The 576,716-nt window shown below is 46.4% G+C and overlaps 5 protein-coding genes across 13 annotated transcripts; 1 reads left to right on the top strand and 4 right to left on the bottom strand.

The window, feature by feature from the left end:
• The first annotated feature begins 191,712 nt into the window (after window positions 1-191,712).
• On the top strand, window positions 191,713-218,694 carry MEX3C (mex-3 RNA binding family member C). The gene is made up of 2 exons (XM_090037800.1): window positions 191,713-192,339; window positions 215,531-218,694. The coding sequence occupies exons 1-2, from the start codon at window positions 191,841-191,843 to the stop codon at window positions 216,754-216,756; spliced, it is 1,725 nt and encodes a 574-aa protein (XP_089893926.1). The 5' UTR covers window positions 191,713-191,840; the 3' UTR covers window positions 216,757-218,694.
• Window positions 218,695-271,481: 52,787 nt separating this feature from the next.
• Window positions 271,482-310,730, bottom strand: SMAD4 (SMAD family member 4). Of its 3 annotated transcripts, XM_090037798.1 has the most exons (13): window positions 310,522-310,730; window positions 303,001-303,384; window positions 292,864-293,230; window positions 291,467-291,641; window positions 291,019-291,048; window positions 289,168-289,383; window positions 287,436-287,555; window positions 287,206-287,307; window positions 281,658-281,708; window positions 279,471-279,672; window positions 278,269-278,437; window positions 276,653-276,791; window positions 271,482-275,079 (listed from the first exon to the last, which is right to left on the bottom strand). In XM_090037798.1, exons 3-13 carry the CDS (start codon window positions 293,110-293,112, stop codon window positions 274,868-274,870), a joined length of 1,665 nt encoding a protein of 554 aa, XP_089893924.1. In that variant the 5' UTR covers window positions 293,113-293,230; window positions 303,001-303,384; window positions 310,522-310,730; the 3' UTR covers window positions 271,482-274,867. The 3 variants fall into 3 exon arrangements, with proteins under 3 accessions (XP_089893924.1, XP_089893923.1, XP_089893925.1); XM_090037797.1 differs by lacking the exon at window positions 303,001-303,384; XM_090037799.1 differs by lacking the exon at window positions 303,001-303,384 and having other exon boundaries at window positions 279,471-279,654; window positions 310,522-310,729.
• Window positions 310,731-326,659: 15,929 nt separating this feature from the next.
• On the bottom strand, window positions 326,660-333,781 carry ELAC1 (elaC ribonuclease Z 1). Of its 2 annotated transcripts, XM_090037796.1 has the most exons (5): window positions 333,482-333,781; window positions 331,562-331,722; window positions 330,817-330,995; window positions 329,060-329,527; window positions 326,660-327,890 (listed from the first exon to the last, which is right to left on the bottom strand). In XM_090037796.1, exons 3-5 carry the CDS (start codon window positions 330,971-330,973, stop codon window positions 327,421-327,423), a joined length of 1,095 nt encoding a protein of 364 aa, XP_089893922.1. In that variant the 5' UTR covers window positions 330,974-330,995; window positions 331,562-331,722; window positions 333,482-333,781; the 3' UTR covers window positions 326,660-327,420. The 2 variants fall into 2 exon arrangements, with proteins under 2 accessions (XP_089893922.1, XP_089893921.1); XM_090037795.1 differs by lacking the exon at window positions 331,562-331,722.
• Window positions 333,782-339,253: 5,472 nt separating this feature from the next.
• Window positions 339,254-388,732, bottom strand: ME2 (malic enzyme 2). Of its 3 annotated transcripts, none has more exons than XM_090037792.1 (16): window positions 388,583-388,732; window positions 380,924-381,045; window positions 362,600-362,733; window positions 360,433-360,582; window positions 359,615-359,690; window positions 358,343-358,504; window positions 354,889-354,992; window positions 354,436-354,545; window positions 354,224-354,321; window positions 353,606-353,719; window positions 353,399-353,513; window positions 352,076-352,218; window positions 348,148-348,250; window positions 347,447-347,517; window positions 346,112-346,210; window positions 339,254-344,788 (listed from the first exon to the last, which is right to left on the bottom strand). In XM_090037792.1, exons 2-16 carry the CDS (start codon window positions 381,029-381,031, stop codon window positions 344,624-344,626), a joined length of 1,752 nt encoding a protein of 583 aa, XP_089893918.1. In that variant the 5' UTR covers window positions 381,032-381,045; window positions 388,583-388,732; the 3' UTR covers window positions 339,254-344,623. The 3 variants fall into 3 exon arrangements, with proteins under 3 accessions (XP_089893918.1, XP_089893919.1, XP_089893920.1); XM_090037793.1 differs by having other exon boundaries at window positions 388,616-388,713; XM_090037794.1 differs by lacking the exon at window positions 358,343-358,504.
• Window positions 388,733-424,694: 35,962 nt separating this feature from the next.
• MAPK4 (mitogen-activated protein kinase 4) lies at window positions 424,695-566,775 on the bottom strand. Of its 4 annotated transcripts, none has more exons than XM_090037787.1 (6): window positions 566,679-566,775; window positions 500,206-501,694; window positions 446,956-447,100; window positions 432,938-433,099; window positions 430,231-430,432; window positions 424,695-428,530 (listed from the first exon to the last, which is right to left on the bottom strand). In XM_090037787.1, exons 2-6 carry the CDS (start codon window positions 500,749-500,751, stop codon window positions 427,843-427,845), a joined length of 1,743 nt encoding a protein of 580 aa, XP_089893913.1. In that variant the 5' UTR covers window positions 500,752-501,694; window positions 566,679-566,775; the 3' UTR covers window positions 424,695-427,842. The 4 variants fall into 4 exon arrangements, with proteins under 4 accessions (XP_089893913.1, XP_089893914.1, XP_089893915.1 ...); XM_090037788.1 differs by having other exon boundaries at window positions 566,700-566,759; XM_090037789.1 differs by lacking the exon at window positions 566,679-566,775 and adding an exon at window positions 522,489-523,128.
• Between the last annotated feature and the right edge of the window lie 9,941 nt (window positions 566,776-576,716).

Here is a 576,716-nt window from a genome sequence, read left to right as displayed (position 1 = left end):
GACTTTGCAAAATTTCACCGGCTGTTTTGTTTTGACGCTGTTTCTACGCATTTCAAGCTCAAAACAGAGAAATGAAAATGAAACAAAGGCCTTCTAAACAACCTCGAAACAAAACAAGGGCAGTGAAAACATTTTGAAAGTTTCAAAACGTTTCAAGTTTCAAAGCTGGGTTTGCTTGCAGCTAACGAGAAACTAAGGAGAGGGAGGGGAAAGAGTAGGGAAGGACTGCTCTAATATTGACTGTGTAGCTGCCCAGTGACTGGGACCTTTTCCTCAGGTCCCTTCCAATCCCCGTGCTCTGGGGGAGGGACAGAAAAGCAGCATAAAAAGTATTGTCTGAACTGAGCTTTCTCTGTGCCTTCACACTTAACATGTGACCCAAGTTTTGCTCTAAACAGTTTGAGGTGCAGTTTCCCAGAAACCCCTGCACCTATCTCCTTGAAACCTGGCAGGTGTCATGCCCTCAGAAGGAGCTACAGTCTCTGCAAACTTAATCCAAATCGGACATGAAATGACAAAGTTATAAGCAGTTTTGTGCTTCCCCATTATAGCCTATGGGTGAAACGTCCAAACAGCAAAACAGTTTCGATGAAACAAAATGGAACCGTGCTTTCAAAATGAAACAAAACTCTAAATGAAACACTGTCCCATCAAAACAGAAGTCAAAACAAAATGGTGCTGTTTTGCACAGCCCTAGCACATCTGTCCAGTCAAGAAAGAAAAACATAACCTACCATGCAATTGGCTAAACAACTGCAATTAACCAACTGTGCTCAAATAATGAATAGATACAGAAAGATGATTGTCATTCAAGCAGGTCTAGAAAGCACTTAATATCTGTTCAGGAACAGCTCGTGGAAATGTATTTCATTATCACCTTCAGTGATTCTTGTGGGAGATCAGGTGGTCAAGGGCTGCACCTACAGAGCCCTGCGCAGTCATTACTGAACATTACTGCATGCTACTGCGAAGCCATTACTGCACGTTTATTTAGTACTAGCACTATTTTATACAAGTACTAAATAAAAGTGCCATAACTCAAGTTACCGCGCAGTAGCACCAGTGAACGCCTTTTTTGTAATGCTACTGTGCAGCAGCTTAATACTAATGTTCAGTAGCATCGCATCATTGTTTTTGCCATAGTATCGGGCTTCTGTGCAGTCAGTATCTCATGCAGATGTGCCCGAGGAGTACTTTCAGGAGTTACGCAGCATTCTGTGTGTTCAAGCATGAAAACAGTGGTCTTCAAGTTTGAGACCCATGAAAATGGCACCGGGCACTGCAAGCAGCTCACAAACTTTCCCTTCACCTCCATGCACTTTGATGTAGATCCTTAGTTGTAACTGGTCCTTTCTTCAGAAAAGGAAAGTAACTCCAGATACAAAAATGGTGGCAGCTGATACTAGCTCAGGAAACAGTTACGTGCCAGTTTCTTTGCTACCCATTCTAAAGACATATTTCTGTTCTAAATTGCTAGCCGCTGTGGTTTCTTTAGACTCATTTTGCTAGCTGACCATGTCTTCTTGTTCTGTTTTGTTTAAAGTTTCCAATTATTCTCCAGCTTCCCATGCATCCTCATAAGAACTGTTGCCTGAAATTGGATGGTTTCACCATGCTCATTATCAGCGATTTATTTGCGTGGGGAAAAGCCAAGGAAATTGCTCCCTATCTACCCCTATTCCCCAAATTATCCATTTGCCAAGTGTGAATGTCCAGCCAGGGAATACATTTTCATCCTGTGCTACATATTTCCTATGGTCTACATGATCATTTGGTAAATATATAGCAGATACATTACTTTGGTCTGTACAGCATGCTGGAGTTTCTCTCCTTTTGGGGAATTTCACAAATAAGAGCATGCTCACCATGGCTCACCAATTTCAGTCAGTTTGCTGTACATCCATTTGCTAAATTACTGATCAGAAAATGAAAACGTTAGCGTGTGCGCTCAGTGTGCAGGTGCTTGCAAAGTTCAGTTATAGCAAAACTAAATTCTTCTGGAACTTTACTTCTCTGCTTAAATTCATTCAAAGAGAGGAAACTGTATGCAGCTATTTTTAATGATTACTTGGATGTTTTACCCATGGAGCCGGGTTGTTACCACTACTGTAGGATTCACTCAAGATTCAGAAAGCTTTTGAGTGGCAGCCACCCTCAGAACTAACTCCTCCACTGAACCCCGCTGTTATAGTTTCCCTTGAATCAATTAATATACAACCTGCTGCTCTCATTTCCTTTAGGTTGGGAGCAGGCTTTAGACATAATTAATTTTCAAGGGAAACATGCAGTTATGGCAAAATCATTGTTATATAAGGAAATCTGATATGAAACTGTTTAAGTCTTTGGCTAAGTGTGCTATAAATATCCCTCTTAAATTACACGTTCCAGTCTCGTATCTCAAAAGCTTGATTGCTCAGGTTGGCTTGTTGATGACAGTACTGTTCCTAAGTGGTTAGAAAAGTTAGCTCTTGAGGAAATGACAACTACTCTTCTGGAAATGATCAGGTTCACCATACATCTCTCCTAAACAATAAATTCCTTACCAGGCCCACACCAATGCTTAAAACACTTTTGCAATCCTAAATTTCTCCTTATTATCTAATAAGCCCAGCTAGGGCTGGGGAGCTGGGTTCTTAAGATCCCTTTCCAAGTCAAATGAGAGATGAAGAAGGATATCGTGATGAAAACATTGGACTAGGATAAAAGAAATCTGCAATCTGTTTCAAGCCCTACCACAGCTTCTCATGTAACCTTAAATAGGTCACCTTTTCTCTCTCTGAACAGTTGATCTGCACCTGTAAAATTATGGCCTCATATACATGTTATGTTTCTATTGGGAGAATCACTTTTTTTCAGGTGTCAACCTGGAAGATGACACCTGTGAGAGAAACAGAAGAGCGCAGAATGTGCCTTTCCTATCTGCACACAGAGATGCCAAAACAAAAACGGCTACATTTACCCTCCAATGTCTATCCCCAACTCCAGCCAATATCAGCTGGAGCCCTGCATGCACACTTCAGGGCAGAGGAAGCTCCCTAGGATTACAGACACAGCAGGCACAGTTAGTTACAGATATGTAGCAGCACATTCATGACCAAGACTATAAACAAGTCTGTCAACTATAACAAATGTGTATACATTCAGATTACTAATATAGCTGGGACTTCGCCTTTCTGTGTGCCTGTAAAGCAGCATGCATACCTCTGCAGCTATCCATTATAAATGAAGAAGTTGCAGCCCTCATTCAAGCTGCACAAAGAAACAAGCCTGGAAAACATTCAGCTCCTGAAGCTCAGGCTGCCACCACTTCCACTAGCTCAGCAGATGCTAATGCAGGTTAGTCTCCAGGGAAAAGGACCTAAGAAAATATCAGGTCCTTAGGATCGTAGGAAAGTAGGGCTGTAGGGGACCTCACAAGATCATCTAATCTAGCCCTTGTTCAAGGCAGGATCATCCCTGACTAAACCAGGCCATCCAAATGTCCATCTAGCCTGCTCTTGAAAATGGCCAGGGATGGAGATTGCATAACTTCTCTAGATAAACTATTCCAATGCTTGACTGCCTTGATAGTCAGAAAGTTCATCCTAATCTCCAACGTAAGTTTCTTCTGCTGCAGTTTGAGGCCATTGCTCCTAGCCCTGTCCCCTACAGCCACAGAGAAAAGGCTACTTCTATCCTCTTTGCAACTGCCCTTCAGATATTTGAAGACTGTTCGTTCTTAAAGGGCTCCTCTTCTTCTGAAGGTGAGCGCTTCCACCTCACGGCCTGTATTCTGCACACCGAAGGAGTCTCCTCAGCTATGAAAGCACCAAGAGGCCATCTGTAGGGCTCCATATGCTCTCCTCCTTGACATCTTAGCACCTGACCTTTCAAGATACTGTCCTCTCATCACTCCTCCTACCTCTCTGATTGTTTCCTTGGTATCTCCTTTGATGGGTCCTCCTCTCTCACTGTCTGTGCCTGGTTCACCAGGACTTTGTCATTGTCCCTTTGCTGATTTCAGTGTATACCCCATCTCTGGACAGTCTCTTCTACTTACACAGCTCCAGCTATCATCTCTATGCCGATAATTCACAAATCTCTCTCCATCACTGGCTTGTCTCTTCCCATCCAATCCCACATCTCAGCCCATCTCCTTGACATTTCCTCTTGGACATCTTGTTGTTAGCTTAAGTTTGACACAGCCAAAATTGAACTATTTATCCTGCCTCCTAGAAATCTTCTTCACTTCCCCATTTCTCTTTCACGGTCAATAACCCTGGAACCCCTCCCTCCCCTCTGCCAGTTGTTCAGGCTCAAACAATATGCTCACACTATGAAAATACCAGGTCTTATTATTATTTCTGTATCACTGCCATGATTAGGATTGGAATAACAGGGGGTCAAGTATAATTTACTTTCACAGAGCTATTAAGGTGAAAATAGGCAGCAGGTACCCTATGCGCCACTTCATTCTCACCTGGATCCACCAGGCCCTTATTGAAAATAGTGGTAATTCAGAGTCCAGCACCTTCTGCTAACATTAACCCACAAATGTGAACATTAAATTAAAAAAAAATGGATGGAGGCAGATCTCCAACTGACACATTTTACACACAACTCAGCTGACTTCACCATCTACCCACAGCATTTTATTCTTGAACCATTGATCTAAATCACAGCAGGATCAGCTCACATCTCCAGGCTTCCCAAGCCAGGTCCCATCCATAGATGACCACAGGCATCACAGTATCACAGTGTTGCAAAGCCTAATTTTAAGGCATGTTGGTACCAAGTGGAATTGCCAGCTCCCAGCAGGGTGCCCGGCTTCCCAGAACAAAGGTGGAGGCAGGCACGTACCCCAGAACGGTATTCACAGGAGCCTCCAAGTTGAGCAGTGAGCTGCCTAAGCTAACCAATAGGAAATGATGGGGCAAACTAAGCCCCATCCCTCAGAGTTCATGGCTGTAAACTTGCGCCTAGAATTAAGCAGCCAAACCCAGGTAGCTTTTTCCTATGAAGCAGCTGCACACCTCCAACCCTGATTTTCCCAGTTATTGAGTAATTAGGGAATTCACCTTATACAGCCCCACCATACCTCCTTGACTTGTAATGGTGACCTAAACCCATCTGGATTTGTTCTTCTTTCTCTAGTAAGCTATTGAGTAAGGCAAAATGAGTGACTTTGTAGCCCAGTGGTAACTGCACTTATCTGCATTGTAGAAAACTCAAGTTCAAGTCCCTCCTTCAGTGAATGTTTAATTATTTATACAAAGTAAAACATCTCTAATAAGAAAGACTGAGACGCACTCACTGCAGAATAGCTCTCAGCCTCAGGTATAAGGCATGCAGAAAAGCCAGATTCATGTCCCAGCTCTAAATCAGGTGGAGTCAGAGCTGAGTCCTCCATATCTCAGCAGAATGTTTCAACCATTGGATAAGATAGGAAGTCACATGCACTCCTGAAAAATCACAAACTGTCTATTCCCAGCAGTGAGGCCTGATTTGGGAGGAGTGCTCTCAGAATATGCTGTACCAGGGCCTGCAGGTGAGACAGAAGAGAGACCACTCATTGGAGTATCCCACCCAGCAGTTTCAGAAGCAGAGTGGTCATTCATATACCCAGCAGTACTTTGGGCGCTGGGTTTGAGAATCCCAGTGGCACTTCAGTGTTGGATTTAGTCATCTGAAGGGGCAGTTACCTTCCTCCCTCAAAAGAAGAAGTCAGGTAAAATATCAAAAAAGGTCACTTGAAACTAGGAAAGTAACTCCAGATTTGTAGTGGACAAACCCAAATCAGACTCTGGCCCAATAATATTTGGGAGAAAAGTAGAGTTTTGCCTCAGATGTTAGAAATCACCATTTGACTGAGACTAAAAACAACATTTTAATGACTGCACAACTGTATTTGTTTCTTTTCTTAATCTCCTAACATTCCCACTGTTTGCTCTTCTTTGTTCCTCTAATACTGCAAGATTAAAAATGTTGCTTGTATGGCGATATGAGCTATGTGAACCATTTGAGACTATGTACATTATTTACACTTGTTAGTAATGCTTCCTGTTTCAGTCGCAAATTTGGGATCATATTTGACCCAAGCCAGATTATGGTTTTTACTAGTGGAAAGAAAAACTGGCAGCAGGTATGCTTTAAGGAATTTCAACTCTCTGTAGTTTCTAGAGTAGAACATATTTTTGGAAGGCTTTGGCTGATACAATGAGCATTAATTGAATAATTGTTAACTCTCCTCCAAGGGCCATCTGCTGAAGACCAGGCTATCTAATTCCTAACTGGAAACCTGTACAACAGCTCCATCTAGCAGCACAGTCAATAAATGCTAACTGGCTGGATTTATTGTTTGCAGAAGGGCCCAGCATGAAGACAAGATACTTTCTGGGTGCAGTTGACACAAGTTCATTATAGGTGCTATACTTCAACCATAGCTGTACAAGCTTGCTGTACAGTATGACAAAGCATCATTTTACATCTCAGTTTTCAGACTGAAACCATCTAATCCATATACTCAAAAGCCATCTAAACATCTGACCTGTAACATTTTATCATAATTCTGCAAAAAGAAAGTAGCTTCTGTCTCTCACAAATAATATCCATCACGACTAGTGAAATGGTGCAACTGATAACATTGCTATAGAATAGCAGTAAGTATTTGCCTGTGGCATAAACTTTCTACAGATGGAACACCATTTTTAAGAAATGAACTTGGATCAGTAAAAGACGGAGTATGGGATAGCCTGGGGAACAACAGATTACCTAAAGGGAAAAACAAAAATAAAAAACCAAGCAAACAAAAAAACTCCTCCTTTCTTACTTACTTTCATCTTCTGTATGAGGTAAGAGAGGCATTTTTAGGAAGCTTAGGCCAGAGTTTTGTTTTTTTAAATGGTCCTTTGAGAACTCCCAGTTTTCGTTTGGTAATTACTTTTCTGAGAAGGAAGGTTATTTTTACTCCCACACACCTAATCGAAGATGAATGGAGTCTGGTAGATTTCTACCATAGTGTAAAGAAAAATCCAGTTACACAATGGACCAGACAATTAGCAAGATGGCAGGACTGTGCCCATGGTGAAAGCTTACTGTCAGGGGGCAGGGTCCTAAGAGCGGCCGTGATCTCTCCTAGCACCCCCTACCGTGCCAAGTCGGTGTCAATGCACCCTCATTCTCGCCCGCCACATCTTTGAGTGTTCTGGGAGGCTGCCTTTTTGACCCCTTTGACACGGTACCCCTGATTTATCCTGGTCTGTGCCCCGTCTCAGCTGACTCCGTGCACTAAAGCCTTAATGGCTACGCGTGGCTCCTACCACTCCTGATACCACGCCCCAAGCCTCGCAGATGTCCCAGATGTTGTCTAGTCAATCCCTTACCGTGCCCTCATGGCAGCCCCTTGCTTGCCTTGCTATAGCCTGCGCCCTCACAGACACCCTCTGGGCTCGTCTCAGTTGCCTTTGTCCCCCGCGGACGCCCTCCCTGGGGCTTCGCCCCTGTGTGCCCTCCCTGGGGCTTCACCCACACTAGGGCCTTTCTCCACGCTTGGGGTTCAGATGGCCGTAGCCGTGCCTGGCCCCCAATGACTGTGCCCCTTCTCAGGGCTGGAGTCAGTGCACCCCTAAATGCTGTGCCCTCTCTGGCACCGGGGTCCCCACACCACTGTGGAGCCCCTGTGAGGCCTCCTCCAACCCCTATTAGGCTCACCCGGTCCTCTGGTGTAACAACAAACAACCAAAAGCATTAACACAAGCCCATCAGCTTCAACTCAGAACTAAGCCTCCTGGCTAAACGCAAACCTCTAAGCCACCTGACTAATCATCAATCAAACCTTACCAGGGCTTTCTCCACCCAGTCCTCAAACAGAAGCTGTTCAGGCCATCAAGCTTCTCTAGGCTGCCTACTCTAGCAGAGCTCCTTCCCCCTTGGATGTTAGTGGGGAACTGCCCTCTAGGCCTCAGCCTAGGCTGTTTATATAGGCCAGGCCCTGCCCCCTTCTGGTCAGCTAACCAAACTGCGGTCACCCCAGCAACCGGCACCTGTACCTTTCCCTAGGAGCAGGGCACTGAAGTGCCCTGCGACACTCACCTTCATAGTTTCCTCTAGTCCTGAACCCAACTGGCATCGAATTCTTCAGCCAGATGCATTTTCCCATGCCTTTCCACCATAAGACCATGAGGAGCAGCTTCATTGACTGAGAACACCCAGTCACTTGGGGAAGACATGGGCAACCACACACTTGGGAGGCGAAAAAATACCCCACTATACCTTTCCTGACATGACCAGAACTATTCTGTCTTTGTTCCCCTCCATGATGGGACATGGAAGGGAACATGTTGCTGAGGCAGAGGTAGCACCAGGGGGATAGTTATTAATTAGGACTGTGCAAAATTTCACCAGCCATTTTTTTCCGACACTGTTTCGACCAATTCTGAAGTTGAAACAGCAAAATCAGAACAAAACAAAGGCAGTCCAAATACCCTCGAAACAAAACAAGGCTGGTCGAAACATTTCAAAAGCTGAAACATTTCGACCATAGGTTGGGGATGGGAAGTCAGTCCAGCTGGGCTGACTTCCCATCCCAAGTGCAAGATCTGGCAGGGGAAAGAAGGCAGCCTAGCTGTGCCCCCTGCTAGATCGTGCCGAGGCTGGGACGCAGCCCACCTGGGCTGCCTCCCAGTGCCGCATGCCAGACCGCACCAGCACCAGGAAGCAGCCCAGCTTGGCTGCCTCCCACCTCCAAACCGATCTAGCACAGATGACTGAGAAGCAGCCCAGCTGGGCTGCCTTCTGCCCCTGGTGTGATGTAGTGCTGGGGATGGGAAGTCAGTCCAGATGGCCTGAATTTCCATCCACAGCAAAACTTGAAATGGCATCAAAACAGCCTTTCTGTTTTGACAGAATGTAACAGAACAGCTGTTTCGACTCAAAATGAAATTCGAGAAACACTGTTCCCACGAACCAGCAAAATGCAAGGCGAAATGGAACAGTGCCGTTTTGCACAGCCCTATCATTAATGTGTGTTGTGAATCATCAGAAGCAGGCAGTTTTGCACAGCAAGCTCCTTTTCTACTCCTTGTAACTCTTTGTGTCATTTAAAATGCTCCTCTGGGCCTTTTCACAAACTTCAGTACTATGTGGTTAAACACAAGCAGTAAGTATATGTTAAAATTGTTGGGGCCAGGGCCAGTGAGCTCCTCACCCAGCACTCAACCACTCAGTAGAAGCAGGTAAACCTTTTAAGTAGCCTGACGGGCCTTCTTAACTCCCTCTTCTGACTATTGCAAAACTCTGATGTGTTGGGTCTACTATTACCAGAAGCTCCTCTAGTCACTGTTTAGACAGCCCAACTCACCGCCCGTATTTCCCAGGTCATTGTTGCTAGTGTAACTCCTCCACTCCATACAGAAGGGCTGAACAAAAAAAGCACCTTGATTTTAGCAAACACTTTCTCTGGAGTCTAAAACAAGACAAAGAAAAGGAGGAGGGACCAGCTGTACTTTGTATATCCCACATGCACTTTATTCTATTCATCCCCTCACTGAACTATAGAAACACAAACTTGGTCACTCTTTTTTTTCTGAAATATCCCCCTGAAAAGAAATTGCCACAAACATTCACAAATGAGGCACTGCTTTCTCCCAAAGTGAAGGAAAAGTTACATCTTCCAGATGACGTCTTTGCTTCACTTGGTTTCTCTTCCTGACTGAGGGGAGGAAAGGAAGACTTATATTTTCATTTAAATTTCACATAAAAATGTGAAAAGTGTTATAATATAACCCTTTTTAATTCCTTTTCTACTGTGCATGCCTCTAGTCATAAGATACAAGCATGTTAAACATTTTATAGATTTTTAAAGGCTAAAAGACACTGTTACTATCATATCTTGTAAAACACAGACATTTAAATTACACCCAGTGATTCCCATATTATAACCCTAAATTCTAGCTGAGCAACAGCATATCCTAGAAAGCTTTCAAGTCTTAATTTAAAGACATTAAATGATGAAGAATCCTTCACATTCTTTGAAAAAATGTTCCACCTTCCAGTGAACCCAGTGGTAAAAAAAAAGCTTTCTACCATCTTTGTAGTCTGAATTTATCTGGCTTAATTTTTTAGCTATTCCATCTTTTTACTCACCTTTGTCTGTTGACGAGCCCTCTACCATCAGAAATCTTACCTCTATGTACAGAGAGTGATCAAATTGCCTCTTAACCTTCAAAAAAATGAATATATTTCAGTCTCTCTAAGAAAAATGCCTCCAGAGCTCAGATCATTCTTGTAAGTCTTTTTTGAACCCTTTCCAATGTGTTGACATCCTTTTGGAAGTGTGGACACTAAAACTGAAAGCACTATTCCGGTAATGTCTTGCTAATTCACTATTGATTGATCTGCACAGGTTACATGAAGTTCCCTCTAATGAAGACATATGCTGTTAATGAATAGGGTACCAATTCAGCATAATAATAGAGCTAGTTGGAAAACAGAATTTCTATTCCCTGGGAAATTGTAATGGTTCAAAACCAATGTTATTGTTAATCAAAAAGAGATGACAGATCCTTAAAATTTTGTCTTAAAACGTCTCTTCAGACATGTTTACTATTTTCCATAACAAAACATTCCAGAAATCAAGTATTTAATTTTGGCTCATTGAAATTTCTCAAAAATTATTTCATTCCAAGTTATTTCAGCATTAAGATACATTTCCCTAGCACACGTGGATTTCCACATGGGGAATGAGGTTGTGGTACCCATTTATCCCAAAGCAACAAGATCCCTGGTCAGAGTACATCACATAAAATGCAGAGATAAGTGACATCAATGATAACTCCGTCTTTTTGTTGTATTATAAGAGATGGCGTCTCAACCCTGTTGTCCTATATGGACTAGACATTTTGAAGGACTACTTCTCCCATAATGCAATGCAAAAACCTAACAATGCATTACATCATGTGATTTAACTCTGGAGCATTATAAGAAGTACATTCAAAAATACTGTCTTGTGGAACAAGAGATGAAAGAACTTCTATCAGGCCATTAGCCTGTGCAAATGGAAAGTAACTTAAAGTTGCAGGGGGAAGACTCAAGCAAAGCTTTTCAGGTTAACGTCAAAAAACTGAAATACTTTGTTTCAGTTTAACTGACAGCAAATTTTAAAAGCTGGCAAAATTTAAATTTCCCAAGAGAATTTAAAAACTTTGTGGAAACTGCCTTGTCAAAGAGACAAACATTTGGATGAAGCCCAAACCACAAGGAGCTGGAGGAGGGTGTCTTCCAGTTCTAGTTACAGAGATTTCTTCTGCAAGTAACACTTCTTACCAGGTTTGGCTGCCTCCACGGTACCCTGTTCACCAGTCCTCAAATAAATCCCAAGAGGATTCTCGTCATTTGGGATGCCCTACGTAAGGAAAGACTGAAGGGGAGAGAGAGTACATTGCTCCCTGTGAATATCTCACATGTACCCTATTCATGGGGAATATTCAGAACAGATATGAAGCATGCCGGGCTGTATTAACACTTGTGAAGAACTTCTTCCCTCCCTGAAGCGTGGGATAAAATTGCTGCCAAGAATAGCCCAAGATGTCTCTTCTCAGCAGTATAAAATTAGCTTGCACTAAGCTCTGTGCCACCACTGCTACGCTACATCCAATCGCTAGTTTAAATGACTCTAAATGGAAGGCAGAAGAATAGCAAAATGCCAGGAGGCTTGGAGCATATCAGGTACTCCACGCAGACTGCACCAACTTTGACAATTGTCCTCTGCTGTTTCTACAGGCGAACTCCACCCCGTCCATAAATGAATTGAGGGACATGTCACAGTTACCATTTCTCCTGGCTCCCTCCCATAGACTTTCCCACATACTCTTGCTCAACCTCCTACATTAATAGAGTGCTTTTATGTAACAATCCATGTAGCTCAGTAGCAGCTGAAGTAATATTTGTGCATTTATTTGTCCATTCATCTGTCTTTTCTTTGCACTTGCCATAAAATCCATTCTAACATCACTTTAACTTGGGAGACAGCACAAACAGGATTAAATGCTTTCAATAAGGCTCTAATCCAGCTGTGATCCCCTTAAACAGTTAACTCCATGGAAACCTTGTCTGGGGGCTACACCTGTTCCCTGGGAATGGAAGAGATGTACACTATAACATGTCAAGCTGAACAGTGATTTTCATTTGCTAACCTTATCTACTATAAATAAAACATTTCTCAGAAACCTGCTCTGACAAGAAGCCTTCCTGCTGCCTGCTGTCAGAAACTGCTCCATTAGATATGGTAAGAAATGCTGCAGATAGTTATTGAGTGAAATATTACGGCTGGATTTTTAAAATGGGGCTGCATACCTTCAAGACCATTAACAATGTCTTCAGATCTGCAAGGTCAGTTAATAAAGGCAATCCCATCTCATGCTTTGGAGGGTATACACTGATCACCTGTAGGTCAAGAAGGACTTCTGTCTCCCCATCACCACCCCCGCCTACCTTGCATCGCAGGTGGCTAGCTGCATTATGGATAGATGGACTTATCTTTCATAAATCATCAGAAATTGCCTATTACTGGAAGCCAGATGTGCTAAGTGTCCTAAGTTGTGCAGCTGAGTTTTTTTCAAGCCACCTATCGTCCATTATTGATAACAGGTGATGTGTGCTTAGGACATTGTAACCTCTTCTGCTAAGCCTACCGAAAGTAGGAGGTAACTGCTGATGACACAAGCTGCCTACACCAACTTTTCTTTAAGAACAATTAATGTGTTTGGAGAAGGGCTGAGGAGATCCATTCTGTAAGTCATCCCATTTTGATTTTACACTGTCCAGCCAGGTGCTTCCTACTTTTCTATTAGAACTGACTAGAGACTGATAAAGAGAAAAAGGATTCTTCGAAGTAATTATTTGGGAGGCAATGATGAATATGTCAAATAAATTATATGGTAAAGAGCCTACAACTACCTCTTCTTTCTCAGGGCTAGAGTGTAGCTTTACCATGCATCCTGTCAGTGGCCTCGCAGCTGTACTCTCCTACTCAAAAGTCAGGAAGCAGACACAGTCTGAAATAGCTTTTGCCTTGTGCCAGGGGAATAGTAAGAGAGACCCAGACCTTTTCCTGGTGACACTTACTTCCTTTTGGGGCACCCTCACAACCAGGAGAGGAGATCTCAGAGCCGGGAAACATGGGAAGCCCACACAAGGGGCAGAAGAGCTTCTTGCACCCCTCATTCTGCACAGCCCCCCAAGAGAGCTCGCAGAACTGAGTTGTGTCTAGCTTGACAGCCGGCTGTCTGGCCTCCAAACCATTTTCCTTGATAGCTGCCCTTATAGAGCTCAGAGCACATCATTGGCGCTTGACAAGTAACTATTATTCCCTAAGAAAAGGCTTCTCAAAGAACGAAGGAGCCACATCACCTAGAACAAATACCACTCATCTCAGTGTTGCTCCTGAGATCTTCAGAGAAGAGACAGAAACTATCTAAATGTGTCCAAAGACTATCATGCTGTGGACATTACTATCATAGAAACAGCTAACAAGAACGTTCAGTGCACAAAGTTTCCATCAATTTGCAAAGGTGATTAGGCACTGAAGCATACTGAGCAGGGCACCAGGTGCAAACTATGATAACAGTAATTAAGTAAATGCCATGTATGGGTCTGCAGAGGTGTTGGACAGCTATGGTTTTAATTGTACTGTGCTTGTCCTACATAGTCTGTCTTTACCTATCTTCTGCTCTCAGTTCTCCTTTTTTTTTTAATTCCCTCTCCTTACTGGTCTCCCTCCCTTGTAAAACTTAGGGCAACAGGGGAAAAAGCAAAGTGCTCAGCAATGCTGTGCCTCCTCTTATTCCCCTTACACATCTTGAAATTCTCAGGTCCTCAAGTATCCAGCAGCCAAATTTCAAAGGCTTGTTTGGTTATTTCCAGGGTCTGGAAAACCAAAGAGTGACTTAAACACCCACTAGAGCTAGAACAAGGAGCCCCTGATTCCAGTGCCTAAGCTAGCTCAGCTATCTCTGTGCTGTGTTGTACCATACAGACATGCCCAACTCCTCTTGTGGATCTAGCCCCAAGGATGGCTTACCATTAAAATACTATCTTAGGACTTGCTAGACACAGATTCAGTAAGCTGTTTCTCCATAGTTGCCTACATGACCTTGGATGAGTATCTTAGTTTTTAATTATAGGTATCTAGGCACTTTTGACAGTCCCAGCCTGTATGCCTCAGCTCCCCATCACTAAACAGAATAATACTTCCCTATTTCAAAGACACATCGCAAAGCTTAATATGTGACCCTGAGACAATGAGCTACTATTCTAACAGGACGATAAGTACTCTCAAGCAGATATGAAGTGTCACCTCACACTCTGTAACAGCAGGGGAGCAGAGCTGGGTTGGCACTGCAAGAAAATTGCTGAATACTACACACAGGTCTTGTTACACTGAGAGAGGGAGAGCAGGAAAGGGAAATGGGCAGAGACCAACAACCATCCTTTCCCCTTTCTTGTGTCAGAGTCTGCTCATGCATTACAGTACAACTGGTATTGACATTTCAGTTTGCTTGCATTTCATGCTACAGAGACACATTTAAACTACAGTAGATAAGGCTGTATTAGCACTTCCATTAAAAGCTCTCCCTGTCCATCCCCATTTTTGTATGGGTGAAAGGTTTATAATTTGGCTGTAAAATATTTGCTCTAAAATAAAGACTGGCATGTTGGGACCCATACACTTACTGTGAAAAAATATATATTTGTAAATATATTTCTATCATAGATTTCATAGTTTTCATAGACATTAGGGCTGGAAGGGACCTTGGAAGTTCACCGAGTCCAGCCCCCCACCCACAGGGCAGGAAGTCAGCTGGGGTCATAGGATCCCAGCAAGATAAGCATACAATTTGCTCTTGAAGGTGTTCAATGTAGGTGCTTGAACCACTTCCGGTGGCAGACTGTTCCAGACCTTGGGGGCTCAGACAGTAAAGAAATTCTTCCTTATGTCCAGCCTGAAATGTTCTTGTAGTAGTTTTATGACCATTTTGACCTCGTCATCCCTTGGGGCGCTCTGGTGAACAAACGTTCCCCCAGATACTGGCGGTCACCCCTGATAAGCTTATAGGTGGCCATCAGATCACCCCCGAGCCTGCGCTTTTCCAGGCTAAAGAGTCCCATGGCTCTCAGCCTGTCATCGTATGGTCTGCTTTCCTGACCTCTGATTATGCACGTGGCTCTTCTCTGCACTATCTCAAGCTTCTCCACATCCTTTTTGAATTGTGGGGCCCAAAACTGGATGCAGTACTCCAGCTGCGGCCTCACCAAGGCCGAGTACAAGGGGAGAATGACGTCCCGGGATTTGCTCGAGAAGCATCTATGGATGCAAGCCAGCGTTTTGGTCGCTTTACTAGCTGCAGAATCGCATTGCAGGCTCATGTTCATCTTGCGGTCAATCATGACCCCCAAGTCTCTTTCTTCCATAGTGCTAGCCAGCGTAGCACTGCCGAGCCTATAAGGGTGCTGCAGGCTTTTCTTCCCAAGGTGGAGAACCTTGCATTTTTCAGTGTTAAACACCATCAGGTTCTCGTTTGCCTATTTGCTGAGCCGGTCCAGGTCAGCCCGGATCACTCGCCTGTCTTCGGATGTGGATGCTGTCCCGGGGCAAGGGGAGGACATGGACCCCGAAGGGTTAAGGAGGGACTCTGGGGGACAATACACCCCAGGGAAAACGAAAAGAAAGGGAGAAAGAGCAAAAATGCCCTCCCTGCTGCAGGAACCGCGGTGGGACTGGAAGTAGCAGTGGGACCTGCGCGGCTCGTTAGCCGTGGTTTTTTTAAAATGAAAGCAGCTGGGGAGAAGGGGGAGGAGAGCCGGCATGGAAGTATAAGAAGGGGAGACAGCAAGACGGAAAGGGAGGAGAGGTGGAGAAAGAGCAAAGAGAGAGGATCTCCTGGACTCACTGAGGAGGAGGAGGAACCAGGGAACACTGCCCACAGGATAGGAAAAGGTCCGGAGCCGCTTCCATGTAAAGACGCTGCCGCTGGACTGAGGAGGACAAAAGTATCCAGGCTGCATATTACCCTAGAGCTGCGAAGAGTGCCAACAGGAGGGACCTTGTCAACAGAGACTGGGGCCAGCAAATCGTCCAGAAAAGAGGTAGACAATCAAGGGGCCAGTTAAGACCCTCATGTCCTGGACGGAGGACCCGGGAGAGCCCGTCGAAGGAAGGTTTCTTTTCTGAGGGACGCCATGGGTGGACACGCATTGGGTACACTAAGGGTAGGGGATAGGTAGCACTAAAGGGGGCAGCCGGTGAAGGGAGAGCACGCTATTACTAGACGCCCCAGGATAGTATCAAGGGATTATTGAGAGGTGAAAGACGATTTTGGTGCCAGCCTCTTTTCCTTTTATTTTGTTAATTGTTGTTTGCCCGGGACGCCAGGGTAAAAGTGGGGCAAAGGGCTACCAAGGGCTCAGGAGCTAAAGGGCCTAGTTTTATTTAGCGTTCAACCCAGATTCAAGCAGGAGCCAGAAAGACTTCACGCATAGAGAGGGTCAGCTGCCGACAACAACATAAGCACGCCGCCAGGGCTGGGTATAGGGCGAGGTACAGGGGAGGTTGGAGCCTCGCAAAGAACATCACGCCTCAGCCTGGGACAACCAAACCCAGACAGTTAGACCCCTCCACCACTGATAAGATCATCAAAGTCGTGGCAGGCGGGATTAGGAGGGGATAAGACTGTCCGAGGTGAAAGACCGTGGCCCCATACCTGGACGGAGCGGAAAAGCACTATCAAAATTCAGAGCCGGGAGGCAAGGGACCAGGTGATCAAGGCCCAGCGGGTGCAGATGCTTTACCCCAGAGTTTAGTGTCATCAGCAAACTTGGCCATTCCACTTCTGACACCAATGTCCACATCATTAATCAAGATGTTGAACAATATGGGTCCAAGGACAGAGCCTTGGTCACAGGACACCATGATGATTGACTTGCATCAATTACAACCCTCTGGGTCTGACCACGGAGCCAATTTCCCAGCCAGCAGATCGTGGTGGACCCAAGTTGTGGTCTTTTTTTTTTCCCCCTTAGTGCAAGGGTTGGTAACTTTTGCTGTGAGGCCAGAGCTCCCAACCAAGACCACTGCTCCCCTCCCAGAGAGGTCAAACCACCTGCACTTATTCTCAGTGTAGATACCTAACCCCTTTGCAGTGAGGATTAGTGTAGGCATGACAGTGCAGTAGGGAAAGCAGGAATAGAGAGGAGAGTGCTGCAGACAGGCAGCTTGGTGCCCTTGCATGCTACCTAATGCCCTATGGTGTGCCAGGCTGAGTCGCACTGAGTGCATCTACACACACAATTAATGTGACTGAATATCCTCCAGCTCAATTTGAGCCAAAATATACTAATCTTGACCTCACTGTGTATATGTGTCCAAGCACAATAATATACTGCACTGCCAGATACCACTTGTAACTGGTGGTACTGTCCGTCAGCACAGTAAATTAGTCTTGATCTACATGAGACACTTTAGTGCGCAGCAGGCTAATTTGCTGCACTCTAATTACTGCACATGTGTAGGCGGTGACAATTTACTGTGCAGCCAATTAGCCTGCTGCATACTAAAAGGTCTCATGTAGATGCACCTACTTTCTCAGGCCAGATCTTGCCTATAGGCCATAGTTTGCTGGCCCCTGCCTTAGTGCATCAGAAGACACACCATAACCACTTTTCCAGGTGCCTCTTTCCATTTATTTGTGATGCTTGTATTTCAACATCTGATTCCACTTTTGTATCCAGCAACAAAATTTAGGTTCTTGACTTCTGGAGGCTATAACAGCAGTTGAACAGCTAAGATACTGAGGTGTAAGCAGCAAGAGGGAGAGAGAGGGAGAGAGAGAGAGTGGGCAGGATGGTGAGAAAAACTAGGTCAGATCAGTGTCCTGGTATCTTGCTGCTGACTGGTCAGAACGGCACACAGCAAATATAGGAGCAAGAAAAACCATAATGCAACATTTTGAATTATGTGGTCCATAGGGGATGTTTCTTCTTAGCCCCAGGCAGGTAATGACTGACTTACAGCCTGGGGGTGAGGTTTTACAAATTAATATTCAGCCTTTGTAACCCTGCTCCAACAGAATCCTGCTACGTTCCTGGACACCATGTGAACTAAAAACACTTTCTATGTACTTTGGGGCAACCCTTTTTGTACTTTGTGTCAATATTTGGGCATAAAGGGCATTTATATATGTGCTTTAATTAAAGCGCATCTCTGAGGGCATTTATACGTATGCTGGGGTGTGGGGGGGACTTTAATTAGAGAGGCTCCAAGAGCATCTCATGCTCTGTTTGGGAAATCTCTTAAAGAGACTTCCTTCCTAGGGGAATCTGTGATATTTCCTTCTCCCACCTGGGCTATCTTCCCTACCATACTGAGTAGGTTCAGGTCCGCTGTTGAAGTCAACAGGAGCTTTTCCCCAATCAAACTTTATTGGGAGTTGGACTCCATTGTAGTTTAGTGACTGACAAACTAGCCTGACTTTCCTTCTGGCTGGCAAACCATGAAAACTAAACTTGCTAAATATTAGAAGGAATAGAAATAAATCAGCTGATATTAGAGTATGTTTTCATTAATGATTCATATGAAAATAGGTTTCACATTACTGGAGCAGGATTTCAAGTTTGAAGGAGCTTTAACCTTTGTACTAGCTGTTGGGGGCATCCCAGTTCTTGCTATTTAATTTATTAATACCTGACAGAGAGAAACCAAAACGCTTGGGCTTCTAGAGAGTCTTCCAGATAATGGCAAGACTCTGTCTGCTTTGCATCAATACTGACGTTCCTGCGAGCTCTATTATTCTGTAGCATGATGCAAACTATACTGGTACACTTCCTCCTCCCAACTCGTGCTATCCATCTATCTGCAAAGTCCTTTGGGATAATAGCCACTGTATACATGTAAGATATATTACTCAGGAACAAAAATGAAGTCATGGTGTCAGGTAAAAATTATCCATATTTTTCCTCAGCATAAGGATAGAACCACTGAGTTCTCTACTTTGCCATATTAAAATGTCACCACCCATTAAATTTCACCTAGATATCCCTATACATTTAAATTTCAATCCCTTTTAATCAGACCAAAATATTTCAGTCCACAGGTAACTGAACTGAATTCTTGTGCACCACAAGAAAGAGCTGTCACTAGTGTCAAGGTCGTGTCAATGCCAAGGAATTGGTTATTCGAGACACTCCCAGATGAATAGGTGATCTATACTCCATGCTGCAAAGTAAAGCAACGGGTCCCTAACATACCTGATAATAAGACCCAAGGAAACAGTCCTTCCTGACCAGTAATCTGGCATCAGTTTGACTCCAAATCATGTGTGAAAGTCATACTTTCTAGGAATCAAAGAGAGAAGATTCTCCATACTGGACATTTATGCATGTACTCTGTGAGAGGTGAGGGGAAGAGGGTGCTTTAATTAGAGTGGCTCTGAGAGCCGCTCTAATTAAAGCACCCAGAGCATCCCATATATCGGCATCCCCACGCTGAAAAATGGCAGCAGGGGCACTTTCACTAAAGCTCGTTCAACAAGCTTTAGTGAAAGCACCCCCACCACTATTCTTCAGCGCAGGGCCACTGATACACGAGACTCGGGAGGTGGCCAGAGCATGGTTAAGTACCACACTCCAGCAGACTCAATTAATTGAATCTGCTCCAACATGCTGTAATTTACAGCAAGTCGGAGCAGCCTCGCTACATGTTTATAGGCACCCACTATGTCTGATGACAAGTCCATCCTGTTTCTAATTCTGGCTCCTTCAGAAAAAGGCACAATTCTGCTGCCCAGTTGTGCAGCGGAGGGAAGAATTCCTTCATGAGACCTTCAGGCAACCAGCCAAAGCCCTGAAGGATTGCTTTAGTGATTGTCTTAAAACAATGCTACAATTTTTGAGCATATTGAGGGCAATGCAGAACTTTCTTCTCACCCCTGAGCCCAGGAAGGAAAAATAAAGGAGAAAAAAAAGAAAAATAGGGAAAGTAATAGATTTTTAGACCAAAAAATGACTGCTGTTATCATCCAGTCCACTCCCACACCCACAGACAGGGGCATTATCGGAGGTATCACAGCTCATCATTATGGGCATTTATAGATGTGCTCTGGGAGGCGGCAGGGGGTGCTTTAATTAGCACAGCTCCAAGAGCCGTGCTAATTAAAAGCTCCCAGAGTGTCACGTGTATCAGTGTCCCCGTGCTGAAAAGTGGGGGTGGGGTGCTGTGAACTAAAGCTTGTCGAACAACCTTTAGTTTAAAGCACCCCGCTGCCATAGCTCAGTGCAGGGATGCTGATACACATGATGCTGGAGTCTGCTGGAGCGGATCTGTTAGAGCCTGCTGGAATTACAGTGGGTCAGAGCAGCTCCCCTGCACATGTATAGGAAGGAGCCCAAAGATTCAAAGCATTAGTCATTTCTGCCCTGGTAAGATATTGCAGTGATTATCATCACTGCTAGGAACACTACAGCATATTTAAATGATGCTCTGCATGACTTCATCTTCCGGCCAGCTAAATACAAGTACCACCCTGCAACAAAGTAAAAAGCTCCGGACCACCACATGTGTAGACCCTGCCGGGCTGGCTCGGGCACAAGGGTGCTTCACAAGGTTGCCTGCCAGCTGGCCCCACACTGAAGCTTCCTCGTGTCCCAGCCAGCCCCTCTGCAGCACTTTGAGCTGGGGGGAGCAGCCCCACGCTGGCAGACTGACCCCTGGAGCCCCCTGCCAGCTGGGGTTGCTCTGACCTGGCTCCACAAGCTGCACCTGAATAAACTGTGGAGCTTATTGCTCCACCGTTAATTGCTCCCAGGCACACAATTCAAAAGGTGCCTGGGAGCAATAAACTCCAGAGCAATAAACTCCACAGTTTATTCAAGTGCTGTATTTGCACATGTAGATGCACCCCCAGTGACCAAAACAGCTCTCAACCGTCTTTTTAATAGAATGAACGTGTGGAACTCCTTAAGGCTCACATCATAATTCTCATTTTCCAGCCCCTTGATCACTGTTGATGGCTCTGCTCTGAACTTTTCCCACTATTCGCACCTCCGCCTGGAAAGGCAAACATTAAAACAGGACACAGTATTCTAGTTGCAGTCTTGCCAATGCCGTAAAAACAGCTCAAGTTTCTTCCCTAACTCTATGCCCATTTTCATTTATCTAAGGATCCCATCCGCCTTTTTTCAACACAGCAAAACAGGGTCCTATGCGTATTGCCTGCATTCTTGGTTCCCAACTACATTATCTTGTATTTGCCTGTACATGACCATTAAAACAGGCAAGTGACATCACTCTAAGAATAACCTCTACCTCTTCCTCATTATTTAATCCCCCAATCTGTGGACTATTACCTGGAGAAGGCATTTAGCTAGAGAAGTTGTGGCATCTCCATCCTTGGAAACTTTCAAGACCAGGTTAGGCAGATACTTGGCTAGGGTGATTTCATCAAGGACAGTTCTGCCTTGAGCAAGGGGCTGAATTAGCTGACTTCATGAGATCCCTTCCAGCCCTACTTAAGTATGACTCTATGATCTTCATATTTTACCAGAAATTATTTTATAATATCTAGTAGATCACTAGTGCAACTATGAAACGGTGATGAATCCAAAGCAATCCCTGGCAGACCCTGCCAGCAACAGCCACACTCACTTCGGCCTCTCCAGTAACAACTACATTTTGAGATCTGTCAGCGAGCCAGTTTTTAATTCATTTACTATGCGCCCCATTAGTATCATGTGAAATTTTGATTAAGAGCTCACATTATATGGAACCAAGTCAAATGCCCTGGAGAAATCCAAGAATACTGTATCAATATGATTGTGTCTCTCACCTAGACCTGTAATCTTGTCAAAAAGACAAAAAATGTTAAAGACATGTCCTCACCACAAAAGCCATACCTAATACCTTTAGTTTTGTTTCTAGCGTCTAATATTGTTTACTGATTGCCAAATTAACTATGGCATCATCTTACCTAAAATAAAAATAAAGCTAACCATTCCATAGTCCAATGGTTTACCTCTTCTACCCCTCTTAAATTTTGGAACAGTATTGGTAGGCTTTCAAGGGCTAGTTTGGTTTTAAAAAAATATTCCCTCCTCTTTCCCAGTTCAAAGAGATCCTCAGACATTTCCTTGAAAGCTCCCAAATGTTATCGGACCTATTGATTATAAAAGGTTCAATTTTAGCAATGTTGCCTCACATATTCTTGTTACAGATGCTTCATTGCAAAAACAGAACAGAAATATCTATCGAACACCTCTATCCATTTTCTCTATGCATTATTTACAATACTACAGTCTGGAACTAGCCATAGGCCTATTCCTCCTTTAGCAAAGTAGTGGTGGTTGTTATATTTAAAACATTCCTTATCATCAGTAACCCTGATGGCCATGGACGTTCCACTGAGTGCCTAGGGGGTTACATACATATTTAAACTCAGAACATTTATCACTAGGAACCTATCAAAATCATGATTTCATGGAAACCACAAAATTCAGCATTGCCCACAAAATCCATGAAAAAAAACTTACAGAAAATAAAATGCTAGCTCCCCAGAGTGAGCCAGCAGTCGTCATGGCACTGGGCCCCAATCACACAGCCCTCTGGGGGAGCCCAAGATGGTTGCTGCCCCCAGCACTCACTGCTGATTGGCTGAGAGCTAGCTGTCGTGTGGCCCCACCCCTCTCCACCAATTGGTGGTGAGAGCTAGAGCAGCATGACAGACACCCCCTTCAGCCAATCAGCCATGAGGGGTAAAGCCATATGATAGCTAACCCTCACAACCAATCACTGGTGAGGGGTGGGGCAACTGGGGTCCCTGGGCCAATCACAGGCCTTGGGACCCCACCACAATCAACCCATGAAATGGTGGCCAGCCCACAATCTCCCTGCAAAATTGGCTGGCTGCCTCCTCAAATTGCGTAGACCTCTATTTGTCACCAATTACTCCTCCTTCCACCCATCGTTTGCACATTGATTTTGCACATGTGCACTTATTGTTACCACAGACTTGTCTTCTTTTAATCTGCTCCTTAACTTCTTCATATCTGTGGGACTGCAGCTTTTAGGGGATCCAGTGAAACATCCTTCAACAATTCCCAATTTAAATTTGTGTCCCCATTCATTTATACCAACTATTGCTTCAGACCAGCGATGCTCAGCCAGGCTGTCATGGTACCCTGGGTTTCCATGAGATACTTCTAAGGGTGATGTGGGGTACTGTGCAATATTAGTGCTGCTAGCTGTGAAAACATCTACATAATTCACAAGATAAACCCAGAGGTTTCAAATAGGAATGCACAGTGCCAAAAACATACTGACCTGTTGTGGCCTTTGAGTTGCTTGCAAGAGAAAAATGGCTCAGATTATTTTTCTGTAATCACAAAGTGAGTGAAAGTTAGGAGGGCATTTTCCAAGGGGACTTGAGTCTATAAAGGTTGAGAACCACTGATTTAGACATTGGAAAAACTTGCTCTTTTAAAGTTCCAAATGTTCATGTTCTTAGTGCAATATCCTTAAAAACAGGGCCACCCAGTTTCTAAGGGCCAGGAAACAGAGGCCACATGACCATCAGGCCATACTACCAGGTCCTTTACCCATGGTGGCTATGGGACCCCACCCTCTGCTACTCTGCCTGCCACACCAAGGTGTCCCACCATTGCATTATGTGCCAGGCACCTCCTCCCCCACCATACACCAGGTTACCCCCCAATTGCTACCCCCTCTTACACATACACCCACACCTACTGCTGCACCAGACAACCCAACCACCCTTAGCTTCCCCACTGCACTGTACCACTCAGGAACCCCAGGCTGTGGGCTACCCCAGCACTGAAGGCTGCATAGCACTGCACCACCCTGCCCCAGAGACAGGGGCGGGGCAGAAGCAGGGATAGAGGCAGGAATGGGACACCAGAGGGAGAGGAAGCCTAGAGCCCCCACTTCCTGGTTCAACTGAAGCAATCAGGTGGGAGACCTGGGGCCACAATGTTATGGAGGATTTTCCAAAGACATCGCTGATGGTAACATTACAAAGCTTTCAGTGTTTCCAATATGTCACCTAAGTTTCACACCCATACAACAGGGTAGGGATGACAGTCTGGTAGGTGAGAAGTTTGGCTTGGTTCTTGATGTCATGATCATTGAAGACGTGATTTCAGAGACATCCAAAAGCAGCACCAACAGGTTTTATCCAGTGCTGAATACAGTTGGTTATGTTTACTCTTTGAGAAAACTGGTAACCAGGAAGGGAAATGCTTAGCATTCTCCAAGGACTGCCTCTAATTGTAATATGTGGAAGAACTGCTTGTTGGTTTGGGGTAGGTTGGTAAAGTGCCATCATTTTTGTGAAGCTGACATTGAGTCCACTTCTCACTGATGATAGCTTTCCATCTTGAGTCAGCATACAGTATCACACAGATGGATTAAACTGTCCAGGGCCTGCTTAATGTAGTTTCCAGTACCCTGGGAGTCAGTCCTGAGTGATTTGTTGACCCTCCCCTCAGTCCAAGGTGCCTTCTGCTCTCTCACCTGCCATTGTCAAGGCCCCTGATCAATTAGGCCTGGTTGGGCAAAGCATTGATCCATCATGCCTGCCCCTGATCCCTGGCTAAAGACAGTACCTAGTTTTATGTGGATATAAGCAACTGGATTGGTTACTGCAAGTGCCACTCTTCCTTTTAAACATACCTGTGGCCTCGGGCCACAAACATGTCTTGACACCACTTCAGTCTGCTCTGGCAAGTCTCACATTCACTGATCTTCCTGGTTCTCCTGGCTCTTGACTTGGCTTTGGTTTTTCCTCACCCTGACCTCAGATCTCCCCTGGAACCAAGCACCAGTTCTCTGACCCCTGATCTGATCTGATCTCAACTCCCTCCTCGGATTACACCTCTCAGCTCCCCTGGAACTTGGTCCTCATGTTCTCAGCCCTTCCGGCCAAGATCCTGACCTGACACTTTGGTAATCTGTGCTCCTATCTTGATGGCCTCCCAGTGGCCTACTGCAGGCCCAGGTGCCTATGTCCCAGCCAAACCCTTGGAGCCATGACTTGAAGGTACTGAAATTAGGGAACAGACCCTCAGTCATAGAATCACAGAAATTTAGGGTTGGAAAAGACCTCAGGAGATCATCTAGTCCAACCCCCTGCTCAAAGCAGGCCCATCTCCAACTAAACCATCGCAGCCAAGGCTTTGTCTAGCTGGTTTTGAAAACCTCCACGGAAGAAGCTTCCACCACCTCTCTGGGTAACCTGTTCCAGTGTTTTACTATCCTCCTAGTGAGAAAATTCTTCCTAATATCAAACCTAAACTTCCCTTGCTACAACTCGAGACCATTGCTCCTTGTTCTGTTATCTGCCACCACTGAGAACAGTCCAGCTCCATCCTCTTTCAAACCCCACTTCAGGTAGCTGAAGGATGCTATTAAGTCCCTTCTTAATCTCCTCTTCTCTAGATTAAATAAGCCCAGTTCCCTCAGTCTTTCCTTGTGAGTCATGTCCCCCAGCCCCCTTACCATTGTTGTCTACCTCCACTGGACTCTCTCCAATTTGTCCATATCGTTTCTGTAATGGGGTGCCCAAAACTGAACACAGTACTCCACAACTCACCAGTACCAAATAGAAGGGAATAATCACTTCCCTTGACCTACTGGCAATGCTCTTGCTAAGGTAACCTGGTATGCCATTAGCCTTCTTGGCAAAAAGGGCACACTGTTGGCTCATATTCAGCTTAACTGTAATCCCCCAGCAGAGCTGCTGCCCAGCCAGTCAGCCCCCAGCCTGTACTGTACTGGAACACGGGATTGTTCCATCCTCAGTGCAGGACTTTGCACTTGTCCTTGTTGAACCTCATGAGATTTATTTTGACCCAATCCTCCAATTTGTTTAAATCACTCTGAATCCTAGCCCTTCCCTCCAGCATATCTACTACTCCCCTCAGGTTGGTGTCATCTGCAAACTTGCTGAGGGTGAGTCACATAGGAGAAGATCAATCTTAAGTGCCTCTTTCTGTATGCACAGCTCTGGGTCCCCTTTTCTTAGCTCTGTATTGTCCCACAAGCTTTCTGCCTCCAATCAGCAGTCCAGTGGGGTAACTTCTGCCCAGTTTGGCTCCCTGAGTAGGCCAGAACAAAACATCTTGGGTGAGACTGGGATGAAGCACGTGAAATGCGTGGACTCCATGAAAAAAGTACCAGCTGTTTTACACTTTGGTTCATCTCATGCACAGCATGTTAGGCGTTAGTACATGATGGGCCTAATATCACTCCCAGCCTTTTACAAAAAGTTTAAAGCACTCTTAACTAAACTAGCTATTCCATCACTCAGGAGACTGGCTCCTCTCTACTAAAGTAGAGGCAGAAATATAAGAAATCTATTCAAGCCTGAAAAATCTATGCAGCAGGAGCCAATCACACATGAAGCATCATGTCGTGTTTTGACTCCCCATCCTGAATGATTAGGTACCAGCTTACAGCTGTATCATCTCTCATAGTAAGTTTCCCAGTATTAAATAAAATCCAACCTTCTCTCTATGCCCATATAAAATATACATACCAGTAATGTTACCTTACCCCACTGATCACCTGCAGCATTTCCCAATTTCTTTCTTCTCTTGCTTGACAACCTAGGTTTCCTAAAATACTCTTTTAATATGCATAACCTCCAGCTCCATTCCCAGATTTCTCAAGTTCTCCAGTATCTGTGTAACAGTGTTTAAGGTTGTGCCCACATAGCTTGCTGTCAAAAGAGTCTCTCCTGCCAGTCCCAAGTATCTGCTTATTCCCACAGCAATGTCTCTCATCATTTTAGCGTGCAGTCCCCAGTGAGAGCTGTCTGTCTTTGGCCAGCTGTGAATGTGCTCTGGAAGTCCATTTGGTTTTAGATGGGCACTAATTCTCTGTTTCGTCCTCTCTCTGTAGGTCATGTCTACCAGGTAGAACTTGCAGCTTGCTCTCTTCAGGAGTCGTTCAGCACATGGCAGCAATTCAGTAGTTCCAGCTCTGAAGATGCAAACTTACACTGGGATATTGCTGTTAGCTGATTGTTTTGCTAAAGGGGAAGAAAAAGAATGAGAAAATAAAACCACTTTCCTTTTCCTGCACAGAAAGTCCTTTCTGTGAAGAAAGTCTATTCTGAAAAACTTAGTCTGCCTATACTAAATTGTACAGATCAAATGCTCGACACATCAGGGAGCTACAAGGATTCACATCAAGTGAGGCTCTTTCCCCACATGGCCATTCCCCTAAATGAGGGTTTCTTTCAGCCAGGGCCTGTAAAATATCATTATTCTTTACATCATTCCTCTCATTATCCATCATTTTTATGGGAAGCGGGGAGCAAATGGATTTTTTTTTGCCTGGGCTAGTAATTTCCAGGAAGAAGTTGCAATGCCTCATTAACCATGATGAGAATCCCAATTCTTCTCTCAGACTTAAACCAGCATAATAGAGTAAATCCAATGGACTCAGTGGAGGTGCTTTCACGTAAGCCAATAGGAACGGAGATTGGAGCCTAAGGCTATCGTGTTATTGGAAAACAAGTGTTAGAAAGTATTTGTTATGATCACATTTGCACTAATGTAAATCAGAAACAGCTCCGATGAAGTCAATGGGCCGGTTTCTCCATTGCATAGTAGCTTATGTATTAATTTAGACACATACAAGGAGAGTATGAAATGTTAACTCCTCACCGGCACAGCTGTAAATGACTACATAAGATGTAAGGCAGAAAAGAATCAATCAGGTACAAATGAAACAGCAATTTGTGAGAGTTCAGAATTAAGTACACGCTCCAGTCTTTTTCATGTTACCTTTAATGTTAAGAAGCTGTTACAACCAGGGGAAACTTTATACCGAGGATAAAATCATCAGAATGCTGCAGTGTCATTAGGTCTGTACAAGATACCACCTTTATTACATTTTGGAGCTTTTCCTCGTCCAGGCCTTCATTTAAACATAATATGCTTGTCAGGTGCAGATGGAGCTAAGTGAGGATCTGAGCCCTAAATGGTGTAGGGTTTGTCTACGTCATCACCAGGAGACAAAAATCCTGTGATGTTTTCATCATGTGCTTTGTGACGGGGTCTCTCTGCCAGTAAGTAACCTGACTGCAGTTGCCACAAATGTGCTTAGCTCAATTCTGACTTCATTCAGACGCAAAGTAGGAGCAACTCATCTGAGGGTGATGAGCTCACACTGGTATAATTTTTTTTAAAAAGTCCATTGTGTACACCTCCATGTCACCCTTATTAGAAGCCACTTCCCTGAAATAGCAAATTTTGTGGGCCCCTTGAGTGAATGCTTGCCACCAGCTTCTCTTTGATATGATGATGTAACTACAATTTCCCAGGGTGAAACAAGCATTCATAATGTCAAGCTTGTGCACTTCTTGTTACATTGTAGGAGTCTGGAGAAAGATTTTTGAATTATTTTACTAGCTAGAAAAATATGTTGCCTATTTAGGATGAGCAAACAAGATGATATTGCAGGCGATCATATATTGGATTTCAACTGCAGAACCTTCCTTTTTGTATTATTTGTTGTACATGATACAGGACTTTTAATGTAAAAAAAAAAAGTGTATAAGAACTGACAGAAACAGATAAACACATTATTTTCCTTGTTGTACTGATAAATTTAGAACTGGACATTGAGGCACTGATCACCTACAGCTCGTACCACCCTCGCATGGAAGTATAGGGCTCTGCATCTCTGAAAGTCAGGTGCCGATCATCTTGGGACCCAATTTAATATTGTACATTTGGACCGGGTGAGACACACAAAGCCTGCCTGGTTGTAAGTATATGAAATGTTCTTCCTGCAGGAGTATTAATCTGAATTGATATTTTTGTTAGAAACGATTAGTCATTCACTCGGTTTAACTGTTTCTCCCATTGAAGACATCTCTTCCTACTCTTACTTAGGCAGATCTATTGGACTGTTGTTACAATCTTTAGTTTGGGCATTTATCACATTCCTTATCTCCTGGGTGATACTTTGCTTGCCCTGCCTTGGGAAGAAAAAAGTCAATGTTTTTCTCTTTTCTCCCTAAATATGCCATCCATCTATGACCAAACCAAATTCTCTGACTCTCCCTCCCATCAGCTTCTTCCTTGCCAGTGGATACAGTCAACAGGCATGCAGTCACTGGGAGGAGCAGGCAGGCTTGATCTCTCACAGCAGACCCTCGAGGGAGAAGAGGACCCTACACTCACCCAGCGGTGAGGGTCAGCAGTCTGGGTGCCTGGAATTCAGCTCTCCAGCTCATCCCAGAGGACTATACCACAGAAGACTATCAAAAGTTTTAGGAGAAAAAAAAAGCAGTCAGTCACACAGGAGCCAGGAAGCAGACCTCAGGCCCTTCAAGGAGCCCCTGACTGGCCATATCCACTTCCCCTTCAAGCAAATCATTCATGAGAGTTTAAAAAATAACTGCTCAGCATCTGACCCACTTTCCCCTCAAGATCTCAGATAAACAGGAGTCATCTGAGCAAAGCCTTTCTGCAAACTGAGACCCCTTCTTGGTCTGCATGTAGGCCTGATAGTCACCTCAGGCATGAGGGAGCTAGGAGAGCAGCTGATTAACGCTCACTTGCCTACCCTATTTGCATACCCCATCATAAGGAAACAAAAATCCTATGATGTTTTCATCACCCACTTTGTAACAGGGTCCCCAACCAACTCTTGAGGGTGGGGAGGTACTGAGATTATACTGTGAGGGTGCATCTACATGTGCGCTTCACTCTGGCATGAGCTAGTACTGTCAGAGACAGTAGTACCTTACAGCAGAGTGCTTTACTGCACCAGAATGCATGTGTAGACGCTGACCAAGTGCATTAATTTCACCCAGTCAGCCCAGCCAGCTGGAGGCCTGCGCCCCAGCTCAAATTGCTGCTGTTCTGGGTGCACATTTAGATGCTGCACCCAGAAGGAATTGACTCCAGCACAAACCACTCCAGAGCTGATTATGTCACATTAATCGCATGTGTAGACGTACCCACTGTGGAGTGAAGTACGAGGCAGAGAGCACTGGGAGTGAAGAATGGCAGGGCAAGACACTGAGCCCTGCACTCCTAACTTCACAGTCATATGCTTACAGGCACTATCATGAACATACACATACATTTGTGGTATAGCTATAAGAAAACTGTAAGGTAAGGTGTTCAGAAGACTGTGGAGCCACCAGCACTGCTAATGCCAGATATTTAAAAAAGAATCAAATGATTGGTTTAAAAACACTAAAATATAGTTTCATAGTTTCCAGGGTTAGAAGGGACCTGAACAGATCATCAAGTCCAACCCCCTGCCCTGGGCAGAAACTAGTGCTGGGATCATAATACCCCAGCCAGATATTTATCCAACCTCCTCTTGAAGACCCCCAAGGTAGTGGGGAGCACCACTGTCCTTGGGAGCCCATTCCAGAGCCTGGCAGCCCTAACCATAAAGCAATGCCTCCTGATATCAAGCCTGAACCTGCTCTCAATCAATTTGTGGCCATTATTCCTTGTTTTCCCAGGTGGTGCCCAGGGAAACAGAGCCTCACCTATTTTCTGCTGGTCCCCATATATTTTTAATGATACATTTAAGGATTTTTTTATATATATTCCTTCCTCTCTGGGGGCATTAGGATACACTGGAAACACATTTTCATGCTTTCTTCCATATGAGAACTATAAACTATAGAGAGTTAAATTTTCATGCATTCACATAACTCCACAAATTGCAGGACAATTACTGCAAGACTCGTGATAAAATCAGGAGGGTTGGCTTCCTACCTCAACCAGCTTCCAGGTCAAAAAAAAAGAAGCAATTAACTTTATTGCTAACTTGTTCTGTCCACCTCAGGGTTGCACTGATGACACGAACCTAGAAGAATATAGAAAAACAGATGCTTCCACAAGCATCTGTCCAGATGGTTAACACTGTCCTGTCTAATTTTAGGCTGACTGAAACAACACTAGGTACTGCTGATGTCGAATGAAGACAAATAGAGCTTCATGAACTCCTTAGACAGGAAAAGGCTACGTTCTCCAACCAGTTAAATATAATTATATATTTATATTGCATGTATTAAAAATCCTCCTTCACCTCCCTAAAAATTGCACCCCATTTAAAAGCTATTACCAATATAATTCACATGTAAGGTGCTTATTACCCATAATTACCTTTTTCTTTCACTCTCACTGTGATAAAGAAGATAGCTAAATCATCCCTCCAGCAACTGCTTGCCCTAGCTATTTTGTTACTTGCTTGTGTTGTGTACATACAGCTATAGGTTTATGGATAAAAAAACCCAAACAGCTTTTTCAGTTACTTTCAAGTAATATGATCCTCAAACCCAAGATAAATCAATTGCATCCATGGTGCTGGGGTTTGTCACATGCACTTAAGCAATTCCAAGTGGTTTTTCTTTACTGTAGAGTTTGCTAAAGAAATGTGAATTGTCTTAGGAGCAGGCGTTGAAGAGAGGTTTACCTTACCAAGCCTATGCTGTTTGTGAAACACAATTACAGTCACTAGAGAGGCTTTTCTCCCTGGTCTCCTTTTGAACTACAACTCCTGAGGGTGTCATGACGCCTCATGCAGAAAGATTCAGCTTGTGATTCTGCCCTTCTCTTCACCCTACTGCTCCGAGGGCCATCACTCAAGAGGACAAGATTTCAATCCTTCACCTACTTGGACTTCCAGAGGGTAAGAGCTACAACAATTATTGACAGGAAAAACAACAGAAGAGTCTCCATCCCATAATACCAATGCTTTCTTGTCTTGTGCTACTTTCAGCTCCTCCCTTGTGCCTTCACTGGTAGCTGATGGTCAGATTCAGAGCTGAAACAATTACGGTTGGTATGCACATAACCTACCTGACAAAAGCCACAAAAGCAAAACTGGAAATTAAGCTACTTAAAAGCAGCCACTTCCACCTCCTTCCCACAGATACAAGTACTAAACACTGCACCCTACTATCTTAGCTTGGCCCCCAGCCTCAAAGGATAATATTGACTTAAAATACTCATTGGAATGACTCACTCTCACACAGGATCCTCATCAGGTATTCAGTTTTGTTATCCTAACTTAGTGATTTTGTCTATTGCCAGATGCTTGGCCTTGACACATATGGCCCCACATCATGATAATATCCAGGCATCTCCCAGGATTTGTCTTTAGTGCATTTATCTTCGGAACAGCTTGTGAAACAAATGGAAAACTGAGGCACAGAGAGACTAAGTGAACTGCCTATGATCACACTGGAAGTCTGTAGTCAAGCAGGGAAGCCACGTCTCCAGAGCTCCAAGTGCCCAATATTAGTCCAAGCATCCACAACCATAATTGTTGAGAGGAGACAGTGTGTTAAAGGGATGAGCTCAGAGGAAGTGTCTTGGGATTGGAAACAAAACTCAGTGACAAAGGTGCAGAAGGCTGATGTCCTGAGAGGGCACAATGACATTGATGGCATGTGGCTAGCAAGGTCTAGCTATTGTGGAAAATGGAAGAGAGCCACAGAGGGCATGGATTTTGGGGTGGCATAAACCCATTTCATTGTTTTTTGTGTCATGCCTGTTATATATGAGGCAAACTTTAATTGTTTGCTTCATTCTCTGTTATCTCATATTTAAATGTTTCACATTACCTCTAGTTTTGGCCACAGTGAAATAAAAGCTGCACCTATACACTATTTGGAGGCAGCTGTGGAGAACTTAGTGTTATGCTTACCATCATAGTGGCTTACCTTCAGGACTGAGGCCTCTTAAACCCTTTCAGTTTCTCAGACTTTTTTATTATGATTAGCAGCCCTTGTCAGTTTGGCATTGTTGCACAGTCAGGTTCTGGGGTTAACAATTCAAATTTCCCTCCACATCCAGTTCACCATTCCAAGCAATTGTCCTACCTTGTCCTTATCTCATGGGACAGACATGTAGGTGATGTCCTTGTGTCTCTGGGATCTTCCTGTACTATCTGATGCATTAATTTTTCATTGACAGAATTTACATGTGCTTGTGTGGTTTAGCTCAATATCTCTGCTGTTTCCAAAGCCGTTCAGAACCTACTGGGTTTTTTTTATTCTTTTCCACCAAATCATAGTGTTGTCTACGTAGACCTTACTACCATGAAAGCCAAACACAACTGAAGTTGCAGTTTGTGTGAGACAGGCTCACGACCACACACTGCCAATGGCGTGCCCTGCCCTTTTGGTTATGTCACACCAGGGTCTACTTGCCCTCCGGGACTTGTTGTTTTATGGAATTTTACCTCTGGAGGTGTTGTTCGATGCTGTCCCTAAGACCCCAGGTGACTCTGTTGGCACTTCTTTTGTGGGGCTCCTTCCCCCTACGCCTCACCCCTTTTCACTCAGGTATTATGGATTGGTCTCAATGGTGTTCTGACGTGATGGTGATGCTGTCCCCTCCTACACTGAGGTCCAGTACTGCAGCTGCCTGCAGTGATATAGCTACAGCCTGGTAAACTAGCAAAATCACAAGAGAACGATATTTAACCAAAAACAGCTTGAACGATGTGGTGGGCTGGCCAATGATACCCACCATGCCTAGCACTTCCCTTCAGAATGTGGGACCTCTCAGTGCAAAGTGTACCCTTTCCCCATGTGCTCTCACATTGCAGATGCCACCTTATCGGGCCTGTGTCTTGGACCAGCTACCACATGGCCACATATTGTTATGCCCTGAGGAGCATTACGCAGTGCTTTATGAGATGCTCACAGCTCCACCAGCTCTCCACCAGGACACTTTAGGTCCACAGACACTCGGTCAGGATGCATGAGGTTGGAGGGTTCCTGGGCAGAGTCCTCTTCTCAATGGGTCTTGACAGACCCACCAGGCTGCCCTTTCCCAGCTACAAACTGATCTGTGTGCTCCTATGGGGGTCATCACAGGCGCTGGCAAGTGGTGTCAGGTCCAGGCCCCTTGGCCCATCAGCTGCTACAATCAGGCTGCCACCTGGTTCAATTCCGAGTGCTGGCCAGGTGATCTGGGCATCTTTGGACTTTTTGGGGGGGTGCTGTGCCCCAAAGAGAGCCTCTGGCTTCCTGCCAGCAGTTCACTGCACACCTGGGTCCTCCCTGGATGCATCAGCAGCGGGACGAGTAGGCACTGCCTCACCAAATGTGCTCACCCTGCAGGGATGTGCCGGCCCCCTACCGGCCAGGGGGGAAGCATCCGGTTCTGCTGCTGGTGCTCCTTCATCTTCCTTGTCCCCCCCTCTGTCCACTCCCCGCTTGGCTCCTGGGTTCCTGTTACTCCCAGAGTCTTCAGGCAATGGACCAACCAACAGGGCTCCTTCCAGCTGCATGGTGCCAGCCAACTTGCTTGCAGACTAGGCCACCTGGACGCTGGTGCTGTGGTGAGTTGGGCATGAGACTGCCACACTGAAAAATGTGCCTCCCAAATGTGTTGTTGAACATGTCCAGTGCCATGTTTGGTTTTTCTAATGGCACCTGCCAGAACCCTGCTCAAGCATTCAGTGAGGAAAAATAGGTGGCACCCACCATCTGTCCAAAAATTTCTCTGCTGGGCCGTCATGAAGAACATTCCCCTTTTTACATATTTATTTAATACTTTTAGGTATACGTATAAGGAAAATTGTTAAGATATTTTATGGGAGAAAACCTCAGTATAGTCCTCTCCTGGTTCCTTGATTTATTCAGATTCCCAGAGAAATTTGTCTCTCGAGCTCTTCTTTTAACCTCTACCATAGATGTTGGAATAGGATAATGGGACTCTTTCAGCTCTACTCCGTACTCTTTTGAGAGTCCCCATAGCTCTAGAAGCCACCTAACATTTTTCCTCAGTTGTTTTTGTCCCCTGCCTCTCCAATAAGTGCACATCACTGACATGTTTTCAACCCAAGAACAGGTATTTTCCCTCTTGTTAAAATTAGAAATGATGCCCTTCAGACTTTTGGCTTATGGCTTTCATTATACAGTACATCCTATTATCCAAATGGCTGGATTTTTAAGTTTGGGATGGTCATTGTCAACAATGACAATGAAGTTTGGGATGGTTTTATATTATGCATCATGAGTTAGCATCTCTAATTCCTCTCAAGATACTGCAGTTTCACTTCTCTGAACAAATGCAGCTGATTTTTTGATTTTTTCCTGAAGTAGTTTGGATAACTGAGAATGTACTTGTATCACGGTTTCTGGCACCTCATTGGCTTGTGCACCTATGTCCAACAAAATTAGTAAGTGTCCAGCTTGCTCAGCTGATAGTCTTTGTTGCGATGATGCCTTACTGTTATAAAGAAGTCCTTTGAGTTAACAGTGTTTCTGGTATGCCCATGTTGCATGCATTCTGCTGGCATTTGCAAATTTTATGGAGTGATCTACTCCATTGCAATTCTTGCAGCTTCTCTGCAAATACTAAACCTGTCCTGGCTTGTGTTATTTGGCAGAGCATGCATGGCTCCACGTGCTATTTTTTGCAGATATCAGCTTGGGGTTTACTTTGTATCTTTTAGCCTTGAGCCAAAGTATTTTGCAATCCCCATGCATCCAGTTGTCAATACTTCATAGATTTCATTCTGGATTAGATGACTTCCATTACTTGGCAAGTTCTAACAGTTTTGTCAAGGGTTAATTTGGGGTCTTCAAGTAGTTTCAGTGCTTTACCAAGTACCAAATACATTTGTTCTCTTACCTGAGAACAGGTAATTTTGTGTTCAGTTTCTTTGGATTTTTTTGGATTTTCGATTTGAAAATACATTTTTGTATGTTTCATTTGTATATGGAGTACAGTACTCCTCAAATTTCAAAGCTAGCTTCCTAATTAGCTTCCTCTGCCTGAGTTAAGTAAAGACTATCAAATACATCAAGTGCTTCAGAACAACTCATTGTGCTTGCAGATACAGAGTGAAACATTTTCAAACCCTCTCTAATATCCACTACATCTCTGGAGAGTTTCAGCACTGATGGGGCTTTTTATTGCTTCATTCTTCTACTTTGGATCTTCGTTTTAGACCTGATACGGTATGTTTTTCACCAATCGTTCGGAGCCAAGGAGTCTGACAGAGCTCTACTTCATTCCTTGCCTAAGTTTTAACTAAGTATTGGACAACATGCATCTTTGAAGAACACAATTGCCCATTGCAAGTGTCTCATGCCAGAGCCTCTTAACAGTTTCAAAAGCCACCCAGAAGGAGCTCAAGCACTTTGTGGAACCAGGGCCCTAATCTTCTATGATCTGGTTCAGTTCTCCTTTGTAATTAATGTCACCAAAATGGTCTCCATACAGTTCTCAAAGATTTCTACAGGAAAAGTTCCCTTTTAAGATCTATGTATAAACCATTGTTCATTTCAAACCATTTGGAGGGAAACAGAAAAGATTTATGTGTTTATACAAACTAGTCAACAACTTTATGTGTACAGTATGTTTTCATTTTAACAATCTGTAGTACAGAAGCAGCTATTTAAATGAAACAGTAAATAATTCCCTGTGTAATATGCATTTCCATTAAATATGTCTGCATCGCACACGCAGTTTAAGTCACAGTGAACATTTCTGTGTGCCTACTACATTTCCATTAAACATTTCTGTAAAGTAGACATATTTTGAAGAGGGTTTGGGGGGTTTTTTCCATAAAAGCTGTATAAGCATTTTTAACAAATTATGGTTTGAGATTGAGCATATTTACTACATCTATGATACTGTTGACTTCTATTGCAAGAAATACAGTGCCCAATTATCTGCTGATGTAAATTTGCGAAACTCCATTAGAACCCATGGAGCTGCACCAGTGCGCAACAGAAAACCTGGCTCACTCTCTGAAATACTGATCTGAGTTAATCTGCTATAAAAGCTCTACTAACATGAAGTTATTTTCAGTCTCCACAAATATTTATAAGTGGGTCAGTTGTATGCTGCAGTGTAGCATTTTTTAAGACAGCAACTGAGCCTTCAGCTGGAGAATTCAGACTTGAGAAACTGGAATGCTGGAAAATGTTAAAGGTGGAATTCCATGATTTTTCCACAAACGAAGCTTTTGGTGTACTGTTGATAAGGTCATTTCTTTAGTTGTGAGGCTGTGCAATACAGGAGCAATACAGATGACACTTGCTTCCATTTCCAAACATGTTGTCCACTTTCTCCTGCCAACCTGAGCCCTCCTTAGGAAAGACACATTATCTTTCTTAAGGCACAACTCAGCCCTGCCTCTAGGCAAAGTTTGTTAGTAAAAATTCAGTCATCTGTAGATCTCTGAGAGCAAGGCGTTTCACAAACCACCTCCCTGAAGTAAGAGCAGTAAAGGATGAGCCCTTCTGCTCTTTTCTTTGAGACTGTATCCCAGAATCCCACTCTCAGGAGCTGCTCTAATTAAAGTACCTGCAGCATTGCATGTATTCAGCATCCCATGCTTCAAAATGGTGGAAGGGGTGCTTTAACTAAAGCTTGTACAACAAGCTTTAGCTAAAATGCCTCCACTGCCATTTTGAAGCACGGGAACACTGAATGCATGAGATGTCAAAGCTGCTGGAACATGCTAATTAACACAATCCAGCAGACTCAATTAACTGAGTCTGCACTGATGTGCTATGATTACAGCAGTTCAGAGCAGGCATCCTGCATGTCTACAGGCACCCCCATGGTTGACTTGAGTCACATCTCCATAAAGTTTGTGAATTGAGCAATGCTCCATTGAAAAAAACAGCTTATTATAGTGCTTACAGGCAGTGGGGCATGGCACCAACCAAGCAGTGACAAGCCTGAGCCTACACTTGCCTCCTCACACCTGGCTAATCTCCTTACTCCATACAACACCCTTCAAAAGATATCATGGTACCCCGGGTGCCCTGGCACCCTGGTTGAGAGTCACTGCTCTATCTAGATACTCAGGAGTTAGCCAGTCACTAGGGCTGTGCGAAGCTTCAGTCCCCGATTCAGTTCAGCAGAGATTTGGCCCAATTTGGTGGTCAGATCTCCAAATCCAAATCAGAGGACCCTTTAATCTCTCTGAATTGAACTGGAACTCTCCAAATCAATTCGAAGAGATTCAGAAAGATTTGGCGATTCACACATAGACACAGCTATAAATGCAGTGCGGGGGGGGGGAGCTGCACAGAAGTACTTCTGGTCCACTTCCGGGTTCACAACCGAGCACATGGAGGGCCCCCCGCACTCCTGTGGGACACCCCATCCACCCTACCATCGCAGCATTCACAAGCTGCGCTGGTACCTCCAGATATGGAGAAAAAACATTTAAAGCTGTGTCTGTGTCCGCATCACTGATTCTCCGAATCAGCATTGAATCTTTGGATCTGGATTCAGCCAAATCGTATTGGGGACAGTGATCTGAATCAACAGACTGAATTACTGTCCCTGATTCAGGCCAAATGCAAATCAAATAGGACCCGCTTCGCACAGCCCTACCAGTCACCTCTTGATACCTGTACTTAAGTCCTGGATCTCCAGTCCTCCACACTTCCCACACCACTCGCAGTTTAGGGCTTCTCCAAGGGGAGTCCCCCACAGTCTCCTGAAAATCCTCCCTCTGACAAGCTCTGACCTGCTTCAGGACCTCTCTCCCGAATCAGTTTCCCTGTTTTAGGCTTCCCCTTGCTCTCACCAGGTTGTTTCTGCCCTTGGAAGAGGTCCCTATAGAAGCCTTTAACTCAGCAGGGTTTTCTGCTCTGCCACCTCTCCACCAGACTGCTTGCTCTCTCTCAGGTCTCACACAGCTATTTCTAGACAATTGTCACCTGCATCCTTCTGTTTCTACCCCTTCCCAAACTATATCATTTCTATTAGACCCTACTGGGAGGCACCTAACTTGTCCGAGGTGAACTGGACCCAGGCCCTCTTACTGTGGGGGAGGGCACTTACCCAATGACACAGGAAAGACCCTGTGCTTAGTTACAGGACTGGGACCTTTGTATATGAGCAGCTTTGTGTTCCTCTTACTGTGACCCTCATCCCCTGCAATTTGTCATGTCTCAGCCCTATTTAGTGCCTGTTCTGAGTGCCTCTCCAGTGATTTAAACATGCTTTGGATTGGACTGTAGGCCCTGTAAACACCTGCATACAACCTGCCTACCACGGGTCTGATGTTGAGTGGGTTGTAGGGATGCCATAATACAAATAATGTATAATAGCTATTATTATTATGTATGAAAATATCTATCATGAAATCCTTAGAGGATTCCAAAGCTGTAGTTATCTATGGTTTATTTGCCTTTTTTGTTATACCTTGTAGAGTTGATCCAAGCTCTCCTCTGTTTATGTGGCTTGTAATTTTTTTTTACGAACTGCCAGGGATGTCTTAAGCATAAAATAGGTATCCTTTGTTGCTTTCCAACCTTAAATAAATAATAAATAATTTCTTTCTCCTTCACCTCTCTCTCTCTCTCTGATCCAGCTGGACTCATTGATGCCTTATCGGAAGGGAACAAAAATAGGAATGAACCACATTTTCACAACATATTCCAAAATATTTCTAAATAGCTTCTTTTTCCCTGTCAAAATATGTAGACTTCACACCTGGATGGTGCAAAGGCTACCTCGTCATTTATTGGGGGTGTGCTGTCTCTCTTTCAGGTTTTATGATTATTATTATTTGGAGAATTTCAGCTAAAATAGTTCAGCTGTTTTCAAAAAATGAAGAGCAGAAAAAAATTATTTTTCAAGGTTGAAGATATGGCCTTTGGCTTTGAACTGTTCCGGTGCTGGCATACTCTGATATTTTATTTCTGGGCTCTGCTTTTTGCCATTGTTACAACCAAGTTACAAGCTTTTGAAGCGGTTATGATTTGCACATGTTCATTAAAGATTTGCTAGTGCTCTCCAACTCATTTTCAAAAGGTCTGTCCTCACTGAGGATGCTCGAGCCTCTAGGTTCCTCCTGCTGACCAAGCAGTATATGCAAAATCCCTACTCAGTAAATGAGCGGTCCCTAATATTAATCTGACTGCACGTAACAACTCCATAGAGGGAATAAGCATACTCCATCCCCTCACAGTGTCATGCTGGGTCATGGGTTGCCAGGTCTAGGGGGTCACCCAAGGTCAGAAGAAGCAACCAGGATCCAAGGGGAGCATGTGGAGTCCAAGTGTAGGGGAGCCAAGAAGCCAGAAGACCTGTCTGGGGAACTGAGTCAGAGATCGGGCACAGCACAGAGTCAGGAGGTCAGCCAGGTCAGTTATCCAGAAGATCAACCCAGAGCTAGGTTAGGGAGCCAAAGGACCAGGCCAAACTTAGGGTCAGTGGGCAAGCCAGGTCAAGTAGTTAGAGAAGTCATCAAAGAGCCAGTAGAGGCACAAGCCAGGGTGAGGCAGCCTGGATACAAGTTGGAGCTTTGTTGTCTGGATACATCCTCTTCCTGGGCATGGGTTTTTATAGGAAGGGGTAAAGGGTCAGCCGACCCTGGCTGGCCACTCCAATTGCAGAGAGTGGGCAGGTGGCTAGGCCCAGATATTAGGTTCTGACCACCTATGTCCATCCAGACTATAACTTCATATTCCAAGGGAACAAGATTCCTGACAACTGGGCTTTAAATAATGGTGCAGAGGAGATTCACAGTGTAGAGATCACTGGATCATTTTTGGTCATGCAACTTCAGTACAGATTGTGAAAAGCTACAATCCTTGAGTTACAAAAACATACACTGAACATGAAATGATTAAAAAGAAAATACTGAAGAAGACTACAGTATAAGAAATGTTCATAGAGCCAAAGTTTGCTCAGCTTACTCATATGAAAAATCCCCATGATCCAAATTTGGTATTTACTTACATAGAAATCTAGAGAAGTCCTGCTGATTTCAGTGGACTTGTTTAGGATTTGCAGTGATGTAACTATGAGCAGAAGTATTATGACTTGTGTTCCAACAGTGTGAGAGGGACAGCAAAAGATGCATAAAAACACTGTGCTCCAGTGAGATTAGTCTAAAATACAGAGCAGCAAAGATGCACTGGGAAACTTTTTGTTTTTATCCAAGTTTTTTGAGTGAAAAATTTGTAATTTCATATAATTATTCTTAACTACTTCTTATACCATTGTGGAATTCTGTCCAAATCCATCCAATAGAAATATTCATATGGATATTATTCATACAAGTTATAATTCACATTACTCACATAATTTGCTATCCATATGAGTGATCTAAAGGTGCTTTGCACCCAAAAACTTGTAAAACACCTCCTCCAACTGTACCATTGGTCCAATAAAAGATATCACAAAAATACACTTGCCTCTCATACATTTCCTGGACCACCACAACTACAGAAATGTTTCAACCCTACTACATGTGAATTATGCAAGCAAGGTTTAGTTTATGTTCCCAGGAAACCTTAACGTGACACATTATACAACTGGTACATTATCACTGTTGTGCGATGAAGATTCAAAGGTAAAAGAAAAAAGAAAACGTGTACAGTGCAACTTATATATATTTGCAGTTGTACATATGAAACAAGGGTCTGAATTTGCTTTCTGATTTATTTGAAAATGGCAGCAGTAGTAGTTTGTCAGCATTTTGAAAACACTTGAAAAGTAAATGTGCTAATACTCTCTTGGTAAAAGAACTTCTCTGGGCTGAAATGGAAAAATCAGCTAAGGATCAGTTTCGTCACTAAATCATTTATAAGCTAGCCTTTGGAAAAGTGAAAGCAGTCCACAAGGTAAACAGGTAAAACATGACTGGTCTCAGATTTAGTGGCAATAACACTGCAATCCAGCATGGGTTCTGTGAACCTTTTGAACTTTGACCAAGGTTTGTGCCAACCTGAGCTGATTTATGTTTTTATGTTGAAAGCATGAAGAACTCCTGCTCCACCATGGTTTCCTCACACGGGCAGGTGAACCACAGCAAAAGACAAAAACAGATGTGCTATGCTGTCTAGCCTTGAAATGTTTTTCTTAGCCCATGGCTCAAGATCAATGTTGGGACATGCTGGTAAAAATGTATGAAGCTTGCCTTGCTGCTGCTCTGTAGGTAAAATGAGAGATTCATTCAGCAGTGCTCCACAGACCCTAAATCCACCTGATTTTTAAAGCCGAAGTTTATTGCTACATGCAAATTAGCTGCAACTATGCAAGTTAAGTACATTGCATAATTTGCAGCAAATGTTGTATGCGGAGCTGCATAAAAAGTGGGAGCTATTTGCAACGCCTGATAATTGTATTTTAATGGCAGCTATTCAGTTCACCAAGAATCTGAAGATTCAGCAGAAATAGAGCTGTCCAAACTGAGCTATCCTGTATTTTATACCAGAAGCTAAGAGGATAAATACCTCAACATATAGTCCAGGGACAAGGCTGAAGCTCTGTGGGAGCTGATGTTCCTGCTAAGATGCATCTGTATTCTAGAAAAAGAGCAAACTTACTTATCTGCATCTACCGCTGGATCAGATTATATCTGGGATTGGTCTGAAATGTGACTCTGTCTAAAAAGAACTGAAGATGTGCCTATATTAAGGCAGCTGATCTAAGCATTTTCCATACTATAACTCATATAACAACAGGACAAGGTTGTAGGAACCTCTTGTGATCTAGCCATAAATGAAGGGAAACTTCCCCTAGGAAATTCAACTAGTACAGAATACCACTGACTTCCAGAAGCACATCAGACCTGGCCGCCACCCTGTGTGTTGGCTTCTCATAGAAGAGAAAATCAAATAAAGGCCTTTGCCCTTGTCTTCAAGATATTCAAGGTCCTGGGCCTAGGACACCTATGAGGTTTGTCACCACCTCTCCAAGTTCATTGCCTGAAGTTCACCAGTGAAACTGCTCTGGGCTCGGGACCAGCATGCGCTTAAACTCCATCAGGCCTGAGAGCAGGTGCTAGATAGAAAACAGGGTCACCTGCTCTCATCTCTGCTCACCAGGCAAACTTCACTTCTGGAGCACAACAATGGGCATGGGGGGATGATTATACTCAGCCTCTTGCTCCCTGGAACATGCTGCCACCTCAGTATAAAATGAGCCCTGAAACATCACCCTAACACACCAGATTGGGGACCATAGAGTTTGGAAAGAAAAAAAGACTAGAACGAAGGGGTTGTTTGGGGTTTGTTGACTTTTAGTTTTATTCTACATATTTCTACAAATGAATATACTGCTCTGTCATGACATTAGAAAAGACAGATGAAAGAAATGCATTGGTACATGGAGCAAGACATTGGGGAGATCTGCGGAGGTTCATCTGAAAGAGAGCCAGTCTTTGTGGCCCCTGAAGAAACCCTACCCCCTACACAGGTGAGTTGCCCTTCTATGGTAGAAAATGTCTTTCATGTGCAGTTGCTGGCTAGGGGCAAGGACAAATGACAGCAAATTCACAGGAGATGGGGTCTTACAATGTCACTGCTAAATCATGGTACCTGCTCATGTCGTTATCTCCCAGTAAGTGCAAAGCAAACTGAGGCAGCTTACTCTTGTGTGAAACATGGCTAAGTTTCCTGGGTTGGCTTTCCCTTATCTAAGGGTAATTGTTGTTTGGTTCATATTTTATGCAGGCTGATTCATTTCTATCTACTTACTGGTGAAGCTCTTTGGAAGAAAAATAAGCAGGGTTTCCTCTGTATTTTTATAACCTGGGAAGTTATCATTAAGAGCCCCATTTGCTGCTATTTGACTAATAGTGTGGATTGGGGCTGCATGCTCACAGAACTAATTTCACAATAATTTCAAATGGAAGGAAACTTAGGGGAGCCATGAATTTACTCCTTAATGGCTATATTTACATAAATACAATCAATTGCAAATTGATTATATCATAACAGTGACAATTTTCTAATAAAAAGGTGAAGGATTCAAAATGATTACTGGTCTGCTATAAAAAAGACAGGAAGTTTTAATGAGTTGCTCCTTACATTCTTTTATGATTTCACCACTTGTCATATGCTGGCAAGCAAATTATTATCGCATTGCAGTATCTCCTGGATATGTTACAAAAATCTGATCAATGCCTATTATTTTTAGCTATTGTTTTCTGCGAATATGCATTAGGACATGTTAACCTGATCTCTTATTTCTCTTCTAAAGAAAGGATCAGGAAAAATATGAAAATGTGCTTTGTTTGTTTTTTCAGCCTTTGCCAACCCAGCCAAGGCAAGGTAAGCAGAGAATTTGTGAAGTGAGGGGGAACAGAGAAATTGGAAAGTGATGAGAGAAGAGAAAGAGGAAGAAGAAGGCAAATAACAAAGAAGAAAAGGGTTTAAAATAAAACATATATAAAGGGGAAACAGGCACTGAAAAAGTTAAAGGGTTAGGCTCAGGCCCCTCTGCCAATTAGGGGCCATGCTCTTCTTGACCTGCTGCTCACAAACAGGTTCGGGCTCATGAAAAAATGGGAGACAAATAGAGGAAGGATCTCTTACCTAAATATGTTATAAAGAATTTGTAAAAAATGACAAAAATGCACAGTTCATACAATACATTTGACTTCCCATGATCCTGGACCAGTTTGTAAACTTATGATGGATATTGTTGTTGGGTAGGGGACATCAAGAAATCATAGAATCATAAAATAATAGAAAATTAAGGTCCAACACCCTGCTCAAAGCAGGACTGGCCACAACTAGATCATCCCAACCAAGATTTTGTCTGCCTGGATCTTAAAAACCTCCAAGGATGGAGCTTTCACCACCTCTCTGGGTAACTTGTTCCAATGCTTCACTAGTGAGACATTTTTTCCTAATATCTAACCTAAACTTACTTTGTTGCAATTTGAGCCCATTCCTCCTTGTTCTGTCATCTGCCACCACTGAGAACAGTCCAGCTCCATCCTCTTTGGACCTCCCTTTCAGATAGTTGAAGGCTGCTATTAGCCCCCACCCCACCCTTGTTCTTTTCTACAAACTAAGTCAGTCTAGTACCTGCATCCTTTACTCAGAAATCCTGTACTCCAGCCCTCTAACCATTTTTGTTCCCCTCTGCTGCACTCTCTCCATTTTGTGCACATCCTTTCTGTAGTGGGGGCCCAAAACTGAACACAGGACTCCAGATGTGGCCTCCCCAGTGCTGATTAGAGGGGAATAATCACTTCCCTTGATCTGCTGGCAACACTTCTGCTAATGCAGCCCAATATGCTGTTAACCTTCTTTGCAACAAGGGCCCATTGTTGGTTCATATTCAGCTTCTTGTCCACTGTAACCCCTAGGTCCTTTTTCTGCAGGGAGCTGCTTATCCAGTCAGTCCCCAGCCTGCACTGGCACCTAGGATTTTTCCATCCTAAGTGCAGGACTTTGCACTTCTCCTTATTGAATCTCATGAGGTTTCTTTTGGTCCCATCCTCCAATTTGTCTAGGTCACTTTGAATCCTAGCCCTATTCTCCAGCATATTTACTTCTCCACCCAGCTTAGTGTCATCTGCAGACTTGTTAAGGATGCACTCTATCCCATCTTCTGGAAATCTTCTAAGTTTTAGGGTTTCTTTTGCATACGCTCCTCAATGGGGAATGAAGTTCATTTGAGGCCTGATGGTTTAAGCACATATTTATTCATAATTCAAGAGATGTTACTCAATTGTTATTAGTCACTTAACATATTTAACTCAAATAGGTGATGATCCTAATTATATGATGACCCCCCCCCATAGTTCGATTCTATATATGGAAAATTTATGAATTTGTTATAATTTTCCAGGTTTAGAATCTAATTATTGGAGGTTTGCCTTGAATTTGTCCCCTTCCCACTGTTACAGCAGAAAAATTAAATTGGGGGTGATGAGAGAGGACAAAGAGGAGGAAGAAGGCAGGTAGCAAAGGAGAAAAGGTTTTAAAATAAAATTTAAACAAAGGGGAACCAGGCTCTGAAAAAGATGGAGGGTTAGGCTCAGGCCCCTTTGCCAGCTAGGGGCCATGCTTCTCACCAACGGGGACGCATTGGTGGGGAATGTAGTAATGGATGGTAACGTGGGCAGCAGTGACCAGGAGATGATTGAGTTCGGGATCCTGAGTAAAGGTAGGATGGACAGCAGCAGAGAAAGGACCCTGGATTTCAGAAAAGCAGACTCCAGCTCGCTCCAGGAACTCATGGACAGGATCCCCTGGGAAGCCAGTCTGAAGGGGAGAAGGAGTCCAGGAGGGTTGGCTGTACTTCAAAGAAGCCTTACTGAGAGTGCAGGAACAAACCATCTTGATGCACAGGAAGACTAGCAAGTATGGCAAAAGACCGGCTTGGCTTAGCAGGGAACTCTTCAGTAAACTAAGTCACAAAAAGGAAGGTTATAAGAAGTGGAAACTTGGACAAAAGAGTTGGCAGTGTGGGGGACTGCACTTAATGGTCACTGCTATATATCTTATTCAGATGGACTGCACTGACCTATTCTTGTGATAGGTTCCCATCATTTTTGGCACTAGCAAAGAGCACTGGAGCTTGCTCTGGCCTCTCCAAGTGCTGGCGTGGTACTGCAGTAGGTGCAGGCCCAGTACTCATTCCCTCCTGGGAGAGCAACAGCTGTTTCAGTTTTTTTTAAAGGTCACAAAAAAAAAGGTCGGTCCCAACAGCATGTTTGCCCAATGTGGGCCATGTGTTTTGTAGTCATGCTCAGTGTTGGCTACATTTAATCTTAATGGTCACTGCTATATATCGTATTCAGATGGACTGCACTGACCTATTCATCATTAGTTGCCATTCCTTAGCACAATGCAGTTGACTGCAGTTAAACAGCAGACAATGTATTTAATGAGGTATCCTGGTATATGATTATAAGATGAGGGGCTTTTTCCCTCCTGCCAACTGGGGAAAAGGCCTTGACTTGTATTTGAGTAAATACAGTAAGCCATATTTTACAATTCCTAATCTCTAACTGGAAGAGCACGTACTCCTGGTATGAACAGTAACAGCAACCGATGGGATTCCACAGTTGATTCCTACCAATGTCCACCAGCAGCAAATTTCAATCAGTTCGGTATTTTCCAAAAGCATACCCAAAAGGGATGGCAATGCAGAGGAAATGAATTAATTTAAAATTCTTTTAAATACTGACAAAATGTTGCTCTCATTCCTTTCCCAGATCCGTTCTATGAAAGCTGAAGGCATTACAGATCAGTTATAAATAAAGAAGCAACAGATTGGTGCTGACTGCCAAAACTATCTATGGATTGCAACTTGCTAGGATTTATGATAAAATCCCTTGGTTTTAAGTGCCACTCTGCCATCTTCTGTTTGATTTATTTAGTTCTTGTGCTTACTTCTGGTTCTTCTCAGTAACAAGGTTTCCTCATTGCACTTGACCAAATTCAGTTTTCTTGGTTGCCTGTTACAGTAATTGTGCAAGGGCAGGAGAACAAACATTTTCCTTTGTAAAAATCTCTCATTCTGTTACTAGAATTAAGAATGTGTCAGAACTCTGTAACAGCAAGCGGACTGAACATACCATCAATCTTCTTGTAGCTACCATGCTTTCTAAATGCCTACTGATTTAATTCATAACTTAATTTGCTAGGGTCCAAATATGCGATGCAGTATATCACAACGCTCCAAAGGTGGGTCATTTCAAAAGGGAAAAAAACACAAAAACCTTAAATGCTGTGAGATTCTTTCTAAGGTAATAACTCTTTTTTAAAATAGCAGGTTCATTATCCTTTCACAAAAAAATAATTTTCAGTAATAATAGAGTCAGCTATTGCTATAAGACAAAAATTGATGTGAGATAGAGGTGACTGAGGAAATAAAATGAGTTTCAACCCACAAAATAAAGGGTGTTTGTGAGCCCTGACTTGGTATCTTCTTGCTGAAAAAACACAGATCCTATTTTGTTTAGGTATGCCCCTTTTCGCAGACAAATTTGGTGCAGATCAATTCTGTAACCACTAACCAGCATACAGCTGGAATTCCAGTTGATGTCAATGAGATTCATGTCCATGGAGCCGCAAACATATGGCAAACACACAGCAACTGAATGAACCTAGATGTTAGGTGGTATTGTTTCAAACCTAATGCTAGTGCTTTAAATAATAAATCACTTTATTCAGGGTGTTCTTTGCAAACAAGATAACATAGTCTTTCTATCCCACATTCTTTGATCACATGCTTTTTTGCTATCTAGCAAACCACAGGCAATGAAAGTGCTTCTCACATGCAGTGTGGTGGCAAGAGCAAGAATACAATGCTTTTAATCAGTCTGCTTGTACTAAAGAAAACCTATAAATAGCTAGCTTGGACTTCCAATATTGCCTTAGGTTAGTCACCCGTTGTAGGGCATGGCATGTCTTATGCACCCATGACAAGGCACTGGTAATTAAATGAACGTGAAACTATTAATGCATCATATGTTAAAATACAGTCTGGATTATTTCAGATAAAAGAACTGAGACCCTAGGAACTCATTGTGAACACTGCATGAAGGTTCTGATTCCCTTTCAAAATACTGCCGTATTTATAAATCTCATTTTCAAATGGGTTTCATTTGGGGGGTCATACTCTGTTTGATACACTCAGTGCACAAAACAGAAAGTATGGATGTCCAGTGCAGTGGAGGATCTGGAGACATTGTGTGCCTTGACTGGGCAGCAGAGATGCAGTTCTTATTATCCATAAACCAGAAGAGAAGTATGTTTTGAAATGTCCGTATTTCTACCCTTAGCCTGATTGCTGTGCCCATACATTATCTTACATGTAGTTTATACAGCACCAAATGAATTCAGGAATCTGCACAAGAACAAGCAAGCCACAGAGAAAAAGATTACAGCTCTTCTCCCTAAATTGCTTGAGGTGCTGCACAAGAAATCAAAATGCAATTGTAATACCCTTATAATAAAATATTATGCTGGGGTGTCTGGCTAACACAGTCCTTGAAGGGATGGACTATTTCCTGCCTTCCCCAAATTGTGTTACTATGATCAATCAGATTACCCTCTAGAGAATGCAACCCAGTAGCATTAATAACATTCAGCACTGATAGGGAGCTTTGTTTTCCAAGCTCTGTGTACCCATAACATATCTGTTTCCCCTCATGATAATTGCTGTTATCACCAAGGGAAACAAAGGAAGGAATTGCTTGCTTGGACCTTCCTCCTTGTTTTTGGGAGAAGCTGCCTTAGTCACTTTTGAGAAGATTGCACCTCTTCCAAACACACTTGGGGATTGTACCCCTCCTTCCAACTATGGACACTATGATCATATTGCTATGCACATGAGGGCTTCTGCAAAAAGTGAACGAGAAACATTAGAATTCACCCATGTGGAATGAATAAAAATAACGTTACGTTAAATAAAAAGCATATGCCCTGCAAGCCACCTGTTGCCAGTGAGATGTAGCCCAATGAATTGTATTACGCTGGTCTCCTGTTCCAAATATATTTTATATGGAGCAATTATGCACATAATTATGCCCAGCCAGGAGGGTTGTATACATATTCTAGTGACTTTTTGCACATAGCAACATTTATTACAGTAATCCCTTTAATTAGAGTCCACTACATTTTAAGGATTCTAAACAAGGATCATTTCTGTTACCTTTCTTTACAGGACCTTACACATTTGGGTCTGACTTTTAATTTGGGTGCCTATCTACTACCCTAACGATCAGCTAGCACCACACTGTAGTGTGGTAGGCAAGATCTATGGCACAGGCAATAAGTGACTTGACTGATACCATTGATAGAGTCATAAGATCTAGTATGAGAATGTAAAAGTCCCTTTCTCTTGGGTCTCCTCTTAATTCACTAGTCGGCAATGCCTTTATACAGTTTACGGCTATGTCTCACCTTTGTGCTCTGTGGAGGGGTAGGCATTTGCCTTGGAGCAAACAGTAGTAGCCTGAGTACTACTTTCAGACACAGCTAGAAACTGTTTCTGGGGCTTTCCTCACTCAGAAGAGCCTTTTGCCTTGTGTTTCATGGGAGTCCACTTGGGAGAAGGGGGCAAGCAATGAGTGGAACAGGAGTAACGTGTGATCTTTCGAAAAAGTCAGCAACAAACACACAGCCCTAGAAAATTTAGATCGATCTCTACAAGGGAAAAAAGTGAACCACTTTCTTGCATAAAACAGATATCAGCCATTGCATTTCTAGGTCTGCCAAAATCAGCCTCAGACTTCATGGACCATAAATCATAGCTCTGGGCATCTGCTGTTTGCAGCTGGAATGGTGGGAGAGTCCTTTGCCCTCGGTCCCTTTTTTTTTTAAAATGATTCCTTTTTCCTGTGGCTACCATGCACCAAGAGCACCATGGCCAAGAATTCCCTGGAAATTTTCAAGCGCAGCTGAGACAGACACTTGGCTGGGGTGGCCTAGCCCACCCCTCCTGCCTTGAGTGGAGGGGTGGACTAGATGACCTCATAAAGTCCCTTCCAGGCTTACTTTCCTATGCTCCTATAGTCCTGCTGCATTGTGACTTGCTGAGTTTTTAAACTGTAACTCCTGTAGCAAGCTGAGTTGTCCAAAACCCAGCACTTCTGCTTATCAGGCCTTCTCACAACAATTCCCTAGATTTAGTCAGCAAAGCCCCTGACCTTGTCTTCAAGATACAACTTGGAATTAACTTAACATTTCAAAGTGAAACATAGTAAAAACCTAGGAGTTTTGCTTCCTTCATGTCAAAACCCTACAAAACCATGAATTTCACATAGGTAAGTGTCTACTCAGTTTGCAATTCCGCAGATTTCACAGAAACCCCCAAATCCAGGACTGTCTGTGAAATCAACTTTAAAAAAAAAACCTTTATAAAAATAAAAAACTTAACCAAGACAAAAACTTAATAAAAATCAACTTAAAAAAAAAACCAATAAAAAACACTTAATAAAACTTGTGGCCCACCTGTGGGGGGAAAGGAGCCGGCTGGCAGGGCACCACAAAGGGCAGCAAATGAGATGGCAGCTGCCCCCTCATCCGTCCTACCCCTGCCGGGACTTCTCCACCAATCAGCACCGAGGGGTGGGGCCACACAAAGGGAAGCCAGCAAAATGGCAGCTGCCCCTAGTCCTTCCTCCCCTACCAGGGCCTCTCCACCAATCAGCACCGAAGGGCGGGGCCATGAGATCACATCCAGGAAGCATTCCCAGAATTTGCTATTTATGTCATGACCGACTTGTGAAAAAAAAATTTGTTTCGCCACGATTAAAGTAGACCCCTATGCATAACTAACAGGAAAATACAAAAATAACTCAAAACCAAGTCCGTGTCCTTTGGAAAAATATGTCCAAAGGGGCACACTTCAGGATGAATATTGAAATCAGGTGATTTTGTGGGATCTGGGTTTCCTTATGAAGGTTTTCCAGAGTTCGGTTAATAAATAAAACTTTGAGTTAACTGCTACGTGTCAGTCGGGTAAGTTAGAAGTCTCTTCAGAAGGGACATGCCCAATATGGAGTGTAATCAGACTGAACTCATTAGAGTGTAGCCGAATTGTCATGACAATCACTAAGAGGCAATTTCCAATCCCAAGAATCCAATTGCACATCAGTTTTAATCCATCAGTATGACAAGCCTGTTATACGCTGAGTTAGAGCGGTGCCAAGGGCTGGCTTCTGCTTGGATCCACTGACGAGCTTTGAAAACCTTGAAAAGTCTCTCCCTCTATCTATCAGTGTAACTTTAAGTACAAGAAAACTTCCAGAGTTGCCTTTCCTTAGTACTTTAACAACATCTCATTTTTCCCCCAGGTTTTCTGAGTAAAGCATCAATATCCCTGCACAGTCCAACATATCCCTCTAACTGATACTGAAAAAGGAATGAGAAAAGCAGCCGTTTCCCAAGCAGTCACTGTGCTGTGGTGATTTCCTTTAAAAAAGACATTGAATGTGTTTCAGGTTCATTTAGGTGCCAGATCAAACCCTTAGGATTCTGGAGCTGTCTCTGCATACACCTGGACAGCTGCATGGCGCACTCCATGGGGCAACATCTTAAAATCATATGGAGGATGAAGCTATTGCAGTTTGCAGAAGTTTGTTTGCTGAGCAGGACATCTCAGTGGGAGCACTGGAGATCTGTATTGGCAGCCCGTTGCTTTCTGGATGGAGTTTAGGGTATTGATTATGATCTAAGAAGCTCTAAATGATTAGTTTTCCTGCAGGATCACCAATGCCAAACTGAAATGAGTAAGATATTAGGAGCACCCAACCTGGATTCACCAGGATATGAAAGAGGGGTAGTAGTTGGAAGATTGTTTTCTTCAAGTCTCTAGGGCTTGCATCCTCCCAGTCTAAGATCATCTGAATTTGGTGATTTTCTCAGCCTACTTCACAATACAGCTGTTTGACTAGGGTGAGGAGAGGGATGAGGTGGCCTTTCCCAGAGAACGGAGGGGCAGGAAGAAGTGTTTGCAGATGGTTTCTTGAATTCAGTTCCACTTGAAGTTGTTATTTTAATGTTATTCCTATTGAACTGTATATAAACTGGTTTCATAGGGTATCTAATGCCCTGAAAAGGGGTCCTGATATTTATTACATTAAAATAAATGACTACCTATCCTGAAACCAGACACGTGGAAATCAGTAGTGCAAGCTTCACATTAACTGCCCTACCACTGCTCATGACTATGGAGGGAGCGCCTCTAGGGAAATGCTGGTTTTCATATCCGTTCCATACTTTTGCTCTCTGCAGAAGCTGCCAACAGCAAAAGCAATTAGTGTCAGCAGTGACGACAGCTCTGGTGATGTGGACACTTGTCCACTGAAAGCCAGACAGACACAGCTGGAGATAAATGCATCATTTTAAGAGCTTATTGTGAAGTGGGTCCTGTGTGAGCCTTCATGCATGTTGCTAATTTGCCAGCATGAGAAATGTGTTTATTTAGCATCATACCAACCTATAGCTCTAGATGCCCTAACATCATTAATAACCTAATAAAATCCTTGTGGAATGATATACTTCTTGCAAGAACAACTCCTTTGCTCTCTCTCCTCATTAGGAGAAGCATAACCTCAGTCCTCCACAAATTCCTCTAAGATGATAACTATTTCCAGAGGAGAAGGGACCATGAAATGTGAAAGCCAGTGCTGCATTCATTGTACCTGTGTGTGCATACGCTTGCGCATAAGTTCTTCAGACTTGTTAAAATATTAAGGACCGGTTTTCTAAATGATGGAGCTAGCAATGACTGTGCTGCCCATGGGCTCCTTTTGAAAAAAATGGAGTGGATTCTCCTTCGCTACACACTAAAAATGGAAAAAGTGATGGAGTGCTTGTCAAAATCACAAGCACTGAACCATAGTTTCTCTTTCTCTTTATTTTAAATTGCCAACTATAATATTTTTACCGCTCAATGATTTCTTTTTCCACATAAAATGAACGCAACTCAGAAACCAGGCACATCCATAACCATAGGCTCCTGTTCTCACCAGACATCAGAAGGATGAAAAAAAAATTCTACTTTTAGTAGGAACATAATCGCAGATTTCTAACAAATAGCACTGATAACACGGCCTTGTGAATGGCCTAGCTAACTGCCAAAACCAAGAAATGCACTGCAGCAGGGGTTAAAATGAACAAACAAATAAACATGGTGATCTAAGGTCCCATTCACTGCAAACTCAGTAGAGAATGAAATACTCGTGGTTTTATCAGCTTCCTCTTCCCTACACAGTATCGAGTTTGCCGGCTGGCCTGGATTGTCAGCACAAATCTGAGATGTAATAATTAGCCACCTGAGAGAATGGGGAAGAAGACTCTGAAATCGGCCTGAATGTATTAAAGATTGAGGAGTGAACAGACAGTCATCATCATCATCCTCATTATTATTATTAATATTATTATTATTTACATTGTGGTAACCCTTAAAAATCCCCACTGATCTTAGGGCCCCACTTTTACCCATTTTACCCATGGAAAGTGCCTGTCTTTGCCCCAAAGAGGTATAACAGAAAAAGGAAGGGCAGCTGTACTTACAGATACAGGGCACAGCAACAGCACAGGAGCTTCACCGAGGATCTCGAGACTTTATGGAAAGGCCAGGAATCCCAGTCCGCTGCCTAACCACAAACCCATGCTCCTCTGCAGGATGAGGCAGATTGAGGAAAGTCTAATTTTGTGCTGTCGTCAGTGAGAGTTTACATCTCTTAGCAGTTTACAGACCCAGCTCCAGTCCATGGCAAAACAAACCAGACGAGTTCAACTTCTTTAGAAGTTACTTCGTATAACAGAGGATGTTACAGCTTGCTTACATGGATGGCAGACCTGGGGAGAGTCTCCCAGTGGTAAATGAAGTGTTTTAGCTGTTGAGGGTAATGACTCCTCATCGACGGGCCCCTGTAGCACATCTGGACGTACTGCAGTGGGACTCTGGGAGTTGAGGGACTGCTGTGGGAACACTCATTCAGCAATGATATGATCACTCAGGAATATCATTGTACATCTTATTGTGTGGCCTTGGTGCTTTCTTTTAAGGAGCTCCCAGTCACCTGAGACTCAGCAGTTCTTGAAAATCATTTCAGGCAGCTTGGCTACATACCTTGTGTCTACAGGGCCAAAGGCTTCACTACCTGGGTACGAACAGTTTCTTTCATGGGCTCTGTAACCTTGTTAGCTGGAGCTGTTTCCAAGAACCAGCCCTGTAAAGCCTTCCCTCATGCAACTCAGACTAAAGTGTTGGATGGGCCTTACTTTCCACATTTGGACTTGCCTCCTCACAGGAGAGCTGTTGGGACCAAATGCCTGTAAAACACACCACACAAAATGCAGGATGGGCTGGTAATGAAACGAGGCATTCATTCATCACAAAGATGTTTAGCGGATGTAGTCGTCACCAAACTACCTTTTTCAATCTCATTCGGCTCTCAAATTCTGTTAATGACTAGTGTGGTGAGGGGCAAAGCCTTCCAGTCTCCTGGGAGGAATTAAAGCTCTTGTTGAGAAACCACCGGTCTAATCTGTTTGATGTACTGCTGGACAATTAGTGCTAACTCGTCCTCTTCCCTGGAGCCCAGGGTTCGACTGTGCACCTCAGGGACTGTAAAATGCTTGTTAAGTGGCCATCGAGCAGCACGGTGTAATCAATATGTTTCTGGAGAACGAAGCTGGACCCGTCTTATTCAGCTGGGTATAGTCTTCCTCCTTCTGTTCCAGCACACATGTTCATTCTCATAAACACAGACACATGCTATGCCTGAGCTCTCAGGCTCTGAGGGGGCTGCTGTGATGGATGAGCTCACCTATATTTATGAAAATCTGAATAATTAGCATTTGACAGATGCATTTGCCCATGAATCTGTTGATGCAACACAGTTTATGATGAATCCATATAAGCTCTTCACTCTCACAGTTGCACCATGAGCTAGAATTAGAGAGCCATTTGTTTTCACATCAGCTGTCTTCCCACTCAACTTCAATCCCTATCCTAAAAATAAAATGAGGTTCCTCCCTATGACACCCTTCTTCAGTTTCTTGAACTTCTTGACCCAATGGCCTTCCCTTACCCTCCTTGTACTGGGTTGGTCTAACCTTCTCAAAACAATTCACCTCTCTTGGCTGGCCCTAGTAGGCGGGAGATGTCAGAGTAGGAACGTTGCAGGATTGCATTTGGTGAACGTACTTTGTGAGCAGCACATCTACACAAAAACATTTACTGCAGAGCAGCCTAACTAGCTCCACAGTAAATGTCTCTATGTCTACATGTGCACACACAACTAATAAACACTGCTGCAGGCTAGTACTTGTATTAGTTTTTACAAGTACTAGACTGCTGTAGAGTTTTTTTTTGTGAGCAGCAGCGCATCTATAGACGCTGCCCGGCTGGCTGGGGCACGAGGGTGCTTCAATGCGAGGGGTTGCCTGCCAGCTAGCCCTACACAAAAGCACCCTCATGCTCCAGCCAGCCCATCAGCAGTGAATTGAACCCAAGCTGCTCTGACCAGGCACAATGTGCTGTGCACAAATAAACTCTGCTCTGGAGCAATATACTTCTGAGTTTTTTGCTCCTGGACACATGTGCAAAAGGTGCATCCAAGATCAAAAACCTTCAGAGCAATAAGCTCCAGAGTTTATTTGCATGCATTAATTTCACATATAGATATGCACAGCAAGGTAGAAATTGCTCCTCCCTGGAGTCCTCACTCAAGGCGTTCAATGTATTCCTGCCTCCTGGAAGCCAAAAAGAATTCTTGTCCTTCACTTACCCCGACATCCTAATAAAATGGCCAGCCTCCTGATCCATGAGAAAACTTATCAGCAGAGCTATGCTAGCACATACTGGTTTCATCCTTGGTTGGTGTGCTCATCCTTGGTTGTATGTGCTAGTACATACTGGTTTCATCCTTGGTTGGTGAGCTCACAGTGGGGACAATTATTTGGGCATGGCTACACAGAGCAATTGACCAAATAGCTCTTGCTATATATAACTATTGCTTCTCACTTTACTCTGCTTTGTGAGCTCACCGCTTATCCTGGAATAAAAATACTTTATATTTCCTGGCACAGTGTGTGTACATGGGAAGCTATTAGCTAATTCAATCAATTTCCCACTACCACTGCCCTTTTTGGTATAGCTTATGTCACTTAGAAGCTATGACAGAAAATGGCATACTTATTCCAGAATAAGGATGTCCTCATGGGGAGTTATAGTGGTATAACTACAGCAGTACAGTTATACCGGGGCAGTTCTACTGACGGATTCCTCACAGTTTCCTATGGGTTATATGCCTCAGACCTGATTCCCCACTGCTTTGCATCTTGTGCTGTCACTGACACTGATGCAGGTGCTACCAAACCTGTACGGCTGTGATTCACTGTCACTTCATCATTACATGGCATGCAAGTCAATGGGTAATGCATTAAAAGCAAAATGTAAATAAATTCAGTCCTTTATTCCTGAGGCTGGTAGGACAGATGTTGGCCAAGACAGTGCATACAGGCAGAGATTTACAATGGCAGCACATGTTCAAGTTACATACATGTCTTCCTAGTTCCTTACCTCAAGGTCAAAAGAGCTTTTGGATGCTTTTCACCTCCCCCACAAACCCCTCACTTACAGGGTGTTTGAGCTAGCCTTGGCCCAAGCTGTCTCCTACAGTCCAGAAGGGAGGCATGCTCTAGCATCCCCCAGCTTCTAGCCTGAGCCACCGCAAGCATGTGGCTGTATTTCCAGAATCAAAAGTGAATGTTTGTTTACTTGCTTCTTGGTTCAATCTATGCAGCTTTGACCAACCTGCAAAGATTGAATCCACTCAGCCTTGGGCTTTTTGACTCTCTATACTTAGCCCTAGAGCGCAGTGGGATCTATGGCTCCCTTGTAGACTGTTTTCCATGACATGAAATGCAACTGGTGGAATGTGTAAGACCTGATGGTTGCTTCATCAGCTGCTTCATTAGTTTCATACTGTCCATGGTGCCAACAGAAGTACTTGCAGAGTGGCACAGATAGGTGTCCTAGCATAGTAGCAGAAACAAAGCAACTACCCATGAACTTCAATGGAGGGATGAAGGAGCTTCTGCTAGAACACTTTCTAGGGACTGACTTTTATGTTATGGTGAACAAGACTCTCTTCAAGGATGCACAGGCTGGGCAAGTAGCTAAGACCCAGTTGCTGGACAGGAAGGGGGAGCCATGAAGCCTGGAGTATCACCTCTACCTCCTGGCCACCCAAATACCTCAGCACAGGAGCAAAGTGCTGGTCACAGGCCACTTGGGGCCAGACCATGATTAGGTGTCTGCAAAATAAAGCAGCCCAGCGCACTGTCTGTCTGTGGCAGGGCAGCAGACTGCCCAGGGAAACAGTGCACACAGCTGGCTTGGGTGTCAAGCCATGTGCTTGCCCCATGTCTCCCTGAAAACACTCCAGCACTGCTGAAAAAGAGTCCTATGGCCTATGGCACAAAGGTTTCAGCTCTCTCTCAACTTCTACTGTTAGAAGCCCAGCAGGCTGCCATCATAAAGCATACCTGTCATTCCCTTTGCTGTGTGCATGAGATAAAGGGTGCTATTCTTCCCAAATCACATGTGGGACACATATGCTGAGAGTCAAAAACCAGACAGTTGAAAGGGAAGAAAACTGGCAGCACTGGCTGGAGTTTCTTGTTCTTCTCTCACTACCTTCTGTCTGCTGGGCCAGGCTCCGGTCTGGGCAGTTCTCTGTTTGGACCAGAGGCTCCTCCTCCTCATGCAAGAGTCTTCCTCTCACCTCTTGGGGCCATGCTTGGTGTCCACATTTACCATGAAAGCAGTGGCTGCACCCCTCCAAAGAAGAGCATGTATTTCTTTATAGAAATGGCAAGTCATTGGGGCAGATCCAGATTTTTTGTTCCTTGGGATATCCCTGGATCTCTCAGGAGGAAGAAAGAGGAGTTGGATCTCCTCATCTTGTGGTAAGAGAGGGCTGTGTAAACCCAGGCAGATAGCAGAGGACATGCACCCCAAAAAACATGGGTGGGATATGATGCAGTGCCAGGCCATGGTCAGATGTTTCTGCCAAATGTACCAAAGGATGATCAACGATCTAGATGAAAGAACAGCAAGCCTACATTTTGCAGATGGCCCAGCTGGAATACAAGCACTTTGGAGAACAGGTTAAACATTCAAAATGCTCTTGACTAGTTTGAGGGTTGGTCTGAAACCAACCTGGTGAAATTCAGAAAAGACAAATGCAAAGTTTCGCATTAGGAAGGAGAAACCAACTGCTGAAGTATAAAATGACGGATTTCTGGCCAGATATCAGCACAGCAGAAAAGGATCTGGGAAATACAGTGGATCAAAGCTAAATATAAGTCAACAATATGATGCCGTCACAAAAAAAAAAACAAATTTCATTTTAGGATTACAGCAACAGGAGTGATGTAGGTCAGACATGGGAAGCAATCATTTTATTCTACACTTGTGAGGCCCTCAACTGGAGTACTACTGTGTCCAGTTTGGGAAGTCATAATGTAAAAGTGATGCTGACAAATTACAGAGTCTAAAGGGAGAGCAGCAAGAAAGACAAGGCAGTCAGAAAATATGACCTATGAGATTTGCTGGATTTTTTAGAACTAGAAATGAGAAGGTGGGGGAGAGAAAACCTTTCAATACACAAAGGTTGTTACAGAGATTTGTTCTCTATGGCCAATAGCAAAAAATCAACTTAATTTTCAGCAAAGAGAATTTGGGTCACTTTTACGTGTTAAATGTAAAACATTGGAACAGTGTAGCTGAGGACAGCTTGGGATCTCCCTCTTATTATGCAAGCAACTTTCAGGGATGATCTAGGTCTATTTGATTCTGCCTGAATGCAGGGGTTGAACTAGATTTCTTGAGGTCCCTTCCAGCCCTACACTTCCATGATCCTCATATTCAGCATCTTACAGGGTTTTTCCATTAGATGGAGAAATCAGAGATATGAGTCATGTATATTTGCAATGCAATCTTGCTTATTTACTAGAAAATGGTACACAGAGGCGTTTTCCCTAAACACAATAGAAACATGCAGCAGTAGGCAATCTCATTGCTCAGAAATTCCCAAGTCTGTCATGGCAGTGAACTCTGGGCTCAGAAATGTCCTGTCCCTTGGTTTCTAAGGCGGTACGTCCTTTCTTCTGGAACTCTGCCTCCATCAAGCACTGCCTGCAAATGGCATGCTAGCCTGTGCTTACAATCAGGGAAAACCCTGTCACCATGACACCTCTCTGAGAGCTGGTAGCCTCTTGCAGAATTCAACCTTTTTCCCCAGTGGGCTAGATGGGCAGTGCCTCATCTGTCTGTGGGCTGAATCCTGTTGGTGGTCCCAACCTGACATGGGGAGCACCATCTGGACATACAGTAGGGTGTGGGGGGCATCCCAGCCACAACCTGGGCTGGAGAGAAAGCAGGGCATGGCTTGAACCTGCAGTGGGGAAAAGAGCATGGCTTGGCCCTAAAGGAGGGGAAAGAGGGCATGACCCACCCCTGGGGGAAAGAGGGCATGGCTTGGCAAAAAACTGGCTCTATGGGGAAGAAGAGGACATGGCTTGGCCCCATGGGGAGGGGAAGGGGTATGGCCCACCCCCAAAGCAGCCTCACAGGGGGGGAAGGAGGCATGGGCCAGCTCCAATCTGGATGCATGGGAGGGGGCTTAGCCTGGCTGCAACCAGCAGTGTGGGGCTTGGAGTATGGGAACTTGCTGGGGAGAGGGTGACTATATTAATGGCCACTGCTTCCCTGCCACCAAATTTCCTGCCCCATGGAAAGTCTCATGGCCCAGATATGATGGCCCTGTGGGCTGCATTAACCTGTGAGCTGGAGGTTGAGCACCTCTGGCCTATTGCTTTAAGTAGTCAATTCTCTCCCTTTCACAATCTGCAATTGTTTTTAGTATGTAAACAGACTCAGTTTACCATGGTTAAGTGTAACAAGAGTAAGCATCTCTTGCAGCTGGGGAAATGGGTACTGGGGCTCCATTTCTTAAAGCTGCACTGGATTCTTGGAAAAGTCCACAAAGAGCCAGTAGGAGCTTCCAATCTGGTCCTCTACCCTCCTTACCAGATTGCACAACAAATTATGTGGGATGCTTAAATAAGTCAGAACACAGGTGCCCTCTGAAACACAAAGTAACTGCTTCTCTTGTAGCAGCTGAAAGGAAGCATGCCTCCTATTACCAGAGGGCTGAATCTCCCTGCACCTTACATCTGATACCTGCCTTCAGTTTCAATATGAGCAAAATCAGATGCGACAAGGATTTAGCTTCTCTCTTGTTGCTTGGCTCCTACGTACCAGCAGCATTAATCCTCCTGTGTAGCAAAACAAGCCTGTCACCCTGTCAACCCTGTGACTGTTTTCAAGCGTCATTTCATTACGTTACCTGGATATAATTAATGAGCTGGGGCTTATTCGAACATAAATATTAGGTGCTTGAGGAGTTAGGCCATATTGTAATCTCTGATGTAAGAAGGATTTTTATTGCTTCGCAGATGGCTGGTGCCATGTGGTTTGCCACTCCCTAACCTCCATATAACAGAAGTAAAATATCTGAATGGCTTTTATCCCCACTGCTTAACCAATACCTGACCAAATGGATTTGTACCTAACATAGCAGAATTCTCTATAGAAGGAGCCCGTGTACATGTGTATGCAGTTACTATATGTATACATGAGCAAGTGCGTGCACGTGTATATTTGGACATAAACGTATTATATATTGACAGCAAATATTACACAGTTCTCTCTCAGTAAGCAAGCAGATGTGGTTTAGACAATCAAAACCTCCCATGTTCTGTGCACGCAACCGGCATTTGCTGTGAATTTGATCCACTCAGTGAACTATCCACCCCTGTCGGTAAGATGGCTGAAAAAACTAAGATGAGTCAAAATCAAATCCCTCCACCCCCAAAAGCAACCCCCCCCCCAGTGTTGCAGTATAGCCTCATTTCCACTTGCTAATACACTGAATAAAAAGGGCACTATCAATTCTACATACTTTCATGAAAAAATCTGCAATTTATTGTGACCATTTTTGCATCACTGACATTAGAAAGGGAGCAATTATTTTTTCTATAAACATGCAGCATTGTAACAGCTTGCACATTTCCATTCTGACCACAGCATAAGTGGTGTCTATAACAAAGGATATAGCACCCACACCACAGCAGTCTTTGCAAGAGAAATGAAGAGACTAATTATTTCATCTGCTGTGACCAAGTAGCTGATTGGAAACAACTGAGTAGGTAATTAGCCACTTCATTTAGCCTTTCTGGAGGGCTCTGGCATGGGGTCTAGCTATTGCAGTGGTTCTCAACTTTTGTGAACTGAGCAGCACCCCATTTCAAAGACTAACTTATTATTGTACTTACCTCTGTGCAGTGGGGATGGGAGATTTGCCAGGCAGGGACTGAGCCTGTACTTGTCTCCTAATACCTGGCTTGTCTCCTCACAGCACCCTGAGTGCCAGGCACTCTGGTTGGGAATCACTGATCTATTCTCCCATCATGGGTACATTTTCATTGATAAAGAAGAGTTATTATGGTCTTGAGAGAGGATCAGTTTTAGGCATTAAAAATAGGAAATTAAGATGCTTGGATAGAAAGAAATCTGGCACATCCCACTTCTCTCCAGGATAAAAGCTTTTTTTTTCCCCTAGGCCTGTTTATGAAAGTTTCCCTGGACCCCTTCTGTTCAATCTTGGGCTATTAGGAAGGTGGGGCAAGGTGATTTCTGCTGATAATGCATCATACGAGTACTTTCTGTGGGAGCAAGCATAGATTCATTTGTACTTCTCTAGACAGAAAATCTGATTGTAAAAACCATCATAATCATATAAAGGCAGGACAGGCTACAGGACTAGTATTTTCAGGATCTGAGCTCTACTTGCAGTTTTGTCCCCTAACAAGCTGTGTAATCTATCTGCATCTCAGATTCATTTTGCCTAAAATAGAAATGTCGTACCCCAGAGGAGCTGCAACAGCTCAGTTTGTTCATTTTTGGCTTCAGGAACGCACAGGTAGAAGGCAGTGCTGAAGTGGAAAATGCAAACACCTACAAAAGCAAGTGGCTTAAAGCTTTTGTAAATATGCTGCAATGCAATGAAACTGATTTAAAAAGCTATATAAAATTTGAAAGTACCCTTACTTTTATGACTAAGCAGGACAGCAATACATTCTCTCTCTTAATCCTCGTCACCTCTGCAGTTAAAGCTGTAAAACAATTCGCTAGACAGTGTATTTTTCTTGCAAATCTGTCACTCCATGAAAACTCCAACACCACGAAGCAATGCCTTTCAGGTAAAGAAGTGTTTACAAAGCTGTGTCGTCCTCTCCTGCAATTGGCTGGATTTGTTTCAAAGCCTGTAAATGGGAATAAATAACCCTGAGCATTTCCAAAAATCTTTGGCTCCTTCATTCACCTTTTTGGTACTGATTTTATTTTTTTAAGCTGTAGTCTGTTTCCAGTTCTCCTTGGTTCCCAACATGAACTCACTTTTGGTCCCACCTTCCCCTAGTACTGGCCTGTCTTACTCTAAGAGCACCTGTGGCTAGAAGGCACTTTGCAAACTCGATCATCTCTAAAGCCTCACGTGCCTAAGGGTCCCGAGTCTCCCAGTAGCGCTCTCCTTCCACAGCGCTATTCCATTTCATTCCAACAAAGCCTTCCACTGAAATTCAGCCTTTTCCTCTCATCCTCCCTAATGCTCTCAAGTGTCATATGACCATGTGTTCAGCACATGAAATGCCTTCTCAAAAAACAGGAAGCAAACCAATTCCCACAGGAAAGGCTGCTAATTAAAGCAGTCTCTTCCTTCCCTCTCCCTGCAAAGCTTTATTAAAACACTTTGGAGCTAACTGTTCTGCTGGTGGTCAGCAGTCTCTGCCGTAGTGCCTATAGCTTTCAAAGCGCTCATCGTTTGGATGCTGCCCACTACAGCAACAGGGGACCCTCAATTCCTCTCCCACCAAGAACAATGGAAGTGGTTAGGTGCTGACTGCTTTTCAAAATCTGGTCTAAAGTCCTTAGCCCAGGCTAGGAGACGAGAAGACCCATGGTAAAATCCTGGATCTCCTGAAATCAGTGGCAAAATTCCCACTGATTTCAACTGGGCAAAGATTTTGCCCTCCAGGTAGCAATACAAGGCAGCAAGAGCTGTAATTTAGCTAGCTTGCAAGGCAGAAGGTAGGGTGGAGTTGCACCTTATAGACTGAATCAGAGGTGCAGAAGCTTTTGTAAGCCCTAGCTTACATCATCAGATGCTATGAAAGTACACTGAGGTATAGTCAGGAGGGTCTGGGAGGTCTTGTCAAGGTCTAGGGGCCTCAATAAATAATCTCCTTTACTATTACTGTTTTCAGTTGTTGCAACTAAATTCTCTCTTGGGCATTAAACAGTGTAGGATTTGAAGCAAAAGAACTGTTAAAAGTGAGGGGATATTCCTGAAGATCCTTGGGAAATAAGATCTGCAACTGGTGGATCCATGGAAACAGAAACCAAAGCTCCCAAAGTAGGGGAAATATTTTCCAAACCATAGCCCCTTCACTGTATTTTTATTCATAACAAGAATCCCTGGTTGCCTTTCTGCAGCTTCTGAGCATATGGTATTGTGACACTTGATAGTCTAGTCTCTGTAACAAAACACATCACAAAGCAGTCCTGCCTGCTATCCTCTCATTCCACTTCTTGCACTGAAGAAAGGAATCAAGCTGATTCAGGATTTCTAATGAAACCAAGTAGCAGCCACCTGCCGAAATTCGGCCGCAATTTCCTGAAGAACCTGAAGGCTACTGCCTTGACCTGTCCTCTCAGCCGGGGCCACTATTTGCATTTTCTCATCAAATATTTTACAATTATCACTGCCTGTTAAAAGTAATGAAGAAGTCAACCTACTGTGTTCAGCTGGGCAAATATAAAAGACATCTCTTGGTACTTCTGCTGGGTTTTGAAAAGAGAATGCTTTTCACTTTATACATAAATAATACATTTCATGTATTAATAAAGGAAAGTATGAGAGAAGCTACATTATGGACAATTTTGCTGAGTGTGCTAGGAGACAATGCTTAAAGTACTTAATTACACTCATTCCCATTGTAATAACCAGGCTCTGCAATTTGGTGGCTAAGGCAATCAATATTTTTTTTGAAGATTTATTAGATCCAGTAATAAAGAGAACGCTCAACCCCCCCCTCCTCCACTGTGCGCTAGTAGCATGTTAATTACTGCAAAGTCTCATTTACCAAGTAAATGATGATGAAATAAAAATGCACAGAGCCCTTTTTAATTAAAAATGTCTGTTGTCATGACACAATTCCAATATCCTTGAAGTGGGTGATTGGCTACAGATGAAAGGGCTGAGCCTGCCACCCTGAGTCAAGAGAAAGGGGAAAGTGCAAATAAGTGAACTTTCACCAAATGTTCAAATACTTTATTGTGGTCGTGCAGATACTCCTTTCAGATGAGAAGTCTGGGCAGGAGCAGAGGAAAACACATTTGACTTGGAGAATACAATAACCAAGAATCTTGTCAGTCAAAAGTTTCACAAGTTTGGGTCTTGTTAGACCTTACGTTATAAGCCAGACAAATGTTAATCAACTTAGGGTGCTTGTACACGTGATGGTCATCACAATAGACATGTAACAAAAATGTAATTTGTATGGCTTAATGGCATCACGCATTACACATGCACCAGTTTTGGGAGTTTTAAATTACTTTGCATCATTCCAAACTAAAGTATATCTGGATGTAGTTTGGTTTGCGATGATGCAAAATGCAAGGATGCAGCTGTCAGCTTGCCCCCAAGCTGTGAACAAGGCAGGCAGGCTCCATAGGAAAAAAGGATTGGGCACCCCACCACTTCTGCCTTCAGGAAGCACCTGACTGAAGGCAGAAGCTGCAAGGGGACTGATGCTTCTTTTGTTTTGGTGGAGTTTGCATGCCTCTCCCGTGGCCAGCGGGGTGTGATGCCAGCAGGCCAAGCAGCCCCTGAGCTGTGGGGGGCTCTGGTCCTTCCCTCCACAGTGGTGGCACCCCCTAGGGCCACTGGGAGGGCTGCTAGTGGGCTTGGGGCTGCCCCAGCTCAGAGGCAGCACCTAGCCAGATCCAACTCTTCCCCAAGCCTGCCAGGCACTGCTCCCTGGGTGGGCTCAGGGAATAGTTGGATAGAGCCAGGTGCTGCCTCAGCTGGAGCAACATCCAACACACTAGCAGCCTGTCCAGGTGGCCCAGCGGGGTACCGCAACCACCACAAGGACCAAGGCCCCCTGCATCTCAGGGGCCGCTCAGCTCACCAGCAGCTCACCCCCTGGCAGCGGACTGGCTCTGGCTCCAAAAAACAAACAAAACAAAAAAAGGATCGGACCCCTCACCATAACATGACAGAAAAATTGCAACAGTGGGTTTCAATTAAAAACCCACCATTTCAATTTAGGGGGCATAAAATAAAATCTTGGGGATTGAACCCCGTCACATGTACAAGCACCCGTAGTGTTGTTCAGCTTAGTGGAACAGTCGCACCTTAAGACAAAAAACCTGCTCTGACTTTCCTTCACCTGCACAGCTGGCCTTGCCACTGGTGCGCAGCCGTAGGACTAGGAGCAGGACTAAGTCACTGCTTCCACTGGGCAGAGAGCAGGCCCGCCACTGTGTCAGCTGCAGCAAAACCAGAGAGCCGGGCAAGCAGCTTCCTGGGGCTCTCTGGTCTCACTGAAATTGGCACAGTGGCTCCGCGCTGGCAGTGAGGGTGTCCGGCGAAGACCCGGCAGCCCTGCCCTCAGCACAGACCTGCCACACCCCTGCAGTACCAAGCTGCTTCCCCAGGGCTCGCTGGTCTGCTGGAGCTGCAGCAGATCTCCGCTGAGAGCAAGGCTGGGCTTAAGCCTGGCGCCCCACTCCTCCCCCATGCAGAGCCACGGTGCTGGTTTCAAAGAGACCAGAGAGCTCCAGGGCTGCAGCCCTTGTGCTCGTCCGTTCTGAGCTCTAAGGCACCTGATCCTTTTTTCTCCAGAGCTCAGGCAGCACCTGCCACCCTGCACCCCATCAGCCTGGCTGGGCACCGCTTGAGGGGCCCGATCCTTTTTTCTCCAGAGTGCAAGTGGTACCTGTTGCCCGTGCCACCACCCGTGGAAGCAGAGCCATTCTGGGCAGTGGCAGGAGGCACTGCGACTGCCAAGCACTCCAGGGCTGCAGCTCTCACTCTGCCCAACCCCATGCCCAGCCCTGCTGTTCCCTGGCATCCCCACTTGCCCTGAACCGGGGGGGCACTGCATTCTGGGGTACTAGAGGGCTTCGCCTTGGGTGGAATAGCTGTGGGAAGTGGCCACAGAGTAATGGAGCAGGAACAAAATTAGGCAGATTGGAGATAATTCTGCCCTGGAGCAGCATAACTTTAAGCCAAATCATGAGTGCTTTAAGCCACTTGAAAGGTGTTAACATGCTGCCAGTCCGGGGGTTAAGAGCTAAGAAGCCGCCTCAATTTACTGCGTAACAAGGTCCTTAGGTTCTAGAAGGAACTGGAACTTGATTTCATTGCATTTCCTAGATAGTTGCTTAATTTGTTGCTCATGTGATAGCTAAAACTTTATCACTAAAACTTTAAATGTGAGGCTACACATGTTAACCAGAAAAAGAGGGATTTTTAAAATAAAAAAAGCCCACCATGCACATGTACAATGCAGCCAATCAGAGCTGTAAGCTATCTTTTTTTGTCATTTTACCTGTAAGAACTTAAGTGCATTAATACAAGAGCGGTAGTTTTTCTCCCTCTCCCTAGGAAGGCAAAGGCATTTGTTGTCATTGGGAATGGTGTCAAACAAAGTTGAAAACTCAAACTTTTGTGCTGTTGGCCTTGCGTAGGGGTCAGGTAGTGGAACTGAACATACTTTGTTTTACAAGAGGAAACACACTCAAAAACAGCTAAAGGGATTTTGCTCAAATTTTCCCTCACCAGAAATTCCTCTTGAAGCAGAAACTAAACAAGTAGCAATGGTATATGGTCACACTTCTGCCTGAACCGTACTTCTATAAATGCATAAACAAATTATAACTTTCCAAAAATCAAAAAGAGAAATAATATTTATTAGAAATCTTAAGTATTTTTAACTCCAAGGAGGGTCACAGGCTCTCTGTTTAATTAATCAGGTCTACTAATGGCTGTATAGGATTTAATCAGGTTTGTGACAAACTCAGGGTGAGTTTGTCTCACTAAAAGGTTATGTTTGCTTCATTAAAATCTGGATTCTAGTTTTGTCCTTGATGTGTTCTTGCTCCAGTTTCTTTCATCAGCTCTGTCTTCAAGATGGTTACAGAACATTGCCCATAAAGGATGCTGAGAACTAGGTACTTAAAAAAAAGTCAACAATTACATAGCCATTTCAAGCCCCATTCTCTCTCTGTATGTTAAGTGTAAAACCTGAAAAAGTACCCACTTGACAGTCATCTACAGCCAGTTTCTCTCAACGGCTGGTGAAGAATCATGTAATGTTGTGATTCTCCTTCTTCTCAACAGTGTCGTGATAATCAGCAGTAATCTAAAAATATGCCAGGTATGGATTGCTGTTTGTGGAGCAGCTATAAAATGCTACTGAAGCAGGAAACACAGAAGACCCTAAAATAGAGTCCTACTAGCTCTCATGCACTTTTCAAGATCAAAGTATAGCTTACAGCCCCAGTACCTTATTTTTAATACAACACTGTATCCTAGAGGAAAATGGGCAGCAGCAGGAGAGAAATGCTCAACAGAAGCAAATTGCTGCAGTGTATTTAAAGTGTGTGGAGCTAAGACATTTTATACAACCAAGGTCTTCCCCAGAGACTCTGCGAAGAGAGTACTGGGATCTGCAGTGGTTGGCATTTTTCTAAGTGACACAGCCAAGATTGTGCCCTCCTGTGGGAGGTATTCTGACTGCCTGGGCATTGGGGGCAGGCTAGGGCACTATATATCACATCTTTGCACCCTCAGTCTTGCAAATAAGCAAGCCTAGCCCACAGTGTCATGGGAAAAATAGCCCTATTACTGAGAGGAGGAAAATTAATTGCCTAGTTGGTCTTGGTTGACCCTGTTTTACTGTGTGTTAGTCTTTTGCTTTTGTCTGTACATCAAGTAATTCCAGTGATTACACATTCATTGCTCCTACTGCAGGACAATCCTTTGGGTTCTGTTGGTGTAAGTGATCAACAGAAGTAAATACTGCTCCAGACTGGGGGGCAGGGGGAGATGAGTGGGGACGGGAGTTTCATAGTTTCTTAGTAGCTGGGGTCAGGAGGGACCTGAACGGATCATCTAGCCTGATCCCCTGCTACAGGCAGGAATGAATGCTGGGTTCACAAGACCCCAGACAAGTGATCATCCAACCCCCTCTTGAATTTGCCCAAGGTAGGGGCGAGGACCACTTCCCTAGGAAGCTGGTTCCAGATTCTGGCCACCCTGATCGTAAAATATTGCCTCCTGATCTCTAACCTCAACCTATTCACCATCAGCTTATTACCATTGTTCCTCGTCACCCCAGGTGGTGCTGGGGAGAAAAGGGCTCTACCTATTTGCTGTTGATCTCCCCTGAAGAGTTTGTAGGCAGCCACCAGGTCCCCCCTCCGCCTCCTCTTGTCAAGGGCTGAACAGGTTCAGGTCCCTCAGTCTCTCCTCGTAGGGCCTGCGCTGCTGCCCTCTCACCAAAAGGGTGGCCCTCCTCTGAACCCTCTCCAGGCTGGCCACATCACTCTTGAAGTGTGGCAGCCTGTACTGGATGCAGTACTCCAACTGCAGCCTGACCAGAGTTGCATAGAGGGGGAGTTATCACCTCTCTGGACCAGCTTGAGATGCATCTTTGGATGTGTGACAAGGTATGGCTGGCCTTGCTGGCTGCGGTCTGGCATTGGCGGCTCATGTTCATCTTGGAGTCAATGATGACTCCAAGATCCCTTTCTGCCTCTGCTTTCAAGGAGGGAACTCCCCAGCCTGTGTGTATGCTGTGGGTTCCTTCTCCCAAGGTGCAGCACCTGGCATTTGTCTATTGTGAACCCCGTCCTATTCTTGTCTGCCCACTTTTGTAGTCTGTCTAAATCTATTTGCAGCCTCTCTCTCCCGCCAAGTGTGTCTACCTCACCCCACATCTTAGTGTCATCAGCAAACTTGGACAGCGTGTTTTCCACCCCCTCGTCCAAATCTCTGATGAAGATGTTAAACAGTGCAGGCCCAAGGACTGAGCCCTGAGGTACCCCACTGCTCACATCTCACCAGGTTGAGTACAACCCATCCACCACTACTCTCTGGGTGCGCCCCATCAGCTAATTTTTTACCCATCCAACTGTGCAGGCATCAATGCCACAGTCGCTTAATTTATTGATGAGGATGGGGTGAGAGACAGTGTCAAAGGCCTTCTTAAAGTCTAGAAAGACTATGTCCATGGTGACACCATCATCCAAGGATTTAGTTGGGTCCTCCTTCCTCCCTTTCTTGAATGGGACCACATTAGCCAGTTTCCAATCCCCCAGCACCTGGCCAGATGACCACAAATGCTCATACAGCCGGGCCAAGGGCTCTGAGATGATCCCTGCCAGCTCCCTCAACACCCTTGGGTGGAGGGCATCTGGACCTTCAGGTTTAAAAATGTCTAGCCCTTCCAGAAGATCCGTAACTACATCTGCACTGACTGAAGGCCTGACAGAGCTATCCCCAAGATTGTCCCTACCTTTGGTAGGTGGGATGTCCTAGTCTGTGTTCAAGAAAACAGAGGCAAAGAAACTATTAAAAATATCAGCTTTCTCATCTGGCGTAGCCATAAAATTATTGTTTGCATCTTGCAGGGGCCCTACATTTCCTGGTGCCCTCTTCTTGAAAAAAGACTTTTTGTTGTCCTTAATCCTGGACTCCATCTCTACCTTGGCCTTCCTAATAGCCCTCCTACACTCATGGGCCGAGGAGGAGTACTCCTCCTTGATGATAGCTCCTCCCTTCCATTGGTTGTATGCCCCCCTTTTAGTCCTCAGGCATTGCTGAATGGCCTTGCTGAGCCATGGGAGTTTCTGAGCACTTTTACCCCCCTTGCTTCTCTCAGGGACTGTTATCCTTTTGGCCTGGAGGATTGCCCCCTTAAGATACGACCATCCCTTGTTGACTCCCTACCTTCTGGGCCCTCAGTGCCTCCCCCACTAGTCTCCTAATCTCATTGAAGCTGGCCCTTCTGAAATCAAGGGCTTTACCCTTGGTGTAAGCCCTTGACACCATGTTGGATAGTGAAATCCAGCAGGTGATGATCGCTATTGCCCAGGTGGTCAAGGACCTGCAGTCCCCTCACCAGGTCATCTGCCATGGCCAGGATCAGATCCAGCAAGGCATTAACCCTAGTGGGGCTGTGCACTTCCTGGATAAGGTGAAGGTCCTGTAATACAGCCTAGAACCTATGCAAGCAGTCAGACCTGGCTGTCTGCTTCTCCCAGCAAATGTCTGGGTAGTTTAGGTCACCCATGACAATAACATCCCTTGACCTAACCACCTCCATAAGCTGACCGGAGAAGTCCCAGCCCAGCTCTTCCCCCTGGTTGGGTGATCTGTAGTAGACACCCACTGTAAGGTCCCTTTCGCCATGCCCCCCTTGTAGTTTGACCCATAGTGTCTCTGCCCGACCCTCCTCTAACCCGAAGCAAATCCTTGATGATGTGAGGTGCTCTTTGACATAGAGCACAACCCCCCCACCTTTCCTCTCTGTCCTGTCTCTTCTATATAGGGTGTATCCCTGAATGCCCACTGCCCAGTCGTAGGTTGGGTCCCACTAGGTTTCTGAGCCCTACTAAGTCTGGGTTCTTACTCGCAATCAGGAGGCACAGTTCCTCCTGCTTACTCCCCATACTACGAGCACCAGTGTAGAGGCACTAATGCTCATAGTATGGGGAGTAGTTGAGGGCGAGTATTTCATATACAAAAAGATATCATTATGCAGAAAAAAAAAAAAAGCAGCAGCAGCAGCAAACACTTCTACTGAAAATAACAAATTTGAGTCCTCCCACATATCCCTTTAATTGGAACCCAGTGTTCCTATTGACATTGTTGGGCCTTTTTGCAAGATAAAGGCCCTAAACAGGTCCCCACTTTCCATTTCCAATTAGTATTCATAATAATTTGTAAACAATGATGTTTTGTACTGAGCAGTATGTAAAGGAGTCTCCATAGTGGACTAGGACCCAAGTGTAGTAGACAATGCACAAAGCACAGAATCTAAATGTGGCCTGTGCTCCAACAAACTTCGGTCTCAGTGGAACGCAAGGAGACAGAGAGGGAGAAGAAGGAAACTTTAATATACTCCTGGGCAGCATGACAGGCAGTTGTCTCAGTAGAAAACTGCCTGACCATTAGCTAGTGTCTTGTAGGCACCACACCATGACAGTGTTTTAAGGGGAATTTTGAAGGGTAGCAAGGTCTTCTCACAGATATTTATACCCCATGAAATACATGCTTAAAAACCCTGAAAGTCTATGTCTACATAGCACAATACAGCGCACTGAAAGAACCTAAGAACTACCATACCAAGTTGGACCACATATCCATCAAGCCCACGATGCTGTCTCACAGAGACCTGATGAAAAGTGTCTTCCATTCAAAAGCTTGTCTAACTTTATGCTGACTACCGAGTTGGGCCAATAAAAGAGGTCATCCTAACAAATCCTTGCCTCACATCATTTCTGGACCATCATGGCTACAACATCACTCTGACACTACCATATCTCACAAGGACACAGAGCAGTTGCTCAGGGGAAGAGGATATATTCAGGGCCCATTCAAACTGCTCTGCCTCCTGCCCTTCTTCCCTTACAGCTTTCAGCATTGAGAGAATACTACATAGACACAGTCGAGCCAGTCCTCAGTGAGCTGGCATAGGTACTAGAGGTGGTAAAATTGGAGTAGCACAGAGCTGCTCATGAGCTAATTCTCCTGGATGAGGATCTCACAGGATCATGGCCAGCCTAGTTCCAGTACACAAGCTGGTTCATTCACACAGGCACTTGAACCAGCTCTGCTGTGCTGCATTATGTGTCCTAGGCGTGAGCAGAGTTCAGACAGAAGCCCTCTAAACATCAGCATAATTCATTACCCTACAAACCATACACTACAGGGAAATCCATTTGAAATTGCAGGCATTGCTGAACTGTCATTACTTGAGCTCACTTTTTTACCCTGACTGTCAGCAAAGAATTATAAATGCCTTAGCTGTGGGTGATGTGAATGCCTGTGTGGAGAGGACAGGTACCTGACTAATATACCATATTTTCTGCCAAACCACACACACACACTTTCCCCAAAAATCAGCCCTCCAAAATTGGGGTGCCTGTCAGGGAGGCTGACTTTTCTTTGGTAGAACAGAAGCATGGAGGAATAGAAACAGAAACACTGCTGAGAGATAGCTGGCATGCTTTCCCTCTGCCAGCCTCAGGCAGGGAAGGTACAGAGTTCACCTGTCAGAGTCAGAACTATAGTGTTAACTCCCTCAGACACAGCCCCTGCGGTCAGGATCCCCTGCTCTCAGCATTCAGGCATGAAGATCTTATAAGTGTGCTATAGGCAGGGCCATGTATTAAATGTCTCAAAAAGCTTGCAATGGCCCACTTTTTGGAGAATCCCACTGTAACAGGAGTGCCGCTTTCGGAGCCTCGCTGGGCGTACGGCTCCGGCTTCCTGCAATGGGCTGATCGCCCGCCTACTCTCTCCTGCCACGTCTTGATCTTGCTCATAATTGATGAATGGTTCAAATTAGCGGGAAGCTGCCCGTTTTTGTGCACCCCAATGACAGGGGGCGCCGTCTGCGGCTCCTTTTCCTCCCCTGCACCGCAGACCGAGCCTCGCAGATGGTGCTGGTGTGATCTCTCTAGGGCCATGGTATTAGGTCCCAGCCCTTTGCTTGCCTTCGGGGCTCCTCGACACCCCTTCTCACTCTCAGGGCCCCTCACTGCCCCCTCACTCTGACCTCCTCACTGCCACTCAACGCCGGGGCTCTTCGCTGCCCGCTAACTCAGCGGTTCCTCGCACCCCCTAGTCGGGGCTCTACACTGACCCCTACCTCTGGGGCTGGGCCAACATACCCCCAAACAAAGCTGTGCCCTCTTCAGCACCACTCGCTGTGCCCTCTGGGCACCAGGAACCCCCAGATTATTGGGGAGCTCCCGTGAGGCCTCCTCATGCCCCTACAGCCTCACCCGGTCCTCCGGTTGAACAAAACACAAACACAAAGCCCCCGGACTATAACATAAAAACTAGACCATTCTGGTCTGAAAAATTAGAAACCTCTCCTTACCAGAGAGAGAGAGAGAGAGAGAGTGCTCATCCACCCCCAGCAGGGACCAGGGTGTTCCAACCATCCGAGCTCTCCCCTTGCCCAGGCCAAGTTCCTCCTCCTTCGGCTACTGGAGAGGAACTGCCCTCCTGGCCTTCTGCCTGGGCTTAAGAAGGGCTAAGCTCCGCCGCTTCCTGGCTCTAGGCTTCCCTGGTTGCTAGGGCAACCAGCACCTGCACAGTCCTGGTGACTGGCAGCTGTGCTTCCCCTGTCCTGCCACTAGGGGTCTCTCCTGACACCCACCCACAGCCCATTTTCCATACTCAGCTGGACTAGATGATAAGACCTGCCTGCTGTTACATGGTCATGAGTGTATTCAGCAAGCTGATCTGGAATATTTCTTTGAGACTACAAGGTTTTTCCATTGGAAAATTCCATTGCATTGAAATCAAAACCTTTTGCATTAAAGGGCAGTTTCAACGAATTTCTTGACTTGAATTTTTTATATAAGCTGGGTGTGCCCTATTCTCATTAGGATGGGATGGGTAGGCAGGCGGGGTGCTGTGAGAGGGATGCCAGAATTTGTAGCAGATCCCTCTTTCCTCTATAGATTTAGCCCAAGCCCAAAGTTCTTAACTATAGACAATTTATTGAGTTATAATATGCATAAACATAAAACTAAATATCATATACATATATTTATACAGTGACCACTAACCAAGGTCAAACCCTATATAACACTATTTACAACTTCACAATACAACATTTCAAATACAAAATATAAGGCGCAAACATGAACTATCTTAATTACATCTATTCCTTAATACAGTCCCTGACCCATGGCAAGAGACAGTCCTCCTTCCAGTGGGGTCCCTTGGGGGGGTGTCCAGGAAGCACCAGGGGCCCCTCCCCCTTAGGGCGTCGACTAAGCCAGCTGACTTCCTGCCCTTGGGGCGGAGGGCTGGACTCAATGATCTTCCGAGGTCCTATCCAGCCCTAATGTCTATGTAATCTATGAAATCTAGGCGAGGGGCTGCTCACCCAGCCCCTTCTCTGGGTTTGCCCACCCCAAACAGCTTTTCCCTGTGGGACCCAAGGGCCCAATGACTCATGCTCCCTCAGGTGGTGGTGGTCAGGGTGCAGCTCGAGGGGTCTCCTCTGCTGGAGCACTTCTCCAGGCCTCTCCCGTGCTGCTGGGCTCCTCCACACCCTGTGCCCCGCTCTGGGCACCAAGGGCTTAGCTCTTCTCAGCTGCTGAACTACCGCTGCTGGCTCCTGAGTGCTGGGCCTCACGCTGCAGCTCTACTATTTCCCCGTGCCCAGGCTCGGCACTGAGGGCTCTCTTACAAGAGGCCAGGCCCTTCAGGCTCCGACCAGGCATCCTTACACCAGGTGGCTAGCCCCAAGCAGCCTCCGCTGCTCCCTGACTCCCAAGGCTCGGGCCCGTGTGCCGCCCTGCGTACTGTGGGACCTGGCCACTTGCCGGGAGATGGGGCCTGAGCTGCCTCACTGCAGCCCCCAAGGCCTTTGCCCCATGCACTGCCCTGTGCAGTGTGGCCCGCTGGCCCTGCCGGGGTTGCAGGCTTGAGGCACCACTTGCGGCTGCCAAAGCCTGGGCTCCGTGCACCAAACCGTGCACTCTGATGGGCCCGAGCAGTCTCACATGGCTCCCAGGGACGGGTCTCCACACACCGTCCCTGCGTGCCATTGACAGCCCAAGCAGTCTTGCACCGCTCCCAAGGCTGCTCCTCCAGTGGCAGCTTCAGGAGCCTTGGGCCTATTGCCTGCTGCGGGAGAGCACCCCAGCTTTTCTTGGTTCTGCTCTTCCTGAGTCCCGCACTGCATCGGCCCTTGTGCTGGGCACGCAGCTCCTTTTATACACTCCAGACCCTGCCCCTGAAGTCTTCCGGACCGGACAGTTTGCAGTCTTCAAGCAGGTCTGGGGGAGTTCTTCTCCCCCTCCCCTCAGGAAAGGGGCGTGTCTTTGTTTCTCCTGCTGCCTCCTGATTGGTAGATGGGCCCCACCAATCAAAACCGCAGGATCTCAAGCCTGGGACTCAACCCAACCTCTGAAAGGTGAGCCTGCTACGTTTATAAAAGGATTCAAAATTGTCAGAATGCAACATTTTGGCATTATTCTAAACAAAATAACGTGCTGGTTTGAAACGTGAGCTAATTAAAAGTGGACCATATCCAAAGAAAGTATTCTAAAATGATCTATATTAAATGTTCCAATCTGGGGTGGAGAGAATTTGAAAACCTGAAAAATTCTCACAAGAATGGAAAACAGTTTCCCATCAATTTCTAACCTTTGCCATCAATATTCTCTCTATCCTGATGCCAAGAAGTCTATCATGTTTCTCAGGCATTACTTACTGAGCGTAAGCGATAGGAATTTTCAGAACAGCTGATCACCTGAACACCCAGAACCAGAGAGAACTTTAGTTCGGATTTATGGATCAAAAACTGAGCGTTCAGACATCAGTCAAGCCAAGGGAGAGCGTCAGCAGCGCTGCAAATGACACGGAGTTTCTTGAAGAGTAGAAATAGGTATGGTATAACTAAACGGGAAGGTGGGAGGAAAGAAGACTTAAGGAGGGACCAAAATCTCTGCAAAAGAGAGAGAGAGAGGCAGGATGGATAGAAAAAATATTTCAAAGCAGAAAATACTGAAGCAGTACTGGAAAAGGGCAACCGTCTCCCTGAACACTGACTCAAAGGCAGAATATTTTGGAGTAAAAAAGCTTTGCCTCTTTTACAATAGACAGGAGTTCAATGCTGTTTGAGGAAAGCAAACGTGTTGACATCAACTTTATGTATTATCTTACCAAATAGGGCTGTTACTTTCCTACAGAGAGGTCACATGATTGTAGCTGTTAAAGAAACAGACAGGAAATGCCTAGGAGTGCAGGGTTTGAAGAATAGAAAATATAGGGTTTGTTTGGGGGGGGTGTTAAGTAGTCAACTTAGCCAGCTTGCTTAGGTTCATCTATCTTACTGCTCATTGCAAACGTTGTGCAAATCTTACAATAAGCCTCACAATTTATAATCATAGGGTTTAGAGTCAGAAGGATTCATTAAATTAGTTGACTGCCTTGATATCTCTCGGAGGCCCCCGGCTTCAGCCTATGTCACTCTAATAGGTACCCATGATGTTTTTCAAATTGATTGGCCAGCATCAAAAAACACCTGTCCCTGACTGGGTCCAGCTGGTGAGGTCAGGAGGGCTATTTAAGAGGGTCTATCCAGGAAGGAAGTTGGACATTTTAGATTGCACGCCCAGAAGCATGGACCTCTGCGGCTCGCTCTCTCATACTCAGGATGCAGAAGTGAGTGACTTATTGGAAATGTAACTAGAAGCTTTATTTGATGTACTCTAGTCGCATATCAAAAGGCTGACAAGGCACCTAGATTTGCTCAAGGTTAGTTTTCTTTCTATATTTTCCTATTGGTATTCCTTCCCCACCCTATCCCTGTTTGATCAATAAATCTGTTTTAATACTCCTCGCTACGTGTGCTAAAGAGGGAAGGGAGCTAACGTGGGCTCGGCTATTTTACTTTTCTTCCATACAGGAGGCTGGTGTTGAATGCTTCAGGCTAACAGAAGCATCCCAAAATCCCAAGGTCTACAGAGCCTGGGTTCCCCAGGCGGCACAGGGCCCAGACAAAGACCTGAGTCTGGGCAGTGCCAGCTGTATCCCAGGCTTGCGGATGTGCTCCAGGAAGGGGGTCAGCCATACGTGAGGTGCTCCAGGGAAGGCACTCGGACTTTGGGTCTTGGCCGGGCGCAGTAAGGCAGGTGGCTCAGTGCAGGAGCACCCCCTAGTGGCTTGCCACATACCCTATACTTACATACTGGGCATGTCTACACATGTCCCTATGGCACCTTTGTTACTGCTCCATCATTTAGTACTTCCTTTTGGAAGCACAGTAACAGCCCGTACTGCACCATGCACATGGCGCAGCTATTTTTAGCTGCTACATTGCCATCAGAGAGAGTGCATCACTACGGCAATGTAGCTGCATTTTCACGGTTTTTGCCTGAGGACACTACATCACCATAGCCCATTGCTACAGAGACACAGTGTCACGTGTAGACACGCCCACTCTGATTAAATTACCTCCCAGTTTCTCCTTTGATACGATAAACTAATTGAGCCATCACTCTAATGGATTTTCCCTAGTCCTCAAATCACTTTTGTTGCTCATTTTTGTACCTACTTCAGTTCCTCGATATCCGTGTCTTTCCGTCTACCAATTGATCTCTCTATGGATGCCAGACTGGATGCAGCATTTGAGTACTGGTCTTACCAATGCCATACACAGTGGTAAAATCGCCTTGTAATTCTTAGCCTCTTCTCTACTCTCTATATCCAACACTGACCCACACAAACTTGTGTAGGAACTCAAGTTGAGTTGCAAAGTCATTATTGTCAGAGCAAAATTTTTGATTAAATGCTGACAACACAGAAGAGCTGAAACCGACACGCGCATTTGACTCTGTGAGTGAACAGTTCCAAGGCTCACCCAGCCCGTGCCCCCCGGGCGACCTGCGGGCCTGTCAATCATTGCTGACCTACTTTCCCCACAGACGCACGCTCAGACTGTGTCAGCTTCTGGCTGAGAGCATGCTCAGTCAGAACCTGACATGAGGTGATCGGACTAGAAATTTCTCTGCGGAGAGCATTTTGATTGGCCACTAAATTCAGATAAAAGTTCAGTGAGCCCCTCCCTCGGGGGAGAGACAGGGAGGGACCGGACCCAGTGTGAGTACAGAGACTGCTCTCAGCAGAGACTGTCTCACAACTGGGGGAGATCGCGCTAGCTGGAGACAGAGGCTGGTATTCCAGGGACTGTCTCTCAGTCAGGCTTTGGGGCCTATTGATCTCCTCCCTCGCTCGGCGTTTTGTGTCGCTTGTTGTTGCTAGTGTATTGTGGTTTTGACCTCCTGGCTTCCGACCTACCTTGGCACTGACCATCGACCACGACCCGGATCATCCCTGCTGGCTTTGACTACTTCTCGGCTTTTGACCTCGGCTTCGGATACCACCACCTCTCTTCGTTGTCCTTACTGGACTGGTGTCACGACCCCGTTCTACCCGACGTGTTACAGTTTTGTTCGTCTACTCCAATTAACGAGCTGTTGACCAGCCCTGGGACTTACGGAGTGGGCAGCCGCCCCTAGCCCTCTGGGGTTAGATAGCAAGGGCTCACTCCAGAACCCCGTGGGCCAACAGACCCCTTTGTTATTGTTCGCATTCGTTAACTGTGCCTCCACTTCAAAGTGTGAGTAAATAAACCTGTCTAATTTCGAAACCAATATGCTTCCCGTGCCGCTCAGACTCCACCGCCGCTAATCCCACCTGTTCCGTGATCCAATCACCACCCCGGCCCACCGTGACCTTGGGGCCCGATTCATTCGGTTTTGGTGTCCCTGACAATTATGATGCTTAAATCCTTTTAAGAGTCCCTGTTTCTTGAGAATACAATCCTCCATTCTACTATATACAGCCTGTATTCCTTGTTCCTGAATGTATAAATTTGGTTGTATTAAAATGTATTTTGTTTGAATGGCCCAGATAATGAAATAATTCAGCTTATCCTATATAACTCTCTTTCCCTCACTTTTAGCTACCATTCTGCCAGTCCTTCTGCCAGCCACAAATTTTACCAGCATTGGTTTTATATTTCCTTCCACATTTTTCATGAAAATGTCCTAGTGAGGTGATCCCTGAATTGGCATAGAGAATAGGTGAAAAGTCAGATTTGTTGATAATGTGTTCTTCTGGATGCTGTATCTACTTGGGAGTGATGCTGGGAATTTTATATGTGAAAATTTGTCTAATATCTATATAGTTGATCCAATAAAAGTTACTTTTATCAGCCAAACCTGTGATGTCATGAAATGATGAAATCAGGTTTGCCAGGCCTGTTCTCCATAACAACATGTTGGCTGACACTAATTATATTCCTGCCTTTTAATTCTTTATCAGTTTAATGATCCCATATAGACTTCTCCATCATTTTGCTCTTGAGTAATGACAAGCTAGACAATCTCTAGTTGCACAGGTCAGCAAGCTTTCTTTTTGAATATTAGCTTTCCTCCAACCTGCTGGAACTGTTCAGGCATTTCAGGATTAAACAGGAACATCAGATTAGGAAATCTTCTCCACAACATATTTCAATAATCTCTTAGTGTTCAGGTTTATTGGTGTTCCTCATTTAAAGATGTTTATCTTGGATGGATGCTGTCTAATGTCCTCCTTGATTACTAATGAACTAGAAAGTTCTTCATTGTCCTCATTTGATACAAGTACATTACTTCACTTGCTTCCAAATAAGACCACAAAGAATTGCTGGAAACTTCAGCCTTTTCTGCTTCATTTTTAATAATTTTACTACCTATATCTAATAAAGGGTCTACCATTGCTAAGCTTTCCTTTGTTCCTAATATATTTAATAACTCTTTGTTGCCTTTTGCCCCACCAGTCATACATTTTTTCCACTTATGTCTTTAACTTTGCTTATCAACTTTCTATATGTCCTAATTTCTAACTTTTCTTATCAACTTTCTACATTTCCTAAGTTCGCACAGGAGGGCTGAGGCCCACCCAGGGTACACAGTCCCAGCCATAGCCAGCCTACCAGAGGCATGACACAGATGGGCACGCACCACACCCTGAGGGTCCCCTCGGGCTCTGCAGAGCTCCCCCCCCCGCCCCGGCATCTCAGAGACGGCCACCCAAACAGAGCCCGTGGTCCTGGGCTCCCCGCAGATGGAGCCTCTGGCTCTCAGCTGTGGGGGCTGCCTGTCCCTTTTTCAGGCTCTGGGACCTGGGAGCATGGCTACCTCCCCTTGTGGGGTCTGCTCCCTTTTGGGGTCTCTGGCGCGCCAGCTGGAGGAGCTCCAGGCCACAGTCCAGAGACTGCGTGCCATCAGGGATTGTGAGGAGATAGGCTCCTACTGCCAGGCCCTTCTCCCCTGGGAGCTGGAGGGTAGACCACCGTCTCCCTCCAGGACAAAAGAGGACTCTGGGACCTCCCACTCTGTCCAGTCAGGGGCATGGACCAAGGTGGTCAAGGGCCCTAAGGCCCACCGCACCAAGGCCCCTGCCCCACCGGAGCTTAGCAACAGGTACGCACCTCTTGCTGCTCCAGCAGAGCCTGCGGAGTTGCCAGCTCCTGCAGGCAACACAGGCTCAACTGCAGCTACCGTCCCTGCTCTCCCCAAGACAAAACGTAAAGTGTTTGTCATGAGAGACTCCATCCTGAGGGGGCTGAGGGGGTAATCTGCCACCCTGACCCCTTAGCCTGGGAAGTCTGCTGCTTCTCAGAGGCCCGCATATGCGACATTGCAGAGAGGATCCCTAAGCTCCTCCAGCCCACAGACTGCTATCCATCCCATGCTCCTTATTCATGTGGGCACCAATGTCACGGCTCGGAGCGCTCCCAGCTGGGTCATGAGGTGCTACAGGGATTTGGGAGCAGGGCTAAAGGGTCTGGGAGTGCAGGTGGTGTTCTTGTCAATCCTCCCACTCTCGGGCTATGGGCTGAGGAGGGAGAGGAGGATCCACGTAGTCAACCAAAGACTGCAGCGCTGGTGTCATGGGGAAGGCTTTGGCTTCCATGACCACAGCCTGCTCTTTGGCAAGAGATGCAGTGAGCTGCTGGGAAGAGATGGCCTCCACCTCCCCTGGGGAGGAGGCTTTTCTCAGCCAGACTGGCTGACCTGCTCCACCGGGCTTTAAACTAAGCCCGCTGGGGGATGGGGGGACTGTTGCCACTGCTGGCCCACTGAGCAACCCTTGCAAAGCCAGCAGGCCAAGGCACTTAAGGGAGCCCACCCCTGCCCCAGCCCTGGTACAATCTGTGTGCAAGGCAAGAGCCCCCAAGGGGACACTTTCCTGCCTGTACACAAATGACAGGGGCTTGGGGAATAAGCAGGAGGAGCTCATCCTCCTGCTCAACGCAAATAATTATGATGTCATAGGATAATGGAGACCTGGTGGAACTCCACACATGACTGGACCACAGGTACATGGCTATACCCTGTACAGGAGGGATTGTGTAGATAAAAGGGGCAGGCTGTAGCTCTCTATGTTAAGGAAAGCTACGCATCCCTGCAAGCTGATATTGGCAACCAGGGTGGACGACTGGAGACCCTCTGGGTTAAAATCTGTGGGGAACATGGCACAGGGGACACAACAATGGTGGGAGTCTACTAGAGACCTCCCACCCAAAGTCCTGAGCTTGACCAGGAGTTCACCCAGGAACTGGCTGAGGCTGCATGCTCCAGGACCATGGTTGTCATGGGTGACTTCAATTACCCGGACATATTGTGGGAGGATCACTCAGCAAAATCCGAGTGGTCGCAGAGCTATCTCTCATGTGTGGATGACCTGTACCTGACTCAATAAGTCTATGGGCCAACAAGAGGCAAAGCGCTGCTCATCCTGGTACTGGCTACTGCAGATGTCCTAATCAGCAACCTAGTGATCGATGGGAAGCTGGGTGACAGTGACCGTGATCTGATCACCTTAAAGCTGAAAGTCAGTCACCAACACGGAAGTCCTTGACTTCAGGAAAGCCGACTTTGACAAGCTCAGGAGGCTTGTCAGTGAGGCCCTAAGAGACCATGTCCCCAAGGAGAGGGGAGTTCAAGAAGAGTGGTTGCTCCTCAAGGGAGTGATCCTCAATGCACAAGCTAAGTCGATTCCATCTTGGAGGAAAGGCAGCAAGAGGGCACAGCAGCCCCCCTGGCTCTCCAGGGACCTAGCAGACCTCCTGAGGCTAAAAAGAAAGGCCTACAAAGGATGAAGGATGGGATTCACCTCCAAGGAAAATTATTCTGCACTGGTCCAGTCCTACGGGGAGCAAACCAGAAAAGCCAAGGCTGCAACTAAGCTATGGGGCGGCACTAAGCTATGGGGCGAAGTGGACACGCCGGAGGGCAAGGAGCAGCTGCAAGCAGACCTGGACAGGTTAGACAAGTGGGCAGAAAACAACAGAATGCAGTTCAACAAGGAGAAATGCAAAGTGCTGCATCTAGGGAGGAAAAATGTCCAGCATACCTACAGCCTAGGAAATGACCTGCTGGGTGGCACGGAAGTGGAAAGGGATCTTGGAGTCCTAGTGGACTCCAAGATGAACATGAGTCGGCAGTGTGACGAAACCATCAGAAAAGCCAATGGCACTTTATCGTGCATCAGCAGATGCATGACAAATAGGTCCAAGGAGGTGATACTTCCCCTCTATCGGGCACTGGTCAGACCGCAGCTGGAGTACTGCGTGCAATTCTGGGCGCCGCACTTCACGAAGGATGTGGATAATCTGGAGAGGGTCCAGAGAAGGGCCACTCGTATGTTTAAGGGCCTGCAGGCCAAGCCCTACGAGGAGAGATTAGAGAAACTGGACCTTTTCAGCCTCCGCAAGAGAAGGTTGAGAGGCGACCTGGTGGCTGCCTATAAGTTCGTCAGGGGGGCACAGAAGGGAATTGGTGAGAAGGCCAATGTGGTGCCGATCTTCAAGAAAGGGAGGAAAGTAGATCCAGCTAACTATAGGCCCATCAGCCTGACTTCTATCCTGGGGAAGGTCTTAAAAAAGATTATTAAAGAGGCCATCCTTAATGGACTGGCTGACGCCAACATCCTAAGGGATAGCCAGCACAGGTTTGTTGTGGGTAGGTCTTGCTTGACCAATCTCATTTCTTTCAACGACCAGATAACCTATCACCTGGACAAGGGAGAAAAGATTGATGTCATATATCTTCACTTCAAAAAAGCCTTCAATCTGGTATCCCATGATCACCTCTTGGCGAAACTGGCCAGTTGTGGCCTTGGGTCCACCACAATCTGCTGGCTGGGAAATTGGCTCCATGGTCAGACCCAGAGGGTTGTGATTGATGGCAGTCACTCATCGTGGTGCCCTGTGACCAGTGGAGTCCCCCAAGGCTCTGTCCTTGGACCCATATTGTTCAACATCATCATTAATGATGTGGACATTGGAGTCAGGAGCGGACTGGCCAAGTTCGCCGATGACACCAAACTTTGGGGCAAAGCATCCACACTAGAAGACAGGCAGGTGATCCAGTCTGACCTGGACAGGCTCAGCAAATGGGCAGATGAGAACCTGATGGTGTTTAACACTGAAAAATGCAAGGTTCTCCACCTTGGGAGGAAAAACCTGCACCATCCTTATAGGCTCGGCAGTACTACGCTGGCTAGCACTACAGAAGAAACAGACTTCAGGGTTATCATTGACCACAAGATGAACATGAGCCAGCAATGCGGTGCTGCGGCTAGTAAAGTGACCAAAACGCTGGCTTGCATCCATAGATGTTTCTCAAGCAAATCCCGGGACGTCATTCTCCCCTTGTACTTGGCCTTGGTGAGACTGTAGCTGGAGTACTGTGTCCAGTTTGGGGCTCCACAATTCAAAAAGGATGTAGAGAAACTTGAGAGAATCCAGAGAAGAGCCACCCACATGATCAGAGGTCAGGAAAACAGACCTTACGACGACAGGCTGAGAGCTATGGGGCTCTTTAGCCTGGAAAAGCGCAGGCTCAGGGGTGATCTGACGGCCACCTATAAGTTTATCAGGGGTGACCGCCAGTATCTGGGGGAACGTGTGTTCACCAGAGCGCCCCAAGGGATGACGAGGTCAAAATGGTCATAAAACTACTACAAGACCATTTCAGGCTGGACATAGGAAGAATTTCTTTACTGTCCAAGCCCCCAAGGTCTGGAACAGCCTGCCATTGGAGGTGGTTCAAGCACCTACATTGAACACCTTCAGGAGTAAATTGGATGCTTATCTTGCTGGGATCCTATGACCCCAGCTGACTTCCTGTCCTTTGGGCAGGGGGCTGGACTCGATGATCTCCCGAGGTCCCTTCCAGCCCTGATGTCTATGAAATCTATTAAATAACCAACATTAATTGCTGTATATTTCCCTCCCTTTCCATCAGTTATATGACATTTCCTTAACGCCAGCATTTGCTCTCGGCTGAAATAAGATGGTCTTCTAAAAAAGTATTCACTTCCTTGATTGTAGAATGATGGCTTTTTGGTCATCTGCTAAACTCTACTTAAAGACCTCCCCATTCTTGTTCACATTTTTCTATCAAAAACTTTTCCCTTTGGGAAATGTGTCTCTTAAATTTCCCCAGTATAGTGCAGTTTGCTTTCTTGAAGCAAAAATGATATGTATAGTAATACTGTAATATAGTCAGTTTAATTAGGCTGTGGCTACTGGTAGGTCCCTAGGGAAAAATTAACTTCCAGCCCAGTGACTGACTCATCCTTATCCATCATAATGTTCAACATCTTCATCTGTTCAACATCTTCATCACTGACTTGGACAAGGGAGTAAAAAGCACCCTGTTCAAATTTGCTGATGGCGCTAAGATGTGGGGGGATGTGGGCACGTTAGAAGGAAGGAATAGGACAATCAGACCTAGACAGGTTGCAGGGGTGGGCAGACGAGAATAGGATGGGATTCAACACTGACAAGTGCAAGGTGCTGCACCTGGGGAGGAAGAACCACCATCATACCTACAGGCTGGGGAACTCCGTTCTCACCAATACAGAGGCAGAAAAGGATCTTGGAGTCATCATTGATGCCAAGATGAATGTGGGCCAGCAGCGTGGGGATGCAGTCAGGAAGGCCAACTGTACCTTGTCATGTATCCACAGATGCATCTCGAGCAGGTCCAAGGAGGTGATCCTCCCCCTCTGTGTGACACTGGTCAGGCCACAGCTGGAGTACTGCGTCCAGTTCTGGGCGCCGCACTTCAGGAGGGATGTGGACAACATGGAGAGGGTCCAGAGGAGGCTACCTGCATGATCAGGGGCAGCAGGGCAGGCCCTATGAGGAGAGGCTACAGGACCTGAACCTGTTCAGCCTCCACAAGAGAAGGCTGAGGGAGGATCTAGCGGCCTGTTACAAACTAGTCAGAGGGGACCAGCAGGCATTGGGGGTCACTGTTCCCCCGAGCACCGCCAGGAGTGACCAGGAATAACGGTCACAAGCTGGCAGAGGGTAAATTCAGATTAGATATCAGGAGGCGCTACTTCACTGTCAGGGCGGCTAGGGTCTGGAACCAACTTCCAAGCAAAGTGGTGCAGGCCCCTACCCTGGGGGTCTTTAAGAGGAGGTTAGATGAACACATTGCTGGGGTCGTTTGACCCCAGTACTCTTTTCTGCCATGGCAGGGGGTCGGACTTGATGATCTGCTCAGGTCCCTTCTGACCCTACTAACTATGAAACTATAATGAAGTCTAAAATAAACTGAGCCTGTGTTGGGGATGAAATATTTTGAACTGAGAAACTGGTATTGTCCACAATTTTTAGAAATGAATATTTTAATATGGACTTCATAAGACCTCCTGCATGTGTCCCATACTAACATAGGGCTTATGGTTATTTTGAGAGGGAAAGTGGAGAATTCTCTGTATTACAGGCAGGTGCTTAAGAACAACAGTATTATTCCCCCTTGTAGAACTGAGAAAACAAGGCACAGACTATCACTGCATAAATCTGTCGCAAAGCTCAGGATAGAATTCACTGTCCTCTACTACAAGTGCAGAAATGAGAAGCAGTCAGGGTGTATGCAGCTCTAACCCATGTCACCCCTTGTGTATGTTTTGACAGGAGAAGGTATCGGTTTAAAAGTCAACAGATGTTGTTTATACATAGAAACCAGGAGCAGGAATTCAGATTTCCTTTCCGTATGTTGCTTCCTGAAGAATCAGGTGGAAGTACCAGCCCAGTGGGATGTCAGAAGATGCACTTTCTATCCCTAGCTCTACCACCAACTTGCAAGTACTCAACAACCCTGATAATTAGACTTTAATTATCCAGTAAGGAGCTGGATTTAAGAACTGACCATATTTTAAAATGTTGGCATTGGTCTCCTCTTGTCTTCACATGTTCTCTATGGAAAAATGTATTATAAGGCTACATTTTGGAGACAAGATCGATCAGGCTTCCCTGATCCGTGACTTTGTGTTCAGCTAAGGGATCCACCACTATCATCATGAGCCATCTTCTCTTCTCTCCAAGGTCTAGTAGAAACTTCTTCACTTGTTCTGGAATCTGTGCGAAAGGGATTAGGGTAGGATGCACTTTTCCTAAGCAATAGGGACCTTACCTAATCCCTGGCTGCATTATTATTTCTGTATAATCATCCTCTCCTGGATTCTCATGATCTATGAGGATTGCTATGCCTAGTGGATAACTGAAAAACCCTCGGTTCTCCCAAACAGTCCTTTCCTGAAGCTTTTCACATGGGGGAGAAGAAAAAGGAACTAGAATACTTTACATGTGCAGGCATCTAAAAAGTGCAAGGCAAAAAACATCAGAGAGATGCTAAGATAACTACCCTCTCTCTGCTTTCTGCAAGCGAGAATTACTCTTTGCAGATAATAAATGTGAGGCATTATCAGAGACTGAGATGTTGGAACAAATTGATCATTTAAATTGCAGTCACTGGGACCAGATGGTATTCATCCAAGAGCTTTGAAGGTACTAAAGAATTAAATGGCTGAGCTGACAAAAACTCTGTAATCTCTCATTAAAATTAGAAACTATACCAAAGTACTGGAGAAGAGCCAATGTTTCAATTTGTCTTGCCCCCAAAGATGTTCCTCTGAGTACAGAAGAGGGACCAGCTTATAGACCTTCTCTTCCAGCTCCCACAGAGGCCCCTGATGTGAGCTTTTTCCCATAGCCAACATCACTTCCAGGACTAGAGTTTCTCTTCCATGCTACTGTGGCACAATTTAACTGTAAAAGCATCAACTCCCAATATCAAAGGAAATCCACCTGCTCATCTACTAGAAATAGGATGCATCTATACAAGACGCTGGCTATGCGGTAGCCAAATATTACTGCGCAGTAGTGTGTCACAGCACAAGCAATGCAAACACACTGCTCTGCATAGTATTAGGCTACTGCACAGTAGCATCACTTAAAAGACATTCACCAGCGCTACTGCACAGTAACTCCGGTTACTATGTATTTATTTAGTACCTATACAAGTACTAAATAAACACACAGTAACCACTGCACAGTAGCATTTCATGTGGATGCACCCATGGTAGGTAATCCAGTTCCTAAAAGAAGGAAAGCTGTATGGAGCTACTAAAGGGGTGAGGAGAGAGGGAAATAATTTATTGAAGAGTGGGAGGGAATAAATATAGAATTCAGATGACGATGGAGAGAGGGAGTGGCAATGAATCTGCGAAAGGAAGAACATCCCTTCCAACATCCTTTTGGTGGACAACTGCACTAACCAGGAACAAAAGTCCTCACAGCTCAGTGACAGCATCAGCTGAGTGCACAAAATCAGTCACAAAAGCAAATAAGAATAATGTACTCTTGAATATCAAGTCCTAATTCTGGTTGTCCCAATCAGCAGAAAAGGTGCTCAGGAAAGCAGTTGAAACAACTGGATGTATATAGAAAGGCTTCCATATGAGGAAAACTGAGCTGAGTGAAGAAGCAAATAAAAAGTGATGATGCTTGAGGTACTTAACATAGTGAATGAGTTGGATAAGATCAGTTGATTGCCCGTTTGTTTTCTTGTGCTGCAAGGACAAGGACATCTAATGAGTTTAAAAGGCAGCACATTTATAAGGGACAAAAGGAAACTATTTTTTAAACACTGTGTAATTAACCTGTGGGAGTCGCTGCCATGTGAGATTACTGAGGCAAAGAGCAAAGCAGGATTTAAGAAAGGATTCAAAATTTATATGTACAACAGCTACTTTGGATATGAACCCTTACGCTTCAGTGTGCAGGCCAACTGCTAAATACCAGGAGTTGGGAAGAAATTTCCCCCGGGGGCATATTTGCTCACTGTGGGGTAGATTTACACCTTCCCCTGAAACTTTGAATCTCAAGCACACTCTGAGATAAAACACAAGGCAAAGAGACATACTGCATATGATGTAGTATAGCTGTTTCCAAGGTCCTATATGATATTGCCTATGTGTGTGGCATACAAAAGTATAAGGGCATTGGTAATGATAGGAAAAGATTGATTAGAAGAAAAGTTACCTTTGATGCATGCCTTTTACTTACTACATGGCCTGTTAGCTTGACTGAGCAGATCATGGCATGTGGAAAGATCCTACAGGAATTGATCATTTTAAAATCTTAGTGAGGATATTCAGTCTTTCATCTGACTTAAAGCTTTTCTAGGTGAAGAGCCCAATCCTACAAATACATATGATTAACTGTACTCCTCTAAGTAGTCCCATTGAAGTCAGCAAGAATACTGCTGTGACCAAAATTACTCTCCTGAATAGGTGTTCACTAGATAAGAGTCCTACATGTGCACATATGTTGTTATTCCAATTCAGTAATTCATCCCTACTCAGCAAAGCCCTTAGGCCTGTGCTTAAATCCTGTTGAGCTCAGTGAGATGTAAGTATGAGTCTGAGACAAGAATTTAAATCATATTTAGGCAAAAGTAGAGGCACCCACTGAAAATCCCACTAGGTACCTATCTGCATGTTAAGACATTAAAATACCTTTAAAAATCTGACCCCTACATGTTTTATTTTAAGCATGTGCCAGTCAGAGGTGGATTAACATTTACTGGGGCCCTGGGCTAACACAAATTGGAGGCCTGCTCCCCAGGCAGAAGCTGGACTCCAGTGCAGGGGAGGGGTTCCTTCCCCTCCTGGCACTGCTGCAGGTCTCCATGCCTTGTGGAGGGAGGGCTGGGTGAACCCAGCCAGGTTGGGGGTGGGGTGAGACATGCCCACCTCCCTCCTGCTCCCCACCCCTGTCACCTCCACCACAGCCAGAGTGGAGCCCAGGAAGGAGAGAACAGATGTGGGCTACCTACTGTGGGCTCAAGGCTCTCCCTCTCTCCCCTGCCCGCCGGCCCCCACGTCCCCTGGATGAGCCACCCATGGCTCCATCCCACTCCCTGCCCTGGCCCTGGGGTGCCATTCACTGCCCCAGTTGGGCAGCGCCCCCAGCCCCTGCCCCGTCCCCACTCCCTCCCTCAATCTGCCCCCCACCACCCCTTTCCTCCAGCCCACCCCCACATTAGATTTGCCTTCAGGGAGCTGCCCACCTGTGCTCCTGGCCACATGTGGCCGTGCACATGCACAGGGGTAGGACTGGGAGGGAGGGGGACTTGGTGGGCTATAGCCACCCCAAAATTCACCTAAGGCCCCCTGCAGCCATCCCTCCCAGTGCCACAACCCCTGTCCCTGCCCGCCGCCTAACGAGATGCAGTGCTCCTGGCCTAGCCCAGCCTAGGCCCAGCCCCCACTGACGCCAATTAGTGGAGGGGCCCCATTTGCAACTTGCTTCTCATTCGCAGGGAAGCAAAAGCCATAGTGTGATGGGGGACCATCCCATGGCCAGTCACAGTATTGGCCCACCCACCTGTCTAGGGCAGTCCGCCCTAGTTTGCCCACCACACTTTGGAATATTAATACTGGATGTAAAATATGGGAGGCTGCCCATTTAATCACTGCCACTATTACTGCCCAAACCCCATTCCTGGGCTGCACTTGGCCTCCGGCCCAGACTCAGTGTCAGGTGTCCAGAGACTTACTTTGACCTCATGCCCCCTCACTGGGGCCTCAACTCATGCCCCCTCCCCCCCCATGGGGCCTCAACTCCTGAATGCACTCTGGGCTTCCTTCCTCTCATTAGTCTCCTAGCCCTTCTCTCTCTACCCCATGTCTGGGGTCACTACTCTGCCCCCTCACTGGGGCCGTGGGGCCGCAGGTGTCTGTCGGTGTGCCTGGACCTCACTCTTAGCCTATGGCCCACTCAGGCCTCAGGCATCTGTTGACATACCTGGGCTTCACTCTACTTCAAGCCTCTCACTAGGCCACAGGCCCTCCTGGCACCTGTGCTCTTGCCCAAGCCTTACTCTCAGGCTTTGGGTCTCAGTCCCTCTTGGCCTCCATGTTGTTGCCCAAACCTGTTGCTTTTCTGTCACGGTGTGCTTCCTTAGCCTTTCCTCTCCACAGGGTCACCCACGAGGCAGCAGGGGCTGAGGCTTTCCAGCACCCCATATTCACCATTCACTAGGGAGGCACAGATGTGGCATATTTCCTAAGGACTGCCCCACCACTGGCAGCCCCACCACACCACCCTCCCCAAGCAGGGTTTAGTTTTAGGTCATTCCCCAGGACCAAAGCAGGCCTACCTGCCCTGGTATTTCTTCACCCCTATGGGCTTCTGGGTGTCCTCCCTGGGCTGTACTGCAGCCTCCATCTAATAACTGCACTCCTACTCTGGCCCATCTCTCTCTGACCCCTTATCAGATGCCTCCCACCCAGAGGCTGTATTTCAGCCTCCTTCATAGCAGCCCACATGCTGGTTGACCCCTACCCTTGTTCAGCTGTGATGTCACCCTGTGAAGAGGAGACCTTCAGCTTCTTCTAGGCTCTGGCCCTGCCTCCAGGCCATCTGGGGTGCCAGATGGCTCTCTGAAGCCCTGGCCTGCCCCTTGTGGTGGGCTCAATTGCCCTTCAGCCTTTCAACCCTTGCCCCCTTGCATTGACCAGTCAAGGGGTCAGAAAGTCAGCCTGACAGCTGCTGACCTCCCTACTTCAGAGGGTCCCCCCTGCCCCTCCTACAGTTGTCACCCCAAGCCAGGCTGGCCTACAGCCCCAGAGATCTTGCATGAGGTTCATCACTCAGAAGGGCTCTTCTGAGCCCCTGGCCTTGCCCCTGCCAGTTCTAATAAAGAGTCTTCTCCCCAGGGCTTGAGACTACACTGGGTCCCTAGGAACTTCCTCCATCCCCATAGCTGTCCATAACGTGGACCTCCATAATGTTCCTGGGAGCAGCAGATCTCTGGCTGGCGATATTACTCCAGCAGCATCCCAACCGCAACTGCTTGCTCTGCCCCGCAGGGCCTGCTCTTATGCTGAGGCTCCACAGCCCTGCTCCAATCAGGCAGCCTGCTGGCTGTCACATGACTGCCTGATTGGCGCTGTTTGTCTCCCTACTGCTGATTGGTTGAGCGGCCCTGGTGGCCCTGCTGCTTGTTGCTGACCGGTGGGGAGACAAAAAAAAAATGTCATCATGTTTAAAATCACAGCTTTCACTTCCCTGTGGATGAGGAGTGAGCCACAAGTGGGGCCCCTGATTGTCGGGGACCCCGGGCCTCGGCCCTCCTGGTCCATGCGTTAATCCACCTATGTCATGCATAAATGCTTTGCTGAGCTAAATTTAGCATGACAGTCACAGGATATGGCAGCCTTTGAAGCCATACACTTTTTTGTTATGATGAAAACAGTAAGCAAAATATCCAGGAGGAAGCTCTGGACTTATGGTAGATTGTTTTTGACTGGTGCCATGAAAAAGCTGTCAGGCAGAAAAAAATATTTTGCACGAATGCCAATCTTACCATCTGCAGTACAGTGCATGCACTTCACTACCAGTGCTCAAAGCTATGGAAATGACACATGGCAGGTGTTTCTAGACAACAAAATGCAATAATAATGAAACATTTAAAGGTGTCACCCTATGAAGTTAGTAGGCTTATTTAAAATACGATGTGTTTTCTTCACTGTAATTAGTGGAAAGGGAATACACAATACATCAAGTGTCAGATAACTGGTATGAGTGCTGTACTCCAATTATTTATGTTCTGTACTGCAAATCAAAATTCAATAACCTTTTTTAATTTATGTATTTATTGATGCGATTTATATGCCACCCTCCCCAGCAAAGGCTTAGGATAGCTCACAGCAAGAGAAACAGAACAACTTAAAAAGGCAGTGAGAATAAATAAAACAAAATAGCAAAATAAAATAAACCAGAGACCTAAATACAACATCTCAGACTAGTTTCGGGTGCTAAATGCCTGCCTAAACAGAAAGGACTCACAGCTCTTGCAAAAGATGTCCAGGCTTGGGCTCCAGCAGGCCTCAAGAGGGAGAGAGATCCAGAGCTAAGGGGTAACTGCTCAGTGAGAATGACTTCCCACTCATTTTTGCCAAGCATACTTTTTAAAGGATGTTTTAGGAGTGTCATGCTCTCTCTGTAACACCAATAATAGTATCTCAGATCACTGTTTTGCATAATGAAATCAGTCAGCAAAGCTATTTAAATAATTTTCACTATATATATTATTGAAATAATTGTGTTTTTTATATATATATATCCCAAACTAATGAAGCCATTGGGATTAAAAATATTTCCTTGTACTTGAAGGAGGACTTAGGCCAAAGCAGTCCTTTTCACTCTCGATCATATTCAGAAGCCGTTGTCTTCATAGAAATGACAATCCACCCACAAAGGCTAGTGGTAGATTTGGCGTTATTCTTTTAAAGCAGGGAATGGCAACCTTTTACTAATGTAAATACAGCCTCCTCTGAAAGACGTGGCAAGTGACAATTTAGAGTGACTTCAGTGAGCAGAGATGGCAGTGTGGGGAGAGGCAGCAGCCCTCTGCATGGAGCCACAGCTGGGATTGCATGAAGCCTTCCTCGAGAGCCAGCTGCAAAGGGATTAGACAGCCAGTAGCAAAATGCAGAACACAGAAACCAGCCCAGACCCGACACCTAGATTGCAATGGGGACCCTCGTGCCACTGACCAAATCACAGAACAGATCCTCCTCTTTACCAGCTGGATCCAGACCACAGGCCATTGGCTGTCTACCCACACTTCAAAGCACACAATCTTGAGCCATGAAACACAAGGCGAAAATCCTGTTGACTTGAACAAGAGCAGGACTGGGCCCAGAAGGAGCAAGAGCCCTACATTTTTATGCTTAGCAGGAGGAGGTCAGTCATCTGTCACTGCTGCAGAACAAAGGCATGCTATGGAAAGAAACTTAGATAAAAAGCATGAAGGATTATGTGCTCAGTAAACTGAGATGAAAGATTAAGTAGGAAAAAAGAATTACTTGTGCGAAGGCCTGTTGGGACCTGCACCTCAGAACGCCCCTCATCCTGACTGTGTGGTTTTAACCCGCTGCATTCAGCAGGACCAAGCCTTTTCCCTCTCTCCTTCACATACATGAATTTCATTCCTCCCTTTGAATTATTTTTCCTTTGATTAAGATCATTAAAGATGTAGGAAAGGAAGATGGTTGTGCTTTGATTATCATTCAATGAAAGGATTCTTGTGCCAAGTCTGGTCACACTCCCTTGCATCTTAGTTTTTGGGTCAGAATTTATCAGTCCCATTTAAACCGTGCATAGAGTTGTCAATTAAAATCAATGTTTATTAAAATCTTCAGAAGAGGCAGGCGTGAAAGGCAATCTCTGCCGGGTTGTACCTCCAGCTAATAAAGGAATTGTGTGGTTCTGACCTTAGCTCTCATTACCGGACTGTTTTGAATTCTTGGCTAAATGACCATTTATTTTCCCGAGGGCTAAGTGATGCTTTAGCCAACTAAGTGATAGAAAGTTGGCATCAGTTGAAAGTGAGTAGACTGAATTTGGAAGACAAGTTCTTCTATTTATCAGTAACCAAAATGTTATGAGCCTGTGACTTTAAGTCAGAAATTTTATGAGATTAGACTCTTTTACAAAAGGTTTGTCTACACATAGCTGTACAGCAACGTGCTATGGCAGCGTGCTTTAGTACTTCCTTTTGAAAGTAACCGCCCATACTGCGCCATGCACATGGCGAATGGTTAGATTTTGCCGCTATATTGCCATAGTGGCATGCTAAAATCGGGGAGTGCGCCACTACACTGACATAGCTGCCGATCATGTGTAGACTTATGTGATCGCTATGTAGCCACAGCAGGCCATATGGCAACGTAGTACACTCAGATTTTCAGCTGGTTATCATCAAAATGGTAAGCTGATTCTATTATTTATAATCCTCGAACCAGTGAACAGAAACGGTACCACTTGAGCTCCCCAGCCAATTGATATGAACACTATTCAAACTTTAAAAAAAAAACTTCTGATAAGGAATTTACAGGCCATAAATTATTTGCTGAAAATATTTGGCAATTAAAACTTCAAGCAATCAATATGTTTTCAAAACCAAAAGCTGTTTCTGAAGAGGCAGAGAATGAGGTAAAATGAAGTGACTCAATTAGTAATTCACGGTAAATTATTTGTTCAGCTCTGCTCCAGTACTACACTGCAAGATAGGTTTAATAAAACTGCACCCTCAAAATTTCTTTTGGTGAGTATTCTTTTTCTTTTCAAGTGTAAATCCTCACCCAATGAAAGAGAATATTTTATTTCCCCTGCAGAGGAGTAACGCAAATGAACTAATGAGCCACATTTCATAGTAAATCTCCAAAGCAAGGAGAGGCACTAAAGTAACAAAACTGAAATTGGAAAAGAATTCCAAAAGGTGGCTTGAGGGCAAATCTGTTTGAGAGATGATCTGCTTTGGAGCTTTATATTGTATTCCATTCATCTTAAAAAGGAAGTGTTCTATGTATTAAGTAGCTGTCTACCGATTACTCATCAGACATGAAAATGAATTTTATTATTATTTGACCAAGTCCCCAAATGATTAATAATGTCAAATAAATTACCTGCAATTTTTCTCCATCTATAGTTATATGCAACAGCTCACTTGTTTTGAACAGACTAACTTTTCTGATCTGCATCATTCTTGTGTTCTGCATTAAACCAAGGAAGTTAGGAAGCTGACCTCGTGTAAGAACTCCAGTGACGAACAGCCGAGAAAGAATATCATGGTCCACAGGGGAAACACTGGATATGAACTTTCAACAAAGCATATAGCTTATTTGTTGGTGTATAGGTTGAGTTTGGAAGCCCAGTTTTTAACTCTTAAAATTCAACCTCGAATTATACACTCTATCACCATCCCCTGCAAGCAGTGCCAGGCTCAGTGCTTGGCTGGCATGGCCCAAGCAGCACTGCTTGCGTGGGATGGGGGCACACCAGCCAAGCACCGAGCCTGGCCCTGTCTGCTGTGAGTAGCGCTGCTGAGCACTGAGAGGTGAGGGGGAATTGTGGGGGAAAAGATATGCACAGTGAGAGAGGAGCGGGGAAAGGGACGGCCGGCGCTGGGCTCAGCGCTCAATTGGTGTGGCCAGGCTAGGTGGTCGGCAATGCTGCTCGCATGGGATGGGGGTGTGCCAGCCAAGTGCTGAGCCCAGCACTGCTCTCAGGGTATGGGGACAGCGACAGGGATGGGGCCCGGGTCGGGCTTGGCTGGCACAGCCTCACCCCCTGTGAGCAGCACCGGGATCAGTGCTCAGCTGGTGCAACCCAGGCAGCACTGCTCACAGGGGATGGGGCTGTGCCAGCCAAGCACCGAGCCCAGCCCTGTCCCTGTGAGTGGCACTGCAGTACATGTCCACTCCTGCGTGCCTAGCTTACAGTGAGGGCACGCAGTGGCCAGTAAAAGTTGACCCCATATTTCTGATCCAAAAAGTTAGGTCAACTTATATACCAGATCTACAAAATTCCTAACTTTTTGGATCAGAAAAATGGGGTTGATTTCTACACCGTGTTGACCTATACACCATGAAATACAGTACTTGTTTCAGAGCGCTGAGTTGAGCACTTCAGAGAGAGTAGCAGATGCAGCAATTAGATCATGTGGTGTAGATGTAAAATGAACTTCCTGTAAGAATGCAAGATGAGTTATCAAAGTAAACCTTATCCTGCTTCTATCCTAGTTCTGTCAAACCATTTCTTTAGAGCAAACTATGCATTAGAAGATTTGGCACATTAAAACTCTACCAAATTGACCTGCACTTCAAGATCTTCAGCTAGGATCAAATCTTATCAAGGGGTATACCTCCTGGAAGGCCCCGTGACAACTATACACAATTATCACCACGTATCTGAATGCCTGTATTCTTCACCGCAGTTAATAGCACAGCTTGAGATTGTGTGTGGACAGGGCCTTACAGAAGCCAAATTGCTTCCTTCCCCCCAGGATAGCCACATGTAAACCTCATGTTTCTGTCACAATGGGAACATACTAGCATCGAAGTGGCATCAAATCAGTTGTACTCCTAACATTTTAACTACCGTAGTTACTCAAATCTAAGACAAACCTGAATTTAGGACAACTCCCTCATTGTTATTCTCTACGTGGAAAATTACAAGTTTGTTTTCATATTCCATGTCTACCTTCTAGTTATTGGATGGGCCGTCCTAAATTTCATCCCTCCCACTGCTGCCATGGGAAACATAGTAACAGGAAAAGCAGTAGCTGGTGAGCAGGCAACATGCCCCATGCCCCTTGCCCCCATCCCCTATGTGAGGGAGTGGCGGCTAGGGGCGGCCGTGAGCTCCCTAGCGCCGCCTACCGTCACGTTAGGGTGACGTAGCACCCTCAGAACCTCGCCCGCCACGACTTTGATGGTAAAATATATAATGTGGAGGCTGCCAGTTTCCCTAATGGATGGTCTAGTTGTTCATCCCTATTCCAGACGGGGTATCTATGCGCTTCCTGCCTTAAGGACAACGCGTGCCTCCAAGCCTCCCCCTCAGCACGCCCCAAGCCTCGCAGCTGTTCCGGGGGACGCTTGTATGGTCCCTCGCCCCTCGGGTGCCCTTGTTCTCACTCCCGGGCACCGGGGCTCTTCGCCCACCTGGCGCCTCCTTGGGTCGGGCCCCAATCTCTCGCCCGTTCCCCGCGCCCTGGGCCTGTCACGCTGGCGCCCAGCTACCTGCTGGCGCCTCCTGGGTCGGCTCGCCAGCGCCGCTCACTACCGGCGCCCCCTGGGCCGGGTCCTAGCCGGCGCCTGGCTAATCGCCGGCTCTGTCTTAAGTCTGGAGCGCTCTCGCCGCCCTAGCCTCGGCGCCCTTGGGCCAGCACGCTCCCTCTGCCCGGATCTCGGCTCTATCACCGCCCTCGTCTCGGCGCCCTCGGGCCGGCTCACTCCCGCCGCCCTCGTCTCGGCGCCCTCGGGCCGGCTCACTCCCGCCGCCCTCGTCTCGGCGCCCTCGGGCCGGCTCACTCCCGCCGCCCTCGTCTCGGCGCCCTCGGGCCGGCTCACTCCCGCCGCCCTCGTCTCGGCGCCCTCGGGCCGGCTCACTCCCGCCGCCCTCGTCTCGGCGCCCTCGGGCCGGCTCACTCCCGCCGCCCTCGTCTCGGCGCCCTCGGGCCGGCTCACTCCCGCCGCCCTCGTCTCGGCGCCCTCGGGCCGGCTCACTCGGCTGCTCCCACTGCGCTAGCCTTAGGTCTATCGCCGCCCTAGTCTCGGCGCCCTCGGGCCGGCGCTATAACCGCCCTAGTCTCGGCGCCCTTGGGTGGCTAGCCAGGCCTGGCTATTTGGCCCCTCTCTGGGGCCTCGCCCCTCAGGGGCCTCTACCGCGCTCCCTGCGCTTCGCCCCTGTGGGCTTCCTACTCTGGGGCCAACACGCCACGCGCCCTGTCTTTGCCCCGCTCCGGGGCCTTGCCCTCCCTAGGGCTGACTCCGTGCCTCTTGCGCTCTGTCCCTGCCCCGCTCCGGGGCTAAACACTGCCCTTATGGGCCGGGGTCTGTAACCCCGCACACCACGCCTCCCTGGCGCCCTATAATGCCCAGCAGCACCGACACTAGTGCCCCTGGCACTGTGCCTCAACTGGGCACTGGGAACCCCCAAGCTGTTGGGGAGCTCCCCTGAGGCCTCCTCGCTCCCCTACAGCCTCACCCGGTCCTCCGGTTAAACTGTGACTTAATACTCAAGCCATCTGGCTATAACATAAGCAAAGGCTCCACACGCCTAATAACTCCAAGCCCCACCAGGGCCCGCAATCCTACCTCCAGTCAGGGCGATGCTGTTCCCTGCATCATTGCAGCCGGTTAGCGCGATGAAATAGCAGCCACTAACCCAGGCCGCTCAGCTCAGCCACAGAGCTCCTGCTCCTGCAGCAGCCCGAAGGGAACTGTGTGTCTAGCTCCGGCCTCAGCTAGTTATAAAGGCCTGGCCCTGCCCTCTTCCGGCCATGTGACCGCCTGGTTGCCCTGGCAACCAGGCACCTGAGCTGCCTGGGTGATTGGCAGCTCTGCCAATCACCCTCTCAATCACGGAGCACCTCTGTGACTCCGTGACACCCTAGTACTTGCCCCTACTGCCCATCTCCCTCCCCCCCAGTGCCTCCTTGTCCCTCATGCCACTTGCTCCCCTTTTGTGCCTGGTCCCCTCCCCCTTATCTTTGCAGCCGTTTGTGCTCTGCCTCTGTTGGGGGCATGCAGCACCCACTGTGCCAGGCAGTAGCAGTAGTTCGGACTTCTTCCTCCAGCCCCGGTTGGAGTTGGAGCCACAGCAGCTCCCCCCCAATTCTGAGTGCCCCTTCCCTGCAGCCCTGCCCTGTGCTCCTCTCATTCCGTGCTCCACTGTCCCATGCCTTAGGTGTCCCTTTCCCCGCACTTCTTCCCCTGCACCCTTTCCCTGCACTCCCCTCACTCCATGCATTCCTTCACCTGTGTTCCCCCTACCACCATTTCACAAAGCTGCATGCCCTTTCCCGTATGCTCCCCACTGCACTGCACATCCCCCGCCCTGTGCCCCTTCTCCACATTCACTCTGCACCAAACACCCACTCCCCGTGTTCCCCCCTGTACTATGTACCCTTTCCGCACACAGGGGAAAGGGTGCATGGTGCAGGGGGGAGCACAGGGAAAGGGCGCACAGTGCAGCGGTAACACGGGTAAAGAGATGCATGGAGCAAGGGGAACACAGGGGAAAGGGTGCAAGTGAAGAGGCGCACTTTCCCTGCTCCCCTCTCACTCTGCATATCCTTTCCTGCACAATCCCCCCTCACCTCGTCCCCATGAGTCACTCTGGAGCCGCAGCAGCCTAGCCTATACTCTAATACAGGGGTGGGCAATTATTTTGGGCAGAGGGCCACTTACTGAGTTTTGGCAAGCCATCAAGGGCTGCATGACAGGCAGCCAGGGGCAGAGAAATATTAATTTTCTAAATTTTGGGTGGCCCCGTGGGCTGGATAAAATGGCCTAGCAGGCCACATCTGGCCCTCAGGCTGCATTTTGCCCACCCCCTCTCTAATATAATATGAGAGGGTTTTTCCGCCCATGCTGAATAGCTGGGGTGAGGAGGGGCTCGTCTCATATTCGAGTAAATACAGTACATGCTTCCATTCAAGTATCTTCTTCTTCATTTGGGGGAAAATACAGCATATGCTAGGCCAGACACACGATGATTTCCATACCAACTCAGACCTGGGGTCAGAGCTTATTCCACCAATTAGGTGTTCAAGCGCAATCTGATTCCACTCCACTTCAGTCCATGGAATTCAAATGAGGTTCTGCTTTTGTCACCGTCCTTCCTCTGGGCATTAATAGTAAGCTACAAAAAAATGGCAAGGGGAAGGAACACCCACCCATCTTCTGCATGAATGGTATTTCCGGGCTATTCAAGCAGGGTGGAATAGGATCATACTTACATGCCTAAGTACTAGTTATGCACTTAATAGGTGGAACAGGATCTCACCCCAATTGTCCATGTAGTTCAGTGCCTTGCCTCTGGCAGTGGCCACTACTTCAGACATCCTACAGTAATCAAATATGTCATAAACTGGCCACAGGGGAAATTTATTTCTAACCCCTGCCACTTTGTGGTTGTCTTATGCCTTGAAGTGTGATGGTTTATCATCCCAAAATATATATATTTTATCCAATCTAAGGTAAATGTTCTCATTATCCAGAGGAGTGTCTAATCCTTTTTCTTAGTCACTCAATCATAATAAGGTTGAGATGTGGTGGTTTTACCCTGTCTTCCTACATGGTTACAGTAACAATAAATCATTTTTGTGTAAACAGGAAAGCAATATCAGCTGATGAAGAAACATGAATTAAGTGTCTTGAAATATTTACACTTTGTTCCTTAAATATACCGAGCATTTTAATACTATTCACAGTCGTTTGATTTATACTATTTGAAATGGTGTTTGGCTAGATGGTCATTAGTCTCAAATAACCCCAGTGAGTCCTCCCTCCAGAGTTATGCTCTTTTAAATAGTGAAATCTGGTAAATTCATCCCTTCAAAGGAACCAGTATTGATGACCGATTATCCAGGTATGCCTTATAATCAGCAGTTTGCCATTTTCAACTTGTCATGAGATATATTTAGACGTCTTATCAAGGCACAATAAAGAATGATTTTTGACACTGTCAAATGAAGAAAAAAATACATTACAAAAATTCCAGGTGCAGGTTGTACCGGCTGACTCACTGTATTAGAATTGTATGTATTTACATATATAATCATACGCATGCTTAACATATGAATTGTTACTGGAAAAACTGAGTGTGTTTGTTAAACCATGGCTTGGCCAGGTGCATCAAATATTTCACAGGAGTTTGCAACCAGCCCTTAAGTGTGGGACCCAGCACACCAAAGTGTGATGCTTTACGTATGATGCTTTCAATTCACCTTTAGCTAGTTCTCATATGGCTTCCTCTTTCTTGCTCAATGTACTGCTTTGAGGGGCCTCACTGAGTGTTGTCACTCCTAACGTTGTGCCTTGAGCTGTGATCAGGCCTTCTACTGCCTGCCACGTGACTTAAAGAGGCCACTCGCACGACAGCTTTATTTAAATTCACAATGCATTCGCAGACTGCCTTACGGTTTAGTAAGCAAACCAGTCTGTGTCTTTTTAACCTGACAAATAATTGGGAGTAGCATGAATGTGCATTTGGAAATGATGTGTTATGTTTTAACCAGCAGTAAATTGGCCAGAGATTTTTGTTTACAAATCAGTAGGTCTCTAGTGGAGATTACATCCCAAAGCACAAGATTAGACACTTATCCCTGTATCTGTCTGGCTGCCTGTAGTGATGCAATATAGATTCTGACTTACACTGACTGTAGAGATTCAGGAGAGGGGAGGAAGGTGGCACGCAGCTGAAAAGCAGGTCTCCTTGGGTTTGCTGAACCCTCCAATTTTGTCTCCAGTCTAGACCCCTTGTTAACACACGGCTTACTCTAACAAACGTTCTGTTATTGGTTTATTGGGACTTCTCTGACATTGCAAGTGAATGAAACCAAGACTTGGGACTCCAAATGGACCAGTTTTTCTGTGGTCTGGGCAGGTGTGGGTCAATAAGATTTAGGTCCCTAGGAAAATAATGGTGTTTGAAAATGAAGCATGTATTTGGGATTTTTGTTGGACTAGGCCAGTGCTCAGCAGGACTGAGCCCCTAAGTACTCTTGGCAGGTGCTCTCCAGCCACCATTACGGGATGCCCCTGAACAGGAAGAGCCTCAGCAAATGTCTCTAAGGCAGGAGTGTCAAACTCACGGGCCCTTCCCATCCCCCCGGCTGGATCGGGCTCTGCCTCCGGCAGCAGGGCAAGCATCTGTTAACTGTTAATTGCTCACCTTGCTGCTGCCAAAGTGAGACCCCCACAGGGCTCCATACTGCCGAATTTGTTGGAAGACCCGACCCCGGCTCACCGCACCCCCACATTCCCAGCATTTCCAGGAGTCCCTGGGCTATATGTTTGACACCTGCTCTAATGGGCACGGACACACATACTTTTGTAGCAGCTTTAAAAGGAGAAATGAAGCTGTTGCTTGGGACAGCACAGCTGTACCTGTTATAAGGGAGAGCCAGAGCAGCTTTGCTATGCTTGCATCTACATAATAACAGTTATAGCACAATAGCTACTACACAATCTGGGGTGGTAGCTCCCTTTTACCTTCTGGAGCTGTTACAAGTGTACACTTGTTCATACCCTATATATATTGAGCTAGAAGAGGCAAAGATACCAGTTGCAGAAGGCTTCATGCGGTTTCACTCACTGTAATGCTTGTCTCCCTGCGAGTGATTTGGTGATGACTCTTTCTGTGCAAGCCGCTTTCCAATAATGAATTAAACAAGTGTAGAGAGATGGTGAAGATTATGAACAAAGGTAGTAAAAAGGTGCTCTAATAAGCCTTTGGTTGTGCTTTAACAGTGCCCTGGATCTTTTAACATCCTTAAATATTGTTTAGGGATGGAAAATGAGAATAAAATACTGTAGAACTGTGATTCTAATATATAGCCCTCTAACTACTATACCATAAACAAAAGCTTAAATAACCTTATCAAGTGGAAATATAGCTAGCTGTGTAATACTGCTTGGTTAGTAAAGAGTACCCTAGATAACAGCTTCCTTTCCAGGCAGACCTAAGTGAATATATTCCATGATGTACGGTACTGGACGTTTGCAAACCATTCTTGTATAATTATAATGTGAATTCTTGAGGCACCATCACAAAATAATCTGCCCTGCAGGCATACCTGAGCACTCACCTGCTATATCATAAAGTATACCTGATGAATTGACTCCATGTGACTCATGCTGTAATTAATGCATGTTCTACAAATAGATATGATTATTACATAAATCGCTCTCTCACACACAGGAAGCTAGGACTAAAATCCAGGCCTTTCAGCTCCAAACATATAACTTGAACAGAAAAAGAGAGTTCCCTCTTCTACTAGGGATAGTAAATCCTTTATTGTTCCTAATAGCAGCCATTGGAAAACACCATTACACAAAGCCAGTATGTTATGACATCCCTTCCCTGGACTTACTAGTTATGAAAGGTGCCAAGGCTGTCCCTGGTACAATCCAACAAATAATGAACAGAAACCTGCACTGAACGGCATGGCCTGGGGAGAGATGCCTCAGACAGGGAAGGGTGGATGTGGTAGGGAGGCTCCCTCAGGAAAAGGCTGTAACAGCACACAGACTGAGTCTCCCGTGTTCCTGATTTTTGTTAAAATGGTAAGAGTGTGGGGTGGAGTGGCATAGCTATACCCCACTTTTGGCACTTGCTTTAGGGACTTTGAAAAGGCCCCAGAGGCTCCCTGGCGCAGTCTGCCCACACTGGTGAGGGTAGAGGAGGCTGGGAGCAGGGGGTGCTGCCACCCCTGTAGTGCACCCCACTTTGGGAAACCCTGGATCCACCCCACTGCATTTTCACAGTAATTTTGAAAGGCCAAGAAAAGGAAAGTGGAGAAAGAACTGAAGTTGATACAAAGGTCCACGCCTGGGAGGTAAGGGAATTATCCTCCATGAAGAAAAGGAGGTGTAGTGGGATCATGTTGGGGGGAAGTGCTTGGTGTTTTATGCTAAGCACTTAACATTAGGTCTTAGGTCATACAAGGATCCCAAAGCACTTCACAAAAGTGTCTCCATTTTAGGAAGTGAAGGATAGGAGTTCTCTGATTTGTCCAAAGTCACACAGCAATGGGTCATGCAGAAGGGACTGTGCCATTTTCTCAAGTCTTGTGATTTGTAATAGGGTTTTCCTCCCCACCAAAATCCCAGATGTTGGAATTGGGGCTTTAGAGGAGAATGTCAGCTTGCATTGAAAAGAATAGGAATGTTTCTAGTCCTCACCGTTTCTTATTAATTTTGCTAAACCCTTTCCTTTTAATGTTGAGTTATTAAAAATTATAGTACGTTACTTTTAAATAGAAAACCTCAGGAAACAACCCCAACTCAGAGGCTGAGGCAGGGAAGATCTGGGATGGAGCCTGGGGAGGAGAAGTGGGTAGATGAAGGAGGAAGAGAGCAGTGCTGCTTACCATCGATAGTGTCATTACTTTCTCCAGAAGAGTTGGCAAGATCGCGGTCCAATAAGGAAGTGATAAAAACTTCAGAGAAGGGGGAAAGGCAAAGAGTTGCTAGGGCTTATAGGCATAAGAGCTGATTAGGCAGGAGACGGGAAACATTTTGGCAAGCAAGCTAAAAGAAAAGGGAAAAAAAATGTGTCACAGAGGAGGCCCACATGCTCCCTTGACTTTCTAAGATGGTTCAGGAACAGAAACAAGGAAAGCAGCAGGGCGGGAAATGGTGAGGAGCACAAAATGGAAAGAAGGAGAAGCATAGCAGTGAAGGTCAAACTGAACAGAGTCAGTGTAAACAATGAAGAGCAGTGTGGTAAGGGCATGTCATCTCTGCAGCTCCACAGCCCATAAGAGTGTCTTATCTTTGGAATAAATCGATAATTCCCCTTCCACAAAAGTCCTCTAAATAGCATCCTTCTCTGGGATGGACACACCGGCTGAAGTAACAACCTGCTTTTCTCCACTAGTGAAGAGCTTCCACCATTGGTATTTACCTCTCATGGCAGTATCAGTAGAAACCACATTTTCATGGGTGCTATAAGAAGGCACAAGGTGGGGATGTCAAAAAGATTAAAAATAAAAACACTTAGTTAAAGATCAGAATAAAAGCAGTCCTCCTTAAAAGGTCCTGCTGTTAACCAGCAGTTTACTCCAAAGCAAGCTGAGCATCAATACCCAAGCAAGTAAGTACATGCAAGCTCTTAAGCTTATTATCTTTCCAGCAGGCTTTTCCTTTCTTCCCTGGTCTTGAGCAATACATTAGGACATTCAGAAGAGATCTGACCTTTGGTCAGATAGGTGTGCTGTTATTAAGAGGCCAGAAAGGCGTGCTTTTATTATGAGGTTATGATCTCCAGCCTTGACTATTGCAATGTGTTTTAGCTGGGATTGAATCTACAGACAATAAAGCCATTGGGTTCAGAAGGCAACAACTCAGCAGACTCAAGACAAAGTGCTAAGCTGGTGTTCTTCTCTTGTATTCTAGTTCCTACACTGGTACTGGCTGCCTACCAAATATTGCTTCAAGTTCGACCTATTCCACCCCCAATCCATAGGAATTTTGCTGTTTGTGTCAGTAAAGCCAGAATTTCACCCTTACCTTGATATTTAACACTCATATTCAAGAGGCACATCCTCTCCTTGAAGACATCCTAAGACAGCTGCAGTTCCCAGGGACTATGAAAACAGACATAACAATGCAGCCAGGTGCCTGGGGCAGCTGCCCTGGTCACCCCACCCTAGTTACACCACTGTATGAAAATATCCCAAGGAGCTGTTAACCAAATTAGAGACAGCCAAAGACCAAGAACTAGACCAAGGATGTCAAATGTGCAGCCCGTGGACCAGATGTGGCCTGTGGTGCTGCTCCACGTGACAGGCCAGGGAATTTGGAGGCATGGCTAGCAGGGACAGGACCTACTGAGGAATCTGGGGACACACTGGGTCATGGCACGAGTTTGAGACCCCTAATCTAGACTGTTTCTTGTACTATGTGTCAGGAAATAACATAAGATAAAAGGACTCGGTGCTTGTAAATGAAACTGGCTCCTTATTAAAGAAGGGGAGCTGTTCACAGAGATATTGCAGCTAGCATTCAAGCCAAATGAAAAAAGACTGGCTTCCTGCTACTTCCTACAACCTGGGCTCCTCCTGCCACGTTCTGTGCACAGGTTCGTATCAGCAGAGGGTCTGGGCCAGAGCTGCTTCAGGGGTCAATGCACAGGTCAGGAATCAAAGACAACCAAGACCTTGGGTAGCTTCAGAGCAAAGGGTAAAACCTACCTCCTGGCCCTCACCTCTGCAGATCACCAGAGATATCCACATATTAGCCATGTAGCCCCCCACCTGGCAGCGAGGGAGAGAGAAATGGAAGCACAGGGTAAGCCAAGCTCCTGTCCCAGAGACAAAAAAAGAAGCCACAAAGCCTGGATCTTTTGCCAGATCGCTGAGATGAATGGTAGTGAAAGATAATAGGGTTATATAGTGTTACCAGGCATCTTCACACTTTCAACGAACTTTAGTTAACAGCCCTGCCAGCATTTTGAAGCACAGGGACGCTAATACACATGATGTGAAGGCTGCTAGGGCATGCTAATTTGCATGCTCCAGATGACTTGATTAATTATACTAATTAGCATACATTGGAGCAGACATCCGGCACGTGTATAGGTGCCCACCAAGATTACCCTGGGATTGGGGTAATACGGGATAATGGGGATGAGAGCAACTTCTTCCAGGACTGTCTACACTCACATTAATCCTTGTTTATGAAAATGGGTTCAACTAAAACTCTGTCTTGAACACCCATAAGTTTTAGGAGCTGGGACTTTTTGAACCATATTTCCTAGTTAATCTCTATTCTTAATGGACTGAATTCTAGACTTTCCCTGTATCTGAATGCTGTGACTCGGTCCCGTTTCATCTGAGGCCAAGGGCCGTAGTCCTTACCATGGCTCCCTAGAATATGGTTGCCTCTTTTTCTCTCCAGATCTTGTATTGCGGGATTCATGATACTTAAGGCTGCCTTTATAGGTGAACAGTTACAAAAATAGAGCGCCAGTGAAAGGTAAGAAAACGTTTCTAGATGAGTTGTTTTTTAATGTGAGGTTTGCATAGTATTGTCTGTACATTTTTTCTGCCTAAACATGAGGTCCCTTCCAGCCTTTCTTCTCTATGATACGATATGAAACCATAGTCTGACTGATCTGAATTATAAAAAGAAACAAATAACAATAATTGCTGTGAACCTTCATTCCCACAAGAGGGTGCCATTCCCGATTTCTGCTTCTGGGTGCTAAGGCAATTGGAATAATATATCAATAAATAAAGTTCTCATTAAAGCTGTGGCAAAGACCTGTGCAACTGATATGTGGCTTCCCCCACCCCCCATTCAGACGTAACATAGACATCCGAAGCCTGTACCCATAAAGCCTCTATGCTTATGACACCAACTTGTATCGTTGCTCTGTTTGATATTATATCCATGTATTGAAAGTTGCCTGACTGACCTTTGAAAAACAAATGCACAATGTCTTTGAGCCTTTTGTCGAGAAGGAAGTACCATCAAAAAGAAGTCTGCTTGTTTTCTTCACTCCTGCCTGAGAATGCAAGTTTAAGCAGCATTATTAAGAGGGAGTCTTTAAAAATGTTTTTCTCGGCTTTGTGTGCTACATTTTTGAAGGTGTAAAGCCAAAAAAAAGCTTTATGCAGGAAGACAATTTAATTATTGCATGTATCTGTATGTGTATCTATTCATACTTGATGAAAAGCACTTTAGTGTGTGGGTGTTGATTTTAAGCAGAGAGAATGCAGAATTAAATTTATACAGAGTGATAAGGTTATATTGCACAATTACAGAACAACTTTGAATCCCTTCCCTAGAGACAGGACAATCACAATTTTGGATAGGATTTCACCAATGGCTGCACTGCGCTCGCTTTTTCATTTAATACAAATCCTTAACACATTGTATTTGCAATGCTCTTGGCAAACATTGACAAATTGATTTTAAAAGATAACTCAGAATCCTCCCCTCGTCCTTGTCTATGGGCACTTCCTGCCCTGCAGTGCATGTATGTTGGTTTTTATAGGCACTAGGGCTGGATCCAGACATGCAGGCACGTGTGGTTGGTGGTGCTGCAAATCTCTTTGCAGTGCCACAGACAGCATGAGTTGCCCGTAATCAGTGCAGCGCGGGGGCAAAATCTGTTACCAGACAGTTTTACACGTTCTTTTGGACACGGTGCTGGGTGCTTTAATTAGCAAGCTGTGCTACTTAAAACGCCCATGCATCACATGTATCAGCATCCGTGATGGCAGTGCGGCACTTTGAACTAAAGTTCAACGAATGCATTTTAGTTTGAAGTGCCCCGCTGCCAGTTTTTCAGCATGGGGGTGCTGATACACGTGACGCGGGAGGGTGCCAGGGCGCATCAACTTCTGTGCTCCAGCAGACTCGATTAATCAAGTGCTAGATTTCCAGCATGTTGGAGCAGGCTCCCTGCACGTCTATAGGAGCCTCCGAGCTGAGGCACACCGCACCCCAACCAGCCAGACCAGCTGACTTGGGGGCAGTGTGCCTCAGCACAGGGGCTGCACGTGCCTCAGCGTGGGGGCTTTGCAATGGAGCCCCCACACCAAGGCACGTGGAGACAGGGGAGCAGCCAGCCCAAAGCTGCCTACTCCCCCATCTTGAGGCACACTGCACCCCAGCCAAGCGGGTACAGGGGCTCTGCAATGGGCAAAGATAAAGGAGCATCTCCACGTGCCACTCATCAGCTGGCTGGAGCACACGGTGCCACAGTGTAAGGGATGGCTAGCCCCTGCTGAGACACCCTGTCCCCCAGCCAGTGTCCCTCCCCCGCCCCGTATGTGGATGTGACGGCTGGCTGGTAGTGACTTAGCCCAGGGGTTTTCAAAGGGCAAAAGATGATTGGAGGACTTGGGATTCCCTTTCCTCACCAATCAGGCCCCAGAGACTCACCTTCCGTGTCCCCTGATTGGCCCCTTGGGTCACCTGGAGAGGGATAAAAGGGGCAGCGCGGCTGATTCAGGGGAGACCAGTGAGGGACCACAAGGAAGGAGCTTCAAGGAGCTGGGCCAGCGGGGCGGGAGCAGTTGCACCAGAAGCACCTGAAGGAGTGGGACCCGCAGGCAGCAGTTGGACCCTCAGCAGCGCAGCATGCAACCGGCAGGAGAGGCTCCCCCTGGGCCCCAGGATCCCCTACAAGAGGCTGCAGCCAGCAGAAGAGGCTCCCCAGCTCCAGCAAGGATCTGAGCAGCGACCCGAGCGGTTCCCAGCTCTGCTTCCAGCTCCTCCAATAAAAGCCCAGGTAGGTCAATGTGAGGCTGGGGCTCCTAGAAGGTCAAGACCCCCTAGCAGCCTTGAGCAGTGCTAGCACTGGTGGCTGTGTGATAGCATTTCTGCTGACTGTGTAGGACATCTGAGTTCAAATCCTAGTTGGGGTGAGTGAAGTAGCAGGGAGAAACTCTTGTTGCAGTGGAAAGGAGTCATTGTGTTTTCCCTCTTTCCCCCTCTCCAGGTACCTAGGCCCTATATTCCTTGTTATTTGACAATTTGTATTTTGTGCCTTTTACATTTCACCAGCCAGTATTGTTTGTTCTGCTGTTTGTGTTTTATATGTTGTTAACTCTGTCTTTTGTCAGTGATTTTAAGTGCCTAACCTTTGAATCCTCCGCCCCCGGGGTGTTGTAGTGTCCCCTGTTATGTTCCCAGTACTGTTCTCTCATTAAAAGGTATATGGTGAAGGCCCCATTGGTGGTCTGGCTCTGCTCTATAGGGGGAGGAGAGTCCCTCCACCTCCCACAGCGCTTGTGCACCTGCTTTGATCCCTTAAATTGGAGAAGAGGTACCTCTTGGAGTACCGCCCAAGTTACATGAAGGAGTGGGACAAAGTGTCCTGTTGCAAAGCACACAGGCAGGGGTGTGCATGGGGGAGCAAAGTAGCAGCACAAATTTATGCTGCAACTATTTGTGCTCCTATAAAGACACGCCCCTGCTCATGTGGACCCATGAGCCAAACTAAGAGATGGTGGTTAAGAAAGCCGGGTTCAGCTTTGAACTCTGCTATTTCTTAGTTGTGAGATTTGATTTATACCAAACTCTTCAAAAGTAGCCTTTGCTTTGTGGACTCCTCTGAACAAAACTGGTGACTGCTTCTGAACATTAGGGCTTTAAGCTCTATGTTCTTCAGTTACTCTGCCTATGGTGAGGAGTTTGATACATTTGTTCATCCACCTTTCAGAATCAGTTAAAATCAGTCTAAAATGCCAAGTGCAAAGAATAAAAAGCAAAAGTTTTCCAAGATGTGGATCCTTGTGTCACTGAATTAGAAGGATCAGTCAAGGATTGAATTTGTAAAGTTAAAAACTGCTCATTAGAAAAAAAAAAGTTACTGCATTTAATAAGCAAACTTTGTAATAACTTCTGAATCTTCCTCAAGACATTATTATTCCTGATATACCCTTTCATAGATGTTGTTAATATATGGAAAGGATATCATTCTCTTTTAAAATATCCAGGATATTAGAGTAACTTCTTTAAAAAAAAATTTCTTTTTAATTAATTATTTTTGCTGCAGTCAGACCTACCAGGTCCCATGCAGGATTGAGCTTCCATTAGCATTGTGTATAACCACGTATCAGTAAGAAAATCCTTGCTCCACAATGTTCACACAAAACAAGAGATAAGTGGATACAACTAGCTGAAGAGGAAGTACATGGAAACAAAGAGGTGCTTATGAATGGCATAATAAACAGTAGATACAGTACAGCAGCTGCCTAAACATTGCTGTTGATATCCTAGAAGAAGGCATTGTGGAAGGACATGAAGCAATTCTGAACATGTTTGGGGGTTCCCTCTACCCATCAGACACTGTAATGAAGGGACTTGTGAGAAAATCTGGTGTGGCCACTCCAGATTGGCTTCACCCTCAAAATGGAAGTGGGAATCCACAGCCCAATAGCAAAGGCTGTCATTCATATGATGTTTTATAGGACTTTTCCATACAGCTTTACTTTCTCATATAACACTATGTTATACAGCTGTCCCACAGCTGGATCAAGATTTGGGACGAGGGTACTTTCCAGGTGCCCCTTTGTGTACGTATGTCTGGAGGGTTGGGCCGAGCACAGAGTCAGAGGGCAAGCCAGGTTGGGGAGCCAGGAGGACATCAAGCCAGTTGGGTTATGGAAGAGGCTGGGTTAGCAAGTTAAAGTGTCAGGTAGAGCATGGAGGCCAAGGGCCACCCAGCTCAGGTAGCCAGGGGGTCAGACAGAGAACGGGTAGAGGCAGGAGCCAAGCAAAACAGTGAAGCAGCTTGGGTACACGATGAGCACTACTACCCAGACACTTCTTTGTCCACATCAGGGATCAGAAGGGGTAAAGGGGGAGATGACCCTGGCCAGGCACCCCAGTGGTAGGGAGTGGGTGGGTGGCTGGGCTCAGATGGAGGGGTCTGGCCACCTGTGTCCAGCCTGGGTGCACAGCCAGAGAGGTGGCAGCTGGCATGAGCAGCTGTGCCAGGTAGGCCAAGGCCCCATGTTTGAAGCCTGACGCATAGTGGCCTTGTGTTGAATTAGTGTATGCAAGTCAGTGATTGACACCTTGAGGAAGATTCATAAAATGAGTGGTTCACATTTAAGGCTTGACGGGCAAGCCAATTTAAAGCCAGATTAGTTGAGTAATCCATGGATATATTAGTGTAACGACAACCTCCGTACACTTGCTTTTAACTGTTCAGGTTTCCTGAGCTGAAATACACCGTATGTTGGTTTTTTTAATGGCCTTAGTATTTTTTGTTGTTACACATTTGTGACAGTTGTATATAGTAGGCAAGTTGGTTCCCATGACAGAGGGAACTAAATATTGCAAGAGATAGTTGCTTTGTGTAAATGGTACAATGAATCCTGAATATTGTTGTCAGAGCTGTTTAAAAAAGTATTACAAATTTCACATGAAAATGTTGTTTGAAAGCTTTTCAACCTGACAATCTCTTCAAGCTGAGAACTTTTCATCTTAAAGTCCCTGTTTCCCAAAGCAGATAAGCAGCTTTCCCTTTCTTAGAGGGAGCATAAGTGGTACTTTATGCTACTCTTGGTGTTTCCTGGATTTTAAACAGCTTCTGAGCAGTGTAGCAGTTCAAGGACACGGACTTATATAGGAGCTCTGAGCATAGGACTAGGAACGAGGGACACAATTTCCAATTGTGATTCCAGATACTTTGGCATTTCTTAAATTAAAATGCTGAGGCTCAGCAGTGAAAATCATACAGTAACTATGAGCTGTATTGATCAAGTCCGCAAGAGTATTCATACACTCCCCAAATGGAAAGCTTGCATGGTGCAGTGGGCTCTGTGTGAAAACTGGAAAATATTATCTGGGTATACTCACACTGGTAGTTTGAAAGTCTCATCAGAAACCTAATTCAGCAGAAAGCTAAATCAGTAAAAATGTAGGAAATACCAAGGCTCACCATGTTGACAACTAAATCTATGTGAACTAGGAGAATTTTTTTAGCCAATAGTAAATTTTCCAAACACTGAAGTTTCAGGGTGACTGACATAAATCTGGGTCAAATTCAGTTAATAGATTTGACCCAAAAAAAGGGGAGGGGGGAATGGAAAATGGCAAAACTTTTTGATTCAACCTTTTCTATGTGAAACAATTTTACTTTTCCTTTCAAAATGTTATTTTTGCTTCAAAACTGACCTACTTTTCATATTAAAAAGGGTTTTTCAAATGGCAAAAAAACTTCTAAAGGAACATTTCATTTTGCTTTGAATGAAATATTTCACCCAACCCAAAATCAGTGTGTGTGTCGTTGTGTGTCCCCCCACCTCCATCGTTTTCGGTTTGACTACCAATTACAAAAATCCCATTATTACCACAGCTCTGTAGTGATTTACCTGCTTTTCCTGAATATTCACTTACCAAATTTGCATACTGAGAAACCCAAGAAAATTGCGATAAGGCACAGACAAGAATATAAAATCACTGGGTTTAGAGGACTGTCAAGGGGAACCAAAACAGTGAAGCAAGGGACTGAATTGCTTTTTTAAAAATGCAAATTAGTAGGTGGTGGAACAGAATCAAGGGAGGGGAAAAACCCACCAGATGAAAGAATAGAGAGAAAAAAGTCCTAAAGAGCTGACACTACCTCTACACAGATGATGAAAGACTGAGCCCGCAACAGATTTCCCGGGTAAAGTCTCAGGAGAATGTTTTTTTTCATGAGTCCCACATAAGAGAGCACTTTGTTGTAAAGCAGAAACCTCCCACAGCAGAGAAAGCCCCCCCTGCACAATGTGCCCTTCACACAGAGTGACAAAAAACAGAGCAAGGCATTGAGCCTTAACTGAAACAAACAGCCAAAAAGTGCCCCAATTTCATACAGAAAGTGTTATGAGTGGGCAGGGGGGGAAAAATCGCCATTTATACCTCATAGCAAAGTAAACTTCACTTGAGCTGCTCAGGTGCATGCAGGGGTTGAGATGATTCCCCTGGCCTCTGCCTGATACGATGTGACACTATTCACAGCCATTTGTGCAGCTTGCAACAATATCACCAGGATGCTGTGGTCAAGATTTTCCAGCCTAGGTTCCACTTAAATCTACATATAAGCAGCTAGATATCAATAGCCTGATTTTCAGAGGACAGTTTTGGACGCTCAGCCTCTCTAAAAAGTCAGGCCATTTCGTTTTAGGTACCACCAGTTGGAGAATGTAGGTGACTTGATGTAGCTCACAGGGGTGGTTTGTTTCAGAATGAAAAAGGAGGACCCAAGTATCCTGATTTCCAGCCAGGGGCTTTAAGACACAAGATCATCTCTCTTCATTGGAGCAAGGGTGTCCATCATGGAGGACAGTCCAGTTGTCCTCTATCCTCTATTGATACAAAAACCTGACACCTTTATGTCCTCTATTTTTCACTTGAAGAGAAAAAAAGAGGACATAAAGGTGTCATGTTTCGTATCAATAGAGGACAGAGTAGCAGAAAACCAGAACGTCCTCTATGATAGCCACCCTATTGGAGCAGATGTGCATGGAAGTGGTCAGTCCAAAACACCTCAGGATCCTGGGATTTATTCTGTAAGAGCTCTTTATCTCATTCTGATTATGTTTCCACCTTTCACTGTTAAGATAATAATATCAGACTCAGTATGTGGCCCAGGAGCAGGAGCAGTGATGAATAGTCATCTGAAAGGAGAGCTGGAACAAAGGGTATGAAGCTGTGGGAGTCACTCCAGGCATTGTCAGAAGAGTGGAAAAATGGTGAATGAAATAAAGCAAAGAACAGGAGGAAGAACATAGAAATACAAAGAAAATATGAAAAATATATTTAGGCCAAGAGTATGGCTGGCCTTTGCATGGTGGTTGTTCACGAAGAAAAAGAGGCAGATGGTAAAGCAGAGGCCAGGGCCCTAAAAGGACCAGGAAGATGATGAAACCATGGTCTTCCATGTTGGCTAGTGAATCTGGCTGGCCATGAAACATGTCAAGGGTTTCCTGAAGCACAAGCTCTTCCATAAATCCTAGGGGTGCAGCAGTTTCATATCATGCAGTTCTCTAGGCTATGTAATAAGGCTGTGCGAAGCTTCGGTCCCTGATTTGATTCAGCAAAGATTCGGCCCGATTTGGTGGCCAAATCTCTGAATCGGAATCAAATCAAATATTCTTTGGACCATATTCTAAGACAAATAAAATATCCAAAACAAGCAACCACAAACTGATTAAATTTAATTAGCTTTAATTACCAAAGACTGAGCACTGTCTGACAGATAGGGGACTGTTCAAAAGCAAGGCCTTGTTTGAAATGTTTAAGAGAGAATGAAAAGTAGGAAATTACAACGTAAAATTAGGAATAAACAATCAATTTTATTAATAAAACCAGTTAAAGTAAAAGCCTCCTAGATACAACTAAAACAGAGATGGAGGGATTGATTATAAAGTTATTAGGGTAATGCTATTTGCCTTACTAAAGTAGACCTCATTCAGAGCTAAAAGGAAGCACCTCTCTCTGTGGGTCCTTAACCAGTCACACATGCCACATATCTCTTGTATCAGTATAAATCCTATGGCCAAAAGCTTGAGCAGAAAGAAATTTCTACTCCTACTGTTCACCAGAAGGGGAAAATACTCCTGTAGTGTGTGATATTTGCATAGATAACATTAACCAACCCACAATTCCTTTATTCATACTTAGGAACCCACAATAAATGTTCATGACCATGGATTTTGGTGGGAACCCTGCTGAGGTACTAAGGAGATTTTTTTGTTTTTCATCTGTTTGTGAAAATGTTATGGAGGCATCTGAACTCTCAGGTCTGTGGGCCTGAGACTTGCATGTAGGATGTTGAGCCAGTAGAAAATAATATCAAATACGGATCTTGATAGATAAGGATATTGGGCTTCGGTATTTTGGATTTGAAATGAACAGGCTATTGGATTTGGACTAACACATAATCACTTCCCTTGACCTGCTGGCAACACTCCTGTTAGTGCACCCCAGTAACCCCCAGGTCCTTTTCTGCAAAGCTGCTGCCCAGCCAAACAACCCCCAGCCTGTACTGGTGCATGGGACTGCTCCATCCCAAGTGCAGGACTTTACACTTTTCCTTGTTGAACCTCATGAGATTTCTTTTGGCCCAATCCTCCAATTTGTCTAGGTCCCTCTGAATCCTAGCCCAGCCCTCCAGCATATCTACTAGTCCCCACAGAGGTGAGCTCTGTTCTTGGTTCTTTTCTGTGGACAGTTTGTTGAGAGATGCTACAAAATCAGGATTTTACAATAAAGGCAGAAATACATTTGAGCTAACTGGGCTTGTTGAGAATTTGCCCATCAAGTATTTTTTATAAATTGAATCAATAGGGTGGTTAGGTGATGGTGCCTCCTAGCAGGGCCAGTCAAGTAACTGTCTCAAGACTGGACTATTGCTACTTGCTGACCTGAACTATTAGTCAGGTTTGGTGGGTGGGTGAGAAGGTACACAAAGGAAAGAATTACCTGTCCAATGGTATCGCTGGTGAAGGGAGTCAGATGGGATATTATCTAAACTAAAACTTGCCAGAAGGGGAAGAGGTATTTTATTCTTTATAAACGTGTGTGCTATTGCCTTGTTTTCCCAAATCTGTACATCTGTTTCCTTCCCCCTCCTATAACTTTCTTGTTTGCACTCAGGGCCTGGGCATTAGGGCTGTGCAAAATGTCACCCACCGTTTCATTTCGACGCTTTTTCAACTCATTTTGAGGTCAAAACAGCAAAATCAAAACGAAAAAAAGGGCCTCAAAACAAAACAAGGCTAGTCGAAATGTTTTGAAAGTTGAAATGTTTCAACCATAGCGCTGGGGATGGAAGTCAGTCCAGCTGGGCTGACATCCCATCCCCAGTGCTAGATCAGGCAGGGACAGGGAGTCAACCCAACGGGGCTGAGTTCCCATCCCGGGCGCTAGATCAGGCAGGGGTAGGGAGTCAGCCCATCTGGTACTAGATCAGGGTGGGGACAGGAAGTCAGCCCAGGCCTGTCCCTGGCTGATCTAGTGAAACGTCGAAACAGAGTCGAAACCACCTCACTGTTTTGACAAAGCAAAAACGGAACAGCTGTTTCAAATCAAAATGAAATTTGATACAAAACGCTGTTCCATTGAAACCTTGAAACTCAAGGCAAAGCAGAACAGTGCCATTTCACACAGCCCTACTGGGCATGTGAAAAAGTTACCAAAAGATAAACAGGCCTTACAGATTTACTGTGGATTGACCACTCCACAGTAAGTGCCTGTCATGAAAGTTAAGCCATGCAATCTTGGCTAATACATGCTGGGCAAGTCTACATGAGACACTGTGTGTAGCTCATTACTACTGCACAGTAGTGTTGCCAGGCACAAACCATGACATGACACTACTGCACAGTAGTAACAAGCTACTGCACAGTAAGCATCACTAGCCAACCGTGCTGGGACGCTACTGTGCAGTAATACTGGTTACTTCACAGTCATTTAGTACATTTGGTTATGCAAGTACTAAATGACTGCTCAGTAACAACTGTGCCATGGGTGCCTCATATAGACACGCCCTTTGAGAATTAAGCTACTGAGGTTAGTTTCTGTTTGCTGTGGGTCATTTACCATGGAGCAGCTGATATGCAGTAAACTCCTGTCCCCTGGTTTGTGACAGCAGCACCATGCCCCCCGTCTCCAAATAGGTAAGTTATTGCTGCTAGGAGCATCCACAGCTATTCACAGTTCCTGAGTGGGACCTTTAGTCAGTTCAGTCACTGGATTCTTTCCTAATAAGCTGTCAGGTGATTTCAGTGGCCGTTACAACTAACATTCAGGAATTCAGTCGCCACAAGTGTTGCTACAGTACATTTAATTTCCAATATCAATGCATCCTTTATCCCCCTTTACACTCCCCCTCCCACAACTTTATTCCCTCAGCAATGGCTGACTGAATAGTACACTTTCCACCAGGGGCTGCTTCACTGGGGTGGACAGCACTGCCTTTTGACAGTCTGTCTGAGCACCCAATTTCCTAAACACTGCATGGAGTGAGACCGTGAACCAAGGGATTTGTCGCTGCACTGGTGCAGTGCCCAGCTGGAACATGGTGAACAGACTTGGGGCTAAAGCCACAAAATTGTAGGTGTCCAGCCAACTAGCAGAATCCTCGTAAGTTAAGATGATCATAGCTGGAGGACCAGGCTCCCTATGCAATGACTTGGGGGGAGTTAGGGGGCTCACAGCAGATAGCATACAGTGCAGGGAGCCAGCTGAGCTACCCATGGGGAAATGCCAAGGAAAGGGGCAGGGCCTAGGCACCATCCTTACAATGGCTATTTCTGGGCTGGAGGGACACTCGAGTTCTCAGCTGTGATCCCTCTCTTGGTGTCATGCACATAAGCCAGGTTGCCTCTCCTCACAAAGGCCGGATCCAGACCTGCAGGCACATGTGGTTTCTGGCACTGAAAACCTTTTTATGGCACAACAAACCACACACCCAGCACATGAAAATATGCCTTACACTGTAAATTTGCAGTGCGGGGGCAAAATTTGCTAGAAAATCCCAGCAACCAAACAAAAAAGCCATGAAAAAAAGTGGCATGGCACAAGTGACAGTAGTGTGCACCACCAGACACAGAGACTCAGTCCTCCAGCAAGGCACTCTGGCTGGCCTTTTGTTCCACCCCAGCTCCTCCAGCATGCCAGGAGCCAGGAGCAGCAGGGAAAGAGCAATTTGCTCAAAGCGGGGCATTTTGCTGCACACCAAAGCACACACACAGAAGCGTGCACAGCAGCAAAAAGTAGCAGCACAAATTTGTGCCACTACTATTTTTGGCACCGCAAGCGTACGCCCTTGCATGCGGGGATGCACCTAAAGATGAGCACAATGTACCCATCTGCAGTGCCACACACCACACATGCAGGTGGTCCCCACACTGCTGCTTTGCAGCACAGGGAGATCCTGGGGTCAAAAAAAACCCACACCAAAAAAAGTGGGGCAGTGCACATGGAGGCAATGCATACCACCCAAAACCAGAGCCCAGCCAACCAGAGCTACACTGGCCCCTAGGCAGGCTTCCTGCCACAGCTGCAGCCCTGGGAGGCCCCCTGAATCCTAGGTAAGGCTGCTGGGGTCAGCACAGTTACTCCCCTAACTCACCTGGGGTAACCAGAGTGTGCCTGGCACAGGCATTCCCAGGACAAGGTATGCCACTGCTGCTTGTCCCCAGGGAAACAACATCTTTGCTCATCTGGACACACCGAAAGAGGGCAAGCCCTTCCCACATACACATAGTAGCCTTTGGATTCAGTGGGAGACCTGCTTCCAAACTTCTTTTCTGCCTGATCTGGAGAAGAGACTGGCCTAAAACAAATTTCCATCAGTGACTGTTTTTAAGTGCAAGTCCGACAAATGTTTTTCTAGGATCATCTTGCCTTGAGCTTGGGGTAGGATTGGATCCTGAAGTCACTTTCAGCCTTAAATTTCTGTGATTCTGAATGTGCCAGCTAGGTCCTTTCATGGATCTGTCCCCTGATGCTCCTTGCCCCAGGACAATAGGGATAGAACAGTCCCATTGCAGCCACCTTGGAAAGTAGCTGCAGCACAGAAAAGATTTTCTGCCTTCAGTGAGGGTGCATCATGCAACAGTGCATGACACTAGCTTATGCCTTGCAAGACTAATTTACCTTTTAATCTCCAGCTTTCAGTTATCTGATGTACCTCAGCAGATCTTACAGTGGTGCTGCTTAACAGCTTCCTAACTGTTCACAGAGTGGCCACAGTATGTGATTTGCTCGACCAGCACATTTCAAAGTCATACATCCACCCGGGAAGCACAAAAAATTACTTTGCCAAGGTAGCTGCATAAATTGTAGAACCACTTAAAAACACAGCTGTCAAAAATGTAGGAAATACGACATGTTGTCAAACACTGGGTCAGAGACACGGTACTAAAGCTAGAAAAAATACACTCATTAGAAAGAAAAACACAGCCTGCCAAAACTGCAAATGAAATAAAATGGGCAAAAATCTGCAGATGTAAACACAGCAAATTAGAAAAGTGGAAAGGGAAAAAATGAATAGGAGAAGCTGTACAGAAAGGAGCACATAACTGGGAGTGAAGGACTGAGCTATGATCCTGTCCTAGCCACTGAGCAGCCATTGGCAGTCAGTTAACCTCTCTGATCTATCCAAAAATGGAGACAATAGAACTTACTTGCCGACATCCGGTTTACAGGTGTGGTGAGGATTAGCTAAGGCTTTGAAATAATAAATTGCTAATGCTATAGCTATTAATGAACCCATGAGTGTGTATGTGTACCACTGCTGTCAGCTACATGAAATCAGAGGTGCTGTGTTGTTCTCACATAGGCTTTCTGCAGTTGCAGGGGATTCTCCTTTACTTTGCTTGACAAGGACTTTGCTGGGATGCAGGAGAAGGGAAGTTCTGTTTCTATCTCAGCTGAGAAGTTCCAAGCAGCCATGGTACGCGCCACCGCCACCGCCAGGCAGACAGAGATGATGACAGATTTGTTACACATTAATTAGAATAAAGTAATAAAAGTAGGATTCTGGTTGGTATTGTCCAAAAGTGGAAATTGCTTAGTTATCTAGAGTGACCAGCTGCTCTTTAACTACTAGGGGTATGTACAGACATTCAGGAAGGTTAGGGGCGATCAAGTTAAAAATGGCCACTCAATCTAAGGTAAGTCAGGATGGAGGGGGCTAGTGGAAGGGGTTGAGGGATCAGGGGGGCAAGCAAGCTCTGAAGGGGAATTTGGGGGGGTTAGAGGGGTCTGTGGGGGAACTGGAGGGGCTAATGTGGTTTGCTAGGGAGGCTTGGGGAATCAGGGGAGCAAGCTGAGTCCACAGGGGGTTGGTGGGGGTCCAGGAGGCTTTGGTGGGATGAAGAAGGCAGCAGGGTCCTCCAAGGGGGCTTAGGAAGATGGCAGGGCTCTCTCCACCTCTCCCCACAAGAGTGGAGCTATTTTTTAGCACACATACCCCCCCGGCAAACCAACCCTCCCTCATCCCATCCACCCCTCCTTCACCCTGACCTACTTCCTTGGCTACTAGCACCGGCAAACAGTGGTAAAATTAGGACTGGGGCAAATTGCAGGATGGGGAATAGCTAGGCTTGGCGGGGTTGGCTGGTCCCCTGGAGGGAGGGGGTTGTATGTCTGGGGGTAGGGCGAGAGGCTGAAGGGCTAAAAATAGCCCAGCTCTGGGGGGCAGGACAAAAAGCACTGCCCCAGGGCTGGGCCAGCAGCTGGGCTCTCCCAGCTCTGGGGCTTTGCTGGGAACCATACAGAAGTTCAGTTAAATCAGTCTCGCACGGCCCAGTCCAAGTTAGACTGCCTCGGAGGTATACATAACTTAGATCAGGTTGGACCAATCTAAACTTCACTAACTTCATATGATTGCACTTAGATCCACCTAAATAATGATCTAAGTGTAAGGTCCACACCTGGGTGAACTAGGTTAGATCAGGTGGCCATTTTTAATGTGATCTAACCTTCTCCTATCCCGCCCTGTATGTACCCTAGTGGTGATCTCTCAAGTTGAGATTTGGTGAAGAACTGGGAAGGGAAGAAGCATGCACTAATGATACAACCAAAGCTACCCAGTAAATGGACAATTTCCTTTCCTAGTACTTTCAGTTCTCATGAGCTTTAAAATCAGCAGGAAAAATACCTTTAAATGTAGTATTTTACCTGGCCACCTGGAAACAGGCTCACAAAGTAACCTAAGATAAATATATGAAATGGTTCTCAAGAGAAACTGCTGTTTGGAGTGGGGGGTGGGGGGAAGATTAGTGTTTTCTATAGCACCATTAATCCTCTGGGGATCTTAAAGCACTTCAGAAAGCAACAAGATACAGGCATTGTTCATGTATTCAGAAGTGCTCAGGTGCTACAGCGATGGCCACCGCAGAAATACATGTAACAGTGAAAGAGCCTATGTAAACGTAACCCAGTTGTATGAGATGCTGAGCAGCCAAGGAGCCTCTGGTCTGTATAGGATCAATGATCAAGCATTATGAGCATATAATAACTCACAAAGTCACAGGCCAGATCCTGACCTCAGTTACACAAGAGCAAATCCACTTTAATGCCACTCAGTTTAATGGAGTAACTCCACGTTTACATCTGTGTACATTTGACCTGGAGTTATTAAAATTGAATTGCTTCTGAACTGAACATGGGAGTTAGGGGTACAGCCTTTGAATCAGAACTTCCTAGACCTCAAATTCTGAAGGCTGGAAGTGGGGAAAAAACAGGGAAAAATCCCTGGTCATATTCTGCTCACTCATCCTTTCAGCATCAATTTTCAGCCAGTGTGTGACACAGGACCCTGGCATGGTGGACTTACGGTCTGACCCAGTCGATGGCAGTTCTCATGTTCCGAGAAAAGGAATATTGAATGGGACAATGTCACTCTCCCCTATGGTCTTCCAGAAAGAATCACAGCATTTTAACTTCTAGCAAGGACCTGACTTCATCATCATCATCCTACTGAGTTTATATAACACCCTTCCACTGCAGATTTCTCCGCATTTATAAAAGAAGAGAGAGATTATTTCGTCACATTATAGTTAAAGAAACTGAATCACAGAGCCGTCAAGTGATTTGCTTAAAAGCACTGAGCAGGCCAATGGCAGGAACAGAGCTCAGATGATATGAGCCCAAGTTCAGTGCACTAATCGAGGAGTCCATGGCACCGCTGGGGAGCCAGGTGCTGGGGGAAGCAACACTGACACCGGCACAGCTCCCAGCTGCTTGGCCCCATCATGATGCAAGCACAGTGCTGATGATGTGCCATCAGAGCCACCCAGCCCGTATTGAACCAGAGCCAGATTGCTCCAGCCCATAGCTTATTAAAGGTTGCCAGCTACTACACTAACCAGTATGCCCCACTGCCACCTCTGCAACATCTCCACTGGAATAGCCTCTCTCATGCATTTTGTATTGCAGAGGAAATTCAGCTGCAATGTTAAATAATAGATAGAGGCAGAAAGAAAAAGAAATAAAGGCAAAGTGGTAAAAAGTGCTCTTTCAGCTAAGATCTGAAATGAACTGGAAAGTCAACAAAGCAGAGCAATGGAGGCATGACTGAGAGTGGCTAAACTGTGACGAGATGCAGAGGTCAATATCTGAGAAAGGGAGGGAGTAGAATAATGAGTTACACAGAAAGGATGGATCAAGCCAGTTATGGTCATGCTTTATAAATTGAAACTCTATGCAAGCCTGTGGAGGGTATCGGAAATAAAGGAGGAATGTTAAAATGGATAACGAAGTGTCAGGAGAAGCAGCTGAGTTAGCTAAGGATAGGGGTGATAGGCTTAGCCTCCTAAGGGACGTTACTTCGAAAACTTCAACAGTGGACAGGAGTCTTAGCTGTTGAAGTTTTAGAAGCACCTGTTTGGTACTAAAATACTTGCATGTAAGGCCCAGTCCTTGCAGCTCCCTTGGTTTGAACCCACCAGATGAATATGCCCTGGGGTATGTTGCTGCTTTGAAGGAATGCATGGCAGAGCACAGGCTGGAAGAGGAAGGGGCTTGCTTGTTCCTCTGACTTATGTCACAACTTGGCTTCCTCTCCACCTGCCAGACCCCATCCTTTCTATCCAGACTAGCACCAACCAAAAACTATATAAGCCTTAATAAATCAGCAAAGATCTCAGTGAAATCCCTTTAGGTTATCCAGCTGCCTCTTTTAGTTTTTTCCCTCCCTTCTTTTGATATCAAAAGCTAAGACTAGTTGCTTTCTCTGTTTTAATTCTAATCCATTCTTCTCTGCTGGCAACTGCAAAATTAATATTTTCTGTCCTGGTTATGAGACTTAACATTCGTTATCAGCAGTTAGCTTATGCCTGAATTATTGCACCTGCTGCTAACAAAAAAAGAGATTTAGTAGGATTTACATGGTGAACAAATGAAAAAAATTGTTAAAGGTGAGGAGGGGGCAGTGAAAAACCACAGCCTGCCTCTCCTCTCTATTTGCATGATTTATCCTTCTCATTTTAGCTCTGAATGAGATTTTTCATTCTAACATGGGAAACAGCTGTTTACTGGAAATAGGGCAAGACAAGAAATATTCCACATGTAAAGTTCTTCTAGCACTGGGAAGAGGGAGGAAGAAAACTTCCACTGCTGTACAATGTCCATGCAGGCACTTGAGGCCTGATCTGTATTAGGTCTTGTGCCTGCATTTTAAAATACAGAAAGCAAAGCTACAAGCTGTTTAACAACCATTTTAACAAAGTCTGCTGACATTGTAGTCTATGGTAGAGACCCACAGGAGCAGGAAACTTCTAGGACATGCCATCAAGGTAGCAGGAGGAAACAAAATAAATTTGTGTTGTGGGTGGAATTGGGCAGATAAAACCTCAGCTTGCAGGAATTTGCCATAACGACTTCATTAACTTACTTTGACCTAATAGCGTAAGAGAAATTCTTGCATTGGGGCTCAGAATTGGTAAGTTAAAAATCTGCCTCTTCTACAGGGTTAAGTGAGATTTATGTCATTGCAGAAGAAACAGACTAAAATGCAAGAAAAAATGCAGAAGCAGATGTGCCCCAGAAGGAGAGAGACAAGTGGGATTAAATACATTGGGGGCTGGACTCAATGATCTCCCGAGGTCCCTTCCAGCCCTAATGTCTATGAAATATAGGAGCCCAGCACAGGCCTATGTAGCTGCATCGCAGCTCAGATCCTGTACTTCAGGATCCAATTATGAAGCTGAGGGCTCCACCCTCACACCCTGGAAAGCCAGTAACTGCAGATCCCCCACAATCCAGGGGAGCAAAGCTTGTTACAGCATCATTCAGTAACACGTTTGAGTATGTGCATGCATGCCATTAACGTCAGCTGTTTGTTAAGGATGAGCTCCTGAAGTGGGGGCAACAGGTGGGATTAAAATTTTTATTTGACCTCAGAAGACCTTTATCTTCTATAGGGCGTAGATGTCTTTGCAAAATGTCTTTGCACCCAGCTCTCACCTCTGCAGCAGGATGCTGGGGACCTAAAGTCCCTTTCTCCCCCGCCCTCCTCCACTATTCATGTGAAATGATTGCACTGCGTGTGTAGCCGATCCCACCTTACTAACCCTGCCCTAGTTCTGGAAGCCAGCCCTCTGCACTCGGAGATGACTGATTTCTGTGCAACTCAATCAAGTTCAGCGTGGGCAGAAGTATAACAAAGATATGACACAGAGGAGTGCCGATAAGAGTGTTCCCATTATTGGTTGCAGTCACTTGATGAAGTCAGGGTTAAAATGGAAAAAAAAAAAAGGTTAACACTCAGTCTGATGACAGGGAGCAGTATTCACATACTCCGGTGGTAAGCAGCTGGTTATACTGAGCTAACTGCCTGCCATGCTGATTCATATTGTCTCACTGTTTCAGTTACCTCTGTCTGTCTACATTTACCTGTTATTTCTTGTCTTACAATAGTTTGTAAAATCTCTGGAGTTCTGTGGAGCACCCTGCACCATGTGGTCTCAGCCTGTGCCTGGGGCACTTGCCTGCTACTGCAATATATAAAAAAAAAGTAAGTGGAATCTGCAAAATAGATTCTGGTGCCCTAGGTGATTCAGTTTTATGATACAAATATGACTGGACTGTATTTAAACCATGCTATCAAACCTTACAATGGAACAAAGTAAGCAATAGCTGCTAAATTCTCCATTGTTTCATGATGGTATTTGAAAGCCCAGCAAATATTTTATTTTCAGATCAAGTTTTAGAAAGGAAAAGACAAAGGGAGATGCTGCTCAGGCTAGTTAGGATTGAGATCCTTAGATCACTGGTTTTAAAAATGGGCAAAATAGCAGCTGTAATAGCCATTAAAAGCAAAGTGTATTACTATTTATAACAGGCTGGATAAATGTATGAAAAGAATTCCAGCCTGTCTAGAAGGATGACCCCAAATGTCTATGAATGGGACTCAGCAGACCTGGTTTTACTATATTCTATCGTGATATCCCATGTTGCCGTGGAGATTTGCATTAAACTGACATCAGGACCATGACATTAGCCCAGCAGAGATGTATTGTGTCCTGCTAAAGACGGACTGTTAAGGGAACTAAAATTGGATGGTATCACAACTGCTCTTTTGCACGATGATTTGAAAGCAGAAGTTTAGAAGGGAAGCGTAGCAGTGTCATTGCTTGGTTGAAGGTCAATGTGCATGTGAAAAAGACACTGGGAAAAAAATGTTCAGAGTTCATTCCTGAGGAAAGCATTACTCGGATATTGCCAAGGTCAATTCTTGGTATATCTACCAAGTACATGCCACCCACACAAGCTAAACTTGCCAAAGAAGCTGATATGAGGAAGGGAAAAATTGCTCCCAGACAGAGAATATCATCAACTAATTCTTGTGACTCTTATTTTGTACTTTTTTGATGGAGGGCAAAAGGAGCAAGTGCCAGGAGGGTCCCAGGATCACAGAGTGGGGACCTCAAAGCAGAGGAGAAAGATGAGAGTGGAATAAGGGCACTGTTATCTTTACACACCATGAAAGCCTGCTGGGGTTGCTCCTGTCAGCACTGCGGGATGGCTTCCTCGCTCTGCAAATGTACATGGTGCTCTAGGGTCACTGAAGTTTTAAAAGCATCTCCTCCTGCAACTTCTAGGCTGCTGGAGTCTTTGAAATGCCAGGCACTTCCCAAAGAGAAGGCAGGCACAGTCCCTATACTTAGGAGCACATGGACAACTTAGACCTAGTTTTACCCTTCCAAGTTCCAGATTTGCAGTCGCTGCCCCTCACGCACACACTGACAGCAGGAGGAGGGAGGCACAAATGCCTGGCAACTGAAGTGTTGGCTTACATTGAGGTCAATATTTTCAAGATGGGCCCTTGCTTTTGGATGCCCCTTGTGAAATGGGCCTAGGTGTCAAATACCCCCAGCTCCAAGTGATATCAAATGGAAATGCGAATGCTCACTCCTTTGAGGCCCCACATCCTCATTCAGGCACCCAGCATCTAAGCTACGAGTGGCTGTGCCTGTTCCATCCACACACATTTCATATAGCTCTAGCATTAATACATCTAGTTCTTAGCATTTTTTATCAGGGTGTCTCATACCAAGGAATACTTTTTACTCACCCATGTTTTACAGAAGGCAGAAAGAGAGGTGCAGAAACTAAAATCACCCCATAAAGCTTGGAACAGAACAGTAGTGAATTAAGTCTGATCTGGTAGGACTATCTACTAGACCACACTACCTCCTGCTACAGACACTATTTAATGGCTAAATTTATCAAATGCAGCTCAATCCTGCATACGGCAAGAGCAGAGTGCTGTGGGAAGTTGCACAACAAAGAGCAATGAGCTGGACAGGCGTACCTGGGAAGCTCTGCTCTCTCATAGGTGTAGAAAGCAAGCAGTCAGCGCCTTGACTTACCAACACATTGACTGAATAGTGCTGAGAAGGACATCTGGGCAGAGTGGATCTCTGTATCACCCACAGCTGGCTGTCTCGCATGAAGACAGTGATTTTCAAACTGTGTTTTGCACACCCCTGCAGTTCAGTGATGGGTCATCTCAGGGGTTCTGCAAAGAGACTGGGGGTGATGGCAGAGCAGGCTTGGAGGTAGTGCACTGCTATTGCCAGTCTGGGTCACCTGGCCTAGCATAGGGTGTAGGGGTCCATGACAGAAGGCATGCCATAAAGTCATGAACCCTTTCAGGAAGTTTGAAATTGCACTAAGATATGCATAGGGCCTGAAAAAAATGTACTTCTACTTACGTATTAGGGACATATGTTCAGATTGTCAATGAAACGCTATAAAAAGATTTACCTGTTCCCCCATTCATGCACCCAAATGCCAGATTGAAGGCTCACAGAGGATTTTGTGAGAGAAGATAGTACAAGCCAAGATTTCTTGGGTGCTAACAGGCCTCTTAAAAGGTTTACCTCCTTAAAAAAGAAAACCCATCAAGGACATGACATTAGCCCAGAAGAGTTGTACTGTGTCCTGGAAATGCAAAAGAAGGATTCTTTGTATTTTTAATGAACTTTCTTCCTCCGTTATAGGTGGGAAAGAACGGGCACATGTTGCCTTTTTAATACAATGATCTAATAATTAAGTTAACAGTCTACCTGGACACCTCACCTCAACAATACATTGTCCACAAGTTCTCAAAGACTAGCACTGATGCCTCCTCTACAGACAAAGAAATAAAGGCACACAGATTTGTGACCTGCTAAATTTCATACAGCAAGTCAACAGCTGGACCTAAAAGATGAACCCAGATTTCTTGCCTTCCTCTCCTCTTATGTGGTCAAAAAATCTAAAACATCCATGCTCTTTTAGTAAAATGGCATTAGCATATTAAATGCAAGTACTTAATTACAATAGTGGTTTTTACCGGGAACCTTATAGCCTAATAGCACATGACAATAACTGCTGCTTAATTGGGCTAATAAGTAAAATTTCACATGCCATGGATTCACTTTAGCACTACAAAAGGGTTTGTGGGAATTATGCATTTTTAGTAAGTGCGACATGCTGAACTTCAGGCTGTTATTAAGGAAGTGAACAGACAAAGATCAAAAGCAATAACAATAAAATACAGTCCATATCCCTCTTATTCTTGTATGCAAATTCAGTGTAGTAGTTTAAATAACATTTAGAGCTTTGTTTTCAGCGTGCCTTCTTCCTTTGAGATGCTCTGCTGATTGGTAGGATGTCTCATGTCAGGATACTGCCACAGCACATTCTTTAATGGAGTGGCTCCTGCTGTGCGTCATGGAGAAATCACAACAGCAAAATATATTGGGTGAGAAGCCAGGCATCTGATTGGACATGTGGCTGTGAACATTTTACTGTTGTGATGACAGATAAATGAGGCTGGAGGTGACGGTGTGGATTCCTTAGTGTGGGGAAAGGGCAGAGTTGTTTTAGTGTAAAATGGGGCTCATAAAAAAGACATCCTTAGCAGCAAATTGTGTAGGTCTCATGCATAGCAGGAAGAGGTGTGGGTTGAGGCAGGCCAGGCTGTTGTTATCAGTGTGTCAGGCAGGCTATAATTCAGTTCTGATAACTCTGGAAGTTACTAGAATTACTGCTCTGAAGAAGAAAACCCGCACAACTGTCCCTAGTAAGTCACAGCTAGCTGCACCAGGCTTGTATTTGGATTGCTGGCAAAATGCACTCAGCTAGAGACAGAAGGGAAGCCATGACTCAAAACGATGAAGGTTCACCAGAAAATGAAGCATCTGTTTTTGTACTGCTGTGCCAGCATGAACAGTGACCCTTGGCTACTAACCTAGGAGCCAGAATCCCGTCTCCAATTCATGGTATGGATTTGCTAAAGAATGGAAGATGCCAGCACACCAGCTGCTCACATGGCTGTGCTAGACTGTCACTGAAAGATCCGGCTTCTTCAGATACCAAAGGTTATTAATTGTGGGACCGATTCAGGCTGGACATAAGGAAGAATTTCTTTACTGTCCGAGCCCCCAAGGTTTGGAACAGACTGCCACCGGAGGTGGTTCAAGCACCTACACTGAACACCTTCAAGACACATTTGGATGTTTATCTCGCTGGGATCCTATGATCCCTGCTGACTTCCTGCCCCTGGGGCAGGGGGCTGGACTCGATGATCCTCCGGGGTGCCTTCCAGCCCAAATGTCTATGAAATCTATATGATACAGGGATCCTGAAGCACATGAATGAAACAAAGAATAAAATAAAACATGCAGCCAAGAAGCCACTGAGTTTTAGAGGAACGCCTGTGCAGTGCAACCTTGCCTTGAAAGGAACTGCTGCAATCAGTAACACTGCTAAAGAAAAAAAAAACCTGCTTGTGCTGACACTGCAGTTAGAGCTTATGACAGTTAAATCCCAGGCAATGGCTCTACCTGCTGAAGAACCACAAAATAGCATGTGCTTCTGCCTCCCATTTTACTTGGAGAAGAGAGATTTGATAGTCAGGGAGGCAGGAAGGAATCTCATTGCAAAGAGACCATTCCCATCTCTTTTTCTGAAGATCACTTAAGCCAGCTATTTAGTACTGGGGGTATTCCTACTTGCACAAAATATACTGCGTATAAGTCTACATTTTACTGCAGAGTTCAGTCGAGTTATTCACACCCAAATTTGTCCCTCTGAAATTAACTTAGAGCAAAATGAGAATGGTTACACCCTAATAACAGTTGAGCTACACACAGTGATTGGACCTCAGCACGTGTGTTTGTGGGCTTGTCTTCACTGCAGTTCACTGAAGTTCTCAATCAAGTGGCACCTCAACTCAACTCCCATACCACAGGCAAGCACCTCTTGCCTAGGTGTCATGGTATCTTACACCTAAGCTAGCTGACCTATGCTGGGACGTAGGCTAAAGCCTGAGTACAACGGACAGGATAGTAACCCACCCACTTTGCAGCGTGGAACCAAGTAGTGTTATATGCAGTAGTCATCGTGGATGGTTAGCATTATATCACCACTCAGCCCCTCAGCTGTATGGAAAATGATCACCATACAGACATGAATTTGAAAGGTGCTCAGGATTAAGCTTTCTCCAAGGGATGTGTCAACACAAGCTTATTTGTGTGTTCACTGCAGAAGCTCGTTGTAGATTTTTAAGAGAGAATGGATGTGTTCAGAACGGAGGCAAAACAGTTCCTGCAAGAGAGACAGGTTTCCTTAGGACAAGCAAGACACTTGAGTCTGCTTTGAAAAACCCTTCACTAGCATGTAACTAAACCGTCTGAATGATTTAAGGAAAGTACTATATATATATATATATACATTACTCTGAGATGATTGTGTTGAACAGAAATCAGTTATGTTCAGTGTGGGCAGAAGTATAACAAAGATGTGTCACAAAGGAATGCTGATAAGAGTGCTCCATATATATATGAGGCTGTCCTTAGGAACATAAGAATTTGAACATAATATAAAACAACAGATCTGTCCTTAGGAACATAAGACTAGAGGGGACCCCTTGGGCCATAGAATCCAGAGCCCTACCATCATAGGCAACTGCATTATATAGTCCCTTCAAAAAATTATTAAGTCCCATCTTAAACCTGGTTATGATCTTTGCTGCTAAGTTGAAGCCTGTCCCAGAACCTTATACTCTGATGGTCAGAAACTTTCCTTTCATTTCTTCATGGGCTGGTCATATCCATTTGTTCATGGGCCAGCATTGTCCTAAACTGAAATCATTCCAGATAAAGTCTCTGCAGTCTCTGAAGTCTCTGATGCCTGTGGCAGTGCACTTGCAGTACCTGCCACTTTAAGGGTGCAGCCAGCAGGTGCATTTGAAAAACACTGACTGCCTATATAAAGGGTGCAGTTTGCTGCTGGCAGCTGGGCAGAGACATCATTTGGCTGAGCGGCAGGGAACATCTAGCAGGTAGGAGCTGGAGGCTCTTGGTCCTGGGAGTGACCTAAAACTGGAAATGGGTGGCCTGGTGGGGCTCCTGGTGGTGCCAGACTCCCCAGGAAATGCCAGGTCAGTCACCACCCCAGTGAAAGGCGAGGAGGGGCACTTTAACCCGCACTTCAGGAGGGATGTGGACAACATGGAGAGGGTCCAGAGGAGGGCTACCCGCATGATCAGGGAGCAGCAGGGCAGGCCCTATGAGGACAGGCTATGGGACCTGAACCTGTTCAGCCTCCACAAGAGAAGGCTGAGGGGGGATCTAGTGGCCTGTTACAAACTAGTCGGGGGGACCAGCAGGCATTGGGGGAGTCCCTGTTCCCCCGAGCACTGCCAGGAGTGACCAGGAATATCGGTCACAAGCTGGCAGAGGGTAGATTCAGGCTAGACATCAGGAGGCATGACTTCACTGTCAGGGCGGCTAGGATCTGGAACCAACTTCCAAGAGAAGTGGTGCAGGCTCCTACCCTGGGGGTCTTTAAGAGGAGGCTAGACAAACACCTTGCCGGGGTTATTTGACCCCAGTACTCTTTCCTGCCATGGCAGGGCTTGGGCTAGATGATCTGCTCAGGTCTCTTCCAACCATACAAACTATGAAACCCCAGCCCCCATCTTTGGATGGGCTTTGGAGGCAGGAGTGGGACCAGACATGGCTGTGGCCACCTGAGCCCATGGGGGAGGTATAAGACCCCAGGGAGTGAGTGTGGGGGGCCAAGCACAGCAAACAAAGTGTCACCTGAGCCTACAGAGGTGGTCAACCCCGAGGCCCTGAGAGAGGGTGGTGTAGAGAAAAGGGTGGAGTTGTGTGGCCTCGCACAGAGAAGGATTGAACAGGAATAAGCCTGAAGGACTGTGCATGAGAGGGGCTGAGCAGGGCTAAACCAGGACTAAGCCTGAAGGGCAGTCCCAGGGGTGCTTTGAGTAGGGCCGAACTGGGAGTAAGCCTGAAGAGCAGTGCAAGAGCCAGCCCCATGAGCAATTGATTGGGAAGATGATGCAAAGACCCCCAGGGTGGGACATGGTGTAGAGGCCCTAGAGTGGGCATAGTAGGAACCCCAGGAGAGGGGAGCAGGCCAAGGTATGTCTTTGGATGCCTGAGACCATACTTGGGTCAGAGGCCAAGTAGGGGGCTCGGCCAGAGCATGAAGGACGAGTCCTGACCCTAGTAAGTCCGCCACTGCTGGGAGGCCGAGTGTGGGACGAAAGTAAGACCAGTAGTTCAGCACAATGACCTGCTGCTCCAGAGGGGAAGTAAGAGTCCCCATAAGACCCTGGAGCACCAGTCGTGGTGTGGGTTAAGGACATCATGGATGCCATCTACAAGCCATGGGCTGCGGTGCACAAGAGGCTGGAGCCACAGATAGCACCCCCTGGCATCAGGGCATGTCATGGGCAGTCTCCCACATTTACCATCCGTTTATGGGAACAGTAAAGTCGTGACAAGTAAGACAGGGCAAACTGCTCCATAGAGACAGGTGGGCGGGCCGGCATGGGACCCGGCCTCTAGCTCGCATCGTCACAATGCCATTACTATTCCTTTACTTCTATTGCAAGTGTACACCCTGATACAGCCTTGGATTATGTTTGCTTTTCTCATGGCCATATTACATAGGTGTTTCACAGCCATTCTCTGATCGGCTAGTACACCCATGGCCTTCTCCTCCTCCATCACAGCTAATGGGCAAATTCCCAGCTTACAGCAGGGTTGGAATGTTCTTGTAGACATGATAGCTCAGGAATCTTTAAGGCAAGGATTTCTTAAATCTTTTATTGCACCAACTACAATTTTTTATTTGGGGCATTAAGCGCCCTTCCTGGGGTCTAAGAAGAAAGCATAAATAACTTGAGCTAAATGGCAGGGAGCAGGCTCCACATAAATGCGCTAGGGTGAACTACCAGTTCACAGCCACAGTCCATCCCTCCAAGTGAACTGTTTCCATTTACATGGAGTCTTCTTGCTATTTAGCTCAGCCTGTGTCTGCCTCTCAGAAAGGACATTTGATGCCCAAAAGCAAAAATTACAGTTGGTCCAATAAAAGATATCATAAAAAACCCTTGCCAGTTGATAGCAGAAATCCTTATTAGCTCTAGGGTGCAACTCTGACATTTCATCTTGTCTCTACTGCTCCACACCTCAAGGTCATTCTGTTCTTCCTGTAGCTTCCCAACTTTGTGACATCAGTAAGCCTCCTTAAACACAGTCCTATTTTTTGGATCAAAATCATTAAAGATTATATTTTAAAAGATTAGTTCCAAGACCTATACTGGAAGAACTTGACTTGTAACCTTCCTCTGGTGTCACAGTCACCCTTTCAGCACTAGCCATTGTCAACTCCCTTTCAGCCAGTTCCTTACTGAGCCCATCTACATGTGCATTTACTGCACAGTAAGCAGTTTTAGGCCAGCACCTACACATGCAGCCATTAAAGCACAGTAACACTGTGTGTGGACTGATATGGGACTGAAGTTAGTCCCAAGTCAGTCCACAGACACAGTGTTACTGCACAGTAAGCCATCTGCACATGCATTACTGCTCAGTAACAAATTGGACATAAATTTGACACCTGCATGATGCAGGTGTCAAGTTTATGCCCAAGTTGGCATAAATCACCATAGTTACTGCGCAGTATGGGCATCCACATTTAGACATGCACCTGTACTGAGCAGTAATTTTCAGTTACTGTGCAATAACTTAAATTACTGCACAGTAAATGTACACATGCAGATGTGCCCACTGAAGAGGAGCCCTCTGTCCCAAACTTAAGACAAAGGAAGCTCCCTTTGTTGGAGAGGGCCCTGAAATAAAGATTGAGCATGCATATCGCTTCTCAATAGAATCGCTTTATTGGAAAGCTAAACACAAATTTAACTAGCATTTAGAAGGCAATGGAAATGCTCAAAAAAAAAACCCCAAACCTCTCCACACACACAGACCTAAGTGTATGGGTGCAGGCCAGACCCCAGGATCTGTCAGCTGTTGCTAGTTGTTATGTGTCCCCAAAAACTTAGGTGGATTATTCCCCAACAACTCAGATCTATTATTCCCCAAACTACTCATGTTTATACCCACAGATATACAATCATTAATGACATTTATACTTTGATTGGATATATTTGTTTTGCTGAATTTTTGGAACTGGCCTGAACCAGTTCTCCTGTAGATGGGACAAATGTCAATTAGTTGGGATTTTGATCCGGCAAAAATTACACTTCTGGAAGGAAGGATTCCTTATCTGCTTCATTCACCAGAATGGAATGGTAAGTGTCACCAGTTCATTTTGGTTAATTTATCTATGATTTTCAGTGACAAAGCTGCTCTATTTTTACAACTCAGTAAATCTAAAATTACACCTAATACTTTTGATTGCATCACTTATTCCTACTAACATGTATAAGCTATCTAATAGTATGTTTGAATTATTAGTTTAAGGCCTTGTACTCTGTTTAATCTGTTTTTCTTTGCTGACTAAGCTAATTATCTGCAGCAGCTCAAGTTGTGGTCACTCAGAAGCAGACTTTGGGACCTTCTGCTTTTGGCCATGCTTCTGCAGCTTAACAGAATTTCTATTATTCAGTTAAACATTTGTAGCAACATACAGCTCCAATCTTTGGAGCATATACGCAAGATGGATACTCTTGCCAAGGCCTCTAATGTGTTCCTTGCACTTAGTGACCCTATGCTCCTTAAACAAATCCCCATCGTCTGTTTAACTAATAATTTTGCAAGCTACACCATACTAATGTTTAGCTGATGCATTGTTCCAACATTTTGCTAAAGCTTACCAAGCACATTCAGCATGAGGAAGACACCCAACTTGGAACATTTCAACTTGGCAAAGGTGAGGCTTTAAAATGAGAACAAAGGGCAACTTCCACTAGAGCAGTGGTCACCAACCTGGGGATCATGATCAACCGGTCAATCCCCAGATCTCTTTAGGTCAGTCCTGGGCTGGTGGGGAGAGCTTGGTTTGCGCACATGCACACACCCACTACCCTCAACCCTGGCAGGTCAATCTGTAGGAGAGTGAAGGGGCAGGGGCCAGATCGAGGTCCCCACAGTGAAGGACTGACCTACGGCTCAGCCAGGAGCAGGGGAAGGTAAGAGAGGCCCCAACCCCACTGGGTGATGGGAGGATTGGAGCCCCAGAGGAGCTTCTCCAGGGGCACAGGGAGCTCCCTCCCCATCTCTGTGGGGGCAGAGGTGGCAGAGGCGGTTGCTGCTGCACCTCGAGCCCCAGTGCAGCTGTCCATGTGTGGCTCAGCAGTGGGGACTTCTGTGGTGTCCAACTGGGTCTGAGACTCTCCACTATCCAGGGGTCCATGGGGGGGCTTCTGCCACTGGGTACAGCCTGGTGGGGACCCCAGGGGCCCATGCCTCCCCACCTGTGCTCTGGGACAAAGCAGTTGCTGCTACGGGCTGCCTGCTGTGCCTGGAGCACATGAGGGGAGGGGACACAGGCCCCCGGAGCACAGGTTGGGGCGCATGGGCCCCCCAAGGCCTCCACCAGGCTGTGCCCAGAAGCAGGCACCACCCCCATGTGCCCCAGGTGGTGAAGAGTCCCAGACCGGGCCAGGCCAGGGCCTGGCCCCAGTTCTCTGCTGCCACTGGGCTGAGGGTGGGGCAGGTAGGGGGAGGACATGGTAGATCCTGGGGTACCCTTTACTTCCAAAAAGTGATCTTCACCATAACAAGGTTGGAGACCACTGCACTAGAGGTTCTGCCTTTAATGAATAAGCAAGCTGTAAACTGTCAAGGCTATGACAAAAACTACTTTCCTCTCACTTACCATTATCTTTCAAGCCATCTCTTCCCCCAAGTCACAGAAACAGAGGAGACTTGCAGTATACCCTCTTGGTCATGAAATTTGAGGTAAAATTAAAGCAATTCTAGTGCTTAACTTAGAGCCTTGTAGAAGCTCTCCATGAGGAGAAAGTCTGCATACAAACCAAAATTTTTCCAGAGGGAGGAAGTTACCTGTAGCAATATAATGTCCTCTGCCCATGTGGGAAGACCTCTTCCTACTGTATTCCCAGAGAACAGGCTGGGGGGTTGCAGTTTTGGTCTTCAGAAGTTAGGGATAAATTGTTGTGTATTATTTCCACATAACAAAGCCAAACAACCTTCAAAGGAAATTGCCCAAATGAGAGTAGGTACTGGATATTACGGCTGTGCAAAATTTCACCAGCTGTTTTGTTTCAACTGGTTTCAAGCTTGAAACAGCGAAATCAAAATGAAATGAAAAGTCTTCAAAACAACCTTGAAACGAAATGAAGGCAATCGAAAAGGTTTGAAATGTTTTGAGTTTCAAACCTGGGCTTGCTTGCAGCTAAAGAGAAACTAAGGAGAGGGAGGGGGAAGAGGGAAGGACTGCTCTGATATTGACTGTGTAGCTGCTCAGTGACTGTGCTCCTTCCCTGAGGTCCCTTACAATCCCAGTGCTCTGGGGGAGGGAAGGAAAAACACCATAAAAAAGGCAGCATTGTTTGAACTGAGCTTTCTCTGTGCCTTCACACTTACAAGTGACACAAGTTTTGCTCTGAACAATTTGAGGTGCAGAAACCTCTGCACCTATCTCCTTGAAAGCTGGCAGGCTTCATGGCCTCAGCAGGGGCTACCATCCCTGCAGTTTTCACCCCGCTTTGCCTTAACACACACGCAGTCACACACATGGGAGACTGGTGCCACCTTAGTCAGGGAGGGGCACATGCCTGCCCAGCAACCAGTCAGCAATTGGGGGGGCATGGCCAATCCCGCTGACCAAGGGGTAGGGTCTCCCTGCAGCTGATCGTGAGACAGCCAATCGCTGCAGCTGATTGCTGTGACCGCTTCCAGAAGTGGCTGCAGCCGCTTCTGGGAGTGCCACAGCACTCCACTTCCTGGCCTGCCCATTGCCTAAGCAGCGAGCATGGCCAGTCAGGCAGTGCACCAGCACTCTCAGGGGGTACACATGCACCCCCTACACATCGCCACTGGTCACAAGTCTTGAGTTTTGCTTGTCAGCAGCTTGAGGTGTAGTTTCCCAGAAACCCCTACACCTATCTCCTTGAAATCTGGCAGGCTTTGTGGCCTCATCAGGGATTACCAACCCTGAAAGTTTCATCCAAATCAGGAAAGAAATTACAAAGTTATAGACAGTTTCATGCTGACCCATTATAGCCTATGGGCAAAACAGCGAAACAGCATCAAAACAGCGAAACAGTTTCTAGGAAACTAAACAGAACAGAGGTTTCAAAATGAAACTGAACTCAAAACGGAAGTTGAAATGAAATGGTGCTGTTTTACACAGCACTACTGTATATGTCAGGAGACTGGTAGCTGGATACCATCCCTTTCAGCTTGCATCAATAGCGATTTTATTGTTGAAGGATTTTGGCAAAGATAAAATGAAATTGGTGGCCTCGGATCAATTCTTAGCAGACAAGTAGCCACAGAAGAAAAACAAAAACTTACTGATCTCAGAAACAAAATTAACCTCTTCAGGGATGGAGGGAAGATGTTTGGACATTCATATTGCTGCTCTGAGCACAGATGAAGGACCTCCTTTTTTAGAGCTATCAATCTTATCCCGACCATTAAACATTAAAGATAAAACTTACTAAAATGCACAAATGCATAAGCCAGAATTTTAACTACACTCCTTGCAAAAGTATCTCTGAGAAAAAGTCTGTTGCATAAAAACAGCTTAGTATCAGTCATTTCAAAGCTTCAGCGGAGCTTGCAAAAGGCTATTAAGATCCCAGTAGTTAAAGATGGGAAGTGTTCATAACATCACACCCATCCCTGTGCAAGGACAGAACATAGTTCCTCAGAGTTGATTCTGTACTTGATCTTCAGCAAAAGACAGATCAATCCAAGGTCCCAGACTGAACATTGTTTCTTTCTGATGCTTTCTTTTTTTCCATGCGGATACTTTCATAAGCCATGAAAAGAGAATGAAAAGGACATGCAAGGTCATTCTATAAATGAAAGGCAGAAGCCTCGTGTGACTAGAGTTTCATCTGCATTATTAAAATCTTCCACTGGGGGAAACCCAGTTACAGCTACATATTAACTTGGTCAGGCACACCTCAGTTACAAGGGTTTCCCTTCATGGAAGGATTTGATATGCATGTATTCCCACTTTAAACAGAGAAAAAATATATAGCCTTTGACCCTAGCTCAGCAGAGGGGTTTTGCACTGGTATACCTACTTCAATAGTTTCAAGAAAAGGTAAACCAGATTGGTGGAAGGTCTAGGGTTTTGCTGGCACGATTTATTGCCATCAGATACTGCAATGAGCTTAGAGCAACACCAGAGCAAATTCAACCCTGTGTAGACAGGACCCTTTGTACTTCATAAGTTTTTGACCTCAGAGATGTTAGCATTTCCCATGGGCTTCAAATACTTCTGTGATTTTTCCAGTTGTCAAAAAAAGAAAAAAAAAAGAAAAGGATTGGGAAAGCTTATAAAAGCAAATGCAAACTGATAAGAAGAGTGATATGGGATTCTCAGGAGTATCTAGATATAAAGCAGGCTTGACCCTCGAGAATAAAAAGTGCAGAAATCAGTTCTGCCTTCAAATAGCAGAACTATTCTATGCTTTCCTATTCTAACTTGAGGTAAAATGTCATGATACCCAGGTAACAGTGGTCCTTTTAAACCTCCTTTGAGAGAAGAGACAATACTATTGGACTATACTCTTCTACAGTAAAACAAAAGCTGTAGAGCAGCGGTTCTCAAACTTTTTTTTACATGGACCACTTGAAAATTGCTAAGGGTCTCAGCAGACCATTTAATAAACTATTTTTTGTTCTACAAATCAAAGCACACAGCTCATATTTTAATATCAGTAGTCTTACCTTACAAGTACAGGTATTCTCGATTGTTCCACAACCTTTCTGTAGACCACCTGAATGGAGCTCGTGGACCAGCGGTGGTTCACAGACCACAGTTTGAGAACCTTTTCTGTAGAGTATAAATAATGTTGTCAAATTTGGGGGACCATATCCTAAAGAAGTGGTGCTTAACCTACGACTCATGCGTGAGATTCAGCCCCAAAGTGACTGGATCTGACCTGCAGTATGTGGGATTAATGACAAGCATCTCAGCCTGGTGTGTCTCCTTCCTTGCCCTGCACCATCCCATTGATCCCTTCTGAAGCCCTCCCTGCTCTCCAGCTGTCCCCTTTCCACTCTTTCTCTTCCCCCTTCTCTGACATTGGCAGCCGCTTTCTTTCCCTACTGGAGAAAAGTGGTGGACCACAGTGCAGCCAGGTCACAAGCACCCAGCCCGCTGCTCTAAAAGACTGAGCTCTACTGTCCTAAAGATTTATGCCAACCCATGCTCGCTGAGGATGTGGCCAATACTGTTTTATATGTATACACCCTACTCTGGCTCCTTGGCATACCCTCCCATTTTACCTTTCCTGCCACACCTTGATTTAACTAACAATATATAAGGAGGTTGCCCCAGGGCCCTAAAGTGAGCCTCAGTCCCTCTGTATCTATTGTATCCTGTGCCCAGCTGGCATCTGTCTTGCTTCTCTGAGTTGTGCCCCCCTGGCCCTATCCATGCCTTAAAGCACCAGCTGCCTTAGGGGCAATAATCATGGCCTCCATCCTCCCCTGTAGCCATGTCCATGCCTCATAGATGTTATTCTGACAATGTTCTGGACCTCCCTGGAGGGGTCTCTACCTTTTTAGCTTTAGCCCATTGTTATTCTGGCTGCAGGCCTCCAACCATGGCCAGCTCTCTCAGCCTCAGCCCTCTGTATCCCAGTCTCAGGCTCCAAGCCCCTGGACCCAGTCTCAGTCTCCAGGTCACTGTCAAGTTTCATTCGAGCTTCCTGGCATCCCTGAACCAGGCTAGGCTGCTTGTTGTCTGACCCATTCCCCCCGGCATCCCTGGCCCAGGGCAAGGCTGTTCCCAGGTTAACACAGCCCCCCTGGCATCCCTGGCCCAGAGCAAGGCTGCTCATAGCCTAACCCAGCCTCCTGGCACCCCTGGCCCAGGCAAGACTACTTACACTTCTCCAGTCCCTGGCCTGCAGGGCTGCTTCCCCCAGCCTCTAAAACAGTTTTTGGCCTTAGTTGCACGCAGCCCACCAGATCCTAAACCCTAGAAGAGCTCTATACTGCTTGCCCCTCAGGCACTCCTGTGGCCTCCCTTTTAGCTACACTCAGTCCTCCGGTCTCAAACTTAACTACAACTCAATACAAACACAAGCACCTCCTTCCAAACGAAAAGACTCCCTTACTTTGGGTCCATGTCACCCTGCAAGCCATACGTCCCTTTGAGCTCTCACCTCCCAGCTCTCATGGGTGGCTTGGGTGCCTGCCATGCTATCTCCTGCAACTCCTCTCTCCCAGGAGATCTGCTCCCTGTAGCATACAGGTCTAGACTGCCCTCTTCACTCCAAATACTGGGCTTATATGCCTCTAAGCACTACCCCTTCTGGTCAGGCGGCTCCCCAGCCTCCCACAGGTCTTTTTCCTTTGCTTAATGGCAGCCCACCTGCTGCTGCAGCCCCACACCGTAAGCGAAAGCCCCTGTGCTTCCTACTTCAAGTGACAGAAGCCTCTGGCTCCCCATCACAGACCCCTTAGCCAAACTCCACTAGGGCGATGATGAAGGCTAACAGGCAGGCTACATTACAGCTAAGGCCTGTAATGTAGCCTGCCTTAGGTCAGACTTTGAACCAGAGTCCACAGCACAAAACTGCCTCTTAAGCATTGACTAAACCAAATACCCTGAATTATGGGAAGGTTCAGATTTGGGTACAGATTTCCAGCACCTAGTAGCAGGAGAGCTCATATTGGATTGGGCCCATGCTAGAGTTTAGGGCTCTGTTCTTTTGGGGTGAATGAAGTCACCCAAGCCAGGTCAACAGGGTTAAACTGTTGTTAACCCATGTGAGAGCAGAGCAAGGCCCAGGAAGTTTATCCCTGACTTCTTGATCCAGAATTCAAACCAAGGCTTTATGAATGGTGCCACCGTGAGTTACAACTCTCTTTGACAGCAACAAAGTTAAAGAGCCGTCTCAAACAAGGTTACAAGAGGCTTGGAGTGGAAATTACACTTCATAATAGGAACATTCTGCCTCCCTTTTCGAAATGTAATTTGGGGAGAATGAGAGGATTGTTTTCATTTTAGAAGATAAATGAAATGATAAGTACATGAAAATCACTGCCTCTGCTAGTTTGTATTGGTGGTGGGTTGTTTTTAGAAGATGAAGCTTTTCTCCCATCCTAGAAATGTAATTACATAAGGAAGATTTATGTTTCATACTCTGATATCCAGGAGCCATTCCAAAGAGACGTTTATAGATCACAACACAACTATAGTAATCATGCGGGGAAGCTAATGACACCCAACAGAGTTCTGCAAATACATTTCAGTGAGGTGTCCAAAAACTGGAGGGAGAAATTAATCTTCCAGCAGAACTATTTAAGACTTCTAATCTGTTGAGAAAGGAATTATAGGCTTGATACTATGCAAAGCTGTGGTAATTATACTAACAAATTATAAGTACATTTATCTGCTCTAAAATGTGTTCATCAAAGTCATCTGGCTGGTTTTATCCATGTGCAGCTTATAGGTAGGAAAAAATGAATCTCACCTGTTAACCTCCTTGTGCTTTAACGTACCGTTCTCTAACAGCAAGCATCGGACACGAGATCGCGCTCTTAGGTCACGCGGTTTTCAGCACTTGCCTCAGGAGCACTCTGCACCAGTTTGACTTATGATCCCTGTAGGAGGAGCACGTAACTTGCCATCAATCTATCCTGATGCCTGAAGCTGGCAACAGAAATTTCCCCTAAATGCAAAACTCTACCATGTCCAGCATAAAATATGCCTGTGCAAAGCCGCATGAATAAATGCACGAGTCTGGTTATAAATGGTAAAGGTCAAAGTCTTATTTTTCTTCTTCACCTTTATCCAATATATTGCAAAACTGGCATATCATTACTCAAAGAGAGGAGTCAGAGAAAAGGGAGGAAATTATATCTTCTTTTACCTCTGTGCAAAGTCAATTCTTACGCTGGGAATGTATTTTGAAAACAACTGAGAATGGCTGTTCAGCTCTCACTGGTGCCGGCTTTATCTGAGGGCTGGCATTTCATTTCCTTGCATCCCTGCAAAGCACCTGAAGAGCTCCAGGCCTTCAGGGAAGCTTGTTTCTCCATAGCCACATACAGCAGGTGGAAACCCTGATCCAGCAAAGCACTCAAGTAGCTGCTCAACTTTGGTTTCTGTGGTAATATTCACTTGCCTGAAGTTGAATCATGAGCTAAATGCTTTGCTGGTGGTGGGCCTGAGGCTAGATCCACAACAGAGGCTTAGGTTCAGGGCTTCCGGGCATAACTTTTAGGCACCATGATGCATAGAGGAATCCACGAACCTGAGATAGGGTCACAGATGCCCTTTATAATGCACTGAGAGTTAGGTGCCTAAAATGGGAGCCAGCACACAGAGTGTGTGAGCAGAAGTATGTCTTCTCCAAACCAGGCAGAAGACGAGGTATCTGAGCCTCCATCTCCCACACCCCAAGTCACCTGTAATCACTCGGCCCCCGGGAAACGTTGTACCGCCCTACTACTGGTTTTGAATCGGGTGGCCATGCAGGAGGTAGTTTACGGCTGTGACTCTAAAATGGAAGGAGGCAATTTCCTCCAGCCTGGAGGTGTGTGCCGAGATCCTGAAGCTTTCCTGGCATTTTCCATGAAGCAGTCCCTCTCTCACTGTGCTGGGTCTGTGTATTCTGGGGGTATCCTGAGGTGGACCGGTCACGAGTCCAGCTGTTGACGCCGTGCACACAAATATTCATAGGAGCAGACTCAGCAGAACAGATGTTCACATCAGAATACCTGCTAGACCATGGATGTCAAAGATATGGCCCACAACCTGTGGAGCTATTTCATGAGGCCCACAGATTTCCTGGAGGAGGGGTAGGCAAGCAGAGGTGGGGCCTGCCACTGCCAGTGCCACTGAAATTCAGGGTACAAAGCCCTCTGAAGACACATGTCAGTGGCAGAGGGACAAGCAATGGCTGTGTTAACCCCTGCACTGCCACTGCTACCACTCAGCATGCCACTAGAAGTAGGTCTGGATCCAGCCCATGAGGAGCCCTGTGGTTCAGATCTGATCTAGGGGGCTTGACAAGTTTGGCATCCCTCCTATAGACCAAGTGTTTGTATACTCGCCTGGCAAGTGGGAGCACTGATTTCAAAATGAGAAAATTTACTCTCCAAAGAAACTTTCTGGTAAATTTAGGTCCCCTAAAGTGGCAGTTTGGCACCCTGCCCCTTTGTGGAGCTAGCCCTGAGGCTCCCCAGATTCTTCTTGTGGAGCTTCAGGCAGAGCAGGGTGATGCTCACGTTCTCATGTCACTTGGACAGGCTTGGGCCAGGGTGCTCTGTCACGTTAGACCTGGTTGGAACGGTTTCAAAGCACCGATTATCCTAATTTGCCAAGTCATCAAGACCCAAACATTGCATGGGACCGTGCTGATTTTGATAAAGTTCTACCAGACATCTGCCAGGTTTCTTACAGTGCCTCATATGCCAACACCAAATGGGTTTCCAACCAGTCCACCCACCCACCTCCTCAGCAACCTGCCTACAAGGTTGGCAAAAATCGTGCGAGCCTCAGGAGTCTGCTCCCAGGCTCAGGGCCCCTTAGCAACCTTGTTTCCCAAGGTCTCCAGCTCCAGGGCAACCTGCCCTAGAGTCAGAGGTCCCAGCAGAGCCAGGCTGAGAACACCAATTTCATTTTGCAAAGGATTTCAAAGTTTTGGGGGCTGGCTGGAAACTTGGACAAAAACAAATTTAGACATTCCCCATGAAAGGAAAGTAATCGTCCTCCACCCAGCTTTGCATCAGTTACTCAATGCTACTGAGTCACAGTGGATTATAAAGATGGCAACACTTCTGAAGCCAAGACAGTGCAGCACAGCTGTTTCATGGCTCTGTAAAACACAATGCTTTAAGGAAAGTCATTTTCTAGAAGTCCCTCTCATCCCAAGAAGGTCTGTCAACACCAAGAGGTTCAGATTGTGAACCTCACTCCTAAATCGATCCGCCTTCTCTAACAATTCCTGCAACAACAAAAGGAAGTCTCTTAAATTACTAACTTGTAAACTGGTTTGACCCACTGATGCCAATTGTAGTGAAGGCAGACAAGTGCAAGGACAGCTCATTGCTTGCCTGCTTGCAGTTCGGGCTCCATTACAGGGAGTTTTAATTGAAGAGGAATCGGAACTGATGGACAATAAAAGGAGGACTCCACACACAAAGCATCAGGCCCTTCTGGACTATTGCATCCCCTTTCATTTAAGCTGCCAGGCCAAGTCACCAGCCAGTAGCAGGCATGACACTTCCATTGGTGTCAGTACTTTGCCTTCCTTTACAGCGCTCAAACACACTATCAGTCAAAACAGGTTCTGCCACCCGGCCCCTCCTAACATGTCTGCTCCCAAGGGTTTCAGCCGATACCTATACAGCAGATATCCCAGCCAAGTTTTGCACCTAGCAGGTATGGCAAGCCCACTTCCTTAATCTACCTCCTCCAGAAGTTTCCTACCTCCCTACGGCTATTCTTCCAATTCAAGGTTTCCCTTTTGCACCCCAGCAGGCTTGGCTCTGAGTCATAATCTTCTACCACATGAACCCAAGAGTCATCTGGGAAAACATTTTGAGCCTGGGAAAAGACACACTGAGTCCCAACCTCCTTAAAGGGACAGCTCATCCCGTGACAAGCAAGGCTCTTACAAAAGCTGAAGGGAGCCCTTAGGCCAAGCATTAGAGACAGTATGACACGCATGAACATGTTGAGCAACATCTGTGATGCCCTAGCCCCAATTTCTTGGTAGGCTGCCAAGCTCAGGAGCTGGAATTGCAGCACTCCTGCTAGAGGAGCTGACAGGCTTTCACTGTCAACACACACTTCTCATTACACCTGCAGGCGCACACACAAACATTTAACATTTACATTGTGGAGGTTGTGCCAAAAGTCACCAACTAACTACCTTTTACGCAGATTGTTAATACTAAGAGCAGGCCCTTCACATGCAACATGCATCTTGGGCTTTGATCCTTACAGATGTGTAATGTTATTCCCCCACAAAGTCCTATCGACTTATCTGGAATGAGTCCAGGGAGTAAAGTTAACATGTGTGTCAATGCTTGGAGGGGCGTGGGGGCAAAGCGGAGAAGGGGTCACACTAGGGCTCCAGAAACACGAATTCCCACCTTGTTGTCCACTTGTCCCAAAGCCTGCCCTCAGTCAGCCCAGCTGTGAATGGGCACATGGTCATTTTTAGGCAGTGAAAGATAGTCAGACATGATGCTGGCCACATTGCTCTCTTGCATACTGTTGGCTAAAGAAACTAGCATGCCTAAACCACACTGGCCCAATGGGCTTCTACACTCAGATGGACTTTACTTTCCCTGTAAATACTTGCATTATTTTAAGCTCCACTTTCAGTCTCTGTGCAGGAACAGATTTACTTTGACCATTTCAGTGTTATGTACACATCAGCCACTGGCAGCACACTCACCCCTTCTGATTTAGGATTACCTAGAGCAGTGATAGCAACCAGTCGCTGTGGGCTGGAATGACACGGCCCTAGTCAGGGGCACATGCTAGGACCTAGCTTCTACTGCTTGTCTGCATTGCAGCATGAAGAGAGTGCCTACAGACGAAGCCACCCACTGCCAGATGTCACCAAAGCCCCACATCTGTGGGCTAGATCCAGTTGTTCTGCGGGCCGCACTTGTCCCATGGCCTGTAGGTTGCCTAGAGAATGGACTTTTTCCATCAGGATGGGTAGGTTTGGGGCTTTCAAGTCAAATATTGTGTCATCTCTGACTCCAGCAAATACCACCTTACTGACCTATCCATGTACAGGTTTCCCTCACTTCATGCAGATTTTGCATGTGTGAATTTGCTCTTATACAATGACCCTTTTTATACCAAAAATTCATTATATGCAAGGTAAATTTGTTCTTATGTGATCAGTGTGGTGGAAGCCTGCAATCAGCTACTTTGTGCGGTGCATTGTGGGAGTGACGCACAACAAAATGCAGTCTCGTGTGTGGATCTTTGCTCTTCGCTTGTCTGTAACACGTGTTTCTGTAGTTGCCATCATCATTATGGTAACATTCACCACCACCCTGTGCTTATGTGTACTGTCTGCTATTGGTGAGTACCAAAATTGTCTTGTAAAAGTGGTAGAAATGGGTCTGGAGTGTCAGTACAGTCGAGGTCTTGGAACGTATCCCTAGTTGTTACATTGTAAAGTGGGTTCCCTTTATGCAAATTCGAGTTATGCACCGTTTTTCAGGAACGCATGTACAGCATAGAGCAAGGGAAACCTGTATTTAAGGAGATGCAGATTTCATACAGCCTCTGCATTCATTTTCTTCTGGCAATGATGAAAGGATAATATGTGCAACCATAAGTCAATGCTAATTAATTTGGTCTAAAGAAACTTTGTGGTACAGTGGTAAATGGTCTTTGAAACCTCATCCCTCCCTTATGAGGCCTCCAGTGTACTTGAAAGTATACATCTGCTGTATATTTCATGCCATTTATAAATCAATATTTATTTATGACTAGTATTTCATTACTAAGATTATGACATTAACTCTTCTGGGAGTAGCTCCTGCGCATGAAATGGTATTGTGAAACTATACTGTACACAGGGCCCTGCTTATGTTTATTACATTTGCTGTAACAGTAGGATCAGATTCTCAGAGTTGTGATATCCCTCTACTCACTAGAGACCTGCAAAGATAAATACACCAAGAAAAGTCCTGTTCTTATATTTGGCTCTCTCTCCCTGGACTATATAAAGGTAAATTGTGGGATTGGAGAATTGCCTTGGTGTCTTCTCTAACTGAACTCTACCCCTGAGTGCCATTGCTGGTTCAGACGCAAGCCTCTGTTTTTCAGTATTTTATACCCCCTGAGCTGACAAGAGATACCTCAATCTATATTAACTGAGAAGAATGCAAGGTACAACTGTGTATATAATTACACCTTACTGCAAACCAGAGAAAGAGAAGGCCAAGGGAGACATCACAAAGCACCATTTAGTTCAGTAAATCATCAAGCGTCCACAATATACAGTATTATAGTGATGAGATCTTTTCTTCCTAGAAAACCTTTAAACCTATTAGTCATAGAATCACAGAATCATAGAAAATGAAGGTTGGAAGGGACCTTAGGAGGTCACATCTAGTCCAACCCCTGCTCAAAGCAGAACCATCCCCAACTAGATCATCCCAGCCAAGGTATTGTCTAGCCAGGTCTCAAAAACCTCCAAGGATGGACAGTCCACAACCTCTCTGGGTAACCTGTTCCAGTGTTTTACTACCCCACTAGTGAGAAAATTCTTCCTAGTATCTAACCTAAACCTCCCCTGCTGCAACTTAAGACTGTTGCTCCTTGCTCTGTCATCTGTCACCACTGAGAACAGTCCAGCTCCATCTCTTTTGAACCCCGCTTCAGGTAGTTGAAGGCTGCTATTAAGTCTCCTTTCAGTCTCCTTTTCTATAGACTAAATGAGCTCAGTTCCCTCAGCCTCTCCTCATAAGTTATGTCCCCCAGCCCTCTCACCATTTTGTTGTCCTCCGGTGGACCCTCTTCAATTTGTCCACATCCTTTCTGTAATGGGGGCCCAAAACTGAACAGAGTACTCCAGATGTGGCCTCACCACTGCTGAACAGAGGAATAACCACTTCCCTTGACCTACTGGCAACGCTCTTGCTAATGCAGCCCAGTATCCCATTAGCCTTCTTGGCAACAAGGACACACTGTTGACTCATATTCAGCTTATTGTCCACTATAACCCCCAGGTCCTTTTCTGCAGAGCTGCTGCCCAGCCAGTCAGCCCCAGCCTGCACTGATGCATGGGATTGTTCTATCCTAAGTGCAGGACTTTGCACTTGTCCTTGTTGAACCTCATGCAATTTCTTTTGGGCCAATCCTCCAATTTGCCTAGGTCACTCTGAATCCTAGTCCTACCCTCCAGTGTAGCTACTACCCCCACTCTCCCAGTTTGGTGTCATCTGCAAACTTGCTTAGGGTACACTCTATGCCATCTTCCAAGTCATAGATGAAGACATTGAACAAAACCAGCCCCAGGACTTGCCCCTGGGGCACTTCACTTGATACTGGCTGACAACTAGACATTGGGGCATTGACTACTACCCTCTGAACCCAATGCTCCAGCCAGTTTTCTGTCCATCTCACAGTCCATTCATCCAGCCCATACTTCCTTAGCTTACCTGCGATAATGTTTCATAGATTTCATAGACATTAGGGCTGGAAGGGACCTCGGGAGATCATTCAGTCCAGCCCCCTGCCCAAAGGGCAGGAAGTCAGCTGGGGTCATAGGATCCCAGCAAGATAAGCATCCAATTTACTCTTGAGGGTGTTCAATGTAGGCGCTTGAACCACCTCCACTGGCAGACTGTTCCAGACCTTGGGGGCTCGGACAGTAAAGAAATTCTTCCTTATGTCCAGCCTGAAATGGTCTTGCAGGAGTTTGTGACCTTTCGACCTCGTCATCCCTTGGGGCGCTCTGGTGAACAGACGTTCCCCCAGATCCTGGTGGTCACCCCGATAAACTTATAGGTGGCCATCAGATCACCCCTGAGCCTGCACTTTTCCAGGCTAAAGAGTCCCATGGCTCTCAGCCTGTCATCATAAGATCTGTTTTCCTGACCTCTGATCATGCGCGTGGCTCTCCTCTGGACTCTCTCAAGCTTCTCCACATCCTTTTTGAATTGTGGAGCCCAAAACTGGACGCAGTACTCCAGCTGTGGCCTCACCAAGGCCGAGTACAAGGGGAGAATGACGTCCCAGGATTTGCTCGAGAAGCATCTATGGATGCACGCCAGCATTTTGGTCGCTTTCCTAGCCACAGCATCGCATTGCAGGCTCATGTTCATCTTGTGGTCAATGATGACCCCCAAGTCTTTTTCTTCTGTAGTGCTAACCAACGTAGCACTGCAGAGCCTATAAGGATGGTGCAGGTTTTTCCTCCCAAGGTGGAGAACCTTGCATTTTCGGTGTTAAACACCATGAGGTTCTCGTCTGCCCATTTGCTGAGCTTGTCCAGGCGTGGATGCTTTGCCCCAAAGTTTGGTGTCATCGGCGAACTTGGCCAGTCCACTCCTAACTCCAATGTCCACATCGTTAATGAAGATGTTGAACAGGATGGGTCCCAGGACAGAGCCTTGAGGGACCCCACTGGTTACAGGGCACCATGATGAGTGACTGCCATCAATCATAACCCTCTGGGTCCAACCACAAAGCCAATTTCCCAGCCAGCGGATAGTGGGAAACTGTATCAAAATCCTTCCTAAAATCAAGGCACACCATATCTACCAGTCTCCACCCCATATCCACAGAGCTAGTCATCATAGCAGGCAATCAGGTTGGTCAGGCATGACTTGCCCCTAGCGAATCGGATCACTGTCCTAATTCAATTCAGCCAAATCTGAATCTGAAGATTTGATTCTGATTCGGCGAATCAGCAATTCGGCCATAGACACAGCTTTATATGTTTTTTCTATGTACCTCGAGATACCAGGTGCAGCTCGTGAGCTCCGAGATGGTGGGGCAGATGAAGCATCCCACGGGAGCGTTGCGGGGGATCTCCAAGTACTTCTGGACCCAGAAATGGACCAGAAGTACTTGAAGAGTACTCAGAGGTCTCCTCCAGCATCAAATCGATGAGGGAGGATGCTTCAGAGCCTTGCCACCTCCTCCTGTAGTTCTGTTGCCTGTTCCCTGAGACACCGCCAGGATGCACTGCTCACACCGCAGGCACTCAGTATATACTGCCTACTTATTTTTTATCTGTAGGTTTCCTCCTTACCAGCTGGAAAGCATCATTATCATCATTTTGCAGTTGGGAGAATTAAAGCACAGGGAAGGAAAGTATGACTTCTATAAGGTTATCCAGAAGGACAAAATAAAGAACCCAGGTCTTCCAAGTCCCAGCCTCAGCAGCATCCATTAAGTCATGCTAAGCATTTTATTAAGCTGCTTCCTAGACATCTTGGTATGTAAGTGTGCTGGGGCTTTCTGTGTGACAAGGGATTTACTATGAGGATAAGTGAAAAGGAGATTTTTGGACTTTTGTTCTTTTTTTTTTTACATAGGCACTTTGTGAGAATTATAAACAAGTGAGGGATGGAATAATTTAATCTCACAGGGCCTTGGCCAGTCTTTTCTCCATAACCTACCGTTGGTCTGGCAGTTCACATAAGTAACAAGTAAAATTAACTATTCGGCTCCTACATTTCGTTCTCTATAACCCTGAACTCTTCTCAGATAAACTGGGGCTTGCTCTTTTACTAACAGCATGTGATACATTTCCTTGAATAAGAACCTGCTTCCTCTTAAATCCAGCATGGGTTATCAGCTGGCATTGAATCCTGTACCTCCAACTCCAGAGACAAAGCTAATTGAGTCAAGGAATAATGCCACTGACTGACAGCTGTAGCAGTGTTTTCTCCAGCCATTTGAAGACCATCATACTCTCCCAACTTGACATAGTTTTGCACATGTCAAATAGAAGGCAAATTAACTCCACGTGTATTCAAATTAATTGTTATGTGGCAATAGGCCCAATAGAGATCAAATAACTATCATCACTTATTTCACTTACAAACTTCAATCAACTGTTCCATATGTCATAGAGCTAATAATATTTTCATATGAGATGGATTATAGCATCTTAATCCTTCCTGCTTCACCAGCACATGCCATTAGAATTATTACCAAGCTGCTTTACCTCAAAGGGAACAGATAGGAAGAGATACAAAAATTCAGTCTGTTAACCCAGGAAAAAATTTTTATCTTCAGGGTAGCTGCAGAACCAGTTGGATTTCCCTGTATTGCAAAGGGATTGGCAGTGCTTGAGATACTCTTGATATCAGGAATAAACTTTGAAAAGTTAATAGTTTCCTTGAGAAAAAAACCTCTAGGTTTGGAGCAGCTCTTTGAAAGGAGCTGCCAAAGAGTACTATGCCTGTAAAAGCTGGCATACATGTCTGTTTTGCAATATATATTGTTATTTCAAGTGAGCTACTGAACATAAGCTGTTACAAGGTCAGATATCTTCACTGTCTCTCTCTCAAAACTGCTTCTGCAAAAATATCTGCCAGACTCCTCTAGGGGATGCCTGTGTGAGCTGACCATTTCCCAGTGTACATTTGATCTGTTTCCACACTCCGAGATTATAATTTCCCCTGTGTCTGGAGCCCCTGGTGAGATAAAGTACAGTGGGACTTTTGTGATCTTTGTTTACAGATGTAGGTTGCTGACAGGTAATTGCTGAGTATCCAAGGACGTGTCATGAAATGATGTCTAACTTTAATGTGAAATCATTATCACTTCAAATGAGAGTAGTCAGGACACATCTCTCCCTCAGTTACTTTGTTTAGAGCCTATTATGCAGGTGCTAGGGTAATAAATTAAGGTTATGACACAGCTCCTACAGCAAGGGAGAGGGGATATTAGAGAGAACTGTTATATCCCAGGTGATATGCTAAAGCTGTAGCTCTGCAGGTGGATGCCCTCAGGGGGGATGTATAAAGGGACTTCTTTCCTTCACTCTGTAATCAGAGAACATGCATGCCTGGGTAAGGAGTGCCAAGGCAGCCATGCTGGACTCTGTCCACAGGGCCCGGCACATCTCTCCAGCCCGCAAACCCTGGCACCTAGTTGACAGTGGCCTACTCAGTTCTCACCGGCTATTGAGAAGCCTCGAACACTGAGGACCTGGAATTAGCTATGTAACTGCAGACCACTAATTGTAGATCTTGAGGGTCTTTAAGAGGAGGCTAGACACACTCCTCCCTGACCAGGGCAAGGGGTCAGACTCGATGATCTGCTAAGGTCCCTTCTGACCTGAGCATCTATGAATCTACAAATCTGCCTTAGGAGTCCTTGGCCCGTAGGGAAGACCAGAGTGTCTTTGGGTGTTTTTACACATGCTTCAGGGATGGTGGTGGGGGGGTGCTTTAATTAGAGCAGCTCCAAAGGGCTGCAGCTATGTGAAGACTAGTGAAGGAGTGGCTGCTGGGAGTCAAAAACCCCAGCCAGCAGAACCAGAAAGGAGGTGTAGAAAAGCACCTGAACAGAAAACTACTGGCTTATGAGGAGGGCAGGCCTCTGTGGAAAGGCTGGAGCCAAAATGGACTCCTCCCAGTCTCCGGGACAACACGGTGGGGGGGGTTGTTAACTTCCTTTATCTATTAAAAGACTCTGAGATGCCCCGAGGAGCAAAAGACAGCCTGTTTGAAATGCCCTTGGGTATCACTGAGTATAACAGGGTTCAACACCAGGGGAACCCCCTCAGCCCTCCTCCCGTCTGCCTCTCTTTGGGCAATCTCCCCTTCTCCTCGCCTGCCACACCTCAGTGAAATGCATCTCTCAGAAAGGGAGGATGCCCAAGTCAGATCCCCTCATGAGTGCCAATGTCCTGCTGATGGCCTTAAAGGCTCATTACGTGGCTATCACTGCCCTTCACAGGTGATATTCATTTCAGTGACACATACCCTCCCGGGCCACGGGCACCCAACCCCAGTCCTCACCACTTCCAGGCTACAGGTGCCCAACTGCAGTCCTCATGCTATGGGCGCCCAACCCCAGTCCTAACCCCACCTGGGCTATGGGCACCTAACCCCAATCCTCATCACTCCTGAGCTATGGGCATCCAACCCCAGTCCTAACCCCACCTGGGCTATGGGCGCCCAATCCCAATCCTCATGCCTCTTGGGCTATGGGCGCCCAACCCCAGTCTTCACCATTCCTGAGTGAAAGGCTCCCAATCCCAGTCCTCACACCTCCTGGGTTATGGGCGCCCAACAGCAGTCCTCACCCCTCCTGGGCTATGGGCACCCAACCCCAGTCCTCATCCCTCCTGAACTATGGACACCCAATCCCAGCCTCACTGCTCCTGAGCTACAGGCTCCCAACCCCAGTCCTCACCCCTCCTGGGCTACAGGCACCCAACACCAGCCCTCACCCCTCCTGGGTTATGGGTGCCCAACCCCAGTCCTCAACCCTCCTGGGTTATGGGTGCCGAACCCCAGTCCTCACCCCTCCTGGACTACGGGCTCCCAACTCCAGGCTTCACCCCTCCTGGGCTACAGGCTCCCAACCCCAGTCCTCACCTCTCCTGGGCTATGGGTGCCCAACCCCAGTCCTCACTGCTCCTGAGCTACAGGCTCCCAGTCCTTGTCCTCACCCCTCCCAGGCTACAGGCGCCCAACCCCAGTCCTCATCCCTCCTGGGCTATGGGTGCCCAACCCTAGTCCTCACCTCTCTTGAGCTACAGGCTCCCAACCCCAGTCCTCAGGCATTGGGTTTATATGCATCACACCCATCCCCCTTCTGTTCAGGTGACTCTCACTTGCAGGCTGCGTCTCATACAACCTCTTCGCCTCTGAAAATGCCAAGCATGCTAAACACCCTGCCACACTGGGGTTTGCTGAGAAACACTCAGGGAGCAAAAGCCTAGTTGAAGAGGCCTTGGGGCAGCAAACCACTACAGTGTCCTCTGCTCTGGCTGATTCAACAGGGAAAGAAATTACATGGGGACTCACCAAAATATTTATGGAGAGGTTTCAGACTGCAGTAAAGAAATTTATACACATACCACTAAACCTTGTAAGATACTCCACAACAAGCACTCGCTGGGATTGATCAAATTTTCCAGAGTTAACTGAAGCATCACTGACTAATTTGTTGAATGGTTTCCATGCCTCTTAGCTAGATTTTGCAAAGCACTTTGTCCATATTAGTCAATGAGATACCGACCTGTTTCTATATCTGGGAATACCATGAACACCTCTGGTACTATACATATGAATAAACAACCTGCCAAGGAAAACTTCCACCTGTGTGGCCCTAGGCAAATCCCTAGATCTCTCTAGCCAGTGACTCTCCAGGAAGTATAAGCCTGAAAGAAGTGGTTCCCACATTTTCCATGGTAACTTCACCCCTAACGGAGGCAAGAGTGACAGGGAAAATATATGTCAGGAGAGGGGATGGGGTTTACCACAAGGTCCCTTGATGATAGACACCTTTTTTCACTTGAATCATCTAAGATGTCCCAGTGCAGCTTAACTTCACACCAGCCTGGACCAAAAAGGTTAGATATGTGGGGAGCCAGAGGAAAAGCAAGGGCAACATTGGACCCCTGCTAAACCAGATAGGACAACTGACAACCGATGCCCAGGATAAAGCCAACTTGCTAAATGGGTACTTTGCATCAGTTTTTCACTCAAGGGATGCCCCTGCCCATTACAGGATGGGAATGCCTGGGTGAGGGTGATTCCTTACCCTCCATTAATGCTGACCTCGTGAAGGAACACGTTGAGAGGCTGGACACCTTCAAGTCAGCCAGCCCTGACAGTTTACACCCCAGGGTACTCCAGGAGCTAGCAAGCATCATAGCCTAGCCCCTGGCATGTTTCTTCAAGAACTCCTGGTGCTCTGGTGAAGTGCCCAAAGATTGGAAGAAGACCAATGTGGTGCCGATCTTCAAGAAAAGGAGGAAAGTAGATCTGGCAAATTACAGGCCCATCAGCCTGACTTCTATCCCAGGAAAGGTCTTAGAAAAGATTATCAAAGAGACCATTCTTAACAGACTGGCTGATGGCAGCATCCTGAGGGATAGCCAGCATGGGTTTGATGCGGGTAGGTCTTGCTTGACCAATCTTATTTCCTTTTACAACCAGGTAACCTATCACCTGGACAAGGGAGAAGAGATTGATGTCATATATCTTAACTTTAAAAAAGCCTTTGATCTGGTATCCCATTATCACCTCTTAGCAAAACTGGCAAACTGCAGCCTCGGCTTCACCATGATCTGCTGGCTGCGGAATTGGCTCCATGGTCAGACCCAGAGGGTGGTGGTTGACAGAAGTCAATCATCGTGGTGCCCTGTGACCAGTGGGGTCCCCCAAGGCTCTGTCTTTGGGCCAACACATTCAACATCTTCATTAATGATGTGGACATTGGTATCAGAAGCGGACTGGCCAAGTTCGCCAATGACACCAAACTTTGCAGTAAAGTGTCCACACTTGAGGACAGGTGGGTGATCCAGGCTGATCTTGACAGGGTCAGGAAATGGGCGGACGAGAACCTGATGGTGTTGAACACCGAAAAATGCAAGGTTCTCAACCTTGGGAAGAAAAACCTGCAGCATCCTTATAGGCTAGGCAGTGCTACGCTGGTTAGCACTACAGATGAAAGGGACTTGGGGGTCATGGTTGACCACAAGAGGAACATGAGCCTTCAGTGTGATGTTGCGGCTAGTAAAGTGACCAAAACACTGGCTTGCATCTATAGATGCTTCTCAAGAAAAACCCAGGACATCATTCTCCCCTTTTACTCGGCCTTGGTGAGGCCGCAGCTGGAGTACTGCGTCCAGTTTTGGGCTCCACAATTCAAGAAGGATGTGGAGAAGCTTGAGAGGTGCAGAGGAGAGCCACGTGCATTATCAGAGGTCAGGAAAACAGACCTTATGATGAGAGGCTGAGAGCCATGGGACTGTTCAGCCTAGAAAACCACAGGCTCAGGGGTGATCTGGTGGCCACCTATAAGTTTATCATGGGTGCTCACCAGGATCTGGGGGAATGTCTGTTCACCAGAGCACCCCAAGGGATGACAAGGTCACAAACTCCTCCAGGACTGTTTCAGGCTGGACACAAGGAAGAACTTCTTTACTGTCCGAGCCCCCAAGGTCTGGAACAGTCTGCCAGCGGAGGTGGTTCAAGCACCTACTTTGAACACCTTCAGGAGAAATTTGGATGCTTATCTTGCTGGGATCCTATGATCCCAACTGACTTCCTGTCCAGGGGCAGGGGACTAGACTCAATGAACTTCTGAGGTCCCTTCCAGCCCTCATGTCTATGAAATCTATGAAAAAGTCACTGGCTCCTTGGCTCCTGGACTGAGTTCTGGTTTTGTGCAGGGCAACTCTGTAAAGTGTAAAGTGGCAGTCATGGCAGCTCCTTTTTACTTCAAGCAGAAGCCTCTCCCCCCTCATAGGGCACAAGTTGCTCCCAGTCTCAGCTGTTGTCTCCAGGCATTGCCATGATATAAATATGGCACAGCAATAATGAGAGCAGTTTGCTAAAATAGAAGCTTTGCTGTGGAGGAGATGGGAGATGAGGAACCAAATATCCTACCCTAAAACTCATCCTAAGAAAATGGCCAATCCAGCAAATGAGGGGCCTGAACCACTGAACTTTATGAGAACTGCTCTAAATAAGAGAAAGATGCAGCTTCTACTGATGTCTGTTGTCCTCAGAAGGGCAGGGCTCAGGGTCTTGAGGAAGTGAAATCCCTCTGTAAAGCAGAGTAGGTAAAATCTCAGAACCACTCACAGGCTGAAAGCTCCTAAAATAAGGGGCTAATCTCCAGTGAGTGGGAAGTGCAAAATTAATATAGCGCCCTAAAAAAGAATATTTATAACAACCTAGTGTTCTTCCCTAGCTTTTCCTTCCTGCATATCTCAGCAAGTGGCATAAGGCCATCTCTGCTGTTGTTGTTTAGTTACAATAGAAACAAATATTAGATTCTCTTGAGTTTAAAATATAGGCCTAAACCTCTAGTGGTTACATTTGTATTGCTCCTCAGGTACAGCAGAAGACAGGTGCAAAACGAAAACCAAAGCAAAAAACCAAGCCCAGCACGAAACAGTTCTAGACGGAGCAGCATAGCTGCTGGGATACAACCAGGATGTCTCCTGAAAAAATAGTGACCTCCTTATCTGATACTAAAGCCTCCTGTCCAGCCCAAGGGCTTCAAAAGGAAAGTCTTCATAATTCCTAGTTTTTTTCCCATCCTATAGTATTTTCAAGAGATTTATAGACCTTTTACAGGATGTTGTGTTTTTTTGTGGGGGGAGAGAGAAAAACCCTAAAGTACGAATATTAGATTCTTTAGGTTTCGGGATATTTTCTATGCAGCCCTATTATATTTTCACAGATCTCCACTGGTTTCCGCCCTATTAGGAGCTGCAACAGTTTCCCCAAAGAATGGTCAGAAACAAAAAAAGTGGGGAATTAAATAAGCCATCAGTGCTGCTGTAATGGTTTTATCAATGCTAGCTAATTATTTAGGGCTACATGCTGGCTGGAGAATATAAAGTCAGTCCAGCCGCATATCCCTGTTATCCTTCTCCCAGGGACATCTGTTCATGCCAGTTGCCACTTGCTCAGTATGCCCTGGATTTCTCAGAATAATTTCACAGTGTTGCTGCTGTGTTTTTAGAGATCTGTATATAGCAAGCATGGCCAGCTCCTAGAAGCTGTTCCAGGAGAGGAAATGAGAACTGGGAGAGCCATGTAGAAACACAAACCCAGCAATAGCCATGTGAAATAAGGCAGTTACCTTCCCCATCAGATGCTCAGCAGTAACTAGCAACTCCTATGATAAGCAACCATGCTGAGCTTCAGAGAACTGCCCCCCACCCTTGTAGCCGTAGCTAAGAAGACTGAAAACAAAGCAGGCTGGTGTCTAACAACCCCTGCTGAGGGACACAAGACGGATAATAGCATTTGTTTCTCGTATCTGAACTATATACCACAGCTAACCATTTCCCAGGAATGATTATGTGATGATCAGGCTGCATATTCATATAGCTTCACAAGTCCATTTACATTCATGCATAAAGGTAATAGAAGACTGTAGGATATGGCTTTGGGTTGGGGATTTTCTATCCATAATTGTTGAGAATGAGGTTCAGACCCAACCTTACACAGTGAATATTGGGTGTTGTTTGAGGTTAGGATTTTGGAGCCAATTGCATAATCTGCCTTCTCCACAAACTAGAAAACACTGGACAATTACTTTAGTATCAGTTATATGTCAAGAATATATAACACTTTGTGTTCTGTACCATTTGCCATCCACCCAAAGCCCTCAAAGGGCCTATAATATACAAATGAATTAAGCATCTTAACACCTCTTTACAGCTGTGAAAGTTAAAGCCATGACAGTATAAGTGAATTCTCCACATTCACACAAATCCTGTGACAGAGCCCAGAATAGATTCCAGATCACCTGATTTTTGGTCCTGGTCCTGGATCTAAGTTACAAGTTCACTCTGTCTCTCGATACATAACCAGTCAACTCGCACATTTAACCACATGAGTTCTTGCTTGCATATACATGAGATTGGAGGTTTTTCATAGCAGGGACCTTGACATACAATTTGAATGTTAAACAAATACTAACTGCGAATGTAGTTACTAACATTTAACCCTTAAATAACACTTTGTACCTGATGCTGTCCAAGAAATAGTCAAGGGAAGGTAAGTCTCATTATGCCCAGTTCAGAAACGGGGAAGCTGAGGCCCAGAGAAGTGAATGCCTTAGTTACTTTCATAAAACAAGTCTGTTTAGAATCAAAAAGAGAACCCAGATCTCCTCCCAGATTATCTAGCACATTATCCCATCAAGTAGGCTGCTTCAACAGTAAATGATCACCATATTTCTGGTCCTGAAGTTTCCCCAGGAGTATGTTGAGATCTGATTGAACAGGATCTGAAGTACCAAATGGAGTTACTCTCTTTCAATCTGATGGTTATGCCCCGTGTTTCCTGTATTTGTGGTCAGACTCAGTCCTGCATTTCTACTTATTTATTGCTACCAGTGTGTTAAAGACACAGGATACAGATACAGATCTAGATTAAGGTACGGCATTATAGACCCATGCTTGGGACCCCAGGTTCTGGAATCGTGTGAATCTTGATTTGCCTTGAAAAGACAAAACAGGGTGTTTCTAGCCATCCGGGGAAAAGCTTGCAAGCCTCAACCATGTCAAGCAAATGCACCGATGTCTGCCAGATTCTGGTATGATAGCTCCGGGCAGAATGAACTGCCCCACGCATCAAAATGGGGTGTTAACTCCAAGACTCAGTGCTCTTCAGAGCTTCCCGAGCAATACCCAAGCAAAAGGCCTTATGCACTCTGCCTGGATCTCCCCAGCTGCTGCCCCTGCCTCGCCAAAGGTGGGGGGATTTCTGCTGCCCTTGTAGGACTGGAAGGTCATTGCAGCAGTTCTCCTTGTCTGTTAGTGTCACCTGCCAATTCCATCACAAATGTAGGGAGGACTAAAGTTGTTTGAAGAAAACTACTCAATGCCCTGTGCTGCGACGTTCTAGGACATAGGATTCCTTTAATCCAGCAATACTATAGTCAAATAAATTAGCATTTGTTTGTCACAGACCATGCAGCTATTTCAGTCGCTTGTATATATTACCCTGCAACATCTCACTCGAATACATCTTTATCTTGCTTCTAAGTGCAGACTGGAACTTGTCTTTTGAAAGTGCCAATTAAGTGTCAATGCAATTGACTTCTAGCAGCTAGCCATTCATTAGATGTTTTCCAATTAACCTTTCTACCTCCCCGATATTAGAGGATAAATTTATAATTAGGCATGAATATACATGTTGTGCTAAACGAAGTTAGCAATGCTTTAGCTAAGTATCATTAAGCTCCTAATCCATTTATTACCTCCCAATCACGGCCCAACATATGCTATCTACAAAGGAACATGGTTTTACTGGGTTAGACGCCAATGATCCAGGTTGCTCCTGGCCTCCACTTTGAAATCAAAAGCAAATTTTAAATAAGTGTTATATGAAGCCAGAAAGGTATGTGTGCTTGCCAGCCCAGGGGCTTCTAAAAATGCTGATATTTATTTCAGGTTGATAATGTCTTGTCTTTTTTCCTGGCCCTCCTACTTAGGAGGGGACACTGTTTAACTGTATGGTTCAAACTAGTATATATAAAACTGCACCTTAGTAAATGAGGGGACATATAGAATATAGAGAATGGGGCTAAGGAACTCTAGTGTTGTCATGGAAACAGTGTGTGCATTTGAACAAGAAACAAACATTTTTATCAATGCAAAAAAAATTGTGTTAAATCAGAGATGCCAATTAAATCCATCCTTGGGTGTTAGAACGTTAAAATAAAGGTTTGCTTCAATTTTCTGCTTTTGCTCTTAAAAAAAAATTGTTACATAAGAGTCATTTGTACTTCCCTTGAAGTCAAAGTTTGTGAGAGCAAGATTAGATTTAAATGCCCATGATTTCCATCTACTGGGTTGAAAACAGTAACATGGCACTTGCTGTTAGGTACTTTCCACCTCTAGCCACTCTGGAATAAGAAGAAACATCCCAATATGCTGACCATTATCTAACTGCTTTGGCAGTTGTTAGAGAAGAACAGCAACTGGACATTACTCTTCAGCAGAGAAGTTCTTTTTCAGGAGAGTGTGGGAAGTATAGAAATATTTTTCTGCACCAAGTTATCTGCAAGCAGGCATCATTGTACCTTATTTCTGGCCATGTCTTCTCAGTCACAAGAAAAGATGGAGAGTTTGATTCTCCACTACCTTTCTTTGTAGCAAAAATGACAATTTTTTTACACTACCTCAGAACAGGGCTTACATTCCCTTTAGATTTGAAAAGTCTCCAGATCTAGTAGTTGAAAGTAACAGATCCAGACTTTCTTTCCCAGACCTGAGGAAGGACATTTTGTTCCTGAAAGCTTCTCTGCCATCTCTCCCAGCTATATAGCTAGTCCCATAAAAGAGATGACTAAACAAACCCTGCTTATCACATATTTCTTGGACCATCACAGCTACAATAACACTCCAACCCTAAATAATTCTGGATACTGAAACACACCGCAATACTGCAACCCCAGCCAGCATCAGTTGACAGTAGCCATCTATCAGCATTGAAAAGTTTGATTGATAGCAATCCACTGCATTCACAAATATGAGTGGGAGGGAAGAAGAAATCTTGTGCCATGGTTGTGTCAAGTTGATAAACTCTTCAAGCCATCTGTAACTGTAAAAACAAGGCACCATGTCCACGAGCAAATCAGGCAGGTGGCAGATTTGGGATGGAAGCTGGCCATCAGTGGGCTATGGTGCAATGGCTTCTCTGCATTAGCTTTCCAAGAGCAGATCACTGATCCCTACCCTGAAAAAAAAAATTAATTCCTTGGCACCGGCTCCCCTCCTGCACATCCCATTGCTTACTCTAAGGGCCTGAGCCAAAAATATCTGTTTCCTGGACATCAGGAGCTTGTCTGGACATCTGACTTGGCCTAGTTACTTCATAGCGGTTGTTTTTCCTAGTTGGTAGGACAAACTCTCCTTTCCACATTGTTTGGCCACCTCTTGCACCACATCCCTCTCATGCCCTCCCCCTCCCCCCCCCCTTTCAAATAAGCAGACTGGACTTTGTTAAACACCATCAGAGCTGGTACTACTGTAACTATAGCCCAAAATATACATTTACCAAGAAACAAGCTATGCCAGTGCTACATAAGACACTGCATTTGAAGATTTAAGAAACTACTTATAGGGATTCCTCCTGAGCAAATAGTCCTACCACTGGAATTTGACTGGAGGGGTGCTCCTTGGGATCAGGCAGGTAGTAAGGGACTGACTAGCCTATTTGTTTCTTGCTACTTCTTTGGGTGTCCTGGTGTTTAACTGACCTGACCTGACCACATACACAAGGCAGAGGCAGCTAATACCGAAAGGAGAGGGCACATCTGGCCAGGTGTGTTCTGTGCTCCAGGGAGCAGGAGAGGAAGCAATTAAGGGAATGGTCTATGTGTTCAGTGGAGAGGAAGGAGATGGCAGTAGGGTGGCCAGGCAACATTCAAACATCCCAGGCTGCCTCCCCAAATCAAACAATTAGCTTAAAAACCCAAAGGTCTGAAAAATTATAAATGTGAGGCTTTTCTAAACTTGTTTTCTATTTTTGAGGCTTTAAGGCACATGCTTTATTTTGCTTTTTTCCCCTGAAATCCAGAAGGTTTAGAAACATGCATTTATTTTTTTAAAAATTGAGGAAAGCTGTGATTGTCCATTAATCCCAGGACTCCAGGAGCTGGAACATAAGGGAAAACAAAAACTCTCGTGTGACCCATAATAAAAGTTGTGAACATTGGCAGTACTGAATATGTCCACAGGGGAAAAGAAAGAGACAGCATCATCAAGAGGACGAAGAGAAAAAGGTACCAGATGGCATGCAAGCATGAGCAGAAGAGCAGAGGGGAAGAGAGGAACAGAACAGATGGGAGGGGGGAGAGGAAATGAAACACAAAAGTATACAGCATGTTTGATTTTTTCCCCCCCAATGAGAAGCCAATATTGCATTGAAGGCCATTGACACTGCAGCTCATTAAAGGCCATTGTACCTCTAACACTACTAGTCCATGTAAGCAACTATTATAGGTGCCATCTGGACATCATGAAAGTGAGATTGGGAGAAAAGGCTATGGGTAAGCAGCCCCTCTCTTAAGGTGATGGGGTAGAAAAAGAAAAGGGCCGTGATAAAAAACAAAAGGTCCAAAGCCATCCAAAGTTGGTGCTGCATGTTTCCGGTGCGAAATGGGCATTTTAGAGATGAGTGAAATGGTCAGGTTCCTGTTTCAGCTGGCAAAGCACTCTGGGTGCTGTATATATTACTCTTACACTACTATATATTACTAGCATTTTATGAATGTCAAACTACTTCTAGCCACCCCAAGATCCCTGATTCTCTTGCATTATTTAAATATTCCAGCCCCATTCTCTTCTCCATTGCTAGCAGGTGTATTAATGCCAAGCCCAAAAAACCCTTTTGTTGCTTTAGGGTGCCATGTGGAAAATAAATTAAGTCTTATGTACATTGGCTTTTCATAACGGGTGTACACTGTGTGCCAGTATAACATCAGTCCAGCATGCAGCGGTGCTGTTTATTTGAAATGCATTTGTTTTAAATCTACCTGAACACCTCTCTGCCTTTCGCCCCTGTTACACTCACGCGTTCCAGAGGGGCCGCAGATTTAACCCTCCAGCTGGGAGGGATGAGAGCAGATGCTCCAACCGAACATAAAAAGGAGCTTTGACTTGTGTGTCATGGTGTGTGATGGGTGTAGCTGCCTCTGGGCTGGCATCACACAGCGGATGTTCTCGCAGCTGCGAGGACAGCATAACAATGAGACAAGGTCCCAAGCGTTGTGCTGAATATTTCTGACACGAGGAGTTTTATGCTTCAGATCGCCAGACAACAACATGCCTGTAATCCACGGCACAGAGTGAATTGCATAAACTTAAATTCCTGGCATGACTCGGCTGCCTTACAAACTCCATTGCCCTGTGAGCTGAAACAATTAGGATACTGTTTATTCATAAGATTAAAACTGCTGAGGTGTAAAATGGCAGCTGTAGCATCAAGCACAAGGCTCTGTTTCACCACCCCTCAGACAAAGAGGCTCTCGTCTGGGGCTGCAGCGATGCTTTCCTGCTCACGTGAAATGAGGGAGTTGCCCATTTTCTTCAGACACACAAGGCCAAATCCCTTATTCCACAGCCAATTGTCCACCCTCCACCTGTGCCACTGTCTTGGAGGCAGCTTTCTCTTTTAAATCCCCACCAAAAGCCCCAGTCCTTATGCAACCAGATGATTAAGGGGCTGGGGGGGGGGTTGTTTTATGAAGGAGGATTATAAGAATTAAATATGCGTAGCCTGTAGCTGGCAGATGTATAACACAGAGCAGATGAAATTGTATTGATCTGTGCTGATCCAGGTCTTTATATTCATGGCCACCCATCGAAGACCTCCAGTCTAGCAAGCAAGCATTAGTTTGATTGGCCACATGACTGTGCCTGTTCAAGTTTACTTGGGCCAAAAGAAGTAAAGCACTTGGATGCTTCACAGAGGTGAAAGAGCTAGGGAAATGCCCATAAATAAATTCAATAGCCTATGTTACAGACTTGTTAGCTTCCAGAGAGTTTAAAGCCAGAAGGGTATGTTTCATGCATAAATTGAACCTAATACTTTAGTTAGACCAAAGTATTTCCAGCCTCAGGCAACTCAATTGTGCCACAGGCAAACATATGGGAGGCCAAAGTGCTACCAGTGCCTGAAGACACCACAAAAGGAAGGAATTCATTCCTTGAGACATATCAGGCAATCCTTTTTCCATGATGCAGAGGAAAAAGAAAAAACCCCAAGGTCCCTGCTAACCTGACTTAGGGAAAAGACCTCCCTGACCCCAGATCTGGTGATCAATTTGGCCCTGAGCATATAACACACACCAGCCAAGAACCTAAGGAAAGGAAATCTTTTGTACCTTCTTAGAGCAGTGGTCCACCATGTCCACTATCCCATCTCCAGCTATATCAAACCTTTAGAGGGAAGTCCTAAAATACAAAATAAGCAAAGGAAATCGAGACTGCAGCTGGCCAATTCTGCACTGGGGAGGAAAATTTCCTTTCTGAACTTCGTAGGTTACTGGCAAGAGCCCAAAGCCTCACACTTGATTATAGCAACTGTCAGAGTAGGTGATCACAGTAGTCCCATCTGACCTCAAAGTGTAAAATGTAGTAAGCAACAGCTGCTTGTGTGCTAAGTGAAGTCAAGACAACATCATGGCCCCGTGATGTCTGCCAGAGTAAGGGCACTTTGGGCATCTTTATACATGCTCCTGGGGTGGGGGGAGCACTTTAATTACAGCAGCTCCAACAGCCTCTCTAATTAAAGCACACGCAGCGTCTCATGTACCAGCATTTCACGCTTCAAAATGGCGATGGGGGGTGCTTTAAGTAAAGCTCATTGAACCAGCTTTAGTTAAAGTGGCCCCACTGCCATTTTGAAATGCAGGGGTGCTGAATACACAAGACGTAGAGGCTGCTGGAGCACGGTAATTAGCACACTCCAGTAGACTCAATTAATCGAGTCTAATCGAGTCTGCTCCAGTAGACACAATTAATCAAGGCTGCTCCGATGTGTCATAAGTACAATACATCAGAGCAGCATCCCCGCCCGTTTACAGGCACCCTTTCTGTGCAGGTAATGGAGCTTGTGCATGTTTGCCCACTCCTCGTGAAAGCTGTCACTCTTTAAGTGCTATAACGTTTTCCCTTCCTGAGTATATGTGAGTTGGGTTGCAAAAAGTTTCAAAATTAGTTGCCTTATGTGCCTGGCAAACTACATGAATATCCCTGGACCACCACCACACCAGTGTTTGTTAAATTACTCACAGTATGATGGACTGGAACTAAACTCAAGAAAAAATCTTCTTTTGCAATCCCTGACAGTCAAGAATGATTGTCTTCCATGATTGTCTTATCTGTGGGTCCAAAGACGGCTGACAAGGACAGTTCAGGACTGACAGACTCTGTTGCAACTCAGACATGCATTTCTGTATGGGGTGGGCACTGGGATATGGCTGCTCCTTTAAGGGATCTAGCAGCCTGCAAGGTTGCTTGCAGGTGGTGCAGGGGTCTAATGGCAGACTCTCCTGACCAGAAGAAGGCTCAGGCTGGAGCCATATAAGCCCAGAGCTTGAGCTGCTCGGGTAGTCTCTCCCTGGCAGCCACAAGGTGAAGAGCTCCGGGAGCAGGGCTCCTGACGGGACTGCGGCGCTGCATGTGGATCCCCACTGAGGCTTGGGGAGCAAACTAGGATATAGCCCAGGGCTATCCTAGCTAAGACATGGGAGAAAATTTTCCCTCTTAAAAGGAGCAGAGGGCTGCTTCCCCATTTTCGTGTTTATATTATAGCCCAAGGGCTTATTGTTTGTGTTGTGATTTGGAACAGTTGGTTTGGGTTGGGACTATAAATGGCAGTATATGGAAGTCCCACTAATGCCCGTTGGGCACACAATCGCCTTGAGCCCTGCCAGGGGCAGGCTCAAGGCCCAAGTGAGGACTGAGCCCAGAGCAAGGGTTGATCCCAGAGTAGACAGAGTATGAAGCCACACAGGGGCCAGGGGCCCAGTGCCCAAAAGGGGCAAAGCCACACAGGGGCCAGGGGGCCAGTGCCCAAAATGCTAGACCAGAGGTGGTGCCTCAAAGCCAACACAGTGGGTTTGGGCTAGAAGGCCTAGATGAGAAGAAAGGGGTGATGGCCAAGGAGGCTGAGGCCCCAACAGGAGAACAACATTACAGTAATGCCTGCAAGGCTTAGGGCATGATGAAGGGGAGGAATGGAGCCATACAATTAGCCCTTGAGGCTGTAAGTGCTCTGCAGGACCCAGTCTAGAGAGGCCCGTTGAGGGGCCCAGGCATATAGTGAGGCCAAGTAAGGTGGTTGGGAAGAGTGTAGGAAAGACCAGTAGGGTGCCAAGGAAGCCCAGTGGGGGTCCAGTTAGACTGGGGCCCACGTGAAGGTCCATGGTCAGCCTCCCTTTTAATTTTATTATTCCATCAAGGTGTGGTGGATGAGAGGGAAGAGAAGGCAGCCTAGGGGCAGAGCTGGGCACAGTTGCAGAGCCAACAGGGGGTATCACGGCTACCCCTGGGACCCTGACATGCTACAAAGGGCTCTGGATTCTTGATTCAGTCCACAACATGTTGTTTCTGCCAGTCCTGCTTTACCATCTCCTGTTATCATCATAAGGTTTCCAAATATTAAGCTCCTTGCAGCAGACTCTTCCTCCGTTTGGGACTGTCCTGGGCAAGAATCTCCCATGAGTTGATGTTGATGTTGCATTTTTTCAAGTTGGTCTTGAGGACACCCTTGAAGCACTTTCTCTGCCCTTCTCTTGAGTATACACCTTGACTGAACTTGGAAAATAAAGCTTGCTTCTGGAGTCAAACATCCAGATGTCGTAGCCAGCCCAGCAAAGTTGATGTCAGATTCTCAGGGTGTTTGTGTGTGAAAGGACACTGATGTTGGTGCATCTATCTTCCCACTGGATTCAAAGGCTCTTCTGCAGACAGCACTGACGGTACTTCTCCAGTGACTTGAGATGTCTCCTGTCTCAGCTCCATACAGTAAGGTAGGGATCACAACTGATTGATAAACCACGAACTTGATTTTGGATCTGATGTTGCAATCTTAGAACCCCTCAGGCATCATTCTCCAGAGCCTCACCATGAATCTGAATTACTGGAGCTAGGGACTTCTAATTAAAAGCTTATTGATGGAGGACCATAGTCTTCTGAATTATAAATGTCAGTCCCATTTTCTTCGGTAAGGATGTCAACAATTGCCTGAAGCTCTGCTTCTAAGTGTGTAGCATCATCTAAGCAGCTTCTGAGTGAGCAGACTACAGCATCATCAGCATAATGGAGCTCAGTGATTGAGGTTGGGGTAGTCTTGGTTTTGGCTTATAGTCGGCTGAGATTAAATGGTTTACCATCCATTCAATAATTTAGCTCCAGTCTTGACTGGAAGCTTGTTGTTGGTCAGGTATAGCATCTCAATAAGGAATATCAAGAAGAGTATTGGACTGATGATGCAGTCTTGCTTCACTCCCATCTTAACCTCAGAGAGATCTGTGATAGATCCCTTACCGCGAACCACTGTTTGCATACCATCATGGAGCAGGCAAAAATAGTGATGAATTCTCGTGGGCCTCTGTACTTCAGAAGGGATCTCCAAAGCACTTCTTGGTTGACAGAGTTGAAGGCTTTTGTGAAGTCAGAGAGGACCATGTAGAGAGATTTATGCTGTTCCCAGATTTTTTCCTGCAGCTGGCAAGCTGTGAAGATCATGTCAGTTGTGCACCTTGATTCCCCAAACCCACACTAAGGTTCTGAGAGGAACTGTTCAGCAAGTGGAAGGAGACAGTTCAAGAGCATTCTCACAATGATCTTTCCTGAGGTAGACAGCTCCAGGTGTCTTCATCTGCTTGATGGCTTTCCTCACCTCATCAAGGGTTGGAGGGATTCGGAGATCACCTCTGACTGCGTGTTGCAGGGTGGAGTTGGGAACACTCACATCAACAACAGAGTCTCAGCTGAGAAGGTCCTCAAGATGCTCCTTCCAATGGGCATTGATGGGTCCTGTTTCCTTAATCAGGTCTCCTCTATCCTTAAGTCTCAAAGGGAACATTGAATCTCCTTCACCTTGTCTTCTCACCATCTGTTCTTCATATCACAGGTCTTTCTTTGGACCTCTACATTGGCTTGTTGGAGATTCAATTTCTTTTGTTTGGAGCTGCTGTCATTCTGCCAAGCACAAAAGGCCTTGCACTTGTGGGTGATCAACTTTTGGATCTCCCAGTCATTCTCATCAAACCAGTCCTGATGTTTGCTACTAGAGAATCCAAGTGTCTCTTCACAGGTGCTGATGATGGTGGCTGTGAAGGCACCCAAAGTGCTGCCATTGTTGTTGATTGGAATTCATCTATTTTCCTTGAGGCACTGGTAGAAGAAGTCTCGCCTGAATAGGCTCCTTGACTCCTTTGACGCTGATCTTCTGTCGGCATTGCTTCCGCTGCAGCTGTCATTTGGGAGCCATTTTGAGTGAAAAACTGAGTGGGTTAGTTGGTGATTGGTCCAACAGTCATCAGCTCCCAGCATGGTGTGTGTGATGTGGATATCTTTGTGATCCCAGGCATGAACAATGCCATAGTCAATCAGGTTCCAAGGCTTAGATAGTGGGTGTTGCTATGATGTCTTCTGCCTGTTTTTCTGGTAGACTGTAGTGTTGGTGATGGTAAGTCCATGTTCCATGCATTTAGTCAAGAGAAGGATGCTATTGGAGTTGACGTTTCCTGCTTCTTCCTTGCCAATGGTTCCATTCCAGAGGTTTGAGTCCCTTCTGACTCTGGCATTGAAATCACTGAGAAGAATAAGTCTGTCTCCCTCTGCAATGTCAGAAAGAACTTGGTCAAGGTCGGCATAGAATTCCTCCTTGGTTTCATCAGTGAGGTCAAGAGTTGGGGTACACGTGCTGATGACAGTGGGGTATTGGCTCCTCAACAGTTTAAGTAGGAGAGTCATGAGACACTCATTAATTCTGACAGGAAACTCATTGAGTTGGTTTATGAGATCATTCTTGACAGCAAAACCAACTCCATGAAGCCAGTGTTTTCCTTCCTGTTTACCTTCCAGAAGAAGACATAGCTGCCTCCATATTCTTTGAGCTGCCTGTCTTCCGCTTGCTGGGTTTCGCTCAGGGTAGTGATGTCAATGTTGTGTCGCCTGAGTTCTCAAGCCACAATGGCAGTGTTTCCATCATCACTAGCTGGTCACCAAAGGGCTTGAAAAATGTGTTTGTTTTCATGGAAAATGCCTGTGCATTATTTCTTTTATCATGAAGAAGGTGCTGCACATAAGCTTCCAAACAGTTCTCAACAGAATGGGACATTAATCTAATGGGAAGGAGACAAAGACAATTAAAGAGCTAGTTCCACAACCACCTTCATCCACCTTCACAGCCATTGAGATTCTAACATCTTCTTCCACTTGCTCCACCACTGAGGACTTGTAGACCCAAGGCTGGGGGTGGGTAGGGTTATTATACTGCTGACCTAGACCTGCCATGTCACAGCACTGTCAAAGGATATATGTGGCTTTTCAGCAGGGAAAGCATTGCCATCTGCTATCCTTATCACATTTTGGTGGTCTGCTGCTGCTTGGTCTGCAACTGCTTATTTCACATCTAACCTTCCCTGAAAGTCATTCCTCTATCCCAGTGGTTCCCAATATTGGGCTCATGACCCCATTTGGGGTCACACTGATAAAAAATGGGGTCACACTCTCCCAGGGAGGGATACATGGGAGGGGGAGGGCACATGCCACCCAGATATGTGCACAGGGCAGGGGTGAATGTGGGCTGCCTACTGCTGGCTTGGGGCTCCCTACCCTGCTGCCCTCCCCCTAGGGCCTCTGCAGCAGAGCAGGGTGGGGAGGCTCAGTGCCACTGCCAGGAGCCCCACACTGACTGTGCTGCCATGGCAAGGTGCCCCCTACCCTGAATAGCAACAGCGGGGGCACAACTCCAAGCCACTGCTGCTGGGTGGGCAGACGGTGCTTTTCCATGGCAGTGTGGCTGGTGTGGGGCTCCCAGCAGCAGCATCAAGCCTCCATGCCCTCCTGCACTAGGTCCCATGCTCTGGGGCACAAAAGCCCCAGGGGGATGCCCCAAGGCAGGAGGGAGGGAGAAAGGCAGGGAGCCCCAAGCCCATAGCCGGCAGCCTACATCCTCCTGTGCCCCACTCCCCACCATGGGCTCCAGTCTGGCCATGCCACCTGCAGGGAGAGGGGGCAGGAGGGGAGCCGGTCTCCTTGCTCCACTTTGGCTGCAGCAGCCACTACCTCCCATGGGTGGCACCCAGGGCTCAAGCACTGCTGAGGAAAGGAGAGCAAGAAAGTGTGGGCCCTGGCTCAGGTCCCATAGCCCTGGCAACTGGGGGCCCCCACTAGCTGGGCTGGGGGTGGCAGGGCACTGCGGGTCGCGTGTGAAGGGCACCAACAAGGCTGGTGTGGAGGGCTGGGGGTGGGAAATGAGGGGCACTGGCAGGGCCAGGGGGCTGTGGATGGGGAGTGAGGGGCACCTGAGGGGGTGGGGGGCAGTGGGTTGGGAGTGAGGGGCCATGCTGAGGAAATGGGGTCATAAATGGGGTCATGCTGAGGAAAAGTTTGGGAAGCACTACTCTGTCTGCTACCTGTGGACCTACTGGATAGCAGTGCAGCTCTGTCACCAGTCAGGAGGACATTTTAGACGATCAGGAAAATATTCCTAATGGTGAGATATGTTAGTCTGTTACAATCTATCAAGAAAGACAGGTAATAGACACGTAACAGTTTGAGCCTCTTAAAAACAATATAAAGCACTAAAAATGCACTGTAAAAAAGGGCTAATCCAAATATTTCCACTTAAATTGCTTTTGAGATGAGTATTAACAAAAAGGTCTGCTTCCTGAAGAAAAAGTCATTTTTCATTGACATATTTTGGCCAAAAAATGAAGTTTGGCTGAAAACCAACTTTTTCTGGCTTTCAGCCAAGTCTTTTGCGGGGTTTTTTGGCAGAAATCTTTTGATTTTTTAGTTTTTAGCCAAACGCCTAAACATTTCCATGAAAAATTTAGATGAAAATAAAATATTTTTTGTTTGCTTTTTTGCATCAAAAATTTCCCTAGTGAAAGAAGACTGGACTGACCCTAGTAGGGACCAATAATGCATTGGCAAAGCAATATGACCTTTTTCTATCTTTAAGTTCTGTGAAGCTAAAATATACTTTTGGCTGGTATTCAACATGCAACAAGGACATATAGTGAGCTTGGTCTTGGTCTAGAGCTGGGTGCCAGTGAATTCTGTACAGTAAATTCTTAAGGTTTTATATAGCTGGGACACTAGCATTTCATTCCTAGCTCTGGTCCCAATTTTTTAAATACGCATCTCTGTGGCACCCAGGCACCATCAGGTACATAGCTAGTCTTAGTAATAGTCCTGCCTCTTCAAGGTTGAGGAAGGACTAGACTGTGCAGTCTTCTGGAGATTGGTGGCATAAAGCAGTTCCAGATCTGTCATCAGGATCAGACAGTGAGAGAAGAGGAATTAAAAGAAGCAATGAGGCCTGAACTATTTATACCTCTAACGATAAGGTATTGTGGCTCTCCCAAATATCTGCCAAGCATTTTACACCATGCTTTCAGACTTGAGAAGGAGTAAATGCTGTTCATACCAAGATCAACCCTATAATGGCCACCTACTTGTGATATTTGTTGGAATTGTGAACAGCTGTTCACTTCTAATATGCCAATGAATCTTTTTATTTGCTATTCACAAACATTTCCATGAATTAATATCTGTTCACATGACTGTCAGGATAATGGCTGCTTTGTAAATAAATACCTGCATTTGCTGCCAGCCAAGGTATTTCCTATTTGCTTTGCTTACTTATCTAAGAATGCTTCTATCCCTTGATTGGATAACAGATTCTATCCCATGTGACTTAGGTCTCACACTGTGTAATCAACCTTTAGAAATCACACACAATCCAGAGATTGATATTTGTTCATATAAAAATAGTTCATCAAATGCACAACTATGAATACATTAGCAAAAAAAAAATATCAAAGTCTATTTGTCGCTAGTAGGTAAATAGAAGAGAGGGTTATGTTCATCAAAAAAATTGTTCACAATATTTTGGTCAGCTCCAAACCCATTGTGAACATTTGCACCTTGCTTCCCAACTCCAATTTATTATTAATAAGGGTGATGGCAGATTATGAATTATGACATGATTTGTCAGCTCCCTAAGTAGTCTGTATTGCATCAGGAGGCTGTGTGTAAACACAGCTGACCGATTGCTCCTTCACACTTGACTTCTTTGTTCAGGCACCCTCCAGGCAAGGAAGACCCATGGCAGAGAACAATACACAAGGGAAAGTGTTGCACTGTTTATGTTCTAATCATGAAAAGACCAAGTGTAGTATTGAAAATAATGTTGATGCAGTTCAGCTGCAACAGGCTCAGGAAAAAGGCTCTGAAGCAAAGAGAACGTGGCAGCTCTTTCTTGTTCCAGCGAATTGTTGCTGATTGTTTGTAGCATAAACACCTCTTAAATGTTCCATGCTGTAAGGAACATGCCATGATGTTTGTCTGAATGCTCCAAAAGCCAAATTACAGTGCTTTTTACAAAGCAGAAACATTGCTGCATGTCAAATGATTATATCAAATTTTTTTAAGCTGACATATAAGATGTTAAGAATATTGTATCTGTGTTTTCCTGTGAAATGCCAAAAAGCCAAACTATAATGTTCAACGGCTTTTTTTTTTCCCTAACAGAGTTTAGGTACTTGTGATCTACAAAAGGAAATCGTCAGGTCGAAGGGTATGGCAATACGATGCTAATTCACTGAAAACCATCTGGCTTCTTGGCACACTCCCAACAGAAACACCATAGAAGAGTAATACAGCCACCAGACAAGTAAGTAGGTACATATGGAAAAGTATTTGGCCAAATTCTATTCACATTAGCCCTAACCAATAGTCAAATGACTCCCCTAAAATGGAAGGGGCTGGTCTGGTTTTACATCAGTGTATTGGTAATCAGGTGGTCCAGTAATGGTCCCTCATTGCTAAAGGGGAAACCCTGTCCATGGCATATCTAGATGTTCTTGTCTTGGGCTCTGAACAAGTGAAGAAGCCTTCACAAAACTTCCCCACTCCTTCCACACACCACCTAACCACCAGAGATATCTGCTTTCAGTAAGTGAGACCCCAGCCTCTGGATTTCTAATTTTTGTGGTTGAAAGGAATAGCATTTAGCCCTTTTGCCAGGCTGTGAAACAAGTCTTTGGAGTTCCTTCTGTCTTTATAGTTTTGAGCTGACAAAGACATTGGAGAGGGGAAGAACAAACATAGTTCCAGACCCCTTCTTCTTGGGAAGAAGAAGAAAAATTCCTCAACTTGATTCCCACCAAAATTCCAATCAGCTCCTGAGGCCGGCCTTCATAACCCACTTCTAATTTTTTTGAACAAGCGCCTTCATGCTTTCTCCCACACTACCCTCATGCTTGAGAGGAGCTCTCCAAAAACAACCAGAAAGTCATTTCAGTTTTCTCTTTCAACTTTTTCCTCAAAACTCTCTTTTGCTCTGATACCTACAAAAATTATTGTTCATTTTTGACACTCATTGTGCTTCTCTGTCCGGCCTCCACCCAATAAGGACCATAATTTTGTTGATGGACAGGAATCATCATTTTGTTCTGTAAAGTACCCAGGTCCATGGGATCTAATCCATAACTAAAGTTATTGGGCACTGCTATCAGATAAGTAAAACAATAATTTATGAATAGCAAAAACAAAAAGAAACAAATTGGCTTCTAGTGAACTTGTTTGTATTTCCAAGTCCTTTATCAGCATGGGCACCTGTACACCCACAGGGTTAAATCCTCATTAAATTAAATATAAACAGGTTTATAAAATTTAAACCTGTTTATTTTGGAGTGTCACATCAGTGTTTGCACACACTAGGCTTTCTAACAAATTAAGCTTTGGAGTGTCACATCAGTGTTTGCATGCACTTGGTTTCCGAACGAATTAAACCCAGCTCCTGGCTGGTGCCGCAGGACAGCAGGATGGTCCAGCACTGCCCACCCCCATCCTCTCCCCCGGTCCCAGACTCCCCATCCTGTGCTTGCCCTGTCCAGCTGTGGGAGCACAGAGCTGGCAAATGGCACAAGAAAAAGAAAAAAGCAAAAGCAATTCATAAGGGTGAGCTACAAAAAAGTTGGTGGACAAAAAGTTCTGGTGGACAAAAAGGCTCATTACACGTCTTTGAGTGCCTTTGTGTTTACATGCAACGAATCCATGGATGTGATGCTTTAATTTGTGGTGAGCCAAACTAAACTACATCCAAGAAGCTTTATTTTAATGCACGAGAAAGACTTTTAAAGCATCCATAAAACCCACCCATGCAAATAGCCACACCATTGCAGCACAAGAAAGGGCAAAAATACATGTACAAAGATCTTCTTTCACTGGATTCTTCAACCATATCTAGCAGGTCCCTAATGTTTTAGAAAGACTAACAAGTCCAAAATGTTTCCTTGATCTCCTAGTTAAATATTGCCCTTCATGATGTGAAGCTCCAAGTCTTTCTGGTGCAGTTGCCTTCCTGCCCACTTTGGGACCTAGGTGAATGGTAAAACTAGTAACTGCACTGCAACTCATGGGGAGTGTCTACACGTGGTCGTTTAATGTGGATTAGCCCAATTTAACCCACTAGGGGCTCGTATCTACATGTGCATGCCCTTAATGCAGCCTAAAAATGGTGATTTTAGGTTATGTGAACCTAATTTGATACCTACCCAAACCAAGTATCATGTCAGACCAACCTGATTGCCTTTTATGATCAGGTCAAAAAGGCAATGCATGCAGGTGTCGCCGTGGACACGGTCTTTCTAGACTTCAGCAAGGCCTTTGACACTGTCTCCCATCCCATCCTTATTAAAAAACTAGGCGAATGTGGCGTTGATGCCTGCACAGTCAGATGGATTGCAGATTGGCTCAAGGGTCATACTCAGAGGGTGGTGGTGGACGGGTCATATTCAACCTGGGGGGAAATGGGCAGGGCTCGGTCCTGGGGCCTGCGCTGTTCAGTTTCTTCATCAGCGATTTGGACGGCGGGGTGAAATGCAACCTGTTTAAATTTGCTGATGATACCAAAATTTGGGGTGAGGTGAGCACGCTAGTAGGGAGGGAAAGATTGCAGCAAGATCTGGATAGGTTACAGGAGTGGGCTGACATAAACAGGATGCTTTTCAATACTGACAAGTGCAGGGTGCTGCACTTAGGCAGTAGTAACCAGCAGCACACTTATAGAATGGGAAACTCCCTCCTTGAGAGCACAGAGGCAGAAAGGGATCTTGGAGTCATTATTGACTCCAAGATGAACATGGGTCGACAATGCGAGGTCACGGTTGGCAGGGCTAACCGGACCTTGTCGTGCATCCACAGGTGCATCTCAAGTAGAGCCAGGGAGGTGATCCTCCCCCTCTATGCGATGCTGGTCAGGCCACAGCTGGAGTACTGCGTCCAGTTCTGCGTGCCCCATTTCAGGAGGGATGTGGACAACATTGAAAGAGTCCAGAGGAGGCCACCTGCATGATCCAGGGACAACAGGGCAGACCCTACAATGAAAGACTGCGGGACCTAAACCTGTTCAGCCTTCACAAGAGAAGGCTGAGGGGGGATCTGGTGACTGTCTATAAACTCATTAGGGGGGACCAGAAGGGTTTAGGGGAGACACTTTTTCCCCTAGTGTCCCCTGGCATGACAAGGAACAATGGACACAAATTATTAGAGAGTAGGTTTAGATTAGACATCCGCAAGAACTACTTCACAGTTAGGGCGGCTAGGAGCTGGAACCAACTTCCTACCCTGGGGATCTTTAAGAATAGGCTTGATGACTACCTGACTGGACTCATTTGGGTCCAGTCTTTTCTCCCATCCTGGCAGGGGGTCGGACTTGAAAATCTACAAGGTCCCTTCCGACCCTACTTCTATGATTCTATGATTCTATGAAATTTAAGTGGAATTAGTTAATGCAGATTAACACATGTATAGACATGTTGATGCACATTAACATGGGGGCTTTAGTCCTGGATCTGCCCAGCCACTAGGAGGCTGGATGGAGCCTAGCCCCAGAGCTCCTGGCTGGCTGGCTCTCCTCCTCCATGCCTGGGCTGGTCTCTGGCAGCCCCTAGCTGCAGGCTATAAAAGCCTCCAGCCACTTTGTGCCTTGGGGCACCCTAAACAGGGAGCCCAAGGAAGCCAATCTACTTGCAGCAGCCCCCCAGGTCCCATGTGCCCCCCTAGACAGCCTCTGCCCATCCTGTCCCTTACCTGGAGCTGCTCCTTGGCCACAGGTGAGTATTGCAAAGAGCTTCAGCCTGTTGCATCCCTTGTCCAACCCTGAGATTCCCCCCCAGGCTGCTGGCCCTGCTGTCTATGGCAGCAGGGCCAGCACCTGCTCCTCACCCCGAGCTCTCTCTCTTTGCAGACCCTGTGAAGAAGTACCTCTGACATGTAGCTCCCTATCTCTGGCTGCGCCCCTGTCCTGGGTGCTACTGGCAGCCCTCCAGGGCCAGCATACCAGGGACACCTAGGCAAGGGCCCTGAGAACCAGCTCAGGAACTATGTCAGGCACGTCCTCCCTGTCCATCCCCAACCTTACCCACATGCCCTCACCAATCCCTCTCACCCAGGCCCCCAGCTGGAGCCACAGGGAGGTGCATGGCCTCATGGCACTCTGGGATGAGGCCAATGTCCAGAGGCAGTACGTGTGGGGCGGGCATGGGAACATCCACATTTATGAGGCCATCTCAGCTGAGATGCATGCATGAGACCACTCCCAGACAGTGAAGCAGTGCCATGTGAAGGCCAAGGCCTTGCAGGCATAGTGAGTGGCCATGACCAACTTCCATTGTTGGTCCAGTCATGCCCATAAGACCATGCCCTTCATGCGGGAGCTGACCCACATTCTGGCAACCTGGGAGGCAGGCTGTACCCCTGTGAATGCCACCAGCAGGGACAACCCAGCCTCACTCACATCCTGCCCTGATGCCTCCAGTGATGCATCACTGGAGGAGGGCCCCTCGGACCTTCAGCACCCTACCCCACCCACCTCCCCAGCTGCTGCATCCACTCACAGATCAAGGAGCCCTGCCCAGCAGCTGCCTTACCCTTGGCCCAGCCTCACAGCCTGCCACGAGGAGTGGCTGGCCACACCAACAGCGGCTGCAAGCTTCTCCCAAGAGAGGGCCCAAGCTGAGCACTGGCCTGCCACACACTATGGACCATGGACACTGGGCACAACCAGTCACTCTTGCTGACAGAGAGGTCCATGCTGAGCCACCAGCCTTGTGTATCCCTGGACACATGGTAAGTCCTGCACTGGGGGAGGGCCATCTCTGTCCCTGCCCCTGCCCCTGCCCCTGCCCCTGCCCCTGGCCCCAGCCCCAGCCCATCCACACTTCCCAGGCACAAGGTTTCTGCTCCACAGCATGCAGGCAGGTGAGACACAGTTCAGAACTTTATTGAGCAGCCTGTGTCCCCACAGATGGGCAGACACAGGCCTCTCACACACTGAGGAAGGCATAAATGCTGGCAGCAATGTTCGCCTTGGCAGCAGGGGGCAGGGATGTAGCACTGAGTCAGGTAGCCCTCTAGGTGGCATCACAAATTGAGGGGCAGCCTGGGCTTGCCCCCTGCACTGTCATAGCTCAGGGTCCCGAACCAGGAGCGCAGGTGTGCCCAGGGCACCAGCAAGATCAGCAACAGCAGTATGTAGTGGCTCAGGCAGACCTCCACCTGCACAAACATCTCATCATGCACCACTGGGGCACACGCAGCAGGGGTACACTCAGAGCGCCGCAGCAACGTGGTGGGGCCAGCCCCTGGGTGCCCACCCAGAGACCCCCCCTGTGGGGAGCGTGGAATTGCAGCTAGCCCCTTGCCCCAGTTGTCCAGGAGCCCCCACACCCTGAGCCCAGGTGCCATGGGCTGGGTGGCAGTGCAGCACAGCGGTTGGCCTGCACAGAGAGGGAGGGGCAGAGTCTGGAGCTGTGGCAGCAGGTGCTGTCAGCAGTCTGGCCTGGCCCACCCAGGCCAGACTGCTGGCAGAAGAGGTAGGCTACCTGCCACCAGCACCCACCAGCCCACCAGCCACAGGGGAGCAAGTGGAGATGGGAGGCTTGGTCAGTGGTGACTTGGGCCCAGGCCTGCCTGGCCAGCTTACCATGTTCCCTGATCACCCATGCACAGCCAACCCCTAATCTGAGGCTGGGCAGCACAGGGCCTCTGATGCAGAGCATCTTATCTCTGTGATGTTGCAAACTCTCACAAAAGGTCTCTTGCCTCTGCAAGGCCAATATCTGGACATGGGGGAAAGGCTGCAGGGCTGTAGAAGTGCCACCTCAGGGTCACCACCACCCACTGCTGGAGCCCCCCAGATTTGACAGTTGCACCAGCAGTGCACCAGAGACTGGAACCTCCTGCTCCAGCAGCTGGTGGTGCTCATGGAGAACTGGGTGGCATGGCAGCAGACATGGCAGCAGGCATGGAAGGTGTGGGAGATGGCCTGATGGGAGGTTGACATTGCCTGGGAGACTGCCCAGCAGGAGACACAGGACCAGGTGCAGTGGGTGCACTGGGCACATGTGGAGCCCCTGGAGCAGCACAGCTGCACCCAAGTCCAGGCCCCCTATGCCTGGTGCCCTCTGCTGCCTCCCACCTGCAGGAGCCCCTGGCACTCACTGCAGCCCCCAGACCCACAGGCAAACTGTCCATGGCCAGGGCGCTGGCTGCCTGCCACTGAGCTCTGCGCCCTGGGTGCCCCCACCCCCATACTCCTTACTCTAGGACTCAGGTAGAGACTCAGCCTCTTTTCAGTTTTGGAGGAGGGTTTTTTATTGTTGGTGGGTAAGCAGGGTGGCGGAGGGGCTCCGTGTGTTGAGGAGGGGAGGGAGAGGGAGCTTTGTTGGTTGAAGGGGAAGAGGAGAGGGATGGGATATGTGAGGGAAATAAAAATTTTCGTTGCAAACATGCATATCCTGAGAGTGGTGCTGGGGGTGGGCAGGGGGCAGGGCATGTGTGGGCAGCAGGACAGGCAGGTGTCGGCGGAGATGGCCAGGCACACCTCCATGTCCTCACACTCCAGATGGGGCCAGAGCTGAGGCAGCAGGTCTTCAAAGGTGCCCCCGCGTCATCCATAACTTGTCAACCCACTGGTCATCATCCCATTCCTGCAGCACAATGTGCTGCCACCAGTGCTGGCTGGTACAGCGGCCCTGGAGGCAGCAGGGTTAGTGGGACAGGAAGGTAATGGCAGTCCTGGTGGGGGTGTCCTGGAGCCTATGGTCGCCGTAGCTGGCAGCAGCAGCTGTGCAGTGACAGGGGCCCAAGAAGCCATTTACCAGTCATGCAGCAGGTGGGCAGAGTGGGTGGGGGAGTCAGGCAGTACCTGGTGCCTAAGCAGGCAAGCAGGATGCCTGCGGCAACCCTGACGAGTGGAGGAGCCAGTCCCTGGGTGCCAGGGCCAGCAGCCAGGACAGGCAGGGCTGGAAAGCACAGCGGTGGCAGGGGCAGAGCAGGCATGTGCTGCCTGTGTCTGTGCCATGTTGCTGCTCTGGCACAGGAAGCATCAGCAGAAAGGTCACTGTGTGGAGCGTGTGCTTTTAAGATGGCTGCCACATGTTGGCAGCTGGCTGTGGTTTTTGCATGGCTGCCAAGTGGTGGCAGCCATATGTCTGGAGGCTGGAGCTCCCCTCAGTGGCCACAGGAGCACATGGTAGGTCTGGGCTGACCTAGGACTAAAGTTAGTCCCCAGTCCCACTACATGTAGACACCTGCTGACACCCAATTAATCCACATTAGTTTAATGCGCATTAAATTTAAGCTCACTTAAAATCATGTTCATAGATTCATGTAGATTGTAAGACTGGAGGGGACTTTGGAAGATCATCGAGTCCAGCCCCCTGCACCAGGCAGGAAAGACAACTGGGGGTCAGGTGACCCCAGGGAGCTGACCGTCTAGTCTCCTCTTGAAGATTTCGCTGACTGTGAAGTTTTTCCTAATGTTGAGCCTGAATCGATCTTCCAGGAGTTTGTGGCCATTACTCCTGGTTTTTCCCTTGGGTGCCCTGGTGAACAGTTGCTCACCGAGCCCGTGATGTACTCCCCTAATATAGCAGGAAGCTGCTACCAGGTCCCCTCGCAGCCTTCTTCTCCTCAGGCTGAAGAGTCCCAGATCCCTCAGCCTTTCCTTGGACAGCTTGCTGCACTCTGATCATACGGGTGGCTCGTCTTTGGACTCTCTCAAGCTTGTCCACACCCTTGTTAATGTGCGGTGCCCAGAGCTGGATGCAGTACTCCAGCTGGGTTCTCACCAGTGCTGAGTAGAGAGGAAGAATCACCTCCTTGCTTTTGCCGGAGATGCATCGATTGATGCATGCCAGAGTGTTATTTGCAGTACTGGCTAAAACATCATACTGCTGGCTCATATTCATATTGTCGTCTATTATTACCCCCAAGTCCCTTTTGTTCGTGGTGCTAGTCAGTTTGGTGCCGCCAAGCCTGTGGGTGTGTTGGGGGTTGCTCGTCCGGAGGTGGAGCACTTCGCATTTCTCGAAGTTGAACTTCTTTTGCTTCTGACTCACCTAACTTGCCAGCCTGTCTACATCTGCCTGTAACTGTAGCCTATCTTCAAGTGTGAACACGCTTCCCCATAACTTGGTGGCGTCCGCGAACTTGGCCAGTGAGCTCTTCACCCCCACATCCAAATTGTTGATAAAGATGTTGAAAAGTACTGGACCAAGTACCAAGCCCTGCAGGACACTGCTGCCCACTTCTTGCCAGAATAACACAGATCTGTTCAGTATGACTGTCTGGGTCTTATCCTTCAACCAGTTTCTCACCCACCTGACTGTCTTGGAGTTAAACCCTCAATGCTGTGTAGACATGTCCAGGGATTCATCTGACGCATTGGTTCTTAACTACTCTCAGTCCCTTTAAGAGAGAACAGACCGTTGTAAAGTTCTGGAGTTGGCTGGTGGAGGATAAACTTGAGTAGCTGGGAGGGAGGAGGGAAAAAAATCTAAAGAAGTGAAGGAAATTAAATCTGAAGAGAAAACATTAGGAGGAATCAGGGAAACGAATGTGTGAAGAACAGTGTCAGGAAAAGCATGTCAGGTAAGTAAAAAATATGGAAAAAGAAAAAGACTAGGAAATCCACCTGTAAAGGTGAGTACATTCCTGGATTGCATCCCTGAGTGTAGGATGGCCTTGTGTTGATACCTGACAAAGGAAAGTTTATCTTACCCCAGTAAGTATGAGTCCCACACAGCTCTCGGAGAGGCAGCTGTCATCCATGCTCCATCCGTCACAGCCACATCTTGGCTTCTTTAGAGAAAGTATGGACCCAGGTCGAGAGTAGATTAGCTCAGTGGAGACCAACCTTTTTGGCAAGCATGCAGCAGGTTAGCTCCGCACCCTCCCCAAGTCTCAGTCTGATCCCGTTTCCCTGCTTGTTCTGTTGCTCTGCTTTCTGCCCCATCTGCCCCTTTCTTGATCTCCCACATGCCCCACTCAGAGGCTGCCTGTCCCACTTACAGCATGCGTGCTGCAACTTGGGCACCCAGCACGAGCTGGTGCTGAAAACAGTGAAAGGGCAAATGGGGGGATTCATCAAGGAAATAAGAATGCTTGTGAGGACATCTTGGATATTCATCCCAAGGAAAGCAAAATCTTGAAGTAGGATTACTATAAACCATTTGTCTGAGGAGAGCATGTGGACACTATGTGGCTGAACACCTGAGAAACTGCTCACAGAAACCAATTGAAACTACCTTTGTGTGACAGACTACATTAAAGAATGGGAGCAAGAGCAATTCCAAAGCCTTTATCCAGGCCAGTAGCCATAGTAGAAGTGGCCGCAGGATTTTAGATGGTGGATTCTTGATTTTGAGAGTCCCCTAATGGAAAGGATGTAATTGTTGAGTAAGGCAGAGAAAGGAGCAGTGATTAGAAAGGAAATATATTAAGGAGATCACAGAGCACACAGGCTCTGAACTGGTGCCAGAGCAAGTCTTTGTGTTCTACCTTTTCTTCTCTCTTCAATTTGCACTTGCTTTACCCAGCTTCCTATTAATTTATTTGAACATAAAACAGAGCCTCAAGATGTAGGATCTAATAGTTATGCATAGAGCAAATTGAAATATTTGTTATAGAGATTGTGGGCACCTATACACATGCTCCCCGGTGGAGGGAGGGGCAGGGCATTTTAATTAGAGTGGCTCTGAAGCATTCTGATTCGACTGCTCCAGCAGACTTGATTAATTGGAGCCGATTAATCTGATTAATGCTAATCAGAACATGTCAGAGCACATGTAAAAGTGCCCTAAGTGATTTTAAGGCCAGAAGGGAGCAATAGATTATCCAGTCTGACCTCTTGTAAAACACAGGTCATAGTTTTACCTAATTTCCCCTGCACCGAGCCCTATAACTTGTATGTAACTACAGAATATCTTATAGAAAATCATCCAGTCTTGATTTCAAGGTATTAGAAGATAATCCTACCCCGTCCCTTTGTAGTTTATTCACCTTCACTCTTAAAAAATATTTACCAGAAAAAAAAAATATATATATATATAGACCAGCTCTAGTTAGAGGATTCTGCAAACTATGATCCAAAGATGAAGTCTGTGAAAAGCTGCTAAGCATTTATGTCATCTGAGATCATGTTTGAGACTAAGAAATACATGTATTTAAATTCACAGAGAAAAGATATATGATGATACTACTACAACAGAACAAAAACATGAATGTGACTGGAAAGTTATCAGAATGGGATTGTTCTTCTTGCTGCCCACTCTTCATACAGCAAGCTAGGGGTTTTGATAACATCTTTTTACCAGGCGCAGACTAGAAAGTTAGAATCAGATGGCTACCTGCCATTCAGGAGTGGGGCAGTTCAGCAGAGGTTTAGTGAATTTTGAAGAGAGGGTAGGGACAAGAGCAGGATGACTTTCCTTTCACATGTGTTTGAAACTATGACACACCTGAAAAGGGAAAAGGTAGGAACAGACACAGAAGGGAGTAAGAAGTGTATGAGAAGAAGAGTAGAGAAAGGGGTCTTAATACGACTGGAAGACGAAAGGAAGCAGAGCACTGAATTAGGGAGGATGTGAGAGTAGAAAAGAGTGAGAAACCTGCCTGAATGGACAAGTGCGTTTCTGTTTATTGTATCTCTGCTCTGAAGAAAGTCTTTAGCACTTGCATGACTGCTGGCCTGTCTTCGCTCCACATTTAGAGGCCCGAATTTCTTTTTAGGCCTTCTACGGCAGGGAGCCTATACCACTGGAAATAAGGATGGCCAGTCTGTGGGCCTTAACCTCCAAGGAGTCAGCATTGACCAGATTGGGGCAGGATTGAGTGCGGTAGATGGGGGGCTGCTCTGCATCCTCTTCTTCCCAAACTCACAAGAAAAAACAGCTCAGAACAATCTGCAGTTTGACGCAAACAGAACTGCCAACTTCTGTCCACATGTTTGAAGCCACCTTTGCTATTTTCCCCTTTCCCCCATGAAGCCAGAGGAAACACCACAAGGTTCCCCTTTCGTTGTCTTTCCTTTCCTAGGTAGGTTTTCCCTCGCAAAGGAAAATCCAGGATAAGTAGTCCTTATTTCTCCATTTCATAAATGCTTGTAGGGTTGTAATGAGGCAATCCCAATTCAGGGATCCAGAGATAGAGATATCAATACAGACAATTTTATGTGCCCTGTTGCAGGGACTTCATGTTACAACCATAGCCATCAGAACAAGAGACTCCAGGTCATTCAAGGCTAGGTACATTGGCAAATCTCATAATCCCATGCTTGTAAATACTTGTGACTGACTACATCAGGCATTTGGCAAAATATTGAGTGCTCCCTTCTAACTCAGACTGGTCTCCACTTGTAAAAAATCACAACGGGCTCTTTGATCTATGAGGGTATTATTAATCCGGCTGCCTTCCATAAATGGTCCTCAATAGAGTATAGCTTCAAGCTCTGCAAAGGTCACAGAGTGTGGTCCAAGCAAAGATATGCCTTTGGTGTTTTTGCTCCTGAATCAGGACTCATCTCCATAAATGCCCAGATGGAGTATCTCCCATGAAACATCAGACTCACTTTGAAAACACCCTGCTTGGTTTCCATCTCGGTAATAACAACATGCATAGTATCAAGGCCAAAGGAAGTACATCATTAATAATCACAAGTCAACATTTTCTTAAGCAGGATTCATTAAAATGCTATAGGATATTTTACGCAGGTGGGAGCGGGTGCCTTTCTCAAGTGACTCTGCACAGGCACACAGTCCGTATGATACTTCGGGTCCATATGCATTAGAGAAATCAAGCATCAGGGAGATCACATGGATCAGTACGAGCTTTCTCCCCTAGGGTTATTTCCCAGAACTGTTTAGCCCACCCCCTGAAAACTCTCTCCCAGAGTGCTACATTGAGCTCCCAGGTAGCAAGCAAATTAGTGGAATTTAGTTTTAGTAATCAGCTACAGCTGCAAAGGAATCCAACAAGCCAGGAAAATTGTGTTGATCTGCTTCTTGCTGAGGGACTTTTGCAGGAGGAAAGAGATTTAGATGGGGAAGTAAGAGGAGCTACCTGGTATGGTACAGCATTGGCAACCCGTTGTGGGTGCATGCGGGTACACGTGCACCCCTAGGGATTGGCGGTGCACCCCCTGCAAAAAGCACCGCCGACACGGCCAGTGGGGCCTGCAGGTGGTCACTGCTGGCCCCTTTACTCACCACTGACACCTCTGGTGGCATCTGTGGGCAGTCCCTGATTGCCACTGGTTGCCACCAATGCTGCCACTGGCACCTGTGGGTGGCTGGCAACAGCTGTTCAGCACTCGCCACCCCCCTCCAACCCCCCCCCCCCCCGCCGCCACCACTGACAGCGCTGTGGCTGCCTGTGGGAGATCGCTGCTGACAGCACCGCCACTGCCTGCAGGAGCTTGCTGCGCCCCCCCAGCCTCCAGGGGCACCCAGCATTCATGGGGTACAGGCTTTTCATCTAGGTCCCTCTCATCTGTTATAAGTCACTAATGTCAGTATTTACCTACATTTCTAGGAAATGTTTTTAGTAAAAGAATTGTATTAAAAAAAAGTAAATATAGTTCTTGCCCTTTTACTTGGCAGTGGACTTAAATAACTTAATATTGGTAGTTAATGTCAGTATTTAAGATATTTATTATAGTAAACATATGGAATGCTGGCTTCAGTGCATCTATTCACCGTATGCTAAACTGATACATTCCTAAAGGTCATCGCAATTTAGTGCTCATTAAAGGTGCTAGGCTGACAAGACTGAAAATTGAAATTCTCACTCTACAGTACAGGTGCACACGTCAGCGGCAGCAAATCCTTCCCTATGTCGACATTCCAGCGTGCCTCATCTCTGACCCAGAAAGCTGACAGGATAATTCAGTCTTTGGTCTCTACTAAAACCGACACCCAAGGCTAGACCCCTTGTTAAAGAAGCAATGTATGCATGAACGGCGTGTGTCCCCAGCAGCTGGCAGGGCACGGCTGTGCCAGTGGCGGCAGCAGCCCAGAGGCTGTGAGCAGGGAGCTCCTGCAGACGCCACCGGCAGCGCCAGCGGCGACCAGGGGTGATCATGGACCGCCTGCAGGCACCACCGACAGTGTTGGCAGTGCCTTTTTGCAGGGTGTGTGCCGCCACATGCAGGGGGTGCATATGCACCCCCTACATATTGCCCCTGAATATATGTGGTGCAGGCACAGAACTGCAAAAACTGGAATACACTATTTCAAACCGCTGCCTAAATCTCCCCTCTCCAGGTTCCACTGGAGAGTCTCTCCAGTCCACTTCCTCCTCTTGCATGGAATTGAAACCATTCTTGCTAAAAAGTCTGCCAATCTCTTCCTAGCCAAACTCAGAATCAGTACTCCACCTTTCTTCTCCTCTACTCAACAGCCACATTTGACACAATCAGCTATGATCCTCTTTCCTTGGCTTCTGAAATGCCTTACTTACCTGTGTAACACATACACGCTTGGGGCTGTTTGTGGGCAAGTGTATTTTGGTTTTATTTTGCTGTATATTTTATTTCCTCTAGGACTGGAGACCCACCACCCATCCCCCCTTACTGTGTCGTTTCAAGGCAGAAGGACCTACGCTGTCTAGCAGCTCTCTGCAGCGCAGTGGACCCATGGAGAAGCTCTTTGGACGCTCTGGTGTGGGCCGCCCTTTCCAGCCCATTGCTATAGGGGTACAAGCCCCCAGAACTGCCATTTGGGGAGTCCCAAACCCCAGACAGCCTGGGCACGGGTAATTCCCCCCGCCCCACAAGACTTTGTTTTGTAGCCTGAAGTGTTTTAAAATTATAGTTAGTGTTTACTTTTGTTTTTCTTTATGCTTTGTAATAAAATTTGTTTTTTGTGTTTACCCTGCAAGGAAGGGTGGTTGGTTTTGTTGGACACCCTAGTGATTTAGCTACTGTTTCCCAAGTAGACTGGGTGGGGGCTCAAGCCAAGGTAAAATATATTTAGTATCCCTGAAATTCAGCCTGGCCCTTGTTGCTGCTGACAGGGGCTCAGCAGAAGAGTTGCACCTGGTTCTTCTCTTAATCACTCTTTCAGTGTGACCTGTGTAGGATCTCATCCCTTCTCTTAGGAGGGGAGGGAGTCCTACATGGCTCTATCTTGGTCTTTTCCCCTCTCCCTCTCTGCCTTGCCTCTGAATAGTCTTATTCATAAACAAAAAAATCAACATCTCTCTGTAGATGGCTCACATCTATGTCTCTACCACAGACTCATCTTCTTCCGTCCAACTCAAGCTCTTGGCACATCTTTCTGCCATGTCCTCATGGATGTCTATTTTTCAACTCAAGGTCCATAAATTAAAACAGAAATCTTCATCTAATGACCTACCCCCATTGCAGCAGGAACAAATCCATTTGGAAAAGAACTTAGTGGGGGGGTAAGGAATAAGGGTCAAGTTAGGGACAGGCTTGCACTCAGCACAGGTTTACTGTACACTGAGAGGTGGATGTGCCAGCCCTGAATTTTACAGAGGTAGTTGTTAGTGATTCACACAGAGGGAGTCAGGTTTAAAAGCTAAAAAGACAAACAGATTTATTGAACGGACAATGGGGAAATTTACAGGGATAAGGGACGACAACAACAATAACAACACCACCACAATAATAATGATTTAACAAACACGAACAAAGGAAACACACAAATAGTTTATACTTTGCCAATATCAAAATGATGAACAGTGGGTGCATCTACAAGACGCTAGTGCATAGTTGTTACTGTGCATGTATTTAGCACTTGTATTAGCAAGTACTAAATGCAAAGTAACTGCAGTTACTGCACAGTAGCACCGGCAAACATCTTTTAGATGACGCTACTGCTTAGTAGCCTAATAATACTGCACAGTACCATATTAACACTGTCCATGCTGTGACGTGCTACTATGCTGTGTTTTTCAGCTACTGTGCTGTCAGCATTTCATGTAGATGCTCCCAGTAAGTGGAATCAAAGCCAAAGAAGCCAGTCCCAGTCAGGTGTAATCAAGAAGCAATTCAGGGAAACCAATACGGGAGATCAGGCTGTAGCAGACAGTGTCTCACTCCTACACAGGATGAGCTACCAGCCTCCCTAATGCTCGTGATCTACCTCCATTCACAGGCCGAATCAACTACCCCAATAACACAGCACACCCTCGAGATTCACACCGTTCCCAGACAACCCCTCACAAAGGCCTCACACTTATCCACACCCTCACACACAGATCTTCACATTCACAGACAAATCCTCTCACCCACTAACACACACCAAAACACCAGTCCACACACACACACACCCCAGCACCAGAGTTCTAGGCTTTTGGGGTGTTTATACACGTGCTCCAAGAGCTGCTCTAATTAAAGTGCCTAAAGCATCATGTGTATTAGCAACCCTGCACTGGAAAATGGTGGCAGGGAAGCTTGAACAAGCTTTAATTAAGGTACCTCTACTGACATTTTTCAATGCGGGGACACTGACACGTGTGACACTAGACTGCAGTAATTATCGCACTCCAGCAGATTTGATTAATCAAGTCTGCTTTGATGCATTGCAATTACAACTCATCAGAAAAGCCTCAATGTACATGTATGGGCACCCTTATATTCCACATTCACCCCTTTCAACAGCCAATCCTCTGAGGCAAAGGTCCTGTCACTGACTGTCAATGATGTCAAAACCAATCATATCATTTGGACCCCTCTCTCACAAGATATATTTATCTGTCAATCACACCCTGTTGCTCACCTTTACCTTAGAACAGACCCACAACCTTCCCACCACAGATGCTGTCTCAGCTGCACATGCCCAAGCTGGGAAATGGGCCAGCAGGCCAGGAGTCGATTCCTTCTGCAGTCTTCTAGGAGGTACAATAATTGCCCATTTCTGCAGTTAACATGACAACATAAATTAACCACACAAACACTGGAAGACAACTTCCTTCTCCAACATCACCAGTCTCCTCTCTAAGCATCAAGATGTTGATTTGTGTATCAAGCTGGCCCATGATACCAGCTTCCATCTCCCACTTGTTAAATTTTCAAAAAAGCTCCTTTGCACTTTCTCCCACGTTCTTCATATTTTGAAGGAACTCCCAGCAAACATCCACAAAGCCCTTTTGATGTTCTCTTGCAAATCCCTCCTTGAAGTTCTCCTTTGCTGTGATGCCTTAGGTTGTGAGCTCTTTGGGACACAGTGTGCTGTGTTCTGTCTAGTCCCCATCCATGACGAGAGCTCACACGTGACACAAGAATAGAAAAAATAATAAAAAATAGTAATAACTGAATTGAAATTAATTTATGTCATACAATTAAAAATCTAAAAATGCACATTTCCTGATTACATGTCAGATTCTGTCTGATGTTCCTTCATTGCCTCCCATGAGCATTATATAAAACTAATAGGGACACACAAAATGTTCCCATCCAGAGTCTTGAAAAATATACAAGCACATCTATTTGCATACATATCCAGTATGTGTCCTGAGACATTTGGGCAGCTACAGAGCTTTACTGGGGCCATGATGAATGCAAGCTCAGATTTCTGTTTTTGTCTGGGCTTCTCAATGGTCTAGATCTAATCTATATTGGATTAATAGTTGATCCAAGAGTGAAATCCCCATCACTTCAGCTCAAGAGGTTAGAACTCAAAGGGTAAATCTTTCCAATGGTGAACAATAAGGAGATCATGCACCGGCTCCTAAACTGAGTTTTGTAAGAATATAATCAAAGTCCATGGGATTTGACACCAGGTACAGAAATCCACCCCATGCTAAATAGCTTGCAGAACAGGAGGCCAGTTTTCCAGACATGCTATCCAAAAATAAAAATGCCTTGATAATGCTATGCAAAACTGCATCTCTGTTTTATATCCTGTGTCATACTACCTATTCTTAGTCAGTCTGTAAAATGTTCTGATTAATAAACTGAAATCCAGATACGATAGGTGTAACCATTCCCAAAGGAGGATATAGACTCTTAGCCTAAAATCTGCCACTTGATTCAGCAAGCATTTCTCCTGAAAGAGAAGACCCTTAGTATTTGATTTTACCATGACTAAAATCAGGCAACTAATGAAATTAAAGGCATTTACATGTGAAGTAATTAAGAAGGATTAAAATCCTCCTGCACTGCTTTCTCTAAATGTACCGTGCAGATTGTGCTAGGTTCCCCAACCCAGGCCTGTGTCACACTGTACTCTTATACTTTTGTATTCTGTATGTCTTGTTATCATTGTTTCAACTGAATAATACGTTTATTTGGGAGAGGAGGGGGAGGATGAGTGTGTTCAGAGGACAGCCATAGCTCCTCTGAGAAGGAAGAACAAACAGCCTTGAGAGTGACATTAAGGGAGTGGGGAGTATTCCCCTGGGTGTGAGGCAGGGGAGTGGAAGTGGGTAGGCATGGGAGGGAATATAAGAAGAATTGTTTTTTCTTTTACGGAGGCAGTGAGTAGGGGTTGAGAAATAAGAGTGGGCTGGGAAGGGAGGCACCCTCCTAGGTCAGAGGCAGGGGAGTAGGAGCAGGTGGGATGAGGTGGATTGTTTTTGAATGTGCCTCATTATGTTATTTTAATGTTTTATTCTGTTTTCATAAGTTATTTTCTCTTTTACTGTAGGCAGCTCCAAGTCTTCCTTGGGAAAGGCAGCTTATAAATCTAATTAATAAATAAATACTCCATTTATCTGCATACCAGATGAGTACATAATTCATAATATGCCTATCCCATAATATAATGTCTATGGCTTACACAAACACTGGTTATCTGTCTGTCATTTAAGTGCACAAGCCACTCAAGTGTATAGCATCTTTCAGCTCTGCTGACTACATTGTGACGTAACTGTACTTCAGTTAACTGTACAGAAACTGTGAAGGGCAAGGAGCCGTCAAAGGGCTCCTGTTAGATGCCTTGAAAATAGATGCCCTTTTTCTTCAAGTCTTCTACTAGGAGGACACCGTCGATCCTTCTGGATCATGGTGTAAGTGTAAGAGGTCACCCAGACCTTTGATGCACACGCCTAGGCAGCAGCATGGATAAGTGGAGGCTGCCCAGATCGTCCATCCCCACCTTAGACCGCTGAGACAGAATCCAAAAGCCAGACTGAGTCCCTGTGTTCGGTGCTTTTTAGAGGCCTTGAAAATGATGGGCGCTAACCAGACTCAGGGCTGCTAATACTACAGCACTGAGAGCCTGTGTACTTAATGACATTGTCTCCTTAAGCTCATGTAAGTGCATATTCTGGATAAGTCATAGCTTACTTCAGGCCCAGAGCTATACACTTAAACAGAATACATGGCTCATCTCTTAAGGGAACTACCTGAACCCTTGGCACAAGTGTGGGAGATTCAGATAAACCCTTTAGGGCTGTATCAAACCAGTGAGTCAGTCTGGACTGTTCATGCCCCAATTTCCTGATTCTCTGGTCAGTAACTGCATTGTGTTCAATCAACAGCCACAGCAAATTTAATAACCGGCTGCATTTTTCCCCTCTACCACATAATTTGACTTTTGGGGTGGATTAACCAAGACCACTGGACAGAGCAAATAGCACTGCCTATACTGGGGGGAAAAACATGACAAATTCTCACCCCGCAGCACCCTGGGGTGCCTTGAGACCCTTTCAGGGGTGCCACAAAATGTTCGATGTACAAAGACAATTCACAAGAAAAACCCAGAGGTTTCAAGCAGGAATCCTCAGCTGTGATCCTCAGGCTTTTGCAACAGAAAAACTGCTGTGTTGTTTTTCTACGGTCAAAAAGAAGAGTGAAAACTATGAGCTGGCACTTTTCACGGGGACCCTCCAGTTGAGGACGGTTGAAGACTCTTTTCATTGTCAATAATCCTGCAATTCAAAGATGATCGGTGCCATGGTTCGTTGGTGGGTTTTGAGATGACCTCAGAGTCCAGTTCTCTGAGCCACAGACCCATCCACAGATGTCGCAGGCCCTTCTGCAGATACAGGAACTGCACGGTCTTGACAAGGTGGAAATCCGAGCCCAGCGGCAACAGACAACCCTAGACAACAGGACGCCTCCCTCTGGCTGCAGCTTTCTTCCGCCTGTACAGCCATTGAGACCCTGACATCGTCTTCTGCCAGATCCGCCACCAAGGACTCGGAGTTAGAGCCTGGCTTGGGGTTTAACTGGGTTTGGACCTCGGTTTGTCCGGAAAATCCCGTCAGGCCTGTTCGCCGGGGGTGCCGGGAGCGCAGGACACCAGGCAACAGAACTGAGGGTCTTTGGGACACACAAGCCGCCGCGCCGCCACAAGGTCTGGGTGCAGGGAGAGGTGGAAACCCGCCATGCGAGCACAGGCGTTAGTGCTGAATGAGACCTTCCCACACCTGCAATCACCTTCCCCGATGATGGGGCCCGCTAGGGGCACGTCACTGATTCCCTGGGCGTAACAGGGACAGGAACGAGGGTCGTAGGTCTATAAGGAGTGCGCCAGAGGGGGGACACCAAGCAGAGGGCACTCGAACGAGTCCAGGGACCCGGGGGCACTGCCCAGTGAAACTGCCTGCAGACAGGATCACGCCGGGGCCAGGAGCGTGGCCCGGTGCCACATGGGGCTTTTAACGTCTCAATGGGAAACATGGGCCCAGGCCGCCCGCCAAAGAAACTACACGCCCTTCAGGAACCGGGGCCGGTGATGACGTGTTACCGACTCCTCAGGACTAATAATGAAAACAAAAAGAAGGCCGGAGCGGAGGTCGGAGGTCAGTAACTCCCGCGGCAAGCGGAGCCGTGGGCGGGGCGGGGCCCGGCCCGGGGCCACCTGAGGCCGGGGGGCGGGGCGCGGATGGGGGCGTCACAAAGCGTTGGTCCCGCCCCCCCGGCACCGGCTGCGGCGGCCAATGGCGCGTGGCGGAGGGGGCGGGGCGGCGGCTGGCGCTGGCAGCGGCGATGGAACAAAGGAGGCGGCGCTGAGGCGCGGGCCGCGCGCGCTGCCGGCCATGGAGGAGGCGCTGCCCCGCTAGGCCCCGCCAGGCCGGCCCGGCCAGGCCATGCCGAGCGGCGCCGCCGCCGACCCGGAGCAGCCGCCGCCGCCGCTGCTGCTGCTGCCGCCGCCCGACGCCCTGCTGCTGCGGCAGCGCCTGGCCGGCCTGGGCCTGCGCGACGCGGCGGGCGGCGGCGGCGGGCTGGAGCTGGAGGGGGCGGAGGAGGAGGAGCCGGCGGCGGCGGCGGCCGAGGAGGAGGACGAGGAGGAGGACGAGGCGGCGGCGGCGCGGCTGCTGCTGCTCCCCGCCGCGTCCTCCTCGGCGCCGCCGGCGCTGCTGGGCCCCACGCTGCTGCCGGCCGACGCGCGGTACGGCCCGGACGAGCCCCCGGGCATGATGGCGGCGATGCTGGCCCACGCCTACGGCGGCGGCGGCGGGCTGGGCGCGGGCGCGGCGGGCCTGGGCGGCGAGCAGGCGGCGCTGCTGCGGAGGAAGAGCGTCAACACCACGGAGTGCGTCCCCGTGCCCAGCTCCGAGCATGTGGCCGAGATCGTGGGCCGCCAGGGTGAGTCCGGCCCCCGGCGCGCGGCTGGGCCCGAGCCGCTGTCAGCCGCGGCGCGAAGGGAAGCCTCCTTCCTCCCTCTTTCCTTCCAGCCAGCGGGGTAAACTCCAGCTCCTCTCCCTCGTGTCTGGGGAGACCCTGCGGGGGGGACGGGGATGGCTCGAGCCCATTCGTGACCCGGCGGCCTCTGGAAGGAAGGAAACACCGGCTTGTTTCCCCGTCTTGGTGGGGCCGAGCGGCTGGGCGGTGGGCTTCATCCTCCGTGTCCGCGTGTTTTGGCTGGTCAGCGTCTTCGTGTAGGGGCGGGCGAGGGGCTGCTTCTGCCGCGAGCCCACCGAGGAGGGGAGGATTTATTTCCCTTGTTCATGGGCTGGCTTGCCGTAAGGGTTTGTTGCTCTCCCACCCGAGGTGTTGCTTCCTGTTGAGTTGTTTTTTTGTTTTGTTTTTTTTTGTTCAGGGTCTTAGCAGATGACCCAAAAAACTAGAGCTCTTGGTTCCAAATTGATACCTTTTTATTAGACCAATGGGGAAACTGCAAGACAAATGTCCTTTTCTGCAAGCTTTTGGGATCCAAGTCCCTTTGTCAGGCTCTGGGAAAAGTATAGATGGCCAAAAGTCCCCAGAAGTAGGAAATAAACTTTGCTTTTGCATAGAGGGTGCTGAAGATGGAAGGCTGTCTTGTCTCCACTCTGGTTTGGGGTTTTGTGTGTTTAAAAAAAAAAAAAAAAAAATCATGCTTTCGCAGTAAAACCATGCCTGTGACATCATGAATTAATTATTGGCACTTTCTTGTGGTGCTATGATGAAAGAAAAAGATCAGTCACTGATGACATGCTTTCATACACAGATGTTTCTGCTAAGTGGAAAGGGTTGCTTTAATTTAAAATCTCTCGAGTGTTTAGGATGTGATGGTCAAAACTGGCACTCCGTCATTATAAGTTACAGTAAGTGACCTGAAGTGCTCATCACTCTCAATTCCTTGTGTTATTCTCTCAATTCCTTACATTAACTCGTGCAAAAGCAAGTTAACATAAGGGTGTAGGGTCAGGGCAGATGGTGAGTTAGGACCATAGACAACATAGCATTTCTTCAAAACAAGACAATGCTAATTTTATTTTTATTTTATTTTTTTTTTTTAAACCAACAAAGATCAAACAAGGTACATGCTGTATGCAGCTCCTTTGTGTGGCTTATTTTGTCCCCATCTTTTCTCTATTTAGATTATAAACTGTTGGGAACAAAGATAAATGGCTGAAGTGTCCATTCACCCAGATGAAGTTCTAAACTGTTTACAGACTGCCTGGCAGCGCACCCCTTGATTCCCATTTGCAATAGGGAGCTATTTACTTGGGAACTAAACCCCCTTCTGTAAGTGGTGTCCTTGAGAACAGTAAATCACTTATGTTTAAAAGAGGAAATTTTTTTCCAAGAATCAGATTCGAGTGACTAAAGACTTGTTCACATGTCATGGAACAACTTAATTGCAAAGTATAGTTGTATTCTTTGTTTAAAAATACATAGAAATTAGATGCTGAAGATGCATTAGACTATGTAGTCAATTCTTCACCAGTTCAGGGTTGTTCCTGTAGCATATTCTTCAGTACTTTTGAGTCATTTAAAAATGAGACAATGGAGTTTGCATGAAAGTAAGTTCATTGTTCCTGAAGAGCTCATCTGCTCTTTCTGCTTTTATTCTTTGTCTGATGTCATACTGTTTGGTTTGTGATAAAATATTTAGTTGCTGTGGAGCGGCTCATGTCATAAAGAGAATTATGGCCTCAGAAGAGGAATAAGCAGGACCAGAGAAAACTCAGTAATAAAAATCCTGTGTTCTGTTACTTGGAATTGCTTTGCTTCTCTTAAGGAGGCTCTGCAAATCGCCTTTAAAGGAAGAGTATATTTAGAGAGCTAAAAAATGTTTTTATAGAAGTGTATAGTTACAAAAAAAGTTCAGGACTTCTTAGAAATACCTATTGGTGTCCTAAGATCTCTGTACACTCGCTAGGGCTGGCTACTTGAGTGCTCTCCACCATGTGTTACACTGGAGAATCTGGATGTTGTAATGCCTGCCTGCCTGCCTCGCCTTCCATGTAAACACTTCAAAGGTGTAAACATGATGTCAGCAATAGTGCAACTGCATGTATCCAGAGCAAGAATCACCATGGTTGCATTTGGCACTGGCCACTCCAGCATTGTTGTAAGCAGAAAAGCGAGGGTGTTGCAACTGCAGCTGTTGCATCCTGAACGTCTGGTTGCTTTTTTTTTTGTTTGTTTGTTTGTTTTGAACTAATGCAGTTTTGTATATCTTCCCTGTTTTACAAAACACTCTTCTTAATACAAGAACTATTTTGATTCCCATACTTGTGCATGTCTTATGACATACAAAAAAGGACCCAAAATGCTTCTGACTGTGTGTGACCTCTGAAGTATCATGAGCATCAAATCTGATGTGTTTAGTTTCTGAAGAATTGTGGTCTAAAGAGCTTGTGTATTGTGAGGCTGAGCCCTTAACTGCAGGAGTAAAGGTGACTGGAATTCAGCAAAGATGTTCTTTATCCAGGATCAGTTTTAATGCTGGGGGAAACTTCCAGGCATCACTGACTGCTGCAAGGCAGCACAAAAAAGAACACGCTAACTCTTCCCAAACTTGGGTTATCTTTAGCCTCAAAAAATGACTTTATGCAAGAATTTTTTTATGTTGATGTTTTTCTGAGGGGTGTGCATGCATGTATTCAATAGGTTTATGCTTACCTGGATGTGCTGCTTGGAAGTTGCTACTGTGCTGTTTTCTTGTGTAGATAAGGTTCCATTGCTGATTGCTGTTTCAGGGATGTAACACTTTACTTCTCAGATATAATCTTTCCCTGCTGGAAACGTTCACATCACGTTGCTTATAGCAGGATGAGCCATCTGCTTAAATGAGCCTACTTTTTTTTTTTTTTCTTTTTTTAAATTGTGTGTGTGTGAATGACTTTTTCTGAACTAGAAGCTCTTGTTGATACTAGATCTCAGATATTCTCTGTCCTGTCTTGCCTTTGCTTCCATTCTGATTTCTGAATGTTCTCTGTAAAATAGCACAAATTTTATTCTTTGTCATATTTTAAAAGTCTCAAAGGTAAACAGCATAGGAAGGAGTGGTCAGGCATGTGAATAGGAGACCAGAGAATGGGATTCTGTTTATGACACTGTACAGAGAGCCCAAAGGTCCCATCTATCTGAGCACACTTTGCATTTTCCTGCAGAGGCCTTTTGATCACTGGCAGCAAGGAGGATCAGTCTTAATTACTGACTTGCTGGCTGGGTTGACAAAAGCAACTGGTCTAAGATCTTGTAATTAGTTCAGCTACAGCCATCAAAACTGTCAGGCCTTGCAGACCATCTTCACTAGAGGGCTGAGCATTGCTAATAGCAGTGGGGAATCTTGCTGCTTTTTTCTTTTTCATTAAATGGCCTAGGATACCTAGGACTGAGATGAGGTGCTGAGCTAGAAGGAGATTTCTACTTGGAATTATAAAGCAGAAGGAAGACTTGTCTCCAGTAGACTGACTGTGCCTCCTAAAATCTTTTGTTCTCTTCCAGATCTTCTCTTAAGAAGGGTTAGATGACACGGTGGCTAAAATTCTGGATGCCATTAGAGCTATATGTATGCTAGGAAGATGTCTCATGTTAAAATAAATTTGGTAAACAATCTTGTACTTTGTATGACAGGAATGGTGGTGTTTTAAAAGATGTATGTTGGCTCATTTGAGCTTTGATCCCACTGAAAAACTTCCAGGATATGGGGAGGGACAGAAGTCTTCTGTAGAAAAATCTTTCAAATCCCTGAGTGTTAACTACGATTAGCCAGTCCTCTTGTCAGCATGACTGTACTTGCCCTTGCCACAAGCAAAATTAGCTACCATGTTTTAATACCATGCACTTCCCAAATCTAGGGAAAGAGACTCCATCCTTGCTATCATTTGTACAACTGCAGTAGAGAGAAATTTGGCAGGAGGAGGGATTTAGTCAAGGTAACTCTGAAGTTAAAAGGTCCATTGAGACTCATGGAAACCTATCCTATTAAATAGCTACATCAGAACTCAAGGCAGAAGCCTGCTGGTCTCTCGGCCCTTGAGGCATGAAAGGACATTACCATTTTCTTTTCCAGTATACCCAAAAAAAGAAAATTGAACATTCTTTGCATAAAACAAACTTATAACTTGAAATGTTTTCAAAATTCTGGTAATTAGTTCAGAGTCCTATTTCTCTGGATGATGGGGTGTGGGTGTGTGCATGTGCTTCTGCCCCACCAAATATCAAGTTCCTGTTACATTCAGAACTTCATTATAGAAATGCCTCACCACGCTTGGTATACCGTGTTATTGTTGCAAATGTATATATTCCTGTTTACAGGATATGGAAGGGGTAAGACTAGCTGAATGAGTCTGATCTGTGTACTGGTGTCTAAAAATCCACAACTTATGGAAGATCTACCTCTTAGCAGCCAGCCTTGTGTGTTCATTTCGGTCATACAGATATCTCGGCCTGTATATCAGCTGGTTGCCCCACAGAATGACAAACTCAGATCTGTTTTCTAAACCTTGCTTGACTAATTTGTGTGAATGAAAACAATTCGTCTATCTGAAACGGTAGCTTCAGTTCAGGATTTCCTGCTTGTCTGTTACAAGTTACTTAATATCCTCACCAATAGCTTGTTCTAAAACTTCAAATCTTGTTTCCTTCATCCTGGTTAGATCTGGTGCATAAGACTGTTTTTGAAAAGTTGAAGCACTTTATATTCTGATAGGGTTACCATATTTCCAGTTTCAAAAAGGAGGACACTTGGGGGGGGGGCGTAATATGACTGCGGGGGGGAGCAGTGATATCCCTGTGCCCTACCACAGCCTTCCCAGTGCCCCTCACTCCTGACCTGCAGCCCCTGTTCCCCCTAGCCCTGCAAGCATCACCTGGCTGCCCTGCCCCTGTGAGCACAGGCATCTGCGCTGCCCAGCCACACAGCTCCCTGCTGCCCCTCCCCAGCTCTCCTTTCCCCTGCTAGAGGACCAAATGGCTCCCCTGCCTTGCTGAAGCTGGGGAAAAATTCAATGCTAAGCAAAGCAAAATCCCAAATCCCAGACACTTGTTGATATTTTAAAAAGCCACCTGGATGGAGATGGGAGGACCCAAAAAGAGGACATGTCTGGCAAAACCCAGACATATGGTAACTGTGTTTTCTGAGATTGACAGTATTCATGCTGCTGAAGTTATGGTTTTTGGCAAACTTCTGAACCATTCCTAAAGTGTAAGGAACTGACAAACAGGTGGTCTGGCCTAGTGGTTAAACCCCTGGGGAAGGGCAAGAGCCAAACCACAGGCCCTGACAGGGGCAGGAATCGGGGACCAAGTTACTGGATCCAGTAAGAAATCTAGAGACAGAGCCCCAAAACATAGACTGAGTCAAGTTTTGGGAGTTAGATGCTGAGATACCAAGGGAATTGGCAGTTGGGTCTCATGGTAGAGGTGATATCTTTCAGTAGACCAACAAGATTTTTGCAAAAATCTTGCTTTAATTGCAAGTGTTTGGGCACAGACATCCTCCAAGGGGGCATTCGGGGGCAGGGTCAGATTTACCTGCCAAGTCAAGGTTTGCATCTAAGGGGAAATCAGAAAGCCAGATTCCAGGAGCAGAGCCAGGCCAGGGGGGCAGGAACCAGGAAACCAGGAGTACCAGATCAGAGGCTTGCCAAAGCAGACCTTCAGCAAGAAGTGTCGACTGACTTGGAGTCTGTTGCTACAGCTAGAACTAAATGGGTAAGTTGCTGTCCCAGTAGCCCATCAAGAGGCTGGGCCAGTGGCCAGCTGGAGTTGTTAGTTGGGTCAGGGCTGCCAGTCCAAGCCCCAGGCAGGTGTGGCCCACTAGGTAATTGGGTCAGGCTGGGCTGCCTGTTTGGACCCCTCACAGAAGTTGTTTGATGGACTATACAGTTTGCCAGAGGGATTTACAGCTTATGCTGTGTAGAGACCCAACTGAAATTGCAAAGTTTTTCACAGGGCTACAAGGGCTCCCTAAATGTTGCAGATCCCATTGAGGATTTACATGCTGCCTTTATTTGGCTTGTGGTGTTTTGTGTCCTTCCCACCTAATTTACAGAAATCTTTGGCCTTTTTATATTCAGTCTGTCAAGTACTAGGTAACTTTCATGTATCTGAACACCAGAGTTAAATACCCGGACACAATGAGAGGGTAGTTAGGGAAAGCCAGAACTTAAACATGAAACTGGAGATTCAAGATTAATATTTCTTGCCTTTTAACATTTCCTTCTATTGTCTCTTAAGACACAGTTTAAAAGACTTTTTCTCTTAAATTGCTGATGTGGGTTGATGCACGCTCCCAGACTGCATTGGACCAATGGCTTCTGCTTGTTAAGCCAGTAGAACCAGAGAGGTGGTGTTCCCATCTCTGCCCTTCGTATATACCACAGAAGAGCTGCTAGATGCTGCAGTCTTAAAGGATCATCAGGATCTCCAGTTGTTATAAAATATTCTAAAGAAAGAACCAATTTCTGGTTACAGGGGGGAAAAAAGAGACTAAAGGGTCAGAAAAATCACCCCAAAGCTTCATTTTAAGTTTCAGGCACTTTGAAGGAGTTCCAGCTTTTCTCAAATATCTGGATAGACATGATGCTTAATTCTGTTCTTGTTTTTCCAAACGCACAACCACATGTACCCATAGACTTTCTTGAGACACATCTGCTCGAATACTCTAGATCCCTGACAGTGATGGTTTGACCCATGGCTGGAGGTCCACATGCAGCCCTATATTCCCCTTGGGGGGATTAGCTGAAGTTGTGTTATTTTACTTTAATTATCAAGTGACAATCTATTGTGTTTTGTATTTAAAACTCATAGGCTGGCAGTCTTTGACACGTGGGCTTCTGCTACGTAGCCTTTGTACAGGTCCTAGGCCAGGGGTGAGCAAAATGCGGCCCGCTGGGCCGCATGGGGCCCCTAAAAAGTTTAGTGAATTAATATTGATCTGCCCCGGCTGCCTGTCATGCGGCCCTCAATGGCTTACGAAAACTCAGTGAGCAGCCCTCTACCCAAAATAATTGCCTGTCCCTGTCCTAGGCAATGACCCAGCTGTCTTTTGCATATCATTTGCATACCATGATAATCAGTACAAGATGCTGGCTTTCACCTTTCCTAATGGAGAGGATTTGTTCACCAAGCTATTCTCGTCTTAGGTGTAGGGAAGTTCTTCCATAGTTGCTGGAAGAGTGTTTTCTATCGGACTTGTAGATTGTTTCAGTCTGTGAGTTTTAATATATTAATAACTTAATATGGACTTGTACCTACTCCAAATAACCTTTTAGAGGAGCTAGCATGTACTCTTGGGCGAAGGCATGTCTTCTGGAAGAGCCATACAGGGACATTTTCACAAACTGTCCTCTCATCTCAGTGAGTGCTGGAAGCTCATGGAGCAGATGGTTGCCTACGTAGATGATGCATCTTTAATAAAAACTCATCTCAAGATAGTAAGCTTGATTACCAGCAAAAATCACTCCACAGATGCATAGACTGTTCCTCTGCTTGTCTTCAAGCTGCTATTAAATGTTCATAGTGAGTTCATTTTAGTACTCCCTTACATCTGTAATGATTACAATAATTAAGATCTTGGTTCACCAGAAGCTGACAGTTGAGGGATGTCAGTGTGTGGGAGACCAAATTCCTCTTCACCTGTTGTGGAACTGAAAGTTGTGAAGTAGGCTCTGAAATTTCTTGTGGCTTGATCAATACTGCATTGTTCAAATGTTAATCACTGGACAGCGCTACAGCTGTATATTAAATCAACAACAAAAAAGAGATACTCCCTGGAAGCCTAGGAAGAAAGGTTGATGTTGAGACATTTTTAATGAGGTCCTCTCTCTACCCTGTCTTCCATCCTGGTTCAGAGTTGTTGCTTGCCGTCTAAATCATGAGATGCACTTAATGGTTAATTAATTTAATTGTTGTATGAAATACCAAAAAAATCTGCTTCAGTCTAGCAAACTATCTACACTCAGTTTTACACTTGCAAAAAGGAAAAAACATTTTCTTGTGAATACGTATCATAGGGTTGGAAGGGGCCTCAGGGCTTGTTTAGTCCAATCCCCATGTGATTGTAGGACTAGCTGTTTCTAAACCATATAGGCAGATGCCCGTGTATCCTATTCTTGAATATCCCTATGGGGAAGAGATTCAAAAATCTTCCTGGGCAGCTTGTTCCATTGTCTTCCTGTGATCCTTACAGTTGCACAGTTTTTCCTGATAGTTTTATCTAAATCTACTTTTACTACGGTTTAAACCCAGCTATTGCAGGTCCACATGAGGCAAGGAAGGGATACATTGCTTCTCCACATTGCTTATGGCAGCCTTTCAAGTGCAGGAAATTCAGCTTTCCAATACCCTTTAATCTCCTTTTCTCCGAACTTTCTTCCTTCAGCCTTGATTCAGACAGCTTGGGTTTGTCACTTAGCTTTGCATCCTCTCCAGTTTCTCTACATCCTTTTTCAAATACAGTAGCCTAAACCAGATGTAGCAGGAGTTGGCAACACTTTCTGGTTGGGAGCTGAAATGACCGATGTCAGCTTTGAGTATGTGGGGCACGAGGACCCAGCCACCTCTGCCAGAGCCCAGGCTGCCTGATGGCAGCCTGGTGCAGGGAGAAACCCCATACTGCCAAAGCCCAGGTCAGCTGAGTCTAATTGCAAAGTGATGTATGGAGAGCCCCTCCCCCTGCCACTGAATGCTACCAAAGCCTCAACTCCACAAGCCAGGCCTGGCTCGAGGGACTGTAGGGTGCTGACCCATGGGATACTTTACTGAACTGAGCCTAACCGGTGCCAAGCACAGTGGAGTTGTAGCAGTTTTTTTCCTTGCTTCTCCTAATGCAACCTAAAATTGCATTTGCTCTTTTGCAACAGCATTACACTGCTGACTCATGTTGGGATTGTGATCCACTGTAATGCCCGGCTCCTTCTCAGAAGTGTTACTGCCAAGGCAATTATCCCCCATTCCGTACTTGTGTATTTTGGTTGGGGTTTGTTTCCTCCTTATGTGCATCTGATGTTTATCTTTGAATTTCTTTTTGTCATCTCTATCCAAGTTCTCCAATTTAACAAGATCCCTTTGATTTTAATCCTATCCTCCAATACACTTGTTAGCCCTTCCAGTTCTGGGTTGCCTGCAAAGTTTGATCAACATACACACTGTATACATCAGTCATTAAAAGATGTCAAACATCCATGGACTCAGAAAAGACCCTTTGCAACCTGCGTCTCTTGCCACTCAACTCCTTGAATAATTGACTGCTTGTTTGTAGTTATTCACCTATGTATCAACCTAATGGAATCTGTGGCCCACACAATCCAGCGTATTTAAGAGAATGGCATGTGGGACTGTTTAAAATCTTTTACGAGGAGTGTCTAGGTGCTCAGTTCCCTTCATAATATCCCCAACAATAAAAAAGGTTAAAACTATTCCCGTTTTACAAACAAGAAACTGAGTCATAAGATAAAGGACTTGCTTGAAGTCACGCAGGAAGTCTGGCACAGCAGAGAAGTTGGACTTCATGTCCTTGCTTAGTGTCTGCATAACCCACCTCTCTCTGAACTGAACCAGTATTTCTTTGGGTTTTTTTGCCTAAGCTTGTTCTCATTTGGAAAAATGAACTTTCATTCTCTAGACACCAGGAGGTTATTTAAACATATCATTGGTGTTCTTAAAACTATTTAATATTTAGTTTTTGTTCTCTTATCTGCCATACATTTTATGCTTAAATATTTTGCATGGTGCCTTCAGAAATTCATCTTAAGAATCGTAGGAGGTGTGATCCTACATGACGCTGAATGCTCTTAGCTCTGAAACCAGTAAGCATGTAAGCCCTTTTATCCATTACTTGTGCTGCTAGCCTTCAACTGAGGTCAGGATTCCCTGTCCATGGGTGCTGTACATGCATAAGAAAAAGCCTATCTATACCTGGGCATCAGATCTTTAAAAAAAAAAAAAAAAAAAATTAGCAAAAAAAAATAATTGGATAAGAACTGTTTTGCAGGATGTATTTTTGGCTCATAGCTGAATGGTCACATGTGGTAAACACAACATAGCTGCTTTGCATTCGTAAGTACTGAAAGATAGAGCCATAGCAAAAGAGTAGGCATTCATTCTTTATAGAAGAAATGAGTAAGCATGGCTAAATTATAATGTAAGTGTTGTAAATAGCTATGTATAAAATGACTCATGGGGAAATGTTCCACAGTTCAGTGCGGGGATTTGGTAACTGCAGTGTAACTAAATGTTTTTGATTGCAGTGGAAACTTAATGAGGGGGTCAGGAAGAGGTAAGGAAGAACATCTTCATTATACACTCATTTCAATTTTTTTAGAACGAAAGCCTTAACTTGCCTTCTCTCCCTTGGAATAACCCTCCAGAGTCTGTGGGTAGAGCTACGCTTTCCTAAATGTACCATTCAAGACTTTACTCCATGTTGCATCACTCGCTATTAAGGAGTAATCATATTTTTAAGTTCCAGCTAAAGTTGAGGCATTTCCTGTGAGAATCAGTTTTCTGGTGTATATAAACTAGGCTTTCCCCGTTCCTTTGAAAAGTAAGCAAAGCCTCCCTTCTTGCCATTCTTTGCAGTAGAGATCTCTACATTTTGATTCTGTGCATTTGGAAATCAACTCATTGAGAACCTAGTGTGTAGTTCACAATTGGCTCACTGAAAGAAAAACTTTTAAAGCGGTGTCTGTGTCCAAATCACCAATTCTCCGAATTGGCATCGAATCTTCAGATCTTGATTCAGCCGAATTGAATTGGGGACAGTGATCCGAATCAACTAATCAAATCACTGTCCCTGATTTTAGCTGAATCCCAATTGACTAGGGACTGCTTTGCACACCCCTAGTAGCTACCTAACCAGAAATTAGGGATGTGAAGAGTTAAACATTTAACCAACCAGTACATTTATACTGGTAATACATTACCTCGGTTAACGGTTCACATGGGACACAGTCCAGCGGGGAAGCAGTGCGGTGCCTCAGGAACAGGAAGGGGGCAGGAGGGAGGAGTGAGGGGAAAGGGGACAGTCTGCTCCCTCCCAGTGTGTTGGCAGGGGACACCAGGCTGGGAAAGCCCCTCATCTGCTGCTGCCCTCTGGCTTCACAGGGGCTGTGTTGTCTGGCTGGGCTTACCACCTCTTTCTCCTCCTTTTCTTTCCCTCCATCAAAAGCCCTGGCAGCAGCTGTCTGAGCTCCTGCACTGCTCCCAGCAGGCTGCAGCCCCTCCCCTGTGGCAGTACCATCCTGGGGCTCCACACCCCTTGGCTGGGGAGAGATGTGTTATCAGTTAACAGTTTAACCCCCTTTAATTATACTGGTTAAACGGATATTTTTTTTAACAATATTCAGATCTCTGCCAGGAGTCTAAGCTTGCCAGTAGACAGAACCAGATAGTGTAAAAGGGAAACTTGGATAAGCTAACAAGGCAGGCAGAGAGCCACTCCGTCAAGTGTAAGAGGAAAGTTGACAGTCCAAGTCTTGTTCTCCTTTTGTCTTGTGACTGTCTGATGCTTTTTACCAGTGATGTACACATTTACTGTGGGAAACTCAATTTCAGGATCTTGAGTTGACAGTGCAATCCAGTCAAGACACGAGAGACTGGTATTCGAGTCACAACTGGATCTTATCCTGTTCTTTGGGAGGATGCCAGTCTATCTGCCAGTAAAACGAACAGACATGTTTCACTCCTTCACCATGGGTCAAGGAGTGAGTGGATGAAAATTGATGACTTTATTCATTGTTACTTTTTTTTAAAACCTAAATGAAATTAGCAACCTATATCAACATTTAATATTTACTATAATCTAATAACGTGACTTACAATTAAAACGTCACTGAAATACATGTGTTTTGCTACCACCTGAGTCAAACCACTAAATGTTGGCAATCACTGGCAGACCACTGGAACCAGAATCGGTTGAAGTGCAAAACCAGCTTTTTAACAGCAATTTCCTCTTCTGCAAACAGAACATCTTATTTTTCACTACTTCTGTAGTGACTAACTTCATTGGAAGCTGAAAAACTGGGTGTTAAAAGCATTCTCTTGCAGTCTCTGAAGAGAAATGAGGTGTGGAAAGGATGAGATCTGTTTAGTTCTAAAATACTGAAGGACAGTGACCAGGAACGGGAACCAAATTAGTGAATTGAATTAACTAAACAAGTTTATCTTCAAAATTGCTTTTGCATGTAAAGCTGGTTTACTGAACTCTTATAGTGCTTCTTTTATGCACTTCAGGTTCATTTCCATCCACGTGTCGCTTTCATCAAATAAACAAGTAGAAAAGCTTATTACAATGTATGTCCATTCATAACTTTCTAACATAATGAATGGAACAGCTAGGAATCTAAATGTGTATTAAGTTGTACAAGTGCTAACCAAGAAGAGATGCAATGAACTTCCTCAGACAAAAAAGGGCGGGGAAGGGGGAGGCTTCAATTTTGTACCAAGCAATAGGAATTAATCTTCCTGTAGGAAAATAAAGCATAAAATGGAACAAGACCCTAAAACTGATAGCTTCAATCTTGTGGATTTCTACTGGGTGATCTAGGTTCAGTCTACCCTGGTCTGGGAAACATGATCACTGTAACTGGGTCTGGGCATCTCGACTGTACTCCCAAGGGCACATCCTTGAGCTGACCCTTTGCTGGCAGTGAGATCCCTGCTGTCTCCTAGCATCCATCTGGTTCTGAGAGCCCCAGTTATGCCCTTCAGGGAACAATGACCCTGTAAAGCAAGAGCACAAAACTTTAGCAAGAATTTCTTTTATAAATTTTATTCTTAAAACGCCAAACTTGGAGGCTTGTGGAAAACTGAATGAATACAGCTCTTGTGTCTTCCTCACCTCTGTGGGCACATCTGAATGAGTGTTTACATGCGGTTGTGGCATCTCAAAAATGTTTTGAGGTGCCACAAGCAGCACGCATGCAACTGTTTGCTGCACTGCAAATTTGTAGCACAGTGCCAAAATTGGACACTGGGAAATCCCAGTATCACAAAGCAGCCACAAAAAAAGTCTGGCGCATGTTTCTGGAACGTGCTGGAGCAGCTGGAGGCTGGGTCCTTCAGGGAGACGCTCTGCTGCTGACCAGAGCATCTCCACTGCTTTAAGTTTCCCCTGCTCCTCCAGCATATTGGGAACTGGGAGAAGCAGGAAAACGGCAGTTTCCATGAAGCGGGGTATTTTGCCCAACAGCAAACCGCACGTGTAGGAGTATACTCAGTGGCAAAAAGCAGCGGCACAAATTTGTCCTGCCCCTGCATGTGGGGACATGCCCTGTGAGTCCACGAGGTGTGGCAGTCTTCTGTGCTTAGTATGCTGGCAGAGCATTCCTCTTTTAGGCTCTGGCACTTCCTACCATTACACTTCTCCATCTGGCATTTCCTGTCTTGCCCCCTGTTCCATGGCCTCGGGGCAGATGTTCATTTAACATTGGAACCCAGAGGTAACAAATCCACTGAGACCTGCATACAATAGTTGATCCTGATTACTCTGCCCCCATTTAAGTATAGTCTGTCCATAAACTACCGAGTTATTGCTACAGAAGTGACCATAAAAGTTTACATTCAAAACTGATGCAGTAATACATGGCATCTGTGAAACAAAAATGGGATTTATACATTGACAAACATATATCCCGCTCCCCCCAAACAGTCTGTGTAACTGTTTCTGAATGAAGAAATACTATTTAATGTCAGTAGTCTTGAGTAAAGGTGAAAAGGTTATAATTTTTTTTCCCCCACTTCAAATAAAATGAAGACCAAGAGTCCATTACATGTGAAATGCCTGAGCAGACCCAGAAGCTGGAGGCTGGTGTCTCTTCCATATGCTGAAGATTGATTGGGGGCTCTTGACTTTAAAGGATGCTTGTTTCCACTGGGATCATAAATCAGAATGATCTGCTAGGTGACTAGAAGGGCAGCCAATATCTGTGCAAGCTGCTCCCACTTGGACGTCTCGCAGCTCTAGGAGTAATAAGTCCTGTAACAAAATGCTGATCTCTTACATGTTAGGCAGTACATAAAATGCTTAACTTTCTAGCTGCTTGTCTGGCAGCTGTGGCCTTAGCAAGGAAAGTGAGCAGGCTGCGGGCACTGGCTGGCCCTGTCTTCTGTATGTTCCCTGCAGGAACAGAGAATCTTTAAATGGAGCCCACTTTGAATCGAAGGGTACATTCTCCTGTAGATGGAAACATCCACTTTCCAAGTCTTTTCTGCCCTTTTTTCATTTGCAGAGCCCTAAAAAATTTTGAATGGAGGTGTTGACCCGTTCGGAAATCTTGAATGAGGTGCAGACCCCTTTGAATTGTGAGTGTGGGTATTCACATACTTTTGATCATAGTCTTCTTTCACAGATGTCTGAAAACCACTGCTGTAGTACAGAAATTTGATATTAAGTGGCTAAGATCCTACTTAAATATGGTGAAACGCTCTACTTCTAGCGTTTTGTTGAGAAAATGGACTTTTTTTTCATTTTAACTGAGCCTACAAGCACTAATTCAACTTATTTTGGTAAAAAAAAACAAACCATTCCTCCTTGGAGAGAGCTTCAACATAATCACTGGAATATCTCCCCCATGAGAGAGAGTCTCACTCACAAGAATGAACATCTGTGTGCTTCTATAATGAGAGGGTCTGGGTGTGGGGGTGGCATTTGGCATTTATTTGCTGCATGACTCCTAATCATGGAGTTGGGCTGTGGGCACGCAGATTTGCAAGTGCCATGTAAATTAAGCCAGACTAGTATGTTAAGCACCTTTCTTCACAGGTCACTTGAGCTGCAGGGGCAGGACTGTTTATGGGGAAACCCTGGACTCCCTCCCAACCTGGCATTTAAAAGTACCTTGCTCCATAGAGCCCATGGGACTGAAGGGCAAAACAGGAAAGGATGCTGAGGTCTGGAGGGAGCCATAGGCTTCCTCTTCTTCCCACCCAGGAAGGAACCTTCCCCATTGCAACCTGCCTGCCTGGCATCCCATTTTTTAGCATCATATCTGGGGCTTGGTGCAGCTGCAAGGCTGAACGAACGTCTGTACTGTTCACTGTCCCAGAGAGATTTCCACCACTTATCCATACCCTCAGGTTCCTGCCCGAGGTTGTTCTGGGCAGGACTCTGCTGCCTTGACATAAGGTTGGTTCTTGGACATCCTTACGTAACATGTTGACTGATCTGTAGACGTGCCACATAGTGCTCCCTTTGTGCTCTTGCTGAGTACTAGTGTCCTGACCATGACTCTCATTTTGATACTAGTTTTGGGAGGTAATTCTGTTGTTTCTAGCTATGCCATGCTTCTGGGTTAGTAGCTGGGTTTTTTATCCCACAAATAATACTGTTCAGAGACTGGACAGGGGAGAAAGTGATCTTTGGATGGACTGCGTCTGCAGGTCCATCTTCTTTCCTACTTTTGGCAAATCAATTTGGACTTGCTTTCAGCTAGATTGACAAGGATAATTTAGATGGCTCGATCCTTATAGATTTCCAGGGGATGTTAAGCACCTCTGTAGGTATGAATCTCCTAATTTTGGGATAGGAAGAAACTGAGGGAGGCTTAGGAGCTGCAGTTTGACTACTCAGGCTGTACAAGAACAACCTTACGTGGTTGTTACTGTTGTAAATGGTTCCACATTCATGCATGTCAACATGAGTCTAGAGCGGTGACTCAACCCGGTCCCAGGGCACCCTGACTCGGTGTCTAATAGATCCTCTCAAGGGTGTGAGGAATTAAAAAAAATTCAGGTTTGTCCTGGTTTGAATGATCCCCCCCACCACCCACACTACCCAGCCTCCTTTTGCATAGATGTAAAGCACTGTAATAACATTTTTGGTTTTTGAAATTGGATGCCTCTCAGTTCACAAGTTTGAGGGCTGTCTTGGGGCCAGGGAGGGGTCCCTCCAGTCCAAAAAGTTCAAAACCACTGCTCTGGAGGCAGTGTTCTTCGTTACCACTAACACCTTTTCATGGTTGGGTTTTTGGGGTTTTTTAATGAGCCGTGTCGGCACATACTGATCTGATCACTGATATGCAGCCCCATGGTGTGGAGAGCATGCGTCTGACTGGTAAGTCTGTTGTGGGGGAAAGGGCATGGGGTGGGGATATGAGGCCCCCGTGGTGAAGGAGAGTGGGGCTGGGGCTGGGCCAGGGGCAGGCTCTGCACAGCCAGGACAGAGCTGTGAGTGGCTTGTCCATGGGGTGTGGGGGGTGGCTACCACTGCTGCATGCACCCTGGGAGGGCACGGGAGGCATGTGCCCCCGGATCTGCGTGTGGGGCAAGGGTGGGCTGCCACTGAGCTGGGGCCAGGGTGGTGCTAGGCTCTTCCCAGCAGGGGGCTGGGCTGGGCTGCGCTTGGGGGAAGGTGGCAGGAGCAGCACTGGGAGGGGGGCTACAGGGGGAGCTTCAGCCACCCCAAAAATTCACCATAGCCACTCCCTGTAACCTCCCCTCCCAGCACTGCAGCCACCTACCCAAGTGCAGCCTCGGCCCAGCCCCACCACCAGGAAGAGCCTGGCGCTGCCCCTGGCCCCGGCCCACATGCATATCTGGGGGCACACCCCCCCAGTGCTCTCCCAGGATGCATGCAGCAGTGGGAGGCCCCCCTGCACCACCCAGATGAGCCACAGCTCCATCCTGCTCCCTGGCTGAACAACCCCTGCCCCAGTCCCACTCCCTCCTGCCCTTCCTCACTGGGGGGCTTTGATCTGCACCCACCCCATGCCCTTTCTATTCCCCAACAACAGACTTACCAGCCAGACCTAGTTGCTCCCACGCTGCTGGGCTGTGCTGACTGCCTGTGCTGCGCTGTGGCTGCACTCGTGCATGTGGCACTTATCGGCCACATTATCGGGGTACCTAGGGGGTATGCATGGGTGGGTGTGTCCAGCCATACACCACTCCTGCTCAGCATTTGGCTGCCCGCTAACCCCCGCCCTCTCCGTTCCACATTCAGCCACGTGCTAACCCCCTCCACCTCTGTTCGATTGCATGCTACTCCCCTATTCCCTTCCTTCCCCCCCCCCCGGCCTCGGTCAGTGTCCGGCATCCAGGGGTAGTTAGACTAAAAAAAGTTGAAAACCCCTGGTTTAAATAATTACCTATTTGAGCACCTCTAATGATATCAGTTAAGCAGTTTAACCAATAACACTGCGCAAGTGAGACAGGTCCCCTGTGCCTTTTCCCTTTTCCCTCTTCCCTGTAGAGCTTCCTGTGAAGGGAAGCCAGGCACTGACTTACCCCTTCCCCACCTGGCAGCGGTGGCAGCAGCAGCATCTCCTTGCACCTTCCCATGCTGCAGCCCAGGTGGGGACTAGCCTCATATACTTGCTTGCTCTCCTGTCCTCATTGCCATTCGCACAGGTGTGGAAGAGTCTGCCTCATGCCGCTCAAGCCTGGCTGCCATCTGTGCCATGCTGCTGCCCCCAGCAAAGAGCTGGAGGGAAACAGGGTGGCTCTGACCTGCCAGGACCAGCCACAGCAGCATAGGGGGCTTCCCCCACACGCGCCACGGGGCAGCAGCACCAGCAAGGCATTTTCCTGGCCCACTGTAGCTGCTGGTGTATGGCTGCCCAGGTCCAGCTGCACCAGAGCAGGGGTGGGAAGGCACAGGCAGAGCCTCATGCTGTGAACAACAGGCAGGGTTTCTTTTTGATCGCTCGCTCCATCTTTACAGATTAGAGAAACGGACAGTTGATTGGTGACTTTAAGATGTACCTGCCACCTCATGCTCCTGCCATGATACAAGAATAACAAAACCATTGCAGCTTTACCCTTGCTTCATTCAGGTTTTGTGTGTACTGGGAGTTGGCTCATTTCTATTGCCACAGGAGCAGAGAGGTAACAGGTGCAGCAGACGGTTGCCAGTGCATACCACATGGCCGCAACCATCGCCTCCTGCTTTGAGGCTGTGAGGTTACTTCTGTTCAGAGCCAAGGATTGCATTTAAAAGCAGGGGCAGATCAAGGGGCAGGGGGTAGCGATGCAGACAGCCCCCTCACTTCCACTGCCATCACTGCCTCCACTGATGCAAGTGCAGAGCGAGCCCCAGAGCCCTCCTGGGCTCAGGTGGGAACAACAGCAGGGACGTGCAGACACCTGCCTCTGGCAGGGGCGGGGGACAGGGAGCAGATGCTGAAAGCAGTAGCCTTCACACTGCTGCTACTGCTGTCCCTGACTGCACAGCAGCCGTTTTTCCCTCTCATCTCCCCACCCCAGCATTTCTCAACAGCCATGAGACAGCAGCCATGCTTTGCCCTCATCCTTCTGTGATCTGAAGGGTGGTGTGCCCCTCCCCAGTGAATCTTGGATCCACCTGTGTCTGAAAGCACTGCATCGTATCAGACTTTTTCTTGTTTTAAGCTCTTGAACGTAAAAGACTTCCAGATCAAACGAGTACAGTCTCCTTGTAGCACTTAAGGAAAGAAACCAGGTTCCAGAAACACCGTGGACCAGCTTTTGTTTGCTTGAAGTGTGGTTGTTGGGTGTTCTTCTGTGTTGGTGTATAAATCATCCTTGTGTCCACAATACAAGTCAGATGCATGGCTGTTTGCTGAGTGTTGGGCAAGGCCTGGTTGATCTCTTACTTATTAAATTAAATCTAATACAATACAGTGCTTGATTTGCATGTATAACAGATGTAAGCGAACAGTAACACTCACATCTGTTACTATAGTTTCTGTCCTGTAACCTGCCCCTGAATGGCGCGTGCACACACACATATATATCTATATTAGAAGGTATCATGAAGGGAAAAGATCTTAACTTGAGTGGGTATCTGAATAGCAGCAGCTCAAGTGCAAATCGGGGTCTGTTTTCTGAGCCTCCTGCCAACCCCACACGCCTAGAATCCCATAGACTACTCCTGTGCACTGGTCCAATCCAGCATACGAGGTCTGGGGTCACGCAGCCTCATCCAGCATGGCCTGTCTGGGGCTGTGCAGCATGTGGCCTGGTCTGGCATGACTGGTCCAGGGCTGCATGGCACAGGTCTGGAAATTTGGTGCGGTAAGGAAGGAGGGGAATGAGTCATGGTGACATTAATTGCTGTGGCTCCCGGCAATTAATGCTGCTGCTGCCCCCGCTAAAGTTCTAGGACCAGTGATGATCCCTCTTTCTCTCATAATGTGTAGCCTGATTTTTTTCACTAGCTGCTTTTGTGGGAAAGGGTACAACATGTTATATGAGAGAATATTCAGGGTGAATAAAAAAAACTTCTTTAGTTTTAAAAAAATTTGGTTGTTTTTTTTTTAAGTCGAATTTTTTAAAAATTTTAAGATGCTTTTTTTAAAAAAATAAACCTATATATAGTTTTAGTTTAAGAGATGTTAAGGTTCAAAATACGTAGAATAGAGATTTTAACTTCTGATTTATACACTAATTGAGACTATTCATGTAACCTTTTCAGAAAACTTTTTAAAAATAGGTCACAACAGATGGTGGACTATATTAGGGGCCCAACCCTATGGGGTTCCCAGAGGCTTCTCTATAGATTAGTAAAGATTAAAGAACACCACTCTGTCCAGTGGGGCATAGTGGTTGGAGCTGATTTTTGGAGCTTTCTCTTTGAAGCCAGTTTGTAAATGTTTGTGGGTATTGTTCTGTCACCTTTGGGGCATTAAGGCAGTTTGAGGCTTGTGCTTTCTAAGCAGGTGCCTCATTGCTGAGAAGAGAGTTGTGCCCCTCTTTGTCAGCACAGTGTCAATACCCGGTTCTGAAAAACGACGGGCCATAAGAAAGGTTTTTTCCCTACAAATTGCATTGGGAATGAAGCTTAGTAAAAGTACACTTAGGAGTTTTTTCAGCTGACATGATTTGTGAGACACTGGGCATGCAGGCATTTGGTGTTAGCAATGGAAAATCTGTTTTGGGAGCAAGATTTACTCAAGTTGGTAATACATGGTATTCAGCAGGCTTGAAACTGCCATTTTTAATTAAAAAAATCTTCTGAATGCATTCAAAAAAAATTTGAAGGCTTTTTAAAATATTCATGTTTCATAACTCCTTCTGCAGTGAGACTCAGCCTAGACTTCAGTTATCCACTTGGAATGAAGAAAATAAAAGTAATTGATGCCCATCAGAGGCTACAACTTCAGTTTGGGATGTTTGTATAAATCGAGCTTTCCTATATTGAAAGGAGAAACATATTGGGGCTTGTGGCCAGCTGGTTAATCCCCAGAGGCAAATTCCAAGCAGCCTTGCCAATGTAAGACAGTTGTAGTGGCACCAAAACAGAGGCTAGGCTGAAGTACTAATACAGATGGGGAAAGCCCGTAACTGCAGCATTGAGGAAGAAAAGAAAATTACCCAATTTGGGGCATGTCTTATGTTCTCAGTGGTGAAAGGGAGTGGCTCTTCACATTAATTCATACAGCTTTCATAAGGTTTCTGATACCCAGCTTCTGTTCTGGTCTTCTCATCTGCTAGTGTGAGGTTATCCTACAAGGAGGACTTAAATATTAGCAGCCTCCACTTGTCCTGATCCCATTTTTCCTGCCTAAAATTTGTTTGCTTCTAAAGCAAACAAAAATCATGCCAGCTTTCATATAAGATTACTTTTAAAGACTGGCATTTCTGAAAGCTGCCTCCTGTGGTATGTCTAGAACAGCTGGTGTAAAAGCCTCCTTGAAAATGGATTTGCTGCAGATGCTTTTAAGGGGCATTGTAGCAAGAGAGAGTAGATGGCCCCTCACCAGTTTTCACCGAGCTTAGTTAGGCCTTTGCCTCTCCCTCTGTTCATTTGCCTGTCCCTGGGCTTCTGTACTTCCCTGGGATCTGTAGAGTTATGAGGGTAATAAACTCTCCCATCTGCTGTTCCAGCAGTTAAAGGCTTTTGGCTCAGGCCGCCTGTCCTTTGTGTAGGGATCCCTGGAAGGAAGAAAGTCTTCTGTTTCCTAAACTCAAAGCAGCATTAATTAGGTTGCAGCTTTACTGGTGGAAACACCTGTACAGCCTTGGGCAGACCACAACAGAGCTTCCTTGGAGAAGTAAGAGTGACGTCCCCATGGTAGCCGTGGAGAACTACAGGCTTTTTCTCTCATTTGTATTGATCACTTATGCTGACTTGGAGACAAATGAGCATGTCCACAAAGTGCTATTGACTACACAAAGTAAACCGGAAAAAGGAGCTCTTTTTCTTTTTTCACTTGTAATCATCTGAAGTGTTTCAAGAATATTAGCGATTTAGCATTTTTTTCAGACATGTTTGGGGCTTTTAAAGCAGAAATCCCATTTCTAAAATGTCACTGGTTGAAATAGTCTTTTTTGGTAAGCATTCAGTCATTGATATTAGATTTGAGCTGCTTAAACAAATTCTTGCCAGCACAAGTTAGATTAGCTATTCTCTTTTTGAGTCCATGATGTATAGCAAGTTGCTTGCGTGTGCAACATGATAAAAACAAAAAATTGCATATTCTAGGAAGGGAGTTTCCTGCCGTTATGTTCTAGTAAACTTTTTTTAAGAGTGAAGTTTTGGCTTTGCCCTATAATTCTTTATGTAAATATACTTCGAGTTTCAAGCCCACATGAGTGGGTTAAGATTATGCCACATTATATGTTATGGGAACTGACAGGCTTAGTTGAGTGGACGGTTCTTTTTCCAGCCTGTAATCAAATGCAATGATATAAAGTGCAAATTATATCAAAAGTTATTGGTGGGAAGGATTCTGGTTTTGATGTTTCAGTAAATCTCGCTTTGAGGATGTTGCAGGAACTACCTCAAGCGGTTTATTTAGTGCATGCACTTCCCTAAAGTTTCTCCCTGTTTGACTTGCCTTAACTCAACACTTCTCAGAAAAAAGAGAAGGGGGTCAGTGAAATGTTGGTTAGTGTGTGTGTGTGCTTCTTTCTCTTTGCAAGGATTTAGATGTTCAGCAAGCATCTAGAAACATGGTGGCTAACAAAGTGTACCCCAGAAGCGTGTAGAAGTATAATTTCTAAGGCACCCATAAATGTATTCAGCACCGTACACTCATGGTTGACATCTTGCACCTGATTTTTTTATTTTTTTTTTCCCTTCTCTACCAGTAGGGGAGTTATCTAAGGTTGGTTGTACACTAGCTTTTTAAAAAAAAAAAAAAAAAAAATCCTGTTTATGGGAGCTCCAGCAAGAGCCAAGGCTACAAGTGGCTGCCAGTATATTGGGCACCATTACCTAATCTTTTCAAGAGCAGGTTTATTTGACATAATAAAAGGCTATTTCCACCAGGGTGGCCAACCTGCAGCATTGGCGTCACAAGTGGCACAGATGGCCTGTGTGGGGGGCACATGGCAAACTGAGGAGGGGACAAGCAACACAGTGGCTGAAAGCAGAGCAGCAACTTAGTGGGGAAGAACAGGGCAGATCAGGTAAGGGGAAGAGATCCAAGTGGCACTTGGGCAGTTTGCAGGGCTAACAGTACAAATATTCCCACTACTGCTGTCACCAGTGCAGCTCAACCTGTTAGTAACGTGGTAGATTTGTCAAATGATGCAGAGAGGGCTAAAAAGAATCGACGTGAACACCCGAGTACCAACAGTTCACCTTTGCTCCCCACACCATAGGGGACCTAGAACCTGGTTTCAAGTAGATCCTTGGCCTACAATAAAGAAACTGAATTTCTTTTCATTTATTTTGACACCTAATAGATCACTTTTGTCAGTAGGGTTGATGTTCCATAAAATTCATTTTGTTACTTTGTCATGTGCAAACATATGGAAAATTATATTGCTTCACTTATAACTTGTGAGCATCTCTGGGGGGTATAGTTCCACATTCCTCTGTGAGAAATACTAGGAAAGTATTTTCATTAGCTTAAAAAAGGCCTCATACTGAAGGCAAGATGGCCTGGAAAGCATTGTCCTCAGTGATTTGTTGTCATGCACTCTAATGTAAGAGGGTTTTTTATAAGGATTTCATTAGTCCATTGAATGATTATGTTGCAGTATGTGCAAATGTCACCCTTTTTAGTAATCAAAGATTGAAGTGAAAATAACCAAGTTAAGTTAGTGAAAGCAACAGCCACTTAACTTATGGAGAAAAGAGGCTTCTGGTTTCACCCACAGCATAACTTTAAAATAAGGGACTTTCTAATTTTTGAAAACCACAAGAAGGAAAATCTTAATTAAGCTTCTATTTCTTTCTTCTCAACAGGCTGCAAAATAAAAGCACTAAGGGCCAAGACAAATACTTATATTAAGACCCCTGTTCGTGGAGAAGAACCCATTTTTGTTGTCACTGGACGAAAAGAGGATGTAGCCATGGCCAAAAGGGAAATTCTCTCAGCTGCTGAACACTTCTCCATGATCAGAGCATCACGCAACAAAAACGGCCCTGCCTTGGGAGGGTTACCGTGTACTCCCAACTTGCCAGGTCAAACCACAGTTCAAGTCAGGGTGCCTTACCGTGTAGTAGGGCTAGTGGTTGGACCCAAAGGAGCTACAATCAAAAGAATTCAGCAGCAAACACACACATATATAGTTACTCCCAGCAGAGACAAGGAACCTGTCTTCGAGGTTACAGGCATGCCTGAAAATGTGGATCGTGCCCGTGAAGAAATAGAAATGCATATTGCCATGCGTACTGGAAGCTACATTGAGCTGAACGAAGAGAACGATTTCCATTACAACGGTACAGATGTCAGTTTTGAAGGAGGCACACTTGGATCTGCTTGGCTTACTTCCAATCCTGTCCCTCCTAGCCGCACCAGAATGATTTCTAATTACAGAAATGACAGCTCCAGCTCCTTAGGAAGTGGCTCTACAGATTCTTATTTTGGAAGCAATAGATTGGCTGACTTCAGCCCAACAAGCCCATTCAGCACAGGAAACTTTTGGTTTGGAGAAACATTGCCACCTGTGGGTACAGAAGACCTTGCAGTTGATTCTCCTGCATATGACTCTTTACCAACACCTTCCCAAACTATCTGGACTCCTTTTGAACCAGTAAACCCACTCTCTGGCTTCGGTGGTGATCCTACTGGTAACATGAAGACTCAGCGTCGAGGAAGTCAGCCATCCACTCCTCGCCTGTCACCTACATTTCCCGAAACTCTGGAACATCCACTTGGTAGGAGATTAAGAAATGACCCACCCGGTACAGGCAACCAGGCTGGCCTTCCTATATACATCCCTGCTTTTTCTAATGGTACCAACAGCTACTCCTCTTCCAATGGTGGTTCCACATCCAGTTCACCTCCTGAGTCGAGACGAAAGCACGACTGTGTGATATGCTTTGAGAATGAAGTTATTGCTGCCCTAGTTCCATGTGGCCACAATCTCTTTTGCATGGAATGTGCCAACAAGATCTGTGAAAAAGAAACGCCATCATGTCCAGTTTGCCAGACAGCTGTTACTCAGGCAATCCAAATTCACTCTTAAATATATATAGATATTATATATGGACTTTTTAAATTCTCAAAGGCATGGGTGTAGTGGTACCCACTAGTAAACTTCCTAATGAATTCTGACTGTTGGGCTTTCTTGGGATTAGGCTAAAGTTGTTAATAAATTTATACTTTCTAAAAGGCTGCTATGGTAACACTAAACCTAGGTGGTCTCTGTCCAGTTTGGTTTAAACAGATGGCATGTTTAGCAGAGATGCATCAGGTATACGGTTAAGGCACAGTAGGGGGAAGTTTAGATCAATTGTATAACGAGGAAAACAGATGAATTTTTACAGGCTTTCTCAGTGATCTGTATCAAATGTTGATAATTTCCGTGTCCTGGAGGCAATGAACCCCATAGCCCAAGCATAGAAATACTAGTCTGCTGTGGAGGGTTTGTGGCATTACTGATGTATCAAACACGCTTCCAGTGCTGCCTTCTTTACACTGCCAGTTTTGAAAAACAGGTTTGGGGGGTTTTGTTGTTTCTGTTAGGTTTTTGGTTTTTTTGTTTTGTTTTGTTTTTTTACTTTACAACAACTTATGCCTAATTCCTCCGGCATTTGCAAATAATTTTTAAAGCATAATTTGATTTATTGGAATGGGTAAGGTTGTTGGCAGTTTTAAATGGATCACTGTTCAGTTGGGTGGGGGTGGGAAGGGAAACTGTCAAATTAACCTTTGTCTCGCCCAGTGTCATAACGTGGCATGTTCAGAGGATCAGGAACATATTGGTCTCCTTCATTGTGAATTCCTACCCACTACTTTTCTTAATGTGATGTGGAAAAGTCTGGCTGGATTAATCCCATTTCACTAAGGGCTTTGGGATGCACATACTTTGGCTAATAGCGAAGATGCTAACATTCCATTCGTTAGTCTGATCGAGCTGTTCTTAAATTACATTTTAGAGAGAATGTCATTCAAAATGTGAAGCATTTTTATGTTCAATCCATACTTGTCTTGCACATTATAAATATATATATTTTATTTTAGTAACGTAAAGGAAAAAGGGGGAGGCGTATACGTGCCCTTGTACAGTTCATGGAAGCAGCTGTGACAGTGGCCCTGCAATCAGTTTACTTCATTTCAGGACTCTTTCTAATTGCAAGGAGAAATGTCTTTTGAATATGCTTCTTACATTTCAACCTGTGGATGTCTAGCTTTTTCATCCTCAGTACGTTCCCAAATCTGTACTGGCATATTTAAAACAAAACACACACAAAAAAAACCCCACACACAAAGTGGAGTTCTAGTGAATTTTTCTAATTTTCTTTTCCTTGAAGCATTATTTTCCCAAGACAAAAAAAAAAAGCTTTTTCTCAGTATAATAAAAAATTCTATGTGTATTGAACTAGTAAATATACAGAAATTTTATTTTTTATTTCCACTTGAAGAGTTACATTTCGTATCAAAGTTTACAAATAACGGTTTTTATTTTATGATTTTCAGTATAAGAGTTGCCTTGATGGCATATTATGTAATGCAAAACTTAAATGCTAATTGCTTGTAGAATAGTTTAAATGTCAGTATTTGAAACCTAATCTTTAGCTGCAGTCTTGTAGATATGAACAAATGTTCACCAAGCATGTATTTTGTATTTTATTGCATTGTACACTGCAACTAATAAGCCAAGGAACCAACAGACGTTAGGTGCGTGTACCATTTCTATAAACCACAAACTAAGAATGACAAACTATCGATATAGTTTAGTATTTGCTAATTTTACTACACTTTTTGTTATGTATATGTAGGGAAGTTATAGGGATTATAAATTCAATTTGAGTAAAGTTTAAAAACCATATATTTTATGATAAAGGGCCTTTAACTTATGATGGCCAAAGCACTGATATTATATATTTGCTGTAAAGAGAATTATAAGAGTTTTATTTTTCTGATATTAAAAAGTTACTTAATAAAGACTTGTTTCCATTAACTTGAATGCTTTGCTGTCTTCATAGTTATCAATTCAAGCAACTTAGCTCCTTTTACTGCCCCCTTAAAATTGGGAATTGTATAACTGCTCTGTGCACATGGAGAGCATTTCAGTCTTCATCCTATAGGACAGATCACTTCTTGATCATTTTTCCCTGTTTACACATTTGTTTTATATAAAACCTTTAATGAAACAATGATGGCTTTCGAAAATTCAAAGAGTTACAGTGGTGCTTCACATCCGAGAGCACAATCAAATTTAAAATAAAATAACTTGGATGTACTTTGAAAGGCAATGGTTTCTTATGGTGGTATCTTTCTCCCAACTATATAGTTGATCCACTAAAAGCTGTCACCATAAGAAATCCTTGCCCCTCACATAATTTCTGGACCAGCATGGCTACAGCATCACTGTTGCACCAGCATACTTCCAACATATTTGCTAAGAAATGTCTTTCCTATCTTAAAAACTTGCAAATACAGCAGCAGAAGAGAACCTATCCATCATTTGTTTGAAAATGCTATTTTCTTCTTTGCAGCAGTGTCTGTTCCAAGCTAACTTCAAATTGCGTGTGTGTTGTTTGTTTGTTTTGGGGGGGGGGTTGTGTTTGGTTTTTTTTTTTCCCCCCCTATTGTCTCATCTCTTACTATTTAATCAAAAATTGTACATGATAATCGGATACCTTTTTGGTGTTAAACCAAATATGATCAGGGATACTCTTAAAGCCTGTAAGTACAGGGTACATTCACATACCTCCATATTGTAGATCAGATTCTACTACCATCCCGCATTTTTATCAATATCTTGCTCCAATTACTTTCTATTTATCCTCAGTACGTATATGGGTACCTAAGGACAACCGACAGCCAATGGTATGTCTACACAAGGCAGCACTGTGCAGTGATTCCTAACCTAGCTCTGAGCAGGTTCTTTCAAGTACTAGAAGCATTGTAACTGCATTACAGCACACTCAGCATCATTAATTGGCTGTGCTGAAAAACAGGTTTCAGAGCTAGGTAGGGCATCTAGCTTGTGCCACGTAGACCTTCCGTGAGTATATATTTGCTATTTAATGTATTTTTCCTTCCAACATCGTTCTGAGGTAGGGGGGTGCCAGCACCCCTATTTTGAAGGTGGGGAGCATGAGCCAAAGAGCGCTCTACTCGTGCCAAAGATCACTCGAGAGGTCTGTAGCAAGGTGGAGTGTTGGGTCCAGGTTTCCTTTGGAAAAACGCAGATTTTCTTCTTTAAAGGAGAAAAACACAGGAAGCCACAGGTTTCCCTTTGCCGGCTGGCAGAGTTCCAGCCTGCAAGGTGCTGCTTGGGGTTGGGAAGAGCAGGATGCAGGAGGCACCACATGCATGTATGTGCATATGCATACACGTGGCAGCCTGGCAGTGTAATAGAGCAGCTCCCACAGCTCCCTCCAGGTAAGTCTTATGGAGTGGGAGGGAGGGACACACACCTGAGATTTCTATGCCCACAGGAAGGATGCTGCATCACCAAAGTGAGGTGCCCTCTGCCTGCCTGGTGGCAGTGGTGGGCACAAGTCCATACCTCTGCTGCATCTCATCTTGGCAGCCTTGACGGTGCAGCACTTCAGTGCTGGGCCATGGAAGAAGCTCCTGCCTAGAGCTGGTCCAGCCTGGCTGCATCCCCACATCCCCATTTTGGGTGTTGAAATCTTAGGGGGCATGTGCCCCCCCCTTCTTGCACACTGGGAGCAGTGGCTCAGAAGTGAGGGGCATCAGGGTGGGGGGCCTGTGGGTTGGGAGTGAGGGGCACTGGCAGGGCCAGGGAGTTGTGGGTCAGGAGTGGGCGGCAACAGTATAGGCGGGGAAGGCATCAAGCATATCAGGGCTGCTCAGTGCCACAAATCAGCAGGGGGGGACAGCCACAGTTGGACCCATGTCCTGGTGAGTGAAGGGGGTAGAGAGAGCTCTGACTTTTTCCCTGATGCAATCAAATATTAGAATTACAGGCATACCTCGTTTTATTGCGCTTCGCAGATATTGCGTTTTTTACAAATTGAAGGTTTGTGGCAACCCTGCGTGGAGCAAGTCTATCGGCGCCATTTTTCCATCGGTTAGCATTTTTTAGCAATAAAGTATTTTTTAATTAAGGTATGTACATTTGGTTTTTTAGATATAATGCTATTGCACACTTAATAGACTACAGTATAGTGTAAACATAACTTTTATATGCACTGGGAAACAAAAAAATTCGTGTGACTCGCTTTATTGCGATATTCGCTTTATTGCGGTGGTCTGGAACTGAACCTGCAATATCTCTGAGGTATGCCTGTATAGGTATTAAGGATTTGTTTCATTATAATGAACGATTAAGGCACTGGTAGGCTTCCAAATTGCTTTAAAATGGTAAATCTTTCAATAAAACGTTGTGTTCAATAGAGATATATAGATAGATATAAAAATCAATTGAACACAATGTTTTATTGAAAGATTTATAGAGAGAGAGCAGTGTTTCATGTTAATTGCAGAAAAAGGTGGATTGGGGGGGTGATATTCAGAGAATTTGGGATTTTTTTTTGAATGGAGAAAACCAGGATCCCCGCTATTCACTGACTAATCATCCTTCTTATTTCAGTGGGTTGCTGTTCAAAACCAAGGAGGTCAAATTCTGCCCATCTTGAGGTGCTTTTATGAATTATGAATACTGAAGAAATGAATGTTGCATATCATCTGATAATATCTAACTCTATTCCAGGACCGATTCTGATATGCTCTACTCATATTCAGTAGCATCTGCTAGGTAAATTAGATATTGGAATCTAGCCCTTCAGGATTAGAAGAGTAAAGACAAATGTCCCTGTAGGAAGAAGTACCCTGTAGATATCTCCAGTTTAGGGGCCTGGCATCTGCAGAGCTCTGCTGATTTGATCACGGTGTTCCTCTTCTGCCCACTGTCTTTGTGATGCTGCAACTTGGTTTCTAGTTGGCTTTGAAATGATTGCTCTGCTATGGCAACAATAACGGGGAGCTGAATCCATGGCTTGCTGTTAAATTGTGGCCCAACATTTTTAGAACCAAACTTATTTGGAGACCATCCCCTGCTGTAATAATGGCTGTGGTTCTACCTATGTTTCCCAGTGGGGCTAGAGATGACGGTCCCTTGTGGGATGGTGTTCCCAACCAATCCATCTGCTGCACAGCGTATTAGAGGGCTGGCCTTTCAATTTTTAAAATCCGTTTCTTAGCTTTTTTTTTTTCCTAGTAGACTCCACAAAAGGAGCAAGTAAACCTTGAGTTTCCTGGATAAGGTTCTTTGGATGCATCTCATATCTTTTATTAGACCGATTTTTTTAAATAGTTGGGGGGAAAAAATTCTTAGCAACTTTCAGGTTTTCACTGCCTCATGGTGAAGGGGTTGACTTCAAAATTCAAGCGGTGTTCAGGTGCCAAACATTCACAGCTGCAACATCTGATCTAGTTTGTAAAAAGTATTTCATGTTTCTTCCTGTCTTTTTGTGGGGACAAGAGGATGGATGAGAGGATGATGGTGTGTTCACTTCTTACCAGTTTTCCAGTGCTTTGGAGTAGTTTCTTAAAAACTTGTTAAACCAAAACCTACTTTGGACACCAATGATGAGCTTCGTACCACCAGACTCAGAGCTGGATGCTCCAGAACTCAAATCCTGGCATTGTTTTTTGCTGTCTGGCTGCTTCCTCTTGTCTGTGTAACTGGGTTAATGCTGCCTGTGAGGTAAGTATTAAGTGGTTTTTCAAGAGTATGTCTATACGTTGCCAGATGTTGTGGTACTGTGACATAGCAATCTTGTGTCTACACATGATCACCAGCTACATTACCATAGCGGTGCACTCCCCGGGTATAGTGTGCAGCTACAGCGATGTAGCAGCAAAATCAAACCATGCAATGCATGCGTAGTGCAGTAACTGCCATGCTTTACTACTTCCAAAAGGCAGTACTAAAGTGTGATGCTGTAGCAACATGGCCATACAACAAAGACAAGTGCAGAGTACGCACTTCAGTTGCAAAAAATCCAGCGCACCTTCTGGCTGGGAAGTGACCCTCTCAGCAGCGCAGAAGCGGAAAGGCATCTCGGAGTCATAGTGGACTCCAAGATGAACGTGAGTTGACAAAATCATCAGCAGAGCTAACCACACTTTTATCGTGCATCAGCAGATGCTTGTCAAATGGAACCAAGGAGGTGATGTTTCCCCTCTATACAGCACTGGTCAGACCGCAGTTGGAGTACTGCATCCAGTTTTGGGCGCCGTACTTCACGAAGGATGTTGATAGACTCGAGAGGGTCTAGAGGAGGGCCACTCATATGGTTAGGGGCTTACAGCAAGGGATCCGAGATGCTCTGTTCATCAGGGCACCTCTTTGGGTAACAAGGAATAATGGTCACAAACTGACAAAGAGCAGATTTAGGCTAAATATCAGGAAAAAATTTCTTCACGGTAAGGGTGGCCAAAATTTGGAATGGGCTTTCCAGGGAAGCAGTGCTCTCCTCAACCCAGGGGTCTTTAAGAGAAGGCTGGATAGGCATGTGGCTGGGGTCATCTAACCCCAGCACTCTTTCCTGCCTAGGCAGGGGGTCGGACTCTGATCTGTTGAAGTCCCTTCCAATCCTAGCATCTATATATATGGCAATGTATAGGTGCACCCCGGATTGATTTAAAGACTAAGGTTCAGATTGAAAAAAGCGAGACCTTTAGTGCCATTCAGCCTCCCTCCACTCCCCGCTGTAGCCTTCCCCATTCACCCTGGAGGCACCTCAGTTTGTAAGCATCTCCCTGTTTTGATCTGAACTTTCTCTAAGCACCTACAGTTCTGCTGCATACGCCCCCATCTGAGCAGCTAAGCAACTGCATTGGAGCCTATAATGTAGGTAGCATCTAAATCCCCCAAGAAACTAATTCCCCTAATGTTGAAACTGTACCACTGCAGAAACAAATGCGAGATTAATAGGAAAGGTGTAGAAAGACTAGCCTGGGGCTAGAGCAGAAGTGGGCAAAATATATTCCAGGGGCCAGATCCACCAAGCCATTCTGTCCAGCCCACAGGGCCCCTAAAAAATTTAGAAAGTGTAATATTTATTTGCTTCTGGGTGCCTGTCAAAGATGACAAGAGATGGGGGCAGCAGGACCCAGGGGAAGCCGACAGCAGGACCCAGCACCAAGGCGGCCCCAGCCCTGCCCCTCCCCTCCCCTCCCCTCTCCCTAGCAGAGGCTTCTGGTCTGGGACTGTGGGCCTGTTCCTGCTTCCATGCACTGGAGAGGGAAATGCAGCCCTCAGCAGCTTACCAAAACTTGGTATGTGGCCCTCCGCCCAAAATAATTGCCCACCCCTTGTCTAGAGCCTGGCTGGGATAGGGGAAGTCCTGGGATCACATAGCTGGGATGGGGGAAGTCCTGGGATCCAGTTCCTGCTTCCTTAATTCTTTCTTTCTTATCTGCTAACTGTAAAACACATGAATAGTTCTGGTAACAGAAGCTGGGATTCTCCACTCCAAAGTGAGTGCCCCAACTCATTAGGTTACATTCAGGCTCTCTTGTACTTCTAGCCCCATGACTCTTGCATTCTTTCTGTACAGTGTTATAGGTTCAACATGAAGATGGAGGGTATCCCCCACCCTGGCTCTTCCAATACAAAATTGGATTCTACCTTGGGCATCAAGGATGCCTGAAATTCAGACTTGACTAGTACTGAAGTCCTCTACTGAGCCTAGCCCCAAGTGCTGTACAGTCTTGCCTTTTGGGAACTCTCTTAAGAATCACCAGTAGGGTCCAAAGTGAAGGTCGTCCATATGGAGTTAGATGATAATTAATCACTGGTTTGTGAACTCTGTTCTTACGAAAGCAGTACAGAGAAATCTCTGCAGGCAGGGGCTTGTCATTTAAGGCAGTGAGGGCCAACGTTTTGGCAGGTGTGCTGCAAGTTAGCCTCATGCTCTTCCTGAGTGCCACCCTGATCCCTTTCTCCTGCCCAGTCTGCTGCTCTGCTCCCTGCCCTATCTCTGCCTGCCCCTACCCCCATCTGCCATGTGAGGCTGCCCATGCCACTTGTGGCATACATGCCACAGGTTGGCCACCCCTGACTTAAGGTTCTCCTCCATTTAGCTTCAATGAAGCCGATGTTTAAGTGACTGGTTAAAAATAAAAACCTGTCAGGGCCCTTGGTGGTTATGGTAGAGGGAAACAGAAAGTGATGGGATTTCCCTTCAGACTCAAGCCAAGATTTGCTGTGCAAGGTTTCGTCTGCTGGATGTTGGGATGGTTTTAAGTAGGGCTATACCTCAGGGTGTGGCCTAATGGAAATTTAGCATCTTTAAAGTAGAATCACAAGCTTGGAAGGGACCTTGCAGGTCTCCAGTCCAACTCCCTGCACAAATAGTTAGCTCCCTGCTCCAGCTAGCTACAAATATCAAGGACAATAAAAAGTCTTTTATAGGTATGTGGGGAGCCGGAGGAAAAACAAGGGCAACACTGGACCCCTGCTAAACCAGATGGGACAACTGACAACCAATGCCCATGAAAAAGCGAACTTGCTAGATGGGTACTTCACATTTTTCACCAGTCCCATGGCACGCCCCTGCCCACTGTGGGTCAGGGAGGCCCGGGCAAGGGAGATTCCTTACCCTCCATTGAGGCTGACCTCGTGAAGGAACACCTTGAGAAGCTGGATACCTTCAAGTCAGCCGGTCCTGAGGGTTTACACCCCAGGGTACTCAAGGAGCTGGCGAGCATCATAGCCCAGCCCCTGGCACAGATCTTTGAGAGCTCCTGGCACTCTGGTGTAGTGCCCAAAGATTGGAAGAAGGCCAATGTGGTGCCTATATTCAAGAAAGGGAGGAAAGTAGACCTGGCAAACTACAGACCCATCAGCCTGACCTCTATCCTGGGGAAGGTCTTGGAAAAGATTATCAAGGAAGCCATGCTTAACAGACTAGCTGATGGCAATATCCTGAGGGATACCCAGCACGGGTTTGTTGTGGGTAGGTCTTGCTTGACCAATCTTATGTCCTTTTCTGACCAGGTGACCTATCACCTGGACAAGGGGGAAGATATTGCTGTTGTATATCTTGACTTCAAAAAAGCCTTTGATCTGGTATCCCATGATCACCTCTTGGCAAAACTGGCAAACTGCAGCCTTGACCTCACCATGATCCACTGGCTGGGGAACTGGCTCTGTGGTTGGACCCAGAGAGTGGTGGTTGACAGGAGCCAATTGTCTTGGTGCACTGTGACCAGTGTGGTCTCACAAGGCTGTGTCCTAGGGCCTATACTGTTTAACATCTTCATCAATGATGTGGACATTGGTGTCAGAAGTGGACAAGCCAAGTTCGCCGATTACCCCAGAGTTTGGTGTCAAGCATCCACACCTGAGAACGGGAGGGTGATCCAGGCAGATCTTGACAGGCTCATGAAATGGGTGGATGAGAACCTGATGGTGTTCAACACAAAAAATGCAAGGTTCTCCACCTTGGGAGGAAAAACCTGCAGCATCCTTATAGGCTCGGCAGTGCTACGCTGGCTAGCACTACAGATGAAAGGGACTTGGGGGTCATGGTTGACCACAAGATGAACATCAGCCTTCAGTGTGATGCTGCGGCTAGTAACACGAGTGAAATGCTGGCTTTTTATCCATAGATGCTTCTCAAGCAAATCCCAAGATGTCATTCTCCCCTTGTACTCGGCCTTGGTGAGGCCGCAGCTGGAGTACTGCATCCAGTTTTGGGCCCCACAATTCGAAAAGGATGTGGAGAAGCTTGAGAGAGTGCAGAGGAGAGCCACGCGCATGATCAGAGGTCAGGAAAACAGACCTTACAACAGCAGGCTGAGCCGCGGGGCTCTTTAGCCTGGAAAAGCGCAGACTCAGGGGTGATCTGATGGCCACTTGTAAGTTTATCAGGGGTGCTCATCAGGGTCTGGGGAAACATTCGTTCAGCAGAGCGCCCCAAGGGATGACAAGATGGAACGGTCACAACTCCGCCACGACCGATTCAGGCTGGACATAAGGAAGAACTTCTTCACTGTCCAAGTCCCAAGGTTTCGAATAGACTGCTGGCAGCGGTAGTTCAAGCACCCACTTTGAACACCTTCAAGGCACATTTGGATGTTTATCTTGCTGGGATCCTATGATCCCTGCTGTCTTCCTGCCCCTGGGGCAGGGGGCTGGACTGGATGATCCTCTGGGGTCCCTTCCATCCTGAATGTCTATGAAATCTATGAAATGCAACATGCATGAATTTGTGCCCCGGGAACCTGTGGTCTGTTTCAGGTGGCGTGCCACGTTCTGTGCGTTCCTGGCGTGATTGTCGTCATGCTTGAAATGAACTGCAGTGCTCAGTCCTAAATACCCCTATGGCCTGGTCTTAATCCAACAGGATCAGGCATGGTCTTTTGGCCCCATGGTGATGGACAAGAGCTTTTTTTTCTTTTGCAGATTCAGCTGCCTGGTTATTGAATAGTGGCAAATCCAAATAGGCCCCCAAGCAGCAAAACAGCATAATAACCACCTAAAGCCCTGTCCAGCAGCAGATGTTAGGAAGGGAGGTAAGCTCTTTAATATGCTCCCTTTTTTCCAACTTGCCTGGGTCCAACCCCCATGCTTTGCTCTGTATTTATGGTGCCTTGGATTCCCACCCATCTATGAGCCAGCTCCAGGACTGCTTAGCTGCCAAAACTGCTTGGAAGCTGGAGCATTCAGTCCAATATGGCCATTTCTTCTCAGACCCTAAATGTCAGTCTTCAGAAGTATTAAACGCCTTAAAGATTCAGCAGAATTAATATGGATGCCCAATCCCTGTCTAGGGGCAGGAAGTCATCCCCCAGGGCTGTTCGCTGTGCTGTGTCGTGCTGTGGCTTTTGATGGAAACTTTATTTTGGCTAACCTTCTGTTCACTTGAAAGGAGAAAAAGGAGGTTGTAAACTGATGATTTCCCTGGTCTTTGTGTATCAGTGGGTGGTGACTTAAAAGATAGTTTCTTTGGTACCAGATGGACTAGGGGATGTTTACGGATCGATGATACGGGCCCCATGTCACAGTTGGTGCCTGCTGCAGCGAACAGAAATTCTAGGTGTCCTCTCCAGTTGCTAAGGGCCATTGATGGGGAAGAGTACAGGAGGCAAAACACTAATTCATTGCCCTGCGCTAGGCTTCTTGATGGCACATGTCTCAGGGACAGGGTTTGTGTGAAAATGCTTCAAGTGCTGCTGTTTGCTAGCAAAGAGAGAAGGGCCAACAGAGAACAAAGGAGCACGTTAAAGCTTCGGGAACAGGCTCACAACTATTATCCTGATAGCTCAGAAAATGTAAGCCACTTTCTGACATAAAGAGAATAATTCCCTTTTCTGTGGGGCTCAGATAAGTGTCAAAATCACCTGATTCTTGCAGTATTTGACTGTAACACCAGGCAGTCGCAAGTAAACTTGGTCTAAAAAAACCCTTTGTTCTTCAGGGATATTTTGTCCGCATCTTTTGAAGAAGTCTGAAACTTGTATTCAACCAGCCCCTTGAAATAGGTATATCAATAAAAATGCGCTGCTAACTGCGAAGAAATAAAAGAGGTCTTTGATATCAAGGTTAAATCTGTGAAATCTGTGAAAGGTTTTTATTAGACCCGCAAATGTCAAGAAAGGTTAGAGGGAAGCGTTAAATTTGAGATCTCTTCCCACACAGCTACGCACATGGGAAGTACAGAGTACTACTGGAACGTAAGCCAACTCATAGCAGGCTACACAACGGGGGGGGAGAAAGAGGATTTGCCTCAATGTATAGAAAAATGTTGCCTTTCCTATCTAGAGCACCAGCTATCTTTAATATCCAGATAAAACGAATGGAGAAGATCCATGCACGATGGGGAACAATTAAGCTAAGCCACATTCTTATATATCTACCAAAGGAGGATGCTGCAGACTTATCATCACCTCTGCCTGCAGAGGAGGCTGTGGTTTTATAACATTTCAGAGAAGTTCACTCTTGATGCATTTTAAACAGGAAAAATTGGATAAAATAATCAGTTCATTACAAAAACCCAGGCCAGTGGGGACATTTAAAAAAAAAAGCCCTGCTGTGTAATAGCAGTAGCTGCCCAAAACAGATCCACTGCTGGTTCTGATCCCCTGTAACATGAGGAAGGGCCAGAAGCTTCCTTATTGTGAGCCGTTCAAAGTACAAAATAGTGTTGGACCGGGGCTGAATATTGGGGGAAGTCGATTCCTGTGGGGGCTTCTCTTGGGGGATGAAAGCAAGCATCAGAAGTCAGTGGTCATTGCTCAGGTCCAGGGAAGTTAAGAAGTTCATGGATTCGGTGCCATTAAGCATATAGATTCATAGATGTTAGGGGCTGGAAGGGACCTCACAAGATCATAGGGTCCAGCCCCCCTGCACTTGGGCAGGAAAGACTGCTGGGATCAAATGATCCCAGCAAAGTGGGTGTCACGGCGGTTTTTGAAGATCTCCAGGGCGGGTGACTGTGCCACCTCCGGGGGCAGCCTGTTCCAAACCCTCGCTGCTCGACTTGCAAAGAAGTTTCTCCTTATGTCCGATCTGAAGCAATCTTCCATTAGTTTGTGCCCATTGTGTCTTGTCTTCCCCTGGCGTGCCTTGGTGAGCAGATGCTCCAGGCCCTGATGTACACCCCTAATATGCTTACAGGCTGCCACCAAGTCCCCTCTGAGTCTTCTCTTCTCCAGGCTGAGCTCCAGAGGACGCTCCACATCCTCTGCGATGCAGAAGCTCAGAACAACAGCCCCATGCAAAAGGCCAGCCCCCTTTGTGTGACTAGCCACTGCTCAGCCCGAGTGCAGTGGAGCAACGAGCGGTTCACACTGATCCAGCTGACCTGGCTGTTTGCTGGGTGCAGGGTATTCAAAACTGTTCAGAGGCGGCAGGTGATTAATGCTTTGCAAAGCTCGTCGTGAATGACTTCTTTCTCAAGCCTTGTTGGTGCTAAGAGAAAGGAAACCCTTACATGGTGCTGCCCTAAGCTCTGGTCTAAGCAAAGGTGAGGAGCATGGCAAATGACAGTGTCTGCGTGCAGCACATTTTATTAGCTGCCCAGTGAAAACCGTTGCTTCATCAGCAGGTGGTGAAAGACACCGTAAACTGTGAAGGGAGGAGGATGGTGGCTGCAGAAATGAAGAAAACAGTTGTGGGGGGCTAGCGGGTTGGACAAATAAGTAAGTCCTCTGAAGAACATGGGCCAATATACCTGAGGCTTTTACCAAATAGAGCAAATAAAGTAAATAGTCTCAGAGTGAGTGTAAAAAAGCAGGTCCTTCAAGCCACCCAAGAGTCTAGAAGTGAGTCATGTCACATGGCAGTTTCAGGGTGCACATTTGTATCCGCACGCTGCGGCGTTCAAGAGCAAGAGCTGGATTGTGCGTGGAAAACCTGAGCTGAGGGCTGATCTTCAGCCAAAGAGGATTGAAACTCTGCCCCATGGCTGGGAGCAAGCTGCAGGGAAGGCGGCTAATTCAGCGTCCTCTGCGACTGCTGCAGCATCCTGTGGGGGCAGACGTACACTCGAGGTTGGAGGCTTTGGACTTCTCGGTGCCGCACTACTAAGGATGCGCACCCTCCCTCGCAGCAGCCAAAGAGCTTCTGTGAGCCTATTGCAATTAGAAGTGGGGCTTAATGCACCTTTCGTCTGCACAGTGGTTTATTGTAGGGCATTGCCTTGTTTCCTTCCAAATATTTGAACAAACTGGTATAAGTGAATCCAGCTAATTACCCAGTGCGTGTATTGTTTCAATTGTAAAGATAATGTTGCTATGTGTACTGACTTGCTTCACTTTCCAGGCAAATGATGCTACAAAAATAGGGGCAAGAGAAAAGGTGGGGTGAGGAAATCCTCTCCCCAGGTGGGATAGCATCCATGGATGCTACTTGCCCCATAAAACGTTAAGCCTCCATCAGCCTGTGAAGCTAGCCTGCATTTCTGCGTGCAAGGCAGACAAGCCAAGAGAAGCCTGGCTCCAGGCCCTACAGCTGGGTTGTTCAACCAAAATCCTTCCAAGAGCTTCACATAGTGTCTGGTGAGCTGGTTGGAAGTGGTGCCCACCGACAACCGCAGGAGGAGCCGGCCAGCAAACGCATGCGCTCCCTTGGCTGCTTTCAAACGCGGGGCTGGATAACACTCCTCAGCTAGGCTGCCACCTTTTTCCTGAGTGCTGTGTTGTGGTTGGTAACTGCGGCTACCTTGGCCCTAGATTCGTGCTCATGCCAAGAGTGAAGAAAAAGGCTACCTGGGCTGAGTTGTAGCCTGCCGTTCTCGTGAGGGACACTTGGCGGGGTCCAGGGTGAGGATGTGCTGCTGAAAATACTTTGCTGAAAACAGGACATCTAGATGCCCTTTTCGCCCCAGGGGAAGATTTCAGTCTGGGCCTGGCTGCCAGCTCCCTCATCGGTTCCCCATAGCCTTGTTTCTTTTGCCGGGGGGGTGTTAGTAGCTGGTTTAATACTGTAGTTTTGTACCAGTTCTGTTGTGAGCATTGGCAGGCAACAAGGAGGAGTAAGGTGCTGAGAGTGCTGGAGGGACAAGAGAGTTGTCCCCGGGTGGGCAGAGGAGAGAAAAAGAGTAATCCCAGGCAGGACAGAGAACTGCAGCAGCACAAAAAGGATTGCTGGTTTGGAGCTAAGCAGTCTGCTGAGTGGTTTGGGACGTCAGCGGGCTATAACACGCACAGTCTTTGATGATGAAAACACCCTCCCTCCCCGGAGCTGACCAGAAAGGGGGAAGTCCTGGAGGTGGGGGGGTAATGCATGGCCTGGGAAGCCCGGATCTCAAAGGCAGAGCCTTGCTACCTGTGAAGCCATGCCAGGTAGGTTTCGGGGTCCTGCAGGAGAAAGGTTTAAAAAAGAGGTGGATAAATGAGCTGCTTAAACTTCCCTGGGTATTTATTTTTCCACAGTCCAGAAATGTTTAAGTGCAAAAGGCACAGAATGGGTGAATTTTGCCTGTGCTATTTCGTGCATTCAAAATGTTTTAAAGGTGGCGGTGCATAATCCCATGAAGCTTGAAAACTGCTTTTCTAACTTGCTTTGGAGAAGCTCTAGCAGAAGCTCCAGCACCTTTAAAATCTTATAGGAGAAAAGCCCTCAGGTTTGGGAACGGCCATTTTTCTGTATCCCATAAAATGCCATCCAGGTTTCGTTCAGTTATAAATTTTTTGGGAAAAAAAATCACGGGTTGTTTTTTTTTTGTTTGAGCTACTCAGCAGAGACCCTGGCACTGTACCAGAAGAATAACTCAACCTGGACAACCAACATATTTGGGGTAAACTATTTCATATCTGTGAAAAGGAGTTGATGATTTCTTGTTCAAAGCAGTGTGACGATTTCTTAATATCTTTGTGGTTCAAATTCTTAGGGGATTGGCACATGGAGGTAAATAGATAATGAAGATTAAGTGACTTGCCAAAAATTATACAGCAACTCTTGACAAACCAAACCAGAACCCAGGCTTCCTCCATTCTAATCATTAAGCAGCACGGCCAAAAAAAATCCAGAAAGCTTAATACATTTTTTTGACAGGATCATATGATAAACTCCTAGCTCCTAGAGCTTGCAATTAATCTTAAACCTTGAGTAATTGTCAACACCTACCCAATTTAGTTTTGCTTTCTGTCATTCCTTATCTTAGAGTTGTCCAGTTTCAAAAGCTAACTGAAGAGCAGAGAGCATGCTCGCAGCGTTCCTACCCAGGACAGTGCAGTTCCCCGAGGTAAGCAGAGATGACCTAGTGTGGGCTTCCCTTTCAGCTGCTGTTCCAGACTTTACATCATGCCAGGGTGTGGTGTAGCTTTGGCAAGGATAATGTGCCGTGCAGAGCTGAAACCTGGGTGCCTGCGGGGGAAGCATTTTGGAGTCAGCAGTTTCGCTGGTGACTCACCCCCTACACTGCAGAAGAAGTTGCCCAAAGAAACTTTTCACTCGTCAGGCAATGCCGTATTGCAGCACCTGGAGGAGTGTCTCTCGGCTGTGAAAAATGGGTCATTAATGTCAGCTGTGCAGGGGGGGTAACAGGTGGGTCGGTGCTGACTAAGCTGTGACCGACCCACACGTCAGGGAGATAAAGGAAAATAAAGGAGAACAGTGAGGAGGAAAATGGGTCAATGGGATTTTAAGCAACAGTCTCCACAATGGGTAATAGCAGTGCGAAATCATTCCTGTATGTCATCCTTCTCCTAATTATTGCATTATCACTCAGTGTGTTTTACCCAATGGCAAGCTCCTGGCTGGAAGCAGCAGTAGTGCATCATCATCATCGTCACGTAACTTGAATTCAGGAGAGGTGGTACCCGTTCCTGGCTTAGCCCTGCCATGTGACACTGAACAAGTCCCTTCCCTTTTCTGTGCCTCTTTCTTCCTCTCCAAGAGGAAGTGGTGATACTCACATTTTTCTGCAGAACTCTTTTAAGAGATAAAATGTCTCTTTTTGGAGGGACATGTTTATGTTCTTGCCCAATCCCATTGAAATCTTAATATTCCCATTTTTCAAAGGCCTGGCCATGCAGTGTACATACTGCATCCTTCATATGGAGGAGCTGAGCAGTACACATTGGTGTGTCTGTGCTTATGACACTGCTAAGTGCAGGATAACACCCTTTGAGTTACCTGTCTCTTGCTGCCCTCCCTTTCTCCTGTTTCTCTACTGGGAGGTTATGATGACCATGTGTGATCTCCCCTTTGAAGGAGGGGAATCTATGGAGGGCCCTTCCGGTCCTGTGTTCCTGCTTTTTGCTCCAGGACCGATGAGGCTTTATATTTCCTAAGGGAGTCCAGAGCCACATTCATGGGGCGCTTTCCCCTTGTGCTGTGCCAATACACAGAGCCTTTAGAGACCAAGGACTCAGAGTAGACAGTTTGCATACCCTTATAGGAAGATGTCCATCATCATCATCATGCCTGCCAAGGCAACAGATTGAACTTGCTGCTGGCAGCTGCACTGAAACCAGAACAATGCAGCTGACCTTCAGAAACTGTTTCACCCCTTTCCATTTCTGCTGACATAAAGGTGGACGCTGCTGCTTCTGATCATCTGATCCCATTGTTTTCCCTGCCCTCTCTCTGCCCGTCCCCCTCTTCTCCATCCGATTTCAGGTTTTCTTCTCGCAAGAGTTATGAAAAGAAGTGATCTCACTGCTCTTGCTGAGAGTCATGTCAGCTCTTCAAGACTACACAGGCAAAGGATCCTGCTTCTACCTCCAAGAGGAGAAGGAGGGTCTTTGTGCTATCCTACAGCTGAGGAGACTGAACAAAAATATAGGCTTTCTCAGATTCAGGATTCTAACGTTTGCCTCTGCTGTTGCATTGCTGTACGCTCATGACCGACGAGTGGCTGTTCATACCTCCACATCACGATCCACCAGTTCACGAGAAGCACAGTGAAGCCAAGCCATTCCACGGGGCCCCTAAAAAATTTAGAAAATATATAGTTACCTGCCCCTGGCTGCCTGTCATGCGGCCCTTAATGGCTTGCCAAAACTCAGTAAGTGGCCCTCCACCCAAAATAATTGCCCGCCCCTGATGTACGAGGAGGAGGAAAAGGACGGACTGAGCAGCACTCAGCTCAGTCACTCTGACACAACGCTCAACAACCCTTTCACTGCAACCAAGACCCAACAAACTGGACAATTACTCATGAGACAAAAGCACAAATATCAGTGCCAAAAAGAACAAACACATAAATAATAATGCGACCAACATCCACATGCCGAGACTTATCGTTATGCACACATACATACAGAAATAGATACCAAACAAGGACCACACACTTGTTCACAAATCCAGAAGACACAAAGGCTTAGAAGGAGAGCGCCTCCTTGCGCCATCTAGAGCAGTAGCAGGCAAAGCCTGGCCCATGGGCTGGATTGGGCCTGTGGTGGACTCCATTTCCCAGCAGCCCCTGTCCATGTCATTGTGGCCGGTTTCCATGGACAACCCAGCAGCGGTGGGGTCATGACAGTGCAGAGCCCAGGTTTCCATGGAGACCGGCCCCAGCAGCACTGGCAGGGCGTGCGGCCGGGAGGAGCTGCTCTGAGGTTGGGGCTGGGATTGTGTGATGGTGACGGCGTGGTCCAGAGCTGGGGCAGAACTGCAGTCCACTGCCTGCATGCCCCAGCCCTGCTGTCACGGGCTCACTGCTCCTGGGGTCTCCACAGAAACCAGCCACAGCAATGCGAGCAGGGGCTACTGGGAAATGGAGTCTGGCTGCTGGCCAGATGTGCCATTTTGCTCACCTCCAATCTACAGAGTCTCCTTGCTCAATCTCCCCTCGGCCACACTTTACAATGCGAACCAAGCCTCACCACCACCAAAACCCACCAAACAACCCACGCACAAACCCCGCTCCACAAAACCCGCACAGACCTCTGCTCAGTTCCCTTTTTATCCTGACCGGTCACTCGCTCCAACCAATCAGGGCTCTCTCACACTGGTCAATCATACATTTGATACTTCTTCACTCCATCCAGTCATCTCCCAGAGTTAGGGTGGCCATCATAGAGGACAGTCCGGTTGTCCCCCATCCTCTATTGATACAAAACCTGATGCCATTATGTCCTGAAGAGAAAAATAGAGGACATAAAGGAGTCCGGTTTCGTATCAATAGACGACAAGAGTAGCAGAAAACCAGAACATCCTCTATGATGGCCACCGTACCCAGCGTACCTCAGCAGGATAGCTGCCACTCACCTCCCGTTCGCCCACCGTAGAGCTCTCAGTGCCTTGGGAGATGAATCTGCACTCTGTAGCCATATCTTGTGCTTTATGTTGGCAGGGCTAAATTTTTCTTAAATCACGCAAATCTGTGGTCATAGGAAGCCACTATAGGCCAGGCTAAATCACTGTGAAGACTCATCATGCCATGCTACCAGTTGAGAGCTCCACTGTCCATCAAGGCCACCTCTGCCAGCTCTCCAGCATCTTTGGTCTGCTTCTGAAACAGCCCATATCTGCAAGGTTGCGACCAGTGCATTCAGCTCACGATTGTGAAGTGTTATGCACTGCACAAGTCTGATGCTAGCTTTGGAGAGTAGTGCTTTAGTCTTTGTTCGACTAACATGGCTGCTGCTCCTCATCCCACCATCCTGAAGGGGAAGCTGTTTGGCAGAAAGGACAAGTAACTGCATAACCTGGTTCTTCCAGATATAGTCAGTGTGGATCCCACGGCCCACCTCCCACCTCACCTTGGACTCCTAAGCTCAAAAGGGTTTTGGGTCACAAGGGAGATGTGGGGCTGTGTTTTTGCATTGGTCCATGTGGTATCCTGGGGCAAGCTTCACCGCTACAAATCACATGAGACTGGCTTTTCTACCAGAGCAGACAGACAATATTTGACTTGTGCTAGTGCAGACAGGGCCTGCACAGATAGTGAGGTGGGTATTGCAAATGTTCTTTCCCTGTGGATAGATCCTTCTGGGCTCCATTTCGCTGGCATCCCTGCGCACACAATAATGCACCTACAGCACATACAGCTGAGGAGAGGTCAGGTCCTCCCAGTGCCTTTGTGTCTCTAGCACTGTGGTTAGGTCCTCTGCTCCCAGTCCCTTTCCCCATGCTATACACCTATCCTCACACTTGCCGCACACCTTTCTTGATGCCCATAGTGATACAAGTGGTCCGCTCTGAACTCTGGAGGGGATCTATGTCCACAGAGTCACCACTCCGGGAGACAGAGAAGCAAGCTCTGGGAAGGTCCTTAGGGCACAGAGACCCATTCCTGCAGCGCTCAAGCCCCTTTGAAGTACTTAGAAAAGATGTTCACAAGACCCAACTCGCTTCCTGTGCTATGTTCAGCCCTTCCTCAAGAAAATTCGCATTGAGGCTAAGTCTTGGCAAAACATAAGCCAGAGCCTGATTATTCCCCATGCTACTTGCATGAGCATAGAAAGGACTGATGTGGCTAGCTGATTAGCATGCTAGCATCCCTCCTACAACCTTGTTCAGGCTCCCCACGTGGCTTCCTCCACCTTGCTCCTCACTTACCTGTGGGCTTCTGTCGTGGTCCTTTCTGGAACCTAATTGAAAGCCCTGCTCACTAGGCTGGAGAGCCTACATGCAAAGATGTTCTTCACCCACTTTCTTGGGCAAACTCCATGTCTCTCAGCAGTCCTTCCTCTTGGTGCACCAGACCATGATCAAAAAAAGCAAACCCCTCCAGGTGAACCCATCTCTGCAGCTACCTGTGGATCTCTAAGTTGCCACTGATCCTTCCTGGTCTCCCACCCATGACCAGATGCAGCTGGAGCCCTATCCCCCTCATCTTTGAGGCCATGACCCTGCAGTCACATTTGATCTTTTTGGAGTCACCAACCACTACAACTTTTCTTCCTCCTAGGAAGCTTTTGTCCTCAAGTTTGCCAGCTTGGTCTCTTCCACTACTGAAGCAGGTTCCTTTTCCTCTGATGCCAGGGATTCACATCTGTCCTTCAGCTGGGGCTCAGACATGGAGCACCAAGAAGAAGCTGCCAGTTTCCCCACATCCTGGGCCCCCAGTTGTTGCTTGTTCCCTTAAGTCTTTTCTGACTGGTTCTTTTCTCCAAGCTCAGAGGTCTCCTTCAGCAGCATAGCATTTAAGTCCTGTTTCATAGATTTCATAGACATTAGGGCTGGAAGAGACCTCGGAAGATCACTGAGTCCAGCCCCCCGCCCAGAAGGCAGGAAGTCAGTTGGGGTCATAGTTTCATGGTCGGGTCAGAAGGGACCTGAGCAGATCATCAAGTCCGACCCCCTGCCATGGTAGGAAAGAGTACTGGGGTCAAACGACCCCAGTACGGTGATTGTCTAGCCTTGTCTTAAAGACCCCCCAGATAGGAGCCAGCACCACTTTGCTTAGAAGTTGGTTCCAGATCCTAGCCGCCCTGACAGTGAAGTAGCATCTCCTGATGTCTAATCTCAATCTACCCTCTGCCAGCTTGTGACCACTATTTCTAGTCACTCCTGGTAGTGCTCGGGGGAACAAGGACTTCCCCAATGCCTGCTGGTCCCCCCTGACCAGTTTGTAACAGGCCACTAGATCCGCCCTCAGCTTTCTCTTTTGGAGGCTGAACAAGTTCAGGTCCCGTAGCCTCTCCTCGTAGGGTCTGTCCTGCTGCCCCCTGACCATGCGAGTGGCCTCCCCTGGACCCTCTCCATGCTGTCCACATCCCTCTTGAAGTGTGGCGCCCAGAAATGGACACAGTACTCCAGCTGCGGCCTGACCAGTGCTGCATAGAGGGGGAGGATCACCTCCTTGGACCTCCTTGAAATGCATCTGTGGATGCATGACGAGATATGGTTGGCCTTCCTGACTGCATCCGCACACTGCCAGCCCATGTTCATCTTGGCATCAATGATGACTCCAAGATCCTTTTCTGCCTCTGCACTGACAAGAAGGGAGCTCCCCAGCCTGTAGGTATGATGCCGGTTGTTCCTCCCCAGGTGCAGCACCTTGCACTTGTCAGTGTTGAATCCCACCCTATTCTGGTCCACCCACCCCTGTAACCTGTCTAGGTCTGATTGTAGCCTATTCCTTCCTTCTAACGTGCCCACATCCCCCCACATCTTAGTGTCATCAGCAGATTTGAACAGGTGCTTTTTACCCCCTCGTCCAAGTCACTGATGAAGATGTTGAACAGCGCGGGCCCAAGGACCGAGCCCTGGGGGACCCCACTGCCCACATCCCTCCAGGTCGAAAATGACCCGTCCACCACCACTCTCTGGGTGCGGCCCTCCAGCCAGTTGGCGACCCATTTGACTGTGTAGGTGTCCACACCACAGTCCCCCGGTTTCTTAATGAGAACGGGGTGAGAGACAGTGTCAAAGGCCTTCCAAAAGTCCATCCAGAAAGGCTATGTCCACTGCTACCCCTGCATCTAAGGATTTGGTGACCTGGTCGTAGAAGGCCACCAGGCTGGTCCGACAGGACCTGCCTCTAATGAACCCGTGTTGGTTGCCCCTAAGCATAATCTCCCCTCCTGGCCCCTTGTGGACATGTGGCAGGATAATTTTCTCAAAAAGCTTACCCAGGATCGAGGTCATATAGTTTCCTGGGTCCTCCTTCCTCCCCTTTTTTGAAGATGGGAACCACATTGGCCCTCTTCCAGTCCTCTGGCACCACACCAGAGCACCACACGTGCTTGTAAAGCCATGCCAGCGGTCCCACAATGACCTCAGCTAATTCCCTCAGCACTCTGGGGTGGAGATTGTCCGGACCAGCTGATTTGAATACATCCAGTCCCTCCAGAAGTTCCCTAACTAGATCCTCCCTGATCCTTGGCCTAGGTGCACCTCCCCTGGGGCCTGATGGGGGCCCAGTTGGGGGGCTGATCTGGTCCCTGCTCAGGAAAATGGAGGCAAAGAAGTCATTAAATAGGCTGGCTTTGTCATCTGGTGTGACGACCAAATTTCCTAGCATGTCCTGCAGGGGCCCCACGTTACTCGGTACCTTCTTTTTGCCCCCTATGTATTTAAAAAAGGACTTCTTGTTGTTCTTGATCCGGGAAACTAGTCCCAGTCCCATCTCCACTTTGGCCTCCCTGACTGCCCCCCTGCAGCCCCGAGCAACCGTAGTGTAATCCTCCCTGGTGATGGCCCCTCCCTTCCATTGGGTGTACGCCTCCCTTTTAGCTAGGAGATGTTCCCGTATACTTTTGGTGAGCCACGGGGGCTTTTGTGCCCTCCTGGTCCCTTTGATCCGTGTTGGGATTACCTCCCTTTGGGCTTGGAGGATCGTCTCCTTAAGGTGCAACCACTCTTCTTGGACACCCGGCTCCCCTCCCCTCCCCTCCGGGACCTCAGTACTTCCCCAACTATTCTCCTTAGCTCACTGAAGTCCGCCGTCCTGAAATCTAGGGCTGCTGCCTTGCTTCAGGCCTTTGCCACCTTGTGTTGGATGGTGAATTCCAGCACGCGATGATTGCTGTTGCTCAGGTAGTCGAGCACCCACAGCCCCAGGTCCAACAAGGTGTCTCCCCCGAGTGGGACTGTGCACTTTCTGGGTTAGATGGAGGTCCTGCATTTGGGCTAGGAACCTACATGAGTGGTCAGACCTGGCTGACTGCTCTTCCCAGCAGATGTCTGCAAAGTTCAGATCACCCATGATGACCACATCCTTTGACCTAACTACCTCCATGAGCTGACTTAAGATTTCCTGGTCTAGCTCTTCCCCTTGGTTTGGTGGTCTGTAGTAGACCCCCACCGTTAAGTCTCTTTCCCCTCGACTGCCTTGTATTCTAACCCAGAGCACTTCCGTGTGCCCCTCGTCTGACTCTGTGCTACCTGGTGAGGATGTGTATTCCTCCTTAATGTAGAGCACCACACCCCCACCTTTGCTCCCTGCCCTGTCCCTCCTGTACAGCCTGTAGTCCTTGATATTCACCGCCCAGTCATGCTTTGGGTCCCACCACGTTTCAGTGAACCCCACTATGTCGGGGTTGGTGTCAGATACCAGGAGGGTAAGTTCCTCCTGCTTGTTCCCCATACTACGAGCGTTTATGTAGAGGTATTTGAGGCATCCTGTAGATGTGTGCACTGGCCCCCTAATCACAGCATTACCCTGGCCCCTGTCGCTTACCTGTGTATATGTTCTGCTCATCGGTCTAGGCTGGGCTGTACTTGTGAGTACTGCTTGGTTTAGCAGTCCCAGGCTTCCTCCGCCCTCCTCTTCCTCTTCCCCCAACAAGCCTAGTTTAAAGCCCACCGGAGGACATCCACCAACCTAGAAGAGAACACATGCTTACCTTTAGGGGAAAGGTGGAGCCCATCCCATCTGAGCACGTCTCTCGTCGCGATGTGCTGGTCATTGTCAGGGAAGCCAAAGCCCGCCTCAAGACACCATTCCCAAAGCCACCAGTTGGTCTCTGCGATGAACGTCTCATGCCATCTTCCATGTCCGCTTACTGGTAGGACAGAAGAGAATACCACCTGTGCAGCTATCTCCTTCGGCACGCCCCCCAGAGCGTGGTAGTCCGCCATCAGGTGATCAGGGCTTCTCTTGGCTGCATCATTATTACCTACATACATTAGGACCATGGGGTAGTAATCAGTGGGCTGGATCATGGCCTGGATCATTCGCATCACGTCATGAATCTTTGCTCCGGGTGGGCAGTAGACCTCGTGGGTCAAGGGGTTCTGGCAACAGTCCTAGGATCCCAGCAAGATAAGCATCCAATTTACTCTTGAAGGTGTTCAATGTAGGCGCTTGAACCACCTCCGCTGGCAGACTGTTCCAGACCTTGGGGGCTCGGACAGTAAAGAAATTCTTCCTTATGTCCAGCCTGAAACGGTCTTGTAGTAGTTTATGACCATTTGACCTGATCATCCCTTGGGGCGCTCTGGTGAACAAACGTTCCCCCAGATCCTGGTGGTCACCCCTGATAAACTTATAGGTGGCCATCAGATCACCCCTGAGCCTGCGCTTTTCCAGGCTAAAGAGCCCCATGGCTCTCAGTCTGTCATTGTAAGGTCTGTTTTCCTGACCCCTGATCATGCGCGTGGCTCTCCTCTGGACTCTCTCAAGCTTCTCCACGTCCTTTTTGAATTGTGGAGCCCAAAACTGGACGCAGTACTCCAGCTGCGGCCTCACCAAGGCCAAGTACAAGGGGAGAATGACGTCCCGGGATTTGCTCGAGAAGCATCTATGGATGCAAGCCAGCGTTTTGGTCACTTTCCTAGCCGCAGCATCGCATTGGAGACTCATGTTCATCTTGTGGTCAACGATGACCCCCAAGTCTCTTTCTTCCATAGTGCTAGCCAGCGTAGCACTGCCGAGCCTATAAGGATGCTGTAGGTTTTTCTTCCCAAGGTGGAGAACCTTGCATTTTTCAGTGTTAAACACCATCAGGTTCTCATCCGCCCATTTGCTGAGCCTGTCCAGGTCAGCCTGGATCATCCACCTGTCTTCTGGCGTGGATGCTTTGCCCCAAAGTTTGGTGTCATCAGCGAACTTGGCCAGTCCGTTTCTGACTCCAATGTCCACATCATTAATGAAGATGTTGAACAGTACAGGTCCAAGGACAGAGCCTTGCGGGACCTCACTGGTCACAGTTCGTATTCAGTTCCCAGGTTCCTGAGGGAATCCAGCAGGCAGCACCTCTCACAGGGGAACCGCTCCCCTACGTGGATGTCTGGGCAGGTACGTGCAGACCTCTTTCCCCGCACAGCCGGGCCAGGACCCGGGTGGAAGCTGCAGGGGCTGGAGGCCCCACGTGGACAGAGCCCTCAGACAGCGTTAGCAGGGACAACGCTTTGGATGTTTCAATGCCCCCACTCTGCTTGCAGGCTTTCTGTTGGTGCCTCCTAGGAAAAAAAACAGAAATTCTCTCTCCGTCCATTATACTGCTGGTTCTCACCAAGCCTACACAAATAAGGGCCACTGACAAACAGAAGAAGCCCCACACCAAAAATACTCCCACCCAAACTCCCCTGCTTGCTGGCTCCGTGTATGGCTAAGACTCTGGCTGTTTTAGCCTGTCTGCCTACAATAGCCTTACCTCCTGGTTAACATGTGGCAATGCCTTCCTGGCTCAACAGCGGCATGACCCACACCCAACCTGCAAAGCCCAAACCAAGCAGACACATCCTCCCAAAGCCTCTCTCCAAAGCTGCAAGGCTTCCCCCTTGTCTCCCAATGGTAGTCCCACTCCAGCTACCCTATTTTCTGGAGGTCGGGGGGTCACTGGGACATGTTTTCCAAAAGAACATTAACCAGATCTTTCCCTGGTTGGCAGCCAAAGGGGAGGGCCAGTTCATTCACCCTAGCAGAGAAGGGGGTTGACCTTCTCTTCCCAGGGTCTTGGGGTGAGGCACACTTGCTGCCTGTGCCCAGACGGGTCTGCTATGACCGGGGGAGGAGAAACTGCAGCAGCCAGTGGAGCAGAGAACAGTTTATTGTACAATTTCATTTTGGAGACGGGATCCCCTGCAGCAGCAGCATGATGATGTCAGAGGAGGGGGTGGTGGGCACTCCTGGCTGTCCCCATCTTCCCTCCAAACTTTTCCCTAACTGCTTGTCAAGATGTCACCAATGACTTGGGCTGCCACTAGCTGGACAGCTGGACACGCAGAGTTGGTAGGGCAGAGGGGATGCCTTAAGGAACAGACTCTTTGGCCACAGGGGAGCCCTGGCCACAGCTCCTGGAAACACCAGGAGCCAATGGAGAATGGGGCGCAGCTGTTATGGGGGTGGGACGTGCACCACTGGTTCCTTGTGGCTCACATTTCATCTCCTCACCTGCATCTGGCACAGCTGGATCCTTGTGCTCTCTTGGATCCTTGTGCTCGCTGATCCTTCCAGGCGCTGATCAGAGTCTCCCGCCTTTCTCCCTAAGAACCATTCCCAGTTGAATGGGAACTCACATTTCCAAGGGGATTGGGAGGCCCTGAGCTCTCAGAAAGGTGGTGTGACTCCACTGAATGATCTTTTCATTTTCATATGGCCATCCCTGTGCTTTAGTTAATTCAACCTCACTGCATCTGTATTATCACCTTTGGTTACCCAGACAGGGAGCATAAGGTTTCCATGTGGACAGGCTCTATGGTATTGTCTTGCAAATCTACAACCCTGACGTTGGAGGTTCAAGTGTCAGTATCACCATTCTCTGCTAAGTTTTGGAAATGCAAACATGGAGGGGAAGGGCAAAAAAATCTTACAAAACCAACTGGCTGGTGAGAAAGGCTGTGTGAACTTCTGCAGAAACTTCTTGCCAACTTCCTTCATCCAGCTCTGCTCTACGATCCACACGGGACAAGGGTAAGGTGTCACTTCTGGGCACCTGCGGCCACTGTATTGAAACACGAGGTGCTCTAGTGACAGGCTGCACAGGCCTTGGGTAGGAAGAGAAGTCAGAGCAATCTTAGAAGGTGATAAGAGTGAGGACCTACTGCCAACATAAGACGTACAGGTAGACTCTCCAGCCACCATAAAGAGCATCAGAACAGCCCTCTGGCACCGTTGAATTACTGTAGTCTTGAGGAGGAAAAAGCTTTATAGCTGTCTCTGTAACTGAAGTCCTGCTCATTGCACTTTGCCTTCTACAGCTTTTAAAAATCAGCAGGTCCCAGTGATCCCGCGTCTCCTGACGGCTCCAGTTGCAAGCTTGAGAGCCCAAGCTGAACTAGTTCTGACTCACGCTCCGGAGGAGGAACCTCGACATTTACTGCATCCTGATTCATAAGCATGTCCTGTCATGCCAGTGTGTCATCTTCAGTCTTGAACTTGCAAATGCCAATACAATTGTTCTTTACTTCTCACTCCAGGGTGGAGGGGAGGGGTCTGCATGCTAAGGTGAGGATATATTTCAGAAACCACGGGGGGCATGGCTAGCCTATGACTCCAGGTGACACAGCCCAGCCTCCAGACCTGTGCTGCTCGTTGGAATTAGTCCAAGGGAGAGGAGCACTTATCTGCAGGCCAGTCATAGGTTTGCAGATAAAGCCTGAGCTGACTGCCAGGAACAGATAAACACTGGAGACAGTTGGAGAGATTTTTTTAATGTGTCTGAATGGCTGAGGAGTACTGGTCTCCTGGAAAGTAAATAGGCCAGGCTCTGAAGTGTGCACACAAGTATAACAACATTGCGTGATTTCCTTCCCCACTCATGCCGCTCCTGCCTGCACATGAACATGGTTACACCAGCATCATGGTGCTTTAATCAAGTGTAGCTTTTCCTGCCCTGACCTGACTGAAGCACATTTATCTCAATATAACTGTGCCCCTAATAAAGGTTTCCTGCTGTAATTGTCCTGGGCTGCAGACTGCGAAGTCTTACATGGCTTAAGTGCTACTTAACTGTCCCCATGTAGCTGCCCAAGTGATATTTTGGGCACTGCACAGACTCCACATCCTGTTTCCAGCTGTGCAGCCCTGTTTCCCCTCTGGAATATGCTCAAAAACCTCTGCCAGGGCCACGTGCACTCGGGGGTAGAGTATGATCACCCACATAGGTGCTTAACCACACGAGTCCCCAGAAGTGTAGTAGTCAAGGGGAAAAAATGTGCCTCAGAAGCAGAAAGACCCTCTCACTTGTTAGCCCCATGGCTTGGGCAAGATCTTGCCCAGGAAGTGGGAGACCCAGTATACAGGGCCCTGCCAGAGCGTTTGAGCACCTCTCGCTGTTCAAGAAAGTGGAGCCGCCACCAGGCCGTGGGGAGGCACCCTCCAAGGTTTCTGTGATGCTGGCCTTTTGGGCAACCAGAAGTGGAGGATGGATGGAAGCAGGAGAACAGCAAGGCAGAGGGACTGCAGTTGAGTGAGAGCCAGTACCATGGAGAGGAAGGGGCCCTGCTCCTACCGCCCACGGCTGTTCTGCATCTTGCACTTAATAGTCCTTGGATAAAGTAGACAGGCAGCAGTAGGCCAGCTCATACTGGGGAGTAGTACGGTGCTGCAAAGCTTTGTTCCAGTACATAATTAGCTTCGTATACCAACTGGGATTGCTCCAACAAGACCCAGCGAGGAAACTCTCCCAAGAACATCCTTGAGCTCAGGGGTGTCAGACTCGCCTGCCCTGCCAGGTTGGATATGAACCACAGGTCTCCTCAAGGGCCAAATCCAGACCCAACAATGGTAGCGGGTGCAGGAGACCGTGGCATTGGAGAGTAAAGAAATAAATGCACCAGCGTTCATGTCCTGCAAGCAACATGCACCCCCATGGGGCTCCGTACGCTGGGTTTTGGCAGCAGGCCTCACCCCTGCTCACCCCTGTGCGCCCTGACATGACTGCAGGCCAGATCCAGCCCCCGGGCGGTATGGTTGACACCCCTGCTTTGGCTTGATGGTTAGGGCAGATCCTGCCTTCAAGCCCCTGCTCCCAGCTGGCAGAGAAGAAGTCTGGAATAAGCTTGCCAGTTCCCAACCTGTTGGACAAAACAAAGCACCACACCAGCCAAGCAGGAAAAGCCTCCTTCACTGCTGCCTCCTGGGCAGACTGGGGGGGAAAAAACCCCTCTTCCCGCTCTCAAATGCCAGGAGGTGTGCCACAGCGCTGGCACATGCTGCAACCCCTCCATTTCAGGAAGCACGGGCGTCTGCCGTAACCTGTCATTACTCCAGCCCGTTGGCAGGCTCCGATTGAACGTCCCTGAGAAAACGCGCCTGCCACCACCATCCAGCAGGAACTCTCTGAACGACCTGACCCCAGCCTCACCCAAGCCCCCATCCTGCAGGACGACTTGTAAAATAATGCCATGCCCTGACTTTGTTTGTAAGCCAAGCGGTTTGGTTGCCAGGGTCGTGATCTCATTAAGTGGTGGCTTGCGCTGAACGGTGACAAGCCTTCACAGCACTCCATGGGTATCCTCATTTCCTTGTTCGCAGTGCTTCATCATGCTGAGTGCTAGGGCAGTGGAAAATAACATTGCTGAAAATAGCTCCTGCAAATGCTCGGTGGTGTTTTTCCATTATTATAGCACAGTGGCAGCTCTGCCAGAGCTAGGGCTGGGAAACCCCTCTCTGTTTAGAGGCTTCCTCTTCTAAGTGCTCTGCAATCCATGTGTTTGGTGGATTGACTTCAGATTCAGCATGGCTCATGGAGAGGAAAGGGCCATATCTAGGGTCGTCTGATCCAGGGCATCCCAAGGTACAGCCTTCAGAAAACTAATGCAGATTTTTGCAAGGCAACCAGCCTGGTTTTTGTACAGACCAGAGGGTGGGATTATGTCCAAATGGTCTCAGTCGCTCCATGTTTAGCCCAGCTAGTGCAAAGTTAAAAATGATAGAGAAATCGCTGGACTCTCCAACTGCCGGCTGAAATCATAAAGCAGCTGGAAAGCTTTGCATTTGTATGGACAGAGCAGCGGAAAGGGTGTTGCGGCTGGCCAGGAGCAGGGGATGCTTCTCACTCAGTGTCTGACCCATATGGCCCGTGCACCAGTATGGGGCCTGGAGGGGATGTCCTCCCAGTGGGGACAGGTGGGAGGCAGAGGTGGCTGAGCAGAAGCCAGCTGGGCAGTGTCAGGTTCTTGGTAGAAATCTTCAGATAAGAAGGAAGAAGCATCTGCATCTGCTAAAGGGTAGATTTTGTTCAGGGGGGCGCAAGCCAGGAGTGGCAGAAGGGGATTTAGAGGAGATCAATTGTGCAGGCAAATATTTGTGGGACAGAAGAAGACCGTAAGTGTCAAAGGAGAAGTGGGGCTGGGGAGAGGAGCTGTGGCAAGGGAAAGGAGGCGAGTGGGGCAGTGGGGGGTGGCAGGGGATGGATGATGTCTATAACTCTGGTGTGTCTGAGCCGGTCTCCCTCCACCCCCAGGCGATCTGCCCCCTGCGCCTATGAAGAGTCTGAGCCACTCTGCCTGCCCCCCTCATGAGAGCAGGACCTGGGGGGCGATCGCTGCCCCTCGGGGTTTGTCCAAGTCCGTCCATCTGCCCCCCAGTATGAGCTGAGATCTGGGGGAGAGGAGGGGAGGGCTGTTTGAAGAGCTGGGTGTATCATCTTCTCCCCTAACCCACGAGGACCTGTGAGTGGGGGGCTCACCATCCTGGGCAGAGCCCGAGCCCAGTTGTCTGCCCCTGTGCATATGCTGGGATCTGGGGGAACCGCAGCTCCTCCAGTGGGTGTCCCGAGGCCCCAGTGCTGCCCAGTTCTCTCCACGTTGGACTGGGGGGCCTGCAGGACAGCTCGGTGGGGACTTGAGCACACAGGCCCCGTTGTGGGTTGTGTGAGAGGAAGAAATGCCGAGCTTGCACGCAAACGTCACAAAACCAGAACCCAGTGCAGCCCCTCCCCACCTCCAGCCTTTGCCTTCAGGGAAAACCGTGCGCTGGGCGATGCTGCCATCTCCCCTGGCCCATGAGCCGGTGGTAGTGAAGGAGGCGAGTGTTGCTCATGGCTGGGTCCACGTGTGTCACACTGTTGTGTACGGGTGCAGGGCAGGGAGCAGGCACCACAGCGCTCTGCAGATGGCCACAGGCGAGCAGAGATGTCGTGGCGTGCACACAGTCCCGGGAATGTGGTGCGCAAGGAGGGAGCACCAGCGTCCCTCTCTGGTTACACAGGGATCACCTCTCAGAGTACAGGCCCGCTAAGGTCCAGCGAGCCCTTGGTCTTCTCTGTCCTACCTGCTGATGAAGGCACACCGAATAAAGCTGGATGAAAATAGCTGAGCATGTGCCTCACCCCAGCCAGTCTCCTAGATGTGACTGACTTTAGAAGGGTCCTCACATCCCACGAGGCATTTCCCGAACTTGCCCGGCCTGGCTTAAAGCAGGGTGATCCTGCCTCGAGCAGCAGCGTGGACCAGACGGCCTCCTGAGCCCTCCTGCCCTGCTCGGCTGCTTCGCTAGAGGCAAACTTCAAACACCTCTTGGATGAAGGGGCTGTTCAGCGTGATTGCTTCTTGCACCCACCCCAGACTCCATAGTGCGCAGCAAGGCCCATCTCCTCACTGCCCCACGTCTGCTCTGCCTCTTCGGCCCCATCCGTGCTGTCCTAAAGCAACATGCTTGCAACAGAGCACATGCCGTTTTTATGCAGCCAGCCCTTAAACCAACTTCCCCTCCAGCCTGCTGTAGTTATGGCTACCTCAGGCTCAGGACCTCCAGCTGGCCCCTCGCTGGGATGCTGCAAAGACATTGCATTAGCTTTAAGTCTTCTAACAAGAATATTTGGCTACAGTTGTCCCACTTGTGTCCCACCTGTGCCGGTGCTCAGTGGAAGATGAAATCCCCCGTCAGCCAGAGGTCGCACAAGCCACCGAGGCAATGAGCTGGAAGTGAAAATATCCCTCTCTCCCACAGCAAAAAATGCCCGGCTGGCGGGACAGGCTGGATTACTGACAAGTGAAGGGTGGTGGTGGGTGTTTTTCTCCCACCTCATTTGCTAACCACAAGCAAAGAAATGTTGTTGCAGCTATGCTAAGCGGGGCAATGAGGCCATCTGGCGACTGCTGACCTGCACTGCAGGCAACCCTCGGGATTGCAAAAAGCAGCGGATCCACCCGAGTATTGTTCATTTGCAACCCTGCAAACAAGAGGCCGACGGCGCCTTGTGGTGCAGGAATGGTTCAGAGCCCTCTGGCAGAAGCACAAAAAGGAGGTGTGCTTCAAAACGGGCAGCGCCCACTCCTGAAGGAGAGTCCCTGGTTCTCCACCGCCGGAGACGTCAGCATGGCAGTGCCTAGCACTCGCCTAGGGCGAGTCAGGGCCCCCAGCTCCTCGTGCAGGGCAGGGAGCCGGCCGCGCAGGAGTCGGAGGCCCGAGCCCTCTCTTGCACTTAGGCGCTTAATCCTTTCCCTTCAGCTCCAGGGAGCCGTCAGCCCCTTCTTTCAAAACAAAGCAGGCAGAAGAACCAGTCTCCACTTGCCTGATAGCCAAGGACAATGGTACCCAACCTCTTCGCCCCATGGGCTGGATGAGTGCCGCCAGGCCAGTACACAGGTTGCATCTGGACCACGGGCCTAACCCGGGGCAGAGGGGGTTTGGCGAAGGCCCAATCCTGGCAAGCAGCAATGGCCCAGGGCCTGATCCCCATGCATGGCAACAGCCCACCTGGGGCCCAATCCTGGTGCATGGGAACAGCTCACCTCGGGTGCAGTCCTGGTGCCAGGGGCCAACCCAGGTTGGGCTGATCCAGCCCTGCGCGCTTGGAAATCGGACAGCAGGGGAGCAGTGGCGGTGTTCATTGCCACTGCTCCCCTGCTTCCAAATTTTCACATCTGTAGGGAGCCCCAGGGGCCAGATAACATGGCTCTGTGGGCTGGGGCTCGAACACTCGTGGCCCAGGGGTCTGGCAACTCCCTGAGCATGCAGGAGTCCTGGGTCCAGTTCCTGCCACTGCACGAGTGCCTCTGAACTCCTGATTGGCAAAGAGATCACCGCGCAGCAGCAGGTGCCAAGTATTTCGGGATGGAGAAGACCACTTGCCATTTGTCTTGTTGAAGCTGTGCCCATGTGCAGCAAAACTCCCCAGACCCATTGGCCAAGACGGAAGACACGAGCAGGGGCACGACTCTGCAACCTAGTGATTATGGCACTTGCATGTGATGGGGGACCTGGGGTCTCACCCCGACTCCACTAAGTATTTCATGTGACACAGCATAGGGAATCCTCTATGAGATCAGTGTGTGAGGAAGGCATGAAAGCAGAAGAGAGGCGACCAGGGCAACCCCCAGGACAGTCCAGGCCTGGAACAAGTTCTTATATCAGACCCTGCCTCCTGCCCTACCTGATAATCACAAATCTCCATCCAGCTCTCGGGCACAGGGTCATGGCTGCAAGTGTAAAGTAGTCTCAGCATGGTTTTACAGAGCAAAATGAGCAATTTTTACTTTTAAAAAAAACTTTCATGATCCACTAACAATATCAGCCTGTTCCCCTGCTTCTACTTACACCCTCCCCTGAATGCCGAGGCCTGGAAAAAGATCCCTTGCTCTCCATCCAGCAGACAGCAGTGGTGGTGACGTCCCTTTCTTAGAAACAGAAGAAACACCATCCTACAGTCACTGGGTTGCAGCCGGAGCCACGGCCTCATAGGCTCCTCATAGCCGGAGCCACGGCCTCAGGGCGTATGACGGAGTTCCAGGACTCCTGCGTTCCCCTCCTTCCCTCCCCAGCCAAGTTACTCAAAGCTTGCCAGCCAGCTCTGTGCAAGGCTTTTTGCTAAACGCCGTTCTACTGTTGTAGCTCTGGTGGTTGTAACACATTCAGATAGACAAAATCTAGGCAACTACCAGCATTTTGACACCTGTCTTCTCACCTGCACAGCCCGTCAGCGAGAATGGCAGTGGCCAGTGGTGCTCAGTCTGAGCGACTGCATTTGCTATTGCCGTTACCTGTGAGAAAAGTTTCCCAGTCAAAGCCTTTTTGATGAGGAGGTTGGTCAATCCTGAACTGTAAAATGTGAAAGCTGCTCATGCTCACACTCAGGTGCAGACCTGGTTGCCGGCATTCATAAGACTACAGGGCACAGGGTACACAAGGCAGGGGCCCCGAGCGTTAATGAGAATCCCTGCCCCAAACTGGGGGTTCCTAGTTTAAGGCCACTATTTTGGTTTCATTACCATATTTGCAGAAGATGAGCAGTAATATTTTCCCAGCACTGCATTCGTGCTGACTAAACCTCTGCAGTGAAATGAGCCATTTCATTTGAAGCAATCAGTATATTCTCCCGAGGGTTGTATTCCTTGATAGTGGAGTATCAACCAGCAGGTGATTAGAGCGCCTGCCTTTTTTATTATGGTGCTCTCAAGCATGGAAGCTGCTACAGACCAAGGGCATGGCATGGTAACAATTTATGCTGGGCCTTTGTAGACCTACAGCAAAAAAGGATCACCGGGCACAAATCAGCTCCTTTGTAAAGGCTACAGATAGCGACTGAGTCAGAACCATGTTGGGCCGACACGGAAACATCGCTATCGCTGCTGAGGTGCAACAGGTCTCTGACCTTTCTTGTTGGGGGCAGGCTTCACTGGCTCTCCACTTCTGGATCTCCCTGCGTAGTCACTACTGCGCACACCCCTTGCCCCCAGAAGTTACACCCCACTGCCACTGACCGTGCATCGCTATGGGCAAGAGCCGTGGTCTGCCCCTGCACCCTTTGTCATAGGGCTCCCTAAGCAGTCAGGTCACACTGCATGGCTCTGAAGCCTTCCCCAGTTTGGTCACGTGGTGAGTAGAGAGAGCTGAGACGATGCAAAATGGACTGAACCACACACGCGAGGCAGAAGACTCATGCCAGTGCAAAGACTCTCGCGGCAATGCACCCAGCACGTGCGGCCTTGCGCTGCCCAGTGGGAGAAGTGATTGCAGTAGGATCTTAGGTAGGGCTGGAAGGGACCTCACAAGGTCCTGTAGTCTAGCCCCCTGCTCAAGGCAGGATCATGACTAACTAAACCATCCCAGGCACGTGCCTGTCTAACCCACAAGTTGGCAGCCTATAGCCTGCAGGCTGGATCCAGCCCACCTGGCACATGGACCTGGGTGATGGAGGGTCAGGTGTGGGTGTTTTCTCCAAGCCACTGCAGGAAGATGCACCAGCTGTGGGTGCTTAAAGCAGCAGAGACTTTTATCTTCATTTGAAACTGAGCAAGCCAGAATGCTGCAGGCTGAACGTATGCCAACATTACAGGGACCGCTGCCTCTTTACCAACTCCGACACGGCTCTGGCAGCCAGGCCCCAGCATGTGGACTCAGCAGGAGGAGGTTTTCAGCCACCAAAGTGGCACCGGCTCCCCGCAGGTGACAGCAGCCCCCCCACTCAGAGCTATCAGGGCAGCAAGGTGTGGTTTCGTCGCACCCCCTATGCACCGTAGCTGTCTGCAGGCATGGGCACAGAGCGAAGGACCCTGAGGAGGCTTCGCACCCTGCATCCGCGCCTGGACCCCAGAGGTCCCAACCTGACTGGACTCCCTGAGAGCTGCAGTACTGATGTAGGATGCAGCTATGTTAAAAGGACATGACCAAGATGGCAAAGCCAAGGCCTGACAAGTTAGGAAGAGTCTGCAGGAAGGTGCCCAGGCACCCTATACTCTACCATCCTGTGTGGAGCATGGTCCAGTCTTTCAACTACGTGATCACATACTTTTCCCCCCCGCCCACAGGACCCACCGCTGCTTCGTTCAAGGAGCAGAACAGGCTCCTTGTGGGGGGTGACCCAGAGGGGTATGTAGCCAAACCTTCCTCTGTAGGTGCTTTGTCTGAAGTCAGAGGGTGTGGAGCAAAGGAGACAAAGGCTAGCCAAATGACACAGGCCCAGGCGGTCACACAGTTACGGTGGTCAAACCGTGCCCTAGATAACTGGAGTTTCTCCCTGCCCTGCCTCTGCCACAGAGCTCCTGCATGGCTCTGGGCAAGTCCCTTATAGCACAGGTGGTCACTAGGCAGGCTTCATTTTCTGAGTGCCCAGCTGAGCTTTCTGAGCCCTGAGTTACAGGTCTCATGTACTGAGCCCTCCCAGCCTGAATGCCACTACCCAGGGTCAGGCGGCGTGGCCAGGAACCCTGCTTGCGGGGCATGCAGATGCTCCAGTAAGATGCACTATGACAAAGCCCATCAGGGATGAATAATGCCAGTGTCCGTGGAGTTCAGATTGCGGGGGGGTGGGGGATAAAAACCAGGCCCACAAAAGGAAAACAAAAGGAAATGCTAAACAGCTGCCTCCCGGCTTGAACCCTTCCCATCCTGTGCACACCAAGAGGCAGGGGCCTGTGGAAAAAGAAAGAGCAGGCGCTTGTGTGATTAAGGACCACATATGGATGTCTGTTCCCAGCTGTTAAGGGTGAACTGAGGCATTTCTAAGCTTGCGCAGGGCATGACTTTGTGCCTAAACAATGATCTGTAACATGGACTGGGGGGCTGCCTGCAATTATCCACATTGCCACCCTCACAGTTGCGAAACCAGAGTCAAATGTAAAGAGCCACTTTGTCTTCTGCCAGTTTGCACCCGACGGGGTATTTTAATCTAGCGATAGGAAAGCGAGCATCAGACTATTAGGAACAAAAGGCCACATTTGTCCCCTGCAGCCAGGGAAGGATTTTACCCAGAGCGTTTAACTTGCCTTTTTCGCAGCAGCTGCACTAGTATTGTCTTGCTGTGGGGAGCAGCTGCCAAATGCTTCGCATTACCAACGTGCCAGGGAGCGCTTTAAAAATTAATGGGCACGAACATTTTGAGTTCAGCTCACCGAGCAATCGCAGAGAGTTGGAGGAAAAAGGCCAGAAGTCCCCAGGACGGCCCGAAGGCACCAACCTGGGCAGGTCGGAGTCACCCTTCCAGGAAGCGCTGCTGACTCGCGCTGCACCTACTCAGGGCAGGGCAGCACGTTTGAACTCCAGGTCAGCAGGGGCAGGCAGGGAGCACAGAGCGATCGGACTGAAGCAACCTTCAGCTGTGCGGTGCTCAGATTTGGTGAGGGGTTGTATCCAGCCCAGCGTATGGGAGCCCAGCTGAGTGCACACCGCATTACCCAGGCACCAGCACTGGCCACCTTCTAGCTTCAAGGCAGTTTCTAGTTTTGAAAGGTTACAGTAAGAGCCAAGAGCCTGGATTCTGTCTCTGACACCTTGGAAGACCTCACCCACCTCCCATAGCCTCTTGGGGCCTGTGTCCCCATACAGTACTCAGGCTTGGTCTGCACCTATGAGTTGTGCTGCCACGGCTGTGTTAAATAGGAGCACGTATCACCCCGCCACTGCCAGCAGAAACCTTAGTGCAGATGCTCCTCTACCAGCAAAAAACCCGCCCATGGCCGAGGGAGCGATCCCAGCCAAAGCACTTTGTTGGCAGAATAACCTGCTGTGCCCTGCCAGTAGACCTCTCCCAGGGAACCCTTCCCCATAGAAGCAAGCCCCCGGCTGCCGTGTGCCAAGGTCTCGTTCCCACTTGTAAAGCGCTCAGAGATGCTCTGGTGAATAAGCGCCTTTGCTGCACTCGGCCACACCCGGGGAAAGGCAGATTCTGCACGAGACCCAAGCACAACCCCAGCTGGGCTGTGGCAAATGTCCTGGAGTACCTATACATCAGTCATATTCCCGATGCTCCAGGGAAGCGGAGGCAGCGCCAGGCATCAAAAATGCATGAGGCAGAGTCGACCCACTTGACAAATATTATATGCTTGTTGTTGATTTGATTAAAATAATCACCGGCATTTGTTCTGGTTCTACATATGCTGCGGCACAGATGGCAACTTAATGCCTCCTTTATGTAGTGATACGAACAAGCGAGGGGGAAGGAACCAAAATCAAAGGGCTGGTTTCACCGTGGCCTGGCCTGCGTACCTGCCTCCTCAGCATCACTCAAGAGCTAACGAGCCAGCACGCAGCACACCCCCTTTTCTCCACCCAACCCCTGCACAACCAAGCAGCTCTTGCCGCCTCCTTCTCTCCGCTGCGCTTGCCAGGAGGAACACTCTGGTTGAACCGCAGGGCACATCCTTCCCTTCAGTCTGCAATCTCTGGGTTTTGCTCCAACAAGTGATTAGTGACAATTATCCTGCACTGGTTTTATGCAGCTCACAATAGCTTGCAATGCAGATACAGACCTTCATAGGGATGATTTTCATATTTAACATGCAATGCAATATAAAGAAGTGATATTAAGGCACACGGCAGACATTTATACACAGATTAAAGCCCAAGGAGGCCCTATATGTGATCTTGCCTGTAAATGAGGAGGAAAGCCAATCAAGGGAGAGAAGCTGAACCAGCACAAATGAGTTCAGAATCAGAGCCTGTAACTGAGACCTTTGCTCTCAAGCTGCAGAGCTAACAATAGCCCGGTTTTCCACAGGGGAAGAGGCAAGCACAAGAGAGAGACATGGCTTTACACTGTGTCCCACCAGTACATGGACAAGGCACTGCCTCTGGGCTTAGAAACATCATCGTCATCCAGAGGCCTCCTGTGTACTTCCAGCACTGGGGGAACTGGGCAGCGTGTCGAGGGCAGCCGCATTTCAAAGCCACCGCACTGCTAGTACAGCCGAAACGCATCGGGAGCAGGTCTGAGTCCTTGGCCTCTAAGGAACAGCCTCCTCCGGCTCTGCTGCCTCCCCCACCCCGCACGCGCCCCCTTCTGTGGCATCCACGCTTGAGGGACTCGATCCTCCAGCCCCAGACAGAACGGTAAAGAGAGCAGCCAAGAGGGATGGGGAAATTTCTCCTTCCCTTTTTCCTTCTCTCATGTTCCCCACACGCCTGTTGCATCTATCACATGCCAGCGCCAGGCATCTGGGTAGCAAGCAAAAGGAACCGGGAATTCTCCTGGGCAGGAAAAGACGGCGCCAGAGGTGGCATCTCCAAAACCTAGGAAGGTGAGTGGAAATAAAAATGTTAAAAGACCTTGTTATAACCCGTTCAGAAAGGCCGGGGGGGGGGGTCCCGATACATCAGTGCTTCCCAAACTTTTCCCCAGCATGACTCCATTCCCTTAGCATGGCCCCTCACTCCCAACCTGCAGCCCCCCACCCTGCCTGGTGCCCCTCACTCCTGACCCACAGCCCCCTGGCCCTACTAGTGCCTCTCGCTCCCAATCTGCAGCCCCCCCCAGGTGCCCCAGAGCCAGGGCCAGCAGCCTCCTGCCACCCCCTCCCCACCGCAGGCAGCAGGGCTGAGCAGAGCCCATGGGGTGGGGGCGGGGGGGTGAGATATGCACTCGGGGCTCCCTGCCCTAATGCCTTGCTCCCAGGGCCTCCACAGCCCAGCAGCCAGGTCCTGGCACGGGGGAAGCACCGCACCACCAAGGCCACCAAGCTGAGGCACCCCCTGCCCACCTGGCAGCCATGAGGGCACGACTCTGTGCCGCTGCTGCACCTGACCTCGGCAGCCACGGCAGTGCAACGCTCCCGCCTGCGCTGGGTCCTGCCCCCTGGGCCGCGGAGGCAGCTCCCGCTGGAGCTGGTCCAGCCCCACTGCAGCCCCACGCCCCGCTGAGGGTACAGACATCGCACAAGCCCAGCCACTGATTTTGTGCCACCATTTGGGGTCGTGAGCCAGTCTGGGAACTGCAGCCCCACGCCACCTCCCAACCAAGTGGAAGAGCTAGACCAGGAAATCTTAAGTCTGCCCATGGAGGTAGTTAGGTCAAAGGATGTGGTCATCGCGGGTGACCTGAACTTTGCAGACATCTGTTAGCCAGGTCTGACCGCTCACATAGGTTCCTACCCCAAACGCAGGACCTCCATCTAACCCAGGAGATGCACAGCCCCACCAGGGGAGACGCCTTGCTGGACCTGGTGCTGGCCATGGGTGATGACCTGGTGAGGGGGCTGCGGGTGCTCGACCACCTGGGCGACAGTGATCATCGCCTGCTGGGATTCACCATCCAGCACAAGATGGCAAAGGCCGGCAGCAAGGTGGCAGCCCTGGACTTCAGGAGGGCGGACTTCAATGAGCTAAGGAGAATAGTCGGGGAAGCACTGAGGTCCCGGAGGGGAGCCGGGTGTCCAAGAAGAGTGGTCATTCCTTAAGGAGACGATCCTCCAAGCCCGAAGGGAGGTAATCCCAACACGAATCAAAGGGGGAAAGAGGGCACAAAAGCCCCCGTGGCTCACCAAAAGTATACAGGAATGTCTCCTAGCTAAAAGGGAGGTGCACACCCAATGGCAGGGACGGGCCATCACCAGGGAGGACTACACCTTGGTTGCTCGGCGCTGCAGGGGGGAGGTTAGGAAGGCCAAGGTGGAGATGGGACTGGGACTAGCTTCTCGGATCAAGGACAACAAGAAGTCGTTTTTTAAATAAATAGGGGGCAAAAACAAGGTACCAGGTAAAGTGGGGCCTCTGCAAGACGCACTAAGAAATTTGGTCCTTACACCAGACAACAAAGCGAATTTATTTAACAATTTCCTTGCCTGCATTTTCCTGAGCAGGAACCAGATCAGCCCCCCACTAGGCCCCCCTCAGGTCCCAGGGGAGGCGCACCGAGGCCAAGGGTCAGTGAGGATCTAGTCAGGGAACTGGAGGGACTGGATGTATTCAAATCAGCCCGTCTGGACGATCTCCACCCCCGAGTGCTGAGGGAATTACCTGAGGTCATTGCGGGACCACTGGCACGGCTATACGAGCACTCGTGGTGCTCTGGTATGGTGCCAGAGGACTGGAAGAGGGCCAGCGTGGTTCCCATCTTCAAAAAGGGAAGGAAGGAGGACCCAGGAAACTATAGGCCAGTTAGTCTTACCTCAATCCTGGGTAAGCTTTTTGAGAGAATTATCCTGGCGCATGTCCACGAGGGGCCAGTGAGGGAGATTATGCTTAGGGGCAACCAACACGGGTTCATTAGAGGCAGGTCCTGTCAGACCAACCTGGTGGCCTTTTACGACCAGGTCACCAAATCCTTAGATGCAGGGTAGCAGTGGACATAGTCTTTCTGGACTTTTGGAAGACCTTCGACACTGTCTCTCACCCTGTTCTCATCAAGAAACTGGGGGACTGTGGTGTCGACACCCACACAGTCAAATGGGTCGCCAACTGGCTGGAGGGCCGCACCCAGAGAGTGGTGGTGGACGGGTCATTTTCGACCCGGAGGGACGTGGGCAGTGGGGTCCCCCAGGGCTCGGTCCTTGGGCCCGCGCTGTTCAACATCTTCATCAGTGACTTGGATGAGGGGGTAAAAAGCACCCTGTTCAAATCTGCTGATGACACTAAGATGTGGGGGGATGTGGGCACGCTAGAAGGGAGGAACAGGCTGCAATCGGACCTAGACAGGTTACAGGGGTGGGCAGACAAGAATAGGATAGGTTTGAGCACTGACAAGTGCAAGGTGCTGCACCTGAGGAAGAAGAACCAGCACCACACCTACAGGCTGGGGAACTCCCTTCTCGTCAGTGCAGGGGCAGAAAAGGATCTTGGAGTCATCATTGATGCCAAGATGAACATGGGCCAGCAGTGTGGGGACGCGGTCAGGAAGGCCAACCGCCCCTTGTCATGCATCCACAGATGCATCTCAGGCAGGTCCAAGGAGGTGATCCTCCCGCTCTATGCGGCACTAGTCAGGCCGCAGTTGGAGTACTGCATCCAGTTCTGGGCACCGCACTTCAGGAGGGATGGAGAGGGTCCAGAGGAGGCCACTGGTATGATCAGGGGGCAGCAGGGCAGGCCCTACGAGGAGAGGCTACAGGACCTGAACCTGTTCAGCCTCCACAAGAGAAGGCTGAGGGGGGATCTAGTGGCCTGTTACAAACTAGTCAGAGGGGACCAGCAGGCAATGGGGGAGTCCCTGTTCCACCGAGCACCACCAGGAGTGACCAGGAATAACGGTCACAAGCTGGCAGAGGGCAGATTCAGATTAGACATCAGGAGGTGTGACTTCACTGTCAAGGTAGCTAGGATTTGGAATCAACTTCCAAGAGAAGCGGTGCTGGCTCCTACCCTGGGGGTCTTTAAGACAAGGCTAGACAATCATCTTGCCGGGGTCATTTGACCCCAGTGCTCTTTCCTGCCATGGCAGGGGGTTGGACTTGATGATCTGCTTAAGTCCCTTCTGACCCGACCAACTATGAGTTGTGTTCCACCCCAACCCAATGCATAACCTCTGCTTCCTCCCCTTCACCCAATATGTGGCCTGTGCTCCTTCTTCCCAGCCCCCATGTGGCCTGTGCCCCTTCCCCTACCCCATCTAACACAAAGCCTGTGCCCTTCCCCCTCTCCCATCCCTGTACATTTACCTGCAGAGAGTTACAGGAGCTGCTCTCCATCACTGCCTGGATGCCATGTGCATGTGCACATGCAGCACATGGTGCCCCATCACCCTCCTCCTGCCCCCCTCCCCCACCAGACCCAAGCAGCCCCTGGCAGGCTAGAACTCAGCCAGCCTGCAAAGGGAAACCCATCGTTTCTTATGTTTTTCTCCTTTAAAGAGGAAAATTGATGATTTTCTTCTTTAAAAGAGAAAATCTGCATTTGTCTCCATTAAAGGAGAAAATCCATGTTTTTCTGCATTTTTTCTGCAGCAAACAGAAAACCCAGATCCTTGGGGATTGGCAATTATATGGTGGGTTGCAGCTAGATGACAGGGAAGCAGGTAATAGCCTGCTCCAGGATGAATGCGGACAGAGGAAACTTAAACCAGGATAAAACTTGCACACTTGGGCCAGGGACAGACACTGCACAGCAACCAGTTTAAATGATCAGAAACTAGTTTAAACTTGTAACAGAATATAAGTTCAATGCACATAAACCAGTTTCAAATGGCTGAAACTGGTTTAAAATAAACCTGGTTCAATGTAGTATCAGACTTAACTGATTTGGGTCAAACTGGTTTATGTGATGTCTGCCCCAGGTCTCTTCCTGGTTTAAATTAAACCATTGTCCCCCAGCATCCCAGATGCTTTGCAGCCCTGGACTGGGCCAGGCTGTGCTGTCTGCTGCAGAGAACAGGGCTGCTCCACCCCTCTCCTCCCTAGCAGGTACAGCAGGGTCTGCCTGGCTTCCCTTGCTGCCCGCTGCTCAAGCAGGGATCCCCCCCTCTCTCCTATCTCCCATAGCCTAGACCCCAGCCCCATGGGCCCTTGATGTGTGGTATGCTAGCTAATGCTGAGAGGTGTCTGTGTGTGTGTGTCTCCACTTTCATTAGGGCTTTTTGGAGCTAACCAACAGGTCAGCTGGTAATGTCCCTCCATTCCTTCATTAGAAAAAGCTGTTTACCAAGAGCTTGGACTAGTAAGAGAGGCTTTTGTTTTGTTGATGGACTGATAAACACTGTGGTTTTATCAGCCCCCTGCTGGCTTGCAGCCCTGTCAGGTTTGCAGGCAGGTTTGCAAACAGTGAGAGGGAAATTGAAAAGCTCAGAATCATCAACAGATGCATGCATTGCATGCCCCTCCCCCCCACCCCTTTGCCTTAGAGTACTAGCAGGGGCTGGCAACACTCCCACCCATTGAGCAGCAAGCAGGGTAAAAGTGCAGGGGGGCAGGGAGGGAAGAAGGGCTTAAGCCCCTCCTTAATGAGCATCCTGCTTGGGCCTGACCATACCCCCCCTCAGATCAGCACTTTGGAAGGGAAGGGAGGGCTACTCTAGCACCCTCCAACTTCTAGCCTGAGCCAGTACAGGCATGTGCCTGCATTTCTGGAATGAAAAGGGAATGTCTATCTACCTCCAAATCGGTTCAAGCTTTGCAGGTTAGACTAACCTGCAAAGATTGACTCAACTGAGGCTTAGGCTTTTTGATTGTCTGTCCCTAGCCCTGGGATCTTACTCTTGGTTTATTTTCAGGGTAATTCTCCACCAGACTAGGCAAAGTTATCCCAGTTCAGGGGTTTCTGTGTTGTTACTGTTGCTTTTCCACACCAATGTGGTGACAATTACCTGGTATAAATGTGTAATCTGTCCATCCCCTTAGAGTTACTGATAATTTAGAAAAGCTGGATCTAGACTGTAGATTTTGTATCAAAGGTTCCTAAAAGATAAGGCTAGGGGAATCTCTGTCTTCTGGGGTTTCTTTAAGGAAGCTCTTAAGGAATTCAAGAAGATCAGAGGTGCCAGCATTGTGCAAATATTCACTGAGCACAAGTAAGGTGAGGCACTAACTATAGTTTGGTTAGTCTGACATCGATTCTGGTCAGAATAATGGATAACCTCATAGAGGAGTCAATTAATTAAGCAGCAAAGAACAGAAAGATAATTAACACTAATCAGCATGGTTTTACGGAAAACAGGACTTGTAAAAAAACAATTTCATTCTTTAATGAGATTGCAGGTCTGGTGATCACAATAGCAGCACAGCTGTAATGGCCTTTTGTAAGGAATTTCCTTTCGTACTGCCTGGCATTTTGGTCAAAACAGTAGTGCTCCAGTGTATCAATAGAGGACACTTTACATGAATTAAGGACTGGCTAACAGAGATTTGAAAAAGTCAGAGGGGAATCACTACTGAATGGAGAATGGGGTTCCATTGGCATGGCTTGTTGGCCCAGTGCTTTGAACATTTGCATCAATAATCTGGAAGTAAACGGCACTGCCGTGAAAATTTACACAGAAGAAAAATCGGTGGAACAGTGAATACTGAGATGGCTAAGGCAGTCATGCTATGCAGTCTAAATCACTAGATAAGCTGCACGCATTTACGCGAAACATGTTTTGGGGCAGCCAAATGCAAAGCTGTATGTACAGTACCTTGACAGGCAGCCCGTGCTTACAGAATGGGCCCCAGGAAGCTGGAAAGCAGCAACTCTGAAAAGTATTCAGGGATAAGAGTAGACAAGCAACTCAACAGTAGCTCCTTGTGTGAAAGTCTTTGCAAGCAGGGCTAAAACAATCCCAGGATTGCATCAGCCAGAAAAGAATGATCAGGATATGGGAGGTAATTTTAACCTCTTCATACAACACAGGTGGGAGGGAGACTTTACAGCTGTTTTTGAAAGGGATGTTGAGAAACTGGAGGGGAATTGGAAACGAGCCACAAAGTGATTTGATGGTGGGTAAAAATGCCTTGCAATGAGGGACATGAAGAGCTCAGTCACTTTAGCTTATCAAAGACAAGAGCGAGAGGCTAATAGACTGTGTTGCCTCTGTCTATGGGAAACAGAATTGGTCAAATAAAAGATACCACTCAAAAGTATTCTTCCCTCTAAGAAACAACTTGATCCTTCTCAGCTCAGAAATCACTCTTGATTACCGTTTTCAATAAACATACAAGTATTTTTTTCACTTGAAGAGTGAGGGTTGGCTGCTTTGAAGAATTAGTTGCAGTTCAAGATCCACAACAGACTGGAATAAAATTAACTGAAGCGATTTCCCCACTGATCAGAATAAGTGGAAAGGCCCGGTAACGGTTTCCTAGTATGAGAGCACATCCCGTGGAACCACTCGGTGGCGGTACACGTGCTCCGACATGTTCTGATTAGCATCAGTCACGTCTGCGCCACATCCTAGCTGGAACGCTCTAGCACCGCCGCAGCGTCACTCGTACAAGCTCCTGCGGGTTTAAAAATGGCTGCTGGGGGCACATTAACTAAAATTTGTTTAATGAGTTTTAGTTAAAGAGTCCTGCAGTCATTTTTAAATGGGTGGGGACTTAATACATGTGATGCTGTGGCATTTTAATTAGAGTGGCCATCCAGGAACTGCTCTAAATAAAATGTCCCCCTACCCCCACCACCAAGCACATGTATAAGCAGCCTTAGTGACCCTCAGCCTTACTTTACCAATGCTGAGTAGTCTTATTACTCGGCATTGGTTAAGTAATCATGGGGCAGAAGTAGCAAGTAATAAGGGGCTCTTATATTTATCAGCGAGGTGCACAAGACCCAGTGCCTGGAACCTGGAGCCAGACAAATTCAAATGAGAAATTAGGCACAAGGTTTTAATAAGGAAGGTGACTGACCACCAACACAGACCGCTGCCTCTTGGTTCTTCACAACAGCATGAACTGCCTCTGAAAGATGCACTTGGTCAGAACATAAGTGACTGGGTTCAAAAGCAGGGCAACTAGGTGGAAATTAATTGCTTGAATTACACAAGAGGTCAGACTAGCTGACCTCAGGTCCCTTTTTGGCTTCCCCTCTGAATCCCTGGATAAAAACAAAGAAAAGAGAAATGTCATCAGGGAGAAGCTCACCAACTTGTCTAAAAACCAATTAACTGGAGGATGCTGTTAACAAAGATTCAATTCTGTCAAATTATGCTTACCTTTACAGGAAAAATGACCCTCTAAAACATACCAGTTGATCTATGATGATTAAACACACACCTTTTCTACCTGTGTAAGACACTTGCACAGCCCCTGCCACTGCAGCCTCATTTCTATCCTTGCTACATGCTTTTCTGAGAGAGGAAAGTCCTATCGCCCCTTTTTGAAGATGCAGCTTGCCCAAGACTGCAAGACTTCAGTGGCAGAACAGGAATTGAACCCAGGCCACCTGTGGCCGCTAGCCACCCTTTAGGTCAATGATCTGGGATAGCACAAGCATTGTAACCAATAAATACCTGTCCCGTGCAAGTTGCACTCTACGCTGTTTCTGAACGTTTCTTTCAAATTTACAGCTCGGGTACCTCAGAATCTCTGCATTTTAATAACAGCACTGCACACATCAAACAATAGCATCTTCAATCTCTTCTCTAATATCATAGGAGGTGTTACATGGTTTATTGTGGAATATCAGTAACTTTGCCCCACGCCGCTCCTGTGCCTTGTCTACCAAACACTGCTAGGAAGAGATTCTGGCCCATCTTGTTCAGCACATGCTGTTCACTTGAGAAACTCATTTGGCAAGCTCCTTGCTCAGCTTACTTAGAAACCTGCTCTTGTTTGGCAAGGATATTCAGAAGACTGGACTTGGGACTGGCCCCAAGATTTGCCCTCAATGGCACTCGGCCTTACGCATAAAGGTGCCTGATGGGTCACTGGAAGTAAACACTATTCTGCATTGGTAAAGTAAGGCAGAGGGTCACAAAAGTGCCAAGGGATTTGGTCTCTGACTAGGAACCTGTTACCAGGCCTTTCCATTTATTCTGATCAGTGGGGAAACAGCTTTGGTTCATAGATTGTAAGGGGGTGGAAGGGACCTTGCAAGATCATCAGGTCCAGCCACCTTGAACTAGGCAAGACAGACAGCCGAGGTCAGGTGAACCCAGCAAGATGACCATCCAGTCTCCTCTTGAAGATTTCCAGGTTAGGCGATTGCACTACGTCTCAAGGAAGCTTATTCCACAGTCTGTACACTCTGACTGGGAACAAGTGTTTTTCCTAATGTTAAGCCTGAATCAGTCTTACAGGACTTTGTGGCCATTACTCCTGGTTTTCCCCAAGGATGCCCTGGTGAACAGTTGTTCACCAAGCCCTTCATGTACTCCCCTGATGTAGTGGTAAGCTGCTACCAGGTCCCCTCTCAGCCTTCTTGTTTTTAGCCTAATTTGGTTAATTTTAGTTAATTTGGTTAATTTTGTTCCAGTCTATTCCAGAACTTCATGAAAATGTATCCTTCGAAGCAGCCAACCATCACTCTTCAAGTGGAAAAAATACTTGTATGCTTATTGAAAACACACCAAGAGAGTGATTTCTGAGCTGAGAAAGCTCAAGTTTTTCTTAGAGGGAAGAATTCCTCCGAGGGCCATTGTTTATTGGGCCAACTCTACGTTTGCCATAGACATAGGTAAGCGGTCAGGTATCACAATACCTGAGGCCTAAGGAAGAGTATTGTGTTACCCAAAAGCTTACCTATATCGACCACACAGCTGGTCCATTAAAAGATATCACCCACAAAAATTCTTGCCTCTCATGCATCTCCTGAAGCAACATCAATACTTCAATATTACCAATTTAAAGAAGCTTTCCTGAGAGTGCAGGAAGACTAGCAAGTATGGCAGAAGATCAGCTTGGCTTAGCAGGAAACTCTTCAGTAAACTAAAATCCCAAAAAAGAAGCTCGTAAGAAATGGAAACTTGGACAAACAACTACGGAGGAGTATAAGTGCATTGCTCAGGCATGCAGGGATGAAGTCAGGAAGGCCAAAGCATAACCGGAGGTCCAGTTAACAAAGGATGAGTAACAAGAAGGTTTCTACAAGTATGTCAGCAGCAAGAGGCAGATCAGGGAAAGTGCGGGTCCCTTACTGAATGGTGGAGGCAACCTTGTGACAGAGGATGCAGAAAAGGCTGAAGTGCTCCATGCCACCTTCTCCTCAGTCTTCACAGGCAAGGTCAGCTCCCAGACTACTGCACTGGGCAGCACAGTTTGGGGAGGAGAAGAGCAGCCAACAGTGGTGAAAGAAAAGGTTAGGGACTACAGTAAAAGCTCTGTTATCCGGCATCCCCCAGGAATGGAGGATGTCAGAAAACAAGATATGCTGGTTAATTGTGTGGCCTGGTCCACTGCTTCTCCCACTGCATCTGGGGCATCCCGCTGCCCCACCCGCCATGCCCCCAGGGCCCCGCAGGACAGGGAGGCAGGCTCCACACAGCCTGTTATTCCCCCAGGCTGTGGGAGCTTGACAGCACAGGCTGCTTTGCCGTGGGGGCTCGGAGAAACCAAAAGTGCCATGTTGGGCATTTTCAGTTTCACTTTATCTTACAAGCCAGCATGCTGGTTAATTGAGCATGCCTGCTTGCAAGATGCCAGTTAACAGAACTTTTACTGTATCTAGAAAAGCTGGACATGTACAAGTCCGTGGGGCTGGATGGGATGCACCCAAAAGGTGCTGAGGGAAGTAACTGATGAGATTGCAGAGCCACTGGCCATTGTCTTTGAAAAATCATGGAGATCAAGGGAGGTCCTGGATGATTGGAAAAGGGCAAACATAGTGCCCATATTTAAGAAAGAGAAGATGGAGGATCCAAGGAACTACAGCCCAGTCAGCCTCACCTCAGTCCCTGGAAAAATCATGGAGCAGATCCTCAAGGACTCCATTTCTAAGCACTTGAAGAAGGTGATTAGGAACAGTCAGCACAGATTCACCAAGGGCAAGTCATGCCTGACCAACCTGATTGCCTTCTGTGATGAGATGATTGGCTCTGTGGATTCAGGGAGAGCAGTGGATGTGGTGTACTTTGATTTTAGCAAGGCTTTTGATAGCATCTCCAACAACATTCTCGCAGGCAAGCTAAGGAAGTATGGACTGGATGAATGGACTCAATGGCTCAATGTTTAGTTGGCAGCTGGTATCAAGTGGAGTGCCCCAGGGGTTGATCCTGGGGCTGGTTTTGTTCAACGTCTTCATCAACCTGGAAGACGGCAGAGCGCACTCTCAGCAAGGTGGCCGATGACACCAAGCTGCAGGGAGTAGTAGCTAAACTGGAGGGTAGGCCTAGGATTCAGTTACCTAGACAAAGTGGAGGATTGGACTAAAAGAAATCCCATGAGGTTCAACAAGGACAAGTGCAAAGTCCCACACTGAGGATGGAACAACCCCATGCACCAGTACAGGCCGGGGCTGACTGGCTGAGCAGCAGCTCTGCAGAAAAGGACCTGGGGGTGACAGTGGACAATAAGCTGGAGATGAGCCAGCAGTGCGCCCTTGTTGCCAAGAAGGCTAACAGCATCCTGGGATTCATTGATAGGTGTGTTGCAAGCAGGTCAAAAGAAGTGATTATTCCCCTCTATTCAGCACTGGTGAGGCCCCATTTGGAGTACTGTGTTCAGTTTTGGGCTCCCCACTACAGAAAGAATACCACTCTGCTTCTGCTTTACCTGCTGCAGCATTGTGGGGGGACAAGCTTAAGCCAGCCCTCCAACAACTAGATTCTATCCATGGACTATTATAAGGTTTTAATTTTCCATGTGTAGAATCTATTGGGGTTTGGGGGAGAGGGTTGTCTTCAATTCAGTATCATCTCAAATCTAGGGAAATGTGGTATATGTGCTGAATATCCTAAGAGAAAAGCCATGCACCCTATGAAGGAAGGCAAAAACCCCGCAGCCTGTGCCAATGTGACCCAAGAGAAAAATGCCTTCCTGACCTCAAATTAAAGCACTGCATGATTAAGAGATCTTGTTCCTGCCACAATTTCCAGTTGACAGCTGAAGAAACGGAGGGAAAAGCAGGTCAGAGAAAGCTAGAGTGAGTGCTGATGTGCCGGGAGGAGCGGGGCAGTCCTTGCCCATTCCTCCAGCTCACGCTGCCCCGGGGCCATGTACTTGAAGAGGCTTCTGTGCACAAACAAGCAGCAAGTTCTTTCTGACACCCACATGCTTACAAAGATGCACTGTTCATTACAAGACAAGGTAGGGGGAAAAAGCAGGTAAAAGAATGGATTAAGACCTTCTGGCCACTATGCGCTCAGCCATACCTGGGCTCATGTAGCAACAGATATGAAACTGGGCAAAACTGGTCTCAAAGCTCAACTCCTAAAAGTTTTGCACATCAGCACTTTTTCCTTTTTTTACTGCTTCCTTTAGAGACCTAGGCTTTAGTTTCTCAGAGAAGACGTTTTCTATTTGTTAACTACAGGAATGGATTTCATTGACAATAAAGGGGAGTTTTATTTCTCACAAGCAGCACCAAGCATGTTATGTTCTGGAAACGTGAGATTAAAGACCCAGATTCCAACACCCGCTGATTTCAATATGCTTTGGATCATGGAGTAAGTGAATAGTTGGTTAAAGGCTGCTAAGACATCAGCCAAGCTGTAAGCATGCACTACCCCTTTAAAATTAAGTTATGCAGGTAGCTCTGAGAGACTGCCATTCCCCATGGCTCAGCCAGAAGAGCGAACTGAAGCTGGGGTGTCAACAAAAAGCCCAGATCGAAGCAATGGGATAAGGAGCCAAGGCTCAGGTTTCACTGGTGGTCCCTTCTGTGGTGAAGGAATTTAAAGGGAAATCTAATCAAGCTGAAAGAAACCTTGGCAAACATGTCAAAAAAGGACATGAGGGGGATGGAGGGGGAAAGGGATGGCCGACTTCTTGCAAAGGAGTTACCCTGGGAGGAGGCAGCAGGTGTTCAACAAAGGATGGAAACAAGAAGCCAAATGGTGACCCTTGAGGCAGTTGACAGCACAAGAGTGACAAAAGAAACAACAGAAGGGACCTTCGGAAAAAGGACCCCTCCCGCAGCCCAACAGACAGAAGGGGCAGGGGGGAAAATACTTTGTAGCAACTGCAGGCACAAGGGAGAATGAGTCACTTTCCTGGCACAGAAATAAGGCAGAGGACACCAAGAGGGGAGGGAAAGGGGCAGGAATGAATTAGGAAGTACTGTGCTATTGGCACAGTGCAATGTGGGAATACGTATAAGTTTAGCTAGTCATGGTGAGCTTGTGGACAAAGAGCATTCACAGTTGCAGTGTTGTCGTTCTTCCCTTAGGGAAGAGACGAACGGCTGCTAAGGGAACTGGGGCAGACAATTAACAGACTGGATGCAACTGTGAGGTGTCAAGTCTTCCCACGCAGGGTATGAAATGTGCCATGCATGCAGAAGCCAGATTTTTTTTTCCTTTACCAACCTGATTAGAAAACAATTTTTTTTTCCAAAAATTGCAATTGGTTCCTTTGCTTGCGAGTTCCCCAATCACCTCACATCCAGCTCCCAATGCTCAGATGCAAGGAAGGTATCACCCTTAAGCTTTTCTGCATGAATGAACTATGCAAGGTTGTTTACAACCAAGTACATGCAAAGTTGAATACATGTGAGATGCTATGAACAGTTGCAAGGTCTGTAGCAGCCCAGAAATTAAGCACTGCCTTGAATGCACTCTGGCCATCTGCTGTACAATACTTGTCAAAACAGTTCAACACTAATACTAGCATATTAGTCCATTTATTAAGGATCACAGTTCAAGTGTCAGGCCAGAAGCAGCAGAGAAGAGAATTATACCAAGCTACTGTACATTTCTGGCTTTCACCCAGTTAACAAGGACAGTCTCGTTCATCCCCCTAAGCAGCAGTTCGGGTGGCCTGGGGAAAACGGGGATGAGGTGCAATATCATTACTAAGAAACTCCACTTTGTACAAAGGATTTCGTTGTGGAGGGAAACAAGATGCTGACAATCAACAGGAGGAAACAGACCTCAGGTCAGGATGATGGACAATTTACTGGCTGGAGCAGAGAACAATAAGTCAAGGCAATACAGCCAGAAAAACATAGGAAAACTTCCAAACTGTCCTGTGCCGGAACTGCAAAATGGACCATGAACTTGCATTAACACACTGGACTGTCACCCACCAATATACCGCATCCTTCCACTTCTTTAGAGCAATGCATTTACCTTTAGAGGACCCTTCTTAAAATTGATTTGGTTACTTACTCCTAGTTAATGGAGGTCTTCCTTCAAGAGTAACAGCAAGTCTGTCTTAGTGTCCTTTATGTCACATGCTGCTGACTTGCTGCTGGTTGCTGAATAGGCCAATTTTTATTTTGAACACCAACAAACATATATTCACACTTGTCAGATTAAAATGCTTTTAAAATTCCCACTGGATTCACCATAATTACATTCGCTGTCTGCCATTTCATATTGCATGATATTCCTAGGGCTGCATGATTAGGTCCTGCACATATCTAAAAAGATGTTTTTTCCCAGTTCTTTGAATGGGGAGGCAGATGGACATCATCAAGGTGAGAGAAGAACTGCCAGTCTAGATACCATTTTGCAAAGAAGGAAACAAAGTGTAGCATTTACAGCTCAGGGACAGCCAGAGTTTTTCAAACTAAGAAAAATACGGCACTACCCCTAATTCTGATGATGCAGTTCCATGTCAACAGTGCCTCAAATCAACATAAAATATTAAAGATGTGATTTTATCCCAATGGAGATTATGCTTGTGCAGTGTCTGGTGACATAGCATTCAGGGATATAGGTAGTATCCGTGTTGGTCACAAGGCAGAGGTAGACAAAACTCTTGAGGCATAAGCAATAACTTTTATTAAACCAACTAAATAGTAGCAAAATATAGCTTGCAAAGAAAGCAATTTTTTTGCTACCATTTAGTTTAGTAAAAGATAATCGCTTCTACCACTTGTTTTGACACAGCAATGTGATTTTTATCCATTACATACATTCAGCTTGTGTCAATAATTCTGCAGGCAGCATTTTCATACATGGGCACCCATAAACAATAGCTGCACCAAACCAATTCAAGTCGGTGCATACCTTAGACCAGCCCTAAACATCTTCACACGTGGACAGCATCCCTCTCCCTGAATATTGTACACAAACAAAATCCTGTTATCATTTGCAGAGATATATTTGGTAAGCTGACAGGCTAAAGTAGCTATTTTAGTAACCATACATCACTTTTTAATGGTCAATTTTGACGGAAAATTAATCCAAAAATACATAAAATCTGCCCACTGAACAAAACAAAGAAACCAACAATTTTAATCTTTACTTTTTTTTTTTTTTTTTTTTTTAATCAAAAACACTTTGTTACAGAATTTCAGGAAAGTTAACTACAGTGTATTATCCACAAACTAGGTCTAATGAAAAACACACAATGAGCTACAAAGAACTACTGGGAATCCTGTTGACCGTTTATCAAAAAGGCAATGGCTACCAGAGTTATGGTTTACTAGGCTTTGGTGCTGAAAGAGGAAACTCCTCCAGCGAAGTGCAGGCTATGTGTACCTTTCAAGGATCAATCTAATTGTCTCGTGGCTTACAAGTGCTACCAAAAGCCATGGATAAAGGTACCAGAGCCAGAAAGCATTAGATAAATTTATTGACCTTCAAATATTGAGTCCTGGAGTCAGGAGTGAAGCAGCACTCTCACATGGACATGAGGCACAACAGCAGCCAACTCTTGGTCTTTTGTCCAAAATCCTATTCCCTCTATTAAGCATCTACATATAAACATGCAATCCTGCTCAAATCCCTGAAAAGCCTTTCAGCACATTTACTGTTGTCCAACTTAGCCTTAAAAACTATTACCACAAAAAAAACAAGAAAGAAAGAAACCCAAGGAGGAAAACCTACCTGCCTTTTGTATTAACCTTTTTCCCCCAGGAACTGAAATGCAGTGATACAGGATTGTGTTTAGACATCCCATGAGGTGGGAGGGGAAATAAGATCTGGCTCTGTATTACTGCTTTCTATTCAAACTCCTCAATGAAGCTTTCACAGCACTCAAAAACAACATTGTGATGTCCATCCAATGCACCAGGAACATGCAAACTGAGATTACTAACAGAATATAATGGAATGTTTCAGATCAGCTTCAGAAACATCTGATAAAGAGAGCAAATACTATTGCAAATCTTATTGGGGGGGGAAGAAGGAGGAAACTATGAAAAGGACAAATGATTTTTTTTTTTTTAATCCAATCTAGGCCTTGGAGATCTCAATAACAGACCGTTTACTGAAACCACAAAGGAAGGACCATATTCAGTAACATGCCAACTACCTGCTTCAGAAACCAACCTCAGTGCCTAACAATACTGCAGAAGGGATTGGATAGATATTTCCCAGGTAGCTGTCCTGAATATGGTGACATAGTTTTGAAAAAGACCTTTGTGAAAACAGAGAAACCAATTACATACACTACTGAAGAAAGCAAAATAAAATACTGCTAGCACTCTAAAACATATTTAGATTAAAAAGAGTCTACCAGAAGGATCTTGTTCATTAGCATACATTTTTTAACCATGATGAGAACAGAAAATTAAGAGCTTGGGGAAAAGTGGAAGCTTCTTGGCTTAAATGAAGTCTACAACCATGGAATAAGTAGGGCTGGTGGGACTTTCAAGAGATCATTTAGTCCCACCCGCTGGTCACGGCACAAATAGCCCTGTCCCAACCATCCCATCCAACTATTACTGCCACTGCCACTTCAAGGAAGCACCACCTAGTTATTTCTAATTAAGCTATAACCCAGTAGTGCCCAGAGGGCCTAGACTGGATCAAAGCCTTGCTTTGGGTAGCAAAGTAGAACAGCAAAGTAAAACAATCCATTCTAAAGCACCCACTGTATAACTTTCAAGAAGGTTTAAAAGAGTTCTTGATATAATTTAAACAGTGGCTGCTTAGCTACTGTAGACAGAGTGAAGCTGAAGTACTGATAAGGTACAAGAGTACGTCTTGGCTGTAGGCTGGCCCACCTCCACTACAGGACTACGTGATATTGGATGCAACATTTAGAGCTCTCTGTACCTTAGGCCTCTAGCTGAAAATACTGTTTCCCAACCTACAGTAGTGTTCGGTAGATAAATCTCCTCGTTTCTAGAAGTCATAGAGAAGTATGGCTAGACGGAACCGCTCCAGAGGTTATCTACTCCATACCCCTGCCTGAAGCAGGATCATCCCTATCCAAACGATCCTGTACAACCATAATCTAAACTCTACATAACACTAACTGAAACCATGAAACAACACAGACTTATCATCCAAAACTGCCCCAGGTCAAGCAGGGGAACCACAACAGCCAGCAATCTGCTTCTATAAAAAACTGTCAATATATACTTAAGAGGTCCTGGGTAGAGGGCCATGCCCCACCCTGCAATATGCATAGGAGGGCATTCCAGACGCTGCTCTCGAGAGAGAGAATGGGAGAATTCCTGCTTACGACAGCCCTACAAATACAGCCTAACCTCACAGTCACGGAGAAGCTGACTCTTCTGATCCTAATACATACAAAAATGAAGCAAATGCCTTCAACTAGACACAGGAATTTTTTCACTGTATTATTTGGCAGAAAAATAAGGACATGAAAGGATTTCTTTGAAGTACAAATGCACATTTTCCAAGCAATTAGACACCATGAATCTATTAAGAGCAGAGTAAGCCAATCTGACAGCTGGCTGGCCAAGAGTAGCCTATAGTTGGGCTTCACTTCACTACTTTAGCCAATAGAAGAGTTCTTCCAATGGAAGTCTAAATTTAGAGATACTATTTTTTTTCCTGGTCAAGCAAGGGTCTCTAAAGTCAAGACAGAAGTAACCCCTACCTCTGAAAAGTTCCTTGAAACACCTGAAGAAAGCCACCTTTCTTCCCCTGATGAGGAAGTTGAACAAGCCAAATCATCAGAAGACAGACAAAAAACCTAAAGAAACAGAGCTAAACTGTAGAAGTAACAGTATTCTGTACCTTATTAGAAGTGGATCATAAAACAAGACAGCACAGACTTGCTGGGAAGGGATTAAAATTATATTCTCAGCTGTCACCTGGGGCAATCATTTGACCTCGCTGTGCCTGCATTTCTTATCACCATAATGAAAATAACCATGGACCCAGACCTCTGAATGAAAAAGCACCGAGTCTTTTGCTAAGTTTCTTGCATAGACAACTTGAATAATTTTCACCTGTTCCAAGACTGCTTCTCCTCTGGACATGTTCACTGCCAAATGTGTGCTGCTTAACAGCCTCAAAAAACGCCCCCAAAATAAAAAAACCCAAAAAAACCACACAGCAGGCAGACTGAACTGATGATGCTTAAGTGCAACGTTGAATTTGCACTCTAAGCATTTCTGACCTGTTTGACTAAACTCCAGTTCTCCAAATACATGCTACAAAAATGAATTCTCAAACCATCACACCCCCACACTGAATAGCAAAGAAAGACCAACTCTTCTGGACACATTTGTTGAGATTTACTGAAAAACAAAAGCTAGAAGAGCCCCGTGGGAAAACAGAAGGGAGTGTTTGTAAAAGACCTACTGCTATTGGCTGCTGCTGATCCTGCTGGTCTTTAAGAGAAAGTGAAAGATCACTCTAGAGGAATAGGCTCAAGGTGTGAAAGAAGTCAATAAAAGCAAAACAAATACAATTTATAAACTGGGGTTTTCATGATTTTATTTATACTATTAACTATAGATAAAGCATACATATTGTGTCCATCATACAATCAATGCATTTGCAACTTCTACTTTAAATTCTCTATACAAAGTCATTGCCAACTGATACGGTCAATGATGGCATAGGGCTTAAAGTAACCAAGAGGTATAAAAACAAGTTTGCCATCTTGCCCTCAGTGGAAATGGTGCCAAAATAGAACAGGCTCAGTTTCAAAGGAATGAAGCTCAATTAAAGTCTCTGTATGGTATTTACCTTTCACTTTAAGCCCAGAGCTATGTATTATGGCAATAAAGTTGTGAAGAAAGCTGAAATTCTACTTCTGTACATTCAGTCTCTTTCTGCTAAGAGCAAGGCAGCAAACACATTTTTAAACCCTGGCTTTAAATGATTAAGCAGAACACAAGTAAAATCTCTCTTCAGGATATAAACAGTAGGGGTGCACCGATAAAGATTTTCTTGGCCGATACCGATAGCCTATTATTAACCAGGCATACTGGCCAATACCAATCTGATAACTGATTTGTAGGAATGCAGCCAGGCAGTGTGGAGAGCAGCTCCCTGCTGGTAAGTCTGTGGAGGGTAAGAGGCATGGGGGGAGAAGGGTAGATCAAGGCCACCATGGTGAAGGAGGGAGTGGGGCAAGGGCTGGGGGTGCTGCCCAGCTAGGGCAGTGAAGCTAGATCAGGGAGCAGGACAGAGCCATGGACGGCTCATCCAGGGAATCAGCATCCCAGCACTTAAAAATGGCAGCAAACAGAGGTGTTTGAACTAAAGCTCAACAAACTAGCTTTAGTTCAAGCACTGCCGCCAACATTTTTAAGTGCAGAGACGCTTTTAACCAGAGCCGAGCAAGGCAAGGGCAGATTCAGGCTGTGGCCTGAGGGCTCTCCACCCTGCTGTCTTTGCCCCGGGGACCCCACATGGGCCACGTGTCCCCTGCCCACCCAGCAATGGAAAGCACAACTCGCCACCACTGCCCAGTGGGCAGGGGACACACGGCCAGCATAGGGCTCCCAAGGGAAAGGTAGAAAGTTAGAGAGCCCTGAGCCCACAGCAAGCAACCTGCATCCACCCTGCCCACAAATCAAGGGGGGTGGGGGTACATGTCCCCCCCATGCGTCCCCTGCAGAGTGCATGCAGCAGCACGCATCCCTGCACCCCTTAGATGAGTTACCCATGGCTGTCCTGCTCCCAGCCCTGGGTCCCATTCACTACCCTGGCTGTGCAGGGCCCCCAGCCCCAGGCCCACCCCTCCCTCCCTTACTGTAGAGGCCTTGGCCTGCCCCCACCCACCACCTCTTACCTTCCACAGACTTACCTGCAAGGCACTGCTCTCCATGCTGCCCAGCTGCATTCCAGGCCATGTGCATGCATCCAGCTACGCGCATGCAAATGGCGTCCTGGTGCCCCCGCCAGAAGGCATATTATATTTATCAGTTAACGTTATCGGCTACACTGGCCAAAAAAAGCCAATAATGTTAAATTTTCCTTTTACTGGTGCCAGTCCAATATGGCACTGATATATCGGTGCACCGCTAATAAACAGAACTGTATTTTACAATTCACCAGCCTGACAATATAATGGCCCACAGCAGTGCAGCAGCAGGATCTCAGTCTAGAGGTTGTGGGTCTGCAATAGGCATGGTATGAAGTACTTCATCTAGAAGCTGGAGCGCACGGTGTAAATGGATTTCAATCCAACAGGGTGTTTCTTTGATGCTCTGCCTTGGGTAATCAGGTCCCCAACCTTTCACAAAACTCATCCTGAGTATGCATAAACGGCGAAGGTCATCTACACCGATTCCAGCAGCAGCTGACAAACCTAGATAGGAGTTTTCCACATGTGTTTATTTGCATTCAGCTCTGTCACTCCATTTTACCACGCGTTTACAGCCAATTCTACAGAGAAGTCCATTTGCCCAGCTGTTTCTTCATGTACTACTCTCTCCTCACAAGCCAGGCCAAACAATGGGTCTATATTTCTACTGTACTGTAAGTTACATGGGTTTTCCAGCTCTACTTTATGGCCCAAGTTGTTTATAAGCTTCTAAACCAGCTATTTTAAGATGACTAGCAGACCTCTTCTACCCTGTGGCCCGCCCCCCAACCTGGGGTGGGGAGATGATAAAAACTAGTGGCAGAAGCCCATTTTACAAAGGCAAACGTAGCAAAATATACTTATTTCTGTAATTTGGCAAGAATGCAGCATTCTGAAAGATACTAGTTTCTTGTGTTCAGTGAAACAACAACATGAATAAATATGGCAAGTGATCCTTTTTAAAAAGGAGGAATTAAGACTTGCTTTCTGTTGCAGAACTACATATCTTGGCCATAATATTTTGCAAGTTTTACATCATAGTTCAGCATTCCCAATCAGTGGTAAGCAACAACCTGTCAGTGGTATGCATTAACAAATTTATTATAATTACTTTATATGACAAAAATTTGCTGGTGGTACTTAAGGTTGTATAGTCTTATGTTGGTGGTACACAATCTGTCAGAGTTTGGGAACCGCTGTCGTAGCTTATAACATGCACTTACCAATAGCAAGGAAGAAGCTACATATAAATCCACAAGGGTGTGTCAAAAATTAATGGCAAGATAACTGCCCACACTATGTCCGAAACAGTGGGAAGCTACGTAGCAGTAGGGAACACTGATAGCAGCACTGCTGAACGCACCCCTCATTTACAACTATGTAGAGAAAATATGTGTTCCCCAGACAGTCTACAAATGTTGCACACAACGGCTTTATTTTGAAATTGCTGTTTGAGACACCATTGTGTTTAAGTGCTAAACATTTTGAGAGCTTATTTGTCACTGAGAAAGAAGCCTATTTCAGTATCAATTTTTTTAAAAAAAAGTTCACCCAAAGTTGGTTGGTTAAAGTGAGCAAACCTAGGTAAGGTAAGCTGTCAAGTCACAGACCTTAACACCTTTTTTGTAGGATACATTTCTTACCAAGAAGTTCCCCCTAAGCCTCAAAGACAGGCCCAGGTTCTATACCCCCTCTACCCCTCACATGACCTTTTTTCAAACTATCTGGTCAGTAACTTAGTTTCTCAGTGATGGGCCCCCTAACTTGCATTTTAAGAAGTGGAAGCTGCAACTTCAGTAGGAGGAATGTTGTTACAGAAAGCATGCATCCAGCCTGGTCTGAACTGAGCACTGCTACACTGCTTACATCAAGCATAATTTAATGCCCACTCTCACATCAAGAATTCTCATCTGACTTCACAATGAGAGCTTCATGTGCACAGCACCAACAGAAATTGGTAGCTAATTAATCTGATGCTTGGAGATGGTCTGAAATGTGAAGCAAAAGACCCACCAATACTCACGAGTTACAAAGAGGGAAAAAAGGAAGGAAAAAAGAAGAAAGACAGATTACTTACTTATAGCTGGGGCTATTCCACCCACTGATCCTGGCCCAGGGATGTTTCCTGCTACTGCAGCAGCCTGAGCAGCAGCTGCAGCTTGTGCAGTGGCAGCCTGCTGCTGCATCTGACGATGACACTGCCGCAAATCAAACACCTTAAAAAAAAAAAAAAAAAAAAGATAAGAATAATTTATATAACAAAGAACTCAAGCACTGGAAGAAAGGCTTCCTAACAGCTAATATAACTTGTTATCCCAATATCCTGTAATAGGGAGCAAAAAACAATATTTCCGTGGAGTTGCAAAGCTTTTGTTTCTGGAATACTGAAGGTAACAGGAAAAATCCTGCTAAACCTTGTTTTTACGGGCTTGGATCTAGCCATTATCAGCTATGCAAAAAGCCAAAACCATCTGTCTGCATCCAGATGGGCAACAGGAACTATCTGCAGATCCATAGATCTAATTGCTTGATCAGAGTCTAAGACTATCGTAAACTACGAAATCCAAGATTATGTTAGTAGCTAGACCCCACAACTGCAATGAGGTCTGTAAATGAAATTTCAGATTAACATGGCCTCCTTAAACTCTGAGAGCCCTTCTGTTCGTTACAGCCTTCTTGAAATAAGCCATTTTATTCCCAAGAACTTATGACAGCTGGTAGACATGGAATTAGAACACCTAGGTTTCAGCGTGAGTATATCCTGTTTTATTGTGATCTAACAAGACTTCCATCCTCATAGACTAGGGAATTATGACCACAGTAAAAGAAATTAGTGTCCTGGATTTTGGCTGGGCACCCTGCCAGCAACTGAAGCTGCATTTTAACATTGAAGACCTGAGTTTAAAAAAAAAAAAAATTTTCATACACTTCAGCAGGAAAATGTATAAATAAGTGATGCTTTTTAAAAAGCAGGTTAAAACTGAAGCTGGTTGATCATGGACATCCAAATAAACTTCTCGTAAAATTCTGGCTCCCTAATTGAAGTAATTTAAAAAATACTTTGCTATGTTTTCAGGATGGTAATGTTAAACCTTTATGTTCTCCCCAAAGTGAAAAAATAATAAACTTTTCATAATGAGTGATTTAAAAACTGCATGGCTAAGTACAGTCAAAAAGCCCAAGGATGAATCAATTCAGCTTTGCAAGTTAGCTTAAGCTACGCAGATTGAACCAATAAGCAACAGACATTCACTTTTGATTCTAGAAATGCAGTTACATGCTTGCACTAGCCCAGGCCAAGAGCTGGGGGCACTAGAGCACGGCCCCCTGCTCAGTGGGAGCAGAGAGCTTGGGCCAAGGCTAGCCTGTCAAGCTTGTGAGAAGGAGTTTGCAGGGGAGGTACAAACTGTGAGTTAACTTGAATCTGGAAGGGTTCTGGGACAGAAGTTCAATAAACCAGTTTAAATCTGATACTATATCCATCCAGGTTTATCTTAAACAAGTTCTGGCCATTTTGAAAGCAGTTTATGTACACTGAACTTCTGTTGTGTTACAGATTTGAAATAGTTTCTGTTCCTTTATACAGGTGTGTGTGTATAATTTCTGCCCTCAGCCCAAGTGTTAAAAACAGAACTTCTGCTAAGGTTTCATTTGTTTCTCTAAAGCACATCATCCCCAATAAATCAAACGAACCTTTATATATGCACTGGGGTAAATCTTGTGAACAGCATCTCCTGGCGCCCGCCCAGCTTCTCTGTCCAAGTAGTAGCTCTGAACGAAGACTGCATGGTCACTGAGGCACCTAACCCACACATCACCTTCACCTTTACATTCCAGCTGAACCCCTTTACCTATGTGCAACCTTAAAGAAGGAAAAAACTGAAATGAGTATATGGTCATGAATTGGAAACCTTACTATATATATATGAGCTACAAACAAATTAGTGGTCTCATTAATCCACTATAGCACAATCAATTCTAGACTAAAGATTTTCTTTAAAAGATGGATAATTCATTTTTTTCCAAGAAGGTTAGATTTGCTGAAGCCTTGACTGATTGTGCTCAGTAAGTTCTAAAAAACAGCACAAAGATATTTCACTTATGCATTGTACTGTAGATTTTTTTATTTTTTTTTTAAACTCTAATAGGAGTAGAGGAGAGGAAAAGCAATGCCGGTCAAGAAACATTCAAAAGAAATTGCAGCTAAGCTTATGGAAGCATTCCAAAATTATGTCTGAATAATTGCAATTTTTGGGTTTCATGTTTCAGCAAAACAAGAATCCACAGCAAGAAGAGCTCTAATAAAAGCAATCCAAGTAAATAGCTGCACATTAGAGCTGAGCTTTTTGTACACATCTCCAATACCATGCTCCCCAAAGAGCACTGTGGTCTTTCAGGGATGCCAAAATATTATTTAAGATAATTCAACTAAGAACCTGAAGTTAGAATATAAAGACCGAAATAACATTTTTGTTCTGTAGGAAGAGAATTGTAATCACAAGGACAAGAATCTAAAAGTTCCTGCAGCAAAACTTCACACATACTGTACAAATGACAAAAATCTTACCTGTTTGGCCTTGTCTGTTCTGACCAACCAGTCTACTTCTTTAGTCTCGTCTTATCCCACCCTACCCCCTTCTCAGAATAGTCGCCTATCCTGTTTTGGGCCAACCTGACAAGTTTCTCTTGAAAGCAGCTAACATCAGGAGACACGCCTGGACCACAGATGCATTTGTGCAAAAGCTGCACCCACCCGAAGTAGACATACATTGTTGCAGCTTATTAAAAGAAATCCTTTTGAAATTGCAAATGCAGCAACATGTATACCAAAAGCAACTTTTAAACAATATATGGTCCAAGAAATGACTTGAGTTTCCATAGGTTCTGTAAGATACCTTGCTCTCTCAATGGCTTCTGTTCTATGTACATTGGAAAGCTGGCCCAAGCAAAAGCGGTCTCCTCCAGAAGGGTCCACATATCCATCAACTGTAACAACTGGACAGCTTGAAGGAACCTTAAATGTCTCCCCAACCTGCACATCCATTTCAAAATAAGCAATCGAACACCAGTACTCTGGAGCTAGCGAAGATAAACAGACTGAAATAAGTCAATAAAAATCTTGCAAAACCATTAGAGACAGTGAATTAGAACTTCTGTATTGCACTTGACATTTAAGAGCTTTGGCATAAAAGTCAGTAGAAAAATTTAACTAGACACATTTGCATGCACTTTCGATTTTACATTCAGTATTTGTTAATACAAAAAGTTAAAGCAGAAGACACAAAACTCAGCAGAAATAAGACCATGGTGATTTAAGCTTACAACTGCATTCAACAATTATTCTACATACACTTTGATGTCAAAGTATTTGCATTTAATTATGCTTATATATGTGCAGTTATGATATTCTGAGGAATCTAGGTACAATTTACAAAATCCACTCTTAACAAAATATCTGCATCTTGTCTTTATGACTGCCTTCATGCTTTCTGCTCCTAAGGTAAGGAGACATGCAAGTGGCACTGCTACCCATGACTAGATTGATCATTAAAGACTATCAGGCCCTGAAGAGATCTTAACCTAGAGACAAACAGGTTAGAACTGCGAGACCTAAACCTGTTCAGCCTTCACAAGAGAAGGCTGAGGGGAGACCTGGTGACTGTCTATAAACTCACTAGGGGGGACCAGAAGGGTTTAGGGGAGACACTGTTTCCCCTAGCATCCCCTGGCATGACAAGGAACAATGGACACAAACTATTAGAGAGCAGATTTAGATTAGACATCCGCAAAAACTACTTCAGTTAGGGCGGCTAGGAGCTGGAACCAACTTCCTAGGGAAGTGGTGCTGGCTCCTACCCTGGGGATCTTTAAGAAGAGGCTTGATGACTACCTGGCTGGACTCATTCGAGTCCAGTCTTTTCTCCTGCCCAGGCGGGGAGGTCGGACTTGAAGATCTACAAGGTCCCTTCCGACCCGACTTCTATGATTCTATGAACTGCATTCTATCTGCAACCAATTTTCTCCTGTCTCAGCATATGAAAGCAATGCTGGTATCCTCGCTTTATCTAACTACTCAGGGCTAACTGCACTCAGCCAGGATGTGGGAGATCCGAGTTGAATTCTCTCATTTCTAATCTTCCAGGAAAGAGTGACCACAAGATTAGAGTCTACTCCTCAGGAAAGGACCACATTCCATATCTTCTGTTGAAGTTATGCCACTGTCCTGTGCACAACAATTCCCTGAAGAGGGAAGCTTCTGCCAAGTATTGCTCATGCATTTTACCTGATACAGTCTTTGAATTATGAACGAACAGTCCATGGAACAGAGAGCAAGACCCAGAACTTACCCCTGCCAGAGGTGCTACAATCATTGCTTGCTTTGTTCTCACTTTATCCCCACTAAATACTGAAGGTGTATGCAAAGTGGGATGGTTTCAACAGGACAGGTGGTTTTCATGCCACAACAGTTCAAATTCTAGTAGTCAGAGCAGTTTCCTGGGAGATGTGCATTTACGTCTTGTCAAAGTCAGGAACCATATCCTGACCCCTCACATCCTGGTCAAATGGTATAACCTCGAATGCATCAGATAACGGGAAGAGGGAGCAGCAGCAACAATAGTGCCATCCTCTTAGTTGTATTTTATTACAAAGTCACAGTTACCACTCTATCCCAGGGTGTGCAACAGGTGTTGTCAGAGCCCTCCTACTGAATCAAGCCCTTCAGGCAACACATGTAGAGGGAAGCCTAGTGGGGCTTACACATGAGGAAGGTTTTAATATCCAAGTGGAAAGGCGTTAGAGAGCCTCCCAAATTAGGTGGCAGCTGAGTGACCATTACAGAATTGCAGCTTTGGATCGGTGCCTAAAATCCAGTTTAGGTTCACCTTGGGTAAAGTTGTTTTTGGATTTGGACTTCCATATCGGGACCACAGACAGCACACAGGATGAAAATACTTCCTCAAAAGCACCTGTATGTTTGAAAACATGCCTGGCATGGCTTCCACAAGAGATAAGACGGCCTGAAGTTCATAAAGCTAGTTTTCTACTAGGTCCAGAAAAATTCTTTAGAAGAAGGTACTTACCAGGATGATTTGATATAGGAGGCTGGAATGCAAGTTCATTATGAACTGGCCCTTTAACACACACACAGACACAGAGGAAAAAAAAATAAAAACAGGCAGTTTATTTTACATGGCAATGCATGTTTGAATGTTATTTCTACCTGGAATAAGACTCATCTAGCAAGTAGAAAAGTTAATTTTCTCCTATTTTAAAAGACTGTATGAAAGAGCTTAGTCTGGCACAGCAGGCCAATTTAATAGTGATAAAAAGCAGGTTTTAGTACAAGTTGACTAGGCTCCTTCAACACGTCAGAGCAGAAATAGGCTTTCACAAGGGATTTAAGTATGGAGTCTTATGAAAGACAACAGGACAGGCAGCGTGGAAAAAGAATAGCTTCTGAAAAGGATAGCAAAAGACACAAAAAAAATTTTAAAAAAAAGTTGGTAATGGTAAATGGAGGAGACTGTCCAAAGTTCACAGGCCTCTCTTTTGCCTCCTTGTAATCAGCATCCAAATTCATGCATTAATATTTTTTTTCCAAAATCATCAAACTAAGTCAATACTAAAAATATGTATAGAGTACATAGAGCATCAGCATGACTTTTGAATTCCAGTACTGCAAATACAGAAGTTTAATATAGAGTAAGGACCAGGCAAAAGAAAACAGTGAAACTTGAAAACCAGATCAAAAATGTATTTTTGCTAATTATGAACAAACTGCCAAAAATTACAGAATCATAAGAAAGCAGAGCAAGAAGGGAGCTCAAAGTCATCTACTCAACTCCCTTGGTAAAGCAGGACCATTCCTATCTAGAGTATCCCAGCCAAGGGTATATCTAACCTGTTCTTGAAAGCTTCCAAGGATGGAGATGTCCTGTTCCAGTGAACGACCACATTAAGACAGGAAGTCCTCCTAATCTCCAACATAAATTGCTCCTGCTGAGACCACTGCTTCTACTCCTGTTCCCTATAACCACACAGAAAATCCCATCTCCATTCTCCCAGAATAACCCTTCAGATAGTTAAAGACCGTTATTAACCCTCCCTACCCACCCTCGCCATCTTCTCTTCACCAGACTAAATAGCCCTAGTTGTTTTTTTTGCTGCTCTGCACTGGACTCAAACTATCCACATCTTGAAGCATGGGGCCCAAACTGGACACAGTACTCCATGTGAGGTCTCACCAGTACTGAATAAAGTGGAACAATCACTTCCCTTGATCTGCCAGGTCCATTAATATAACCCAGGATGCTGCTGGCTTTTTTTGCAAGAAGAGCACACAGTTGTCTCATATTCTGCTTATAATCTACTGGAGGGCTGTCAAAGATAAGGCCCACGGAGCTCCATCATCTAGCCCACAGTGCTGCCCATGGGTCTGGAGTTGATCTACAGCCCACATGCAGCACAAGCTCACCCTGGTACCTGCACTGCATGTGATGCCCAGTCCAGGACCCATGCGACATGCACAGGATGCAACATACAGTGGAGGATGCAGGGGTGTTTCCATGGGCCTGATCTGGCCTGCAGGGCTAGCCCCACACCATTCATCCAGCCCATGGACGTGCACCATTTACCCAGCCTACAGGACCAAATAAGCCTAACCCCCCCACACCCCCCGTCTACTGGAACGCCAAGGTCCTTCTCTGGGGTACCTGAACCTAGCCAAACACTTCCCAGTCTGTACTTGTGCATCCAGTTATTCCACCCCAGGTGCAGAACTCTGCACTTGTCCTTGGTGAATCTTATCCAACAGATCCCAAAACATACGAAAAAAGTAGATTTTCAAAAAGTATTTGCTATAGCTGTCATGACAGTGAAGAAAACATAAAACATTCAAAACAAACAAAAACAACCCCTCTTTTACACAAACAAACCCCTCACAAACTTGGTACTGCTCTCAGAAACCTGGCACCTCTTCACTGCAACCAGCCCGTCAATGTTTGGTTCCAAGAACTACTATGAAAACCCAATTTCATGGTGACTTTCAACTGTTTGCCACTGAGCCTCGAGCACAGTTTTGACTTTATGTTCATCACTGAGGAGATCTGCCTGCACACACATGTGCTCACAAGCACAGCTAGCTTACTTGATACTCAAGTTTTTATTGCTGGATAGCTCTCTCAAGTATTGGTGAAGTTCATGAATCCTAACTTTGAGAACTTACTTTCAGCATGTTACACTGAAGATCAGCAAGTTTCATTTCCAATTCCTGAGGATCTTCCACAGGGACAGGGGTGGAGTCCTGAATAGTCTGCACTCTGCTTCATGGCTCTGAAAGTCAGAGAGACCCTGCCCTCATATTCACAATGGACCTTCAGCCATTTTAGCCACTCACCGTATTTTTCTCATATACTACGAAATGCCAAATAAGATGCACACCTTGTTGTGAGAAGGCTGAACAAAGAAAAATCCATGCCCCGCCAGTCACGGCTGAATCCCGAGCACTGCTGTTCAGGCAAAAGCTACCGTTTTAACCATATCGCAGCCATTGCCAAAATGACAGCAGCTTTTGGCTGGTTGACCTAAAGCTACAGCCAATTCAGGAGCAGCTCTGGATGTGGTTAAACTGTAGCACTGCAAAATGCAGAGCCTCAGCAGCCCTTACAGTATTCCTATGCTTTTCTATTCTGGTGCAAAAATTAGCCTCCTTGCTTAAACACACACCACAATTTTGGAGGGCTGGGGGTGCACGTGTTATGCAAGTAAATACAGTACCCCTCCAACCCTTTTCCACTTTCAATCCCAGAGTTCTCACTTATATCATTAAACCTCACATCGTAAGTCAAAGAATAGCTTTACAACAGCTCAGTTAGCTCGCTTCAGCATAATATAGCAGTCAATGATGAAGACCATCTTCCTCCGAGAGCCTGTTGGTTCAGATAAAAATTTGCCATTTTTACCACAACATTCTGGTCCATGCCCAGAGTTTTACCACACAGCTCCCTGATGCACAACACGAGTGGGAAAAAAACCCACAAAGCTCATGGCCTGTATTGGATACCCTGCAGTTTGCTCTTGGGTTTTGCTGCAAATTCTGCCTTTGGTCTCACCATGGAAGCCCCATAACGATGCAGCTCACTGCCCTTTTCCAGCCTACATCTAGTTCGTTGAAAGCTGTGATCATACCATTGGAAAGGGTCCTCTTCTGCAGCTGAGTCTTCCAGCAGCACTAACTCCATGAACCCATTACATTCATAGCTTGATCAACACCTCAACACACACAGCTAGCTGGTCTCCTTTCATCAGTTATTAAAAACGCAAATGCCTTTGCCTAGTCCAGCAGTTGACTGCAAATTATCAGACACATCACAGAGTCTGTAGGCTATTGTACTTAGAGAGGCTGATAATTGCAAATGCTTGCCACTTCTCTGCAGCGTTCTACATCCATTTCTTCAAGAATTTATAAGGTCTCCTAACACTGTGTTCTTTACAAACAGCCACTGCTGGCTTACAAATCAAGCCTGTGGGCTTTCCATTTGCTTCCATAAAGCCTCCATTTCTCTTGGAGCATACAGAACTTGTTTGCTTTCCTCTTCACAAACACAGTCTCTGATTTACAATTAGCACAAATATACAAGATGTGACAATTGCTTATTCAGGTATCCTGGTTTTCTCAGTTTAAAAAAAACAACAGCAACAAAAAATCGCAAATTCTCTGATTTTAAAGCTGCCCAAATTCTCCGACTGAAACCCTACCAGTGTCTCAATCACTATAATGCAATTACTTCTAAATACCTATAAATTTTGGTGTTTGATTTTAAGTTTGTATAATGGAAAAAAATCACAGCTCCCCCTGCTCCCTTTGCTCAGCAGGACAGCTGTCCTTCCCACATTGCTTTGTGGCACTGAGCAGCCCCAATATGCCAGTGCCCTACCCATGCCACTGCCTCTCACTCCCCACCCACAGCCTCCTGGGGCCTGCTGGTGCCCTTCACTCCCCATGCAAAACCCCCTGCCTTCCCAGCCCTGCTGGAGGGGGGCACTAGCTGCCAGGGCTGCAGAACCAGGGACCCAGGTTTGCATCCTCGAGCACAAGGATGCGGGCTGCCCACTGCAGGCTCAGGGCACCCCACCCTACTGCTCTCCCCACAGGGCCTCCACAGCCCAAGGTGTGGGACCCAGCACAGCAGGGCAGAGCTGGACCAGCCGCAGAAGCTCACTGCTGCCACTGAGAACTCCATACTGCCACGGTGAGGCGCACCCTGCCTGTCTGGCAGCAGCGAGGGGCACAACTCTATGCTGTCATCCCAGCTGCTGCTGGGTGGGCAGAGGCTGCTTCGCCATGACAATGCAGGGATTGAAGCACTGGCACCAAGCTTCCCCAGTCCAATGGGTCCTACCCACAGGGCTACAGAGGTCTCAGGGGGAGGGCAGAGAGCCCCAAGTCTGCAACAGCCAACTCACACCCACCCCAATGCAAAAGATCTGGGGGGCACAGGCCCCTCATGTTTCCTCCCCCCACCAAGTCTGCACAGTGGAAGGAGCCAGCCTCCCCACCCCATCATTTTTCATTTCAGCTGTGTTAGCAAGGGACAGAAAATGGACAGAAACAGAAGGGCTAACACAACAAGTGGCCCTCATCAAGAAGATGCAATACAAAACAAAAGAAAAAGAACCCTGCCCACCCCCAGTTCTCCTTCCTGCCCATGGCAGGGGGTCAGACTCGATGATCTGTCTAGGCCCCTTCTGACTCATTGATTCTATGATTCTAAGAAAGAAAGAAAGAAAGAAGCTGAGAAGCGAGAAGTATGAATACAAAGATAGAGCAGATAGAGCAGAGGGTTATATAAGAGGCCTTGGGCTGGCTCAATAGCAACTGATTTACAGTACACCGGGGCGGTGCTGAAAATCTCAAGAAAGTATTTCGGAGGAAGATGGCCGGCCAGATGACCCACCTCTGCAGTCTGTATTTAGCCCACAGGCCATGTTCGACACCCCTGCTCTAAAACAAATACAAAAGCAAAACTGGGATGGGACTAAGCGCTGGCCTGCATGCCAAATATCCTCTTGAGCTATACGGGTAGGGGAATATTCTTCAGCTGAGAAGTTACAAAAAGTTGTTAAATCAATTAGTTGGTAAGAACAAGCTTTCCTTAATGTAATCCAAGTACCTTCAGTTAAGAAAATAAAAGCTTCAGAAATAGGCAGAGAAAGAAAACGATCGGAGGTCAGGAACTTGGCCTGTTTGAAGTAGAGTCCAAGCAACTTCAGAACTTACCATGCGTTGTTTGGCAAAAGAAAGACATTACTCAATTTATAATGCCCTATAAAGAGGTTTAGAAGAGAAATACTGACAGGTTCTCTAAGTTACTGTACAGTGCCCCATAGATATATTTAAGCTTTTAATCTGCTTTCAACTACTTTATGCAACAGAAGGCTTATGAAGAAGTGTTCTTTAATTTTCAGAATAAGTTAAACACATGAATTGTAGTATTATAAAATAATTGCAATTCTGAGAGAAAACCAAGAAACTCCACTATTATTCTAAGTTATCAAGAAACAGAATAGAAATTAGACTAGAAATAAAATATAGATAGAATACAAATTAGAAAATCCACAGATACTTACAGTAATGCATAGGTTGGTGATGCTGAAGATGTCCATTCTGATGGTGAGGTATAGTAGGTGTGTAGGCTGCTGTTCGGCTTCCAGTCCAAGTTGTAGTACTATCTAAAAGAAGAAGTGACTAGTTTGCTTTAAAGGAGTTTTCCTGCCCCCATCTCATCTCTAATTGTATGCGTCTCCTGAACCTTTGGAAGCAGGTTTTCGAAAAGGTGGCACATTACATGGAAACTTACTGTGATGGTAAGTAGCTGGCTGTGCTGCAAACCCATTCTGCTGTGCTCCTGGCTGAGGCCCTGACGCGATCTGTAAGAGTCCATCACCATGACTACCTGTCAATATACTGGTAGGTTGACCTGGTGGGAAAAAAAACATACTATCCATTATAAATCTTCTACATTTCTAGCTTTAAGCACATTTGGGGAGGAAAATGCACATTCACAATTATTCAGGCTATTACAGAGTAACTGCTACAAGTTTAGGGATACATTATATTACAAGAGAAACCGAGAAAGCAAATAGCTTGTTCTTTGTATTTTTATTTATAAAATTAGCTGATAGCCTAAAGCAAGATACTCTCCAATGGGGAAACAGGTTCTTTGTTTACTCATCTCTTGTTTAGGATATTTCATTACTGCATTATACCCTATACCACCCACCTTCCCCCATGCCACTCCCACACACACATCCTCATCTTCTTTTACCTCCAACCATTTGCTTATTTTCAAGGAATTTTCCATGAAATTTGAATGGTAGTGAGGGTATTGACCTAACAGCACCAGAAAGTAAATGTATGTGGCTAAATATTAGTTTCTGCAATATATGCATCCACAGTATAACCTTTCCCATACTGCTCTGCCAATAGCCCTTAATTCTGACCTAAGAGGGCCATCTTTAGAGATGAAAACATTTTTACCCCTTCAACACATAACTGGAAGGAGCTTCCTGAGCTACTACATGCGGACACAGGGAACCAGACTCATTTATTCAAGGAATCCCCAAAAATCACCACTTCAAAACTCCCACAGAAACTAAAACCATCAACACAGGTCAAGTTCAGTGAACACTGAATTTTAGGTAATACCTGTTGGGATGAGTCTTTTCAACTCTTAACTTAAAATAAGCTACTTTATTCATCAATTATCATTTCAGTCATTGTAAAAATAGGCAAGATTTAATGTCAGAGACATAGCACTGACAAATTCTGACATCCTCCATCACTCACCCAGCCCTAAAATACCCACTGCCCTATCTTTAGCATTTTAAAGAGAAAAAGTGGGAAGTTTGAGATTTAAGGAAAAGTATTACTGCCCTGTAAACAGAATACCTTAATTTTGTCCGATATTCTAGTGAACTGGGATCGTGGCAAGAATCTGCTACAGAGTTAAAATGTGTTTAGTCAGTAAAATGAGGCTCAGGTGGGACTTTATTATAGGAATAACAAAGCACCTTTTTACAAGAAATTCTAAAGTATGTTACAGAGTTCCAAAACAGCTGCATTACAAAACTGGCCGGTACTGCTCTCCAAGCTGCTAGACTGCATATCAGCAATCAGATCGGTATCAGTCAATAAGGCTGGTTAATAATCGGCCATCAGTACCGGCTAAAAAAATCTTTATTGGTGCACCCCTACTTAGAAACACCAACAAAACTGAAGAATAAGATTAAGCCAAAGTGTACAAGACTCAAGAAGCACCCTAGACCACAGAATGTCAGCATTCTTATACCTTACAAAATTCAGGTGCAGATTTTGGAGTTGGAGCGTATGATGGGAAAAAAGTCATGGACTCCAAGTTAAATCTCACGTTAGTACCTATGACAGTGAGGTTACCCTGTGACTGAAGCCATGCTTTGCTAAAATAAGAGCAAGTTTCCAAAGCAAGGCCTGCTTTAGGTAACATCAGATCATTGGACCTTTCAAATATTTAGTTTTCAGTATTCCCAAAAACAGCTGTTATCTTATCTTACTTGTGGAAGCCACAGGAACGTTGGGGAAATTAGTGGTGCTGGTAGCACTAGACTCAGAATGCGCTAACATAGCTGGGGTGCTGTACGTCTCTGTGGTTGCCCTGTTACTTGGTGGATGCTGAATGGTTTGGACTGAATGACCTTCTGCAGTAGATAATGATGGCTGCCCCTCAAAGTCATGAACATATTCGTCTTTCACCAGCATGCTTGATGGAGCTGTGAAGAAATGAAGGTTTAAATCCTTGAGTATAAGTTCACTTTTACTACCACAAGTAAAACTGAGCAGCACCACTTTCAAACAAATTACAACACTATTAAAGCTGCTTAAGTAACCAAGCACGGTCGACATGAACAGTACTGTATTTTGGGAAATGTCCTCAGATTACAAATACGCAAGTCATCCAGTATTGGATCAGTTTAAAAAGAGGAACTGAATGACCTGCACAGAATTAGGAGCTCTCTTGCTGTTCCTGAAGTACAAATTTACTCAAAAAGCTAGACTCATCCAGAAAGCATTTAGTTTTTTTTTCCAAGGAGGAAGATGGGGCAAAATGCAAACAGGCTAACTGCCGAGCACCCAATCTTATAATAAAATTATAATCTTACCACTGCAAGTACCTAAAACACAATATGCAAGGTGCAACTCTCTCATAATAACCTTAATCCACCACTACTGCATATTAACCATTCCTCAATTTTCACTGAGCTACTTTTGTGCAACTCCCATCGTAACCAACTGGAAACGTTCACCTTAAGGTAAAAATAGAGCCCACTGCATATTTAACAGTATGAACATCAATCTAGAACTGTTTTCATGTGCAATGTGGTGTGTTACTATTACTCTAAGAACTAACTTAGAAATTACTTATTGGGCATTAAATCATCATTAAATTGTTTTAAATTGGCTTCCTTAAGAAATGAAACACACACGACGTATACTAAATTATCTTAAGTTCTCTACTTTCATTTGTGTACTTATAGTGAAACAGCAGAACACCACCACACCTTTTAATTTCTGGACTATAAAATATAGTTCAGGCCTGGTACTGAACAGATTAACTCATTTTTCAAATGACCTCTTCTAATCCTGTTGCTTGGAAACAGGACTAGAGAGCAGGGCTGAATGGAAAGTTGGAGTTAAAGCTTGTGAAGGTTAGCAATTTGACTTCAAGTGATTCAGACCCAAAAGCTTCTAGATACTTAAGTTCCCCCTCCCCAGTGTCCAAATCTCCTACCACATTTGTTTCCTTTAGAAAAAAAGAAAAAAGGAAAGTCTAGTTTTGGTGCAGTGCATCTACTGGAGGGCTCTTCCCAAATCTATACAGCTGCCAAAGCGTACATAAACTATCTGGAAATTAACTGCAAATTTTAAATGCTTTTCTCCCACAATTTACCAATTTGCTTGTATTCCACCTGGCTGCCACATGCACACTGCAGAAAAACTGTCTGAATTATTTGTGCAGGTTATTTTTTCTTTTAAGTACTGGTTTAAAACAGGAGAATATTGTTTACTCTTATATTACAGTTAGCAACTTGAGCAACTGTTTTACAAACACCAGATTTGTGGCTAACAGTTTTCCATGCTTGGTCTTAACCCAAATGAGAGAGTTTTTGAAAACTTAAAAAGCGACTGAGAGGGCAACAAAAGATAAGGTGAAACCTTTGGGTTTTTGATGTACACATCGCATCTCCCATGCAGCACTTTTGACAGTTTCCCTAAACAGAGTAAACCAACAAATCTTACTTTAATCCACTGTAACATGTAACATGTAAGCCTGCACTTTTTAAATTTAAGTCCAGTTCACCTATTACATGGAAGCCTACACCAATTATAAGCAATTAACTACTTACCAGAACTCTGCAGTGTCAGTCCTGAGAGATCTTTTAAAAAGGAAAAAAAAAAAGGCTTAAAAAATGATAAATAAAAGAATCCTTAAATAGTGATAGTTTACCAAATGATAATGCAAATGCATTCAGAATCATTTCTATAAACTAAAACATTGCAGGCTATAACTTCCCATACTGTGCTTCACCACTCCTTGCAAACCATACAATCACTCCTATGTCTTCTAAAAGAAACTGCAAATTTTACTCTTATACCTTCTATTATCAAGTTAAACTTAAGTAACTATTTCCACTAGAGAAGGTACATGAAAAAGGGTAAAAAAAAATGCCAAAGCACACTATATCTTCAACATTAAAAACTCATGTATTCTTTCAGACCTGTATTTCCTAGAACAAAGTAAAATGTATTTTTACTTCACTTCCAGTGTTCCACTTTAATCAACAGCCTACTTACCGATGCCCGGGGACACCACACGCTCATAATGGTAAGGATTCACACAGACACTGTCACATTTTAAGTCAAAAGCATACTGACAATATTTAACATGCTTGAGTTCATTTTTGTGAAGATCAGGCCACCTCCAAAGACGAGCATAGATCACATGAGGGAACCCTTTACGACCAGCCACCTAGAAAAAGTTAAAGATACAAAACTCCACTGAGAAAGTAAAAGGAAGATTTTTCTCTCGTGAATGGGAAATAAAGTTGACCAAAACTGAGCAAATACCGGTCCCAGAAGAGACTTTCCCCTATCCTCAAAATTTAAGGGAAAAAAATTGTAGGAATATATTTCTTCTCCAAAAAATAAAATAAAAAAACAAATAAAAATAAAAATCTGCATCCAATAGAAATAAATATTCCAAAAAGAAACACCAATGGGAACTGAAATTAATGTTGTGATTATTCTCAGGATAAAATACAAGCTGCATAAGAAGACACTGGAAATAAGCTATCAGCCACAACAGAAGTGGTCTGATAAAACAGAAAAATTTAGATTTCCACATGCTTGTAAATAAAAAATTATGGGGAAAACCCTAGAATTTGATCCCCAGATTAAAAATTAATGGAAAACATCTTAGCAGATGTGAAAACTGCTCTTATATGCAACATGTGGCATGCAGCCAAGCCATTTACCATATGCTTGAGAAACTGAAGCCTTTGTACAAAATAAAATAGAAGCTACAGGGGCAAGCCATGTTCCATCCTCCCTCGCCCGAATACTGCGGGACCTGTGGCTTTGGGAAGGAGGAAGATGGCACATATCAACTCTGTGGAAATAATCTGCATCATCGTATGTGTGGGCTTTACCAGTAGGGAAATAAACACCAGCATGTTATACCAGGTGGACTCAGCAAAGATGAGCTTCACATTAGTATAGGAAAACCAACCCCAACACTATGCTAACAACAACGTGGTTTTTACTAGCACTACCTTATCAATGGTCAAAGAGGGATTCTACTTCTTCATGACCCTGTCAAAGCTAAGCAAGTAGGCCATAGTGCAGATGCAGCTTAAGCCTTTCTACAAAAGTAAGAAAAATACCTTACAAAGAAATATTCTAAGCCCACTAGCCTACGCCCCTAGCAGTATAAATTATCACACTACCACTAGATCTTTCCATTGCCCAAAACCTATCAATTCCTCAAGCAAAAATGGTTCATATTTACAGGAACTAATGGAGCAAGCCCCAGAGCTCCAAACTGCCTGCATATGGATTTACAGGTCAAACTTATGCTGAGGAGCCACTACTCCTACTCTTCAGTATACCCTAAACCCAGTTCCACCTGTTTGTACTCCCATTCTACAAGCATTAGGAGAGAAAAAACCATCAGGTTTTGCATTTGGACTAACCTGAAGCCTTCCATCCAATGTTCTCTGTATTGTAACACATTTACTAGGATGAGCTCCATTTGTAGTTATAGCTGTAATCAAAGAATCCAATTCATCTTTTTTCTCCTTTAGCTTTTTAACTAAACTTTCAATTGCTCGTTTTGCAAAAGTTTCACTCTCTCCACCTTGTCGATGGCACATCAAGCTGTGAACAATGCTCAGACAAGCATCATTACTTGTTGGTGTGTTAGTAATAGACATATTGTCCATGTGTCACAGCCTTTTCTTTCAGAACAATGTCTTGAATCTTTTTTCGAGTTACACTTTTCAGGCCAGCGAACAAAAGATGATCAAAGAAAGTGTCAGGTGTGTTGTGTCTTGGGCAAACCTAGGGGGAAAAATACACCTACTTTAGAACAGTTTAATAAGGCATGAAGAGATCATAGCTTGGACGTGAAACTTGTTTTTAATCAAAGTACAGGGGAAAATGATCTAAAGCACATCAAAACCAATTTGAGGCCCTCATTGTTCTAGCACTTATACCATGACATCATGTTTGATCTTTTTAGAGATGCTTTTATACAAAAAGTGTTTATAATTCTCAACAGGGAAGTGTCATATATACAAAAAAGATGTGGGTAGACAAATTACCTTGCATGAACAAGCTTTGATTTGAAAAAAAAAAAAAAAGTTCAGCAATATTGATTTGTAATACCTCATATAAGGAAATTCAAACCAATTGCAGATTAGGAAGATCAAAACCGCAACTAAAATCTATGATGTAACAACCAAATTTTATTCTTGTTCTGCATTTGTATTTAAGCTATTTTCCAAAAGACAGATTCGTGCTTGGCTAAAATATGAGCTTCACAGTAATTCTGATATTTCTTCACTGATAACAAGCAAGATACGTTATAACTTTACACATCTGAGCAATTATCTTATTTAACATACACTTTTTCAAATTCTTAATTTCCACATTTCTGTTGGGTTAGATAACCAATACATTTCTTGTTTATTAGATTATATTGACCTATATGTGTCAAGCTGCATTTGAATTGAAATTGAGATTCAATTCAATCAACTTGATTTTTTTTAGTTATTAGTCAAAACAGAACAAACTTGAATACACTGAATACAATAAGAAAAAGCTATAGTATATCTTGCCTTGAGCATTATTTTTAATAGAGAGTATTGTATTAAGTTAATGAACTAAACCAACTTTAATCACACGTCCTTCAAAATTTTAGAACCAGTGGATCTCATGCTTTTGCACTTCCATTTTATTTATCAGTTGAAAATAAGAAAACACGCTTTTCTACATTTTAGACTCAAATGGTTTCTCAACTTTGAACAAACAAGTCACAAAACCTAGTGAACTGAATAAACTGAAGTGAACACTTTCTGCACTTTCAAGAGAGACTACCACTATTAAGTAGTGGTATAACATATCAAAAAAACCTCTGTTCTGAGGTGTTTAGCTAATGATTTCCAATAATTTAGTGATCAGGTTTAAAACACACACACACACACACTTTGGGCATTTACACACGTACCTTTGTCCCTCGACGCACTGGAGCTCCGCCGCTTTGGAGCAGACTCAATTAATCGAGTCTGCTCCGCACGTGAGTTGACATGCACTGTGCTGCGCCACGTGCAGTTGTAGAAGTGGAGAAATGCACGTCAGCATGCAAAAAATGGAGGCAGCGCACTTTTGAACTAAAGCACTGCTGAGGTGTTTTAGTTCAAAAGCACACCCCCGCCATTTTCTGTGCACCGACTCACATTTCACCACTTATACAACTGTATGCGTTGCAGCGCTGGGTGCTTTTCAAAGCGCCCGGTGCTGTGGCGTTTACACACGTGAAAAAGCCCCTTGGCACCAAGCGCTTATTGTTTGATTGCTTGTATTAAATTTCAACTACTGATTCATAGCAAGTTTAGGTCTCAAAATATTTTGTTAGTTTCATATGTTTATTTTTAAAAGAAAAATTTAAACAAAAAAATCTGATTTCAGCTGTTCATTTGGAAAGAAGTGATTTTATGTATATACAAATAGCATGTTCTGATTACAGTGTTGAAATGCTGGAATTTAGGTTTTCATCTGTTACCAGATGTTGCTAAATTTTCACTAGAAAAATTAATTGTCCAAAACTGAGGAAATATTTTATAAATGGGAAGTTATTTTAGAAAGTTAACTCTATGTATACTTGTACTCTGTGGGTCAGGCCTTCTGGTCTTTTGGGAAGCACTGCACTAAGGCAGTGGTCCTCAGCCTTTTTAGACTCCAGGAACCCCTTGTTCGGCTATTACAGTCCTTGTTAGACTTAAGGCACACTTCCATAATTATTAGCTTTTAATTTTCACTCACACTTTTTTATTTTGGAAAGATAAAGTAATTTCTCTATTGCAAACAACTCTAAGATAACAACAAGTCAGCATATTTTTGACATTGCGGATTCCTATTTGAAATCCCTAGGTTTGTCTTGTGAATTATGTTTGCGCATTTAATGGTACAAATACTGAGTGACATCCTGTAGCACCTTTGAAAGAACCTCAAGGTACTCTAGATTACCACAGCTCCCTGGTTGAGACTCACTAGTGTAAAGCCATAAAAAAAAAGTTTCTGGCCTTTCTAGTTGTTTCAAAGAAAAAAAAATCACAATTAAAAACAAAATTTAGGCTCATTAAGTATGCAAATAAATTATTTTGGCATAGAGTGTTTGCACACAGCTTAGGTGATCTTACTTGTATATCCCTTGCAACATTACTAAGGTACTTCATTTTGCCATTTAATGACCATTCTGCTACATCTAACAAGTAAACCTGTCAAACACATACGGATACCAATCCTTTCCAAAATCCTACAAGTAACCATTACAAAAACAGGCATCCTAGAAACAGACAGCCAAGTAGCTATCGTGCAATTCGTGTTTGAGAAATCAAGCTTTTGCCATATTCACATATTGCACATCCCTTCCCCACAAAAACGAGCCATGAAAAAAAAAGCTTTTTAAAGCAAGGAAGCTAATTTCTGCACTGGAACCAAAGAGATGCTGGAATGGCTGCACAGGGCTGTGTTCCTTTGGCTTAATGAAGGAGGGTTGGAGTATGCTCAGTCCAAAGCTGCTGCCAATTCAGTAGCAGACACAGAATTAAGCTGCTAGATTTGGCCAAGAAGGAAGTGGAGAGCAAGTGATGCTATTTCATGCAGCAAAAAATTCAGTCACGTCACTGGAACTGTTTTTTTTCCTTCATTCTACCTTCACAGAACAGGGTGCATGTCTTATTTGGGGGGTTGTGGTATGAAAGAAAAAGTGGCACACACCCCACATTTGACAAAACTCAATGTCAGACTTCCAGGAAACAAAAAACAAATTTGCAAATAGACATCAGCAACTCCACTGTAAACTGGTAACTCACTACTATGTTCTAGCACCTAGAAGTCTGCATCCTAGGAAAGCCAGATTAATTCTCCGCTACTGCAACTACAAATGGCAACAGAGGTGACTCGGTTATTTACACCAGGGGATCAACTATACTCGGGAGCCAGGAGCAGCGGGGAGAGGAGGGACACAGGCACATGTGTGTCTTACACACGTGTGCCCCCTTACCGGACCCAGAGCACAGGCGAGAGCAGCAGCAGCAGCTGCAGCAGCAGCAGAGGCGAACGGAGCAGCAGCGGGGGCAGCAGCAGCTGATCCCCCTAAGGTAAGTGGGGCAGAGGGACTGATGCAGCTGAGCCAGATTCGGAGGGGAAGCCCCCCGGACCCCTCTTAGCTGAGCCACGCAAACAGGTGCGTTCTGTAAGAGCACCCTGGTGTTTGCATCGGCATTCACGCCGGAGGGCAAGCAGGAAGGGCCCAGAGGCAGACTCCTGCTAGCGCGGGGCAGAGGCACCGCACTCAGCTAGAAACAGGCAGCAACTCCTACGATCATGTCGACACGGAGTGCTGCCAGGGCCCCTGCCCAGGGGGTGCAGCCTTCCCGGGCCTTGTCTGAGGCCTCCACCCAGATGGAGCCCATTGGGGGGGGCTGGCACCCCCCAACCCCCTGGCCTGCAGGAGCTGCCCAGCAAGGCCTGGGGGGGCAGGGACTGGGGACCCCCACACCTGTTCTGCAGGCGCCCGCCTTAGGGCCCTGGAGGCACAGGTGAGGGAGCTCCAGGAGGTTAGCAGGCTGAGGGGAACCCAAGAGGCAGATATTTTCTTTCCCTGCAGGGTTGTACAACCAAAGAGGATGGACCTCAAGAAGTGCCCTCCACTGCTAAGTGGCAGACAGTCACCTCCTGTGCCAGGGCTGCTCGTAACACGGCAGCACCAGTTCCTCCAGTCCAGCTGGAGAACAGGTACGAGGCCTTGGCAGCCCTGGAAGAGAGGGAGGAGAGGACGAAACCGGGCAGGAGGCAACTCCACGCTCCCCATGTCCCGTGCAGGCTGAAGGAGATATACAGGCCAGGAGGAAAAAGTGTTGCGTGATCATCATTGGCGACTCCATCCTGAGAGGTACGGAGGGCCCCATCTGTCGCCAGGACCCCTCAGCATGCGAGGTTTACTGCCTACCTGGAGCAAGGATTCAGGACGTGAAAGGGATGCTCCAACCCATAATCCAGCCCACCGATTATTACCCCATGGTCCTAGTCCATGTGGGCACTAATGATGCGGCCAGGAGATGCCCTGACCACCTGATGGAGGACTACCACGCTCTGGGGCGCGTGCTGAAGGAGATGGGCGCACAGGTGGTTTTCTCTTCTATCCTGCCAGTGAGTGGACGACGCCGATGGCATGAAACATGCATCGCAGAGACCAACTGGCGGCTACAGGAATGGTGCTTTCAGGCGGGCTTTAGATGGGATGGGCTCCACCTTTCCCCTAAAGGTAAGCATGTGTTCTCTTCTAGGTTGGCAGACCTCCTCCGGCAGGCTTTAAACTAGGCTTATCAGGGGAAGGGGAAGTTGAGGGCGGAGGAAACATCGGACTGCCAGACCAAGCAACACCACTACAGCCCAGCCTAGACCAACGAGCGAAACGAATAAACAGGTAAGCAACAGGGGCCAGGGCAATGCTGGGACTAGGCGGTCAGTACACACATCCACAGGAGGCCTCAAATGCCTCTACACAAACGCTCATAGTATGGGAAACAAGCAGGAGGAACTCACCCTCCTGCTAGCTGACACCAGCCCAGACATAGTGGGAATAACTGAAACGTGGTGGGACTCAACGCATGACTGGGCGGTAAATGTGAAGGGCTATAGGCTTTACAGGAGGGACAGGACAGGAAGGAGATAGGGGGCATGGCACGCTATATTAAGGAGGAAAACACATCCTCGTCAATTAGCAAGGAGTCAGAGGAAGGGCACTCTGAAGTGCTCTGGGTTAGAGTACAAAGCAGTCGAGGAGAAAGGGACTTAACGGTGGGGGTCTACTACAGACCTTCCAACCAGGGGGAAGAGCTTGACCAGGAATTCTTAGGTCAGCTCACAGAGGTAGTGAAGTCTAAGGATGTGGTAGTCATGGGGGACCTGAACTTCCCCGACATCTCCTGGGAAGAGCAGTCAGCCGGGTCTGACCACTCACGTAGGTTCTTAGAGTGCAGGACCTCCATCTAACCCAGAAGATGCACAGCCCCACCAGGGGAGACGCCTTGTTGGTCATAGTGCTGGCCACGGGTGATGACCTGGTGAGGGGGCTGTGGGTGCTCGACCACCTGGGCGACAGCGATCATCGCCTGCTGGAATTCACCATCCAGCACAAGGTGGCAAAGGCCTACAGCAAGGCAGCAGCCCTAGATTTCAGGAGGGCAAACTTCAACGAGCTAAGGAGGATAGTCGGGGAAGCGCTGAGGTCCCAGAGGGGAGGGGAGCCAGGTGTCCAAGGAGAGTGGTCGCTCCTTAAGAAGATGATCTTCCAAGCCCAAAGGGAGGTAATCCCAACGAGGATCAAAGGGAGCAGGAGGGCACACAAGCCTCCATGGCTCACCAAAAGCATCCGGGAATGTCTCCTTGTTAAAAGGGAAGTGTACACCCAATGGAAAGAAGGGGACATCACCAGGGATGACTATACTGCAGTCACTCGGGTATGTAGGGGGGCAGTCAGGAAGGCCAAGGCAGAGATGGAATTAGGACTAGCTTCCCAGATTAAGGACAATAAGTCCTTCTTTAAATACATAGGGGGTAAAAAGAAGGTTCCAGGTAATGTGGGGCCCCTGCAGGACACATTGGGAAATTTGGTCATCACACCAGATGACAAAGCTAACATGTTTAACGATTTCTTTGCCTCCGTCTTCCTAAATAGGGACCAGAACAGCCACCTCCCTGCTGGGCCCCAGGGGAGGCACACCTGGGCCAAGGGTTAGTGAGGAACTAGTTAGGAAACTTCTGGAGGGACTGGATGTATTCAAGTCAGCCGATCCGGACGATCTCCACCCTAGAGTTCTAAAGGAATTGGCCGAGGTCATTCCAGGACCCCTGGCATGGCTTTACGAGCACTCGTGGTGCTCTGGTGTGGTGCCGGAGGACTGAAAGAGGGCCAACGTGGTTCCCATCTTCAAAAAGGGGAAGAAGGAGGACCCAGGAAACTATAGGCCAGTTAGTCTTATCTCGATCCTAGGCAAGCTGTTTGAGAAAATTATTCTGGCACACATCCACGAGGGGCCAGCAGGGGGCTGCATGCTTAGGGGCAACCAACACGGGTTCAGTGGCAGGTCCTGTCAGACAAACCTGGTGGCCTTTTACGATCAGATCACCAAATCATTAGATGCAGGGGTAGCAGTGGACAGTCTTCCTGGACTTCCGGAAGGCCTTTGACACTGTCTCTCACCCCGTTCTCATCAAGAAACTGGGGGACTGTGGTGTCGACACCCACACAGTCAAATGGGTCGCCAACTGGCTGGAGGGTCACACCCAGAGGGTGGTGGTGGATGGGTCCTTCTCAACCTGGAAGGACGTGGGCAGCGGGGTTCCACAGGGCTCAGTCCTCGGGCCCGCACTGTTCAACATCTTCATCAGTGACTTGGACGAGGGGGTAAAAAGCACCCTGTTCAAATTTGCTGATGACACTAAGATGTGGGGGGATGTGGGCACGCTACAAGGAAGCAACAGGCTACAATCACACCTAGACAGGTTACAAGGGTGGGCAGATGAGAATAGGATGGGATTCAACACAGACAAGTGCAAAGTAATGCACCTGGGGAGGAACAACCGGCAGTTCCCCTAGAGGTTGGGGAACTCCGCTCTTGTCAGCACAGAGGCAGAAGAGGATCTTCGAGTCTTCATTGATGCCAAGATGAACATGGGCCAGCAGTGTGGGGAGGCAGTCAAGAAGGCCAACCGTACCTTGTCATGCATCCACAGATGCATCTCGAGCAGGTCCAAAGAGGTGATCCTCCCCCTCTATGCGGCACTGGTCAGGCCGCAGTTGGAGCACTGCATCCAGTTCTGGGTGCCGCACTTCAAGAGGGATGTGGACAGCATGGAGAGGGTCCAGAGGAGAGCCACCCACATGATCAGGGGACAGCAGGGCAGGCCCCATGAGGAAAGGCTACGGGACCTGAACCTGTTCAGCCTCCACAAGAGAAGGCTGAGGGGGGATCTAGTGGCCTGTTATAAACTAGTCGGGGGGGGAATCAGTAGGCATTGGGGGAGTCCCTGTTCCCCCGAGCAGTGCCAGGAGTGACCAGGAATAACAGTCACAAGCTGGCAGAGGGTAGATTTAGGCTAGATATCAGGAGGTGCTACTTCACAGTCAGGGCGGCTAGGGTCTGGAACCAACTTCCAAGAGAACCCTGAGGGTTTTTAAGAGGAGGTTAGATGAACACCTTGCTGGGGTCGTCTGACCCCAGTACTCTTTCCTCCCATGGCAGGGGGTCGGACTAGATGATCTACTGAGGCCCCTTCCAACCCTAGAAACTATGAAACTATGGCAGGGTAAAATTAAATTTAAAAAAAAATAATAAAAAGTATCCAATTCAAATTTATACTCTAGTTCCTTACTGCTGCTATCTGACAGAAAGTTGCAAGTCCTTATTTTCCAGGAGCACATAAGACCCTGGAGCAAACTACATACCATCAAACACTTAGACAGCAGACCTGAATTTATGTTAACTACCATAATTACTTATATACAAGATGAAGTTTTTTCCCCCCATTTGGCATTGGGGCAGGGAAGCCCTTTGTTTTAGAACAGCATAGAAGGAAATCTCAGTAAATCCACTATCTATTATTAAACTGCTGCCAAAAGCAGCATGCGCTCAGCAATGGAAACCAAGTATGAAGTTGATTAAATGCAGCCAATATTAAGTATCACTAGGAAACACACAGCTCACACTAGGAAAACATGCTGATAGGAAACTACCACAAAGTTAGGTTAGTGCAGCCCATTAAGCACAGTCCCTCTCACTGCCAACTCTTTTTAAAGTCATGGTGAGCCACTATACCGCATACATTTTTACTTCCTCTTCACTCACACAGCTGAGCTGTGCCTTTCTTGAGGGGGTGGAAAGCTACCTAAAATACTGCACAGTGCTGAGCTATGGGGTCACAATGGCTTGAAATGCTGTTGTCTCTGCTGGGGCCCAGCCCAACGAACTCCGTAGTAAATTATGAGTCTTTTGGCTTTGGACTAATATCATGCATAGTTTGTACTACATATAAGTAGGTGCCAAAGCACTGGTCAAAAGTGTGTTTAGGGAGTACCTGTGTGAAGACTCACAGCAGTTTAAAAAAAGGTAACATGCATCAATTCTGAATGAACTAAGTACATGGGTATGATATGCAAATTACTTTAGCCACATTTCATTTTATGTTTATAGTTTTCAAATTTGCTCCTCACTTCTTTGTGCTCAGGGTCTGACAGTAAAGAAAAGGGGAAGTTAGGGGGAGACAGAGAGCAAAGGAGCTACCTGTCCCCTGAGTTTTATTTTCCCTACTGTAGCAGTGGGAAGGGGACAAATTCAAGACAAACCTTAAATAATTAGATTCTATACTGGGAAAATTGTAACAAATTCATAAGTTTTCCATATGCAGAATCTAATTATTGGGAGGTTCTCTTATAATCAGGGTCATCTTCTACTCATGTAAATATGGTACCATCGTACATGGTACAAAGGGAAAGTTAACAGTAATACATTTTCCTTTTGATTCTAGTACAAATATGCAAGCTATAGCCTTCCTGAAACTGCAAGTTTTCCTGTTCAATATTTATTCTCTCTCCAATTCCACCTTTAATTCAGTGCTATATAGCACGCCTGATACTAATATTAGAGCATGATAAATATCTCCTCTCCTTCTCAATGGTTCATCTTTTCCAAAAATGCTTGAGCTGAAATTTCTACAAGAAAAAGAACATTTTCCAAACAAATCTAAACAATGTTTTTCACTTTTTTGAATAAAGTATAAAAGACATATTTTAAAATCCTGGGGCTTTTTTTGCACTACAATAATGAGGAGTCACTTAAAGCTAAACCTAGCATGAAAGTTATTCTTCACTGCAATTAGTTTTGGCATAAACTGGACAAACTTGTCACTGTTCTGTATTACTTAACATTTGCTTTAAATACAGTCTTCCAAAAACATATATATAAAGCATATCTACCTAGAAAAATAAAACACTGAAAAAAATTAAGAGTGACTGAAGACCACACGCATGGGGTTGTGTCCTCTGGCCTGCAGGGCTTCCCACAGGTCCAGAAATCTGGCAGCAGGGAAGAAGTGGCAGGGTTGCCATGGTTTAATCCAGAGTTGTGGCAATTACCACTCTTACCACTCAGCCACCACTAAATTTCCAGACCTGTGGAGAGCCCCACAGGCTATCCAGCCCCGTGGGCTAATACTTGAGCACCACTCGATTAGTACATTAGGGGTCCAATACCTTTTAAAAGCACCAATGCTCATCTGTGCATTTCTCAGCTTTCATATTCAGCACGCATCTCAAATTTGCTTTCATTTAAAAGAACAATGGAAAATTTGACATTACATACTTAGAAATTAAGAACTCCAGGACACAGCTCCAAAGTATCCTTGAACATGTAACTACTTATACCCACCCATCCTCCCATGCAGATAATATACAGAGAAGTGGTTCTCAACCACACTGAACTCAAGAGGCCCGTCCATAAAATTGTGAATTGAGTGGCATCCAGTTTATATATTACAATGCTTACCTCCTAATGCAGGGGTGGTGTGGAAGCCATCCAGGCAGTGACTAGCCTGAGCCTGGCTTATTTGCTTATCTCCTCACATCTCAAGGCAGCCTTCAAAAGGATCAGGCAGCACCCTAGCTAGGAATCACAGAGCTGGATTTGAATATCTGCCCCATGCACAAAGCTTTAAAACCATCCTACATAACAGTCCAAGTCTTGGTATGTGGAACTGACTTTACGGCCCATGAGCATCCATACTTCCCTGAATAACTGAGGTTCATTGAGACTGCAGTAGAAACTGTTTACGGGCAGCCCATAAGAGAGGTAGGGATGGCCTTGCAGTGTGGCTAACACCTCCTGTTCTCTCCCCAGAAACGCAACCTCAGAACTGCTGAACCTGTAACTCTGAAGGAAAGAGCAAAGCAGAGAGTATAAGAATAAAAATGGGGACAAAATAAAGATTAGCGATGGAAATGGCTTGCACACTTTAGTTGACTTCTACATTACAAAACCAAATTAACAATCAATATAAGTTAATTAGTTAGCTAAATGAAAATTCATAAACAAGCCAACCCTAAAGAAAATGTTTAGTTCCACCCTTTAAAGATCTCTCTCCTACAGAATAATGAAGTTAGATTATTTATTCAGGTAATACGAGAAAAGAAAAGAACATCTAAAACCATGTTAGAAGTGTAAGCCAGTATAAAATTCTATGTTGCAGCCAGGTTAATGATACTCTAGGAAACTAAATATGCAAAAAACTATACATTTCAAGCCTAACATTACTGGTTTTGTTTAAAAAAGAAACAAGTGCTATTAACTAGCACTTTACAAAAGATATAAATCAAAAAAAGGAACTAAAAATAAGAGCTGACGCAGAGAAAGTTACATTTGAAAAAAAACAGACAAATTAAGACGCCTAGCACTTATTTACTAGACAACCAAATAGTTAAAACAGCTACCAAACAAAGTATACCTCAAAGAACAATTTCTAGCCAGCTCTTCAAACCCCTTCCTTAAAGATTCAACCTGAACCAAAAACTCACATTTTTCTCCATTCCAATGCAATGAAATTCCAAACAGGAGGCAGCTGTTTAAAATTAACAATGCAAAGCTAGTGCCAGCCACATGCTTCTTCATTTTCATGCCTATAGATACTTCTGAGGAACAAGGTTACCTGAACAATACAGACAGAATTTGCAAGCATTAGGTTCACCTACACTGATAAATAATATTGTACAACTAAGATGGTAATATTGCCTCTTGAAACCAACACTGAGCAGCTACGCTAGGAATCATGTTTCATTTGCATCCTCATGTCTGCACAAGGCCTGTCTAGGAAAATAATGTATGCAAAATACACCTTGGAAGTTTCTCATGGTTCCCAGAAGCTTTATGGTACATCCCCCAAAACAGCAGCTATTTCAGACGTGCCACCCCAAAAAATGAGCAGGTTGAATGTAAAAAGTTCTGCTCCAGGTACCAAACACTAGTCACCAGTCAAGTGAAGAGGCCCGGGGAATAATGCAGTTTGTGCAGGTGAAATACTGCTGGAGAGCAAAGTAGGAAAATCACGCTGGACAGAGCACCCAAAAGAGCAAATACTGTGCTATGAGACCATAGTAGGAAAACTGAAATTCCAGCTGGTTCCTCGGTATGCATCATCTGCACTAGCAATTTACCATTTACACACCTGCCTGGGTTGTGTACTTAGACTCACACAACCAGGAGTACAGAAGTGGTATGAGGCATGTCTTTCAAATGCCACAGCAAATAGGTGCACTAGCACATGCACCCAAGAGATGCAATCACTTATCTACACTAGAGAATTTGGGCATGCTAAGGCCTTAGAACTGCTGAGATGTTTCAATAAAGGATGCCCCTTGATTGCCCATAGCAAAAAAGATACAGAATGACACATCTTTGCCCCTTCGGCTTCTTTTAAATTTGAAAGTGAATGAAGAGAGCTGTCTAACTCAAGCTTCTCTGCTTTTTCTATTATTATATTAGAAAAATATAGACTTAATACTTCTATGCTTTTACTGCAGGAGTCCTTAGAATAGCAGCAAACCCTTAAGGTCAAGAGTGTTACTTTTTTGTTTTGTTTTTTACAAAAGAACTTCTCTCAAGCTTTTATCAATGAACTTGAGTTGGTGTTTTACACAAAAAGCTGAATAATCAGTGTCCAAAATAACTAAAAATTCTCCCTCTTTTAGTCTCTAGTGAGATTATAACTCCCTTCAGCCCTTGAGAAAAACATGAACTTCTCATTAAAAATTTTTTTAAAAAGCCCCCAAAACAAAAACATAAGCTTTTAAGGTGTTACAGAATTTGCAAGTCATCTTTCATGTTTATTTATTCAATAAATAAAATGAATAATGCATAAGTACTCGTACTACCTTGGTTTACAAATACCACACACAACTATTAGAAATTACACTGGATAATTCAGGCATGACAAATTATTCAGGCCCAAGAGGTGGAGCTGGACAGCTCCACAATGCCAGGAGTAGCACTGGCTGCCAGTGCCACCTGCAATAGCACAATCAATTAGAGGTGCACCTCTATACATGGTATATCGACCATGTATCGGATCGGCACCGATAAAAGGAAAATTAACATCATCAGCTATCGGGATTTTTTTGCCCGGGATAGCCGATAACATCACTGATAAATGCTACTTGCATACACGCAACTGCCATGCACACAGCCAAGAGTGCAGCCAGGCAGCTTGAAGAGCAGTGTCCTCCCGGTCAGTCTGCGGGGGAAAAGGGAGTAGTGGTTGGGGAGCAGATTGAGGCCACCCCAGTGAGGGATGGGGTGGGGCAGGGGTAGGCACTGCCCAGCTGGGGTGATGAATGGGACCCCAGAACTGGGAGCAGGACAGAGCCACAGGTGCATCCAGGAAAAGACTGGCAGTGTCCCTGGCCCTTAACCCGCAGCAGGCAGCCCACCTCCACCCCATGCATAAATCCAGAGGCGGGGCACATGCCCCTGTTGCCTTCCCCAGGAGTGTGTGCAGCAGCAGGGAGCCACCCACCCTCCCCACCCCCGTACCCTCTGGACGACCCGCCCATGGCTCCATACCACTCCCGGCCCTGGGATCCCATTCACTATCATGGCCAGGCAGCACCTGCCCCTGCCCCACACCCTCCCTCACCGTGTGGGCCTCTGTCTGCCCCTTCCACTGCACAGACCTACCAGCAGGACGCTGCTTGCCAAGCTGCCAGGTTCCATTCCTGTAAATCTGTTATCTGATTGGTATCAGCCAATACGGGTGGTTAATAATAGGCTACCAGTATCGACCAAAAATATCTTTATCAGTGCACCCCTACAATCAACTGCCACAGAGGTCACTGCGCTTCTTTCCTTCAGCCAGTCACCCTTGCTACCAAGAAAAAGGAAAGGAAAGCCAGAATGCTGACAGAGGAAATAGAAAATTTGTCCATAAGCCAATGGACACTTGTCCAGGTCATCATCAATCCAATAGATTGGACAGGCTGACTGATCCTGGGCCAGACATGCATATGTCACCCTATTGATTTATACTAGGGTTTAAGCCAGCCATGGCTGCTTATGGATCAATTCAATCAAGAAACAACTCAAAGCATAGATGTGACTAACACTGAGTAATTGCCAGAAGGTTCCCATTTTATAACTATCTGTAGTATCCACAATACACTGGGCACTTTCCACATACAACTGTATGACACCTACCCTAAAATATACAGTCTTTATAAACAAACAATCCAGCCAGAAAAAGTCTCGACTAAGAGGGAAACAATAGCAAAATAAAACAATGAAGATCATACTTGGCAATGTCTTAGTATGAATAATGTGTTATTTACAATACAGATATATATTGACAGTGAAATTACCCTAAAATTACTACAACCTTGTCACTATCAGACTATTAACTCTCTAAAGTTATCAGAGCAGAAGCAAGTCTTTAGGAGATATCTGAACATAGAAAGGCAGGTGGCCTTGCAGATTAGTTCAGGAAGGACATTTTATGTAGGGGGAGGTATTGAAATCCAGGGATGTTTGTCTCTTCCACAAGCATGAGAATGTCCTTGTCGGTGGATTGGGAAAACAGACATGAACAGAGTCAAAATTGGGTAGGAACGGAGAGATGTTTTACAAAACACTTGTACAATAAGCCAACAATGTACAAAGTATACATTTGACTGAAACTAGAAAGACTTCATACATTTTCAATGCCACCTGAAGCATAGAGTTTTAACATTTGTTTGTGTCAAATTAAAGGGCTTAAATGGCAGAAAGATAAGAGTTACACTTTCCCCCACCATACACACACTGGCTCAAATGGAAGATGTCACGTTCATTTTTTTTTTACACTCAATTTCAGAACATTTCAGTGAATATGTTCACTATACATATTCCATGTACATATTCAACTTTTAAACAGTAACTAGAGTGTATGTGATAACTACTGAAGGTTTAACCCTGAAAACTTTACAACTATAAAAACTGCTACAACATTACATGAGTTCAAGGAGGAATGTGAAGATGATGATTTCAGCTTACCACCAGTACCTTTCAGTCAAATGCATGATGCTTGGAGGTACCATATTTTTTCACATACCACTCCCAAATAAGGCAAGAGGGGTTGGGAATCTGACTCAGCCAGTTGTGCTGCACCAGCTGAGGGCCTGATCCTACTGATACCGAACTGCCAGGACCATCGTCAACTATGGTGGATAGCTAACAGCATTTTAAAAAAAAATTAGCCGTGGGCTCATCCAGCTTGAAAAGAAAGACAAGGAAGTTTGGAGCTGAGCTAGCAGCACCCAAGTCAGCTGAAGTCCTGTTGAAGCCAAATTGCCTGCCTCTGCTCCAGCCAGGTGGGCCCTCAGCTGACTGGCAAGTCCCACTGGCTGCCCTCCTGGCTCAAAGAGGGACCAGATATTTCGGCTCCACAGAATCCGGTCCTCTACTTCCTGCATTTCCTCATTTAAGACACACAACCCAATTTCCAGCACCTAATTTTCTGGGAAAAGGTGAACACAACTCACAAATACAATATTCACCAGGAACAGTGTATTGGTTCTACTTAGCTTAGAGCACTGAAGGTAATCATTTGGCCATCATCCATTTGAAATCTGTTACAGAGTAAGTCAGATCAAGACAAACAAACCTGCGGGTCCAAAGTTGTGCACAACATACTTCCCCACTGCTGTACAAATTGTGACTGAAGTGTTTCTTATGCCTTTGGAGTAGAAGATTTCTTACTGTTGAAGCTTTACAAAACCTATGTTTTTTTTTTAAAATGTGATGGGTTGGGGCTCCACCAGGCCCCTGTCAAGGGCATACGTAGTCTAAGAAAGAAAATCTAGAATGCACTAGATTTACCAAGTGAAAGTAGCCACCATTGCCATAGTTTGAATAATGAAAAAAAAATTGATTCATTAGACAAGTTACCCCGTTACTTGACTGGGAAGGCTCAATCAGGAATGATCCTTCTTTGAGCAGGGAGCTAGATCAGTTTACCTCCGAGCTCCCTTCCTATAAGCCCTACCTTCCTATGGTACTGCAGAAATGTGACAAACTGCTAGATACCTTTAAACAGCAAAAACAAGAAGCAGGTAAAGAAGTGACCAACTGCATTTACAACCACACTTAAACTATTAAGCAAGCATACATCAATGTTTGACAAAATTTTTAACAACCCAGGCAGCTGACTTTAAGGGATATATCACCACTGTCTAATTGTGCTTGGTACAACTTGAGTTTTCACTAGCAAACTTAAAAAAACAGAGGCTCACAAACATGCAACAAAACATTTCACAAATTGATGCAGGTATGAGCAATCTGTCGAGTTTTCCAGCCACAAACTTTCTTTTTTTCACCTGAAGAGGGAATAAGAACCACACATACAGGCACAATCAGCACTAAATACCAAAAATGAAGAGTACTAATGCAGGATCTAACATGGATCTGTACAACAAGAACTAAAGGCAAACTAGCCATAACATTCTTTAAACATTAGCACTTTTCTTGAATTTGAATAAAGTTACATAGTCTCAGTTCTGAAACTGGGACAGAGCAAAAGTCATACTACAACAAAGAAAACTAATAAGTCACACTGAAAGAATAATTTCAGCACACTAATTTTTGGCATGCTAATACAAAATCAATAAGAGCAGTTTAGAAAAGCGTCCCGGGCAATATCAACTATCCCGGGCAAAAAAAAGCAGCAGCAATAATTAAGCTTATTTGAATTGGGACTAAAACTATATTTCACAAATGGCAAAGACCACTTTGCCTTGTGAAACGAAGAACTCTTAAGATTTAGCTGCCTACGGTGAAGTATTCAACTGTTTTTCCTCAGCTTCCACCTGTGCACTCCTACTATTTTCAACAGCATTTTCAAGTGCAGATAGGCCGTGTAAATTCAACAAAACAAATATTTCTATTGAACAAGTGCAAGGATTGTGGTAGCATTTTTTTTATACATATATATATACACACACACACACACACACCCCTTACTTTGTCACTGAAGCAATTACACTAAATCAGAAGATATCAAATGAAGAGAGCTGATGGATAAGGTCCCAGGTTCAGTTAGCCATTTTTTAGCCTGTGCTGGCTCAAAAAAAATAAGGGTTTTTTTTCCTTTTTGTTTTACCAAATCCATTTACACCACATTTTACTGAGACGGAGGATGACCAGCACTTAGAGGAAGGAGCTGCCTATGCTCTTGGTTCACCATTCAATTATGACTCCACATTAAGGATCCTGATCTAAATATTGTGGCCTTAACAGGGACCCAAAAGGTTCCCCCCCCTCCCCCGTGACCCACTGTGATGCCCCTTCAGGACAGACATTTACACCAACAAACATCAAACAAAAGCGGCAAGGGCCAAAACAGTTTCACAGAGAGCCCCTGACCCTCTGGACTTTCACTAGACTGCTTCAAAACACATGACAAGATCCAACTTTCGGGGGGAAAAAACCTTCAAGTTCAGCAGCAAAAAATCTCAGGAACCGAGGAAATAACTACAGCTAAACCAAGTCACTAAAGGAACAGTAAAAAATTTTTAAAAAAACCAACACTGTGCCCAGCCTGGATACGTCTGCACCGGTTGCATTAGCTCACATCTGCTCCTGATTGAAATCTGCAAAGGGAGAACTGTGCCGTGTTCACAATTAAAAAAAAAAAAAAAGAAGAAAAGAAAAGAAAGAAAGCAAGGAAAAAAAAAACCAAAAAACTTTCCCCTCCGGGCTGAGACCAAGCATGGAAACATCCCAGCCCTGACTCCGGGATGCAGCGGGTGGGAAAGGCCCCGCAGCGCCCACAGGGCGTCAGACTGGGGCTCTCTGCCCAAAAACATCCTCTTCGCCCCCTCCCGCCCCACCAAAAAAAAAATCCCCCCCCAATGGTCTTGTTTCCCTCACAAGGGCAAAGAAGGGGAGAACCCCCCCCAAAAAAGGGAAATGACTCCTTCATGACGTCACGAATCACTTCGCCGTGACGTCAGAGGGTCCGTTAGTGCGGATGGGGGGGCGGGGGGTTACCTGGGCCTCGAGACCCCCACTCCCCGCCCGCCCGCCCGGCGCCGCCTCCCCCGCGGCAGGGCCCGGCCCAGGCTCAGGGCGGGCGGGCGCGCCAGGCCGCGGGGAGGGGGGAGGGAGGATCCGCCGCCGCCGCCGCCGCGGGTTGTTGTTGTTGCTGCTGCCACCGCTCCACCGCCGACACGTCCAGCGCCGCCGCTCCGCGCATGCGCGACATCCGGGTCCTTCGCACGGCCGCCGGCCCCCCCCCGGTGGTGCGGACTGCGCTTGCGCAGGGGCGAGGCGTCTCCGTGGTTGTGAGTCGCTGGAGTGGTTGGTTGGTTGGGTTTTTTTTCCGTTTTGGAAGGGCGGCGTTTTATGTTTCAGGGTGCGGGGCCCTCCCTAGCGCAGTGTTCTTTGCCTGCTTGGTTAGAGGGAAGGGTAGGCAAGGGCAGGGAGAGGTAGGGAGCCTTGATGCTTTGTGGGGGCTGCAGAAAGTTTGTCCGTATGCTTTGGGGGTGTTGTGAAAAGTTTGTCACGAGGCCCACCAAGCAAGGTTGCCAGCCCTCCAGGATTGCCCTGGAGTCCCCAGGAATTAGAAAGAAATCTCCAGGAGACTGCTGATAAAAGCTAGGGTATTCATTAAAACAAATATTAAATGTTTAATCTGATGTATATAGTAGCCCAGTAGGCTTTTTAAATGTAATAGTAATGTTGCATTTGCCTTCCTGATGTGAAGTCATTACTGTCATCATTGCATAATGTGATGAAACCTCCCAGAATAGATTCAAAGAGCGCTGGTAACCCTACCACCGAGTTTATATTGGCATGCCTCAGGTGGGGAGACTGCAGGAAAGGTGGCAATTGATTCCTTGGGACAAATAATAATGAAAGTGGGGCAGGATGCTGCAGAAAGGGAGGACTCCTGGGTTTATTACACCCCCTGGGTGAGAAGCCAAGCCCACAGACAGGTGCACAGAGGCAGGGCCAGCTGCATCCCACAAGGCGGGCAAAGGCCAGCAGAGAGTTCCCCATGGTGCCCAGTGGCTGGGTCTCGTTCATGCCCCGCTGTGTGGCCAGGCCTCAGCAGCAAGAGTCACAACACCAGGCAATTTCTGGAGATTGGAAAGCCCCAGTGTCTCCTGCAGCTTTGCACCCTGGTGCCCCTTCCTCTCCCCAGTGCCCCCACCCACAGCCTGATGTTGCTTTTCCCCTGGGCCCAACCAACCTCCATCAAACGGTTTTTCAGTCAAGAAGAAGAGTACATCCCAAGTACAAACATCTCTAGGGAATGGTGGGAGTCAGACAAAACCCCTATCTATCTCTGACTTTGCATTGCAGCAGAGTAGCGCTATTATTCTGCATTTCCCCTCAAGCCCCATTAAAGCAGCTGGGGCCTTTCTGACCAGGAGATGTAGGGGCAGGTTACGTGACTAGGACCGAGTGCATGGCTCTCTGCCTGCTAGATAAACTGGAGAGACACGGATTAGGGAAACCCCAGCATAAGTCTTGCCATATAAGACAGGAAGAGCTAGTATGCAGGAAAGGGCATCCTCTGCCAGGCAAGCTGGTGGAAGCTCAGGCTCCCAGGAATTGGTGTGTCCCTTTCCTTCCGAGCTGGCTCTAGGTGGGTTGAAGTTGGTGTGAAGAAAGGGATATGAAGAAACAGATAGCTGAGACTTCATTTTTCCACCTCAGCTATTGAGTTTGCACACATGTATGCACCCTACCAGTTAGATTTAAGACAGAAATAGCAGTGGCTGGAGCAATGGATAATAGGAGCTGTCCTTGGCAATGATTTTGCTTTTTCCTCACAAATTGTTTTTCTCTTGGGCCCCGGGTGTCTACTGCCATGCTGCAGGAGACTGATGCTGCCTGGGGTTATCAGTGCATTTGCTTAGTAATCTTAGCTCAAGAGCACATCCTCTGTCCTCTCTGCAGAGCCCTGGGTTGGACCAAGGCAGTCTTCTGCTCCACCTCTCCACACCAAGCCACGTAAGGCCTTGCTTTGAACCTTGATTTTAAGATACAAGGTGCTCAACTAACACAGTTCCTAAAAAAACATGACCATGATGATAAGGTCCAAAATGAGTTTCCTATACTGAGTATTATTTTAATGATGCTGAAGTTCACAAAAAATAGTGTTAGCCACCATTCACTGAAACAAATCCCTCCTTTTCCATCTGGACCATCTTAAATTAGACATTTTAAATTTCTTCTAGCAAAGAAACTCTCACTTTTAGGGTTGATTCTGAAACATTTAAGGTTTGCCAAGATGAGGAACTTGGTCAGGATATTTCCTAAGAGCTCACTATGTCCACTAATTACACCAGGATAAAGGGGCTGGAGATAGGGGGAGATACTGCAAACTCATGTATTCCTCAATAGCAATTCTTGCCAACATGCCCTCTAGATAAATTATCCCACTGATCATAGTTGGACAACTTTTATATATAAGCCTTTCAAGGCTGGGTTTTAAAGGCTGTTTATATAGATTTTTACAATATACAGTACTCATTTTAAACCATACCTCAATCTATCTATGCATTACTCTACTTTGTCTGATTTGGGGAAAATAAACATTGTTGACAGTTGCTTAATGCAATTAGCCTTGCCCAAAGAAAGCCCCACTGCAGTCACAATTAATTAATCAAGCTAAGCAGCTCCTAAAATCGAGCTAAAGGCATCAAACTCCTTTACCTCAGTTTTAATATGAATCCCCAGCTAAAATACTAAATGGTGCCTTCAGTGGTGTCAGTTGTTGTGGTGGGTCATCCCCTTTGTTTCCCCAGTTGTGATTCAATAAGACCATCCCTTTAGGCAGTGAAGTCCAGGCGGGGTTTTGGATGATGTCTTCCACATAAACAGTAGGGCTGAGCGAAACGGCAGCGTTCTGTTTCGACCAGCTCTTCGACGTTTCGACAGAACGGTGTTTCGTTTCAACTTTTGTTTCGAGTCAAAATGGCTGTTCTGTTTCATTCTGTTGAAATGTTTGCTGTTTCAACGCTGTTTTGACATTTTGCCCGTCATATATAATGGGGAAGGTCAAAAAAGGCTATAACTTTGTTATTTCTGGCCAGATTTGGATGAAACTTGCAGGGATGGTAGCCCTTCTGAGGCCATGACGCATGCCAAGTTTCAAAGAGATAGGTGCAGGGGGCTCAGAGAAACTGCACCCCAAAATCCTGAAAGCAAAACTCATGTCATGTGCACATGTTAAGCCACAGCGGGGTCAAAACTGCTGAGGCTACGAAGCCTGTCATGTTTCAAGGGGATAGGTGCAGAGGTTTGGGGAAACTGCACCTCAAGCTGCAGACAAACAAAACTCGTGACATGGGTGACACTGTTTGTGTTAAGGTGCAGCAGGGTGAAAGCTGCAGGCCTGCTAGCCCCTGCTGAGGCCACGAAGCCTGCCAGCTATCAAGGAGGTAGGTGCAAGGGTTCTGGGTTTTGGGGCCCTGCACCTCTGGCCACAGACAGGCAAAACTCGTGCCATGGGTGCTTATGCAACTGTCTGTTTGGGAGCAGAGTGGGGGGAAACCACTGCAGGCCTGGCTGCTAGGTCCTGCTGCGGCCACAAAGCCTGCCAGCTATCAAGGAGATAGGTGCAGGGCAGTTCCGGGGCCCTGCACCCCTAGCTGCTCACAGGCAAAACTTGTGACATGGGTGCTTGTGCATGTGCTGCCTCTCATCAGGCAGCAGGACTGAAAATCTCCCATCACTTATCACCAAGACCTGAGGCTAATAATTGGCCACAGTATGAACATGAGCCAGCAATGCAATGCTGTAGCCAGCAGGGCCAACTGTACGCTGGCATGCATCAATTGATGCATCTCCAACAAAACCATTGCAAAGAAATGACTCTCCTGCTCTACTCAGCACTGGTGAGATCGTAGCTGGAGTAGTGCGTCCAGTTCTGGGCTCTGCACCTTAACAAGGACGTGGGCCTAGTTGCAGGAGGCGGCCAGGCTTCCAGATGCACACCCCGATCCTCTGCATTTCCCATGCACACTCCTGCAGAGTGTGCTGGTTGCTGGGAATCCAGAGGAAATATTGCATTTGTCTCCGTCCAAGGTCCGAGAGGTCCAGGAAACATAACTTGATTTTTTTTCATCTACCCTGGTCACTTAAATCTAAATTTAAAGTGAAGCAATGCACAGCTTTCAGAATCTGAGCCTTACCCATTTGTAAATCTGTACTGATCTATACAAGGTTGACACCATAGTTTAAGAAGAGTGGCCCATTGCTATGCATGGCCTCCATCACAATCATAGCTAAGCTCTTCAAAAACACGAATGTATCTACATTATTGCTATTTGACCTATAAGGAACTGGGCAAACAGCGTTTGTCAGCTGCATGGCATCAAGCTTAAGTTAGATCTGAAGGGTCTGGTGCTGACACCTGAACCATCAGGCTATCCTTTTCTTTCTCTCTCATTTAAGCCCAACAAAAATAAGAATGACATGGGTTTCAGAAAAAAGGAAGAGATAAATGGTCCTAAAAGAGGAACACAACATGTGTATTTGCACTCATGTATCATTATACCACAAATAAAAACAGTCTGTGTAACATCACTTTTACAAGAAAAACCACATTTTAAAAGTGTACACTCTTCCTTTCTACTGCAAAGCACAAGGTCTTAATCACTGAATTATTTCTAATGTGCATGTTTTTGTGAACCCTATGTGCATATTCTCATAATTATGATAACGAGAAGCAATGTACTTTGACAGACAGGATCTGTTGAAACTAACAATGAAACTTAAATTGATTTAGTGTATTGTCACTGCAACGCAGAATCCCCAATCCACATAATATAAACACTTCATAACCTTTTTCCCATCCCCAGAAAACAGATTTTACTGATGAAAACTGCCATATGAAAGCTATGTATGATGTTAATGATTATGTTTTCCTGCATAGATATAGTAAATAACTCATGATAATAAAATCATTTGTTAAGGTACAACTTGAAGATCATATGGCAAATTCATGGGAAGTAAAGTCTAACTAGTAGGCTATGGCTTTCAAAACGTCAATCTTTTCTTTGAAACTAATATTTCAAAGGGATAATGAAAGTACAGATTTATGGCATGAAATGGCTTCTTAGGAATGTACATTACATTGATTTAAATGTAAAGATCAGGCTCTATAAATTCATTCACAAATAAGTTTCAATTGGTAACACTGGACCAACTTCCATGTTACAGATTTCTAAGGAGATAAAAATATAAATATACAGACACGTTGCAAGTTTTCTCTACATGCTAGGTGCACACCAGTGCTTTTTTCAATAATCAGTCAAGGTTCTTTGGGTAGATGTGATATCTTTAATTAGACCAACTGAGTAGTTGGAATAAAGTTCTTTACAAACCTTCTGGCACAAGTACCCTTCTTCAGACATAGGGAGACTATCAGGTATCCGTGCAGGTATCAAATTTAGACATGAATAGTAAAAGCACATTTATGAACGTGTAGATGCTATAATGCATTTACACGTTCCAAAGGCCCAAGTCAGTCCACACATAGTGTCAATGTGCTTTAATACCTGCACATGTAGATGCCTGCCTAAACCCACTTAATGTACATTAAGCTAATCCGTGTTAGATTTCTCTCTCTCTAGGCAGTATATCCAAAGAGTATGTTGGTGACCATGGTCTTCCACAGATCTCTTCTCTTTGGGGCATGCAGAATTTCCAGTGTTAATACATTCATCCATTTAGACAGATTCGACATAAGTCAACCTCTGTCTTCCACAACCTCTCATTCCTTCAGTCTTTCCAGTTACAGCCAGACTTTCAATTTCCTCTTTCCTCATAACATGTCTGAGAAACTCCAACTGTCTCTTTCTGATGTTAATCAGCAGCTTCCTCCTGCAGCCTGCTCTTAACAATATCTTTGTTTGAAGTGTGACTTGTCCAACATACCTTCAAAAAGTGCCTTAAGAACCACATCTCAGTTGCTTCAATTCTCTTTTCCATACTTGGTGATATTGTCCACCATTCTGATGCATACACAAGGACTGGTATAACATAGCAATCCAAAACTCTTAACTTTGTTTCCCCCTGAAAATTGTAGTATTTGTCAGTATCTTTTTCATTTTCAGAAATACGTCTTTTACCATCCCCATTCTCCATTTTATTTCATGATCACATTTACCATTAAATTAAATTTAGGCACACTTACACGCACATGTAGACACACCCACTGTTGAGGATTCTGCTTCTTCACCACTCTAGTTTTGGAGTATCATCTATGTTCCCTTGTACATGGCCTGTTATGCTCATTTACACAGATGAACTTAATTCCTCTGATGAGCCCTGTAATGTTGCTACCTTTCATTTAAACATCACGCTTATTTCCTGGGGCCTTAAACTATATATTCATGCTACAGGGCTTTAAGACCTGTGAAGCACTCTGGAAAGTTAGCACTAGGAACAGCCTTGTAGCCTTGACAACTGTGAGCATTATCCCCACTTTACAGGGAGACACATGGAGGCAGGGAGATTAAGTGATCATCCAACACTACATAATGAATCCATGCAAGACCCATGACTAAACTTCAGGCATCTCAGACTTCTAGGGCACTGATCAAGAATCTAGAGTATCCACTGAAGACATTTTGCACTTGCTGTTGAATAGCATTTGGCAAATCTACACAAGCATTTAGGCCAAGAGACAAATACTGAATCCAGAAATGGCAGGGGAAGTTGTAGATATGGTGCATGTAACTAACCCATCTGAAATTTCACTAGAAAAGACTTGTGTAAAAAGTGCTATGGGATTTTTAATGACTATAACCTATATTTCTTAACACACATCTGAAAATATATGCAGTATTTCCAATCATCAAGCTGGGGCATTGGTCCAGAAGAAGGTACTACATACTGAGATATCACCATATTTCCAAGCAACTAGATGTTCCAATGAACTTGCTTGCCCTGACATCTGCTGGGCGGTCAATACAGCAGCGTGCAGGCAACCCAGGACATTTTTGGAGGGTGTTGGGGACAACTTCCTGGTGCAAGTGCTGAAATGGACAACTAGAGTCTGTGCTCTTCTTGACCTGCTGCTCACAACCAGGGAAGAATTGGTGGGGCATGTAGCAGTGGATGACAACTTGGGCAGCAGTGACCATGAGATGATTAAGTTCAGGATCCTGAGGAAAGGAAGGATGGAAACAAGCAGAGAAAGGACCCTGGACTTCCGAAAAGCAGACTAAGACTCACTCAGGAAACTCATAGGCAGGATCTCTTGGGAAGCCAGTCTGAAGGGGAGAGGAGTCCAGGAGAGCTGGCTGTACTTTAATGAAGCCTTACTGAGAGTGCAGGAACAAACCATCCCGATGTGCAGGAAGACTAGCAAGTATGGCCGATGACCAGCTTGGCTTAGCAGGGAACTCTTCAGTAAACTAAGTCTCATAAAGGAATCTTGTAAGAACTGGAAACGTGGACAAATAAATAGGGAGGAGTATAAGACTAGTGCTTGGGTATGCAGGGATGAAATCAGAAAGGCCAAAGTGCAATTGGAGTTGCAGCTAGCAAGGGACATGTAGGGTAACAAGAAGAGTTTCTAAAAGTATGTCAGCAACAAGAAGATCAAGGAAAGTATGGGTCCCTTACTGAATAGGGGGGGCAACTTTGTGACAGAGGATGCAGAAAAGGCTGAAGTGCTCAATGCCTTTTTCACCTCGGACTTCACAGATAAGTTCAGCTCCCAGATTACTGCATTTAGAAAAGCTGGATGTGTACATGTCTATGGGGCTGGATGGAATGCACCTGAGGGATGCACTCCAGTAAGGGAGTTGGCTGATGTGATTGTAGCGCCGCTGCCATCATCTTTGAAAACTCATGGTGATCAGGAGAGGTCCTGGGTGACTGGAAATGGGCAAACATAGTGCCCATATTTAAGAAAGGGAAGAAGGAGGATCCAGAGAACTACAGCCCAGTCATCCTCACCTCAGTCCCTGGAAAAATCATGGAGCAGATCCTCAAGGGGTCCCTTTCTAAGCACTTGGAGAAGAAGGTGATTAGGAACAGTCAGCATGGATTCACCACGGGCAAGTCATGCCTGACCAGCCTGATTGTCTTCTATGATGAGATGACTGGCTCTGTGTATGCAGGGAGAGCAGTGGATGTAGCATACTTTGATTTTATCAAGAATTTTGATATGGTCTCCAACAACATTCTCCCAGGAAAGCTAAGGAAGTATGGGCTGGATGAGTGATCTGTAAGGTGGATAGAAAACTGGCTGGAGCATCAGGCTCAGAGGGTAGCAGTCAATGGCTTCCGAGGTCCCTTCCAGCTCTAATGTCTAAGAAAATCTGAAAAATCATTCTTTGAATAGCTAAATGTTTCTGAGCTCTAATTTAGCCTTTCTATGATGTTTAATATGTACGCATAGATCAAAAAAAAAGCTGGATCAAAATGAAAATTAGAATCTAAGCCCACTTAGTACAGTGGAACCCAGACAGTTTGCAGCATCAGGCTCCATAGACTTTGCAAAGATGAGGTGGAGTCACATACAGCCACAGTGGTTAGCTGCATGAGACCATTATTTCCCTCCAGCTGGGTGGAGAAGCAGTGCCCTTTGAAATAAATGCCACAGGAAACAGCTACTACTCAGTCCATCCGTCACTTCTGCCTGCTGCAAGTTAAGCACATTTTGAAACACCCAGGGAGAAACGATCCAGGTTCTGTTGTAGTTATCACCTGTATTTTTAAAAAGTGTCAATGTTACAGAAACCTTTCATTTTATTTTCTCTCACCCTTCCCACACTACTTCAGCCTAGAGTTCCTTAGGCCTCTCTGTTGCTAACACTTGAAGAGATAGACAAGAACTCACAGTATACAGAAATTTTCATGGAAAGAAGTGTGCCATTTCAAATAGAAACGATTAAGCTGAGAAGTCCTGGCGTGAGATAAAGGGAACAGTATCTCCAAAAAATCCTCATTAGCCCAACAGTCTCTTGATCTGCTGGGCTGAGCTACAAATCCAGCATCATCCTCAATGATAATAATACTCACCACTTTCATTCCTTTAACTTAATATTATGAAGCCCTCATTTTTGGCTTAGTCATTCCAGCCACTATTTTTTCATGTCATATCCAAATCTCAAAGTTTAGTTGAGCAGAGTGAAGTCAGAGCAGTAGCTCCCTCCCTATTCTTCCCTTAAATAGCTCAGCTCGTCAGGGTCTGCATCAGGGCTCGGCAATGTTTTTGGCCAGAGTACCAAAAATACCCCAACCTTGACCCATGACTTGACAAGGTGCCCGACCCTCACTGCTAGCAGCGGATGCGCATGCACCTCTGGGCAGACAGCAGGTGGGAGGCCAGGTTTGAAGTGCCTCAGGCCCTTCCCCACCATGTGCCCTAGGAAGACGTGCATGAAGCTGCCACCAGCCCCCGAGCTGGGCCGGGGCTCCAGACCCCAGACATTGGTTGCAGCCTCCTGGCTGCCAGCTGACCTGGGCTCTGCTGCGAACAGCCCAGGCTCTGTGGCCAGTGGCAGCTGCCCAGAGCCCGGCAGATCAATGGCTCTGGTGCACATACTGGGGGTTGCTGACCCCTGGTCTACCTTGTCATGTGCTGCAACCCTAAACAACCTTTACAAATACGAGGCCTACTGCTATGATGTACTAAGCACTTAACACTTCTCAGGAGTTGCTCTCAACTCCCATTAATTTGCACTGGTTTTAAGGGCACTTAGCATCTTGCAGGATTAGTCCCATAATTACATCTCGTTTCCTGAAAGAGCAAATACACACCGAACAGCAGTACAGCAGCAACTGGTTAGCAAAGAAGAGTACTTATTTAAAACGATTGTTAGAGGTAATTTTATTTGGCTTGAAACTATTGAAGAAGAAATGTCAACTGCTTCTGTGAGGGCTGCTTGTGATATCTGAAGGGGAATTAGTACAGCTGGACATTTTAATCCGTGCTATGCAGTGTTCACTCACATATGGGAGAAATTGAACCTTTGTACCTGCCATGCCTGGGCTTAAAATTAGACTCCTGACATTTGAGCCATATTGGTTCTCACAGCTTCTTTCAGAGGGATTTATTTTTAACTTTGGATGCACTTGGAGATAAAAATAAAAAGGGAAGTCAGGGATCTTACGTTTCTCTACATCTTAGAAGCATTTGCAAATAAAGGAGGTTACCAAACCTTAAGTTGTAAATCTACCTAGGGATTTCTTTCTTACCACTTCATTTAGCAGCTCTCAGTTTAAACATTTTTGGGCAGCCAAGGTTGCCTTATTTTTCCCTTCCCTAATTACTTTATGATTAATGGCCCCAAATCCTTTTTATCTTACTAGCACACATAAACCATTAACATCCTTCTCATCTCATTAAAGGCCAGATTTCCAAAAGAGTTCAGCACCTTTTTCCATTGAAAACAGAAGAGAAGGCCAGACAGTTGGAAGCATAGCCCTATACATTTGAGTAATCAGAAACACTCTGGCACCATAACAGTTGCTAACAGAAATTCAGCACAGAAATATACTCTGGGATTTCATGTATGCCACTATATTTACATAATGCACACCTCTACTCTCTAGATTTATAAAGGAGAAGTGGTTTATTAAAGAGTATTTTTTGTGAACAGCCTAACTAGAATAACCTGTCAGCAAGAGAAGTAGAAAAACACTGTATAAATTATGGAAGATAGACTCAAATAATGTTTCTAGCCCTTGCTAATGTATGGGTCTCGAGCCAACCCCTTAAGCTGCCAGAATCAAAACTCCTTTTGTTCTTCACTTTTACTAGCTGAAAGCTCCCAGTTTACCCTGACATGGAAGCTGATTGATACTCACATCACATGGTTTACTAAGGAGCCTGAAGGGGCATCCCATCTGTTCTCACTAATTTGAATGAGAATTGAGAACGCTCAAGACCTCGCAGCATCAGGTCCAGCATTACTTCACTGCTTGAATCCAAAACTGTATTTACCCATAGCTACAGGACAGACAAAGCAAGGCCAGAGGTAATATTCACAGTGGAGAGAGAAGGGCTACATGAATTGTTTTCAGTCTGTAACTCTTTCTCCTAAGTTAGGGGGATTGCTAGGGTGCTGTGTCTGGTGAATTCTTTACACACCCTTGAAAAAGTGTTTTCCAAATTTGGTGCCCTAACTCTACAGACGAAGATTTTTCTGTTAGTTCCTATGATGAAGTACAGCAGGCTGGGAGTAGGATCCCTCAATTGATTTTAATCTCTGTCCAGTACAACAGAAATACTAGATCAATCCCTGGCTGGGTGATAGTGTTTAAATTCAAAGATTCTGGGCTTTCATTAAGCCTGGGGAACCTTCTCCCTTTATAAAGCACTTTCTGGCATTCAGAGCTGTGTTCCTGCTGGCTGTTGCTCTACAATTATCTCTAACTCTCTATCGTGATATGGAAAATGAATTTTAAAGTGTTTCTTTAACCCCACTGTTATGATTATGAAGGGCGTTGAAGCTCTTTCTCTAATGCTGTATTTCATGAGAGCTGCAGCAGCCCCTCTGAATGCAAAAACTGCCCCATAGCACGGATCTGTCTACAGAACGTCCTAGTGACTCCACCCATCGGTGACCTAGAGAATGAACCTGTAATAGATCCACCTGCATCTCCAACTGGCTCACTTTTGGTTCATCACCCATCCTTTTGTGTTTTTTCCTTTAAAAGGACTTGTCTACAGCCTAAATGTATGCATAGTTTAAATGTAGTAGTATTTTCTTCAATAAATTAACGTTATGCTGCCTCATTGACATGCTCACTTTTGACAAGGATTGTGTTTGAAACATTACCAGCAGTAGAGATTTACATTTTCATTTGATCTAAAACTTAACATCTCTCCTGCACTTGGCCCCCCAGGATCATTAATTTCACTAAGCATCCACACGCTGGTACCTGATGAAGAATGTCTTGTTTTCAAAAGCTTCTCTAAGGGGGAAGTTACTCATTACATGCAGACCATACTAAGGGCACTTAAAATTCAAGCATCTGCATGTTAGCTTATTAACTTATGGTAAGCATCCTCTGAGCATTTCAAATTATGCCACATTAGGCAAGGGTTAACTGGGCTATGCTCACTAGCTCACATAAGGGTAACTTCAGGCTGCTCTACGGAGGTAATACAAGCAATCTGAAGTCCTCCAGCCCTCCTGGGAGGAGCTCAGAGCCACACAGTGCCGGGACGGGGGAGAGAGGGTGGGCAGAGAGCAACCCCGTTCCAGTGCTGATTGACTCCCAGGAGCCTAGAGCTGAGCAACACCAGAACCCGGCCCCCTGCTGGTGTGAATAACCAGGAGCAAATTTGCACGAGCACTATGATGCAGTAACTACTGGGCAGTTAATCTAGTACCTGTATAATTTACTGCACAGTAGCTGTTGTGCAGTTACATGGTGATGCCTTACTGCACAGTAGATTAGTCTAGAATTGAAAGAGATTGGATGAAGTTTCAACGCAACCAATAATGAAGAACATGACTAGTTCAAGCAAATCCAAGCCACGGGCTAGTATGTAGCTACAACAAAGGCACCTCGCTTTGGTTTGCAAAACTAGATTACTGTACTGCATATCACATTCTTCACACAAAGTTTTGAACTGATTATGTTTCTTGAGTTTTGACCTGATTAAACTAATTCAGTAGCCTCTTTCATTACATTGCAAAGAGAAGTAAATGTTAAAAATAATGCTTGCTGGTATGTAATGCAAGGATCACACAAAATTTCATGCACTGACTTCTCAGACTTTGGCAAGCCTCCACCCCCCGCCAAAAAAACCAAACAAACCACACTTCTCTTACCTAACTTAGCCAATGCCCTGTCTGTTGCTGTGACTGTTACTTTCTCTGGTGCTACAAACTTTTTAAAGACATTTTTACAACACCTTGTTCACCCTCTCCTTCAGCATCATTTTGCAATGATATCATACCAACAGGTCTTCTGTTATATCTAATTCCCAAATAATTTGCTCTGACAATTTTCAATAAATGAAGGTAACATGAACATCCAGACTTTTCTCAGTTGCAATACTAAATGACCCTTCTTTTTCAATAATCTCTTCAATAATTTCTCATCTCTTCAATAACTCCATTGCACTAACTCAGATAACTTTCAATAATCTCTGAAATATCCAAAGCCCTCTGGAAATATCCAAAGGGTAGAACATCATCTACTTTTGGTACGGTCCATATTGTTGTTTTGCATGCGATTTTGTAAAATGAAAATTTAAACTGACTTGTTACAAACTCTGCAAAACTACACACTTGATTCAGTCTTTGCTGTTTGAGCTTAAGTTTCAGTTCTTCGAGTTCACTAGGAAGTGAGAAATCACTGCCAGTTGCAGGTTGCACTGACATTAATGCTTTTCAGTTGTGATTCTTTTAAATGAAGTGAGTGCAGCATCACATAGTAGACATGGGGTAGGCAAAATATGGCCTGTGGGCCACATCCAGCCCACCAAGCTATTCTATGTAACCCGCAGGGCCCCTAAAAAATTTAGAGTATTAATTATTATCTGCGCATGGCTGTCTGTCAAAAATCACAAGGCACCAGCAGCAACAGGACCCAGGGGGAGCCAGCAGCAGGACCCAGTGGCTGAGAAGCAAAGCCCACCTGGCCCCACCCCCAACTCTCCAGCCCCCAACCAGAAGCCTCTGCAGCTTCTAGCCTGGTGATCCTTTGGCTGTTCCCTGCCCTCCCTCTGTCCGAGTGGAAAGTCAGATGCAATCAGATGGAGGGAAGCAGGGAAACTGCTGCCATCAGCCTATGCTGCAGGACCCAGGCTAGCGCCATGCCATGCTATGCAGTCCTAGCCATGCAGCTGGGAACCACATGGTGCTGGCCAGGGCAGGCTGGAGCCATAGCAGTAGGCAGGGGGGCAGAAATCAGCAGCAGGCATGCGGAGTGGTAGGCAGGTAGGTGCGGGGGGTGGGGGGCAGCAGGAAGGGCCAGTGGGTGAGGGAAGTGGTGGCTGAGAAGCAGTGGTAGCAGTGGCAGACAGGCATACAGGAGGGAAAGGGAAGTAACAGGGAAGTGTTGGTGGCAGCAGATGGAAGTGTGGAGCCTGTGCCAGTGCCCTGGGGTCAGTGAGGACCCAGAGTGGGGCAGCAACAAGAGTGCGAAGCCTGGGCATGAGCACGGGGTCTGCCTGGCTGCCCTGCATGAAGCTTACACACAGTCCATGAGAGCTGCATGCGATGGAGCTGATTGCCCGGCCCCATCTCTCTCTCCCACGCCACCCACGCCCTCCCACAGCCCCCACCCCAACCACACATCCCACAGCCATCCACACCCACCCACCAAAGTAGGACTTTATTTTGAGCTATTATGCAATTGCCTCTAGACGTACTATGCAAGCAAACGTAAATCAAGACAATGATATTTTTAAATAAAATTTAAGTAAGTTATAGTAGATGTATTTACAAACTGTTACAAACTAGTCAGAGGGGACCAGCAGGCACTGGGGGAGTCCCTGTTCCCCTGAGCACTGCCAGGAGTGACCAGGAATAATGGTCAGAAGCTGGCAGAGGGTAGATTCAGGCTAGATATCAGAAGGCACTACTTCACTATCAGGGCAGCTAGGATCTGGAACTAACTTTCAAGAGAAGTCGTCCTGGCTCCTACCCTGGGGGTCTTTAAGAGGAGGCTGGATGAACACCTTGCTGAGGTTGTTTGATCCCAGTACTCTTTCCTGCCATGGCAGGGGGTTGGACTCAATGATCTGGTCAGGTCCCTTCCGACCCTACAAACTATGAAACTATTTATAGTATATGATTTGGGGGGTTTTTTTCATTTTCAAGATAGCAGCACCCTGCCTCCCAAAAGGAGTATTTCCAGAGCAAGGAGAAGGACTTCTAGTGGCAAAAGTCAGGGATTAGAGGTGGGACTTCCAGTCCCAAGCTGGTGACCAGGGGGCAGGGTACCTGTCAAGGGGGGCTGAGGGGATGGCGGGCAGCTACCATTGTGATCCTTGACAGCTGACCAAAACTCATTAAGTGGCCCTCCAGCCAAAATAATTGCCTGCCCCTGTAGTAGACAGATATTTTTCCTTCCATCACCCCCACGCCCAAAGAAAAGCTCGTTCCCCTTTTTTCACACAACATCTATATTCATCTTACTTTCTTGATCCGTCCGTGTGTTTTTGCAAACTAACATTATTTGTTTACTTCAGAGCCCTGCAACAGGTGCTCAGGATTCAACAAACATCTTCTGGGAGCAAGAGGCAGGATTCTTGAAATGTGAGCATTGCTATACATCCCAGCTGGTTTAATCTGCAACAGCAGGGGAACTATCTACATCCCTACTAGGAAATGTAGGACACGTGCTATCTATTTCTATCAGTCATGTACATGTGTTGCATTATGCATGACTGCAAGACATGCCCCATATCTGTTATAAACAACCTCTCCCCACCGTCATTTGCAGTTTGCTGCAGTCACTTGCAGCTCTAGAGCCACAGGCCTAATGTCACTGCTCTAAACCAGTGATTCTCAACCAGGGTGCTTCAAGATCCTATCAAGGGTGCCTGCTTCAGCATTGTGAGCACGGTTAGGTGTGCAAATATGATATACAAGATAAATCCAGAGAATTGCTTCATTATTTTTCTGTAGTCTTAAAACAAGTGAAAATTAAGAGCTAGCATTTTCCAGAGGGTGCCCTGAGTCTATTGAGGGGTGCCTTGAGTCTGAAAAGATTGAGACCCACTAGTCTAGATAAGTCTCATTGATAACTAAGGAGTAACTATCACTACTCTACAACAATTAATGAAGCCAAAAATATATTTGAGGGGCACTTCCTGAACAGCGTTCATGTGGGCACATCTACACAAGACATTTACTACATAGCTGAATACTTAACTGAGCAGTAAATGTCTTGGCATCTACACGTGCACCCTTATTAGGGTGCGCAAAACTAATAAAATCTGCAGCAGGGTAGTATTTGTAATTACAAATACTACCCTGCTACAGAGTTTGGGTTTTTTTTGTGAACAAAAGCACACATGTAGACATTGCCTAAGCTGGCTGGGGCACAAGGATGCTTCAGTGCAGGGGCTACACCCTCATGCCTCATCCAGCCCCACCACAGCACATGGAGCCCAATCGGAGCAGCCCTGGGCTGGCAGTTTTATCCATTAGTCATCAAAAGTTATTTACAAAACGTTGGGTACAGTTATCAATATTTTATTAGAGTTCAGCACAATATTCCCTTAACATAAAATAATTTAAACAAATTTTCACAATATTTGATACAAAAAATCCCAACAGGCTGACATTAAAATATATCTCACTTTTTTAAAAATCTTGATGTGCCTTTAAATCCATGAAAGATTGTAAACACAAGACAAAAAGACCCTTAAGGTTCCCCTTTAAGACTTAAACCAAAAATATCTGAAGTTCCAAGAAAGTGTCCCGAAGGGCTCTTGCCTAGATTTATATCTAAATTTTCTAGCTTGTTTCACTAAATGCCTGCCTAAATATTTGTATGCTTTCTTCCCAACTCTGTAAGTTTCTATATTTTTTAATGCCCTATATAACTGAAGAACAGGTTTATTTTCTTTGCTTAGGCCCTGTACAAAAATGAATGCGATCGCAAAATTATTTCACTGAAGGCAGCAAGTTTGACTAGCGATCTGCCTTCATCAGCCTTCTAGTGAGAACTGGACTACGTAGATACTTGTCAATAGTAATACTATTCTGCAAAGGTTCATTTCCCAAACTACCAGGGAAATTAAGGGCATTCAGCATCTTGCAGGATTAGGCTCTAAAATAGCAGTGCTACAGCAAATAATCCAGTGCTTACCAGACCATCTCTAAAGGTTGAGCAGTTCAACAGAGGAGCCCTAGGAACCAATTTGGAGACCTGGCATCCTACTGTACATTCAGTTAGTGCCACACTTGACTCACTGCTGCCTTGCTGCGGAGCTAGATCGTGCTATTTTTGTTTTTTCATTGGAATGTCTATTGTCATAAAATCCTCCGCTAAAGTTACTTCTTGGCCAGCTAATACTGCTTCTGCTTGTCTCTTTAATTCTGTGACATCAGTGTCTCCTTCTCCCACCAGAGCAGCCGGTTTGTATCTCTGACTGAAATGAGTCAGAACCAGATTCTTCACTTTACATAGCTTTGCAAACTCAGCTGCCATTCTTGGAGTGCTATGACCATGCTCGATGGCTTTGTCCACTTGACTGTCATCCAATGTGGCTTCATGAACCAATAGATCTGCTTCAAAGCAAAGTTTCACTGCTTCATCTCCAACAACACCTGAACAGTCACCTAAAATACATATTTTCCTTCCAGGAATAGGATCTTCCAAGACATCTGAAGGAGAAATAGTTATTCCACTTTCTAGGACAACTGTAATACCATTTTTCAGCTTCCCATATACAGGACCTGGCTGAACTCCTAGTAAGAAGAGGGAGAAGTTCATGGTTAGTTTTTGTGTTCGTGTACTAAACACTGGTCATCTTTCAGTACAGGAGCTGAAAAATTTTACACTGAGTCCACTAAAGCAGGGGTGGATAGCCAATTCTCAATCTGATTCATCTCTCCGTTGATCCAATATGTGGCATAGGCAGACTGGGGAGAATACAGGGCAGGGAGCAGAAAGCAGAGCAATACACCAGGCAGAGAGCAAAGGGCAGGGAGCAGGAAGTAGAGCAGCAGATTGGACAGTGAGCACAGGACAGGAAGCAGAAAAATCACCAAAGCAGAAGATCTGCTCCTTGCCCTATGCAGCATAGGGCAAGGAGCAGAAAGCAGAGCAGCAGACTGAGCAGGGAGGAAGGGGATCAGAGGGGCACTCTGGGAGGATGTGGGGCTAATTTGTGGCACATCTCCAAAAAAGGGCTGGCTTCCACTGCATCAAGGCATGAGTTTTTAATCAGACGATAAGGAAAACAATATTTCATTTCAGACAATATTTCACTTCATATTCTAAGTAGGTTTTATTTTAGCAGGAGGTTCTATAGAAAAGTTTTTAAATAGTAACTTTTGATACGATATTCTCTCCCAAATACACACTGTTATATCTTTCCACTATGGTCCATTCATGCTTTCTTAAACTAAGCCCTTAAACAATGTGCCGACACAGGAAAATGTTTTTTTCTCTTCTGATGATCAAAGCCATCCTCATTAGTATAACAAGTTTTAGAATAAGTTTTCCATTTTCTTCTGAAGAATAAAATGGCCCATTTCAGGCTGGATTACAGACAAATGCACATGGCTCTAATTCAGTAATCTCCCTTGGAGCAGTTTTCAGAGGAGTCTTCAGCCATTAATTAACACAATTCTATTACAAATCCTGAAAGTATATGTCAGGTTGAACACTGTATACTTTTGGATATCCCTCACCAGTGGCTTTTCAGCATCGGAAGATGAACATTGGTGGTCCAACTACCAGAATGGGTACATTAGAAATTCTAATATAGGCATATAATGGTTAAATATAAAATGCAATTATAATTCTTTTAGAACCAACATGCATGCATCTTGTGAGGACATTTAGGATATCTATAAAAATCAGTGATATTCACAAATGATCTCTTTACAATAAAATAAACCCAGCTACTTACCAAGGTCTTTTAATCTCTGTACATTGAGTTTACCGGTTCGCTGTTTTTCCTCTACTAGAAATCCAAAGGAAGGAATGCGGTGAAATAAACGGAAAGCTTTCATAACAAGCTGTTCATCATTGACCAATGTGTAGCAGTTTTCTACAGGATCCAGATAAATTGTTCTCCCTTGCACTTCTTTGGAAGATCCTCCATCTCCGTTCAGCCTGGTTAATTCTTTAAACTCTTCTGGAGGGCACTGGTCTGGTGTAGGTACTAGTTCATGAACAACATATGAAAACAGAAGCTCTGAGTGGGAGAGCTCCATAGTTCTCCAAATGAAGTCTCTCAGTCCTACAGGCCCATAAATATCAACATGTTGCTTGCTTGGGCAAGAACTACTTTGGAGACTAACTGTGCACAACAAACCAGGAAGCCCAAAAAAATGGTCGCCATGAAGGTGGGTTATGAAAATCTTTGTAATTCTACCTATTAATGGAAACAAAAAGTACAGCAGCAACTGAACAGATTTTTTCCAGCTTCAGCTTCCTGTCATTGGTCTATATTATGTTCTTTACTAACATAGTAAAATCCCATTCTCATAACAGTAGAAGGACAAATAACTACATATGCAATCAAGTGCCATTGTTTCTGCAAGCATTTTATAAGGAATTCTTACTCCTCTTTGATCAGGAAATCTCTTGCTATTTGTGAGAGCTTGAAAAAATATCCAAATTCCCCAATAAATTAGCAAAGTATTTTAAAATGCCATCTCTAGCTATGGGTAGAGCCAGCATTTATTTAAACAATGGAGGGGGAACCACTGTTGGGGAGAGAGCATGAGCTGTTGCACTGTAACTATTTCATCTTTCACGATCCTGTAGCAATATAAATGAGCAAAATTCCTGCAGATTTAACCCTGAGCGACACAGGGTTAAACAGGGGATAGTTTTTCTACGCTGCATCACTACAGGAACAGGCAGGGATAGCAGTTACATCCCACAGCTAACTATCAACCTCATGTTTTCATAACCATATGTGGGAAAGTGTCAATTAGTACAGTTCAGTGTTCTCTGTGTATACCTACATGTGGAGAAAATGCAAAAAATCACACACAAGTCCCCTCTCTCCAGCTTCTCTTCAATAAATTATGAGCTCTTTGTTTCCCTCCAAAGTATTCTCCATCCATCAATACTTTGCTGCTCTCTCTCCAATTTTTCAGCATTCTGAAATGCCAAAAAAAATCTAGTCCTGATTTCACTAATGTCACACAAATGACTTCCCTAATTACTCTTCCCATATTTATATCCAAAGATTCTGGGATGTCTTTTTTGCTACAGCTTTGAAGTGGGGGCTTTCTTGTACATTGTGAATCACTACTTTCCATTACTATGTGCATGTGGCAGAATTGTTAATAATGGCAAAAAGTGCTCAATAAATATTTGTTTGAAGATAGCTCATTCCCCATTTGCAAGTTTAGCTCCTTGTGTAACTCTACTGCTTGTATTAAAATACATTTTGTTTGAATGGGCCAGGCTTACCGACTGCTTCAGCTTGTATGCCTTTTCCTCATTATTTACCATTACAAATATCTGTGTCACACTGACTGAATCAGCAGTGATTTAATATTTACTTTCTTGGAGAACCACTGTTCCCTTTCCTAGATACAATAATGAGCAATACTTGTGTGTGTTTACATGTCCCCAGAAAATATGAGTTCAAATACAGAAGATTGTGTAAAAGCTCTCTCAGAAACCATACTTGCAAATTGCCCAGACCTGCTTTCAGATGGCTTTTCATAAACTGTGTTTGAGTTCCTTCTCCGCAGTCAAAAAGCCAACATTCTCCTTCATTACGAATGACGGTAGCTGAGGCTCCTCTTGTTGGAGATGGATATGCGGAGCCTGTTCCCAGAAAAGTGATATCCATGGACATTTTGCACCTCTCAGTATATGACCTAAAAACAAACAGATTGCACAAGCTTAGTTCTGCTGAGGAACAGAAACAAGCCATAATCCTTTAAATAAAGGGTGGCAAAATCATTTTCTTGACAAGATTAGATTCTTCTTCAATATAGTCCATGCACTGGGGTATAAATTATGGACTATATTCTATTCATGATTCACAGCAGCAACCCCACCAATGTTAAAGAATTTAGTATGGCCTTTATTTTCTAAGGGATCTTCATGTCACGTTCAGTATCAATTGAAAGAAATTCTCACCTTTCCAGTGACTCCTATTCCCGACTTCTGTTTCTCTTCTTTCCCCATCCTCATCTCATTTTTAGCTGACCCTGTTTAGACCGATGTTCCCCCAACATCTTTCTATACAGCATGGGCTTCCCTCCCCATTTATCCCTTCCCAATTCCTTCTGCTAAAACAATTAACAATAACAATGTATTTAACACTTATATTTAAGAGACCATTGGACTTCGGAGCTACCTTCCCCCCAGTTAAAATGGGCAAATAATCTCATAACCCTTCCAGACTCTGAAAAACAGGCAGAGGTTGATTTATGCTTACTTTGCATTTGGAACAATTTTTTTGCAGGGACAAAGACTAGAAATACACTTGAGTTTTAAGCAGTAGCTTTCTACAAAATCATATGAACACAGGACTGGAAGAACCTCAGATCATCATATGTAGGCCACAAACAGATGAAGCGGGTCCGGTGTTTGACACTCCTGTTTTAAAAAAGCATGCCATACAAACAGCAGGCATAAGTTAAAAGTTTTTTTCCCCTTTGTCAGAACAAAGAAGCTGAGTTATATTTCTGTATGTGATCAGCATAGCCTCTTGCATGTTCTAGTGAAAGCAGCTTGGAGACGGTTTGCTAAATACAAGTTGTATTAATACCTTCAACTGAATTACTTGCATTTTCTCAAAGCATTAAAGACTTGAGATTTGCAAATCCATTTTCAAGCACACTTCCACAGGCGTTTAAACAATGCCCTCTATATACTTGAGCAGTCTATTGGTAAAGCTCACACAGCCAAACACATTTAATTATGACAAAAATAGGTGAGCTGTTATTTCTTGAGGGCAATAACGATTCTCTTCAAGTTTAATACTCTATTTCTACATTATGGCACCAGGATCCCCTGGAGGATGGTGAAAGATAGCATGCTATCAATCTGAACCATGATTAGAGTTTGCCAGTCCTCTCCTTAAAAATAAAAGGACTGTGGCTCAAAAGGGATCAGAAGCAGAAGTTTTGCTTTGTTATATAATAATAGCTATTACACACAAGAGGCAGTCAGTGGCTGTAGGGTCAATTGGCAATTTTAGGTGGAAGTTCAAATAAACGTGAAACTATACATTACACTTTGATCATGTTAAGAGCACTTAAAATGTGAATGATCGCATACTACTACTTGTTAACAAGTGCTCAGTGCCCTTTACGCATCTTTAAATTACTCTGCTTTGGGCAAGGATTATCTTTGAGCTGTGCTACCTAGCTTCGGTTAAATTAACTTCTGGGTGTTCATGCAAGATAAAACCACCAACTGCAGTCCCTCAGTATCCCCAGAATCACTACTCCCAAGTGGACTAGCTATCATCCAGGACTCTATGGGAAGGGAGGCATGGGGAAGGGACAAGGGTGGGGACAGGCCTGGAGCAGGGAAAGGAAGGGGAAAGAGAGAAAGGGCGAGTGGGCTGCCAGGCTGCTGTTCTCTCTGCTTGCCAACCCCCAGATTGCTCTCCTGCCACCCCAATTACCCCCCATTGGCCCCCATTGCCCCGTATCACTGCCCTGATGCCCCGATCAGCCCAAGAGTGGGGGAAGTGCCCGTGGAGGTTTCCCCTCCTTGCCTGCTCCTGGGGTCCCTGCAGACCTCACCACGCTTGAGCGCCCACCGGCCCTACGACTGAAGGGGAGACGGGGCAGGCACAAGGCAGCAGTGCCAGATTTTGGCTTAACCCACTTCAGCTACAGTTTAGGGCTTCACAATATGAGCGGCCTCTAAATAAGGGGTGGGGCGGACAACTGGACAGTTTAATTCTAATATGACAAAAATATACAAATGCATGGCTCCACAGTTGTTATTCATATTGAGTTCATAAGTTTGTGCAGAAATAACAATAAGTCATCTTTGATTAGACTAACTTAAATAGTTGGACCAAGAAGTTTCTTGGATTTAAAACCCCTTGGCCAGGCTGAGGAGGGCTCTAGCGCCGCTGGGCCCGCTCTTCCCAGATGGAGGGGACAGGAACGAAGCCAAGACTGGCAGCAAGATCACTCATCCCTCCACCCGGGGAGGAAGAGCGCACACGAACCGCAGAGGCTTCCTCAGCCTGACGACGGGTTTTTCAACCCGAAAGCTAGCTAAGAAACTTGTTTCCCCGCCCCCAGCTATTTGAGTCGGTCTAATAAAAAGAGCTCGCATGCACCCGAAGAACCGCGTCAGCCCACGTCTTTAGACCAACACGGCTACCACCTACCCCCCGGCGATAATTCATCTTAAAACGCCACGAAAATCCACTTCCGGGGATTCATTTTTCTCTTCGGCGGGACGCGGCTCGGGGCCTCGGCGCGGCGGGCTGCAGACACGGGGGGGGGGGGGGGAGGGGCAGGCAATGAAATGCACTCGGGTGTATTTGGCCCTCCCCTCGCTCTCCGCCAGGGACCCGGGGGCCAAAGCAGAGCTGGGGGCGACCCTGGGGCTGAGGCGCGGTGCCTCGCGAGGCCGGCGGAGCAGCACAGGGCCCGCCCCCGCCTCGCCTCCGAGGGCCTCGGCAAGGGGCGGGCTGCGGGGCCGCGGCTCCGCCCACCCGGGGCGGGGCATCGCCCCCGCCCCCCAGGTTCCCACGTGCCGCCCCGGCCGGGACCCTCCGCGGGCACGTGTATGGTGCGAGACAGAAAGGCATGCAGAACTAACCTGGAAGTCCTGGTGCCAAAACGAGACCTTTTAGCAGCCCGAGACACGGCAAATACATAAACACATATTTTTCTGCACGCTTCCAGGCTCCAACAGCTACCAAAATACATCCCGAAACGGAAGATGCCGAATTTTAGCCGATTTTCGGATCCTAAACGGCAGTGCTGCGCTACAAGAAGCATTTCTCCGCCTGGCCCCTGGCACCGCAGGCGAAGCAGTGCTGCCTGAGCCGCCTGTGCCAGTCCCCTCTTGCCAGGCGCAGGGTCGCGTCAGAGAAGCCAGAGCTCGATTTAAGAGAAACTGCTTTTCTGCTCCCTCGCGGGAAGGATGTGGTTATGAGAGGAAGGCCGAGCAAAATGTTTCTAGCATAAAACCCCTGTGACACAGGGTGATCTTTCAGGTGTCTGCCCCAAGTAACATTCAGGACCATGCGTTTCTACACCAGTTTGTACAACCAGTGAGTTTTGGAGGTCAAGGAAGACCTAAAAGGGTATCCTGAGGCCTCAAGGAGTTTGGACCAGGAGAAGGAAACAGGTTTGGCTTATACTGTCACTCCCCATACCCATTACCACCCAGCTCTGGGCCCATAAAAACCCTACAAGCCCCCCTGCTCAGGGCCAAACTCATTGCTGTATCTGGACGCGGGAAGGATTACGCCATGGCCAGACTGGTACAGACTGGGGGGACTTTTGCCTTCCTCTGTAGCAGGGAGTGTGGCCCTCTACCGGGAATATTAACAACCTTTCGTAGCGGCAGTGCACTGGCTGCTGTGGTTCCCTCGCTTAACCCGTGGCAGGTTTGGAGGTCAGGTTGTGTCAGGATGGAGGGCAGTCACATGCAGAGTTTACATGATGGTTGTACAAAGTGGTTTGGATAGGGATGATCCTGTCTCAGGCAGGCGGTTTGACCAGACGACCTCTGGAAGTCCCTTCCTGCCCCATCTCTCTATGACATCGAGAAGGGGGGAGCCAGGGGAAGGTGCAGTGGCACCCCGCTTCTGGTCCTTTGCCCTCCTTTTGCCCATCTGTGGCCTGCCCGATTGACACCCCTGCAGCCCTGTTTTAACTCCCACTGAGAAGATCCATGCAAGAGGTAACGATTTCCTTTTCGGACCTGGTCACACAGGCACATTGAGCAGCTCATGGAGCTCTCCGTCCCTGAACTGTCTGTCCATTAAACACACAAAACTGGTTTTAAGCACTCATTTGGTGGCTCAAAATGATGCCACTCCAGCCTAAGTTTCCCTCTGCTCCATGTTACCCAGCTCACGTTGTGCCAATATGTGGCCACTCTAGGCTACATTATAGTGGGAACACCCCAGCTGCCACCTCTCCCCTGCTGGCCCGGATTGGGCCCACTGCCTCCCCCAGCACCCGTGATGGTCAGCACCCCAACACCCAATCTCCGACTCTGCCTGGAGAAGAGCAGCAGCCTGGCAGTGGAGGCTGGGCAGACAGGTTAACCCTTCCCTCTCCCGGGCCAGACAGCACAGGCAGCCACAAGGAAGGAGTGGGGTGGCGCCGGGGGAAGCCCAGATTGGGGTTGGGGCAGGGGGAATTCTCACCTTTCAGTCCTCCAGGGCCCCGAGGGCCTGAACTTGTCCCAACACAACACTTGGCTTCCTCACGCCTCAAACTTGATTTGGGCTTTCAGCTTTCCCAGCTTCAGCCCCTTGCCTCTGGCTGTGCCCCTTCAGCCTAGGTCCACCACTGCCTCAGGCCTTGGCTTCTGGGCCTCCGGTCCTGGTCTTGCCCCTACTCAGACTACGGGCCCCTGCATGGCCCCATCTTGCGCTGTCCAGCTCTGGTCCCCTAGAGCTCTCAACCCAGGCAACACTGAACTGGGCACTTCTCAGGAGCCCCTGTAGCCTCCACATCATAGTCACAACCTGGTCCGCTGTTTTAAACTTAAGCAAACAGAAATATAAGCAAACCACTTTCAACTGAAGCTTTGCCCAACTCTGGATCAATACCCCAACCCAAGCTACACACCCCACTAGCTGTCTCAGTCTAGCCCTTGCAGGCAGCTGGGGTGTCCATGAGCCTGTCTCCTGCAGCCATCATCCCGGGGAGCTCCTCTCCCTGCAGCAGACTGCGCCTTCTGCCTCAGGCCATGGGTTTATATCCCACAAACCCTGCCCCTTCCTGCCATGTGGCTTTTGAGCCACACATTTCCCATTTCATCTGCTGTGGCTGCCAGACCACCAGCTTAGGTTGCTGTATCCTCTTGGAGCAACAGGAGCTTCTGGCTCCTGTTATATTGCCCCGGCGTGAATCACAGAGAAAACTGGCTGGAAACGGCCTCCAGAGGCTATCTGGGCCAACCCCCTGGCTGAGGCAGGACCATCCCTAACCAACCCATCCCATACAAATACAAAATCTAAACTTTTCCTAAAATTGCCATCAACCCCAATGCAACACAAGGCATAACGCCCTAACCTGGCACAGGTAAAGCAGGGGGACCACCACCCAGCCTCTCTGCATGGAGGTAAGTGCTGTGAAATATAAATTAGTTTTTGAAATTAGGTGCCACTCAATTCACAAAAGTTATGGAGGGCTGCCATGAGTCCAAAAAGATTGAGAACCACTTAAATAAACACTTTAGTATATACATTAGCTTTTTCAATCTGATGCCACTCAGTTGTGAGAAGTTATAGAAGGATGCCATGAGCCCAGTGATGGACGCCTCGAGTCCAGAAAGGTTGAGAACCTTCGGTCTCTGCTGTGCCCCGCTAGGCCTTTACAAACAGCAGCAGCAGGACGCATGAGTTTAATGTCTCTTGAATAGCTCCCTCCCACGCTTTCTCATAGATCTCTGACTAATCCATGCAGAACTTCAGAATGACTTGCAAACCACTAAATCATTGCAGTTCACTATATATAGTAAAACCAGGGCCAGGATGAATGCTCTGCCAGTCCCATTTTGGAGACTTCTGATATATAGCTGTATCCTGAAATGAATAGATTATCGGCAAGCACGGTAGACAGGATAAATAAAAAACAGTGGTGCTCCTGATTTGACCAAACTTGCTGCTGTTTAAAGCTGAACAGGTTTAGATCCCTAGTATTTGGGTAGATCCCTATCAGTGAAGACATTTGAACATCCAGGCTACCGCTTTGTGATTTCAGCAGCTGATTTTAACAATTTTATATGTTTAAATAAAAACACACACAATATTTGATGTATTGAACTGAGTGACATGGCTCACTGGCTTCCCTTGCTCTATTCTTCCAATGAATTGGAGAAGGATTGGTTGTGTAAAGCATAGACATATAGGCATATAGACAAGTCTACCTGTGTTTGTCTTTCCATTCCCATCCCTGCTGTTCAGTACTGTTTCCCTTACAACGAAGGTGTCAAATGTCTAAGAGTCTGGGGCTACACACTGCACAGGGTCATACTGGCATTAACCACTGGCCCCCTGGGATGCATGCTGTACCATGCATGCATGTGCCTGCATCCCCAACTCCCTGCTGCATTGCATGTGCAGGTGCCCCAGCCTCACCATCAGCTCCCTGGTTTTAGTCTCCCCCAGCCCCACAAGTACCCTGAGTCAGTCCAGCTCACCCCATGGGGCAGGAAGTGGAAGTTGGAGAAGGGAAGGGACCTGGAGGCCATCTGGAATAACAGGAGCAGCAGCCTGCAGGTCACCAGCTAGACAGTCCTGCCTTACAACAAAGAGGTGTTGCAAGAACTCCCAGCTGTGCAGAGGACCTACGGCTGCAACCTCTGACACTCGGGATCAAAAACATACATCTAAAACTTCCCGTTAGAGTCGACTTAGCCAAAAGGCTTCTTTCTTTGGATGGTTCACCCACTTGTTTCAAGTGTTTGTCCATGCTGTTCCTCACCCCAAAACCATATTAATAATTTTAACAGGGTTGAGTATTTGACCAGTCAAATAAAGTTTGGTCAATTGACCAGTCAAATATCCATCAAAAATTGTTTAAAAATTGCCAATAAGTTAAATAAGACAAAACCCAAACATTTTCTATTCATAATCATATTTTTGTGAAACTACAACAAAAAATATTAATTCCCAATGAAATTACTATAATCTTTGACCAGTCAAAAATATGCAGTCAATTGACAATATTTGGCTGGTCAATTTACCAGCTTGCCAGCCCTATATTTTAATGCTATTTGACCCTCAGATTACAAGTCTTTTGTTTTGCATCTGAGTTTGCCATGTATCTTAATATAAAAACCAGCAAACTGGGGGGAAAAGCTGTGTGAAATCTTGTTAGTAAAGCACTATAAATAACTATGCACAATAATAAAAAGGAATACACCAAAAATACACAAACCAACCACATCTAAACTTCTATAATATGTGTATCACAAGGGCTCTCTGACAGCCCCATGAAGGAAGGCGAGAACAATGACCCATTAAAAAAAAAAATCACAAAATTCTCTTTTAATTGCTTATAAGGTTATAACCCTGCCTGCTACACCTTATGGAAGGTCCAGTGTGGTCTACTTGCAGGAGACTTTCTATGCTGCTATTTCTTTTGGGGCTGTATGAGCTGTCAAGATGACGGCCCCTTCTATGCTCAGCAAACTGAGGGGCCTGTGTCTTGTGTTAACCCTCTTTTAGCCACAGATATTGGCTCAGCGCTGTAACTTGTGCCCAAAGCAGTAGGTGAGCTGGTGGTAGTATCTTGATTTGGAAATAGCACTTTATTCACAGGACCATACATAAAGACCTACTTACAGCAAAGAAGTAACAGCCTGCTACTTCAAAGCCTTGCTAACAGCCTTTGCAAAGATTGAGAGCTTAACCTTGTGTGACAGAATACGTCCTCCTGGAAACACTGAGCGTGTCCAGGAAGTTTGGCATCCCAGGAGAGAGTTTATTGTGCCAGAAAGTTGCTGATACCACACTTCCTGGGCACTCTGTGTTCCCAGGAGGACTTGACACAGTCAGCCATACCTCCGGAAAAATCCTTTTCTCTACATTTTGCCTTCCAAAAACAATGGGTGTGTTTTATTTTGGAGGTGTGTGGTATGCAAGAAAATATGGTACTTGTAATGCTTCCCCTGCCATCACCTACCATTGCCTTAGACTACTCTTATTCACTGGTCCCTTACAAGGGAATTAAGATCCATTTTATTTTAAAACAAAACAACACATAGGAATAGTAGAAACATATTGCTCTTTCCTGCCCAGAGCAGGGGGTCGGATTCGATGATGTGTGCAGGTCCCTTCTCACCCTATAAGTCTAAGAAATCTATGAAATGCAAGAAATTCCCTCAAGCAATTTAGTCTCCACTTTAGCAGGGCTGTAAAATAAGTAGATACATTATTTTAAAATGAGCAAAATCAAACATAACGTAGGCAAAGGAAAATTTATTTTACTAAGAAAATAGAATACCAGAACACATATCTCAATACAGTTACAATATTATAAAGGAAGGGGGGGAAAAAAAACAAAACAGCTCACATTTCAATACAATTTCAGTTTCAGCTGACAAGCGACCCTCTTGGAATCAATCAAATCCTGGACAGAAAAAGGCATCCCGAAGACTCCCCTTGTCTAGACTTGTTCCCACCACCACTTCAACATGAAGGGATACTTTCATTTTCTTTGCAATGTTTACATCATATTTAAAATAGACAAAATGGCAGAATTACTATTTCCTGACAATATCTGTCCTGAAAAGAAAAACAATACTTTTTGTGTAGTTTGCAGAGTATTTTAATTTCCATTTCACATAGAAAGCAACTACATGAGGACAGATGTATCACAGTCAGTGCTCCTGTTGGAGTGCTCTTTTCCCTCCAGTGCTAACATGTGGGTTGGGCTTGACCTCTGCACAATATACAGATGCCTTTACATGCTAACAAGTCAAACCTCTGACATGAATAGAGGTTTTAAAACAAATTCCAGCTGTGGTGCACTGCCCTGAAGATACTGGATTCCCTACAAACAATCTAGTACATATCCTTCAAAAGCAGGCCCTAGCAGGCTTCATCTACACCAAATACTGAGCTTCAGGAGATGGTGGTGACAGCATAGGGCTGAGTTGTTCTGTTTTCCACCCCACACATTTGTGGGTGCTCAAATACTATGATGATAAAAATGTTATAATACCGAGATAGGTCAAAAAGGGCCATATACAGAGTTAGATGCCTCTTGAATCAGAGGCATTTTTCAGTGTTTCCCACTGAATGCTATTGCACAGGTTCCCATTAATACCCATAGCAAACTGAAAAATCAAGAAATGGAGTGGTGCCATCTGTAACTTGGCTGTTTTGTTTAGAGTCACAGAGTTGCGTGACTTACCTTTTATATATACTAGCCTGTCAGATTATTTTAACAGGAATGGTATAAGAACTGACCCTCAGACATGTCCCTGCATCATTAAAGTGGATAGAAGTAAAGTAGACACTAAATGGAGATAGACAAAAGATTTAGGCTGCTTGCAGACATTAAAACACAAACAAAATGGCGCTTTACTTAGAACTTTGTGTGCTCCCGCATCGGGCGCAGCACATGCCTAGAAGAGGCATCACATTAGTTGGACCCAGCTTGCCCAAATTTTGTACAGATTGGGCATTTTAGTGGGTTTTTTTGGTGCTTTTATCTAATAGCTGATTGTGTCAGCTTGAGATAAAGGCACCAAAGCCCCACTGAACTGCCCAATTTATACAGACACTGTGGAGCTGGGCTGAAGTAATCTGCTACTTCTTTGGGTAAAGCATGGTTTTTTGTTTGACTGGTTTTTTTAACATCTGCAAGCAGCCTCAAAGACCAAGGGCTACTTTCCCCTCCTACTGGAAAGACCTTCTGCAAAAAGGTAAAAAGGACAAAACTTGTTAGCTCTGAGCAGACAAGTTAAATAGTAATATATAGGAGAAATGTCACTTCACATAAAGCATTTTCCCAAAATATCTTTTAAAATGCATAAAACAACACAGAACTCCATTGTATGTCCCATAAAACACACATGGCAAGTTATATTTTTTATATATTTGATGCAGCATTTTAAATTGGCTTCTTACACACACCATTGTTGGCCAAGAGCAACATACACAGCAGAATATGTAACACTTTTGAACACCTCTTACCTAACCTTTATAATTCATGTAGTTAGGCCATGTCCCCTTAGCTCCTTTTTTGTTTTAAGGTTTTTGGGTTGTTTTTTTTTTTTAAAAAAAACAACAGCTCACATAGCCTTGGCTTGTAATACCAGTGTTTCTGTATTTGGTTTTCTAATGGCCTGTTCTTGCTCCTGATAATTTTTACAGGAACAGGTCTGGGACCAATGCTGAAAGAGACTCAAACCCTCCAGTTCCAAAATGTATGAATATGAAAATGTATGAATATATTTCATCCTTTTCAGCATGTTTAAAAAGGAAATGCATCTAAAGTACTACTACTTGATCCATTACTGCTGTCACAAACAGAAGACAGAAGAGTAGTACGTTACAGGCACGGTCTTAGAAATGGAGAATAGCCACAGTCCAAGTGAACAACAATACAAGTTAAACATTGCAAGGTACACAAGACATCCCAGTAACTCGGTGAGGACCCCTGGTCTTCTATTGTTGTAACCAAGTTACAAAGACACAACTGGAATCAGATTTTTGAAGCCAGATCAAATGTAGTTACAGACTCAAGTTATAGATGCTGTCTAGACAAGGCCTCAGACCCAGGAAGAAGTACTATGCTCTTGCCTATCGTTTTCAGTTGGTTCTCATTTAAGAAGTTACAAACTCATTCATAGCCAGTAAATGGCACTCTCGGTGTCTTCCGAGCATTGAGAATAGCAAGAAACCAATGCTCCAAAGTGAATGGACTATGAATTGAGAAAAAAGCAATCTTCCCCATTCTTACTGGAAGACCATGGTACTGGAAGACCATGCCAGGCAAAACAGAAAAAAAACTGGCAGTGCCAGCTATCACTGTTTCAGCCTAAGGCAAGATTTGTGCTGTGGCCAGTCAGTGACACCTTCCGAGGGCCTTATTTTCAGAGGTGTTAATCAATCAATACCTACATACTTTCAGAAGAGCCAAGCAGGTGCATTTGAATCGAGGCTTTGAATGGATCTGTGCATTTTTCTGTTGAATAGGAGAAGCAGAACCTTTCATGCTGACTGCTGCCACCGCTGACACATGGCAGTAGGGCCCTGTCTTCAAGATACAGTAGCAGGGCAACACATGGAGTGCTAAAAGTTTACATTTTCCCTGCAAGGGAGCGAGCGAATGGCTGTTGCCCATGTACATAATGCAGAGCTCTGCTTATACACAACAAAATCCTCACGCCAAGTTTTGGTGAGGTTTGAGTTTTCAGAAGGTCTAGTTTGTACTAAATAAATAAATAGATTCTGAATAAGATCATACATTTAAATACACTAAAAACCAAGCATAGCAAAAATAGATGAAAAAGTATTTTTTGTAAAAACACTGTACGGGTGTGTTGGTCTTTTTATATGTATATACATAAATCAGACACTCCAGGATCCACACCATGAGACATGGAATTTAGAGCCACCACCACACAGTATTTTGTCTCAAAGAGTCACTTTTTCCATCATTGTTTTTTCCTCTGTGCATATAATCACTTTGCTTCTTTCACCTACCTAAAGCCACTATTTTTCCTCCTCTCTTAGAAAGATTAAAAAACTAGAATGAACAATAAAAAGGACAGGGTATGCCCCTGTATCTGCAAGAAGGTATAATGACAGAAATCCCTACTATGCCTGAAGAAACATTGGCCTTATTTCATGGAAACCCATAAGCGTATGGTAAGAAACATATGTTTATCCTGGGAACAACCTGAGCACATTTACTGATGACCTTAGCCCTTGATTCTAGGTGATCAGTTCAATCAGAAGTTTTTGCCACCACTATTTATTTCTGTCATTCTTTCTTGATTTAGCAAACTCTAGTAAATCTGAGTATTCCCAAAGCAAACCCTTCACTAATGGGATGAATTTAACAAAGTCCACACACACCAGCAATAACTACAACTTGTGTCCACTAATGAAGGGAGATGGATTTTGTGACGAAAGCAGATGTGGAGAAAATGAGGAAGAACCCAACTGTAATAATGTCATCAAATTCACAGTGGCATCAATGCAATGGAAGCTAAGCTTGAATACACTTGAGAAATGGAAGACGTAAACCAGCAGTGATTTGGCCACAATCTTTGATTACTTATAAAGCCGTATGATAGAAATGAAGTCCCCATTCTATTGCCTGAACTGACAAATTAAAAAAAGAAAAGAAAAACAAATCGACCCTTTCAAGTCTATCCACCGAGAACATCTGGGAATCTACTGAGCCAGAAGCTGTAGGAAACATGCAGTCAAGTGGTTGCAAACAGGAGTTCTAGTTACTGCTCTAGTTTTATTGTCTAGAGCAGGGCTGTCCAACTGGCAGCCTGCAGGCTGCATCTGGTCCTGAGAGGTTAACCTACAGACTCTGGGCTCCTTGATCACGAGCCACCCTGCAACAGCGTTCCAGGTGCTACTGCTGCCTCCAGTCTCGGTCTCTGTGTTCTTCCTCTGCTTCTGCTTTTCTGCCCCCACCTTGGGAGTGGGGCAGGGCTGAGGAACCCCCCAGCTGGTCAGCTCAGGTAGACCTAGTGACTCCACATGGCACAAGGGCACCAGCATGTTAGAGCAGGGTCACACCCACTGTGCAATGTGGCAGCGGGAGCCACAGCACCCAGGGTACTGGCATGGTACAGCGGGAGGGGAGGGGGTCACCCACTGCATGGTGTGTGGGCAGGAGAGAGTGCAACCCATGCAGCATGTGGCTGGGGGCATTGCAGCCACTGGTCACACAGAAACTGGACAGCCCGATCTAGAAAAAACAGAGGGAAAACAAGAAAAAACAGCCTTCATTCAAAGCACTGCACATGTCTGCTTTGGAGCCTCTCCCAGTCAACATGATCACAAACACTTCACACAAAGACATGTCAGGCCCCCCAACAAACTCATTTGAAACATACACATGCAAGGAGGACAAGTTTTCAACTGGTTCAATTTCAGTATCAGCGCAAAAGGAAAAAAAAAAACCCAACAAAAATACTTTTGGACATAACTTGTGAATTCTGCTACCTTGGAAGTCTGTGCCACTGTATCTTTTTATGAAGGGTTTCTGTACACTGCTTCAGATTCAGTTTTTCCAAGACAATCCAAAGCAGGTTCAAAGAACAGCTGCTGAATGAAGGGAACTAACCTGGACTACGATGCTGTGTCCTCTAGACAAAACAAAAAAACCTGCCACTTGAATTAGCCTGGCCTTTTTCGGTTGACCGATTCTTTCTGTGATGTCGATCTTTGTGATTGGTGACAGCACGGAAAGAACAAGAAATAGAAAAATATCTTGGCAATCAGCAATGATGAGACAAATATCTCAGTGCTGTATCTTCTGGACAAAGCTAAAGTGTCATTTGTATAATACTCTAGTGTGGTGAGGGCTCCAAACAAGAAATGCAGCATTATGGTCAGAGTTTCAATTTGTTTTGGACAGCTATGCCATTCATGTGGTAAGAACCATCACCCACAGATTTGATCAGATGTGTATAGGGAAATCTAAGTCACGGTAAAAATGGGAGGGAGAAAGGGAAAAACAACAACAAAATGGAGGAAAATAAGTTACAAATCTCAGAGTCATGATCCCAAATTGGTCAGAAAGGGGTTCCCTGCAGAGGAGAGGACACCACTTGAGCAGTGACACCTTTTGGTATATCAGTGCATTTTGGGAGGCTGAGCTGGTGACTCAGGCCAGTCATACACATCTGGTATGAAAGAGTCATATTCATAGCTCCATATCTTGGATCGGATATACTGGTTCTTGTCCGCTGGCTCTGGGTAGTGGAAAGCCATGTTGTTTGCATACAAAAATTCCATAACCTGAAAAATTAAATTATTATACAGTTTGTGCTTGAATCTCTTTTAGGGCAATAAAAAGACTTACAAGAAGTTGAGAAAGCTAATGAAATCTATTAATTAAAATGGTATAGTTGAGGATAATAGATAGTTATCTTATGCGCACGCACGCACGCACGCACACACACAACGCTTCTCATTTTTTAAACTTCTCTCACAAGTATCCCTTTGATTACTATTAGAATCAGAGATTAGAGGGGAAAATCATTCTGTTCAAATTTTTCTCAGTGCATTTGCATCACACTTCTGGCAGCACTTTGCCCATAGTCAATTTTATTATTTGTCCTGAAGACATGTCGAGAGCCCCACTAGGACACGTTGTGCAAAGTGTTGCACAAATGCACTGAAAAATGTTCCTACCTCAAAGAGCTCATTTAAATACACACACACAAAACCACAGGCAAGATTAAACCAGGTTTTCAATCTTTAAAAAAAATCAGCTTCACTTAACATAAGTCTTCTTGTATGGAGAAAACACTGTTATTTATATATGCATTTTTTAAAATTACTAGATTTCCCTCTGAGAAGGTCTGTTTTAAGTTAATGCTTTGTACAGCCCCAGTGAAGCAACACAGCCAGGTACCTGGATTCACAACTATTTGTCAAATCTGGAATGGCATAAAGCAGAAGTTTGCTTCTTGCGGATTTCAAGCCCTTAGCTGCTCACATGGCCAACTGAAAAGACTGCTATACATAATAACTACAACCAAACTCCAAGCCTGAGTCTGGAAGAGACAGGATTTTAGCAGTTTTTTCCATCCATTTGGGGTTACGATATGAAAAGAATCTGAAAAGTTGGTACAATTTTCTAGCAGGTCTAAGCAATAACCTTTTAATTTTGAAGTTTAGGCGTAAGTCCTGTGCTTTGCTGTGCCAGCATTAACAAGGCAAAGAGAGAAATGGGGACAAGGACACTTTTGCTTTGGAACAAACAGGTCAGGATCTTTATCCAGTCCTAAAAACAGTGGATAAAGGAGACCTGATATGTGCATCTGCTGGTACAGTACTGCAATTAATTCCATTGCTAGTGGCTCCCTCTTGAGGGTAATAATTTCCATGAGTTCAAACATGGTTCCCTGAGCTTTATGGATAGAGCTACAATGGGTGGTTGCAGAGAGAGAAATATTCCAGTCCATTCAAACCTGTATGGAGGAAGGCCATGGCCTTCCAAGGGACCTGGGAACTGAACAAAGTCAACAAGAAAGAAGCTAAGTTCTAAGTAGTAACCAAAACCAGGCTGAAGGATAAAACATCCTTTTATTGACACTTTCTTTTCTGCCTACTTACTTTAACAGCAATGCAAATGGAAACTTCTTTGATGTTGGAAAGTGGGGGATAAAGTCTCCCTTGGGCAAGTTCTTCACTTGTTAATTGCTCAGTCAATGCCTGCATTAAAAAGAAACATTATATATTTACTCAGGTAAACAAAATGCTAAAATGAAGAATAAAAGGAAAAAGTCTGAGCCTTCCCAACAGTACCATTGACTAAAAATAGCTGGGGTAAGTCAAGCACAGTCTCAAAAACTAGCAGAGAGATGAACTCCACAGCCTGTGTCCAATAGGACAGATTATGTCTTTTAGCATTTAAGCGCAGGTCAGATATTTCTTTCTTGAAGTGCCAGTAAATATATTTGGTACAATGGAGGCACTCTACTGCACAGCTGACCCAAGCATTTGGCTATGTGACAAAGGCACACAGAATATGGTCTCTATCTGTTCACTCACCTCAAAAACACATAATTTTTTGCAACAAGAAAAAGCTACAGGAACCACCCACCATATTTCATGGTCTGTCAGGGGGTTTGAGACATTCTTTCGTTTTTCCCTTTATTCTATCTTACAGTTGTTCTCCCCTTCTTCTCCCTAAAAAGCCCCAACTACAACTTCTGACAATGTCAGCTCCCACCTAATCGATGATTTTTCCCATGAAGTGGAGCACAGAGGCTCCCAAAGCCATAGGATGGCTGATGAAAAACATGATAGTGTCAAGAGAGATGAGAAAGTTGTGCTGGAGCAGGTTGAAAAAATGCATTCTCTCATTTCCTCTTCCCTCATCAAAAATCAATTTTGGGTGGAAATTTGACTAAATAATTTTAGCCTAAAAAGAAAATATTCCTGCTTGAAAAATCACTACAGTGCTGCAGGGCAGCTGTACTCTGGGCATCTCATCTTCCCACTTTTTTCTGTGTACCAGACTCTGGATGAACTGAATCTCCCATGGTGCAGCCTAGATGACCCCTCTGGAGAGGAAAGGCAAGGTACCATGGGAGTTCCTGGACGAGGTGCATCACAGAAGAGATGATCCGGTTGGTGAGCTTAGTTCACAGAGGAGGAACGAGGATATAGGGCTATCAAGCTACACCTCCCAACCCAAGACAATGCAGCAGCTTTTGCACATGAAAGTGTTTCAGGTTTGGGGCATTTGGATGGAAAATAGATTCGCTACAGCAGCAGCAGACACTTTTTGCACAGAAAAAACCTGTTTCATCAAAGCCCAACTTTCCATTATAAAACTGTTTTGGAAGAAAATCTTTTTACCGCTCCTGCCCTAAGAGGATAGAGACATGACATCATTTGACCTCACCTTCTTAAAGCCATTATCTGCTACATATAAACACTTACTTTTGCAGCCTCCAGGAAGACCTTATCGCTAATATGCCGAACACCACTGAGGACTACTGCCAGGGCCACCCCTAAAATAACAAATAACAAAAGTTACTTTTCTTGACACTGCTGATACTACGACACCATCATTTTTAACATGCAGCCTTATCTTGCTATCAGGTGTTGCACTTTCTTTCCTGGAGTGCCAGTCTTCACACATTCTCTTAAAATATTCAGACACAAGACACATCACGGCTGTCCCAGTATTATAGTGGAACATGCAACTTCTGGGAGAGTACTGCTTGTTTTAAAAATGACCAGCTGATGCCTCTTTTGCACAAAACAAAATGGAAGAATAAATAAACTATTTTTCCCCAAAAGCAAAAATGCACATAGGTCACCTGCTGTTAGGAAGCCATGACTTCAGTAACATGTTTTGATAGGTTAAATTTCTTAAAAGAATTAAACTGAAATAGTCTCGTTGTGTGACTAACTAGACCATGTAACCATGTCCTCTTATCATGCCACATATCCCTAACACTTTCTATTTGTTTCTTCTCACTTACTATAACCTTGTCCGAACTGGGAATGTCTCTTACTTTAGTATATACAGCTCTGACCACTGTGAAACCACACTCCCAATACAGAGCACTGCAGCACTGAAAAAGAAATGCTGAAAGAGCAATCATCACGCAGATGTAGAGAATTCTAGAGACTACCTGGAAAAATATAGGCATTGTTTCCTTGGCCTGGTTTGAAGATCCTCCCATCCTTCAGAGTCACGCATTCAAATGGGCTGCCGCTAGCAAACAAACAGCGTCCCTGTTAAACAAGAGGGAATAATCACAGCTGTGTAACCAACTTGGACAAAACCTGCTTTCCAGGCTATAAAATCATTACCAATTAGAGCAGCTCAGAACACCACAGATCACAGTGCATGATTCAGGCAGCAAAAGTGCTCAAGCTCATGCCTGCTTTAAGCAGCTAATAGACCTGTTGAAAGGTATGGGAATATGCACATGTGTAAGTGCCTGACTGAGCCAAAGCCCTAGAGTTCCACTGCCCCCCAAACCAGAGGCCTCCCTTAATCACTGGGGTAACCAGCAGCATGCAAGCATTAGCAAAAAATCCTTCACAAACATCATGAAGTAAGTAGACAAGTCAAATGATGACGATTTCTACTGAATGGGAAATTTCTATTTGCTTTCAAGATGTTATTTTCTTTTTTGATAAAATATGCCTCTTTAGGAAAGCAAAGCCTTCAGTGCAGTTAACCACAAGCTTATGCTTAAAGATATTACTATTTAATGTCTTATATTGCAGTAGTGCCCAAGAGTTAGCCCTAGATCAGGGTGCAATTGTGTTAGGTGCTGCGCAAACCCAGAACTCAGTGACAGCCACTTCCACTATTGGCTTGGGATTTACATGGCAGCTTGATGGATGCAGAGAAGGAATATAATTAGCTGATGATATAATGCTGGCTGGCATGATTGGTAACTGTCTCAGTCTGTGCATAAATATTTTGCTGAACTGAGACCCCTAAAAAGAACTTATCCTCTCTTGTTATTAAACTTTTTTAATTACTATGAACTATTAAAAAGTAACCAAGAATTCTGGGTGCAAATCACTTCCTCCTCCAGTTCAAACCTCAAAATTATCTCACAGTAAATCATGAAAATAAATTAAAAATTCAACATTTAAGGTTCCAACTCAGTTTCACTTTTAAAATACATTACCATGCATGCTAAACAATTTGGCATAGACATATCCATGGTAAAGGATTTTTTGAGGGGCATATATGTGTTTGAGGCCAGGATCAAGAGGCTGTAGTTTAAAAATAAAATATTACACTCGCAGAGCACTAGAGGGCATCAAAGCATAACCATGTTCTTTCAAGGGCCATCCAGTGGGGGGAAAAAGATTGAGCAGTAAGAGTTCACTGGTGGTTCCATCATACCCTCAGAGAATAACATATAGGCACTCTCATTAGGTTTACTAGAAAGTTCAGGATTATGTCATTTTTGAAGTCATGAGACCAATGGTAATGGAAGCAGAGGACTACTAATTACAGGTCGAAGACTTTTATTTTCAGTTCCCCTTGTCATCTGACTTACTTGGGGTTTTGAAGCATTTTACTAACAGAGGAAAAGTCCTTTGTAATTATTAGAAGCTGGAAGGCAGGACTCTGTTTAAAAGTGATGATGATCTTCAGGGGTGGACCCGATGGTCTTGTGAGGTCCCTTCCAGACCTAATGTCTATGAAATCTATGAAATCTGGGGTAACCCAGTTGTATTAACTAGGTTTTAAAGAAATAATGGGCACAGTAGAAACAGGCAGGAATATTAGAAAAATGTAATTTGAAGGAGTACGGTCTCAGTTATAGCTACTCACTTCCTTTAGATATTTCACAAGCTGCATTGCACATGCATGGGAATGCTTAATTATGGGAAAACTTGAATTTTAGTCAGAATCACAGCTTTCAGTGGGCAGGGAGGAAATTAAAAACTACCCAGACCTTTTCTTGTGAAAACAGTCTTAACATGTAAAGTAGCACTTGTTGGAAATGATTACTAATACTGCAACCAACATGTTTCTGCAGCAGGAAGCACCCACAGTTCCCCACCAACAAACTTCTACAAACATGAGTCATTCAATTCTTCGAAGTACTCCACCTTTCCAAACTCCTCAGGCTGGCCCTGGGGACAGCAGCAAGTGCATGGTGTATTGCAACCAGTGTGCCATGAAGGAAAAGAATCAATTGCTTTGTAGGTCAGTTTGCAAATGATATGACTAGTTCTTCCCCTGTCTTATGCTTCCCTGTTCAACCTCTGTGTTCATACCCTTTTTGCCCTTCTTCAGCTCCTTGAATTTTGGGGTGAATCATCCACACCCAAGAACAGGATGGTAATCCAGGCCAACCTTGACAGACTTGGAAAACGGACAGATGAAAACCTGATGGCCTTCAACGCCGAAAAATGCAAGGTACTTCACCTCGGGAAGAAAAATCCACAGCATGCTTATAGGCTTGGCGGTGCTACGCTTGCTAGCACCATGGCCAAAAGGGATTTGGGGGTCATGATTGACCACAAGATGACATGAGCCACCAATGTGATACTGCAGCTGGTGAAGTAAGCAAAACTCTGGCTTGCATCCATAGATGCTTCTCTAGCAAATCCCAGGATGTCATCCTTCTGCTGTACTTGGCCGTGTTGAGGCTGCAGCTGGAGTGCTGTATCTGATTCTGGGCTCCACAGTTCAAAAAGGATGTGGAGGGGCTTAGGAGGGTCCAGAGAAGAACCACGCACATGATCAGAGGGCAGGAAAACGGGCCTTGTAATGAGTGGCTGAGAGCTATGGGACTCTTCAGCCTGGAAAAGCGCAGGTTCGGGGGGACCTGGTGGCTGCCTAGAAGTATATAAGGAATCTGGGGGAGTGCCCCATGGCTTGACAAGGTCAAATGGTCACAAAGTTCTCCAAGACTGTTTCAGACTGGACATAAGGAAGAACTTCTTTCCTGTCCGAGCCCCCAATACCTGGAACAGACTGTCACCAGAGGTGGTGCAAGCACCTACTCTGGACTCCTTTAAGAGTCAAATGGATGTTTATCTTGCTGGGATCCTGTGACCCCAGCTAACTTCCCGCCCCTGGGGCAGGGGGCTGGACTTGATGATCTTCCGAGGTCCCTTCCAGCCCTAATGTCTATGAATCTATTATATCCATATAGACACTATTTAAAAACTGTGTGGAATGTACTTAAGGATGTACTTTAATAAAGGTCACTACTGGACCTGCACTCAGATACACTGGAATAAATCAACAGTAACATCATTGAAATCAACAGAAATGCTCTGATGCTTAAATCCTGAGCAGAGATTAAAAATTAGGCCTTCTCATATTTAGCTATATGTACCATGCCCAATATCAAGTGCCAAGTATGAGCCTTGGGCTGTAAGCAACTCAAATACAAACACATTCCTTGCTCAAATGACTTAATTTAGTGTTAGGTAAAGAAGCGCCAGGTTTAATTAGCTATTTCTAGGTTGTAACTGTTTTTTGTTATGACCCTAATATAAAAAAATGTTTCTTTAAGAAGAAAACATAAGAAGTGTCAGAAAAAGAAGTCAGTTGAGGTTGACATGCACATTGCCCTCAGTACCCAATGACTACTCTTTTCAATATTGTTGCCAAACAGAAACAAGATTTAGACCTCATTATGAAGTGATCATCTGCCACAAGTAATCATTTGAAATCAAAGTTGCTTCTCAAATAATGCAAAAAACCAAAATGCATGAGAAACTGAAGACAATGGGTGCATCCACATGAGACACTTATTGCACAGAAGCCTAATAACACTGTGCAGTAGCATGCTGGTCAAAAATTGTGCTAATAGCCTTCTGCGCAGCGTTATTAGGCTACTGCACAGTAAGCATCACAAAAAAATGTGCACTGGCACTACTGCGCAGTAACTGTAGTTACTGAGCATTTAGTTAGTACTTTATTAAGCACCTACTGCACATTAATGAACATGTAGACGCACCCAATGAGAAGGAACTCCATTCTTTATCTGAAGACATATCAGCTTAAAGTATATGTTTTAGCACCCAGTAAACAGTGTTTGTGCACTGACATTTTTAATCCTTATGTACCTCTGTTAATGTATAGGCATCTTCAGCAGTGCATTCAGCTTTCACCGTAGGGTTACTCAGTGCAAATATTATAGGTCTCTCATTGATTGAACCCATTGCTTTGATCACGTCAGGAGAGAAAAGCCGACCTGCACCTGCAACACCTGGAAAAAAATAGAAAGGTACAATTAAATAATCATGTATGTAACCAGGAGGGAGAGCTGCAAGAACTTCCCATTTTCTGCGTTTATTTGTGATCTACTTTAAGATGGTCAGTCACACGCAGGGCAACAGAACAGTTTGAACAAATATACATTGCTCATTAAAATAATAGTTTCTAGAAAATACACTGTAAGACACAATCTTTGACCCCAAGAGTCTTTTCCATTTCTCATTTCAATCATTTTCTAAAACTTTAAGATTAGATTATTCAAACCTAGGAAAGACACTCAGAAGAGACAACTAGTTCTATGCCATGATTGTACTTTCAAAGCTAAGACTTTTTTGTTTATATGGAAAAAGATGGCCCTAACAAAGGACTTCACTGCTCTCATCATTTTCTCTCTCTAAAACAGCTAACTAACCTTTTGCATGTAATGAGACAAGCACAGTTCCATAAAACTGAGTGCATACCTCCCAACTCAGAGACTTCATCCTAAAGCTTTCCCCCACCTGCAAAAAGTTGTGCGCAAGGGAAAACATGGATTTAGAATAGAATCATTTGGTAGCCTTAACTGCAGTGGTAACTACTAAGGATAATAATCAACACATAAAAACATACAGACCCATTTGTGCTCACAGGGTATAATGAGCCTGCTAATGGTGCTGCCTCTAAAGTCAGTGTATCCAACCACTGAAAAAAAAATCACTCCAATGTAGGGGGAACATACTGTAACGGAGGCATCATCTCACATTGTTGCTAGTGTAGATGTGACTGGGAAAAACTGTATGGCTAAGCCTTCCCTATTCCTCACTGGTCCTCAGTGCAATAGCAGGTACTTGGGACTCTTGGCCATCAGTGCAACTCAGAGCAGTCTGACTTGTCAACCAGAAAGCTCAAGACTTGAGTGAGCATTCTGTGGGTTGCAAAATGAAACTCTCAGACATCACTAAGGATCTGAGCCTGTGTGTATTACCCATGATACGCATTGTCCCAAATACATTTCCAGACATTTTTAAACAGCCTGAACCAAATTATGTTGTTACTTATATTATCACAATCTCAAGATAACACCAGTGACTTCTGTGGGATAGCTCCATAGTTACACTGTGGCCAAACAAAAAGCATCACTTGGCAAACTGGCAGCAACATCAGATTAACAGGGTACTATACAATTCGCTCACCAATAATAGCTGAAGGCTGAAGTATATTCACTGCATCCTCAAATGTCCGTGGCACCTGATTGGGTGCTCGGTGTGTAAATGATTCTTGATTGGCATCTACCGTTTGGTCTCGGCCCTAAAGATTAAAATCAATTCTGACTGTGAGAAGGAAATGGGAAGGAATGGTAATGTGCTTTGTGTTATTCCAAAGGACAGACAGACCCTTACCTGAACTAACAAACCAAATTTATCAAACATCCATATTTTCTCATGTGCTTCCTCTGCAGAAAGGCCATTTTCCATCATAGCCATAACAATGAGGTTTGCAATTCCCAGGGCAGCCTGACAGATAAAGGACCAAATAACCGAAAATAAAAATCTGGATTTAATATGATGTTAGCAAAAAATCTTTTAGATTTAAACTGTTAACAAAAAATAGACCCACGGTGATTTTCTCTTCTTTTTCCTACCAATATCATTTCAGTCTCATCCTTGGCTACCAGCTAATCATTGCTTCATCTTAATGCACATGATACATTTCCTCCTGAATCTGGTAAAAATGGATATTTCTTTTTTTCTGTCTCTCTTCTTTCCAAAATACATTTTGGGACTAAAACCAACCCTTCATCTTGCTTTATGGGGTCAATATACTTGGCCCTTGAAAATTAGCATCTTGTCCACTTGAAGCCCAGAGTTTAAACCAAATAAGTTTTTTGTAAGCAAGTATTTTCTTTAAGTTGGTATTAGTCAGTAGGCCTCACACAGCTGACTTCAGAGGAGAGAGGCAGTATTCATGGGAGTTGTATTCTGCAGTTCCACAAACTTTTAGCTTATTGAAGAACTCACCTCTCCTGCTCCAAGAAACAAAACTTTATGCTCTGTGATTGCTTTACCAGTAACCTTCTGTGCAGCCAGCAGCCCTGCTAAAGCCACTGAGGCTGTCCCTACAAAAAAGAAATAACTATTTCAGTGGAACTGAAAAAGTTTGAAATAACTGAACATATTTTGCAGAATGTTTTTATAAACATATTAAAGGGGTCAAAAATTGAAAAATTTACCCTGAATATCATCATTGAAGGTACAATATTTCTCTCTATATTTTCTCAAAAATCGGAAAGCATTATGGTTCCCAAAGTCTTCAAACTGAATAAGCGTGTTCTGGCCATACCTGAAGAGCACAGCAAAATGTTTTATCAACTGACAAAACCACAGATGCTTTAAAAAAAACCCCACAACATCCCATATTTACACAAATCTGCTTAGAGGTGAAAGCAGTCCTGGGCTGTTCATTCTGGAAATGGTTTAATGCCATCTCTGTCCTCTGTGTGACCACACAGAGGACAACTGACATTGCTCCAAATCACACAGAAAAATCAGCGTTGGAATCAGGAACAGGGCTCATATTTCCTGAGTTACAGGCTAAAACTCCCTCCCTAAGTTACTTTTAAATGAAAGTAATCTATTACCCACTATATCAGATTAGCTTTTGCACAGTTAATTAAACAACGTACCTGTTTATAATGGCTTCCATAAATTCATCAATCAGATCGTCATAAAACTGTGAGCGGTCTCTTTTTTGATACAGACCCATATAAAATGGATCTTTTAATAATGTCTATAAAAAAAGACAGCAGCAAAATGAAACTATTGAATCCATATGCATTTCTCCAAAGTTCCAAGCAACCTAAAGCTAACATCATTTGCAATGAATTTTAGCTACACTCCCTTCTTTGAATAATTTCACTGTTTAATTTCTGTTGCCAAAAACACATCCAGACACTTGGGGGGACTGAAGCTGCCTTCTGGGAGTGTTTTCTGTGTCTAGAGGAATTTGCAATGGCCACAGACAGGAGTTGTTCCCCAGACAGGTTTGGATGCTGAGTACCTGCTAGAAACAGCTCCTCCCAGAACAGCCTCAGTGAGGCAGAAACATTTTTTCCCTTGCCAAAAAATAAAGTGAAGTTAAACTAATGAGCTGCTGTCCATAGCCACCTAAAAGAAAGGGGTCTCCTCCTTTTCCATCTACACAGCAGACAATTACTGACTCAGTCAATGAAGCTTACTGTGAGAAAAAATAGTATTAACAGAGCCTCTGGAATATCATCTATACTGTGCAAAGGACAACGACAGGCAAGAAGAGACTGTGTATAGCAAAACAAATACATGGATTACATTTCGGGAATATTTTCCACAGCTGATTGTGGATACAGTGGCAGGTTACTCAATATCTGGCAGGTGAGGAAGATTAAAGAAGAAAGCAACCATGGCCCGCCTATGATTAGAAGGCAATAGTCAACAGAGGGCAAATTTAGCACGACTGCTATCTGGGTTTGATCTGTGTTGGCTAGAGAAGTGGCAGACTCACAAGGAGATGTTTATGATAACCGAACATGAAAAGCAGTAGTGCTCGGGTCTACTGGGAGCGTTTATGAGAAAAGACTAATGGAGAAGTGAAGAATATTGAGACACTGGCTAAGGTGAAACACAGAGAAAGATGGGAGAAATCCTCTTCTCTTCTAAAAAGTGAATCTGGAATTGAAGTATTCTGGAAAGCCGCCGCAGCCTTCAAAAGCACAAGCACCTTGTAGCCCCTGCTTGTGCCTTTGAAAATCTCCTTCCAAATGATTAGGAGAGATGTTTCAGCAGCCTTAAATTCTCCTCCTTTAGAGTCATTAGCAGTTAAATATAACTTGTATCAACATTTAATTATAAATGAAGGCATAGGTGCTTTATTTGTCATTTCCTATAAAGAAACCACCTTCTTCAAAATCTAGCAGTATGAAACTAGGAAGTTTGCAGAACCTTTAGGACAAGAAAAGAGACTACTGGTAAGTTTATGTAGTGGGTAGCACAAGGAGACCCTGACCCTGCTGGGTCACGTCTCCAGGGCAGGGCTCCTGGAAGACAACGTATTTGTCACATGTTAGAGGAAAGTATTGCACCACAAACTGTAACATGCCAGCTGTCCACACATAGAAAATTATTGTAGGAATAAAGAAGTCGCTGTTCAATGCTGTTCTCTATGGCTGAACCAAGGATAATCTGGTTTAACACCTGGCATATTATGATTTGATATATAATACTCTCATATAACGTGCAATAAATATAATGACTACCAGAGGCCTCATATCACACACAAAAAGTGTTAACCTATGTTAAAGGCACATTATTATAGTTGCAAAGTCAAGCACTCAAAAATTCAAAAGTGCAATATTTCCAGTTGCCTATACAATCTTAATAAAGCCCCCTTCTCCATCTGTATAGCAATTTCGCTTTTAATTACACTGCCCTAGACTATTTTAACCGCAGACATGCTCAGTGCACAGGAGGGATGAGCCTTGCTGAAGGAGCAGCCCTTCAGTATCCTGTTCTCTCCTTGTCCAGTGCGCGGTTCCACACCTCATTTATTGCAGCTATTCAAATCCTACTCTGAAGACAGAAGTTTTCATTTCATCAGTGGGTTTTCTATTATGCTTATAACCATCATACATGAGTCCCACACAAAAGTTAATAACTTTTTTCACAATAGACGAGTAAGCTATACGGGTGTTATCTCCATGTCACGGCTGACAACCTAAGGTGCAGAGAGATTTAGGTCAAAAGAAACCAGTAATTTAGCAATCCAATTTGGGATGACTAGAGCTTGACAGCGCCCATGGACTTTAGTTACAGGTCCATGTTCTGAGAACGTCTGTAAATCAAATCAAAGGGCCTTAAATCAGGCATAAAATGAGGACACAAACTATGAAATTAGGGTTAAGTGACTTGCCCACAGCACACAGGCAATCTATGGCAGAGGCATGGGTAAAATCCAGCTGTCTAGAGCAGTGCCAACCACCTGAGCCAAGAGACTTGGTTTTGGTGGCGGGGTTTTTCATCCTGTAGTTCTCTGCCTCATTCAATCCAAACCTACCAACTTCGGCAAAGGGGGCCAGGCTTTCAATCATTACACAAGCCTGATTCATCCTGAGAGCTTCTCTGGTCTGTGCAATGAGTGGAGTCATATGGAAAAAAATAGCATGGCATCGTGCAATCAAAAGACCATTCTCTAACGCATACACACAAGCGAGCTGAATTAAGACTGCACAGAGCACTCATATTTTTCCTTAGTTTGGGAACCTGACTTTGCAACCTCTGTATTGTTCTTTTAAGGGAAAAGCTTTCTTTTGGCTTTCTAGATTTTAAAAACGAACCAGGAGAAAAAATGCCCATCCCGAGCCATCAATTTGTCATCCCCATGGATCAACAGAGCTGGAATGTTTTGATCCTCCATACAGACCCTCTCCATTCAGCTAATGGAAAAATGGCTGGGGTGGAGCTAATTAGCCTCCAGGAGGACAAATGTAAGAAGCTTAGGGGCAGATACCCAGCACAGAAATTTTCAGCCTAAATATTAATGTCTGGCAAAGTTATAACAACGGGTCTTATGAACAGGAAAAACTGAGCTATCTTAGTGACAGGTGTTGCAAACATCCCCGTCTCTTGTATATAACCACGTGCCACCAGGAAAACTACGGTACACAGCTAAAGATACGGACGGGAGACCATTATGAAGTTTAGCTGATAGCAACTGGCGATAAAAAATGGAAGAAGAGAAGTCTTTGAAAGCTGCCCTTACAGAAGCACAAATCAACATTCAAGGTAACAAAACCAGTTCTGCTCATCCAGCATCTTAAGAACAAAACCAAAAAACCCCATAAGCCTTTTTTTTCCAATGTTTTGTAGTTGACCAGTGTGAAGACAGCAGCCCAAATGTGCCGCCTGACTTTGGATAGGGAGCTGGGGTTCTCCGGTGTTACTTCTCTGCTTCAAATGTTAAGTCAGTACCGTTTAACATTACACAAAGTAATTCAGTTTCATTTTAAAACAGAGCGAGTACTCATTCAACCCAGCAACATCTTATCGTACCTGATAACACGACAAACAACTAAAGGCATTACTTTATGGCAAGAGTATCTTACTCACTGGATTATCAGTTCCAACGTCAATACACACAGGAAGGCATTTATCTGGTCGTATCCCAGCGCATGCGGTATATAAACACAGCTTTCCTACAGGAATCCCCATTCCATATACACCAAGATCTCCAAGGCCCAATATCCTCTCTCCATCGGTTACTACAACAGCCTTAAGCCATAAAAAGGATGAAGTTACTTCTTGGTAATCCCCATACATACACAACTCTTAGAGCAACATTACACAAGTATTTCCTGGCAAAGTGCGGATTTGTTTGAATAAGGACAAATCACGAATAGCTTGCAAAGGATTTATTATGTGAATTGATAATACTTAAAGCCTCATTGATTTTACCTAAGGAGAAATACATAAGATTACTTTGACAACCACAGTCTTCTCTTGCCCTTCACCTGGACTGAGTACAAGAATCACCCTGAATACTGAAAATACTGTCGTTACATAGAAGAAAACGAAAAAGAAAAGAAAAGGCTTTGCCCATATGGAGAAGCAACTGCAAAATTAACTATTTTGTTACAGATAGGACCTTTCTGCTGTATAGATGAACTAATGTCCAAAATGGCCCAAATTCAGCGTGGATAAGTATCCACAGAGGGAGCCACCACAAAATAGCTAGTCTGAGGTATCAGCCTATGTACACAAGCCTCAACACAGCTGGCAAGCCTTTTGGTACCACCATTTCAAATACACTCTGGCCTCTCACTGGACAAATCTTATACCACTTCAAAGTAACTTTAATGAATGTAGCCTTGCAGCACTCCTGCGGATCTGTCTTCCTCATCTCCATCACATAGATAGGAAAGCAGCCACAGAGGCCACCTGTTGTACTCAATCATTCAGGAAATATGTGACTTAGGGATGAAGAGTCCAGTATCCCAACCCCCAGTTCTATGCCCTATTCCTAAAACTATGGCAACTGCTGGCCACTTACAGCAACAAGGGCATGTGAAAAGACAAGTCCCAATCCCTCCCCAGACAAAAGACAAAAATCTTCATCAAAGATAGGCCAGGACAAAAGTAATCATCATGACTGGCAGAGGAATACTGCAGATGTCTAAGTAGAAACTTGGCTTTAGACAACGTCACTGCACATCCAGATGCATAGCACTGCATTTCATAAGCTCCATTTCACTGTCGTGGCCAAGCAACTGCCATGGATGCATTTGTTCGCACCTGCAGTTCTCTCAGTCAAACCATCTGTTGAAAGAAGCTGAGATGAAATAAAAAGGGAACAGAAAATAAAGATTGTTGTGGGCTTAGTACCTTGACATCATTTTCTGGCCAGTTGTCCACAATTGACCTAACATGACCTCTGTCTGAGATAGAAATAAATAATCCCCTGAAACAGAAGAATGGAAATGCTTTTTACGCTTGTTAGTACTTCCCCTTGGCAAAACTGGATTTTGAACACTACATTGTTACTGCTAATAATATATATTCATAGTAGGAGTTTACCACAAAAACATATTAAAAGATACACTGTATTATAGATACAATCAAGTCTATGTGACCCAGAGACAACTTTAGACCGAAAATATAAATGGAGTCTCACACTGTGCAATACGGCTTGGATTCTGGTACAGCCATGCAGTCAGTGCTCATCTCATCACAACTGCAAAGAAGCCCTAAGGCAAGTCTCAGTAGCTATGATATGCCCCCCATTCCCTGTAGGGGAGGATACAGAAATCAATGCAAACTTGGTGTACCACCTCCTGTGCCTCCTCCTTCCCTGCTATCTGTGTAGGGGCATAACTAGAAGAATGGGGGTGTCGTTAGCGCTCCCCGGTTTCTTGCTGCCACATCAACCTCCCATAGATGGTTTTTAAGCTGCTCCATGTTGCACTGAGGGATTGGCCCCACCTAGCTCAGATCAGAGGAGTGGAAAGGCGTACTTCCTGCTGGTTTTGCAGCACTACTGCTGAGTTGCTCTGTGTATTCCTCAGCCACAACCACAGATCTAGCCCTTCATCCACAACAGGTCAAAGTTTGCATGCAACAGTGTTGTGTCAAAACAATCTAAAATACAATTATACAAATAAAAATATCCTCAATGAATTAAAAAATCCACATATTATCCTTACTTTGGTCTCCTAAAGATATGTCCATACTGCGAGCAGGCTAGACCTACGGTGGGTGTGTATACTATTGGCATTAATCTCTCAATATCATCTTGTAACACCCTATAGAACAGCTTCTCATTTCTCTCCTGGATTCCCATTATGTAGATGTACCTGCAGTCAGGCAGGAAAACAAAAAAATGGATTAATTTTATCACCATTAATATATATTTAAAAACAAGAAATACAAAGGCTAAACCAGTCTGATGGTTTACCAGTCTAGAGTTTACTTTTTCTTTGTAGTTCAGGCATTACCTTCCTCATTCATACCTGGCCTCAAACAAATGAGGTGGGCTGGAGAATACAGAATAAAAACTATTACAAAGCCCAGATGCAAATACTGGCTTTGTTTGCATACACTGTCAACGTAAGTTAACAAATTAATGATACCCACTATGCTAGGACACAGCCCTGAGATTTCTCTATCATTGGTTATAGCTGGCTACTACAGTATAACCTCATGAATCCTGCATGCTCGGGACCAAGCACCTGCTGGAAATGTGAAAATTCTGGATTTTTGAAACCGGAACAGCAGCTGGTCCCAGGGTAGTGGGGCAGAGTAGCAGTAGCTGGTCCCGAAGCAGTGGCCGCATGTGGAGCAGCAACATGGGGTAGTGGACGGATGGTGGCAGCAGCTGTCGCATGCAAGCTTCCCCCTCCGTCGCTCTGGGACTGGCCGCCACTACTCATAAGTGGAGTGCAGTTTTAAAAGTGCTGAATTTTTGATAATTCCGGATTTCTGATATCCAGATTTATGAGGTTATACTGTATTCAAAATTTCTCAATGTGAGGCCTTATTGAAAAAAAGCCTAAAAATCAAGGAATCCCAACATTAATACTCACAAGAAAGATAATCACCTTTAACAGCACATCAGCTTTGGGAAATCATTTAATTAAGCGCCATTTATGTTCGGTTCTTGCTATTTAAAGTGATTGAAAATAAGTTTAGGATTTACGATGAAAATTGTTCTGTCCACAGTTAAGAAGAGAAAAGTAGTAATATGCTGCAAGTATCTTGTAGCCTTCCGATGTCAAGTGGCAGCCACAACTGTGTTCATATTTTATATCCTTGCAGATGTCTGATACTGAAAGCATCACAATTTTTTTAATTTAATAAAAATAAACTCTGGAATCTTTGGCTAATCTGTTAGAAGCCCAAGTTGTAAGGGATTCATTAGGGACTTATTCTGAATTACTGGTTTGCATTACTGTGGTCTGGGATGAGTCTCTAATGGAAACTATTCCATTGTTTCGTCCCAACAAGATATGCAATGCTGGTACAAATCCATATTTCTGTTATATTTCAACTGCAACAGGAACTTTCATTTGGTCCTAATGTAAATGAACGGCAATCATTCAGATTTTTCACTATCCCAAATCATTCAGATTTTTCACTAGTTCCTACAGCACGGTATCCTAATAAAAGCCAATACCAATATGAGGTAGTACCCGGTAACTCACCAAAGGCACAATCTTCGTAATCACCCAAGACCAACGGCTGCCAGTGATGACCAATATGATAAAAATAACATGCTATTCTAAATGAGAGAAACATCCCCTAAAAAATTAAAATCTCTTAATATTTTCTAGATAAACAGGTTCAAAATAAGAGAGATCATGGGATTAATCAACTCCCTCTGAAGTATTAAAACAACACTTACTTCCCTCTAGATATAAGTCAAAATATTTGATGCAATTAAAACACTTCATCTTTCCTTTCTGATTTAAATGTTCTAATTTTTTTTCTTCCTCATATTTTTCAAGGAATTTCTTCAAACTCCAAAAATGTATGTACTAGAGTTCTAAGAACCGGTCATATTATAGACTTCAAATATATGGAAAACATGCCACTAAAAACACAACAGCTATCTCCCTCAAGACACTGACCATGAAGAGGAGTAAGTCAGATTTTGATTTGCATGTATTATTTTCCATATTGCCTCATCATCATGGTGCACAACAAACACTGTTCTTAAAAAAACCCCCTATTTAGCACCACAACTCTTCAGTGTAAAATGGGAAATAATTAGAAAGCTCTCTGGATCTAAACAATCTATTTTAATGAAATGTTTTCTCCAAGTGCTTTAAGTTCTGACTACAAAAAGGTAAGAAAATTCTGTTTAATTCTTACTTTTCCAAGGGGTCACTCATTTTTGCCAAATTCTTATGGAAGCGTAAGGCTTGAATGTCTTGTGTCTCTATTTTAGGAGGTAAAAGTCCTTGGAGCCCAAGCATTTGTCGTTCCCTTAGTGTAAATGCCATACCCTGCAAGTGAGAGAAAGAAAAATGTTAGTTTATTTTTTGGTAATACAGTGTAGAGATTCTGTTTAAAATGTAATGCATCTATAACATCATTTCTGACTACTCATTTCTATAATGCCCATCTCTACAGTTTGGAGAACGTCAAACACTGATGCTCTATACCTTAGAATCATAGAAAATTAGGGTCAGAAAGGACCTCAGGAGGTCGCATCTAATCCAACCCGCTGTTCAAAGCAGGACCATCCCCACCCAGGTCATCCTCAACTTCCCTTGCTGCAACTTGAGCCTGTTGCTCCTTGTTCTGTCATCTGCCCCCACTGAGAACAGTCCAGCTCCATCCTCTTTGGAAACCCCTTTCGGGTAGCTGAAGGCTGCTATGAAATCCCCTCTCAGTCTTGTCTTCTCTAAACTAAATAAACCCAGTTCCCTCAGCCTCTCCTCAGAAGTCAGGTGCCCCAGGCCCCAAATCATTGTTGTTGCCCTCTGCTGGACTCTCTCCAATCTGTCCACATCCTTTCTGTAGTGAGGGGCCCAAAACTGGACACAGGACTCCAGATCTGGCCTCACCAGTGCTGAATAGAGGGGAATAATCATTTCCCTTGATTTGCTGGAAACACACCTACTAATGCAGCCCAGGATGCCGTTAGCCTTCTTGGCAACAAGGGTGCACTGCTGGCTCATGTTCAGCTTATTGTCCACTGTCACCCCCAGGTCCTTTTCTGCAGAGCTGCTGCCCAGACGGTCAGCCACCAGTCTGTACTGGTGCATGGGATTCTTCCGTCCTCAGTGCAGGGCTTTGCATTTGTCCTCACTGAGCCTCATGAGATTTCTTTTGGCCCAATCCTCTCATTTGTCTAAGTCACTCTGAATCCTAGCCCTACCCTCCAGTATAGCTACTACTCCCCGCAGCTTGGTGACATCTGCCACTTTGCTGCGGGTGCAGGCTGTGCTGTCTTCCGGGTTATTGATGAAGGGATTGAACAAAACCAGGCCCAGGACCAACCCCTAAGGCACTGCACTTGATACCAGCTGCCAACTAGACATCAGGACATCAATTACTCTCTAAGTCCAATGCTTCAGCCACCTCACAGTCCATTCATGCAGCCTGTACTTCCTTAGCTTGCCTGCGAGAATGTTGCTGGAGACCATATCAAAAGCCTTGCTAAAATCAAGGTACACCACCTCCACTGGGCTCCCTGAATCCACAGAGCCAGTCATCTCATCATAGAAGGCAATCAGGTTGGTCAGGCTTGACGTGCCCCTGGTGAATCCATGCTGACTGTTCCTAATCACCTTCTTCTCCTCCAAGTGCTTAGAAATGGATTCCTTGAGGATCTGCTTCATGATTTTTTCCAGAGACTGAAGTGAGGCTGACTGCTCTGTAGTTCCTTGGATCCTCCATTTTCCCTTTCTTAAATATGCGCACTATGTTGCCTTCTTCCAATCATCCAGAACCTCTCCTGATCACCATGAGTTTTCAAAGACGATGGCCAATGGCTCTGCAATCTCATCAGCCAACCTCCTCAGCACCCTCGGGTGCATCCCATCTGGCCCTGTGGACTTCTATATGTCCACCTTCTCTAAATAGTCCCTAACTTGTTCTTTTGCCACTGTTAGCTGCTCTTCTCCTCCCCAAACTGTGCTGCCTGGTACAGTAGTCTGGGAGCTGACCTTGCCTGTGAAGACTTGAGGTGAAAAAGGCATGGAGCACGTCAGCCTTTTCTGCATCCTCTGTCACAAGGTTGCCTCCCCCGTTCAATAAGGGACCTACACTTTCCCTGATCCTTGTCTTGTTACTGACATACTTGTAGCAACCCTTCTTGTTACCCTACATGTCCCTTGCTAGCTGCAACTCCAGTTGCGCTTTGGTCTTCCTGACTTCATCCCTGCATGCCCAAGCAATGCTCTTATATTCCTCCCTATTTATTTGTCCAAGTTTCCATTTCTTATAAGCTTCCTTTTTATGACTTTGTTTACTGAAGGAGTTCCCTGCTAAGCTAAGCTGGTCATCCGCCATACTTGCTAGTCTCCCTGCACATCGGGATGGTTTGTTCCTGCACTCTGAATAAGGGTTCTTTGAAGTATAGCCAGCTCTCCTGGACTCCTCTCCCCTTCAGACTTGCTTCCCAGGGGATCCTGCCCATGAGTTTCCTAAGTGAGTTGAAGTCTGCTTTTCAGAAGTCCAGGGTCCTTACTTTGCTCCTCTCCATCCTACCTTTCCTCAGCATCCTGAACTCAATCATCTCACGGTCACTGCTGCTCAAGGTGCCATCCACTACTACATTCCCCACCAACTATTCCCTGGTTGTGAGCAGCAGGTCAAGGAGAGCAAGGCCTCTAGCCTTACAACTTCCCTATGAAAAAAGAAAATTTTTTTTTTGCTTTACAATTAAGGAAACCAAGTCAAGGAAAAGCAGCTGTGCTCTTGGGCCAGCCAGTGGGAGAGACAGACACAAAACCCAGATCTCTTGACTCCCAGTCATATTAACCAATCTACATATCCTCCTCCAGACCTTGTTTCCTTCTATGAAGCTGGACAACACGTGGGTGGTGATTCCATTGAGATATGCTGCTTCTAAGGGTTAGGACATTACCTCCTTCTTGAAAGGTTTCTTTGAATGCCCGTTTGGAACATTTCCTGTGTATTTTCATTAATCTACCCAGGCAAAAAAGAGTTACTGCAATGCTCTCAGGCCTCCACTGAGATACAAACTCAAACAGAAACTTTCTTTTTTAGCTGAGGATACATCTGATCTCCTGATTTTGTTATCTCCTAAACTATTATCATTGTCTTTAAAATAAAAGACAAACTTTTAGACTTCTGTAGCAATTATAACCAAAAAAAAAAGAAAAGCTAAACACTTTCACATTCTATCAACAAACACTGGTTACTGGCCTATCAATTAAACTCAAGAACTGAATAAGTACCCTGTTTTTTAACGATTCTTTCACTCTTCAGTCCCACCGCCTATTTTGCAATCTAAATTGCTCCACTTAAGTGTATAACTGATTAAACTGACTGAAAGCCCCAATTTCAGGCACCCTGTATCAATGAGGTCCTGTCAACTTCAAGACTGCAATCAGAGGTAAAACACACTCTTGAGAAACAAGGTAATGAACCTAAATGAAGGGCAAAAGTTTAGCAAGAGTTTAGCAAGAGAGATTCATGTAGTTCATGAGCACTGTTCATCATGTTCAGAAAACCGTCTACTCCAAGTTAGTGTATAACTCAAGGCTAATTCCAGGGCCAAGGCCATGCACTTAAATGGAGAAGCCTCAGAGTATGTAGGTATAGCATACCCTTCTAGTTAGCAAAAATGAAGCAGACATTAGCTATTATGGTATTGGTACAATTGTTATGTCCATCTATACCTCCTACTATTCTAAAGTATTCTAGGAAAACACATTTTAGCTCACAGGTTATCTGTGAGCTGCTTACTTTTAAATCACGTATAGCTTGCAACTGATCAGTTAAATCACATTCTTGTTTATACAAGAGGCAGCAACCATGGATGTCACCAGCCTGTCCACTAACATCCCAGGCCATGAAGACACAGCTGCCTGCTTTAAATACTTTCAAGACCATTGACTACATTTAGACTTGCAACAGCACGCTGCACAAATCATCCACTTCATCCTCACCCACAGCAACTTCACTTTCTACAAGTGGCAATTCCTCCAAACTGCTGGCATAGCTATGGGTGCAAAGATGGCCGCTGCATATACCAACCTCTTCATAAGCCACTTGGAGGAGGACTTTTTAGAAGACTACACCACCAAACCTGCACTCTACCTGTGATAGACAGATGGCATTTTTACCATCTAGACTGAATACCTGGACTCATTTATTAACTTCCACTGCAAATTTAACAACTATCACCCCCCCAGTCAAACTGTCTCCTACACTAACTTTCTAGATACCACAATCTACAACTGAAATAACACCCTACAAACCACTATATAAAAAACTCACCAACCACCCTATTTATGTCCACAAGACCAGCAGCTGGCACATACACAACTATAATCTACAGTCAGGCCCTCAGATGCCGCCACACCTGTTCTGAGAAAAATACTTGCAACCCCCACCTTGCCAATCTGAAATCTGCCTTTATACAACAAGGGCACTCTGGCAGAAGAACAGACTGCATCTTTGAAAGACTCACTTGAATACCCAGCAGTACCCTACCACAATGCCAAAAAATCCCAAAACCCTGGGACCACACCCCCCACGATGGTTGCATACAACCCCACAATTGAACTGCTAAGAAGAATAATCTAATAATTACAGTCTACACACTAATAAAGATCATACCTTGAGAGACTTATTCCTACCCCTTCTCCTATGGCTTTCAAACAACCCCCTAACCTTGCCTAACTCATCATCAGATGCAAACTCCTTGCCATTCAACAGACATTAAATGGGACATGGCCTTGTTTTAACAATACATGCAAAACCTGTTAGCATATCTCCACTGATACAACATCAGCATCCCCTGCAATGAACCCATCATAATCCATGGATCCTACACGTGCCTAAACCTTCTCATCCAGTGCACCAAATGCCCACATGAAAACTACACAAGTGAAACTAGACTAAAACTACAAAACAGAATGAATGATCATTGGACAAAGATTAAAGACAGAGACACATGAACACATGTAGGAGAACACTTTTTTCACAGAGCAACCACTCACTTTCTGACCTCATTATGCACCAGCCCAAGAGAAACGTAGAAAACACCTTTAACAGGTGAGCCTGGGAACAACAATCCATACGCTGGACACTAAGAACCAAATGAACACTGATATTTACTTCCTGGTATGTTATAATCTACCTGACTCCAGATAATCTTTCTTCACACAACACATGATAATGACGGTCTTCCCTTTTGAAAGGTCCTGATCTTCCACTACTCAAGCTATCCTTTCGTCTGTGATTTTGCTCATCTTTTAGCCCAAAGAATTTCTCTCTTCCCCAGTTTTGCAGCCCTGCAAACTTTTAAATCTCTTGATGTGCCTGCTTTTTCCTCAGCCCTGAAGAATGCACTGAACTCAAAAATTTTCTAAGTCCATCCAAACTATGCACTTGGTCCACTAAAAGATAACACCCACAAAATTCCTTTGCTTTCAGATATTTCCTTGTTTATAACATGTCTACAACATCATCCCTACCAGTCTTGTTTATATTATCTGATTTCATCATTCAGAACTTTCAAACAAGCCCAACAAAAGATGAAGAGTGAGCAATGAAGTGAATGAATACTTGCTTGAGCGCATATACCATTCTTACTGTTGAGAGAATGCGTATTCAGATGACTACGCAATACCATATTTTCTCATGTATCACATGCCCCCAAATAAGAGACAGACTTTATTTTGGGAAGGAAAAATGAAAAAAAAAAAAGGTTTTTCCATAGTCGTGGCTGAATTCTAACTGCCAGGTGATGGCTAGAAAATGGTATTTGGGGGTTTGCTTTTGGGAATTGGCTTGTAGGTAAAGTAGATTGCATTAGAACAATGGTCAAGGGAAAAGGCAAGGAGTGAACTGGTTTCTAAAAGCCTGTTTGTGACAAAGTTTCCTTCAAGGCCCACTGAAACCAAACAATACACAGGCTGGGAAACTGAAGACATGTACCACACTGTTCCATAACATGAGATAAGGGACTCTGTCATGTTGGCCGGTACCCAACTACAAGACCCTTGTGATTTCTGGCTTTGGTAAACAGACCAAATTAGGAGGCCCAGTAAATAACCAAATTAAGGTGTGTGCATGGGATGGGTTAGTGAAACAAAGGAATATGTTGACAGGATGGAACATGGACAGTATGATGACTACAGGGAAACTAATCAACAATGCCCAGAGATGAAAAGTCATCAGAGGAAGAAAAGGATACAAAAGGAGGGATTTCAGAGTAACAATGTGTCCCCGAAGGAGGAACCCAAGGCCACCATGGCCAGAGGCACACGACCAGCCTGTCTTACCCACCCCACTGGCAGGAGTGGGATGGGCCTCGGCCTTCAATCTCTTGGCTGCTGACATCTGACATTCAAGAAAGGCCACAGAATCAGGCCTTCCCTCTGTGACAGCTCTAGGACTGGTAGATATAGAAAAGTTTTTATTATTCTTATCTCCTATCCCTGCATACCAATAAATTTGCCTATTATTGAATGGAAAGGTCATGGTCAATCTGAGAGTTTGGGTCTGCCTGGAACAAGGCATCTGGATCATAAATCCAGTGCCAACACCAACTTGGCACTACACATGGCTGTATCCTGACCAGTGCTGCTCAGTCAAAAGCTAAATTGTTAACCGTCTCATTGCCACTGGCAAATTGGCAGCAGCTGTTGGCGGCTCCGTCAAAAACTACTGACAAGTCCACAGCAGCTGTGAAAGAGTTATTACTACAGCTCTGACTCTAAAGGATGAACTCTGCCCCTTCCCTCCCTGAAGCTGGCAGGGGGCACAACCCCAGTAGATACTTTCCTCAATTTCAGCTTAGAAAATCAGCTTCCTGGCTTCAGACACACATTTGGAGTGCTGATTTTTGGGGGGGAAAAGATATGTGGTATGCAAGTAAATATAGCAATAAAAAGATCTAAATATGGTAGAAACAGACCTTCAGAATTCAAAGGATTCTTCAACCAGTTTTTTTTTTTTACCTTTACTCTCTGGAAGTGAAAATATATGCAATATGATCCTAACTGTTTAGTTAGTATTCTTTAAAAAAAATCAGCCTCTCTTAAAGCCTAAGTATAGGGCATCATTGGTATGTCTTAAGGCCTAATCCTTCAAAACCCTGCTGACACAAGATGTCTCAATTATTCCAAAGAGTTCACTTATATGGGTAAGAGATCAGAGGGTTGTTTTTAAAAATAAATAAATAAATAAAATTCAGCTTAATTACTTTAAGTTTTTCTTTTCTTCTCCCACCCCCGCCACCAAGTAACAGCTTTAAAACCCCTCCAGACATCCATGTATCTTACAAGTAAAGTAAAAGTGAACCATGGTGGAATATGTAACAGCTCTCTCCTACTTCTTTCAACTGTTCCATAAATTCATTGCTGTTTAGCAGTTCAAGTCCTATTAAAAGGGCATTCCTCAAACTCTAGATTTATCAGCAATGAAACAGGTGCAGAATCTGAAATTAAATACAGTCCATAAACAACAACATTTTCACTATATATTAGGCACTACAAAAGTAAAAGCAACATGAAAAGATTCATGACATTAAGATGCAAAAAGTACAGTCTCTTCCCCGCCAGAAGGTATCTTAAACATGGATCAATAGAACCATTTATGTCTATCCAATCTTCAAAGAATTACCTTCAATAGAGCCTTTTTTTGGTCCAGGCAACCATTTTATCCATATCTGAACAGAAAATAATCCACTAGTGAAATCTGTATTATCTCTGTCAAAAATTTTGATAAACGTTCTTTAAAGCCATCTACTTCATTTCCACTAAACCATAAATACAGGGGCATGACAGTCTCTTAAGTTCCCCCTGCAATAAAATCAGTGATCATAAGCCTTTTGAGTCTTCAATAAAACCCTCAGGGCTTGTTTGACAAATTTCATTACGTAGGAATAGCTATTCATTTTTGTTTATGGTGGCTTATCCACATTTTTTTCATCCTCGAATGTCAATGTTTCTCGAGTCACTGTAATATTCATACACTGTTTTGGGGTTGTTTTTTTTAAATGGCAATAACATTCCCTGCATGATATATTTGGACATTTCAACTCAATCCTATTCAGAGACACATTTTCCCTCCTAGGGAACCAAACACCATAGATAAACTATTTCTCCCATTGCAATGATGCCCCTTCTATTCACTCATGCTTTGCACCCTTCCTCCTCTCCAAAAATGCAGATGTGATCAAATTTCATCCACAGCAGTATTAATGAAGAGCTCCCAGGGATCCTGCTCCATTCATTACCCTGTCTGCATCTACCCATCATTTTGTTCCAGATTTGAACTACAACCTATTATGGGGCAGGGACAGTCTTTTTCGCACTTTGTGTATGGCCTCGAATGGTGGGTTCTTGCTCCAGAACTGAGGTTCTTCAGCCCTACGGTTACACAAATACAGTATTTTATTACTAGCTGCTTCCCTTCATTTCTTAATATCACTCTATCCTTGCTCTGACATCCTGCTCCACAGAGGGGATGCTCACCCTTGCTTCTTCAGGACTTCAAGAGTAGCTGACCCCCCTCTCCAAAGCATACTCAGCAGGTCACAGCTCTAGGTCTCAGGGCATCACTGTTTTTACTTGACCTCACCTCTTCCATTGCACCCTTTGCTCTCTGCCCTGACTTTCACTTAGTTGAGTGTCCTTAATCCTCTTTACAACTCAGAGATAACAGAAGATCAGAGTCCTTTCTAGAGAACATTGTCAGGGCGGGGCCTTTCTCTTCTGCTGTTCTGATGGTTGTGGTAATGCCCCTGTCTCTCCAGCTCTACTCCCATTACACGTTGTAGGAGATGTGTACATAGTAAGGATGCTAAGCTTGCTATGGGGTGCTTTGATGCTGAGCAGGAGGGCCAGAACAGATGGACGTTGATGCTCTTGGACAAATACTTGTCTCCAATGACAGAGGACTGGACTCAATGATCCAGATCGTTCCTTCCAGTTCTGTGCACTGAGGAACACACAGAGCATTACGGAGGTTGCCACAAACTAAATAAGCCAGAGCACATAAACGTTAGCATCATATCCGCCTGCTACTGCACCAAAGAGCAACCTAATCCCAGAGGGGATGATAAGACCCACACTACTTGCTGACCCTCTTCTGGTGAGGTCACATGGTCGCCTGTTCACTGTCCCTGCTCCATCAGCTCAGGAACTCTTCGGTGGATGACCTTATAGTTTCATAGTTTCATAGTAGCTAGAGTCGGAAGGGACCTAGGTAGATCATCTAGTCCGACCCCCTGCCTTAGCAGGAAAGAGCACCGGGGTCAGATGACCCCGGCAAGGTGCTCATCTAACTTCCTTTTAAAAATCCCCAGGCTAGGAGCCTGCACCACTTCCCCTGGAAGCTGGTTCCAGGCCCGAGCCGCCCTGACTGTGAAGTAGCGTCTCCTAATATCTAATCTAAACTTACCCTCCGCCAGTTTGTGACCATTATTCCTGGTCACTCCTGGCAGCGCACGGGGGAACAGGGACTCCCCCAATACCTGCTGATCCCCCCTGACCAGTTTGTAGCAGGCCACAAGGTCCCCCCTTAACCTTCTCTTGTGGAGGCTAAACAGGTTCAGGTCCCGTAGCCTCTCCTCATAAGGCCTGCCCTGCTGACCCCTGATCATACGAGTGGCCCTCCTCTGAACTCTTTCCATATTGTCCACGTCCCTCTTGAAGTGTGGCGCCCAGAACTGGACGCAGTACTCCAGCTGCGGCCTGACCAGTGCCGCATAGAGGGGGAGGATCACCTCCCTGGACCTGCTCGAGATGCATCTGTGGATGCATGACAGGGTACGGTTGGCCTTCTTGACTGCCTCCCCACACTCCCGGCCCATGTTCATCGTGGAGTCAATGACGACTCCAAGATCCTTTTCCGTCTCCGTGCTGGCAAGAGGGGAGTTCCCCAACCTGTAAGTGTGGTGCTGGTTCTTCCTCCCCATGTGCAACACCTTGCACTTATCAGTGTTAAACCCCATCCTATTCTCATCCGCCCACCGTTGCAACCTGTCAAGGTCAGCTTGTAGCCTATTGCACCCTTCTAGTGCACCCACATCCCCCCACATCTTAGTGTCATCAGCAAACTTGAACAGGGTGCTTTCTACCCCGTCATCCAAGTCACTGATGAAGATGTTGAACAGTGCGGGCCCGAGGACCGAGCCCTGCGGAGCCCCACTGCCCACGTCCTTCCAGGTCGAGAAGAACCCATCCACTACCACCCTCTGGGTGCGGCCCTCCAACCAGTTGGCGACCCATTTGACCGTGTGGGCATCGACACCACAGTCTCCCAGCTTTTTGATGAGGACAGGGTGAGAGACAGTGTCGAAAGCCTTCCGGAAGTCCAAAAAGACTACATCCACAGCAACCCCTGCGTCTAATGATTTGGTGACCTGATCGTAAAAGGCCACCAGGTTGGTCTGACAAGACCTGCCACTGATGAACCCATGTTGGTTGCCCCTGAGCATGCATTCCCCCACAAGGCCCTCCTGGATGTGTGCCAGGATAATTTTTTCAAAGAGCTTACCCGGGATTGAGGTAAGACTAACTGGCCTGTAATTTCCCGGGTCCTCTTTTTTTCCCTTTTTGAAGATAGGGACCACATTGGCCCTCTTCCAGTCCTCCGGCACCTCGCCAGAGCACCACGAGTGCTCATAGAGCTGCGCCAGGGGTCCCGCAATGACCTCGGCCAGTTCCTGTAGAACCCTAGGGTGAAGATCGTCCGGACCAGCGGACTTGAACACGTCCAGCCTCTCCAGAAGTACCCTAACTAACTCCTCGCTAACCCCTGGCCCAGGCGTCTCTCTCCCGGGGCCCGAGGGGACCCAGCAGGGAGGTGGCTGAACTGGTCCCTACTTAGGAAGACAGAGGCAAAGAAATCGTTAAATATGTTAGCTTTGTCATCTGGCGTGATGACTAAGTTGCCCATCGTGTCCTGCAGGGGCCCCACATTACCCGGGACCCTCTTTTTACCCCCTATGTATTTGAAGAAGGACTTCTTATTGTCCTTAATCCGGGAAGCTAGTCCTATCTCCAACTCTGCCTTGGCCCTCCTGACTGCCCCCCTACATCCTCGGGCGACTGTAACATAGTCCTTCTTGGTGATGACCCCATCTCTCCATTGGGTATATGCCTCCCTTTTAGCAAGGAGGCATTCCCGGATGCTCTTAGTGAGCCATGGGGGTTTATGTGCCCTCCTGCTCCCTTTGACCCTTGTTGGGATTACCTCCCTTTGGGCATGGAGGATCGTCTCCTTAAGGAGCAACCACTCACCTTCGACATCTGATTCCCTTCCCCTCTGGGTCCTCAGCGCTTCCCCAACGATCCTCCTTAGCTTGTTGAAGTCAGCCCCCCTAAAGTCTAGGGCTGTTGCCTTGCTGCAGCCCTTTGCCACCTTACGCTGGATGGTGAATTCCAGCAAGCGATGATCACTGTCTCCCAGGTGGCCCATCACCCGCAGCCCCCTCACCAGGTCATCACCCGTGGCCAGCACCAGGTCCAACAAGGCGTCTCCCCTGGTGGGACTGTGCACCTCCTGGGTTAGATGGAGGTCCTGCACTCTGGCTAAGAACCGACGTGAGCGATCAGACTTGGCTGACTGCTCCTCCCAGCAGATGTCTGGGAAGTTCAGGTCCCCCATGATGACCACATCCTTAGCTCTCACCTTACGTATGATTGCCAATTACACGCACCTAGCACGTCAGCCTTATAAACGCAGCTCGCCCCTCCATGTGAAGGTGAACAAAAGGGGGCAGATCCAGCAGGGTCACACCACTGGCTCTGCATGGAAACTCTTGGCACAGGGCCTGGCCAGAGCCCCTGCTTTCACATGGCTGCAAAGCCCAGAGGGTCAGCACAGCTGCTGCCACCACTCATCCCTCCTTTTTCCTGCTGCTGAATTCAGTGGGGAAGGGGCAGGCAAAGAGTTAACTTGCTGTGCTCCCGAACTGGGCAAAAGCAGTGGCTCTGCTAGATCAGCTGGCGAGCTCAGTGCTCACACGGAGCTGTGGCAGGAGCCTGCACTGACCCGGCAGTGAGCTCAGAGCTTTCTGTGTGTACACAGCACAGCCAAATTGCATGGGGGGCAGAGATGGGGGTTGCAGCCCTGCTCCTGGATCTGCTGCTGTGAACACACGGGTAGAATTCTGCCCAGCTGGTTTGTACAGCACCAGGAGGCAAGTGTCGTTGGGGGTTTATCTGCTTTTGTTCAGGGAGGAAGGAACGGAGACAAGCGGGGGAAAAATGGAAGAAGCCAACGGGTGAAAAACAGCAGCAGCTACTGAAATTAATGCCACAAGTAATGAGTGGATATGTGTATTTTTTACCAAAGCCAGTAAATGTTCCTGACTATTTTGTAAAATTGATATAAATTCTTGTAATTCGAGAGCCACTCAGAGCTCCTGAAACCTGTCATTGCAGAACATACCTGACTGAGCCTCCTTAATTCTCATTTTACAAATTCTGTATTTGTGGGGGAAAAAACATGAAAGCCAGCTTAATCTTCTGTGCAGAAAATATTTAACAGACTACAATAACTCTCGTTTTAATATTTCAGCACTTCCATAAAAATAGTTATTGTCTATTGAATGCTATGAAATGGTCTCATTAAAAATTTAAACAAAATACCCTGTTCAAAACAAAGTGCATTGTGTAGTGGATTTGGAAGGTTTGTTCTTTTTAATCATGCTTGTCTGCAACAATCACAAAGTTCATTATTCCACACTATTTTTGGCCACTGATGCAAATCAACAAGATTCTTCCACACAAGTGGAATATACATTTTAGGTCTTTTTTTTATATTCAACATAGAAATCGTGCAATACTCATGTGATATGTTTCTCCTGCAGTACCCTTTCTTTCCTCAGATTTGTAAATTTAACTTGGTGCTCGGAGCAAATGCTGGATTAATGCCACTATTCCGCTGTAGGGAGCCATGTGATGATCAACAGCAGCAGAACAAGCTTTTCAGAACTTCTTATCAACGTGCCTCAAACGATGACCTCGAGTGTCAGGTAATTTGGTCCCTATTCCTCTTCTGAGCTTAACCTTTGTAGTGAAGCTTGCAGCATAGATGTGAAGTGTCCTTGTAACTAGGTGTTCACTTGGAGCAATGTAGAAAGCACAAAGGCCACTTGGCAGCCAAGAACTATCCAGTTGCAGCTCATATTAATAAAGAATCTAAGCTGAATCTGAGCTAGTCAGCATTAAGTTAAGTCTCCGGCATCAAGTTTGCTGGCTTGCTTGAAACTTATTTCCAAACACAGACTGATCTGGCAAAACTGTACTTTGCAACTCATGAGCACAAACAATTATAATCCATCATCTGCTGTTTCATCTGGAGCATGCACTGTCACAAACCGACTCAAATGGAGGTATTTGTTAAATGGCTGCTCTTCTAATGGAACAAACCTGATTGATTTTATTCTCCCTGAAGTGCTCAAAGGCATTCAGTCTACAAAAAATTTCAGTAACTTGCAGCTTGGATAATTGAACTAAGTTAAATGAGGTGTAAACCTGAAGAATCCCTACTTCTTCTTGGATGGCAATTCTAACACTGTTTCAAAGACACAGAGAGAGCGTGTTACAGATTAAACAGTTCTAACTTCTTCTCACACTGAGATCCCTTCTTGAACAGATAAACCTTCAACTCACCTCAGGCTATCTTTAAAAGTTACATACCTGCAGCGTGCTTTTAATTTTGTGACTAATCTAACCACCTGCTAAATTATCTGAGCAGAAGAGAGCTGTGTCAAGTACTCATCTATAAGCACAGCCTATAACCAATGGCAGGGGGCACTAAGATCCAGCCCACACTCTGGGTCCGGCCCACAGTGCTTCCCACAGATCCAGAAATTTGGCAGCAAGACAAGTGGCAGCTGTGTTAATTGCTGCAGCTTCTGGAGCCTCGGCAACGAATGCTGCCACTACTCCCCCACTGCCAGATTTCTAGGCCCCCATGAGCCAAATGACACGGCCCCATACTCGAAATCTAGCTCACGACCAGGCCCATGATCTGTATTAGCTGGATGCTGTTAGTCCAAAGCCAGTTGCTTCCTGCGTTCTCTGACATTCTTGTGTGCCACGCCAAAATTCTTGCAGAAGATATCCCAGGGCTAAGGTTTGGAGTGCATTTCAGATCAGTATGAAAATCACTGCAGTGCACCATGTGTTCTTCTCCGCTGTTAAATTCACATTTTATTATGCTTCCTCTAAATATTTAATCACCTTGCATAATTGTTGATTAACAATGGAAACGTGTGCTGTGGAGGTTTTCTCTGAGAAAGCCAGAAGATTTAGCATCTTAATAAGCTCAGCAATGGCCCCTTGCAAAAGCAATTTCAGGATATGATTTTTTGCTGACTCTTTTGATGTTAAAGCCATGGCAGAGTCCATCAGCACGTGCTGACACTGCAGTTGTGAGCAAGAAGCTTCAGCATTAAGAATCTACCGAGATGACGGGGCAGGGTCCAGTGGGGCCCTGGAGCAGTCTTCTACTAGTAGGAAGGACAAGTGACCTAACTCACACTGACCTGGAGCTCAATACATTCATGAAGAAGGGAACATGCATTGTTGTCTGTGATAGCACGGACTGGGCTCAGGGACCCAGAAGCTCCCTTCCAGTTAAAAGTGACCAACAGCCCTGAATTTTCCAGCAAGGTCCCTAGTTTCAGGGCTGTCTCCCAGAGGACCCCCTGAACTAGGACTTTCATTCTGAATGGGAAAAAATGGCCCTGAATTGGTGTCAGGGAGAGTTCTCCTGCATCTGATGAGGCATCTCAGTGCTGTCTGGTTCTGCAGATAGCAGCTATTCTGCTTTGGGGGTGGGAGGTAGCTACAAGATGCCTCCGGACCCAGAAGCAGCACTGTTTCGCTCAGAAGGCTGTGCAGAGGCTAGCTTACCAGCCCTGTCTCTCTGAACCCAGCTGCCCTGGTAGTTCTCTCTGAACCCGAACCCAGCTACCCTGATGTGCTCTGCTGGGAGGCAGAGGCAAGCACCTAACTATGGTGTCTACAATACCTGGAACGGGAAGTGATGGGAACAACGTCCAGCTTCAGAAGTTTGTAGACCATCTGGGACCAGGCCCTCACTTTACTCCTTAATTTGGCTGCTTTACTCCCAGTTCTAGGTGTCCACATGAACAATCAATGTCCTTGTTAGAACCGTTTCTTTGTGCTTCCTCATATCAGTCTGCTTCTGGACACATTTATGGAAATGGTAAGCAATATGAGACATTAGCACAGGGGCTTCTGGTCTTCCCCCACCACAGCTGGGGCTCCTAGCCACTTCCACAATACAAATGATAAATATTTCTCACTGCCAGCAGTAAACAAATCCAGTCGGTGTAACTATATTCAAAGCCACAAACGAGCTTACAGAGCAGGTTCAGCACAGCCATTATCCCTGACATAATGAAGCCAATTAATTGTAATTCCAGTCCTTGTCACAGAGCAGTTCTGCAGAAGTCAGACATCATGGAAGAATGTAAAGGTGTATCGTTGCCAGCTCTGCACTCACAGCATGTTCTGCATTATTTAGATGCAATGGCAAGGACATTACTGATATAGCTCTTGACCTTTCCTGAGAGGCTGCACAATATCACAGTGGTTGAACCGTACACAAAGTCGGTTAATTTATGCACACCGCACCTGCAGGAGCCAGGCTCGTGGAGGGAAAGGTATGGGGAAATGTTTTTGCAAAGCAGTGAAGTGGGAAGTTTAATGCTCACAGAAGTTGGTGGCTTGGCGACATGGTCTGCAAGTGTCATTCTGACCTTGTCACCTTACCCTTAACAAGGCACGTGAAACATGCTATTATGGCCTCTCAAACCCAATCCCAGGCATGTTAATTGAGACAACCCTTTAGTAGCAAAGTAAGACTGTAATGAGGCTGTATCTACCTGCTAAACAAATCATACGAACTCAGCAGTTTGACAGCAATGTGAGCCAAACTCCACTTTTATCCAGCTACCAGGTACAATTGCATCAGTGCAATTTTTTTTCCGGTTACCTCGGCTGGTTCTCTCATCTTCCATCTAGCAGGAGTCTAGAGCTGAAAGGTTGTATCTGCTTCCAAGCTCAGCCAGTCATTTCTCTGCTGAGACTCTAACCCAGGGACTCCATTTTGGGATGTGCATCCTTGTTCTCTAACAACCACATAATATCACGCTCATTTAAAATACACACCAAACAGGCGTACAGGGTTGCTAACTCTGAATCTATTCAGGGAGGTTTCGAGAACACCAACGTGCCCACGACACGCAACACAAATGTGCCTGCATGCTTGTGTAGATCAGCTACAGATTACAATGCTTAGACTTTACATCAGGAAGGCAAATTCACATTACTATTGCATTTAAAAAACCCACTGGACTAATCCATAAATTGGATTCAACATTCAACAGTTATTTTAATGAATACCCTACCACAGGGGTTGTCAACTGGGGGTACATGTACCCCTGGGGGTACTTGAGAAGGCCCTAGGGGGTATACAGTGGTGGTGTGGAGAAGCAGGGTACTTGGGAAGCGCTTCCCAAGCACCCCTGCTTCTCCTGCTGCCGCCACCCAAGTACCATCCCACCCCACACATTTGTCAACCGGCCACTGGGGGACCCCCTTCCCCCCTGCTTGTCCAGGGGGTATAATCCAGGAGGGGTACCCACCAGAAGGGTACACTCCTTAAAAAAGGTTGAAACCCCCTGCGCTATCATTTATCTCCCAGGTGACTCTCAGCAGTCTTCTGGAGATATACATCTAATTTCTGGAGACTCCAAGGCAATCCCGGAGTGTTGGGCTGGCAACCCTGGTATCAGAGGGCTAGAACTGGTGAGGGCCAGGATTAAATATACAAAAGGCTCTTCCCCTTCCCAATCCTCCCAGTATCAATTGCCGAAGCCACTAAAAAGTTTGCTGCTACTAACAAAAGTGTGCCAGAAAATTAATGCATTGTGTGCTCCTGTGCCAAAAAGCAGCAGGCCCCAGAAAAACATTAGAAGCTACAAACAAAACGGGTGAGGGAAGCAAACGGGGAGCTATTGTTTTTCTTTCTGACCACTGCTGCATAACCAGCACTTGGAAAAAAAGCTTGTAAGTCTTGGAATCATCTCCACTGCTCTCCTAAACGTGTTTATAGTTCTAAGGTTTGAAATACCAGAGCTTGATAAATCATGTAAATTCAGGAACTCCATGTTTCTTTTCACCTTACTCCCACCCAGCCCCACTCCCACTTCAATGCTTAGTGGATTTCAGCACTCACTAACTTGCTGAGCACTAGCATTATCTCTACGGGATTTAAATAGCATCCACCTCTGTACTATCTGAGCCCCTTATCCAATTACCAGGAAGTGGTCTGAATACAGACCTAAGTTTTATCTCTCCCTCCCTGGGTAGTTTGCAATCATTCTTTTTATTCTTCCATTCTTGTGCTTCCCTCTATTTCTCGGAAAGGGCAGAGAAGCAGTTTCCATCCTCTTCAGCACTGTCTTGCACCACACAAACTCACAATGCATCACAATGGTATGGTTTGGTCCCTGTCGGGGGGCGACTGACAGCTTTGACGATCAAAACCAAGACTTAGAGTATGGACAAAAGCATTTTTTAGACATACTGGTGGTGTGTACACATTCATTAATGCATTTTTGCTACTTTGCATTAAATTTAGTACCTCTAATGTGAAGTACTAACTAAAAGTGCATTAAACTGCCCTAAATGACCATAGTGAAAGTGCATGCTTTTTTAGTGTCACATTAGGTGCGGCAGCCTAATTTTCCTGTGCATTAGCACATTAGCACGGTTTTTGCTATTCTGTTCTAATGCACGGTAAAATAGCGTACTGCACATTAAAGTTCATGTGTTGACGCACCCACTGAAAAGGGAAGGGAAATAGTGTTCAGGACCATCAGCCGCTACAATCTGTTATAGCTACGTGATCCCGTAGTGACCCAACTGAGCTAAATCACCCAAACTGTGGCCCTGAATGGAGCAGGGTTAAAGTCAGAGAGGTTTCACTGTACTGGGATTGCTACAGAATCATACAGACTTAACAGTTTACAGCAGTGTCCCCTGATAGCACTACAGTGGTCACACCTTAGAATTAGAGGTGAACACTTTTCACCACTCCACAGTGGATTCAAAACTGCTCCTATTCTATAAAAATATCGATCCCAAAATAATGGCTGCTAATTGCAATTTAAGCCAACAAAGCAAGATGGTAACCAAAAGGATGTAATTTGTAATGAACCTGTATTAAACTTTACTTAAGTAATGTTTCATGTCCCTGGAAATCAGGGATTTGCAGGCTGACAACAGCAGAAAGCAGTTGTTGCCAGCCCTAATAATTTTGTTCCCAAGACATCACACTTTAAAATCCCTACAGAATCCTCAGTCACCCATATTTTTCTTTTGACACAGAACATAACTCCCGAGCTCAGATCAGTATGATTTTCAACCCCAGATCGAAGTCCACAGGACTGTTACTAGCTGGAGATAAGATGTTTCATAAATGCAAACTACTAACCTTGTTCGTTCTCGGGTTTAACATGAGTGGCTTGCCTTTTTCCTTTGTGTGCACCCCGCGGCAGGTCAGCACACAGGGAGTGGCCACTGTTCTTAATCGGGACAACATTTCTAATATTTCACCTGCAAAGGGGAAAAGAAAAACAAATCCAAAGTAAAAAACACTCCAAAGACAATTCTGGGCCTTCCACTGGGAAATGAACACATTGATCAGTGCTTGGCTGAGAAGTCCTACACCTGTAACCCGCAGTGCCTTGGGGCAAACAGGAAGATAAAAGGAGAAAAGGAGTGTGAACAAAACATGCAAGGAAACTGGTACACGCAGTAGCTTGTATCCACTCAGTATTTTCCAAGAATTATCTCATCATCACACTGTATGCTTGGAACAGAAAACAGCAGTTGGCAAAGCACTAACCTTTATGGTGACCGGTGTGCCAGGCACCAGCGCAAACAGCAGGGAGAAGAAATTGATGTGGGGATAGGGCAGGAAAAGGAAATTTGGGCTAAATTTCAGACAAATTTCCTGCATATTAAATCTATCTGCCTTTATCAGTAGGCATGTTCAAAGCTAAGCCCTGTCCTAAGGAGGTATCATTTACTATGTTTGCATATCACCTGCCACAACAAGGCACCGACTTTGTTGGTTACTGCTGTTCTCATGGCAATGTTTAATGATAATAGCAACAGAGGCTCCGAATAAGCTCCTGGCCGGAGGAGCTTAGAGTAAAGAAAGACATGATGAAGAGTGCAGAGTCCATTATCCTCCCAATCTTGGAGCACTGGGCTTGCAAATAGCCAGCAGAAATCTGTTATACATTTATACTTTGAGTCTCCACTGCATCAGACAGACCTTCCCAGTCAAACAGAGCAAGGTTAGAGGTAACATGAACCATCAGCCTGAAGACACATGCATTTAAGCGAGGAACAGGATACCCACAAGCCCAAAACTGAATAACAGGTCGTAAAAGAGGCCTTTAGCTGGCAATTACCAGTGCTCCACAATTTTCAGACTTACCTATACATTTCAATCCTAAACAAATTTCAGTGCAAGCCCCTTTTAAAGCCTGAAATGCTAGGTTACAGAATTGGGACTTTTCAAAATTACTTACAAATGGACCTCCAAAATGACATTAGGGAGCATGCTACATTATTTAATGTTTGCAGCAGTGATTATAAATGTCTTTTAAGTTACTTAATAAGCTATCAAAATACAACATAATGAAAGGGAAGTATCAAAAATTACAGTTAAGGGTCAAAAATTTTTCTTTAAAAACTTGCAAAAGTGCCCAACAAAATGCTGGTATTTTTTATTCTATTGACAGCTGAAGGTCCATTCTACATAGATGTTGTCTATGCATGAAATGGAAAATGACCTGACATTACAATGGATCTCTCATTGGTAGACTCTGAGGATGGCTTCAAACCTATCATTAATTAAGTTCTTAAAAAATTACCTAAAATTGGACCAAATGCTGTATCTCTAACTGAATTTAAAATAACCCCCAGGCAATTAATGAACATCTGTGAACCAAAAAAACTCCCTTCCTGCTCAATTCCCTCCTTTGGTATAAGAGATATGATTCTAGGTTATGAGCATGCTACATAAAAATCAGAAGACCCTTCTTTTTTTGGTCCTGAACTCTCCTTCTCCCAGGTCTACTACTTGTTCATTTCTGCTTCATCCTTTCTGTCTTCACCTGAATTACACGCATTCACACCACTTCATTTCCTCCTGATAAACCCACCTTGAACTGAAATGTAGATCTAAAGCCTAAATGTTGCCCTTGGATAATTCCATAGAAAGCTCTCACTGGGTTCATCTACACGTGCGCTTTATTGCGGAGTTAATTAATTAGCTCCACAGTAAAGCATCACAGTCTACACATGCACCAGTATTAGGGTGTAGTAAATTAATTAACTCTGCCATAAGATAGTACTGTCAGGAACAGTATTATCCTATGGCAGAGTAATTTAGTACACAGAAAAACGCATGTAAACAGTGACAGGGGCTGGCTGGGACATGAGGGTGCTAAAGTGCAGGGGCTGCCTGCTACCTAACCCCGCACTTTAGCACACTTGTGCCCCAGCCAGCCCCTCCACTGCCCAATGCCACCACCCAAAGCCCAGAGCTGACCCCCTGGGTTCCCTGCCAGCCCAGGGCTGCTCTGCCCCAGCTCAAAGTGCTGTTGTCCGGGGCGCACATGTAGATGCTGTACTTAGAAGCAGCTGACTCCGGCTTAAACTGCACAGGAGTTTATTGCTCTGCCTTTACCTGCATGTGTAAATGCACCCAGTGAGAATGACAGATGCACCCAGGGGTGCAATTTAACCTTAACTTTTAAGAACCTAAACAATGGCTGCAACTATTTATTTGGTGTCATCTGCATACTTGATGCCACATTGAAGACATTTGTTCTTCACAAAAGCTGAACCCTCTATGGCAGTGTTTCCCAAACTTGTCCTCCGCATGACCCATTTATGGCCCCATTTCCTTAGCATGGCCCCTCACTCCCAACCCACAGCCCCCCACCCCTGTGAGCTATCCGCTGATGTTGAAATCCCATTTGGAGTTGCAACCTACAGTTAGGGAACTGCTGCTCTAAAGGTAGACCTCCGATTTGAGTCAACGACAGAATCAAGGCCTCTATAAAATATGCACGCTCAGCCAAAGGACAATCATAAGGCAGTCCAAAGTATTACAAAAGCATTTGCAGGTGGATGCTGGGAAGTTTTGTAGCAGTAAAGTGTGTTCTTTAAGAAACAGGTTCTGGCCTGAGAGGGTAATGCTTGGGTATGCAGAACAAGCGGCTCCATTTCTAGTAGAGAGATCAATGTAGAAAAAAGAAAGCGGCAGAGCTGGATGGAAATCAGACCTGCTACGTAACAGAACTGGAGTTGTGCATTTCTTAACAGAAGGAAAGAGAGAACAGAAAGCAGCTAAAAGAGGAATGAGAAACAGCCAGCCTAGAATGTGTCAGCAGCAATAGAGTGACGCTTCTTCTTTCAATAACTTGATGATCATAAGCAAGAGCCCCAAACAAGACTCCAGTATGCAGTCAGGCGTGGTACTTTTTTTTACTTATTATTGATCTCATTGTGTATCACTAACAGAGGCTGAATTCCTGCGCATACTGCCTCCTTGGTTTCTGCAGTGGAGAAGCTTATCAGGGGCAACTGGCCAGTTCAAATTAATTACTAGCACTGTACAAGTGTACTCATCTAGAAGCAAATGTTTCCATTAATGCAATTCTGAATTTGTTAAGTTTCAAAAGCTACATTTAGGAGGAAAGATTAATTTTACTTTTAAAGGTATAATTACAGTCCTAAGGGAATCATGTAGCTCACAAAGTCAATTAAAGCAAGGTCTATTTGCAGCTGTCTCGGTCATGGATTATGGCTTTAATACTTTGGAATATTTCTCAGTGAGACTGCAATTCATGTTTGATGGTTTTGCAGGCGTCCCTAGGTTTAAATGACAACTAAGCCTAACAATAGCAATGCAAGTATTTTGTTCTATGCAAGTGATACTTTATACCCAAACAATACTGTCAAATATAATCGCTAGAAGGTGTTTTGTGAATCTGTACAATCCTGAACATGGCACAAATGTGGGATGTCTCTCTTTCTCTCCCTTTTAAAATTAAATAAGGATGTTTGAGAAAATCAAGACACAAAGTAGACAGGGACTTACTAGCTGGCTTCTTCATTTTTGCGGAGACAAAGCAGGTGAAACTTATGGCAGAGGGTAGGGTCCAGGTATGAATGCATTTCCCATCAGTGTTCTACTTAAAAAATATAAAATAAAAGCTTGTATTGACCTACTTCCTTCGATCATTATCTCACTTGGAGAAAAGTGCTTTTGTTGAGTTCATGGCATTAGGTATTTTCCATTCGATTTATGGGTAGCCTTAAAGTATGTATAAGTATGTAGAAAGAGAAGGAGCCCAGAGTTAAATTATGGAAGGCGTATTCTGCATCACAGTCCACAGGGCACCATTGAGTCACTCTGACGGTGGGTTATACATTTCAATTTGTGCACCTCAGTTTTCTTGTTTTCAGTATGGGCATAATCACATTTTGGTATTTCTCAGAGGTATCACGAGGCTCACCACTGATGTTGGTAAAGTGCATTGAGATTTCCAGATTAAAAAGGCACTGCAGAATTGAAAGGTCTGTCCAGCTGTGACTTAGAAGCTACCAAAGTGGTAGTTAAGGCATTTGAGAGAAAGATGTTTTTAGATGTCTCTTTTCTTTACCACAGCATGGTGCAATCAAAGCAACGCTGAGCTTCAAATCAAGAAGAAAACTTAAACCTAAATGTACTTAGACAGAGACTGTCCCTCTGACCTCTGAGGCATGGTTATTTAAAAAAGAATTACAGACCAGCTTTAAATAAAATTCCACACCTCTCTTCACTTAATTTGATTTAAGACATAAAGTAAAGTTCTCACAATCCAACAAGAAAGTTGCACTAGATCATTAAGCCTGGCTCTACCATGCAAGGCTTGCCAAAGCTCTTATCTCACCGTGCAATGTGAAAAAGTTCTCTGACCTGACTCTGTCCTTAACGTGCTGCTCTTGTCAGGTGCTGTCTTTATTGATAACTGTATATCATGGAAGGTGCCGTACTATTTTGAACCCCAAGCCTATATAAAAGGTTAAGTGTGTGAATGAGTCTTTATCACCATGGGTAATTCCATTGACTTAAACAGGAAGGCTCACGATAGGCAAGTTAAGAGCGTACACGTGTGCAAGGTCAGAGCCCTTGCCTGCAGGATCCTGATAAAGGCCGTCGATGTTACGCTGCAACAGAGGCTCTGTTTAAATATGCTGAGAGCCGTAACCCACAGGAACCAGCACGGCTATACTTCTGAGTGTCAGAAAGATGGACACAGAGAGAGACTACAAAACCAGGCACAATCCTCTGCTTTTTCATGAGAGCCCCCTGCACTCCAGCAGCAGGGCTTTTCTGGAAGCACCTGACCAGAGCAGAGGAAGAACGAGGGCAGTGGATCGATGGGCCTTCCCGTACCTATTGCAGTAGGAGCTCTAGAGAACGCAGAACAGCACCTGGATACAGCCCACATCAAGAGGTAGCTTAAGTGGAAGTAGCACAGGGACAATACAAAACATAAGCGTGGCTGTCATTCGAGTCCAGTTCCTAGCGTACTAGGCAGGGCAGTCATACTGGCAGTCCAGGGGTCACATGCAGCTCACAAAGGGTTGATGTGCAGCCCCCATCTCCCTAGTTGTTGCAGCGGGGTTCTCTACCCCACTATCCATCAGCTCCTGCCCCACAGAGTGGGGTGGCGCAGCCCGCAGCACCGGGGGAGCCCGCAGCATGGTGCAGCAGTGTTGGGGATGGATGCCCACGTGTGTGGTACAGGGTGAGGTGCAGCATGGGAGTCCATGGCTGGCATTAGCATGGCCCCGCTGGAGCAGCTTGCATGGCATGTGTCCCCCAGCCACTTAGCAGTTGGACCACCCTGTACTACACAGCCAGAAAGAGGCTCCTTCCCAAACCAGCACATCCTGGAAACCACAAACACACAGAAGCAGATATGGTATCCAGGTTGTAGCCATATTGGTCTAGAGGCAAAAAGGAATCGGGACTCATGGTAGAGGTGATATCTTTTATTAGACCAACTAGATTTTTGAAGAAAAAAAAATTCTTTACTTGCAAGCTTTCAGACATGAACACCCTTCTTCAGGCATGGAAGAAAAAGATTGTAAAATTTCTACCCAGGACAAAAATCTAGTTGGTCTAATAAAAGTATCACTCCTACCACGAGTCCTGGTTCCAGAAGTAGATAAGCAACAGTTGAACATCTTGCTGGGGTCATTTGACCCCAGTACTCTTTCCTGCCATGGCAGGGGGTCGGACTCGATGATCTGCTCAGGTCCCTTCCGACCCTAGAAACTATGAAACAGTTGTGAAGAGTTGCTTGCACTGTTGCTGCTGAAAGAGCAATTGTTATTAGTTGTAATCAGAACATTTAACAAGCTTTCACCCAACCATAACTTCCTATTACATGCATTGACACTTTTTTTTTCTTCCTGGTGTCTCATCATATTCTTAGTTTATATGTGAAAAGCTCATTCCCTCTGGTCCGGTCCAGATAACACACATAAACATATGATGTTACTAATAGGTGTTACTGCCAGAGCGTAATGAGTTTATCAGTCCTGCATCCTTTTCTTAGCATATACACGAAGTTCAATGTACGTCTGTACTACAATTTAAAAAAAGACTGCAGTAAGATAGTGAATGTCTCATTACCAGTTTCAGACTCAGTTGGACTTTCATGCTGATTCCATATGCAGTAAATCCCAGCTCTTCACTATGTGTATTGAAGACCTGGGCCTTACAAACTCATGACAGCTCTTTGATAATATGCACATGCATATAAGATCAAATTGTCAGTAATTCCAGCGCAATTGTATTCTGAAGCAGAATTTTTTTATCATAGCTTCATCCACACATTTTACATTGCCAAGTTCTCTTGAGAATGGGTTAATGGGATTATTCAACTGCATCGGTTTTATTCAGAGAAAAGCAAAATGGTTTGATGTACGAGCTTCTAATCGTACAGCGTAACGAGACAAAGATGAAATCAGGTAAGAAGAGAACAGCATCATTTCAAACACTAATGACTGGTATTTCTTTTCCTAGGCAAAACCATGGAGAAGAGAAGCTCGCGCTACACATGAGAAGCCTAACGCATCTTACTCATGTGCCGTGTCAAGACCACCATCAATTTTGAACTTGTGCTTTTGTGACTTTACGGCTCTGCCATAAAAGTTCGCACTACCGATTCAAAGTTGCTACAACCGTGGGGGCTTGAGAAGATGCATAAGTATCTAACTCTCGAATTTTACCAGCCTGAGAGGTCTTTCCCCCCTGCCTAACTCCAAAGTCTTATTTTTATCGTTTTATCGTGACGTTTTACAAACACTTATTCTGTAATTGGTGTTATTTGTTTCGAGGATGGGGGGAGCAGAACAACAAACTCATAATCAACCCATCGTACTAGGAAAATACGTAATGTATCTCATTTCCTTTTTAAAACCAACAAAAAAAAGACTTAACTTAGGGACTCTCCATGGTCCCTACCTGTCTGAACAGCGTGCTCAGCATCACCGAGCAGCGAGAGGTACGGGAGAACACAGGCAGCTCCCATTAGCGAGGCTCCTGGTTGCATTTTGCATGGCAGTGTTTGTGCAGGAAGGGGAAAGAACAAAACCTCACGAGCAGCGTGACCAGGGAGGGGAAGCATTGCGGTGCCATGTAACAGGAGAGTCACTTGGGTCCGCGGAGGTGGCGGGGAAGAAAGTCACGCCTGGGCGGAGAGGTTTTGCAGCAGCGGGAGACAAAGGCCCTCCGTGCATCGCCCACCAGGGCGCAAGCCAGGCCTGTGGGACAGCACGGCGGGAGGGGGCAGCGGTGCCGGGTGTCTGAGGATGGAGCGGGCAGCGGAGGGGGGGCATTACAGCAGCACCTTCCTGGGTGGATGCTACCAGCAGCTCAAGCTGGAGGGTGATTCCTGACCCTGGGCATGGAAACCCACCGCCCCGCACACCCGGCTGCAGAGAAGGAAATGAGCAAGGCAACAAAGGAGGAAGCCCCCGCAGGGCCTCGGCAGCAGGGAGGGCCGCTCACCTTCACACAGCACCGCAACAGCGTGAGACCCACCTCCTCCTGCCGCTGCCCCCGCGGACCTGCCGTCTGCTCCGCCAGACACCCGACCCGTCCCGCCCGCGCCGCGCCCGGCCCAGAATGAGCCCCGCCGGCTCCGACCTGGCAGGCACCCCAGGGGGCGGGGCGCTGCTGCTGATTGACAACGCCGCTCTGCCACTGGGAGGAGGCGGGCTGCCGCCCTCGGCCAATGGCTGCTTTCCTTCCTCAAGAGTCGGCGAGGCAGCCAGGAGCCGCGGGGCAGGATGTTAATGAAGTGGGAGAGAGGGCCAATCGGCGTGCGAGGAGGAGGGACGGGGCGGACAAGGGGGCGGAGCGCTGTTCCTGAGCCTTGGAGACCAGCGTGGGGGAGGGGAGAGTGGGTCCTGGGGCTTGGGGGGAGGGGAGAGGTCAGGGGGAGAGGTCAGGGTTTAGGGGGTGCAGAGGGAAGAAGTCGGGGGGCAGGGGGAGAGGTCGGGGAGAGGCTGGGGCTAGAGGGGGCAGGGGGAGAGGTTGGGGATAGAGGGGGCAGGGGGAGGTCGGGGGCAGGAGGAGAGGTTGGGGGTAGAGGTCGGGGAGAGTTCAGGGGGTGGGGAGAGAGGTTGGGGCAGGGGGAAAGGTCAGGGGAGAGGCTGGGGCTAGAGGGGGCAGGGGGAGAGGTTGGGGTAGAGGGGGCAGGGGGAGAGGTCGGGGGCAGGGGGAGAGGTTGGCGGTAGAGGGGGCAGGGGGAGAGGTCAGGGGCAGGGGGAGAGGTTGGGGTAGAGGGGGCAGGGGGAGAGGTCGGGGGCAGGGGGAGAGGTTGGGGGGAGAGGTCAGGGGCAGGGGGAGAGGTTGGGGTAGAGGGGGCAGGGGGAGAGGTTGGGGCAGGGGGAGAGGTTGGGGGTAGAGGGGGCAGGGGGAGAGGTCAGGGGCAGGGGGAGAGGTTGGGGGTAGAGGGGGCAGGGGGAGAGGTCAGGGGCAGGGGGAGAGGTTGGGGGTAGAGGGGGCAGGGGGAGAGGTTGGGGTAGAGGGGGCAGGGGGAGAGGTCGGGGGCAGGGGGAGAGGTTGGCGGTAGAGGGGGCAGGGGGAGAGGTCAGGGGCAGGGGGAGAGGTTGGGGTAGAGGGGGCAGGGGGAGAGGTCGGGGGCAGGGGGAGAGGTTGGGGGGAGAGGTCAGGGGCAGGGGGAGAGGTTGGGGTAGAGGGGGCAGGGGGAGAGGTTGGGGCAGGGGGAGAGGTTGGGGGTAGAGGGGGCAGGGGGAGAGGTCAGGGGCAGGGGGAGAGGTTGGGGGTAGAGGGGGCAGGGGGAGAGGTCAGGGGCAGGGGGAGAGGTTGGGGGTAGAGGGGGCAGGGGGAGAGGTTGGGGTAGAGGGGGCAGGGGGAGAGGTCGGGGGAGAGGGGGCAGGGGGAGAGGTTGGGGGTAGAGGGGGCAGGGGGAGAGGTCGGGGGAGAATTCAGGGGGTGGGGAGAGAGGCCGGGGGCAGGAGGAGATGTCAGGGTGTGCGGGGAGTGGGAGTCTTGGGCAGGCTGGGGGGGTTCAGCCAATAGGACAGGGTGCCATGTGTGTGCAAAGAGGAAGAAACATTTAAGGCCAGACCCAGACACTGTCACTGGCAGCAGCAGCAAAATCTGTTCCCTCGCACACAGCAGAGATGCGGCACCAGATGCAAAGGCCAGAAACTTGGCTCTGCTTCTGGCATAAAAGTGCTGGGGCAGAAGAGCCGTCAGGAGAAGGGGTTGTGTTGTACTGACATTGAGCCGTACGGCGGGAAAGCCAAGCTTCATCCAATCGTAGGCTCATAGAGAGGTCTGGCTGGAAGGGACCCCCAGAGGCCACCTAGGCCAGCCCCCTGCCCGTCGCAGCATCATCCCTATCCAAGCCATCCCCTACAAATCCAGAATCTGAACTCTTTCTAAAAGTACCATCAACCCCAATGCAATGCAAGACATAACACACTAACCTGGCCCAGGTAAAGCAGGGGGATCGTGGCACCAAAGCCCTGATTCTCTAAAAGGTTAATACAGGCTCAAGAGGTCCTGGGCAAGAGGGCCATACCCCACCGCTACAAGGGAAAGGAGAAACCCTGACAGTCAGGACCAATCTGACCATGGGGTAATATTCCTTCCTCACCCCAAGTATGGTAATCGGTCTGACCCTGAGCCAGGAGTCTCCAGGTTTAAGTCCCAGCAGGAGCTGGCACACCCCAGTCAGTTATGTAATTGTTGGGGGATGACAGATATGTGAAAAGTTGATTTAGGTTTTGCAACTTTTATAATAATAATAAAAAAAAAACTCAGTGGCAAAATAGGCTTTAACAAGTTAATTGAGAGGCTGACAAAGCCAGCCAAAGAGCAGTGATGAGTGCTTTGCCTGCTGGCCCACCCTCAGTCACATAACCCCTCTGAGTAACTGCTGGGTGACACTATCCCCTGCTCCCATGGGCCCTGTTCCCAGCCCCTAGCACTGAGGGCAGACAGTGGCCTGGGTGGGGCACACTGTGCTGCCTGGGGCCCCTAGGACGTGATATAGAGCCCCCTGTTCAAATCTGCCCTTGGGCCAGCCCAGGTCCTAAGCTGGGGGAGCACGAGTGGGGTGGGAATGCAGGGATGGCTCTGGGTGTGTCGGGGCAGCTTGGAGGCTGGGGTACGCTGAGGGCAACCTGGAAGGAAGATGGGGCAGGAGGGAACTTGCCCTGAAGTAGGAGGTTCACTCTTCAGGGTGTCCCACTCTCCAGAACTGCAGTCCTGATCCTCTTGCCTCCCAGTCTAATCTCAGAGAGACTCACTGGAGCCACAGAAGAGAGGAGCCACCAAAAGAGAAGCTGCCAAAACTGCATCATACAGGGTGGAGGTTGTAAGACAGGGTGTTGCAGCACCCTGCCTAACCTACTTCCCATAAGGAAAGCTGGAGCCACAGCCCAAGGGCCAGCTGTAGTTGCACAAGGTGTTGATAAGGCATCTCCCATATTAAGCCTTTTCCCAACAAACCATGCTGGGCAAATGGGACTGGGAGGACTCTGAGCAGGGCAGGGCAGCAGGATGGACTGTGATGGGCAGACCCTTTCCCCTGGGTCCTGCCACAGGGCTCTCTCAGCCTGATGGAGCTCCAGGATGGGAAGGGGTCCCCCAAATTCATCACCACTGACCTTGAAGTATCATGGGGTGGGGGGTGTAGAGGAGGATGCAGAACCTGTCCATCACAAAGAGCCCGAGCACATGTACATACTCACCCAGTTGCTGATCTCAGTCAGTGGAGTTAATCTGAATTTCGCTGCAATACAATGAGAGCAGAATCTGGCTCATACTTTCTCTCTGCATTGAAGGGTTTCTTTCTGGACCTGGGAATCTTAGACTCCTGCCCGATGGGCCAACTTCAGACATTAGAGGTGACCTACCCCAAGAGCTTGTGGGTTAGGGCACTCCACTTGGAAGATGAATCACTACAGGCTGAAGAGGACTCAAACTTCCTATGTGAGTGCTCAAACCACTAGGCTACCATATAAAAGGTGGGCACTGCCCCATCACCTGCTCTTTTAGCTCCAGTTGACATGAATGAGCTGTGCCCCATTCTTTGCAAGAGCACTTGCCTTTTCTGGTATTCCCAGGTCTGGTCCCAGACAGATGGAGTCTGTCTTCCTGAGCCCATTGGTGCCTAAGCTTTGGAGAGCAGTGGGATTTCAGACATCTCTGTGCTTAGCTTTCCAGATTGATTTGTATGGCATGGCATCCTGCTCAGCCTGTGGGGTCTGAGGCTTACATTTCTGAGATGCCTAGTTCTCTTCATGCAAGGTATAGAGTCGTGGCACCTACCTCTAGGCTTCAGATTCCACTCCAGGACCTCAAAGTAAGGAATTATGCTACCTCAGTTGGTGGCACCTTAGATTTGGCCCAACATTTTTGACTCTTGGTAATCATTATATCTCTTCATCCTCTACTCTCCCTTCCCAGTCAAGTGGATTGTGGTTTCATTTATTCAAGTGCCACTGCATGTATAAAGGTGACCTGAAACACCTTTTTCATTTATACTAAGTAATTGCAGCAGAAATGACATGATAAAGACGGTAAAAACCATTTCATTAGATGCCTGATTTTTACCTCTGTCCTCTAACTCTGTTTGGACAACAATAGTGATTTTTTAACTCTCCTTTCTCCAAGAACTTCACGGCTGCTCGGATAGCATGTGGAAAATGTTGAGTAAAATAAATAAGTTAATATTTTGCTTTTGTGAGAGCTTGCTAACCTCTTTGTGTATTAGCCTATCTCAGGATCTACTTGGTTTACAGACTTAATTGAGCTTAGTGGGTTTTTTGTTTGCTTTTTTCCTCCCTTCCTGGTATTTCCAGCAGGAAAATACATTTGAGCATTTTGAAGAAGTTTGGATGGTTACTACCAGAATTTTTCCTTCTGCATGCACTGCTGTAAAAAAAAAATCCAAAAACTCAGCCAGCACACGGCCATTACCACACCTAAATTCCATGTAAGCTTTCCATACAGGAATTAGGGAGAATCTGAATAGTGTACAGACCTTGTACCAGCCCTGGCTACGGGGCTGACTTATTTATAATCAGTACTTTACAACTTTAACATACAATTAAGATGGTTCTTGTCACAGTGCTGCCCAGGAGGTGACTTCATAGACTCATAGACTGTAAGGTCATAAGGGACCTTGGCCACAAGGGACCTTGGCAGATCACTGGGTTCAGCTCCCTGAACCAGGCAGGAAAGGTAACGGGGGGTGAGGTGACCCCAGCAAGGTGACTGTCCAGTCTCCTCTTGAAGATTTCCAGGGTAGGTGATTGCACCACTTCTGGAGGGAGCTTATTGCATGGTCTGGACACCCTGACTGTGAAGAAGTTTTTCCTAATGTAGAGCCTGAATCGATCTTCCAGGAGTTTGTGGCCATTACTCCTGGTTTTCCCCTAGGGTGCCCTGGTGAACAGTTGCTCATCAAGCCCGTGATGTACTCCCCTAGTGTAACAGGAAGCTGCTACCAGGTCCCCTCGCAGCCTCCTCCTCAGGCTGAAGAGTCCCAGATCCCTCAACCTTTCCTCAGATGGCTTGCTGCACTCTGATAATACGGGTGACTCTTCCTTGGACTCTCTCAAGCTTGTCCACACCCTTGTTAACGTGCGGTGCCCAGAACTGGATGCAGTACTCCAGCTGCGGTCTCACCAGTGCTGAGTAGAGAGGAAGAATCACCTCCTTGGCTTTGCTGGAGATGCAGCGATTGATGCATGCCAGAATATTGTTTGCCCTACCAGCTACAGCATTGGACAGACAGCTCATGTTCATACTGTGGTCTATTATTACCCCCAGATCCCTTTAATTCATGGTGCTAGTGAGTTCAGTGCCACCAAGCCTGTGGGTGTGTTGGGGGTTGCTCGTCCCAAGGTGGAGCACTTTACATTTCTCGATGTTGAACTTTATCTGGTTCCAGTCTGCCCAACTTGCAGCCTGTCCAGGTCTGCCTGTACCTGTATCTTCAAGCATGACCACACTTCCCCATAACTTGGTGTCATCCGCGAACCTGGCCAGTGAGCTCTTCACCCCCACATCCAAATAATTTATAAAGATATTGAAAAGTACTGGACCAAGCACCGACCCCTGTGGGACACCACTGCCCACTTCTCACCAGAATGACACAGATCCGCTCACTATGACTCTCTGGGTCCTATCCTGCAGCCAATTTCTCACCCACCTGACTGTCTTGGAGTTAAACCCACAATCCTCCAATTTTCTCATGAGGACATCGTGGGATACTAGATCAAAGGCCTTTTGGAAGTCAAGATATACAGTGTCAACCTGTTCCCTCATGTCCAGGTGGTGAGTTACCTGGTCATAGAAGGAGATGAGGTTGGTGAAACAAGACCTGCCTGCAACAAAGCCATGCCGGCTGACATTCAGAATCTCACCTTCTGCAAGCCTATGACAGATAAACTCCTTGATGAACTTTTCTAGGATTTTCCCTAGGATGGAAGTTAGGCTGATTGGCCTATAGTTACCTGGATCCTCCCTCCTGCCCTTCTTATAGATGAAGGCCAACACTGGCCCTCTTTCAGTCTTCAGGGACTTCTCCAGAGTACCACAAGTCGTGGAAGAGTTTTGCCAGGGGTTCGTAATGACCTCGGCCAGCTCCTTCAGCACTCTTGGATAAAGATCATCCGGTCCCGCTGACTTGTATATGTCTAATTTTTTTATTGGTCATACACCAATTCTACAGCAATAGTAGGAAGACGATTATTCCTACTGTGCTCATCCTGTACTCTACCTGGCATTGTTTTCCCCATGGTCTGGTGAAATTTGAGGCAAAGTAGTCATTCAGCAGTTCAGCTTTCTCCTGGGTACCAGTAACCAGCTGTCCTGAGTTGTTGAGCAATGGCCCCACACTCCCATTTGTTTTCCTTCTGTTCCCTGTGTACCTAAAGAAGGACTTCTTGTAGTCCTTGATTCCTGTTGCTAATCTAAGTTCAGCTGCTGCTTTAGCCTTTCTTATCTGTTCCCTGCAAATGCAGGCCATCGTGGAATAGTCCTCCTTGGAGCCTGCCCCGAGCTTACAACAGCGTAGGCTCTGTTTTCCCTCTTGAACACTTTTGCCCTCCAGCATATTCAGACAACCACTAAAAATTACCTCCCAAACTGTTTTTAAATCTAGCTTAGGTCTTCTGGGTTTTAGTCCGTGCTGGGGAACCACCTGTCAGTGCATAATCATCTTGCAAAAGGACAGTTCATTCCCACACTGTGAACACTTTCACTGACTGAGGGCTTAGGCTTTTTGTTAATTTAACATTTTGGAGCCAATACCTTTGTGGCAGCTTTTCTTCTTCAGTCAGTTGTCCTAGCACCTTTCCAAACTGGACTCAGATTGTGACCTTAGAGACAAGCCATGCATCTTTATAAGGGCTCCTTGATTTGATGACTTTCCATGTTTACAATGGCCTCCTCTCAGGTCTGCTGAGCTCCTTTGTCAATTTTTAATATAATAATAATTGTAATATAGTCTTATTCGGTTGAATCTGGCATTTGGTGCTATTCAGTTTAAGGCCCTTTTCCTTGACACATGGCCCCCATGTCAGGACAGGACCAAAGTGGTAAGCAACATAAAGTTCTTGTGCTCTACGGAGATCCCGAACAGGTTTGGACCTAGAATGAAACTCTTTAACCAGAGAGTCACATGACATCTTCTCATAAGCCCTTTATTGGTTTCTTCTCTTTCCCTGTGCTTGAAGCCCAACCTTCCTCCTGGCCCCCTTCAAAGACCTTATATTGCATTTCATCATACTTATTTGCTTTGGCCTATTATCACTACACTCTCCTATAATCTTTGCTACCAGCATTGATATCCTGTATGTCCACATTGTGTTTAGGACATGTCTGCACTGCCACTCGGAGGGTGATGGCAGCCTGCCTACATAGAATAAGGCTAGCATTAATCCAGCTTGGATAACAACAGCATCGCCGATGTCATGGCACAGACTATGTAAGTGCAATGGGGACCTTGGGTAAACATGTTGGGGCAAGTCTGTGCTCAAGTCCATGCCATCATATCTTCTCTGCTATTAGAGGGGGCTGTGGGTGCTCAACCACCTGGGCGACAGCGATCATCGCCTGCTGGAATTCACCATCCAGCGCAAGGTGGCAAAGGCCTACAGCAAGGCAGCAGCCCTAGATTTCAGGACAGCGGACTTCAATGAGCTAAGGAGAATAGTCGGGGAAACGCTGAGGTCCTGGAGAGGAGGGGAGCCAGGTGTCCAAGGATAGTGGTCGCTCCTTAAGGAGATGATCCTCCAAGCCCAAAGGGAGGTAATCCCAACATGGATCACAGCGGGCAGGAGGGCACAAAAGCCCCCGTGGCTCACCAAAAGCATTGGGAACGTCTCCTAGCTAAAAGGGAGGCGTACACCCAATGGAAGGGAGGGGTCATCACCAGGGAAGACTACACTGCGGTTGCTCGGGGCTGCAGGGGGGCAGTCAGGGAGGGCAAAGCGGAGATGGGACTGGGACGAGCTTCCCAGATCAAGGACAACAAGAAGTCCTTTTTTAAATACACAGGGGGCAAAAAGAAGGTACCAAGTAACATGGGCCCCTGCAAGACACGCTAGGAAATCTGGTCATCACACCAGACGACAAAGCTAACCTATTTAACAATTTCTTTGCCTGCATTTTCCTGAGCAGGGGCTAGATCAGCCCCCCCACCAGGACCCCCTCAGGCTCCAGGGGAGGCGCACCTAGGCCGAGGGTCAGGGAGGATCTAGTCAGGGAACTGGAGGGACTGGATGTATTCAAATCAGCCCGTCTGGACGATCTCCACCCCCAAGTGCTGAGGGAATTACCTGAGGTCATTGCGGGACCCCTGGCATGGCTGTACGAGCACTCGTGGTGCTCTGGTGTGGGGCCAGAGGACTGGAAGAGGGCCAGTGTGGCTTCCATTTTCAAAAAGGGGAGGAAGGAGGACCTGGGAAACTATAGCCCAGTTAGTCTTACCTGGGTCCTAGGGAAGCTTTTTGAGAGAATTATCCTGGCGCATGTCCATGAGGGGCCAGTGAGGGAGGTTATGCTTAGGGGCAACCAACACAGGTTCATTAGTGGCAGGTCCTGTCAGACCAACCTGGTGGCCTTCTATGACCAGGTCACCAAATCCTTAGATGCAGGTGTAGCAGTGGACATAGTCTTTCTGGACTTTCGGACTGTCTTCGACACTATCTCTCACCCCGTTCTCATTAAGAAACTGGGGGACTGTGGTGTCGACACCCACACAGTCAAATGGGTCACCAACTGGCTGGAAGGCTGCACCCAGAGGGTGGTGGTGGATGGGTCATTTTTGACCTGGAGGGAGGTGGGCAGTGGAGTCCCCCAGGGCTCGGTCCTCGGGCCCGCACAGTTCAACAGCTTCATCAGCGACTTGGATGAGGGGGTAAAAAGCACCCTGTTCAAATTTGCTGATGACACTAAGATGTGGGGGGATGTGGGCACGCTAGAAGGGAGGAATAGGTTGCAATCAGACCTAGACAGGTTGCAGGGGTGGGCGGATGAAAATAGGATGGGATTCAACACTGACAAGTGCAAGGTGCTGCACCTGGGGAGGAAGAACCAGCAGCATACCTACAGGCTGGGGAACTCCCTTCTCGTCAGCGCAGAGGCAGAAAAGGATCTTGGAGTCATCATTGATGCCAGGATGAACGTGGGCCAGCAGTGTGGGGACGCGGTCAGGAAGGCCAACCGCCCCTTGTCATGCATCCACAGATGCATCTCAGGCAGGTCCAAGAAGGTGATCCTCCCCCTCTATGCAGCACTGGTCAGGCCGCAGCTGGAGTACTGCGTCCAGTTCTGGGCGCTGCACTTCAGGAGGGATGTGGACAGCATGCAGAGGGTCCAGAGGAGGCCACTGGTATGATCAGGGGACAGCAGGGCAGGCCCTACGAGGAGAGGCTATGGGACCTGAACCTGTTCAGCCTCCACAAGAGAAGGCTGAGGGGGGATCTAGTGGCCTGTTACAAACTGGTCAGGGGGAACCAGCAGGCACTGGGGGAGTCCCTGTTTCCTCGAGCACCGCCAGGAGTGACCAGGAATAACGGTCACAAGCTGGCAGAGGGTAGATTCATATTAGACATCAGGAGGTGCTACTTCACTGTCAGGGCGGCTAGGATCTGGAACCAACTTCCAAGAGAAGTGATGCTGGCTCCCACCCTGGAGGTCTTTAAGAGGAGGCTGGATGAACACCTTCCCGGGGTTGTTTGACCCCAGTGCTCTTTCCTGCCATGGCAGAGGGTTGGACTTGATGATCTGCTCAGGTCCCTTCCAACCCTAGAAACTATGAAACTATTGTATGAGCTAATTTGATTATAGGCAGCGTGAGTATGTCTAATAACCTGGAAATCTGTAACAAGTAACATCTCAGCAGAACATTTTTTCTACTCACTGGAAAGGTAGAAAGAGAAAAGATGCATCAGAGCAATGTCTGTGCAATTCTTACACCAGGAGTGCATACTAGAACAGGAAGGCGCTCCTACTGTGTGGGTAGCTTTTCCCCCCCCCGCCCCAAGCTGAACTTTGTACCAGCAGAGTTACGCTTCCACCACAAAGCAAAAACTGGTAAAAGCACAGCTTGGCTGGCAGACTTCTATCTGCACGAAGGGCACAGCAATGTTGGGCTGGGAGCACACCTTTTCACACCGCTGGCTGACAGGATTATGGCAGTAGAAGTCCGTAGCGTAGCTACAGCCTTTACACCTTTCTTTTCTTCAGTGTTAAGAAAGGCAGCTGGTACAGGGGGGAGTGACTGCCCTCTTCTGGTCATTTGCTACAAGGAAAACTGTTTTTTTTTACATTCTTTTAATCTGCTTGACTAAAGCAGAGATTACAGCTGCAAGGAATTTGGGGCCGGTTGACCACAGCGAGGTTGCATGATGGGTAGCACAGGACAGAATGCGACTCTGCACATGGTTTACTGAAGCAGCATTAAGCGGTCCAGAAGCTGACATATGCCTCTCCGGTTGCCCGATTCCACATTCAATCTATATGTAAATATAACGTGATGGCATTTGAATGGTAGAATAAGAACGTGGCTGTATACGTGGCCCAACAGCACAGCTTCATTGCAGGATACCATTGACAAAAAGAAACTTTCAACTGGGAGCAGAGAGCAAGTAAACATGAAATGGGAAGGGAGCCCCTCTCTGGTTTATTCGCCTCATTGTATTTTAAGCAAATGATCCTTTAAAGCTCAGGTACCCCTACGGTCTAATGTGCTGGGACTTTAGAGACACAAAGGAGCTCTTGCAGCCTTCGAGTGCTGAGTCTTTGGCTAGAGAGCTAGAAACAAAGCTGGGTAGACCACAAGAAGCCCTGTAACACAAAGGGGTCTCCATTATGGCTCTCTGGGACTCCAAATGGCAGGGCTCATTTGCTATCAGGAATGCATTAGCTCTTCTCTGACTACATTCACCTTCCCAGCAGCTTTCACCAACATATTTCCATTGGCTCGGGGTTCACGGCCCTTTAGTTCCCTAGAAATTCAGGTATGTTTAGTGTTCTGCATTTTCAGTTTTTTACTGAATTTCACTGGTAAATTACCAGATTTTTTTATCGCATTTATTCAGTTTTTACTGATTTACACCCCTTTTTCAGTGTAAATCAGTAAAAAAAAATGATGGAGGGGACGGTGGCAGCACCCGCACACACAGTGGGGAGTGAGGGGAGTGACGGTGGCCACGTGGAGGCTGGGAGAGGGTGGCTGGAGCCACTGCCTGGGGGCACCGGGCTCCTTGCTCAGACCCCAGGCAGGGTGGGAGGGGTTGCAGAAATCCCTCCCGGGGTGGGTGGGTCCTAGCTGCACCTGGCAGCTGCGGCTGCAGCCCTGCCTCGGGCACTGGGAGCTGCAAGACCTGCCAGGGGGCAGGCAGGAGAGCCTGGCCCCACCTCCTGCGGTGGGCTCTGCACCACTCCGCACAGGCCCACAAGGCTACAGTCATTGCCCATGTGTGTGGGGCTCCCGGTTCTGACCCCAGGGTGGGGCAGGAGGGGCCAGCGCTAGTGCTGGGGTCAAGGTCAGGTCCCCCGCCCCAGGTCTGGCCATGCACCAGCCTCCCCTTTCCCCAAGCGCCAGGGCAGCCCAACAGCAGGCTGCTGCAGTAGAGGGAAGAGGTGCAGCACAGCCCATCAGCTACTCCCGGGGCTGCAGCAGGGAGCAAAGTGTGGGGAGCTGTCGGTGGGTGCAGAGTGCAGGAGGGTGGGGGCACAGCTCTTGCTGCTACATGCCCCCTGGGAGGACTGCAGGCTGGGAGGGCTGCGTTGGGCTCTTCCTGGGGGTCACGGGCCTCCACATCTGCACACAGGACGAAAGCAGGCTGCTGTTGACGGCTGGGGCTGGTGGCGCCACTGGGCTCTTCCCAGCGCTTTGGGCAGGCAGCAGCCTGATCTTGTCCCACGTGCAGATCCAGGGGCACCCTTCCCCGGGAAGAGCCCAGTGCAGCTCCCCAGCCCACAGCCTTCTAGGGGGCATGTACCAGCAAGAGCCGTGCCCCCCCACCCCACCCTGCGCCAGTCCCCCCACTTTGCTGCCTGCTGCAGCCCTGGGAGGGGCCAACGGGCTGCACTGTGCCTCTCCCCCCACTGCTTCACTAGTCCCAGCCTTACTGCAGTCCCTCCCTCCCTCACCACTGCAGGAATGTATTATTGTTTTCCCTGATTTAAACTAATTTTTTTTCTTTTCTTCCTTTTCTCCCAATTTCAACCTGGTTTTTATGTTTGGAAGATAAACCCTGAAAAAGTCCCAGAATTTTGTTTTTTAAATAAAAACTGAAAATGTGGAACACTAGGTATGTTCCACTAGCAATTAAATCTAATTAAAGTCTCCTTTTTATCCATCTAAGGAGTGAAGAGACCTGAGCTCACACACTCTGGGGTTGAATAAAGCCAAGATCTCTGATGGTTCCTGCATGTAATAGACTCTAGGACCATGTCCTCATGAGCAGGGGCATGCAGTTGCCACAGGGAAAAAAGCAGCACAAATTCATGCCACTGCTTTTTGCCCCTGTCAGTGCATGCCCCTGCACGCTGGGTTAGCACAGGGAAAAATGCTCTGGGTGGAACAGGGGAGGCTTGGGCCAGCACCTGCACTGGCCCCAGCAGCCTTACCCAGAGTCCTGGGGGGCTCCTGGGCTGCAGCGGTGATGATGATACAGGAGCATGGAGCCTGGCCAGCAGCTGGTGCACGGCTCTGGCCAGCCAGGCTCTGGTTTGAGGCGGCACATGCTGCCACCATATATGCCACCCTGCTTTTTTTCTCCGTGTTGTTTTTTTTGATACTGGGATTCCTGGTATCTGAATTTGGCTCCGTGCTGCTCATACGCACCATGGAGACCCAAATTATGTGCGTGTGGTGCGTTTTGCAGTGCCTCAAAAGACTTTATGTGAGTATGGTGTGTTTGACAGTGCTTCAAAGCACGCGTGTGCTCATGTGGATGGTCCCCAGAAGGCAACTGGGGACAGAAAGTCTGCATGAGAGTGAAGCTTTGGGCTGTAGAAGTCACAACACTTTTCCTCTGGGTAGTCCACAAGAAGCCATGAAGATGAAGTGGGTGGTACCAGCTGGCACTGATTAGCCATGCTAAAGAGATCCTGACACAATTTATCCCAGCAATAATCTCTACCAGCAAGGCTTTGAGGAAACTGAAGCTGCCTTCCCTTACCTGGGTGGAAGTATTTCTTCCAAGGTATAGCTGGGTATGCTGTACATCAGGTTGGTACATGGCAGGTACCATTACAATGAGAGACCCTTTCCAAAGAAATGTGGGAGAGCAGAAGTGCTCTTTGTAACCGGGACTGAATTTACAGTTATGACTTAAGAGCTACTCGGTCCCAAAACACCCTGTGCCACCTGTTTCTGTTCCAGGATGACACCTAGATGTACATGCAATGCAAGATCTCCTGTGCCATTTGAATGGTGGTAACTTGAAGCCATAGGCAGGTTTCTGGCTTTTGTTGCTGGGACATTCTCTCCTTTGTGCACAGCTCAACCTGAGCTGAGGTTTAGGAAAAAAGACCCCAACTGAACAATCTTTTCCCATAAGGATGTAGCTGATTCCACCTGCATCAAAGAAAAGGTGCCAGAAGCCGTGTAGTAGGCAGTTACGAGATAATTGGCCCTCCCTAGAGAAAATCCCTCCCTACCTCTCATTAGTTAGGAGTTGGCTCATGCCCTGAAGGACATGCAGTGCTGTGCAAACTGAAGTGGTGCGTGGGCGGCAGGCCTTCTCCAGTCAACTGAGCAGGCTGGGAGAAAAGTCCACCTTAGTTCATGACAGTCACTTTCTCAGTCATTCTAGACAGCTCCCTGGCGTCGGGGCTGACAGGGAGAGCAGCTGTCAGCAGTCCTATTTGGACACTCCCTTGTTTGCTAACGACTGCAAAAGGCCCAAAGAAGGTCCACACTCAGCACTCTTCGAGCACCGACTAACTCGCACAACCCGCTGGTTATCCCTACTTCAACCCTGGGGAGACTGAAGCGGTGGGGAGTAACTCGTTAGCTACAGAGCTGGCTTACAGTTCAGGAGGTCCTGACCTCGCACCACTAAACCACATGCTTCTTTCCAGCCATGCAAAAGCCCTTGATGGCACAGGTGTCTTAAAACAGGGTTACTATGCATGTGTGGGAGTAATCAGACATCTGTCCTAGGGCTATGATGAGCCAAGGAATTCATCCAGCAGAGTCTAACGTCCAAGTATCACATTAGGGCTGTTTTGCCGCTTAGGATTCTCAACAAGCTTTATTTAGGTGCCGTCAGATTGCGAAGCCTAGCCATTTGGGTTTTGTTCAGTGCACTGATAAAGGAGGGTTAGGATGTGCAGTGTTCTAAGCCTGCATTGTACAGGGTCCATTTCTCGTCTCAGGCCAGCTCCACAGTATTTAGATACTGATTCACTGTTCCCCAGCCCCGCGAAGCACTTCCAAGAGCAGCACCGAAGCAAGCACAGAAGTAAGCCCATTCACTAGTGACACTGGCTGGCTCTGCCATTGCGGATCTGGTTCAGCAAGATGCCAAGAGCCCTCTAGGTCCTTCACATGAGAGGGGAATATTCAGCAACCCACATGCCAGCCCCACGATCTCTGCTCAGCTATGTCTCAGTTATATTGTTTAGCACTACTGTAATTTCCCCACAAGCCTTGATGTCACAGCACCAGCCATAGGCACAGTCTTGCCCTGCAGTTTGCCTGCATATCACAACTAATAAAAGGGGAAAAAATGTCATTTAATTTCTGGGCTTGTGCCCTGAATGTTGAGGCATCAATCTAAGTCCCCGAAGTGTTAGTCAAGGCATTGGAGTAAAAATACTGACTCCTTTTACATCAGCTCACCAGCAGAGGGTAGCCATTCTCCTCCTAACACCATTCACTCCTGCTTCAGCCACCCTCCATGTGTTACAGCTATTGTGTAGGTAACTAGTTAATTGTGCAATTAAACCGAGACCAGATACAGTCCAAAGTACCTATCATGACATAAAAGGGTCCAACCAGCTATAAAGTTAGCCCTCAAAAATGTCTACTAACTTAGTAGCTGGTTGGTATCCAGTTTGAATTTGCATGTGTAGCAGGGTCTCCCCGGCATCTGGGAGCCCCATTAGTTGACCAGGCTCCCAGCGGGGGAGGTGCACCACGCCCAGCCGGGGCTGGGAGTCCCACAGCTTTGGGGACTCTCACTCCCACAGTGCACAGCAGCTGTGGGAACCTGGGTCCTGGCAGCTGTGGGGCCTGGGTACGATCTTCCAGTGCTTACATATCCCCACGGCTGGAAGACAGCAGTAGCTGCCGTCTCCCAGCTGCAGGATGCCTACCACACTTCTTGCAGCTGGGAGACCGCAGTCTGGCAGCCGGCAGGACTTGCAGTCCCGGCTGTGTGAGGTGCAGTCGGGGCTGTGAGTGCCCTATTTGTTGGTTTGGGGGGCACTTGGCTTGGCAATCCTGGGCTCCCCCTGTACCTGCAATAAGGCACAATAGGATCTTATGCTGGATCTCACAATCACACCTCCTGCCATGCATGTGTGACATTGTGAGGATCACACATTAGATCAGGGGTAGCTGGGCACACGTGCAGCTCGGGGCCAGGCCATTCTATTTGCCCCACAGGGCCCCTAAAAAATTTTAAAAATTAATATTTATCTGCCCCTGGCTGTCTATCATGCAGCCCTCGATGACTTGCCAAAACTCAGTAAGCAGCCCTCCGCCCAAAATAATGCACCACTGCATTAGATCCTATCACGCTTTTACCTGCACGTGTAGAGGGGGCCTCAGAGACACAGATCAAATAATCAATTGCTCCAAAAGCAAAAGTCATTTTTTGAGTTTCTTACAGCAACACACACCATATACAGCATGAAAGTACCTTGTCACCAGATTTTTAAATGGACATCTCTGCCTGTCAGCTAGCTAAGCTGTTTGTAGTGGAACAAGCAAATAAACCCCAGTGTCTTCTGTGCAATGTTGACCTGCCCTTCCCTACTTGGAGCCAGTGCAAACAAGAAAGCTGTTGTGTATACAGCTGTTTATTTGAGAAGTGTGCATGTGTTTAAGAGAGCTTAATAAAAGACTCTTCTTTGGGTCCCTTAGACTGGAGACTCCTGCTTAAATGAGGGTGTCTTTGGGACAAGGACTTAGTTTCTGTGGAGAATATAAAAAGCCCCTAACCCAGAATGCCAATAAATACTATTATATTTATCAGAGACTCTTTTTTTTCGGGTCTTAGGAAGGCATTAACCTAAACATGCATGCACACACACACAACCTGAGCATATGTCAACTTGGAGGGTGTTTGAAATAAATATCTAAATCCAGATGCACATTTTTCAAAAAGCTCCTATCATTCTGAATTCAGCCAAAATCCAGGATCCAAATACTCGTGCAATCTGAGGTGTTCAAAAATTTGGTCTGAATTCTTGTGCGTGTTACTTCCAGTTTATATGGGATGCGTTTCCCTGAATCTCAGGTTCAAACATACTGCAAAACTCAAAGCAAAAGAGAGCAGAAAGCACCATATTTTCACCCCAATTGAGGATCAATACTTCATCATAAATTGTTGGAGGCATCATAAATTGTTGTTATTCAGCCCCCAGTTAGTTGGGTCAGAGTTTCAAGTTGGTAATGCTGCAGCAGTGAGAACACTGCATGATTAGCCAAGATTTTCAGAAATAGGGTTGTAAGTTTATAAGAGCCATTTAAGTTGACTGGCAATGCTTTTGAGTCTTGGCTAGTCTGTCCATGTGCAAATCTCCTTTGAAGATCCATGGAGCTGCTTCCATGCAGAAGGAATAGGATCAGGCTTCCAAAGTGCTCTTTGAAATGCTTTAGCTAAGATGTGACTATTAAAGGTATTACATTTTAGAGTCCTGGTGAGGTATGATAATATTGAACTGACTGACAGAGTTGTCCTCATTTACTCTTACTTACTGACACAAAGCATTTTTCATGCCGGCATTTTAGGTGGCAGTTCTGCACCAGCGCTTTGAGTGACCTCTCCTGGAATATTGTGTTTAGGCCTGTGTACCTCATTGTTCTGAAAGTACTGACAGCGGAGAGCAAAAATCCCCACAAGATAATATAGGGCTCTTGCCAAGCATGTTTCATCAGTGAATCTCACCCCACCCCTCCCAAACAAAACAAAAAAACTTAATGGAATCAGGGTCATTATCCCCATTTTACAGATGGGAAAAATGATGCACAGGGAGATGAAGTTACTTGCCTGGGGCTCAGATGTTGGTAGCAGTCAATGCTTCTGTTTGGCCAAGCTCTAAATTCCTGACCCCTTTAATAGCCCTATGGGCTGGATCCAGCCAGTGGGCTGTAAGTTTGAAATCCTGGGTTGAGGTATGTAGCACTGGGCGTGTCTACACGAGATGTTTACTGTGCAGTTGCCTAATTAGCTCTGCAGTAAACATCTCAGCATGTACACATGCAGGCCTGTTAGGCCTCAGGAAAGTAATAAATTCTGCAGCAGGACAATACTTGTAAATATAAGTACCATCTTGCTGAGTTTTTTTACTCCATAGCACAGCATGTGTAGATGCTGAGGGGGTTGTCTGGGGCATGAGGTTGCTTCAATGCAGGGCCTGCCTGCTGGTTAGCCCCATACTGGAGCACCCTCATGCCCCAGCCAGCCTCTCTGCAGCATATTGAGCCAAGCTGGAGCAGCCCTGGGCTTGCAGGCTGACCCTCAGGGCCCTTGGTCAGCTGGGGCTGCTCTGACATGGCTCAATGTGCTGTGGTCCCAGGTGCACATGTAAACACGGTGTCCATGAACAACAAACTCCGGTGCAATATGTCCATGAACAACAAATTCCGGTGCAATATGCTCCATATTAATTGCATGTGTAGATATTTATTGCGCCGCATTAATTGCATGTGTAGATGCATCCACTATGTATAAGAAATGAGAATTTAGCGTCACCCCTGGGGACTGAATTCAAAGTGAAAGCCTGTACATCTGCATGGGAAAGCTTAGCAGTGGGTAGATACTCCTATGCAAGAGGGGCTGAGCAGTGTAATGCCCGCAGAATGCCACACAATGTCCATTATGCCTGAGGACATAAACCCGCTTGCTGAACAGACCTGACAAATATCTTGCACTGTTGCCAGAAGATACCTGGGCTCCAGCAAGCCTCAAGGGGGAGGGAGTTCCAGAGCTGAGCAGCAACAACCAAAAGTGACCTCTGTATTTCTATCAAATGACCTTGGTGCACAGGTGTAACATGCAGGAGACTGCTTTCAGCTGCCCTTAGGGACTACAGTATAAGGGCCAGTCAATTTAGAGAGCAATGAAGATCATTTCAATGTTTCTGAATACAGAATAGTCGCAGTCTGAGAAGAAATTATGAGCTGTGCTGCCCCTGCCTTGTGGTGAATGAATGATGGCTTGTGAGCAAACAGCTTCACTGCTCAGGAGTTGCTAGAAAGACATTTTTGCCCCCGTTTGCTTCTATCTCTTTCACACATGACAAAGGAATTAAGGAATAATGTCAGGCAAGGACACATCATCACCAGCACTCTGCAGACACACTAAATCTCCATGTACCAGCCTCTTGTCTGCCTTCAGACAAGGCTGGACGCTCTTTTCTAGTAGAGAAAAAGAGAGAGAGAGAGAGAGAGGTGAGTGGGGGCAGCTCATCTGCCCTCCTTCCTCAGGCAAGACCTCCTTTGACACCCCAAGAAGCCAGGCCTGCAGATATAGAGTGTACTTGTACACTCGGAAAGCACAGACTTGGAGGAAGAGACACAGTCAGTCCCCAGGTGGTACAGCCTACAAGCAGGGGCCATGAACTAGGAATGGAACCACAGACCACAGGATTCAGCCTCAGACTTGGGCAACAGAGACAGCCCCTCGGCGTTTTCCCTTGTGGATAGGGAACAACAATGCTCCCTTGGCCTGTGTAAGTCACTGAGGTTTCCAGCTGGGCATGACTCTGTTAAAGGCAGATGTACCCAAACTAGTGCAGTAGCTGCCTTATTTTGCTACAGCCTTTCCAGATCAGTTAGGTGGAATAACCAAGGCAGCAATATTTTCCCCAGGTAAATACGACCTACTCTGTTCTTTTCCTTGCCTTCCAGGACTGACAGTTCCAGGAGATTAAATAGGTAAACTTTATAGCTCTTCTGAATTGCTTTTCATTGTCTTTGGGCATTATTCCAAGTTTCTAGGGCTGGCTGGAGACTTATTTTTGTACATGGCACATATGGTACAAGTGTCTGCACACTGCCCCAGCCCTGCTTAGCACATCGGCATATTTAGGGGTGAGAGGCTGCTTTCATCTCCTTGGGTAAATCAGCCTTTGGCCATTATGCTAGAACTGCCAGAGCAGGGGCTGATTGTGAATTGATGGGATTTACCTTATCAGAATACAGCCAGGAAACTGGGAACATGGCTGAAACCATCGAATGACAAGTAGATCTATTAGGTGGGTTGCAAGAATATATGAAAGGTTCACGTTCACTGGCCAGATCCGAACCAGGGAACCTGAAGCAAGGAAGTTCAAACTCCCATTACAATGTCTAGCAGGAGCATTAGGACCCACAGACCACATAAGTGCACAGGACCGAGCTGGCTGGCGTCTACGTCGCCACAAAGCTGACTAGTCGCTGGAGGCAATACCGATTCGAGGGGGATCTCTACCACAGCTCATCGATGGGTCTTGAGGTGACCTAAAGAGTCCAATCTTTGAGTCACAGACCTACCCACAAAAAAAATAATTCCTAGTAGCCCACGCCATTAGTACGGTTATCTAGTAAAGAGTAGGGGCCAGGTACGCAGGGGTCCACCAAAAGACAAACCCTGCCCCTGCCCAATTCCCTAAACCAGTGGTTCTCAAACTTTTTTGTATCAGGACCCATTTGTAAACATCACTGGACACTCCCAGCCCAATATAGAGTTATGTAGAGAACAGCCCCCTCGCTCCTGACGCTCTGCTCCCCGCCCCCTCCACCTAGCCTCCCAGTACGTAGGGCAGGGGGTTGGGGCGGGCAAGCAGCTCAAAACACTGCCAGTCTGCAAGGGAAAACCCAGCTTCTCAGGTTCGTCTCTTTCAGAGGAGAATCCATTTTAAAAGTTTGTTCACAAACCTTTCATATATTCTTGCAACCCACTTTTGGGTCATGACCCATGGGTTGAAAAATGCTGCCCTAAACTATCCAATGGCTGTAACTGTACTATCCCTGCAGGGCCTATAGCTAGATCCAAAAAAAGGACTTAGGTGCCAACACCAACACTTGCGGTTTAAGGCTCCCAGAATCCCAAACTGATCCCCACCGCACGCATCCCTGCTCCCCACCATGCAGCCGCCTCATTCTGATGGCATCTACAGCGCACCAGGCACCTTCCTCTTCAACCTGCAAGCTCCTGGAGCTTTTCTGCTCACACACAAAAGCACCGCCCCAACCCAAGCACTTAGGGTGCTTTTACATGTGCTCCAGGAATGAGGGGGTGCTTTAATCTGAGAGCTGCTCTAATTAAAGAACCTGCAGCGTCTTGTGTATCATCATCCCCACACTTCAAAATGGCGATGGGGGGCACTTTAGCTAAATCTCATCAATTGAGCATTAGTTAAAGTGCCCCCACTGCCATTCTGAAGTGCAGGGATGCTAATATGTGAGACACGGAGGCTGCAGCAGCATGCTAATTAGCACGCTCCAGCAGACTCAATGAATTACAGCGCGTCGGAGCAGCCTCCCCGCACATCTGCAGGCACCCTTCCAGTGTAGGCTCCTGCCTATCCTGGGTCAGGATCCAGACATGAGAGGCAGTGCTGCCTTGCTCTTCCTGAGGGGTCCAATACAGTAGGGAGGCTCAGAACGCACCAGGCACTGCCAGGGCCAGGCCACTCACAAAACACAGTTATTTTATGTTTGAAAATGGGGTCAAAAGAGGCAGTGGTGCCCACTTGTTAGACAAGAGCCCACAGGCGAGAGCACTGGCTCAGGCATGGGTTCTAGGTCCATCTCAACTTGAGGGGATTTAAACCCACTTCTCCCACCTCCCAGGGGGGTGCCCAAACCACCAGGCTCTCCGCTAGGCTGGGTAGGTGCTCCCTCTGCTGAGACTGTGTCACTGTGTGAGAAGTGATGCACCAAAGACAGAGCAAGCAAGATGGGGTCTGTCTCTGTAGCCTAGTGGTTAGGCCAATTGCCTGGCACTGTGGAGAGGAGTCCTGGCTTCTGAAGCCTGTTCCCACGCTATTACAACAGAGCATGTAATGGAGCAAGTATACTCATGGAGTATGTCATGGAACATGTATAAATTGTAAGCCAAGACCCCTCCCCACCCCTGCAGCTGACTTCCCCAACCACTAGGCTACAGAGTCATGCATATTCCCAGCCCCAGAGATCTTGCATTTTTTTTCATTGTAGAGCGAGCCAGCTTTAATGTGAGGGGTAGAAGGAGCTTGCACCCAGCCTGTTCCATAGCTAAGCAGTTAAGTCACTATTCCTGGATATACATGGGTTTGGATTCCTTGATGCTGAAGGAGGCCTACCACCCCTGTCTCTCACTGCTTGTGTAAGTGCACTGAACTAGAGAGATGGAGCCACTGTCAGGGAAAAATAGAGGAAGGAAGACCAAGGATGCCAGAATATGGGGGAGATGGGTAGCAAGAGCCATAGGTGAGCAAGAGCCAAGGTAGATGACAAGAATATATTGGTTGCAGATATGTGGAGCTGACAAATGAGATCCCAAAGGTGCAAGTTATGTGCTTCTGACCAAATGCTTACCCTTTTTTTTGAAGAGGGAAGATAAATTCCCCAAGGAAGGACATCATATTGCACCACACCTCTTTCTGTAGGAAAAGAAACCCTCTGGCAATTCCAACAAGGAGTCCTAATGCCAAGACCTCTCTTTTGGTCAGAATTCCCCAGTTTCCTAAAATCACCTACTCCTGGGAGGTGGTTCTAGTCACAAACAGTCCTGTAATTCATGTAAAAGGCTTACAGTGGGAGGAGAGCACAAGGTCAAGAGAAGTATGCAGAGATACTGGCACCCCAAAACATCCTGATGGTGCAATGAAAATGGACAATGAAAGGGCTTTGATTTATTATCCCTCATAGATTTCATAGACATTAGGCCTGGAGGGCACCTTGCAAGATCATCAGGTTCAGCCCCCTGCTCAAAGGGTCGACAGTCAGCAGGGGTCAAATGATCCCAGCAAGATAGGCATCCACATGTTCCTTAAAAGAGTCCAGAGTAGGTGCTTGCACCACCTCTGGGGAGAGTCTAGTCCAGGCCCTGGGTACTCAGGCAGTAAAGAAGTTTTTCCTTATGTCCAGCCTGAAATGGTCTTCCAAGAGTTTGTGACCGTTGGACCTAGTCTTCCCGTGAGGTGTCCTGGTGAACAGATGTTCTCCCAGTTCCTGGTGCACACCCATGATGTACTTATAGGCTGCCACCAAGTCACCCGTGAGCCTACGCTTTTCCAAGCTGAAGAGTCCCATGTCTCTCAGCCTCTCTTCATAAGGCCTGCTGTCTTGTCCTCTAATCATGTACATGGCTCTCCTCTGCACTCTCTCGAGCTTCTCTACATCCTTTCTGACTTGCGGAGCCCAGAACAGGACACAGTACTCCAGCTGTGGTCTCACCGAGGCTGAGTAAAGTGGGAGGATGACTTCCTGGGTCTTGTTTGAGATGCATTGGAAGATGCAGGCCAAGAGTTTTGTTTGCTTTGCTGGTTGCAGCATCACGTGGGTCGCTCATGTTCATCTTGCAGTCAATCATGAACCCCAAGTCTCTGTCAGACACAGTGCTAGTTAACAAAGCACTGCTGAGTCTATAAGTGTGATGTGGGTTCTTTCTCCCAAGGGGGAGCACTTTGCATTTCTTGGTGTTGAAAGCCATCAGGTTTTGATCCACCTACCTTGTAAGCCGGCTGAGGTCGGCCCGCATTGCCAGCCTATCCTCTAGGGTGACTGCACTTCTCCATAGTTTGGTGTCATCAGCAAACTTAGCCAGTCCGCTTGTAACACCTGAGTAAAGATCATTTATAAACACATTGAAGACTACAGGTCTGAGAGCAGAGCCCTGGGGGATGCCACCGGTTACAGCGTGCCAAGTTGATTTGGTTCCATCAACTGTCGCTCTCTGGGTCTGACCATGGAGCCAGTTCCCCAGCCATCGGCCCATGAAATTGTCTAGGATGCAATTCCCCTAGTTTTCCATCAGGACATCATGGGACACCAGCTCAAAGGCTTTCTCAAAGTCCAAGAATATAATATCCACCTCTTCTCCTTTGTCCAGGTGATGCGTCACCTGGTCATAGAAGAAAATCAGGTTGGTCAGACAAGACCTACCTGCCACAAAACTGTGTTGGCTATCTCTCAAAATTTTACCTTCTGTTAGGATGTTGGTAATGGTTTCCTTGATGATTTTTTCCCAGGATCTTTCCAGGGATCAAGGTCAAGCTAACTGGCCTGTAGTTCCCTGGATTTTCCCATCTCCCTTTCTTGAAGATAGCACTGGCACTCCTTTGCCAGTGTCATCTGCAAGGCTCATCATTAAATCTCAGTTGTTTTCTGGCAAAGCCTAGACTTTCACCCATATGACTGATTTCTGGCTCCAAACCTACAATCACAGCAAATAACAACATGTTATTGGATTAGCAACTAGAACTGAGCTCAGGTTGTAGCACCAGCTCTTGTTGATATATCCATGTCTTTGAGGTCAAGGGGGAATAATTTTAGAGCATATGGGATGGAGATCTGAGGGCTGAGCTGCCCGGACAGTCTGAGAAGAGCACCAGGGAAGTCTGTTTCTTGTCCATAGCTAATTGGCAGGAGACCCAGAATTAAGCAGATCTCCATTACTGAACACCACAAATTGAAGGGCCTGCAGTCTTACCAAATTACCACTTCTAATCGTCTCCTCCTGTGACCGCTGTGCATGGGCAGCATAATGTACGAATATGAGGCTGTCACTCAAGGTCACATTTCTCAGACTGGTTCCCTGACCGAGTGCCCCTCAATTTCTAAAGCAAACCTGGACTCACCCCCAAACTGGACTAGGCCTCAGATTATGGAGTGAGTGCTCCCCTCTGGAAGCTGAAGTAGCTGCATGCACAGAAAGAGGAGCGCCAGAAACTTTTGTGGGGGACCACAAGCATTGCTAGCTTCTTTCCCCCAGGTGATGAAAAACTTGCCACCCGGCCCAAGACTCACTCGGGGTCATGGTTTTACTCTCCAGATTTAAAGCAGAAGTAAAATGTACCAACAAAACAGTGCTTTTTCACACCCTCCACCACTCAAACCAAAACTCCCAGAGAATTTTCCCATTGCCTCTCTTCTAACGTCAAAGAAGGACACAGTCTTTCCACCAACCCCCCACTTTCAGGACTTACCATAACGCCCATGTCTCACCTATGACTCTACAGCATGTAAATCACTTGCTGGCTTTTTTTTTAATCAGTCTTTCCCTTCCCAGCTAGGTCTGATAACTGACAGGCCTGGCTGCTCTTTTACAAGGATGCATACTCCAGTCGGCAAGTCCAAAGAGGTACCCTTTCTTCAGAGGCAAAGGCAAAAGGGATTGCTTGCTGTCCTTCTCCCTCCCTCGCCTACTTAAACATTTATACCAAATCTGATTTTAATCACTAAGGAACTTTAAAGAATAGCTTTTCTCTTTACATCGACTAGGCACATGGAAACCCAACAGGAAGCTCCATTTTCAGCCCACTCTTTTGTGCCTCCATCTTGAGGCATGTGCTGTGGGCTGCACATCATGTCTGCTCCTTTTAGGAGGGCACAAGAAGCCTTTCCCAGGCACCTGCAAGGCACGAAGGCATCCTTGAAATTAGGGACCCCAGGGTGTGAGCTGTCTTGAAGATAAGCCATTGAATGCTTCAGGTGTGGATGGACACTTGACCAGGGAAGCTAAGAGGACACACAGGGAGCGCTCTCTTTTAAGAAGGCAAAGATCACTCTGCAGTAAGGAAGGAAAAGAGATGGGGGCAAGGGCCTTGGTCCCTGCTACCAGCCAAGAGACCTGGCTTGAATCGAGGAGTGTGTAGCACCATTGTCAGGGATACAGTAGCCCAGATCCCCCTTCACATACTAGCTGCCAGATTATTCAATTCCACCCCCCACAAACACCACCCCCAATACTGTACAGCATACCGGCCGCTAGAGTTGTGCTCGGGAAGCATATCTGGCATCAACTGCCCCTTTATTTAACTCCCAAAGCATGCAACATAGTGGACACTGCTGAGAGCCAGGAGGTGGCACTCCTTATCCCAACCACCTCTGCACAGGATGGTTAAATAGACTGTTTTTATATGGGGTTAACACAATATTAGGCTAGGGCTTGGACACACCGTTCATTTATACCTTGGGGTGCTTCAATGGCTGGACGATCCACCTCCAGATGCAGCCCGTGAGACGTCCCGCTGCGGCTGTGGGACCTTGGCTGTCACAGCTGCTGTGTTGGCATCAGTGGCTCAGGAGTTAATAGCACTACTACTCAAACCCCATTGCCATGGCTGCTGGAGCTTGTTGTCATCACAGCCAGGAGCCAAGGAGCTCACAGCAGTGCTACGCAACCCCCCTACCAGCTACTGCAGCAGATTTTAGTCACCAGTGACAGCCCAAAACACTAAATCCAGCAGCAGCCTTCACCCCTTCCAGCAGCAGGACGTGCATCTTCTGGTCTGCAAAGAAGCCCCGTGGTCTGGATCTGGCCTGTCAATGCATTTGAGTTTGCCGGCAGGGGCTGGTATTAACCACAGCCGGAAGCCCTGTGGACTAGCCCCAGAGTAGGGTCCAGGTACTGAGCAAATAATATGTCTGACACTCCTGAACTCATAAGTAACCCTCTGTTGGGACAGTGGCTTTTCAGTCTGGTATAACCACCATGCAGGAGAGAAGTGGAGCTGTGTTTTCCTCGGCCCAGTTAAGCCATGCTGGGCCAGTACAGTTAACAGTGGCTGTCAAATATTTTGTTGATTGTAAATCTCTAAGGGAGTCTCGCTTTCTCACATTGTCACTGTGAAGCCCACTTCGCATCATGCCCCCGGCACCTGTTGTCACTGGTGGCAGCTGCAGTGACTGGCTTGAGTTGATGGAATGAAATATTAACCGTCTCCCCATCACCTCTGCCTCTTCTGCAGTCAGCTGATTACTCCTAAATGATTTCAATTCCCACCAGGCTCTACATATAATTGGACAGGAGGCTGACAGATGAAGAGATTAACAAAAGGAAAATTCTTCTATTTCTTTTCAATCCGTGTTGAACACTGAGCTATTGTGGCATGACATCAGGAGCAGGCAAGATATGGCCCGTGGGCCAGATCCGGCCTGCCTCGTGATTCGGTCCAGCCTGTGGCTGCCCCTGTGGTGCTCTGCATGGGGCCAAGCCCCAGCTGCTTAGCCAGGCAGCCTGCGCCGAGCTCCCACCAGCACCTGCAACCTAGCCCCAGGCAGCACATGCAGCTTCCGCTGGAGTTGTCCCTGGTGTGACTGCAGCCGGTTGGGTGCTGCTCTGCTCCCTCCACCTCCAACAGTGGCTTCTGCTGCTGATCTTGCCCTGCCACGCTGTGCCGCTCCAGGCAGCTCCAGCCCCAGTGCATGGGGCTCCAGCTCCCAGCCACCTTCCACTGAAAGGCAGCCAGTAGCTGAAGCTGGAGCCCTGCATGCTGGGGCAGGAGCTGCTTGACTGAAGCTGCCCACCCACTAGCCCTGGTGGCATGGCAGGGGCAAGATCAGGAGCAGGAGCTGCCGCTGGAGACAGGGGGAGCAGAACAGCACTCGGCTGGGCCAGGCCGTGGGCACTGGTGGGAGCACAGCATGGGCTGCCCTGGCACAAGCGGGTGGGACTCGGCCCCATGCAGAGCACCACAGGGGCAGCCATGGGCCACCCCACCTGGGTGAGCTCTGATGCACATGTCACACACCCCTCCCTCCCCTCACCCCCAGCCAGCTCCTGGGACCTAGTGCCCAGGCAGCCCTGTCCCCACCCCCTGCACCCCTTCCCACACCTGTCCCCAAAGGAGCTTTCACCATCCAGGGAACCGGCCCTGTGATTCCAGCCTTGTCTGCCCCTCCTGCTCCTGAACACTACTCCCCACCCGCCTGCCTACAGACCCATAGGGAGTTTTGGTGAGTAGTTTCAAGGGGAGGGCAGGGACTCAGTCCATGACAGTTCATCAAAACTCCCCATGGGGTATGGCTCTTGGGCCCAAATAATTGCTCCTCCAATATTAGACACTAGAGAACAGCCTTAGAGGGACAATTAGAAAAACAATGGTAACAACTAAAGAAAAGACGTATAGAATTGAGCTGGTTGTTTCATCTCAGGGATGCACCTGACATCAACACTGGTAGACTCCCAGTGTGCCCAGTGAGCTGCCTACTCTATTACTGTGTTGCAATTATATAACAAGCTAAAGGAGTGAGGGTGAAAAAAGAAGGGAGTGAGCTAGTAAGTATACCTGGGCATTTCTGCTAAGATGAGAAATGGGCAAAGAAGTGATCAGGAGGTGCAGGGGTGGGACGGGGGACCTCCAGTTCTCTTGGGTAATTGGCCATTTGTGCTTATTTATGATCTGTGTTCAGCATGAAATGGCAACAGCTGATCTGTAAGGAGCATGGAGAGCCCCCAGCCTATTGCCATCATTTCAACTCCAGGCCGTCTCACCTGCATCCTGTCCTCCAGGCAGCAAGCTGGGAGGTGTTAATTGGCTGTTTATAGCTTTACCGACAAGTTGGAGGCAGTGCCAGCTGTTGTACCACTTGTGCCAAAATATGCCTGAAATGAGAGCGAAGGATCTTGGGTTTTCAAAGGTTTTATGCTTTCAGGAATAGCTTTGTAAAATGAGTTTTTAGCACAGCTGTAAAGCTTAGACTATCCCTCTATGAATCTTAAGCTATTTTCATTAGATGCAGCCCATGCTGTTACAATCCTCTTTCATGAAGCAAATGCTTTCTCATTCAGTTCCATTTCCAGCCGAGATATTATTAACCGTATGATGAAAACATCACAGCTCTAGGAAGGACCAAAAGAAATCTCCCAAGAAAATGTGTTTGTGTAAGCCTAATTCTGAAACTGGGGCAGTTTGGGTAACATTCATATGACATCTAAGGCCCCCCACTATGGCCTGGTTACTAAGGGTAAGTCAAAAGGCAGGTTTTACATTTCACTCTGAAGTCAGTAGCATAACTGAGGTGGGAAGACCAGGGCAGCAGCCCTGGGCATCATCTTTTGGGGGGGAAGTGGAAAAATAACCACCACTGCAGCAGTAGCTGACTGTGCCATCACAATCAGGACCACAGAAACAGGCGCTGCTCTACGCATTGCTGTTGCCCCAGGTGCAGAGCTGCCCAGCATCACCTCTGCCGGATGCACTTGCTCATGTTCTTCTCCTGCGGGAGTCAGTTCCACCATGGAGGGCCAATTGTCAAGAGAGCTCCATCTCCTGTGTCCATTTTTGGGTGCTTATTCTGAACAAAATGAACAGCCAAGACTTAGAAATTCACCATACATGTTTCTCTGTATAGGAAAAGAAAAAGGAAGCTAGTGACACCTGTATCTGAGCTTTCTGGGTCCTGAATCAACTTTTCCTTTGTATGTTATGCACCACCAGACTCACTGACAATGCTCCACAAATCATTGCAGTCATGAGTGTAATGAAGGTCAGCAGAGCAGAGCAGTCAGGGCTGGACTCGAAAGGAGGTAGGAGCCTAAGAATGGGATTCTGTCCATAGTATGGGGAAGTTAGGTATTAAGTCAGGAGAGGGATTTACTTCTTGTATTTAAAAAATGGAGGTGGGACCCCCATTGCCCCAGTGGTTTGTGGAGAGTGACACAACTGAAACTACTGCTACTGAAACTGCATCCAGTGACAAGGATACTGTCCTGGGATGGAAATGACCTGATTTCCATATTCTTTTTCTGATCAAGCACTGCAATTTGAAACCCCCTCCGTCCTATAATTCAAGACTCCCACATCCTTGATAAGTGGGCTGTGTGGCAGAAGGTCACCTCTGTTTCTCTCCAAAAACTCTGCTCTGTGACAATTTGGTTAGGATGGGTCCAGCAGAGGATACACACCTTACCCTATCTCGTTAGGTAACCTGAGCTGGATACATTCCTGAGGGAGGGGGGAAACCTGCTCCCTCTGCCTACGTGACTGGCACCACATACCTGGGTGAGGGGCTTGGGCTCCCTGGTGGGCTAGAGACTGCCAGTCTGCCCAGCAACTAGTGATGCATTTCAAATTGGTTGGCTGACAGCCAACAGGGGCTGGCCTCCATTGGACCAGGTAAATGAGGTCATAAGACCTATATAAGTTAAGGACTGCCCAGGAGGAGGGGGCAGCAGCCATGAGGAAGACTGAGAGAGAAGAGCTGGACCAGCTGAAACTTGATCTCTCTCTCAAAACTCATGATTAAGGAATGACCTGCCTCCAGAGGGAATCTCCACCTGCTTCTAGATGATACTTGTGCATAAGCTACCCAAGATCTAACTAGATATATAGCTTGCAGTAACTTGGATACGTGATCAAGGCTACCCCAGCCACCCTGTTTGCTCTCTAGGATTTCTCTGATACTACACAACTCCGTACCCTATTACAACCCTACTCCTTGTAACCAATAAAGTTCTCCTTTGTACCTAGCATAGGAGACTTATTGGGCATGGGTCTAGATTATACCTTGGTTTGGCTGACTAAGGGAGACCACTACTTGTGCTGCTGACTGAAGGAAGCATCCCAAGTTCTTGAAGTCAGTCAAGTACCCTTGAGGACTACTAGGCCTGTGTTTCACAGGGGGCACAGAGCCAGAATCAAGCCCATTCCTGGGTGGTGGCAGTTCTACCCCCAGGCTAGTGGGTGTGCTCCAGGAAGGGGGTTGGCCAGACATGGGGCACCCCCAGAGAGGCACTCAGAGCCTGGAAGGTGGTCAGGCACAGTGAGGTGGGTGGCTCAGTGCAGGAGCACCCCCCTACTGGCCTGCCATAGGCTGAACACTAGGCTAGTGGGTTTAAGAAGATCACTGTCCCCACCTACAGAAGCAGGTTGGCTGTGCTTTTTGAGGGGTTTGGTATACTCTGCATCTGCTGGATCAGACCCCACAGGTGAAAGAGGTACAGGAACTTCTCTTTTGTGAACCTGCAGGGTTCTGACATGAGCCCTGGCTTGGGACTTTCTCTTGTGAAGAAGTTTTGGAAGAACTGGGATTATTTATCCTGGAGAAGAGAAGTCTTAGAGGGGAATTCAATAACAGTCTTCAAATACAAAAAGATGTTATGAAGAGGCTGGTGATCAATTCTTCACCAAAACCACAGGGGACAAGTCAAGAGGAATGGGCTGCATCAGGAACAAGGGGTACAGACAAAAATAACAACATACATAGGGAGCAAAAAGAAGGTACTGGGTAATGTGGGGCCCCTGCAAGACACGCTAGGAAATCTGGTCATCATACCAGATGACAAGGCTAACCTATTTAACGACTTCTTTGCCTCCATTTTCCTGAGCAGGGACTGAATCAGCCCCCCTCAGGCCCCAGGGGAGGCACACCCAGGCCAAGGGTCAGTGAGGATCTAGTCAGGGAACTTCTGGAGGGACTGGACATATTTAAATCAGCTGGTCTGGACAATCTCCACCCCCGAGCGCTGAGGGAATTAGCTGAAGTTATTGCTGGACCCCTGGCACAGCTTTTCGAGTACTCGTGGTGCTCTGGCATGGTGCCAGAGGACTGGAAGAGGGCCAGTGTGGTTCCCATCTTCAAAAAGGGGAAGAAGGAGGACCCAGGAAACTATAGGCCAGTTAAGTCTTACCTTGATCCTGGGTAAGCTTTTTGAGAGAATTATCCTAGCACATGTGCATGAGGGGCCAGCAGGGGAGATTATGCTTAGGGACAACCAACATGGGTTCATTAGCTGCAGGTCCTGTCAGCCCAACCCAGTGGCCTTCTACGACCAGGTCACCAAATCCTTGGATGCAGGAGTAGCAGTGGACATAGTCTTCCTGGACATTGGGAAGGCCTTCGGCATGGTCTCTCACCCCGTTCTCATTAAAAAACTAGGAGACTGTGGCTTCAACACCTACACAGTCAGATGGGTCACTAGTTGGCTGGAGGGCCGCACCCAGAGGGTGGTGGTGGAAGGGTCCTATTCGACCTGGAAGGATGTGGGCAGTGGGGTCTCCCAGGGCTCGGTCCTCGGGCCTGCACTGTTCAACATCTTCATCAGTGACTTGGATGAGGGGGTAACCCTGGGGGTCTTTAAGACAAGGCTAGACAATCACCTTGCCAGGGTTGTTTGACCCATGGCAAGGGGGTCAGACTTGACGATCTGCTCAGGTCCCTTCCGACCCTACTAACTATGAAACAATCAAAGCACTATCAAAGGATACTTATATAAGCTACTATGATGCAACTGTGAGGTGGTATATGTGATTCTGCAGAGATAAGCGTAGCAAAAATTGTCCAGCTTCAGTTCTGCTTCACAGGGGGTCAGAGATCGAGTGATTTAGTTTACATGTACTACTACAGCATTGTTCACATGTAACAGCTGCTGTGCGCTCCAAATGAGCAGTTTCCCATTCACTTTTTAAGTGACTACAAAAGTATGTTTGTTCATACCCATGGGGGGATTTACAACAAGTATTGGGAAGACTTTTATAACTGTGGGAACAGTTAAGTACTGGAAGAGACTACCTAGAGAAGTCATGGAGTTGCTAGCCTTTGGAAGTTTTTAAGTGCAGGTTAGAGGAACGTCTGGGAAGGTATAGACAGGTATGATCCTGCCTTAAACAGGGGATTGCATTTGATGACATCCTGAGGTCCCTTCCACCTTCAGGTTTTCTGATTTCTATGAGCTTGTCACTTAAATGGAAGAAGGGCTGAACATCTTTCTGTTTATCTTCCTCCCACATACCTCGGATTTTAGCAGCTCTGCCTCCAAACTGCAAAAGGTTTTGGTGCTTTGAAGTTGCTCAAATGAGCTTTGTCTTAAAATAAAAAGATACAAATCATCATCAGTGGTCTAATCCATCAACTTTAATCCTTACAGCAGTGGTTCTAAAACTTTTTAGACTCTAGGCACCCTCTGATAGAGTCAAGGCACCCCTTGGAAAATGTCAGCTTTTAGGGTGTTGACAGACATGCAGCTCCCCACTGTAACTCCTATGACTTCACAGGATGAGTTACAGCATCCTCCCTGACCTAAGGGATGTTCAATGTTGGGTGTGGGGGGCTTGGGGGATCAAGCTCCAGTTTGGAGTGGCTGCATGTCTGCCCCAACCCCTCCCAGCTCCGGTGCTGTCTTCAGAATAGGAGGGAGTTTTGGTGTGGGATTTGCCCAGCCTGTGCTGGAGAATGGGGAGGTAGCTTGGAGTCCCCTCCACCTCGAGGGAGCTCCAGTCCACACCTCTACCCTCCAGCATAGGTGGGCAAACCCTGAATGAAACTCCCTCTCCCATTCTGAAGACAGCACTGATGCAGTCCAGCCCCAATCCCAGCACATGTTTACAGATGTTAAAGGTGCTCCAAAGTGGAGCACTTTCATTATCTGAACCCTCATCTAATGAGGGTTCAGGCTGTTGCAGGATCAAGCACTTCTAAAGCGCTCTGCTGTCAGGGCACAGCTATAGAGCACTTTCAAGGGGCTGATTGCACAACAAATGTAACTTCTGTCTGAGCCCTTTGTTTTCACCCTGATTTTTTGGACTACAGAGACTCCAGGCTTTGGGCTGTGGATTCCCCAAGGCAACAGGACACTGAAGAGTTAAGTGCTGCAAGGCTGGAGCTAATTTTCTATTGTGGATTTAGACCAAACAATATTTGCTGTAACACAAATATCATTTAAGAGGGAAGCAGAAGTAATTTATAATTTATGAAGACTATCCCATCCAATCAGAGACCTGAACCAATACAATTTATTTATTTATTAGATTTATATCCTGCCCTATCCAAAAGGCTCAGAGCAGTAACAAACAATAAACAAACAGCCCAAAGAGAGAATTTCCTCAACCACCACCCCAAAACCCAAGAGCTCCAACTCCCCCACCCCCTCAACTACTATTTTCCCATCTAAAAGCCCTCCAGACAATCCCAACCAGGCTTCCTAACTGCCATTGACATCCAGGAATAAGAAACCACTTTCTATTTCCCACCCTTCCTGCCCACTCACCCCCACGCCCCTTCTCACCCCAGGGGAGATCCCTCTACCCTCCCTCAATGTCCCATCCCAGCCTGCACCCTCTCATACAGAAGGGCTGTATCAGTCAACACCTCCCCCCCCTCCACACACACACACATCAAAGCACACCTACACACAATATTAAATTCAAAAGAACCTTAACAAAAAAATAAAGGAGGAAAGACCCCCTGGTTAAGTGCAAACATCGAGGGGGGTTAGATCATGTTAAAAAATGGCAGCTCAAATTAAGGTAGGCCTAGCAGGGAGGGTGTTTAGGGGATGAGGGGCCAAGCAGGCTGGAAGAGGTAAATCAGGGGTTTGCACAATCTGCAGGAGTGATCGGGGGTAGGCTGGGTCTGCAAGGGGTTACTGGAGTCCAGGAGGGTTTGGCAGGATTAGGAGGGCTCATAGGGTCTGTGGGGGAACTTGAGAAGGGGGTGGGACCAAGGGCTATTTTTAGCACCTCTGACCTTCCCAGAGAACCTATCCCCCCAATCCTCCTGTCCTTCCCACCACCATTACTTACTTCCTCAGCTCCCAGCAATGGCAAATGCTGATAAAACCAGCACCAGCAGCAGCCTGCAGGATAGAGAGCTTGGCAGGGGTGGGGGGGGCTGGCTGGTCTGCGGAGTGGGGAGTGAGGGGCAGGGACTAAAAATAGCCCAGTGCCAGGGGGGTGGGTAGGAAAAGTGCAGGCCTGGGGCTTGGGCACGCTGCTGGCCTTTCCCAGCCCAGGGGCTGCACAGGTCACTACTGAAGTTCCATGCACTCATCTACCCTAGATCAATTAAGTTTGAGGGTATATTGATCAAGGTCAATCTTAGACCAGGTTCCACCATTTGTAGACTGGCCTGCGTGCACAGAAATTCTGTACAGTTATGGGTTTAGACTGATTTTCCGTCACAGGGCATGTCTACACGTATACTTATGCGCGCCTAAACTTAATGCATCTTAGCTTAAGCTGCATCAAGGCAATTTAAGCGCAGGTCTACATGTGGATGCGCTAATGAGCAGTAAGACGCATTAAATTTAGGTGCGAATAGCTAAGTCGCATTAATGCATGTGCAGACATGCTAATGCACATTAATGTGGTGTCTATCCATTGACACACACCACATTAATGGGCATTAGCACATCTACATGTGTGCTAATGCAACTTGACAATTCGTGCTTAAATTTGATACCTGCTTCATACAGGTATCAAATTTAGGTTCACATAGCCTTAAACTGCCATTTTTAAGGTGCAATAATCATAGAATCATAGAATCAATGAGTGGGAAGGGACCTAGACAGATCATCGAGTCTGACCCCTGCCATGGGCAGGAAGGAGCACTGGGGGTGGCAGGAGTCATAAGACCCCAGCCAGGTGCCTGTCCAGTCTCCTCTTGAAGATCTCCAGGGAAGGTGAGAGCACCACCTCTCTGGGAAGCCTATTCCAGGCTCTGGCCACCCTTACACTGAAGTAGTTCTTCCTAATATCCAACCTAAACCTATCCTCCCTCAGCTTGTGGCCATTGTTCCTGGTGACTCCAAGGGGGGCCCTGGTGAACAGACTTTCCCCAAGTCCCTGCTGGTGGCCCCCGATAAGGTTGTAGGCAGCCACAAGATCCCCCCTCAGTCTCCTCTTGCGGAGACTGAAGAGATTCAGGTCCCTCAGCCTCTCCTCATAGGGCTGGCCACGGAGGCCCTCAACCATATGAGTGGCCCCCTCTGGACCCTCTCCAGGTTCTCCACGTCCTTCTTGAAGTGCGGCGCCCAGACCTGGACACAGGACTCCAGCTGCGGCCTGACTAGCACTGCATACAGGGGGAGCAAGACCTCTCTGGACCTGTTAGTGATGTCCCTGGTGATGCAGGACAGGGTGCGGTTGGCTCTGCCCATTGCTTTGTCGCATTGGCGACTCATGTTTATCCTGGAGTCAGTCCTGACTCCAAAATCCCTGTCTGCCTGTGTGCTACTGAGAGGGGCAGCCCCTAACCTATAACCATAATGCGGGTCCCTCTCCCCAAGTGCACCACCCTGCACTTGTCCTTGTTGAACCACATCCTGTTCAGATCCGCCCACTTCTCCAACCTATCCAGGTCTGCCTGGGTGCGGTCCCTGCCTGCCGGTATATTCATTTTACCCCACAGCTTGGTGTCATCAGCAAACTTGAACAGGGTGCTCTCCACACCCTCGTCCAGGTCACTAATGAAGAAGTTGAACAGCACCGGCATGCCCTTAATGTGCCTTAAAAATGGTGATTTTAGGCTAAGCCCACTTAACAGAGGCGTGTATAGATGTCCTCACTGGGGTCTAAGTGTAAGGTCTGCCCCTGGGTGAACTAAGTTAGATCAGGTGGCCATTTTTAACCTGATCTAACCACCCCCTAACCCCTGCAAATGTCTATACTTGGCTCATGTCCTCACCCTGGTCATTAATGGGTGGCACCAAAGGCTTTGTAAGGTCTGCAGGCTGTATGGGACCTTCTTCTTCCAGGTCGGTTGTCAAGACGGTGTCTTGTGACTCAGGGGTCAGTAACACAGCATGAGTGTTTAATAAAGTTAGGGCTCATTTCACAAATAATCCACAACCTGCGGGGGGGCGGGTTTCTACTCAAAAGTGGAGGAAGAACAAATCTATAGAAATCACATATGTGCAATTACTCAAATAAACTATTTGTACAAATAATACACCTAGTTGTGAACCTGCACATCATTCTGCTTCAATAACGCCTTTGTAGAACACAAAATAACCCAAAGGCAAATATCTGTGCATCAGGGATTCTTACTTCTTCTAACAGATTGTGTACCACATTGAATCAAGAAAGCTACAGAAATATTAAGGCAGAGCTAGGGATGAAAAGCTCCTTACAAAGCCTCCAGTAGTATTCATGACATTTACAGAATAAATTTAAAACCACGCTCTGTAATGTGTTTCGAACCATACCACAATAAATGGTAATAATAATAACTAAACGTTGTCAAATCAGGGAAGACTCAGACCTTAAATTTTATTATTGTTACATACAGGGAAAAAACCCTGGCTTGTGACTGGCTGAAAACAATCGTGTGACAAATTAGAGTTTTCTATTGTTTATCTGCTTACAGGTCATTAATACTGACATTTGGAAAGCTGTTAACTAATCAGATCACAAATTGAAATGCAAATCCTGAGTAGCTGCAAAGAACTCCATTAAAATAGTTATTTATGTCTTGTGATGTAAATATTCAGCTTTTATTTCTGACCCTCAACTCCATCTCCCCACTGGAAGGGGAGTTTCAAAGGACAAATGTCATTTTCATGGCCAAAGCAAAGAGATTCTCCCATTTTTCTTCACATATGAAGTAGGTTTTTGTTTCAGCGAACACGAAGATTTATTGTCCCTTGAGAAAAAATACTGACAGGTTTTCATCAATATTAACTTCTCAGGCCAGTAAACCTTGTTGCTTAGCCCAACAGTAGTAAATAATTGCTGACAGCTTCTATCTTTTAAGGTTAGTTCTCACACAGCTTGCATTATCCTACAGTCTCAGTTATACTCCTCCGCTCCCCAAATGTTCTCATCTTACTTGGGGCCTTCTGCTCCAAGCTTTGCACGTTTCCTCCTAGGCCCTGCACACTCGACTCCTGACTTCACTAGCACCGGAGGACCCTTTGCACCCCACAGGGCTGGAGGGGATGCGTGCCAGGCATCTCTCAATCTCCTGGACTGCTGGTGGGCACGCAAAAGCTGTGGGTAGGAACAAGGGCAGTGAATCATTAGTTTGCTTATTCATTCAGACCAAATGGGCCAAATTCATCTGACATACATTGGTGCAGCCACACTGCAGAAGCATCCACTTATTCCAAGTGAATGTTGCACCCCATGAGTAAAAGTGCTGAGCTTTTGTTGAGGTATATAGCTAATTTAATTTGTAACACACCTTAACTGAGCTCTTCCTGGCTCTCCTTCCCTTTCCCTTTTAGGGCATTGCATCTAGTGTAAAAGTAGGAAATCCAAACACTCAAATCTCAGAAGCAGTGCATCACCCTGCTCTTTGTCAGGAAGGATTTTACACGCCTCAGTGACTCGCTCTCCTTGCCTTCCAGATGCCTTTTTTACCTTGACTGAACAGAGGCTTCCACCTGCATCTCAACGCATTCAGCCGGCAGCCTCAACACCTAGTCTACTAAGCAACTGGAGTAACAGTATTTAAAGCAGCTTATGTTCAGTAAGTTCTCAACAATACGAACAAGCGAGCTGAGCAGGTTTTGAACACGTAGCAAAGGTTCTTCTAAAGCTAAACCTGTATCGCAATCCTAATACCACCATAATAAAAAGCTTGGTTAGTAGTATTAAATGCTGCTGTTAGTTTTTCACCTAACTCTCAAAAGATTTTCTTTCGCATCTCATAATAATTAACAGACAATTTTTTTTTTAAGGTAGAAATAATGTGCACGTGATAGCAGTGAAATAGGAAACTTGGAGTTAGCAAATACAGTCGTGTACCTTTTACAAATAAAAGTAATGTCACCATGCTAAAGAACAAAATGACACAATGACAATAAATGCACATTTCTTTTGCAGACACTTCACTATTTACATGTTTTCAATTTTTTTTAAAAAAAATTGATCAGGTTGATTAAATATAACATCTCTTTGATATACAAACGCTAGTTAGCAGATTAATTATTAAGGTGCTAGGAAGTGTGGATGAAAATAGAACTTACAGTAGATCAGCCATGTTTATATTTATTTACAAAGTTATTTTCTTGATAAAATTACCTGCCAAGGAAGCTGAAAGCAAAGAACTTTAGAGAAATCTGAGTGTTTCTTCGAATGTGATTATGGCCAATTGGGAATTTTGCTAGTATAAGAATCAGATGCTACCAGACCAAAAGTTAGGAGATGAGTTTCTCAAGCACGTTCCAGCTGTACAGTCTGCACAAAGGACCATTTTCAATAGCCAACCCATTGGTTTAAGCCAGTACTCAAATGTATCTGAAATTGTTCTAATGTGGCCCAAGACGAGCCATTTCTGTTAGGTGAATGGGTATCAAAAGTTTGCACTGATCCAGTGCTTTGGCTGCTGAAAGCACTGCTCAAGCTTTAACTCATTCAGTCTCACAGTATTTGAGCAAGTATTATTATATCTGTTCTGCAGATGGAGAACCTATAGTGGAGAAGTTACATAGCCAGCAGATGCTATAATTAAGATTATAACTCTGGATTCCCCAACTCCTACTACTCTTCTCCAGCCAAAACAACATTGCTGATATTTGCTGGTCCTGGGGGCAGTTGCTTAAGACAGGTTTCACTGTACTATCTTTTTTTTTAATCCAACAACCACAGATAAGGCATCAGTCTTGTAGGATTTCTGATCCACATGTGAATCACAGAAGGAAAGGCTTGTATATCTGAGGAACCAGATTCAAGAAATGTGCTTGTTAGTTAAAATTCTGGTTTCCAGCAGAGAAAAAAAGATTGCCCATATGTTGTTAACCAGTATTTTTCTCCCTAGAAACATTCATGCAGACACGTTTTCAAGACTGATGGCCAAAGTCTGCCAATGGATTACAAGGATGTAACAGGTTTTTTTTCTTTAAACAATTTAGGGCAAAATTTGGTCAGAGGAATAATCAGTTAAAAGGTACCCCTTGACCTTACTCCTCTATATGCAGACATTATTCAGATGATTTCATTAAAGAAATCCCCTGGTTCAGCCTATTTTCAATTTGCCAAAGAAGAAGCGTATCCAGCAATAATAAAGTCTCCTTTCACCCTTATTATTTTAGGATACTATATAAAAAAAGAAAGTTGAGTTGACCTCTGTTTGTAAACTTATAATGATGTACAGTCATCTCTGTTTTGTACATTTAAGTTCCAAACTGGTCCCAGAGATTACAAGGCAAGATTGTTAAGGCAGCATAAGAAACTCAGTATTTCATTCACACCTCTTGATTCCTTTTAATGTATTTCGAAGGCATCAAAAGGCGGTTGTGTTTTGTGCTCGCCTTTTCATAAAAAAGGCATTCAGTAAACTGTAAGAAACTGATGTTCAGTGACCAATCAAACTGTAATTACTGTTCAGCACTGGGTAGCGGATATGTTCTCAAAGCCTTACAAAATAGTTTAGCAGTGAATTTGAGACCGATTCTTTACCACCTTTCCTTTTGAAACACCTCTGTTTGCACAATCTCATTAGGATGTTCTGAAATACAAGCTCCATTGATGTCATTGAGCTTGTTGTCTGGGAGGTCCTCAGGCTTGGTGCAAAGTTTAAGTGCCCTAGAGATAAAGACATCCAAGTCAAACTGAGGGTCTGTTTCACTCTTTACCTCCTTGGGTTCTTTGTGGAGACGGTGAGGAGAAGGTGGCAGACTGCATTCTTGCATCTCTGGAAGAGGACTGGGGCACTCGAGCCCTGCTTGAGTGCTCTTCACCCACTGAGCTATCTCTAGAAAGAGGTTGGATGGTTCTTCTTCCAGTGCTAGCTCTGTCGCGGGTGTTATAGTTGCTTTTTTCCAGTGGGATAAATCTAAGATCAGCTTGGGCTCTGAGTAGTGATGGGGCTTATTGTCCCTCCACAGCAGTTTGTCCAGGTAGGAAGGTGACCCTACTTTGTAATCACATGATCTTCCATAATCTGCATCAAACACCCGGTCCATCGACGAATGTGATAGTTCTAAGAACCTCTCTGAGCTGCTTTGAGAATATTTGCGTGGATCAACTTGTGCTTCTTCGGCAAGCGAGTCCGATCCTGCTCTTGGGTCTCGTTGTACCTCATCCATGTCATGGTATTTATCATGTCGCCATTCCAAATCAGAAGAGAGACTTACTTGGTACCTATAAAAAGACACTCTTGTTAGTAACCAGCACCACCATTCCCACCCTACTGCATCTGTTAGTAGACAGACAACTGATGGCCCCAATCCTCAGTAGGAGCAGAGGCTAAGGCAGATATTAGTGCTATTACTGCTGCTATTTTCACCTTTATGTTGCTACATTTCCTTTTATCTAAAGATCTCAAAGTGCTTTACAAGTAATAATTAATCAGAGCTCAATAAATTCCCATGAAATACAAAGGTAGAGTGTTTAAATAATTTCCCAGAAACTAGAGGCAAAGCAAGAAAGAGAAACCAAATAGAGACCAATTTTTCAGTCGCTTCATGTAGCTGTTGATCTAACTGCCTTCACTTGAAACATCAGATTCTTCAACAAACATTTTCAAAAGCAACTAGTGGTCAGGTGCCTAGTTTGAAACACCTTTTAAAATACTCATTTTTCAGAGGTTGGGTGCTTTGCACTTTCAGATTCCTTTAAGATGTTCCACTTTTGGGCAACCAAAAAATCACCAGTCACTTGGGAAAACATTGGCCTTGTGCTATAATACATACAGCTTTGATATCACTTAGGTGAAAGACCTAAGTCATGGCTCCTGTTCAGCGTGTCATATCAGGAAGCATAAAAGCCAAGGGATAAAGGAGTGACAAAGTGACCTTGAGATATTGATTTGCTGCTTCAGTGACCATAAGAAGAAAGGACCTATGACAGGCAGGTTTACCCTGAAAGCATGATTAGTGGGGCTTTCAAAATTACACTTTACTTAATTTAGCCAGCTTCACCCCAGATACTTGTTCATGCAGACAAGGGGAGAGAGAGAGAGAGCAATAACTTTGAACAAGGGATTTCTTAAATTATTAGTTTTGGGTGCAGGTGCAGTGTAGTGAATCGACAAGTCTAGAGATTTAGCTCCTGTACAGCTGTGACAGGCAACAGTACTGCAGGCTTTCCAAAGCTGCCTTCTGCCAATGGACCTCACCTCTGATATGGTAGGAGCACTGAAGGGAAGTGGAATTAGGGGCCTATGGCTCACTTGAACTCTACCCTTGCCTTCTGGATAGGCCCATGGGTGTTTCCAAGGCCCCTAACATACATTACACTTAAGATGGCGATTAACCAGTTAATCGCCATGTGCCTTTGCAGCTGGGAGCCTTGATCCACTGACGGGCTCCCAGCTAGGGGAATACACCTGCAAGGCACAAGTGGTAGGGGTTCCACATTTTATACCCAAAAAACTGGAGTATGTTGCTCTGCAGATCAGCCTTTCACCCTTTGCCCTCAGCACAGAAGGCTTCAACAGACCCACAGCCTGTAGCCCCATATGAGGTTTATGCCCCTTGAAAGATGACATTAGACCTGGCCCCAAAGTGTGCTAGAATAAGTAGCACTGGGGTCAATGATAGAAAGTAGAAAAGAAGTCACTTAAAGAGAGACAAATCAGCTGAAGTCAATGACATTGATACTATCAATAAGAGCAGAAAAGAGTGCAATTAATAACATAGGTTAAGTCAAAACTGGACCTCATTGGAAATCATTGGTAGTTGAGTTAGAATGATCAGGTTAAATGAATAATAATCTCATTTGTTTTGCAGAATGTATTACTGCATCATAAAAAGAGGACACAGCAATACAGTTCAAGTCAACAGTTTTGCCCTAGAAGAGTGCATGATTGCGTCTAGCCTTGTAAGCCACAAATACTGCACCTGTCCCAGTTTGACATCTGGCTCTGGTTGGCTTCCATCAGTAAGATATCATCAATCTCATCCTCAATCCGGAATGGATGCTGTGAAACTGGTTCATCCTCTGGGCAGGAATAGGGGCTCATGTAAGGATGCTGTAGACCCATCTCTGCTGTTAATCGATCCATGGGGTTAAATGTCAGTATCTTTTCCAGAAAGTCAATAGCTGTGGATTACAGGGAAACAGGTTCATTAATTACCCAAAAGCAAAGTGGGTGTTACTAGCAGAGAAATGGTCCCATGAGTTCACAACAACACATCTGCTTGATATTAATCATCATTAAAATATGAAAGGATTCAAAGCTTAAGTCCCACGTACATCAAATGCAGAGCCACACTTGTCCTTGATGCCCATACATCAATCTTACCCCCCCTAGGAGTTATGCTCATGCATTGGAGCATTTCTGTATCAGTTAACAAAAACTGCAGAAGTGACAGAGACGGTGCTATACCCCTGAGAGCAAGTGTTATAAATAGTTAAGGCTCTGATCCACAACCAGAAGGCACAACACTGGGGTGTTGGTTCACTGCTCAAACAAGACAATGGGACGCTTTGCATTTGATTTATGGGTGATTGGAGTAGTTTGTCACCCTGTTCTGTAATTCAGTGCCTTGAAGTAGGGATAACAGCAGGACTTGCTGAATTTGGATACATTACAGGGTTCAGTTCCATGCTTTCAAACCTATTTTACAGGCACAGCTTCTTACAGATACCACAGGGACATCCAGAAACTGATTTTAAACTTTCATGTGCACTTGGGGTGGAATTACATTAAAAACGCAGTCTTTAAAGTACCTGGGCTGATTAGTACCATGAAGTTATACCACAGTTAACATCTCGAAACCTCTGTATTCCTAAAGTTGTTCTGGAAACCAAAAGCATGAGCTCCTTAAACCCACATAAATACCTATGATTAAAGAGCAGCTATGGTGCAATTAAAATATCTATAAAATTAAAATGGAAATGTCTAGGATTCTTTGTGATTTTTCCAACTCAACACTTCCTTTCACATGGGAAAGGTGAAAACATTGATCCCTATGGGGGATATCTGGTTTATTCTGAGCATTCTCATGTCTACAGAACAGTCCTGTAAATGCCAGGCAATCAAAATAGGGACATACCTTATTTTTCTGGTCAGATCTTCTTTATACTAAAATCCAGGAAGCATTCATTTACTGGACCTTTAATAATACAGTACTCCAATTCGTATGGAAATTGATCCAGCTACTTCTTTGTGCTCTAACAAGAAGGTTTTACACTTCAGAGGAAGTCAGTGGAAGGGAACGCTGATACCTGTGGCATCAGTGCTTAAATATTAACCAAGACACATTTGTCTCTCATTGGATTACTTCATTGTTTGGGTTAATTAATTATGAAGGAATCAATAGTTTCAGAAGGTCACTGGCTTCCAACAAGGACCACTGCACAACAGTACATTCATCGTTCAGGTCGTTTAAATAGGAAACTGTCAATGAACTATGTAAGCATTGCAGGTGACCTTCCTTCCCATAATAATGATCTGCTCAGTATTTCATGACTGGAGGTGACTGACCTGGACTCCGGATAACGAAAGCTGATGGGTACCACTGCTGATGCAGACAGATAATGGAGTACTGCGCAGAGTTGTGCTGGTTTACACATTCAGTTTTGCCACTTTACCCATATTAAAGCAAATTCTTCTTTGCAGAGCTGGTGCACACAGCATCAGCCACACTGACAATACAGCAGTCAGAGCAAAGCAAACAGGCAAAGGATGCTCCACACAGCAGGCTTGGCCAAGCAGGGGTTTGGGGCCAACCCAGGGAAAAGCAGAAACGCAAAGAGCATGTCACTTAATACTCAGAAGCACAGAGGCCACTGTGGCAGTCTGTGCTATGCCGATGCTCCTGAAGCTGTCCTGCCATCTCTGACCAGCCAATGCAGAAGCTGAAGCCATGGTTCCTGAAGCCCATCACTTGCAGGCCTCAGGCTCCAAGACAGAAATATGTTTTAGCCTTCACTCTGGAAGGCAATAATTGTGCTGGAAGGGGCTAAAGCGCTCCCAGGAGTCATGCCAGGCCATGAGGCCCTGAAGGCATGCTCTGCCCCACCCCACTAAAAAGACAGAGCGTTGCAGGATTCTAGCCTGTACAGGGAGGTATCTCAGACAGATGTGGGGAGACATGATTTATTTCCTAATTCTGCATGAATACATTGTTCCAAGTAGGAGAGAAGCAAGGCAATTAATGCAGCGTGGAGACAATTGCTCAGTTAATTCCTGGATCTCTGCTCCAGACCAGGCAGGTATACCTGCTGCTGACCTGTCACTGGAGGGAATGTGAAGTGCTTTGTCAGCATGTTATACATATGCAAAGCATTAAAAATCATAAGGTACTTGATCATTCCAGGGGCATTATACAGCGGTCGTACAGCACTACACCAGGGTCAAACACATCCCGAGCTAGGGCCAAACACACCCTGTCACTCCCACCAGCTGAGAGGGAATAAAGGAAATGATCAGGAATGGGGCAATAATAGAAGATGTGCAGACTTGAGCTATGAGACACAAGCTCCATCCCTCCAGACCCTCTGGAAGCCCCGTTGCAGTTGGAGCTGGATCCCTTTTGCTCCTCAGATAAGCAAACCCTCCTCACAAGCTTGGTCCCGAAGTAGAACTTAAAGCCACGGTACCTTCGCTGTTCACTTCAGGGAGCAGCTTACGCAAAGGCTTCTTCACCTCCCAGGTGCTGTTGATGAAATTGGGCATCACCTTGAGCAGCTCCTCTTTGTCCTCCTCATGGATGACGGGGATCGTCTCCAGAATAAGCTGCATCTGTTCCAGCTCGTGGCCCCCTAAGCAAGCAGAGAACAGGCTGTTTGGTACTCACCAGGTGCTTAATACAGGGACCAGGTGATGCTCCTGCTTGGCCAAATCACTCAAGGGATTTGCACATCACTAGGTCTCCACTTTCTCTCAGCAGCCCCGCAGGGTCAGTAAATACCAGGGGAGCTGGGAGACTCACTAGCAGCACTTCCCTGTGCCAGCCGCTGCTTGTTATTCCAAATGCAATTACTTCCCCCCGCCACTGCTGGTAGGATCAAGGCTATGGATCTGCTACGTGGCCCTGGACAAGGCAGTTCACCTCCGCTTGTCCTCCCACCGTCCACCTGCCTCAGACCGCAAACTCCTCAAGGCAGGGACTGCCCCTGCCCATGCATTTGTACAACACAGCCCCTCTGCACCTCTGTAATACGAAGATGGAGGAGTTTTAACTCATCCCAAATAGCCTTGTGACAACATACGCACGTCCCTGCCCTGGGCTCATTCTTCCACTTTTTATTTTAGTTATTTCACAGGCAAATTGTCTTCTGATGAACAAAGAGAAGAGAAGGAGGAGAGAAGAGGATTTGTGCCCCCCTCTGCTCTTTTATAATGTACAAAGGAAGAAGCTGAAAAGGCTTTTCGGTTGTTCTAAAGGAGGGGTTTATGGCTCTTTTTTTTTTTTACCGTAGGAAAGCCAGGATATAACAGCCTGAAATCCTAGGTTCCCCGCTGTGGGGCCCGAAAGTGGGAAAGGAGCTTCCCCAGGCCATGGCGAGAGGAACTGGCATGATAGGTCTTTAAACAATTCATTTTCCTCCCAACAGCTTGCTCAGCCCTCTCACCAGTAGCTCTGGTCACCTAGATAACACGCCTCTTTACAACTCAGGGTTCACTTTTTCACCAATATCGTCTCATTGGGAGTTTCAGGCCAGTGACAAAGGGCTGAAGGGGCAAAGAGATGGAATAGCCCTGCTAGAGAAGCAGGCTGTTTGGATCAGAGCCGAAGGGAAGCAGGACCGCAGGAGACACTAACGCTGCTCCAGCCTGTGCTCTCCCTGCTGGGTTGTTAAATAGAGGAGCTGACCCTCCACATTCAACCGTGCCCAAATAGGGCATTTAATGTCCAAGCTGGATGCTAGCTCCTATTTCTCATTCTTGAAGGGGGGGGGCCAATGATTTGGGGCAGATCTATACAGTAGAATACCCATCACCTGCATGCAGGGGGAGGGGAGGGTCACAACCCACTTAGTCCATAGCGGGTTGTCAGCTAGGCTAGGGACAGAAGTTACACATAAACTGTTTTAAGTCATGAGAAACTGGTTTAAACCGGTAACAGAACAGAAGTTCAGTGCACATAAACCAGTTTCAAAATGGCTGAAACTGGTTTAAGATACACCTGGTTGAATGTAGTATCAGACTTAACTTATTTGGGTCCAACCAGTTTATGAAACTCTGTCTCAGATACCTTCCTGGTCCAAGTTATATCCCAGTCCCCCAGCATGCTTTCCAGCCCTGGGCTGTGCTGTGCTGTGCTGTCTGCTCCAGCAAAGAAGGGTTGGGGTGGCGGGGAGGAGGAGGAGGAGGAGGCAGGGACTGCCCTCCCCCGCCCCCAAGGTAAACTCCAGCTGGGGTCTGGAGCCAGGGATGGGGGTTAAAATTCCCTTCCCCTAGTACAGAGCTGCCCTGCCCTGGTAAAAACTTACTGCTGGCTGCAACTGTGGACTACAAATCCCAGAGACACCTAGAAGCAGAAGGAGAAGGTGATAAGCAACCCTACAGAGTCCTGCTGCTGTAATTCTGGACTGCAAAACCCTGGGGGGCAGCAGGAACTCACAGCTCATGCTGGCTGTGTGTCAGAGAGCCATGCTATAGCACCTCCTGGTTTCTGGCCTGAGCCACTGCAGGCATGTGGCTGCATTTCCTGAATCAAAAGTGAATGTCTGGAAGAGCTGCTGAAAATAAAAAGTGATTTACAGCTGTATTTTTGGAGCTAGGCAAGTGGGAACTTGATAAAAATACACTTTACCCCATTCATAAGTATTTATAGAGGTGTTAAAGCTCTCACAGATTTCAAATGTAGGGCCACCTGTTCACAGCACAAGCAGGGTAAAGTGTAAGGAGCTTCTTTCCTGGGACTCCCATAAACGCAGCCTCCATGCTTCCCCAAGTGCAGGACCTGGAGGCACTGCAGGGGCTGAGGGGACTGTTTCACCCCAAAGCCCTCTGTGACTTTGCTGTAAGCTATAGTAAAGGAACTCCAGCTGGGTTTACTTTATACCCGGATGTAATCCTGTTTGTCCCCACCCTGAACTCTGTGCAGAGGTGCCAAACCTTCCCATGCCACAGGTAAACTTTGGGGGGTAGCAAGGAGTACAGGGAAGACAATCCACAGCAGCAAAAGACAACTGGCATGTCCCATCTGTTTGGATCCTAGCTGGTTGCACAATAAGTCTTTGAGCTGACAGGCTCACAGAATCTTTGTGAATTCAATGTCTCCCTTGCATTGCCTTTAAACTCACATACAAACAGGCAAGGTTACCTCCCTTGCCTCCCCCGTGGGCTGGCACACTCCATGATGGGGTGAACTCAACTCTCAGCATCACCTGGGCTACCAGGTCCCAGAGCCAGCAAGACCTGGCAGCGAGCTGGATGCCCTGCCTGCCCTCCATGACACTCTTTTCCTGATACCACTCAGAGAGCAAGTTATAAAGGCATTTAGACTTCTCTGACTGGGCTCACAGCCAATGTTGTGGCCTTACATAACCTGTGTCAAGGCAGTGGCACCACGGTGCTTTAGTGGGGATGCTGAAATATGACATCCTATGATTACCATCACTTTTTCTAAAGCAGCACCACCCATGCACTGCATGTCAGGGCCCCTGCATATTAGACCCTGCTTCAGATTGGGCTCCAGAGTCCACATTTTGGACCTAAATAAAGTGGCCTTATTTTAAAAGGCACCGAGTTCATCTCAATAGGAGTTGAGGATGTTCAGCAACCTAGAAGCTCAGGCCACCTACTTAAAAGGCACACAACAATAATCACTCCTCCTAGCAATGAAGTCAGGTCACTGCTGCCCAGCACTGCGCAGCTAGCCTCTACAGAAGTTTATAGGCATCTCTAAACTCCTTTATCTGGGAAGTTAGATGAGTCTGGGAAGAATGATCTCTACCCAGCTGGAATCACAGGGGGCTACATTACTGCCTGTCTGTGGGAACTGGGTAGGCTGCAGGCTAGAACGGTCCCCACAGAAAGTGGGCTTTATAAAGGTCACCGGTACCTCCTATGAAGGATGACAGTTCTACATCTCCGGTCAGCCTATGAAGCAGAACAGAGGTCTGCATTACTACCAGGTGGAGCATTACTACATGCTCTTTCATTTGCAGGATAAACACTTCATGGGTTTCTCTGAGAAATCACACTGTTGCCCTTGTGATCTGAAATAATTAGCTTGGCCTGCACCAGCTGCCGTGGGAGCAGGATTATCTGGCTATGTCTACACTCTGTTCCACTATTCCCAAGAACAGGTGCTGTAAAGTACACCATACCCATCCACTCTGGTTTGCCTGCACCAAACCCAGAAACGTGGCAGAGCTCCTGCAGGGGCACCTCCTCTGGCCATTCTCCAAACTGCCTTATGCAGCCTTTAAGCAGCCACAGGGGATACTTCTTGAGCCGCCTTGCTGCTGCATTCCCAGGGTTGGTGCCCATAAGTGGAGTCACCCGACGGAAACCAGTGAGTACTCGGTGCCGGGCAGAAAGCGGCAGAGGGGCAGAATGCAGCAGAGTGCATTTACCGGGATTTCTGGTATCAAATTGAGAGCCTGTGCTGCAAATATGCAGAGCAGGGAACATTTTTTGTTCTTAGTATGCCTCTTGCAGCATCTCAAACTGCTTTGAGGCACCGCAACAGGCTCATGCGCTCTCATCTGGATGAGCCCTTGGAGTTTACAGTGTGATAGCACAACATCAGTGATTATTAATTGCATTAGGGCAAGCATCCTCACCTGCCCAGATCAGCATTATAAATCACCAGTGTCTATATGTACTACTCTATTGCCATGGAAGGCAATGGCAAAATTCCCATCAACTGCAACAGAGGAAAGTAGCTAGCTGTCTTCATCTGAAGTCAGGCAGAAGGCCAGGCAGGGTTGCACCTTAGAAGCTAACCAGTTTGATAGATTTTACACCTTCCTGTTGAGCTTAGTTAAAACAAAATGCACCATAGGACAATAAGTGCAGCATATTTCTGAGAACACCAGAGAGAGTTCAGAGAAGGCGATGAGGCCAAGAAGAGAATAGCAACATTTAGGTTTAGAATCCAAATGTTGCACAGCTTGCTCGTTTTTCTGTAGGTACAGGGATCAGGTTTTGATATGCTGACATTAATAAATTAGGTTCAGTTTTACAGTAAATTACTGCAGACATCCCAGGTGGTGTTATACATACTCATCCAAGGGGTTTTTTTTATAGAGTGTAAGCAAGTTTTTGCTGAAGAAGATTTTCTGTGTTAGCATTGGCTTTGAGTTATGCAAGTTTCTGTGTAGGGGCAGGTTGTGGGTGGAAAGAGAGTTGAGAGCTACAGGAGAGGTTTGTTCTTTCTGTAGGAAAGCTGACCTGCAAAACCTGGGAATTCTGCACACATGCAACAAAGCAGCGCTAGTGGTGCTGGAAAGTAGAGACAAGGTGCAAACAGCACAATGATATGTTTCCCTTCAGTATTTCCACTTGTATTACAGTATCACGTGGAGGTGCCAGCTGAGATCAGGACCCCCTTGTTGTAGGCCCTCACCAGCAGAGAATAAAAAGCAGCCCCTGCTCTGAAGAACTTACAATCTAAACAAATGGGAGAGACAATGTGGTACAGCGAAAGGCTAGCACACCCCAGCAGACCTGGAGCCTGATGTGCTAACAGCTTCCATGTCCTTTGACCTGTGGTATTTTTGTTATGTTGTTTGCTTCTCTCTGGGCATGTCTACACAAGATGCTACATTGCTGTAGCGACGAGCTGTGGTGACGTAGCTCATTGTTATGGCGATGTAGGATCAGTGGGCACTAACGATGATGCCGCTGCTACTGTGCAGTAGGGTCGGAAACAACCTGTGCACCACTGGGACTACGCAGGACTGGTGGGTACTGCGCAGTGGAGCACATGTGTAGATGCGCCCTCTGTAAAATAACTGGCAAAGGAAGCTAGAGGGAGGGAGACAAAGAATATAGACGGGGTGTTCAATTAGAAGCTAGAGAAGACGAGGAGAAGGGAACACAGGGCATATCTACATGAGATGCTTTAAGGAGCATTAGCCTAAATTTAAGGCGCATTAGGGCGTGTGCCTTAATGCACTTTAAAATGGCAAGCTTAGGCTATTTGTGCCTGAGTTTGATACCTGCAACACACCTGTTGATACCTGTTAACATGCTTTAACTATTCGCACCTAAATTTGATACCAGCATTGCAGGTTAAAGTGCATTAATGAACGTGTAGACACATTTAAGCACATTAATGCTCTGTGTATGGACTGACTTGGGACTAACCTTAGTCAAGTCAGTCCACATACAGTGTTAATGCGTTTTAACACCTACACATGAAAACTTCTGCCTAAACCCACTTAACACGCATTAAACTAATGCACATTAAATTTAAGCATGAGTAAATGCACATGTAGATGCGCTCACAGAGAAATAAGAAGAAATAAGCCCGAGCTAGAGACATTGGTGGGTCCGGCATGATTGATGGAGGAGGGAATGGCTGACAGGCACCAGGCAAAAATGGCTTGTCCTCTATGTTAACAAACAATTAGGGATCCATGGGATGAGTCACATGGAAGTTCATATTAGATGATCATAATCATTCTTTCCAGCCTTAAAAACTTTGAAGCAACAAACCCAAAGGATGTACTTGAAGGCCTCTGCCACAAACAGGTACAAAAAGGCCTGCCAATCCCTACAGAACCCTAGTCCTCAAAGACTGAAAGACATGCAGTGCAGAAAACAAATGTAAGCAGATACTCAATTGTATCCACTACCTATTAATACAAAAGGGGCATTCTTGTAGGATGAATCCATGGAGCAGAACACTCAGAAAAATTAAAATGTAATAAAATAACACTAGCTGGTAATAGACAAGAAAGAATGGAGCAGAGAAATGGCAATAGAGTGGGGCTACATTTTTCCCTTCTGGCTTTAAACTACTGCAGTATTAATTCCTTTTATTTTTCACTCCCGGTGCCTTTAGCCTCAGCTTGCAAGTTTCACACACATGCGGGGCAGGTCCAAGAGCCCAGATCCTCAGATGCAGGGTCATTACAGGGACTTGCACTCAATTCCACCACATCTGAATTTCTCCCTAGAGTTTTTGCCCACAAGCATATTGTCTTGTTCAGTTCTGTAATGCATTTGCAGGGTCCCTCCTTTTGTACACAGGCGGGAGCTCATCTCATGATCAAAAGTATGTTTGTGTCAGCAAAGCAATAAAACGCACTCTACATTCCCCCTGGAGCTCCCCACAGGCTTGCCGGGTGGAGCACCACTGCCTCTTTGTGACCCGAAACGTGCCAATGTTTCTTTAAATATCAGATGTACTGTGTTGTTTGCTCATCTGCCTTTACTGAGAACATGTCAACTTGTTTGCTCCTCAGAGCCCAAGCTGCCCCCACCAAGAATCAAGCTGTTACTTTAAATAGTGAACATGAGACAGCCAATGGCTCAGGGTTACCAGTTTCAATTCAAACAAGGTCTGTAGTTGCCTCCATCTGACAATGGTTAGGTAGCCAAGGTGAAAGAGGAGCTGTTGGCACTGCAGCTTAACAGGCCCACAGAACACCCAGGTCAGAAGTGTCACATTTATTAGCAGTCCTCAAGGAGCGGGAATGTGCTGAGGAAAGCACGTTGGCAACATGATGAGGGGGCTGGAGAGGGTTCTTGCAGTGCTTCTTCTTATGCTTTTCCTGCTCTGTAAGGAACTGGGATTTGAATCTCCAGGGGAACCTTTCATGATAAGCCTGGCACCTTTCATGAACAACATATTGACTACAGGCCTGAACACGCACACTAACATCCACAGAGAGATCCCCATTGACTTCAGTGGCCATGCACTTGTTTTAACTGAAGATCATGAATTCAATAAATGAGTGTAAGGGGAAAGAAATGAACAAGTAAGAGTCCTCTGCAAAGATGTAATAAGGAGGACAAAGTCTGGGATGGAAGCTGAAAGGAGGACAATGTCCAAGCAGTATGCACAGAGATGGAAATCTACAAACCAGCTATAGAAATGTTATGACCAGGGCTACGGACAGATATTCAAAAAGCCTGAGCCTGAATTGATTCAATCTTTGTGGGTTACTCTAACCTGCCTAGGCTGATCCAGTTTGCAACTGTACAGACATTCCCTCTGAACAGAAGAAATGCAGGCACATGCCTGCAGTAGCTCAGGCTAGAAGCCAGGGGGTACTAGAGCACCCCTCCTTTCCTTTCCACAATGCTGAACTAAAGGGGGAATGGGCAGACCCCAGCAGGATCCTCTGATTACAGAGGGGTGTAAACCCCCACCCTGCCTGCACTGTCCCAGGCTTTTCCCCGCATGCTGCTCGAGGGGCGGAAGTATTGCCAGACCCCAGCCCTGGGCCAGCACTCAGACAAAGGGGGTGCATGCAGTGTATGCATCTGTTAATGATATGGATCTTTTCAATCTCCCTCTTCCTGTTTCTTCATACTGTCTGTAGCAAACCTGACAAGTGAGGGAAACAGCAGGGAACTGATAACAATGTTTATCAGCCCATCAACAAAAGAAAAGCCTCTCTCATTAGTTCAAGCTCTTCTTAAACAGCTTTTTCCAAGGAAGGAAGGAACAGAGGGACATTACCAGCTGACCTGTTGATTAACTCCAAAAAGCGGACACTGTTCTGTCTGCCTGTCACAGTGGAATTGGAGACACACACAGACACCTCTCAGCATTAGCTAGCATACCACATGCCAAGGGTCCATGGGGCTGGGGTCCATGCTGTGGGAGATGGGAAGGAGTGAGGGAGGGGGGATCCCTACTTGAGCAGCAAGCAGCAAGGGAGGGTGGGGGGGCAGGGGGAAGCCAGGCTGCTGCAGCTGTTTGCAAAGCCAGCTAGCATCAGAGCACAGCCTTCCCCCCACTGCTGTGCCATCCTGCAGAGGTCACTTTGTATTCACTGGGGTCAGGGTCTCACATGCCCTAACAGAAATTTCTTCTAGAGTTCTGGCTGGCCTCTGGAATTGACTGGTCTATTCCTCGATTTCTTGGGCTTGGGAAAAGCCAAATGTCACGTTCTGAAACAACTAGCCACTACCACCACAATGCAATTTGGCCCTCAGGGATCCAGTGCCTGCAGTCTCCCCCAGAGCGCTGGCTAGGGAGCAGGGGGTAGGGATAGCCCTGCTCTCTGGAGCAGAAAGCACATCACAGCCTAGGGCTGCAAAGCATCTGGGATGCTGCAGGGACTCTGGTTTAACTTAAACCAGGAAGGGGTCTGGGACAGACATTGCATAAACCGGTTTGACTCAAATCAGTTAACTCTGATACTACATTCAACCAGATTTATCTTAAACCAGTTTCAGCCACTCTGAAACTGGTTTATGTGTACTGATCTTATGTTCTATTACAGGTTTAAACCAGTTTCTGATCACTTCACCCACATTATGTGTAATGTCTGTCCCTAGCCAGGGACACTAAAAAATGTAATAAGTGTTTCATGTTGGTTGGCTGGCTGTGAATTCTGTTCTTGAGATAAAAGCAACAAATGGATGTCTCTGGTCTTAATGATGTCATAAATTGCTCAAACTTTCATTTATTGCTCCAACTTTCAACTTACACTATTCTGTTACCATCACAGTCTTTGGACCCATTTCTAACCTTCTTACTAAATTTACTCTCTTAGGCACTGATTACGAACAGAAAGAAGCTAGCCTAAGAGCTGTTATTTCCAATAATTGATTACCATTATTCATCAGATTTGTTTAAGTACACTAGATAGACCTCTAATTTAATCATATTGATTTGTTCTAAGCACTCAATTTAAGCCACATCACTGAAGCATGTACGAACAAGGTTCACCTCGCCTAATGCAATTACTAGAGGTTTACAGCTGTCTCTGTGAACAAGCCAGCCCCTGTCTTTCATGGGTTAGTTACTCAACACCATTCAGAACATGTTATGTAAACCAGAAGTGACAGTGGTCATGGATGATACAAATCGGCCCAGGCCCAGTGGAGAAGGGGTAGAGCCTCTGCTGCAGAGAGACACTTGCCTTTCTCATCCAATGGAGAGCTCTGTCAAAGCCATCTCTCTCATAGAGAGGTCCTTAGGGGCTAGGTAGAAAGGCCTGGTAGGACCTCATCTGTAGCCACGTGAGCAGGGAGAGAAGTCCAAGAGGTCAGACAAATAACGGTCTCTGGAATGGCAGATCTTAAAGATCAACAAATTGCTAATAGTGTTTTGTCTATAGGAACAGGAGACTAGAAGGGGTCTCCTGGCTCCTTGAGTCCTTGTGGTCTTTCCCATATTGTTACATTTGTTGAAAAAGGCATTCTCCAAAAAAATGTCATCCAGTTCTAATACAGAGCTGACAGCTACATTGTGTTCATGCCCATCACTAATATGGTGTAAATCAAGACACACCTCTCTGTGCTCCACATTCAGTAGCTGTAAAACAGGGATAGTAACAGGTATCCCACTGGGTAGTATGAAATCAGGCAATGGAGCTGCCTTAGAGCAGTGATTCTCAACCAAAGTGCTAGGGCACCCCAGGATGCCATGAGATCTTTTTTAGGTGCCATGGGGTACCATGCAATATTAGCACTGTTAGGTGTGCAAACTCATGTATGATTCACAAGATAAACCCAAAGGGTGCATCCACATATGCAAGCACGTGCACTTGCAGCAGCTCAAATAGAAGCAGTACAAATTTGAGCCAGGGCTTTTTGCCTCAGCGTACGTGCCTGAACATGCACTTTGGTGTGGGGCAAATTTTGCCACTTGGGGCAAAATAACCCTGCCTGGCTCCTCCCAGATCTGCAGCCAGGGGGAGCTAGAGCCCAGGGCAAGCACCTGCACTGTCCCCAGCAGGATAAAAAGCTGCCCTGTCCTGGCCCCATGAGTACAAAAATCTTCCCTGGCAAGTAGGTCAGCCCTACTTGCTCTCAGGAGCTTCTGAGGCCCAGCCAGTTGGTACCTGGGGACACTGCCCCTTGTGCCAGCTGGACTGCTGTAGCAGCCCTGAGAGTTCCCTGCACCCGTTACCCACTGCAGCAGTCTGGCAGTGGGGGCGGCTGCCTGGCTGTGACCTGCTGCGCACCTGTCAGACCCAGATGGGGACTGCATGGCCAGTAGAGGGCTGTGACTACAGCTGCCAGTGGGCTTTGACTACAGAGTTGGCCTTTGTGCAGCACTACTGCCATACGTGCCTCTGCCTGGCCATCTGGGTAGCTATTGCCCAGAAGATGTTTCCACTGTGGTGGCCTGCTTTGAACTGTCAAAGCATGTCTTCCTGGCCCCATTTGGCCAGGAGGTCAGCCACAGCCAGCTGGGTCCAAGGTGCCAGCTCTGAGCAGGCAGGGTCCTGCCACTGGCCTCCCTACAGGGATTCTGGTGTTCTCTATTGGAAAACTGAAAAACCCCTGATAAAAAAATCCCAAAGCACTCTGTTAAATACCCCGAAATCCATGATCCTCCACAACTAAAACAAAAGACCACTGTAGAGAGAGAGAGAGAGAGAGAGAGAGAAAGCGTGAGCGCAGCCAGTTGGGCAATGTTTTATTGATATATCTACAGTATTAAAGCAATCTGGAAGCCTACCAGTGTCTCTATCGTCATAATAAAGTGAATTCTAAATACCCATATGTTTTTGCTGGCCCCCAAATGCCTTCCACAGAGCCTACCAATCCCCAGCCGCCCAGACTGCTGCCCCGCCTGGCCCCATTCCCCGCCAGCTCCTGCAGCCCCCCTAATGGCTGCCCTGCCCACTCCCCCAGACTCCTCAATGGCTGCCCCACCCAGCCTCATCCCCCACTTGCACCCCCAGCCCCCTGATGGCTGCCCCCCTCACCCCCACCCTCTGGCACTTAAAAAAAAAGAAAAGAAAAAAAAAGCCTCTCCTCACCCCAGGAGCAGGGGCTCTGGGGGCTCCAGGGCCTCCTGGCAGAGCCCCGCCCTACTCAGCATGGGGCAGTGAGGGGCAGCAGGGCCTGGGCTGGGGCCTCTGGGGCTGTCACCTGCCGGTGACTGTGGGGGGTTGGTTTTTTTTACTTGCTGGGATGCTGGGACCTGAAGGGGCAGTGATGGGGGGGTTTGGACAGGTGGGGGGGATGGGGATGGGCAGGGCAGTGATGGGGAGGGGATGGGCAAGTTTGCAGCGTGGGGAACATTTTCTTGTTCCTGCACATGCCTCTTGCACCATCTCAAAGGGCTTTGAGACGCTGCAAGACGCATGTGTATGCTCGTCTGGATGTGCCCAAAGAGTTCAAATAGGAATCCATAATGTTAAAATCATTCTGGCCTCTTGTGGGCTTTCTGAGGTCTTTGCAACAAAAGAATTGCTCTATTATTGTTCTGTCCTCAAAGAAAACAAGCGACAAGCTTCTGAAATGGGGTGCCACCAGATTCATTACAGCTCTGGAGGGGACCTGGAGATCAGAATCACCGCCTTCGAGTAACACCAAGGACACACCGTTAGGCACACCCAAAGCAGACAGACAGCTTAGCTTTACTGTACCCTGTTCTACACCTCATCGTTTTCCCACCCCTGCAAAGATCTGTCATCATCACTGACCCTGTGAATGGCAGCAGAGGTGTCCCATTTCCAGGGTTTTCTCTGCACAATGTAATCATCACGGAGAAAGGTAATGCTGCTGGAGCTGCAGTCCCCCAAATCTACTATTTGAATTTCTACTATACCCTGGCAGGACATTAGAAGGGAAGGTGCTGAAAGACAGTTCTGAGGTGGGACAAAAGTACTGAGGTTCGGAGGCACAATTTGCAGAGCAGGAACTAGCCTCCGTGTGTGTGTGTGAGAAAGAGAGAGAGAGACAGCAAGAGAAGGGCAATTTTAATGATCTCTTGTCAGCAATACTGAGTATGGCATTTGAGTTTCGCAAGAGGAATACAGAAGTGGAAGCTTGGGTCCTCTGTGAAATAAAAGGCATCAAAAGATGAAGGGGAGGTTGCAGACTAAAGATTCAGGCAGCTGCAGTCCAGTGCCACATGCTAAAATATTTCCAAAGAAAGGATTGTTCTACATTATTAATGGGTCTGATGATTTATTCAGATAACTGTGCTTGGCTACTTATGAAATATGTTAAACACCCATCTTTCAAAATAATAAGAGGCAACGATAATGACAATATGGAAGGAAGATAGTTGCCTTATACTTTCAGAGTGTCCACCTCATTCTTGAATAAATCATTCTTGAATAAATCATTCAATATCCCAACTTTATCTAGTGCCTAAGGGTACAACCAGCCTCTAGCAGGTGACATAATGCAGTTTCCTACAAGAACATTTTCACAATTCAACTGGATAAAATTGTTCCCAACTGACATAATGCAGTTTCCTACAAGAACATTTTCACAATTCAACTGGATAAAATTGTTCCCAACAAGGCCAAGATTTCTTCTACATTTCTGACTGTTACGTTGTATGCTTTTCTTTGAAAATGATGTGTTTTTCTATAGCATGATGATGCTTTTGTGCTCTCTTTTCACTGCACCTGTAAATGCGTCGTTACTTTTGCATATGTAACTTCAAATTAACCAATAGCTGCAAAAGGAAATTCAAATCATGTCTGCAAGACCTGGGGACATCTTCACTGCATTGGCAAGAGCCTCCAGCCACGCAGGCCACAAGAACACAAATAGAGTTGCATGCTCAGAAGCAGGATTAGCAGGAGGCACTTTTACAATGTGCTGAAAGAACAGAAAACCAATGTGTGGTTTTTTCAGTCTTTTCTTCTGCTGCAGTAAAAAACCTGGCCTGGTTCTCATCCTACTTGCATTTCTGTTCATCAGGTTGCAACATCCTAGAAGTTAGTTTCATTACTACACAATGAAAATGCAAAACAGAGCTTGCTCTCTTCTAGACACTACAGTAAACTTGTCCAGTTAGCAAAGGGACTCGGTGTTGGACACTCCAATGCTGCAAAGTCTTAAGCACATGCTTAGCTCTATACTCTGTTCACTGCAGCCATGTGCACTGAATCTTAGGGCTGAAAGGGACATCAAGAGTCATCTAGTCTAAGCCCTACACACACTTATGCACACATATAGGTCTCTGCAGACCTCCTATATAGGAGACAGGGTTTGGGGATTCTAGGTTTTCATATCATTGAAGAAATTAGAGAAAGGACATTAAAACTAAAATTTATTTTGGCAGCTGAACTACCTAAACCAGTCAGCATGATGGGAGGTATACATTATTCCCAAAGTGAAATGTTATTGGGTAAAATTCTGCCAGGAAAAGCTTTTTTACCTACAGCAGGGAAAAGCTCTTTAAGTTACTGCCCATAATCAAATCCACTGTACATAGTGGAAACCTTCGGAGACAGTGACACATTTCCCTTCCAATAAAACAGAATTTTTTGGAGCAAACTAGCAGGTTTTCTTGGAAACCCACAAACTCAAAAGTGTTGGTGAACTCTGCAAACTGTTTGCTTTATTGCTGCAAAATGAGAGTCCTGCAAATGCAACTTGCTCTGGCAGGATGTGTTACTTCTATCACAAGATACAGGACACTTGCACTCTTATTACCTTAGTTGTTCTGTTAGAGAAGAATGTACTTTCCCATGAGATCAATCATGCACCCTGCATAAGTCTTAAAATTCCCTTAGGGAGCAGGGAGGGAAGTAGCAAAGAGGAGTTAGAAACCTACCTGCAAACAGCATCCTTCCCGTTAGCATTTCCGCCAGGATGCAGCCTGCAGCCCACATATCAATTGCTTTGGTGTAGTTGTTCGGGGAGAGAAGCAGGCGTGGAGACCGGTACCATTTTGTTACTAAGCCTTCAGAAAGATAACCCTGGAAGATTAAAAACATCCACATATAAATCACCTTGAAAGGCAGTTCATTCCACCTGCCCCTTAGCACTCAAAATACACAGTTTGGGAAGTGCTTCAGTTATCTTGTCCTGATAATTTCCCCCCAACATATCTTTTTTTTTTTCTAAAAGTACTGTGAAAAGCAGGAATGCCAAGAAAGATGATTGATACTGTAGGTAGCATCAAACTGTTCCATCCTTACTGTACCTGATTGGAAATAGTGAATTTGGTGAACCTGAAGTACCTAAAGCACAAGCATGTGTGCACACACCTGCACACATACACACACTAAATTGCAGAGTGCATGTGATTGCATTCATCATATACCTTTGACAGCTCTACCTTTCCTCTGAAAACAAAGCTTTTCCACTGAAACTATCACTAACATTGCACGTACCCTGACAGGTAGCTTTAATGACAGCTAGACAGGTGAACAACTGCATTTACTCTGGCTGTCTGGCAAGTGACTATATCCCTAGCGAACAAAAATCAAATCATTCTCTTATTCTTGCTGCTGGTTCTCCCTCTCAGTCCCTGCCTGTGTTCATTGTGCCCTTCACTGGTAGACCACAAGCTTTTTAGGATGTGGACTGACATTCAACATGAGCCAGACATTCAGAAGAGCTCAGTGCCCACAACTGGAGCTGCGTGAAGACACCCAGTACAGTGCCTGTCAAGCTCTTGAAAATCTAGAGTTGTGTATTGATATGGCATCCAATGCCATGGACTTCCAGCCTGACTCAGACCTTTCAGTGCTCTTGCAATGTAAAAACATTAAGATATGAATAGGTTTTCTTCTAGACACTTCCTATCAAGGGTGGATATTCACCCTCAGTGACACTACCTGGATGACTATGCAACTACAGTAGGAGAGCCACATGTGATTCTTGCCCCTTGCAGAATACTGGCTAAGGGCCACGTTTTCAAAAGAGCTAAAGCTCTTATTTAGATACTCAAGACCATATTTCCCTTCAATAATGCTCAGCAGCCTGCAGCTCCTCTCATGACACAGTGCCAGCCTCTCAGAGGAGCACCAGACTCAAACTCCTGAGAAGCTCTGAATATCTAGCCCCTGCCCAGATGGCCATTCTGGCCCCATTTTTACCACTTCTGAGTTCTGGCTAATTAACTATTTTCTTCGGTCAGCACCCAGTGCTTGAAGTCCTGGGTTTGACTGGCATTGGGATATGAAGGCGTGGGTGACAATACTTTGGCTCCTGGATCTTTATTCAGGCAGCCAAAGAAGTGGCTTGGTTTTAGAAAAGTCTAACACTCAACAGGTCCCCTTGACTTCTCAATCACACTCTAACCACCTGGACAGAGTACATATCAGTATGAGTACATACGAAATCTTATGAAATAGGCTGTTGTCTATGAAAGCTCATACCCCTCTGGACCAGTTAGTCTCAAAGGTATTACCTGCTCTAGGTCACTGAAGGCCACATAAGGATCTCAGCCTCTGATTCAATCAACATTATGGAAGATCCTGATGATATCTAGATACTCAAAATGTATTACCATTATTAAACCTCTTCACAATGACATGACAACAAACGCCCTAGCAGAAATGGACCCCTTCACTATTACAACTCAAATCAAGCAAGGATATGTGATCGTACCAACACATTTTTCTCTATATGTCACAGCTATTCTGCACCTCACTGCTGATAGACTTCCATCTGAAGTCAGTATCCAGTATCACGTGGACAGAAATCTCTTTAACATCAACCAGTTATGTTCCAAATCCAAGGTAACTAACACCTCCATTACACTGGCGAGTGTGTTGTGTGTGCTCACTCAATTTAAGAGCTCCAAGTCACTCGATTGCTTTGTGAACTGAATCAAATGCTTGGACTCACTATCAACTTCACAGAACCCAAGATCTTTTACCAACCCACCACAAACCAATTAGCAGCTTCTCTACATATCACAATAAGAGGGGAATCCCTGGAGAATGTTAAGCATTTCCCCTACCTGGGTAGGCAGCTTTCCCAAACATAGACAACACTAGATAAAAGCTACCAAGGCTGACTTTGGATGTCTCCAAAAGCATGTCTTCATGGCAGCCAGATGCAAAACAAACTTCTTGTCGACTAGTCTGTTGTCATTTCTACTCTGTTGTACAGATGTAAAACTTGGACAACATATTGGAAATACCTGAAATCTTTGAAATGTTACTGTTAGCAATGTCTTCAGAAAATCCTCCATATTAACTGGAAGGGCAGAAGAATGAATGCCAGCATTCGCCTCAATGGTGCCGTGATGTATGACAAGACAAACTCACCTCACTATGGAAGCAAATAGATGAGCAAGAGAAACAAAGGAAAAGAGCTGTGACCCCACATCACCAGGATCTACTCCTTCCTCCCAGAACTATTCGTCACAACCACAACTGAACATGTGGATCTCATATTTGCCACCTCAGTCATACACAGATTCACTGATGACTTCCCTAATTACTGGAAGACTGTCATCCACGTATTGAGGAACTGATGATGATGACAATAATCCTGCCTTAACTTCTGCTTATATTAAATAATAATCACTGCATTCAAGACTGCCTTTCTTGTAATCCAGTAGTATCTTCCAGATTCCTTCATTTACTCCTATTTTGGGTGCATCCCCTCTATAATAAATTACAAGCTGAGGCTTCATTTTGGAATTGCAACACTGATGATAATTCCATAATTACTTAATACAGCTGGAAACCATGATTAGCAGGACTGTTGTGTTTTAATTCAGAGTTTTCATTATAAACAACGCAGACATAGGACAAGGATGACAGTGCTCAGTTGGAGATGACAACAAATTACTGTGGTAGTGCCTAGAGAGCCCAATTCTGTATCAGTGAGTGATTTATGTTAGGTAGGTGTGTGCCACTAGATGGCACTCAGGAATACAAAACCCAAAATCTCAATCTTGTATACAGCAATGGCTACATCTTTTTACATGGAGTTTTTAACATGAGTCCATTGTATGACATACTGAATGACAACAGACTGTCCCTACATCAAGAATTTCATGATCTAAGATTTACACATGGAAGAAGGGAGTAAACAGATAAAAGGAAGACAAGTTAACAGCAGAGATGGATTTGTATATGTTGGCAGACTAACCAATGCCAAACAATGATTTGTACAAAAAATAGAGAAATTGTAATAAGAAGTACCCAAAGCTTCAATGGATTCAAAAGGGAAGAGAGTGGTAGCTTTGCAAGGTAAAATGGGTAGACATATAGGCTACAGCAGTGGTTCCCAATTTGGTGCCTGTGAGCACCGTAGCACCCGCCCCACCCCGCCAAGGTTTATTCGGGTGCGCATGCTCATTTTCACGATCAGTAAAAATAATTATTCCAACAAATAATGCTGTCACTGCTGACTGAACTCAGAACAGCAACACTTCAAAAAAAATTTCAGAGGCTGTACACAATGGCTGTCAAAAGAAGACTGAGTCAGTCTGGGAAGGGAGTCAGTCTGACTGTGGCACTTACTACTCCCTCCCCAAACGAGACTGTGCAGATGCACATATCCGGGATTCTGAAGTCTAAATTGTAATATTCATGTTAGCGCCTGCTGCTTTTTCTTTTAAATTCAAATATGCCCTTGGGCACATAAACATTGGGAACCCCTGGGCTAGAGAAAGAAGTTACACATAAACTGGTTTAAGCGATCAGAAACTGGTTTAAACCTGTAACAGAAGTTCAGTGCACATAAACCACTTCCAAAATGGCCAAAATCAGTTTAAGATAAACCTGGATGGATGTAGTATAAGAGACTTAACTGTTTTAGGTCAGACTGGTTTATGGAACTTCTGTCCCAGATCCCTTCCTGGTTCAAGTTAACTCAGTCCCCCAGCATCCCAGGATGCTTTGCAGCCCTGGGCTATACTGTCTGCTTCAGTGGAGCAGGGACTGCCTCACCCCTCTGCTCCTTAGTCTGCTTCCTGCTTCCATCTGTCAGCCCATAGGGACACGGGGGCAAGGAACAGACCCCCAAACTCTGCTCACCGGGGTCTACACAGCATGTGGGGGGAGGGAAAGCCAGTGTGGTGGGGGCTTTTCAACCCTTGTAGCCATCCTCCCTTCTCCTTTCCAGCTGCTGATTGCTATAGTGGTTGCCCCAGGAGGGAGGGAGAGTCCTCCTGGTCGGATGCCTGCCCCTGCCGTGCAGCATGGGGGCACCAGGGATCCCACTCGTTGGAGGGCTTCCCCCTACTGAAGACCAGGGTCCCCCAGCCCAGGGCAGCCCCAGGGAGCTGGGGGAGTTCTTCCCCACCCCAACCCCAGAGCTGCTTGCCTGAGCTGCTGCGAGTCTCAAGAAAGAGAAAGAAATTCTCCTGCTCCTCTGCAGCTAGTTTTGCCTCTGCTCCTGCAAGTCTGAGGCAAAGCTAGTTGCTGGGGAGTGGAAGATTTTCCCTCTGGTCCGTGGCTGCCCTGGGCTACCCCTGAGACTCCTAGGGGCTAAGGCAAGCAGCTGTGGGGTTAGGGTGGGGAAGAACTCCCTGGGCCACCCAGGCTGGGGGACAACTCCTGAGAGGAGGCTCCCCCAAGGTGGGCCAGCACCCAGACAGGGGGCTCCTCAAACCCCTGCAAAGAGACAGCAGAGGGTTGGGGACACTTGGCTGGGCTGGCAATGGCCAGCAGGCTGGAAGATATGCTTTAGCTCCTAGCTCCCTGCCTATTGGCCTGGGTCAGTGTAGGCCTCCCTCTGCCTTTCCTAACTGAAAACAAAAGGTCATTTCAGTTGGTTATCAGTTCAACCTACACAGCTTAGAGGAAGCTGCAGAGATTGAATCGATTCTTTCTCAGGCTTTTTGACGGTCTGTACCCTTAGCCCTAATGCATAAGGATGGCTAGAAAAGTGCTCCTGAAAAATGTTGATTGAGGATAAGGAGAAACCAAGTCAAAAGTGCTTTAGTGGAATGCTTTGCTGGTGGGAAATGCAGTTTGTCAAAAATTGAGATGTTTTATGAGAACATATCAATGGCAACAAAGTTTTTTGATGGGGAAGTACTAAAACAAATAAATGAAACTCTTATTTTCTTCTAACATTATAAATCATTTTATTTCACTGCTTCTTACATTAGATTGTTTTATGTTACACTACGCCTTGATATTATTCAAAATGAAATGATTCAAAATGATTGCAATGAATTGTTTAATTATTCTGATTAGAATATTTTTTTAAATATTTCCATTCCATGAAAATGTCAAAAGTTTTGAAGTTGGGTTTTTGGTTGTAGCCGTGTTGGCCAAAGGACGGAGGTAGGCAAGGTTCTTTGGGTAGACCCGAAGAACCCTGCCTGCCAAAGTTTTGATGTTTCCTTCTGATTTTGGAGCAAAGCGGATTTTAAAATACCGGGATTTTCTGCAGAAAGGAAATTCTAATTTCTGCACAACTCAAATAACAAATCAGTCTGCAATGCTGAAGATGGGGAATGGTAGTATAGGGGATAACACAATGAAGGGCCGAAGGCATAGAAGTGGCCAAATTCACCTGTTCCCTGGCCTGAAATGACTGGATTCCCATTACATTTCTATCTTTCTGAACCTACGTCCCAATGGGACAGCTGAATGTGGAGCCAGTCAGTATTCCACATGATATTTCTGTAAATAGGGAGTTGAGACTGACTGCTGGTCAAGCACTGCTGCTGAAAAGATAGTGGAGGAAGGCCTATGAGGAAGGCAAGTCAGGGGGAGAGAGCAGAAAGGGGTCCACACAACAAAGCTTGTTTTTTGTTCTGCATCAGAATGAAAAGTTGAAATTCCAACATTTTTAACAGAACAGGAACATTAAAAAATTTCCATCTTGAACCTTCCAATCACTGTTTGCTTATATCACTTAATAGGAAAACATTTTTGTTGAGGTTGAAAGGCATTTAGCTCATGCTGAAACAATACAAAATAGCAAATATAAATAAAAATACAGAGCAGGAGTCAAAACAGAACAAAGGGATAGAGTTGAAGCAAGACATTTTTTGCTTTCGAGGAATGAAATTGTTTGAAATGAGCAAGTCAGAATGATTCAGTTTCATACTTTTCTGGAAAAATTCTGATCTTGGTTAACAGTCCCATAAAGGCTTTCTGCGTCAACAAAACTACCTTTTCCAACCCAACGTGTTTATATCCTTTCAGCTTCTGACTTCTCGTCTTCTCTTCCCGAGAGCTGTTTGCACAGTGGAGGATATACTGCAGACATGCCAACAATTCCATTCTTTTTTTCATTTTTAAAAGAGTACAGAGATAGCAAGCCAGACTCTACTAGCAATAGGCCACCCCAGAGGATGCCTTACAGGGTTTCCGGTGCCGGGCACGGTATCAGTTCACATTCGTGAACCCTAAGGTGCCTCAGGTTTTCCTAACTTGCAGGGCCTATGAGCAATTTGACAGGGGTTCAAGGACTAATGTGCATGCAATGAAGCAGATTATATCTTTTGACTGTCAGGGCAGAGCTGCAGCCCCTCCACTGAGTTTAGTCCCTTCTTCTCCTTGTTGCCCTCATCCTTATTATGGAAATTCTGCCCGGCCAGAAATGCAGCAGTCCACTCTCCTACCAGAATACCATATTTTCTCGCATAAAGCACAGATTTTGCTCCCCACCCTCCCCAAACCAGCTGCTGGAAATGGGGGGGTGTGCATTATAAGCAAGGAAATATGGTAACAGCAGTTTCTGCCATTTAAGCTTCTGCCGGATTAACGTGCAAGTAACCCTGCCTGCGATCCACAGAGAGAAACAAAATGAGCAGACTCAGCTCCCTGGCTCCTGTTACTTGGTTACTTACTACAAAGAAAGAGCTTTAATTTGCTTTTCAAAAACTAGGTACATATCTTATTCCAGGCGCTGTTGTAGATAGGAAAATATGGTATTAAGATTGAGCATCCCGGTATTTTAAAGATTGTGGAGACCTGTAGGCCTTAGGGTACAGCTCCCCAGCAGACATGGTGGTAACCACAGGCTGCTTTCAATGTCCTTGAAGACTGAAATTATCCCACAGGTCAAACTTTGGCCACCTGTGATCTAAACCCTTTAAAAGGATGCCTGTGGTCTGTGCCAGGGCTTAGCTAGTAAGAAGATCCTGGAAAGAAAGCAACCTGGGAGCTATCAACTGGGGAAAGAACAGAGCAGGCTTCAGGGCATTCTGTGCACCCAGGATTGCCCGGGAAGTAGGAGAGACCCTTGCTATCAATGAAGCAGCACTAATGTCTGCTCTGAGGGAAGCTGAGGTGGGAAGAGAGACTAGAAACTGCCCTGTTTAAGCAGATAATTGTGAGACTGGAGTCTGGCAAGAAGCAAAAGGCCTGCAGCAAAAACAAACAACTCCATTAACCCAGGGAGAAGATGGAAGCAGGCCAGCATGGAGAGCCAGCCTCAGATGAAGGCAGCCTGAAGACACGCTTGGGGAATATCAACCATTAAGGATCTAAAGGATGGACTATGGCATCTTCTCCAGTCCAGCAAAACATGGCTGTTCGAGAAAAGGCTCTTGCAGAGAAGGGTGCCAAGCCAGAACCCTTGCTTGCATGCACCTCATCCTCTGATCTACATGCAATGAGTGTCAAGGACAAAGAATAAAGTTTCACTCCCAGGGCAGGTTATGCTGACCACTTGTGACCCCTAAAGCGGGTAATATTAGCATTAATTGTGAATCCCTACCTCATGCCAGCTGGGGAAGTTCTGTAGCACAATACTAGCTCACTATGGGCAGTGGGAGTAAAACTGATTGCTGTGTGAAAGAGTTGCCCCCTTGATAATCAAGATAAAGTTTAAATTCATCATTGGGGCATTTGCTTTGGAGCTGTGTGCATCACTGCAACCTGGCCTAGGGAAGAAATCCATTGACCTACAAAAGGCCGGTGTGCTATCCAGAGATTAAGAGAAGAAAACTGCAAATTGGATCCCCAGCGTGCTCTTCCCAGCTCTGCTCCTGAGCTCTTATGAAGCAAATCAATCGACTTCTCTGCCTCCCAGAAACGCCCCCATCACTGGTAAGCACTGCTACTGCCCAAGCCCCAAAAGAGCATTGCAACGCTTGTTCGTAAAGCCCTTTGAACTTTGGGTGCATTTCTCTACGTAAGTCTAAAGCAATCCACAATCCTGGTAGAAAGTGCATCGCGTGGATGTGCTCTTACACCATGCTAGGAAGCAAGCTGTACTCAGAATCAGCGAGGCCATCCTGAGCTGCGGAAAATGGTTGCTTAATGTGTGTTTATCCCTTCAACAAAAGGATCTCAAAGAGGGGAGAAGATAACATTCGCTTGCTGGGCCGAGGTTAGCAGCGAGGCCGGCTGGGGTCAGCACTTCAGCACGCTCCTGTTTATAAGAGCTGGTTTAAAAATGTTTATCGTGTGATCAGCCAATTTGAGAACAGAAAAGGTCAGCTGTACAAACACACAGCACGTCCCACGGAGCCAGGAGAAGAACGGCAGAGCTGCCGAAATGGCCGAGCAAAACACGCCGGCTTGTCTCCTCCTCCAGCTCCCGTAAGGCACCTAAGCAAGGAGCCAGGCAGTTCAAGCCAGTGCTACGCAACTGATGCAGCAGTGACCCTTTTTTTGGCTATTCCAGCTGCTCTTGTACAGGTTAAGGGCAGTGTTTAAGCCTGTTCCTGCCTCAGTGCATTCAAGAAAATAAAGTACTGGAGGTCTTCTCTGAATTATCCTTGCACATCCCTGCCATGGACAGCTGGAAGGAGAAGGTTAGGACATGAGCCTGAGACACAAGAGACCTGGGTCCAGTTTGTTGTTATAGGTTTCCTGTGTGACCTTGGCTAAGTCACTTAGGGACAGATCCCCAGAGGAACTAGCATGTGGTGGCACGCAGTGATCCTAAGTCTAACTTTTAGGCCTCATGCTCCAGAAACGGGATTTACAGACCCTGGTTACAAGCCTATGTGCCCTCTACACCGGGGAGAGGTAGGTGTGTAAGAACAGCATCCACAACAGCCAACATGCAGGGTTGTGCATGCACAGGGTCACCTCTGCTAGCCAGTGTGATGCACTATGAGGGGGGTAGGTGTGGCATCCCACCCTTATCCTTGACTTTGGGACCTGCTTGCCACCTTACCTAAAGTTAGCTGGCTGGGACCCACATCTCAAAACCCCTTCTGCATTTATGCAGCTAAGCCAGTCATTTGTGTATAGCTAGCCGGCTCACTCTGCTTTTAAAGCACAACCAGCAGAAGAACAGGTGGTGCCACTTTTTATATGACAGCTTAATCATTAGCACATTAACCCAGGTAGTAGAAGATCTGGGTTTAGCCCCTTCTCAGCCTGAGAAAGTCTCAGCATCCACCTCCTGCCTCCTAGAAGAGTGCCCCTCGCCACCAGGCTGTGGGCTGGGCAGTGACAGGGAGGCACTCTCTTCTTGAAGCTTTAAGAAGGAAGGAGGGCACTCCTGGGCCCCGCTCCCTGCTCCAGGGACTGTTTCTATATTGAGCATTAAAAAGCCACTGGATGGACGACAGACAATGTTGGGTGCTAGGACTGGTGTCCAGGCCTCTCCCTCTTCCCCCTGCCCCAGGAAGTGGTCCTTCTCACTCTCTCTCTGGCCCGATGAATCTCAAACTCCTTTCTGCACCATGACCCAGTTTCAATAGGGAGGAAGGAAGGTGTCCCCGAGTCAGACCAGGCTATAGCCTAGTGGTTAGGGCCCACTGCGGGCAATGTGGACTGTACCCCCCAGGCTGAGGAGGGCACTCAATCAGGTCTCCCACTTTCCAGATGAGTGAGCACTCTGACGACAAAAATAACATGACATTGGGCACCCCACCACTCTTTCCAGACCCTCTTCCTTTCCCTCCCCTGTGCACTTCTACAGCAAAGTGTCCGTGGCTGCTTTGAGCTGAACTCAGAGCTATCCGCATGTGGTAGATGTGTGCTCTGAGCAAAGCTCCCAGATGGAGCCACTCAAAGGACCTAACAACACAGAAACCTAGTTTGGGGATCCCAACTGGCCTTAAACAAATCAAAAGAAATGCAAAAATTTAGAACTCCAATTTCTCAGTTGGTCTCATAGAAGGTATCATTTTAGAACAAAGAGTTCTAGATTTTTGCATTTCTTTCCGTCTCAGACCAACACAGCTACCACATACATCCCTTAAATAGATCAATACACCCAGCTCAGCCAAGATGGCAGTAACTCTAGGCATGCACAGCAGCAAAACTTTAGGTGCCTAAGTAAGTTTGTTGGCAAAAATGTAGGCACCTACAGCCTTTCAGGTGTAAGCTGTAGATTGGGGTTTTGCGGACTATTTACTTGGACTCAGGTGCCCAAGTAATGATGATAATTACACTTCCCCCAACTTTCCATAGAGGGATCTACAGAAAAAAGGAAAAAATCAAGGCAGCAAATGGCATTTGTTGTTGTTGTTTAAGCTACTGCTTAGCACCCAGATCCTGTCTTCGCTTTCTTACCTCAGCCAATCAGTGGGCATCTTTCAGAGACAGGCCCTGGAGCACTGCTAACTGAACCGTTAAAACTTCAATCTCCTTTTTCATCAATTTCATTGATTGTTAAGGGCTGGAAGGGACCACAGAAGTTTACTGGGTACAGCCCCCCAGCACAAGGCAGGAAAGACTGCTGGGGTCAGGTGAGCCCAGCGAGGTGACCGTCTGATCTCCTCTTGAAGATTTCCAGGTAAGGCGATTGTACTACGTCTGGAGGAAGCTTATTCCAGTCTGTACGCTCTGACTGTGAAGAAGTTTTTCCTAATGTTAAGCCTGAAATGGTCTACCCGGAGTTTGTGGCCGTTACTCCTGGTTTTCCCCAAGGGTTCCCTGGTGAACAGTTATTCACCGAGACCTTCATGTTGCCCCGATGCTGCTACCAGGTCCCCTCTCAGCCTTCTCTTTTTTAAGCTGAAGAGGACTGAGACCCAAGTCACTTAGCCTTTCCCCATATGGCCTGCTATGCAAGTCTCTGATCATACGGGTGGCTCTTCTCTGGACTCTCTCAAGCTTGTCCACATCCTTGTTGAAGTGCAGCCCAGAACTGGATGCAGTACTCCAGCTGCGGTCTCACCAGTGCTGAGTAGAGCAGAAGAATCGTCTCCTTGGCTTTGCTGGAGATGCATCGATCGATGCATGCCAGAGTATTGTTTGCCCTACCGGCTACAGCATCACACTGGCGACTCACATTCATAGCGTGGTCTAGTATTACCCCCAGGTCCCTTTCAGTTGTGGTACAGGTCAGATTGGCACCACCAAACGTGTAAGTACGTTGGGGGTTGTTCGTCCCCAGAGGGAGAACTTTACACTTCTCAATGTTGAACTTCAACCAGTTCCAAACCGTTGAAAAGCCCCGGACCAGGCACGGACCCCCAAGGGACACTACTGGCCACTTCTCCCCAGGACGACACAGATCCGCTCATTAGAAGTTTCTGGCTCCTACCCTACAGCCAGTTTCCCGCTGAGAAGTTAAGCCCACAATCCTCTGATTTTCCTGTGAGAACATCATGGGATACCAGATCAAAGTCTTCTTGAAAGTCAAGGTGTATATATATATATATGTTGTCGACCTTCTCCCTCTTACCCAGGTGGCGAGTTGCCTGGTCGTAGAAGGAAATGAGACTGGTAAGACATGCCCTGCCCATGTTGAAGCCATGCTGGCTGTCATTCAGAATCCCCCCTTCTGCAAGCCTATCGCACATAGACTCCTTGATGAATTTTTCCAGGATTTTCCCTTGGACAGAAGTTAAACTAATTGGCCAACAGTTGCTCAGGTCCTCTCTCCTCCCCTTCTTGAAGATAGGCACAATATTGGCCCCTCCCAGTCTTCAGGGACTTGTTTTGGAGCTTCTTCTGATTTTGTTTCTGCTTTTCATCTTGTGATTTCATCACCTGTTGCATTAACCATTTTGCCACCAGAAGTAAGAAACACATGGACCCAGACATTTCTGCTATCCACTTTCCAAATTCCTGTATATTTCTCAGACTCACAGCTTCCAACCCCAAGATGAAAGCAGAACCTGGTTACCTAAATCAGCTCCAAAAGCCCCCCAAAACTTCCCAATTAAGTTGTGACCTTATCCGAGGGAAGTATCATCAACGCAACAAGGTTTTTTTCACCACACCTGTCCCAAGGATGGCAATAAATTGTTAACAAATTTTGAGCAAAGTGGGGAGGGTGAAAAAGAATTTAAATGCACCCTTGGGTCATTCCAAGCAATGTGAGAAATGTATTGATTAATTGACAAAAACAAGATTAATTGTTGAAGATAAGCATAATCCTACAGGGTGAGTCTCTCTGCCATGGAGCGGTCTTGGTGGAAATCCTTCTTCAGCACTCGGACAGGAAAGCATGTGATCTGCACAGCAGTCCCACAGGTGTGAAGAGTTACCCTTGCCAATTCCTTCCAGGTACATTTCCTATTTATGGGTGGCTGGGAAACAGATTTTAATATTCTAATCAAAGATCCCAGATTGGCTTTATTTAAACTTCTTTGTTGCACCCTGCCTCCCGAGCTGGATCAGACCAGATTCTTCTTTGTGGCTATGAAAGGTGTCACTTAACTGGGGATGCATACCTTCAGCAGCAGGATACTTCCTTACTGTCTTTCTTTTACACTCATGTGTCTCTCTCAATTTTTCTAAACCTTCTACCAACAAGCCATTCAATACTTCATGCATTTGCCATTGCAGCTTGCTGTATCTGGTTCCAGAAGATTTCGGCACTAAGATATTGGCTCCCCTTGAGATGTAGACACAGTCGCCTGGCTGTTTGTTTGGAGCCAGATAGAGGCCTACACATCACAACTGTTTCAGTTCTCTGATAGCCACATATGTCATGAATGTCATTTCAGTGCCCACAGCTGCCCCCACAAACACAAGCACAGCAACTGAATGCTGGAAAGGAGAGAACCACCAGCATTACACTGCGGTTCAAGAGCTGGCCTGGGTTCAGGCTCTGAAGATTTCTAACAGCTTCTTCTGCTCCTTCAGTCCTTCTGGTAAACTTATAACAAGTTAAATTAAAGCTACACAGCAGACAACGAGACTGAAAACTGCTTTGCACTTAAACAGTCTATGTACCTGACTGCAGACAACTGGAATTTTTTTACAGTGTAAGCAGTAGGCAATAACTCGGGAGTGACACTCTGTTGTGCAGTCAAGTGAATTATGCACTTATCCAGCAGGCAGGGGAGTTGACTTTATAGGATTTTATCTGCAGAACATATTGCTCAAATAATTTTTGTTTGTATGTCTGCACTGAAGGTTTCCATGACAAACTTTGAGCCTTCTGCCAAATACTGAAAACTGAAAAAATAATACATCCCTTATGCGAGTTGTACTTTGGGGCTTTAAGCTTCCAGTTTCCTTTTGCCTCTCTACCCAGACTACAACCTTCCTCAGGTAGGGAGAGGAGCTAGAGATAAGTATTCTTAGGCATAATGCATTTAGGGAGATGCAGTCTGGCTGGTGAGCATAGCCCATAAAGGAAAATGAAAGCACGAGGCACCTGAACAAAGCATGGCATCATTTTGAATCGGAGTATTTTTGGTTTAATTATTTTGCTGGAAACTTCAGTTTTCAGGTGTGCAATTTTTTTTCAAGGAAAACATTTACATTTTTCAGCTAAAAGTGTCATTTGGTCAAAAATTTGCCATTTTCTATCAAAAAAACAGTTCTCTTGGATGCGTTTTTTTGAGCGGGCTTGCTACTTGCGCACGTGCATGCTTGTCATTAATCACTAGGCTCCATGCTGGTACATCAGGAAAAATACTAGAACCTTCATTAAAAATTATGAGGATAAAGTATGATGTGTTAATATTTAAACCCTCAACTGAAAGGATTTCTAGGTGAAGAATTACATTTGCAATAAGTTAAAATCCAGAAGAGAGTTAGTGCACATTAGTGTAATGGATGATCCTGAAAAATGGGTCAACTACTAAAAAGCCCTATGTGGTCTCGTCATTATTCCTGGAAGCACTGGATAATACTGCCAATGATCAAGGGCACACTTGATCCATTTTTCTTCATAAAAGCAGAGAGCACTAAATATAACAGATGATGAAAGATGCCGGTGGGTTTTTTGTGTTTTCCCATAAATGCAGATTTTTGTTCTGATTTCTAAATGCACGAGTTGTCATTACTTTAATCAAGAGAATTTGCTTTTAAAAGCATATTTTAATTTCTCTCTCCCTGAGATACAAAGTAATTGAGACTGATAAGCAGAGAATTTGTGCTACTAGCTCATTTAATGCTCTTGTATTATTGGTAATTTTGCTGAATCAGATATAGCACAAAAGCCCCAACATATTATCAGATCAGAGTATTGGTTTTCAGACACTCCAATTATTCATTTCATTTGAGGCACTTTCCTTTATTGAAACATGCACTTGTTGAGTAAGCTATGGAAATGGCCAATTTGGGATGATCTGTTTTTATTTTCTCGAAATGCTCAGAAGCCATAAGTATCACAAACAAACCAAGAAATAAGAATAAAGAATCCAACATTAATCTGACTGATATTGATCCCTATACATATAGACAAAACAGGCTGTTCATTACCAAAAGCCATGCTTATTCAATTTGTGCTTCTCTCATCTCTCTCAGCCACCCACTGCCTTATGCTTCGACTGGAAGCTATGCAGGGCAAGGACATCTTTGTAACTCACAGCAATAAGGGGAAATACATGGGGGGGGGGCGGGGAAATCAACAGGCATGCATACAGTCTGATATCCACAGCAAAGCAGTAACCAAATATGAAGTTCACCCTGGGACTGCTGTGGCCTTCTCTCTTGTGAACATCTGCTATTAAACTACCAAGTAAGGATGGCTCCGAGTTTTAAACACTGGAGATATGACTCCATAAATGATGTCTGGTGAACATGGTGAGAACTGGATCACCACGGATGAGTATAATCTATTCTGAAGAAACAAGGTAGTTAAGGCAGGGGTGGGCAAGATGTGGGCCACGGGCCAGATGCAGCCCGCCAGGCCGTTCTATCCGGCCCACGAGGCCCCTACAAAATTTAGAAAATTAATATTTATCTGCGCCGGCTGCCTGTCATGCGGCCCCCGATGGCTTGCCAAAACTCAGTAAACAGCCCTCCTCCCAAAATAATTGCCCACCTCTGAGTTAAGGTAATGAGCCAAGCTCTAAAACTGAGCTTGGAAAGAAGCAACGAAGCAATGATTAAGGCAGGCACAATAATTTAAAAATATGTATGGGTTGCAAACATCAAGGAGGCAGAGGAATTAGAATCAACATGGTCCAAGGGGTCGAGAAAGGTACAGTGAGGCACAAGCTTGCCCTGGCAGCCTGGGAGACAGGATGATTCTTACCCATCTTCAGTTTCAGTGTTTTGAGTGATAATGGCTCAGGTGAGAAGCAACGGAGGAATCTTCCAAGTTAGAAACTCAGAAGGAGAAAGATCTCCTGAATCAACAGATCTAGTCTCTGCTACTGCAAGCACCCGTGTCATGTAAATTGGTCTCACTACAATTTTACTCCCTAACATCTGAGGCAGGACATTTCAAAGGTGCCACTGCAGCTGCAACAGCCTCTGTCCCTTGCGTTAATCTGCCAAAAGGTTCACTCCCAAGAAGGCTTTTCCAAGGAGAGTCCTATGCAAATAGCGATCTTCCTCTGCAGAGGTTGGTTAGTAGTAAAGACACTGCCCATCCAAGCTGATGCAGAGAGAAGTAGAAATGCTTTTACTTGTTGCCCCATGGCATACTCTAGAAATAACAGGATCCCTAGGGTACTTACTAAAAATTTTATCAGATGGTAGCTCCATCCCTCTATATGTGTGCTAGAGCAAAATGGCATCCATACTTGACATTACAATGTATTACCAATGTCTAATAGAGTGCAAAGGATCAGGCCTCTTCTCCTATGAACTTATGCATTGGAAAGTCTTCCTAAAAAATCACCAAAAGCCATTATTTTGTTTTCCTTCTTTTCTCTCCTTAAAACTCTCTTCTACCCTAGTGGTCTGCAAAGCACTCAACTGAGGCTGTGACCACTGTGCATTACCCTAACTTACCACCTTGTTCATTGTGCTTCCACCATCTGTTGCTAACAGCATCTATTTAGACAGTGAGCAAGGGCTGTGACCCAGATTCTCAAAGGTATTTAGCCACCAACTCCAATTTCAATGCGAGTTAGGTGACTAATGTCTTTGAGAATCTGAACTTGTCCCTTACTATGTTTTGAAACAACAACTAACACAATGGAGCCCTCTTTGTACTCAGAGAGTTTAAGGGCCAAAAGGCCATTACATTATCAAGTCTAAGCACATGCATGTTACAGGCCTTTATATTTCACCAGTTATGCCTGTGTCCAGATAAAGTACATCTTCCAGAAGGGCAGCTGCCCTTGATCTGAAGAGCTCTAGAGATGAAGAACCCACCATTTCCATTGGCAATTTGCTCCCGTCATTGATTGCCTTCACCACTGAAAAGTTTGTGCCTTGTTTTCAAGTTGAAGTTTGGCTGGATGGTGAAGCAAAATCATTTTAATGTACGTCTAGTCCAGTGCTTTTCAACCGGTGTGCCACGAGAGCTCCTTGGTGTGCCACAAGTATTTTGGAATAACGAGAAGAAAGTTCTCCAGCCTTCTGGTGCTAATGAATAAGCCGCACTAATGAGATATTCACAGAAGACTGGAGCATGAGTTGGCTGTTGGGGAAGAGAGAGAACCAGCTGAGCAGAAGGACATTCATCTACTGCATGTGTTGGCTGTGGGGGATGCGCTGTTCGTGAGCTTCTCAGCTTTCAGTTTATGCCATTCATTTTGCTGCGGCAAGCAGCTACAATGAGCTCATAAGTATGGGGATGGGGACTGCCTTAACAGGTGTGCCATGGCAAATTTTTATTAATGAAAGTATGCCTTGGGCTGGAAAAGGTTAGGAAACACTGGTCTAGTGAATAACAGCAGGGACCCATTCTGACTGTGGTAGACCCTAGAGACCCAATACAAATAAAGAGGAATAACAAACATAAGAGGTGCTGAGTACCACTTACATCTCCTGAATAGGTTGCTCAACACTTCTAAGGATCGCTTGGGTTAAGCTTTAGTGTGGTTAGTCTTTTTCTTGTGCCACTCATTTCCTCCATTCATCTCCACCCGTGTCTGGTACTTCTATTGTCCTCTCTCTGGGGCAGAGAGAGTCCTTCTGTTATGCACTTGTAGTGTCTAGCACAGTAAGGTCTTGGTGTGTGCCTTGGTCTCCACGGTTCTGATGAAAACAATAGACAGTTCAGGTCTATGTGGTATCTGCTTCCCCTGCCCTCCCTTTTTCATGTACGTTCTGGGTCCTTTCTGCTTTCACTGCTTTGCTGTCACATATTGGAGTTTCTGCTCCTTTCACCACCTCCGTTGAGTTTCTCACTTTTTGTCCATTCACATGGTGTTTTCCCAGAGTGTCAAGAACAGATGCAGAACAGTTCTGCTTTGGCAGGAGAGCTGCATCTGAGGTTTTGGTTCATCGCTCATTTGAACAGCTGTATTTTGGGATTCCACGCAAGAAAAGAAAACACAACCCAGCTCTGTTAGCGCTTATACAAGATACACCTTTCTTCCAAGTTTCCCCGTACCATCCTTTTTCTAAAGCACATACCGTTGACATACCGAGCCAGTGCAGCTCAAACACATTAGAACTGGTACAACTCACTCATATTAGAACTTGCACAAGTAAGTTATAGCATTGTCCAGAATAAACTGGCTCTCCCAGGGGAGATACTGCAGTAGGCACCATTGTAGCCTACTGCTTCCATAGTAACGTTATACTGAATTCTAATAAGCTGCACGGGTATGAGTTATATCATGCGTCTGCTCCTTGTTTATGCCAACATCAGGATGGGTTACACCAGTGTATACATGTCCTGTTCCCAAGCCCTAAGTTTCCACATTTCTGTCACTGTTTCTAAACAAAATGGACCTTGCCAGCAAAAAAAAAAAAATGAAGAGTAACTGAATCCAGAAGCATTGCTGAGCAGCTCCATGCCAAGGGTAGCTACGCCCCTTGACAGGTGCCCTGCCCCCTGGTCACCATTTTGGGACCCAAAGTCCCACCCCTAACCAAAAGTAGTCCTTTTGAGAGGTGGGATTTGCCATCTTGGAGCTGGGAAAAAACCAAATCACACACTAAAAATCAAACATCTACTATAACATACTTTAATTTTATTTCAAAAAATATTTTTGTCATGATTTATGTGTGTTTGCATAGCATATATAGAGGCAATTCCGTAATAGCACAAAATAAAGTCTTATTTTTGTATATTGTATGGGGAGGTATTGGTGGGTGTGGGGTTTGTGGGTGGACGGATGTGGGTATGGTGGTGTGCAAGTGGGGCCCCAACCACACGCTCCCCTGTGACACACAGTCCCCTGCCACCAGCAACAGCAGGCTACAGGACCTTGGAGCACTCATGGCCCATAGCAGGCAGAGCCCCTAGCAGGATGTGGCTCTGGTTGAGTCCTGGGAGCTGTATGTGGTGGCACAGAGCCGGCCCAGCCTGATCTGATGGCACTTGGCTCCTTGCTGGAGTGCCAGGAGTTGCAGGGAGTCATGCGCCATCGGGCAGGCCAGGCCAGCTCCATGCCTCTACGTGGGGCTCCCAGCCCCCAAGTGGGGAGCTGCACATGGAGGCACAGAGCCAGCTCGGTGAGGCCCAATGGCATGTGGCTCCCACCTGGGATGCCAGAAGCCCCACATGCTGGCATGGAGCCAGCCCAGCCCAACCGAATGGTGCACTGCTCCCAGATGGAGTGCCAGGAGCTGCACACGGGGCTGGGCAGGCTCCATGCTGCTATCGCACATATGTCCTCATGGCTCCCAGCTGCAGTGTCAGGAGCCATGGAGAGCCACACACCATTGGGCAAGGCCAGCTCCATGCCTCCATGTGGAGCTAACAGCTGGAGTACTGGGAGCCCCACAGAGGTGAAGGCACAGAGCCAGCTTTCAGAGGGGTAGCCATGGGCCAGTAATAACTGTCTTTTGCAGAGGCCCTGCAGGCTGGATAGAAGTCTTTCTAGATTTTAAGAAGTCCTTTGTCTCTCACCCCATCCTCATTAATAAATTAAGCGACTGTGGCATTGATGCCTACACAGTTGGATGGGTAAAAAAACTGGCTGATGGGGCGCACCCAGAGAGTAGTGGTGGACGGGTTGTACACAACCTGGTGAGATGTGAGCAGTGGGGTCCCCCAGGGCTCGGTCCTCGGGCCCGCACTGTTTAACATCTTCGTCAGCGACTTGGACGAGGGGGTGGAAAGCACGCTGTCCAAGTTTGCTGTTGACACTAAGATGTGTGGCGAAGTGGACACACTTGAAGGGAGAGAGAGGCTGCAAACAGATTTAGACAGACCCCAAAAGTGGGCATATGAGAATAGGATGGGGTTCAGCATAGACAAATGCAGGGTGCTGCACCTTGGGAGAAGGAATACACAGCATACATATAGGCTGGGGAGTTCCCCTCTTGAAAGCACAGAGGCAGAACGGGATCTTGGAGTCATTACTGACTCCAAGATGAACATGAGCCACCAATGCCAGACCGCAGCCAGCAAGGCCAGCCATACCTTGTCACGCATCCAAAGATGCATCTCAAACTGGTCCAGAGAGGTGATACTCCCCCTCTGTGCTGCACTGGTCAGGCTGCAGTTGGAGTACTGCGTCCAGTTCTGGGCGCCGCACTTCAGAAGGGCTGTGGCCAGCCTGGAGAGGGTTCAGAGGAGGCCACCCATTTGGCGAGAGGGCAGCATGTCAGGCCCTATGAGGAGAGACTGAGGGACCCGAACCTGTTCAGCCCTCGACAAGAGGAGGCAGAGGGGGGACCTGGTGGCTGCCGACAAACTCTTCAGCGGAGATCAACAGCAAATAGGTAGAGCCCTTTTCTCCCCAGCACCAACTGGGGTGACGAGGAACAATGGTAATAAGCTGATGAAGAATAGGTTTAGGTTAGAGATCAGAGGGCAATATTTTACAGTTAGGGTGGCCAAAATCTAGAACCAACTTCCCAGGGAAGTGGTCCTTGCCCCTACCTTGGGCAAATTCAGGAGGAGGTTGGATGATCACTTGTCTGGGGTCTTGTGAACCCAGCATTCATTCCTGCCTGTGGCAGGGTGTCAGGGCTAGATGATCCATTCAGGTCCCTCCTGACCCTAGCTACTATGAAACTATGAATGGCCTGGCAGGCCAGATCCAGCGCATGGGCCATATTTTACCCACCCTTGATGAAGAAGTAGCAACATAAGGAACTGAAATTTAATAGGGGGCTTTTCAGTCCAGAAGGTCCAAGTGTAACAAGAGCCAGCTGCTGAAAATTGCAGCCAGACACATTAACACTAGAAATAAAGTGCACATCTTTAGCAACGAGTATAATTAATCACTAGAAAAAGCCTACCAAGGGCTGTGGTAGAGCTTCCATTTTTTAATTCAAGGGTGGATTTTGTTCTGGAGGCATTCCAGTTCAGCTGCAGCTTCTGGACTCAAATAAAGAATGAATACAGGGAAATCCTGTACCTTATACCTTGCAGGAGACTGTCACAGTGATCTCTTCTGGCCTTAACATCTATACATGCTCCACTACTCTGGGTAATTAAAATGGTTACCTAGAATCTTGCTCTGCACAACAAGCCTCCTGTTCTGTGCGCAGAAAGAGCAGACATTCCCCCCCCACAGAAATCACCTAGCAAAGAAATATGTACCGACGGGCCTATGCTCACGGACAGTGCTGCATTTGGGATGGCATGTGTCTCAGTGGCCATCCCTTGGTAATTCAGTGTGACAGCTGCTATATGACATAGTCAATCCCCTTGAAAAATGCTATGAACTTTTTTCTCCCTGTATTTTTCCAGAACAATGTTCAACCCTGGAGATGCAGAAATATTATCACAGCTTTGCAAGCAGAGGTTATGCAATGCATTTACAGTTAGGGGAAACTTATGCAGAAGTTGCAATAGTCTGGGTTTACATAATGATGTCAGATCTTTGATGTACTGTGTCAAGACTTAGATAATTACAGCAAAACTGACAAGGTAGAAAAACATTTAAATCTGCACAGGTGATCAGCTGGGTAATATCCTCTTTGGTTCTCATGGACATGAATAATGAAAAGGGGCATCCAGTTCCACCAAATCTTTTTTTACCATATGCAAATAATCCCATTAATTTTACAGCAGCTACCTCAGTGAACAAGATTTTCCCTGCTTCATAAAGGTTTAGAGAATCAGACTGAATTATTCACCGCTCACGCTCACCTCTCTGTAGTATGCCCGACTTGCCCTTTGGATTTAACAACCTAATTCATGGGCAGGCAAAATACTGCCCATGGACTGGACCTGGCCCACCAGGCAATTACATCTGATCCACAGGGCCCCTCTGTAAACCTTCTGTAAGCCCTGGCCCTGAGCAGCCCTTCACATGCAGCTCCAAAAAGTCGCACACTCCAAGAACCCACTCCCCCACACACACACACCCACACCCTCTCACAGCCCCCACACATACTCCTACACCCCCTGCCATCCCACCACACCCCCACACCTTCCCACCCCTGCCACTCCAACCACATCCCCACCCTCCTCAAGACACCCCACCCACCAAACCCACACCCCAACCACCCCCTACATATAGTCCCTTACCCCTTACACACAATATACAAGAGTAAGACTGTATTTTGAGCTATTATGCAAATGAACATAAATCAAGACAGAAATATTTTGTTTACAATTAAAATAAGTTATAGCAGATGTTTGATTTTTTGTATATGATTTGTTTTTTTCCAGTTTCAAGGTGGCAACCCCCTCTTTCAAAAGGAGTAATTCCAGGGGTAGGGGAGGGACTTCCAGTGGCAAAGGTCAGGGGTTGGGATGGGACTTCTGGTCCCATGATGGCTGTCACGGAGTGGGGGCTATAAGCGGCCGTGAGCCCACTAGCGCCCCCTGCCATGTCAATTACGGTGGTCCAGCACCCTCTACTCGCCTGCCACGTCTTTGTTCTTAAGTTCAGTTATGGGAGGCTGCCTACTTCCACCTTGACACCTCGCTGGGATTATCTCCGTTCCACATGGGGTGCCCCCAACACCCGCAGCCTTATGGGCAAATGCGTGCCTCCAAACCTTCCCTTTAGCATGGCCCAAGCCTCACAGCTGTTCCTTGGACGTTGTTTGGGTCCCCTGCCCTTCGGCGCCCGCTCCGGCGCCACTCGGGCTTGTCCTGCCCTGGTGCCCCTCTCTGGCACCCCGGGCTTGTCACCCACCTGGCGCCCCTCTCCAATCTTCCCGGGCCTTTGCCCCACTTCTTGGGCTTCTCGCCCCCTCCGGGGCCTTGGGCCGCGCCTCTCGCGCCCACTGCCCCACTCTGGGGCCTGTGCCGCGCCTCTCGTGGCTGGGGCTACAACCCCACACCCCGAGCGCCTTTCTGGCACTCCTCATGCAGTGTCCACAGTGGCACTACGCACTGTGCCCCTGCTGGGCACCGGGAACCCCCAAGCTACTGGGGAGCCCCCATGAGGCCTCCTCACAACCCTACAGCCTCACCCGGTCCTCCGGTGTAACCATAACACAAACCGAGCCCAAATGGCTGTAACAGAACCAACAAAGAGCCTCCCGGTTCATAAGGCAACTTCAAGCCCCCACCAGGGCTCCTAACCTTACCTCCTTTCAGGGTTCTCTCCTCCCTAGCATCATTGCGGTCGGTCAGCACAGCAAGGCTGCAACTACCAACTCAGGCCGCTCAGCTCTGCCACAGAGCTCCTGCTCCTGTGGCTGCCAGAAGGGAACTGCTTTTCTGGCTCCGGCCTGGGCAGTTTATATAGGCCCGGCCCTGCCCCCTTCTGGTCACCTGACCTATCTGGTTGCTGCGGCAACCAGCACCTGAGCTGCCACTGGTGATTGGCAGCTCCTTAACCCTATATTAGTTACAGGACATCTCCTTGATCCTGTGACAATGGCAATCAAGGGGCAGGGCACCTGTTGAGGGGCAGGACTACCCTTGTAGACCTCGACAGCTCACCAAAACTCATTAAGCAGCCCTCCAGTCAAAATAATTGTGCACTCCTCACCTAACCTCTTCACCTAGCATCAAGGGCACTGACAGACATCCAACTCCCAGCTGTAACTCATGGCACTTCACAGAAAGCACCATGAATTACAGCACATTTACTGTTTGGTTGGGGAAGGCACAGGGGGGTTGGGAAAAAAAACACATTGTTTGGAGCGGATCCAGTGGAGAAAGGCTACATATCTGCAGCCTCTCTCTAGCCTTCCATCCCCTCCCCACCTCCCCTGAGCTCCCACCTCCAGTACCGTCTGTAGGATGGGAGGAGGAGAAGGCAGGGAAGGAAGCTGCAGGCTGGGTTTGGACAGCCTGTACTATATCAGCCCAGCCCTGCTCATGCACAGACAAACAGAAGTGAATGAAGATGCTCTGCCTTGGAGAGCCTTCATCTGTACCCTCATTAAATGGGGGCTAATCTGCCATATGGTCAGGCACTTTTAAAGTGCTCTGGAGCCATGCAGCTGTGGAGCACTTGCAAGCGGCTGGTTGCGTGACAAATGTCACTTCTGTCAGTGCCCCAAGGGTCACCTTAGAACTGTTCCCCGGCCTCAGAGGATGGGAGTGCTGGCAAGACAGGGCACAGAGATTGAAGAGGATGTTTAGAGAATGTATTAGCCAGAAGAGAGAACCATAAATGTAATACGTAATATAACGACACTGGGCTCAACTGAACAGCCCCTCCACCCCAACAGGACCTCCTGCATGTTGGTAAGTCCTTGTATGTGCAAAATAGGACAGGGCCCAGAGAAGGACACTGGCCCTCACCCCAGAATTTGCTCTGTATGAAATTCAGGATCTACATATGAGGAGACTAAGAGCTGAGGGCATGTTTGGGAGGATCTACATTTATTTCTCTCTCCCACCTATCCTGAGATCAATGTTCCCTCTAAGGAGTAGCAGTCTGTAAGTGCACCACCTCAGTCCGGCATGGGACACTTACCAAAGGGGACTGAGGACTGGGGGCCTGAGGCTGGGGCCAGGGGCCAGAGCTGGGGGCTGGGGGCCAGAGCCAAAAGCCGGGAGCTGGGGGCCAGAGGCTTGGGGCTGGAGCCGGAGCCTGGTGCAGGCTCCCCAAGGTGATGCAGGGGCGTGGAGCAGTGTCCCGGAGCTGGCAGAGCCTCACTTGGGGCAGGCAGCAGCTCCTCCCCAAGATGAAGCAAGGCAGGGATGGAGTCTGGGGCAGGGGGCTGGTGTGGGCCCCACCGGCTCCAGGGAAGTGCTCCACTCCCTGGCCCTGATGCGGGGGAGTGGAGCACTTCCTCGGAGCCGGCAGAGCCCGCACCAGGCTCCTGCCCCAGCCTCTCCTAGTGCACGGCCTTGAAAAGGCTGTGCACGGCCACACTTTTAGTTTCATAGATTTCATAGATTTCATAGACATTAGGGCTGGAAGGGACCTCGGGAGATCATCGAGTCCAGCCCCCTGCCCAAAGGGCAGGAAGTCAGCTGGGGTCATAGGATCCCAGCAAGATAAGCATCCAATTTACTCTTGAAGGTGTTCAATGTAGGCGCTTGAACCACCTCTGCTGGCAGGCTGTTCCAGACCTTGGGGGCTCGGACAGTAAAGAAATTCTTCCTTATGTCCAGCCTGAAACGGTCTTGCAGTTTGTGACCGTTCGACCTCGTCATCCCTTGGGGCGCTCTGGTGAACAGATGTTCCCCCAGATCCTGGTGGTCACCCCTGATAAACTTACAGGTGGCCATCAGATCACCCCTGAGCCTGCGCTTTTCCAGGCTAAAGAGTCCCATGGTTCTCAGCCTGTCATCGTAAGATCTGTTTTCCTGACCTAAGCCCACGTGTGCACCTTAGAGGGAACCTTGCCTGAGAGATGTTTGCTAGAATTAATACATCTGAGTACTGAGAAGGGGGAAGCAGGCATGGGTGGGAGGCAGGGCGGTATAAGGCTCTGGGGCAGTGGTCTCCAGATTTCAGCAAGGCACTTTGTCTCTGGGTGTTTGGGTGCTGAATATCATGGTTTTGGCATCCCTGAAATTCTCACTCCTCAAAACAATTCTACTAAAGCTCTGCAGGGAAAATCCTCCCTTCCCTCAGACTAGCCCACAGCTTTTCCCACAAGACAGAACAACATGGACCCCTGGGCCTTGCTTTGAAGTCGGAAGAGTTGAAAGTATGTCAGGAAACATAGGTGAAGTCCTGCCCCACTGAAGTCAGTGACAAAACCAATTTTGATCCCGACAGTTGGAGAAGTTTGCACCTTATGCCCATGAACTCACCCCCTCGTTACTGAAATGCCTCTCGTCGCACAGTAAGAGGCACAGCTTTGACTCAGAGGGAAGAGAGCTAGTTAACATGCAGCACATTTGGACAGTCTCTGAAACACATGGGCTTGGGATGGAGTGAAAAGCTGTTGAATTTTATTAACTACATCTAAAGAAAGGAAGAGTGCTGCACAGCAAGTCAGTACAGCAATAAAAATTACAGGTCATCATCTGTCCTCCCATCTCAAACTGTAGCAGCTTCTACCATTTGGTATGACCAAACGGTGATTGTTTAACCCTCTGCCTTCCCTGCTCCCTGCCCCCTGGGCACAGCCGTTCAGCAGCTTTTATTTGTGTTAGTAATGACAGGTGTCCAATGCTATTCTTGGGCCTGGAATATTGGTCCAGGAGAAGCAGGATTAGTTGACTTAAAATGTACTGAAACGTTCACATTTTGGGATGAATGATACTTTGGAGCCTTTTTAAGTTAAAGCCTCAGCTTGAAATCTAATTAATTATTTAAAAGTAGTTTTGATCCCAGATCCATCCCAAAAGCCTTTCTCCTCCCACCCTATCAAGTTTGGTAATCTTACGGTGTTGTTTTCCCCCGTGGTCCATTGTTCTATATAAGATCCATACATACAACATGGGACGGTGATTGACTATGGGTATATCTAAAGAGATATCCCAGAGTGGTTTACATCAAATCAGAAAGAGACAGTAAACATTTCATCAGACCATGCTCTAGGCAAAGGAAATTGCAAACAACTTAAGAAAGAAACCAGAAAGTTCAGAAAAACAAATCCTTCTGCTACTTTAGGTATTGGTTATAACAACAGAAGGTAAAACATGTTCGGAGAGAACAGCGTGATATTTAGATTGACTTCATGTCTTTAATTCACACACTGACAGGGAGGCATATTGCAGATAACAGTATTTTGCAGAGTGGTAAGTGAATAGATACACAATCAAAAGAGGATATGTTACACATTTACCTTTGTCCTTCTCTCCCAATTCCCACAGGCACAGTTTTGTCCTGATCATTTCATAATATATTTGGTGCTGAACTCTGTTAGGTCTATTAAAAAAACTCCCAAGTCCAGTCCCAGTTATAGGCTAACACTTTTTAGCATCTCCAAGGCTTCCCCTTACTAGTGAACAAGGCTAAAAACTTTATCTGTGTAGAAGAAGTTAATCTGAGAACATTACCTGCCAAGCTGCCCAATACCACTGCATTATTTCTTTGTACTCCCCGTCTCTATCCTGTCCTACCCAGGCTGTGATGCATAAAGTGGGTTCTTTTGACAAATCAGGAAATTGTCCAACTTGCAGGGCAGATGGTTCATCTTTCTAGCCCATCTCAACCATTGTCCAGGCCAGGCTACAAGCAGCCCTGGAACCGACTAGCTCCTGTCAATTCCAGACTGCAGATAGAGACAAGACCCAGGGAGGAACCAAGTCACCAGCTTTAATGAGGTGCCAACAGCTAAGAAGAGGCTGAGAGCAAACTCTGAGTAACAAGGAACTAAGCATTAATGATCTGTGAACAGCTGGGAACAGGCTGGTCCCACAGGAATGAGCAGGCAGGTTTAAATCCAATTAAGCTGTGCCTTTACACTGAAACCAATGGGATTTGGCAGACGGCTGTCCACCTTACCCATCGGCATTCTGAGTCGCTCATGCACGGTATTTAGACTGTGAACTCTTTAGGGCAAAGGGCCACCTTCTTTTCAGTGCTGTTACACTGCCCAACACCAAAGGGTCCTGGCCCATAAGCACCTTAAGCACCAAGAATACTCGAATTTTTTGGTATGTCTTTGTCTCAGACCAACACGGCTACCAAGTACAGCCCTGAAACATGGAAGATGCCGAATTTTAGCCGACTTGGGATTTTAAACTTCATTGCAGAACAACAAGGAAGTTTTTTTTACCTCCCTGCCTGCCATCAGACACCTCCAGGGAAGGAATTCTACCTGATCAACACATCAAAGGGCTCCTCAACACAGCTCACAAAGACACTGTCATGGACCCAGAGGGACAGACTTCCATCTTCAGCTCCCTTTATGCAAAAATGTAGTTTATTTCCTACCTATGGGGACTTACCATCTTGTACCATCTACACTTTTTCCCAGAGCCTGACGATGGGACTTTGATCCAGAAAGCTTGCAGAAAAGGACAATTTTCTTGCCATTTTTCAGTTGGTCTAATAAAAAGTATCACTTTGGAACCAAGAGTTCTAGCTTTTTTGTATGTCTTAAGCACCTAAGCACTTCAGGAATAAAAAGAATATATTGTTCTTTTCTAGTTATTGTGAATCAGGCATCCTCCCCAGCCCTTCACTGGAATTATTCCAGCCCTGTACCCGTTTATCTCGCATCAGAATCTGGCCTTCTGAGTTTAGATGGAGTACAAAGTGCCTATAAAGTAGAAGTGTTTCAGAACCCTATGACATCTGGTAGATCAGGTCCTACATCTACTGTAGTGAACTGGACTTCTGCCATTGACTCCAGTAGCAGCTGGAAAGATTCCTGGTCCTAAGAACAGCAGTGCAAAGGGGAGAGGGGAAGGGAATCTGTAGCAGGAACAAATACAAACGGTAGGAATCCTCGCGACACAGCAGCAGGTTGACTCCTCTTCAGCTATTTCTTTTCAAATGCGTTTTTAAAAAATATGACGTTTAGAAGGGGGTGCCAAACAGAATTTGCCTGATTGACAGGAACGCTGCCCCTGGCTCAGACAATAAAAACCTCACCCTGCAGGACTCAAAGAAGTGTGACATGTAGTCTCATTCCCCCGAGATTACAGAATCTGTGCATCTAATTATCTCTGCCTATTATAAACTTCAGCCAAAGGAACCAGCAGGGGGAATTAAAAAATAAAGTAAACTAAGCATAGCCCGTGTTCTTGGAAGCACTATATTTTGAAGGGGCAGGAGCTAGCAGGGGGCTGGCACATCCATCAAGTGAAAATGTGCAGTACAGGCTTTGGCGCTGTCTGAATACGGGACATACAGAGTACTTGAAGACTGCACCAACAGCACTACCAGAATACCAAATGCTGGCTGATTAGTGGACATTTTGCTCTGCTGTGACTGTTCAGTAGTGCTGGCTACTCCAAAGCTGCACAATCTCAGTAAACAACCAGAAATATAGAATAATTACAAATACCCAAAAAAGGGCAGGGAAAATAAATGTTCCATCCTGTAGCTTCCTCTGTCCCCTTTCATTTTAACACAGTCATCTGCCCCAGTTAAACAGAGGGGACACAGGCTTCCAGCCCTGTTGCCATGAGACGCTCTATTCTTTCTTCTGTTTCAAAGATTTCCCCTTGATGATCCACCTGGGAAACACTTATTACTGACTGAGCTAAGAATAATTATACCGGCCCCATTAGCAAGTACATAACAGATGAGACACTTCAACTTTAAGCCAGTAAAGACATTTTGGAAACTACAGAGATCGTTCTCTAAAAGGGCAGTTATGTCTCCACTAAATGCAGAATTCGTGCAAATGAAAGTCATAATTAAAACTTGAAAGTATTTAAGAGAAGGTTCTTGAAAGAGGCTAAAAACAGCGCCCTGTCATATCACTAACTTGGACTAGAGTAGGTCACAGGTAAACTCTACCCAAGTAGCCAAAACTTGGGGAATTTATGGGTTCCAGATCTGATTTTGTCAACACTTGTGTTAAGATCCAAAGACATTCCACACAAGTAGGCAGCAGAGTTCAGCAACTGGAAGCGACACCAAGATCATGCTTTCTTTTATCATCCTGTTAAGTAGCATGATAGGCCTTTAGCAAGGACTCTTCCAGTTAAGTAAACTAGTTTCAAATTCTCCAAGTTCAAGGCAGCCGAAGACCCATTTGGACTGTTCTTTAGTAACCGGGCATGGTTGCACACAGACAGACAGCAGAGACCACATTACACTTTCTATGCATATGAGAAGCAACATACACTTCTGTTCTGAATGACACATTTTACCACAGCTATTCTGACTGGTGCTCCTTAATGTATGGAGTATGCTAGAGTTGGCCAATCTTCACCAATGAATGTGAAACAGAAAGGACACCCCATAAACCCAAAACCTGATCACTTCCAAATGTGATAGTCACAACAGTGGCCTAGATGCAGGGGATTTCTGCAAGCAAACCAAGTTCCTCATGTTAATAGGCAGAAGATACCCAGGAGGAGGCTGTGAATTTCTTCAGCAATCCCTTGCAGTTGAGGATATTTGTCTTCCATTATTGTCTTATTTGTGTGTCCAAAGATGGCTGATGAGGCCTATCGGGAATTGACAGACTGTACTGCAGCTCAGACGTGTTTCCGTGTAGGATGGGTCGCGCTGGGTTCTTGATTTGGTCCACAACACACTGTTTTTGCCATCCCCACTTTTCCACCTCCTGTTGTCGTGAGGTTTCAAAATACCAAGATCCCTCCAGCAGACTCCTCCTCCATTTGGGGAAGTCCTGGGCGATAGTCTCCCACGAGCTGACATCAATTCGCATTTTTTTAAGCTGGTCATGAGGACATCACTGAAGTGCTTTCTCTGCCCTTCTCTTAGGCATACGCTTTGGCTGAGCTGGGAAAATACAACATGCTTTGGGAGTCTGGAGACATCCAGATGACACGGCTGGCCCAACGAAGTTGATGACGGATGATCAGTGCCTTAATATTCATAGTGTTTGCTTGCAGGAGGATACTAACATTGGTGTGTCTCTTCCCTTTGGATTCGGAGGATCTTCTGCAGGCTGGGTTGATGATCCTTCTCCAACAGCTTTAGATGTTTCCTGGACATTGTCCGTGTGTCATCCCTGTCTCAGAGCACTTAGGAGCCCTGCTCCAATGAAGAGTGGAAACTGCAAGGGAAAGAGCCCTAGCAGTGAGTGGGGAGCCCCAGCGGCTGGTTCCCAGGGCAACCAGAGGGAGCTAGTGGCCACATCTGGCAGAGGTCAGCTGACCGAAAGGGGCAGGGCCTGGCCCATATATAAAGCCCAGGGCTGAGGCCAGAAGCTCAGTTCCCTGCCAGCAGCCAAGGGGCAAGGAGCTCTCCCAGAGCAAGCAAAGGGGAGAGGCCTGTCTGCAGGACCAGCTTCCAATACTGTTAAAGGACAGAGATTCCCCGGTAGGGTTTGTCTGAGGTTATAGCCGAGCAGCTTGAATTTATGTTACAGCCCAGGGGCTTGTGTTTTGTTTTTTGTCGTATAAAACAGTGGAGGTTTGGGTGAGGCTATTAGGGGATGGAGGAGGCCTCATAGAGGACCCACAGCAGTGTGGAGACCCCGGCACCAGAGAGGGCGCAGCATTTGGGGGTGCCCCGACCACAGCACCAGAGAGGGCACAGAGCGAGACAGGCCGCGGAGAGCCCAGGGAGGACAAAGGGGCCAAATTATAACAAGGCCCAGACCGAACAATGTCAGTTCCATCTGTAAGGCTTGGGGCGTGGTAAAGGGGTGGTTGGAGCCACACATAGCCCATAAGTAACACCCATTGTAAAACGGGACCCACAAGGGGTCCAAGAGCCCCTGGGATCAGAGAGTACAGCAAGACCATGTCCAAGATGACGTACAGGCAGCCTCCCTATTATATATTTTATCATCAAGGACGTGGCGGGCGAGAATTGAGGGTGCCCTTTGGGACAACTTGGCGCAGGAAGGGGGCCTTGGGGAGATCACGGCCCTCCTACAGGACCCCGCACCATGACAGTCCCCATACAGCAAAGTGGGGATCATGTCTGCTTGACAAAACACAAGCTTGTATTTGGATTTGATGTCATGATCTTCAAACATTCATTTCTTCAGGTGTCCAAAAGCTGCACTTGCACGTTTGAGGCAACGTTGGATTTCTTCATCAATGTCAGCCTTCTGCAAAGAGATGGCTTCTGAGATATGGGAAATACTCTGCGTTCTCCAGAGTTTCACTGTGGATCTGGATTACTGGAGCTGGAGCCTGTTCATTATGACATACTGGTATAGAGACAGGGGGAAATGGAGCTGTGGAGGAACTAAACAGAACAAGACTCTCCTTTTCCTAGACTGCTCATGCAAACAACTCAGTGGTCATTCTTTCCTCTCTCAGCTCTTACTGCATCAATGACCAGGCTTTGTGGTAGCTGCATAAACAGCAGCAGAAATTAAAATCTCCTTCTCCCCCATCCACCTTCAGCTACTCCTCCCATGATATGCCAATGGTTAAAAGACATATCCCTGGCACAAAGATTTTGACCCCCGAATCTGAACAGAACCCCGCCCTTGTTCCCCTATAAGCACTCTCCTTGCTGCCTCCACACTCTGCTCTGGCACATGGCCTCCTGGTATAATAGGAGTATAAATCCTCCCCTGTGACAGTTGCAACTACAATTTGCCTGTTGTTGAGAAGGGGTAGAAGTGCTCTCAGAAGTACCATTACTCAAAGCACAAGCCACAAAACCAGCTCCAGCTTGCAAGTTGGTCAGAAAACACACCAGAAATACTTCCTCCTCTCTTCCTGAAGTGGGCACAAACAAGCATTATAAGCCCTGAGTGCTGTGTCCTCATTGTCAGGAGCAGTTGGCTGACTTCTAAAAGTTTGGCAGGAGTTCAAGGTAGCTGGACAAAGCCACAACCCCAAGAGCCCTCAGCTGGGACAGCGCAGGTTGTGAAAGGAGGGCAGGGAACTGGAACAGCCCAGCCCGTGAGAACAAGGCACCCCACCGCTCAGGGAACCGCATTCAGCACAAGCTTGTCTCATGGTGAGTGGGGTCATGACAGAAGCTGGATTGACGCACTCTGCCCCAACAGAAGACCCTCTCATCTGGCTCATTCGAGATTGTAACCTACCCCTAACCAACAGAGAAAACTCGCTGCAGCACCCTTACACTGCTGTTTGTGGCAGCTAGAGATACCTTGAGCTATTCCCTGTAGGATAATGAAAGCTCCTGCACTGCTCAGTAACGCTGCCCTCTTTAGCAGGCAACGCCAATGACAGCAAGTAATTGGTCCAACTACTCTCTCGTTGGCAAAGGCAGTGAAGTAAGGCAGAAGGAAGCTCAGCAATGTGGGCATTCATACTTGTCATTCATACTTGTAAAAGGCAGATGCAAAGCACTACTGGGTGTAGGTTTGCATAGGTGGCTGCACCAGGTACAGAACAGCGGAGTGCTTGGAATAGGAGAGCAATGGGGCAAGAACGCACCCTTCACATACCTAGGAGGCCCTGGTGAAAACCACCAGCTCCAGTAATGGCCTGTCTTTATATCAGAGGTGCCGAGTGCATGGGGGCCTGAGGGCTCTGGCCCCACTCAGGAAGAGGGCTGTCACCTGAAACGCATAAAACTTTTCCACATGTCCATCATCTTAGCACTCCCCCAACCTGCTGGTAAAAATAAGTCGGCACCTATGCTTTATATAATACCTTCCCTGAAAGTGCCTCCCATGCTTCAGTTCACTGGAACCTGGTGAAACCTAATTCAGTTCAAAGGAGTTCCCCACACTTGCTTTCCTGGCCCAGTCTATCAACCAAAGCAAAATCACCCTGGTAAAGAGAACAAGATCACCAAGCTCATCAAGTTTCAATGGTAGCAAATGGGCAGGAAAGAACCTGGGCATGCCAACTCATTGCCGCTAGGTTTAAAGTATTCATTCAGTCATAAAACACTGAGAAAGAGCAACTTGTCAACTGCTGAGCAGCTGCATATATTTTATTTTCTTCTCACTGAACTACTCCTCGTTTGGCTGAACTTCACCTATGGACGTGTGTAAACACTCCCTAACGAAAAGCCACTGGGGCTCAGGTTGTGGTGGTTCTGCCTCTCCAGCCCATGCACACTCCTGCGGGATTGCAGGCGCTCAGTGCTTCCAAGGGTCAAACCCATGAGGCCATGTGTTGGAAAATGCTGAAGAGTTTCAAAGATGTAGATGTGTATTTAGTTCCCATAATGACGGCCAGGGTTTCCAAAGTGTTCTTTAAACCACAGCTCCCATTTGGACACTTGTGGCCAGACCTTAAAAAAGAGCTCAGGATCCAAACATCTGAGGGCTTTTATACTGAAAAACCAGGCCCTTAAAAGGTCTTTACTCTTTGGATTTTCTGACCATCAAATATTTATGTGATGGGCTAAGTCAGCATTTAAGTTTAAACAACTAATACAGCAAACCAGGAAGGAAGGTTGGACATTTCCAGAAAGAAATGAGAAGCCTTGGATTCTTTCCCCAGCTTTACTGCTACTTGGTCCTGCATTTTTGAGTAGAAAGCGGTAGCCCAAACACTGAAATTCAGAACTGAAGCTGGAACCCATGAAAGAGAATAAGATGGTACAGCTAATGTCTGCTGTTTGCTCCAGCTCATTGCAGAAAAAGACTTCAGTTATTGAAATCCAGATCCCGATTTGGATTTCAAACCTTTTCTTTTACCTGAGTTTGAGGCCCTGGGATTCTGTTTTGAGTCTGATTGACCAGTAGCATGTAGGAGTGATTAGGTGGTGAGGGAAGGTGGTTGGTAAATGCTGAGAGGCAGCTCCAAGCACAGTGGCAACCTGCAAAGAATTAGAGAATCAAGGATGAACAGAGGAAGCAGAGAAAGGTTGGAAAGGCTTGAGCAAAGTGTTGAAGTAGGGGGGATGTAGGAAGCAATGGGATCAGAGAGGTAGGAGAGAGCAGTATCATAAAGATGATTATGAGAATTTGAACTGAATGTAGGAAGTAGGGAACAAGTGATCCAAGGAAGGGGTGGGGGGCAAAAGCAGGCTTGGCTCTGTTTTGGATACAGAGAAGCAGGGGTGGATCCAGAGAAGGTGCAGTGATACAGTCACCACCCCTACCCCTCTTTCAGACCACATAATGGGAGCATTTCAAGTCCCCAAATCAGGTCAGAATCTCCCCCCAACACCCAACGGCATGTACCCTCCCAGTACCAAAGCAAAGAAATTTGGTGCCCAGGGCAAGCCCGCAGCAGCAGCTTGTCCTCGCCCCACGCACTGATCTGGGGAGCACCCCCGCCATGCTTGCACAGGAGTGCACACAGCGATGGGAGCCACCCCCCGCTTGTCCCCCACCCCCCAAACAAGCTGCTCACAGCTCCATCCTGCACCTCACCCTAGCTGGGCAAAGCCCATTGGCACCCCTTCACTTTGGCATGCAGGGAGGTCTCCCTACTTGGCCCCCCCCACTTGCTACAGTACTGTACCCTCCCCACCATTCCCACCAACCACCATCTCCCACTCCCAGCCTCTCCCCACCCCCAGCAGGATGGGCAGACCATGCTCTGGAAACAGCAGCCAGGGACTTCTAAAAAGTTCCCTGATCAGGTAAGAATCTCTGCCTCCCTTCCCTGCCTGCTGCTCAGCAGCATCTCTCCTCCCCCCCTTACTGCTGCCACTGCTCTGCTTGTCTCTGGCTGCCCCAGTGGCACGGGGAGATCCAGAGCTGCCCCTGCCCTGCTCCAGCTAGGGTCCACATGAACATGGATTTAGCTGGGGACAACAGCAGCAATGGTGAAGGAGGCGTTCCCCATCCCTACAGCAGCTTCTGTGCTGGCAGGAAACATCTAGGAGGACTGGCCAGGGAGGACAGAACAGCCTCGTGCCACTGTCCCAGACTGAGTCCAGTGCCTGCACAGCCCACCTGGAGTGGGAAAGGGCATTTGGTCCCTGTAGTACCAGCCACTGCTCCACTACACCCCCATTTCCAAAATCCTGGATCTGTTCAGACAGAGAAGGATTGGGATATAAAGACTCCAAATACATGATGATAGGAGAGAGGAACAGATGAAGTTCTCATCTCATTAAACGAGCTCAGGAGATTAGTTAGAGTGGGACTGAGGGGTGTGATGGGAGTCCAGGAAGGGTGGGAGTTCCTCAAGGGACGGAGGGGTAGCATCCTAATACACACAAAGGGAGGCAAAAAAGCCAAGAAACCCTCTTGGCTGAGAAGAGAAATCCAGGAGAGCCTAGAGGGGGAAAGAGAGGCTTACAAGAATAGTCCTGCTTAGCTCGCACTTGCAGAGAGTCAGTTAGAAAGGCCAAAGCAGAAATGAAACTCAGGCTGGCAACAAAGATTACAGGTAACAAAAAGCCCTTCTTTAAGTACACAGGGAGCAAGAAGAAGGTGCAGGGTAACATAGGGCCACTACAGGATGGACTAGGGCAACTCATAACAGATGGGATGGGCAAAGCTGAGCTCTTAAATGATTTCTTTGCATCGGTGTTCCTGGACATGGATACAAACACACCTCTCAATGAGACTTTAGTCTGGCGTGAGAGAGATACCAATCCACCAGGTTAGCGCTGACCTAGTGAAGGGGCACTTGGAGGGGTTAGATGTATTTAAGGCGGCAGACCCTAATGATCTTCACCCAAAGGTACTAAAGGAATTGGCCTGTGTCATAGCAAAACCACTGGGGCAACTGTTGGAGCACTCTTGGTGCTCAGGACAGGTCCCAGAGGACTGGAAAAGGGCCAATGTGATCCCTATTTTCAAGAAGGGGAGGAAGGAGGACCCAGGTAATTATAGGCTGGTTAGCCTCACCTCTATTCTTGGTAAGACCTTAAAAAAATCATAAAGGATCACATTTGTGGGGGGGCCAGTAGGTAATACAATGCTAAGAGGCAACCTGCATGTGTTTATAGCAGGCAGATCCTGCCTGACTAACCTGGTCTCTTTTTATGACCAGGTCACAAAGTGCTTAGATACAGGAGTAGAGATAGATGTTATTTACTTGGATTTTAAAAAGGCATTTGATACAGTGTCCCACCCAATTCTTACAAATAAACTATGTAGCCGTGATGTGGATTTTTTTCAAAGTCAGATGTGTGGAAAACTGGCGTATGGGATGCACCCAGAGAGTGATGGTGGATGGGTTGGTTTCCATCTGGAGAGATGTGGGCAATGGTGCTCCCCAAGGCTCTGTCCTTGGACCAGTCCTCTTCAATATCTTCATCAGTGATTTGGATGAGGTGTAGAAAGCAGTCTGTCCAAATTTGCAGACAACACCAAACTGTGGGGTATAGTAAACACACTAGAGGGTAGGGAGTGAATAAAGGCAGATTTGGATAGACTGAGGAAGTGGGCGGATCAGAATAGGATCCAATTTAACAAAGAGAAGTGAAAAGTGCTGCACTTGGGGAGAAAGAACTGCCAGTACACCTATAGACTAGGAAGTACCGTTCTGAGTAGCACAGCAGTGGAAAAGGATTTTGGAGTCATAGTCGATGCAAAAACGAACAAGTTGCCAATGTGACAAGGTAATAAGTAAGGCTAACCGCACTCTTTCTTGCATTAGTAGGTGCATCACGAGCAGGTCTAGGGAAGTTATACTTCCCCTTTATGCAGCATTGGTAAGATCACAGCTGGAGTACTGGAAAACCCAGAAACCAGATCTGAGGCCAGATCCGCATCCAGTTTTGGGGACCACACTTCAAGAAGGATGTGGATAACCTGGAAAGGGTTCAGAGAAGGGCTACTTGCATGGTTGAGGGCCTGCAGGTAAGATCCTATGAAGACAGATTGAGGGACCTCTCCAACCTCTGCAAGAGAAGGCTGAGAGATGATCTTGTGGCTGTCTACAAGCTCATCAGGGAGGGTCCGCAGGGACCAGAGGATACTCTGTTTACCAGGGCGCCCCTCAGGGTTACTAGAAGCAACAGCCATAAAATGAAGGAAAGCAGATTTAGATTGGACATCAGAAAAAAATTCTTTACAGTGAGGGCTGCAAAAATATGGAATGGGTTTCCAAATGAGGTAGTGCTTTCCTTTACCATGGAGGTGTTTAAATGGAGATTAGACAAGCACCTGGATGGGGTCACTTGACCCCAGTGGTCTTTCTTGCCCTGAGCAGGGGATTGGATTCAATGATCTAATAGGTCCCTTCCAACTCTAGAAATCTATGAAGTTTAGAAATATTCCAGGAGGAAAAACAGCAAAGTTTAATGACTCCTGGGATCAGGAGAAGGAATGCAACAGAAAGGGTCTGGGTGACCAGAAGGAGGTAATGCCATCTGTTGTGGGAGGATAAGGGAAGGAAAGAAAATCTGGGATCCAGATGATGAACTCTGGATTAACTGCTGCTCACTATGACTAGACTCAAGGTTCTGTATCTGTTCAGAGGCATTTGTAAATATCTAAGCATCTAGGGCGAGCTTAGGGACCTGTTTATCTGAGATAGGCCTGAATTTTAAGCCATCAGAGTAAACAACTTCAAAACAATAGGATCTGGGCTCCAAATAGGAATGCTGTTTTTAAACCCATCTCTATTGTAAACTGACACTTCAAATTAGCCAGACCTATGAACAACTTTAAAAAAAGCTCAGAAAAACACTTTGTTGCTGAGCATTGGTCAAATGTTTTGAAAGAGATGGAGACTTTGGACGTAAGAACCACTTACTGCAGCTTAAAGTAGGGTAGCTGAAAAAGAAGCTAAGCATCAGGGCTAGGGACAGACATTACACGTAAACTGGTTTAAGTAATCAGAAACTGGTTTAAACTTGTAACAGAACAGACATTCAGTCTGAAAATGGCAAAACTAGTTTAAGATAAACCTGGTTGAATGTAGTATCAGACTTAAGTGATCTGAGTCAAACTGGTTTATGTAATATGTGTCCCAGACCCCTTCCTGGTTTAAGTTGAGCAGAGTCCCCCAGCATCCAGCCTTGGGCTATGCTGTCTACTCCAGAGAACAGGGCCGGCCCACCCTCTGCTCCCTAGCCAGAGCTCCAGCAGAGACTGCAGGCACAGCAGGCTTTTGCCTGCCCCCCACCCTCGCTGCTCAAGCAGGGATTCCCCCTCCCCTCCCTCCCATCACCCAAAGCATGGACCCCAGCCCCACAGACCCTAGGCATGTGGTATGCTAGCTAATGCTGAGAGGTGTGTGTGTATCTGTGTGTTTTGGGACAAGCAGACAGAACAGTGTCCACTTAGGGCTTTTTGGAGCTAATCAGCAGGTTACCTGGTAATGCCCCTCCATTTCTTCCTTGGAAAAAGCTGTTTAAGAAGAGCTTGAACTAATGAGAGAGGCTTTTGTTTTATTGATAGGCTGATAAACATTGTTATTAGCTCCCTGCTGGCTCCCTCACCTGTCAGGTTTGCAGACAGTATGAAAAAGTAGGGAGAGGAAGATTGAAAAGCTCCGTATCAACAGATGCATGCACTGCACGCACCCCCCTTTGTCTGAGCACTGGCCCAGGGCTGGGGTCTGGCAACACTTCTGCCCCTTGAGCAGTGAGTGGGGAAAAGGCTGGGACAGTGAAAGCAGGGTGCACCCTCTAATCAGAGTGTCCTGCTGGGACCTGGCCACAACCCCCACCCCTCAGCTCTGCACTACGGAAGGGAAGGGAGGGGCTGGCTTCTAGCCTGAGCCACTACAGCCATGTGCCTGCATTTCCTCAGTCCAGAGGGAATGTCTGTACAGTTCCATGCCAGTTCAACCTAGGCAGGTTAGACAAACTAACCTGCAAAGATTGAATCAACTCAGCCTCAGGTTTTTTTAATATCTGTCCCTAGCACAAGAACTTACCCGTGTTTTGCTGCGGCCACTGCCACCTCCTCTTTTGGCAGGGGGAAGCCCGCTGCTTCATGGGAGGAGGAGGAGGAGGAGGAGGTAGGCAGGGAGGAGGGACCTGCCGCACCAGAGGCTGGAGGAGGCAGCGGCAGTGAAGGGACTGTTTACATGGCCAGCCCCGAAGGGTGAGCGGGGGAGGAGAGGGGAGTAAAGACTTCCTGAAACACTTCATCATTCATGATGAGCAATTGGCTAGTAGTTTAATAATAGCCCAGGACTAAGCACAAGTTTTGTTTTTGCTGAAGCTGATCAATGATGGGTACAGACTGTTTTTTTCCCTGGCATCTTCCAGTATGGGAGAATGCTCCCTTTCCATATGTAATTACCCTAATTAAATGGTTTCTTGCTTAATTCATATAAACAAGATACACTGCCAGAAAAAGACTATTATTAAGCCTCATTTTTTAAAACTGTATTTACTGCATCAGTCTCCATCTACAGTAGTTATTATTTGCCATCTTGTTACTCAGCTGGATGGTTACCAGGGGTTTTAAATTTGAGACAGATTTGGCAAGAATAGCTTCAGTCTTTTAGACTAAGTGACTGATACATAACCTGCAGGTTCTCAAGTAGGCATATCTAAGACATCAATCTAAGCATATTCCAGAAATGACAAATCATTCAAAGATACAGGCACTCAGGATGACATTTTTCCAAGCAAAATCGTCTGTAAAGGAAGCTGAAATGAAATTCTTCATTAGCCTATAGGGATTAGGATTTAAGGGATCTTTTTAGCAATTCATTTCCTACAGATCTAGGACTAGGCTTTCATTCATTACCATGCCATATTACCATAGCACTATGTAGTCTCAACTATGATCAGGGATTCACTGTGTTAAGCACATAGTACAGGAAAGTCCTTTCCTCGACCATCTTATAATCAAACGGACAGGAGCAACAGAGGGCAAAAGGTGCAACAAAAACACCGAGAAGGTAAGTGGTCCTTCAAGCTCACCCAGGAAGTCAGAGGTATGGGTAGCAGGAGGACCCAGGTCTCCTATCTACTGTACCACTCTGCTTCTGCATTTCAAATGCTCCTCTGCTGGTCATTGGGGTCCCATTCGTTACACAGTTTGAAACACAGGAAACATCACTGACTTATTCAACACTTCACAGGAAGTTGCACTTCAAAAAAATGTGACACAGCACTCAAGGAACAGGCACTGAATTTTGTCCCCCTTGGGATGACACAATTCTCCTCCTCAGATTAGACACAACCACAGTGACACACACCTACCGTCGCTGTGCAGCTGGCTGTAGGAGGGGCGGAGGTAGGGGGTCCAGATGGGAACTCCCTCTAACACATGGAGAATGTTACACAGTTTAAGTGGCACTGTCATTGCATAGCTATGACTAGATTTAAGCATATGGGCCTCTGCCATGGTTGGCAAATACAATCCTCCCCCATCAACTGAATTTACAAATAGCCAATGTTTCCCACAGCACATTTGTGCTGGAATCTCACAGCGGTCAATCTATAATATACCGGCCTATGTTCTTTGGTTAACTCTGTTCCACAACCCCATATCGTGGACAATATCTTTAGTCCTTTCTTTTTACCTTGGTATGTTTTTCCCTACAAAAAGAATCCTATTCCTTGATTTTTTTTGGTGAGCTTTGTTTTCCTGTTGCACAGCAGGAGTTTGTTAAACAGCAAACTCTCTGCACCTGGGAAATCAGAAAGTATTAATCCAATTGCATTCTGCAAAGGTGCATCCTGCGAGTAAGCTCTGACCCTTGGCAGCAGACTAAATATCTTCCCCTGCCCCTCACAGGGCTGATTACTATTAATGCAACAGACAATTGCTTGGAAATAATAGTAATTTTGCAAGAAAAGCAGGCAAACAATTCCTGTCATTATCTGTGGTCTACACCACGAAGATGATATCCTCTAAACTGGTTACGTTCGGTGTTCCCACAGCATGGGCTGATTTAGAATGAGCTTCTTTAGAACGTACCCATCCTTAGGAAATACCTCTGGACATGTCTGCCCTAAAAGCCCATTCAGAAAGGAAGGAGCCATCTGTTGAACTGGGTGCTTAGAATAGGTAACCATTAGATTCTGCTGCTAATCCAGGACAGAGCCACAGGTCCGCGTGCAGCCTTAGCGATGGCAGAAGACAGAAAAGTCTCAAAAACAAGTCACTTCACAGCCTTTTTACAGGGCTTTTTTATTTCCAGAACCAAACTCAAAATCAAAAGAAAACCAGTCAAGCTATAGGGTAGACAACCATCCCTAGCCCACCACAGCCAAGAGGAAGATGGGACAACACGTCATTCCCCTACAGTATCGTCCTTTACACCATCTCTCTCTCTCTTCCCCCCTCCACCCCCCGCTTTTTTTTTTTTTTTTTAAATAATCCCCCCCCGATCCAAACCACATGATAAGCAGGAACCCAGTGATCCCCTACTGCCAGGGTGCATTTACACATTGTCACAGTAATTGAAATCAGCTTTTACATTACAGAAGACCCACACTCATGCACAGAAGGGTCCAGCTATTAAGAAAAACATCACCTTACTTTATCGATCTAGGTATGAGTAACTAGTAATTTTACCAGAAGCGGTTTGAGGATATTATAGTCTCTAGCAGTGCTGACAGTGTGATATTTTGCTTGCTGACGGTGTGATATTTCACTCTGCGCACAGGAAGCTGTGATCAGGTGGAGAAGGGCTGCGTGTCTTGGCAGGTCAGAGTGTGGAGGGATAGAGGGGAGAAAGCAGCAGGATCTAGCAGCCGGGTAGCTAAAATAAGTAGCACGTACTGTACGTTTTGCAACATCCCAGCAGCAATGATCACGTTTTGCAGAATAGCAGCAACTACTGCAGATGAAAAATGTTCATTACCTCTCAACCCAGCTTCAGCAATGCTGCAGAGCTCCAGCTGCATGGCAGGAGACCTGAAGCACCTCTAACTCCCATTCAAATCACTCAGCCTCTGGCACCTGTACCGGTGTTGCGCTGTCATTACATTCATGCAAGGCAAGGCAGGCAGCAGCAAAGGAGCAATTTGAGTGGCCACTGGAAGCTCCAAGCCAGGCAGTAACTAGGCAACAATCACCAGGACCCTGAGCCTTGGAACCCATCCCTGCATCCTTGAACATCCCCCCATTACTCCACACTGGGGTTTCTTTTCCCATTATAGCAGGGCAGGCTGTATGTACGGATGCCTAAGGTGCGACCGCGGCCCCCTGTACACCTCATGACCTGACTGGGTAACTCCTTCCCTTGTGTGAGGGGCACAGTTTGCTCTGCAGTCACTCTGGCAAGTCAGTCAGCATGCTGGCTTCCCACAGCGCTTTGCCTTGCCAGTCTGTTGGCACATGATCTGCGGGAGGTGTGACCATTTATACTCTGTTCCTTGCACAGACAGGCACCTCATACCTGTGCTCTCACTGAGCAGCACGATTGAGCCAACCAACCACTTGGGTTGGGGAATACCCACCTCTTAATGAAGTATGTTCCCTCTCTTGGATCCCATGCTTCAGCAGTCCCTTTTGGACTTCCCCTTCACCCACAAATTCATCAGCTCAATGGCCTGGATCATGCATGTCTTTCGCCCGATCTTCCCTAACCCAAGATTTTAAGGTCACAGAGATACAGATCAGAAAACTGCTTCTATCCAACCATTTCCTACAGCCCATTTCAAGTTCCCAAAAATTCTCCTCAGGTCAAGTTGCCTCTGCTATAGGTCAGCCCCTCAATTTTTGCACTTCTCCACCAACAACACTCTTATGATCCTCTGGAATCAGTTCAAAGGTAAGGAGCTAGGCCACTTGACACTGATCACAGGCACCAGACTATACAGGCCCCATCCACCTAGTTATAGGCTCTTATGTCCTTTAACCCTAGTGTCCGTGGCCTCCACCCCCTGAGGCAACTTTATGCCCAGCAACAGGACCAGGTTCCAGCACCATGGAATTGTTCTGGGCAGGGCCACCCCGGGGGGCCTGAATTGGGGCGACTGCTCTGGACCCTGTGCTGGGGGGGCCCACGGAGCAGGGCAGAGCAGCAGCTCCGTGTCCAGCCACTTGCTACCCACCCCCACCGCTGCTGCCGCCACTGCCAGGGCCTGTGGGATCAGAGTGAGGGCAGGACCCCGCATGGGCTGATTTGCCCTGGACCCTGCACCCTGCTCGGGTCAGCTGTGCTACTGGGGCTCTTCTGTCCCGCCTCCAGCCAGTTTCCTATAGTACAAGGCTAAGTACAGACAGTCAAAAAGCCCAGGGCTGAATCAATCCACTCTTTGCAGGTTAGTCTAAACTGCAGAGATTAAACTAAGAATCAAGTGGACAGACATTCACCTTTGATTCCAGAAATGCAGCCACATGCCTGCAGTGGCTCAGGTTAGAAGGTAGGAGGCACGAAAGCATAGCTCTCTAGCATGTAGCCAGTGTGGACTGTGTATTTGCTTCCTCTTTCTGCTGCCCACAAGGTGTCTGGGATTTGCAGTCCAGAATTACAGCAGCAGGACTCTGCAGGGTTGTTCATCACTTCTTTTTCCTGCTTCCAGGTGCCTCTGGGATTTATAGTCCACAGTCACAGCCAGCAGTAAGTTTTTAGCAAGGCAGGGCAGCTCTGTACTTGGGGGAAGGGAAGCTTAACCCCCTCCCCACCCCCGACCCCAGACCCCAGCTGGGGTTTGCCTGGGGGTAGGGGCAATTCCTGCTCCCCTCCCCAACCCTTCTGTGATGGAGCAGACAGCACAGCACAGCACAGGGACTAACCTGCAAAGATTAAATCAATTCAGGCTCCAGCTTTTGTAATGTCTGCCTCTAGCCCTTGAGGCTCCTGGACACAGGCAACATCCTGTACTTGTCTCTGGCTCATTTCCTACTAGACATAGTAAAACAACCTGCAATGCCTACTGCAGCTACACAGTCTCTCCTAAATCCTAGCCTGGACTGAAGGCTGGGGAAGGGACTGATCGGATTGCAAGAGTCACTGGAAATCTGAGTCTGTTAAAGAATAAGGCATTGTGGCTCCTCCAGTCACAGCCTCTCACAGAGGGCACGTGCCACAAAATAAAAGCGCTTTGACAGGCAAGCAATCGGAAACAAAGAGAACATGTACTATCATGAGATGAAGAGCACACAATATGGAGGGTCCCTGCTCATTAGGATGGTTTAACTGCCAAGATACTGCCAAATTAATTAAATACATATGCAGCAAAAAAAACCCCATTACATATTTTTTTAATGGCTGCATTTTTGCCCAGGTATGAAGTGATTTCAGTGCCTTAAATCATTTTGCAGGGTTCAGTAGGTGCCGCTGAAGAGAACTCTTCACAGAGAAGGCCTTGTATTTGATTTGCAGAACGTCCTCCTTTCGGATCTGGGTCAGCTCTCCCGCAATAGAAGCACCGATAGAAAATCTGGGGTCTTGCAGGGGCAGCAGCAGCCCTTATCGAGCTTCCCCGATTGTTCCATCAGCGGGGCAGCTGGTTTTGTCCCCATGGAAAAAGCAGGTGCTTCCATCACAGCACATGTCTTTGCCAGATGAGGGACAAGGTATCTTGTGCTCTACCTGCCTCCCGCACCTGGACTTCTGGGTCCCCTCTCCCCAGATAGCATCCTCCTCCACTCCAGACTGCTGCTGATCTGTCAGTTTGGGACCTCCGCCTTTACACTGTCCTGACTCAGGCTAAATCCCCAACATCTTAAATCAAAAGTCATCCTGCATAAACCTCCAGGAAGTGGCTCAAGCTGGTTGTCCCTTTGTTCAGGCTTACACTGCCTGCTCGTTGACCTCCTGAGAAACATTTGCTGGGTGCACAGTTCTATCGCAGTGCATTAAGTGGTACCCAAGGGCAGGAATGAAGGGGCACTTGACCTTGCCCCTTTAAGCTTTGATCACAGCACAGACCAGGCAGGTTTGAACTAGGTTCTCCCAGCTTCAACCACCCTGAATATTAGACAGTGATATGCTGGATTTGCTCAGCACAGCACAATGGCAATCAGCATCCCCAGGGTAATTTCAGTGAACAGCAGTCAGTCCCATTCTCCCTCGCCAAAGCACCTACAGTGCAAGCTCTCTCAGGAAACCTTTTTAAAGCTGGATTTGTGTGGCTCACCTTTGTGCTATTATCCAAGTCTCCCTGTATGGAACGCACAGTATTTGCATTATATGTAACACAGCATGGAAAATACAAAGGAGTGGGAAGCTTTATACGTGAACTGGTCCTTGACCTTCATGAAAAAATATAATTGCATCTTGGTTACATAAGAGTGAATGCTGACAATCCAGGGAAAGGTGGCAGGTCAGAGATAATGTTTGGTGAGCTTCATTCATAGCTTACCCTGTGGTCTCTCTCCCTTATAGGGTGCAGTATCAGGCATCGAGATATTCTTTGGCACACTAAAAAGCTGGACAATAACATGTTTGGCCCATTTCACGCCCTCCAGAGCAGGTGCTGTGTGTTTCTTACTATGGGGTTCTAATAGAGGATGACATTACCACGGCTTTGAAATAAGAAACCGAACTGAAGCATGAGATCCAAGAACTCCCAACCCCTGGATGGTGTTTGATATCCAACCCCGGGCTCACATCTTGAACCAGCCTCTACTGTTCCCGACAGCAAATGGAAACAATGACAAACGGCAAATGGAAATGGCAAAACTCCCTTTGACATCCCCAGGCCAGAATTTCACCCACTGCATGTACATAAACCCTGCACAGTTGGGCAGTATTTTTTACTTCTCAGTGATGGCATGTTCAGAGGCTAGAGCAGGGGTTTTCAACCTTTTTCTCAACCTTTTCCTTCCCAAGGCACCCCTAGCATGCTATAAAAACTCCATAGCCCACCTGTGCCACAACAACTGTTCTTCTGCATATCCAGTGTGTGGGGTGGGAGGCGCGGGCATAGGCAACACAGCAGAGGCACATGGGGGGCTATGTGCCCCCCCCTCGATTTTTGCACCCACAGGGGGCATGGGGCTGCAGCCTGGCCAGACCAACATGGATAGGAGCCACCTCTGTGACTCAGGAGGTGTTACCCAGCACAGGAGGGCAGGGTCTGGCGTGAGAGGGCAGAGTGGGGTAGCAAGACTCATTGCCGAGACCCCTGCACCAGCCGCAACACCAGGAGCATGAGGAATAACGGACTGGGGGAGAGGATGCACTGACCTCACCTCCTCCTGCTGCTGAGCTGCCCTGCCACCGTGGCGCAGCTGCCACTGATGCCACCCCTTTCCTCAGGCTACAGCTCTACCCTGGAGCAAAGTGGGGTGGGGGGCAGCGCAGACCCCCTGAAACCTGCATGCTGCTCCCCAAGGGGCTGCAGAGCCCCGGTTGAGAACTGCTGAGCTACAGGACACTCCCCACTACCTGATAATAGCCTGGTCCTGTTGTAATTCGGTTCAGGAGTACTGCACTTCATGAGGAGCTTCACTGATTGCAGAGTGAAGGGCTACTCAGTAGCTTCCATCAGGAATATCAGGAATCCCAGCTACTTATTTATTTAAACTTCTCCCTAAAAGGCTCAGGGTGGCTTACAACAAAAGATGAAGAGTTATAGAAACAGAACAATACATTAAAAATAAAAATGTCCCACACTTGTTCAGCACCACAGCTCCTCTCTTTACTGCCCCTTACTCAACAGCACCACAGCTCCTCTCTTTACTGCCCCTTACTCAACTGGATGACTTCCTGGATTGCAAGGTGCAAGTGTGAATAAGTGAGAGCAATTCTGGCCTTGCCGGGGGAGGAAACAGAAGAAGTCATTATTGTGTACCACTTCCGTGAAACCCAACCACAGCATAATGCCTTCAGGGAGGCAGGAGGCTGTGGGGCCTAATGAAAAAAACACTGGATGGGAACTCAGAAGATCTAGCCTCTGTTGCCAGCACTGCCACCAGCCCGCTCGGTGATCTATAGCAAGGCCATTCTCTCCTCCATGTCCCAGCTTCCCCATCTGTAATACAGGAATAAGGACACTGGTTCAGACTGTAAAGCTCTCTTCATCTTAAAGCGCTGTGCGAGACCTGCAGGTTGTTCCTATTTTCGTTTGGGGGCAAGTCCCACTCCTCCTCAGCCCAGAAGACCTCTAAGTACCAGCTTCTTGATCCATTCATCTCCCCCTCTGCCATATGGAGGATGAGGTCTGAAGCTCAACCCTGTTAGGTGAACCTCCGGCCTTTCCACATTTTAGATCGCAGGTGATTTTCTCCTGCAAAGGCCAAGAGGGATTTGGCTTTGTTGTCCTTTGCTGAAGGCAAAGTATGTTTGACGAAATCCCGTGGAAGCCAACTCCTGCCTCCCCCAGCCTCCCAGAAGAATCGTACAAAATATTTCACATCCCCAGCTCCACATGCATTGGGATGAATCAAGTGGTGCTGACACTCTGCCACTGTGCTGTAAAACTTTACAGCGAGGGCACACCGCCGTTCAGCAAACCACGGGCACAGCTCTCCCTAACAGGATAGTCCCTTTACCCAAGCTTTACCTTGCAATTTTCTGGGCGAAGACCAAGTTGATCATTTATCCTGCCCTGCTGAACAGTTTGAACTGGTCTGGTCTGGCACACAACGCCCCCACCACCACCACCACCACCACCACCACCTTCAGCAAACAAATGTGAGGGAACTGTGAAAAAATAAAGGGAAGCAGCATCCTCTCAAACCCTACTTTAATCCGTATTAAACTTCTGCCAAAGCTCCATTCAAAAAAAAGTGTACTAGTCAGCATAAGATACCATGAATCCCTGGCCAGCTAGAGCTTCACACCTTTAACTACACTTCAGGACAGGGAGGAAACTTGGAGTTCCTAGCTCTGAACAAGTGAAAGGAGAATCTCCATCAGCTACTGGCAGTGTAGGGCACATGACACACAGCTGAAGCAGCCTCACTCTTTCCAGGACAGAGCAATGGCACGCATCTGCTATTCTGAGTTCTGTTTATGCTGCAAACTGACAACGGGCTAGAACTTGCTGGCTGGGACCACCCGCTTCGTGGGGCTGCCGTTTACGCAGTTGCAGCTTCTTCTGCTTAGGGAGCTGTTACATGGCATTAATCAAGCACTTAAAATGCAACTCATGAACTATGGCTGACTCGATTGGATTTACAATGTTTTCTGGAGTTTATGTAGTGCTTTGTGAAGCCTTAAAATGACACATTTTCTGTTTCCTAATAGGCTGGGGTCTAAAGAGAATATGGTCTTATTCAGATGTCTGCCCTGAGACAGAAGAGAACTAATTAGTGGGACTGCCAAGCTGATTGGTAGCAGTATGACACTTAACAGGAACTGAAAATCCACCTGCCTTTCTGGTAGCAGGCTGGAAAATATGTCCCTTTAGCTGCTTACAATTGACAGTAAATGAAAAATGGATCTGATGCAAGAAAAACTGAGGGAACAGACACAATTTACTAACAAGAAATAAGACAGCACCAGAGTACTGCATGCCTGGTACTTCTGCCTGAGACCAATTCAGAACAGGCAGACAGAGACTTCCTGGAGCAGCACCAAGACGCCCCTATTTCCGATGCATGTTGGACACATTCTCCTCTCGGTCCACACGTATTATTAATCTCAGAGGAGGTCAGTTGGAGCATGGCCTACCGAGGAAGTGTGCTGAGACCTGCTATCGCTACTTCATCTTTAAAGGCCCATGTTCAACTTGGCCAGTGGTTCCCAAACTTCTTTGAGTCATTTTCCCCACTTTTAAGTTTGCTTTGTGTACTTACAGGACGCTGATGCCGCCATATGGATAATCCAAAGTAACATCTTAAGTCACTGCTCTCACTCTAACCTTGCCAGGAGGTTCTCCATTTTCTTCCTTTCCCTCTATTTACATTTCCCTGTGCCCATCTTCTGTTTCCCCAGTCTTTCCTCTCATATACCCCTAGGAGCTCTTCACTTACCCCAGGGGATGCATCCTCTATTTTGAGAAAAACCAAATGACATGGATGGGTCTAGGATTTTGTAAAGAGAGTCATAGAAGCCATGGCCAATGCTGCAGAGGTGATGGCATTGTACCAGCCACTGCTGCTGTCTCTAGCTGAGACTGGCTCCCCCTGCCCTTGTACCAGCCACTGCTGCTGTCCCTAGCTGAGACTGGCTCTCGACACAGCCCAGCCAGAGCAGGGCAGGAGCAGGTCTGGCACTCTTCCCACCCCCGGATCAGCCAGGGATGGCGGAATCGATGGGCTGGGGATGGTGCAAATGGGAAGCCAGGGGATGTGCCACTGTGGGAGAAGGAAGGGGGTGCTGAGAGCCAGGGCAGGTAATTCTTACCTGCTTTGGGGACTTAAAAAGTCCCTGGCGGCTGCTCTTGTGGTGTGGTCTTAAAAGGTGGTTATGACTTGACCTTGCTGAATGAGGCTAACTATACAAGCAAAGGGCAGCTGATGGTTTCAGTCTACTCCTAGAAGGTGCTCATACATAGCCTTTTTCCAAGAAAACAGCAAAGATGAGATAAGCAGTGCTGCAGCAGACAAGAGTAACACAGAAAAAGCTAGTGGGAGAACAACATAAGTCAGGCCTCCAAGATTTTACCTTAAGGAACATTAATTCAAATGCCCTCTGCTAACTAGAAATGCAGGGCCTTGGTTCTCTGCTACTCCGGCCCTCATGTGGCCATTTACATTACACAAAATGGGTTCAAAGTGCTCCCCCTCTGAGTGTGGATTGAGAAACATGGTCATATTTTACAACAACTTTGTACAAGTGTAAATGGCTCCAGGCGGTGAATTTAAACTCTCACTGACCCATACAAAGGTTAGTAGTCTTCTACAACTACCTGCTAATGGAGTTAGTCCTCCAGCTTGAGCACACTTCACTGGTGCAGGTTCAACCTTACTGATAACCTGCGCTGGCAGACAGTGGAGAATCAGGTTGCTGCACAATCCTCAACTATCAGATCCAAAGCCTCATTTCAAGCACCCCAAGACTGCTCAGATCCAGGGACCAGTTTGGGCACATGTTGATCAATTTTTTACTTTCTGTTCCAGCATCACAAAAATACTGCATGATAGACAGGATCTGCAGCGGTGATTCTCAACCAGTGTGCCAGGGCACTCTGGGGTGCCACCATATCCTTTGAAGGTTGCCATGAAGTAGGAGGAGATAAACAGATACATTAAGCAGACACACTCAGGTTTAGGCTTGCTCCTGCCTGGATGATTCCCTACTCTTACCACCCAGCAACTTTATGTGAAGGCACATAATGCAATACATAAGTTTTAACTAAGTGCCATTCAATTTACAAAAGTTATGAAGGAGTTCCTCGAGTCCAGTGAGGGATGCCCTGAGTCTAAAGAGACTGAGAATCACTGATCTACAGCAAGGAAAAAGGAGGCATAGCTACAGAAGCCTTTCCATTGGAACAGTAAGACAAAGTTAGCACTTGACATAAGATAATCCTCAAAAAGTTTGAGGTGCTGCAATTCAGAGTGCTGGATTCACTGTGCAGCCTTATTGCTCTACAGAGTAAGGGCTTCCCATACAGCTGTACCTGTCAAAGGAGATAGGAGGCAGAGGCAGATGAGCACTGCCTCACTGAGCTTGTGTGAAGTCAAACTCATGACCTGGCACGGAAGACAAGGACACTGTGATATCCTGCTGAAATCTGGAGCAGCAGATATGCATACACCATCAGAAGCCCAGGATCCAAGGGAAAAGAGTAGGACTGCAAATGGGGTGATGGTGGAGAGTTACCAGAGAACACGGCATTCCTTGGACCCATGTACACACCACGAACTTCATTCCACCAGAATGAAAGCGAGGTGCAGAAAGACTATGATTTGACCACCTCAGAGCCAGGGTCAGGAATCTCAGCTCCTGACCCTCAGCCTGGTCCTTTAATTAGAACAAGTATCTTTCCTCCCAACCCCCTTCCTTTGATGAACAGTGCTGTACTCCCAACGCTGTGGCACCTGTGATGAAAGCAGAGACAGAATCCTGTTCTCCAGGGCAGCTTCCACCTGCCCCTTCCAAATATTTCCTAATAGCACAGGAATGTGAGAATCAGGAACCTAAGTTTCATTCCTGGTTCTGTACAGGCAGTAACTTAGTGGGTTTTGGCACTTCCTTCCCCACCCCCCCACCCCAAACCTCATCCTTTCTGCTCCAGTGCTGTCTCTTTTCCACCCTGGCTCCTTGTCCCATTCCCGTTCTCCTTGGTTGAACAGTCCTAATCTCCACTCTTCAGGCTTTTCATGCCAGTCCCTGTTTTCCTGCCCAGCCTGTCCTTGTCCCCTCACCCAGGCTTGCTGCCCAAGTGCCTGTCTTTCCAACACTGAGAGTGTCTCAATTCCCCATACCCAGTCCCATTTTCCTTTCCAAGCTAGCCCCCAACACGCATTTTTTTGTCTGACCAGCCTCTCTATCCCCGTCAACCCCAACAGGCTTCTACTCCATATCTTCTTGTCTAGCGAGTCTCAGTTTTCCTCATTTCCCTGCCTCTCATCCAATCTTAGTGTCCTCCTTATGGCCAACTGGCTCCCAGTACCATTATCTTATTTCCCTTGGCAGATTCCAGTCCCAGCTTTCTCCCACCTCCCACCTATGTAGTTTCTTTCCCACTTCAGTCTCAGACTTCCACTCCGTAACCCATTCCTGCTCTTATCCATCCTGCATTCAAACTCGGTTGTTTCCTCTCCAGTGCTGCCTGAGGGCCAGAACAGGGCAGACAGGCTTTATGCCCTCATTTCTTGGGCCCAGCTCCAGCCTGACTGAGAGCAGCCAGGAGGTTGGAGAGAGTCCTTCAGACACCTGCAGCCCTGAGTTGGAGCAGGTTCAGCCACCCTGCAGGGACACTGCACCTTGCAGTCTGCATTGGCTGCTGTGAGTGGTTCAGGCATGCTCTGCTAGGACAGAGAGCTTAGCTGTGAAGTTTAGCAAGTCTCCAACAAGCAGGTACAAACTATGATCTGGCCAGATTTTCCTGCAGTGGGCAAAAAGACATAGGCCTAAAATAAAGGCGCCCCTCTCACCACATTTTAAGTCCACATTCCAGAGCGCGCAGGCTTCACAAAGTAAAAACAGTCAGGATTTAACACGGGCAAAATATTTTTGATCAGTCTGGTTCTGAGAAACCACTCAGCCATTTCAATTGAAGTTTTCCAGGAGAATTGCAACCTGAGACAGACACCTGGCATGCAAAATGTAATCCCCAAACCTTTAGGACGTCAAAGTTATTATCAGCTGTAAAGGACCTGAAATACAGTGTGCTGGGCATTCAATGACTCTACTGCCTATAATGCATTCAGATGAGAGTGGCCCCCTATGAGGGGCTGAATGGTGTTCAGCTTCTGAGCCACTTACTCCATTGCCTCTGAGACTGAAATTACTGTAGTGCCTTTTGCATGACTTGTATGAAATGGTCTCCAAACACCACCTCTTTCCCTCCCCTGAGTCAGCAAAGAGCACGAACTCAACAACTGGTGGTTACTACCTATTTAAACCAAGGGAATCTTTCCCCATTTGCTGAACTGCTTTCAACTGTCTCTGAGCCCCACGGGCTTGAAGGGAAATTAAGGAAACTTCAGCAAAGCTATCCAAGAGCTCATCAGTGATGTATACACAGCACTCACGAGCCTTACTCCATTGCAACCAAAATCCCATGTGAGCCCAGGCAGTAAACGGGGGCAAAACTCATTTTAGTGATCTCTCTACAGGGGAACATATTCAAGAGAAAGGCAGTAAAAAACTCTTCTGACTATTCACTGGACTATGAAACTTGACTGCCTGCTGCAGCAGATTGATTATTAATATCAGGTAGATTGTGAAGTGACAAGCTGTAAATAGAAACGGTCTGCAAATGAAAAACCAAGGGCACATAGCACAAGAGTGAGGACAAAGATTACTCAGACCTTGGTACTGGAATTACGGTGCTACAATCGGCTCAGAGAAAGAGGTGGCGATTCTGTGCACTGATACCCAGAAATGTACCTTTGGGGAGGGAGGGGGCAGGAGGAAGGGCGCGTGGAAACAGGAGACCAACACAAGATGTTTCAGGCAGTTGCAGCAAGTGCCAAGAAAATAATAATGAGCAGCTGCCCATCAGAAAAAGCACTGTAGTACAAACAGGAAGATAGCAAGAGGCTGAAGAGATAGGAATGGGAGTCTGGATAAGACAAGGGCCCATGGCACAAATACTGCTCTTGCGTGAGGATAACAAAAATAAATCAGGAAAAAAGTAAGTCTGGTGGATGGGATCCTAAGGACGTGGGCCTGGTTCACTGCACTCAGAACCTGGACTACCACCCCGAACCGAACACGAATTCAATGATGAATGATCCCACGGGTTAGAGAGCAGAGTGGAGAAGGGAGGTTCAGCACTAAGGAAACAGTCTGAAGCAAATCTCATTAAAGAACTAGCAGCAATGGTTGTCATTCCACATACCTTATGTGAGTAGTGCTGATCCACAATCCTCGCCAGCCCAAAGTCACCAATCTTCAACACCAGGTCCTCCGTACTGATGAAGATATTGGCAGGCTTGAGGTCTCTGTGTAGTACATTGGCTGAGTGAATATACTTCAGCCCTCTGAGGAGCTGGTACATGAAGAGTTTGGCATGTTCTTCTGTCAGCTTCCCCTGCTCTAGTAGCCGAGCCAGATCCGTCTCCATGTACTCCTGGACTATGTACACCATGTTAAACTTGAAGAAATCCCCTTGCAGGTCAGCCCCCTTTGGCCCCAGCACCTCATACACCTTCACGATGTTGTCATGGTCAAGCCGACGGATGATTTTGATCTCTCGGAAGGCGTGTTTCATGCTCCGCGCATCGCTGATGGCGATCTTCTTCACCGCCACTTTGCGGCAGCTCTTGCTGTCCACTGCAGACAGAACCAATCCGTTCACACCAAAGCCCAGGGGACTGAAGTTGATGAAGCGGGAGCCCAGATCGTAGCCATACATGCTGGCAATGCAGTCGCACTTCTCTGCCATCACGGGTGCAGTCCTTTCCTTTGTTACTTGAAAAAACTGGGATAGGCAAACAGCTTCCAGGTCACAAGCATGTTTTCAAATAAAACCTGTCATGATCTGCAGAAGCTCGGGGGGGTTTCTTGCTCTGAGCCCATGGTTTCAAGAGAAGAAGAAGAGGCTTCTTGATGTGCAGATGCAGCGAAAACAAACAGCAGCCCAAAAAGATTTTTTTCAAAATAGATGGTGTGGGAGAACTCTCCAAACAGCTTGGAAATTGGGAACACAGAATCGTTAAAGAAGAAATAGGTCTTCCTATCAAAACACAGCAAGTTTATTTTTCTTGCTATTAAAAGATCAGCCTGCTAAATGTTTCAGCTACTCTGGCATTTTTCTCTCAAGTCTGCAGTACAATAGTGAAATAACAGTCTAGCTGGTATTGTAGTCTCTCTTTTTCTTGGCCTTTTATTGCTCTCGCTTCAGGTGTAGTTACTCAGTGGAGTCAAGTGAACTGACTGCAGTATTTAAAGGCAGAGCCCAGATATGTCCCACAGCCTGCCAACCGGCCAAACATGGCCATCATCCCCCGAATTCTGGTGACAATATTCAGACTTGAGAGCTGGATTCAGACCCCAGTTTTCTTCCTCTGAAGCCTGTAATTCAGCAAGGTAATGCAATTCTCCTTCTTGTCCTCTCTCTATACGTGGACCCCATTTTTCATCCAATAGGTATAAGGCTTGACAGAGGTAAAGCACTTTTTGGACTGACAGAGGTAAAGCACTTTCCATCTGCCGAGCTCAGTCTAGGAGAATTCTGCGCTCGCCACTCCAAAACCTTCCCCTTGAATGTCTGTTGTGAACCAGCCCAAGTGTCATTTGATCTTTATAGCCAGCTGGAACGTTTATTGCTGGTGGAGTTTCCTGCATCGTACAGTCTGGCTATCCCTCTGTAGGTCTCAGCCCTCCTCCTGGAAGAAAAGAAGAGATTGATTGATTTGATAACAACATCAAATATGCACTTTCTATGTAAATTCTCTCCCCTTGAAGGTTAAACATGGCAAAACTGTAGGTGGGAATTATCAGCGGTGACCTTTTGGAAATTCATTAGTTATGCTCACCAAACGCACACATTACAAGCCTGCTTTCTGATGGACAGCCTTTGCTTTCCAGACCAAGAACAAAACACCTGAGAACTCTGGCTCATCCTTTTGCTGTTTTTAACATGGGTTGAATATTTTACGAGGTAATTTGCCAGTGTTTGAGATGTGATGCCACTTACATCCCCAACTGTCCACTTAGACAGCACAAACATGCTTCACTAAATTGCAAGAAGATGCATTAGCTGCACATGACGTAACTGAGGCTTTTTCTCCTAAGCAGCTACAAAGGAAGGAATTTGTCACGTTCTCAATTAACTTGTGTCCAGAAGCACGTCCGTTTGGCGTTTTGCTCTTTGCATGCAAATAATGCAGTGCAAGGGAGAGAGACTCCCACCCATACACAAACAAATACCTGGCTGGTATTTGTGCCAGGCACCAGCAAAGGTTAGTGAAAAAAAATCACATCAGCCTGAGCTATAATCATGATGCCGTTCATCTGGAGAGATCCCAGCATGCTCTATACCCTCCACCAACAAGATGTGCAAATGACATAACTGGGCCGCTTCACTTGCTAGTCAGGTGAAGCCACCTCTGAGACAGAATCCGGCAAGTGGCTTAGCTGCCCAGAGCAGCCCCACATAACAGGCCATGTGCGAGACCTGTTGCAGCTTTTAAACTGTGCATCCTTTGGCACAAGGACTTTGTCTTCATATGTGTTGGAACAGGATCTAGCACCCCAAACAAAATCCAGATTGGGCATGCAGGGTTTACTGTACCAGATGTGCGAAATAAAAGGTAGAGCCCATAACAGAAGCAAAGAGGAAGTCTGGTTCAGTGGTCAGAAGGACTAACTTAGGCTTGAGGAACCTGGGTTAAAGTCTCATCTGTCACAGACTCCCTGTGCGCAATGCGCTTGGTCTTAGCACCTTGGTTCCTTGTGCGTAAATGTATATTAGGAACTTCCTCAATGGGTGCCAGGAGGAAAGAAACTAAGACAAAGAGGGAGAACTGTAAAAGGCAGCAGTGGATCTAGGAGCAAGATGGGGGAGGAAAGGTGCAATGCCCACAAGTTTGGCTGTGCCACGCACACCCACCGAGCTTGCTGCTTGGTCAGTGCGGGCTCCTGCTGGAGCTGTATGTGAGCAGTGAGCTCTGCGCGCACCAGCTGTTCATGGTGGGGTCTGGCCAGAGCCTCTGTTTTCACACAGCCCCAGAGCCAAGGGGGTGAAGCGTGTGTGCGACCCTCTCTGGATCCCTCCCTGGTAACGAGGACCCTAAAAGTGTTGTAGATGGCAGTCGAGCCCCCATTAGCCCTAGGCTGGGGAAGAGCATGACAACTACCAAGCCATCAGTACCATTTCCCATAGGAGCAGGGGGGATTACCAGAGACCTCCAAAGGTTTGTGAATTCAAAGAAGGCTGACAATGATCAGACAATGAATGGCTCAGAGTATACAGGACTCTAGTCCTCACCCCTGCTACTGTGGCAAAAAAGTCACAGAAGCTCTGTCGACCGAATAAATTGGTCCCTAAGGGCTGCCCTTTTTTAAAAAAAAACAACAGATTTCAGAGCATAGGTTCCACAAGCTGCGGTTGCTTTCCAGCAGCTTGTAAAGACATCAAGCTAAATTCAGACCTCGGGTAAACAATCCTTACTCCCACCAAATTCAAGGTCCAAAGGTAAATCTCCTAAACTTGAGATACTGGATGTTGCTGGCCCCGTTCCTGCCAACTCTGGCAGCTGCCAAAAATCTTACATCACGGAGAGGAGCCACGTGATGTAGCACTTTTCGAAAGATGGACTAAATCTCGGGCATTTACCGTGGAGAACAGAAGCATTGTCTTGAGTGGAGCATGACAGTGAGCTCACAGTGCAGCACATTCCTCATCCATAAATGCTAATGGTACGAGGCGTTCCAGACAAAGGAGAGCATCTTCATTAAGACGGATGGCGTGCGTCACTGTGAACGGGACGGGGAGGGGGGGTCTGTCATGCACGAGCAGAGCCCACAATCAAGGCACAGACACCGAGCCCTGCTCAGGTGTCCTCCGTATGGAGGGTGGGGGAGAGCGGCAGGAATTCCTTTGCCTCACTGACACCTTGCCAGAAATAAACACAGAGCAGGGAAAAAATCCAGATGAAAAAAACCAGAAGTTGGCTATTTCTCATTCAGTTTCTCGTAAGAATTTGTTCAGCACCAGCACTTGGCAGCCTGACAGCCCCAAACTGAGGTGGGGCCCAGATCCAGAAATCAGAGTCCGGGGGGCTTCTTTAGAGGTCTTCGAGCATGGGGAATTAAGGGGCCACTTTTGATCCTAGGGCCAGGAGCTGAAATTAAACCTAACCTATCCCAGTCCTCCCCGATGCCTTGCACACTCCTGGCTTCTACTGGTTGGGCCCTGCAGCTTTTCAGAGCGCCAGTAACAGCTCTCAGGTTGCATGGGCAAGTGAGGGGAAGGGGAATTATTTTGAGTGTGCAAAGTAATACCATGCGCTTGCTGGGACTCTCTGGTTAGTGGTGCTGTCATTAGGGGCTAGCAATAATAGACCTCAGGTATGTCCATGTGGTAGGTACCTTATCTCCACTTCCCAAATGGGCAACACAAAACCAAGTACTTGACTCACCCAGGTCACAGACCAGGTAGGGACAAAACCCAGCAGCCCCAACTCCCCATTTCTTATTCCCACCATTAGATCATATTGCCTCTCTCAAACAGTGTTTTCCCTACCCAGACTCTCCATCTCCTGTGGGTAGCACCAGGCAGCAGTGAAGAGATGATCTGACACCTCTGTCTAGATGAAGCGGCCCTGAAAGACACGAAGGGAAGGCTCGAAATCGGCATGTCCAATTCCTTCCCTTCTGTTACGGACTAAACACCTAAATTGGCTTATTATTCAGACCCTGTGCTGCCGACTGGCACATTTAGACTAGCATTACACTTAATGCCACCTGTATATTCACAGCAGCCATGAGGAACCAGTGCACGGTTTCTCTTCACCGTCCCATCCCCTAGCCAGAGCGAGGGCTCTGACGACGTTGAGGGGTTTCTCTTCTATATGCCAGCAATTCCCCCCAAAAGTAAACAGCACTGCCTGCCCAGGCTTGAAATGCGCAGCATTCCCCTTGGCCAAAGCTTTGTCACTGTTATAGATGTATTATTTGTTGTACCCACCTACATGGAGTTAAGGGCAAGCAAAGGGGTGAGATGTTGGCTATGTGTGTGCTACAGCTGTCATTTGGCTCTGCAACCAGGGTTTTGACACAGATAATGTGTTTCTTTCTTCTTCTTCTTTTGAAATGTCATGCCTTGGGCCAAGTCAGTTCTGAATCCTATTGACTGAGCACAGGGCCATCATTCAAGTTGGCGGCGCTACCACTGGCAAGTATCCTAGCTCCCAGGCTGTTCAGCTTGGGGCTTCAAATACAGGTACTCCTCACTTAATGTCGTAGTGATGTTCTTGAAAAATGTGACTTTAAGCAAAATGATGTTAAGCAAATCTGATTACATCACAGTAGTTACCTGCTAGCCGGCAGTGGCCAAACAATGTTATAACCAAACATTGCACAACTTTAAATGAGTATGTTCTCTCATAGATCAGTGACGTAATAACAAAACAACGTTAACCAGGATAACGTTAAGTGAGGAGTACCTGTACTCCCAAATCCATGGCAGACATCCTATACACAAGCCCCAAGCCCAGAGGCCTGGGAGTTCAGCTGCCCCCAGTCTCATTTGCCCCTAGCCAAAAGGCCGAAGGGGCAACCTAGAAGGAAAGCCCGAGAGTAATTCCCCATCACCATAAATTGTGTTGCAAAGATCCTCACATCTGGAGGCATTTATAGACTCTCACAGGAGTCAGCCTGCCCGCAGCACAAGGGACAGGTCTTTACCTTCTAATTACCCCAAGTCTTTTGAGGGCAAGAAGGATATCTCCCCTGCTAAGTAAGTAAAATCACGTGGACCAAAAACCACCTCTCAGCTTTCAAATGTGTGGTAGCTAAGCACTGCAGAGGGGGTCTAGTCCTAGTTCATGCATAGCCAAGAGAAGGAATAAACCCTAAAACAGGAAATATTGTCATTCTCTGCCAAGTCATTTCTAGGGGGTGTATAATAAGCAATATCTTTTCTGGCTCGTATCCCAAGAGAAACAAAAACAAAATTTGCCTTGAGCTTCAGGAAATGTATTGGTTTGTTTCTACTTAAGAAACCACATTGAGATGAAACACACCAAGAGCTGTGTAATACATATATTCACAGAGTATACGGTATAAGCCAATTTGAAAGTGTGCTGTGTTTGGCGGCAACAGCAGCAGTTGGCAAAAATAAGACATTTGTAAGTCTAATAAAGTGTAATTCTGCAAGCATCTGGGACCTCAGAGCACTATGCAGGTACAGCAAGTACAGCAGCAGGAACAGATTTCATTTGTCTCAATATGGGCCTTGGAAACGCCGAGTTGATTCACAAACTGGGTTTGCTTATAGCTACGTTCTATGTGGTTTTTAGTTCGTGAAAAGCATTAAACACCAGATAGAGAACAGTGCTGGAAGTGCAGCACAATTTTTGTAAGACTTCAATTTTGGATAATACCCCAGAACTCAGGTCAGCCTTGCAAAATGAATGTACCCCAGACTCTTTCCAGTTGTAATGATATGGAAGCGACCAGGGCACAACCAAAAAAAGCAAATCAGGCAGGTATCCGGCCAAAATGCCTGATGAAATTGTGTAACAGCCAATTGAGGTCTTCCATTACACCCATTCCCCAGCACCTGCTCAGATGCACATCAGTCTAACTCGATGCAGTTTACATGCCAAGGAGACAAAGCAAAAACAAAAACAAGGGATATTTTAATGTAGCTACTCCACCCTTTCCTCACCTACATACTTAACTTCTCCCTACTTCTCCTCGAAAAATCATCGCTTTGCTGTATGGACATGGAAGAGTCACCTCTGAATTACTACCTATACAGCAGGGATGCAGAAGAACTTTGTTAACCCTGCACAGCCTCAAATTAACCTATATGGATTATGTGGGGGCCTAAATATTAACGAAGCAAGGTCCACCCATGACAACAAGTTCCCTCCCAACCTACTTCACATTGTAGTTTAGCTCTAATTAGAAATGGGCTCCCCAAAATGATAATTAAGCCTTGTTACACAAGACTTACAATGCAGTCCCTTCCCTGAGTTAATCTCCCAGGATCTCCATTAAGTCAGCTGGAGCACGTCTCCATTCAGGACCTCAGGCTGGATATGCTTGATGAGACCCTAACTGATCAGACTTCACCGGTGATAATGGCCTATTATTGATCAGCAACAAAAGTCCTGTTCTTCCATTAAGAAAATTAAATTGTTATGGTTACACGTGTACACTGGTGACTTATAATGTGTGCATACACACACAAAGTTAGGCACGGCCTGAGGGTCATGCACAATATGGTCAGCAGGGTTAAGAAGACGCAAGACCATCAAGATTTAACAAATACAAACTATTAATACATCATGGGGACAGCTCAAAGGGACAGACATTTGATTCAGTATGAAGGAGTCCAGCTCACGTTTTCCCACTCAGAATCCCAAGCTCACAAATGATTATGACCTCGGACACCAGTCACAGCTCTGACTAGGTGGCTGCTTTGCACATGAGCAGATGCAGACTAAGCAAGGCAGCCGACAAACAGCCGACCATGAGCAGATCCAGACTAAGCAAGGCAGCCGACCTCCCAGCATTTTGAGAGCCTTGGATGAATGCCACCACTAAATACCAACATTAACTCATCACCCACTTTCCAAAAGCATTGATTTTTTCAAAACAGTTTAGTCAAGAGGTCTCCTCCCCAGCCCTATCAAGGCTCTTTTGTCAGAGACTAGGCATCCTTGAAAATTGTTGCCATTCTGGAAGATCATAATGGCATGAGCAATACACCTCAGCATCTCCCTACAGCCCTCTGGCTTTTTCTGGCTGATTGGAGGAAGTCAAATCCTCTTCTCCCTCCAACCACCATCCAGCCAAGTGACCCTGCTGGTAAGCACACTACGCTCTCCAGACATATGATCTTGGGTTTCTGCATATGCCTCAAAGTTTCACCCCTTCCTGTCAGCTGGCTCTTCGGCCCCATACAGAGGTTTTTGCTTTGCTTGATAATCATCCTCCCCCTTGGAGCTTAGCTCAGCTGCTTCGACTTGGTCTAGCCAAATTTGGCTGTTTTTGCCACACATCCTCCCAAGGTCCTTAATAGGCCTCTGGGTCTGTGTTCTTGTTGGGGCTGGATGTTGTAAGCATTGGCACCTGTGGGCTACACAAGTCCTGCTCCCCCTCTGATTGCAATTAACAGGGTTGGGGTTCCTCCTTACATAGGGTAATTGCCAATTAGAGACTACACTCAGGGAGTTGCTTCACCACTTCAGCTCCCAGCTCTTAGCTGTTTAGCAGGAGCTCCACAACCACCATAGCTTCACCTGGTTCTGCTACCACCTGCCTCCATCCTCTCTTCCTAGCTAGCTTCACAGTCCTCTCTATGAGCAGCTGTCTCTCCAATACCACAGATAAATGTGCCACTGCCACCAAGCACAGGCATCGCAGGGCAAGGCAGGGCACAAAGCTCCTCCTTCCCTTTTTTGTCCATCCATCCTTGCACTGGCATGCTTCCGAATAGGCAATACTGTTACACACTGAAATCCTCCACAGCTCCAGTTCACACCCATCTTTTGCTACACAACTAGTCCTTATTACAGCTCAGGGATACATACATCTTCACACACCGAAGCCCTCCACAGCTCCAGTCCACGTCCATCTTGTGCCACACAACTGGTCCCTATTACATAGCTCAGGGATATGTTTCTGTGGCAACTAAGTACTTGTGTTATCTGAACCACCATAGTACAAGTTAAGTCTCTCTGTCTCATTGATATAGTCTTTAGTAGTCTGCATTTTCTCATGACTGAAACAGAATAATCCATATGCCGTATATGGGAAACATCACAGTGCTTTGGCTATGTTCAGCTGCTCCAGGTTTTGGCCTTTCCAGCTGGCACTGAGGCCCGCAACCTCCAATTTCAAAGGTGAGTGAAGTCAGTGGGAGATGTAAGTGTTTGGCATCTGTGAGAACCAGGCCCTGGATGCCCCAAGTTGGCTTAAATAACCTGCAGTCAAGTTTGCCCATTAACTCAGTGGGTGACACAGCGATCACAGGAGGAGACTCTGCTGCCAGATCAGTGATTAGACCACAAAGAGGAAGAGAGCAGCTCTTAATTCCTACCTTTCAAGTTACACAGTGGTGCCATATAAGCACACAGATGCTTCTCTTACCCCAGTGCATGTCAGAAAAACTCCACTGATGCAAAATTAGTGTGAAGAGAATCAGCCCACCAGACCCACACCACAGTGGCCAGGGAAAACTGGGAAAGCTGTACTAGCTTTGTAGTTAACCCTTTCACAGGCATAAAACTACACAATAAGCAGTACAAAACAGTAGCTGACTGACAGACAGAGCTGAATGAACACTATTGCTATCTAATGCCAATTTAAAAAAAAAAGAAAATCACTGAGCTAATATTCATGCTGCCACTTGCAAGGCCTCTCTTAGTAAGCCTTCAGGGGCTTCTCTGAGAGAGCAAGGACATTTCTCTGGTCAGAATTTCCCCCTTCCTATCCTCCATACATGCACACACAATCAGCCAGTCCTCTTACAAGTCCCTGAAAATAAAATGAAATATGCCTGAAATCCACTGCAAACCAGAAAAGAGCTGCAGCATATTTTCCCAGGGAGAAATCTATCCTGAATATATTTCTGAAACATGGAGCTAAATACTCCTCTGCACATGTTTAGTTATAGGATCAAAAAGAACTTAATATATGTATTTTGGTTGACATCTCATAAATAAAATGATAGCACTAGAAGAAGTGTCAGTATCCATTTCTTTTAATCCTCAGCTGGTGTCTTACAAAATGCCCACAATATCCATGAAGATAAGGCAGGCAGATATTAGAAAGACAGGTCTTGTTTACTGCTTTCAGCATGGGCCAAGAGCCAAGAAATCAAGTTGGGAAGACAATAGAGTTGGGAAGGCAAATTGCTTCAGCTCTCCGTGCTTCCGTAATGGGGATAATACTACTTGCATAGCTACCATACCAATGACAAGTTGGCATGAACTCATGTTGTTGTTCAGATAATAAAAAATCAACTAAAACATATTCATTAAGGACTTCAGCTTGGGTCCCAAAATCTAAGAATTGTAAGTAGGGACCAACCAAAATCACAGCAGAAGAGCACTGTGCAGCGGCTCCTTTCATCCTGCTTGTTTTGCCACACGCGGCCCCCACCCCGGTTGGCGAGGGGCACTAGTGGCTCCACCACTCACTGCTGATCGGCTGGGAGGCAAAAACCGTCAGTTCAGTTTGTTCGCAGTTCAAGCAACGCAGCTTAGACTAACCTGTGAAGACTGAATCAGCTCTGCCTCAGGCTTTTTGAACCTCTGTACTTAGCCAGAAAGAGCAAGCCTGGCCCTTATAAAACATTTTAGCACTCAAATATATTAGTAGTAGTATTGTCACAAATGAGAGTGTAAAAGTGGCAGGAAAGTAAATTCCATAAGGCAGTTGCCTGGGTTTTGCACTGATACAATACAATCTTAGTTATAGCATGACCTTAGGAAATGGGCAGTTAAGAAGCAAAACATTTAAGGAGATTTCCAGCCTGCCACCTCTTTAAAGTACACTTCTTGACACAATGTCCAAGGGAAGGTATCAATTCTAAACCATATGGCTACCCTTGGTCTCAAAATGCTCCCCTAGATCCCATCACTGGTACTGCTGGAACATGATTTCACATCATAGAAGTGACAGACACAACTCAAAGGGTGCATCTGTGACACAAATTAAATTTCATGTCCGGAGAAAATGAGAGGGAGCTGTCAGAGAGGAAGGAAAGAGGGGTGGGTAACCGCAATGTTGTATGGGTTTTTTGAAATACCAGACCAAAGCATCTGCCCCTCCCCAAAAACCCATGTACCCACCAACTTCTGCAACCATGGTACCAACCAACTGGAGTGTATGTATCAATTGCAACAGAATAATAAAGTGGGCTGTCCATAACCACTAGCTGTCAGGCATCCCTGCCCACTAACACCCACATTAAGAGCAGTCTGTCTAGCGTATAATTGACATTGAGCAATAAAATTCAGCTCTTCCCTTATTACATGATGATAATTCCCCCACTCTGCATCTTTCCGAGCATTAAGAGCTGTTTTGCTCAGAGGCACAAGCCAACTCCTATTAAAATTAACAGAAAGGCTCATTAACTTCAGTGAAAGTTGGTCCTTGGTAAAACCTCGTACAAAACACAGGATTTGAGTCAAATGCACCAGAAGCTGCTGGGAGAACTGGGTAACAGTACTAGCACATGGAATATAGGCACATTTTTCCCATACCTCCTCTTGTTATTTTGTCACCCGATGCCCCTGCAGTCTCTGGTTGATTTGCAAGGTGCTTGTGGCATTTTCTTGTCTGTTTAGCATGAATGCCACAGTGAAGAAAACAAGGCATGCAAAGCCTCTGCCATACCGGCCAGCAAGAGTGACAAGACAGATGAAGGCTGCTAGAATCGCTGTCTGGTATGCCCTTTCCCTGTAGCAAGACCTATTAGTTTCTTGCATTGTTGGCATCTGTTCATTCCTTTCCCAAGTCAACTGCTTTAGCTCTCCTCAGGACTTGGGGACTAGAAGAAAGTATCAAACATTCCCCTCTCCCCAGTCCCTTTGCATCCCAAATCATCTGTCTAGAGCAGTGCTTCCCAAGCTTTTCCTCAGCATGACCCCATTGATGACCCCACGGCCCCTCACTCCCAGCTCACAACCCTCCACATCCCCCAAGTGCCACAGCCCCCTTACCCTGCCAGTGCCCCTCACTCCCAAGCCGCAGCCTCCCACCCCCAAGTGCCCCACGGCCTGGGTCCGCCCCAGCAGCGCCTGAGCCCCAGCTGCTGCCCCTGGAATGGAGCGTGGAGCCCGGCTCCCCCGTCCCCTCCCCGCAGAGCGGAGGGAGGAGGAAGGGAGCATGCAGGCTGCTCGCTGCGGGCTTGGGGCTCCCTGCCCCGCTGCCCACTCCCCGGCGGCTCAGCAGGAGGGAGCACTGTGCTGCCAGGGCCACCAAACTGAAGTGCCCCTTGCTTGCCCAGCAGCAGGGGCACAACTCTGTGCTGCCACTGCCGTGTCTCACCTTGGCAGCCATGGCGGCATGGCGCTCCCTCCCGTGCTGGGTCCCACCCACTGGGCCTGCCTGGACCTGGTCCAGCCCAGCTGCAGCAACACGTCCTGCTGTGGGCGCAGATATCTCAGAGGGACACATGCCCCCTCTGCCGTATCACCTCTGCTCCCCTACCATGTCACTTGTGTGTCCTGCTCACACCTGCAACACATCACCTGTGCCCCCCGGATCCCTGTTTATCGTGACTCCATCTGCTGATATTGCAAGCCCATTTGAGACCCGCATGAGCCACCTCGCCGTTCTTTTGCTTTGCTCAGTGGAGGGCTCCTGCCTCAATGCCAAATAGCTAAGGAGTCCGCATGTGACTGGAGTCCTAATCTTTGGCTTGGCCAAAGGAGGACTATAAAAGCAGGTCAACCCAACCTTTAAATGATGACTTTTACTGTTAAACTTGTTCACTTTCTTTCCTTCTTTGTGTCCTTGTGACAAGGTATTTAGTAACATTTGCAGATTCCCTGGAATCCGACAGGCTGAGCTGTGAGTGCTTCTGCTGTGGCCTCAAACTTATGACTTCTGAGCTGTCACCCACACCACCACAGCCCCCACTGGTCCACTGAAAGTGGCATTATATGACTTACAATGATTTCTTGCTGTTCTCTGACCCACATTTCATTGTCACAGGGGTGTCATAGAAGTCCAAAGTCTTACTCTGTCAAATACATGTATCACACAGGATAATCCAGATGCTACTTAGAGTCTTCCGGATGTTGTCAGAGTCCTCTTCAGAGGTGCACCCCCATTCTGATCATCTCTGCTTGATGTAGCATTGGAGATCCTACTTACAAAGGCAGAGACACACTGTGGGGGAATGTTAAAGCTGCCTTGGCATTAACTAGCCAAACAAATGGAGAGGAGCACAAGCTTTGCATTCAAACCTCACTAACACATCACAAAGGTCACCTGGAGGCCCTCCAGTTCTGCTTATACTCCTGACAGGAGCAGAATACATTACTACTCTCATTAGGTGAAGACCCTCAAACCACCTCACTCGCTCCTTTGTCTCGCTCCATGGAGAGTTCCTGTTTCACTGCCAAAATCCAGTGTAAATAAGGTGAGGAAAAGCAGCATGATGAGTAGTCTCCCGAGCATAAAATTGTATTTCAAAGCCTACTTGAGTTTTTGCATTTCAGCTGTGCTAGCATATGCTCCCAGAAGAGGTAGAGAAAAATCTTTTAATAACTTTTGCTGGTTTTTACAAGTTAAGAGAAAGAGAGAAACATCAGCTGATACAATAAACAGCTTTTTGACTGGACTGAGTTAGGGGTGAGGAGAGAGGGTTGCAAACAGTAGTTCTCTCTCAGGTATTACACTTCAATGCAGTCGTTCCATCCACCCCTAGCCTACACTCCAGAGAAGCAGGATAATCTTAATCATTTGAGTTGGGAGTAAGGTATCTTAGGTCATTTTATTACCTAAGCAACTGAGCTGTGGCATTAATTTACATAGGTCACTTAATGACTGCAGGCCCCCAACCATTATACCATTATTCATGGTATAATGAATACTGACGTCTGTCGAAGGCAAAGATCCAGATTTACCTCGAGGCGCAATAAACCTTGATATCCCCTGAAACAAGTTAATATACCCTATTCCTGGAACAATGAATAAGTGCAGCAGTCATTTAGATAGCGAGGCTATGATCCCATTTAATTGCCTGGTCTACCTTTAGGGCTTTCAGATTAATACTCTCAGGCAGCAAGTGCAACTGGGGGAAGGGGAGGGGGACCAGCGGTGCTCACCTATGGTGAACATTTTAACTGATCACAGCTGCAGCCAGTGAATGCCCTTACTTACAGGTGTAATCAGATTAATCAGCATCCTTCCACACCCCAGAATGAGCAAGCACGCAACAGGAAGGAAAGGCCTGTCTCTACCACAGCAACCTGTACTTTGGAGGGCTCCATTGCAATAGTTGCCCCTAATGTAATTAAGACACAGTCCATCTCAAAGTCCAAATGGGCTAAATACAGGCTGTCAAAGTCCTCTGGCATGGAAAGACACTGCCTGGCTCAGCAACAATACTTCACCCTCTTCCAGATGCTGCGGAGGATTCTTTATAAAGCCTGGGGAATCCATGTACCAGAGTGATGGGGGCAGGCACACACTTATTCCCTCCACCAGCCCTGCAGGCAAGAATGAAGCACAGGCAGAAGATGTCCAAAGGACCTAATTCAGAGATGGCACAGTCCCAGAGCATGCACTGCTTACGCTCCAGCATGCGTTAGTCCAAGTGAAATGAATGTTATGTGTCACCATGCACATTTTACAAGCATGAAAACTGAGGCACACAGCAAGTCAGTGGCAGAGCTGCAAATGAAACCCAGTTATCTCCCTGGCCATCAGTCCTAGACAGGAAATAGCCAGCTTCCCAAACAATGCTACAGCCCTGCCCCTAGTGTAGATCCTTTCTGCATGCCAGATTAATAGTGCTGAAGCCAGGTTTCTAACAACGTGGTTGGTTCCAGGTCTCTATGACATGAATGTTTTCCTGAGCCAGCCACAACTTAGAATTATTTTCTCCTATATATGGTAATTTGGTGGAGGGGGGCTAATCAGCATCTGCAAAGAGCTTTGAGATAGATGCAAATTGCAATGTGTCTATCAAGAATTTTCTGATTCAAATACAAGAGTTCGCAGGGAAAAAGACAGCTGTTTGATCATTCTCCCCATTAAAAAAGGGGGGTATAGGGGAGGGGAGCCCAAAACAGCCGCCGCCGGAGCTGCATGTGCACAACCAGCTGCAGGCTGGCCAGGGCCGGGGGGGGCTGTTCTGCTGCCTGTGCCTCCAGTAGCCATGGCCATGCTGCACCGTGATGCTCGGGGAATGGGGGGGACAGCAGGAAGCTTCAGCCCTGCGGCTTCTGCCCAGCACATGGAGCTCGGGCTCCAGCCCCCAGATACCTTGGAAGGTGGAAGGCGTCCGGGGGCTGTAGCCGGAGCTGCACGTACTGGACAGGAGCGCCGCAGGGCCTGGCAGGGCTGTTTTTCTCCCCTCACCTCCAGCTGTGGTCCCTCCTCCTGTCACACCACGCAGCACTGCTCAGGGCACTGGGCTGAAGGCAGCTCCCCCCCACCCCAAGCAGTGTTGTGTAGTGTGACACAATAAAGAGAGGCTATAGCATTAGAGGGAAATACTCAGATCTAAACACACACACACACAGACACGGATATACATACATGTGTATATATATATTATATTGAGCCCTTGACTATAGTTCTGTACTCCACTGTGGTGTTACAGTAGGGTTACAGATTCCCCTGTGCCAGGCACTGATGATCTGAGTTGCTACATTCTCCAAATATTAAGCCTGGAAGTTTGGCCAAGATGTAGGTGTTCATGTTGTTAGATCGGGAGGTCCCCAGTTCAATCCCTGTTGTGTCATTCAAGTTGTATTTGGATTGTACTCTTTCACACTGTGGGGAGGGTACAGGTCCAGTCCACATGAACATCAGAATACAGGGCACAGCCATAGGAAGAACTTCCATGAGGTATAGGAGTAGCATGTTAACTACTCTGTGATAGGTGCCTGTGTACATCTTTCAAGAAATTAAATGTAACCCATTTCAGCTTTTACTTATAGGATGGTAAGAAGATACACACAGGCAACAAGGTAACATGGGATGAGCGAGAGGGGCACATGCCCTGGGTGCCACTTAAAGGGAGGGGGCACCAGAAGGAGTGAGAGGGCACTTTACTCTCCTGCTCCCCTCATGGCTTTCACTGCCTATTGCAGCCAAGTGGGTGATGTATGTCATGGACTACAAAGCATTCTGGGAAGCATAGTTTTATAGAGCAGTGGTAGAGTTCACCGTTCCGGGGGGGGGAGACTCGGGGACAAGCCTGGCAAGGCCTGCTTCCCCTCTACCCCTCCAGGCACAGCCTGGCTGGTGTCCCTACAGGCCAGGGTTGGGGATTAAACCCTTCCACAATCATACTTACCCCTGCAGGGGCCTCACCACACCATCCAGGTCAGCTTCCCTCCAGCCTTGCAGCTGCTGCAAAGGGAAGGGAGGGCTGCTGTAGCGCCGCCCGGCTTCTAGCCTAAGCCACTGCAGGCATGTACTGCATTTCCAGAATTAAACATGAATGTCTGTACATTTGCAAATCAGTTCAATCTTTGCAGGTTAAACTAACCTGCAAAAATTAAATCAATTCAGGCTCCAGCTTTTTGAATGTCTGTCCCTAGCCTTAATGTTGTGGGCCCTTCAAAGCTTTTAGAAGTTTAATTTTCAAGAAAATATGTAGACAAGAAAGCACAACAAGAAGATTTGGGTTCTTCCAGCTTTTTAAATGACACTGAAAAGAAAGAGAAAATTCAACTAAGTAGGGTTTAGAAGAGGCTTAGCCACATGGGATACATTCCTGTTGTATTCTTCGTGTCAACTTCAAGCTGAATCTTATAGCCCTTAATCACAGGAGCTGCCCCATTAGCTCAGCAGCAGGATCAGAGCTTTTCACGTTACTGTAGACTGAACAGAGTTCTCTGCAAACACCAGAACACCATGCGTGACAAGCTGTTTAATTTCTGTCCCCAGCCACATATTACAAAGAGCAATAAGAAAAATACAATATGTGAAGCTTTGTTGTTTTGCAAAAATCAACAGATCATTAACACAAACCTCATGGAAGATGAGACTTGTATCAAGTCAGGAGCAATATGAAGTCAGTGCTTAGTGTTCATGACGTATGGTGCTAAAAACAAACACAAGTTTGAATGTAAACTGCAGACAAGTACTCCTTAAAAAGGATTTGCCAACAGGTACCAATCTAATATTAGGGACAGAAATTACACATAAACTAGTATAAGTGATCTGAAACTGGTTCAAATCTGTAACACAACAGATGTTCAGTCCACATGAACCGCCTAAAAAATGGCCAAAACCAGTTTAAGGCAAACCTGGATGGATGAAGTATCAGACTTAACCAATTTATGTTAAATCAGTTTACTGAACTTTTGTCCCAGATCTCCAAATTCAAGCTAGCTCACAGTCCCCCAACATCCCAGGTTGCTTTGCACCTCCCCACAAACCCCGCTTAGCAGGGTGGGTGGAATAGTCATGGCCCAAGCTGTCTACTCCAACCAATCAAGGAGGCGTGCTCTAATATCCCCTGGCTTCTGGCCTGGGCCACTTCAGGCATATGGCTGCATTTCCAGAATCAAAAGTGAATGTCTAGTCTCTTGCTTATTGGTACAATCTATGCAGCTTAGACTAACCTACAACAATTAAACTGATTCAGCCTCAGGCTTTTTGACTTAGCCTAGGTGATTATCAAGCTGGCACTGTACTTTGGGTAGAACCCAATATACAGTGAAATCTAGTTAGTCACTGGGATAAGTAGTCACTATAGTTTATTTTTTTATTACTGCACTGAATTCCCACCAGTTCCACTGATTTATACACAAAACATTGGAATTAGCCACACAAAGCACACATACACATTCTCTCACAATGGAATTTATTCCTACTAAATTAGCTCAGAAGTGTCTATATGTATGGCACTTCTCAAGACACTGGTTCTTGCAAAGCATTGGATACGCTTCAGTTTTTCTTGGCTCAGTAAGACTTACGATTAACTATTTCATCTCAAAGAATATACTTCTTTGGCATGGAGTGCATGTAACAGTGCAGAGCAAAAATCTTTAATTGGATTTTTCTCTTCCACATTAATCATTAATTCTTAGATCGTGAGCACGCTGACTTTTAGTAAGAAACTGCACATAAAGTATTTTTCTGTATAATCATAGAATTCATATATGGAAAGCCAGAGTGCATACAATTTGCACCCAACATTTCTGTAGTACATTTTTCTTCATTATAAATCTCAAAAAACTTCCTTTACTGTGTCACATCAAGAAATTCAAAATATCTCTCAAGAAAAATTGAAAATGGCTAATTAAATGTAATTGGACACTTGTGGTTCATTTGCTATCATTACCCACCCCCTTGGTGATGAATTAATCAGAGTTTACTGTAACTCCAACTTCTTTGATAACTAATTGTAACATTATAGTAACATCCAGCAGCTCTCTTTCTCTCTCCCCAGTCCTCTCCCTCCTTCCCTGGAGTTGTAGCATGCCCCAATCCTCTCTCTCCCTCCCACAACACCTGGGGCTGTAACATGCCCCAATCCCTATCCCCAACCCGGAACCTGTTGGCCCCATCTGCAGCTTACGCCACCACCTGCCCAGCGCAGTGGAAACAGTCCCAAGCAGGCATCAGCATCAGCATCAGCATCAGCATCAGCTGTGGATGTGCCCAGCAGGTTCTGGGTAGGAACTGGAGCATCCGCCTGGGTCCACAACTGACGCCGCTGCATCAGCACTGGGCAGAAGCAGTCTTGCCCACCCACCCTGCACACCAGAAGCCATCCCACCTGCCTGCCTGGTAGCACGTGGCAGCCAGAGCCACTGGCCACCCGAGGGCCGGATACCATGAGTTGATGACTACCCACCCAGGGGCTAGATACAATCAGTTGGCAGGCTGGATCCACCCCACTAGCCATATTTTGCCCACCCCTGAACTAGACTGCTCTCAGTGGTGGCAGATGACAGAAAAAAGAGCGATGGCCTCAAAATGCAGCACAGGAAGTTTAGATTAGATATTAGGAAAAACTCGCTCACCAGGAGGGTAGTAAAGCACTGGAAGAGGTCACCTGGAGAGGTGGTGGAAGCTCCATCCTTGGAGGTTTTTCAGACTTGGTTAGACAAAACCTTGGCTGGGATGATATAGTTGGGGATGGCCCTGCTTTGAGCAGGGGGGTTGGACAAGATCAGGCGTTTTCAAACTTTTTAAATACATGTACCCCCGGCGGCTGGGCACAGAGTGGGGGGGAGCTGGGAGAGGGGGGCTAGCACGTGGCTGGGGTGGCAATGGGGGGTGACATGCAGCTGGACTCAGAGCAGCAGCAATGCAGGGTGGTGGATGACGGTTGCCACCACCATGTGCAAGCTTCCTGCCCCCCGCTCCGTATCCAGCTGGTGCCTGTGTGGCCCACAGAGGGGCGCCGCTGCCCTCACCCCCCCAGCTCCTGGGAGGAGGCTCCTCGGGGTGGTGGATGGCAGCACTCCATCCCCACCTGCCCGTGCGTACCCCCTACGCCTTTCCCACGTACCCCCAGCTGACAGCCCCTGGACTAGAGGAACTCCTTCCAACCCTAATTTTCTGTGATTCTGTGAATTAAAGAAAGACTAAGATTTTCTTTACCAGTTAATTAAAAATTAGTATAGCCCTGGGAGCAGTAGAAGGGAAAAATTTGAAGTGTACCAGCAAGAGAAAAAAAACACTCTTATTTCTTATTTTCTTATTCTTAACACAAATACATTGTAGAAGTTGTACATCTGGCCTAGATACAGCTTATTGGGATTCAAAGTGATAACTGCTATGAGACCAAAAAACAAAGTCTGTGCGTGTTCATTTTGTGGAAGTTTACATAAAGAAAAGCCCAAATATGAAACCTAGCATCATTGGGTATGATGAGAGAGAAACAGTGAGCAGCCAGTCAGAGGTTTGGATCATAAGAGGTACGGCAGTATCAGCTATTCGCCTCTCAGGTGAGATATGGGCTTCTGGAGCAGGACAATAACAGTAGCAATAATACAATGACCTAGCAAACACATAGTACTTCTTATCTACAGATCAGGAGAGGAAAATTTATTGGACAAGGCATTGTTGACTCTTGGGTAAACCCTGCCTTACCTACACAGCTCTAATAACGCAGCTCCATTGTACAGCGGATCAGAGTGGGGAGTAGCCGGAGAATCATCGTGTCGTGGCAGGGGACAGCTATGGAGAATGGCATGACCGGGTCTCTCTGCTCCACTGGCTCCACGTTTCAGTTCTTTGCGTGGTGGTACAGAGACAACAGCAGCACTGAGGCAGCTGTGAAGTCTGCAAAGTAGCTTTGGGAGTCTGGGGACTCCAAACCATCTGCACTGCCACAGAGTGGCACCTCTCCCTGACCTGGCTAGGATCACGACTGGGCCCGTGGCACACACTTTTCCCAGATGACAGATGCTTCACCTACTGCAGGACGGCTAGCAGCATACATCAGGATAGGAGGCCTGGCCACTGTGCCGATCTGTAATCTCCCTTTAAAACAGGAGGAAACCCAGCAGGAAGGATAACCAGGACCAGGCAACAGGATCTCTCTGAGCAGCTAGGGCTGAGATTCCTAGGATGCTTCCCATCCTCCACAGCTCATGTTACTGCTTATTGGCTAAGTCATTAGAAGCACTAAAGAAATTAACTGAATTTTACATGCAGTTCAGACACCGCTCATTAAATTATCCGAGTAGCTGACTGATGCTACAGCAGGCGAGTATCAGATTGCCTGCAACATTCAGTAACTAATGAAGGGCCTGATCCTGGCAGGTACTGAGCCAAATACAGCAAGGACTGTGAGATGCCAGCCCCTACGGGAGCAATGATAATGGTGCATGTGCCTTTTCTCTTCTCGATTCCCAAAACCTATTGCAATTTGCGGGGGAAAGCACCACTCCAGTGGTACAATGAAAATGGCTATAGCAGACTGACATTGGTCACAGAGGGCCTTGTTACACCTTACCCTATGAGCCACACAAAATGTTGATGTGTGCTAGGTCTAGCCTGGAGTTTGGAGCAGTTGCACCCTTAGTCTGGAAACCTTCTCTGACTGTCCCCCACTGTCACTTGCCACTAGTGGCCTGGTGAGCAGGGGCAGGACTAGGAGCTGGAGCTGTGAGTTGCTGCTGGAGGGCCGGTGAGCCAGGACAGGCTTCGATCCCTCCTCTAAAGGTGGTGTGAGAGATGCTGGGACTTCATAACTTGGGTAGCACAGCTGTGAGAAGTGGCTGTACCTTAATGAAACAGAAGCTGGGTAGTGGGGATCAGAGATAATCCTGCCCTGGAGTGGCCTAACTTTGAGCTGTATACGAAGTGCTTAAAACCACTTTAATGCACTAATGTGCAGACAATCCAGGTGTTAAGAGCTCCAGGAGCTGCCCAAAATTACCACATAACAGACCCAGAGACACCAGTGACACCATTCAGCTCTGGGATGACATGAAAAGCTAGACAAAGAACTGAAGTTCAAATTCTGGAAGACTCTGATCAAATCTTTACAATAATCAACAACTGGGCTGTATTCCACCACCACCAAGATGGAAGTGGAGAGGATATGAACCAGAGCCAGAGGAAAACAATCTCACTCAGGAGAACAAGTCTGCTTCCCCCCGACTGAGGATGAGTCAAGACAAGAACCTCCATGAACCCTCCAGATTAAAAGGATCAAAGCTCAGAGCAAAGTTGATTTTGTTCTGCTACAAGCCTAGGGAAAGCTCCTGTGACAAACATTATCTCACAGCCAGGAGGTATTGCCACTTGATTAACATTAGACAGCATGTTATTTAAACAGGCAGTTCTTCACAAAGACTTTCCAGCAATTCTGAATATTACACAAGAAAGGGAAAGTAGAAATATGGTAGACAACAGGGTCCGGGGGACAGGGCATAGGACTAAGAGGCCGCACAGGCCAGAACTATTCCTAAAACTCTGCTGACTTGAAATGTAAGGCTTAGGCAAGACGCTTTGTCTTCTGATGCCTCAGTTTCCACATTCATAAAACAGGAATAATACTTTTATTTCTACCAACGATAAACCTTACCTACTGTACAAGTTATATATATTTCCATGATGTCCATGGTAATAGTACATCTCCTAGCTCAATTTTGTTCTCGCAGGATCTTCATAGAATCAGACTTGGAGACACAAGAGGGCTAAGGGTTCCTTAGGCTCCCTGCTTCTGCACCTTTGCTCCCTGCAACGTATTCTTCAGTGCTCTTACAAACATCTCTGGAGTCCCAGTGTACTTTGTCACCCAAGAACCTACAAAACTGGTTATATTTTAACTCCTGCATTTGTGGAATTGCAAGAAATTGAGCTATACATTTGCATATTTTTTACAACTCTAAGGAATTCAAGTCTCTACTAGACCCATCTTCAACTCCCCCAAATGTCTTGTGTTTTATTGGATGGGTGGATTTAAAGAGACTATGTGCAGTGTCCAAGATAAGTTACTGCTCATTCCTGCCCATTGGTACTGCAAGCTATCTCACGATTGTGAAGCAACAGTGGCAGATGGGACAGTGAGCAAAAAGCAGAACAAGAGATGGGGCAGGGACTATAAGGCAGGACCAGAAAGCAGAGCAACATGTCAGGCAGGAAAAGGGGACTGGAGTGCCACTTAGGGAAGGTGTGGGGCTTACCTTGTGGCATGCCTGTCAAAAAGGTTAGTCCCACCAGTCTGAAACAGGATGGTTAGCTAACTTTCAACATAGAGCCGCTGTGTATCCAGAGCGCTCACTGCTGGACTGAAAAGAAAACTCTCCCAACCGCTAAGTCCCTTTTTCGCATGCTCACCTGACAATTTGTCTGTCTGGAATTCATCACCCAATGCACAAGCCTTGATCTTCTATCTGATCACATCTGTGCATCAAGTCTGTGGCAGCGCCAGCGGGAAACCAGGAACTCCTGACTGCCACCAGAGTTTTCCAGCTGTCCTTCACTCTAAGACTTTGTAGATGGAAAGGCCCATAAAACAAAAATAAAGGAAGAAAAGCATTACACTGAACTATACAACTGATGTCTCCATGAAAACCTCAGGGAACATTATCAAAATATAAGCTGAGAAGTGTCTATAGGGTCTGTTATCATCCAAACTAAAAGGAATAAAAGCCCTCACTTCCAGCTGTTCAGGACAGGGGCTGTGGTTTAACTCAGCACTGGCACCGTATTTAGCATGGCACAGTTAGGGCCACTGTGCTACTATAATACAAAAGAGAAGAATGGCTGCTGATTATTCTATCAGTTTAGTTTTTGCACTTCACTCAGTTAGGACAATAAAAAGATCCTGGCTGGTTTTGCTTGGGGAGGTGGGAGAGGGTCATGCGCTGGCAACATGCTGTCAAGTTTCAGCACGGCGTGGAAGTGATGCTTAGTTTTTGTTTTAAAACAAAGGGATCTATGGGAATAGCCCTAATCCCGTTCGCCTGATTGACGCGTACATGCCCACTGAAGCCAGGGCATGAGTAAAGCAGGCAGGATTTGCTCCCATGTTGCTCTTCAGACTCAGCCGCGCAGTTGCCTCAGATTCACTCTGTCTTTTTCTTTAGTGACATGTTAGTCCCTTCAAAACAAAGTCTTAGAGTCACTTACCAGTCTACAGCATTCAGACAGCCCTTTCTATCCTCTATGTTTCCCTTGTTCAAGTGATCACTTTTGGGAATGCTTCTGAAGCTTTTAGGCTGAGTCTCAGCTGATGTGTCCAGCTGGTTCACTTCTTGATGAATTTTTAGGGCTTCCCAGCACAGAACGTGCAGGATCCAAGGAGAGTCACCCATGCTCCGATAAACATTACTTACTTAACACAACTGTTGTTTTTCCTGGATCTCTGAGCAGTGCTCAAGTTCTCTCTAGTCGTATGGATTAAAGTTCAACACGATGTCATTATAAACATAGCACCAGAGGTGCCATTTGGTAAGTACAGGGGAAAAAAAACAGGACCCTTGCCAGGGAGCTTCTTATTCAGTGGGCCTGAACCTACATCCCGTGACTCTTGAGGAGAAGGCAATTGGGCCCTAAGGCAAACATTGTGCAGCAAAATGGCAAGGACAGCACTTGCCAGGAAAAGACCTCGAACTGCACTGAGTGCATACACTCTGATTATTCATACCTTTATAAAGTCCTAAATTAGGGTGAAGTGGACAGAAATCTAACACACTCGTATTCTCCAGCTTCCACTGCTTGTCATCTCCCAAGCCACAGCTTTCAGAACAGCCCCTTTTCCTGGGTTTGCTCACCAACTGTACTGTAAAGCTACTGCATTTTTTCCTAGGTGCTGGGCAAACACAGTTCAGGATATCCTCTGCCCCAGTTTGCAGCCTAACAAGAGCTGGGGGCACGGGTGGTGAATCAAGCAAGAACCTTGAGATGTTTTAGTACAGACGAGATGTGTGCATGAGTCAAACATGATGACAGGTCTCTGTCTGGTCACAGGAGGGCAGGTTCTGGTGGCAGACAGACATACAGACACGTTTCCTGAAGCAGTGACACTCCCAGACCACAGCCAGTAATCAAACTGGAGTTTAATAACATTTAGTATCAATTAAAAAAACCCCACACACAGAGTTTCCACCAAGCCCAATACTGCCAAGGCTTTTTGGGTGACATGAAACACGACTGCTGCTCCCCTTTGTGACAGGACCCAGGTAACTACAAGTCTGGCACTCCCCTGTACAGGCTGCATAGCTTCTCTATTACCCCTGTTCCCTGCAGGATGATTCAGAGGGCATAAACACCAGCTCCAACAATCTCAGTAACTGGAACCCCAAAGAACCTGGTTCTTTGTTCCAAAACCAAGAATAAATAATGGGGCCCAAGTCAACATATTCCAACATGTATGGGCAAACCCAGGATTTTGTAAAAGGGATGCAGGAGCAGTGACCAGTACTGCAGAGGTGGCTGCAAACCCTGCTCCCAGCCTCCTCCCCGCACAGGGCAGACAGACTATGCCACAGTAGCAGCAGCCATATCTCATTTTTGGGTCCCCAAAGCAGGTAGGAATTCTACCTCCCCCTCTGCTCTCGGCACCCCCTTTTTTCCCGTCCATGCTCAGCAGCAGTTCCCCACAACCTCCCCCACAACTGCTGCCCCTAGCTGACCACGGGGGAGCTCCAGAGCCAGTCCTGCCCTGATCTGGTCTGCACAGGAAGCAGGGCTCAGCTGAGGACAGCAGCTAGGAGCAGGTCCCCCCTCCCTGAGCCTGCTCCTCGACTAGCGAGGAACACCTAGGGGACTGGGCAGGGAGGAGGAATCTCTCTGCTGCTGCTCCTGGCTGAGCCCAGCCCCTGTGCAGCCTGGCTGGAGCAGGACAGGAGCCAGGGTAGCTGGGGACAACGGGGACAATCACAGCAATAGGCAGGGGAGGAGGGGAATGGGAGGGGGTGCTGAGCATGGAGGGGAAGGAAGGGGTGCTGTGGGCAGGTAGGATTCTTACCTGCTTCAGGGACTTATAAATATGTCCCCCAGCTGCTGCTCCCACAGCATAGTGCTGGGCTGGCCTCGGCCCCGTCACAGCTGTTTACACCACCTGGCACAGTGGGAAGGGAGGGCAGGTGGCCCAGGGAGATGCCAACTTATCTTTTCCATCCCACCTCACCGCCAAGGGTGCTGGACAGAGCGGGTGAGTGGGTTCTCCATGGAAACCAGCCCAGGAACACTTGGCTGAGCAGATGGGATGGGACCACGGGTGAGTGGAGAGTGGCATTCAGAAGCTGGACGAGCAGGTGGGACTAGGGCTGGGATCATGGGGCAGTGACAATGTGGGGCCGGGGCCCAGGGTACAACCGCGACCCACTCCCTGCACATCACTGTGACCTGGTCCCTGCACATCCTCAGACCCTGTGCTATCGCTGTCCCAGGATCCCGGCCCCAGCCCCACTTCCCCAGCTCCCAGACACCACTCCCCACCCACCTGCAGCCCGATCCCATCTGCCTAGTTGGGTGCGCCCTGCCCACAGGGTTCCCAGACTGCCTGCCTGTTCTGTCCAGCGCCCCCAGTGGTAGGTGAGGGGTGGACACACCAGGGTGCCCATGCAGCAGGGCAGGGGGCCAGCAGGTCATGTACCTGCTCCTGGGTGGCAGCGGCAGGGGCTGCCAAGAAGCTGAGTTCGGCCACAGCTCCGTCCCCAGCCGCCGCCTAGTCCCACGGACTACAGCTCCCAGTGTGCCCAAGAGCTGAGCATCAGGATAGGGCAGGCTGCATCAGGAGGCACCTCCACATCTAGGGATGGTAGGACCAAGCACACCCACCACAGCCCAGGCTGCCCCCCATACCGGGGGCAGGGGGACCCGCTGTGGCCTGGACAGAATCATGCCGTGGGAAAGATTTGGCCTGCAGGCCATATTTTGCCCACCCCTGCTCCAGCAAAACACATAGTCTCTCAATCTCTCCTTTGCCCTTCCCTTGATTTTCTTATTTCTTTCAAACCCAATGCTTGATCAAAACACGCTGAGGGCTCGTGCCAAGGTACCCATCCCCTTCTTCCCCTGGAGGGGGACCTGGCTTGGGTCTCTTTTTTCTCCTACAGGGGCAACAACAGGGGTGTTTCTGGTACCTGAGATGCTGGGGTGTCCTCCACTGGTCCCAATCTGACCAAAAACAAGAGTGTATGTGGAAGATATGGGTGAAATACCATATTTTTCTCCTCTGCCACACTTTTTTGCCATGGTAGCCAAACACAGCTGTGCCACCTGGTGCTCTCAAGCCTAATGCCCCATTAGGATGAACGTGGTAGGTCCTCTCTCCCACAGCGTTCATTGCAGGCTCTCAGCTGACTCAGGCAAACATTGGTGCTTTGCTCTGCACTCATTTCACATTTCTCATCTTTCCTCCACAGCCACAAGGTCCAGAAGTTACTTTTAAATTAACACCATTCGGTATGACCCAATCCAATATTCTTCACAAACCTGGTTACATGAAATCACAGCCTCTTTTTCATTATTCCTCTGCTTATGAGCAGGCTAAATCACACTGAGGAAATGAAAACACTTTCATTCAATCATGAAAAGAATGGACAGCAAAGAAGAGCATGCCAAGACCCAAATACATTTTAAACAGTGAAGAAGTGATATTCACTCAGTTGCCCCTCACTTTTAAATTGCCCCATTTTAAATTGAGCAAACACTGAGACAATGGTAAGCATGACTCAAGGAGCTGGGCCTAGATTTAGCCCTCTGCAAACCCTGCACTAACCCAACCACGCCCTTCTGCTGTCCCGTCTCTCCAAAATGGCCTGCCTGAACTTATGCTGGCAATCCTTCAGCACCTCGCAGGGTCCCCACACGGTGCTAAGGCAGTTGAACTATCTGCAGGTTACAAGGAAGAGATGCGATAGCCCACCATGAACTCCTCCTTACACAATGCCGGGAGCATGTATAGCTGAGCTAAAAAGGAGGGCTCACTGGGTACCTGCAGGGGGATTAGATATCTGAGGGAAGGAAAAACTGAACCCCAGGCAAACCTGAATCCCACAGAAGGGGTCCTGATTTCAGACACCCCCGCCCCATGTCATATCACAAATGCAATCAGTGTTGTGCTGCACGGACCGAACCACCCTTTTATGCCGCCGTGTCCTCAGTTACCCCTGCACCACCGTTCCCAGAAACGTCCTGTCCGCACAGCCTGGAAAGCATCACAAGCTGGTATCCCAGGGCACTGGCAATGGGTAGCACTTGGATCCATATAAAAGGAAGTTACATAATTAGAGGGCTATTGTTCTGAGGGCCTCACTGAGTGAAGTGCTTTCTTGCAATGACAATCAAAGCCCTCCCTCCATTCAGAATCACATCCTATTATGCAGGGGCTCTTTATGCAAAGCAATCAGAGGCTAAAGACAGTGGAGCCTGCGTAAAGCTCCAGCTGCTTTTGCACCACCTGTTCTAAAGTGGATCCTCCTTACAACACGGGCAAGGGACCCTGGGGAAATTACCAGGAAGAATACAGCTCTGTTACTAAACAGCAGCCAGGCAGGATCAAAGGATTTTCGTGAGAGTTGTCAAATCAGCGAGCATACGCTGGATTTTTAAGTGGGGGGTTTAAAACTTTGCCTTTTCATCTTTCCTAACAGGCAAAGAGGAAGCAGCACAAGAAATGCTTCATTCTGCACATAGCACCGTTTGACCCAGCAAAGCAAACGCCGGGCATTACAAGGGACCTCAAGCTGAGACAAAAATCTGTTCCCTTGGGATGTTTCACATCCTAATGATTTTGCTTTAATAAGGATGCAGCTTAAATAAGAGCCCTATCAAACAACATGCCAGCTGCCCAGGGTCCTGTCATGCCAATTATCCCATAATGGAGGTTTTGCCCAGATACCCCTGAACAGGATTTTTGTGACACAATAGCCATTGTGGTGGTCACAGCCACCAATAGGGGGGGACAAGATCTTACATATAGATTTTATCTTACACAGCCTTGTGATGAACGGTTCCTAAAGGATCACACACGATCTGCGGGAAGAGGACTAGCGGCCTGAAAAGTGTACTTATAACAGTAATTATCTACAAGTTTAATTCAGATGCTTACCCTCCTATGACAGGAAAACTGAATTCAGGTAAGTTTATAGTCTGTAGGTCTTCTAAGGGAGATATTACAACCCAAACAATCCCACTGACTGTGCATAAAAGTTTTCCGATGCCATGAAATAACTGCTAACAGTGTGGTGCTATAGTAAAAATGTTCCACATACGACTGTGCAAGACAAGAAACAGTCTGGTACAGAGGGAGTCACACTCATGCCACTCTAGCATCTTGGCTTAAATAATGGCCAAGGACATAACACTTCTTTGCACATACGCAGCTAATGCACGTCAGCATCACCATTCGGTATGACCCACTCCAATACTCTTCACAAACCTGGTTACATGAAATCACACCTCTCTTTTTCATTATTCCTATGCTTATGAGCTGGCTAAATTACACTGAGGAAATGAAAACACTTTCATTCAGTCGTGAAAAGACTGGACAGCAAAGAAGAGCATGCCAAGACCTAAATACATTTTAAACAGTGAAGAAGTGGTATTCACTCAGTTCCCCTCAGTCCGACAGACAGTCTTGGTAACAGAACCACGTCGAAAGCTTCAGCTCACCTGAATATGTAAGGGAAATGAGGAAGGATAGTTTTCCCACTGGAAGATAATGAAAAGATGAAACGCTGGAATCCCGGACGTTAATCCTAAGGATAACCAGATAATGCTTTGAACAAACAGCTCTTCAGCATGTGACTTGGCTAGCCAGTGTGCCCTCTGCAGTCAGTCTAAACCAAATGTTTAGACAGCACAGCACTTTTAAACTGGGAAACTCCAGTCCTGAACTTATGTATTAGCAATCCTCTGCTGAGGTTCATAAATGTATCTGAGTTCATCATGCCATTTCAGCAAGCTGCATCTCGCTCATGCTCTTCACTTCTATGCAAGGTTTGAATTACACTTGGACTCGTGGGGTGTCTATGGCGGTGGCAGCCAGAAGAAGCCACCGCCTGAGCTGCTTAAAAAGGCTCAAGATGGGCCAGGGGCTCTCATGTCTGATGGGGGGCTGAGCCCCCTTAAACTCCCCCATATTTCAAACCCTGCTTCTATGATAATTTAGTATTGCCCGGTATGCCAAATACTTGACAAAATTTCTGTCTCCCTAAGCAGATAAGTTTTATACCCACATCCTTTGGTTGTACCTGGGTGCATCTACATCAGGCTTGTTCAACATACGGCCTGCGGGCTGCCATACGGCCCGCCAAAACCATTTTATCTGTGGTGGAGGCGGTGGGGCAGCGGCGAGGTGAGGCGAGGCGGGCAGGGCCAGCCTGAGGGCCCCAGCCAGCAGCAAGGGGAGGGGCGCTGCTTACCATCAGTGAGCCAGGTCCTGCCGCTACTGCCCTGAGGGCTGCATGGCACAGGGACAGCGTGTGCAGCTTGTTCTCTGGCTCCGCCCCTTGCCCCGGCGCATGGTCGAGGGAGCTGCAGCATGGCCGCGCCCTGCCCGCATGCATGGTAGACGGAGGCACGAGTTCCCGCGCGGAGCTGGGGCACCTCGGGGCTGGGCCAGGCCGGGGTGGAGGCACAGGGTAAGTTCCTGCATGGAGCCAGGGGCACCTCAGGGCCAGGCCAGGGTGGACGGAGGCATGGGGTAAGTTCCCGCATGGAGCTGGGGGCGCCTCGGGGCCAGGCCAGGGTGGACGGAGGCACGGGGTAAGTTCCCGCATGGAGCTGGGGGCACCTCAGGGCCAGGCCAGGGTGGACGGAGGCATGGGGTAAGTTCCCGCGTGGAGCTGGGGGCACCTCAGGGCCAGGCCAGGGTGGACGGAGGCATGGGGTAAGTTCCCGCGTGGAGCTGGGGGTGCCTCAGGGCCAGGCCAGGGTGGACGGAGGCACGGGGTAAGTTCCCGCATGGAGCTGGGGGCGCCTCGGGGCCAGGCCAGGGTGGACGGAGGCACGGGGTAAGTTCCCGCGTGGAGCTGGGGGCGCCTCGGGGCCGGGGCTGTGGGGTGCGTGGTTGCCGGAGCCAAGCTGGGCGGGAGGCAGGAGGAGCCTGGCCCAGAGGCTGCATTTGCCCCTCAGACCAGGGCATCCAGGATGGAGAGATACAAGGAAGGGCACACATACACACACACACATACATGTATGCTGAAGTGTGTGGCAGTGAGCAGAGCTCATATTTTAGTCAAGTGTTTGGTATTAGTTTATTCTTGCTTTTATATTGTTTTTATTTTGGATTTTAAACCACATTTCTAGACCCATTTCATTGTCACTTCCTGCAGCTTCTTTGGTGTTAAAGGTCACGTGACATCACTTCCTGATGTGATACCACTTCCTGTGAGGTCTTTGCATATGGCTCGCTGGCCCACTGGGTGATAAAAAGTTCATGATCCGGCCCCACATTCAAAAAGGTTGGACACCCCTGATCTACATGTTCATTAATGGGCCGTTGTTACAGCACATTAAGTTTAGTACTTAAATCAATGCGCAGTAACTCGCACTACTGTGCAGTAGTGCCAGCACACAAGTTTTTAGTCACTCTTACTGCCCAGTATCCTAACAGTACTGCACAGTAGCATATTAGCACGGTTTTTACCCGGCACACTACTGCACAGTGTTATTAGGCTACTATGTAGTTAGCGTTTAGTGTAAACACACCCTCTGTAAACTTGTGTTACAGTATTTCCCCATTGGCAGGTTGGTTTGATTCCACCAGTCATAAAGTTTGCTTACCACAACTGTTTTTAATAGCTAAAAACAGTTTTTATCACCTAAAAAGATACTAATTCTTAGGATGGATGACTTGGGGATCTATCCCCTAACTATGAATAATCATTTTGCCATCTTGGCTTGGCATCTCGAAGCTTTTACTAGACAAGGGAAATGAGATGCACCTTGGTAGCCAGAGCCAGTGGTGTCTGGGATGTCCAAAACACTTTGTCGGAGAAATTCAGGAATTCATTTCACAGCAAACCATCTCGGCTGCCTAAAGAAAGCGTGTCTGCATATTCACCTGGGTACCACACACACCCAAGAGGGAGCAACACAGACATCAACATAAGAGGCACTTATTGCACCAGCATGACTCAGCTGATGTCAGTGAAGGTATTCCCAGGTACCATTGGTGCAGCTCCAGAGGAGGTGCTATATCAAACAAGGTATGACAGACATAGAAAAATCATAGAAAATTATAGAAATGAAGGGCTGGAAGGGACCTCAAAAGATCACTGAATCCAGCCACCTGCTCTGGGCAGGAATATGGCTGAGATCAAATGATCCCAGCAAGATGTCTATCCAGTCTCCTCTTTAAGACTTCCAAGGCTGGGGACTGCACCACCTCCTCGAGAAGTCTATTCCAGGTTCTGGTCACGCTTACTGTAAAGAAACTCTTCCTAACATCTAACCTGTAATCATCCTCTTTACAGCCATTGCTCCTTGTCCTCCCCTGGGGCACCCTAGTGAACAGTTTTTCTCCCAGCTCCCAATTTTCACCTCTTACATACTTATAGACGGCCACCAAGTCCCACCTCAGTCTTGTCTTCCCCAATCCCAGATCCCTTAGTCTTTCCTCATATGGTTTGTCCTTCCGGCCCTTAATCATTCTCGTGGCCCTTCTCCAGACACTGTCAGGATTCTCCACGTCGTTTTTGAAGTGCAGCACCCAGAACTGGACACAGTCCTCCAGCTGGGTCTCACCAGCACTGCGTAGGGGGGAAGTATCACTTCCTTAGCCCTGCTCACAATGCATCGGCTATTGCATCCCAGTATGCAAACAGCTCTGTTGACTACAGCATTGCACTGGCAGCTCACGTTCATCCTGTGATCAACCATAACCCCAAGGTCCCTTTCAGCCATTGTGCTGGCCATGATATCTCCTGCTAATCTATCTTAATGTTGCTCGTTACTTCTCCCCAGATGAAGTGCTCTGCATTTATAATTATTGAGCTGCATCCCGTTCTGCTTCACCCACCTTTCCAGCTTGTTCAGGTCTGATTATATCCGCATCCTATCCCTTAGCATGAGCACTTTTCCCCATAATTTAGTATTATCCGCAAACTTGGCCAGCGTGCTTTCCACATCCTCATATAAATCACTTATAAAGATGTTGAACAGCATGGGTCCAAGAACAAAACCCTGTGGGACACCACTGGCCACCTCCTGCCAAGACGATACAAACCCCATCCACTAACACTCTGGGTTCGACTCCTTAGCCAGTTCCCAACCCACCTGACTGCAGACAATCCCCCAATTTTTTTATAAGAGCGTCATGGGAGGCCTTTTTAAAATCCAAGTATATGACATCAACCATGTCTCCCACATCCAAGTGGTTTGTTACTTGATCACAGAAGGAGATGTGGCTGGTCAAACATGACCTGCCTGCAACAAAACCATGTTGGCTATGGCCATCCTTCAGCATCACATCTTTTGCCAGTCTCTCACAAATGGACTTTTTGATAATTTTTTCCAAAATGTTATCCAGTATCAAGGTCAAACTATACAGCCTATAGTTTCCTGGATCTTCCCTCTTCTTCTTCTTAACGACTGGCACCCCCTCTTCCCATCTTCTGGAACCTCTCCCAAGCACCATGAGTCTTCAAATACCTTTGCCAATGATCCCACAATGACTTCAGCCAATTCCCTCAGCACTCTCAGATGTAGTCCATATAGTCCTGCTGACTTGAAGACATTCAGCTGCTTTAAGCTCCCTCACCCATTCTTTATTGACACCTATGCAACCATACCACCAAACCACTCCTTGTGGTACCAAATACCAGAGATGTATTTTTACTTTAGGGCCAACTGGATAGAGCCCCATGTCACTAGGTGCTGTAAAAAAATGAAGCCAATTATGATCCCCGCTCCAAAGAGCATACAGTTTAGCAGGCAATATGCTGGTGGTCACAAGCTTTTTTCTTTCAATGTTGTTTGTTTAAAGCCTTGCTCTGATCAGGTGCAACAAGAGGACTGCCTAAAACAGGTAGGAAACCCCTGGCATGTGTGCCAGAGCATGACACGCAAAGGCTTTTTGCTTTGCATGTGCACCTCAGGGAAGGAGCTGCGCTGGCATAACAAGGATCAGGCCCCTCATAGTTCCCCCACCTCCACCCCTAGCATGCCTGTATCTTAAAAGTCAAGGTTGCAGGTGGTCTTGGCACTCTGAAAAATGCTGCTGGTCCCTGGCCTAAAACATCCAGTGGTTCTACGGGCATCTGCCTGTGCTAGACACGATCACTGGCAGGACCAAGTCAGTGTTAGCAACAGTGAGTAGATTAATGTAAAAACGGTCTCAGGGCTCTTCAAAGCAATCAGGGGCTCTGCATAATCCACTGCTGTCTTCCTCTGGAATAGCAATCCCATCAACTCATTCCTACCTTCCAACAGACAGCAAGTTACCGAAAACTGAAAGCAATCTCTGCAACAAGAGAGCTTGATATCATTTGAAACACTAAGCTGGCATTTTACAAAAGTGCTTGCATTTGTGTTTCCCAAAGCAAATCTGTAATCACAACCTTAATCCTTCTATTCGCTGCCAAGTCACTTACTGCATTGCATTTTATTTTGGGGTACTGTGCTTTATCACTGGCAGATCTGTGTGCACAGCGTGGAAACAGAATAAAGGCAGGCTTTAAGAAAAGAATAGCAGGAAAACTGCATTTGTCTGCACAATCCACTTCACAACGTGCCAATAACCCCATTTCTCCATCCCTGCCCCGGCCTCTTTGTGCCAGGCACTGTATAAACACTGGCTAAGAGACATCTGCTGTCCCAAGACGTTACATTTTAAAGAGACAAGACATCAGAAGAGAGACAGAGAAAGAGACTTTCCAGGGTCATTTAACATGGCCAGTGACAGAACAAGAAATACTGTATTTTATTGCGTACAACATTCACCTCTTCCCCAAAACCTAGCTGCTGGAAATTGGCACACACTATATGCAAGAAATATGGTAAGAACATTTTCTGCCACTTCCTGGATGAAACGGAAAATAAGATCTGCAGCAATCCACAGAGAGAAGAGCAATGAGCAGGCTCAGCTCCCTGGCTACTGCTACACAGTTACTTGCTACAAGGGGAGGTCTTTTTTTCTTCATTTCTTCTTTTTTCCAAAACCACATAGCAATTATTAGATTGTACAAACACACCTTGGAATATAAATCACCTGTCATCTAATCCAGTGCCCTACCTTTTAGATCAAGCTTATGCTTATTGTATACATCTACAGTAGCTCTTCTGTGTGCTAGAGGTTATAGTAGTGATTCTCAACTAGGGATGTCTTGACATCTTTACAAGGGTGCTGCAGGGTGCCACACAATGCTAGCACTATTAGAAATGCAAACATATTCACAAGATAAACCCAGAGATTTCAAACAGGCATCCATCGTGTTAAAAACATCTGACTTGTAGTCTTTCTGAGTTCTTTGCAACAGAATAATTAATCTATTAATTTTCTTTACTCAGAAAATGAATGAAAATGAAGAGCTGGCATTTTCTAAGGGGTGCCATAAGTCTCACAAGGGGTGCCATGAGTCTAGAAAAGGTTGAGAACCTGTGGGTTACAGAAATAACTAGCTATAGGTGATAAGGTAATAGATAATATTGACTTTAACCCCTTGCCTGAATCATAGAAAATGAGGGTTGGAAGGGACCTCAGGAGGCCAGCTAGTCCAGCCCCCTGCTCAAAGCAGGAACATGCACAACTAGATCATCCCAGCCAAGGCTTTGTCCAGCCGGGTCTTAAAACCCACCAAGGACAGAGATTCCACAAGCTCTCTGGGTAACCTGTTCCAGTGCTTTGCTACCCCCCTTGCAAGAGAGTTTTTCTTAATATCTACCCTAAACTATCCTTGCTGCAACTTGAGCCCATTGCTCCTTGTTCTGTCATCTGCCACCACTAAGAACAGTCCAGCTCCATCCTCTTTGGAAACACGTTTCAGGGAGTTGAAGGCTGCTATCAGTCTCAGGAGAGAGGCTAAGGAATGGTCAGAGGGGAGGTAGTCAGCCATGGCAGTCTGAAGTCTTGCAGTAGGCAGGGTAGGCAGAAGGCATAGTCTTATGCATCTCTGGTTCAGTTATCCACTAAGGTGCAAGCCTACCATGCCTTCTGCCTGAGAAATGATCCAAGAATAATTTGCTCACGTTGGGGCCTGGCACAGCTGGAACACACAAGCTGGTCAGCAAGGGGAGGCCCCTGCTGACACTTCCCATGGGCTGAATTAACAAAGCATAAGGCTCCCAGGGCTTACCCTCCAGCCACTTTTGGGAGTGCTGCATTAACTAGGGAGACTGTAGAATAAGATGAGCAGACTGGGTAAAGATCAAGTCTTCCCATAATTCGCAGGAAGTCTTGGTCTACATAGCACACGTAACATAATTGTTGGCAGCATCCACTGGCACGCCTTAGGTTGCCATTGGTCTTAAAGTTTGCAAAGATACTACGAGCCATCCTGTGCCATCCTGAATCATGAGACACAAGTACCTTAACTCCACAAGTACTTGCTAGCATTATAACAGGACTGTGAGGTGTCAAGAAGTACTCCCTCTGAATAAAGGTGGCACAATCTAGCCACCAAGTGCTGCCAACCTGAATGATTTTATCTTACATTGGTGTTGTCCTGTTTGGTGCTTGTCCTAAATTTGTAAGAATCTTGAATTTTGGAGGTTTGGCACAAAGGGAAGAAAGAAAAGTAGATCTGTAGCTCATGTTGCTGCGGGAGGATGATGGGAAATCAAAAACCGAAACTACAGCCTCAAACCAAGACATCAAAAAGAGCCCCTGGTTCTCTTTCAAAAACTCCCATATTTGGGGGAGAGCATGATGCAAGCTTTGGCTTGGCCATGCTGACTATCAGCAATAGCACAGAAGAAATGTCTTAAAAGACCTAACCAAAAATATTACAAGTTCAGCTCCTCAAAATAGTGCAAATCAAAGGAAAAAAGAAAACAGGCAACACATACTCAGTGACTCTGAGCCATCTCTATGGCATGGGGCAAACAAAAGTGACACTGGGAACACACATTAGCAGCAATCCACCACAATCAGCTATAAAAATAATGAGATTGGGTGGATTTCATGTATACAAAGGAGCACCAGTGAGCTGGGCAGCCTGCCTGTACAGAGGTTTGGTGCTATATGGGGAGATATGGGACAGAGAGCTCATCCCAGCTGACTATTTTTAGAAAACCCTTTTCTAAAATAACCTATATCCAAAGGCTCCGCAAGAAGACAGACGCACATAAATTGGAGCACAGGCAGTAGCTGAATGAACGAGTACTGCACAGGAACACTGGGCCAAAGTCATCCCAGGTTTATCTTGACTGATGCTGACGAGTCAGGCTAAGGACAAATGTAACCTATGGAGACTTCATTTCTTCGCTGCTTTTCATTGTGTAACCCTCAAGAAACTGCACAGGAGAAAATGAAAAAGCCTAAGCAACATCCTAACAAGCGATAAAGCTACCCCAATGGAGATGCATGATGAATACCTGCAAAGCCAGGGATGTTTGCTCCTGGGGACATAGTTACCTATACCTGAGAAGCAGAGCGTGGCATTATTGCACAGTGCAAACGAAGATAGAGGTTCTGATCTGAGGAGCTTACAGTCATAGGTCCCAATCCTGCAATGAGGTCTGCACAAGCAATCCATGGAACTCCCCAAAGGCATGTCTCTTCCCCCATTGCAAAACCAATGCCCTAGTAGACTGGTTACATCTGAATACACTGGGAGACCCAGAAGAAGATGATAATTTATGCGGGAGAGGGGCAGACTGCAGTGTAGGGTCCCATTATAAAGATAAGAGGCATCTGCAAATGTCCACCTGAGTTCAGATGCTGCAAGTACAGGCTGTTCCATGGAGCTAGCTGAAAAAGAAAAAGAAGTGACCAGCACTGCAATACAGATGCAGAATCTACATTTGGGCTGGTTTCTACTAGAGTCCTCACCAATTACTGACCTTGCCCTACAATAGATGATGCCCCAAAACTAGGTTCAGCCAACCCAGGCACTGAGAAAACATTGGCACCGTCCCACTGCACCAGCATACACAGTTGGCTTGGGGTCCCATTTCATTTCATCAGGCAACATGCATGGTGAATACACTAAGAAGACTAGCAGGTGTCACTGAAATTCTGGGCCTCAATTCACTTTGTATCTTCCTCCTTCAACGTACAAAGTTAAACCATAAAGGGCAGAATTCTGGTCTCCTGCCCTTCTTCCCCTCCCCGCACACCTCCTTGTTGTTTGTTTCTATTCATCAGAGAATTTAGGGACAACCAGATCACAAATCAGTAGATCCAGAATTAGATCTCACTGCTTGTTCAACGAGCATTCATTAAAGCTCCTCTGCTACCATTTTGAAATGCTGGGACGCTGAATACACATGAGGTGGAGGCTGCTGGAGCACACTAATTAGCATGCTACAGAAGACTGACGATTGCTAATTAGCAGCATGTGTCAGAGCAGAGCTTCATCACATAGTATAGGTGCCCTGAGACATACCAGCTACTTGTAAAGCAGAGACAAAGGCTAAGTCTTCACTGCAATGGGTGGGGCGGGGGGATGGCAGCTCATATGAGCTAGATTGAGGTGAATTAGCCCAGGACCCCGTGGAAGTGAGGTTGTGGTAACATGGGTTTGTACAGCCCATGCCACTATACCTTTGCTGCTGCCTGTACCCCAACTAGCTGAATTAAAGCTAACTCTCACTCCCAGCCTAGGCTCTTACCCTTTTAATGTAGCATCCTTGCAAACTACTATAAAATGCAAGAAGGCTCCGTTTATTCAGTGCTAAAAAGGAAAGAGATATTTTTACATCTAAACATGTTGGCAGCAGCAAACACAGCTCTATTCCCTTCTATTTTTTTATCCTAACAGGCTTTAGGGTCTAACAAGACCTGGCAAAGCAACAGTCCTTTCATTGCCCATTTGCTACCTCCCTGGAGCTTAATTCTGCAAAACTCCCACTGACTTTGACGTAAACTGCATCGGGCCCCTGGCACTTAAACGCTTTTGACACAGGCAGTTGTCTGCCTTTGCCTTTCTTAAAACAAAAGGCAGGCTCACACTGCAAATTCTGGATCTGGATTTCAAATGGTTTGTTCAAGACCAGCCCTGTGTATTTTAGATCATTAGGGTGCAGACAGAAGTGCAGCTCCCCGCTGTAACCAGGAACACTTTGCAGGAGGCCTTCTGAGTTAGGAGGATCCCTCGGACCAAACAGAAGTTTGCTGTTGGTTCCAGGGGGAGAGGGATCTAGCTGCTGGGAGCTTGAAGTCAGGTTTCCCTAGCAAAGGCTCCTGCTCCCTGTCCACCATGCTGTTTTCAGAACGAGATGGGGAAAGGGAGCAGAAGGAGCTCATTCTCAGGGTTCCCCAGCTCACGTTGGAGGGTGAGATGGGTGTATTGGAGCTCCCCACCTCAGAAGGGCTCCAATACACCCTCCCCATCCTCCATCAGGAGATGAAAAAATCCCAGACCAAATCCACTCCCTTTCCCCCTCCCATTCTGAACACACCCAACGAGCTGGGAGGGAGCCCAGACACAAGTTACAGAAGACGCTATGTTTTGAAATGTCTTCCTCTGACTCCTCATGCAATGAGGGTTCAGATTTTCATCTGATCAGTCATGTCTGAAGTGGTCTGCAGCCATGCACGTGTATTTGGTCTTGGCTATAGACCATTTTCTGTGGCCGGATCAAGTGACACTTGTCACTTCTGTCTTCACACATATTACAGTACAAACAAACCCCAGTTAGGAATCAGCAACCAGTGTAAGCACTAATCAGAGATGCAGCAAAAACTGGTCCCTACCCCAAACTGCTCACACTTGAGGTTCAACAGCTGTCCAGCTAGTGCAGCGACAAAACATAGCCCATTACAATGAGACTTAATTGCTTTGCTGGTGGCTCGCACATGCTCTGATTAACGCTTGAGAGATTAAAATGAATTGAGCCTCAAATGGTGAATTCCCTTCTGTTGCTTCCATTTTTAGCCTTACATTTTATTGGCAGAGTGAAAGAAAGAGAGGGGGGAAAGAGATCTGAAATACTGCTGAAAAAGATTCCAGAAAGAAATTCCTTGCTTTCTCAGGGGTACCTCATCACGAGTACATGATGGCATATTGTCAGCATCGACTAATGGAAAAATAAAAACCCAGCAATGCCAGGTGTTTCAAGTCAGACACTATTGATATAGCGTGGAGCCCACTGTGTTTCAGTGGAAGCTGGGAGGAAGTCCAGAGCAAGGGATTTGAGCTGGGCTTCTTTTGGTACAGGAGCCTTTCTGCCTGTATAATTGCTTGCTCTATACAGTGATGTTACTCTCTGTCCCATTTAGTTTGTTAAGCCATGCCCAACCATGGTACCTAGAAAGTGTGGAGGTTTATCATCCAGGTTACCTAGATGCAATTCAGACATTTGATACAGTTCAATCCTCCAGGTCAGCCATCGGGTGGTACCAACAGGCCAAGCAACCGGAAAAAAGAAAAAGTCCATGATTTCACAAAGCCCTAGGTTAATGGTCTGTTTCCAGAAACCTGAGGTTTGGGAGCTCCCCCTGGGGAGCTCCATCTCCCCATCGCCTTTATACTACCATGGGACTGTTCTGCTTCAAAGGCACTATTTCAGCCCTTGGCAGGTTGCACAGTTGTCATATTCTTATATAAAAATTCACAGGTAATAAAGAGTAGAAACATTCCCCACCACAGTTACATCTCATTACAGGGCAAGAGAACATGCAGCAAAGCGCAGCGGCTGCCAACCGCACAAGGAGAAACTGCAGAGTCACTCGACCACTGCCTCGCTACAGCGGTGGATATTGCCCCTTGCAAGGTGAAGTCATCTGAGCATTGTACTTCCCTCTTCCTTCTTCTCAGACAGGGAGTGAGGCAGGACAGCAGGCCTACGTCTGACGTCTGGTACTGTTTCAAAGTTTCGGTGGGTCTTTCTCACTGCCACCTAGGTGCTCCGGAAATGGGACCAGACGTCCGGCCAGTTTTAAAAGAAGTAGCTCTATCAACTTTTGAACTTAGCTGAGAACAACTCAGAAACAGCCCTGCTGCCACTGTGTACAGCACAACGATGCATAGCACAATGGCTAAAAAAGATTAGTTAACCTTTTTCTTCACTTCTGGTTCCACTGGGAAGTGGTAATCTATTGCCAGCAGAGGGAAACATGCCAAAAAAACCTGTGTAAGTTATTTGTATCATAAAAATAGAAGTTGACCACTTACTTTTTCTTGTGTTGGATTTCTACGGCAGCTTTCCCCTGCAGATCTCACGGTCTGTTACTAAGACTAAGGGAAGTAGTATAGTAGAGTTACAGCAATGGAAACCCATTTCTTCTGGGCAATAACAGATGTATGGAATTAATTCAGCTGCAAAAGGTATGGATAGAGAATGCATTTAGTCATGTAATCTATGCCCATTACAAAACATAACCCTGAATTAAGGGGTTTGATGAGAGCTCCATTTCACAGGCAGGTATATCTGAGCAGAGAGATGTTAAATATCTTATTCAATATACCACTGAGTCATTGGCAGTACCAGGAGTAGGATCCACATGTCTAGACTCCCAAGCCTCAAACACTAAATCCTCCAACAGACTTGTCCCTGACCTGTCAGAGAGAGGTTTACAGTGTACTGTGCAACAGTACATGTCTCTTTGTCTCTGATTTATGGAGTCAGTCTATTAAGTACTCGGATACATAGAATGGATCAATAAAAATAAGCTAAATTATCCTTTATTTTTCCAAAAAGGATGAGAGAGAGAGAGAGAGAAGACAATTTTTCCAAACTCCGAGTTCAGATCTTTCCTTCTTGGTTGTTATTTTACTGAATTGTTCCCTGTACCATTTCTGAAGTTGCAGGCATTGTAGGCACCATTTCTTTTTAACTCTTTTTCTCTCCTTTTTTTTTAAATTACGCTCTGCCCACTGTGCTTCATTTGAAGAATAGACAGTCAATTAACTACCAAGTTCGGTTGGGGGGTGGTTATTATTGGAACCAACTTTTTTAACATGAAGGAGCGTGATATTTCTAATGCTTTACAAAGAGAGCAGAGACTTTAAAAGCCTTTCTTAAGGCACAGAATTGTCTCTACACTTTATAAATACACAAAAGAATGAGCTCTCTCAAGCCTTGTAATCAGCTCCTTTGCTACCAGTGTGATTAGCCTGGCTGACAACTTTGTCTGTGTTCTGGTAGTTCTGTGAGCTGGAGCTGTCATCACAAAGTTCACCAAAGTGGTCTTTTTGGCATTTACATTTTGCTAATCAGGTAGCATTTATCGAAGACTAAAATCACTTACTCCAAGTTACTCCTCCATATTCCAGTCTGGGCGACAGAGTGATACAGCCCACTGTATCAGAAATGTGTGGGGTAGCCCTGTGGTACCCAAGTAGCATACTGTGCCTCTCTCCTATACCGGGCAGTGGTGTTGGGGCCAGGTGTTAACTGGTCGGTACTTCCTGAACGTGACAGAACCCAGCTGTAAGGTGGCTTCCAAGAGGAGAATTGCAGGAAAGCATCAAGCGAGGAAAGACGACCTGAAAGGGAGAGTGATAGGCTAGGGAAGCCTGTCTGAGCTAGGGACAAGCTCTAAGAAAAAAAAGCACAAATCAAGAAGAAGCATATTGGACCAAGGGAGGCACTGTGGAGTTGGTGGTGAAACCCAGCTGATCACCACACTTCACAGCCTTGTGAAAGACGGTATTGCAATTAAAGAGAAAGAGTGTGAGTCCAGGGACCAAGTGAACAAGCCTCTCCAGAGAGGTCGGGGCGCAGACTGGCAGAACATCCCGGCTTAAAGGGAACTGGGAATTTGATACCTTGGAAAAAGGGTGAGTTGGACTAGCTGAGACATCTCTACCCCTCTAGTCTACCTTTGTATATACGTGGTGGGCCCAACTGGTGCTCCACTGTACTCCAGCCAAAGCCCCCATGCTCAGTCTGATTTCAGGCTGCCCATCTGTCCCATCCAAACGAATGCATCTCTCTTCTCATCTTCCCACAGATCTCAACTAACAAGACCACCCCATGCAATCTAGGGACACGGCCCACCCCACAGCGCAGAGTTCTCTCCCCAGAAATCCTCCCCCTTTTCTACCCTGGAGCCGCTATACCTGGATGCTGGGGCATCACTGCAGGCACCTCTGGAAGTTGTGTTGTACTTGCTAACATAACTGAAATCCTCACCTGGGTGAGTGGCTCATTAGCAGTAGTAGCTTCAAACAAAAATTAGCAGGAACACACCAAAGCCCTGTTCATTAAACAGGTGATAATGTGAACTGAGGTCTGAATGCAAAAATACCAGTGACAAAGGATAATATGAATATGAACAAACGAATAAACTACAGCAAGTTAAAAGGGAGCAAGGAGTGTCAGATACTCCATTGTAACTATTCGCATACCTGCAAAAGTGGAAGGTGAATCACACTTTTTAAAGCCTCCTTTAAACTGGGTGAAGCTACTGTGGTTTTATTCATTCCCACAACACCACCCCAAATAATGAATATTTCCTCTTCTAGCACTGCGTCAGGAAGAATTCAAGACACAGCTCTTCAAGAAGAGGAAGGACTCAGAACGTATAAAAGAAAGTTCTTTTCACACTTTAAAGCATGAATGCTACTAATTTTGCTCTGTTTACCTTGCACATAAGGTTTGACTCAAAGGACAGTTAAAGAAAAGTTCTTGTTTCTTGAATCTCGATCAAGATGCACTACAGCAAAGAATATATTAAGAAACCAGCCGAGTTTTCCACAGCAAACGGTGTGGACAGGCAGAACTGTGTCAGTCTGCACTGAAGCACAAACAAAAATGACAGAGACATTTGGTGGCATTCAGCAAAAATTAACTCAGTCTAGTGTTAAGTTCACTACTGTGGTATTTTACTGCAAAGTACCAGTTCCCCAAACAAAACTTGTCAACCTGGAAATCATCTGGATCAGGCTGCAGACCCAATTTTATTAAAGCAGCAATTGAACTCTTGCTTGTTTTCAGTTTTGTACAATGTAATGGAAAGTAATCATCAAAAGCCAGTTCTCCATTCAGAAATTAGATGGGTGTTAGATGGGAAACTTGACTCATCGAAGTCCAATTTGAGGCACGCACAAGTTTTCTTCAATGACTTTAGTTTTCAGTGTGGGGCTTTGTGGGCAAGTCGTGACCTAGGCTTCTGAGCTGACTTATTCTTCCATCTCTATTAAGTCAGTGCTTGTTTATGGAGACCTCTTAAAATTATTAATTACTATCCTTGTTTTGCAATGAAATCACAGTGCACAGCATGAGAAGTAGAAAACAAAATTCCCCATCACTCCCAACTGCAGAAAAATTCCTTGCTTGAAAATGAATTGAAAAGTCACGGTAAGCACATTGCTGACAAAAGGGGAATTCACTTGAATGTGGTCACCAAGTTTAATAAGTACAATAAATGAGAATTTATAACAAAAGACACCCTGCAAGATGGCTTCTCAGCAGAGACAAAGGAAGAGTTGTCTGAATGGTCACATGTTCTGGGACTCAACTTGAATTCAACCGAGCACGGCTTGCCAAGGCTTGGTGGAGAAGGAGAGAGGAAATTAGGTCACATGGGGTACCGTCAGCATTATGCATCACTTCAAAACTGTTCTTTCTGCTCTCATCACAATGAAAAAGCACTACTGGACAAACATCAACATAGGTCTGGACCTTCAGTTGAAGCTCTCCAGTATCTTCACTCGGCAAGCACACCCTTCTCATTAATGGCACTTAAAACTTCCTCAGAAACTGCTCAACTCCCTGTTCCATTTACAGTTTGTAAGGTGAGTAAAGTGAGCGTTGGCTCACAATCAACATTAACCCAGGAAAGACTTAGACAGAACTTCACGTTTAAATCAAGTCAGCTAACAAGTCCAGCAACAGATGCATTTTGGCTGCATTTCAACATACATCAAGACATGATCTGGCACGTTTGCTTCTTGTGATCTGAGTAACATGAAGAATGAGCATAGCGATGGCTTCTTCATTGTGGTCCTCCCTCATACATTATCTAAATACTTGAGAAGTTTAAAAGTGGTTACAATCTAGTACTTCATGCTTCTTTAAGCATTTCTTTTCCTGGAGACCATTTAAACCTGGTAAGGGCCTAGAATAAGTGTGTAAAAAAAGAAGTTTGCAGGTGGTAAGTCAAAGTTTTGTGTTTTGCACGCAGTTTCGGAAGTACTGGTGCAGCATGCAGAAATGATACCATGTCTCTTCAAACAACTGGATCTCCACGTACCTTAACAAGGGTCTGACAGCTACCAAAACAGAGTGGCGTTGTACAGACGCAGCTCAGCTTTGTGCCTTTATACAAAGTGAATGAACACACACTTTAGAATCAAGATGTGTCCATGTATTGGGAGCAGAACAGGTGAGTTGCAAGGAATTGTGTTGAATCAAACCCACACATGCAGGGTGCCATATGTCATACCCATCCCTGCAGATATAAGAACCGGAGATCTTCAGCATTAGACATATAGGTCACAGTGAACCTGACCCAAGAGAAGTAGCAGGCTGCAATAGTCACCCACCTGAAAAAGACCACATCATAAGTCCTAAAACGACATGTAGCAAATTCACCTTGGCAGTAAAGTGGTATATAGTGCCCCAGTGATACCTCACCACATTTTGAAATCTCCTTTTGTCCTTACTTTTGATGACAAGCTGAAGTTTCAGAGTGCTTCACAGAACAGAAATTCAGAAAAGCTGATTGGGAAACACTGAAATAACCTTTATGTAAATAAAACCACCTTGATAACTTTATTATAACACATTGGCTTTATCAGCAATCTGTTGTACTCCGTGAGCTGTACGGTGGGTGAATTTCAGCATGGTTCCTGGACCCCAGCTTCTCTCTCCAATTGTTTGCTCAGGAGCAACCATACTTGGAGTTGGGTGAGCTTGATGAATTTATACTGGATAACAAGGCACTTCATGGGACACTGAACTCTAAGCACAGGTGTCTTCTTTGTCATTACTGAATTGCTCCCCTCAACCTCCATATCACTGTTCTTGCATGAACACAGTTGAAATATGTATGATTAACCAAACTGTGAATATTTGTCTCTGTAACAGTGCAGCTGAGCTCCCTTTCACAGACTGTCACCATATATCTGGCAGGGCATGCCGCCCTTGATTCTTCTCTGCACTGTCATCTGAACAGAGTCTAGGCATTGCTTTGTTCTGAGGAGTGCAAGAATGAAATAGGATTTTTCTCATATATGCTTAAGTGGTACTTACAAAGCCACACACCTGCAATTTGTGGCCTTAGGGTACAGTCTGATTTGGTTTCCACCTGTAATAGAATAAAATTGCCCAGATACCTGCATACATGCCAGAAGTGAAGCAAAGAAGGAGCAGGGCAGCTCTCCTACTCTTTTAGCCCAATTGCTTAACAGCAACGGTCCTGGCCCAGGGAACGGCACACCTGGGTTTTAGGCCCCACCCCCTCACCCAAAGAGGATTTTAATCTGCATCTCCGGCTGCTCTAATCACCAAACCAAGAGCTAGGCATTGTCTAGAACAGGGGTGGCCAACCTTGGCACCCAGCCTCTGAGTATGGCACATAGCAGATTAGATGATCAGGGAGGGGACAGGCAGCAGAAGCAGAGCATAAGATCAGACAGGGCAAGAAGCAGAGCACAGGGGAGGGGAGTCTGAGTGATGCCTGGGGAGGGTGTGGGGATAACCTGTGGGCCCACTGGTCCAGAGCAGTCACCAGCCCAACTCTTGCAGCTCACCCACTGGGCAGACAGGTGGGAGAAATATATGGCGAGGGGCAGAGTGGTCCAGTGAACGAGATACAGACCCCAGAGGGAAGGGGGCCTGGGTCCTAGTCCTGGCCCTTGCCCTCAGTGGGGTGGAAACTCTGTCCCTAATAGTCTTCCCATTTGTCATATGAGTATTAAATGCAAGGTGCAGAAAATCCATCGGGGCAGGAGCCAGAACCCAGAGCTCCCTTCTTTCCAGCCCACCAAGATGAACTATTCATCATTCACCTGCCCTGGTTCACTGCTGCTAAACCTGTCTTCCCCCCACCAGGCAACTGCAGTAGCCTGTCCCATCTCAGGCCCAAGGTAGCCCTGTATCCCTGCAAGACTTCCCATCTTCGTTCACTCCTTCGTCACCTGGCTGCTTTGTTCAGTCTGTGGTAATTTTCCACTACTCCAAACTGCAGCCCATGCATAACTGTTTGAAGCAAACTGATTATCCGCTCAGGCAATCTTTTTAGCATAGCTATTGTAATGCTCAGACAGACCTATTTAAATGCCAATGAACCTTGATAGCCCACTCAGCCAACCCAGACACGGCTGTGACAGGCAGGCAGGCACACATGCACCCATTTCACCTCTTCTCTTCTCCCAGGCAGCATCTTTGGAAATGAATTAACCTCTTGAAGCCAGGTAACAAGCAGCACCAGTACTAAGCGGGTAAGTTAAAGGAATACATGTCATACATATCTCCCACATTTCCTTGGGTACTTCAGGCCCAGGCCTCTTCTATGCAATGCTTCGAGTAATGTGATCAGTAGGAGCTCCATGGACAAAGTTAGCAAAGAGAAGGAAATATCTAAGACCATTCACCTCTTTGCATTCAGCACATAACTTTCTTTTCACTCAGCTTCTTTGGGCAGCCACCTTCTACATAAGGGACCCAGGAATGCCTCTTCTGAGTATTAACGGCAGCACAGGATTCAGCTGGCATCTGCGGTTGTGTCAGGAGAAGCAGGCACAGTAATGGAAAAATGCTGAAAGAGCTGAAAAGGTTTGTGCAATTAACTCCCAGCAGGAGCAAATATTGGGAGAAATAAATGCAATTAGGCAGCCTCCATGTTGTCATTCTGATGACCGATTTTTATTCCTCTTTATTGTGCTCAAAGGTTGATCACGCTGTCTGCTCCTGCTCTCCCACTCCCATCTGTTCACTCCTCCCTCTGCCACTGCTCCTTCCCTGTTCCCAGAGCCTTTCCTCACCTGCATAATACAGGTATATTTAGCACATAGCTGTGCAGACTAAACCTAGCCAGGGAAATTAGGGGAAGGGACAGGGGGGATTCAGCTAGAGAACCTAGAGCTGTCATTAATTAAAAGTCGCTTTCCAACTATGTGAAACTAATCTCTTGAAATCAGGGGAGCAATGAAACAGCAGCACTCCCGGGCCATGGGTAAAGGTAGAGATTTCCTAAGCTCTAACTCTTGCCGAGTCACAATGAGGTGACATTCACCTTAAAACAGTCACAGAAAAAGTCTGTGAATCAGCAAACAGCTGGTGGGATCAAATTGCTTTGACGTGAACATTGTTCTCGATAAGCAGGGAAGCTTTGGGGGAAATAATTTATTCTCCCCTGCAATTAGCTGGCATTTAAATAAATGGAATCACAGCTTTTATATATTTGCTCTATGATACCTATACCTATTGTTCCTGGCTCACAGTTTCATAGTTGGTTGGGTCAGAAGGGACCTGAGCAGATCATCGAGTCCGACCCCCTGCTGTGGCAGGAAAGAGCGCTGGGGTCAAAAGACCCCAGCAAGATGTTCATCTAACCTCCTCTTAAAGACCCCCAGGGTAGGAGCCAGCATCACTTCTCTTGGAAGTTGGTTCCAGACCCTAGCCGCCCTGACCGTGAAGTCGCACCTCCTGATATCTAACCTAAACCTTCCCTCTGCCAGCTTGTGACCGTTATTCCTGGTCACTCCAGGCGGTGCTCGGGGGAACAGGGACTCCCCCAATGCCTGCTGATCCCCCCTGACTAGTTTGTAGCAGGCCACTAGATCCCCCCTCAGCCTTCTCTTGTGGAGGCTGAACAGGTTCAGGTCCCGTAGCCTCTCCTCATAGGGCCTGCACTGCTGGCCCCTGATCATGCGAGTGGCCTCCTCTGGACCCTCTCCATGCTGTCCACATCCCTCCTGAAGTGCGGCGCCCAGAACTGGATGCAGTGCTCCAACTGCGGCCTGACCAGTGCTGCATAGAGGGGGAGGATCACCTCCCTGGACCTGCTCGAGATACATCTGTGGATGCATGACAAGGTGCAGGTGGCCTTCCTGACCGTGTCCCCACACTGCCGGCCCATGTTCATCTGGGCATCAATGATGACTCCAAGATCCTTTTCTGCCTCTGCACTGACGAGAAGGGAGTTCCCCAGCCTGTAGGTATGGTGCTGGTTCTTCCTCCCCAGGTGCAGCACCTTGCACTTGTCAGTGTTGAATCCCATCCTATTCTTGTCCACCCACCCCTGTAACCTGTCCAGGTCTGATTGCAGCCTATTCCTCCCTTCTAGTGTGCCCACATCCCCCCAGATCTTAGTGTTGTCCATGAATTTGAACAGGGTGCTTTTTACCCCCTCATCCAAGTCACTGATGAAGATGTTGAACAGTGCAGGCCCGAGGACCGAGCCCTGGGAGACCCCACTGCCCACATCCTTCCAGGTCGAATAGGACCCTTCCACCACCACCCTCTGGGTGCGGCCCTCCAGCCAACTAGTGACCCATCTGACTGTGTAGGTGTTGAAGCCACAGTCTCCTAGTTTTTTAATGAGAACGGGGTGAGAGACCATGCCGAAGGCCTTCCCAATGTCCAGGAAGACTATGTCCACTGCTACTCCTGCATCCAAGGATTTGGTGACCTGGTCGTAGAAGGCCACTGGGTTGGGCTGACAGGACCTGCAGCTAATGAACCCATGTTGGTTGTCCCTAAGCATAATCTCCCCTGCTGGCCCCTCGTGGACATGTGCCAGAATAATTCTCTCAAAAAGCTTACCCAGAACCGAGGTAAGTCTAACTGGCCTATAGTTTCCTGGGTCCCCCTTCCTCCCTTTTTGAAGATGGGAACCACATTGGCCTTCTTCCAGTCCTCTGGCCCCACACCAGAGCACCACGAGTGTTCGTACAGCTGTGCCGGGGTCCTGCAATGACCTCAGCTAATTCCCTCAGCACTCGGGGGTGAAGATTGTCTTTTCTTTATGTTCTTGGAATTTGTCCTGCCGTTGCTGTTGTGTACAAATAAAGCCATTTTTTTTCCTTCATACATCTCTGTTGTAGTGTTTCCTGCTGTAATTAATTCACAGCCAATCTGGGCTTTGTGGTTGTACACGGCTGCCCAGAGCTTTACGGAAGCATCAGCCAGAGAACCGAGAGCCTCCTGCTCTGTAAGTAAAAGTCACTAAAAGGAAAATCTCTGATAATTAGTAATGGTGATATACAGGTACAAAGAAGCAGCATGTAAACTTGCATGCATGCACTGGCCTGTTCATTACACTACTGCAATCTGGAAATGTAAAACAAAAATGAGGGAGAGGGCAAGGGGCTTCACTCTTCCCTAAAAAGACAGTAGCAGAAGAATTGGAGAATGGTTCTGGCCAGGTTTGGTGCTTGCTGCAGACATCTGTGGCAGAGCTACAGTTTAATCCTGCAGGGAAACATAGCAGGCATACCGACAGTGCTCAAGGAAAAGAGAGAAGCCTTTCACTGCGAAGTTAAACCAATTCTTCTCTGCCCTTCTCTCTCATTTTTAAATTGGAATCGGTCTCACTTGAGGCAGGGCAAGAGGATCCCAGCTCCTAACCTTGAAGTGCTCCTTTCATTCAGCCTGGACCTAGTTTTGCATTTACATTTAGCTCTAGCTCCTCACAGCATGTAAGGACGTTAACTTAGATGTACCCAGTTAAGTATCATCCGATCATTCAAAATCCCCATCTCCCATGGAGTTAATCGATTGCATGGTCGTTCCCCGCCTGGGTGTGGGCTTCCATACAGCTCATCGCCAAAGAACACCTGCTTGCCGGTCTGTGTGAGGTGGGTTTGAGGTTGTCAGCCTAATCTCTCCATGTAGACGTCACCCAAAGCCACCACCATAGTTGTCATTACTTTGTCCTTTTCTTGGCAGTTTCCTTAAAGAAACTTCCTGGGACTGAACACTAGGAACCGGATTACGGACTCCCACCTAGCCACAGTCGCTGCAAGCCTGGCACCCGTCTGGGCCGCAGATAACCTACACTGCTGCCAGCCACACCACGCACCTTTGTGAACAGAGGAACTCATTCTCTGAGGCTGCTGAGCAGCGCCTCTTGCCAACACTAAATTCACATATAACACAGGAGGACGAGCATTATCAGACCCTGGAGCACGGCACCTCCCTCCCTTAGACACAGCTGGAGCAGACTTAGTGCTGGATCCCATGACTGGACTTCCAACATATGCTGCTCAACCACCGGTCTGAATGGGGGGCAGCAAAACTTTTCTCTCCAGCATCTTGGGAGCAACAACCCAGGACAAGTAACTGAAGGAGAGAGCCATCTATAAATCTGGCACATTAGTATTCCCGGCTCCTGCTGGGATGCAGGCTGTTCTAAGGCTCGCATTTTTGCACCTGCCAACACTGGAGAGTCTACCAAAGCTGGGATTAATTGGTAAAGACTAAGACAGGAGTGCTGTCCTGGCCACATTCAGCTTCCGTTGTCTCACCTCACAATGAACCTGCCTCTCCTATACTGTGTGCAATTCTCCCGAGGCAGCATCAGTGAGCACAACTAACAGACTCCTCCTTGAATCAGTAGAGCTTATGCCACTGCAGTGAGGTGGATTTGCACTTGGCTGGCAAGTGTGGCTTGATCGTTGTTTTGTTTTGTTTTGGTCGCTGTAGAGAGGAGGCATGTGTCTCATCCAAACCCCAAGGCAGCTGGAGGCTCATAGGCAATTCAGGGTGAGGGATACTCCCTACTGCCTTCCTAACAGAAGGATGTTTTTAAATTCAGAGAAGTTCAAATGCAGAGGTGGAGAGGGGAGGAGGAAGGGGAAGGTGGAATGAAGCCATCTCATTGCTTCCCCTAGAGAACCAGTCCAACATAGTTTTCTGCAGAACCCAACTTGAGGTTTTTGGGGGGACCAGGCCATAACTGAAACTCAGACCCTACGGAAATCTGAAAGGAGCTTTTCCGGGACTTTCACCCCACGACTCCTTCCCTCTGTGTAAATCACTTGAGGCATTGTTTGTAACATACAATCAATCATCATAACGCAAGAGTCTCCCACCTAGCTGTACACCTGCTAAGTGATGGGCTTTGAATGCCTCTTGTAGGTCGCTGTTCCACCACCTGATAAAAAGTCCCCCGGGAGGAGTTCTTCCGGCTGGCCAACCTACACCTCTGTCCAAATGGCATCATCCCTCAGAAATCTTGCCCCATTCACTCCCCGCAGAGTCTCCTTTATGGATCCAGTGGTGACATTTGAGCCATTGAAGGCAACCAGATTGCGTGGCTACTTCCACATCTACAAGGTGACCAAACGATCCCTTTCAGAAGCATGGTGTGCTTGCAGCTGAATATGCATTGGGCATGGGATATCTGTTTCTCATCCCATCATGTCCCGCTCGCTCTCTCACTCAAAACTGATCCCTAAACAAATGGAAAATAAATGTAGGAGACTACCAGGCTTTCCCTCACTGCCAAACACCAGTGCTTGAAAGGATCAAGCTGAAACAGCTCTCAAAGAGGCCTGGGTCTTCTGCAGGTTGGAGCATGTGGAAGGAGTAAATAGAAGTAAAGCGTTGTAGAAATCAGGATACTAGGGGACTCTTCGAGAAAGCCAAACCAAGCTCTTCAAATCCTGGCTCTTCTGCCTAGTACATTGCTTACTTGCCATGGTCAGGCCTATCAAGTTCAATGGGCTGTTCGTGTTACAGTACTTGCTTACAGGACTGGGACTTATGCAAGGTCCCACAAGAGGCAGATGACGCACAGAGCTCCTGCTTGGGGAAGTGCTCTGCTCTATAAGATCAATGAGGAATTGTAACACCGCCGCCTGGGGAAAACACAGCTCAGGATCTCAGAAAGCTGCGTATGGTAATGACTGGGGTGAGACAGAAGTGTCCACATGCCCACAAACCAGAAGTTCGGTCTAAAGGAAAACAGCATGGAGAAATAACAGATGGAGGGGATGAAGGCCAGGTAACTCAGGACACGTCCCCAGTGCGGAAGTGTCATGTGCAGCCTGGCACAGGGTATCCACCACAGCAGTTCCCACCCCAAACACAGGATGCGACTCTCTCTCCATAGCCAGGGGAGGCTGTTACACACCTGCACTCTACCTGCCTGCAAGCAACTACCACTTCAGTGCACGCAGATGGTTCTCTGTAAATAGGACACACTATTTAATCCTGTCAGTCAAGGAAACATTCATGTTTACTACAAAAACTGAAAACTAAAAGAAGTTGCCAATATAATTAAAATTGGATTTCCACAGCAAATGAGACTAATACGGATCCACTTAATTCAACATCCTTCCTCCCACTGTAGCCAATAGTGTGCTTTGGGAAAGGGGAGATAAAAAGCCCCCAGTAATTCACCTGCTCGATTCTGCAATGATGTATGTAAGGAGGACAAACCCTCTTGACCCCTGCAGGGCATCAACTGGGGCTCTGAAACCTGAGATTTGATTAGCATTATTATCTTAGTTTACATAGCTAATTGTCGCAGATATATCAGTTTTCACGTAATTAATACCATTGTCATGTCAGGTGTAACTAAAAATTGGATTGTGCAAACAGAATCACAGCGATAGTAACAGATGGAAACCGGTCATTACTGACTTGGGGGTTGGTTTGTTTTGTGTTTGTATAAATGCACAGAAGCACCAAGCAGACTTGATATGCATAATGATGGAGGCTCCAAAATGAACAAGCCAGTTTTGAGGGGTGGGGAAAATGATGGAGGTTTCACGTCATTCAGACCTGGTGGGACTCTACCTATGCCTGGGACACATGTACAGACGGCTATACCTTGTACAGGAGGGATCGTGTGGACAAATGGGGCGGGGGTGCAGCTCTCTATGTCCAGGAAAGCTACATGTCCTTGCAAGCTGACACTGGCACCCAGGGTGGATGATTGGAGACTCTGTGGATCGAAATCCATGGAGAACATGGCACAGGGACACAGTGGTGGGAGTCTACTACAGACCTCCTCGCCAGGATCAAGAGCTTGACCAGGAGTTCGCCAGGGAGCTGGCTGAGGCTGCATGCTCCTGGTGCATGGTTGTCACGGCAGATTTCAACCACCCTGACATCTCATGGGAAGAGCACTCGGCCACATCCGAACGGTCACAAAGCTTCCTCGTGTGTGGATGAGCTCTATCTGACCCAAAGGGGAGGGGAGCTCAGGACAAGTGGTTGCTCCTCAAGGGAGCAATCCTGAAAGCACAAGCAATGTCTATCCCGTCTCAGAGGAAAGGCAGCAAAAAGGCACAGCAGCCCCCTTGGCTCTGCAGGGAACTAGTGGACCTCCTGCATCTAAAAAGAAACACCTATAAGGGATGGAGGATGGGATCCACCTCAAAGGAGGAGTATTCTGCACTAGTCCGGACCTATAGGGAGCAAACCAGGAAAGCCAAGGCTGAACTACACGTATCAAGGACTGGCTACATGTATCAAGGACAATAAAAAGTCCTTTTTTAGATATGTGGGGAGCCAGAGGAAAAGCAAGGGTAACACTGGACCCCTGCTGAACCATATGGGTCAACTGACAACTGACCCTCAGGAAAAAGCCAACCTGCTTGATGGGTATTTTCTGTCGGTTTTTCATCAGCCCCCAGGGACGACCCTGCTCAGTACAGTATGGGACAGCCAGGGCGAGGGAGAACTGTTACCCTTCATCAGTGTTGACCATGTGAAGGAACACCTTCAGAGGCTGGACACCTTCAAGTCAGCTGGCCCAAACAGCTTACACCCCAGGGTACTTAAGGAGTTGGCTAGCATCATAGCCCAGCCCCAGCACGGATCTTCAATAATTCCTGGCACTCAGGTGAAGTGCCCAAAGATTGGAAAAAAGCCAATGTGGTGGCTGTCTTCAAGAAAGGGAGGAAAGTAGATCCAGAGAACTACAGGTCCATCAACCTGACCTCCTTCCCTGGGAAGATCTTGGAGAAAATCATCAAAGAGACCATTCTTGACAAACTGGCAACTTCTTGAGGGACAGCCAGACTGGGTTTGTTGTGGGTAGGTCGTGCCTGACCAATTTCATTTCCTTCTATAACCAGGTGACCTATCACCTGGACAAGGGAGAAGAGATTGACATCACTTAGCTTGATTTTAAAAAAGCTTTTGATCTGGTATCCCACGATCACCTTCTAGAAAAACTGGCCAATTGCGGCTTTGGCTACATCACAGTCTGCTGGCTGGGGAATTGGTTTCGAGGTCGGACCCAGAGAGGGGTAGTTGACAAAGTTGATCATCGTGGTGCGCTGTGACCAGTGGGGTCCCTCAAGGGTCTGTCCTTGGGCCTATCCATTTCAATCTTCATTAATGATGTGGACACTGGTGTCAGAAGTGGACTGGCCAAGTTCACCGATGACACCAAACTTTGGGGTAAAGCGTCCACACCCGAGGACAGGATGGTGATCCAGGCCAACCATGACGGGCTCGGAAAACGGGCAAATGAAAACCTGATGGCCTTCAACTCTGAAAAATGCAAGGTTCTCCACCTTGGGAAGAAAAACTTGCAGCATGCTTATAGGCTTGGCAGTGCTACACTTGCTAGCACCATGGCCGAAAGGGACTTGGGTGTCATGATTGACCACAAGATGAATACGAGCCACTAATGTGATGTTGCAGCTGGCAAAGTGAGCAAAACTGTGGCTTGCATCCACAGATGCTTCTCTAGCAAATCCCAGGGTGTCATCCTCCCGCTGTACTCGGCCTTCGCAAGGCCGCAGCTGGAGTACTGTGTCCAGTTTTGGGCTCCACAATTCAAAAAGGATGTGGAGAAGCTTGAGAGAGTCCAGAGGAGAGCCACGCGCATGATCAGAGGTCAGGAAAACAGACCTTATGATGAGAGGCTGAGAGCTACAGGACTTTTCAGCCTGGAAAAGCACAGGCTCAGGGGGGACCTGGTGGTTACCTATAAATATATAAGGGGTGTACATCAGGATCTGGGGGAAAAGCTGTTCACCAGAGCGCCCCATGGGATGACAAGGTGAAATGGTCACAGACTTCTCCAAGACTGTTTCAGGCTGGACATAAGGAAGAACTTCTTTACTGTCCGAGCCCCCAGGACCTGGAACAGCCTGCCGCCGGAGGTGGTGCAAGCACCTACTCTGGATTCCTTTAAGAGTCAATTCAACGTCTATCTTGCTGGGATCCTGTGACCCCAGCTGACTTCCTGGCCCTGGCTGGACTTGATGATCTTCTGAAGTCCCTTCCAGCCCTAATGTCTAGGAAATCTAGGAAATCTATTAAATTAATGTTAGGGTGGAGAGCTCAGGGCACTGGTACCCAACCATCTGGCCCCGTGGGCTGGATGGGTGACACAGGGTCGGCCCCCAGGTCAGATCCAGTGTGGGATCAACATATGGGGTTGGTTCACAGACCCACCTGCATGTTTCTCAGCTGTGCAGGGCCACATTATCGAGCAAACAAGACTCAGCACAGGTCCAGAAATTTAACAGTGGGGGAGCAGCAATGATCGCTGCCCCTGCTCCCCCACCGCCAATTTTCTGGACCCTTTGTGGGGGGGGTCCCCACAGGCCAGGTGACACAGGTCCGCAGGCCACATATGGCCCAAAGACTCAGGATTGAGCATCCATGACTTAGAAGATAAAATCCTTTAATATTTAGGTTGCCACTTTGAGTGGGAGATAGGAGCGAAGTGACTGAAATGATATAATCTGATGGCACAGATGAGTTTATGATTAAGGCACTGAATTAGGATTTGGACATCTGGACTGAGCTCCACATCTGCCACAGAAGGATGCCTAGGGGCCTGGGACATTTCACTTGACATAAAATTTTCAAAAGTTCATCATGTGAGTTGTCATTTTCAAAAGACACTTGGGAGTCAGTGTCTCGTTGTCTCTCAGAGAAACCCAGGTTCCTAAGTACTTGGGTCCCTTTTGAAAATGAAACAGAGGCTCCCAAGTCACTTATGCACTTTTGAAAACATTACCTTTTGGCCCCTCAGTACCTCAGTTTTTATCTTCTGTAAAATGAGGATGAGGCTTTCATTCCTCACAGGAAGGGAGTCACCATGTGGCACTCAAATACTGCAATGATGGGAACTACCTAAGTAGCTAGCCACATAGGGCTAGAATCTACTCCACCTATTTGAGAGGCAAGCAGACTTAAGCCCCAAAGCGTGGTTTTATTACACTCTTCTTAAGTCCCTAAAAATGGTTAATTTTAATACCAGTGCTGAGTGGGTGTCCTCTTCCTCCTTGCTCCGTGACTCCGTTTAAGGGGCAGATGGTGATGTGCAACAAAAGTAGATCCATTAATGGATTTTCAAGGACTGGAACAGGGTAGAACAAAATCACACTTAGGCACCTAAATCCACTTAGATGGCCAGTAGGTGGGATAAAATCTGGCCAATAATTCCTTGATGGCTATGCAGACTAGGGGTCTCATCCCATTTCTTCATCACGCAAATCACAGTTATAACTGGTCGCCATTTAGAGGCTCTCTCAGTTGCAATTTAAAATAGTGCATGAGCATAAAGACTTTATTCCCCTTAGAACTTGCAGGTAAGGACTGAGGAAGGCTCTTGGGAAACAAATGAAGGGAAGCTTCCAAGTTTCCTAATTTGTTCTCTACATAGAGAACTTCAGCTCCTAACAAAGTCACTGTGGAACATTTTGCCAGAATTAAATCCATTAATACAAATCTTTGCATAAAATTTTGGGAATGGAGGTCTCAGGACGACACAATGCTGTTTAACCTTGCTTTCCTACTGACCAAAGGAAACTCACAGTGTCCGACTCTGGGCTGAGTCGGTTCAAATTCCACCTGCTTAGGAAATTCTCCGCGGGGTCTGAAAGACGTGACGGGCTAGGAGGAGATCAATAGGAAGATGTAACATGGCAGAAAGAAAATGACCCCGTGTAGGTGAAGAAATATGGATAAAACAAAATTATTTGATTTTGCCAGCAGCATGAAGATTTACTTAAATCAAAGCACAATTTGCTGTGTAGTCCTAAGCCATAACTGTGAGGTTTCATTTTACTTTATGACATTAAATTACACAGAACGGACTTCCATTTTGAACAGTCCCTGGAAGGTTTTCTTTCTTTATGAGAACCATTTCATAATAATGATAGCAAAAATATAGAATTTATCCTCTTATGGTAGTAGCCAAAGTAGCGCTATTTACCATCATTCATCACACACGCAACAAGAGAGGCAAATACCCCAATGGTAACAAACAACAAATAATCAGTAACAAAACCAACAATCAGATAAATCTTTCAACAGAAGAGCCAATGCCATTTCCAAAACTTCACACAGAACCGAATGTTTCAGTAGTGTCAGGAGGACGCTACAGTATCAGCAAGTTCATGTGGCTGGGATATATTTATGGTGGCATGGAGAATGGGCTTCCTTTTTGAACAGTCCCTGGAAGGTTTTCTTTCTTTATGAGAACAGTCCTATAGTAATGATAGGAAACAAATCTAGAATTTATCCCCTTCTTATGCTATAGAAATAATGCGTCCAAAACGATATTGTCATCCAGTGATATGTACATTTTATAGGTTTAAAAAGATCCAGTTTTTCAAAGCTTAAAGTAATTGTTGGCACAACTAACTGAGAACATAAAATTAAAGTGGGAAGTGTTAACAAATATTGGGAGTTACTTAAGGATGTCCCACTGGATGCCTCAAAAGCTACATTTCCATATGAAAGAAGCTAAACTGGGCAAGAAGCCATCCTGATTAGAAGATGTGCAAGTAGCAACAAAACAGAAAAAAAAGTCTATATATAAAGGATAGGGGAAAGGGAAATATATGACAAAAATGTTTAAAAATATAAGTGTCTGGGTAAAAGAAATCTAAAAGTATAAATGAAGTATCAATGGCCAACAAAATTAAAGACAGGAAGAAGGTATTTTTAAAACATATTATAGAAAAAAATAAAAGCCTAGGTCAAGCATTGTTCCACTGTTGCCTGCAAAGGATAAAGTTGTAAATGGGGATGTAAAAATATATATTTTCGCTTGCCTTCGGAAGAAATCACAATGGTATAGCCATTTATAGACATTATGAATGGAATAAGGAGTTCATTACCTGTAGCAGACAGGATATGAGGCAACAGCTTCTAGTTACACATTTTAAAATTAATAGGCTTGGACAGCTTATACCTAAGAGTTTTAAAAAGCAAGCTGATGAACTCTCTGAACCACCAATCTCAACATTTAACAATTTAGGCATTTCCATAGTTTTCCATAAGCTGAGAGAACTGCCAATGTAAGTCCAATGTAGGAGGGGGAAGGATAAAAGGCATGGCCCATGGAGCTGTAGGCCAAGTAGTCTCAAATTAACCAATCCATTAACTGATCTGGGACTGATGTCAGACTATGATCCCAAAAAAATGATATCAGCAATGCCAGTCAGGCTGGTTCCCTGAGATGTAGGTCTTGTCAAATAAAACTTATCACAAAAAAAAGTTCTGGTTTAGAAATGCAGCTATGCTGATACAGAACTTGATACGTTGACCCGAAATCTTCCCTTCAGTGGGATTATCAGACCACACAGATGGATCAGAATTGGCTTCCTGACAGATCTCAAAGTGCACTTGTTAATGGGGAAATATCAATGAGCAAAGCCATTTCCAACAGGGTTTCTCTCAAGGACTGGCTCCGGGTATTACAGTCAGTAGCATTATCAATGATCTAAGTGATGACATAAAACCTTTGCTGGAAAAGTCTGCAAATCACTCATCAGCTGAGGGGGTGGCAAACAGTGAGTAGGACAGGTTTTTGTTGCAAAGCAGTCTGAATCACCGGCTTAAAACGGTCATCATTAAAACAAAAGTATGTCTCAATACAGCAAGGGAAAACATCTGTGAACCAAGAACACAAGTTTTACCTGCAGGATGGACACATGTCTGCACAGAAGCAACAGTCTGCCCCAGCTAGGGCAGTGCTCTGCCATCTGCTCCGAGCCCAGAAACACGGCAGTGAGGCCAGCCCAGGTTCATCTCTCACAGTCACTGGAGACTGATGTCTCAGAGTAGCCGGGGGAAATGCCCTGGAGCTGTGCTTCCCAAACTCTTCCTCAGCATGACCCCATTTATGGTCCCATTTCCTCAGCACGGCCCCTCGCTCCCAACCCACAGCCCTCCCCCACCCCTGCAACCTCATCTACTAATGTTGTGACCCCATATGGGGTCGCAACCCACAGTTTGGGAACCACTGCCCTAGGGCATCTCCTCTGGTGTACTTCCAGGTTTGGAGTATGTCTACAGGCAGAGGTAAGTGGGGTCTACTCAAGGATGACCTGGCCAGAGCAGGCTACTACTAGAGTTACCAGATGTCTGGGTTTTCCTGCACACATCCTGTTTTTTGGTCCTCTGTCCTTTATCCGGGTGGGTTTTTGAAATACATGCAAATGTCCAGGTCTTTGCTCTGTCTCTGCTTTTTCCCCAGCACTTATGGCATGGCTGCTTGGGGCTGGAGGCAGTGGGGGAAGGCGATTGGATGCAAGGGGATCACATGCTCAGTGTGTAGGCGCACAGATGCAGGCAAACAAGACGGAGGGTGAGCTGCATGGGGGCAGGGGGCTGCAGGTCAGGAGTGAGGGGCACCAGCAGGGTCTGGGGAGCAGGTACAGAGGGTCAGGCGATACCCTGATGTGTGTGTTTGCGTAATGTACATAATGGTGATTGCATACAGCTCCAAATAAATTTTACTTTTGTATATTGGGGGAGTTGTGGGGGAGTGTGTGCAGGGGAGAGTGGGGGTGTGTGTGGATGTGTGGGGTTGTTGGGGATGTGGATGTATTTGTGGGGGGGTTGTGGGGGGTCTGTGGGGGGAGTATGGGGTTTATGGGGAGTATGTTTGAGGGGATGTTTGGGTGTGCATGTGGGTGCGTATGGGGTTTGTGGGGGGTTGTGTGTGTGTATGTGGGGTGTGGGGGAGGGAGCAGGGGGGTGTGGATGTGTGGGTTTTGTGACGGGGTATGGTTGGGAATAGGTATGGAGTTTGTGGGGGGGGGTCTGTGTATGTGTGCATGTAAGGTGTGGGGGAGGGGGGTGTCTGGGGGGGTTGTGGGGGGCCTGTGGGTGTGTGGGCAGTGTGTTTTGGGGATGTGTGGGCATGTGTGTGGGTAGGTATGGGGTGTGGGGGGGGTTGTGAGATGCATGGAGAGGGAGGGTGTGCGAGGTGTGGCTGGGGGGCTGTGCGTGTGAGACTGCACATGGCCAGGCCACCAACTCCATCGTGCGGAGCTCACATGCAGTTCCCGAGTTCTCCACCCAAGCCCGAGCCCCATGCGATGAAGCTGGCAGTGCAGGTCATGGGGTTCAGCCAGGGAAAGGGCAGAGCCAGCCTGGCTCCATAGCACAGAGCTCCCCGCTTTCCCCATGATCTGCATGTGGCAGTGAGCAGGGCCAGGCCACCAGCTCCATTGCACAGGGCTCCCCCGGGAGGTGCACAGCTCAGGCAGAGAACCTGGGAATTGCATGCGAGCCCCAGGGAGCCCTGCACAATGGAGCCAGGTGGACCCCACTGACCCAGGCTCCATGCTTCTGTTGCCTCATCCTGGGCCCCTGCCAGCCCCAGCCCCAAGGCACTGGCATGGCCCTTGCACCCGTGCTTTGCTCCTGCCCACCTCCCTTCCATTGCCCACCGCCACTTCCCTACCTGCAGGGCAGGGGTGGGAGTGCAGCACTCACTGCCTCCGCAGAGTGAGCGGGGTTCAGCCCCATGTGAGCACAGCATGGGCAGCACAGGGCTAGGCCAGATACAGTGAATTTTTAGGCACCCGCCCATGGGCCAGATGAAATCGCCAGGTAGGCTGGATCCGCCTGCACTGCAGGCCATATTTTGTCACCCCACCTTAGATAATGAACCTCAGTGCACTCCTGGGGTAAAAAGGGTTAATATGACTGTTGGATGAATAACAAAGGGGATGCTACATAGGAGCAGGGAAATGATCTTGCCTCTGTACACCGCACTGGTGCTAGCCCACCGCACCCAGTTTTGATGCCCAGAGTTCAAGAAGAATGTGGAAGTGCGAAATGAAATGTTAAAATGAAGTCTCTCTCACTATCAGGCAGGACTCGGCCAAGATTAGTAGTGATGAGCAAACCACATGGCTGAGAGCTTGGGTTTGGAGTCTTCTCACAAGTATCCAAATCTCCTGCCTCCAAAACCTAGACAAATGCTCCAAGAGACAGGCTTTTTAATGAGGTTCTTAGTATTTCTGGTGTCTTGTCCCAGGGGAACCCTGAAAGACACAGTCACAAGACAGACTAGAAGGACAGGTGACAGAGGTACCCAACACTTTGAGAGTCTCAGAGGAAGTTTGTTCCTGAAAACTGACCTTGTTTCAAGTTGACAGAAGGCTGTATTTACCGTCCCCGCTGCCCAGGTATTGACTAAGGATGCTGTTCCTAGTGAGGTCCAGTGCTACTGGCAGTGTGAGCACAACCACATAACATGAAGGCTTTGAGAGTGTATGTAGAGAGACGGATAAGCAGGAACAAAAGGTAGGTGGAAGGACAGAATATAGTGTGTTCTTTGAACTAGAAGACCCAACAAGCTGAAGGGTTAATCACCCACATACGATCTGGCAAGCAGACGGCGAAACGCATGCTTTCTATGATTTCTATTTATCTAAGCTACATCTGTCTAGCTTAAATCTTTCTGAGGTGCCTACTGGTGTGCTAAGAGCTGACTTAACCTACATCATGTGTTTAGATCACATTAAGAATAGTCAATGCCATTACAATCTGGACGTTTGCCTCCTGCCGCGTTACCGCAGAGTAAAACACATACTTTCAAAAGGACGGATGATTTATTTCAGGTTGAAAAATAAATAAATAAATAAACCGAGAACAAATACAGATGTCTTAAAGAGAGATAAGTGCCCTGTGAACAGCCCTCTGGACTCACTCCCCGCACTGCCCAACAGCAGATGGACAGAGCAGATGACTTCTTGTGCAGTACAGAAAAGACAAAATCAAAGAACCAGCCATGCATACACCTAGCTGCAAATGCATCCCATAGTAACTCAGTCTACAAGGCAGTTTGCAATATTTCATTCTAACTATGCCTACAGCAAAAGGGGAAAAAAAACTACATACACATTGGAATAAATAACAATTTATGTTAAGTGTCATTTACTGGAACATAGCACACCGAATCACACAATTTTACTGTATTAAACCTATTTCCCATTTTTTAAAAAAATCCAGTGTTTTTGGACAGTACATTTAGTCCAAGTACCAAGAACTTTTGAGGAAGTACCACAAAACCAACAACTTCATGGGCTCCCAACCCTACAGGTGTTTTACATTAAAAACAGAGGTCTAGGCTCAAATTACAGGCATGCAGCAAAGACAGTATTATTACTCCTCCCAGGTGAGGCGTAATAATACAAAAGAATTAAAATATTTCCGTGTCTATGCATCTAAGTCAGGTTTATGAGACAGAAGTAAGGTAACTATTATGTTGTAGCACTCAGAAGTGCATCAGTAGCTTAAGGGAAAATGGAACCCAAATGGTCAGCGATCCCGAAGAATGAAGTATGAGGGAAAGATGGTGAAATAACCTGAATAACCGAAATCCCAATATAGATCTAGATATAAACTGAGGTGTGTGCATGTGTCAGAGACATGGATAGATCAACAGCAAGAACAAGAATGTGTTGACAGAGTGAGACAAACTGAGGTCAATTGAGGTCTACGTAGACCTGGCCTTTTATGTCAGAAGTACTTAAGACATGGGAGAGATGCAATGTGACAGTGCAAGTCTGTTTACTGTGGCTTCTCTGGGCATCTCATATCTTTTGAAAACATAATTACAAAAATGAAAGTAAAGCAGTTCAGGCCTCCAGATAGCCACCCACACCGTTCTGCAGTTATTGAACTGCCCACAAGAAAATCAAAGCTAATTTACCAGGCTTCCAGCTATGCCGTCAGAGGGCCTACCCACCAGCTGTCAAGGCACCCTTTTCCCAGAAGCCCCCCAGAAAAAATAAGTGAATTTAGCAGCATTACAGAGGAGTGAAAATAATGACATTATTAAATAAAACACCACGCATTACAACAGAGAAACCAACCTGGCAATCTACTACAAACCCTTAGCAATGAAGCAGAGAGAAGGAACACTGCCTCTCCTTTCCAGAGGCAGCTGTCATGAAATCCTAGTTTGTCATTCATGACACTTGCAGTGGACCCAAATGCAACCCCCCAGGAGAGGGGCAGGTCTGTGCAATGCCACGCACACTGCTGGTGCCTGAGGAGTGCAGGCTGGCCATGAGGAGCAGCAGGTAGCGCAGATACCTCTAGCCTTGGTCAAGACTTTCTAGACAGGACGTTGTATTTGCTTCCAAAACGTCACAAGACCCCCGTCAGCTGAGCAAACACACTGGAGCAGCTCACTTCCTCACCACTGCCCGTTCTACTTTCCCACGGATTTTAGACCCCTCCGCAGCCCCTGCACAGTGGCCTTTCTACGTGAGAAGCCTTGCACGTGGGCTTAAAACAGCAGCAGCAGCTGCCACAAACCCGAGCTGAAGCCAGCCGACGTCGGTCTACCACCCCCTCAAAGAGGATAGCAGCCTTCCTGAATATTAACACGGCTGTTCATGCGATACAGACATAAGAGACTAATGAAAGCCACTATCTCCGCATGCATTTCTAAACAGCCTAACCACCAAGAGGATGATGGTGGGAGAGGAATCATTTCACTGAGTCCCGGAGGAGGCAAGTAGGGACAAGCTGAAGAGGTAAGACTGTAGGGTGAACACAGGAAAACAATTTTTAGTTGCCTATTACTCCATGCAACGATCTTGCTGAGAAAAGAGTGGAAAAGCCCGTTCGCTGGGACCCTTAAGGCTAGACTAGAAAAGCCTGGTAAGAATGTACTGTAAAAACCCGAGAGATGACCTAAATAGGACTTACGTTTAAAAGATTTATGGGAAATGGAAATCACTACATCACGTCATCCTCTACCAGGAGCCAAGGAATATTAGGAGCCTTTTTTGGAACAGCCGATTTCTTCAGCAGGTGCACAGGGAAGGCTAGAGGGGATCATTGTTGTTATTGATGATTTAATAGGGCTCCCCCAAGTCCTTACTGGAAATGAATGGGGCAGGGTACAAATGGTGGCTGAATGGTGGAAATCCCCAGCCACCCCAAAACCAATCAACCTGACCAAGATGTCTTTCCTTCAAACTGTTACATGTACGGTCTCATGGCATCTTTGGAATGGTACCACTTCCCCCAGGCAAATCTTTAAAACTAATGAGAAGTTGGCAGCAGATGCAGTGCAAAGAATAGCAAGGAAGCCGAGGAACAGCAAGGGAGTTCTGACTGACGTAGCATTGTCCCATGTGCTGCCGCTTCATATGTCAACACGAAGAGGCAGCGGCTGCCTTCGTGACACCGAGCTCTACACAATATCCCACCACGCGCATTGTCGTCCTGCATATAGAAAAGCTCATTTCATTCCCATCTGTAGCTTTTGTGCACTTCTGCTGAGCTCAGCCTCTACCGGTATCTTATGCAGCCAGGTGCATCACAGTTGGCAGCAGGGGGGAGCAATTAGATTCTCGCAGCATCATTTCCACCTGCAACTTTTAGGGAACACATTCATGCAATTTAAAAAAAATCCAGCAGAGTTATGATTAAAACACAGTATCTAGAGGAATAATGGGCTACTTTGCCAATTGACTGGCTTCCCAGAGAAAAAATCATGTTGTGGTGAATGCACAAAAAAGGGACTCTGCAGATCTGGGCTGAATTCACACACAGCAGCTTCTGCCTGACCTCAGGTGACCCACTCTGTACTCGAGTTCCCCATCTGTAAAACAAGGCTCAGGATGTTTCCTCATCAGGTGTTTTGAAGGTAAATCCTTTAATGACTGAAGCACTCGGATGCTCAAGTAATTGGGAGCTGCATCACCATCACACTCTCTAAGGTCAGCCAAGGCCACCCTCCTGCAAGTACCACCTATGTGCCAAGTTTGTTTGGCATAAACATTTGGGAGCCTATTTTCTGTAGCCACTGCTCAGCTCTGGATCTCCTTCCCCTTTGCGATCCATCAGAGCTGAGTCTGGCTATCCTCCAGAAGCACTGCAACATCTTTTTTTATCTGGCCAGGCAGATGGGGTTGTTTGGGGGCATTTTCTGGGAAATGTTTTTCTGATCTATATTATTTTATTTACTATATTTATCCGGTCTTTATAGCTTATCTGTTTTTTTTACTGGAAATCACCCTGAGTCTCTTTCGGGGAGGGTGGCATATAAAAATCAGAAATAAATGCTAGAAACCATGGCCTGGCTCAGCACAAATATTTTATCTGTTTTTACATGGTAGGAAAGACAAGAAGCAAGTGGGAGCCTGCAACACTGGAGAGTTTTCTGTTCAAGAGAAGCTAGCTATCCCCTTGCAAGAACATGCAAGACCGACGTCATCCTCTCAAAATGCTTCGAGCTCACAAAGGAGTTGAGTGATGCTGTGTGTGCAGCCCTGGGAGCAGGGAAATAGGACAAGAAAAGTGTCAGTGCCAGCTCGTCAGGGTTGGACTGGGACAGACTGACACAGGTAACACAGCCTTAGGCCCCATGGGAAGTCCCTGACATATCCGAGGGCCCTGACTCTTTATTGTCCTTCGGCAAAACTTGCACAGTACGGGCTGTTTTCCCTGCAATAACATTGCATTGATCTGTGCTTGTGGGTGTTTGGGTACAGGGGATGTTTCATAATGAGAACTGTCCAAAACCTGAACAAGACAGAATTCAGCTGGGTTTCCTGCAAACTCAGCGCTGAGCCCAGGCTTTATCAAGCACCCTCAGACTGTCCAACAATCTTCATCTGCGTTGGACGCAAACCTGGATGTCAGCTTTGGTGCGTGCTTTTCAGCTAGAAACCATGCAAAACTCACTGAAAACTAGGCAGTCAGAGTCAAGCTTTCCTCCGAGTCTCAACACACAGAAAACTGAAGCGAATTCAGACACGACCGATACCACCGCACGGAAACCAAGGGGAGCTTTGCTGAAGTCCCCGCTCTCTGAAATCTCCCCGTTTTGCTCAGAACAGGCGCCGCACACCCGTCCAACAAACACTTCTCCCTGCACAAGGCAAACTTGATTCAACGCCACCCGAGGAAACGTCTCGTCTAGAGGAAGAAGTGTTGGACTGGGGACCAGGAGTCCTAGGGGGCTAATCCTTAAGGGACCGGGCGCGCCGTTTGCCGCCCCCCACCCCGCCTCGGTGGCCCAGCACTGTCCCCCTTGGGAAAAAGAAGTGCTGCCGACCAGGAGCAAGCGGCTGGCCCCTTCCCCGACACCCAAACCAGGGGTAGGGGCCGACTGCGGAGAGCTGCCCCTTGCCAAGCCGCGACCCCTGCGACCGGGGCGCGTGCCCGGGCTGCCGGTGCCCGCCGCGGCTCGGAGACCCCGGCCCCGCGCCCCGGCAGCACCGGGGGCGCCCCCGCCCCGCGGCTGGCAACATCTGGGCGGGGGCCTCCGTCCCGCGCCAGCCCGCCCCGCGGCCGCGCGGACAAAGGGGCGGCGGAGGCACTTACCGCCCGGCGGGAGGCACTTACCGCCCGGCGGGAGCGCGGGGCAGCGGCGGCGAGCCCGAGCCCGAGCATCCTCCCCGCGCCGCCCTGACGTCACGCGGCCGCTGCCTGTCACCGCCGCGGGCGGGTCCAGGTGCGGGGGGGCGCGGGGCGGGGGGGCGGGGCTGTCTGCGGGGGTCGCAAGGCCGTCCAGGGATGCTGAGAGTCTATCCGGGGTGTCGCGAGTCCATCCCGGGGTGCCACACATCTATCCAGGGTGCCACAAGTCTATCTGGGGTGTCACGAGTCTATTCTGGGTGTCCCGAGTCTATCCGGGGTGTCACGAGTCTATCGGGGGTGTTGCAATTCTATCCTGGGGTGTCGGGAGTCTATCCCAGGCTGTCACAAGTCTATTCTGGGGTGTCACGAGTCTATCTGGGGGTGCCACGAGTCTATCTGGGGTGTCACAAGTCTATCCCAGGGTGTCGTTAGTCTATCCTGGGGTGTCCCGAGTCTATCGGGGGTGTTGCAATTCTATCCTGGGGTGTCGGGAGTCTATCCCAGGCTGTCACAAGTCTATTCTGGGGTGTCACGAGTCTATCTGGGGGTGCCACAAGTCTATCTGGGGTGTCACGAGTCTATCCCAGGGTGTCGTTAGTCTATCCTGGGGTGTCCCGAGTCTATCGGGGGTGTTGCAATTCTATCCTGGGGTGTCGGGAGTCTATCCCAGGCTGTCACAAGTCTATTCTGGGGTGTCACGAGTCTATCTGGGGTGTCACAAGTCTATCCCAGGGTGCCGTTAGTCTATCCTGGGGTGTCCCGAGTCTATCTGGGGTGTCCCGAGTCTATCGGGGGTGTTGCAATTCTATCCTGGGGTGTCGCGAGTCTATCCCAGGCTGTCACAAGTCTATTCTGGGGTGTCACGAGTCTATCCAGGGTACCACACATCTATCCAGGGTACCACACATCTATCCAGGGTGCCACAAGTCTATCTGGGGTGCCACAAGTCTATCCCAGGGTGTCGAGTCTATCCTGGGGTGTCATGAGACTATCCCAGGGTGCCACAAGTCAATCCGGGGCTGTTGCAAGTCTATCTGGGGGTGCCACAGGGCTACCCAAGGGACTACCAATTTGTTCGGGGGGGCGAGTTTGTCTGGAGGTGTTGTGAGTCTGTCTGGGGGCAGCAAGGCTACCTGAGGGGCTGCTAATGCATTCAGGGGGGTTACAAGTCTATCCAGCAGTCCCATGAGTCTGTGGGAGGGGGACTGCAAAACTGTACAGGGCTGGACATGAGTCTATCAGGGGTGTCATGAGTCACTTTGGGGGTTTATTACAGTCCAAGAGGAAGTCACATGGTTATCCCCCCCACTTCCTCTACAGGTGGGAGACGTAGGTGACAAATCAAAGCCTGGAATGGTCCCATCAGTGATGCTTCAGGAAAAGCCTGCACAGTAGATGGGAAGGCCAATGCCCAAGACCAGCATCCTGATCTCTGGAGCTAACATAACTAGCACAGAGGCGGAGATCAGGAAACATCAGCTCTGCTGGGATGCCCACTCTGTGTGGAGGGCTTATACTCATCTCCTGAAGCAAGTCCTCTTCTCTCAACTTAGTCATGGTAAGAGGACACGGAGGACAGAGAAGTTCCACAAGGACACCCTGAAAGCACACCTTAAGAAGGGTGGCATCAACCTTACAAATTGGGAAGTGCTTGCTGCTAACGGGTCTCAAAGGCTCTTCATCAGACATCAAGCTACAGCCTACTTTAAAGAGAGCCCTCTTGCTCAGGAAGCCAAGAAACAGCAGAGGTAGGATGGAAAGCACGCAACATCCTGGCCAACAGCTGTGCCCCCCCAAGGCACCACCTGTCATATCCATGGAAAAACTTGCAGAGATTGGACTCCTCGGACACCTTAAAACTGACCAGTAATCCCCCCCAGCAGACATTATCCCCATACTGAGGGACAACCATATATTTGTAGGGGGTCACAAACTATTCAGGGGGTGCCACAAGGCTCTCCAGGGGGAGCCACGAGGCTCCTGGGGGTCTCATGAGTCTATTGGTGGATGCCATGAATCTATTGGGGGTCATGAAGCTATCCAGGGGGCCATGAGTCTATTCAGAGAGCCCACAAGGCTATTGGGGTACTGCAAGTGTATTTCATGGTGCTACAGGGCTACTGGGGATACTGTAGGACTATTCAGGGATGCTGTGAGGCTACTGGGGGTGCCCTAGGCTACTTGGGGTACCACAGGACTATTCAGGGGTGCAGCAAGGCTATCAGTGGTACCACAAGACTACACAGGGGTGCTGCGAGGCTATCAGAGGTGCTGTAAGTCAATCCAGGGGTCCCTTGTGCTCAAAAGGTTGAGAACCAGTGCTCTAGGCAACCAGCAGATGAAGTCTCTGTCCAGAGAGGGAAGCAATATTAGTCCCATTTGAAGCACGCAGGACACACCCTGACAGTCTAGGGATGAGCCCAGCAGATGGGTCCAAAGAGAGGCCGACCTAGACACAATGGTGAATGCAGAGGAAACTGAGCTGAGGGGCTAGGTATCATGCCAGAGCTCTCTCAGGAAGTATAGGTTGTAGCCATGTTGGTCAAGGGACATGGGCAGACAAGGTTCATAGATTCATAGATGTTAGGGTTGGAAGGGACCTCAATAGATCGTCGAGTCCGACCCGACCCCCCCCCGCATAGGCAGGAAAGAGTGCTGGGTTCAGATGGCCCCAGCCAGATGCCTATCTAACCTGATGTTCAGTCACTGGGTCAGACCCTGCTGGTGACCTCCTTCTCCCCCCATCTCAGAAGCTGCCCACACTTCAGTATACATCCACTGGGGAAACAGTGATAGTGCACCGCACAGCAGCCAGTCCTAATATAGTTATAAAGCACAGAGATGAGCTTATCCAGGGCAAGATGAGGCCACTGCAGTGGTTGCAATTTTAAAAGATGTTGTGGAAACTCGACATTTGTTTTCCATCTAAGCTTCTAAGCCATGCCATCACGGGGTTTCATAGTTTCATAGTAGCTAGAGTCGGAAGGGAGCTAGGTAGATCATCAAGTCCGACCCCCTGCCTTGGCAGGAAAGAGCACCGGGGTCAGATGACCCTGGCAAGGTGCTCATCTAACTTCCTTTTAAAAATCCCCAGGCTAGGAGCCTGCACCACTTCCCCTGGAAGCCGGTTCCAGGCCCTAGCCGCCCTGACTGTGAAGTAGCGACTCCTAATATCTAATCTAAACCTACCCTCCGCCAGCTTGTGACCGTTATTCCTGGTCACTCCTGGCAGTGCACGGGGGAACAGGGACTCCCCCAATACCTGCTGATCCCCCCTGACCAGTTTGTAGCAGGCCACAAGGTCCCCCCTTAACCTTCTCTTGTGGAGGCTAAACAGGTTCAGGTCCCGTAGCCTCTCCTCATAAGGCCTGCCCTGCTGACCCCTGATCATACGAGTGGCCTCCTCTGGACTCTCTCCATATCGTCCACGTCCCTCTTGAAGTGTGGCGCCCAGAACTGGACGCAGTACTCCAGCTGCGGCCTGACCAGTGCCGCATAGAGGGGGAGGATCACCTCCCTGGACCTGCTCGAGATGCATCTGTGGATGCAGGACAAGGTACGGTTGGCCTTCCTGACTGCCTCCCCACACTGCCGGCCCATGTTCATCGTGGAGTCAATGACGACTCTAAGATCCTTTTCCGTCTCCGTGCTGGCAAGAGGGGAGTTCCCCAACCTGTAAGTGTGGTGCCGGTTCTTCCTCCCCATGTGCAACACCTTGCACTTATCAGTGTTAAACCCCATCCTATTCTCATCCGCCCACCGTTGCAACCTGTCAAGGTCAGCTTGTAGCCTATTGCACCCTTCTAGTGCACCCACATCCCCCCACATCTTAGTATCATCAGCAAACTTGAACAGGGTGCTTTCTACCCCGTCATCCAAGTCACTGATGAAGATGTTGAACAGTGCGGGCCCGAGGACCGAGCCCTGCGGAACCCCACTGCCCACGTCCTTCCAGGTCGAGAAGAACCCATCCACTACCACCCTCTGGGTGCGGCCCTCCAACCAGTTGGCGACCCATTTGACTGTGTGGGTATCGACACCACAGTCTCCCAGCTTTTTGATGAGGACAGGGTGAGAGACAGTGTCGAAAGCCTTCCGGAAGTCCAGAAAGACTACATCCACAGCAACCCCTGCGTCTAATGATTTGGTGACCTGATCGTAAAAGGCCACCAAGTTGGTCTGACAAGACCTGCCACTGATGAACCCATGTTGGTTGCCCCTGAGCATGCATTCCCCCGCAAGGCCCTCCTGGATGTGTGCCAGGAGAATTTTTTCAAAGAGCTTACCCGGGATTGAGGTAAGACTAACTGGCCTGTAATTTCCCGGGTCCTCTTTTTTTCCCTTTTTGAAGATAGGGACCACATTGGCCCTCTTCCAGTCCTCCGGCACCTCACCAGAGCACCACGAGTGCTCATAGAGCCGCGCCAGGGGTCCCGCAATGACCTCGGCCAGTTCCTGTAGAACCCTAGGGTGAAGATCGTCCGGACCAGCGGACTTGAATACGTCCAGCCTCTCCAGAAGTACCCTAACTAACTCCTCGCTAACCCCTGGCCCAGGCGTGTCTCTCCCGGGGCCCGAGGGGGGCCCAGCAGGGAGGTGGCTGAACTGGTCCCTACTTAGGTAAGACAGAGGCAAAGAAATCGTTAAATATGTTAGCTTTGTCATCTGGCATGACGACTAAGTTGCCCATCGTGTCCTGCAGGGGCCCCACATTACCCGGGACCCTCTTTTTACCCCCTATGTATTTGAAGAAGGACTTCTTATTGTCCTTAATCCGGGAGGCTAGTCCTATCTCCATCTCTGTCTTGGCCTTCCTGACTGCCCCCCTACATCCTCGGGCGACTGTAACATAGTCCTTCTTGGTGATGACCCCATCCCTCCATTGGGTGTATCCCTCCCTTTTAGCAAGGAGACATTCCCGGATGCTGCTAGTGAGCCATGGGGGTTTATGTGCCCTCCTGCTCCCTTTGACCCTTGTTGGGATTACCTCCCTTTGGGCATGGAGGATCGTCTCCTTAAGGAGCAACCACTCACCTTGGACATCTGGCTCCCTTCCCCTCTGGGTCCTCAGCGCTTCCTCAACGATCCTCCTTAGCTTGGTGAAGTCAGCCCTCCTAAAGTCTAGGGCTGTTGCCTTGCTGCAGCCCTTTGCCACCTTACGCTGGATGGTGAATTCCAGCAAGCGATGATCACTGTCTCCCAGGTGGCCCATCACCCGCAGCCCCCACACCAGGTCATCACCCGTGGCCAGCACCAGGTCCAACAAGGGGTGTAGCTTGAAGACATGAAGCCATAGGGCCCCCAAATCAAAAGCGAACAAGAAAAGGCCCTATATTATTTTTTTTATCTCATGATTTTTATGGCAATCTCGCCTTTTCGAATGGTGGGGTTGGGCAATGATGCAGAGTGTGTATGAGGCTGAAAGGAAAGGCAAGGAGATGCAGATCAAACAATTCCACTGTGCTGATAACACCCAGCTTTCTAACCCCATCTTCTCCAGTCACAGAGGCTCCCGACCAGGGTGCTGATATTCAAGGTATGGGAAAACGAAGGGCATAGTACAGGGTATATCAGCCCCTTTAGCCAAAGAAACATGCCCTTGACCTCACAGACTGGAGAGCTAGTTAGAAAACCACCTGTCTTTAGATGATCAAGTAGCTGCTGCATCTGGTCATAAGGTTGTGACCTTTTCTGACTCAGCATCGCCAATGCCAGGTGTTCAAACACCAGGTGTCAGGACCCAGCATCGTAAGACCGGCTCAAAAATCATGAGTTGTTTTTTTAATAAAAAAGGTAATAAATTGGGGATTTTTGTGCTGTGCTCTCTGTTCCTGGAGGGGGTACATTCTGATCGTGTTTTAAGCTTTTCTCTGCAATGCTGGGGGCTAAAAACTGCTTTTTAAATAAAAGCTGAAAGCCTCTCACAATCTTTAAATTACAGCAGCCGGCTGCTTAAAGAACAACACCAAATATAGTTAAAGAGTCCTGAAAACATCCAAGGGGTGCAGCACAGCATTTCACCCGTGGTGTACAAACAAGATGCAGCTAATAGCTTGCACTTACTTTCACCTCAATTCTGCAAACACTTTATGCAGAGGAGTAACTTTACCCTCAGATGATCACGTTGAGCTCAGTGGCACCTGTGCTCCATCGAGTTTCATACGTGGGTAAGCATTTGCAAGTCAGTTTCTAAATACAGATTCTATATATTTGGGGTCCATTTGCTACACACACACACACACACACACACACACACACACACAGAGACGCACACAGGTACTGCTTTTGCTTAGACAATTTTGATTACTACCTCGTCTTCCTCTAGGAATTTCACCTGTAAATTGCCTCCAGCCGGACAAGGCTGCCCTATGGGAGTCACTGGACAACAGAAGAGCTGAGCATGCAGATCATGTCACTACTCCTCTCGGTGAGAATCCCATCCGCAGAGAGCTCAGACGATTTGGCTGGAGAAGGGGGCATGATTTGTTCTCAGAAGCTTTTTAATGTGATCCAGTGGGCATGTCTACACAAGACGCCTTACTGTGCAGTGGACTGTTCTACTGTGTATTAGCGCATCATAGCAAAACCCATGCTAATGTGCTAATGCACAGCAGAATTAGTCTACTGTGCATTAAGCACCACAACAAAACTTGCCTTTGCTACTGTGCAGCTACTGCACCTTTATCTAGTACCTTATATTAGAGCAGGGGTGGGCAAAATGTGGCCCGCAGGCCACATGCAACCCGCCAGGCCATTCTATCTGGCCTGCAGGGCCCCTAAAAATTTAGAAAATTAATATGTATTTGCCCCTGGCTGGGCTTGCCAAAACTCAGTAAGCAGCCCTCCGCCCAAAATAATTGCCCACCCCTGTATTAGAGGTACTAACTTCATGTGCAGTAGCAAAAGCACATTAATGAACGTGTAGATTCACCCATTTGCTTTTATTTTTAGTTTTTGGTATATGGGTGGAGTAAGGAGTCTATTCAAGACAAGCTGGTCTGGGACTAGACAAGAGCCCATTTCCCCCCTTACACTTGTGTTGCAACCTTGCAATTAAATCCATTTTGCCAGACTACTTTGCCAATCCCAGGAGTGCACAGAAGCCTAAAGAAAGACCCATGTTCATCTAATTACAACACTAGGAACCTTTTCCGGAGTGATCCATATTTTAGATTGGTATAGAAGAGAGAAAGAAGTTGCTGCAACACAACAATGAAATGGCAGCACAGATTTTCAAACTCTGTGTCTTAAATTAGGCACCTGAACTAATGTTAGACTTTCACAGGAGCTGAGCCCCAGTTGAATCCACTGTGTGTGCTTAGCACCTCTGAAATCAGACTCTTACTTTTTAGGTGCTTAACCTCAGCTAATGTGGCATGAAAATTGTCAATTGTCTCTAATGTGTGAAGTAGGTTAACAGTCTTCATTCCTTGTCTGCCACATCCTGTTGATGGGGTCTGTAAAAGAGCTGATGATTCACCACAGGGAAAACCAATTCAGTCATGCAGGGTAGTATTTCTTATTTGCTGTAGCTTGTTAGGATGACTGGGCTTTGTCTGAATGGAGAAAGTGCTTTAATCATTCGTACCAAAACACCGTGGGCTAAATACTGCCTGTTGTGGTCAATGGGAAATAAGACAGCATATGGTACCATACCCAGACTCCTGGCAGCCCTGAATGAACTTTTAGTATCGGGCCTCCCTTTGCCAGACATAATGATAATAATAATCAAACAAAAATACCATTTTTGGACCCCTTTTCTGTCCAAGCCCTGGGTGGCCTGGTTTGCCCATGCCTGCGTCCAGCTCCGATGGCATAGCCGACATTGGATCAGCCTGTGCCGATTCTCCACAGTCTCAGGGTTTTGTGGGCCAATGCGTAGTTTGTAGTACAAGGCAACTGGGGTGAAATCTGCTCAAGCCTTAAGTCTTGCAGATAATGTGTAAACAGAGCTGAAATGATGTACAGGACCCTCTGCAGATGGGTGATTTTTTCATCTTCTAAATAAAAGCATAGCTGTTAGCCAGTGAAAAATGTCAGAGTCCCACTGAAAACAACAGACCTTGGAACAATCTGTAGGAGACGTAAAACCGCCACCAACAAAGGGAAGCTCCCAAGCAGGCAGCTTCCCTTTCCAAAATTCAGTAATAGCCTACATCACTGGCCAAAAAAGTGCTCATTTACCATGTATAAAGCAAAGCTGTGGAAGCCCTTTTGTCTCTGCCTTCCCTGTGTTTCTGTAGCTTCCAGCTCCCTTGCAAAATGAAGGGAGATTGAAGGAAGAGACACATTTATAGCAGAATTTAAAACATGGATCTTTACAGCCTCTGTTATTGGCATCTGCTCCAGGCTGCGATGCTTTAATGTAGGTGCTTTGATCAAGTGCTCTGGGTCCCTCCTCAACGATCGCCACAAATTCTGGGTAAACACCTAGGCCTGTTTCAAGAGCTTTGTTTCTCTCTGGTTTAGCAGAGGCACAATTCCTCTCGCATTAATATGCAGCACAGACCAGTGATTATCTATTCAGACTAGATAGTATTTAATTAAGTCACTAATGGTGCCATCACCCCTCCTCTCCTCCTCTTGTTTTGTAACATGCTCCCTCAGTATTTTTCTATGAACTGAAGATCCCTGGTGCCGTCCCTTTTCCCTGCAGTACTTGTTGTAGGTCCCACTAGGGTTCTCAGATTGCCAGCTGAAGTACATGCGAGCAATGTGCGCCTCTCTCTAATGGCACCACTGCTTGTTGCAGGTACTAAAGCCAAGATATGCAGCAATCTCTGGTTCATCATTTGAGACCCATCAGCAGACTGCACTGTAAATACTGTACATTCATTCATTACACCTGGTAGTTTAATGACTACAGATTGCTGATTACCTTTGTTTTAAGCTTCTACCATTTAACCACAGCGTTTAAAGGATGTCTGATCGTCTCGATAACAATAGGCCCAATCCTGCAAACATCATGTGCTGGGACCAACAGGACTGGCTTGTAAGCGCTACACATGACGATTAAGTGTCTACAGGGATGTGCTGGTAACGGGCTGGATCCTAGTTTCATAGTTGTTCGGGTCGGATGGGACCTGAGCAGATCATCAAGTCCGACCCCCTGCCATGGCAGGAAAGAGTACTGGGGTCAAACAAGCAATCCTGCCAGATGCTAAAGTGTATTAAGGAGATTCTGCATCACACAGGAGCTGAGTTAGTGTTTTGGTTCCCTGCAATAGTTTTTATAGTTTTTAATACGTGTTTTGCCATGATAGCTAAAAATCAAGATAAATAAACCCCCTAATATTTGATGCTTTGGGTTGGAGCTGAGCTATGATTCCCACAGGATAACAAAGCCATGTTTTTTACCACCCAACCTCCTCCCACACACTGTCCTGTCTGAGTGGCTTTTATGCTTACGATCATTTTTTTATTCATTTGTATTCAAACAACACCACAGAAGATTTAAAAATAATCAGACTCCGGACCCCAAAAACAAACCATAATGCTCCACAGAGTCTTCTCCTGTCAAATAGTTTAGCATAAAAGTTAAAAAAAAAACCCTGAATTATGAAACCAAATCAAGGATAAGTGAAAGAAAATTAATCATACTACATCTTTAATTAACTGCTGTGCGTAAGGAATTGAGACGATCTCGATGATCTGCAACACGTCCTAAACACCTGAAACTCTCTAATCATCCACAAAGAAAACATCTCCAAGAACAAAGCAGATTACCCCCTGGTCCTTGGTTACCACCTGTTTGGCAAAGAGGGGACCGTCCATCCTTGACATTTCAGCTGAGAGCACAATTTATGTCCATTTTGTTGGTGGACACCTATCTACCAGATGTGGCCTGAGACCATCAAACACTGTACTTTCCATCTTACATATGAGACCCCATAGGTATAGCCCAAGAACACACAAAAATAGTGCTTTACGTAAAGCTACCCACTACTGCTGGGAAAATCAGAACATTAACTTTGTTCATTGAAGTATGCGATCCTTTTCCTC

This window comes from Crocodylus siamensis, chromosome 3, assembly GCF_052110815.1.
Source record: "Crocodylus siamensis isolate JL-2025a chromosome 3, ASM5211081v1, whole genome shotgun sequence".
Taxonomy (NCBI): Eukaryota; Metazoa; Chordata; order Crocodylia; family Crocodylidae; genus Crocodylus; species Crocodylus siamensis.
This window is presented reverse-complemented; position numbering and strand designations above follow the sequence as displayed.

What these genes read in the sequence shown, in the direction of transcription:
- MEX3C (XM_090037800.1), top strand. Translation starts at nt 191,841, where the DNA reads ATGCCGAGCGGCGCCGCCGCCGACCCGGAGCAGCCGCCGCCGCCGCTG. An exon ending in CGAGATCGTGGGCCGCCAGG is followed by an intron (nt 192,340 to 215,530) that starts GTGAGTCCGGCC and finishes TCTTCTCAACAG; the next exon opens with GCTGCAAAATAAAAGCACTA.
- MAPK4 (XM_090037787.1), bottom strand. Translation starts at nt 500,751, where the DNA reads ATGGCAGAGAAGTGCGACTGCATTGCCAGCATGTATGGCTACGATCTG. An exon ending in GGGAAGGATGCTGTTTGCAG is followed by an intron (nt 433,100 to 446,955) that starts GTAGGTTTCTAA and finishes CTGCTTGCTTAG; the next exon opens with GGGGCCACGAGCTGGAACAG. An exon ending in CCCTGAAGTGAACAGCGAAG is followed by an intron (nt 430,433 to 432,937) that starts GTACCGTGGCTT and finishes TGTAATCCACAG; the next exon opens with CTATTGACTTTCTGGAAAAG.
- SMAD4 (XM_090037798.1), bottom strand. Translation starts at nt 293,112, where the DNA reads ATGGACAATATGTCTATTACTAACACACCAACAAGTAATGATGCTTGT. An exon ending in TCACCAACCTATGCATTACT is followed by an intron (nt 281,709 to 287,205) that starts GTAAGTATCTGT and finishes TGTGTGTTAAAG; the next exon opens with GGCCAGTTCATAATGAACTT. An exon ending in TCCTATATCAAATCATCCTG is followed by an intron (nt 279,673 to 281,657) that starts GTAAGTACCTTC and finishes GACTTATTTCAG; the next exon opens with TCTGTTTATCTTCGCTAGCT.
- ELAC1 (XM_090037796.1), bottom strand. Translation starts at nt 330,973, where the DNA reads ATGTCCATGGATATCACTTTTCTGGGAACAGGCTCCGCATATCCATCT. An exon ending in GAAAAGCCATCTGAAAGCAG is followed by an intron (nt 329,528 to 330,816) that starts GTCTGGGCAATT and finishes TTCCATTAATAG; the next exon opens with GTAGAATTACAAAGATTTTC. An exon ending in ACAGAGATTAAAAGACCTTG is followed by an intron (nt 327,891 to 329,059) that starts GTAAGTAGCTGG and finishes TCTTCTTACTAG; the next exon opens with GAGTTCAGCCAGGTCCTGTA.
- ME2 (XM_090037792.1), bottom strand. Translation starts at nt 381,031, where the DNA reads ATGTTGTCCCGATTAAGAACAGTGGCCACTCCCTGTGTGCTGACCTGC. An exon ending in ACGTTGGAACTGATAATCCA is followed by an intron (nt 354,993 to 358,342) that starts GTGAGTAAGATA and finishes CTTTTTTTATAG; the next exon opens with ACATTATTAAAAGATCCATT. An exon ending in ATGGAAGCCATTATAAACAG is followed by an intron (nt 354,546 to 354,888) that starts GTACGTTGTTTA and finishes TGTGCTCTTCAG; the next exon opens with GTATGGCCAGAACACGCTTA.